The sequence below is a fragment of the Suillus plorans genome (assembly GCF_016647745.1).
Source record: "Suillus plorans strain S12 chromosome Unknown HD556scaffold_5, whole genome shotgun sequence".
NCBI lineage: Eukaryota > Fungi > Basidiomycota > Agaricomycetes > Boletales > Suillaceae > Suillus > Suillus plorans.
Window position 1 is genome coordinate 70,562 of NW_024537389.1, and position 470,744 is coordinate 541,305.

The 470,744-nt window shown below is 48.2% G+C and overlaps 166 protein-coding genes and 1 non-coding gene across 167 annotated transcripts; 81 read left to right on the forward strand and 86 right to left on the reverse strand.

Moving 5' to 3' along the window:
- Window positions 1-4,295: 4,295 nt before the first annotated feature.
- Window positions 4,296-6,435, reverse strand: HD556DRAFT_1523856 (uncharacterized protein). Its single transcript, XM_041309224.1, has 16 exons — window positions 6,159-6,435; window positions 5,944-6,102; window positions 5,876-5,885; window positions 5,801-5,820; window positions 5,712-5,744; window positions 5,563-5,659; window positions 5,485-5,507; window positions 5,410-5,434; window positions 5,328-5,360; window positions 5,198-5,274; window positions 5,088-5,145; window positions 4,953-5,036; window positions 4,787-4,897; window positions 4,692-4,732; window positions 4,609-4,634; window positions 4,296-4,554 (listed from the first exon to the last, which is right to left on the reverse strand). The coding sequence occupies exons 2-16, from the start codon at window positions 6,064-6,066 to the stop codon at window positions 4,374-4,376; spliced, it is 942 nt and encodes a 313-aa protein (XP_041165533.1). The 5' UTR covers window positions 6,067-6,102; window positions 6,159-6,435; the 3' UTR covers window positions 4,296-4,373.
- A 5-nt stretch (window positions 6,436-6,440) lies between these two features.
- Window positions 6,441-9,695, reverse strand: HD556DRAFT_1331223 (Na+ dependent nucleoside transporter C-terminus-domain-containing protein). Its single transcript, XM_041301758.1, has 14 exons — window positions 9,002-9,695; window positions 8,913-8,948; window positions 8,678-8,855; window positions 8,530-8,627; window positions 8,291-8,480; window positions 8,194-8,241; window positions 8,112-8,143; window positions 7,902-8,056; window positions 7,590-7,851; window positions 7,400-7,539; window positions 7,268-7,348; window positions 7,020-7,212; window positions 6,943-6,966; window positions 6,441-6,884 (listed from the first exon to the last, which is right to left on the reverse strand). The coding sequence occupies exons 1-14, from the start codon at window positions 9,268-9,270 to the stop codon at window positions 6,869-6,871; spliced, it is 1,722 nt and encodes a 573-aa protein (XP_041165534.1). The 5' UTR covers window positions 9,271-9,695; the 3' UTR covers window positions 6,441-6,868.
- On the reverse strand, window positions 9,696-11,530 carry HD556DRAFT_1331230 (WD40-repeat-containing domain protein). The gene is made up of 4 exons (XM_041301759.1): window positions 11,452-11,530; window positions 10,976-11,397; window positions 10,386-10,917; window positions 9,696-10,329 (listed from the first exon to the last, which is right to left on the reverse strand). The coding sequence occupies exons 1-4, from the start codon at window positions 11,486-11,488 to the stop codon at window positions 10,052-10,054; spliced, it is 1,269 nt and encodes a 422-aa protein (XP_041165535.1). The 5' UTR covers window positions 11,489-11,530; the 3' UTR covers window positions 9,696-10,051.
- Window positions 11,531-11,645: 115 nt separating this feature from the next.
- On the reverse strand, window positions 11,646-12,781 carry HD556DRAFT_1517223 (uncharacterized protein). Its single transcript, XM_041309089.1, has 4 exons — window positions 12,626-12,781; window positions 12,380-12,569; window positions 12,218-12,317; window positions 11,646-12,141 (listed from the first exon to the last, which is right to left on the reverse strand). Exons 1-4 carry the CDS (start codon window positions 12,674-12,676, stop codon window positions 12,021-12,023), a joined length of 462 nt encoding a protein of 153 aa, XP_041165536.1. The 5' UTR covers window positions 12,677-12,781; the 3' UTR covers window positions 11,646-12,020.
- Window positions 12,782-12,954: 173 nt separating this feature from the next.
- Window positions 12,955-13,862, forward strand: HD556DRAFT_1331237 (uncharacterized protein). Its single transcript, XM_041301760.1, has one exon. It carries the CDS (start codon window positions 13,097-13,099, stop codon window positions 13,814-13,816), a length of 720 nt encoding a protein of 239 aa, XP_041165537.1. The 5' UTR covers window positions 12,955-13,096; the 3' UTR covers window positions 13,817-13,862.
- Window positions 13,863-14,763, reverse strand: HD556DRAFT_1331240 (mitochondrial pyruvate carrier). The gene is made up of 5 exons (XM_041301761.1): window positions 14,445-14,763; window positions 14,274-14,384; window positions 14,146-14,219; window positions 14,041-14,093; window positions 13,863-13,988 (listed from the first exon to the last, which is right to left on the reverse strand). The coding sequence occupies exons 1-5, from the start codon at window positions 14,506-14,508 to the stop codon at window positions 13,955-13,957; spliced, it is 336 nt and encodes a 111-aa protein (XP_041165538.1). The 5' UTR covers window positions 14,509-14,763; the 3' UTR covers window positions 13,863-13,954.
- Window positions 14,689-16,494, reverse strand: HD556DRAFT_1331242 (palmitoyl-protein thioesterase). Its single transcript, XM_041301762.1, has 3 exons — window positions 15,742-16,494; window positions 15,402-15,692; window positions 14,689-15,346 (listed from the first exon to the last, which is right to left on the reverse strand). The coding sequence occupies exons 1-3, from the start codon at window positions 16,129-16,131 to the stop codon at window positions 14,885-14,887; spliced, it is 1,143 nt and encodes a 380-aa protein (XP_041165539.1). The 5' UTR covers window positions 16,132-16,494; the 3' UTR covers window positions 14,689-14,884.
- A 431-nt stretch (window positions 16,495-16,925) lies between these two features.
- On the reverse strand, window positions 16,926-18,341 carry HD556DRAFT_1437708 (mannose-6-phosphate isomerase; the record flags this gene model as incomplete). The annotated part of the gene is made up of 4 exons (XM_041305743.1): window positions 16,926-17,335; window positions 17,386-17,832; window positions 17,887-18,133; window positions 18,192-18,341. The coding sequence occupies 4 exons, from the start codon at window positions 18,339-18,341 to the stop codon at window positions 16,926-16,928; spliced, it is 1,254 nt and encodes a 417-aa protein (XP_041165540.1).
- An 880-nt stretch (window positions 18,342-19,221) lies between these two features.
- On the forward strand, window positions 19,222-20,666 carry HD556DRAFT_1227326 (carbohydrate-binding module family 12 protein; the record flags this gene model as incomplete). Its single annotated transcript, XM_041297155.1, has 8 exons — window positions 19,222-19,282; window positions 19,333-19,370; window positions 19,425-19,712; window positions 19,770-19,853; window positions 19,910-20,105; window positions 20,223-20,290; window positions 20,343-20,585; window positions 20,640-20,666. 8 exons carry the CDS (start codon window positions 19,222-19,224, stop codon window positions 20,664-20,666), a joined length of 1,005 nt encoding a protein of 334 aa, XP_041165541.1.
- Window positions 20,667-21,657: 991 nt separating this feature from the next.
- HD556DRAFT_1227764 (uncharacterized protein) lies at window positions 21,658-22,492 on the forward strand (the record flags this gene model as incomplete). Its single annotated transcript, XM_041297184.1, has 2 exons — window positions 21,658-22,252; window positions 22,323-22,492. 2 exons carry the CDS (start codon window positions 21,658-21,660, stop codon window positions 22,490-22,492), a joined length of 765 nt encoding a protein of 254 aa, XP_041165542.1.
- A 2,399-nt stretch (window positions 22,493-24,891) lies between these two features.
- On the forward strand, window positions 24,892-26,826 carry HD556DRAFT_1227807 (uncharacterized protein; the record flags this gene model as incomplete). The annotated part of the gene is made up of 5 exons (XM_041297187.1): window positions 24,892-25,182; window positions 25,234-26,117; window positions 26,174-26,360; window positions 26,406-26,497; window positions 26,556-26,826. 5 exons carry the CDS (start codon window positions 24,892-24,894, stop codon window positions 26,824-26,826), a joined length of 1,725 nt encoding a protein of 574 aa, XP_041165543.1.
- Window positions 26,827-27,637: 811 nt separating this feature from the next.
- Window positions 27,638-29,611, forward strand: HD556DRAFT_702095 (uncharacterized protein). The gene is made up of 6 exons (XM_041311347.1): window positions 27,638-28,048; window positions 28,101-28,159; window positions 28,211-28,287; window positions 28,347-28,956; window positions 29,007-29,137; window positions 29,194-29,611. Exons 1-6 carry the CDS (start codon window positions 28,024-28,026, stop codon window positions 29,336-29,338), a joined length of 1,047 nt encoding a protein of 348 aa, XP_041165544.1. The 5' UTR covers window positions 27,638-28,023; the 3' UTR covers window positions 29,339-29,611.
- A 4,075-nt stretch (window positions 29,612-33,686) lies between these two features.
- On the reverse strand, window positions 33,687-35,694 carry HD556DRAFT_1331368 (uncharacterized protein). Its single transcript, XM_041301763.1, has 6 exons — window positions 34,963-35,694; window positions 34,565-34,900; window positions 34,368-34,503; window positions 34,176-34,317; window positions 34,023-34,123; window positions 33,687-33,969 (listed from the first exon to the last, which is right to left on the reverse strand). The coding sequence occupies exons 1-6, from the start codon at window positions 35,555-35,557 to the stop codon at window positions 33,786-33,788; spliced, it is 1,494 nt and encodes a 497-aa protein (XP_041165545.1). The 5' UTR covers window positions 35,558-35,694; the 3' UTR covers window positions 33,687-33,785.
- HD556DRAFT_1331370 (uncharacterized protein) lies at window positions 35,629-37,864 on the reverse strand. Its single transcript, XM_041301764.1, has 7 exons — window positions 37,019-37,864; window positions 36,797-36,964; window positions 36,688-36,732; window positions 36,503-36,632; window positions 36,308-36,452; window positions 36,156-36,256; window positions 35,629-36,102 (listed from the first exon to the last, which is right to left on the reverse strand). The coding sequence occupies exons 1-7, from the start codon at window positions 37,674-37,676 to the stop codon at window positions 35,934-35,936; spliced, it is 1,416 nt and encodes a 471-aa protein (XP_041165546.1). The 5' UTR covers window positions 37,677-37,864; the 3' UTR covers window positions 35,629-35,933.
- A 2,159-nt stretch (window positions 37,865-40,023) lies between these two features.
- Window positions 40,024-41,385, reverse strand: HD556DRAFT_702321 (chromatin associated protein KTI12). The gene is made up of 5 exons (XM_041311348.1): window positions 41,326-41,385; window positions 40,968-41,276; window positions 40,758-40,918; window positions 40,621-40,700; window positions 40,024-40,570 (listed from the first exon to the last, which is right to left on the reverse strand). Exons 2-5 carry the CDS (start codon window positions 41,119-41,121, stop codon window positions 40,042-40,044), a joined length of 924 nt encoding a protein of 307 aa, XP_041165547.1. The 5' UTR covers window positions 41,122-41,276; window positions 41,326-41,385; the 3' UTR covers window positions 40,024-40,041.
- Window positions 41,386-41,424: 39 nt separating this feature from the next.
- Window positions 41,425-44,035, forward strand: HD556DRAFT_1331395 (uncharacterized protein). Its single transcript, XM_041301765.1, has 5 exons — window positions 41,425-42,233; window positions 42,287-42,860; window positions 42,923-42,964; window positions 43,013-43,132; window positions 43,187-44,035. Exons 1-5 carry the CDS (start codon window positions 41,461-41,463, stop codon window positions 43,844-43,846), a joined length of 2,169 nt encoding a protein of 722 aa, XP_041165548.1. The 5' UTR covers window positions 41,425-41,460; the 3' UTR covers window positions 43,847-44,035.
- Window positions 44,036-44,066: 31 nt separating this feature from the next.
- HD556DRAFT_702380 (U3 small nucleolar RNA-associated protein 6-domain-containing protein) lies at window positions 44,067-45,961 on the forward strand. Its single transcript, XM_041311349.1, has 7 exons — window positions 44,067-44,185; window positions 44,232-44,279; window positions 44,332-44,476; window positions 44,534-44,705; window positions 44,755-45,134; window positions 45,183-45,535; window positions 45,590-45,961. Exons 1-7 carry the CDS (start codon window positions 44,156-44,158, stop codon window positions 45,698-45,700), a joined length of 1,239 nt encoding a protein of 412 aa, XP_041165549.1. The 5' UTR covers window positions 44,067-44,155; the 3' UTR covers window positions 45,701-45,961.
- A 261-nt stretch (window positions 45,962-46,222) lies between these two features.
- HD556DRAFT_1227494 (glycoside hydrolase family 43 protein) lies at window positions 46,223-47,289 on the forward strand (the record flags this gene model as incomplete). Its single annotated transcript, XM_041297167.1, has 3 exons — window positions 46,223-46,538; window positions 46,594-46,963; window positions 47,022-47,289. 3 exons carry the CDS (start codon window positions 46,223-46,225, stop codon window positions 47,287-47,289), a joined length of 954 nt encoding a protein of 317 aa, XP_041165550.1.
- Window positions 47,290-47,762: 473 nt separating this feature from the next.
- Window positions 47,763-49,657, forward strand: HD556DRAFT_702700 (uncharacterized protein). Its single transcript, XM_041311351.1, has 7 exons — window positions 47,763-47,786; window positions 47,833-48,439; window positions 48,497-48,615; window positions 48,667-48,781; window positions 48,908-48,952; window positions 49,007-49,513; window positions 49,634-49,657. The coding sequence occupies exons 2-6, from the start codon at window positions 47,912-47,914 to the stop codon at window positions 49,322-49,324; spliced, it is 1,125 nt and encodes a 374-aa protein (XP_041165551.1). The 5' UTR covers window positions 47,763-47,786; window positions 47,833-47,911; the 3' UTR covers window positions 49,325-49,513; window positions 49,634-49,657.
- HD556DRAFT_702670 (CTD kinase subunit gamma CTK3-domain-containing protein) lies at window positions 49,065-50,881 on the forward strand. Its single transcript, XM_041311350.1, has 5 exons — window positions 49,065-49,513; window positions 49,634-49,733; window positions 49,831-49,934; window positions 49,987-50,107; window positions 50,161-50,881. Exons 1-5 carry the CDS (start codon window positions 49,455-49,457, stop codon window positions 50,644-50,646), a joined length of 870 nt encoding a protein of 289 aa, XP_041165552.1. The 5' UTR covers window positions 49,065-49,454; the 3' UTR covers window positions 50,647-50,881.
- Window positions 50,882-51,321: 440 nt separating this feature from the next.
- Window positions 51,322-52,066, reverse strand: HD556DRAFT_1523871 (uncharacterized protein). The gene is made up of 3 exons (XM_041309225.1): window positions 51,686-52,066; window positions 51,593-51,635; window positions 51,322-51,529 (listed from the first exon to the last, which is right to left on the reverse strand). Exons 1-3 carry the CDS (start codon window positions 51,844-51,846, stop codon window positions 51,458-51,460), a joined length of 276 nt encoding a protein of 91 aa, XP_041165553.1. The 5' UTR covers window positions 51,847-52,066; the 3' UTR covers window positions 51,322-51,457.
- Window positions 52,067-53,098: 1,032 nt separating this feature from the next.
- On the reverse strand, window positions 53,099-53,487 carry HD556DRAFT_1437719 (uncharacterized protein; the record flags this gene model as incomplete). Its single annotated transcript, XM_041305744.1, has 2 exons — window positions 53,099-53,276; window positions 53,327-53,487. The coding sequence occupies 2 exons, from the start codon at window positions 53,485-53,487 to the stop codon at window positions 53,099-53,101; spliced, it is 339 nt and encodes a 112-aa protein (XP_041165554.1).
- Window positions 53,488-55,707: 2,220 nt separating this feature from the next.
- On the forward strand, window positions 55,708-57,165 carry HD556DRAFT_1437720 (uncharacterized protein; the record flags this gene model as incomplete). The annotated part of the gene is made up of 3 exons (XM_041305745.1): window positions 55,708-55,728; window positions 55,804-56,175; window positions 56,257-57,165. 3 exons carry the CDS (start codon window positions 55,708-55,710, stop codon window positions 57,163-57,165), a joined length of 1,302 nt encoding a protein of 433 aa, XP_041165555.1.
- Window positions 57,166-57,485: 320 nt separating this feature from the next.
- On the reverse strand, window positions 57,486-59,205 carry HD556DRAFT_1437721 (P-loop containing nucleoside triphosphate hydrolase protein; the record flags this gene model as incomplete). The annotated part of the gene is made up of 8 exons (XM_041305746.1): window positions 57,486-57,496; window positions 57,556-57,848; window positions 57,900-58,009; window positions 58,057-58,188; window positions 58,238-58,356; window positions 58,433-58,843; window positions 58,903-58,970; window positions 59,036-59,205. The coding sequence occupies 8 exons, from the start codon at window positions 59,203-59,205 to the stop codon at window positions 57,486-57,488; spliced, it is 1,314 nt and encodes a 437-aa protein (XP_041165556.1).
- A 1,277-nt stretch (window positions 59,206-60,482) lies between these two features.
- On the forward strand, window positions 60,483-61,765 carry HD556DRAFT_703169 (cyclin-domain-containing protein). The gene is made up of 5 exons (XM_041311353.1): window positions 60,483-60,681; window positions 60,735-60,786; window positions 60,842-60,932; window positions 60,985-61,224; window positions 61,279-61,765. The coding sequence occupies exons 1-5, from the start codon at window positions 60,606-60,608 to the stop codon at window positions 61,567-61,569; spliced, it is 750 nt and encodes a 249-aa protein (XP_041165557.1). The 5' UTR covers window positions 60,483-60,605; the 3' UTR covers window positions 61,570-61,765.
- Window positions 61,766-62,164: 399 nt separating this feature from the next.
- On the reverse strand, window positions 62,165-65,461 carry HD556DRAFT_703207 (Pkinase-domain-containing protein). The gene is made up of 5 exons (XM_041311354.1): window positions 65,447-65,461; window positions 64,055-65,404; window positions 62,702-64,008; window positions 62,356-62,647; window positions 62,165-62,307 (listed from the first exon to the last, which is right to left on the reverse strand). The coding sequence occupies exons 2-4, from the start codon at window positions 65,194-65,196 to the stop codon at window positions 62,382-62,384; spliced, it is 2,715 nt and encodes a 904-aa protein (XP_041165558.1). The 5' UTR covers window positions 65,197-65,404; window positions 65,447-65,461; the 3' UTR covers window positions 62,165-62,307; window positions 62,356-62,381.
- A 9,368-nt stretch (window positions 65,462-74,829) lies between these two features.
- HD556DRAFT_1489027 (uncharacterized protein) lies at window positions 74,830-76,697 on the forward strand (the record flags this gene model as incomplete). The annotated part of the gene is made up of 5 exons (XM_041308772.1): window positions 74,830-74,997; window positions 75,061-75,458; window positions 75,522-75,619; window positions 75,641-76,067; window positions 76,111-76,697. 5 exons carry the CDS (start codon window positions 74,830-74,832, stop codon window positions 76,262-76,264), a joined length of 1,245 nt encoding a protein of 414 aa, XP_041165559.1. The 3' UTR covers window positions 76,265-76,697.
- Window positions 76,698-76,701: 4 nt separating this feature from the next.
- Window positions 76,702-77,985, forward strand: HD556DRAFT_704126 (vesicle transport protein). The gene is made up of 5 exons (XM_041311358.1): window positions 76,702-76,894; window positions 76,951-77,042; window positions 77,100-77,278; window positions 77,329-77,410; window positions 77,465-77,985. Exons 1-5 carry the CDS (start codon window positions 76,873-76,875, stop codon window positions 77,504-77,506), a joined length of 417 nt encoding a protein of 138 aa, XP_041165560.1. The 5' UTR covers window positions 76,702-76,872; the 3' UTR covers window positions 77,507-77,985.
- A 320-nt stretch (window positions 77,986-78,305) lies between these two features.
- On the forward strand, window positions 78,306-80,914 carry HD556DRAFT_1227734 (RNA ligase-domain-containing protein; the record flags this gene model as incomplete). Its single annotated transcript, XM_041297181.1, has 5 exons — window positions 78,306-78,602; window positions 78,659-78,919; window positions 78,974-79,664; window positions 79,717-79,864; window positions 79,915-80,914. The coding sequence occupies 5 exons, from the start codon at window positions 78,306-78,308 to the stop codon at window positions 80,912-80,914; spliced, it is 2,397 nt and encodes a 798-aa protein (XP_041165561.1).
- A 778-nt stretch (window positions 80,915-81,692) lies between these two features.
- Window positions 81,693-84,275, forward strand: HD556DRAFT_703580 (uncharacterized protein). The gene is made up of 3 exons (XM_041311355.1): window positions 81,693-82,018; window positions 82,075-82,188; window positions 82,249-84,275. The coding sequence occupies exons 1-3, from the start codon at window positions 81,872-81,874 to the stop codon at window positions 84,094-84,096; spliced, it is 2,109 nt and encodes a 702-aa protein (XP_041165562.1). The 5' UTR covers window positions 81,693-81,871; the 3' UTR covers window positions 84,097-84,275.
- Window positions 84,203-88,234, reverse strand: HD556DRAFT_703810 (uncharacterized protein). The gene is made up of 7 exons (XM_041311356.1): window positions 88,000-88,234; window positions 87,778-87,943; window positions 87,286-87,729; window positions 87,154-87,234; window positions 86,516-87,103; window positions 84,475-86,466; window positions 84,203-84,425 (listed from the first exon to the last, which is right to left on the reverse strand). Exons 1-7 carry the CDS (start codon window positions 88,140-88,142, stop codon window positions 84,309-84,311), a joined length of 3,531 nt encoding a protein of 1,176 aa, XP_041165563.1. The 5' UTR covers window positions 88,143-88,234; the 3' UTR covers window positions 84,203-84,308.
- A 549-nt stretch (window positions 88,235-88,783) lies between these two features.
- HD556DRAFT_1331510 (major facilitator superfamily domain-containing protein) lies at window positions 88,784-91,522 on the reverse strand. Its single transcript, XM_041301767.1, has 16 exons — window positions 91,232-91,522; window positions 91,105-91,170; window positions 91,026-91,042; window positions 90,882-90,965; window positions 90,789-90,827; window positions 90,722-90,742; window positions 90,630-90,666; window positions 90,511-90,582; window positions 90,265-90,454; window positions 90,167-90,217; window positions 89,984-90,118; window positions 89,807-89,929; window positions 89,587-89,749; window positions 89,467-89,535; window positions 89,294-89,412; window positions 88,784-89,244 (listed from the first exon to the last, which is right to left on the reverse strand). Exons 1-16 carry the CDS (start codon window positions 91,254-91,256, stop codon window positions 89,061-89,063), a joined length of 1,395 nt encoding a protein of 464 aa, XP_041165564.1. The 5' UTR covers window positions 91,257-91,522; the 3' UTR covers window positions 88,784-89,060.
- A 44-nt stretch (window positions 91,523-91,566) lies between these two features.
- On the forward strand, window positions 91,567-93,292 carry HD556DRAFT_703872 (uncharacterized protein). Its single transcript, XM_041311357.1, has 5 exons — window positions 91,567-91,765; window positions 91,822-91,929; window positions 91,994-92,589; window positions 92,639-92,989; window positions 93,246-93,292. The coding sequence occupies exons 1-4, from the start codon at window positions 91,733-91,735 to the stop codon at window positions 92,793-92,795; spliced, it is 894 nt and encodes a 297-aa protein (XP_041165565.1). The 5' UTR covers window positions 91,567-91,732; the 3' UTR covers window positions 92,796-92,989; window positions 93,246-93,292.
- On the reverse strand, window positions 92,787-94,338 carry HD556DRAFT_1331517 (guanine nucleotide binding protein beta subunit). Its single transcript, XM_041301768.1, has 5 exons — window positions 94,089-94,338; window positions 93,701-94,040; window positions 93,573-93,648; window positions 93,142-93,407; window positions 92,787-93,088 (listed from the first exon to the last, which is right to left on the reverse strand). Exons 1-5 carry the CDS (start codon window positions 94,195-94,197, stop codon window positions 92,935-92,937), a joined length of 945 nt encoding a protein of 314 aa, XP_041165566.1. The 5' UTR covers window positions 94,198-94,338; the 3' UTR covers window positions 92,787-92,934.
- A 330-nt stretch (window positions 94,339-94,668) lies between these two features.
- Window positions 94,669-96,687, forward strand: HD556DRAFT_1533351 (nucleoside hydrolase; the record flags this gene model as incomplete). The annotated part of the gene is made up of 7 exons (XM_041309544.1): window positions 94,669-95,060; window positions 95,115-95,255; window positions 95,313-95,337; window positions 95,390-95,557; window positions 95,605-95,894; window positions 95,954-96,353; window positions 96,411-96,687. The coding sequence occupies exons 1-7, from the start codon at window positions 95,030-95,032 to the stop codon at window positions 96,685-96,687; spliced, it is 1,332 nt and encodes a 443-aa protein (XP_041165567.1). The 5' UTR covers window positions 94,669-95,029.
- A 2,966-nt stretch (window positions 96,688-99,653) lies between these two features.
- HD556DRAFT_1489085 (Alpha/Beta hydrolase protein) lies at window positions 99,654-102,513 on the forward strand. The gene is made up of 15 exons (XM_041308773.1): window positions 99,654-100,304; window positions 100,354-100,409; window positions 100,474-100,520; window positions 100,567-100,624; window positions 100,686-100,705; window positions 100,760-100,904; window positions 100,955-101,116; window positions 101,146-101,359; window positions 101,410-101,604; window positions 101,657-101,722; window positions 101,772-101,791; window positions 101,851-101,866; window positions 101,920-102,047; window positions 102,109-102,136; window positions 102,195-102,513. Exons 1-15 carry the CDS (start codon window positions 100,059-100,061, stop codon window positions 102,267-102,269), a joined length of 1,476 nt encoding a protein of 491 aa, XP_041165568.1. The 5' UTR covers window positions 99,654-100,058; the 3' UTR covers window positions 102,270-102,513.
- Window positions 102,514-103,356: 843 nt separating this feature from the next.
- HD556DRAFT_1489101 (major facilitator superfamily domain-containing protein) lies at window positions 103,357-105,726 on the forward strand (the record flags this gene model as incomplete). The annotated part of the gene is made up of 13 exons (XM_041308774.1): window positions 103,357-103,477; window positions 103,542-103,617; window positions 103,667-103,737; window positions 103,806-104,014; window positions 104,075-104,114; window positions 104,169-104,386; window positions 104,440-104,476; window positions 104,532-104,560; window positions 104,618-104,690; window positions 104,740-104,963; window positions 105,023-105,105; window positions 105,164-105,280; window positions 105,348-105,726. The coding sequence occupies 13 exons, from the start codon at window positions 103,357-103,359 to the stop codon at window positions 105,427-105,429; spliced, it is 1,380 nt and encodes a 459-aa protein (XP_041165569.1). The 3' UTR covers window positions 105,430-105,726.
- A 1,628-nt stretch (window positions 105,727-107,354) lies between these two features.
- On the reverse strand, window positions 107,355-108,292 carry HD556DRAFT_1331596 (uncharacterized protein; the record flags this gene model as incomplete). Its single annotated transcript, XM_041301769.1, has 6 exons — window positions 107,954-108,292; window positions 107,848-107,901; window positions 107,774-107,797; window positions 107,671-107,721; window positions 107,450-107,612; window positions 107,355-107,391 (listed from the first exon to the last, which is right to left on the reverse strand). Coding segments are annotated over exons 1-5 (277 nt in total), but the record flags the coding sequence as incomplete, so codon positions are not given.
- Window positions 108,293-109,685: 1,393 nt separating this feature from the next.
- HD556DRAFT_1331598 (uncharacterized protein) lies at window positions 109,686-110,321 on the forward strand. The gene has a single exon (XM_041301770.1). The coding sequence runs from the start codon at window positions 109,881-109,883 to the stop codon at window positions 110,235-110,237; it is 357 nt and encodes a 118-aa protein (XP_041165571.1). The 5' UTR covers window positions 109,686-109,880; the 3' UTR covers window positions 110,238-110,321.
- A 3,076-nt stretch (window positions 110,322-113,397) lies between these two features.
- On the reverse strand, window positions 113,398-114,800 carry HD556DRAFT_1303970 (uncharacterized protein; the record flags this gene model as incomplete). Its single annotated transcript, XM_041299636.1, has 4 exons — window positions 113,398-113,448; window positions 113,514-114,233; window positions 114,285-114,407; window positions 114,465-114,800. The coding sequence occupies 4 exons, from the start codon at window positions 114,798-114,800 to the stop codon at window positions 113,398-113,400; spliced, it is 1,230 nt and encodes a 409-aa protein (XP_041165572.1).
- Window positions 114,801-120,168: 5,368 nt separating this feature from the next.
- Window positions 120,169-120,849, reverse strand: HD556DRAFT_1189020 (uncharacterized protein; the record flags this gene model as incomplete). Its single annotated transcript, XM_041296126.1, has 1 exon — window positions 120,169-120,849. A coding segment is annotated over one exon (681 nt), but the record flags the coding sequence as incomplete, so codon positions are not given.
- A 357-nt stretch (window positions 120,850-121,206) lies between these two features.
- Window positions 121,207-123,866, forward strand: HD556DRAFT_1331605 (Alpha/Beta hydrolase protein; the record flags this gene model as incomplete). Its single annotated transcript, XM_041301771.1, has 15 exons — window positions 121,207-121,561; window positions 121,616-121,891; window positions 121,941-121,996; window positions 122,067-122,113; window positions 122,160-122,217; window positions 122,279-122,298; window positions 122,353-122,497; window positions 122,548-122,685; window positions 122,737-122,950; window positions 123,001-123,195; window positions 123,251-123,316; window positions 123,369-123,386; window positions 123,517-123,644; window positions 123,706-123,733; window positions 123,792-123,866. The coding sequence occupies exons 1-15, from the start codon at window positions 121,547-121,549 to the stop codon at window positions 123,864-123,866; spliced, it is 1,479 nt and encodes a 492-aa protein (XP_041165574.1). The 5' UTR covers window positions 121,207-121,546.
- Window positions 123,867-124,070: 204 nt separating this feature from the next.
- Window positions 124,071-126,136, reverse strand: HD556DRAFT_1331612 (GWT1-domain-containing protein; the record flags this gene model as incomplete). The annotated part of the gene is made up of 12 exons (XM_041301772.1): window positions 124,071-124,101; window positions 124,227-124,311; window positions 124,424-124,543; window positions 124,570-124,647; window positions 124,720-124,815; window positions 124,896-124,960; window positions 124,994-125,032; window positions 125,207-125,300; window positions 125,356-125,541; window positions 125,594-125,640; window positions 125,691-126,006; window positions 126,038-126,136. 11 exons carry the CDS (start codon window positions 126,134-126,136, stop codon window positions 124,228-124,230), a joined length of 1,224 nt encoding a protein of 407 aa, XP_041165575.1. The 3' UTR covers window positions 124,071-124,101; window position 124,227.
- Window positions 126,137-126,292: 156 nt separating this feature from the next.
- Window positions 126,293-127,817, forward strand: HD556DRAFT_705328 (uncharacterized protein). Its single transcript, XM_041311359.1, has 4 exons — window positions 126,293-126,360; window positions 126,416-126,704; window positions 126,764-127,577; window positions 127,630-127,817. Exons 2-3 carry the CDS (start codon window positions 126,504-126,506, stop codon window positions 127,334-127,336), a joined length of 774 nt encoding a protein of 257 aa, XP_041165576.1. The 5' UTR covers window positions 126,293-126,360; window positions 126,416-126,503; the 3' UTR covers window positions 127,337-127,577; window positions 127,630-127,817.
- HD556DRAFT_1437748 (allantoicase) lies at window positions 127,511-129,034 on the forward strand (the record flags this gene model as incomplete). The annotated part of the gene is made up of 8 exons (XM_041305747.1): window positions 127,511-127,577; window positions 127,630-127,715; window positions 127,769-127,976; window positions 128,033-128,094; window positions 128,152-128,268; window positions 128,320-128,473; window positions 128,526-128,601; window positions 128,653-129,034. 8 exons carry the CDS (start codon window positions 127,511-127,513, stop codon window positions 129,032-129,034), a joined length of 1,152 nt encoding a protein of 383 aa, XP_041165577.1.
- A 714-nt stretch (window positions 129,035-129,748) lies between these two features.
- HD556DRAFT_1227927 (TBC-domain-containing protein) lies at window positions 129,749-130,990 on the reverse strand (the record flags this gene model as incomplete). Its single annotated transcript, XM_041297191.1, has 7 exons — window positions 129,749-129,887; window positions 129,938-130,085; window positions 130,138-130,228; window positions 130,275-130,456; window positions 130,507-130,595; window positions 130,645-130,775; window positions 130,829-130,990. 7 exons carry the CDS (start codon window positions 130,988-130,990, stop codon window positions 129,749-129,751), a joined length of 942 nt encoding a protein of 313 aa, XP_041165578.1.
- A 38-nt stretch (window positions 130,991-131,028) lies between these two features.
- HD556DRAFT_1437750 (armadillo-type protein) lies at window positions 131,029-134,457 on the forward strand (the record flags this gene model as incomplete). The annotated part of the gene is made up of 16 exons (XM_041305748.1): window positions 131,029-131,256; window positions 131,309-131,450; window positions 131,505-131,578; window positions 131,627-131,748; window positions 131,799-131,949; window positions 131,999-132,120; window positions 132,169-132,236; window positions 132,286-132,563; window positions 132,622-132,901; window positions 132,947-133,132; window positions 133,186-133,310; window positions 133,358-133,435; window positions 133,486-133,851; window positions 133,901-133,945; window positions 134,015-134,231; window positions 134,309-134,457. The coding sequence occupies 16 exons, from the start codon at window positions 131,029-131,031 to the stop codon at window positions 134,455-134,457; spliced, it is 2,631 nt and encodes an 876-aa protein (XP_041165579.1).
- A 456-nt stretch (window positions 134,458-134,913) lies between these two features.
- On the forward strand, window positions 134,914-137,001 carry HD556DRAFT_705890 (uncharacterized protein). Its single transcript, XM_041311360.1, has 2 exons — window positions 134,914-135,539; window positions 135,595-137,001. Exons 1-2 carry the CDS (start codon window positions 135,187-135,189, stop codon window positions 136,826-136,828), a joined length of 1,587 nt encoding a protein of 528 aa, XP_041165580.1. The 5' UTR covers window positions 134,914-135,186; the 3' UTR covers window positions 136,829-137,001.
- A 412-nt stretch (window positions 137,002-137,413) lies between these two features.
- HD556DRAFT_1303979 (glycoside hydrolase) lies at window positions 137,414-139,102 on the reverse strand (the record flags this gene model as incomplete). Its single annotated transcript, XM_041299637.1, has 6 exons — window positions 137,414-137,857; window positions 137,908-138,158; window positions 138,200-138,646; window positions 138,700-138,796; window positions 138,850-138,952; window positions 139,011-139,102. 6 exons carry the CDS (start codon window positions 139,100-139,102, stop codon window positions 137,414-137,416), a joined length of 1,434 nt encoding a protein of 477 aa, XP_041165581.1.
- A 601-nt stretch (window positions 139,103-139,703) lies between these two features.
- HD556DRAFT_1429494 (uncharacterized protein) lies at window positions 139,704-140,880 on the reverse strand (the record flags this gene model as incomplete). Its single annotated transcript, XM_041304815.1, has 3 exons — window positions 139,704-140,342; window positions 140,402-140,614; window positions 140,695-140,880. 3 exons carry the CDS (start codon window positions 140,878-140,880, stop codon window positions 139,704-139,706), a joined length of 1,038 nt encoding a protein of 345 aa, XP_041165582.1.
- Window positions 140,881-141,367: 487 nt separating this feature from the next.
- On the forward strand, window positions 141,368-142,356 carry HD556DRAFT_1331697 (nucleolar protein 12-domain-containing protein). Its single transcript, XM_041301773.1, has 4 exons — window positions 141,368-141,515; window positions 141,569-141,674; window positions 141,734-141,806; window positions 141,856-142,356. The coding sequence occupies exons 1-4, from the start codon at window positions 141,406-141,408 to the stop codon at window positions 142,248-142,250; spliced, it is 684 nt and encodes a 227-aa protein (XP_041165583.1). The 5' UTR covers window positions 141,368-141,405; the 3' UTR covers window positions 142,251-142,356.
- A 44-nt stretch (window positions 142,357-142,400) lies between these two features.
- HD556DRAFT_1331704 (uncharacterized protein) lies at window positions 142,401-143,620 on the forward strand. The gene is made up of 5 exons (XM_041301774.1): window positions 142,401-142,617; window positions 142,695-142,797; window positions 142,856-142,922; window positions 142,974-143,353; window positions 143,402-143,620. Exons 1-5 carry the CDS (start codon window positions 142,521-142,523, stop codon window positions 143,481-143,483), a joined length of 729 nt encoding a protein of 242 aa, XP_041165584.1. The 5' UTR covers window positions 142,401-142,520; the 3' UTR covers window positions 143,484-143,620.
- On the forward strand, window positions 143,621-148,976 carry HD556DRAFT_1331708 (uncharacterized protein). The gene is made up of 18 exons (XM_041301775.1): window positions 143,621-144,699; window positions 144,751-144,977; window positions 145,024-145,168; window positions 145,216-145,350; window positions 145,403-145,469; window positions 145,517-145,840; window positions 145,887-146,044; window positions 146,092-146,652; window positions 146,704-146,863; window positions 146,912-147,029; window positions 147,079-147,293; window positions 147,349-147,560; window positions 147,613-147,893; window positions 147,943-148,018; window positions 148,068-148,113; window positions 148,159-148,309; window positions 148,370-148,530; window positions 148,587-148,976. The coding sequence occupies exons 1-18, from the start codon at window positions 143,677-143,679 to the stop codon at window positions 148,874-148,876; spliced, it is 4,350 nt and encodes a 1,449-aa protein (XP_041165585.1). The 5' UTR covers window positions 143,621-143,676; the 3' UTR covers window positions 148,877-148,976.
- A 179-nt stretch (window positions 148,977-149,155) lies between these two features.
- Window positions 149,156-149,879, forward strand: HD556DRAFT_1227585 (uncharacterized protein; the record flags this gene model as incomplete). Its single annotated transcript, XM_041297170.1, has 4 exons — window positions 149,156-149,319; window positions 149,370-149,540; window positions 149,589-149,748; window positions 149,802-149,879. The coding sequence occupies 4 exons, from the start codon at window positions 149,156-149,158 to the stop codon at window positions 149,877-149,879; spliced, it is 573 nt and encodes a 190-aa protein (XP_041165586.1).
- A 1,365-nt stretch (window positions 149,880-151,244) lies between these two features.
- Window positions 151,245-152,284, forward strand: HD556DRAFT_1331715 (ribosomal protein L11). Its single transcript, XM_041301776.1, has 4 exons — window positions 151,245-151,295; window positions 151,351-151,446; window positions 151,501-151,648; window positions 151,699-152,284. Exons 1-4 carry the CDS (start codon window positions 151,281-151,283, stop codon window positions 151,935-151,937), a joined length of 498 nt encoding a protein of 165 aa, XP_041165587.1. The 5' UTR covers window positions 151,245-151,280; the 3' UTR covers window positions 151,938-152,284.
- A 1,210-nt stretch (window positions 152,285-153,494) lies between these two features.
- On the reverse strand, window positions 153,495-156,381 carry HD556DRAFT_1331718 (uncharacterized protein). Its single transcript, XM_041301777.1, has 8 exons — window positions 156,360-156,381; window positions 156,072-156,307; window positions 155,979-156,006; window positions 155,049-155,883; window positions 154,780-155,001; window positions 154,595-154,731; window positions 153,935-154,537; window positions 153,495-153,882 (listed from the first exon to the last, which is right to left on the reverse strand). The coding sequence occupies exons 2-8, from the start codon at window positions 156,125-156,127 to the stop codon at window positions 153,649-153,651; spliced, it is 2,115 nt and encodes a 704-aa protein (XP_041165588.1). The 5' UTR covers window positions 156,128-156,307; window positions 156,360-156,381; the 3' UTR covers window positions 153,495-153,648.
- A 115-nt stretch (window positions 156,382-156,496) lies between these two features.
- Window positions 156,497-159,236, reverse strand: HD556DRAFT_1517255 (uncharacterized protein; the record flags this gene model as incomplete). The annotated part of the gene is made up of 7 exons (XM_041309090.1): window positions 156,497-156,880; window positions 156,937-157,161; window positions 157,215-157,549; window positions 157,603-157,872; window positions 158,107-158,168; window positions 158,550-158,611; window positions 158,660-159,236. 7 exons carry the CDS (start codon window positions 159,234-159,236, stop codon window positions 156,684-156,686), a joined length of 1,728 nt encoding a protein of 575 aa, XP_041165589.1. The 3' UTR covers window positions 156,497-156,683.
- A 678-nt stretch (window positions 159,237-159,914) lies between these two features.
- Window positions 159,915-163,932, forward strand: HD556DRAFT_706650 (uncharacterized protein). Its single transcript, XM_041311362.1, has 19 exons — window positions 159,915-159,994; window positions 160,046-160,055; window positions 160,116-160,185; window positions 160,247-160,307; window positions 160,360-160,641; window positions 160,694-160,769; window positions 160,820-160,974; window positions 161,025-161,166; window positions 161,216-161,546; window positions 161,592-161,756; window positions 161,808-161,918; window positions 161,970-162,045; window positions 162,096-162,190; window positions 162,243-162,289; window positions 162,339-162,604; window positions 162,658-162,684; window positions 162,734-162,893; window positions 162,946-163,231; window positions 163,287-163,932. Exons 1-19 carry the CDS (start codon window positions 159,980-159,982, stop codon window positions 163,630-163,632), a joined length of 2,721 nt encoding a protein of 906 aa, XP_041165590.1. The 5' UTR covers window positions 159,915-159,979; the 3' UTR covers window positions 163,633-163,932.
- A 363-nt stretch (window positions 163,933-164,295) lies between these two features.
- HD556DRAFT_1429502 (uncharacterized protein) lies at window positions 164,296-165,612 on the forward strand (the record flags this gene model as incomplete). Its single annotated transcript, XM_041304816.1, has 3 exons — window positions 164,296-164,467; window positions 164,500-165,023; window positions 165,553-165,612. The coding sequence occupies 3 exons, from the start codon at window positions 164,296-164,298 to the stop codon at window positions 165,610-165,612; spliced, it is 756 nt and encodes a 251-aa protein (XP_041165591.1).
- Window positions 165,463-168,109, reverse strand: HD556DRAFT_1489209 (uncharacterized protein). The gene is made up of 8 exons (XM_041308775.1): window positions 167,522-168,109; window positions 167,231-167,470; window positions 166,904-167,175; window positions 166,746-166,855; window positions 166,568-166,695; window positions 166,331-166,518; window positions 166,070-166,284; window positions 165,463-166,019 (listed from the first exon to the last, which is right to left on the reverse strand). The coding sequence occupies exons 1-8, from the start codon at window positions 168,053-168,055 to the stop codon at window positions 165,877-165,879; spliced, it is 1,830 nt and encodes a 609-aa protein (XP_041165592.1). The 5' UTR covers window positions 168,056-168,109; the 3' UTR covers window positions 165,463-165,876.
- HD556DRAFT_706905 (uncharacterized protein) lies at window positions 167,937-168,955 on the reverse strand. Its single transcript, XM_041311363.1, has 4 exons — window positions 168,515-168,955; window positions 168,351-168,455; window positions 168,170-168,282; window positions 167,937-168,118 (listed from the first exon to the last, which is right to left on the reverse strand). Exons 1-3 carry the CDS (start codon window positions 168,881-168,883, stop codon window positions 168,211-168,213), a joined length of 546 nt encoding a protein of 181 aa, XP_041165593.1. The 5' UTR covers window positions 168,884-168,955; the 3' UTR covers window positions 167,937-168,118; window positions 168,170-168,210.
- A 53-nt stretch (window positions 168,956-169,008) lies between these two features.
- HD556DRAFT_707046 (uncharacterized protein) lies at window positions 169,009-170,994 on the forward strand. Its single transcript, XM_041311364.1, has 3 exons — window positions 169,009-169,198; window positions 169,254-170,869; window positions 170,927-170,994. The coding sequence occupies exons 1-2, from the start codon at window positions 169,115-169,117 to the stop codon at window positions 170,829-170,831; spliced, it is 1,662 nt and encodes a 553-aa protein (XP_041165594.1). The 5' UTR covers window positions 169,009-169,114; the 3' UTR covers window positions 170,832-170,869; window positions 170,927-170,994.
- A 459-nt stretch (window positions 170,995-171,453) lies between these two features.
- Window positions 171,454-175,801, reverse strand: HD556DRAFT_1489224 (ARM repeat-containing protein; the record flags this gene model as incomplete). The annotated part of the gene is made up of 19 exons (XM_041308776.1): window positions 171,454-171,506; window positions 171,557-171,698; window positions 171,756-172,058; window positions 172,121-172,221; window positions 172,277-172,370; window positions 172,420-172,485; window positions 172,540-172,697; window positions 172,746-173,187; window positions 173,238-173,318; window positions 173,370-173,555; window positions 173,609-173,680; window positions 173,732-173,842; window positions 173,892-174,093; window positions 174,151-174,546; window positions 174,602-174,729; window positions 174,792-175,076; window positions 175,126-175,386; window positions 175,440-175,645; window positions 175,708-175,801. 19 exons carry the CDS (start codon window positions 175,799-175,801, stop codon window positions 171,454-171,456), a joined length of 3,381 nt encoding a protein of 1,126 aa, XP_041165595.1.
- Window positions 175,802-176,743: 942 nt separating this feature from the next.
- Window positions 176,744-177,515, reverse strand: HD556DRAFT_1227571 (RNA recognition motif 2-domain-containing protein; the record flags this gene model as incomplete). The annotated part of the gene is made up of 4 exons (XM_041297169.1): window positions 176,744-177,113; window positions 177,165-177,215; window positions 177,265-177,349; window positions 177,404-177,515. The coding sequence occupies 4 exons, from the start codon at window positions 177,513-177,515 to the stop codon at window positions 176,744-176,746; spliced, it is 618 nt and encodes a 205-aa protein (XP_041165596.1).
- Window positions 177,516-178,343: 828 nt separating this feature from the next.
- HD556DRAFT_707562 (uncharacterized protein) lies at window positions 178,344-180,049 on the reverse strand. Its single transcript, XM_041311365.1, has 4 exons — window positions 179,776-180,049; window positions 179,403-179,712; window positions 179,020-179,355; window positions 178,344-178,963 (listed from the first exon to the last, which is right to left on the reverse strand). Exons 1-4 carry the CDS (start codon window positions 179,856-179,858, stop codon window positions 178,613-178,615), a joined length of 1,080 nt encoding a protein of 359 aa, XP_041165597.1. The 5' UTR covers window positions 179,859-180,049; the 3' UTR covers window positions 178,344-178,612.
- Window positions 180,050-182,489: 2,440 nt separating this feature from the next.
- HD556DRAFT_1227426 (uncharacterized protein) lies at window positions 182,490-182,984 on the forward strand (the record flags this gene model as incomplete). Its single annotated transcript, XM_041297162.1, has 3 exons — window positions 182,490-182,537; window positions 182,590-182,729; window positions 182,783-182,984. The coding sequence occupies 3 exons, from the start codon at window positions 182,490-182,492 to the stop codon at window positions 182,982-182,984; spliced, it is 390 nt and encodes a 129-aa protein (XP_041165598.1).
- Window positions 182,985-183,084: 100 nt separating this feature from the next.
- On the reverse strand, window positions 183,085-184,106 carry HD556DRAFT_1437768 (HAD-like domain-containing protein; the record flags this gene model as incomplete). Its single annotated transcript, XM_041305749.1, has 6 exons — window positions 183,085-183,250; window positions 183,298-183,472; window positions 183,522-183,584; window positions 183,652-183,747; window positions 183,798-183,911; window positions 183,965-184,106. 6 exons carry the CDS (start codon window positions 184,104-184,106, stop codon window positions 183,085-183,087), a joined length of 756 nt encoding a protein of 251 aa, XP_041165599.1.
- A 103-nt stretch (window positions 184,107-184,209) lies between these two features.
- Window positions 184,210-186,697, forward strand: HD556DRAFT_1331821 (uncharacterized protein). The gene is made up of 7 exons (XM_041301778.1): window positions 184,210-184,661; window positions 184,721-184,922; window positions 184,973-185,151; window positions 185,201-185,392; window positions 185,448-185,649; window positions 185,701-186,348; window positions 186,404-186,697. Exons 1-7 carry the CDS (start codon window positions 184,492-184,494, stop codon window positions 186,518-186,520), a joined length of 1,710 nt encoding a protein of 569 aa, XP_041165600.1. The 5' UTR covers window positions 184,210-184,491; the 3' UTR covers window positions 186,521-186,697.
- HD556DRAFT_1331824 (uncharacterized protein) lies at window positions 186,698-189,199 on the forward strand. The gene is made up of 13 exons (XM_041301779.1): window positions 186,698-187,113; window positions 187,166-187,331; window positions 187,382-187,496; window positions 187,552-187,573; window positions 187,633-187,796; window positions 187,849-187,897; window positions 187,953-187,964; window positions 188,025-188,135; window positions 188,188-188,237; window positions 188,294-188,353; window positions 188,403-188,479; window positions 188,535-188,660; window positions 188,721-189,199. The coding sequence occupies exons 1-13, from the start codon at window positions 186,808-186,810 to the stop codon at window positions 188,855-188,857; spliced, it is 1,395 nt and encodes a 464-aa protein (XP_041165601.1). The 5' UTR covers window positions 186,698-186,807; the 3' UTR covers window positions 188,858-189,199.
- A 603-nt stretch (window positions 189,200-189,802) lies between these two features.
- HD556DRAFT_1517263 (Pkinase-domain-containing protein) lies at window positions 189,803-191,301 on the reverse strand (the record flags this gene model as incomplete). Its single annotated transcript, XM_041309091.1, has 7 exons — window positions 191,185-191,301; window positions 191,086-191,135; window positions 190,902-191,035; window positions 190,666-190,845; window positions 190,491-190,609; window positions 190,255-190,441; window positions 189,803-190,201 (listed from the first exon to the last, which is right to left on the reverse strand). The coding sequence occupies exons 1-7, from the start codon at window positions 191,226-191,228 to the stop codon at window positions 189,803-189,805; spliced, it is 1,113 nt and encodes a 370-aa protein (XP_041165602.1). The 5' UTR covers window positions 191,229-191,301.
- Window positions 191,302-192,791: 1,490 nt separating this feature from the next.
- Window positions 192,792-193,942, forward strand: HD556DRAFT_1331837 (uncharacterized protein). The gene is made up of 3 exons (XM_041301780.1): window positions 192,792-193,058; window positions 193,113-193,238; window positions 193,289-193,942. The coding sequence occupies exons 1-3, from the start codon at window positions 192,972-192,974 to the stop codon at window positions 193,844-193,846; spliced, it is 771 nt and encodes a 256-aa protein (XP_041165603.1). The 5' UTR covers window positions 192,792-192,971; the 3' UTR covers window positions 193,847-193,942.
- A 253-nt stretch (window positions 193,943-194,195) lies between these two features.
- HD556DRAFT_1331843 (uncharacterized protein) lies at window positions 194,196-195,953 on the forward strand. The gene is made up of 5 exons (XM_041301781.1): window positions 194,196-194,414; window positions 194,471-194,505; window positions 194,567-195,025; window positions 195,084-195,452; window positions 195,524-195,953. Exons 2-5 carry the CDS (start codon window positions 194,479-194,481, stop codon window positions 195,731-195,733), a joined length of 1,065 nt encoding a protein of 354 aa, XP_041165604.1. The 5' UTR covers window positions 194,196-194,414; window positions 194,471-194,478; the 3' UTR covers window positions 195,734-195,953.
- A 956-nt stretch (window positions 195,954-196,909) lies between these two features.
- On the forward strand, window positions 196,910-198,736 carry HD556DRAFT_1303998 (ribosomal protein S5 domain 2-type protein; the record flags this gene model as incomplete). The annotated part of the gene is made up of 8 exons (XM_041299638.1): window positions 196,910-197,148; window positions 197,202-197,358; window positions 197,410-197,760; window positions 197,813-197,993; window positions 198,051-198,190; window positions 198,241-198,288; window positions 198,344-198,470; window positions 198,525-198,736. The coding sequence occupies 8 exons, from the start codon at window positions 196,910-196,912 to the stop codon at window positions 198,734-198,736; spliced, it is 1,455 nt and encodes a 484-aa protein (XP_041165605.1).
- A 105-nt stretch (window positions 198,737-198,841) lies between these two features.
- On the reverse strand, window positions 198,842-200,975 carry HD556DRAFT_1429511 (amino acid transporter; the record flags this gene model as incomplete). The annotated part of the gene is made up of 8 exons (XM_041304817.1): window positions 198,842-199,095; window positions 199,149-199,239; window positions 199,291-199,377; window positions 199,429-199,928; window positions 199,980-200,006; window positions 200,058-200,267; window positions 200,375-200,671; window positions 200,723-200,975. The coding sequence occupies 8 exons, from the start codon at window positions 200,973-200,975 to the stop codon at window positions 198,842-198,844; spliced, it is 1,719 nt and encodes a 572-aa protein (XP_041165606.1).
- A 318-nt stretch (window positions 200,976-201,293) lies between these two features.
- HD556DRAFT_707766 (polysaccharide lyase family 14 protein) lies at window positions 201,294-202,935 on the forward strand. Its single transcript, XM_041311366.1, has 6 exons — window positions 201,294-202,022; window positions 202,072-202,183; window positions 202,240-202,311; window positions 202,368-202,451; window positions 202,510-202,523; window positions 202,579-202,935. The coding sequence occupies exons 1-6, from the start codon at window positions 201,449-201,451 to the stop codon at window positions 202,770-202,772; spliced, it is 1,050 nt and encodes a 349-aa protein (XP_041165607.1). The 5' UTR covers window positions 201,294-201,448; the 3' UTR covers window positions 202,773-202,935.
- Window positions 202,936-204,303: 1,368 nt separating this feature from the next.
- On the reverse strand, window positions 204,304-206,032 carry HD556DRAFT_1429513 (uncharacterized protein; the record flags this gene model as incomplete). Its single annotated transcript, XM_041304818.1, has 8 exons — window positions 204,304-204,392; window positions 204,474-204,755; window positions 204,792-204,971; window positions 204,996-205,046; window positions 205,109-205,140; window positions 205,225-205,418; window positions 205,467-205,663; window positions 205,717-206,032. The coding sequence occupies 8 exons, from the start codon at window positions 206,030-206,032 to the stop codon at window positions 204,304-204,306; spliced, it is 1,341 nt and encodes a 446-aa protein (XP_041165608.1).
- A 2,124-nt stretch (window positions 206,033-208,156) lies between these two features.
- Window positions 208,157-208,638, reverse strand: HD556DRAFT_1196475 (uncharacterized protein; the record flags this gene model as incomplete). The annotated part of the gene is made up of 2 exons (XM_041296286.1): window positions 208,157-208,324; window positions 208,378-208,638. Coding segments are annotated over 2 exons (429 nt in total), but the record flags the coding sequence as incomplete, so codon positions are not given.
- Window positions 208,639-212,281: 3,643 nt separating this feature from the next.
- On the forward strand, window positions 212,282-213,399 carry HD556DRAFT_1437780 (uncharacterized protein; the record flags this gene model as incomplete). Its single annotated transcript, XM_041305750.1, has 4 exons — window positions 212,282-212,294; window positions 212,331-212,431; window positions 212,485-212,619; window positions 212,677-213,399. The coding sequence occupies 4 exons, from the start codon at window positions 212,282-212,284 to the stop codon at window positions 213,397-213,399; spliced, it is 972 nt and encodes a 323-aa protein (XP_041165610.1).
- A 2,808-nt stretch (window positions 213,400-216,207) lies between these two features.
- HD556DRAFT_1331879 (Lactonase, 7-bladed beta-propeller-domain-containing protein) lies at window positions 216,208-218,175 on the forward strand. Its single transcript, XM_041301782.1, has 3 exons — window positions 216,208-216,984; window positions 217,053-217,356; window positions 217,405-218,175. Exons 1-3 carry the CDS (start codon window positions 216,661-216,663, stop codon window positions 217,878-217,880), a joined length of 1,104 nt encoding a protein of 367 aa, XP_041165611.1. The 5' UTR covers window positions 216,208-216,660; the 3' UTR covers window positions 217,881-218,175.
- A 382-nt stretch (window positions 218,176-218,557) lies between these two features.
- Window positions 218,558-219,307, reverse strand: HD556DRAFT_1331883 (40S ribosomal protein S28). Its single transcript, XM_041301783.1, has 4 exons — window positions 219,221-219,307; window positions 219,126-219,167; window positions 218,916-219,064; window positions 218,558-218,864 (listed from the first exon to the last, which is right to left on the reverse strand). The coding sequence occupies exons 1-4, from the start codon at window positions 219,221-219,223 to the stop codon at window positions 218,852-218,854; spliced, it is 207 nt and encodes a 68-aa protein (XP_041165612.1). The 5' UTR covers window positions 219,224-219,307; the 3' UTR covers window positions 218,558-218,851.
- Window positions 219,308-219,374: 67 nt separating this feature from the next.
- Window positions 219,375-221,378, forward strand: HD556DRAFT_1262934 (iron hydrogenase; the record flags this gene model as incomplete). The annotated part of the gene is made up of 5 exons (XM_041299071.1): window positions 219,375-219,426; window positions 219,480-219,584; window positions 219,641-219,777; window positions 219,843-220,325; window positions 220,379-221,378. Exons 1-5 carry the CDS (start codon window positions 219,406-219,408, stop codon window positions 221,376-221,378), a joined length of 1,746 nt encoding a protein of 581 aa, XP_041165613.1. The 5' UTR covers window positions 219,375-219,405.
- Window positions 221,379-221,499: 121 nt separating this feature from the next.
- HD556DRAFT_708025 (uncharacterized protein) lies at window positions 221,500-222,453 on the reverse strand. Its single transcript, XM_041311367.1, has 5 exons — window positions 222,070-222,453; window positions 221,987-222,011; window positions 221,922-221,933; window positions 221,777-221,869; window positions 221,500-221,722 (listed from the first exon to the last, which is right to left on the reverse strand). The coding sequence occupies exons 1-5, from the start codon at window positions 222,084-222,086 to the stop codon at window positions 221,621-221,623; spliced, it is 249 nt and encodes an 82-aa protein (XP_041165614.1). The 5' UTR covers window positions 222,087-222,453; the 3' UTR covers window positions 221,500-221,620.
- A 97-nt stretch (window positions 222,454-222,550) lies between these two features.
- On the forward strand, window positions 222,551-224,095 carry HD556DRAFT_1331889 (t-SNARE). The gene is made up of 7 exons (XM_041301784.1): window positions 222,551-222,763; window positions 222,813-222,865; window positions 222,929-223,032; window positions 223,099-223,282; window positions 223,352-223,461; window positions 223,521-223,741; window positions 223,794-224,095. Exons 1-7 carry the CDS (start codon window positions 222,570-222,572, stop codon window positions 224,002-224,004), a joined length of 1,077 nt encoding a protein of 358 aa, XP_041165615.1. The 5' UTR covers window positions 222,551-222,569; the 3' UTR covers window positions 224,005-224,095.
- A 3,831-nt stretch (window positions 224,096-227,926) lies between these two features.
- Window positions 227,927-230,001, reverse strand: HD556DRAFT_1262942 (peptidase C1B, bleomycin hydrolase; the record flags this gene model as incomplete). Its single annotated transcript, XM_041299072.1, has 7 exons — window positions 229,348-230,001; window positions 229,132-229,293; window positions 228,728-229,081; window positions 228,577-228,679; window positions 228,484-228,527; window positions 228,328-228,432; window positions 227,927-228,268 (listed from the first exon to the last, which is right to left on the reverse strand). The coding sequence occupies exons 1-7, from the start codon at window positions 229,780-229,782 to the stop codon at window positions 227,927-227,929; spliced, it is 1,545 nt and encodes a 514-aa protein (XP_041165616.1). The 5' UTR covers window positions 229,783-230,001.
- A 2,566-nt stretch (window positions 230,002-232,567) lies between these two features.
- HD556DRAFT_1429519 (Sodium/hydrogen exchanger family-domain-containing protein) lies at window positions 232,568-235,089 on the forward strand (the record flags this gene model as incomplete). Its single annotated transcript, XM_041304819.1, has 12 exons — window positions 232,568-232,609; window positions 232,825-232,875; window positions 232,932-232,964; window positions 233,019-233,271; window positions 233,322-233,423; window positions 233,483-233,653; window positions 233,710-233,748; window positions 233,812-233,964; window positions 234,015-234,296; window positions 234,408-234,545; window positions 234,605-234,939; window positions 234,991-235,089. 12 exons carry the CDS (start codon window positions 232,568-232,570, stop codon window positions 235,087-235,089), a joined length of 1,698 nt encoding a protein of 565 aa, XP_041165617.1.
- A 436-nt stretch (window positions 235,090-235,525) lies between these two features.
- On the reverse strand, window positions 235,526-236,512 carry HD556DRAFT_1227368 (uncharacterized protein; the record flags this gene model as incomplete). The annotated part of the gene is made up of 3 exons (XM_041297160.1): window positions 235,526-235,552; window positions 235,605-236,219; window positions 236,285-236,512. The coding sequence occupies 3 exons, from the start codon at window positions 236,510-236,512 to the stop codon at window positions 235,526-235,528; spliced, it is 870 nt and encodes a 289-aa protein (XP_041165618.1).
- Window positions 236,513-236,847: 335 nt separating this feature from the next.
- HD556DRAFT_708459 (uncharacterized protein) lies at window positions 236,848-238,540 on the reverse strand. The gene is made up of 7 exons (XM_041311369.1): window positions 238,127-238,540; window positions 237,969-238,065; window positions 237,823-237,918; window positions 237,669-237,761; window positions 237,507-237,616; window positions 237,357-237,448; window positions 236,848-237,300 (listed from the first exon to the last, which is right to left on the reverse strand). The coding sequence occupies exons 1-7, from the start codon at window positions 238,458-238,460 to the stop codon at window positions 237,058-237,060; spliced, it is 1,065 nt and encodes a 354-aa protein (XP_041165619.1). The 5' UTR covers window positions 238,461-238,540; the 3' UTR covers window positions 236,848-237,057.
- Window positions 238,541-238,620: 80 nt separating this feature from the next.
- On the reverse strand, window positions 238,621-240,255 carry HD556DRAFT_1227491 (Ssl1-like-domain-containing protein; the record flags this gene model as incomplete). The annotated part of the gene is made up of 7 exons (XM_041297166.1): window positions 238,621-238,828; window positions 238,883-239,228; window positions 239,277-239,455; window positions 239,502-239,607; window positions 239,656-239,885; window positions 239,937-240,052; window positions 240,100-240,255. 7 exons carry the CDS (start codon window positions 240,253-240,255, stop codon window positions 238,621-238,623), a joined length of 1,341 nt encoding a protein of 446 aa, XP_041165620.1.
- Window positions 240,256-240,746: 491 nt separating this feature from the next.
- Window positions 240,747-242,869, reverse strand: HD556DRAFT_1489320 (cytochrome P450; the record flags this gene model as incomplete). Its single annotated transcript, XM_041308777.1, has 12 exons — window positions 240,747-240,837; window positions 240,892-241,158; window positions 241,205-241,229; window positions 241,279-241,335; window positions 241,386-241,575; window positions 241,627-241,640; window positions 241,697-241,817; window positions 241,865-241,980; window positions 242,033-242,184; window positions 242,241-242,429; window positions 242,484-242,613; window positions 242,665-242,869. The coding sequence occupies 12 exons, from the start codon at window positions 242,867-242,869 to the stop codon at window positions 240,747-240,749; spliced, it is 1,557 nt and encodes a 518-aa protein (XP_041165621.1).
- A 488-nt stretch (window positions 242,870-243,357) lies between these two features.
- On the reverse strand, window positions 243,358-245,529 carry HD556DRAFT_708789 (uncharacterized protein). The gene is made up of 2 exons (XM_041311371.1): window positions 244,860-245,529; window positions 243,358-244,811 (listed from the first exon to the last, which is right to left on the reverse strand). The coding sequence occupies exons 1-2, from the start codon at window positions 245,442-245,444 to the stop codon at window positions 243,471-243,473; spliced, it is 1,926 nt and encodes a 641-aa protein (XP_041165622.1). The 5' UTR covers window positions 245,445-245,529; the 3' UTR covers window positions 243,358-243,470.
- A 25-nt stretch (window positions 245,530-245,554) lies between these two features.
- HD556DRAFT_1331958 (uncharacterized protein) lies at window positions 245,555-247,824 on the forward strand. The gene is made up of 6 exons (XM_041301785.1): window positions 245,555-245,899; window positions 245,963-246,095; window positions 246,148-246,242; window positions 246,290-246,732; window positions 246,786-246,977; window positions 247,037-247,824. Exons 1-6 carry the CDS (start codon window positions 245,693-245,695, stop codon window positions 247,578-247,580), a joined length of 1,614 nt encoding a protein of 537 aa, XP_041165623.1. The 5' UTR covers window positions 245,555-245,692; the 3' UTR covers window positions 247,581-247,824.
- On the forward strand, window positions 247,787-249,756 carry HD556DRAFT_708729 (uncharacterized protein). Its single transcript, XM_041311370.1, has 8 exons — window positions 247,787-248,000; window positions 248,051-248,098; window positions 248,154-248,326; window positions 248,390-248,396; window positions 248,452-248,571; window positions 248,627-248,707; window positions 248,756-249,115; window positions 249,179-249,756. The coding sequence occupies exons 1-8, from the start codon at window positions 247,853-247,855 to the stop codon at window positions 249,505-249,507; spliced, it is 1,266 nt and encodes a 421-aa protein (XP_041165624.1). The 5' UTR covers window positions 247,787-247,852; the 3' UTR covers window positions 249,508-249,756.
- HD556DRAFT_1489364 (sister chromatid cohesion protein Dcc1) lies at window positions 249,601-251,422 on the reverse strand (the record flags this gene model as incomplete). Its single annotated transcript, XM_041308778.1, has 6 exons — window positions 250,847-251,422; window positions 250,539-250,791; window positions 250,380-250,485; window positions 250,063-250,322; window positions 249,918-250,010; window positions 249,601-249,867 (listed from the first exon to the last, which is right to left on the reverse strand). The coding sequence occupies exons 1-6, from the start codon at window positions 250,996-250,998 to the stop codon at window positions 249,601-249,603; spliced, it is 1,131 nt and encodes a 376-aa protein (XP_041165625.1). The 5' UTR covers window positions 250,999-251,422.
- Window positions 250,976-252,983, reverse strand: HD556DRAFT_1262962 (cation efflux family-domain-containing protein). Its single transcript, XM_041299073.1, has 5 exons — window positions 252,612-252,983; window positions 252,320-252,546; window positions 252,138-252,266; window positions 251,574-252,083; window positions 250,976-251,519 (listed from the first exon to the last, which is right to left on the reverse strand). Exons 1-5 carry the CDS (start codon window positions 252,839-252,841, stop codon window positions 251,116-251,118), a joined length of 1,500 nt encoding a protein of 499 aa, XP_041165626.1. The 5' UTR covers window positions 252,842-252,983; the 3' UTR covers window positions 250,976-251,115.
- A 713-nt stretch (window positions 252,984-253,696) lies between these two features.
- On the reverse strand, window positions 253,697-255,215 carry HD556DRAFT_1437794 (kinase-like domain-containing protein; the record flags this gene model as incomplete). The annotated part of the gene is made up of 3 exons (XM_041305751.1): window positions 253,697-254,335; window positions 254,391-254,539; window positions 254,594-255,215. 3 exons carry the CDS (start codon window positions 255,213-255,215, stop codon window positions 253,697-253,699), a joined length of 1,410 nt encoding a protein of 469 aa, XP_041165627.1.
- Window positions 255,216-256,360: 1,145 nt separating this feature from the next.
- HD556DRAFT_1437795 (uncharacterized protein) lies at window positions 256,361-257,293 on the forward strand (the record flags this gene model as incomplete). Its single annotated transcript, XM_041305752.1, has 2 exons — window positions 256,361-256,459; window positions 256,511-257,293. 2 exons carry the CDS (start codon window positions 256,361-256,363, stop codon window positions 257,291-257,293), a joined length of 882 nt encoding a protein of 293 aa, XP_041165628.1.
- Window positions 257,294-263,477: 6,184 nt separating this feature from the next.
- On the forward strand, window positions 263,478-264,004 carry HD556DRAFT_1304013 (uncharacterized protein; the record flags this gene model as incomplete). Its single annotated transcript, XM_041299639.1, has 2 exons — window positions 263,478-263,921; window positions 263,972-264,004. The coding sequence occupies 2 exons, from the start codon at window positions 263,478-263,480 to the stop codon at window positions 264,002-264,004; spliced, it is 477 nt and encodes a 158-aa protein (XP_041165629.1).
- Window positions 264,005-266,902: 2,898 nt separating this feature from the next.
- Window positions 266,903-268,442, reverse strand: HD556DRAFT_1489416 (uncharacterized protein; the record flags this gene model as incomplete). Its single annotated transcript, XM_041308779.1, has 3 exons — window positions 266,903-267,245; window positions 267,288-267,727; window positions 267,951-268,442. Coding segments are annotated over 3 exons (1,275 nt in total), but the record flags the coding sequence as incomplete, so codon positions are not given.
- A 193-nt stretch (window positions 268,443-268,635) lies between these two features.
- On the reverse strand, window positions 268,636-270,727 carry HD556DRAFT_1332024 (alcohol dehydrogenase IV). The gene is made up of 8 exons (XM_041301786.1): window positions 270,517-270,727; window positions 270,191-270,428; window positions 269,837-270,130; window positions 269,666-269,784; window positions 269,579-269,616; window positions 269,352-269,529; window positions 269,228-269,300; window positions 268,636-269,175 (listed from the first exon to the last, which is right to left on the reverse strand). Exons 2-8 carry the CDS (start codon window positions 270,356-270,358, stop codon window positions 268,993-268,995), a joined length of 1,053 nt encoding a protein of 350 aa, XP_041165631.1. The 5' UTR covers window positions 270,359-270,428; window positions 270,517-270,727; the 3' UTR covers window positions 268,636-268,992.
- A 270-nt stretch (window positions 270,728-270,997) lies between these two features.
- HD556DRAFT_1437800 (uncharacterized protein) lies at window positions 270,998-272,196 on the forward strand (the record flags this gene model as incomplete). Its single annotated transcript, XM_041305753.1, has 6 exons — window positions 270,998-271,197; window positions 271,301-271,393; window positions 271,456-271,468; window positions 271,532-271,744; window positions 271,832-271,885; window positions 271,948-272,196. The coding sequence occupies 6 exons, from the start codon at window positions 270,998-271,000 to the stop codon at window positions 272,194-272,196; spliced, it is 822 nt and encodes a 273-aa protein (XP_041165632.1).
- Window positions 272,197-272,970: 774 nt separating this feature from the next.
- HD556DRAFT_1284518 (uncharacterized protein) lies at window positions 272,971-278,675 on the forward strand. The gene is made up of 4 exons (XM_041299317.1): window positions 272,971-273,045; window positions 273,098-273,173; window positions 273,230-274,798; window positions 274,853-278,675. Exons 3-4 carry the CDS (start codon window positions 273,244-273,246, stop codon window positions 278,347-278,349), a joined length of 5,052 nt encoding a protein of 1,683 aa, XP_041165633.1. The 5' UTR covers window positions 272,971-273,045; window positions 273,098-273,173; window positions 273,230-273,243; the 3' UTR covers window positions 278,350-278,675.
- A 66-nt stretch (window positions 278,676-278,741) lies between these two features.
- Window positions 278,742-280,439, forward strand: HD556DRAFT_1517284 (kinase-like protein). The gene is made up of 8 exons (XM_041309092.1): window positions 278,742-278,949; window positions 278,998-279,074; window positions 279,126-279,395; window positions 279,454-279,537; window positions 279,592-279,756; window positions 279,809-279,957; window positions 280,007-280,155; window positions 280,204-280,439. Exons 1-8 carry the CDS (start codon window positions 278,892-278,894, stop codon window positions 280,281-280,283), a joined length of 1,032 nt encoding a protein of 343 aa, XP_041165634.1. The 5' UTR covers window positions 278,742-278,891; the 3' UTR covers window positions 280,284-280,439.
- Window positions 280,440-281,911, forward strand: HD556DRAFT_1332044 (uncharacterized protein). The gene is made up of 2 exons (XM_041301787.1): window positions 280,440-281,609; window positions 281,679-281,911. Exons 1-2 carry the CDS (start codon window positions 280,629-280,631, stop codon window positions 281,700-281,702), a joined length of 1,005 nt encoding a protein of 334 aa, XP_041165635.1. The 5' UTR covers window positions 280,440-280,628; the 3' UTR covers window positions 281,703-281,911.
- Window positions 281,912-284,683, reverse strand: HD556DRAFT_1332045 (Sodium/hydrogen exchanger). The gene is made up of 13 exons (XM_041301788.1): window positions 284,418-284,683; window positions 284,169-284,356; window positions 284,064-284,114; window positions 283,889-283,921; window positions 283,587-283,839; window positions 283,437-283,538; window positions 283,215-283,385; window positions 283,120-283,158; window positions 282,908-283,060; window positions 282,571-282,852; window positions 282,507-282,511; window positions 282,315-282,459; window positions 281,912-282,261 (listed from the first exon to the last, which is right to left on the reverse strand). Exons 2-13 carry the CDS (start codon window positions 284,187-284,189, stop codon window positions 282,152-282,154), a joined length of 1,365 nt encoding a protein of 454 aa, XP_041165636.1. The 5' UTR covers window positions 284,190-284,356; window positions 284,418-284,683; the 3' UTR covers window positions 281,912-282,151.
- On the reverse strand, window positions 284,227-285,005 carry HD556DRAFT_709455 (uncharacterized protein). Its single transcript, XM_041311373.1, has 3 exons — window positions 284,661-285,005; window positions 284,415-284,609; window positions 284,227-284,356 (listed from the first exon to the last, which is right to left on the reverse strand). The coding sequence occupies exons 1-2, from the start codon at window positions 284,885-284,887 to the stop codon at window positions 284,420-284,422; spliced, it is 417 nt and encodes a 138-aa protein (XP_041165637.1). The 5' UTR covers window positions 284,888-285,005; the 3' UTR covers window positions 284,227-284,356; window positions 284,415-284,419.
- On the reverse strand, window positions 285,006-286,027 carry HD556DRAFT_709363 (uncharacterized protein). The gene is made up of 2 exons (XM_041311372.1): window positions 285,605-286,027; window positions 285,006-285,553 (listed from the first exon to the last, which is right to left on the reverse strand). Exons 1-2 carry the CDS (start codon window positions 285,844-285,846, stop codon window positions 285,124-285,126), a joined length of 672 nt encoding a protein of 223 aa, XP_041165638.1. The 5' UTR covers window positions 285,847-286,027; the 3' UTR covers window positions 285,006-285,123.
- A 13-nt stretch (window positions 286,028-286,040) lies between these two features.
- On the forward strand, window positions 286,041-286,878 carry HD556DRAFT_1332061 (uncharacterized protein). Its single transcript, XM_041301789.1, has 2 exons — window positions 286,041-286,374; window positions 286,424-286,878. Exons 1-2 carry the CDS (start codon window positions 286,176-286,178, stop codon window positions 286,843-286,845), a joined length of 621 nt encoding a protein of 206 aa, XP_041165639.1. The 5' UTR covers window positions 286,041-286,175; the 3' UTR covers window positions 286,846-286,878.
- Window positions 286,879-287,064: 186 nt separating this feature from the next.
- Window positions 287,065-290,417, reverse strand: HD556DRAFT_709507 (MCM-domain-containing protein). The gene is made up of 10 exons (XM_041311374.1): window positions 290,373-290,417; window positions 290,078-290,316; window positions 289,705-290,020; window positions 289,474-289,645; window positions 288,994-289,421; window positions 288,808-288,942; window positions 287,876-288,757; window positions 287,516-287,824; window positions 287,312-287,467; window positions 287,065-287,259 (listed from the first exon to the last, which is right to left on the reverse strand). The coding sequence occupies exons 1-10, from the start codon at window positions 290,373-290,375 to the stop codon at window positions 287,149-287,151; spliced, it is 2,751 nt and encodes a 916-aa protein (XP_041165640.1). The 5' UTR covers window positions 290,376-290,417; the 3' UTR covers window positions 287,065-287,148.
- A 112-nt stretch (window positions 290,418-290,529) lies between these two features.
- Window positions 290,530-290,907, forward strand: HD556DRAFT_1227755 (uncharacterized protein; the record flags this gene model as incomplete). Its single annotated transcript, XM_041297183.1, has 2 exons — window positions 290,530-290,653; window positions 290,702-290,907. The coding sequence occupies 2 exons, from the start codon at window positions 290,530-290,532 to the stop codon at window positions 290,905-290,907; spliced, it is 330 nt and encodes a 109-aa protein (XP_041165641.1).
- A 484-nt stretch (window positions 290,908-291,391) lies between these two features.
- HD556DRAFT_1304020 (uncharacterized protein) lies at window positions 291,392-293,316 on the forward strand (the record flags this gene model as incomplete). The annotated part of the gene is made up of 8 exons (XM_041299640.1): window positions 291,392-291,450; window positions 291,536-291,623; window positions 291,928-292,016; window positions 292,187-292,282; window positions 292,482-292,584; window positions 292,647-292,921; window positions 292,965-293,086; window positions 293,186-293,316. 8 exons carry the CDS (start codon window positions 291,392-291,394, stop codon window positions 293,314-293,316), a joined length of 963 nt encoding a protein of 320 aa, XP_041165642.1.
- Window positions 293,317-293,920: 604 nt separating this feature from the next.
- Window positions 293,921-295,383, reverse strand: HD556DRAFT_1429536 (putative formate/nitrite transporter; the record flags this gene model as incomplete). The annotated part of the gene is made up of 12 exons (XM_041304820.1): window positions 293,921-294,089; window positions 294,146-294,171; window positions 294,224-294,273; window positions 294,324-294,351; window positions 294,402-294,461; window positions 294,515-294,596; window positions 294,649-294,703; window positions 294,758-294,811; window positions 294,868-294,934; window positions 294,984-295,026; window positions 295,087-295,223; window positions 295,273-295,383. 12 exons carry the CDS (start codon window positions 295,381-295,383, stop codon window positions 293,921-293,923), a joined length of 882 nt encoding a protein of 293 aa, XP_041165643.1.
- Window positions 295,384-297,524: 2,141 nt separating this feature from the next.
- On the reverse strand, window positions 297,525-299,678 carry HD556DRAFT_1284542 (uncharacterized protein; the record flags this gene model as incomplete). The annotated part of the gene is made up of 3 exons (XM_041299318.1): window positions 299,228-299,678; window positions 298,629-299,171; window positions 297,525-298,593 (listed from the first exon to the last, which is right to left on the reverse strand). Coding segments are annotated over exons 1-3 (1,950 nt in total), but the record flags the coding sequence as incomplete, so codon positions are not given.
- A 456-nt stretch (window positions 299,679-300,134) lies between these two features.
- Window positions 300,135-301,417, reverse strand: HD556DRAFT_1437808 (uncharacterized protein; the record flags this gene model as incomplete). Its single annotated transcript, XM_041305754.1, has 4 exons — window positions 300,135-300,870; window positions 300,930-301,024; window positions 301,083-301,171; window positions 301,213-301,417. The coding sequence occupies 4 exons, from the start codon at window positions 301,415-301,417 to the stop codon at window positions 300,135-300,137; spliced, it is 1,125 nt and encodes a 374-aa protein (XP_041165645.1).
- A 649-nt stretch (window positions 301,418-302,066) lies between these two features.
- On the forward strand, window positions 302,067-305,054 carry HD556DRAFT_1332104 (P-loop containing nucleoside triphosphate hydrolase protein). The gene is made up of 17 exons (XM_041301790.1): window positions 302,067-302,357; window positions 302,407-302,640; window positions 302,688-302,847; window positions 302,900-302,994; window positions 303,045-303,180; window positions 303,232-303,404; window positions 303,451-303,527; window positions 303,579-303,647; window positions 303,698-303,749; window positions 303,799-303,873; window positions 303,929-304,086; window positions 304,136-304,254; window positions 304,309-304,345; window positions 304,399-304,429; window positions 304,485-304,502; window positions 304,549-304,701; window positions 304,762-305,054. Exons 1-17 carry the CDS (start codon window positions 302,157-302,159, stop codon window positions 304,789-304,791), a joined length of 1,818 nt encoding a protein of 605 aa, XP_041165646.1. The 5' UTR covers window positions 302,067-302,156; the 3' UTR covers window positions 304,792-305,054.
- Window positions 305,055-305,179: 125 nt separating this feature from the next.
- On the reverse strand, window positions 305,180-306,881 carry HD556DRAFT_1304024 (uncharacterized protein; the record flags this gene model as incomplete). The annotated part of the gene is made up of 5 exons (XM_041299641.1): window positions 305,180-305,936; window positions 305,990-306,060; window positions 306,110-306,439; window positions 306,492-306,551; window positions 306,600-306,881. The coding sequence occupies 5 exons, from the start codon at window positions 306,879-306,881 to the stop codon at window positions 305,180-305,182; spliced, it is 1,500 nt and encodes a 499-aa protein (XP_041165647.1).
- A 692-nt stretch (window positions 306,882-307,573) lies between these two features.
- On the forward strand, window positions 307,574-309,566 carry HD556DRAFT_1332114 (glycoside hydrolase family 18 protein). The gene is made up of 6 exons (XM_041301791.1): window positions 307,574-307,913; window positions 307,963-307,974; window positions 308,043-308,096; window positions 308,143-308,578; window positions 308,636-308,732; window positions 308,790-309,566. Exons 1-6 carry the CDS (start codon window positions 307,612-307,614, stop codon window positions 309,359-309,361), a joined length of 1,473 nt encoding a protein of 490 aa, XP_041165648.1. The 5' UTR covers window positions 307,574-307,611; the 3' UTR covers window positions 309,362-309,566.
- On the forward strand, window positions 309,567-314,508 carry HD556DRAFT_1332122 (P-loop containing nucleoside triphosphate hydrolase protein). Its single transcript, XM_041301792.1, has 22 exons — window positions 309,567-309,835; window positions 309,888-309,951; window positions 310,006-310,423; window positions 310,476-310,835; window positions 310,889-311,263; window positions 311,320-311,620; window positions 311,677-311,849; window positions 311,914-311,925; window positions 311,976-312,061; window positions 312,119-312,167; window positions 312,225-312,441; window positions 312,500-312,515; window positions 312,568-312,628; window positions 312,682-312,769; window positions 312,825-312,887; window positions 312,953-313,053; window positions 313,105-313,375; window positions 313,430-313,479; window positions 313,530-313,619; window positions 313,676-313,715; window positions 313,766-314,405; window positions 314,474-314,508. The coding sequence occupies exons 1-21, from the start codon at window positions 309,751-309,753 to the stop codon at window positions 314,098-314,100; spliced, it is 3,255 nt and encodes a 1,084-aa protein (XP_041165649.1). The 5' UTR covers window positions 309,567-309,750; the 3' UTR covers window positions 314,101-314,405; window positions 314,474-314,508.
- An 853-nt stretch (window positions 314,509-315,361) lies between these two features.
- On the reverse strand, window positions 315,362-316,667 carry HD556DRAFT_1437813 (uncharacterized protein; the record flags this gene model as incomplete). Its single annotated transcript, XM_041305755.1, has 4 exons — window positions 315,362-315,638; window positions 315,688-316,315; window positions 316,368-316,454; window positions 316,505-316,667. 4 exons carry the CDS (start codon window positions 316,665-316,667, stop codon window positions 315,362-315,364), a joined length of 1,155 nt encoding a protein of 384 aa, XP_041165650.1.
- Window positions 316,668-317,588: 921 nt separating this feature from the next.
- Window positions 317,589-321,401, forward strand: HD556DRAFT_1332142 (kinase-like domain-containing protein). Its single transcript, XM_041301793.1, has 17 exons — window positions 317,589-317,944; window positions 318,003-318,085; window positions 318,143-318,736; window positions 318,793-318,857; window positions 318,925-319,080; window positions 319,184-319,276; window positions 319,336-319,398; window positions 319,474-319,526; window positions 319,603-319,634; window positions 319,690-319,868; window positions 319,938-319,951; window positions 320,011-320,030; window positions 320,091-320,178; window positions 320,239-320,263; window positions 320,332-320,577; window positions 320,629-320,748; window positions 320,799-321,401. The coding sequence occupies exons 1-17, from the start codon at window positions 317,622-317,624 to the stop codon at window positions 321,066-321,068; spliced, it is 2,424 nt and encodes an 807-aa protein (XP_041165651.1). The 5' UTR covers window positions 317,589-317,621; the 3' UTR covers window positions 321,069-321,401.
- Window positions 321,402-321,412: 11 nt separating this feature from the next.
- HD556DRAFT_710728 (uncharacterized protein) lies at window positions 321,413-323,053 on the reverse strand. The gene is made up of 5 exons (XM_041311375.1): window positions 322,649-323,053; window positions 322,468-322,589; window positions 321,974-322,414; window positions 321,886-321,916; window positions 321,413-321,834 (listed from the first exon to the last, which is right to left on the reverse strand). Exons 1-5 carry the CDS (start codon window positions 322,731-322,733, stop codon window positions 321,686-321,688), a joined length of 828 nt encoding a protein of 275 aa, XP_041165652.1. The 5' UTR covers window positions 322,734-323,053; the 3' UTR covers window positions 321,413-321,685.
- Window positions 323,054-323,601: 548 nt separating this feature from the next.
- Window positions 323,602-324,091, reverse strand: HD556DRAFT_1227786 (bola-like protein; the record flags this gene model as incomplete). Its single annotated transcript, XM_041297186.1, has 4 exons — window positions 323,602-323,727; window positions 323,776-323,816; window positions 323,870-323,975; window positions 324,032-324,091. 4 exons carry the CDS (start codon window positions 324,089-324,091, stop codon window positions 323,602-323,604), a joined length of 333 nt encoding a protein of 110 aa, XP_041165653.1.
- Window positions 324,092-325,061: 970 nt separating this feature from the next.
- HD556DRAFT_1332171 (uncharacterized protein) lies at window positions 325,062-327,136 on the forward strand. Its single transcript, XM_041301794.1, has 5 exons — window positions 325,062-325,260; window positions 325,313-325,875; window positions 325,925-326,079; window positions 326,130-326,778; window positions 326,833-327,136. Exons 1-4 carry the CDS (start codon window positions 325,112-325,114, stop codon window positions 326,718-326,720), a joined length of 1,458 nt encoding a protein of 485 aa, XP_041165654.1. The 5' UTR covers window positions 325,062-325,111; the 3' UTR covers window positions 326,721-326,778; window positions 326,833-327,136.
- A 1,648-nt stretch (window positions 327,137-328,784) lies between these two features.
- HD556DRAFT_1332182 (ATP-dependent DNA ligase) lies at window positions 328,785-332,067 on the reverse strand. The gene is made up of 10 exons (XM_041301795.1): window positions 330,755-332,067; window positions 330,507-330,703; window positions 330,234-330,452; window positions 329,984-330,172; window positions 329,844-329,928; window positions 329,605-329,793; window positions 329,527-329,549; window positions 329,397-329,469; window positions 329,288-329,345; window positions 328,785-329,225 (listed from the first exon to the last, which is right to left on the reverse strand). The coding sequence occupies exons 1-10, from the start codon at window positions 332,046-332,048 to the stop codon at window positions 328,961-328,963; spliced, it is 2,592 nt and encodes an 863-aa protein (XP_041165655.1). The 5' UTR covers window positions 332,049-332,067; the 3' UTR covers window positions 328,785-328,960.
- A 2,486-nt stretch (window positions 332,068-334,553) lies between these two features.
- Window positions 334,554-335,280, forward strand: HD556DRAFT_1429546 (uncharacterized protein; the record flags this gene model as incomplete). Its single annotated transcript, XM_041304821.1, has 2 exons — window positions 334,554-335,189; window positions 335,242-335,280. 2 exons carry the CDS (start codon window positions 334,554-334,556, stop codon window positions 335,278-335,280), a joined length of 675 nt encoding a protein of 224 aa, XP_041165656.1.
- Window positions 335,281-335,537: 257 nt separating this feature from the next.
- Window positions 335,538-336,161, reverse strand: HD556DRAFT_1227671 (N-acetyltransferase NAT13; the record flags this gene model as incomplete). Its single annotated transcript, XM_041297176.1, has 3 exons — window positions 335,538-335,804; window positions 335,852-335,940; window positions 335,990-336,161. The coding sequence occupies 3 exons, from the start codon at window positions 336,159-336,161 to the stop codon at window positions 335,538-335,540; spliced, it is 528 nt and encodes a 175-aa protein (XP_041165657.1).
- A 1,697-nt stretch (window positions 336,162-337,858) lies between these two features.
- HD556DRAFT_711317 (uncharacterized protein) lies at window positions 337,859-338,832 on the reverse strand. Its single transcript, XM_041311376.1, has 2 exons — window positions 338,371-338,832; window positions 337,859-338,314 (listed from the first exon to the last, which is right to left on the reverse strand). The coding sequence occupies exons 1-2, from the start codon at window positions 338,595-338,597 to the stop codon at window positions 337,972-337,974; spliced, it is 570 nt and encodes a 189-aa protein (XP_041165658.1). The 5' UTR covers window positions 338,598-338,832; the 3' UTR covers window positions 337,859-337,971.
- On the reverse strand, window positions 338,767-338,857 carry HD556DRAFT_t27. Its single transcript has one exon. It is a non-coding gene; the product is annotated as a tRNA-Leu (tRNA).
- A 124-nt stretch (window positions 338,858-338,981) lies between these two features.
- On the forward strand, window positions 338,982-340,583 carry HD556DRAFT_1227951 (kinase-like domain-containing protein; the record flags this gene model as incomplete). The annotated part of the gene is made up of 5 exons (XM_041297195.1): window positions 338,982-339,836; window positions 339,886-340,059; window positions 340,110-340,256; window positions 340,311-340,384; window positions 340,439-340,583. 5 exons carry the CDS (start codon window positions 338,982-338,984, stop codon window positions 340,581-340,583), a joined length of 1,395 nt encoding a protein of 464 aa, XP_041165659.1.
- Window positions 340,584-344,412: 3,829 nt separating this feature from the next.
- Window positions 344,413-345,141, reverse strand: HD556DRAFT_1332235 (uncharacterized protein). The gene is made up of 2 exons (XM_041301796.1): window positions 344,911-345,141; window positions 344,413-344,848 (listed from the first exon to the last, which is right to left on the reverse strand). Exons 1-2 carry the CDS (start codon window positions 345,069-345,071, stop codon window positions 344,719-344,721), a joined length of 291 nt encoding a protein of 96 aa, XP_041165660.1. The 5' UTR covers window positions 345,072-345,141; the 3' UTR covers window positions 344,413-344,718.
- Window positions 345,142-347,703: 2,562 nt separating this feature from the next.
- On the reverse strand, window positions 347,704-349,229 carry HD556DRAFT_1332245 (uncharacterized protein). Its single transcript, XM_041301797.1, has 7 exons — window positions 349,018-349,229; window positions 348,786-348,963; window positions 348,684-348,734; window positions 348,440-348,630; window positions 348,295-348,384; window positions 347,980-348,244; window positions 347,704-347,926 (listed from the first exon to the last, which is right to left on the reverse strand). Exons 1-7 carry the CDS (start codon window positions 349,086-349,088, stop codon window positions 347,858-347,860), a joined length of 915 nt encoding a protein of 304 aa, XP_041165661.1. The 5' UTR covers window positions 349,089-349,229; the 3' UTR covers window positions 347,704-347,857.
- Window positions 349,230-354,581: 5,352 nt separating this feature from the next.
- Window positions 354,582-355,245, forward strand: HD556DRAFT_1437825 (uncharacterized protein; the record flags this gene model as incomplete). Its single annotated transcript, XM_041305756.1, has 3 exons — window positions 354,582-354,916; window positions 355,009-355,021; window positions 355,078-355,245. 3 exons carry the CDS (start codon window positions 354,582-354,584, stop codon window positions 355,243-355,245), a joined length of 516 nt encoding a protein of 171 aa, XP_041165662.1.
- Window positions 355,246-355,547: 302 nt separating this feature from the next.
- On the reverse strand, window positions 355,548-357,671 carry HD556DRAFT_1304041 (uncharacterized protein; the record flags this gene model as incomplete). Its single annotated transcript, XM_041299642.1, has 3 exons — window positions 355,548-355,610; window positions 355,942-357,314; window positions 357,383-357,671. 3 exons carry the CDS (start codon window positions 357,669-357,671, stop codon window positions 355,548-355,550), a joined length of 1,725 nt encoding a protein of 574 aa, XP_041165663.1.
- A 3,461-nt stretch (window positions 357,672-361,132) lies between these two features.
- On the forward strand, window positions 361,133-362,997 carry HD556DRAFT_712730 (glycoside hydrolase family 23 protein). The gene is made up of 8 exons (XM_041311379.1): window positions 361,133-361,316; window positions 361,406-361,447; window positions 361,498-361,814; window positions 361,879-362,085; window positions 362,139-362,278; window positions 362,343-362,456; window positions 362,513-362,571; window positions 362,626-362,997. Exons 1-8 carry the CDS (start codon window positions 361,240-361,242, stop codon window positions 362,720-362,722), a joined length of 1,053 nt encoding a protein of 350 aa, XP_041165664.1. The 5' UTR covers window positions 361,133-361,239; the 3' UTR covers window positions 362,723-362,997.
- Window positions 362,998-363,006: 9 nt separating this feature from the next.
- On the forward strand, window positions 363,007-365,553 carry HD556DRAFT_1332315 (phosphoprotein phosphatase). The gene is made up of 15 exons (XM_041301798.1): window positions 363,007-363,234; window positions 363,300-363,434; window positions 363,488-363,533; window positions 363,585-363,732; window positions 363,780-363,840; window positions 363,888-364,133; window positions 364,191-364,328; window positions 364,379-364,494; window positions 364,548-364,572; window positions 364,625-364,816; window positions 364,865-364,869; window positions 364,920-364,970; window positions 365,024-365,117; window positions 365,172-365,260; window positions 365,312-365,553. Exons 1-15 carry the CDS (start codon window positions 363,012-363,014, stop codon window positions 365,423-365,425), a joined length of 1,683 nt encoding a protein of 560 aa, XP_041165665.1. The 5' UTR covers window positions 363,007-363,011; the 3' UTR covers window positions 365,426-365,553.
- HD556DRAFT_713061 (uncharacterized protein) lies at window positions 365,458-368,344 on the forward strand. The gene is made up of 9 exons (XM_041311381.1): window positions 365,458-365,656; window positions 365,717-366,013; window positions 366,066-366,139; window positions 366,187-366,254; window positions 366,307-366,350; window positions 366,400-366,712; window positions 366,762-367,276; window positions 367,324-367,509; window positions 367,560-368,344. Exons 1-9 carry the CDS (start codon window positions 365,594-365,596, stop codon window positions 368,235-368,237), a joined length of 2,238 nt encoding a protein of 745 aa, XP_041165666.1. The 5' UTR covers window positions 365,458-365,593; the 3' UTR covers window positions 368,238-368,344.
- On the reverse strand, window positions 368,219-372,912 carry HD556DRAFT_711885 (uncharacterized protein). Its single transcript, XM_041311378.1, has 13 exons — window positions 372,911-372,912; window positions 372,620-372,861; window positions 372,120-372,557; window positions 372,008-372,065; window positions 371,013-371,955; window positions 370,696-370,959; window positions 370,477-370,648; window positions 370,250-370,426; window positions 370,127-370,192; window positions 369,460-370,079; window positions 369,064-369,412; window positions 368,502-369,015; window positions 368,219-368,451 (listed from the first exon to the last, which is right to left on the reverse strand). Exons 2-13 carry the CDS (start codon window positions 372,644-372,646, stop codon window positions 368,375-368,377), a joined length of 3,705 nt encoding a protein of 1,234 aa, XP_041165667.1. The 5' UTR covers window positions 372,647-372,861; window positions 372,911-372,912; the 3' UTR covers window positions 368,219-368,374.
- On the reverse strand, window positions 372,725-375,696 carry HD556DRAFT_711848 (cytochrome P450). Its single transcript, XM_041311377.1, has 14 exons — window positions 375,517-375,696; window positions 375,368-375,462; window positions 375,218-375,306; window positions 375,120-375,163; window positions 374,927-375,064; window positions 374,725-374,860; window positions 374,357-374,658; window positions 374,243-374,309; window positions 373,913-374,188; window positions 373,550-373,861; window positions 373,464-373,496; window positions 373,386-373,414; window positions 372,911-373,329; window positions 372,725-372,861 (listed from the first exon to the last, which is right to left on the reverse strand). The coding sequence occupies exons 1-13, from the start codon at window positions 375,659-375,661 to the stop codon at window positions 373,130-373,132; spliced, it is 1,866 nt and encodes a 621-aa protein (XP_041165668.1). The 5' UTR covers window positions 375,662-375,696; the 3' UTR covers window positions 372,725-372,861; window positions 372,911-373,129.
- A 1,098-nt stretch (window positions 375,697-376,794) lies between these two features.
- HD556DRAFT_1437831 (uncharacterized protein) lies at window positions 376,795-378,141 on the forward strand (the record flags this gene model as incomplete). Its single annotated transcript, XM_041305757.1, has 5 exons — window positions 376,795-376,925; window positions 376,979-377,227; window positions 377,284-377,402; window positions 377,455-377,585; window positions 377,644-378,141. 5 exons carry the CDS (start codon window positions 376,795-376,797, stop codon window positions 378,139-378,141), a joined length of 1,128 nt encoding a protein of 375 aa, XP_041165669.1.
- A 749-nt stretch (window positions 378,142-378,890) lies between these two features.
- HD556DRAFT_1332404 (uncharacterized protein) lies at window positions 378,891-379,778 on the reverse strand (the record flags this gene model as incomplete). Its single annotated transcript, XM_041301799.1, has 1 exon — window positions 378,891-379,778. A coding segment is annotated over one exon (868 nt), but the record flags the coding sequence as incomplete, so codon positions are not given.
- Window positions 379,779-381,739: 1,961 nt separating this feature from the next.
- Window positions 381,740-384,207, forward strand: HD556DRAFT_1332411 (uncharacterized protein). Its single transcript, XM_041301800.1, has 10 exons — window positions 381,740-382,148; window positions 382,208-382,324; window positions 382,374-382,457; window positions 382,512-382,577; window positions 382,625-382,688; window positions 382,740-383,059; window positions 383,107-383,394; window positions 383,450-383,604; window positions 383,655-383,832; window positions 383,881-384,207. Exons 1-10 carry the CDS (start codon window positions 381,981-381,983, stop codon window positions 384,100-384,102), a joined length of 1,662 nt encoding a protein of 553 aa, XP_041165671.1. The 5' UTR covers window positions 381,740-381,980; the 3' UTR covers window positions 384,103-384,207.
- Window positions 384,208-385,239: 1,032 nt separating this feature from the next.
- On the forward strand, window positions 385,240-387,537 carry HD556DRAFT_713589 (uncharacterized protein). The gene is made up of 4 exons (XM_041311383.1): window positions 385,240-385,902; window positions 385,958-387,077; window positions 387,129-387,288; window positions 387,341-387,537. The coding sequence occupies exons 1-4, from the start codon at window positions 385,634-385,636 to the stop codon at window positions 387,454-387,456; spliced, it is 1,665 nt and encodes a 554-aa protein (XP_041165672.1). The 5' UTR covers window positions 385,240-385,633; the 3' UTR covers window positions 387,457-387,537.
- A 572-nt stretch (window positions 387,538-388,109) lies between these two features.
- Window positions 388,110-390,128, forward strand: HD556DRAFT_1489583 (uncharacterized protein; the record flags this gene model as incomplete). Its single annotated transcript, XM_041308780.1, has 7 exons — window positions 388,110-388,403; window positions 388,451-388,638; window positions 388,689-388,917; window positions 388,967-389,164; window positions 389,216-389,313; window positions 389,364-389,444; window positions 389,498-390,128. 7 exons carry the CDS (start codon window positions 388,110-388,112, stop codon window positions 389,937-389,939), a joined length of 1,530 nt encoding a protein of 509 aa, XP_041165673.1. The 3' UTR covers window positions 389,940-390,128.
- HD556DRAFT_713778 (snRNA-activating protein of 50kDa MW C terminal-domain-containing protein) lies at window positions 390,119-391,814 on the reverse strand. Its single transcript, XM_041311384.1, has 5 exons — window positions 391,616-391,814; window positions 391,334-391,564; window positions 390,815-391,276; window positions 390,590-390,763; window positions 390,119-390,538 (listed from the first exon to the last, which is right to left on the reverse strand). Exons 1-5 carry the CDS (start codon window positions 391,783-391,785, stop codon window positions 390,298-390,300), a joined length of 1,278 nt encoding a protein of 425 aa, XP_041165674.1. The 5' UTR covers window positions 391,786-391,814; the 3' UTR covers window positions 390,119-390,297.
- Window positions 391,815-392,623: 809 nt separating this feature from the next.
- On the forward strand, window positions 392,624-393,869 carry HD556DRAFT_713836 (uncharacterized protein). Its single transcript, XM_041311385.1, has 2 exons — window positions 392,624-392,733; window positions 392,796-393,869. The coding sequence occupies exon 2, from the start codon at window positions 392,830-392,832 to the stop codon at window positions 393,775-393,777; it is 948 nt and encodes a 315-aa protein (XP_041165675.1). The 5' UTR covers window positions 392,624-392,733; window positions 392,796-392,829; the 3' UTR covers window positions 393,778-393,869.
- A 323-nt stretch (window positions 393,870-394,192) lies between these two features.
- HD556DRAFT_1332433 (uncharacterized protein) lies at window positions 394,193-395,477 on the reverse strand. The gene is made up of 9 exons (XM_041301801.1): window positions 395,379-395,477; window positions 395,248-395,327; window positions 395,190-395,197; window positions 394,996-395,139; window positions 394,929-394,944; window positions 394,829-394,871; window positions 394,765-394,773; window positions 394,675-394,712; window positions 394,193-394,624 (listed from the first exon to the last, which is right to left on the reverse strand). The coding sequence occupies exons 1-9, from the start codon at window positions 395,469-395,471 to the stop codon at window positions 394,468-394,470; spliced, it is 588 nt and encodes a 195-aa protein (XP_041165676.1). The 5' UTR covers window positions 395,472-395,477; the 3' UTR covers window positions 394,193-394,467.
- A 1,004-nt stretch (window positions 395,478-396,481) lies between these two features.
- HD556DRAFT_1332446 (uncharacterized protein) lies at window positions 396,482-399,239 on the forward strand. The gene is made up of 3 exons (XM_041301802.1): window positions 396,482-397,247; window positions 397,299-397,383; window positions 397,429-399,239. The coding sequence occupies exons 1-3, from the start codon at window positions 396,572-396,574 to the stop codon at window positions 399,083-399,085; spliced, it is 2,418 nt and encodes an 805-aa protein (XP_041165677.1). The 5' UTR covers window positions 396,482-396,571; the 3' UTR covers window positions 399,086-399,239.
- A 53-nt stretch (window positions 399,240-399,292) lies between these two features.
- HD556DRAFT_1437838 (2-methylcitrate dehydratase) lies at window positions 399,293-401,120 on the reverse strand (the record flags this gene model as incomplete). The annotated part of the gene is made up of 7 exons (XM_041305758.1): window positions 399,293-399,374; window positions 399,429-399,767; window positions 399,824-400,068; window positions 400,118-400,346; window positions 400,396-400,612; window positions 400,735-400,845; window positions 400,898-401,120. 7 exons carry the CDS (start codon window positions 401,118-401,120, stop codon window positions 399,293-399,295), a joined length of 1,446 nt encoding a protein of 481 aa, XP_041165678.1.
- A 730-nt stretch (window positions 401,121-401,850) lies between these two features.
- Window positions 401,851-403,305, forward strand: HD556DRAFT_1332468 (uncharacterized protein). Its single transcript, XM_041301803.1, has 2 exons — window positions 401,851-401,873; window positions 402,089-403,305. Exons 1-2 carry the CDS (start codon window positions 401,857-401,859, stop codon window positions 403,053-403,055), a joined length of 984 nt encoding a protein of 327 aa, XP_041165679.1. The 5' UTR covers window positions 401,851-401,856; the 3' UTR covers window positions 403,056-403,305.
- Window positions 403,289-405,764, reverse strand: HD556DRAFT_713899 (uncharacterized protein). The gene is made up of 7 exons (XM_041311387.1): window positions 405,460-405,764; window positions 405,332-405,412; window positions 405,198-405,280; window positions 404,816-405,147; window positions 404,153-404,762; window positions 403,555-404,102; window positions 403,289-403,505 (listed from the first exon to the last, which is right to left on the reverse strand). Exons 1-7 carry the CDS (start codon window positions 405,490-405,492, stop codon window positions 403,468-403,470), a joined length of 1,725 nt encoding a protein of 574 aa, XP_041165680.1. The 5' UTR covers window positions 405,493-405,764; the 3' UTR covers window positions 403,289-403,467.
- A 604-nt stretch (window positions 405,765-406,368) lies between these two features.
- HD556DRAFT_714043 (ribonuclease H2, subunit B) lies at window positions 406,369-408,155 on the reverse strand. The gene is made up of 8 exons (XM_041311388.1): window positions 408,013-408,155; window positions 407,859-407,951; window positions 407,676-407,810; window positions 407,543-407,616; window positions 407,301-407,490; window positions 407,076-407,249; window positions 406,947-407,028; window positions 406,369-406,899 (listed from the first exon to the last, which is right to left on the reverse strand). The coding sequence occupies exons 1-8, from the start codon at window positions 408,041-408,043 to the stop codon at window positions 406,599-406,601; spliced, it is 1,080 nt and encodes a 359-aa protein (XP_041165681.1). The 5' UTR covers window positions 408,044-408,155; the 3' UTR covers window positions 406,369-406,598.
- Window position 408,156: 1 nt separating this feature from the next.
- HD556DRAFT_713848 (uncharacterized protein) lies at window positions 408,157-409,654 on the reverse strand. The gene is made up of 2 exons (XM_041311386.1): window positions 409,420-409,654; window positions 408,157-409,361 (listed from the first exon to the last, which is right to left on the reverse strand). The coding sequence occupies exons 1-2, from the start codon at window positions 409,498-409,500 to the stop codon at window positions 408,255-408,257; spliced, it is 1,188 nt and encodes a 395-aa protein (XP_041165682.1). The 5' UTR covers window positions 409,501-409,654; the 3' UTR covers window positions 408,157-408,254.
- Window positions 409,655-410,419: 765 nt separating this feature from the next.
- Window positions 410,420-412,219, reverse strand: HD556DRAFT_1437842 (uncharacterized protein; the record flags this gene model as incomplete). Its single annotated transcript, XM_041305759.1, has 4 exons — window positions 410,420-410,559; window positions 410,612-410,798; window positions 410,854-410,945; window positions 411,007-412,219. 4 exons carry the CDS (start codon window positions 412,217-412,219, stop codon window positions 410,420-410,422), a joined length of 1,632 nt encoding a protein of 543 aa, XP_041165683.1.
- A 1,157-nt stretch (window positions 412,220-413,376) lies between these two features.
- HD556DRAFT_1332502 (Pre-mRNA splicing Prp18-interacting factor-domain-containing protein) lies at window positions 413,377-415,533 on the forward strand. The gene is made up of 6 exons (XM_041301804.1): window positions 413,377-413,466; window positions 413,518-413,640; window positions 413,695-414,401; window positions 414,455-414,803; window positions 414,857-415,258; window positions 415,323-415,533. The coding sequence occupies exons 1-6, from the start codon at window positions 413,451-413,453 to the stop codon at window positions 415,400-415,402; spliced, it is 1,677 nt and encodes a 558-aa protein (XP_041165684.1). The 5' UTR covers window positions 413,377-413,450; the 3' UTR covers window positions 415,403-415,533.
- A 41-nt stretch (window positions 415,534-415,574) lies between these two features.
- HD556DRAFT_1227991 (uncharacterized protein) lies at window positions 415,575-416,595 on the forward strand (the record flags this gene model as incomplete). The annotated part of the gene is made up of 2 exons (XM_041297199.1): window positions 415,575-416,346; window positions 416,369-416,595. 2 exons carry the CDS (start codon window positions 415,575-415,577, stop codon window positions 416,593-416,595), a joined length of 999 nt encoding a protein of 332 aa, XP_041165685.1.
- Window positions 416,596-416,796: 201 nt separating this feature from the next.
- HD556DRAFT_714568 (WD40-repeat-containing domain protein) lies at window positions 416,797-420,382 on the reverse strand. The gene is made up of 4 exons (XM_041311389.1): window positions 420,266-420,382; window positions 419,080-420,208; window positions 418,879-419,023; window positions 416,797-418,824 (listed from the first exon to the last, which is right to left on the reverse strand). Exons 2-4 carry the CDS (start codon window positions 420,181-420,183, stop codon window positions 417,188-417,190), a joined length of 2,886 nt encoding a protein of 961 aa, XP_041165686.1. The 5' UTR covers window positions 420,184-420,208; window positions 420,266-420,382; the 3' UTR covers window positions 416,797-417,187.
- Window positions 420,383-420,850: 468 nt separating this feature from the next.
- On the reverse strand, window positions 420,851-426,489 carry HD556DRAFT_1332512 (SNF2 family N-terminal domain-containing protein). The gene is made up of 17 exons (XM_041301805.1): window positions 426,063-426,489; window positions 425,984-425,998; window positions 425,791-425,929; window positions 425,444-425,742; window positions 424,809-425,390; window positions 424,454-424,759; window positions 424,294-424,402; window positions 424,198-424,236; window positions 423,942-424,141; window positions 423,441-423,893; window positions 423,238-423,394; window positions 423,048-423,183; window positions 422,514-422,997; window positions 421,681-422,456; window positions 421,572-421,629; window positions 421,366-421,523; window positions 420,851-421,315 (listed from the first exon to the last, which is right to left on the reverse strand). The coding sequence occupies exons 1-17, from the start codon at window positions 426,276-426,278 to the stop codon at window positions 421,114-421,116; spliced, it is 4,329 nt and encodes a 1,442-aa protein (XP_041165687.1). The 5' UTR covers window positions 426,279-426,489; the 3' UTR covers window positions 420,851-421,113.
- Window positions 426,490-429,981: 3,492 nt separating this feature from the next.
- HD556DRAFT_1437846 (HAD-like domain-containing protein) lies at window positions 429,982-431,395 on the forward strand (the record flags this gene model as incomplete). Its single annotated transcript, XM_041305760.1, has 5 exons — window positions 429,982-430,569; window positions 430,622-430,726; window positions 430,784-430,933; window positions 430,988-431,086; window positions 431,138-431,395. The coding sequence occupies 5 exons, from the start codon at window positions 429,982-429,984 to the stop codon at window positions 431,393-431,395; spliced, it is 1,200 nt and encodes a 399-aa protein (XP_041165688.1).
- A 722-nt stretch (window positions 431,396-432,117) lies between these two features.
- HD556DRAFT_1227928 (uncharacterized protein) lies at window positions 432,118-434,384 on the forward strand (the record flags this gene model as incomplete). Its single annotated transcript, XM_041297192.1, has 5 exons — window positions 432,118-432,190; window positions 432,237-432,373; window positions 432,429-433,792; window positions 433,851-434,064; window positions 434,112-434,384. Coding segments are annotated over 5 exons (2,061 nt in total), but the record flags the coding sequence as incomplete, so codon positions are not given.
- A 149-nt stretch (window positions 434,385-434,533) lies between these two features.
- HD556DRAFT_714655 (cytochrome P450) lies at window positions 434,534-437,492 on the reverse strand. Its single transcript, XM_041311390.1, has 14 exons — window positions 437,262-437,492; window positions 436,956-437,191; window positions 436,811-436,905; window positions 436,664-436,755; window positions 436,573-436,616; window positions 436,224-436,524; window positions 435,874-436,169; window positions 435,756-435,822; window positions 435,429-435,704; window positions 435,194-435,384; window positions 435,087-435,141; window positions 435,002-435,034; window positions 434,918-434,946; window positions 434,534-434,860 (listed from the first exon to the last, which is right to left on the reverse strand). The coding sequence occupies exons 2-14, from the start codon at window positions 437,083-437,085 to the stop codon at window positions 434,676-434,678; spliced, it is 1,794 nt and encodes a 597-aa protein (XP_041165690.1). The 5' UTR covers window positions 437,086-437,191; window positions 437,262-437,492; the 3' UTR covers window positions 434,534-434,675.
- A 16-nt stretch (window positions 437,493-437,508) lies between these two features.
- On the forward strand, window positions 437,509-439,114 carry HD556DRAFT_1227352 (nucleophile aminohydrolase; the record flags this gene model as incomplete). Its single annotated transcript, XM_041297157.1, has 10 exons — window positions 437,509-437,600; window positions 437,660-437,766; window positions 437,835-437,933; window positions 437,986-438,067; window positions 438,118-438,348; window positions 438,401-438,440; window positions 438,494-438,701; window positions 438,757-438,847; window positions 438,901-438,970; window positions 439,022-439,114. The coding sequence occupies 10 exons, from the start codon at window positions 437,509-437,511 to the stop codon at window positions 439,112-439,114; spliced, it is 1,113 nt and encodes a 370-aa protein (XP_041165691.1).
- HD556DRAFT_715288 (uncharacterized protein) lies at window positions 439,019-440,116 on the reverse strand. The gene is made up of 2 exons (XM_041311392.1): window positions 439,188-440,116; window positions 439,019-439,125 (listed from the first exon to the last, which is right to left on the reverse strand). The coding sequence occupies exon 1, from the start codon at window positions 439,790-439,792 to the stop codon at window positions 439,268-439,270; it is 525 nt and encodes a 174-aa protein (XP_041165692.1). The 5' UTR covers window positions 439,793-440,116; the 3' UTR covers window positions 439,019-439,125; window positions 439,188-439,267.
- Window positions 440,117-442,220, reverse strand: HD556DRAFT_715287 (TFIIH subunit Tfb4/p34). The gene is made up of 8 exons (XM_041311391.1): window positions 441,456-442,220; window positions 441,258-441,406; window positions 441,166-441,207; window positions 440,960-441,117; window positions 440,779-440,904; window positions 440,587-440,722; window positions 440,498-440,530; window positions 440,117-440,443 (listed from the first exon to the last, which is right to left on the reverse strand). Coding segments are annotated over exons 1-8 (930 nt in total). The 5' UTR covers window positions 441,740-442,220; the 3' UTR covers window positions 440,117-440,441.
- On the reverse strand, window positions 441,753-445,773 carry HD556DRAFT_1332575 (L-aminoadipate-semialdehyde dehydrogenase; the record flags this gene model as incomplete). The annotated part of the gene is made up of 15 exons (XM_041301806.1): window positions 441,753-442,358; window positions 442,410-442,483; window positions 442,531-442,607; window positions 442,661-442,840; window positions 442,886-442,923; window positions 442,974-443,255; window positions 443,313-443,487; window positions 443,550-443,614; window positions 443,667-444,197; window positions 444,249-444,362; window positions 444,413-444,585; window positions 444,648-444,945; window positions 444,996-445,384; window positions 445,438-445,624; window positions 445,678-445,773. 15 exons carry the CDS (start codon window positions 445,771-445,773, stop codon window positions 441,897-441,899), a joined length of 3,141 nt encoding a protein of 1,046 aa, XP_041165694.1. The 3' UTR covers window positions 441,753-441,896.
- A 1,961-nt stretch (window positions 445,774-447,734) lies between these two features.
- HD556DRAFT_1332593 (uncharacterized protein) lies at window positions 447,735-448,262 on the reverse strand. The gene is made up of 2 exons (XM_041301807.1): window positions 447,991-448,262; window positions 447,735-447,944 (listed from the first exon to the last, which is right to left on the reverse strand). The coding sequence occupies exons 1-2, from the start codon at window positions 448,159-448,161 to the stop codon at window positions 447,840-447,842; spliced, it is 276 nt and encodes a 91-aa protein (XP_041165695.1). The 5' UTR covers window positions 448,162-448,262; the 3' UTR covers window positions 447,735-447,839.
- A 1,825-nt stretch (window positions 448,263-450,087) lies between these two features.
- On the forward strand, window positions 450,088-450,399 carry HD556DRAFT_1227920 (uncharacterized protein; the record flags this gene model as incomplete). The annotated part of the gene is made up of 1 exon (XM_041297189.1): window positions 450,088-450,399. A coding segment is annotated over one exon (312 nt), but the record flags the coding sequence as incomplete, so codon positions are not given.
- Window positions 450,400-462,407: 12,008 nt separating this feature from the next.
- Window positions 462,408-462,569, reverse strand: HD556DRAFT_1190235 (uncharacterized protein; the record flags this gene model as incomplete). The annotated part of the gene is made up of 1 exon (XM_041296152.1): window positions 462,408-462,569. A coding segment is annotated over one exon (162 nt), but the record flags the coding sequence as incomplete, so codon positions are not given.
- A 515-nt stretch (window positions 462,570-463,084) lies between these two features.
- HD556DRAFT_1206934 (uncharacterized protein) lies at window positions 463,085-463,384 on the reverse strand (the record flags this gene model as incomplete). Its single annotated transcript, XM_041296491.1, has 1 exon — window positions 463,085-463,384. A coding segment is annotated over one exon (300 nt), but the record flags the coding sequence as incomplete, so codon positions are not given.
- Window positions 463,385-470,744: the final 7,360 nt, after the last annotated feature.

The following is a 470,744-nucleotide window of genomic DNA, read 5'->3' on the forward strand; positions in this document are numbered from 1 at the left end:
TCAGCCCACTCAAAACCGGCCTGCTTCAAACCAGGTAAGCTCCTTCGCAGCCGCAACACCTTTCCTCGCTGACTCTCCGTGAGATAGCCGGGTGGCGCGCGCATGTAAATCTCCTCCTGGATACTGGCATACAGGTACGCACTTTTTATATCGACCTGGTGGATCTCCCAGTCGTTCTGAGCCGCCATTGTCAGCACGGTGCGTATGGTGCTCATGTTGGCTGTCGGCGCGAACGTGTCGAAGTAGTCGACGCCGAATTGCTGCCTCTGGCCGTTGGCAATGAGGCGTGCCCGCAGTTTGAGTTTTTCGCCGTCGGGTCCATGTTTCGTGGCCAAAACGAAATGGCAGGGGATGAGGTTAGAGCCACGAGGTAAGTCTACTACTTCCCACGTCCCCAACTTCTCAAGTTGACTAATCTCGTAATCAACAGCTTCTTGCCACTCTACTCCATCCGGTCCGTTTAACGCCTGCTGCAAGGTGGGCTCTGGTTGGGCAACTGCCAAGGCAAGTTGAAGGTGAGTCTCTTCGTCCACTAAATCTACCTCTGACGCTTCCAACAGGTTCTCCATCGCTATGGCTGCTGCATTGCTGCCTTCGTTCAGGCTCGCATAGTAGCCTGGAGGAGGTCTTGCCCTCGTCGTCCTTGGAGGAGTAGATGGCTGAGGTTGCTGCTCGGTAGATGGTTGAGGTTGCTGGGCGGTAGATGGTTGAGGTTGCTGCTGCAAGGTAGTGGTGATGGGCTGGACGCTATGAGGTAAGTTATTATTATTACTGTTGCCGCTGTTATGTTCGTTAACAGCGGTAGGCTCCCCCTCGTCCAGTGCATCCACCAGGATCTCTGCCGGTGCAAAGGTGAGGTTCCTCTCCACCGATACACGGCGCTTCCCCGGCCAGTTGTCATATCCCGCGTTCCGGACCCGGACCTATCACACTCATCATTTCCGGATTTCCGGATCCGGCCGACTTCTATGTATCGTCCGGATCCGACCCGCGTCTAACTTCCGCGCCTTATCCCTTTGGTATTTCCCTTATCAGTTAGTACACTTTATTTTCCGTTCCTCATTCATCTCCGTCTTCATTTTACTAAGTTCCGATAGACTAGTGATAGTCGTACCATATGTTTTCTTCATAGCTTTACATAGCTTCGCACTGCACTTACTATTCTCCGTTATGTCCTCAGTAGTATATAAACCCCTGTACAATCTCTGTAGTTTCCTCAGTTCGAATATCATATTAGACTCTGCTCATTCTCTCCTCCGTCCGACTTGAGTTTCTCTCTCGTCGACCTCCGCTCGTCTTAGGATCGACTCCTATAGACTTGACACCTCCGCCTCTACCTCTGGTAGTCCTCCGCTGTTTCCTTTCTAGTTCGGACTTCGTCCGGATTAGTCTTATCTCTTGTTTCCGAACGTCCGCCGGAATTCCCGCGCATCGGACATCGCCCGACGCCCTCCGGACATCGTCCGGTAACCTTCGGACATCGTTCAACAACCCTCGGAAGTTAGGGGCACGTACTCAGGTAAGGGGCGCAGCGCACGAGCTGAAGCCAAGCCCTTCGGATCCGACCTTTGAGCACGTTCTTAACACCAGTACACCCTATAACCCTTGCTTTCAGCGTCTACCCCTACGAATATCGCCTCCTCCGCCTTCGGCTCCAACTTCCCTGCATCCAGCACGTGGACGAAGACTTTCGCCCCAAACTCATGGGCGCGCGACAAGTCTGGCTTCGCCTTCCGCACCAGCTCGTATGGCGTCGTGCCAGGGGTGGACCTTGATGGTAAGCGGTTTTTCAACCAAGTCGCGTAGTTGACTGCCTCCGCCCACAGGTACTTCGGGAGATCTCTCCCTATCAGCATTGCCCTAGCGTGCTCGACGAGGGTCCTGTTCAGGCGTTCGGCTACGCCATTCTGCTGAGGTGAGTCGTGGACCGTCAACTGACGTTCAATGCCCTTCTGATGGAGGTATAGGTCAAACTCGGCGCTGAGATACTCTCCCCCTCTGTCCGAGCGGACCTTTCGCAGCCGAACTCCCGGCATCTGACGCGCCAACCAGGCTTCATAGCCCTTAAATGCGGTAAGTGCCTCGCTCTTCAGTTTGAGAAACTGAACTTTGGTCTGTCGGCTGTAGTCATCCGTGAACGTGACGTAGTATAGGCACCCGGCGATGCTCGCCGTTTGGGCAGGGCCCCATAGATCAGTGTGCACAAGTTCGCCGTAGGTAAGTGCGCGGCTTGTGCTCTCCTCTGGGAATGGCTTCCTCGTTGACTTAGCTTGGACGCAGGCTTCACAAAATTCGGCCTTCGACGCCTCATCCAGTTCTAGGCCGGTGACTAGGCCCTTTCTGATCGCATCGGCGGCTGCAGTCTGGGACACGTGTCCCAGTACTTTGTGGGCGCTGCTGACGGTGAGCTTGCCTTTTGCGACGTTGGCATGATGCTGACGTTGTTGTCCTCCTGCGACGCTATACAGGCCTTCAACCTGCGGGATCTCCGCAATGACCTTTCGGTCCGGCCCTTTGGATAAGAGCTTGCACATCCTGCCCTCGAACAGCATGGCTAGACCAGCTGCCGCGATACGGTTCGTGGAAATTAGCGTAAAGGCCATCTTCGGTGCGTACAGTGCGTTTTTTAATGTCACCCTTGTACGTTTCTCACCGAGCGGTAGCTCCAGGTGCACATCCCCTCGCCCAATGGCACTCAAACTGGAACCGTCGGCCGTCCGAACGTCTTGGGGAGGGATACTCACGAAGTTCGTGAACTTGGCCCTATCAGGGCAAAAATGGGAGGTCGCGCCCGAATCTACGATGGCGCCTCGCTTTTCGACAGGTACGTTTAGCTCGCCTGCCACGCTTGCCAAGTCTGACGTGACAAAGGCATACTGGTCGTCGTGGGGCTCTGGCTGTGTGGCTGAGTTGGCTGCCTGCTTCGGCGCCTTCTCACCTCTCCTCTTCTGTTGGTTGGGACCTTGTCCCTCCTTCCCACCACCCGGACGCCAACAGTCGGTCTTGTAGTGGCCTTTCCGGTCACAGTTAAAACAGGTGACGTCCGGATTGGCTTTGGCGGCGCCTGCTGACGCTCTACCTTTCCCTTTTGTTTCTCTCGCGGAGAGGGCGGAGCCAGAGGCTCCCTTTTTGGTGGGACGACGTTCGGTGAGTAGGCGATGCTCATACTCTTCGGTCACGATGCTGATTAGCTCGTAGGAGGTGATCGGAGTTTTGGTTATCCTAGCCGCTGCGCTGATGGAGGATAGGAGTGGTCGGTAGGATTCTGGGAGCGAGCCCAAGATGATGGCGTGGAAGTCGTTGTCGACGATACCTGCGCTCATTCCGGCCAAGGACTCGCGGAGCCTCATGAGCTCTGCGAAGTGGGCCTTAACGTCCCCTCCTTCATCACAGCGTGTCTCTTGCAACCGACGCCGTAAGTCAATTTGCACGAGTTCAGTCTTACCCTCGTGAATCTGACAAATCTCGTCCCAGATCTCGGAGGCGTCCCCAAGCTTCTGGACGCGCAGTAGTAGCCGATCGGTGATCGTGCTAAATATCTGCTGCTTCACGAGTGAGTTTTTCTGGTGATACTCGTCGATCTTGTTATCGAGCTCGTCTATTTCAGTCTGCGATGGCATTGACCCGTCAGGCTTTTTAACGGCCTTGGTTTTCGGATCGACGACGAAAGGAATAGGCTCGCAGACTCGACCATCGGTATATCGCATCAAACCTCGCGCTCCAATAGCCGTTAGTGTTCGTTCTTTGTAAGTAATCCAGTTCGAGCCGTCTTCTGCGAGCTTCGGGATATTGAACAGGCTGGAGTTGGTAGCGGGGAGCGTAGATTCCATGATGGTGGCAGGGCTCATAACCTAAAGGCGTTTATAACGAGCGCGAGAACAACGAGGAGTCTAGAACGAGAAAGATCTCAGTGTCTTGAACGAAACTCTATTACAAACGGTGCGTCTACCTAGAACGAGAAAGCTACAGCTAACGTTAGACGTGTTAACAACTCTAGGTGACTTTTAGAACGTACATCTCAGTGTCTTGAACGAAACTGAGATGCACCTGCGCTACTGGTACTGGTCTTATAGTAAGTGTGTCAGGAACTTGAATATATGAATGAGAGACTGAAAATAATCTAGGATGCGAGCCGATGTCACTCCACCGCTCGCCTATGTCCATTTTGGCTTGAGCTCGTACCTATCACCTCCCGGACATCCTTATCTCGGATCCTTCGGCTTCTCTCGTCTCGGACGTCTCGGCTTCGTAGTCCAACACTAATCTCCTCCCGAACTTCTCATTGGCCAATAAATCATAATATCACAATTGAGTTATATATTGGATAAGAGTATAAGCTCAGAGGCCGATGACACCTTATACTAGTACACCTACTAGGCTACATTCCCTCGAACTTCGCTGGTAGTACCCATCCCACTCATCGACATCGACGAAGGTCGTAAATAGTTTAGCTGAGTGTCTAATGTCATGGACGGTACGTAGACACGTTCATTGCTATCCCGAAGACGGAATAGAATCCGTGATGCCAGGACGCTGTGAACGACCAGCTGTAGCCTAGCGCAGTGGGTTCGAGATCAACTAGTAGTCAGAGTGCAGCCGGTGACGTACGAGTCAAACATATTGCTATAGGCGCTCTACAGAAAAGAACAGAAAGTTAGCGAGTCGTAGGATTTGATAGATCAGACACGTACTGGAAGTGCACCCTCAAAGATAACATTAGCGAGTGTGACGGCTTCCTTAAACGCATTAGTCAATGACATCTCGAGAGCCAACTATTTCCACACACCGAGGATGCACAACATGTAGAACATGCCACCGTGGTATAGGGTTACTACAATTCCGCTCTGAAAGTTTTTATAGTCGTGAACCCTCTTATATACATTGAGGATCAGCATCACTGCCAAGTCGTTATGGGTAAGAATGCCAATAGATAGCTTTGGACGATCACTGACCACTTTCAAATATCGCCAAGACTAAGTACACGATCGCAACGTTGCGTCTGCTCTCGAAGTAACAGGTTCCTAGGGGGGGCTCCTCTGATATTCACATTAGAATGACTTTCGTTCGTGAACACCAAATGAACTCACCTCCTGGAATCAACAATGTAGGAGTCAAGTCTATGGCAATGACTGCAATGATTGACAACTATGCAATAATAAAAATCTATGCTATCATTCCTGCTCTGTAAAACACGCACCACAATATAAACAACTAACCCGATCAGCAATTTTTTACTCCTTTGCCAGAATGCCCAGGTCCGAATAACTAGCAAGACTACCAAGGAAGTGAGACCCGCTGCGCTCTTAACATGCATGTAGAACGCGCACCTTCCGCAGCAATGATACTTATAACGCGAATGACTGAAATTCACATTGTTCAAGTTGCATGAACAGTGGCAGGTAGACTCACTATATCCTTCCACAATAGATGTACACTCCCCATGTAATCAGCTCAGCGTAGACCCTATTCGCCACACAAGCTTACCTGATCGCTGACACGTAGTGCGTCTAATATATGCCCATCAGCAAGACAAGATGAGGAGAATCGAAGTGGGTCACTCACCATATGCAGTCATTCCAACACCCGCGAAAGGCAAATATCGGGAGATGACGAATATGACACGAGTTACATCCCATGGTCTAAGCCAAGTCCATTGCACCTGTGGGGGGTGGTCAGAACAACAGTCGCGAACAAACAGATATTTCCTCGACCTCTTCAGAAAAAGTGAGGCAATAATCAAACACCTGCAACGTCGAAAGAAATTTGAGGTAGAAACACAAGAAATGTGTTTGATACTCACGAGGATTGCAAGACCACCCACTAGAAAAATAGTCAATGCCGTCGTTCAGCTTTCAGACGATCCGCGGACACTCACAATTGGCGTACTGAATCAGACGTAATGTTAACCTCAAGTTTATCAGAGGCAAGCCGTCCTTTACTCACCTTGACAGTCTGCAACTCCGTTAGGTCTGACACCGATAGTAGGGAAGACATAATACTCAGATGTGCCTTGTAGAAGCGCCTACTCGCAAGTCCTGAATGGAGCCCCAATAAACCTGCAAGCATTACTCATTGAAGTACCATATTCGATAGAGGCATGCACTAGTATATATAAATTTAGTAAATTGAAATGCCCCAGTTATTTTGAGCCCACGAACCGATGCTACACAGCCAAAGCTGCAGCGATAGTCACCAGAGATAGTAAGAGACGCCATGCACTATAATGCGATGTGTCGAGGACTGCAAACTGCAAAGTCTCACCGGTTTACTGATGATCCGGCGCCACCGTGGGCAAAGTTGAAAATGATATAGGGCCTGTGAGATGCAACTTGAATTCCGGTGGAAAGCAACGCAGCAGTTGCGAGAAATTGAATCAGAAGCCGTAATAAATGATGGTACCAGTCAATTGGACTACATTCCAAGGCAGGCTATGGCACCACCGTGAAAATGATACATAACCATGCCAGCGAGCACTTCTATTGCTTCTATCACCGATGGGTTCTGATTATCCATCAGCGCAGCAGCTGCGTGCTATGTACTTTCATGTCGATAGACCGGATGTTTCCTTGTTCCGAAGCACTGGATCGGCGCTTGGAGGATGTACAATCCTCACAATCATCAATGCTGGTATCGATTATCTTGTCGTTTAGAATTGATTGCTGAAGCAGTTATAGTGTGTCCTGCACCCAAGGAGGTGATCAGCACATTGACTGACCCTCGACGATTGTCGCCTGCATGAGTTGGCATCTAGCTGGTAAGTACGTATCATTCACAATGTTTCTTGCCCTTATGGTGAAGGGCCAGGTATTAACGACAACAAGATATAGTACCACGGCTCAGTCATTCTGGTCCCATGATACCCTTCGTATTATACCAGCATGCCGCTTTAAGAGAGATAGAGTTAGCTCTAGATGTCACGACCAAGACCATAAAAGTACTCACGCGATACCAGCAGTTTGGAGAGTTCTGCAGAAAAGCTCTCATCACTAAACGGAAAACAGGACAAATCAAGAACGCACGAGATAAATCCGCAAAACATGGCAGATGTCGCAAGTGTTGCAATGGTTTTGCCCCGCGATGGTGCCAAAGCGCCGAGCACACCAATCTGTATACCTAGCGATCCGAGATTTGCAAATCCACAAAGCGAATATGATGCAATCGTGAAGGCACGCTGCGACAGGGGGTTTGAACTCGCTTGGATGGTCGATAGTTCTGCAAAAATTAAGCATCAGCTACACCTGTCCGTGAATTGGGATCACAAGAGTACCTAAATATGCAGCAAATTCATTTTCAATTAACTTCGTCGCTAACAACTGTGAGACTCGGAGGATCTCATTGCTAGGGACACCTAGCGAGATATCAGCTTGGATAGCTCAAGATCGCAGAAATGTATCCAGACCCAAGAAAAAGGCGAGAGGATACCCGATGTATCCCAAAACTAGCTGTAAAGTAAGCTGGTGGATGCCGAATCCATGGCCGACCCATGTTAAGACGGCATTGATAGCGGCGACGAGCGACAAGATCGTCAACACGTTAGTGCTATAAAAATAAGCTGAGTGACTCGTTGATGGCTGTTTCAAAGAGCTCACAGGATTTGTCCCGCGACCTTTAGGCCAAACAGACCTCCCAAAGAAAATGCGTGAAGAGCGTTGACTGGCCGTTCCTTTCCCTCGTCCCCGCGGTCTACTATTATGTGGCCACGAGTAACAGGTTCGTCGAGTTCGGGAATCCGCATCTTGCTGATGGCAATAGAAGCAGGTATGCTCATGACAGATGAAGTGATAAGATTCTGGGGTGGAACACCCAGGGCAACGTAGGCGGTCAAAACAGATCCGGAGATAGTGGAGAAACCTTGAATTCATAAATATTAACGTTCCGTTGGCAGAATATGGCGAACAAACCAGAAGTCATGCAAAGATGAAGTTCCGATGGGGTCATGATATCAACATAAGGCTTGACCAAACACGCAGACTCTCCTTGGCCTACCCAAGGAGAAGCAGCCGCAACGACCGCCTCAGCGCCAGATACGTTCATGAGCTTGAAGAATAACCATGCACTTATGAAAACAATGAATCTCACTCTTCGATGAATGATGTGTTTCATGTACTCACAATCCTTTGACCATCCATTGCATGACACCGAGCTTTGGTACAAGTTAGCATTGAGGACTCCGAGTAGGGCCTAGTCACTGACATAGTACAACATTTGAATTGTGGCGATGAAAAAGATTACCGCGGCGAGCTATAATTTCATCAGGTTGCATTCGAGCTTGAGAACACAACCCTCATACCACATTCACAAAAAACCAACCCTTCGCAACGGTTGCTGCATCAAAGAAAAACGTAGCTCCGACATCGGCTTCCGACAAAAAGTCGTTTGCGAGATCCGCAATGTATTTGAAGAGGGAAAAACCAGCGCCGGTCTTGAGCACGAAAAGAGCAATAGTTTGTTGAAGGAAAAGGCCGACTATCACGGTAGGCCTTGCAATTCAAATCAGCAGATGCAGTGGGCCGAGAAGGAGGCACCAACCAGCAAATCGCCGATCTGTTTATGGAACACAAGTAGAAACCACACTGGAAAATAAACAACCCAAGTACTGAAATTGCTCGATGTCCATAATCGCTGTTCTACAACGAAGTCAGCTTATCAAACTCTCACTCAAGGCAACAGAACTCACGCCAGTGAGTGGTAATCCGAAAGCAGACCCAAACACGATGGCAAGAAGGCAAAGCCATCCAATTGTCAATCTCGCTGTCCGAGGAAGCTTGTACCAAGGCACCTGGACGTATGGCATCCATACAGCAGCAATAGGCTCCGTCACTACCGAATTGGGTATGAAGCGGAACGCGATAATGCTTAAGAGTACGGATAATAAGCAAAAGGGACATTATTGCGTAGATATCACTACTTACAGTAAAAAGGACCACGCGAAAACTGTCCGTACGACCCTTTGGAAAGAATAAAGGTTTGTTAATTGAAAGACTCGGAGAACACATCATACCACTGTCCACGTGTCGCTGTCAAAATGGTGGAAGATATCCACCACCCAAGGATGAGTGCGGCGAGGGCAATTAGGACGACAACACGCAGTCTCTTATCGAACGTGTTATTCGCTTGCGTCCCTTCGTCCTTTTCCTCTGTGCTCTCCAGATCGCCCCCAGGGTTTACAACGCGTGCGGTTTCCCGGTTTCCATCAGAGTTCGTGGAGACGGACGTCTTTCTGTGCAAGAACTTGTTCTCTACATCAAAATCGCCTGCTGGAGCTGCCATGTTGGGGGGCCGGAAGAACGCAGAGAGAGATGAGCGTTAATTATATGACCTCTTTAATATTGATTGGGGCCCCGAGCAACCTCCGTACATGTGGCTTCATCTTTATCGGAGGTCGTATGCGGCGACGCGGCGTCATGCGATAGCCTGACACTTATCCTGATCCCAAGTTCCTGGGCATGCGTGTACCGGTTTTTTTAAAAATTCCCGGCAAAATGAAAGACGAGTGCGGACACCAGAGGAAACTTATCGGAACCAATGCGGAGCTTTACATTCGCCGAGGAGGAGCAAGTCGTAACCGACCCGAATTAGTTGCCTTACTGGACTTTGGAAGGGTCATTATTCCATTCTCTCGTCGATTAGAGGTCAAGCAAAAGTGCCTGCGACATGAGAAAAGTTAAAACGAGTGATAAATAAATATAAATGACAAGTACTTAAGTTCTTATCTAGATGGATCTATTTATATTCGTCGGTTCAGCCCCGCCGCCACCGCGGGTAGTATACATTGTTTGAGCCAGTTTAAATACTACGAATATATATATTCAGACAACATTTTACACCTCAACTAATCTACACAGATTATTGCCGCCAAGTGCGACATCATGAGACATGAGGTATATAAAAACAAGTGGGCGGCGGACGTTTGTGAGATAGCGAAGATAGCGGGAAAGAAGATGAGCCAGGATCTGTCATGGCCATAGATAGAGTGGACAGCTCAAAAGCCCAAGCGCACTCCCATTTAAAGTACAACTGCTGTACATTCTGATCCTCCAGCGAATTAAATTCACACCTTGAGTGCCTTGATAAACTTCCCGCTCGCAATCGCTAGCCACTCTCCAGGCGCTGTCGAGTGACCCGTATTCATAGTCATCCCCTGTATCTGAGGAGACCATGCAAGGTTGGTCACTTCGCTGCTCGCAGAATACGCCATTATCGGATCGGTGACCACACGTTTCTTCACGTCTGGCCGCGGCGAATTTAAGCGAGAATTGGCAGTGCGGGGAGAGGTCGCCGTTTGTGTGTACGTAGCAAGGTCCCATAGTAGAACTTGGCAATCATCCCCTGCATGTAACGTTCAGGTCGAACACAGGAACGAGTTCATTGATCGCAGTGCTTACCTGCGGTAGCCAGTGTTGGTCTATCTGTTGTGCTCCATCCCATCGCGTTTACCTGCGCGCGGTGCCCTCTCAGTTCTATCACCGGCTGACCAGGACTCCGCATATCCAAAATTTGCACATCCTGTCCATCCATATGAAATGTGGACATGTAATTTGAGTCAGCGGGGTTGAATGCGATGCGTAGTAGAGGTGATGTAGGTAGACGCGATGATGCTGAGGCTGCGGGCGGACCGCTTTTGGGTGCCGGTGTTTCATACAGAATGGTAGAATGCTCTAGACTCCGTAGGTCAAACGCACGAAGACTACCATCTGCCCCAACCGATACAAATATATCTGTCGATCCCGGAAGCCATGCAACATCGTAAACTTCTCGATCGTGGGCAATGAGTTGTGTTATGGCAGTGGATGTATCGATGTTCCACACGGTACACGTCGTGTCTATTGATGACGTGACAACTAAGCTGGGGGCTTTCTCGTTCCAAGAGAAACTGGTTAATGGTGGACCAGTGGACTGGTTTTGGATTTTGGATTGCTGGTACACACAAAGGCGTCAGTGTTTTCAATCAGGGCGTGGGTTTACAATCACGTACCCCAGACAGTGCCGTCTTAAGTGTCAACCGATGCCCTCCGCCCGTGGGCTGCCTCCCAACATAAGCCGACGACGCTGGTGGTGCATCTCCAAAATACTCCCATACCCTCAGCGCATCTCCAGTCGTGGCAAGTAGCTCTGCAGCTGGTGCCTTGCCAGTCCATTGGAAACCGCTCGCACTCGCAGGTTGCCATTGCAGATTGGTTGCTGGGTATCCATGGTTCGCTTCTACCAACGTCACAAAGTCGGGGTAATCGGTATAATCATCCTCAACAAGGACGCGCTCGTCTTGAAGTCCTACGATAGCAATCCGATTCCGATAGTCTTCAGAGAAGGAGGCAATTCCGAGACGGAAAGCCGATCGTGGACGAGATTGATGTCCAGGTGCAGTTGACTTGCACCAATCAAGCGCATGCACAGGCCCTGATCAAGGTTACCAAGTATGTTCGAGAAGTGGTGACGATGTATTGAACTTACATGGGGCTTCATATTGAAGCAAAGTTGTTTGGGTCATAGCGCACCTGACAGTAGCTAAAGAAGTGTTTGATGTGGCGTGGACGTTACGGAGTAATTGTATAACTTCGATCAAACTTTCGATATACTTAGCAAGTGAAAATTCAAGGGGATTATCTTGAACCCTAGGTCTGAAGCTTAAGTTACTTTGGAAATATCGCTGATCAGACCAACTTCACACGTAATTGGTGTCAAAGCAACAGAGCATGGTAACTTGTGTTACAACGGAGCAAGATATGTACAGCGAGAGCATATTTAGCAAACGTAGCAGTGCATCATTATGATATTTGGCCTATGTTTTGATGTCGAGTGGTTGTCAGAAGTTCGGAGATTGACCGGGCGTTGATCACGAGAAGGGCGGTGAAGTCGGAGGCGGATAGAGGTGATGGTAACTTTTAGCGGCGAGAGGCGAATATGCGATCGATGTCGGAAATAGACGTGACCAGTCGAGCCAGGGGGAAAGAAAAACACGAAAGGATAATCAGCAAAATAAAAAAGATAAAAAAAAACGGCTGCCGAGCATGTCGACGACTTCAGTCAGAATCCACCATGGAAATCGCGCCGCATTGTTCACAAAAGCTCCACATTGTCCTTGAGCCATCGGGACCAGCGGAGCAGGCAACACGAAGCTTGGGTATTTGCGAGCAATGCGAGCTATAAAGCACGCATTATGGAGGGAGGGAGTGACAAGTCAGAATCGTAATCAAGGACGAGGTCTCCTTATACTTACCCATGGTGGGTGAAAGAACTTGCAGGTTGTAACAGCCCGACCGCCTTGTCAGAGTTGTCCGCTGGATAATCGACGACCTGGGCGAGACGAGGGTACAGAGCTGTATAAAAATACGTAGATGCCAGTGAGAGTTGGTATCATCTAAGCCTCAGGTGTACATACGAGAGTTATGGTCGATGGCGTCCGAATATAGAGATGAACCACTTGACGAGCTGGCAGTAGAATGAAGGCGAGTATGATAGTTTTCAGGGAAAAACGAGACGACATCATCATGTGAAGGAGATTCAGACATAAGAGCATCAGCGTCAGGTTCATAGTTCGGGAAGGGAACCATTTTCAGTTGCTTGGCGACCTGATATGAGCAAGTATTAGTGGAAAAGTAAAATAAGATAGACTAAATAAAATGACCTGGGGGCAGTCGTCAGTAGCATCAAAGTCGAATTTACGCTTCATGGCCATGATATGAAAGGGCGCTAGTGAGTGTATGTATAGGCAGATGAAGCTATACGGTAGAGTTCTTGGGAAAGGAGGAAAGCCGATATAAAGCTCGAACTTATACACGATCAGATTTGTTGATGTTTGGTGCATATTCGCGGAGCGAACACTTCACAGGAAATGTCGGAGTAGCGATAATCGGTGGTCGGCTCGATCGGCTGGTATCCTGCCGATCCGATCCGATTGGTCGATTCCTACTAATTTCTCTTTCTCCATTCTGTAATTTGCTGTGCACGTGACACCACACAGCCACACAACAGCATGTTAACGTACTTCGTCGCAAGCTTGACGTGTCACACAAGCCCTGACCAGGACTTTTACAACTTGAAACTCGAGATTCAAGCTGCTCAAGCATTGAGCAACCCATAGCACATAATAGCAACCATGGATCCGGCAGACATCCCACTGCCAGCTTTTCTAGACCCCCTCCTTAGCTTCCTCGCTGATCAGCTTCCCCCACCTCTGTATTCATTTCTGCTCTCATTTCTCTCGCACTCGCTTGCATTATTCACAGCGCTTCTTTCGCTGATCTCGTCCCTAATTTCCTCCAAACCATGGCAATGGGATGCACAAACTATCCTTCCTCCTCTTATCAGCTTCCTTGCCGCATATCTCGCACTAGTCAGTCTATATAGAACTACTAGTTGGATGGTTAGAACCAGTATCTGGTTCATCAAGTGGGGAACCATCTTCGGAGCGCTTACTGCTGGGCTGGGGTGGTATATGGGGCAGAATGCGGGTATTGGAAGCACAAGCATCATCTCTAGCTTAGCCGGATTCATCTCGGACGTGCTGAATGAACAAACCCAGACCACTCCTGGTACATCACAGTCACCCAAGACGCGTACGCAACGCAAGTCAAATGACCGTCCCAAATCGTGGGAGTCATTTGAGAAGCACAAGCAATGGCAGTATCAGGAGCGCGACGGGAACCAAGAGGGGAATGATGCTCAAAAGATCATGTCAAACATTGCTAAAGCTGCCAATCGCTTACTGGCGGAAGGTGGATGGTGGGACGCAGCTCGGGGGATTTTTGACGGGCCGACCTCCGATGATAAAGCCACTGGCAGTGACAGCGACAGAACGAAGAAGAGCAGGAGTTGATGATACGTTTTTCAAGCGTAGGCACACTTATTATATATCAGCGTATATGATTCGAATAAGAACGATTCGCGGAGCTTCGACCAAAGTGATATTGCAAGGGAAGCATGAATACATAGTGAAACTCTCAAAAGAAACCAATCAAGCCTTGACTGCCTCTCCGTTGTACCGGTGACTTGCTCGACCGTTAGCATAGAATTTAAACTTCTGCTTGGCCTAAAACTCACTTTGCGATCCGAGCCAACTGCCCTAAACCGGTAGCGCCAACAAAGAAGTTCACCTGTACAACGGCGCATGAGTTATCGTTGTCAAGAAAACTTGACGACCCTTACCGCTGCCAAACTGTAGTTTACCGGGGTAATGACCACCGAGTATCTCACCCAGATAAAACCTGTGCATGCGAGCGCTATCCGGGAACAACTTAATCAGGGAATAGTGAGTCAATGACACATCTACGCACCAACGTTTTGGGATATGCTGAGTTTATCTGCTGGCCGACTCAAGTCCTTTACACCAGCGGCAACGAGACACCACTTCATCAATGGTGCCCAGAAAAAGACTGTCTTCGGACCTGCCATGACCAAGACGTGCGTCAGTGCCAATCTCTGCCATCAACCAACATCCCACGCACCAGCTGGATGGTTCATGAATGCGGAGAGTTTCGACCCAGCGGCCGCAGATGCTGCACCAGACATTGCTAATGACTTAAAGGGGACGAGCAAGGAAATGAATGTCGAGGTGACTCAGGTGAGTAAGAAATCGAGAAGGCACTTAAACTTCACACAAGTGAGCGTGAACTTTCACCAGTTATTGTTGCCGCGGATTCGGAGTGTTATGGGTGCACAAATGGGAATAGCCGGGAAAATCATGCGATGTGACACTTATATAAAATATTGATATTTTTGAGTACTGCGACATGATGTGAACAACTACTAGTGGGACAAATCGTGACGCAGTGTCTGTTTCACATAGAACAAGACCCAATCAATAGTGGCGCGCCGAACAAGCGCTGGCAGTGTACAGACTGTGTAATGTCAGTGTGGCGCATGCGGCATCCTGTCAGGATGTACCTCAATCCGCGCCCAGAGATCCTCCCACCCACTCAGCCACCAAATCTTTCCAGCAATCACCGATGTGCATATGCTCTCCCTGACATGCCACAAAGTCAATACGTCCGCGTTCGTCAAGCTGTCGAAGGCCTATCCAGTCTTCTTTGTAAAGGTTTTGTAGATGCATCGGGATGATGTCTTTGGTGTTCACTCCACCGAACATCGGCGTCTGATGGGATCCAGATGCTTGGTCCATAGTGATGTCTTCAATAGGTTGCTCGGAGCCGAACCAAGCGCTCTCCTTTGGGACTACAGTTTTGTCTTGGAGGAAGAGAACAAGGACAAGCTTATTTAGCGAGGCAAGGTTATCTGCATATGATAGATTGCGAGAAGACGGGAGCAAGACTTCATTGTTGATGTCCGGTAGAAAGCTCCCTGACTCCATGTATTGCGAGAGCCGGTGCGGGTCTCTGAAATACTGAGCCTGATGATGAATGAATTAATGGTAGCATGATACATGAGGGAGTTTTCTGACAAACCTGAACAAGATTATCCTGTGCCCATTCACTATACACACCCCTATTTGCTGCTCGACGTGCGACCCGGCAAAGTAGATCCCACGTGTTGCAGGCTGGTAAACTTGATACACCCATGTGTTGTGACCCAAAGGTGATCAAGTTATGCACCGGCGGGCTGTTATTGCGCTCCACGTAGCCACGAAGGAATTGACCTCCTTGTGAGAATCCTATGGCATCGAAACCGCGGCTTAGTTCGGGTATCTCAGCGAGCTGCTGGGCAACTTGCACGATTTGTTGATTCACATTGCCATACTGACGAATATCAGTTAGAAACTCGTATAATGGCAGTATGGATACTCACAAAACCTGCACGCTGGTCTACATTTGGGTCTTCATCGATGTAGATGGAGTGGACGAATATGCCGGGGTACATTTCCTTGACTTCACTCTGAAAGCTGTCCATACCAGGAGATGCGTAGGTGTCACCCATTCCGTGCCATATTACTAGGGGTCGTATATTATTCACAGCCGCACTAGACACAAGGTTAACGAGACTTGCGAAGAGCACAATTGAGGAGAGCATGATGACCGTCGAAGCACTTGCTTTTAAGTTGTTATACTGGTACCATCCTATGCCAATATTGTGGGACAAGTTTATGTAAAGTGCTCGGCGGGTGAAAATATTGTTACACAAACAAACATTTGGTGCACGTGCGAATCTTGCGCCCACACTAGTGCGGCCGGACTGCATGTTTTGCCTAGACCAACGGGATGGCCTGGAATCAATCGGAGTCCACGTCGCTATGTCATTTCCAGGTCTGTGGAATACTTTTTCATCACTTCCATTTTCATCAACCTCACCGTGATCAAGTGTGAGATCTCAAGACTTGGATGGACGCTTGAACGTTCGAACAGCCATCGCGCAGTAGAATATCACATTACCAGAGTCTTGAAACTGGCAGCCTTGAAGGATCACATGGAATCAAGTCCTGTTGCGGACTTTGCAGCCAGTCATTTCCCTATCCCACACGAGACGCATACGGACATAGATCTTTGCATGACATGTGACAGAAAGTCAGGGATTTGGACGCCAGACTTTGGCCCTAGAGTGTCCATTTGCTGGATGTCCCCGGGTGGACACTACCGGAATGTGTACAGTAAATGGCATGGACCCGCCATATCGTGTCATCACACATTGTCTGGTCTTCGAGAGCGACGGGCTAGGCTCTACTCCGATTGAGATATCGTTCCTTGTTGGCCATTCCTCGCGGCCATGACTCGGATCTAGTGGACATCACGAGCACTTGTTTGCAACAAGATACGCCTGTGATTTTGCTCAGGACTCCCTACACCTCTCCCGTCGACTCTCGGAAGGTTTGGAACGATGATAAATGTTTTCGAGTGTCCGAGATTCGGATCACACAAACCAAGTGTATGACGAGAACGTGTTCAACATAGGGTCCATGACGCTCAAGTGTAAAAGATCAAGCTTCGGCTTCAAGGCTTCTGTCGTATCGTTGATAATATTATTGTGTTATCACCTAGCTAGGCTGTGACATACGCGCGAAATACAACCAATTCGGAGTCTCCGGCAGTGATCTTTATCTTAGTTTCAGCTCCCACGAAGATGACGCTTCCAGCTTGTAAGTCTAACTCGCCACCACTCCAGCTTACCCGGCCGGAACCTTCGGTAGCGATTGCGATTGAAGGACCTGGAATAGCTTCGTGAGTTTCGGTCTCGCCCTTTTGGGTCTTGACCTGGAGAACCGTAAAGTCTTGAATTGGGGGATCATATTTGCGGGTGCGTGGTGTGATGTCAACCGGCTCGACCATATGTTTCTGCCAATCTGATGGCGTATAGGTCAAAACCGAAACAAGATTGGGGATGTCTTTGGGTTTAGGGGTAAGACCAGCGCGAATGACATTGTCCGAATTGGCCATGCACTCCATGATATCTTCCACATCATTATTAAAGTGAGCTGAATACCAGCAGGGAAAGACATACCGCCTTCAACGTAAGCGTGGGGCTCTCCAGCTCCCAAGAAAATAGCCTGCCCAGGAGTCATTCGGACGAAATTTAGCATGAATGCGCAGAATACTCCGACATCTCCGGGATATTGCTCATTCAATGTCAGGACAAGATCCTTCACATCCTCTTCTAGAGGTTTCTGACCTCCGCGTTGGTAACGCGCAACGAGTGTCCGAAGTTGTGTTGCAATACTGGAAACGTCAGCGGTCATGAGTGCTGCAAAGAGCTTCTTAAGGACTGCCTTCTGCTCTGACTCAGGCAAGTTGGTACAGTTCAGAAATTCCGTCACGATAGACGAATCGATTAGTGAATTGAATTCGGGAACGGCTTTGACGTATTCAGCGATCCTCGTGATTGGCATGAAACCGCACAGCGCCTTGAAATCTGTCAACGCCAAGGCCATCTCCGGCTTGTGGTTCGGATCTTCGCACAACTTATGCGTGAGGACTTGAGGGCCACGTCAACAAGAACTCTCACCGGTGTAAACTGTCGGTTGTTCGGCATGAAGTTTCTCTGATGTCTTCTTGTCAGGATGAGTTTGTATGCTCAGGGCTTTGCCAATGGCCAAGACCTTGAACAGGAAGGGGAGGTTTCCATTTGTCGTATCGAACCGCCGAGACACCTGGTCCCCAATGAAGCCAGGGTTCTCAGTTAAGATCTGGGTAAGATTCTGCTTCCTGTCAACCACTCCTGACGGCGACTTTACATGCGTGCCCATCCAAAGCTGGTCATGCACGCTCATGTGTCAGATCTGCTGCAGACCGTGCTTCTAGATCACCTACTTCGGCGTAAGGAGCTGATTGATTCAAAGTAAATCCACATATTCCGGCCCCAGGAGCAAACTCCGCGACCTTGGAGTCCTTTCCCTTCTTCCCCCAATCGTAGTTCTGAATAGTGGGAATGATGCGGAAAACTGGCTCGATTGTACTCATCGTGAATACAGATTGATCGTTATCGATGGTGGTGGTACAAGTTGAAATAGATACCCTGCGCAGAGCCTGTGGAAGTTACGTATATAAGTAGACACATGCCATGTTGAACGTGCGCTCATCCTGCTGGAAATTCGCATTCGTGAGTCTTTAAAAAGGCTGTGCTCTTCCATTCGGCTCTAGAGACTTGATAAGACGGCGTTATTCGACTCCTCGATTACTTTCTTCAGACGACCGTGTTCACAGCAATGACAGGAAGAAGCAGCTCAGTAGAGTTGAGATCCCTTCATTCAAGTTCATTGGATCCGGGGTGAAAACAAGCTGCTGGTAACAATGTGCCATAAACGAACCACAGGTCAAATCTTCACTCTTGCCAATATCCTTGAATGCTACCAGGACCCTCCGATAATCAGTCCTCTTACTACTTCACAAGTCACTGGAGACTTGAAGTTTTCTGTGGTTCGGAAGGGCCCGCCCGCTCGATGCCATCATTTGCACGATCAGTCGCCATGTTCAGAAGGAGATACTCCACGACAAATGCAAGTGTCTTCCATACTATCTTGTATGCCTCGAAGCCAACTCATGCCACGATCATATCTCTTAGTCCTTGTCATCATTGCCTCGTGGACATCAGATAATGGACAGCTGATCAGGTCCGCCCGTCGATATTTGAAGATGATCAGGCCAGATCCTGAAAGGACCACCCCATAATTTGAGCTCAAATCCGGGAGCAGTCAAGACCTTCAAGCCCCTCTTTCTCCAACAGGTATCGCTTGGAGATGCGGCATCATCATCGGCGCAAAGTGAAAGGGATATAAGTCCGCTGATGGCGACACAAACAACCCCACTCCAACTGTCAACTTTGCGTAGACTCTAGCACAACATGATTGATTACTGGCAACCTGGAACTCAGTACAATGACGGTGCAAGGGTCCTTTATGAAGGTCCGTTTCCATTCACCTTTTACTCCGAGTAATCAATCCATCCCTTGCAGGTGTCCAGTACAAGATCATTCAGCCTCACCGGTCCCAGGTAATCCGCTGTCAGTGCTACTCATTGTCAGACTGACCAACGAGCTTCGCCCAGAGTGACTGGACTCCGCCCGTGACACCTGCCCTTTGGGGACGCCTGGAAGGTGGCGATTGCCAGCGCAGTCCTCATCATGAGAATTCTGGTCAATGGGCCGGGGACTGCAAGTCCGACCCGTGTGCTCCACCATGCAACCAACCTCCTCCTCAGCAGCAGCAGCAGCAGCAACAACAACAGCAACAACAGCAACCTTACCATTCCCCCCAAGGCGGCATCCAACCGACTCATCAGGAGAGTCAGCAGCACTGGTTTGACATTGATGACAAAAGGAAGCAAGAGCTGGAGGTATGTTTTCTTCCTCGTATAGACTGCTCACATCATCACATGTGTCTTGTACATTAGATCGGAGGAGGCGTCCTGGCCGGTGTCGGTGCCCTTGCCGCTGGCGTTTTTGCCTACAATCACCACAACAAGAGTGAAGAGGAGGTATACGTAGTATTCACCATCAATCGATACAGATCTGACACCCTGATTTTCTGCAGAAAAGGGCGCACGTTTGGTCGCAGGGCAACTGGCTCCGTGATGCGGAGCAACGTACCCAGGCCTTCCGAAGCGGAAATTACCCTGCTCCAGTAGCATGGGTCCTCACTAAGGGTAAGAACATCCCACCAAATGCCATCGAAGGTGGCTTTGAGCGTGGCGCGCCTTTGTACATCTGCCGTGCTTACTATGAGGCAAGTCCGACAGCCTTGTTTACTGGCCAGCCACTCATTTTGATTCTTATAGGGTGGTCTCAGTGCGTCTCGGATGATGATGATGATATTCATGATTTTGACTGAACGGTGTCTACTCCAGTGGTCGGAAAGGCATGCTCTGTCTTCAAAAAAGGAGCTGTGATCGGCTACAAGAAGGAAGAGATCCACGTAAGTGCAAACCAAACTGGGCTGTTATCATCTGTTGAACTCGTTGGAACAGCTTGATACATATGAGATCCTTGTTGGGAACTCTCAAGCCGTCCGTTGGGTTAACGTTTCTGGCCAATTCAACTTGGCAGCTCTCAATGGACTTCGACCCGTGGAAGGTGGCCGAGAGCCCGGAGGTGCTCCTCAATACATTGCCCAAGCTCCTTACCACGGAGCCGTGCACCCGGGGAAGGCGTCCGAGTCGTTCGGTGATGGTTGCTTCATTCCTTACGACTCCACAGAGAAGAAGGTCAAGGTGAGTACAGATGCCAACAGGGTTGATAAGATCTAATTTGATATGGTATTGCAGGAGTACGCGGTGCTTTGCTACAACTGACAGGACACGTCGCAAGAAGATATAAATTAGTAGTGTGGGCTGGTGTGTAAGACGTAACGATTAGTTCTGCCAATGTCAATAAGTACTTTTCGAGAACCGCTTTGAAGATTTCTCTTTAAAGACTCACTGGAGAATTGTGCATACTACTCACCTTTTCAGCAGTTACTCAGACTGCCGCTCTCTACATCACTGTAACAAGTATTGTGACCAGCTCAAGTCTTTCACCGAGATTGGTTGCACATTATTAGGTTATGGGACCTCTTCAATCAGTAGCTGCATTTGAACGAAGTGAATGAGCCCAAAAAGAAAGCTTCGTAAGGAAAAGACAGTACTGTAGAGAATGGCAAGGGCCTAAATATCGTCGAGTGCAGTGCATAACGGAAGTCTCTCCATTTTGCCTCTGGCAAACCTCCAGCGAAATTAAGTTGGCGGCGTCAACTACCAACTGATACCGTCACGGCGTCTAACCTAAAGCTAAGGCCGAGCGTTGTATCTTGTGAATATTGCCCGGGATGTTCACAGTTTCTGCGAGCGAAAATTTTGTAAAGACCACGGAAAATATAAATATGCGTCTTGTTCTCCAGGTTCTGACAGGCCAAGTTGCGTGATAGGGAAGACATCGTCCTGGTCAAGATGACCTTCTGCAATGAGCATGCGAACCGCCGGTACGCACTGCAAAGGTAGGATTTTGTGAAGGCACGTTCTCCCACACAATGCATGTCCTGCGAACCATTGTACAGATGGGCCCAAGGGACGAGATCAATATCCTGAAACTTGTGTGAGGACGTTGTCTGCAAAGCTAGCTGGTCCGAGAAACCTGTGATAAGGTAAGACCATCGCCTTGTGCTTTACGTCTATGTAGAGTAATTTGTTTTGTTTGTCAAGAGATTTATTTCCTAATTTATCACAAGCTTAAGCACAATTATAGCGCGTCGAACACGCTGGAAACACGCTTCACGCGCCAGTACTTTGGCCGACGAGGTCGCCGATCATGGATACACCTTCATCAAATTCACTGTCAAAGCCTCGTCTAAGGCTTAATCGCTATACGCCAAATCCTCGTGTTCAGGACGGTAGTGATATGGACTTTACCCCAGTCGCAGTCCCTTCTTCCGCGCGATCACAATTCAATGTCGTCGATGATGAAGACGACAATCAACCTACTCCTCGTATGCCACTCAGGAACATCGCTTCTTTTTCGAATAGCTATGGTCCAAATTCTGAATTTGGACCATCTACTTCGTCTGTGACACCCTCTGAAACTCCTGCAGCACGCCTCCGCGCCTTGCTAGCACGTTCATCTGATTCGCCCAATGGAAAATCCCCTCCTACAAGACCCGTTGCACAACTGTCAGAAGATGGCACTGGCTCTGTGTCCTCTCGTTTTACACCTGCCACTCCAAGTATCACTCGGGACAGCCTGAAGGATTTGTTCTCTCGTGCCAGACGTGAGCCTGGGGACACACCACAGAAATCGAGACCACGCAGAAATAGTTTTGACACCAGTGAGATGGACATTACTCCTGTTGTCGACCGTGAAAGGGAACAGCATAAGGGTAAAAGAAAAAGTCTCAGTGATGACGAGGGTGATAAACCAAGTACGTCGATTCCCTTTACTTCATCATCTTTGGCATCTCCTCACAATATGAATCAAAGAATCCAGTAAGGGATCCGAATCATCATTTCGGTCTCCTCATGCAGCAACGTTTGATACCCTTCGTGCACGTCTAATGTCTTCTCACTCGCGGCTCCTCGATCAAAATTTGCCTACAGCGGTGTATGACAGTCAGTTCATCTACATCATTGTGACGAGTGCACCTGATTGAAGTGTTTCAGTTACTTCTCAACCTTCCGAAACAGGTTCATTATTTGCAGACGAACCTCGTTTGGAAGGACATGCTAATGTTAATTCGACAACGACTTCGTTACGACCACTTGATTCCACTCCGTTATCACCTTCAAGAACTGCAAGTTCGTATCAAAGAACCTTCCAATTGCCCTCCCAGCTAGCGTCTCACTCTAGTAAGGTCAAACATTTGCAATGTTTATACCCCCCTGACCATTCAATCAGATCTCCTGGATCAAGATTCGGATATGCAGCATGTTATGGGAGATCTCGATACATCCGAAGATTGTAGGCACTCATTTTCAAAATGGCCAACCGCAACGTTTCTTATTGTTCCATTAGTACCAGCACCGATACCTGGGCCAAGTACCAGTCGCCCGTCAACCACTCTGTTGCGGCCCCGTTCCTCCATTTCATTGCGCGGAAGTTTGCGACATCAGGATCAGTCTCGGCGTGCCAGTCTCGAATTGCCAGGTAGGTGATGTCTTTTCGCTTTTACGTCACCCACCTACAGTATGCGCAGGGCCAAGGGCGAGCTCATCACTTTCTGATGCTGATTGTGAGATTACCACTTGCTATTATTTTTCCGAGGCGAGCTTATCATGGTATTCTAGTCAAAGAACAACATCACTCTCGTGATGAAGATCGGATGCACCAACGCGAACGCGAGTGGAACCGTCCAAAAGCACCATCACGTTCTGCCACCCCTGAGCTGCATCACCAACACTCATTGGAATTCCACCGACGCCACTCTCAAGAAATTCCTTGGACGTCACCTTCTCACGTTAAATCCCTTTCGAACGGAGCGACTTCACCCCTCAGCGGCAGGGTTCTGCATAGAAGGGGTAGCGTTGCGTCGCTTCGGAGTTTTGATGATGATTGGAGCTCAAGGTCAGGTTCCATGAGCTCACAGGCAGATCGTAAGCGATTATTTCTTTTCAATTCACACCACTTCAATGACCTTCAGATCGTGATCGGATGGCTGAGCTTGATGGGGACCGCTACCTCGAGCGTGAACGAGAATGGAATAAACGACACCCGCCACCTCGACCGTCTTCAAGTCTTAGCTCACATTCGAATCAGTCCCACACTTATCCCAGCCGACCTCCATCAGTCACAGCGTATGCGACACCAACGCTTGCATCCCTTCAACGACAGGGTTCCAGTTCTCGATTATCTGGTGCCAGCTCACCTGCCAGTTCACAGGCTAGTCATGACTCGTTACGAGATCCAGAAGAAGTGGAAGAAGAACGAAAGGTAACACACGAACGTGAGCGAAATTGGAACTCACCACAGCCCAAATGGAACACAACAAGACATCATAGTCATGACAGCAGTGGAAATGAAGTTACATCTGCAAGTGACCATCTTTCCCAAAGCAAGAGTGGGAGGAGTTTGCGTGCATCGTCTAGTTTACCTCGCCTCACTCCAGAGGCTCAAAGCAAGGGCTCACTGACGACTGTGAAGGTGCATTCTCACAAAGGCAAAATAGATTCGGTTCTCGATGAACCATTGTCCGTTCATCCGCCGCAGGGTGCAGATCCGTTGTCTCCTTCCAATGATGGCAAAACTTCACCCCGTACTACACCACTTAAGCCTGCGGCCGCTTCAAGATTTGGCTGGGGGTTTTCGCGGGGTCATCAGCTTCCTCCTTTAGATCTGGAGAGTTCGCCTAAACGAGGCGGACGCAGCAACAAGGAGCCTGATTCCTCACATCACCACACGCCAACCATCTCTTCGTCATCGCCGACTCCAGGCTCGCTTGCATCCAACCGAGCATCGGGCGTCAATCGGTCGAGCTTGATTCCAGTACCCTCGCCATCTAAGAAGAATGGTCTTTTCAACAGTGGCAGTTTTGCCTCTTCCACTCCTAAAGCCAACGATGAGGAGAAGTTCAAGAAGGGTCATCGCAAGCGGCTGACAGAGTTTACTGAGTCAGTGGGGAGTATTCACCCTCGTACTAGCATCCACGGTGCATTTGGGGATGAGGATATGGTTTTAGGTAAGACCCGTATTTCCCTTAGCTTGACAATATACCTTCTTATCTTAGGATATACAGCGAGCGACGAGGAATCCGTGTCGGAGTTTGCTCCGCAATTGACTGCTCCAGACACACGACCTTCGAAGTTTTTCCCAGAAGATCCTCCCAGCGAGCCAGAGACAGAGGTTCTGGTGTCTCCACCATCCTCGCCACCAAGGCAACGCTCACTCGTTCAAACACCTGGTGTTTCTTCCAATGATGAAGCACGTCTTCACAGAGCTCTTTCCTCAACTTCAACGACCTCGTTCCGACCTTCTACTCCAGACTCTCCATTAGATAACTCTCAGTCCCAAGAGCAGGCGATGCCATCATCCTTCACCCCCCCAGGAACGCCGCCAATGACCAGTTCCGCTCCTCGGGACGAATTTTCTCCTGAAGCCATTCCCACCTTCGCACTCACAACTCCACCGCGCCGTCTTGCGTCAAGCACTTCCATTCTTGACTTCCGCACTCCATCTCCGCCTCATGACCTTTCTAATCTTTCTGTTCTCCCTTCATCTTCTGAAGATGAAGCAGAGACATGCGAGGCGGATGTTACACCCGTCCGAGTGGATGAGGATGGCCCTGCCAATCCGAACTATACCGCGATGAAGACCCCGAAGCCTCCTGGAGCGTGGGCTGCTACACCCGTACCGCCCAAGCACCTGAGGGAAACATCACCACCTCCTACTTCATTCGAGTTGGCTCCGACTGTATCATTGTCATCGATGCCTCTATCTCGAGCCATTTCTGCTCCTGAACGGAGTTCGGAGATAAAGGTCCCAGCAGGCAATGGACTGCTCACGCCAATACCTTCTCTGTCGCGCGCTAAGTCTCTTCCTCTACGCACCCCGGCACCCCCTGGGGCATGGATGCTCACTCCAAATCAACCCATGACTCAGAATGGACAGAATGGTTCTGCCGATCAATCCCAGTTTGGTTCTATCGGAAGGAGGAAGAGCATTCTCAAAGTACGCTTTGACGTCACGGAATCAGAGGCTTCAACTGCTGAAGTTGAAAAATCGCCTTTACCTTCTGGACGCGTATCTGCGCCAGACTTTCTGCCTGATAGCCACGCACGACAGGCGGAGAGCGACCCTTCAAAAATGATCAACGGTTCTGCTCACGTTGATGTCGTACATGATCCAGTGCCAGCAAGGCCCGTCACTCCTGAACGTTCTACAACACCCATATCTCGTGCCAATACACCATCGCCACGTTCGCTGAGAAAATCCCCCACCGTCAAGGTTGTGGATGCATTCGGTCGGGAAAGGATTGATGACCCTCCAACATTGGCTGATGCACAGGATATTGCGAACGGGCATGTGGATGCGAAAGACGTAGTTCGTTCACTGTCGTCAGCTGAAACTCCCCGCGCTCCTCGTGTCCAACACAAGAGTAATATTCGTATTGTCGATGCGATGGGAAGAGAAATTGAGGAAGAAGTCGACCCTGTGATTGAACCCCTATTTGAAGAAGAGCTGTTAGTTCTGCATGATGATCCGCCCGTTGGTCGCACCAAAACACTGGCTCGGATGCGGCAAACGCTTCAGGAGTGGGCCGATGGGCTAAGTGATGGGGACAGGTAATATATCCAGTGTACGGTTCAAGACAAATGCTGACTGATAGGAACTGCAATAGGTCTGCTGATGATCTCGCTTTGAATACAAGCCACCTTGAGGAGCTAGAAAAAGTTTCGAGGGCAGCGCGGCATGCTCGGAATCAGTTAGCTCAAAACCTTCGTGTTGAATCTGTGAAAGAGCGTGACCTGGTGCACAAACATGCGAAGGACGCTGTGAGCCGAAGTGGGCTTTTGGTAAGACAAAGTGTATATGCATTCGTGTGGTCGCATCTGATTGGTTCCCTCGACTAGCCGGCCATCATTGGCGACAACAGTTCTTTCCATCGTGGCATGGCTTTGCTCGGAGTTGTGGCCCAAATAATCTTCGTCCTTGCGATGTGGCGGTAGATATCTTCATTTTGTATGAAGGTTTTTTCACTGACCTGTTGACTGTCTGCATAGATTGGCACATGTCCAAGCTCGCCGACTGTTTTATACCGTCTATTATGATCCTCTATACCCAGAGTTGAATCCCTTACCTGGACACTCCCGTCAATTCTCGCCGCCCTACCCCTCATTTATGTGGTCGCTTTCGAGCGCGTATGATATTGTAAGACACGAAGGATGGTCAGCTTTGAAAGCGGAGCTACAGGGCACTGTGCGCCGCATTGGTCAACATGCTTGGGAGAAGTGGGGAGAACGCCCTTACACCGGAACATGGCCACCTACGTGACCGTTATGATTATGATGCTACACGCTATCTATTTTTCATGATATTTTTGTTTTCTTTCTATGATATCGTCGAAAGGTTTGGTTGAATACTGTCTAGTATTAATATGATTCTTCGCAATTATGTAGACAAGTTGACATGTAGTTCCCGACTCTCGAGCACGTCATAACGTCAGTCATTGTCTATTGATGCGTCTATCATGATGTAGTACGATCCTTTTGCTTACGGTCAATTGTATACAGCGTTATCGGGAGTAAGAACCAGTGTTCTGCCGGTCACTGAACATTCGCCACAGCGCGCTCGATACACCTGGGATTCGTCCGGTGTTATATTTGCACATTTTGTCAAGTAGAGAGTTGCGCACCCTGCGCACTGCGCGTTTTATTTTCAAGATTTCCCGCTTATGCACACTGCATGTTTTCAGGCCCCCTGAAGCTCCCCCATAGGTTTGTCCGAATTTTAGCATTTTTGAGGCCGAAATTTGGCCAAATCTCTGTCCGGACTTAGCATTTTTGAGGCTTTTGGAGGGCCGATGTCTGTCCGAAGTTAGCATTTTTGGTACTTAGTGATTCAGGCGCACTTCGGGGCAGGTCATGTAGTGACTTGGAGATAGATACTATAGACTTTGCCAGCGCAGGCCAGTCTGAGCCCTGTTCTCGTAATGAAGCTTCCTGAAGATCTTGCGCGGCAAACACGCCGAATTCGAATTCGAAATATAGAACTCACATCTTGACATACCTTGTTTATGTACTCCCAGTATTGCACGGTGCACAACGCGGAAATGTCACACTTTGGCGGAGGTCACACTGTGTGACCACTGACCTCTATCCGACTTAGCATTTTTGACGGTCGAAAAGTTGCATTTTTTAGGGCTGATTTTGGGGTTCTGGACGGACAGACCTATAGGGAGCTTCAGGGGGCCTATGTTTTCAAACACATTGAGAACTTTGTCTGCACACTGCAATCTCACTTTGACTCCGGTTAAAAGCTAGCGCTGAACGCCGGCTTACGCCGCAGCTTTCTTATAAGGTGTGAATCTAACATCACTCTTCGAAATCATGCCTCCCGTCCGTCATTCCACACCCACAACCAGTCTGAAAAGTCGAGCTACCGCTGCTGCTGTGGAGCCAGCTTCAAACCTGGCAGTAACAAAGGAACCCCAGGCAATACCAGAATTGCTGGAACAAGAAGATATCGAAAATGCAGATTCAAACACAGGATTCTGGTACGTTCGTTGCAACTTACGGACCATGTAATTTGTTTACCAGTCTTTGCAGGTTTGCGCCAACTGATTATCAGCAGAATTCAGAACGGTGGTGATGGGCCCGAAGTCGAGGTACGAGAAGCTGCATGTTCCTTATCTTTCTCAGGCTGATTTCCGTGGTAGGTATTCTCGGACGTTTTGGAAGAAGATTATCAGTATATTTTAAATGTTATTGCTTCTGACGATAATATGGTTCGCAAGTGAGTGTTTTCGTCCTTTTTCCAAACGTGACCTGATTGATCACTGTACTTTACTTCAGACCGTCATACATCCCCCATCTCCACCAAATCGTAGCCACCCTATGCTCCCCAATCCATGAGGCGATCCTGGTGCCTTTGCGCACCGCGATGGGGATCATCATCGACTCTTTCGTCATTCCTGACGATTTCAAAGTCTCACTACCTATTCATATGGGGCTTATGGTAGACGCGCCCGCTACTGCAGAGCTCCCTTCTACTGATGACAGGTACTGCCTCGGAGTACCAGACATGGTATTGATGTTTCAGACACGCGACACTGATATCCGTCCATATTGGCCGTTCGAGGTGTCTGTCTCTCAGACCTCTGAAGCTGCGATTGCAAAGTTGCAGAACTTCGGTAACGGCAATGAGCACGTCTTGGCTGCCACCCATATTCACATTGCGGAGGCTTGTAAGCACACCCTACCCACGTATGAATGGGGCATTGAGAAGGAGCTCCATCGGAGGGGAGTCCAGATAGGGGACTTGACACGCTTGGAAGATGGTGGATTCGCGTCGCTCTCACACACATGGTTCCATCCTGCGATAGTCACTATAACTACATGGATACGCCCTCCTAAGAGACCGTTGAGCCTGAGGTCTCGTCATGCTAGATATTATGCGAGTGCTGTATGTATCCTTAGAGTCGTCTGATATTAATGCTGACTTCACATTCACAGGTACTTTACCCCGACGGAGACGAGAGGGGCCTGGAGAAAGTCCAACATATGTTCCAACGGACGCTGGAGAGAATCCGCGACGCAGTTGTTGAGCACTTACAGACTGAGCACGCGCATGAAGATACACTACTGTAAGCACTGCTAGTATTTACCGTTATCGTAAATTCACCAGTTCTATTATTTTCAGCGACGCACTTCAGACTGTGAAGGACTGGTCTCCACCAAGCGAGGTACTTAACTGGAAAAAATGCACCAGAGAACTGCGCGCAGCAGACGGGATTCGATCGGTACCGCTCGTGGCACCGCAACTTCCTCAAGCGTGCTGCGGATGAGAGTGAGGATGTGGGTAAAGCTGGAACGAGCAAGAAGAGAGGAAGTATCACATAATACATATCGTTCCTACTTGTGCGTCTCGTGCAAATCGACATGTTTTTCATCACTAGTTTTCAAACTGTATTACTGCATGTTTTCATCATTTTACGCTGTATCGGTGTTCGACTTGTACGATATGTTTCCTACAATACGTTTCCCATTATATCACACCTACCTCACTGTGATGTTCTCGAACTCAAAGTTATCAGCATTGGCAACTATTATACTGGCAAGCCTGAGTCTGCGGGTGTTCACGGGATGACTGAGCTTCGACATTTGAAAGGTTTGTCTTTGCAAGGGCAGAGGCTCTCAAGTTTGAAAACATGCAGCACGTGCGCATAAGCGGGAAATCTTGAAAATAAAACGCGCAGTGCGCAGGGTGCGCAACTCTCTACTTGACAAAACACGCAGCGCGCATGGTGCGCAACGCGCAAATAATAAATATAACACCTCCAGATCACGAAATTCGACACAGCCACTTTAACTGGCGCGTCTTCATTTTACTATCTCCCGGTGAGCACTTCTTCGCAATCACATCATTCCTCAGCAGGACAGCGCAACTATGGAATATCAAAACCAATCAACCCATCGGAACACCACTTCATCATGACGACGGCTTGACCAATCTGACCTTTTCTCCAGATGCGGCAAGTTCCCCTTCACTCGCTGCCAGGACGGTCACATATATACCTGGGATGTTTCTCAGGCTGCTATTGTCAGAGAAGCTGGCCTTTCAGATATTGTAATATTAGATACATTTCATTCCAAATGATGCTGACAACGGCTTCCTCAGGTCGACACTACACTGTGACCAGCTCCAAAGATGAAAGGTGCCCCTCGAATACCTCTAGGGTTCTTTGACGATGCACTGCGAGAGGCCAATGTATGTGATCTCCGTTTATTATTCAATCCTGTGACTCATGTCCTCAGTCGCGCATTCATCTATCCCAAGCCTATGGGCCATATGACCACCCCACTCTTGTACCACGCCGACACACCCTCAGTCGCTTTTCCTCCTTCTGGCGTCGCTCAAAGTCTCACGGGGAAACTGAGCACCATACTCGACCTCTATCCCATTCTCTCAACTGGACTCGAAACCGTATATCTGGTATGCTACGCGGATGAGATGGATCGGACAATGGGTTGCGAGAAATCGAGGTCCCTTGCACAGCGGGAAAGCCTGTGCGTTTTTTCTCTTTCACGATTCTCCTTTCTTGCTGACTCGTTTTCGCGCAGAGAAATTATCACGCTAGAAGGAAGCCAACTGCTAGCTCGTCTCGACCTCCAAAAATCCATACCACGCAAAAACCTAACGCATCGTCATCACAGCTACCTCCAACTACCACTACCTCGACGCTTTCTGCCGTCACTGGTACTGCTGGGGCATCGGGAATACCCTCGCGTCCTCATATCACCGATGCTGGATGGCGCGCTCGTTTCGTGGGGTGGATTTGCTGCATGCCTTTCCAGAACGCAGATGGTCACCATTAGCAAGCGACACTTTGACTTCCATGTTTCATTCGTATTTTGCTATCTCAACTATCGTTAATTCATCATTACCATTGACTCTTCTGCCGTCATCGCACAGTACGGGTGGAGGCTAGGAAGGTCTGACCAGGATAGCAGGTAACATTACGATTTGGGATGAGCACGAATTCCGGTCGAAATATTTCTTAACAGTAACATATCTACAGTTGAAGCCTGGACAAGTTGGTCGGTATTGTGGTCGGTCACATCTGAGAACCAAGGACTTGAAGCTTGAAGTTGTTGAAGAGCGATCAATCGCTTCCGATGAGTCTCGTCTAGCTTCAAGTTGTAAAGGTTGCTTACTGACTATACTCTATGAAATGCTGTATCGATTGTCCAGCACCGGCAGGTCCCTATTTTCTTGTTATACTTGTATCTATCATAATTCCCCGTCGAACTCATTGCCAGCCTTACGTAACCATCGATCGTAGCCTTTCATGTTTGTGACTGGATCGAAACTGCACATCATTCGATCACCAATGGAAAAGCAGAAACATAACTCACCAGTGTATTGCTATGTACAAATTTACCGGCCTCCTCTGTGGGGTTCATCGCCAGGATTATAGCAGATTTGAGCACCAGTCGGCTGATATTACAAGGCGCAAAGGGTGTGCTATCAGGTGAAATTTTGAAAACGCAAACTACTACTACTACTCACAATGAGAACGCAGGTACTCTCTTTATTGCAGCAGTCCACGGTCTTTGTGCAACTCTCGCCATCTGGCTGACACGCACCGACAGACATTATAGATGTTGTCAGCGCAACAATAACAGTGAGGAAAGAGAAGTGCATTGTTTGTGCGAGGTGGTGCGAGGTACTTTAATAATTTATTTGGGGTGAAGATGACTTGCTCTTATACTCGTGAAAAAATAATGTTTAGTGTTTTAGCCAGCATCATCATGGTTTGGGCGTCCGCCGTCCGGTCATTACGTGAGAAGCTGAGCTAGTCTCTTGCCCACTGCCAGCAGAAATATTACGGCGTCCATATCACAACTTGATTTGAATGTAGACCCATGGGAACGTTAACATAGCCCCAGTACGGCTATGCTCATGTCAATCGACAAATTTCACCCCACTCATTTACTTGTATGCTATATTGAGCCATTTATTGATAATGACCTTATATTAACTATATCATTCAATCTAGAAGTTCGCGCATGGGATTCGTACTGGCTCTATCCTCTCATACATGTTCGTTTACTGTCTCCCAGAAGACGAGTACTCGTACATCTCGCCGCCAGTAGATGGGATTATGCAGTGGTCAGGCAATGGCCAGTCTTGCCGATCCCATACTTCCCCTCTCCGGCTCTTCATCAGCTCGATCATCAGAGACCATGTCACAGTGACATGCTCCAAGCCAAACAAGCAACGGATCTGCCGACGCAGGCGGGGATGCCAAATTCCATACGGAAAATATGTAATGGTGGCTCGAGTTTGGGACTGTAGAGCAATTCACGCTATACAGTTATAAGAAGCAATAGAAGCAAGCCAGAGTGGTCTGAAATCGATAGCAACCTGTATTGAATTGCTCGCTTTGCTCTGATCAAGGCTGACATCATTATGTGGGGTGGTCTCGCACACCAGATGCAGACAAAAGGTACATCTGTCACTGATTGCGCCAGTGTCGATTGAAATTCTAACATCAATTTGTAAATTTCAAGTCCGCACTGCCGATTCTTTTTCATGTCTTGTACCTATGATGCATGTTATACAGGAGTCAGCGAACCCGGGCCCATGTGTGCTCCCGATGAGTGAGTCTATTATTAGCTCGCCCTGGGCTATGTTTATCTAAACCAAATGGGTCATTGATTTAATCAAGTCCTTAGAACCACGAGCACTAGGTGTATGTAGCTGGGCTGAAAAGATAAGAAAGCACGGCCATCCACAGCATTGCTTCGTTGTCATGTGACCTGCTCAAATCATGGAAACGGCTTACGTGTTCGTGATTCATGATAACAAAGATCTATTCACTTGTATGTTGTTACCCCCCATTGCAATCGATATGGACGGCTATCAGAACTTCGAGAATTGGCACGACGAGGTACGTGGACGCAGAATCACCTCACTTGAGTCTGACATTGACTCCATTGGGCAATGGCTACCAGCCCGCAGTGCAGAAATGGCTCCAAGAGCTGTGTCAAATGCACTCAATCCAGCCTCCTGACAATAACATTCCATTGGGCGCGCGTTTTCGCCCGGCATATGCAACCGCCAGACCGCAGCAGGAGAATGCAGCGATTGTAGCACTCGCCGGTGCAGTGCAAGAAATGAGCAAGCATCTTGTTATTCCCCCACCCCCACCTGTGGCTCTTGCCCTCCCCGCTGCGCCACCCTCTGATTTCGCACGCTCTCTTGAGGTCCTCAGTGCGGCCACCAACATATCAGATGAAGATAAGTTGGAGATGATGCTGTTGTTCTTAAAGAACAAAGACGAGGCCATCGTATATCTCCACATGAACAATCGGCTGAGGGCTCCCTGGGTGCAGAGGAGGCTGGGCGAAATGAGGATTCATGGTGCATGATTTGTGAGACCCCATTTGTATTTCCGTTTGTACGTCTTCCTGTTCCCATGTTTTTTCCCCTTTGGTAGTCAGAACTTCAAAGCTTCAATAATATCGGTGCGATATACAGTGTACTACTACGTACTTCCTCATCTCGAATAACCAGTTTGTTTTTCAAACTTTCGTTAAGCCGTAACTTTGCAGTAGTGAATTTTACAGTAGGTTGACAGTCGGTAAACCTTGACATACATGGCAAGTTACAAGTTACAAGATACAACACCGTGATGTACGATGAAGTGAAAGACAAGATAACAACACAAGGACAACATTAGGACAACACGACTTACAAGTACAACTGACGACATAACTGTTGCGACTTCACTTCGTACCACCTGCTCCCTGCCGTGTCAGATGCCTTAAAAAGCCACGAAGCATAGCATTTGCATAAGGCCTTTCTCCTCGGGAAACACTTTCACTGATCTGATCCAGACGACTTGATACTTCGGGTGTGCTGCGGAACTCTATCAGGAGCTCTAGTTCCATTTTTTGGATATCAGGGTACCTGTGGTCATCGAGGGTCAGCGATGATCATGCTGTAGAACCAGAAAGGCGTACTGAGCTGTAAACCATGAGAACGCCTCATCCAAGATATTTTTCGAAGATAAATTGGATTTGATTGCCTGGCACGCCAGAGCTTCCAAACGTGCATTTTTGAGCTTCGGGATTCTTGTTAATCGGTGTGCCACATAAGACGTGAGACACACAAACCTTAGAGGCAAGTCGGTACATCGACTTGGGAGAACAGCGTAAAGTTTGAGTTGTGTTGTTGCGCCGGCTGAGCGGATCTTTGGACTTCAGGGGGTGGAAAGAAATTTGGCCAGTGTAGCAATAGTATACGTAGGATGCCCAGCTGCACGAACAATTTGAGTCATTTTGAGCTAGTCAGAAAATGTAGCTTACGTTGTGAATGCCGTGTTCTGAACCAACACTATTCGCTGTGTCGGAGAAAAGGGTTGGGGCAATGGCTCAGCCCTCAGTGTGTCTGTCGAGCGGAAACCTGGAGGCCGCGTAGCCTCCCATTCCGCCCACCTGTCATCTAAGTAGTAGACTCAACATGAGAGATCACCTCAGGCGCAGGGAGAAGGAGACAGACTCACTGTCATCATCCGAACTTAAAGCACTGCTATCGGAAGTGGTATCACTGAATGTATCACTAAATTCATCCAACTCATGCTCGTAATGTCCAGAGCCAGCAAACCAGCTCTGGCTATAACGATAAGAAGGGGGCTGGCTAGGCACTCCTTGTGCTTTTCCCTTTGTTTTCGTTTTCACTTTCTCCTTCGTCACGGTCTCCGTCTTAGTTTTCTGTTTCACTTCTTCTTCCCCTGAGTCGATGTCGCTATCGAGGTAATAATCATATCGCCCAGTGGTGTTCATCATCAGCCCATTTTCGCTGTCGTACTGAACGAGTAAAGAATTTTTTTTGATAGATGCTGAAAGTTAGGTTCATTACTAAGTATTGTTTGTCGACCAGGTAAGATAAGAGATCACCCACAAGGGAGAACTGGCGCAACACCGGCGCCGTGGTCTAAAATTGCACTATTCGCATATACGAAACGAGTTTCTCCTGAAGACTTCCAAGTTGCACGCTTGGACATGGCATAGTACTTGGTGTCGGTGAATTCGCCGTTGTTCATGGACTGCCTAAGAGCAGATACAGTATTAATGAGGGGATCAGCGATAACTGGAGCAAAGTTTGCTTTCGTAGCGACCGTAAACCACATGTAAGGGTGTGCAGCAATAACGGACGGCGAGAACGAGCCAATTAGCGCGGGGGGACCATGGCCAAAGTCAGCAATCGAGACCGTTCTGCTGTCAAAAGAAGGAACCTCTGGAGTAGACCCATCTTTAAGGCAGACAGTCACCGTGGCAGCGTCTGTCGCCGACGGCGAACAATGGGTATGATCGAGGTAAACCTTCACTTTGGCAAAAGACCAGCCTTCTTGAGAGTACTGCAGCCCAAAACGCCACCCCAATCCAAACTTTTCGCTGTAAACTATGGTTGAACCCCCTTGTAGGCATTTGGCAAGGCGTTCTTCCTTAGTTTCCAACTGGAAGATTGATGTAACTGAATCAGATAACTTCTGCATGGTGGATGAAGACAGCGAGAAGATGCTTAGGCGCCTCTCTGACCAGTCTCTTATCTGCAAGGCAGTGCAGTGTGACGGACGCCGCCTCCATATTTACTCGGAGTTAACTGGCAATAAATGGATCCCGTAACTCTAGACTGCTAGTGCATCAGGGAAAGGGAATTCATTACAGAGTGCTACAGACCGTTCTGTGGCATTCTGTAGCACAACTTGAATACAACCCGCCGATGGCTTAACAGTGAGTAAGATTCAAATTTTGACACGAGCTCATAATACGCGTGAAGCAGGTCGCATCAACAACAGTCAATGCTACAAGTTGGTAATACAATGCAAAGTTCACGCGATGAATAGAGCCAAACAACGGACGCCATAGGGTTCAATTCTGGCCAGGCATCTGCATAATTAACGCAGTGAGAACCGGTCCAGCGTTGGGCATGTTACCCATGGCAACAGCTTCCATTTTAGCTGGGAGACCCTGCACAACTTCTGACGCATTCCTATGTTTCAGCAGGAGGGAAATTTCCATTATTCTGACGGCATCATGCCTTTGAGGAGTGGTAGTGAGCAACACGTAGATGTAGAATGAGAACGTCGATACCTGGAAGTAAATTTGGAGAATGCCTCATCCAGTATGTTGGCCGCGGACAACCTGGTTTCAATGGCCTTTAAAGCAAGTCGAGATAATCCTTCATTGTTAAGCTGTAATTTTGAGCTCAGATAGATACGTTGACACAAGTTTCATGGAGTTACCTTCCTAGCCAATTGATACATCGACTTCGGGGAGCAATGTGGTGGACCATCTTCTAAGCGACTTTGTTCGTCAGGTGTACTTTGAGACCGCAAGCTTGCAAAGTTGACAATGCCAGTGTAACAGTAATAAATAAAGGCGTGCCACCTGCAAAATCCATTCAGTGACGTTTGTAACACGAAAAAAATCATACCTACGTCTTCCAGGCAACGCCCTTTACGAGAATAACTCGAGATCCACGCTTTAAGTTCTCGCCGATCACAACTGGCGCCATCCCGACATCTCCAACAAGTGATGGCCGGTTGTCCAGCCGCTCTTGAAGTCCAGCTGTAAGATTGACAATGTTAACCTGACATACGTATGGAGTTTCGAGTTTCAGTACCTTCGATGCTAGACAAAGACGACATTGAACCAGTATCAGTCGTGTCTGTGAGGTAGCGATCGATGGGCTGTGAGTTCAAAGCTTCAACACTGGAATCAAACAAACAAACCTTCGTGTGATTTATTGTTGACTGGTGAAAGATTGTTGTTATTCATGACGATATCATCGTCATCCAGGTCACTGTCAGAATTGTGTTCATAACTCTCCAGGGAAATGAAAGGGAGAGTGTCGCCTTCAGACAGTTCAAAGAGGGAGAACGAATGAAGGTTTCCTCCGGCTGCCAACGGTACTCAGCAGCCATGCCATGGATAAGGATAGGAATATAACGTACAAAAGTCTGGTAAAGTTGTTTGCAGCACAGCGGTACTCGCATAAATCGGAATTGGTCTGGCGACTTTGCCGAGAGAGAAACGACGAGAATATGCTTGGAATACTATGTCAAACGAAGTTCCCGTCTTGAGCGATTGCTCGAGGACACGAAGGGCAGAGCAGGCCTGAGGTGACGCTCTAGGCGTTTCAGCACTGGTAGGTGCATCCGGTACGGGCCTGACGGATGCAGGTACAGCGAATGGCATGCATGTCAGTGTTTTGGTTAAGGTGACCTCCAGCGAGACAATAACATTCCCAAGCTTCTCAGCGGGACAAGTGATCAGCGGATAATTATCATTTGCGTCAAAACCACAAAATCCTAGGATCACAGCGATAGATGCGGTAAGGGACATATCACCATCAGGATGTGATGGAAAAGAGATCGTGACCTTGGCCAGTGTACCACACCATACATCCGGGCAACTATGGGAATTGAAGCATAGCTGAGTCTTCTTTCCCTTTTTACGGATGGTGAGGCACCAGCCAAAGCCCGTAACCTGAGGAGAGTGAAAAGGAGGCCTCTTTGGAACGGCAGAAATAGCGGCTACGGAGCCCAAACGAAACAACGTCGTAATGGAACCTGAAGCCGAGGTTTCTTGTAGCTTTTTGATGACGGACATTGGTAGGGCGCACTAGGACCTGAGACCACTTGTTATAAGTGTGGGCATCCAGAGACCCCTGGAGCTGCATCGTGACTCGGTATGTATTCAAAGTCCATTATGATCGTGGGTTGATCAAGGAAAAGGAAACTCGAGATGTTTGTTACTGGCACCCACAAAATATCAAGGAAGGATTCTCGGTAGTTTTGTGGATATAAATGGCAAGTCACCTTGCTTGCAAGGTCATATGCCAACCCGCGAATCGTCCACAATTACAAACAACGGCATTTTCCGCATTCTCATTTGCGATTGTGACCAGTCTCTGTCCTTCCAAAATACCGTTTCAACTGCGCTCGTTCCCTTCGTCTTTCCAATTACAAACGAAAGCAAGGTCATCGTCGGCGACGGCGCCTAGTTCCGAACCTAGACAAGCAAATATATACACAAATCCCCACGCCCAATTCACCATCGAGACGGAATGGAAAATCCCCCATGAATGCGAATCTCGTAGCGAGAAAATATTGTTAGCAGAGTAGAAATACACGGAGAACAAAACATATCAGTATCCGACGTCCGTATGCTGCAGCATCAATGAGTGTGGGGAAGACGCAACAAAGAAAGCACGAAACGAACCCACAATGGTTGTGGCCGAGTGCCTATTGCACCTGGTGTTGTAGTGTTAGTTGCAGGGGGCATTGTGGATGTCAATATGTCCATAGGCTGATTTTAAGATGAAGACCCCTGCTAAGCCATGCGATTGGCTGCTCGAGCTGAGCCGAGCCCGGGTCATGCCCAAGGCTTGGGCTCGAATGTTGCAAAGCCTAAGAAAGCAGCTTGTCATCTGTTTGATGTTCCCAGCAAAGGTTTTCTAGCACCCGCCACGTTACCTTCGCATTTTGCAGCCGCAAAAAATAGCCTTCGGCCAGCTTGGGTTCAGACTAGGCTTGAAATCTGGTGAGTGACTGCAAATTTTTTGCTTGTATAACAGCAGCTACGCAGGCTACGCAGGCTACGCAGGCTCCGCCTATCGCTGTCTCGACGTCTATGATGAGCTAGGGCCAAAGCTACGCACCGGGCTGGGGACTCTGATGTGATGAATAATGTAGTGCGCGCCAAGTGTAAGAGTACGACGGCTGACCAAGTACCCTTACTGAAGCACCTGACCCTGAGGCAGAGCTGGTAGCCTGGTTTCCGCGGTGACATACCACTATCAAGACATAAGAATCGTACAGTTCTGAAAAGAGAATACTATTAGTTTCTTCATCATGGGAGCATACGACATGCAGAGCCTTCATATAACTGTGTACATCCGAGGCGGTGCTTGAGGTACAACGTGTCAAACTTCGATGGTGTCCTGCATAGATGTTAACGAGCGAAGGGCACCGGGGCAGGGCATGACTCAACACAACCACTCAACATAGTTTAGCACTTTTGAAACGCCATTAGTAATACTCGCGAGTATCTACAGACATCGCAGTTCGTAAGCACAATTAGAATGTGACATGAGATACATACAGAGTAGGATCAGCCTGTACTGCACACATAACCTTGATAGAACCAAATACTAGCGTCAAAAATACAGAGTCTATCCCAAATATATCAGTAAATGTTGTATGAATTCACGTGTTCGTAGATCGAAGAGGCTGGGACACTGTGGATGACGATTTGCGGACTGGTGACGTGATACTTGTTCAGTTGTTAATGCTCTCGTTCAAGTTGAAGCACTCACGAGTCTGTGATAGAAACCCATCTAATTGTGTTCAACGAGAAGCGTGGATCTGATGTACAACACCAAGTACGGGAGGACTTATTTATGTATGAGTTCGAAAAGAGACAAGACGAGTGACCCAGCTCATAGAGAAGCAGAGCGGCGTACTCGAAGATGTTATTCTTCCCGTCAAAGAAAGGACAGGTGCCCGGATCCGCTGTCCACCCACCACGAGCATGATTGTCACGAAAATCGAAGATCACATCACACTAACCGGCATCGTGTTTTTGGAATTGAAGACCGGGGAAGTGTCCGGTATGAGATAAGAGACCACAAAACAAACTTGGTAGTGGTTCGGCATCATGCATCATGCATCAAGCCTTCTACAGTGAAAGGTGAACGAAAAACATGACTTCTGCGTATTCTCATACCACAATATTCTCCCCTGCGTAAAGCCTGGTCCTGCGCAGCATCAGGGAGAAGACTTCCTTACAAAAGTCATTCGAATGATCGAATGCTGCGATTCATCTATGAAAAGGTGAGACTCCATGAGAGATTGTGTTCACCTGCGTTAATCATTTGATTTTCGATGTACGTACCACATATCAGAAGCCCTGCATTATATTACTCCCGGGATTCTAAATTCAAGGCTCTTGTTTTGAATACTTAACGTGCAAGTTACCTCGCAACACCCAACCCCTCCTCCAAAAACTCTGCAAACGCACGTCCCACGGCGTCCTCTCCCCACTCCACCCTCCCTTTTTCCGTGCTTCCCAATGTCACAGCTTTCCGACGCGCAGCCACGAATTGGCGCTTGAGACGTTGTAGCTCTGACAACGTCAGTGCACGATGCGGGAGTGTTAAGCGAACGCGGAGCACAGAACTATCACTGGCACTGGTATTCGAACTAGGTTCGAGCGTATCGATGGTGAGGACGATAGGACCCCCGAGCGGGCCAGCAGCCTGACCAGCCATGAGCGCAGAAACCAGTGCATTTGTCGTATGCTCCAGAGTGCGGAGGGCGTCTGTGGGTGCTTTGGGTGTGATTTGGGTGCCGACGTTTGGAGGTTTGATTATGCCAGTTGTGACTGCATCTGATATGCGTTCGAGTGGAGGTGTTGGGTCGTCCCAGGGGATGGTGAAGAGTGGAGCGTCCCAGCGAACCATGGATGAGGGCTCTTCGAAGCGTTGGATGAGGGCGTCGAGGCTGTTTTGAAGTTAGCAATGGGTGGGGAGATAGAGAGGCAAAAGACGGACGTTTGAGGTTTATATCTCTTTCCATCTCCTCGTTCGTCGTTCCATTTCCGACATTGATCAGGCGTAGCAAGTACATAGACCTACTTCTCTCACCTGCATTAGTTGTGCGAGTGAAAATATCGCGGTCTATTACACACTGTAGCGACCCTTACGCCAGCCTCTCGGGCCTTGCAATACAGTTGGTATCTGAACCCCTTGATGTAGTTCATCCCATCTACGATGAGGATTGTGTCTTTGGCGATGTGCCTTGTGATAGCGGTGAAGAGAGTTGCGCGGGCGATCTTCTCTTGAAGGGAGTCTGATTTTCGGGTGTCAGTCTGAGGGGGAAAAGATAGGACAATATGTACCATCATATGACATGCGGCCAACGGCCAAGTCATCATCTGAGATGACTTTTACTTTGAGCTGAGGGCTTGAAGCTGATGAGAGAAAGTCATAGATTTGGGCTGTGCGGGTTGATTTTCCAGAGGAGGGGTAGCCTGAGATGGTGATGAGGGCCATTGAATGAGCCGAAGACTCAGATCCAGGATGTCAGAGATTTAGTCAGTCTGGAAAAACGAAAGTCTGGGACACGACGGCAGCCAACGGCACTAGCCGATCAGCTGCAGAGTTTTGCGAGCAAGAAAAAAACTCATAGTTGTTTAGGATTATAGAACCTGCCAGTACCATAGCCAAATCATCGTACTCAATAGTGCTTTCACGTACTATGGCATGAGCATCTCCGCTACTTCAAGTTACCATACGTGAAGCCAGGTTGGAAGCTTGTTACCAAGTTTCACGTTGATCGGTAACTTCCGCTCTCCTCTTCTAACCAGATGAAGTTCAAATTCAAGAAGCTGCATGTCCCATCCATCTTTGTTGACCGCCGTACACGATGTGCTCGCGCAGTCCGTGTTGCCTGTCCAAGCGACCGAGTCTGCTCATCCTCTCAGCACTGAATATACTACAGTAACTGCGCAACTTGGTGCAGTCATCAATACAGCTCACCGCCTAAATCATGCGCTGAACCAGCTTAATGACCTACCCCTTGGCGAAAACGCCACCAAACTCGTGGCCCTCATGAAGGAGCACACAGCTTTGACATCTTCAATCAATCAGTCAACTGCTGCCTCTGTTTCCCTCTCGTCTCTACTGCGAGGAGACACCAGAGCAATTTATCCGGACGCAAGTCCTCCACATCCTGCAAAGATCGCGGAATGGGGCCGTAATCTTGGCATGGAAGTTTTCGTAGATGGGTCGACGACTGTCCTCGCAGGAAAAGTACTTGTACTTGATATTGATATCAATGACCATGTCGCTGCTGTCAAGACGTCCTTCGCCAATAATGCAAACGGTAACGGGAACACATCGGCAGCACCAGAGCTAGATGCCTTTCTCGCGCAGGAAGTGACCCGCTGGATCAATGCAGCAAGACGCGCTGCTGGCATAGATTCAGCTGTCGGACATTCGAGAGAGGATCCTGCGATTGAAGCTGCACGCCGTAGCCGTGCAATACAAGAACACTTGCGATATCTTATGATGCTTGACGGGCTCGCGGCTGCCGAGAACGAGAAAGGACTTCGTTGGTTCATGGAGCCAACTGTAGTTTCGGATCACATCAGAAAGCAGGTTGCGTACGTTTGTTCTGTCGTCGTCCTTGTTTTATACTGATGCGTGATATTCACAGTTCACCACAGATGGAAGATCTCGATAAATTCTTGACACAACATGCCCTTCCATTGCCCTATCTCGTTGCTCCTTCGCTATCTTTCATAGTCTGGCTTTCACCCCGTGGATACCTTCAACTCCTTCGCAGCTCTCCGCCGTCCAAACAATCGTCAATGTGGAACATTGACATCCCTATAGCACATCTCAAGACATCGATGCTTGATACTCTAGAAGATGTCACCATCGCTACGCTAAAATTGGTCCCTTGCACTGAAGTAGCAAAGTCCAAGATGGACTCGAGCGATGTCCCTGGAGATCACATACTTCTGGCTGCCCCCTCGCAGATGTGGGTACTCGACTTCACCACTAAGCTACCACAGAATGGCGTGGTGATGTGCCAGAGTCGTATGCGTGTAATTCAAGGAATTGTTGAGTCCCGACCCATCGACATGATCTCAATGGGGAACATGTCTAGCATGGGCTCAATGTCAAGTCTAGGTAACATGAGCAATATGAACTTTGGAGAATTTGGTGTGGCGTCTTCACAGACAAATGGAAGCGGGGGAACTGGTAGAAGCTGGGTTGACTTATTGGTCAGTCACTTCTCTCTACAGTTATAGGCATATGCATGTGCTGATACCTGTACCTCGTCTAGGTCAATAAAAATTCATCAGCGGAATACTACACTGCAACTTATGTGTGTGGAACACGCCCAGGTACAAACACACACTGACCATTGATCTAGAAGTCACCGAATGACATCCATCCACCGCTACACCTTCGCCTTCTAGCACCCCCGGAACCAGGCTTTCTCCTCCAGAGAGTCCCGGTGAGGAGCGTTAAACAAGTCTCGCGAGTATTAGAGGCAAGTTTCATCTCGACCAAACTGTTAAGTTATGCTTAGAGCATATTCTTCCAGGTTGTTAGAGGACAATGCTGGCTCAACGAATCACTGAGCATACTTCAATGGTCGCCTGAAACTCCAGTGCTGAAATCATCCCATCGACCGTCAAATGCAGAACAAGGAATGCCACCAGAAGACGCAGTATCAACTACTCTACTCGCCTCGGTCCTCGCTGGAACAATTGCGCCGCAATCTATTCCAGTGAACGTCTATCTCCCCTCCAGTGCTTTGTCTGCATTGTCCCAACCAGTTGATCCATTTACATCACAACACAGCGGGCTTGGCATGGGTCCTCCTGCAAGCGCAGGCTCCAGCAGTGGTGCAAGCTTGTTCGGTCCGAGCGACTTGGAGATGGAGATGGATATTCCAGGGCTGAGCATGAGCATGGGTGGGAGTATGGACATGGATCTCGGCATGGATCTTTCAACCCCCACTGATCCCATGCAGCAACCACATGGTTCTGAAACATGCCCTCCCCCGATGATCGTGCTCACCTCTCCGAGGCCTGTGCCTAGGAACGGGCTGGTCGAAATACGGATCACGTCGGGCGAAGGACATGGGGAAAATGGTGTTTGGGTTGAAGCCTCTCCAGGTGTTGAGACAGGATACATGTCAGATGTTGTCAGGCGAGGAGGGGTGTGGAGCCTTCCTGGGCGAGTATGGAACAAAGGGTAATCAGCTGTTGGCTGGGATGCAAAGTTCAGCAAGAAAGATGTACTGTTGCCTATATTTTTAAATGAAGTTTGAGGAGCACTACATAGCAACATTGTGTGGGTGCATCGTAATCCCACTCATTCAGATCGACGATGGAAGGATATATATTAGGGGCTATTAAATAATATTGTTTTGATAAGTCACTTGCGGTAATAGCTAATTTATTTGAACGAAATTATCCTGATCATTTCGGGTACGACTCTATTCAATTTCTTACTATCGAATTTGCACTGATAGCTTCATCGAGAGACTGCTATCCACACATTAAGGATGGAGAGGGTACAATTTCAGCAGGAGCAGGTTCATTACCCCTTCAAAGGCTTGATTTTTGACTAATGGAACCTAGATGCTCGCAGAGCTCAAGGATCTCGTGCAAAAAAGTTTGTTCAACCAAGTGCGTGGGTCTCATACTATATCCCTCTAGTCCTATCTAACTCTGCTTCTAGTCTGAGGTTAAGCAGATTGTGAAAAAACGTACACAGTTCGAAACCGCACTTGTCCGCCGCATCCCAAAAAAGGGTGACTTCCTGCGATACGCGGCGTATGAGATGAATCTGGAGCAGCTGAGGCGGAAGCGCGTGGAGAGACTGAGTACGTGCTATATCTCAAAGTTTCCGACTCGCTGACTGTTCTATGGTTTCCTCTCAGAACTGGAAAAGACTGCACCGTCAATATCAGATTACGCTCTTGTTCGCAGACAATTCCAGATATTTGAACGTGCGCTTAAGAAATTCAAGTCGGACGTAGGATTGTGGATACAATATATCCAAGTCGCAAAACGTGAGGGGGCTCGTTCACTAGTAGGGCGCATAACAGCCAGGTGCATCCAGTTTAAAATTTGGTCAGTCTGTTTTTAACCGTGCATATAGGGCCCTCCAGCTCCATCCAAGAACCCCTGCATTATACATCATTGCCGCCTCTCACGAACTTAACCACATGTCCCCTTCCGCGGCACGCGCCCTCCTTCAGCGTGGTCTTCGACTCAATGCAGACAGCGTCGATATGTGGAGAGAGTACGTGCGAATGGAATTGGGTTTCGTCGAGGGGATGAAACGAAGGTGGACTGTGCTGGGAATTCATGAGGAAGGTCACCCTATTGTTGAGGCAGAGACAACTGCTGCGGAAGATATGGCGACATTGACCCCAGAAGAGATAGCAGCCGAGAAGGGAGGTGACGAAGGTGAGAGGGCACGGCAAGCCATTATGGATGGTGCTATTGTCAAGTCCGTGATTTTGAGCGCTGCAAAAGGTCTGTTTGTCATTCCTCTATAAGGATTCATATTGAGTTGGACCACAGCTCTGCCTAGTATAAATTTATTTACAGCTCTCGAGGTCCTAATTCGTTCGTATCCTAGCCAAGAGCGCCTTCGCACGGCCCTTCTCGATCATCTATACAGTGTTCTTAAAGACACACTACAAGGCGACCCTCATGTGGTGAAAATGCTGGCGACAAGAAAACTTCGAGAACTTACATCTCAAGAGAATTTTGTCATGGCCGAAAGTGAAGAATTCGTCGATGCCCTCCAAGCCGCAAATGAGTCCTTCTCCTTGGCTGTTGACGCCGGGAGCACAAACGCCTCTGGGATGGCTGATGTCTATGTTGAATTTGTAGAGGCGTGGTGCAAGTTGCCCACGCTGGATCCGAATCTAGTGAGTCTAATGTTGTGCAGCTCTCGTGGATTTCGGCTTATTCAACAAAACTAGCGTGCATATCTTGTAGCTTCCCTCCGGAAACTTGCCCGACAGCCGAACGCGCCGCCTTCGTTGCAGGCTGCACACGTCCAACTAGCATTGCCTTCCAAGAAAGATCTCTAGTTTGCATGTAGCTATACCGCAACATAAAATCACCATAATGCCCCGTGGTCCAAATGGGACCAGATTCGTGGAGAGTATGGGCCAGACGGGGAGATTATGGAAAGTGTAGGATCAACCCAACGAAAGTGATCACCTTTGGTATTCGTTTGACTAGCTCTCTCTGCCACCTTGCTCGTAGCGAGATGTGCGCTTGGTAATCCATGTTACATAGTACTGCGTACGCACATCCATCATATGTCATGAACATATAACAGCAGACATATCCTCGGCGATAACACCTTCATTCTGCTCCTGCGGCGGACAAGCACTGGATTTGCCTCGAGATCAGAAACTGACACAGGAAAGGTGATCAGAAGTCATCGCCGAAGGTATTTACTTCCCAACGACCTCACCCTGCTTGATGCAATCTCGTTTCAACGATGTTGGATGCACTGCCAGATGCCTATGAACCCGTTTTAAGTCGTCTTTATATCAAGGCAACACCAGACTTCCGTGGAATAGCTTTCCTCTGCCCCCTCAGTAATGCCAAGCTTCAGTAGGATCTTTTTTGCCCTAATATCTTTGGCCGCCCTCCCTCTGACTTGGGCTATAGTCAATGGTCCTGTCATTTCTGCCAACTTTCCTGATCCTGCTATCCTTGTTACTAGTGGGGGTACTTATGCATTTGCAACTAACTCCGGCAACATCAACATTCAGGTTGCAACGTCGACTGATGGTGGTGTAACTTGGGAATTGCAGTCTGGTGTTGATGCACTCCCGAATGTAGGGTCTTGGGCAACTGCAAACAGTACTTGGGCACCTGATGTCATTGACAGAGGGGATGGAACTTTTGTGATGTGTAGGTCTCGATCTTATACACCTCCAATAATATTGAACTAAGGCATGGCCTGCAGACTATGCCGCATGGTCGACCTCACACAGTACTCATTGTGTAGCAGCTGCTACTTCCGTCACCCCTGTCGGACCGTACACTCCCGAGTCGCACCCCATTGCCTGTCAAACTCCAGGCGGTGGTGCCATTGACCCCGCAGGGTTCCAGGATACCAACGGTACACGCTACATTGTGTACAAGGTGGATGGGAGCAGTCTTGGAGGAGGTGGACCTTGCGGGAATGCCAACGGAGAATATTCTACTCCCATCATGCTTCAGGAAATGGAGGCTGATGGTATCACGCCTACTGGGGAACCGGTCCAGATTTTGGATAGAGGGCAATCCGATGGACCCCTCATCGAAGCTCCAGCGCTTATCTTGCATAATGGAACGTAAGTCGATATACCTTGAACATGTACTTGGATCCGGGACTGACCACAAAAATCATAGTTACGTGCTTTTCTTCTCCTCGAATTGCTACAACACCGATCTTTATGACATCTCATACGCAACTGCACCATCTATTTCCGGCCCATACACCAAGGCTTCATCGCCGTTGCTTATGACTGGTGACGATGGTCTCACAGCACCTGGCGGTGCGACACCACGCCTGGATGGCGAGTTTATGGTGTTTCATGCAACCGTAAACACAAATCCGTTGACTCGTTATATGTATACGGCGACGGCGATGTGGAATGGGACTATTGTGAGCACATGATAAAACCACATCATGTTTCTAACGAAACGTGCGCATCATAACTTTTATACACAATTGACTATCCTTATGACTCGAACTGCTTCTTGAAATGACTGATTGTACCAGGCGCCTCAGATAGAAAAATCACTAACCTGGGCTGAGTAACTATCAATACATTACGTACTGGCATATGCATGGTTTCGCACCGGTGTTATATTAGCTTACTTGTGCTAATTATTTTTTGAGCATTGTCGTTTTGCCTTTTATATTCAAGACATTCTCGTGAGAAGGAGTAGTCGGTACGTCGAACACAGGACAACTTGGTTGTTCGTCATGTACAGCATCGTTCCCACGTAAGGTCATGTGTAGTAACACCCACCGCGCTATCATTAATGCTATGTCTAATATGATACGGGAATATGTTCATCCGTTCACTGATGCTACTGTTTGCGTAACTACTGCGGAGGGATAGCATACAAAATGTGGGCAACTGGGCCTCTTATTACTCGTCCATCCGTGTACGAGCAAACTGCACAGTTCATTCCTAACTAATCATCTATACAGATGACGAACACCAGAGTCATGGTAGTGGGTGCTGGCATCGCTGGTCCCATTCTTGCAATCTTCTTGAAGACTAGAGGCTATGACCCCATCATGTACGAAAGACTCCCGAGTCCAGGAGAGGGTGGACTCAGCTTCGTGTGAGTACGCATGCCTCTTCCTCGTGATTGCCGTACGGAATAACCTACGCAGGCTGCAACCCAACGGTCTCCGTGTGCTATCACTCATCCCCGGCCTCGTTGAACAGATCCCCGGCTATTCTCCAGATAGCATGGTTCACTGCTCCTCCTTGGACGGAAAGGAGGACATTCTCGCCGAGGCTGATATTTCGCCAGATGCAGCACGAGAACAATTTGGCTTCCCCTTCATCGGAGTCCGGCGTGCAGAGTTTCAACGGTTTTTGATCGACACGGCTGAGAAGCACGGTATCGAGATCAAATGGGGTCACCAGGCAATTGAATATGAGCAAAGCGAGGACGCAGTAGAAGTCACATTCGCGAATGGCGTCAAGGACACAGCAAGCTTTGTCGTGGGCTGCGATGGGCTGCATAGCAATACCCGAATTGCACTCTTTGGGAAAGAGAAGGCAAACTTCACTGGATTGGTGCAGGTGCGCTCGTTTTGGTGACGGTACTGAGGCGTAGGCTGATATGAATGTGATTTGCAGTTCGGTGGACTATCTCCAACACCACCTGCTTTCTCGGGAAAGTTTACGTTTGTGAATAATTACGGGAATGGTCGCCACATGGTTTCGTACCCTGTTGCGGAGGACAAGTATTCATGGGCGTAAGTGTTATCTCGATTACTGTCTATGGGTCTGATTATCCTGGGATTCAGGATCACTACTCGGCAAGCTGAGGCAAAGGAGGATTGGAAAACACAACACGTGGAACAACAGGACGAAATCCGAAGAGGACCCCTCTCTGATTGGGGGTTCGGTGCCGGAGATTTGGTAAGGACAGGCCAAAATATCATAAAGGTTGGTTCACTCTCGCGACAAACCTTGAGTTCTCTGAAATGGATGGCTTGCTGGCAGTATGGTCTCTACGACCGACCTGAGCTCAAGTCGTGGTTCAAGGGAAGAATCGTTCTTTTGGGTGATGCAGCTCACCCCACGAGTCCGGTATGTAATTTTATCATTGAGTTCCATGGCGCTCATCGATATCATCATACCTAGCATCTGGGACAAGGTGCCAATCAAGCGTTTGAAGACATTTACCATTTAATGCGGCTTTTGAAAAAATACAACCCTTCTACTGGCCAGCCTTCGACAGAGTTGTTGTCGCAAGTCTTCATAGATTATCAAGATCTTCGGCTACCGCGTACATCCGAGCTGGTGAGGGGGGCTAGACAGCAAGGGGAGGTTCGGGTTATTGAAGGGATTGAAGCATGTAGGGTGAGAAATGAAAAAATACGGATAGGGTCCCGTGATGAAGCGGCGAGGAAGGCAATGAGTGAATTGTTATCTGGACCGTTTAAGGACAGTGAAGTGTAGTAGCATTATCCTAGTACGAACGGGATTTGCCGCATAACGCGTGTCACAATATTAATTCGTGTCAGGAGCAGCGACAACAACACAAGCGTGTCCCGTGATTCCTGCATATTTCCACAACGTTAACGCAACCATGCATGACCCATTCGAAGTGAGAATGCAGTTCCTCGGGCTCATTCGCAAGCTGAACGCGTAAGTCATCGAATCCTGTCCGTCCGTCACTCGCTCATGTACATCTTACTACCACAACTTATATCTGCTCGACGTTCAATTCAATGCATTTGATGGATTTGCATCAATCGTGGCGAGCAGCTCACAACAATCGATACAGAAAGTCGTTGCATTTGCGTTGAAGTACTTTTCGAGATGCGGGGAGGATCTGTGGGAGTGCATTATTGAAGAGTGTCAGAAGGTAAGTGTCGTTTTTAATATTATTTCCTCGTCGATGCAGCATGTCTCTTTTGCCCATTGTCCCTCTGTTATGAGATAACACCTGACGCCAAGTGCAGGGTTCCATCAATCATCGCATAAATATTCTTTACTTTCTTGACTCCCTTTGCGAAACATCGCTACTAGCGAAGGCGCATCAACTCCCAGAACAGTCGTCTTCATCGTGAGTTTTATCACGCCTGGTAACTTGACCCTGAATGATGGAACTGTACTAGAAGTAAGCAAGTCAACAACGCGTTGTATGTCGACTACGTCTCTCGGGATCTGACGCAGATTGTGGAATGCGTTGTACCTGTGGGTAGGCAAGGGCTACCTAATCTACCGAGTACCAAACAGGTGCGCCCATACTAGTCTCTACATTGGTTCTTGCTTAATCTACAAACTTACAGATCTTAGAAAACTGGCGCACAAAACGAATAATAGAGCCACAAAAAGTTGACGAAGTCCTCTCTTTGCTCTCTTCTAGAGACTCAGCACCAGATACGACCTCGACATCTGTGGCACCTTCAGCGGCTAAATCAGAGCCCCATCTCTCTCGCGGCGAAATATTCAAGCGCATCGAAGAGGACCGAGAGCGACATAAACGCCTTCGAGAACGACGGTGGGTTCAGGCGCAGCCTCACTCTGGCTCTGCAGTCCCGTCTTATTCGATGTTCACGCTTGCGAGTTTCTTGCCGCTGAGCGACACAGAAAACGCGGAGCTCGCGCTGGATATAGAATTTGAAAATGAGTGGGAGGCAACAAGCGATTGGAATGAGGACGACGTGGAAGCGACCGCAGAGGAGAGGGAGCTTTGTCATCCGCATTTGAAACGGAAGGGATTTACGAATGACGAAGACGAAGGAGAGCAAGAGATGGACATAGATCTGTCGTGATATAGTACTGTGCTACGCAGTGCAGAGCGTGAGCGATGCTTCTAGATTCTGACACTAGATTCTGAAACATCACTCCCGTTGTGTCGTTATGGTCAGTTGTTGTCAGATGAGTTCACAGTGATTGATGTGCAGAATCACAGTGTCATGTATAGCTGGAACGATAAGTGTCAATGCGTTTCGAAGATGCTGGAAGAAGAAACGGCACGTCATCAGGGAAACACAGAGTGCTACAGAGCGCTCTGCGGCATTCTGAAGCACAATCTAACCCGCTGATGGTGGGCGCTACTCAAGTGTCAGTCCCCTGTCTTGATTTAGCCGAGTATCTTTCTTCCCTCTCTTCAACTAGTCGGGGCCTGTGCGGCGGCGGCCCAGGACCTAGGTTGTGAATTTATCTAGATCATGATAATGATCCAAACTTGAGGCAAGCTCCCAGGCCATTATCCATTAATCCACCGATCTATCAATGCTGTGATTGTGCTGACATTCGAATTTCGTGATCATCGATGGCGAGTCATGATACATCATGATAAGTACAAAGTATATCCATTGTGCGTGTCACTTTTAGTTTCTATTCTGTCACTATTCGTTCTTACAATTAGTGAATGGACAGATTCGCCCAAGTTTGAATTCGAGACACTGACAGGCCGGGAGGAGCACTCATTGTCTCGAGATGCTCGAGGTGATTGTCACAAACTGTTCAAGGCCAAACGCATAAGAGAATTCTTGTCACAGACGAAATCTACTGATATACCCAACTGTCTACAGATCAATGTTGCTCCTCTCGTCGGGCCCATTCCACATCACATCCTGCTTAGCATCCAAAGTCTTCCTTCCTTGACGATTGTGGACAGCTTGAATTCCCATCCCTGAACACGCCGCTTTCCTGATGACCATTCAATGTGTCAAACGAAACCGATGAGCCGCTCAGCATCCAGAAATTACGTACCGTATACTCGCAAGTCACCTCGTCGCCCTTCTTATTCAGGTAGCTACCGGACCATCAGTCACTTGCCTCGATGAAGATATGAGCGTGACTTACTTACAAACTACGTTCCCGTTGTTCATCTTCCAAGCGCTGGTGACTAGTTCGTAGGTCACACCGTCGACATCCAACGTTTCTTGGCATGTTGCGCATGCAGCGTTGGCGCCAACGAGGAAGGCGAGCAGAGCAAGAATGGTGAAGCGGGAAGTGAACATCATAGAGCTTGTTGCAGTGAGCAATGCAAAGCCATAGGGTATGTGCAGGTATTTTATAGGCAGATGTGGCCTTACGATTTGCGAGATTTTCGCTTCGCCTCCGAGGCTGTTACATGTTACTCACTTCGCGCTTCTACAGTTGAGTTGGTCGCCACAAGTCAAAACTTATTCTAAACAAGCTAAAGTGCACTTGGTGTAGCTCAATTGGACTAGTACTATTCGCAGGAACAAAAGACTCATAATTTTCGCTGGTCAGAAATATGATACTTACGATGAGCTTACGGCGTTCGTGGGTTTACGGATTTCGCCGGACGAAGGGGCTCATCAGAGGGCTTGACCGCTACCCTAATCCGACCTTCTTAAGAGTGATCAACTACTCCTTATGTATACCGAGTGGAGTCCGGTCACGTGATGGACCTTGACCACCCTGTTTGGAGTCACCTTCAGGGACTGGGTTATGTCTAGGCACCATCTAGACACACGACCAGGAATGGGTCTCTCTCCCACGCCGGGACGTTGAGCTCTTTGTACGTTATTCGATCATGTGCCGAATCACATGACTGTGGGACCCAGTGAAGATGCCCAGCTTCACTTTATACACATGATCGTGTAACCCGTCTCCTAAGATAAGGGTGTAAGGCCATAAAGCAAAATCTTCGGTTTTCTGGGTTCGAACCGAAGATGGAGCGTTCTTCGGATTCTGTACCACTTGAACTATGACATCATATATGCATAATGGCCGCCGGCTAAGTTGCTACAGTGTACTACTAGTACTACCTAGCAGTTCTAGACTCGCTAAAGCGTTCGGTAAAAAAATTCGGCTGATCGTTCTAGCACAGCTAACAACAATGGAGTCAGCCCAGTTTCTCGTACCCTACTCGGTTCTTTCGAGTCTCTGCAGGGCCTCCACACACAAATTGTTGGACCTCGTACGAGTGAACTCAGATATGTGTACGTGTGTCACTTTTAGTTTTTCTTTCTTTGTTACTGTTCGTTCTCCCAAAAAGTGTTCCCAAGAATGAATGAATAGAAGGACTCGCCCAAGTTTGAATTTGAGAGACTGAGGCGGCCCGACAGGTCGAGAGGAACACCCATTGTCTCGAGATGCTCAAAACAATTGATTGTCACAAACTGGTCAAGGCAAAACAGGCATGAAGAGAATTTTGTCGCAGACGAAATCTACTAATATACCCAACTTTCCGCAGACCAATATTCCTCCTCTCGTCGGGCCCATTCCACATCACACGAGTCCTGCTTAGCATCCATAATCATCCTTCCTTGACAATCCTGGACACTTTGAATCCCCGTCCTCTAACAAGCCGTTATCCTGATGACCATCCAACGTGTCAAACGAGAACGATGAGCCGCTCAGTGTCCAGAAATTACGTACCGCATACTCGCAGGTCACTTCGTCACCTTTCTTATCCGTATAACTGCCAGACCATCAATCACTTTTCTCGATGAAGATGTGAGTGTGGCTTACCTGCACTCTGTGAACCCGTTTTCGGACTTCACATAGTTGCTCACTAGTTCGTAGGTCGCTACACCGTCGACATCCAACGTTTCTGGACACGTTGCGCATCCCGCGTTGACGCCAGCGAGGAAGGTGAGTAGGGCAAAAATAGTGAGGCGGGAAGTGAACATCTTAGAACTTGTTGCAGTGAGCAATGCAAAATCACAGCGTGAGGTATTTTATAAGTAGATACTCGTGAGTCGTGATTTTCGCTTCTAGCCTTCTACTAAGATATTCCATTCCAAAGAAGAGTCAAAACTTGTTTTGAACACGCCACCTTTCAAAGATGCACTGCTACCGTGTAGCTCAGGATGGTTTGGTAAGTGCTCGTTCTTGATTTACATTTCACTTCGGCGGTGTACTATATATTCGGAGGAGACAGCTCATCAGCAAAACTCATGATTTTTGCTTGTCCGAAAGAGGTTTGATGCTCATGTGAGCTTACGGTGTTGGTGATCTTGGAGCAACGCGATTGATGGAACAGACTTCGTCGAAGTAGGAATTATAACATATATTACTTGAGCGGAAGCAAAATTATCTCGAGAAAAGACGTCATAAATTCCCAAGATGAGAGGCGAGCGACAGGAGAAACGAGAAATGAAGCTAATATATATCTTAGTCTCAGGAAAGAACACGAATTATGTACCTAGTAGAAATTAATATATCTACTGCTTGTTAACAAACAAGAACGACAAAAGGATAACGAGGGCTCAGATCTCAGTCTCGGGGAAGAACTGAGAACCCGTAGGCTCTATTCGAAGTATGCTTGTTAGCTTACTCCCCAGATCTGAGACGGATCGTTTGGACTCTGACATAAATTTGGTTATATTCTGACTCACTCGTGTCTTCATATGGCGTACCATCGGTTACGGTCTATTCGTGATCGATCTACATTTCGTGAGTCACAGAGTCAGACGGAGTAGTGGTATGTCTTTGGTGATCTTACATCTAGGACAACGAAGTTCAGGCTTGAAGCTTGAATTCCCTGTGACACAATTGATCCCCATACCGGTGGATACCCATTGTTTCGCGTACTCCAAATTGCAGCGACTGCCTTGCATCACATTCTCTGTCAGCATCGGATGTCAGACGGTGGTCATTCATGATATCTAATGGACGAATATTAGACGAGTTTCGCGACTCTGGACGTTTCTCGTTAGTATCGTAATGTGATCAATGACTCTGGTCATTGGTCAAGCGGTCACATCATGATATACTGTTGCTCAGAAGATCTGCTGCAAGACATAATACATCAGCAATGCGATAACCAAAGTTTACAAGCGGGTGAACAGAAAGAAGCAGATGGATATCATCGTGACCCACTGGAATTACGCGATAGTTCCCATTCTCCAATTTCGTTCCACAGTCGTCATGAACTACATTACAGCAGACAGCATCGTCAGCATGTATCCTGTATGGATTTGCGACAGAAAGCCTGAGAATTTCGTACATTCGCGCCTTCACAGGGAAAGGCACTGACGAAGTACACAAAGCGCGGATTCAAATTGTATGCGGAGCCTTTCCAGTTGGGAGAGCACTTGCTACACGAACCACGCGAGGTAAGCATAGACAGCGGACATCATGACAATAGGAATGGCGAGGACTCTAGCTTGCACAGACATGCCAGTCGTGGTATTGGGTCACGGATGCGCCGCGGGAAGCCGGAAGTAACCACTACATTTTGGTCGCAGCATGATGCGAAACGAAGAGAGCGATATATGGACATAACAGTAGAAACGAGAAAAGTATTAGCGATGCCATGACCAATCTGCCCAGTTGGGCAAATACCGAGGTCCGAGAAGCCACACAGTCACTTCCACCAACTTGCAGAGAAGAAGATATTTTCGTGGTAGGCCTGTTCTTAGGTGTGCGTCTGGGTGTAAGCTGTGAGTTCATGAAGCCATAAATCTACAAGAGCTGAATTTCGGAATTGATTGGAAGGTTTTGCCACCAACTTGAAGTTATGTAAAGGGCCCGGGCCAGGCCGTCCGCCGTCCGTATTATCTACAGACTTTCAATTTGATCACTCCTCCCGTACAGTTGTCTTTTCCGTTGATCATAAGCATCGCACAAGCGAATACTCCATGCATGCCTGCCTGCTCATTCCAGAGATCGTACAACTCATTTTCACCAACGTTCATGTCTACGGCACCGATGGTTCTATAGTAAATGTAAATTTTGTAGATCTCTACTCCAAACTATCTACGCGACGTTATGTGGCTGGGTGACATTCTCTAGCCGCTCTCTCTCGGGTCTGTCGTGCCTTCAAAGATATAGCTTTGGATGCGTTATGGGTCAAGCTGGATAGTCTGGAACCTCTTTTCGCTTGTCTTCCACGAGATTTATGGACCATGACTGATGATCGGAAGCTTGTATGTGCTGTAATATGCCGCGATTCTTACCCATCATGCTAACTTCTTTCATGGTGTCGCTGTTAGCTCATACAGAGACCTGTAACCGAAGCAGATTGGTCGGTCTTCGAGCAATATGCATCTCGGGTGCGGATTTTGGGAAACGCAGATTTTGATTTTTTCGGAGGCATAGACGCGGAGTTTGTCTACGCCATGATAGGTTTTTGTTCACAGTCGCTCCTGGTGCCCAACCTTCGAACACTCTGCTGCAAAGGATATCGATATCCTGATGTTTTCCATTCGTGTATGCGTTACCTCCTGGGTCCCAACCTCATTTATCTGTTTGTGGTTCCCCCAACAGAGGGTTTTTTGTCCAGCACCATGCCTTCAGTGTTATCAGATCTCGACAGGCATTCACCGCAATTAGAAGTCATCGAGTTCGTCGGACCACATTCAATGTGCCCTCGAGTCAGTGAGCTTGCTCTCTGTGGGCTCACGCACCTGCGGAAGGCAACTCTCATCTTTCAAAGCCGGGAAGATCTGTCCTAGTTATCTCGTATCGTTGGTCTTCAAGAGTTGCAGATCGTCCTCGTTGGAATTCTCCCTCCCCTCAGATCTCAGTTTCGTACCTCTTACCTGGAAAAATTAGTCATCCACTCATTCAATTTGACCACGAATGGAAGTTCAGTAGCAGGGTGGGTTGTTCCATACAGACAGCTGCAGCTCATTCCTACCTTTACTGAATCCGCGGTTGCCATCGAACGTGTCCTGCGCATGTTGGACCAACGTCTACTTTTTGATGTTCTGGAGCATATCCTACTAGACGTAGTATTCGGGCCTAATCATAATCATATCGACAATGCATTCACCCTGCAAACATTCACTCCCCTTATGCGCTTCTCCAGTCTGAAAGAGGTTGACCTTTCGACATTTTGTATGTCATTGCTTGATGATGATGATCTTGGTTCCATCGTCAAGTCCTGGCCACACCTCGAGTGCCTTTATCTCGGGACGAAATGTTTCTGGCAGACGCCACCCAAAATAACCTTTCGGGGTCTTGTGACCTTACTTGCTACCTGCCCCGATCTCAGAAACCTCGGTTTGGTATTCGACACTACGAAGGTAGATTCGCCTACGGCTGAGACATTAGGTCGTGGGGTCTCTAACACAAATATCACCCACTTTCATGTTGGGTGCTCTCCGATTGAACAACCACTGCAGGTTGCGGACTCGCTTTCGGTAGTTTTGCCGTGCTTGGGAGAATTTATTGTCGAGTCCCGGCTAGTTAAGCCTGGGGGTCAGAGCGGTCCTGACCGACAGGCACGAAATGCCAAGTGGGGAGAGGTATTGGAGCATACTTTAATCAAGCAAGAGAGTAACGCTACAGTGAAGACCAGGAATGTGACGAGCTGGCTCACGCGAAAAGTAGCTCGGCGCGAGCGATTGTTGAGATGTTAAACGTGGTTTTCAATAGTAGTTTCTACTGTGACCACTGTACACCATGGTCCATACCACCAATATCCATAGTGATGCCATATGGCTCCATGTAGTTTGCAAGGTACTTGTTTCAACGTAGAACCTGGGTCGACGTAGGGCGCGTAAGGTGTTGATAACTTGCATCAAACTTTGAACTGGATATGGTGGAGAACAAGAAGCACAATAATGCAATCGACAACCCGCTAATAATAACATTACATACATATGCTGGACAACCACAAGGTTTTTGGAAGAGGCTATGAGAAAACAACAGTATCAATAAGGGATGAGCGCAAATAAAATCACGACGTCACTGGAAAAAAAAGATAACATAAGTTCAAGATCAAAGAAACACGAACGCCAGGTACTTACTATAACTAGCGGGATCAATGTGATCAGGAAGCTCGGGCACGGCGACCTCAAACCGTAGCTGGATGGCAGACATGACTTGTTGGTCTGCCTCGCTGGATTGAAACGTGATAGCTAGACCCTTCGTTCCGAAACGACCTGCACGGCCGACACGGTGAAGATAACTGTCAGCGTCTGGTGGGCAGTCGTAGTTGATCACGATATTGACACGTTCAACATCAATGCCACGACCAAAGATATCGGTTGCAACAAGGATACGCTTTTCAAAGGCCTTGAAGGCAGTGTAACGATTTATACTAAAACAGGCATTTAGTACGGAACGCCCAAAGCCATTAGCAATTACTCACCGCTCCTCTTGAGCCAAGCCTGAATGGATGCTGATACTGGGGAAATTACATGAAACTAGGAGCTTGTCCAGCTCGACGGCCCTTGCAACAGATTTGACGAAGATGACGACCTGGAAATCGTTGATAAATACATCTTGTTAGAGAAGATGGATCGTACTTGGTTGAACTCCAGGACATCTAGTAGCTCATTTAACTTCCGGTTCTTCGCATTCTCATCAAGCTTCACGTAGTGTTGCTGTAATCCGTGCAGCGTCAACTTCGTCTCGTCATCAACGAAGATCTCTAAAGGCTGCCGTAAACGTCAGTCAAAAATCCAGAACAAAGAATGCATAACGTACATTTGCCATAAATTTCTTGCACGTAATCCTGATTTCTTTTGCTAGCGTAGCGCTGAACATCATCACCTGCTTGTGGTGAGGTGTTGCACGGAAGATTTCTTGGACGTCTCGACGCATGTCTACGAATCAAACAAAACACAGCGGGGAGACGTGGTTGGAATCCTAGCCGAATTCGAATTGCAGGATGAGACTAACCGAGCTGTTCGAGCATTTTATCGCACTCGTCCAAAGTGAAGTGCTTGACGTTCTTCGCATCCAAAACTTTTTCTCTCGTAAGGGCATTGAGTCGTCCGGGAGTGGCCACAACAATGTGGGGACACCGCGTCTTGTCACGGAGGATCTCCGCATCTTTTTGAACAGGGGTACCGCCATAGAACGTGCCAATCCGCACGTCAGGCATATATTTTGCAAAGCGCGTGTACTCGTTCTTTATCTGGAAAGCGAGCTCGCGGGTATGGCAAAGTACAATGACGGAAACTTCGCCATTGACTGGCTCAAGTTGTTGTAGAGTTGCAAGCACGAAGACCGCCGTCTTGCCATGCCCTGACTTTGCTTGGCAGAGGACGTCCATTCCCAAAACAGCCTGAGGTATACATTCTTGTTGGACTGTTGTAAAAAGAGTTTGGTGAGTTAAGAGCACCGTTCTGAACGTCACTAAAGTATACCTTCTGAGGGGTGTTCAAAACCTAAATCACTAATAGCCCTCAAAAGTTCAGGTTTCAACAAGAAGTCCCTGTGAGAAAAGGAGACAGTTCACAAGATGAGTATGGTTTATGACAACCTAGAGAAGAAACAAACCTGAAGCCTGTTGAATGTATTCCAGAGAAGTTTTTCTTGTCTTTGTCGCCCTCGCCGTCCACTGTTGACGCCGTTGCTCCATTGGTAGAAGTAGCTGGGACTGCGCCATTAGGGATAACGTCGTGCTCATCCTCATAATCAATAAGTTCCTCGTTGTCGTGAGAGCTCATTGTTGTGCAAAAAGAATGTAGTTTGTCAGTTCTAGAGGTCGTCGACAGAATTCAAGAGGCAAGCGTCCGGCGAATTCCGAACACTGACTCCTTTCGATCTCCGTGTTCCGGGGTCCTCGTTAAAGCAACTACTAGTCTTTGCGCAAAAACGGCTACAGAGTAGCTTGTTTCAAAATAGTACATACAACACTCCTCAGGCCTCAGTAGTCTCTCAAAACAGGCATGTGAGCGAGGGCCTTTCAAGGGATATTTCTAAATTGTGCAGTCAGTCGTAGAATGCTTCTCATTCTCATGTCTGCTAGTTTTGGCAGCATTGCAATAGGAAGCTCGGTGTATTTATGTGTCCATGTCGCCTTCGCTGGTTAGATTCAATGGCATTAATCAGCGCCGTCATTAGAGGTGGGCTTGAACGTGCTCGTCGTCTACTGTGCACGCTGGCTGACCCTTTTGGTTGCACAGAAGCAAGACGTACTGCGCAATACGAGACAATGAACTATATTGAGATTAGGGAGACGCTCATCTGTCGTCGATTAAGTATGTCAAATGATGATCGTGTAAACCCCAAGATACCGATAAAGATAGGCGGTGTTCTCTCCAAGATAACAGGCGTAGCGCTCCGGTCTTTCGTGATTGGTTGATTCCGAGTCTCCACCAGGTATCAACGTGTCGCTAGTATCGAGAGAAATAGCCTTGCTTCAAGAAACGTGATCGGAAACTTGTGAGGATCAAGCATGTCCTTCTGGAAAATTCGTGGGCAGCCAAAACCTTGGGACGCCAAGACCTTCGATTAGAAAGAGGCTTGATGACCCCACGAAACACTGCAGTGTAGCCATTGGTTTAGCATGGGAAGGGACCGAAAGCACTGTTGCCAATAATACTTTGAGCACAGACTCGCACACTGGATTGTCAGCAATTTCAGCCACGACCAACCTGCACTCGTACAGCTTCACCTGTTCCAGGTAGATACCCTACAGGAGGGAGTTGATCAGCGACATATACCTTAAACCCACCCTTTCCTACAATAATAATCGAGCGAGGAAGCAGGAATGTGGTCAAATGGGGAGCTCTCACCTAATGAAACAAGGCTTGCGAAGACGCACCTCTGCCTTTATACTGTCTCGTACCGTATTAAATGATACCCGGAATGTATTTATCCATGCCCTGACAGAATCGGACTCGTCGACGCCAGCAAGCAAGCAAGCATAGGGCATCCGATTATTCCAGGTCGCGTCAAAGGCGGCCTGACGTCCTGACGTCACGTGATCTGGGTATAAGCCCCATTTGTTTGGTGGATCTGATTTCATCTTCTCTCAGTGAAGCCGCACTTCTCTGCCTTAGAGCTTCTTAGACGCGACAATTCTTTGATTTTATTCCATTAGGAGCGGCAATGGGTGCACGGCATGCACTCATCGACTAGGGTCATTTTGCCCGCTGCATTTGAGGTCGCTGAAATAGATGATCTCGCTCTTCTCATAGGTAACTCGAATCCAGTACTGTGTGATTCATTCAGATCTAATTGACATCTGAAGCTAATATGCTTGAACGATTGATCGCTCATAATGACAAGATACCACTTCTACCGTATGTCCATCCCAAAACCATTCTTATCGTCCCCCTTCACTATTTTCATTCCCAGCGAGAGCCTTACCCGATTTCACTCGAGAACCGTACCAAACATCAGCGTCCTCGATTATCTCCGGCGTATAATCAAATGGACAAAAGTCGAGGTCCGTATCCATTATTCAATACTTAAAACCATCCGTCTCACCCGTATCTCAGAAATCATGCCTTCTCCTCACACTACACTATGTCGACCAAATCTGCGCCCGCATGCCCCTCTTCACCCTCTCCTCCCTCACCTGCCACCGCTTCATAATCGCATCCATCACAGTCTGCAGCAAAGGCCTCTGCGACTCCTTCTGCACAAACGCCCTATACGCCCGCGTAGGCGGCATCCCCGTCCCAGAACTAAACATCCTCGAACGCGAATTCCTTCACACAATAGACTGGCGCTTAATGGTTCGCACACATCGATCCTCCTCCTCCCCGTGTTTTCCTCTCACATTTTCGCAGTGCACCCGCGAAGTCCTTCAGGAATATTATATCAATCTCATTAGAACAGATAGCTCGGGCCGCTTTGGGCTTGAAGGTGCACCGGAGTCGGAGGTGGAGGATAGCGATATGGACAGCTTGTCCTCTCGCTCGGCGTCCCCTATGGACACACAAGTCCGCCATCGTCCGTCGTTTAGCCTCCTGGGCAACCGCGAGTCTTCAAGCGTTTTGGGAGATACTTCTACGCTCCCTACTATCGAACAGAACATGGCGTTTGCTGCGTTGCAGCATTCGCTGAAGAAGCCTCCATAGACCTAGGAGTTCGGTTTGGGGCTTCGGTTTGTTATACCGATGGCATCGTACGTACGTACGCACGCCGCCGTCGCACGGACGCACTCCCCGGCGATATTTTTCGTCACCGGCTCATCATCTCGCGCCATAGATTGGCATTTAGTCATCCCAGCGCCATGCGTCAACGTTCAACGTCAACTTTTATCCCCCCAACATATTTCCGTCTCTGCATACATACATACGCACGTGGCTCGCAAAAAAATCATTGTAATCACAACATCACTTACAAGGGATTACAAAGATGTCCGAAATTCAATGAATGACATGGGTTTACAAGTACCTACTGTAACGAGCGACAAGGCCAAAACCAGTGAATTTACGTTTTTTTTCTTATCTTGCAAAAAAAACGAATCTATAGTATTGTATGCGTATCAAGTAATGGTGTAATACAGTCCGAGAGCGAATTCGAATGAGCGTAGTTGGTTGGGTTTTTGTAACAAAGGTAATGAAAAATGCAATGATTTGGTTGGTTATGGTTTTTTTGAGACTTGCGCGAGTTTGAGGTTTGAATTGGGTTTGGTTGGAGATTATTATGCACAGATAAGAAGTAGCAGCACAATATATGCACAACGACCTTTGAGCCTGTACCCAAAACCAGCATGAGCGGATGGATTACAATGATGAAAAAGGCTGGTGTTCGCACCGTAAGTAGTTGGATACCATACAATACATCGACCGCCTCCACCACGACAACAGCACCTACAGGCCATAAGCCGTCTAACAAGAACAACAAAAACACACACACACACTTCCGACTTTCACAACGTACATCCTCAGAGCCTCAAAGCAGAGAGCATCTTTGCCAGCGCATGGATCTGACCCTTCTGCACCTTTTTCGGCGTCTCCTCCTCACCACCCCCCAAATCAGTCGTACTAGTAGCAGCATCCCTCAGCGGTACAGGCTTCTCGTTGATCGTATCCAGCTTCGGTTTCCTCGTCCGCGCTTTCCGCTGGGGAGGCTGTCCGAAGATATCGCCTACGGGATTAATATGGAGCTGTCGTGGAAGCTCGTCGAGTTCCCAAGGGACACCATTCATGACTATTACCGACTCGTGTCAGCAACGTGCCCACAAAAGTAAATGAGAGGACGTACTCTTGATATTCTTCGGAACCTGTGTTGTAGCCTGCCCCCCATTCCTCCAACTGCCACTGCCACTACTCACACTCGTAGCAGTCGTCGACACGCTCCTCACGCTCGAATTGCTGTACCGCGTGAATGTAGAGGTGCTCGTGCTTGCGCTGCTCATTGAGCTTCGCCAGTTGGTGCTGCGGACACTGCCTGGTGGTGAATGACCTCTTACGCTCCCGTTTGCATTGACGTTGGAGTTCCCATTGTTGACAGAAGGAGCGGGGGTGCTGAAGGCAGTGCTAAACGTAGACGAACCAGGTCTCCGCCCGCGCGCCCAGGTGCGTGCTTCATCCGCCGGACTCCGCTGTCTCGTAAGCGGGTTGTACACACCACCACCATTGACACTCGTACTCGAGTTGACATTGATAGCATTGTGTGTGTTGTACGGTGAGGGTTTGAGACTGCCGCTTGGATTTAGTGTAGGTTGGGAGAGCCCCATGATAAGAGTAGTGACGTTGCTCGCGGTGCCTGTCGCCGGTGTCTCTTCCGTGGGTGTAACAATAGTCTTGCCGCTCCCGAAACCCAACTTCCACTTGCTTGGCTTCTTCACGACCACAGGCCTCGGCGCTTCCGTCTCCACAGTGGCAAGCCTCGCAAGGCTCGAAGCATGACTCGCATTCCTATCCAAATCAACGATACCAAGCGACGAGCGGCTTGCACCCCGACTCGCAAGACTGATCTCCCGTGCCAAGCTCTGCGAAGCGACAGCAAGCGTCTGGAGTGTCTCGTCCGTTGTCGTTTTCTGCGCTGCTTTTCGCGACCCGCGCTTTCCCCGTTTCTTCGTCGATCGTGATCGTCCGTCGTCGTCTTCGTTGTGCTCGTCTTGGCGCTCACGAGAGAGGTCTTCGGGTTCTTCGACGAGGACACCACCGACACTCGGAGCTCTGCTCAATGACCTGCTGCATACGAGTGGGGTGCGCAGTGCTGCGCGGGATGAGGGGCGGCGAGAGGGCGGGCATGAGGAGAGGGGGTGGCCGAGTGTTGATGAGGCTGTGCTGAGGACACGCTTGTGGCCTCTGTGGGAGGACTCACGATCGCACAGGAGGGTAGGGAGATCCTTGATCCATGCACCGAATTGGCGGGCGGTGACGGGCATGTGGCTAGCGTCAAATGGGGGTAGGACGAATACGCGCTGGGTGAGGAACTCGGCGACGGGCCAGGTCATGCCGGTAAAGCGCTGCATGAAAAAGTGGGCGCCATGTGCGCGGAAAAGAGAAAAAGAGGAACAGGCACCGTCAGAGGTATCTGTCCATGGATTATAGTGGTACAACCTGATAGGAACATTAGAAATCATTCAAGAACGAAAAAGTAGCATACATATTGATCAAGACGATACCAAGACTCCAGACGTCGCTTCTCTCGGGGCTGTAGGTCGGAGCTATGTTATTACGGCACTCGAAGCTCATGTAGGGCGCGCTCCCACAGTCCATGTCGGCACTTTCCACCTCGTTTGTGCTCAGGCCAAAGTCCGTGAGTTTGACTAGGACTTTGCGCTCCATGTTGTCTGAAGAGGAAGAAGGTGCGTAGCCGTCTGTGACGATAAAGTTTTCTGGCTTGATATCGCGGTGAAAGACACGCTGGTCATGACATGCGGCGACTGCATCGCACATTTGGGCAAACATGCTTGCGATGAGTCTGAGGCGGGTGTGGCTTAGCAACGCAGAGGGGTGAAGAGAGGCGAGAAGAGAAGGGGTAGGAGGAGTCTTGCTCTCTGCGTTCTCGTCTGGGGCATAGTGATCGCGTGCTTGCTCGAGGAAATAAAAGAGATCTTCGCCAGGGACAAACTCCAAGACAAGGAGTAGAAAAGCGTCAGTCTCGAGTGTACGGTGGAGTGTGACAATGTTCGGATGTGGAGAGAGGGATTGATGTATTGTGACTTCTGTGAGCTGTGCTGTGAGAGCGTCGGAGTCGAGGTTTGCCTTTGAGAGGACTTTAAGAGCAAAATCTCTGCCATAAACGATAGGTGGAGGGGATGGATCGAGATCAAGGACGCCAACGTGGCCGTCGTCGCTGATGGGCATACGGGAGATGACTTCACGGACGAGATAGACGACTGCATAGCTGCCTGTTCCTAGTCTACGAACGACTTGGAATTCTTTTGCAGTGTTCATATCTATTGGAGCGAGGACGCAAGGACGAACTGGATCGCCCTGGAGAAGTAAGTCCTCGCCTACGAGGTCGCCTGGAGCTAAGACATCTTCTATGAGAGATGATACTGATGGAAGAATTGGGCTTGGTGGTAAGGGTGGCGATGGAATTGAAATTGGGGATGGAATAGAAATTGGTAAAACAGGTGGAGTCAGAACCGAAGAAGGTTGTTTGCGAATTTGTTCTTTAGCGAAACGCCTGTTGAAAAGACGAGAATGTGCATGTGGGTAGTCATTATGGGGAATATCTTTAGTACGATTCTGTTTATAGGGAAGAGGAAGAGGAATCGGTTGAGCGGAATACTGCAACATGAGCTCGTATAGTCGGGGGGGGGATAGTTGTAATGCGTTATTGGAACAACGAAGGACGTCAAAGAAGACGATGTTGACTGCTTGTGATCGCTGTCGTTGTCGTCGTCGCCGTTGTCGTCGTCGTCGTCGTCAGACTGCTCAGAGTCTTCAGAAACCTGCTGGACGGACTTCTGAGAGTATAATATTAGTTGTAATGCATTCAACGTATCTGTTGAGAAGTGAGAATTGGGGAATTTAAGTGTGATGAAACTTACGAAGGATGGAGGGAAGAGCTCAAGTCACTTTGCGACGCAGTTAGGTTTAATAGCCATGTGCTACACTATTTCCATAAATGGTTAACTCTCGAGTTTCGAATCTTTTAAAAACATTTTACAAAAGCTCGTGGTAGTAATACTAGTTGACTAAATCTTACTCGTTAACTCGAATCAGCTTTCAACGTCGTGTCCTACGACGTCGAGCTACATGTTATTTTACGTGCATTTACTAGTACCGTAGTTGATCCACATGCTCGCATACCATAATTAGCTTCAGACCATGCGTTCTTGTATCTAACGCCATTTAATCAAATTTCATTTCCTGCCTCGTTGCCTTTACTCCAACTCGCTTCCGTTATCCCCCGGCAATACATACACCCCCGCATGCTGCGCTCAGCAGGGCGCATCACCCAGTGCTAAGCCTGCACCAAGTACCACCATCCTTAGGGGCAATATATGTCTTATCAATATCGACGTGGCAAATGAAATACTCGTGTATGATGCATGATCACACCATACAACTACTTATTGTAATGCTAATATAGCAATGCCACGCCACCCTCGTGCATCATTTCATTCAACTACCCATTGTCTACGTGATCACTACTACGTGGTATCTGATATTCCTGTGCACAGTCGATCGATCACCCATTAACTTTTCACGGCAACGTTAACCGAACTCGCGACCCGCAGAGCGCAGTACTGTCACAGGGCATGTCCGCAGCAGCGCCTCAGCTGCAGAACACTCGGAGATCCAGCAAGATGCAACCAACCAACCTACCACCGCAGTCTCGGATGCCGCAACATACATCCTCTTACTTTACCTACTTCCATTCGATTGCCTCGTAATAATATCATCCGACTTATTGGTCTGTTAATTCAGATTCCATGTCCGAACAGCCCTCCACGCCCCGTGTTAGATCTCCTTTGCAAAACCCGCCCCAAAAGTCCATGGATACCAGTGACCAGTCTAATCACCTTTCAATATCCGTCATCTCGATATAAAGGAGCCTCGAACAGTCCAAACCCATTACAGTGTCCGGCTTAAAGACAGTCAACAACCCGCGGAGCTACCCTTGCAAACAATTTTGTCCCTCGCAAAACTGGGCATTCCTTGTGTACTATCGGTTTCGTGAAGGATATATCTTATCGTGCAGGGACATCAGCAGGAACTTATCCATAGTCCCTCTCAACATAATCGACGATCATAGCACAAACTCGCCCCTCATCAATTCGTATTCTATTCAAGGCCCAGCCCATACCGCGCGCCGTTCAGCAGGAATCTATGATGACGATCCGGAACACTGAAAGAAGACGATTGGAAGCTAAAAATTGAGCCTGGCATTCGAAGCTCAGTCGAACAGGGTCGCCCAAACGCATGATGATAAGTGACTGGATAAAATAACACATATGTCAAAGCAGATGACACGCACGGTATCGTAGGCCGATAAACTCAGTTTCATGTCATGGGTCTCACCACTAAACGAATGTTTGAGAAATTCCAGCTATCCTCTGCCGTCATTGATTTATTGTAGTGTGGGATGATCTCGTAACTGCATCATGGCACAATCAAATAAGCACGTACTATGTCAATTCCAGAAATACGTATTATATACTATACAGTAGAAGAAGTTCAAGCTTGTTCCAGTTATATAAATCGAATTCGAACATTTTTCTTGACCCGCCCGCTCACATGCTGAAATAACACGTCTTCTCTGAGATAATTTAGGTCAAGTCTGCCTTTATCAAACAAGGAGGGCAGAGCTGGAATACCACAAGTGCTTTAGATCGTCTGTTTGTATTTTTTTTTGCCGCGGATCGACCTCATCTACTACATCGCGGAGCTCAGAAAGCCTCGGGTACTAAGCCTTTCCCGTGCCAATGCAACAGCCCTGACCTTGAGAAGTTTTCGCAGAGTCCGAGTCCGACAACAGAGGACCAACAATCAGCCGTTGAGTCGCCAAATATTGGCTCATCTCCTGCCAAGGAAGCACCTCGACCCACTCTTAACGCAACTGAAGAAGCAAGGTGACTCATCCAAGCACTTAATGGAACGCTGAAGCTGCATGCAAGTACGTGAGCTTCATTTAGAAAAAAAGATTTATGCAACTGAACCTATGTAAGCTATGGTTGACTCGTTCCAGCGGGCCGGACTGCTCACGGATCTCCCGGAAAATCTGTACGTTCTTGATGTGCCGGTCGAGCCTGGATCTTTCAAAGCGTTTATGAGGAAAGTAAGTTTATTCAAGTTGCCTGTTTCTGCATATGCCGGAAACTCGTTCGGACCGACTCGTCGGTACTGCCGGAGCAATGCATGACGCAACACCGAACCTTCTCGAAGAGTCGGATTCCAACAGAAAGGCCCGCCCTCTGCTCCGACCGGTGGCAATAACATCATACACTAGATAGTAGTGCGTGCCAAACTACGGAAGCAAAGGACTCCAAGGAACACCGTAACCTTACTACTACGTGAGCTTCTTTCAGATGGAAGAACACCAGCTACGTACAACTTTGAACGGCCGCTGAGTCACGGCCCCGGATCTCCCAGAAAATTTTGGGAACCTTGTCATTTGCACCCTGACTCGTGGGTTCGAGGAAGCCGGGCGGATGCGGCCTTGTGTGATGCTGGCATGTCTGAGCCAAGACACATTGTTCGTTATTCGGAGAGGTGGTTGGCAGTGCAAGCTTTCCAAGATGCAATCAAGGTTATAGAGCATCGAGATAATCGTGGGACGAGATTGTCAGACAGCATGCATGCTCGAGGCCTGCGGCCGTTGCGAACTCATCGTACCACATCCATTATTCATCCAGATAGCCTCGGGATGTGAGGGACGTTGCAAAGTGTGTACCACCAGGGAAACACAAGGCAAGCCTGAGATTGACAAACCTGTCAAGTATTGACATACTGCGGGAAGTCATGGGTAGGACTGGCTACATACGTGACCTGCACAGTGCACTCACAAACTTCGTGGAAATTATTAGTCTTTCTATGACTTCTTCATTTCCTTTTCTAAACCACCTATAACTTCAGTCGATCTGGTTAATGCCTATGTTGTCGGATGCGTGTATGTCGGTGAGCAGTTGTTGTGACCGTAGTATCATATAGTTGAAACGCTAGCCTGCGTGTTCCTAACTGAAGCTTTGCTCCGTGTGCATTCAATTGAGACCCCGCAGGCACTTGCGACAACACATTGAGGCTGAGGCGGCCCAGCCTCATCAATGCATGTGTACTCAAATGGCGCTATGTAAGTAAATTGTACCCGTTTTCGATCATGCGGGTGGTTATATCCAATATTCTCTGACATGCTGCTGTCTCCCTGGAGATGGCAACACTTCAAATTTTCACGGTGTCCCAGGAAACATCGTGCATGCCTTCGTATGCCCTTGGGGTGTTTGATTTTTTTGGGAGATTCACAGAAACGAGTGCACACGACATGCCCTGAATGATGATGAATCGGGTCCTTGCGATCAGGCCCCGTGCCTCTGCGCTTTAGAGGAAGCGCCAAACGCAATCACAGGGATGGCTGTATACTATGCTTCCTTATCCCAATCTGGCGACGTGGCCGCAGTCAGGAAGTCATTTTTCGCCTTCATTTCGGATTGCTTGTAATCAATGGCGAGATAAGGGCGTCATATCGTCGAATTCGGTGTCTAGGTGATTGGTAGGTTAGCCCACAATACAACAATAAAGATCGACTGCCTACTAGAGGGTCCAAAGGTCAGCCAGCTTTCATTTCGTTGCGCTGATGAGCATAGCATAGATCATATTCACTAGGTACTCACTAGCACACTTCACTTCGCTCAACCCCATATAGCACTCTCGACGTCATGCAATCGCAGGGAAGGGTTTCATTTTCATAAGCCCGTGAGGTCAACTGGGGCCGTGTGCCAGCGCAGCAACCCTTTATGGTTACCCATACATTGTAGCCGTATGCGTGACTGAGAAAGTGCCAATCGTTGCCAAGAACTTACTAAGGACGGTATCGTGCTGCGCCTTGTGTCAATAATATCACGAATACGCGGGAACTCCTGTTTGCAATGCAATTGCGCCCATCGAACAACGGCGTCTTTCAACCTTCGTTCCTCACGGATAACACCCGTCAGTGATGAGGTTGACTGTGAGTAGTATCATGAAGGGGCTATAATTTACTGAACTGACGTTTGGTGAAAGGGCCAGGGGAAGCAAGTCTTCTTTCGATTCATTGGCAAGCTCTTCGCGTCGAATTGTCATCGTCATATAGCCACTTCCACTTCTATCCGCCTTGTTCGTGGAGCGACCTGAATGTCTACAGCGAATGTAGCTTGTGTAGCCCGTTAAGTACGCTAATGCGCTCATATTATAGGTTTAGATTGCCCTATGTAGATCGATATCCTCTGGTATATCATTCTTCGCGATCTCGCACCTGCGTTCCTTGTTAGTGGTGGCAAAAGGGATCAATAACTCGCGTCCGCCACTCTTACCTTCCCTCTTCATTTCCGTCTCAACCTCAGCTAGGGATTCTGTATTCAAACCACAATTTGAGCTCAGAACTGGTGCCTAAACCACACTTACTGGGAAAGAAGACATCGGTGATCAAAAAACCCATGCGATATCTGATAGTGATACACAAGCATATCTTCCACTGCGATAAGTCCTGAAGGCATTGATATCATCTGCCGCCACCATTAATCTTCATGGTGGTGACCTCATGTTTTCATGCTGGCCACCAGGAACCATATCAACGAAGCCCCTTCATTTCTGAGACTCAACAGACTCGATGCCGAAAAGTATTTTCTGAATTGCAAGACTTATTTCGAACGATATGGTCAAGCTCGGCTTTTGTACTAATCGTGTTGTGGAGTAGATTGATGATCGGGCAGCCTGGTGGTGTCCTAGCGTGTGAAGGGACATTTGATAAGTAAACCAACTACCCAGATCTGAGGATTCTGCATACCTTCTTGGTGCTCGTCCCTGAGCTTATCTCCTGGAGATCCCCAGGCTTCCAAGTTTAGATGGTGTCTCGGTAAAATACTAGGGGAACAGCAGTGGTTCGACGAATGAGTGTGACCATGCCGCTAGAAAGATGTGCATATGATCCAAGGAGTGACGAGAATACCACATTCATCACTGAGGAACTTCTATGGTGCCAACTTCTCGTCCAGCCTGACGCATGTGAGATTAAATTCGGATTGACCTTTTATTTCAAGTTGATATTGCCTGGCGCCTTCTATGACAGACTGTGACTGGCGGGAATGAACCAAATGGAGTTTGTCAGTATTGTACAGCCAAGATGCTAGGTGTTGCTTTAGCAAGTTTCAGGTAATGTTCGTCAGAAAAAGACCAGAGAAAGGACATCGATTCAATAGCACAGGGCCGCGGACTTCCAATTGTAGCCTGAGAAAACTCTGAAAGCGCTCAGGTCGATACCAGTTCCCCGACCTGGACCATGATATTAGTAGTGGTATTATCTTACTCAGGTTCGAACCTGGACAACTAGGGTGATTTCCCACTACAACCGATTACACGCACCAATTGATTCATCAATCAGGTACTCGTACAATTGCTGTTACGCAGCTCTGGCCTTCCTGGGCCCGATACGGCGGAAGTATATGGCCTAAGGCGATGTGGCATACAGCGCGGCAGTCCGAAAGAAAGTGACGATGAAATTTAATCCTCCGCAAAGATAGATGCTATCGAGGTGTCTGTCTTGAGGGCATGAGAATATTGTCGGTTGCTAACTTCGTTTATGGTGCACACTCATTACGTCTGACGCAGTCATCAAATAAGCGAAAAGGCATCAGACCCTCCACACAAATGGCGTTTACCATCCGACGGTCGATATAATGAATATCGCATATAAGCGCACATGCCGGGGACCTGGGATTCAGAGGAACTCGAGGCATCTATGCACACAGTGCGGTCTTACCGCGAGAGCCCCCTTGTCAGTTGCTATTTTGTAGTTTTTGTGGTTTCATTATCTCATTAATGATTGCTATATAGTGCACCAGATTACTCGCAGGTACCAAAGCGAGTCCTGATCATCCAGCACACCAGGACGATGACATCGCAAAAGTCCATACACTTACTGCAGACACCGTCTATCTCTTACAAATGTCCTGCTGGTTAATTTAGACAGACCTCGGCGACGATGACCGTTAACGTCGGCAGTGTTTGAAGCTAAGATGAATACGGATAGTAAGCCCGAGTCCTCCTCGCTGTATTGCTTTTGCATCACCCGTACTGGTTGATATTCTTAGGCAAAATGCTTTAAGCTTAGCTCCGATATACCTGATACGCGCTGCGGCGAAGAGATGCTACTACTATTTCCACGTGGGCAAAAAGCTTTCTTCTTTGGTACAAGATCCAGGCCCGCGTTCCAGCACGTTCTCGGTATCGAACCGAGCGTTGCTATCTCAGACGAAGTTGGCATATGCGAGAGGTTTAGTGGAACGATTGCAGCTGATTGCAGACAGCAACGCTAATGCGGCACGGTCCGTTGTGACTGCGGATTATCGGTCATCATTGATAGGTATCCAGAATCGTAGTTATGAGATTGAATATAGTAGACTTGTCTCATTGCGAGACGCATCGTCGTGGTACTCATTTTTGACCGTACCTATTTTGTCTGGTGTCGGGTTTAGAAGCAAAGGGAGTTGCCATTCATTTCGCATTGCAGAGTGCTATGTGAAATAAAAAATATCGAGCTTGTCAGTCAGGGGTTGGTCAAGTGCCTTCTCTGACCAACTTTTCCTTTTGCACAGAGCGACATACAAATGCGCAACGGAAATGGATGAGGCATCTGTATGTGGATGAGCTCGCAAAACCAGAAAGGTCAACATAATTGACGAACATCGCTAGTATCCCGGTTGTAAGCTTCAATCTCGCGGTTGTCGACACTTTTCGCCTTCTCTGTACAAAACGTTGCGAGGTAGCAGCTCACAACATACCATACAGGACCTGTCCAAAGTTAACACCTCGTTCTTCGTCTCTCATTGGGAGCATCCGTTACATCGCCCAAAACCGAATATAGGTTCGTTCCTGTTTGGATCCAAATCCAGTGACCACGTCTAAGCCAAAGTACCTCCCGGGTCAGAATTTATCTGGGTCAAATATCTCTCCTTATCTCCCTGCAAGGAGGCGTGTTTGCATTTAGAGCGAAAAGGAGAAACCACACACCAGTAAATGATGATCACCTATGTTCCTGCCAGAGTCAGTGAGATCCATCCCTGAATGCGGTCGAATTGCAAGTACAAACCCTTTGGTATCAAGTAGCCATCCTCACTTAAAGTAGTATGAGGGATCCCTGCATGACCAGAGTAATAAATCATCAACTCTTGATGTACGATAGACAGCTGATGACGAGACAATGTCCAACATAGGGTCTATGACCCCAAAGGACCACACTCTGAAGCCAAAAGAAAAACTCTTGATGTGATGATACATACCTGTGATAGTGGTATTACGGGGTTCCAGCTTAGCATGTCTCCAAGGATAGCTTCATCATAATGCAATGAAAGTCTGTCTTTGCCTTGTCGAACTTACTACAACAGTGTCAATTTCGGACTGGGCTTGGCCTGAACTTCTGGATGGAGCGGCTATAAGTGGAACAGGTAAAATATTGAGGCAGTGGAAGAAAGAGTTTGATAGCGCTCACCGATGTAGCCTGAGGCCGTCGCCGCAGCCGTATTGATTGCGAACTCCGTGGTTCAAGGTCATCTTTCTCGCCTATTTGCGCCAAGCAGTCAGGCACCATAGATTGTGGAGTAGTCCACGCTTCCTAAATCAAATCAGTTCCAATGTTTTTTTTTACCTGCAAAATAAATTGTGAGAGTAGTCACGATCTTCAATCTGGTAAATTCGAAAGGTACATCAAGCACCTTTTAAATCGACTTTCCTGAGTACAATGCATCAATGCATAACGCTTGCGCCACGAAACCAGGCGGCGATAAGCCCAACTGAAGAACCCCCCAGCCTACACTTGAGAGAATCAATGTCAACTCATGAAAAGGAAATGCTGAGAGAATGGCCGCTCTCTGAGGAGTTTACCCGTACGTAAGGGTTTTGACCGATTGCGCGACAGCAGAAACAATTATTCTCTGCCGACTGCATTTCGTATCCAAACGTGACCCCATAATATTTACTGCGATAAAGCTGCTCAGGCATCAGCATATGCCATACGTGATTACTAGCCCCCGAACGTGAATATGTGCCTCGAAACCTTGAGGGGTCCGGATTCTGCGCAAGTGGATATCACGCTGGCGAAGTGAGGAATCTGCTTCAATACACGATGGAAAACTTATCATTTATGAGATCCTGGTACTGATTCATAGCGCAACACAATCATGTTCCGCTCCACGACATAGCTGCGAAAAGACATGAGCTGCAGCTCAGATTAGAAAGGAGCATACAAATTCCAGTACCCATCAATAGAACACGGATCAGGTCACCTGAAAAATGTCGGGTCGATTCTCTGATCACCGGTATATGTAGACCCACCGTATATATTCTTCCAGACTGTATATGCCAACAAAGGACTGATATTTATATGGAGGGGTTGCCTGTCGCAGGGAGAGACTTTGGACCGCCTCGTAATGATGAGGGCCAAAATAAGAGCGACAGTGCCGCAAAGGCAAAGGCAGCGACTAGTGAATACGGATGGGTACGCCGGGATTCAATATCTGAAAAACTCAGATGCGATACTCCTTGAGGCATTCAAAAAAGCAATCCTGACGTCCGACCCGAAATCATTCTACGGGTCTTTCCCTCAGCTTTGCGATGCGCCTGGGGTATTTTTTATTTCACTGTTACGATTCACAGTTATGATCTGGGGGATAGAAGGATAAAGGATTGATGATTTCAATTGGATCTCTCCCTATGTGATAATTACGTGATATTAGATATCCTTGCCAGACGATGAGGATCGAAACGCACCTAACGGAGCTGGAGAACTTTCTCCGATCCCCGGTGTTCGTCCTGTGATGAAATATTCGGACAGTAGCTATTTACAGACTTGTGCCTTTCAGCCTTGGATCATATACTTGCTATTGTAAGTGGCAGGTAGGACAAGCGTCGAACAGCTTCACGTTATGAAGCAGACGTTGGCTTTCCTGATGTCCCTTTTCACAGAGAAAATGCATGCAGAAACGCAAACTCGGGGCCTAAAAAGTTGTGTCGGACACGAGATTCAGCAGCCCTGAGGTGGCATGAAGGGCGTGGTGATAGATGAACCCACACATGCTTCGCACAAGCCTCAAACTCCCAAGTACCATTCTGAAGGAACAAAACGTCCGTTGTCCCCCAGTGGGCATGGCATATGGTTGAACGTTGTTGTTTGTTGTCGGGACTGCAAATTACAGTGATCACGTAGCGGAGACCCAATAATTCTACTCGATTTCTTACATGCCTCCCAAAGCTCACCGCGCTGGCGCAACGGGCCTCCCTCGTACACACTCCCGTTCATCGTCGGGAGGCTCCTCCAAAGCAGCACTGAACCTTCACTTCACGCAGAAGGATCCTGCTCCAGTGAAGCAAGCCGAAAGAACGAAGAAAAACGGCTTAGTTCATGACGTGCGTCATATCAATACTAACCCCTCAAAAATCTGGCTGAACCGCGTGATCTCTCTCGTTTAGTCGCATTCAAGAAATACTTCGCCGTATCCTCCTCGAGTAAATAGCTCGACACATCTTGCTTCAAGGGAGCAGCTACCAGTTCAAACACAGCGGCATGTACCTCCCTCAAACCAGCGGCAGGCAACGACAACTGGCAAACCTAAAGCTGGATTTACTATCGCTAGCCAAAGTGCGGATGAAGACGATGAGTGGATCTCTAGCGAGAGTGGGGCAGCGACTCCGAGCAGTGTGAGCTCCGACAGTGGCAGGTCCCGGACACCGGTCGAGACGCACAAACATTCGCTCCCCGCGGCTCCGCCCATTGATGAACTCATACATCGACCGGAAACTCCAAGAGCACAACCACCTTCTATGTCACGGGTGCCTACCATCCGTCCCCCCGATGCACCAGCTCGAGCGTTATCAGCTGTAGCTGTGTCAGCTGCACGTGCATCACCGGCTCCAGCACTAGCCACATCTAGACATCTAGTGAAACAGTCCAATCTCTCTCAGCACCCTTCTCCTGAGCGCCGTATCATGGAGACTCGTTCAGAGAACACCTCGCCTATTCATCGCTCACGTCCGCACAAACGCCAGTCAGTCACACGCCCACCATCTACTCATTCGACAACAAGCAGAAATGATGCACCATTACGCCCACATCCACTCATCCGAGGTCAGTCATATGGCCATGCAGCTCCAGTGACACCACGGATGGTGCCTCTCGCTCCACTCACCATCACATCTGAAGCTGCTCCAGCGCACATATCCGGTACTCAGACCTATGATATGGAGGATAGAATATGCACTTCGCCATCTAGTATCAAGACTGCGCATGCTCTACCACCTAATCGCAGGACATCAATATCATCCGCACGTTCGGTGGTCACTCTTCCGAGTCAAGCACATATCCAACCACTCCAATTCAAGGTTGTACACGACCGCACTCGTACCCTGTCATCCATGTCATCAACTTCATCGAGCTCTGTACAAGCGTTGTCATCACTTGCACAACTTCCCACCACCCCGTCCGTCAACACCGCAATATACCTCACATTTTCCTGCAGCTAGTCTGTACACCAACCTTGAAACTGTGCACCCGCTACTCCCACCACCCTACCTTAGTGCACACGTGTCCATCCTTGCGCACCGAAGTCCGTTGAGGGAGTCGTATGATAGAGTTATTGCCGCCAAGGAGCAACAACGACGCGGAGAGAGAGTTTGAGGCGCCCATACTGGTGCTTTTGGATCTTAACTGACTGGTGGAATGTCCGTGATACGTCTCCTCGATCACCCTCATTTATTAAACTGAGCGATATTTCAGATCTATACATACCATTATTATCTATTTTTCTTTCGTCATTGCACCCGACTTGTGTACCGTTGTGGACAATACGATACCATTTACTGTCCCAGTGTACTCAAAGCTATCATTTGGCGTCTTTATTTCTTTAGAGTCATGGCCATGTTCATTGTCCAGATGATCTCTTGTCATCGCAATAGCATTGAACCTGAGTGCGCTTAGTATTGCAAGGCAATCTGAATCCTATGTAGAACACCTGGCCTAAGTAGTCGTCTTCCTCGAAGATAGCATTATAGTTTTAATGGTATGAGGACTATGCTACTAAGTAGTAGGCTACACACTCAAACAATGTGACGTGTCAGTCACACACTGCTTCCGCGCGTTCACAAACCCTGTCCAGTGTCATTAATTCATTGCCAGGGCACAACTCGCCACGCAGTCTAATTCTCATTCCACCGTTCTCTCCAGCGATAGCTACGCTTTCAAAAATACCAGAAGTTCTTGCATAAGACACCTTGAATTCTGGAGACATGTGGTTGTCTGATGCGCAAAGTCAGTTTACCCAAGCTCTGTCTGCTCTGGTTGTTGAACGAGAATCATGATCATAGAAATTGGCGTGGCCCTTACGACCTTCGGGACACTATTCATGTTCCTTGGTATCATGTTGTTCTTTGACGCTGCTTTGCTAGCGCTAGGAAATGTATGTAACCCCAGTTCCCGTCTTCCATTTTTTTGCTCACACCAAGCTCTTGCACAGATGCTCTTCTTATCCGGTCTTACCTTGATTATTGGCCCTCAGAAGACATTCTACTTCTTCGCGCGAAAGCAAAAGCTTCGAGGAACAGCATGCTTCATTGGCGGTATTCTGCTCGTGTTCATGAAGTATGCATTCATTGGAATGATTGTTGAGATATTTGGCTTCTTGAACCTGTTTGGGTACGTGGAACATTTCATAACGAAGAATTGGATCTAATAGCTAGGTTCAGTGACTTCTTCCCCGTGGTCGTGACATTCCTGCGTCAATTGCCATTCATTGGCAACCTATTGTCATTGCCATACATTCGACCTGTAAGTGTCATTTATCAACGTCGCTGAACGTTCGAGTTAAACTAACCGGAGCAGATCGTGGATCGTATAGCGGGTTCAAGGACGTCGGCTGTGTGACACAGCGAACAGGCTCGCCCAACATTAGATACCCATTCGGAATTACAGCGGCATTTACAAACGATTGTCTCAATACATGTCCATGAGATAATTCCTGAGCGGCATTCAATGTCTTATACTGGTCAAGGGGGTCACGGTTTTACTACTCTTCCTCCATCATGGTCGAACTTCTCATGCGACCGCAATCAATTCGTCACTGGATGTTCTCTTTTCACTGTTCGAGCGTGTTTCAGCGTCATCGGGGAGCGAGTCGGTCAGACGGAAATCAGCGACACGCATGGCGGACAGCTCATCACGGTTGCAGAATGTGAATCCGCCCTTCCTCGTCTGATTCAACAACAATACCGCTGGATAGAGGTTAGGACAATGTGAGCTTACTTACATGGCATGAATGGTCGCGGAAGCTATCGAGGGTGTCGGTGAGAACTAGTACTGATCTTCCGTGCCGAGACTGCTCTTACATGAATAGGATATGAAGTGTTTTGCCGGAGCCAGCAACTGCGAGACAGACCTTGAATTCAAGATATTATAGTGTGGCTCGAGCATAGATACTGATCCACTGTGGCTGGCCACCATATACGGTTCCAAGGCCGGTCACATTAGCACCAGTGAAAACCAGCGTGAAGTAATCAAACGGCGACGGCTTGGAATCTGACTAGATCTGACTAGGTGTGCCAAGTATAGCTAGTTATGTAAGTAACTTATAAGAAACAGATAAGCGCACAATCTTAATGACTCGGAGTCCTTGCAATTCCATTGTTATATCACCTGCATTTTGCAAGCACATACTATGACTCGCATGCGGGTGGAAGATTCTCAGCTCATCGATGATCTACACCGACTCTCAAAGAAGTCGCCCAAGCTAGTACGATCAACGGTGTATACCGCGCCGTCGGATCCTTCCATCTCTGTTCGAAGCTGGAAGATGAACGAATTCAAGTATTATGACGTTCCATCGCCATTTCCAACGCTAGCGAGAGGTCTATTCAGCCGTGAACTTCCATGTGGAGATGACCCTAATGGAGAGCAAAAGTACCAAATCGTAGCTCGAGGATATGATAAGTTTTTCAACATCGGTGAGGTCCCGTGGACCGATGTGAGTTGTCTCCATGTCAAACCGCCTGACATCGCCTCATTGGAATTCGTTTGCAGTGGTCAACACTCTCCTTACATACAGGACCCATATATACGCTATCACTCAAATCTAACGGATGCATCATATTTGTTGCTTCCATTTCTCCTTCGAAGCTGATCGTCACGTCCAAACATGCGCTGGGATCGATGCAAGGGGTGTCAGAAACACATTCCGAGGTTGGTCATCGGTGGCTCAAGAAGCACTTGAAAGAAAAGGGCAAAACCGAGGAACAGCTGGCATCGAGATTGTGGGATAAGCAATGGACAGCCATCGCCGAGGTATGTGATGCATACAAGTAAGCAAAAGTTCTAAAACTAACTATTACTTCACAGCTTTGCGACGACAGCTTCGAGGAGCATATACTTCCTTATTCTGCCGAGAAGTCGGGTCTACATCTCCACGGAATAAACGAGACTGCGAAGGAATTTCATACTATGCCTACAGAAACGGTCGACGCATTCGCAGAAGAATGGGGGTTTATAAAGACGCCTGTCATCACCCTGAACTCGATTTCAGAGGTGAAATCCTTCACCGACGATATTGCGAAAACTGGGAAATGGAACGGCGAAGCACTTGAGGGATTTGTAGTCCGTACGCACATCATCGATCCAAAGCAGGGGTCTACCACTCGCAACGCGCGTCCTCCTTACCCAACAGGATCCTCTTTCTTTTTCAAAGTAAAGTTTGATGAACCGTACATGATGTATCGCGACTGGCGGGAAGTAACCAAAATCCTGTTGTCAACACAAGGATCGCTCAACGACGCCAAATTGCCGAAGTCGAAGTTGAAGCGGAAGGATACCCACCTTTATGTCGAATGGGTAAAGAAGGAAATAAGGCATAATCCCAGTGCGTTTTCGGAATATTCGAAAGGCAAAGGCATCATCGCCACTCGCGAGAGATTCTTGAAATGGATGGATACCGACGAAGGGAAGAAGGGGTTGGCCGTACAGAGTGAGGCGCCACCGACCACCAAGGAGTTTGGGAAGACGATAATTCTGCCTGTTGCCATTCCCGGGTGTGGTGAGCACCCAATTTCTGTCTCGTGCCTTTCTTTACGGTTTCTGCTTCACAGGCAAGACCGCTGTTTCCGTTGCGCTTACTTCTCTATTCGATTTCGGACACACTCAGAGTGACGATATACAAGCGAAAAAATCCGCCCCCGCGTTCATCAGGAATGTTGTTAACCTCTTGGAGCACCATGATATTGTTATAGCCGACAAGTATGGATCATGCTGGATCATGTAATCGCCCTCGTACTAACCTGCTGCAGGAACAACCACCTCAAGCAACATCGTGACTCCCTACGCGAAGCCGTTGCCAAAATGGACCCCCCTGTTCGTTTCCTCGCGTTGAATTGGTCACTCGATCGGCCTCAAGCAACAATCCATCGGATATGTGGTGACAGAGTTTTTGCGCGTGGTGATAAGCACCAGAAACTTCGTGCTGACACCCTGACTAAGGTGCACGAAGACGTCATATGGCAGTTTATCCGTGCTTCAGAGGAACTCTCCGACGAAGAGGTAGACGTGAGGATAGATATGGACATCGAAGATACCCTTGAGCAAACCGTGGACCGTGCAGTCGCTGCGTGCGTCAGCATCCTTGGTCTTCGACAGCCAAGTGCAGATGAGATCGACGAGGCCGTGTGCAAGGCCCGTAACTACGTGCCTCAGACAAAAAAGCCTCAAGAAGAAAAGAAGAAAAAGAAAGATGAAGAACCCATGCCGCGCTACTTCGGACTCCTGCCAGAAGTTGATCTCATTGATGTCATCGGGAAACAAATGGAAAACGCATCGGACGTACCAGAAAATGGGAAAGCGTTCTGGAATGCCCTCGTTGCCGGACATCGTGTCACTGTGCGCCCCCATATCACTATAGTGCACAGCAAATCCCTCCCCGATGCTATTGAACTTTGGGAGCGGTGCTCACAACTCCATAAAATGGCACTTCCTCCCTCGTTCACCTTCACTCTCGGTCATTTGGTCTGGAACGAACGAATTATGGCCATTGCTGTGGATGACTTCGAGCTCGACGGTTCACCAGACAATCACTCTTCTGCAGGTCAGGAAGGGAGTGAGTTTGTGTCGAAATTGTCGGAGGAAATCCGAAATGCTTTGCACATAACGGTTGGAACAAGCGATCCTGAGGTACTCCCTGTTGAAGCGAGGGCTCTTGTGGAAGCATGGCGCTTTGAGAAAAGATCAGGAATCGGCTCAATCGAACTTGAAGGGCTGACAGCGCGAGGAAGAATCAAAGGAATGTTTTATTGAAGATGCTGTGGTCTTGTTTCTTTTAGTGATAGCCTCATGGCCATTTGTACAACGTATACCCCCTCATCAACCCGCCATTGATTAAATTGTATCAACACCAATTCAATAATACACACAACTGAGAGCTCAGCGCTAAGTTACAGTCCACGTTCAGTTTGCACGCCGTTTCTTCAGTGTGGACGCCGTCTTCGAACATCGTAGGAAAGGGGCGCGGTGGAACTGAGGCTGGGGACAAGGATTTGGTGGTGGCGAGCGGAAATATTGATCCTTAATCAAATTCTGATGGAGGCACAGGCGAGAGCAGCGATTCTGGTTCTGGTTCTAGTGACAGTTCCAACGTGGCCGTTGCTGTTGGTTTCAGTGTAACATCAGGTACCTTCGCCCTCCCACTCCCACTCCCACTCCCATACCAATCCCATACATCCTTTTCCTCTCTACCTTAACACCAGGTCTCTTACCTACTACTACCTGCTCCTTACTCACTGTCCTCGGAGGAACACTGTACCGGGAAATGAGCGGGTGAGCAGGTATGAGGCGATAATGTGTGGTTCAACTGGGGTGTACAACTAAAGCCGGAGGTACGTGGACTGACGAGCCAGTTTAGGTTGATGGCTCATACTTCTTGCTTGTGGGGGGCAAAGGAGTTGCGTCTTCCCTATCACTTGCTGGATGAAACACCCCGAAACGCGAATCCGCACGCACGTTAGAGGCACTTCCGGATGCAAAAGTTGGGACGTATGGCTGTAGAACCACATTTACCCTGATTGACCATCAAATTCGTCAAATTTACAAGTAAATTGGTGCTAATTAGTTGACTTGCAAATTTACGCTACATGGCCTCGGGGATGGCAGTGTTAATTTGGGCTCAGGACACTATTCCACGGCCATGTCTTATGGTCATCTTCGAATATTTTGAATGCTGGCTGGCTTGCAAACGACAGCAGTCAACACACAGAAATGTCGTTCACATTTGAATGGCCACGCTTTTCCGACCAGTTTCACACAGATGCTATCCAGATGCTCAATAACGCCCTCAACAAGGGTAACAAACCGCCAGTCATCGCTGACAAGATTGAAGTCGTAGAACTTGAAATGGGAACGCAGGTGGGTTCTGCACGGTTCAAACTTTGTCGCACCTCACTCCTCATACCACCCGACAGCCACCAGAACTCGAAATTCGGGATATCGGTGACTTGACAATGGACCACTTTCGCGGTATATTTCGTTTCACTTACGCAGGAGACGCACATATCGTACTCAAGACCAAAGTACAGGTGTTTAGTGCTGCTACTTGTATCCCATTCGCTCCGTCATATTAACAATTTCTTCGTCAGGCAAATCCCTTGAATCACAAGCAACCTGATATACATATCATGACAGGCTCTCGTGGCATGCTGGCTGCCAAAGACCCTCTTGTAGTTCCAATGCTCCTCCGCCTCTCCCACTTCAAACTCAACTCTTATGTCGTCCTAGTCGTCTCAAAGCAAAAAGGCATCACACTCGTATTCAAGACAGACCCCCTCCAGAACGTAGATATAAATAGCACATTCGACTCCATCGCTGTAATCCAGAAGTTCATCCAACGCGAGATCGAAGGCCAGCTTAGGCAGATGTTCAGGGAGGATCTACCGGGAATCATACATCGTCTCAGTCAACAGTGGGTAAAAGCGAAAGTAGAGGCGCCATATCTCGACAAGCGAGCACCTATATCGCGACCCCGAGCCTTCGACGTTGTTTCTGCACCTGACCTTGCATACATATCACCTGGCATTTCTGGTATCGGGTTACACATGCTCCGTCAACAATCCCTTGGCTCCCTCTCTTACGGTCGCGCACGCTCGATGTCGGGTGCTTCCGTATCAAGTTCAGCTCGTAGAAGTATTCGAATTTCCCCCACTCCCTCTCACACGAGTCCGCCAGTATCAGACCCATCTTCCTCAAATCCCGAGCAAGAAATCTTTGACCCAACATACGGCCTCCGTCCAGAAGGGCTCCCAACAAAGAGCGTCTTCTCATCCTTTAGCCGCCTCTTCACACGTAACATGGGTCTTGGAGATCTTGCTGAAGAGCCCGGAGAAGACGAAAGCTTGGAAGGCGAAGAAGAGCAGGGTTCATTCAATGTTGTCGACTGGGAAGATTCAGTACCGGAGTATTCACCACCCCCAACTACCGTCGAGGAGCCTGTCACGGAATACGAAACGCTGCCTGCGGTGGGTGGCGGTACTATTACCCGTCCGCGAGTATACCATTCCCAATCCATGATTCAGACTCCTTCAAAAACATCACATTTGCCAGATGCAACGTCTATCCGCTCAGACCCTCAGTCCCGTCCGTCGCATCCCACCCGCTTATCCTCTCATCAGCAGCATTCTAACTTCAACCTGTATTTTCCTGTTACTCCTGCGCTTTATGGCGTGCCGCGCCTCCACACACGGTCAGAGCCCGGATACGATATCCCCACACAATCCCACCTATCTCGCCCCATCACTCCCTCTAGCCTCGAAACCCAATTCTCCTCAAGCAGCGGCGTCATCGACACCCCACCCTCTTCCATTGCACCCCCATACACAGCCACAAACCCAGACACAAACACAAATACAGAAACCTCCCTCAAATCACCCCTTTCCTCGCGTCGCCTCTCCGTCTCTTCCTCCTCTAATATAAACCACTTCGACACCTGGAGTACCACGCACACGCACGCCATAGACCCGGATCCAGACCCCGTCATCCTCCGCTCCGCCCTCAACAACACCATCTCCCAACTAAGCACCCTATCCCAGTCGAACCACACATTATCACCTTATACACGCCCGCTCGCTCATTTCACGGTACGGAGTGTTCCTCCGAGGACGTTGAGTAAGGAGCAGGTGGGTGAGAGACCTGTTGTTAAGGCGAGGAGGAAGAGGATGTATAGGATTGGGAGTGGGAGGGCGAAGGTGCCTGATGTTGTATTGAAACCAACAGCAACGGCTACCAAGTCGTCATCGGAACTGGAACTGGAACCGGAACCGGAACTGGAACCGGAATCGCCGTTCTCACCTGTGCCCCCATCAGAATTCGACCAATCTGATATGGATCGATATTTCCGCTCGCTGCCACCACTATCACAACAATCCCTATCCCCAGCCTCAGATCTACCGCACCCCTCTTCCCATGACGTTCGAAGACGACGTCCACGCTAGATTTATTTATTGATTCTGCGACGTGACTTGATGATTTATTATGGCAGTGCATGGGCTTGTAGCATTGTAGTATACAGACATATCTTATCTTACACATTACATTCCAAGAACAAAGAACTAGGACAAGGACAATGTACCGCACGCACGCAATGTGATCCGACTCAAATCCAAAGCAACAAGGACAACGACGACGACAACAACATTTCCAAATTCTAAATGTACCCATTCTCTTGTCCCATGTTAAACGATGGGGAAAGATTCAGCATATCTCCCGAAGGCGCTACAGGTTGAACGAGTGGTGAAGATGACATTTCGACCTGGAGGAAATCCTGCATGCGGCAGTTAGATGTCTGAGTACTAAAAAAGAAAAACACTCACATCAACATGCATACTCGGCAACCTACTCGTATTCTGCCTTGCACTCGGTAACTGCCTCAACTCGCGAAAATCATTCCGTGTATACGTCTTTGTGAGACCCGTAACAGCTGGCGAGCGCAGTACTGCTGTTGGTGGGGAGATAGCCACGAGGCCTAGGACGTCTTGGCTGGGTGATTTGCGCTTTGGTGGTGGAGTGCTGGGTAGGGGTGGTGGTGGTTGAAGGAGCGAAATCAGGTCGCAAAGGGGCATCGTGAGGGTCGATGGGAGGAATGAGATTGTTGGTGGCGGGGATGGGAAGGGATGGAAGCCTTTGATGATGGGGAGCATAGGGAGCATGTTGGGTGGTAACGATGTTTCCAAGTGGGTGCATAGCTTGACCCATTGCTCGGAGGTGAGCCCGTGGAGATCGGATTGGGAGGGAGAATCGAGGAGTAGGAGCGTGTTGACGACGCTCTCGGAGTCGAGGGAGGAGAGGTTGTCGGTTGATTCTACTATTGCGCCGAGTGCGTGTCCTACTTCCCAGAGCAGCCGTTCGGGATCCCTGTCTTTCTCGTCGGTCGTCTCGAGGACAGCAGAGATCAAGCCGAAGGCGTTCATCCTGCGTACGCTCGGCTCTTGCACCTGCACACCGCGCAAGAGTACAGCAACGACAGAAAGCCTGAGCTCGATCCCTAGGGACTCTGGATTCTCAGCTAACCGCCCGGCAATCATTCCAAGATGTCTTGAATAGAGGCTGGCTTCGAGTAAGCCGGTCATAACGGTTCCCCACTCCGATTGGTATAATGAGGATATACACCAGTCGCCGTCTTCACCTTCTATGAGCCCTGCCACAAACTCGAGTCCTGCGCCCACTTCCCACTGCGTGACAACCCCTCTCTCGGCCATCACCTTCAGAAGACCAGCGAGTCTCTTCACCTCCCCTTGGATGAGGAAGTCACCCAGCCCCAACACACCCCGGTCGAGGTTGACAAGTCGCTGGACCAGCTGGACCTTGTGCGCGGGTTCGAGATGACGGAAGAAGAGTGTGAGGGGAGTTAGAATTTGAGGAATGACAATGGACATCCAGCCCACGGGTAGGTCTCCATCATCTGCTAGAACTCGAAGGACCAGGTAAAAAGCACTCAAAAGTCTTCTCGTAGGATCGACATTATCAAAATGGAGCCCCTGTTCAAAGAGCATGCGGAGAACTATAGATAGGCCACACTTGGATTGATCTTGCAAGTTCCTTGAAAACGCACAGAGTACGTTGGCGCAGGTATGTTTGGTAAGGAGTGCGGCGTCCCGTACTGCGCTGTTTGCGACAGATTCGTGGGATGCGACATCAGCACAGCTGTACATATCCAAAACGCCGCTCACGAGCATCCGGACTGCACGGCTTGTGGTAATGGAGAATGCATATAAGCTCGCAATGAGGAGGAGGCTCTCGTTCGTCACGAGTAAGAGTGGTTCAAGACCAATCGTAAGTGATGGAGAAGGCGTCAATGAGAACCCTTGCTTCACCCCCACGCTGATACGAGTAAACACATCGATGGCATAATTCAAAAGTCCATGCGTATGTTCACCCCACACAGCCTCCAACACCGTCCAGTCGCCACATTTGGTTCCGCTCTCGGTATTATCCTCTAGCGTGTGCATGATGACAGCCACAGCAACCCTAAGAGCCCGTATCCTGCCTTGATCCAAAATTGCGTCGTGACCTTCTTTTGCAAACGCAACGAGTTCTTCTACGGCTCCACCAACGCCTTTGGCTGCGATTTTGGCGGCGCGCTCTATGTCTGCTCGTTCGCGCTCGTTGATCCATGTTAAGCTCCATGGCTCCCAGCTCCTCACGCAGCGAACGAAATCAGGATTGAGGAAACTTTGCGGGTTGGCTGCAAGTGCGTAAAGAAGGGACTCAGCGTTGATCCCTGCAGTTATGGGTGGGTCATTATCAGTTGTCATGCATTCCAGGCGGAAGGTCATTTGGGGTAGAAGTAGTAGGGGGGAGATGATCTGATACACTCGTGAGAAGTTGGGCAAAGTAATGATAGGTATGACATACCGCACGATATCCAGGAATTTCCTGCCACAAGCGCAAAACACCCAGAGTGCGCTCGCGACAATGTAAATTTGGAAGACTGTCCGACCAGGCGTACACAGCTAGCACTGAAGCAACTCCAACATATGCCCTAACGAACGCCATGAACTCCGAATGGGATATATCCTCAGAAGGGTTCAAGCCGGACATCAAATCTGGCGGATACACGCCCTCGTATGCAGGTGCATCTTTGATCTTCGCAAGAAGGTCCTCATGAGTGGTGATACACGACAGCCATATGCCGAAACTCTTTTCCTCCTTTCCAATGTCCTTTAGAAACAGTGCTGCCCTGGTGTAATCTGCATCTGGAACCCCGGATAGCGCTTGATCAAAGACTGTCCACGATCCTACCCGATCACTTAACCGTCGACAAGCCTTCTTCATCTCGGGGGTCACTGTCGGCAGCGCAAGGACAGCTCGTAGGACATTAAGAAACCACGACGCCTTCAACAACCGCGATATATCTGGATTTGTTGTTGCATCCAGAAGTGTGAGTAAAGCCTCTTCATCCAAAGTTGATGGGTCAAATATCGTCTCAAGTTCGAGCGCTTGCTGCGAGAGTGTGAAAACAAGTATTTTTGTGTGCCTAAGAATTGACCTACCATCAAAGCCTGTGCAAACTCAGGAGTCTGCGAAGCAGAGCGAGAGAGAATGCCTGCAATGAGATATGATTGTGCATCGTCCTACGAAACAAGCTAATGGGTTTAGGTGGGGATTGACTTCGGAAGACGTACCCTGGGACCGACGGCCTCTGAGACTTTCCTTGCAAACCGATGCAATTGCTCTGATGAAATGTCATCCACCACAGGACGACTCAAAGATCGGAACGCAGTATCTAAATCGATATCCATTTCTTCCTCGTTCAGGTCGGAGTAAAGATGCGGAAATTCCGGGAGCTCCCAGTCATCATTAGGTTGCTTGAGGCAGAACATAAGGCGGATGACGAGGGAAAGGGAGGGCGCATTGGGAATTAGTGCCAGCAGATTCCTCGCAAGAGCGGTTGGGTCGTTACTCTTTGCAGCATCTAAGGCAGGCACGAGGGGAACAGAGGAATGGGTGGGTAGGGAGAGGGGAGAATAAGTAGTTGACTTGGGTGGGCTATCTGAAACGACATCGCCGTATATTGCCATTGATACTGTTTCAAAGTCTCCACGTACAATCATTAAACGAGTCGCGAACTGAGAGTTAAGTTGGAAAAGACAATATATAAGTGGCATTCGAAATACCTCAGAGCCCATGTTCACTGCATATTCCACTATACCACCTGCGTATGGGATGACGGTTGGCATGAGTGCATTAGGTGCCTTGAGCTTTTGCTTCGCGTCCACCGGTGAGCCCACGGGGTAGGCATTGAAATATACATCAAGAAAGAATGCTTCTGGTTCTGTGCGGCTGACTATATGGTTATCTCTATGTCACGCAGCATGATCAGGAATAGTTGCACTTACGCGATGATGTCTGGACACTGACCAAAGGGTTGCACGTCTGTGGGAAATATCTTGATCGAATGTACTCTGCTTGGTGACGAGAATCTGATAGCAGAGAGCTTGGACGGGCCTGCAGGACTGAGCGTACACCATTGCAGTAGCATTATTTAAACCGAAGTCAAACTCCAAGTCGTCACGTCGATTGCTTCAGGGATTTTGTTTGGATCAGAGGCTCTTGCCAAACAAATTACTGAGTCACATGATGCAAAGCACAGCCGTGGCGCCTCGATGTAAAACAAATGATAACATTGATATAGACCGAAAACAGAGTTAGCGACATTCTGAAGGCTCGAGTTGTACTAGCACCGTGACATCTCAGTTTACGAGTCTACTAGGTCGTAACCCGAAGACATTCAAAAGTGCACAAGAACAAACGCAGAGGCCTTTACCCGTCGGTCCTGCAGGAGGTGCCATATTTTCGGACTGTAAAGAAAGGAAGGGCATGCGTCTGTATGCCTGAAAATGCTCCAGCGCTTTATCAGAGGCCAGGAGATAATTTGAATGCAGCGAGCCTGATGATGTTCCACAAAGTCATAATGCGGGAACTGTGGGAAATACGTATCCGCCCGTATCGAGTCAAAGGCCATGAAGTTGGACCGGTGGAGGCAAGCCTCACACCGGGGCATTGATGAATCTAGAGGGGCAGGAGGGGCACAGGGGCCCCCAAGACTAGATAGTACTGTCTTACATAGAGCTACACTCTCAAAGACAAAAATTGGATTTTTTTAAAAAAAAAAAAAAAAAAGGCCATGAAGTTCATGCGGCCATACACTCTAAAGGTAGGGGTTTTCTGTCAATTTGAGCGACAATATTCGAGTAAATCGTAGATCATGTAGCGGTTCAAGGCATCGGCGATGAATATCATACAAACTCACGTCATTCAGGTATCCGTCATGGATACTCGCCGGATGGCAGTGGCATCGTTATATACATGGATATATAACTGCGGGGTAATGGATGCTTATACGGGTCGAGGAGGCCATGACATTCGTGCTTCCTCTATTGTGAATGTATTTGTATTTTCATGCGACCCCAACTTGTTCGTCACTGAACACCTTCTTTTCACTGCTCGAGCGTCCTTTCGCATCACCAGGGAGCGACTCGGTTGGAGAGAAGTCATCAGAGGTATGCTTCAAGTTGTCGGTAAGCTCATCGCGGTTGCGGAATGAGAATCCGTTCTTCCTCGATTGGTCGACAACAAGGCCGCTGTATATAGTTGAAAACAATGCAAACTTGTAAAAATGCTGGATCTTACACAGCGTAAATGGTCATGGCGATGTAACCTGACACTGGGACAAGATACGAGTGACGGGTATTTGTTGCGTCGGCGAGGGCACCTTGTGCAGGTGGGTACCAAGCCCCTCCCCCAACACCCTGATTTTAGTGAGAACCTTGAATCGAGCACAGCCGGAATACGAGAGGACTCACCATAACAATAAGACCAGAGCCCCGCTTGGTGTGCACTCCGAGGTTCTTAGTGCCTAGGGTAAAGATACACTGAAAGTACACGATAAATGAGGTGTAGCTCAAAAGGAGGAAGAGACGTACAGGATAGCAAATGGATTCAAAGAAGAACAGACAGAAGAGACATGCGACAGCGCTATACCCAGGAAGCTGAGAGACCAAGAGGCAGAATAACGAACAACAAAATCCGTAGAAGGCTAGCAATAAGGCAGGGTCGATAAAGTTGAGCATCACTACACCAAGAAATCTGTAAGCCATTAAATTCAGAATGTCGATGAAGGTAGGAAAACGTGTCATGTCTTACCGTCCTACGGTGAATGTGACCTGGCAGAACGAGAAGAGCTGGCTAGCCTTTGACTGGTCGATACCAACTCCTTGGTCAACGAGGAAGTTGACGGCGAAAGAGGCGATGGTTACTTGTGCACCGCTGTGGTATATTTAAGGCCCACTACACAAGCTGGAGAGAACCAGGAAAACGCACACGTAGGCGGTCTGGGCAACAAACCCAAAAATACAGCGATATTGCTTCCAGAAAGGTCCTTGGCCATCTGTGATGCCAACTTCATCTATCTCTTCAGCCAAAGCATCTTCTGTGATTTCAGGTAGGTTGCAGAAGCTGTTGAAGGTTAGGACGGGCGTTCCGTCATGCAAAATTTGGTCTCACAAAAATAGTATATTAAGTACTATGCCGAGGCCAGCGACTGCAAGATAGACCCTAATAAAAGTTTAGTACGGTGCTTGCACAAAAGCTATCAGACAGACCATTGCACAGTGCCAAGACTGGTCGCATTGGCACCAGTGAAAAACCAGCGTGAAGCGATCAAAGGTCCAGCAAAGGATGCAACGCCTTGGAACCCTTGACTGAAGTTCAAACGGGCGGCAGCATACTGAGGCGTGCCAAGCACGGATATGTAGGAGTTGGCCGCGACCTCGAGTGTTGAGAGGCCGCAACCTAGGTGGGATAAGATATTAGTACTATGGTGATATAGCTCTTGTGAGTTGAATTACCGATTACGAATGTACTCCCGACGAACCCTCCATATGTTTCGTATTTCGCGGATGGCCAGAAGAATACGGCACCTAAGAAATGGTAAGTCTGTGTATTGTACGAATGAGGATACCAATACCAATGGAGTACAAGCCAAGGCCGATATGAATGCCTTTCTATAAGTGGAAGCTGTTCGTTATCTGGTTTGTGGATCTCCAGATTAAGAGTCACCTTGTATCCTACTCGTCTCATCTGCTCTAATTAGTATTGCTCTGAAGTAAACACTGATGTGACTCACAAATATACCCGCGAATGGTGCCCACACGAAATAGGCACCCTAACTTGCGATTAGCGAGAACGATCGCGCTATCACCAAGGACCAGACACTTACAAAGTATGCTAATTGTAATAGCGTGCTCTGAAGCTTGGAGATCCCGAATACGGTCTGGAAGTGTGCGTTGAGTACATCAAGAAGCTGTTATCGAAGGTTTCGATCAGCTGGAGGAATAGATTTTCAAATGCAGGAAATTCATACACCATAGGCAAAACCCCCTGCAGTTCGCCGTGAACTTCGTTATTTCGGTACCAATACCACAAAGAGACCTATGACTCACAAGTAAAAAATAAGGACGTCACAAGAGCGAACGCAAAGGCCCATTCCCTTCGTCCGAGTTGAGTTCCTGCATTTCGTTCAATCAATCCTGTCCAGACATTGAAAGTGAACCTGTGTTCAGTGCTCACCGGTAGTTCCTGTAGGAGGTGCCATGCAGGAAAAGATGGACACGCGTCTACATGCCTGAGAACCATTCGACGCTTATATTGCGGACCATGATTGCATTGGAGGTCAGCAAAAAAGATTTGAATCGCCATGGGGCAATCTCGGATCAGGAGACGTAGTGGGGCTCCAGCAGTGACCACTGGTGGCTATCCACACCAATCGGATACAATTAGTGTGAGCGCTGCGCAAGTCCTATGACCTGCGACCCATATCGTCTCTGGCGATTCGTGGAAGTTTCTTCCATATACGGACAACTGTGCGATAATCGGAAGTTTTGATCAAAAAATGCCCTATAAGCCCGAGTCTATGATGCGTTTGAACTAATTATGGACTGAAGTACCGTTACTCTCGCAATTTCAAGTTAACGTTCAAGTTGTTGGTGATGAAGTTCCGGTGGTGACCTGGCAAAACAATCAGGCAATCCTTGACATTGCAACACCGACGTTCCTGTATATCCACAAAAGATGTCTTCGAGTACTTTCGGAGAATGGTTACTTGTGCGTTCAGTCACTACTAGTACTTCTTCAAAGGCCTTCATCATTCATGATCACAGATTCACTACGCGTCGATTAAGAGCCGATCGCCAAACGAAGGTCGTAGACGATGGAAGCTTCAGGTCGCACAGAAGTTCTGGGCTTCGAGCGAAAAAACGTTGTCATCTGTAAGCACTGAGCAAATCACGATCTTGTTTCGCATATGATACCCGGCATTCAAACATATCCCAGACCACTGCCGTCGGTACTGATGGCGATGCGGAATTCCACATGGATAGTGATCCTTTTGACGAAGCGTCGACTAACAGAGAAGAGCTGGGGATCTTGTTGCGAACTGATTTTTCCGATGAGGCTGCTTGGTTGGCTTTCTGCAGTCGATTGCAAGAAGGAGAGAAGGAGTTTGCAGATAGCCCTTTGGAAGAAGATGACATGACGATGGACGATCAACTTGAGCCCAACAAAGCAAGTCCGGGTGGTACCGCTGCAACTACTACGACAGCCAGCCATGAATCTGATGATGACTCGGAGAACTCACTCAGTGCAATCTTTCACATCATCAATCCGTCTTTATCCCAGGAACGTGCTCTGCTAACCAACATCTCAAATCTTGCGGCGCTTCGCCTCTTTAATGATGTGGATGTTCGACAAGCCCCCACTCCTCCACCAGATACCAAACGCATCAGGCCCCCAAACAGATTAGTTGACTCAGGTGGCTGGCAGGAGGTCTATGTGGGAAAGAACTTGTGGATATACGATGCGAAGTCCAACAGCGATCAATGCGTGCGAGTGGTTAGTCAGAGCAGCTCGGACATGTATGGGACAGCAACGTGAGGCCGATGAAATACACTTGGTCACTAGTGCTAATTATCATCACAGGGCCGACAGCTGGAGAGCTAGGGTATCTCACATCTGCGAATTGCAAGTAAACCTGTCTTCTGGCGCGATGAAGATCGATTTTGGAGGCCTAGATCGGTGGGATTACGCGGAACGTCAACGAAACATGCGGGAAGCTGAGACTCCAGGAGTTTTGTGAATGTTCATTAAGCCATAGATTCTACCAGGAATTGAGAAATGCAATGTTTTTTTTGAGATGCAAGCAGCCTGCTACAGTAAAAACGATGCGTAGGGTAAACCTCAATCTGTCCTCCACCACGCGACTTCCCCGGAAGATTTTAAGAAGTGACAGTCCAGACACGAACAAGGTTGTCAGTGAATCCACCAAACAACGTCTGCCCGTCTGCTGACCATGCGATCGACACACACTCGGGTTCCCGTGAGTTGGGGCCAACATCAGTGAAGCTGGGCTTGAGCTCGTCAACAATTGATCTAGGGATCACGCCGATAAGCTAGATTTCGTAACAAAAGTTGGAAGTACGTACTTGCTCTCAAGGTCAAAGATTTTAACGCAGCTGGCAGTGGCAGCGCATAGCCAGTAGCGGTTGGGCGAGAACACAAGAGCATTGACGATGTCACCAGCTTCAAGCGAGTAAAGGTGCTTGCCCTCGTTCAGGTCCCAAAGCATGGTAATGCCGTCCTTGCCACCTGATGCAGCAAGGGAACCATCAGGAGAGACAGAGATAGTGTTGATGTAGCCGGTGTGGCCGTAGTGGTTGGTCTTCAATTTGAACTTGGAGAGTTCCCAGACCTATCAAAGTAGTGTTAGCACTGAGTGTACCAGGGCATTGCTACGAGCGATTCATAGATCTTTGATGGAAAACGATCATCTCATGTGGTTACTCTCGAAGTAGCAAATAAAGATAACGTTGCTCGACTAGGAGGGCCAGTGATATGAATCTTGGGGAACGCTCACCTTCACAACCTTGTCCCACCCACAAGACACAATGACAGGGTTCATGACGTTGGGGCTGAAGCGCACGCATGACACCCTAGACCGTATTGTCAGGGTATGATATCTATTTGAGCATGACTCCCACGCACCACTCAGTGTGACCATCATCCTTGATATCATACTTGCACTCTCCAAGGGTGTTCCAAAGTTTGATTGTTCGGTCACGCGAACCAGAGACAATCTGTCTGTTGTCTGCGCTGAAGCTGACAGACAAGACATCGGAGGTGTGGCCAACGAATCTGCGGGTGGTCTGACCAGTGTTCAGATCCCAGAGACGCAGGGTGTGGTCCCAAGAGGAGGAAAGGGCGAATTGTCCATCGGAAGAGATGACGATGTCAGAGACGAAGTGGTTGTGGCCATGAAGAATTCTTTTGGGGTAGCCATACGTGTCTTCATCGCGAGTAAGCTGCCAAACGATGATGGTCTTGTCTGGGCCCTAAGGTCAACTAAAGAATTATGCAAAAATGTCATTCATACCTCGGGAAGCCGTCAGAATCATGTCTGGGTTCTCCGAGGAGGTAGCAATGGCGGTAACCCATCCTTTGTGGCCGGGGAGGGAGCCAAGAAAACGCAAGGATTCAGCCATTAGTCGTAAGTCGCTGGATATCGAGAGGGACACGGATGAGTATGGCCTCAGGTTAGGCGTGATGTGACAGCCACCGTGACTTCAGCTGCATAGTTCTCCGGCATATTCCGCCTTATGAAGTCTGACGTCCCACACTTTCTTCACAACCTGCATGCACTTGACACGGATCGGGATAACTTTGAGCATGGTGAGTCCGCGTGACTGCGCATCATTTATGATGTTATTCTTTCAATATTTGCTACTTCAGAGGCTAGTCCGATGAGACCAATTTTCCACCAAGATCTCTGATACTTATCTCATTGTGCTCCGCAGTACTTTGGCTGATTGTTCTTTTAATTAGGTCCGGGTTTCCATGGGAAATTTTCCACCCTACTTGTACAATACAGCTGGTGTAGCAATTCAGATGATCCTTATTCAAATATCCGTTACATATAAACCGACGCATAATCAGTGTTCGAACGTTCCACGGTCGCCTGTGTTGTATGCCTTATCTCCATGCAGTGTTCATCCATGTGGTTCGTATTCTTTTGGTCATGTTGAAGTCCGACATCGGCCGCCGCAACAGCAAATAGAGTAAAAGCACCTGTTCGGTTCCACTAGGCGAATAAACCCGCAAACATTCACTCTGCATGAATTCATAACTCCATCGGCAGAATCACTGTGGTTCAGCACGTCTCACCATAAGGCACCTATCTACCTTGTTCCACGCTTCGACACGTATTCATCCCATTCTCACCGAGTTTCACTGAGTCTCAACTACACTATATGATCTGAGTGATAAGGCCTTTTCCCTATTTGTGTTGATTCTGTCTGTTGACCATACGATAGTAACATGCAAGAGAAGACGAGGACGCCAATCATCAGTAAGTGGTCGGTCGAATACGCTGTGCTCACTCTTATCTGACCTTGGCTCGTAGTCGACACTGACCCTGGCGTGGATGACATTCTAGCTATGTTCGTTTTCGATTCCCTCCATAACATTGGTTCTAAAAGCATCGACAGCCTGCTTGCCATCACATCCCCCGAACTCGAAATCCTTGCGTACATCATTTCATTCGGTCCGTAAATGTGTTGGGATAGGCTGAAATGAGAAATTTATCAATATTTGATAACAGGGAATACCGATGTTCACGCGGCTTAGTTAAGGCGCTGCTCAATCCAAGTCTCAAAGTAACTGAACGTGACTCCGCAGCGACAACATCTACAAGCTTTACCAGGCAATAGGGCGTCACATTGCGCTATACCCTGAAGATGCCACAAGGTTTCCGAATTTTTCACCCACAGTCCCACCCCTCCTTGTAGTCGGACCAGATGGACCCTTGGAAGGTGGACGGCACTTTGCTCAATACTTCCACGGCCGGTAAGTTTCTCTTCAACTTTGGAGATAGGTTCTCATTGTTACTGTAGTGATGGTTTATCGAATATAAGCGAACGCCACCCTGACTTGAATGTCGACCTCGGAAGTTCCTCTTTTTGCCACAATTTTCAACCGGTGAAAGAATCAGGTGTCGAGGTGGCCTTGCGTTTACTGGAGTCACGTCCTGACAGAAGCATCACATATGTAGTCCTGGGTCCGATGACTAACCTGGCACAACTTGTGCACCAACACCGTCAAACAGTTGTGGATAAAATTGGTCGAGTCATTGCCATGGCGGGAGCCTTAGATGTTCCCGGAAACACTACTTCGGTCGCGGAATGTGAGTAGTTAAAGGCGTGTTCGTGTAGAAAATCCTACTAACCTTGTTTACATATGCAGTTAATGTTTTTGCTGATCCTTACGCAGCAAAAGAACTTTTAGTGCCGACAGATCTTACCAGTGGTCTCCCGCTCGACAGAGTGATACTCACTCCCTTGGATATCACTACTAACCACGAACTCCCTTTGCCGCATTATATACAAATAGTAGACCCTGCGTTCAAGTCTACAGCCCAACCGTCGAATGCAGATGGTAAATCACCCCTTGTTCACTTTACCAGCTCTGTTTTCGAACGCACGAGGGAAATCATGATCGAGTCTGGAAAGGATGCACTAGAGCTGCATGATATTGTCGCCATTTGGTGCGCAATCGAGAATCCACCTGAAATTATTCCAGCTGGCAGTCTTCCTGGAATGTCGCCTGGATGGGTTATAGCCGAGCGAACATTCGATATTGAACGGTGCGATCCTGCGTGTTCCCGATTATTTATTGTTTACCTGATCTATTCCATATAAAGGAGCGGAGAAATTACTCGTGGCATGTTCGTCACTGACCGAAGAGAGGAGAATACTACATATGCACCTGGTACCAATCGGGCAGAGGTCCAAGCTCTGCTTAACCTGCGACAGATTGGACACGGGCTCCTCGAGTCCACCGCGCTGCCTGCGAGAGTAGAGGTCGAAGACCCAGCACCTGAGCAGAGACAAGGGAAAGGCGTAGCATGCCTCGTGGAAACGCCGGGACCAAGCGTTCTTCTTCAACTGCTGACACGTAGGGTCTGGGGCATCCAATGATTGTCATTGCCACATGTAGATTGATCAATGGAGTTGTACCTGGCTGATAATCAGCGCGATTATGCGCATGCGTCAGACGCATCTATCACGTTTTATTGGAACTACTATCCAGTGTGAACGTATTAGTAAATGGAGACATCACTCAGATTGGCAATAGTGCTCACGGTGTTGCGATAGTTGAGACTCGGAGATCTTGAGTCCAACTTGAACAGATCTAGTAACTAAGTACTGAGTCAGACGTTGACTTCCTTGAGCTTCAAAGTTGAAACTTATCTTCTCATGATTCGACTCGGGACTTGCCGCGTTCAGCAGTGTTACATGGTACGCAAAACCAATACTGACCGCACGATGAACGGCAGTATACCGGTAAACAAGGTCCCTGCCGATGAAGTTCGGCCCTTTCCTCTGGTACCAGGCTCACCGTTGTTCCTATTAGGCTGCTACCAGCGAAAAAAAAAACAGAACAACTGGTGAGTGCTATTCAACTTTTCCTCTTATTTTCTATACTCATGAGCAGTCTGACAGTGTCAGAGCCGAAAATATACGGACGGCTTACCGTAACGAGCTATGACTTTTGAATCCCTTGCAACACAGACCATTCAGGATGCTATGTCTTCCAAATCCGAATCCGAATCCTCTACCACGCCGTCCACGGAGGAAGCTTCACCGCAACCCCAGAAACCAACTCCAAAGCACGAATTTGAAGTGCATAATGAAATCGTTATGTATCTCATCTTGCACGACAACGTACACATCGTGAGTTATTCAGATAGTGGCACGATGTACAAGTGGAACTGCAACACAGGACTTCTGGTCGGGGAACCATGGGGAGACAAGGGGGAAGACGAGAGGGAAGACGAGAGGGGAGAGATAGTTGCACTAGTGCTTTCACCAGACGGGAAGACTATTGTGTGCGGAAGGTGTGACGGAAGTGTTGAGCGATGGGATACCGACGGAAATATGATTGAAGGCGAGTGAGCGGATCATGATGGTGGGCGAGTAAAATCACTGTCGTGGTCTCCCAGTGGATACCATATTGCGAGCGGAACCGACAAAGGGATGGTCCTGATTCACAAAGCAGAAGGCGGCGAAATAGAGGTGGGCCCGATCGAGACAAAGCAGGATCAGGTGGGTTCTCTTGCATATTCACCTTCAGGCGACAGAATCGCATCAGGCGGATGGGAAACAATCTACATTTGGGACACGAAAACAGGCCAGCTCATTATCGGCCCCATCGGAATGGAGTGGCGTGTGGTGTCTTTGGTGTGGTCGTCAGATAGCACAAAACTTTACTCCGCCTCATATAGAGATGCACGGGCTTTTGATAGTAGATCAGGCACAGAACTTCATCGCTTCGAGCATGACCACGACTTGGATTCCATCGCACTCTCACCCAAATACAATGTACTGGCGTGTGTGGGCGACCAGGGTATCACACAACTATGGGATACAGAATCATATCAACCACTTGGCGAGCCATTCAGCCAGGATTATTACAATCGCCTTCACCATGTGTCATTCTCTCGAGATGGGAGATACATCACACATGGCGGGGACAACAACAAAATAACTTTGTGGATGGTCAAAGACATAGCTCCTGAGCTTCTGGTACGTGATTTTACAACCATACTTCAAGGTGACAAGGTATATAGAAGGACACTCGACCCTAGTCACCACTGTCGTCCTGCCTTAATGTCAGTACTCTCCCATTCAACTGTTTTCTTTCCATTGTTCACAGAACTGTCACAGGTCGACGCTACAAACCCTCTTATGCAATCGTGGGGCGATGATTACGGTGACTTTTTCCAGGTAAGCTTCATGTTTCATCATGCAAAGGGTACCAGTATTGATAATAAGTATACTCGTCATCTTCGCAGTCATATCATTCTTCGGTACCATCAGGCCCCTCCCGTCGCTCTCTGCGACCCCGTGCTTCCTCGGCTCGACGCCTCTGGAACGTCTTCATTCCCTCTCATCATCGTCCAACAGCAAATGAGCCCATTGCGCTGCAACAACGCCCAAAGCGCAGTCTCTTCGCACGGTACACTGGCCCGCAGCCCGTAACAGTCGCTGCCGCAAGAAAAAAAGGTAGTGTATTAGATGTCCCTCGTTCTGCCACGTACATAACCGAACCTCCAGAGGCGCTGGATAACACTTCCCCCTAAGAAGACCAATGCCCAGACTGGCCAGTCGTCCTCAACGGCAGCTCAGCCTATAGCAATACCACAGCCCCAGCCTCGGCCTCAGCCTCAGCCCCAGCTTCAGTCTCAGTCTCAGCCTCAGCCTCAGGTACAGGTGGCGACACAGCAATCTGCTCAAGTAGATGACTATGGTGGTTGGGGCAATTTCTGCCTCGCACTCTGGTGCATCCCACGCCGTCCTCATGTTGTTCCCACCGTTCAGCCTGTTACCTCATGAGGTTACTTTCCCAAGTGTGTTTCGTCGTTTCCCGCATACTTTACTTTGATACCGCATCATATATGGTCACGTATTCGGTCGCTTGTCTTCACACATCAATTTTCCTGCTGTCCCTCGCACGCCTGCAGTCTGGTTGACGGTTCATTAAAAAACGATAAGTGGATTATACATAATTCTACATTCCGTAGTAGTCAGAGGTACTCGTCTTGCAACGATCTCCTTTGAATCTTCTCTGCTGAGGTTACGGCCCACGGCAGCACTCTGTGTGGTGGTAGAACCTGGCAGAACCGGTATCCGAGACTCGCGAGATATAATAACATAGATGGGTTTGAAATATTCAATAAAACAAATCATCGACTCCAAGTCCAGAGAGTATCTTGCCTGACGACATTTGCCACTAGATTTGCAGCTCTCGAAGAGGACTAAAGAAGTTCAAACGTTCAGGGCATAATATTGCCAAAGTTGACTCGGAAGTGTTAGAGCGCGGGAGCTAAGAAGGACTAATTGTATTATGTAAACCCTAGTAGCTACATTATGAGAGTGTTTGCGCTCCGGGCTACACTGAACCGGCAGGACTGAGTACTGACCCTTGTAGTTCTACTCACGCAACGGGATCATAAGCAGCCCGGAGCACACACATGCGGCTGCATGCGGCGGCCGCTAAAATCGCGTGCGGCCAAGTCCCCACACCAGCGGGTTTCGCCAGCTGTGGAACCGAGCAGGCTGAAACAACAGCATTCTCATGCTGAAGCCCTAACGTACGACCCATCGCGGCATGTTGCTATATCTCGTTTTTATCGCCGCCATCATGTGGGCACTTGCCTCCATTGGCTTGTCGCTTGATAATACTTAGCCCATGAGAATGTCTGATAGTCTATAAGTACCTGACGTTAATTGGCCGTCACTGATGTGACTTTATTTAGATCTCTGAATCCCTGCTGGCGTGTACTGACATGTTTATGAGAACGCTCATTCGAGCTGGCCTTGCGCTGGTACTAGCAGCTAGCATATCCATAACTCTCGTTGTCTCTGTTGTCAAAGACAATCTTGCTACTACGGAAACAGGGCACGTCGAGATTCAATCCAAGGCTCACAATGCAACTGGCATTCGTTATGTCAAGAACTCAGGAATCTGTGAAACAACTCCGAATGTTACCCAAATCTCTGGTTACATTAACGTTGGAACAAACATGTCCATGGTATATCTCTGGTCCCTATGCTCCAGATGTAAACTGACTTAGGACACAGTGGTTCTGGTTCTTCGAGTCTAGAAACTCACCGGAAACAGCCCCATTCACTCTATGGTAGGTCACCCCGAAGCTGGGTCGCACACCTGAGTCGAGTCGCACCTCTGAACTGCTTTCGCAGGTTGAATGGCGGCCCTGGATGTTCTTCTATGATCGGACTATTTCAAGGTCGTTTGGTTTAATTGCCCTTTGGTTTGCTTCTAATTTTTCACAGAGAACGGGCCATGCTTGGTGAATGCCGACGGTAATTCCACCACTCTTAACCCCTACAGGTATGTCGAAATCATGGTCGATTTTATACACTAATCCAACATGGATTCCAAATTCCCACAGCTGGAACAATCTTAGCAACAGTATGTAGCACGTAATCCTCTGATTTCGTTGCCAGAGCCGACTTCCTCATCCAGTGATCTACATCGACCAGCCAATCGGAACAGGGTTTTCTTACGGTACTGATACGGTAAACAGCACGGAAGCCGCTGCGCCCTTTGTATGGACTGCATTTCAGGTTTTGTTTGAAAGCCAGCTATTTTCAAAGTATGCCAGTCGAGAGTCAGTCGCTTAACTCAGCTATCACGGACGATTACTCATGCCGAGCTCAGGTTCATCTTTACCACAGAGAGCTATGGTGGTCACTACGGACCCAGCTTTGTGACTTACTTCGATGAGCAAAACGCCTTAATCGCTAGCGGGGAGATTGATGCTGTTCCGATTGTTGTCAGCGCCCTGATGATTAACAAGCAAGTCGCTTTCTTGACTTACTAGTAATACCCCGTTGAGCGAGTATTCACAGTGGCTGGTATGATCCGCTCATTCAGAACATCGCATACCTAAACTTTGCGACTTATGCCCCTGGCTATGGACAGCTCCAGCCAGATGATGTACTCAAGAACATTTCGGATTCCCTATACGGTCCTGATGGTTGCGTAGCGCAGGAAAATGCTTGCTACGCTGCTGGAACTTCCACAAACTCAAACAAGATTTGCCGGGACGCCGATAATTACTGCGTGAGTAACATATCAATGCTATATGTATGGACGTCACCAAACTGTTTCAGATTGACAATGTCTTCACCCCTGCTGCGGGCGATTACGACAGCTATGATATCCGTCAAAATTCATCTGCTTTGTTCCCCCCTGAATACTATGTGGATTATCTACGCAAACAGGATGTTATGAAAAAGATCGGTGCTCAGGTCAAATACGAGGAATGCCCAGATGCACCCTATGAGAAGTTTGTAAAGACAGGCGACGTATGTGTTTTTTATTCTTTCCTCGAGTGCTAAATTTAGCTTCCTGTTAAAGGACGCTAGAACATGGCTACCACAGCTATCGGCTCTGGTCAACTCTAGGATGAAAATTTTGATTTGGGTGCGTGCTTAGTGACTGCCTCGTTATCTGCTAATTTACCAGGGAACAGGCTGGAGATGCTGATATGAAGTCCGTTTTTGTGTTGTGTTGACTTTTCATATGATCCTGACGCTTCTCATTGACTGTAGTTGCAACTGGCTTGGGGTAGGTCGTCACATATTTTTCTGCCAACTTCGCTGAATTATTTTCGCCAATAGGGCCACGCATCAGTTCTAGCGATGGATTGGTATGGCAATGAGACGCTCCACAATACCCCACTCACCAATATGACGATCGACGGCAAGCCTGTTGCGGCTGTGCAGAACGTCGACAACTTCTCTTTTGCGTAAGTCATTTTTCATCTCAGCTTGTTAACAAGAGACATACCTCATTATTTTACGTTTTAGACGGGTGTTTGGTGCTGGACACGAAGTGGTTAGTTAACTCTCCTGAGAATGAAGATATCTGCTGATCCTTGTTATGTCATTGTTAGGCTGCCTTCCAACCCCAAGCAGCTTTGGAGATTTTCTCGCAGGTTGTTCATAAGGAGCAACTTCACTCTGTCTGAACCGTGGATTTTGGAGCACACATTGTGAACTTGGTCGGACGTTCTTGACGTGTCTGACCAGTGGGCAAACGTTCCTCCTGAGATCGTTAATCAAGCGAGCCAAACTTCGAAATCTACATATCTATTTATTATCCAGTAAACTGTTTTATGCACATGTACATGACGTGGCGCATGCATATGTTGCATCACCTTGCGTGACAGAATTCATACTGCCAGGAGCACATACCTTACATACCATTGTACCTTGATCGCACTCCGAATGACCACACTAAGCTTTCAGCTCGAGACATAATGAAACGGACAAAACAATTAGATCTGCTGAAACGAGATGGCCTTGAGGACGAACTTTTGCGTGAGTGCAAATGCTAAAGATGTGGCGGCCACATCTGTGGTAAGTATTTGTACCTCGGCTGAGAGGCATGATGACAGTTGACTTACGATCGTGAAGACTTGATTCATAAACTGCTGCTTGAAGTATGATATACAACCACTCGCCACTCAGCGCACAGACTCAAGCGCACCTCAGTCTCTCAGAGAACACACAGAGAGATCTCAAGACCGCTGAGGCAGAATTGCTCAGGTATAGGGTTACCGACGCATGACGACCAGCTGAGTCTGAGCTGACCTAGATTCCCACGAAACTAAGACCATTCTCTCTCCTACTAATGGTGAATCATAACCAACTACTCCGATTTAAACCAGAAGACAACTGCAGCTGGTCGACCGGTCAAGAATGGGAGGTGGGATTGAAGGTAGAAGAGAAGTCTAAAGAGAGGCAGGGTGCGAAGGAGAGGGTGTTGGAGTTAAAGAGTCAGAGAAATTTTGTTTCCCCCTCCTCACTTGTCTCTCTCTCTTCTCGCATATCGAGGTCTTGTTGCTGATAATGGTTTACGGTAAGAATCTAGAATGTTGCAGCCAGAATGATGATGATGTACTCGCTCAAACACGTGTACTAATCAGTAACATGCAATAGGTAGGCCGGCGCCACATATATCGGCAATATCATATCGGTTATGGTCTTGGCTCGTGATATCTGGCCGGCAGGTAGGCAACTGATCCTTCTCAGGGAGTCAGCTCACGACTCACGATGGCTTCAGAGGAAAGCCCTATGCTGGTGCCCACCCCGCATGAAGCTATTTATCACCGATTCGCGCCAGACCGAAAGAGGTGGATCCTGTTTCACGTGTCCTTTGTGGGTTTGTTGGCTAGTGAGTACTGGGAGTTTAAGCGTACTGTTGACCCAGAGGCGTGATACTGATGAACATTGGTCAGTGTTCATCCAAGTGACATTCGTGCCTTCGATCCCTCGGATAGCTAAAGATCTCGACTTAACGGATGCTGTCGTCAGGTGTGTGTTGTATGCTCATCCGATGTGTAGTGATTGATCTATTTCCCAGCTTGGCTTTTAGCATATCGATCTTTGCTAATGCCATTGGAGCGTTGATCTGGGCTCCTTATTCGTCTTTCTGTGCGTGCATCCACGGCGTGTATTGTACTCGTGGTAGCTGTTGGGTTCTAACCCCAGTCCTAGCACAGACGGACGCCGAACAATATACCTGTGGGGAATGCCGTTTCTCTGCGTTGGGAGCTGTGGCATTGCCCTGTCGGCTTCATTGCAGAGTCTGTTATTCTGGCGATTCGTGCAGATGTTTGGATGCTCTGGGGCGTTATCGTTGGGGATTGGTGTAATTGGTGACCTCTATAAATTGGAGGAGAGGGGGACTGCTATCGGGGCATTCTTTAGTGTGAGGGATCACGATGTTTGAATGGGTTTTTTCAGTTTGGTACTGACATCGCTGTCTCAGATCACACTTATCGGGTACGCTGTTGCCCCGTTTGTTGGAGGTAAGTGCATTCTGGATGTTTTTGGCCGCTGACTCTAGCGACGCATTTGAACAGGTGCGGCGACACAGTATTGGTCCTGGCGCAATTTGCATTATTCCATTGGTGCATGGGGATTACTCGAGATGCTTTTCATATACCTTTCGTTGCCTGAGACGAGTCATCCCGGCACATTGGGCATCGATAAACTGCCGTCCAGGAGATCGATCCATATCGTGTGGATTAATCCTCTGAGCACTCTGTGGTTGCTTCGTAGTCCAAACCTATTTGCAGTTGTGAGTGCATTTACCATGCGCTAGTGCAAACTCTCAATTTGTGTGAGATGTAGATGCTCGCGTCAGCTCTAATGATCAACACTATGTATGGTGTGTCGTTACTTATTGCTGATTGTGCAGTGCATTCTCACTTAAAACAATGCAGTTCTCGTCGTACCGATGGCGTATACAATTGTAAGCTGACAATTACAATTGTCTTCCATCTCGCATCCTGTCCTGATCGCGGTGTAGGGCGTCCAGTATGGAATCACGAACGAAGCCATTATCGGGGCGTTTTTCCTCCCAAATGGACTGGGAAGTTTCAGTATGTGTAGAGCATTGTACTCGTGGTGCACCAACACAATATTTAACAGCCGGAACTCTGATTGCTGGCCGCCTATCGGACATTGTAATCAGAAGATGGCGGAAGAAGCGCAGAGGAGCGTGGTGTCCCGAAGATCGTTTGAGAGCAACATGGATCGGAGGGCTGATCATTGTCCCGTTGTCTATTGGGGCGTCAGGGCTGATCACAACGTATATTGGGGGCCCGATCGGCCTCGCGCTGAATATATTATGCCTCTATGCGAATGGAGTGGGAGTAAGTCCTGCCAGCTGGTCCCCTCACTTCGCACATAATGCAATTCACCGATTTTATAGGTCGATTCAGTAACGAATCCTATCAACTCTTATAACGTGGACGTGATGCATTCTCGAAGTGCTGAGGCCACAGCTGCTTGCATGTCAGTCTCTATGATATTGCGTGACTATCAAACCTGAACGCGTCCATGTACCTGTTAGAGCGAGCTGGTCGCTCATTCTGTCTGCTGCCTCTACTATTATCGTTCCATCGATCGAGCGTATAGGTGTTGCGTGGACGAATATCATCGCGGCTGTTTTGGCGATCATTGGACAAGGGTGAGGGACTTTTTGACCACAAGACCGGTGATACTGACATAGTAATGCTTCAACTTTTCTTTCGTAGGATGATCTTCTTGACAATTCGTTATGGCGATCACATGAGGGCGAGCATAGATGTTGGTTTCTCGACAATAGAGAATAACTGACAGATTGACCTTCGTTTATCTGGAGGGAGGCAATATGTATTATAATCAATATGGATCAAGCTCAAGTGGTTCATCATGCTCATCCTACAGCGAGAGGGTCAACTCTTGGTTTCTCCTAAGAAGATGAGAGTGATGGGAGACAGTTGTCCCTGCTGACCACTGATACTGAAAACGACTCCAAGGATGGGCTGCACGCATCCGGGAGAATTTTTGTTGCAGTATCGAATGAGAGGCGAGTACAGTTCTCTATTTTTATTTTCAGCTCGTGGTCGTTGCAATTACTACCACTAACTTTCAGGCATCAGCACCGGTCACTCACTCATGGTAAACTAAACATAGGATGCTCGTAGTCCACCTAAACTCTCTTGCGTGGCAGGCTATCATGAACCATACTTGGACGTGAGCCGATACCTCCCTTTGCGACGCCCAAAGTTGCTGTATCAAAAAATAAACATGGTTTCTGCACTTGGTAGGACCTCTCCGCCTATTCGGCCTATTCACCCCCCGGAATTGAGACGGTTCGAAACATTGGAGACGCTGACGCTCCTTAATACCGACTCGCGGTGTCGCCAAGGAGTGATCACTGCTGGATAATGAGCCTAGTTTTCACACCAGCCTCATGCAGTGCATATTCAAGGGAAATAACATACCGTATAAATTGGATCAAGACTCCACGCAGTCCTTTTCTCATAGTTTCTCTGTGTGTCCCAACATCGTCTATATAAACACGTCTGTCTCATTCAATCTCACTAGTAATATGTTGACCTTGCCTCGCTTCATGGTTGCTCTCGCTCTCGCTCTCGCATCCTCTATCTTCGGTGTTACTATTCCTGCAGTACCCTCTCGCCGCTCCGGGGAGCTTTGGGAGGGTTTGGAACATGAAGAAGTAGACCTAAGAGGTCTAGCACCCTCTCGCTGCTCTTGGGAGCTTTGGTTGGGAGCAGAACATGAAGAGGTAGACGCGTCTAGCACTCTTGCACTGATCTGAGGAAGGTTTTCCCTTACATTGATGTTTGAGGTCAGTTCCTGCGCAAGCCTCACGAATCTAGTCCTGAAGCACTTCTTACAGCTATAACATATCGTCCGTGGTTTGGTATTGGTTGATCATGAGCGAGGGGCTCCGTGCTGTTGTATATACAGCATGTGGGTAGCTTGGTCCGACAGACAGGCCTCTGTTAGCATTTCCGGCAACTCTCGTATAATTCTTTTGTCACTTTCATTCTACAATTGCGAGCACCCTGTATACCAGTACTGACATGGAACGAGAACGAACGCACTAGATGACGAGACTATTGAATATAACTGTATGTAAATTCGAACTGTCACAGGCACTTTTAGGCCTCATTGGCATAGATAGAATTCTCCATCATGGTTTTGAATGATCATGAGTTAAATATCGTTTGATTTTCAGGTATCTGCTGTGCGATTCAGAGTGTCGAGTGCTGAAGCGCTGAAACTTTGTGTGATGTCTTGGATCAATGGCAAAGATATCTGAATTAAAGTTTGAAAGAAATTCCCCCAAGCTGGAGTACTTGAAGCTGAGCGCTGAAGACGGGAGTTGCGGTCGAAATGGCAGTCACCAAGTATGTTCAGACTCAGTCAGAAGCTCCTGCCTTGTATAGGTAGAATTTTTGCTCACAAACAAAGCATCGTGCGATAGTGCTGCTTTCCATACAGTCATGCAATCGGTAATACACCTCACATTTCAACCTCATTGAGCACTATTCTACTTAACATTCCTTCAAGGTAACTTGTTCTGCATAAAGCTCTGATTCTGCATAGTAGTTGCCTTGTGTACAGTGTTTCGTGAGTCAACACGCGAAACGAGTCTTACTAGCATCATAGCCTGAGGTTCAGAGTCCCTGCGTACATCAAATGGTGAGTTTGACATGATGAGATTCGGTGTAAAACAAGGCTCACTGCTACTGGCTTCTTGCCTGGGTCCGGCTCTGGAGACTCTTCCTGCATACATTGTATGATGAGTTTGACATGATCAAATTTAGTGTGAAATAAAGCTCACACGCCCAATTACTACTGGCTTCTTGCCTGGGTCCGGTTCTGGAGACTCCTCCTGCATACATCGTATGGTGAGTTTAACATGATCAGCCTATTTGGTGTGAAATAAAGCTTACACGCCCAGTTACTACTGGCTTCTTTCCTGGGTCCGGTTCTGGGGACTCTTCCTGCATACATTGTATGGTGAGTTTGACATGATCAGATTTGGTGTGAAATAAAGCTTACACGCCCAGTTACTACTGGCTTCTTGCCTGGGTCCGGTTCTGGAGATTCTTCCTGCGTATATCTTATGGTGAGTTTTACATGTTTGGTGCGAAGCAAGGCTTACGCGCGCAAGTGCTAAATAATTGGTCTATGCACATTGTAAGCTCAAGGTGAGATCTGACGCGAAGCCAGGCTTACTCGGGTCGTCACGACAGTGCTACGCTTGTCAATGGGAGCAGCGTGGCGAGCAGCCTGCAGACATTGTATAACAATATGATAAGATTTGACGTGATGCGAGGCTTACTGGCACTCCAGCGTTGACAAGGGCCGTCAGGCCGAGGAGAACAACGAAAGCAGTAGAGAGGTGGATAAACATGATGGTGAGTTGATTTCACTTGTAGAGAGGTTGTTGGCAATCAATTGTTGGTACTGTCTGTTTTATACTCCACCGAAGTGGACATTCTGGACATATGATAGTACTGGTGATGAAACTGCTCAATGGTATTTGTCCAAAGAAGTCGAAGCATAATACGTGTCCCGAGTCGATTCGACAATTTAATAATGTTCAAATTGCTGTAGGGATGCAAGATTCGTGACAGAGCCGGACCCTGGACACATTGCGGACTTTCACTTTTGTTTCGATCAAGAAGCCTCGGCTTCCAATTCCAATTTAGTGGGGAGGAGGTTTTGTATTGTTCCTAGTATCTGTCCTACCATGACTCGCTGTCCAGGTAATATAAGTCATTAGCAACCGCCGTTCTACCAGTCATAGCAATGCACGACAGACGTTCAATGAGCGGTAGTATTACCTACTATGCTAGCGGGCGGGCGTTAGTTACTAAATGACGTCCCCGCTACGGCAGTAGTAAATATGGGATTTGTGGTGCTACGGTCGAAAAAACTCCAAGTCTTATTGCCAAATTATTTGGTGGAAAATGCACTCCTGTCCTACATTGCAATGCGCTGCGTCCTCAATTATAATGTATAACAAGGACACGCCTTCGGTCTTCTTTTCGACGACAAATTGTATTTACAGTAGCAGGTGAGGAAACACGATATTCACGCAGTCCTGCTCTTCTTTTGTCTCTGCAAACAAACACAGTGTTTCCCTTCGCGTCCTCACCCTGGACAACGCCGTATATAATTGGCCGTGAGCAAACGGATCTGTCCGCAGGTCAAGTGCTGTGCGCACCAGCGTGAGTCCTTGGCAACCATTGAATGTGGTTGCATACGCAGCGCGCAGCGGAAATTGCCTTCGGCTTACTGTCCACGACGCACGGTGTGAGAAGTTGATGCGTGGGATGTAGCGGCTTTCGTGTGTATAGAGAAGTCTGAGATGTTCCGTTGAACGGCGCAAATGCAATTTGGTTTCAGATCTAGGCGATTCGGAGGAGGTACTCCAGGGTGAGTCAACATCGCGGGATAATCAGGCGAGTTCTCTGGTCCGTTCAATTCAGTGTGCTCTGCTTCTTTTAAGCCGTCCGAACTAAAATAAGACTCTGCGGATTCTCGTCAGTCGTAGTTCCCGCAACCATCGCACTTTACTTCTTAGATAGATAGATGATCGGATCAGGCTCAAGTGGTGCGCATGGCGTTGACACCAATTGGAAAATCACTCTGTTCTTACAATATGTCTCGCGATAGCACCAACTGGTGGAGGCTCAATTGTATAAACAGTTTGGGAGTACATGTTATTTGATATATGTTGAAATGACCTCTTCATCGCAACGGTGCTGCGCACTGGCTAGTGCTGCCGTGGTCCGGTCCTGAACCATGGTTCGAACTGGACTTTTGGTCCGGTTCTCCTGTGGTTCGGTCCACGGTCCAGGTGTCAGCCAGAACCGGACCATAGTACGGTTCTCGGTTCTGCCATTGGGCGGACGGTTCGACTTTGGTTCGGACCGGCCCCGAACCGTTCCGAACCGCGAACCGAAAGAAGCTTGCCACATTGTTGAAGCACGCCTTGACACCTTCCTTTGATGATCCACTTTGGCCTCAGGGATTCTTAAGCTTCAAGATTTACTTGTTTCCATCAAATGCAGAGGCCCATTGACAAGGTAAGTCATGATATGCACTGTTCAAACTGATGAATCAGACCACACGTCTCGTTGTGCAACTCCTCCCGCAAGCCCATCGTCCCACTCCTGCGAAACCACCGCCTCCACCCCTAAAATCAACGCGCCGACAAAGACCAAGTTTGCTTGTGCTCGCTATCTTGCGCCCGTTTTCTCATGCTTACTCTCTCGTACCTGTCCTCTTGTGCCCATTCTCTCGTGCTAACTCTCTCCCACCTGTTCTCATGCCACGCCCCATCTTTCATGCCCTCCTACTTCTTGATGTCGCTTGGTATTGAGACCATCGACTGCGGCACAACAACAAGTGCCTGCCATGTTACCTGCGTCTTTGCACACTCCCAGACACCACCATTCACCACTTCCACGATGGCGCAAACGCTTGCGGGTGGCGCTTTGGACCGTATTTTCTTGCAACAGTTCTGGACCCTAACTTCAAACGTCGAAACCCGTTGGACTGAGATGAAGGTTACGAGCGGGAAAGCTCGTTTTGAAGCTGTGATAAGTCATATTTGACCAACTTCCTAACTTTGCACCCTGCCATTGAGCACATCATCTACTCCGGTCTCGCCTTGTACTCACTACACGTTCACACACACACAGAGCAGTTTATCAGCACCTACTGTCTCCCTCATTACTCGTATTCTGTGTTAATGCCTTGTGCTTGTTACACTCGAAATGATATCTTGCAAATTGACCGCTGCTTATCCTGACAGATCATTCATATTTAACGTGCACACGACTCGACTCAAAGATATTACCATAGGGTCTCTACCCACCTTCGTAGATGCAGGAGAAAACTCTCGAACTTCTACCTGCGCTCCCTACTGAATTTTTGGGTCCGGTTTGGGTTCGGACCCCAAAAAAACCGAACTGGACCATAGAGAACCGTTCTCTGTGGTCCGGTTCTGGGTTCGGACATTTCATAGAACCGAACCAATGGTCCGGTTCTTGGTTCTCCTCTATGACCCTCTGAACCGGACCGAACCGGACCACGGCAGCACTAGCACTGGCCAGTCCCCGAGTCCCTTTCCCCTTGAAATATGCTAATTGCAGGTAAGTAAACTTATTAAGTCACTCGATTTTTCAATACACATTCGGATTACTTTGGTCAGCTATGTAAGAGCCAGTTCAGATACTCCCTGCAGCCAACATTTGATTGTCAATGTTGACACCAAATTCATCGGCATCGTGAATCCGAGATATCGGAGCTTAAATCTTGCAGCTCCCGCTTATCGTAGTGACTAGTAGGCATGGATGAGCTTCAGCCAATGGATCCACAGCACCTAGCTACACTCCTAACGAATCCTCGACCAGAGGTCTGGGAGCGACTCTTGAAATTTTCAGCGTTAATATTTAGTATTCTTGTTACTGCAGCGCATAGCACAGTGCAGACCTTATATCCAAGAGATCCGGAGCCTTATCACACATCGGCACTGTCTGGACAGGACTGGGTCATCGAGCTCCTCACCGGTCACCCTGAACGCATCAGGTGCGAGCTCGGCATGCATGCCAGTGCCTTTTCTGAGCTTATCGACGAGCTTCGGAGCATGGGTCATTCGGACTCTAAGTATGTCTCGCTCGAGGAACAGCTGGCAATATTTCTGTATGCCTCCGTCACTGGTGTAGAGACTCATGCCTCTCATGGTGTGATATGGCACTTTTCACTAGGGAGTTCATTGCACGAACTTGCAGCACCATTCTGTGTGCTATCTGCAGCTATCCCTATATGAGGCGCAGCTTTCCCGCGCAACGCGCGCACCATTCCCGCGCTTTACGATGTATACGCGCGCGCGCTTTCCCGCGCTTGATCGCCCTATAGCGCCAGCCTTCCGGAAGCATCCACCCACTGTCCACCAAGCTCTCTAGTGCATGTATTTCCATTTCCCTTATTTACATATCATTCCACCTTTATTTATATCATGGACCCTTACTTACATACATATATCTTTACATACCTTACTCGGTAGCGATTCGGCTCCGCATGACAGCGCTTAGGCACCATATAAGCGCCAGCATTACCTACCAGGAGATAATTACTTGACCTCCCACTTACCCACTTACTACCTAGCTGAACATAGTAGAAATCTATTCTTTGACACCTCGCGCTCGTATCTCTTGTCTAGTATCTAATCACCACTTAAGCAAACTCACTCTTACTATCACTTGTTTCTGCTCACGTGCGCGTGCGCTTCCCACGCCTCACGCGCACCTGCGCACTTTCTCGTGCTTCGCATTGGCCGACCAGTAGCACCTTCAGCGCCTACTACCAGATCCTTGCTGCACTCGCTTCCCCTTTAGGGTCGAACGCACTTGTTGTCTCAGGTATAGCAGACTAGGCAATGCGCGACCTTACAACATTTACAGATACAGTCTGGAGCATCATTTGTTCCTCTCGGTATTGTTGTTTCTACACCGGCCTGTCAATCAGGCATCTTGCAGAGAGGTTCCAACGCTCAAATGAAACGATTTCACAGTGAGTGTTTTTTTTTTGGGGGGGAGGTAATATCTAATAGTACATAGTTATTTCCGCAAGATGCTTGTCATCTTCACAACCGACCCATTCTATTCAAAATACATATGTTTTCCGGACAATTCAATTCCCCCCAAAATCCGCAAGAATCCGAAATGGTGGCCGTTTTTCAAGGACGCTATTGGGGCACTTGATGGGAGCCACATCCACGTCACGCCCAAGGCTGTTGAACGTCCTGTTTATCGTAATCGGAAGGGGTTTGTCTCGCAAAACTGTCTCTTTGCGTGCGATTTCGATCTTAGCTTCACGTACATGCTCACAGGATGGGAAGGCTCAGCAACAGATGCACGTGTCTATGAGGATGCCTGCACTCATGACTTTAAGACTCCCCCAGGGAAATATTTCCTTGCAGATGCGGGGTATCCTCTGCGCCCTGGGCTACTCGTGCCTTACCGAAACGTGCATTATCACCTTGCTGAATGGGGTCGCGCAAACATAAGGTAAGCTCTCAATTATTTTGCAAACATTGTTCTAAGTTTTACAGGCCAGAAACCAAGGAAGAACTATTCAATTTGCGACACGCATCAGCACGGAATGTCATCGAGCGCATCTTCGGTGTCCTCAAACAACGCTTCCGCATACTTCTTCTTTCGCCTGGCTACGCTATGGAGGTCCAGGCCCAAATACCAGCCGCTCTTTGCGCAATCCACAACTACATTCGTGTGCATGACCCTAGCAAGGGTACTCCCCCTGTCGACGATGGAGATGGAGACAGAGTTTTGGAGGAGGACCCTGACCTTGACGTAGCTGCTGACGAGGAGGCTGTTGCTATCGAAGAAGACAACGAGGGTGACTTTCGTTGAGGCACCGAAATGCGTGATCGCATCGCTGAGGCGATGTGGGCTCAATATCAATGTGTCGTATTGGAATGTGGCTTAGAAGGACTTGATCCTGTAGATGATGAGGAGGATGAGCTTGAGGGTAGCGCTGATGATGATGAGGAGATGGGGCCTGTATGACAAGGCCATGTTCTGAACTTAGTTTACAAGTAAATAAAACATTGAATCAACAATTTTGATAGTACAAGTATACAACGGTGATACATGGTATTGAAAAATGCGGTAAACGATTTGGAAAAGTGCAGTAAACGATTGTTGAGTTCATTCATCAAGATCAAGATCAGCATCAGCATCATGCGCCTCTTCACCAACTCGCTGACCGATCATCTTCTCTACAAACGCACATCTCCTGACGCTATTCTTCATGGTAACGTAAAACTTAAGAAAATGATCATTGCCCTTCGCACCAAGGACACTGACCAGCAAAGCCTGCTGCTCCGGCGGGATATCAGCATCTTCACCCTCTAAGAGTCTGACGGCGCGGGTGACATTGTCATCATCAACTGCTCCTCTCATGAACGCTTCGAAGGAATCAGTCATCTGGTTGATGCTGCCTTGCATCCCCACCACAGCAGCAGCCGGTGTAATCTTTGCAGCCCTTGCAATGCTGCTGATCTTCGTGTGATGGCTGTTCTGAGACTGTGCTGGTGTCCGCGCCTTCTTGGATGGGGGGCCGGATACTACCAAGGTGGTAGAGGGAGGCTGCATGGAGATATGACTAGACCCAAACGACATGGTCTCCATGTCAGCTTCAGTATGTGGGCGTTTTCCAGCATTAGAGGTAGCAGCGCTAGAGGCAGCAGCAGCAGAGGTAGCAGCAGCAGAGGTAGCCGCAGTAGAGGTGGTGGTGGTGGTGGTGGTGGTGGTGGTGGTGGAGGTAGAGCCAGAGCCAGAGGTGATAGCGGTAGCGGTAGGATGAGGATCAGTGGTGGTGCTGCCTGATGGGCCAGCTACAGCACCAGCTGGGACAGCCGCATCGGATGTCCCTCCAGGCTCAGTGTCAGGATTGGTGATGGGAGTAGCAACACCACCTGGGCAAAAAGCATGCCGGCCCCTGGCGCCACCCAATGGAATAATGGCTTGCATTTTTACATAATGCTCCCATCCCTTGGTGCGGAATGGCCAAATCAAAGGATTTTTCTAGTAATATATGAGCTCGTGTATACATTAGAATTATGAGGGCGCAAATACCTGGATGTATGATTCCCACACAGCTGTTGCTGCTGGTCCTGCAATCCCACCTCCATTCTCATTGCCCCAATGGACTCCTGTCTGGTTGCAATACTTCTCGATAGCATGGTAAGTGCTTTTGAGCTAAGGATCGGTCATCAGCTTATGATCGGGTAAAAACGGATGTCATATGTGACATACCAATGTCCATTTGTTGCGCACTGACTTTGCTGTCTTTGGTGGACCCATCCGAGTGGCTGCCAGATCTTCATCACTGTTGATGTGGTCTGCAGCATCTGCAAGAACCTTAGTCTTGAAATTCCCTCCTCCTTCAGCATCTGAGCGGTGATCATATAAGTAATTGATAAGGGCGGTGATCTCGCCATCGTTCCACTGAGCATGTGGAACCCTAGCTTGATGGACTTCTGGTTGGGCCATAAGGAGTGTGGTGTATTGGGCACAGGTGGCTGTAATTGCGAGAGCACCAGCGAAAAGCCTCTGCCGCCGCTCTAGGGATAGATGAGTAGTATAATCCATCGATAATATGTACAAGTATGAGGGAGGCAAGGTTCAAGCTCCAATATCTCGGGTTCACATGCCGATGAATTGGTGTCAACATTTACAATCAAATGTTGGCTACAGGGAGTATCCGAACTGGCTCTAAGACGCGACCTCAGCTGAGGCTCGGCGACTTTCATTGACTTCCTTTTTTGCAGAAAGTCTGGGAATCCAAATTTCCGGCAGTCTCCGTCCGGCTGCATGCGGGTCTGTCCAGATCCGTCTGTGCACAACTTGTCAGTTCTTAACGTCGCATCACACAATGAGCTCATTTTTACGACTCATTACTGTCTCAAACACATTAATTTAGCAATCTCCCAGCCTCACCTTGCCTGATGGTTACAGCTTTGTGCAGTTGTAGATATGGTTTGGGCATTTACCTGTCCTCCTCGTGCACTGGGCTGGCCGACTTTCTTCTGCTACACTTTTGTGCTCACCTACTACCAATAACCGGCTTTCTCATCCTCCATCAAAGGTGCTACATTTCTGTGCTTGCCTGCCAATTGCAATGGACTCAACTGTGAACCTTGCAGATTTGTTAGAGCTAGTTCGGTAACCCAAGGTAAAGTAAATTTGCCAACTTCAAGGATGATGTAAGGTCGGCACAGTAGCTTCCGGTTTGGAGACCGACATCGGAGCTTGAACTTCCTTTGATCCCATGTCTAGCTATCATACACCCCAGCATACGACTCAAGATCTATGCAATTGTGTCATATCCCGTATTCCGGACCTACATCCAATAATGTTCCCACGCCTCATCCGGACCTTCGGACGCCCTATCCATGTCTCCAGTCCTCTACCCATCCAGATCCCTGCACCTCTGCACATCCACATCCGCGCATCCATGTCCAGATCCCTTTACCTCCGTACATCGGACCTCCATACCTCCGCAGCTAGCCTGCATCATTCATCCTTTGTCCTATTGCCCTAATATCATATCCCGTATATCCACGCTTCTTGTCCGGACATCCGGTCTGGTCCGATCCGATCCGATCCGATATACGATAAGCTTCCTAATTCATTTCCTGTGCATATAACGTTAACACAGCCTATTCCTCTATTCGGTATTCCTTGTCCTCGGTATCTCGGTTATACTTACTACTGGTATGCTTACTGATGCGTTAACCTATGCTTCATTTCCGACTCGCGCTTGATAACTTTGCTTATGCTTCATACATAGCCTCGGACGCTTGCTTACTGATCTTTCCGTTATTTCCTTAGTATATAAACTCTTGTATATGTCCTGTAGTTCCTCAGTCTGAATATCATATTAGTCCTCGCACTAGATCTCACTCTAAGTCCTCATATCAGTTCTAGTCTATCGACTTAGTCAATATCCATCTCAGGCCTAGGGAGAAATTCCCTAGGCCAGAGCTCCGCTTATCCGCTCATCCGATCCTCCGAAGTTTCCGGACGTTCGTCCGAAACTTTCCCGCGGTCCTCCGGACCTATTCTGCTTCGGACTTTGTCCTTGCAGCCTTTCCTCTGTTTGCTTCTAGTTAGGACTTGTCCTAAGTAGCCATTACACGTATCTGTATCAGGACGAAACCTCATTGTAATTTCCAGAAGTTCCTCCGGAACTTTCCCGCACTCGTCCGGAAAGTCCTTCCGAACTTTCCCGCGCTTCGGACATCCTTCGGACATCATTCTGAAATTAAGGGCACATACTCGGGTAAGGGGCGCAGCGCACGAGCTGAAGCCAAGCCCCTCGGAATCAGTCCTACCCTTTGTGCATGGTCTTAACAAATCGGAACAACATCTGGGCTAGTGTCATATCGATAGTGTTATCAGCTCAAGTCCACATCCTCTCCATGGCTCAGGAGTCATCTCATACTACTACAGAGAGGGCTGTTTGGACTGACACAGAGGTTGATCAGTTTCTCCTCTACCTATCCAACAATCGGGACAAGATCGGTGATGCTGGCAACTTCAAAGATGTGACATACAATGGCACTGCAGAGGCTATTGCTGAGTACCTGGAGCATGGTCCAGCGAAGAGTGGGGCAATGTGTAAGACAAAATGGGTGTCAGTAAGTCATATCAATATATCATTTATTTATAGACTTGATAAGAGATCGTGTAGTTAAAGCAGACTTTCAACGCTATTCAGAAGTATCGCCAGCAGTCTGGTGTCCACTGGGACAATATTAGAGGGGCAAATGTCGAGGGCGAGGCTTCAACCTCAGTATGGAATGAATATGTTTCCAAGAAGGTACGTCAAGTTCGCTAATGCTATTTCATGCGTCTCACTGTTTGATAATAGGGAAATTCAGTCATGCGCCCTTTTCGTGCATCGGGATGGAGACACTACGAGTAAATGGACGGCATAATACCACAAGGCAGTGGCGCCCAAGGGCGCACAGGGTACCAACCCAATATAGCTCTCCCCCCTCCCTTAAGCTCAAGCTCCAGTCCTAGCGTACCCGCAGGTGAACACAATACCATGATTGGTCCCATTATTGCCACATCTAGTGCTGGTGTTGCTGGTCCTAGCACCGCCCCTGCAGCAGCTGCCCTCACTTCTACACCTGCTTCTCCATCCTTCATGCCTCCTCCTGCTTCTCCGTCCTTCATGCCTCCTCCTGGCAAACGTTCTCACACTGACATGGAGCTGACCGCCTCATCTGCATCTACCTCAGTTTCTCAAATGCAAATGCCGCCTCCCTCCGAGTTGAGCTCTATCAAAAGAGCGAAGACAGTATCAGGCCGCGCATCAGGCCACGCATCAGGCCGTGGATCAGGAGGCCATGCACAGACTCAGGGCGGTTCCACAAAGAACGCTAACACGTTGGACACCAAGATATCGAAGGCCACCACAGCTGTAGCCGTGATGGGATTCCAGAGCTCTGTCAATCGCTTGACAGATGTAATTGCTGAGCACATGGTCTATCCCGAGGATCGGGTAATGGACCAGTGCTCGAGGCCATGCAGATGTTGCAGGTTGAGGATGCAGAGTTGCCGTTCGCAGAGCAGCTTATAATACAACAGGTTTTTTCCATGGACCCTGCAGCTACTGACATATACACACAGACCGCTGACAAGGAGATGTGCTGTGCTTTTATTCTTTCCACAGCCCAGTGGTTGGGACTTCAACTTCCTGCGCCTGGTAGTTAGTATACTCATGTAAAATGCGCTATTGACACAACATATGATGATAATGCAGTAGTTGAAGCATGGTAATGCAAACATCTTGTGCTTTGATGGCAGCGGATACATGAGAGTCATGCTACAGTGCTACATATCATTGTCAGAATCTTCAAAGGAGTCATCTAGCAGGCCCTGCTGCTGCAAAACGGTCTGATAATCTTCCCACATGCAGCGCGCAATACGATTGCGCACTTCCTTCATGCCTCCCGCTCCGTCAAACACCTCCTCGTCATCGGGGATCCCTTGGTGCTCCGGGTTGTTGTAATCAAAGTGTTCATCGTCGTCGTCCGGGAGCACGTTGTCGTCAGGGTTGTGAGTCAATATGAAATTGTGAATCGCGCATAGCGCGGCAGGTATACGTGCCTGGATGGTCATAGGATATTCAGGTGAGAGCAAAAGAATATGAAAACGGTGTTTTAACACGCCAAAGATCCGCTCAATCACATTTCGAGCAGATGAGTGTCGCAGATTGAAGAGCTCTTCTTTGGTTGTTGGTCTGCAAACATAGAATAGTTATTAAAAAACATAAAATAAATAAAACATACCTAAGATTAGCGCGTCCCCATTCAGCCAAATGATAACAGACACTGCGGTAGGGGACTAAGAGCTCATCACACAAAGGGAATCCCGCATCTGCTAAGAAATATTTGCCGGGAGGGACATACAAACTGCCTGAACGAGCCTCGTCATAGAGGCATGCGTTTGTGGTGGATCCCTCCCAGCCAGTGAGAGCGTATGAGAACTTGAGGTTGAAGGTGCAGGCGAATAGACAGTTTTGAGAAACAAAACCTTTGCGATTACGATACGAGGGGCGGTCAGATGATGAGGGGCGAGCATGGATGTGGCTGCCGTCAATCGCACCGATAGCGTCCTTGAAGTAAGGCCAGAATTTCGGGTTGTTATGGATGTTGCTGGAGACGTCATCGGTGTCATTGGGAGAATGTACGTAGGTTGTGTAGAATGGGGGGACGCAAAGATAAACAAGATCTTCCGGAAATACCTGGAATTATTTGTGAGCTCATCATAAATAACATTAAAAACAAACTTACTTTGAGATGGTGTTGTTTGACCATTGAAAATGCTCCCCGACATGACGGATTGTTAGCCCTGTAACACACGTATATAAAAAGATGGCAAGTTGCTCTTCGAGCGAAACGTGGCGTGAGCTAGCATAACCCAAAACACGAAGTTCGGCTATGAGCGCGTGAAAGACATCTGCATGCATGCCAAGTTCGCATCGCATATGATCCGGGTGACCAACGATGAGTTCCATGACCCATTCTTCACCTGAGAGGGCTGATGTGTGGTATGCCTCAGGTACAGAGTCCTGAAGCAATGAGTGCATAGCAGTCAGAAGGACACTGACAAGTAGTGCAATGTGACGTAGGATTCGCATATGATTTTGCCGACGGCCTGCAGCTGGCGGCTGAACAGCCTGGGCTTGAGCGAGTTGTTGGAGCAAGGGGTCAATGGTATCCATAATCTATCGATATCTATCCCTAAAGCAATGAGCGCGATGGATAACAAGTCCTACTGATATTGATATCATAAGGTTGAAACTCAGCTATCGGCACCTACTGTGCCGGCCTTACATCATCCTTGAAGTTGGCAAATTTACTTTACCTTGGGTTACCAAACTAGCTCTTACAGATTCTAAACCATTACATATTTGTACTCATGACTCACGAAGGTATCTCTGGAATGGTTCGGGCCAAATCTGTGCACTGCGGATGTTCGTGTAATGTATATATTAGTGTCATACTTTTTTGTTGCTCTTTTGCATACAAATTATAGTGATTTGTGAGCCGGACAGATCCAGCCGGACTCGGCCGGACGGACCCGGAAATTCGAATTCCTAGATGCCCTCCTTTTTTGTCAGACACACGTGAACGATGAACGATCTTTAATTGGCTGACTACGCTACTGATGTAACTCAGGTACTACATATAGAAGTGCCTCGTCAGCTCTTCGAAATAAATAGTCAATATGAATGTGACTGCAAATGCCGCAAATGTCTAGGCAAATCAAACACACGTTCAGCCTTGCCGACCGTTGGATTTGTAGTACGCTCCCATATTTGCCCTGCCAAACGAATGCTGGCCACATGCCATACGTGCGCTATTTTTGTCGCCAACACAGAGGTTATTTGATCTGGTGGTTCAATCGCAGGCACAGTTCCTAAGTAATAGCGAGTCTCGCGCAAAGGCCACACCGAAGCGTCGTCAACGAACAAGCGCCGTGCGGAGTGTAGATAAACATCCGTTGTTCGAATAGTGGTTTTTGCTTCACAAAGAAGCATGGAAGTTGTATCTACCACTTCCTGCGACGACTTGATGCGCGTTTCCGCGAAACGACGACACTTGGCAAATAGATGATGCGGCGTTTCCAGACACTCACACCCAAATTGGCACCACGGTGATACGTTTCCCATACGGGCAAATCGTACACTAGCAGAGTCCAATTGGCGTGATCTCGCATAGAGCTGTACCAGCGCGGAGTATGCGTATGGCGTCCGCACGTAAGGATGGTCTGGTGGCGCATGCAAGTCGTAAAGAGGCAGTGTGAGGGTACGACCAGGTACAAAGGTCGGATCAGCTGCAGTGTGACTGGAGAGTATGTGAGTAAGCAATAACGGCAAAGGACATTCAATAAACTTCAAAGAAGGGGAGTATAGAACAAAACTGTCCAGTTCAAATGTAGCATACGGCACGGGATAGGGTCGAATGACCTGAGAGTGAGAGTCATGGGCAATAGCATCTACTAATGTGTTTGCTCGTGCTGGCAAGGATGATGAGTCGGTGTGTGCTTTGACATGAATGAGAGCTGGAGGTTTGGGAGACGATGATATGATGGAGTGTAGCCACCGATATAACGACCGTGCAGGAAGGGCAGACCATGCGTGAGGTAGGAGGGGCGCGAGAAGACTGGAATTAATTACGCGGATGGCGTTAAGATGATCAGAGTGAATTGTACTATCCTCAATGTTTCCTGAACGCGCTAGTAAGGCGGACACAATCATGCCATAAAGCTCGCCATGAAGAATTGTGGCTCCATTAGCATACTTGTCCAATGAGCCGGTGAGTGATCCTACAGACGTTGTGACAGCAAAGGTCACGGACCGCACACTATCTGGAGTCCCTTGAGCAGGCATCATAGAGCCGTCACAAGCTGAAGATTTTGGCCAGCGCCATTATGTAATACTTTTGCAAACTGTATGTAATTGAAAGACTCAACTGAGGGAAAGGAAGAAAGAAGGCGTTTGTTGCCCTTCAAACTCGTTCTTACCACGTGCTCGTGCCACCTGCCTCGTACTTAGTCAACCCCCATGGTTCTGCCCAGCTTACAGGATTATAAGCAGCCCAGAGTAGTGGCACATGCGGCAGGTGCTAAGATCGTGTGCGTCCAAGTCCCCATTTCTAGCACACGTTTCGCCAGCTGTGGAACCGAGCAGTCAAAAACGATGGCATCATCATGCTGAAGCGCCAAAGTCCGACCCATCAGCACGTTCCCATATCTCGTGTTTATCGCCGCCATCATGTGGGCACTCAGTGCCTCCAATCATTTGATAATATCTCGCCATGAGAGTGTGTCTGGTAGTCTATAAGTACCTGGAGTTAATTGACCGTCGCTGATGTGACTTTACTTAGATCTCCCTACCGGCGTGCACTAGCATGTTTATGAGAACACTCGTTCGAGTTGGCGTTACACTATTACTAGCAGCTAGCCGCGGCGTATCCATAAGTCTTGTCGTCTCTGTTGTCGAGGACAATCATACTACTACGGAAGCAGAGCACGTCGAGATTCAATCCAAGGCTCACAATGCAACTGGCATTCGTTACGTCAAGAACTCAGGAATCTGTGAAACAACTCCAAATGTTACCCAAATCTCTGGTTACATTAACGTTGGAACAAACATGTCCATGGTATATCTTCGTTCCCTATGTTCCAGATGTAAGCTGACTTAAGATACAGTGGTTCTGGTTCTTCGAGTCTAGAAACTCACCGGAAACAGCCCCATTCACTCTATGGTAGGTCCGACCCGGAAGCTGGGTCGCGCAAGTACTTGAGTCGAGTTGTACCTCTGAACTGCTTTCGCAGGTTGAATGGTGGCCCTGGATGTTCTTCTATGATCGGACTATTTCAAGGTCGTTTGGTTTAATTGCCCTTTGGTTTGCTTCTAATTTTTCACAGAGAACGGGCCATGCTTGGTGAATGCCGACGGTAATTCCACCACTCTTAACCCCTACAGGTATGTCGAAATCATGGTCGATTTTATACACTAATCCAATATGGATTCCAAATTCCTACAGCTGGAACAATCTTAGCAACAGTATGTAGCACGTAATTCTCTGATTTCGTTGCCAGAGCCGACTTCCTCATCCAGTGATCTACATCGACCAGCCAATCGGAACAGGGTTTTCTTACGGTACTGATACGGTAAACAGCACGGAAGCCGCTGCGCCCTTTGTATGGACTGCATTTCAGGTTTTGTTTGAAAGCCAGCTATTTTCAAAGTATGCCAGTCGAGAGTCAGTCGCTTAACTCAGCTATCACGGACGATTACTTATGCTGAGCTCAGGTTCATCTTTACCACAGAGAGCTATGGTGGTCACTATGGACCCAGCTTTGTGACTTACTTCGATGAGCAAAACGCCTTAATCGCTAGCGGGGAGATTGATGCTGTTCCGATTGTTGTCAGCGCCCTGATGATTAACAAGCAAGTCGTTTTCTTGACTTACTGACACCCTGTTGAATGAGAATTTATCAGTGGCTGGTATGACCCACTCATTCAGGACATCGCATACCTAGACTTTGCGACTTATGCCCCTGGCTATGGACAGCTCCAACCAGATGACGTACTCAAGAACATTTCGGATTCCCTATACGGTCCTGATGGTTGCGTAGCGCAGGAGAATGCTTGCTACGCTGCTGGAACTTCCACAAACTCAAACAAGATTTGCCGGGGCGCCGATAATTACTGTGTGAGTAACATATCAATACTACATGTATGGACGTCACCAAACCCTTCCAGGACGACAATGTCTTCACCCCTGCTGCGGGCGATTACGACGGCTATGATATCCGTCAAAATTCATCTGGTTTATTTCCTCCTGAATACTATGTCCATTATCTACAAAAAGAGGATGTCATGAAGAAGATCGGTGCTCAGGTCAAATACGAGGAATGCTCAGACGCACCCTATGAGAAGTTTGTAAATACCGGCGACGTATGTGGTTGTCTGAATTCTTTGGTCGAGTGCTAAATCTAACCTCCTCTGAAAGGGCGCTAGAACATGGTTACCCAAGCTATCGGCTCTGGTCAACTCTAGGATGAAAATTTTGATTTGGGTGCGTGCTTAGTGACTGCTTCGTTGTCTGCTAATTTATCAGGGATGAACAGGCTGGAGATGCTGATATGGTGTCCGTTTTCGTGTTGTAATGATCTTTCATATGATCCTGACGCCTCTCATTGACTCTAGTTGCAACTGGCTTGGGGTAGGCCGTCCCATATTTTGCTGCCAACTTCGCTGAATTGTTCTCGCTAATAGGGCCACGCGTCAGTTCTAGCGATGGATTGGTATGGCAATGAGACGCTCCACAATACCCCATTCACCAATATGACGATCGACGGCAAGCCTGTTGCGGCTGTGCAGAACGTCGACAACTTCTCTTTTGCGTAAGTCATTTTTCATCTCAGCTTGTTGACGAGAGATATACCTCATCGTTTTACGTTTTAGACGAGTGTATGGTGCTGGACACGAAGTGGTCAGTCAACTCTCTTGAGGGTGATGATATCTGCTGATGTCTGTTATGTCATTGGTAGGCTGCCTTCCAACCCCAAGCAGCTTTGGAGATTTTCTCGCAAGTTGTTCGCAAGGAGCAACTTCACTCTGTCTAAGGAGTGAATTTGGGAGAACACATCGTAATCTGCTTGGACGTTTTTGACGTGTTTGAACAGTGGGCAAACGTTCCTTCTGACACCTTTGATCAAGCGGAGCCCAAATTTGAAATCTACATATCTCATGTAGCGAACTGTTTTATGTATATGGACATGACGTGGTGTATGCATCATCTTGCGTGACAGAATTCATATTTCCAGGAGCACATACCACTGTACCTTGATCGCACTCCGACTGACCACAGTAAGCTTGAAATCTAATGGGCTGAAGACTGAAACAAACGGAAAATACAAACGTCTTGACATAGCACCAACTGGTGGAGGCTCGACTGTGTAAACGCTTCGGGAGTGTATGTTATTCTCACATCTTCCATAACTGTTTCCTTCTACAAAGCCATGCAAATACGCACATGCCCATAGAGTATGCGCACAATGAACACATCGCCTTCATGTTACCCACGAATATAGTTCGGATATTGGGATTGATCAAACCGGTGGCCACATTTCACTCTATAGATGTCGGGACGTCAAATGCAGGTGACATTAGCAAGACGAACCAGCAAGAATAACATTAATCCATTTCTATTGATAGCCTCCAACAGCGCGGGCGCGCTGCTTTTCGGCCCCTTTTCCTCGATGAGGAGCCATTCGCCTGAAGGATCAGTTGGATCTCGTATCTTTAACGTTCTGGTGGGAAAAAAACGACCATGTCGAGTAATATGTAGCCAAGGATGAAAGAGGTGTTGTAAGCTGCAACCCAAAGGACATATGAGATATTTGCCTAGGAATCATCTCAGCGCATGAGACTTTTAACATGAAATCGTGTACGCAAAGCCAAACAAACAGGACAAACCATCCTTCTCGAAACTTCAAATCCAAGCCTTACGAAAGCCAGAAGCGTCCAACAAACAACTGAATACAACAGTAACTCAGTGATGATCTTTGCATTCTGGGTGCTGAAGGATCGAGTCTGCTAGGTTGGTGAGAAAATGGCCCGTCGAGTAATTGCTGCTGCTGCTTCCGGGAAACCGAAGGGGAGGGAGGAAGTATGGCAGTTCCTGAGGACAGACCGAGTATGTGGATCGAAACATAGCCTTGTAGAGAGGGTTAAAAGGTACACATCCTACACGAGTAGTGAGTTATATCCAATAAGGAGAGCAAGCCCTCTGTTCGCAAAAATAATGTTGCTCCGTGAAGCGTTGAGTAAAAAGTCCTTCATTCGTCCAGATGACAGTGCGAGTTGATGCGCTATTAAACAGGTATCCGGATCAAGTTTCTTACGACAACCGGACTATTACTTACGAACTCCAATCCAAAGACCCAGCAGAGCAACAGGATACGCAAGATCATGGGATGCAACAAGACCTCGATGATAGGCAAAAGCGCAAGCGCGAGGAAGAAGTTCCGGTGTACACCGTACTCTGTCACATGTTCCTGGTTGTAGCTGTTAAGCGGTGGGTGTGACACGAAACTTATGGAAAGACCCTACAGGATATTCAGTGTCTTTCACGAGCACGACACGAAGAATACCTAACACAATGATGGGTATCATCTTACGGGAGACGGACTTCAGTTTAGGAAGGATCGGAGCCTGGAGGTAGGATATGTCTTTAATGGTTGGAATCGCAGACACCACGCCTTGAGAGAACACAAAGGAGCCGACGCCGATATCCATCTATGAACCAAATTGTATGAAAGTCGAAGAACATGGTATGTTCTGGACGCACCAGAGAAACACCACATGTCTCACATTTTGCTAGAATACGGGGAAACACTGGAAAATCAACAGCGAGTATACACAGAATTGTCACCAACATCATGAACACGGGTAGTCAGCAGGTAAGGATCTGAGGGATTGAGGTGAGTGCGTCAGTGGAGTGTCTGCTCGACTTCTTCCATTTGGCAAAGCTAGTTCATCCCAATTTTCAGCCGGTGAATGCGTGCCTCTTCCAATAAGAGGGAGAAAGAGCAAAACAAACATTGGTACGAGTAGTAGAAGAGATGGTGCGCCAGGAGCTTCCGCGAATAAAATCATAGATGATAAAAGCGACATGGCAAGTATTATAAACTCTGCCAAGAAATATGCAGATCGAAATGCTTGAACAGGCGAACGCAGTGCTGAATGAAGGGCGATCGAGGACTGAAGGTGAAAGACATGTAGGGATACACACCAATGCAACGCCGCTTGTCATATTGACATGGAATACCGTCGAGCCAGTACTCATTCCAGAAACAACATTCCCCAAGTTCGAGGCCTTGTAGTCAATCATCGTGATGTGCCAAAATACCGTAGTCGGTTGCTAATTGTGCCAGTCTGCAACACCACAAGATTGGCATATTCCCGACTCCCACGATAGTAGCGTAGGAGAAGTTTGTGGCCGAACAGCTCACCATGCTGCAAGGCCCCAGCTGCCAGCTCAGTCCATAAAACGCGACTGAACCTCGGAGCCAACTTAATTTGAACGCTAGGCTGACTCGAAGGGGCGCAAAATTGGTAAGTAATGGTCTACTCAAGAACACCCAACGCAAACTCAGCGTGTATATGTCAGACTGGTTACGAGTCTAGTTCACACCACGACTGTCATCCTTGGGACATTCCTGCCCTTCAACGTATTCATCACATACCATACAGTAAACATGGTCAGAGGACGCAAGAGAGATTTGACCGCTGCCCCTACACGACAGCTTACACAGCAACGCGATTACCGCGCGCGCAAAGCCCGATATCTTACCGAACTCGAACAACGATGTCTAAAAGCCGAAGATGAGAATGTGCGATTACGACGAGAGCTAGAACTAGCTCGAGCTGCCATACCCTTTGGCTCGCCACAGGAAGTTGTATGTTACACTCCAGTTCTTCGACGAAACAGTGAACCCATTGTAGATTCTTCATCTAGGTACAAGTATCATCCGACCTACTGCGCGACCTACTAAACGCCTCTGCATCAATCGCACGCTTCCAACAGATCACTGCACCTCGTGTGCCGGTCCCTCTCGATGTCAATTCCTTCCATCATCGGCAACCATCAATATCCTCATATTCACAACCACCCGCAGGTCCTAGCAACCTTCGCCATTCCGAGTCATCTTCCCCTCGTCGAGCATCCCCACAGCCAATAAAAATTCTGCCCTCGCATGTTCTTGCTCTTCAAGAATTCCAAGCTCACTCGTCACCTCCAAATCGGATACTGTCTCCTATCGATGGACGACGGATGGATCAAACTCCTGCGTCCTCGTCAGCCAGTTCGCAAGCCAGAGCAACAAGCCCATCGCCAAGCCTTGGTTCTGAGGAGTGCTGCGGGGGGTATATTGATTGCACTCAACTAATGGAAGAAAATGAGGGAGAAGATGAAGAGGGAGATGAAGAGGGAGAAGGAGAAGGAGACGAAGATTTTGGAATTTATCATCTCACGCATACATCGCAACTTCGTTTCAGTCAAGGCGACTTTCGAAAAGATGCTGAACACTAAACCCTTGGAACAGCAGTCAGAAATTTGTATGGTGTAGCTGTTCTACGTCACTGCTGCATTGAATTTGTCCCTCCAAGTTACAATATTCAACAACCCTACATTTCTACATGCAGTGGCGGTTGTTTTCTAATTATAATCATATCTCATGGCCGGCTTTGCGGGCTTATCCTTATCATGACAATGTTGGCGTACGAGGTGGTTCCACTGGAGGATTTCTCCAAAGAGTTTGGGTCCACAACAGGTCAGTTGTCAAAAACGATATTTCCTTCTTCAACTGAGCTGGCTTTCGACAGAATTATCGAGTGTATCCATAGGAGGACAGGTTGTGAATGTTTCTGATGAATTCTTTGCTGAGGCATATCAACTGCTCCTAGTCGAGGTTAGAACTGGACTCCGTTACTCGACGCCTTGATTCGATACAGAAGTTTACAGCCGCCCTTAAACCTCGCTAAGCAGTATGGACCGAACGGGGAGCTTTATAGCGGATGGGAAACGCGGCGACACAACCCAACGTATGACTGGTGGGTACTTCTTTGCAACCAACGTATCTTGCAAGAAGACATTCTGCATAGGTGTACTATCAAACTGGGAACGACAGGGATAATCACTGGTTTTGACATTGATACAACTCACTTTAGTGGTGTGCCCGGGTTATCACTCGATATAGGACCAGAATTTGACAGTATTACTGCACAGGTAATGAAGCACCAGAGGCTTCTGTTGACGCTGCACACGAATTTCCAAACGAAGAAACAACGGTACGCGTGATGCTCGTGGCATCATCAGGACAGTGACAAAGCTGATTGACACCCCAGTGGGAAGGCATCCTTCCTAAAGTACCCCTAGGACCATCACGCCGACATCTTTACAAGATACCTGCGACAGGACAGGCTACATATGTCAGACTTAGAATTTATCCAGATGGAGGGATCGTAAGTGTGCGTGTGCTTATTTGCTTTATGTAAATGCTTCCCGCTTTGCAGGCCCGCTTTCGCGTTTATGGACATATCACGCCTGTATTTCCTGCAAATCCTGTAGAACCCTTTGACCTTGCTCATATCTTCACGGGCGGTAAGGTCGTCGCTACATCCAACGACCATTTTGGGTCAAGCTCGAATCTTCTTCTTCCGGGCCGAGGTCAGTTGACATCAGAATTTTGAACAAATTGCAGCTTTCTCATAGACCACAGGGAAAGATATGGGAGATGGATGGGAAACCAAAAGAAGCTATACGAAGGATCACCAGGACTGGGTCACTATCAAACTGTATGTTGTACTCGCTTGTAGACTGTTAAGCGTCATTAATCAGTTTTTCAGGGGTGCTCCAGGATACTTGTCAACGGCAGTCATCGATACCATTCATTTCAAAGGCAACTTTCCAGAGAGTTGTGATATTCGGGGCATAAACAGTCAAGACATCGCGCCAGATGCAAATAGTGATGACTGGAAGATGATTTTATCGCCCGTTAAATTGGGCCCCCACTGCATGCATTTCTTTCGGTTGAGCAGCCCATGCGAGCAGTACACACATGTCAAAGTATCAATTCACCCTGACGGTGGCATCAAGCGGATCAGGATCATAGGCACGATGGCGGCAAAGTATGGGGCAGACGTGGCAGAAATAACAACACGGGCAGACGGAAAACATCAGACCACTCCAATTATTGTCGAGGAGGGTTGGGAGGTTATTGAGGATTGAAGATGCAAACTAGCTACAAGTCGACTACGCAACGGAACCATAATGATAACCTTATAGCAACGGTCTTTACCTCCTTTTGAGGGCAGTGTCCTTGGGTTTTTCCTGCACCTTCAAGCTGAGGGTACCTGAAGAGCCTCTTGAGGATCATCGCGATTGGCAGAAGGCTACTATGCAATACTTACCGTAATCTGAGTAGTGCTTATCAAAAAGCTGAGGCTGTGCTTCCACCATTCCTTGCATCTCGTCAAGCTAGAGCCAAACTCAGGAGAATGTGTAGACTAAGAAATCGAGGCACATCAGCAATACAGAACCCATGAAAAACAGCCTTGGGGAAGACGTGATAGTGGTAGATACATGACTTAAAGGTATGATGATTTTGATCTACCTCCTTTCCCCTAGATAGACCATGATGAAATATACATCCGCGCTCATATAGCAGATAGTCGACAGAGAATTTGATACCGCTTTCGACAACCCGACGAGGGAGCAGCAGTGGTGATAAGCAATGTAGGACACAAGGAAATCCGGAATTGTTCAAACGTGGAGGCGATGAATAACGGGTTTGTGATATACAGGTGTTCAGAACTTTATACAAATAAGTAGCATGGCATACAGGAAACTTACATACAACACAGATGTCATAAAAATGTTATGCTACAAGATTAGTATGGATGGAGGAACCTGTGAACGCGGCGGTCTGCAGAAAGGTGTAGGCTACATCGGAGTGATTTCGTACGGGTGCCGAACAAGTTCGTCATATAGATCTACAGGGAGGTCGCGAACGAGGGTTACTGCAATGCCTATGACTGGAACTGCCTCGAGGGGTGGGAATGTTCGCAGTAAGCGCATGGGACTAGAATCAAGATAAGCATGGAGTGCGCAACTACAAAACTATTGATAAACCTTGATGATACCATTACTTCATCTCGCATGAGAAGCAGCTGGGCAATAACACATAGGACATTGAGATGTACGCCAAATGCAAGGAGGAAATCCCATAGTTGGAGCACTTGGTCAAGAGGTGGCGTGCATGCGCAGAGTGTCAGAACAGCTATAAAGCAATGATCATTAACGAATCGAATGCTTATGGATGAGGCACATACACGGAAACGCATAAATCTCAGCCGAAAGGTTCTTCATTCGCAAATACGCAAACAGTTCGGGGTCCACTATCTTCAAACATCTGTCAAGTAGCTATAGAAAATTTAGCAAAACGCCAAAGAAACCACAAAAACGTTACCTTGAGACCACGGTGTACTCCTTCTAGCGTGGGTTGAACATATAGTGGGCAGCACTCCTCGATGAACCTGGCGAAGCAGAAGAAAGCTTCCAGTTCTGAAGGCATGGTGTACAGAAACGGCGCAGCCAGTACGTTCATCCCCTGGACGTATGTAAAGCCGAGTTGCTGAGTTTCTTGCCTGTCTACAAGGGCCGGTTACTCTTTTGTCTCACGTTGAAGCAATAGTTCTCACCATGACTGCGCCACACAAAAGCATCCAACAGACGGACGAGCATATCTTCTCGTACTCGTTCCTTAAAACCTCGATCTGTAGCTAGAGTCCTACGAGAAGTATTGGCACAACAATTAGTATCAGGCGCCTGTGACGTACCTGAATGTATCATTCCTTATTTTCTCTCGAACCTCACAAGGGCCACGAGCAACGTATTCTAGAAATATGCACGCTGAAACGTCATCTACGCGCAGTAGAATTTTCCATATCCGAGGCCGGAGGGTAGGGTCCTATTAATGAGATCATTTCGCATAGCTCAAATTCGAGAATCTTGGAAACATACAATCTCTGAAGGTATGCCCTCGACCAGGATCATCCGCCGCAATTTCTTTGTTCCTTCATCTATATCACCAGAACGTTTTGATTTTGACGACCTGGACTGATTGAGGATCTTATTGAATGAATGTGCAGTCGCTGCTGATGATTGTGGCGAAGAGGAGGCCATGTTGATTTTTGTTTACCTCAGTTCACGTGCTCATCCCTATGTCGCGACTGTCACATAAGCGCCCACCGACACGCTTAACCTCCGCGCCCATCTTACTCTATTCTCAGATGGACGTGACATTCATCAACTCTGGTGCTCTAAGCCGCGCTCACTACTCTTTTGTGCGCAAAGTGGAGTCTGCGCAGTCCCCGCAAGCAGCAGACCAGATCCACCTGAGCGAAATTGATGGCATTAGACGTCACTTCGCTGTTGGAGGCATATCTCTCGTGCGTAAGCAGCGGCATCTTTGACATACATTTGAGTAGACGTGACGTACAGAAAGAATGCAGGGAGAAGCTGATCATACTTCTTTACTGTTCCATGAATTTGACACACGTTAATCCTGGCGAGCTCGCCTTTGCTTTGCCACAAGCTGTCAATCTGGCCGAGATGGGGCAGACATTGCGTGACAAGCAACTCGGTATGGTGATTATTATTCTTGAATCTCGAATCTACCTTGTTAATAAACAAATAGGCTTTATCTTTTGCACTGAAGTTATGCCACCGAATCATGAGTTGCAGCTCATGTTAGTCAATACCATTCGCAAGGTCAGTGCATTCGTGATTATTCAAACATCAGTCTGACTTCTTTCAAAGGATCTAGAAAGCTTGTCCACAGCACGTGTTTGCCTCGCTCTCAGCGTCTTAATTCAAATGCCAAATGACGAAGTGATACCCGCCGTACAATCGCAATTGCAGGCCTTGTTCATGCACAAATCGTCAGTTCAAGACATTTGTGATCGCTGGTGCATACTGACTCTGCAATAAGGATATCAGTTCGTCGTAGAGCTTATCTGGCATATCACTCGCTGCTGCACAATGACCCTTCGCGCTTGACACCACTAGAGGATGCAGTTGTTCTCCGCATTCAACGTACACTGCCTTCTATAGACTCTTGCGCTATGGCAGTAGCCATGAAAGTGCGTGTATCTTGATGGGGTGCAAATGGAAATGACATTGTACATTTAGCTCAATCAAGTTGATTCCATCAATGATGAAGTCAACGCTCTTCTGCCAATTGTGTGGCAAAGACCCGGTCGTCAGTCTCAATCTCTTACTTTATTGGTCCTTCGAGCCCTTCGGAAGGCTAAGTACGTGTAACTCGCCCAACTTCAATTTGACATCTAACGGATGAGCAGGTTATCGATGCCAAATGTTGGTATTGTTCTCGACATTATCAAGCGTACATCCAGCCCCCCCGTGCGAGGTGACTTGGGTAGTTGCGTTGCAAGACTTTGGCTGAATCTACCTAATAGTGCTACTGCGGGAGGCTTTTCTTGTCTTATCATCCGTATCAGCAGAGGTTATCCAAGAATGCCAAATGCAGCAGTCTCTGTCGCCAGTGGCTTGCATTCGACGCCTATTGACGTCAAAGGATCCTAACGATCAGTACCTGTTTGTTTCGTGTTTAGATTGCCTGAGCCCCACTCTTTGGGCAGGGACCCTTCCAGGAACAATAGCAGTCTTAGACGAGTGGGAGGTTCAAGAGGTGATGAAACTTCTTGATTCACATGACAGGCTTGTTCGAAAGATAGTGAGCGCCGACAACTTATGACCAGTGGGGCTGCGATACTGATATAGAACGCTCCCAGACCCTGAGGGTCCTACACGCGGTCGATTCTTCCCTTGTCAAGGCGTATAACACGCAGTTGCTACATAACTTGCCTGCAGGGTTGACTTTATCTGACAAGGGCGAATATGTTTCTCGTCTGCTTGATGTTGGCGTGCTTCAGTATGGGAATGATGGGGAACAGTATGCTAGATACCTTAAGGACCTCTTTGGCGTTGCAGAAGGTGACACTCAAGGTCGTACGGAGGACATGTCTGTCCTTGAAGTAGGCCTTGAGATTATCCTTACCCACATCCGGGAATGTATGTGCAATCATTTCGTTACTGATTTTACGCTGACTGCCTCAGTTGATATTACATCTCGTATATCGTGCGTTACCGCACTGGCAGTTCCTGTCACGGAGTCAGGTGCTCGGATTGGACCAACTCTCATGGTGGTTATTTCTGCTTTGGCTTGTGAATACTGCGGAAAGATAGCAACATCACCCCTATCACTACTCCAGGGAATGGCTAGCAGACTTGTCTCATATGGTGGTGCGTACAAGATATATCTTGAACCAGTGGAATGAAAACTCAGGAAGTAGCAGTCACAGTTCAAGATGCATGTCTGCTATCTATGATTCGGATGTCTGCAGAGTGTGACCAGATCCCGCACACTATCTTGAAGCTTGTTACCGAGATATCTCAGTTCTCCGGAAAACGTATTCGGAATGTGAGTCCCGTCGCCGTCTGGAAAGTTCGAAATGACATGCCCATCAGCGGTGTGGCCTGTTCTTGACATACTGTGGTCAAAGGGATGTGCTTACCAGTATCATCGCTCAAGCATCCTCATCTTCAGTAAGGCAGCGGTCATTCCCTTCCCTCTATTGAGAACCAACCCAGATTAGCTTCCAGACTTTTTGGTTGCTCTAACAACTTATGGATCAAATGCCGCCGCCTCACCGCCTGTACCGCCTGTTAATTTAAAGCCTTCATCAACAATTTTCGGACTTTCGCTGGGCTCGCCTCCACGAGCTAGCTTATCTCCCAGACAGTTACGTTACGAAGCATATGACACTCCCCAGGCTGTGCCTAGTCTAAGGCATCCATTAAGCCCGAGCAGAAGCACCTTCTCAAGTCCGGGAAGCACTGGCAGGACCCGAAGTTCCTCACGTGCTAGTGAACGTGGGATGCCATCCGAACTTGCAAGGACCATCACCCCAGGAGAGTTGACTATTGCTGCCGCGCAGGGTCCATTGCAAGAGCTGCCCGAGGTGAGAATTTCCTGAGTACATGCATAACCTTACGTCTGACTATAATCAGCTTGACCACGTTCGAAATTCGAACGCATCACCGAATGAAGACTTAGTACGTCTCCAGAGCAATTTGAACGTATTCGTCATAGCGGCTAACTTGAATGTGTGATCGTACCATCAGACATCTCGTGTTGATCTCATATCACTCGATACCGCCTGCAGCGAAGTGCCCGTTACATTTCCGACTCCTGAGCCAGGCTTCGAAGACGTCTGGGATGCCATGGAAAACTACAATCTCCGAGGCTGGTGCGAGTCGCCGATGGACAACGTAGTAAGACTTCTACAGAGTTTACAGCACTCCATGAGAGTCATCGCGGTTGATCAGCCACCATTTGAAGGTATGTCTACTACCCCCAAACCGGTCTGCAAGATAGAACCATGCTGATATCTATATTTGTTCCGGCCCGTCTGGCAGGGGAGCTAAAAGTCTTGGTTACTGTGGAGCCGAAACAAGGTGCCGCCCTTCGCCTCCGGGAAAGTGAAGAAGAAAGCTGCCTGTGGCGCCTCCGGTGCGATGATCCTGAGCTACGAACCACTATCAAGAGACTCTTGGAGGATATATAAGATGCCCTGCTGTTTGTCATGCAGGAGATTGCTATTGGCTCATCAGCTATCTTTGTTGAGATGTTACGGTGAGAAATAAATTTCTGAGGTCGTGAATACAAGGATCATCATCAAGTGATGAGCCATTTTAGGCGCGTCTGTTGAGCTCACCCGGAACAAAGCCGGAACAAGATTCGTGATGCTCGGAAAACTTGACATCGTGCGAGTCGGCAAATGGTCTATAGATATGCCGATATTTCGATAAGGTCGTCCGGTCAGCCTCTAGCCGTGGGAAAACTGTGGTTTGATTATAACTCGAAAAAATTGACTAGCAAGTCTTCCCTCCAGCCATAGACCAAGAATCACTTGGGATCGCTTTTCGTACCAATCTATGATTTTTTATTCACCCTCGAAGTACGTCTTCCACGTTCTGGCATATTGTTTGCTGACTGTCTAATGTCCATAACTCGCAGCACTCCACGCCTGACTCACACCATCATCCTCCTCGGACCTCTTGCAGTTTCCCTTGTTGACACAGACCGTCCTCCTTAAACTTAGAGCTAGTCGAAATTTTTGACTTGTCTCTCTCTTCCTCATTCCTATTAGCTGATGGGATAAGTTTATTGTAATCCTCGCAACAGACGCCTGCTCTGGAACCGCAACAATCTCTGCACATAGAACGAAGGTCAAACACGAGAGAACACTTCACGATACTTATTATTTAAACACCCTACCGTTATACTACGGACAATGATCTCATTCAAGCATCCAAACCTCTTCCGCCCCAATAGTCGTCCCACATCACCAAATTCCCCGTCCCGTCCCGAACCCGCCATGATCCTGGAGAGGACACCCCGACCTCTCACCAAGCTCTCTTTCAGTGGCTTCAAACGATCGTCATCTTCGACGTCTATCTACTCCCCCCCTCCAACTCTGCTTGTACAAGACGGGTCTTACCTACAGGCCCTCAGTCTCAAGCTCAGTGAGGCGGTTTCAAAGGCAATGATGCAGCCCACTGGTCCAGTGGCTGTTGGCGAGTTGGTTGGAGGCAGACGTCCAATTCCTGCTGGTCGTGGGCGAGTTCTCGGACTTCTAATTGCCTCGTGTGTATTTTCTTTTCATTCTTGGGACCATTTTTGATCAAACTGCTATAACCAGTGAGCTCAAGGCATGTCAAAACAATCCACATTTGCACAAGGCTATCCTTCGTTCACTTCACAGGCCATTGTCTGTTCTACTCAGTAACCTCTCGGCACTCCTTCTTCCACTCCTTTCCTCGCCAGCATTCCTTTCTACGCTTGTTCCCACTGTGCAGGCTCCCAATCCCAATGCAACTCAGCTTCATGCACTTGCAGCAGCTGGCTTTGCAGGAGAGCTTCTCGAAAGCTTCGATGAAATGAGTTTGGGCTTTGAAAATGATGCGAGAGGAGACGGGTTGAAGGCGATTCGTGAAGGCCTCGTTTCCCTCATTGGGCGTGTTGTGAACCCGCTCATTACGGGCATCCAGTCTGAACTGATACCTCTCCTGGAGTCTCTGGAGAATCCTGTTGCTGTTAGCGTGCCTAAGACAGGTGCCAAAGCTCTCCACCCATCAATCGTATCATTACAGGCACTCATGCCTGTGTACGCTCGTGCATTGACGCAGTACACGACAACCCTTCCCTCCCAGACGACCTTGGCGACTTTCTTGATCTCGATGATTTGGAGAGCGCTCGTTGCTTTCGCTAATCGACCCCGAGTGAAGCCTTCACCGCCAACGTCACCACTGAGTTCGCCACAGCTCACACCTTTAACCAAGAGGCAGCGTGCCATTTCTGGTAATACATCGGCAACTCCTCCCCCTACACGGTTTGCTCTTAAACTGCCTTCACGGCCATCGTCTCCTCCCGACATCTCGGTTACTCCGTCAGCAGCTGCTGACGCACGTGCGCTCTATGAGCTCATGGCTCTTCTTCCACGTCCGTCTGCAGAGTGTGATGCGACACGCGTAGCTCGCGAGGCTGTCGATGAGGCGCTTTCTGACTTGACGGCTCTGGCTACATTGCTTGAAAACATAGGCAATCCTCTGTTCAAGGTTGGCAAATCCCATGAAGCAATTCTAGAGGAGATCGAGAGGATCACTGCTGATCTGCCAACTCTCATCGCATTGCCTGTGCTCCTACGGAGTTACTCCAGAGTCACAATTGAGTCACCATCCATTCCGTCGATCTCCTCTATCATCAATGTCTCCGAAGATGAATATAGAAAGAGCTGCCTATCAGGTTTTGGGCGAGCAGAACAGTGTAGCAACATCATCGGTCATAGCGTGCTTGACTTCCTACGCGACCAAGGTGGCTTACAGAGCATTGTTGAGCAGTGGCTGGAGAACCGAGTAGATGTCGTTGAGCATTGACTGTATGGACCCAATGATCTGCATAGGTACTCCTATCTCGCATCTTGTGAGTTAGTATCTGTCCTTATGTATCGATCTATTACATCGTCCTCGGGTTATCATTATTTAGAATGGTTTAACTTATCTAGACTGTTTTTTTTCGTTCGTTCTCAGTTTCGTCAGGGCTGTCTCCTACTGAATTATAGCATTGTTGTAGCTCGTATTGTAGGACTTCCTACTCGAGACGCGCTGCGGGTATGATAATCTCTCTTGCTGTTAAACTCGTGAATCTTTCATTTTTGATTGCTTCGACGTGCAATTCGATTATCAGGATGCCACTTATAATTATATCGTTTACCATGTCGAATGCAATGCTCGTACCGAGTTGACATGGACACCAGTCGACCCGTCGTCGGTTGCCAGGATTGTCGCGGTGGCGAACTTCTAATCATAAACGTAGGGCTCACACATATTGGGACTGGATTGGTTGACGCACGGCTTGGCTTTAATATTGCTTCATCACATGAGCTAGCTAGCCTCATACTCGCAGTGTTAGGAACGATAAACGATAAAATACAAACCAAGCGAGGGCTTTTGTTTCTACAATTAAAATTCAACTATTGCTGCATTGTCCATCAAGATCTTGTTTAGTCCATCACGGCGGAGACAGTTCTCAAACTTGAAGCTCTTCGCAATTTCATCGAGCTCATCCTCGCTTTTTCCACGGAAGTGTTCTGCCCATTCCTTGACAAGATACTCGGTTACCAGTATACTGCGGGACAGGCGACCAACACGATGAGAGAGTTTCCAGACTGGAAACGGATATAGGTTCTGGTTCTCCTGCGGTATCTCTTTTGTGATATGATCGATAAGAGGTTGATATATGTGCTGGACTTGAGTGGTATCAGCACCCCAAGCGTCCACAGCAAGACGATGTTTCTTCGCCAGGAAGTCCTTCAGTAGGGCCATGTACGATGTTTCTTGCGAAACGTAGACCATGCCCTGGAATCCGATATCCTTGTATAACCAGATCGACCAGCTCAAACGATCCTGGTATTGTGTCAGTAAGGAGTAAGAAACGGTATTCAGTACAGATGTACCTGATTGTAGATTGCCAACTGGTCTTTGAGAACCTTGTACCGTCGTTCATTGATGGCGTCTGTAGCAAGGCCATCATATTGCTTCCTAGCATAGACTGGGCCCCATTCGCCGTTCCAGACACAAAGCCCGTGCTGGTCCATCCATTCCCTCTTCCTCTCGTAGCTTTTCTTCATTCTCTGCCGTTGTTCGTCGGAGCTGACATAGTCCTCTGGACTAGCAGGGAAACCGTACACACTGTAGTCTGCCGTCTCTGTAAGATGAAATCGTGGGAACAGTGATTCAAGAGTATACCATGGATCGAGTACGCGGTATTCTGCCACTTCTTGTGCATATCACCGAAATGTGAGAAGTCACTTGCAAATGTGTTTCCGTCGAAGAAAATGACATGCTCTGTGTCAATCGAGCGTATGGCGTCGTAAACTTGGTCGTAAAACTTTATTACAGCGGTATGCGTGGAATCAGTGGGTTCGTTAAGTGGGTTATAGCCGGCAATCCACTTGTTGTTAGCATAGTGCTTAGCAAGTTCTTTCCAGAGCCAGATTGTACGGTCTTGGAAGTCTTTGTGTAACCAGAAATTTGCGATGTGCGTGCCAGCATCACAATGCCAGTCGGTGTTTTGACCGCCTGCAGCAGCGTGCAGATCGAGGATGGTATAAATGCCATGTTGGGCACAGAGGTCAATCACACGGTCAAGGTGCTTGAAACCCTCTTCTTTCAGGACACGGGGATTCAAGTCATCTGATCGACACCGTAAGTCCGACAAATTACGAAAACTCAAGGCACGTATGTACCTTCGAAGTGCCTGTAGTTGAAGGGTAACCGAATGCAGTTGAGTCCAAGACTCTTGAAAAACTTGGCGTCTTCCTCTTGGAAAAAGTACTCCAGAAACTTGGTTTGCCCATCAGAAGCGGGAACAACGCTGCAGATAAAGATCAACCTACCTTGTCGAAAAAAAAATCTGATTTGATAGGTCCTACGACCTCAGCAAGAGCAGCGCGGATCTGGAATTCGCAGCCTGGGTACCCAGAAATGAAGTTCTCCATGCTATCAGAGGGAGAAATATCAAGATCCGTGAATGTGTTCAGAAAGCATAACAACCCACTTCATCCACCCTCCGAGACCTGCCCCCCTGAGGACGACCTCTTTGCCACCCCCATCGACGACCTTTGTTCCAGAAACTTTCAGATAAGACATAGCGAAGGAGATGTGCAGCGCTGCATGATCTTCATTAGTATAACCTTAAGTACTGCAGCAGTGGAGCAGTGGAGCCAAGGTTGAGTTAGCGGACCGCTAGAAAAGTCCACGAGATAGCAGTTCGACTATCCATGCTCCGAGGTTTATCCGTATTCCATTGATAGCGCGATCGAACCTCAGCGTAAGTTTGGCTAAGTGGACTCGTGACTGCAGAAGCGGTTCAGTGTCCTTGCCTTTCGCAGTCGACTGACGATCACTCATTTGTTTCTGATCTATATCTCAACAGAACAATCCTTCTGAGTGAGGTATCAAGAGAACAAGTGGACGAGGTTTAGATAGTATGTAACAATGTGATTGACCTATTTGCGCGAGTCCGCGAGTGACGGATACATTGGGGACAAGATGAGGGTATCGTGGTATTCTGTGAGAGACAGTGAAATTGCACAATGAATAATGAACATATCGATCAGGAAATAGATACCATTATAAGTCTGTCTTTATGGATGTAAACAACAGGGTCATGATGAGTCGTGAATCGAAAGTGCTCGGACAACTTGTGTTCCTGAAGACGAAGGATGTCGTCCAGACAACCTAAATATTCTCAGCGGCCCGAGAATTTAGGTCCATTAATCTTCTTCGGCACCCTAGCGCGCGGATCCTCTTGCACCCCTGGGATCTCACCATTCTTTGCCAGGTGGTGCCAATAGAGCACATCCCCCGCCTTCAGCCGACGAACAGGCGATTCAACAGGCATTCCACTTGACTCGAGCGCAGACTCCTGATTACCTGGTTGTGACGAAGACCGCATCGGCCGCGATGTCGATGTATGAGGGGATGGAGACCGAGGTAGAGGACGTGGGGAACGCCGAGGAGAAGCTGACGCTGTGAATAAGTATGGATCGGGTGAGGATGGGTGTGGTGTGGAGCCCAGGTCCCCGTGCTCTGAGATAGGTGTGGGAATTGATTCAGAAGATGAATGGGACAAGGTAGGGGAAGGCTGGGAAGGGAATGGATGTAAAATACGCCGATAGCCAGCGGGACCATCAACAGAAGATAGCGCAGAATAAGCGGACGTCAAAGGAGGAGGGGAAATAGGTGCTGTGAATTCTAATGGGATAACCCCTGGTTCGTCAGGGATATGATATCGTTCCGATGCGAGTATTTCACTAGAATGGAAGACGAAGCGATGGCCATTGGTCGCGCGATTAGTCGCCGTGATTGACGACGTACATCGAGAACACTGATAAAACATGTCAACACAATCAGAGCTTCACACAGTTCTCACACCAGGAATCTTACTGGAATCACGATCATATAGCCGACGGCTGTACCGCAAGTATGACAGCAGAGAGTCTGAGTCAGGCATTCGCACGTCCGAGGGGGAGATGCATTAGTTGATGGACGGCAGGGCGGTGGGCGAAGAGCGTCCGGATTTGACGTGTATGCGGAACAATTTATTGGAAGTGCATCGGTGGAAAAAAGAGAGACGTTGGGTCTGAGCAGCAAAACAGCCTGGAAAACAGATTTTGGGGTTATCAACTGTCTCTCACATGACAAAAGAATCAAAAAATTAAGGTCTAAAATTAACTCGCCTTCATACCGCGATTGGTGAGAAATGTGCCACAAGATTTACAGTCCAGTATCCACACTTTATGAGCGAGTTGAGCGGGCGGGAAAGATGGGGGTGGATAAGAGTTATGCTGGACCATTGACATTGATAAATGTGTTTGCCACGACGCAGCATGGCCCTGAGGGGGTACTGCAAAATAACTGAACATTGAGGGTGGTGGGAGTGTATTCTGAGCTTGTGCTGATATCTGCTGGCCGGCGAGCGGATAAACACGCTCAAAGTATGCAGGCTGGGAGTATGGGGGGATGAAGTTTGTGCTGCTGTTATCGTAAAGAGCGTGGAGGTCATTGGGTGATCTCTGTCCTCTTGGAGCGGGCGAGCGCATATAATAATTGATAGTATCACGATTTGTCGCGTGTCCTGAACCCTGACCGGGGTCAACTGGCTGTGAAGTGTCTGCGAAAGCGAGAGCAGGCATTAAGATCAGGCTCAGCGACAGAAAGGATGATGAGGAAAGTGAAAGGCCAGTGCTCTAGATGGGTGGGGGAGAAAGGAGCGAAAAAAATGTGCGCCTGAGAGCAGCTACATCTTATAATCCCATTTCCAGACGAAAGAAGAATACGATGCCAACAGCTTGTCAATAAATGCCAAGTACTGTATTCCTCCTCCTCCGGATTATGTAAACATATCCCGTTCATTTCCCGGACCGCCGGCAACTATCCTCTCATCTTCCATGAACTCCAATATCGCCATTTTAACACAGTCGCATAGAGCGGTTGCAGCGAAAAAACGCGATAAACGAAATCAGATCAAGGAAATTGTATTCGATGATGATGCTCGCAGGTACGAATGCTACAGATCCGCGAATGCAGGGTTTCACACATGGTCCTCGTTAGAGAGTTTCTCACTGGATTTCACAAGCGGAAGGTGGCAAAGAAAGAGGAGGCTATAAAGAAGGCGAAGCTCAGGGAAAAGCAGGAAAGACTAGACACGCGACGTGAGGTGTGTCTGTGTCCAGTTGGTTATTTTGCCATTTCCAGAAGTTTGATCGTTTTAACTAGCATCGACGCGCCTTAGCAGAGCGAGCTGCACAGAACGCAGCGGAGGTTGAGAAGGCATACGGTGCCACCATAGGTGATCAATCACCGTGTGCGTTGTGCTGTGGAGCATTAACATTTGACAGATGATTCAGATGACGAGGGACTCGGTTCCTCGGGGAATGCCAGGGACAGAGAGGTAAACGGAGAGTATGAAGGCGAAGAACAACTTGCTACTGTGACAGTGGTCGAAGATTTCGATCCCGCCGCCTTCTTACATGGCCCATCCATAACCAGCTCCGCACCCACTGATCGATCGGACGTCCCTCTTCCCTCGTCCGTGAAACCAAAAGGGAAAGAGAGAGCTCAGAATGATCCTTTGAAGCCAAAGCGCAAGGCAAAGAAAAATGAGAAGACGAAGAGTGTCAGATATCAGACGAAGGCGGCACGTTTGGCGGAACGCTCCAAGCAGCAGGCGCGACGCACAGAGAAGGCAGAACGGGCCGGAGGAAAATCTTTAAGGGAGGGAAAACGCAGATGATTTCAGGTTATTCTCTTCTCAATCGTGTAATTTTCCGTTCTACGTTTTTTGTTGTATATTTCTTCATTTTCGACATGCAATATTAATGTTGATGTGTCTGATATAAGTAGTATGTTCGGGGAGTTGCTAGTTTGAATGCCGAAACCTCCGGTATATTTCGGCTGTCCCGGCCGGACGTATCGCAAGTGACCCACACGTTGTTCAAACACTAACAAAACTCGTCATAAACTACACTTATTCGAGGGCTCTAGAAGAGCAGCTGGCTGCACTATGAATTCTCTCTACACGCACGGCGTCCGGCAAACAAACTCGCTCACTGCCGATCTCGAGCGGCTACGCAATGGAGATAATTCAGCATCCCTCCTAGGTCTGTTGAGTTCCCTGCTAACTTTCGAGAGGAAGGGCTTCGGTAATAGGCAAGAACTCACGGACCCACCTTGTTAGGACAGATATCCGCCTCACTCGCTGCGATGCACAGAACCATTGAGGATTATGATTCGATGGCCAAGAGGGAAATAATAAAGGCGAAGCAGGAGAAAGGGCAAATGTGTGTGACACGCATTCAAGGCTTTCATTGAATCAACATATCTCTATTGTTTTTGCAGGCGTGTGCAGAAGTTCCGCTCCGACTATGCAGAACTGAAGAGTCAGTTTGAATTAATTAAAACCGAGGCATGTCCAATTATCTTGCATTCAGAATGTAAGTCTCATATGCAAGTGCAGAAAGCTGCGGCACAGCGAAGCGAACTTCTAGGTGGTACTTCAAACATGATATCTCCTTCGTCTGACACAAGACGACGGTTTACACCAACTGCTACTGCCTTGAATGGCGGAGTGTCCCCGTCACAACACTCCGAGTCACCTTTCCGGACGCAAACACCAATATCGGGCTCAACACTTCGTGAAAGTCATGCATTACACGAGCACTCGTTTATCCAGAATACGGAGACAAGGTTGGATGAGTTCCTTGCGCAAGGACGGGAAGTGCTGGACAATCTGGTGGATCAACGGAATGTTCTTAAGGGGACGCAGAGACGACTCTTGGATGCAGCAAATACAATGGGTCTCAGTCGGGACGTTATAGGGTGGATCGAAAGAAGAAGGTAAGTAGAACATTCTTAACTCTAGATCGAGGTACTGAAGTTTTGTAGCACGCAGGATATGTATGTCTTCTTTGGCGGAGGAGTGTTCACGTTTTTCTGTTTCTGGTTGATATGGCATTACCTAGGCTAACTCAGCCTAAATAGTTTGTCTGCTGGACTTGTATACATCGCCTGCATACGTACTCTTCGTCTAGTTTTGTCCAGCAATATTCACGCTGTCGTGTCAGGAGTTGCGGCACTTGCCGGACTGACGCCGCTTCCCAGAATGCAAACCGAACGAGGTCAGAGCAAACTTGTCTCGAGAAGTTCTGGTACTTTTTGTGATGGTGGCCTTAGCCGGTCCCAGTGAGCCATACGACTATACGGAGGGCGCGTCAGCCATCGACATTAAGGCTGCTGTTGCCAATGCACGGCGCCATTCCTCATATAGCGGAGACAGTGGACAAGGCGCCATGTTTGACGGGCCAGGACAAGAAACTATACCTACTAGCATATCGAGGATGTCCTATGCAGAGCATGGATTGGCAGATAGACGACGAAGCAGGGAGTGGTCCAGGGGCCGGATGAAGAGTGAGGAGTCAGTTGGACGTACTAGTCGGAGAATGAGCACAGATGGTGAAGTCTCGCAGGCGACGGAGGAGACGAGGTCTGGTAGCGAAGAAGAAGCGGGAGGAGATGATGAAGACACAAACCACAGAGGGCGTAGACGCAGGAGATCTATATCACCCACTCTCAACCGGTCCTCTGTATTCGAAAACATTGCCAACTTGTTCAGCCGTACTGGTGCAGGGGAGAGCAGGGCTCCCGAGTTTTCACGACGTTCATCTGCATCTTCGACTCGGAAATCACGACGAAGGTCCTCAGACGCAGGGTCAGAATTCGCTCTTGCAGACGAAGTGAACGAGCGATGGGGATACTCGTCCGGAGAGGAAGATAATGAGACAGAGTCCGACGGCTCGCATCCCTTAAACCCTTTCCACAGCGAAATAGACTATGGCTCATACCCTCCATCTCCAAGTGCAGGTTCACATCTCCCTCTCTTTGCCGCTGATGCAATTTTCGGCGACGAGGTGCGCATAGACATAGACATACCTCGAGAGCCGTTAAATCCTCCACCCCCTGGACCACCAAGCAGACAAACCATATATGTACCAGAAGAGGACAACACCTTTCGGTTTGTGGGCTATGAAGTCATCATTTGGCGGCAGTGGCTCTGGCGAGTGTGTTGTGCTGCAACCTTGGGTCTCGTGGGTCTCTTGGGTCATTGGTTCCCTCGCGTATGGCTACGATGCGTTGTCGAAGAGAAGGCTTTCAGAGATATTAGGCATGGTTATGTTGTCGTCGAGGTGCGCAACGCCCTAAACTCGTAGTACCACCTTTAAGTCATCTGCCATCAGTCTGCACACAGAGACATCACACTGTTCCCTGTCAAGCGTCTAGCATATCCATATGCTCGCTCAACGGTCTTCCCTGTCTCTCCTGCAGAAGCGGATGGACGATCACAGCCGCTATCACGCGGTGATACTGCCGAGAGACAAGAGATTCTCGACGACCTTCATATCGTCGACTATAGATATTCACGTTTTGCACTTGACATTCAGACTGGATTATTCGGCATGATAAGGTGGGTTGATTACGTTGCACCTTCGTTTTTACTGAGCATCAAGCAGGGACTGGCGTGATCCAACGTGGACGGGTCTGCAGTCCATCCAGAACGGGCTTTCGCAGTTTGTTAGGCATCAACGGTTGATCTTATTTGGACCGAACATTGTCGACATCGAAGGCAAATCGACGATATCGCTCCTGGTTGATGAGGTAAGTCCAATGTTCATGAACCATGGTTTCACTCAACCTTTTGGTAGATCATCCACCCATTTTACGTGTTTCAAGTGGCCAGCATCATCCTTTGGTCATTGGACGATTACTATTACTATGCGTTTTGTATTGCACTAATTTCTGCGTTGAGTGTTGTGACAACCCTGATTGATACCAAGAAGGTGAGAAAATAGACCCCTGAGCATGTCACCAAAGATCCTCACTCTCTCTCAGACCATCAAGCGCATGCGGGAGATGTCCCGCTTCTCCTGTGACGTTATGGTTTATACAGACGGTGGCTGTATGCAGTGTTCTCGTCGTCCTTTACTTCAGCTCATGATCATGCAGGGGTTGAGCGTGACTCCACTGCGCTCGTGCCAGGAGATATAGTAAATCTATCTGAACTACGTGTATCTCTGTTCCCTGCAGACATACTTCTTCTTTCTGGCGACGCGATTGTGAACGAAAGCATGCTGACTGGCGAGAGTGTACCTGTTTCAAAGAATCCAGCCAAGGACGATGATATCGCTCGTTGGAGAGACCTCAAGGACGCCCAGGGTGAGCTTGCCAAGAGCTTTATTCATGCAGGGACCAGAGTGGTTCGCATCCGTGGTGCTCTGGCAAGTGATGGGACCACAGGACAACCTGCCCTTGGGTTGGTTGTCAGAACAGGTGGGTCTTCTGTATTCTGCAGAGATGATGCATTCATGAATAGCAGGGTTCAACACGACCAAGGGTGCACTAGTCAGGTCCATGTTGTTCCCAAAACCAATTGGATTCAAGTTTTACCGTGATTCAATTCGTTTCATTGGTGTTCTGGCATGTATTGCCACCCTTGGTTTTTGTGCCAGCGCTGTGCAGTTTATCCGACTTGGGGTACGTTTTGTGGTGTACTCATGCAAATCCTATTCACTTGGATGCAGATTAAATGGCCTGTCATCCTAGTTCGTGCTCTCGACTTGATAACGATTGTGGTTCCACCCGCTCTTCCGGCGACCCTCTCGATTGGCACAAATTTTGCCATCGGACGTCTCCGCAAACTTGGAATCTTCTGCATTTCGCCCACTCGTGTCAACGTTGGAGGAAAAGTCAACGTATGCTGCTTTGACAAGACAGGCACACTCACAGAAGATGGATTAGACATTCTCGGCGTGCGCTCCCTCGACCGCAATGTACACCGTTTTGGTGAGCTTATAGACAACGTCCACGATCTACCCTCCATCCACGACCGCACGAGCTTCCTTCACGCACTCGCGACGTGCCATTCCTTGAAGATAGTAGACGGTGAAATCATTGGCGATCCACTGGACGTCAAGATGTTCGAGTTTACTAAGTGGACTCTTGAAGAGGGACTGATCGCGGGGACCGGCATTATCAAAGGAAGAAGTGGCAGCGAGCGACCAGCTGCGCTTGTCCAGACTGTTGTACGACCGCCTGGGAGTGCCCAATTCCGCCTGGAAGATGCTCTCAAGACAGGGGCGAAGGTGCGCCCTGACATGAAGCAGTGCACAGCATTTCTGACTGTTACATCTCAGCATGCTCATTTCCTTGAACTTGGCGTGATCCGCACCTTTGAGTTCGTCTCAAGTCTACGGCGGATGAGTGTCGTGGTTAAACGGCTCAAGAGCACCGGTATGGAGATCTACGTTAAAGGGGCTCCAGAGGTGATGTTGGAAATCTGCGAGAAAGACTCTTGTTAGCTTCTAATCCTTCCCGAGATTCTGTTCACTGATTATTCTGCAGTTCCACAGGATTATGACGACCTGCTGTCCTACTATACAAGGCGTGGGTATCGTGTCATTGCAATGGCGGGCAAAAGTATTGAAAGTTTATCATGGCTGAAGGCTCAAAAGATGAAAAGGTTAGATGCAAATTTTCATTGGTTTCATGGTTACTCAAGGTCTCTATAGGGAGCAAGCGGAATCGAATCTTCGTTTCCTCGGACTGATCATCTTTGAGAATAAGTTGAAGCCGGGGACAACTCCTGCCATCCAAACCCTCCGGGCAGCTCATCTGGCATGCAGGATGATTACTGGAGACAACCCGCTGACTGCTGTCAGCGTCGCACGAGAGTGCAGTTTGGTAAGCCAAGCTGCACATGTCTTCGCTCCTGCATTCGTCCGCGGTGAGTAATCAATGATGTCAGTTTTGTACTCATTGCGAGACCTTTTCAACCTCAGGAAATGCTAATACACCCATGTCGAAACTGGAGTGGTCCTCCATGGATGATCCCTCTTGGAAACTGGACGACTACAGCCTCAAACCTTTACCTCCACCTCCACACCTTACCGTAGCAGAACATGAAGTCGAGTATCAGGATTGTGCATTGGTCGTGACAGGTGATGTATTCAGATGGATGATCAACCACGGTCCTCTTGAAACTGTGCAGCGGGTGAGGCCATTTGGCCGAGCATCACATTATGTAGGCTGATGTTTGCCCTCAGATGCTTGTCAAAACCCAGATCTTTGCTCGAATGTCGCCCGATGAAAAGAACGAGGTTGTCGAAAGGCTGCAGACCCTGGGTTATACCGTGCTAATGTGTGGAGACGGCGCGAATGATTGTGCAGCACTCAAGGCCGCAGACGTTGGTATTTCACTGTCTGAAGCGGAGGCGTCTGTTGCAGCCCCCTTCACCAGCAGGACACCCGATATCAGTTGTGTCATCGAGGTCATCAAGGAAGGAAGGGCCGCGTTGGTCACCAGCTTTTCGTGTTTCAAATACATGTAATAGGGTTGTCTCTCCGCTTCTGCGAACCTACTGACATCTTGCAAGGGCGTTGTACTCTATGATCCAGTTCACGACGGTTACTCTGCTATACTCTTTCGCATCCTCCCTAGGAGATTTCCAGGTACTTTCCCGACAAACCATTTTTACCCCCGCTGAACACGTTTCTTTAGTTCCTGTACATTGATCTCTTCATTATCATTCCCATTGCCGTTTCCAGTGAGTTCGGTGGATTTTATTTGAAGCAGTCCTAATTGAATTTAGTGGGACGGACTCTCCCGTATCCGCGAATATATCCCAAACGCCCTACCGCTAGCCTAGTATCAAAGAAGGTCCTCGCCAGTCTGTTTGGGCAGATAATAATCACTAGCGGTGTTCAAATCTGGACATTCTTCTGGGTCAGGCGTCAGGATTGGTAAGAAAGGTGTTTCATAGCACTGCCAAAGGCGACTGACCTGAGCTTGTCCGCAACAAGGTACCACACACCAGATGCAGATCCTTATGGCAATGGTGCTCATCTCAAGGCCACCAACTTTGAGAACTCGACATTGTTTTTGGTATCTTGTTTCCAGTATATTCTTGTTGCGGCCGTGTTTAGCATTGGCCCTCCTTATCGCAAGTCGATGTGGACAAACGGTCTGTACTTCGCCGTAACAATCACTGTGCAGTTCTAATTTGATGCTATTATGTAGGTTGGCTGATGGCATCAGTCACTGGTTTATCGCTCCTGAATTTGTTGGTGCTGTTACAACCTCCGAAGCCCCTTAGGTTGATTCTTGAGTTGATGCCCCTCCCGATCTCTGGCAGAGCATGGCTAGGGGTATTTGCGCTCACCAATATTTTTGTTTCACTTGCTTTCGAGCAATGGGCCACCCAATTCATCTCACAGGTGATTGGCGTTTTGATGAACCTGCATCTGGAGAAGAAAAGATATCGCGAGGGAAAAGCGTACAAGGCTGTGGAGGGTGGAATGCAACGTTGAGTGTAAATACCTGTGTGGATATAGATATCATGATATTGCCTGTTGTCAATGAGAACGGGCGCTGCAACTTATGATCCGGGACCGGAGAGTTTCCTATTTAGTCTGACTGATAGAAGGTGGCCATTGCAAGGACACCCTCCATTATCTTTGCCTTCAACGCCCTGGTGGCATCATCTCGTACTATTCATTTCACCTTCAACTCCATCTTCTTGCTGGATTCGCTGAGGAACTAAGAGCAGGCCTCTTCACTCGTTTAAATCATCAACTTCTTTAGCAATAATGTTCTCCAAGCTTGCATTCTGTTCCTACCTCGCGTTGTTTTCGCTAGGCTTTGCCAATGCACTTCCATCTGGTGAAAACGGCGCTATCGTTCGTCGCCAAGTAGCAACTTCCTCTGGCCTTGCAATACCCCCTGCAGTCACCACAACGATGTCCATCCAAACGTGAGCCAAAGCTAGTCTTCTTCCAGCGGTCGTGAGGCTAATCCTCACAGTGCAAATGGTCCTATGAATGAGGTCTGCGTCCTCACATTCACCCCCGTTGGCAATCAAATCCAGGAGGTCCAGAATTGCACCATGTCGACGGGCGCGAATGTCGTATCTAGCATGGTTTTCAATTCAGTCACTTCGGGCAGTGTTGCGTCTACTTCAACCGTGAGTCAACTGTCTCCTGCCAGCCGTCTCATCAAGATTTACGGAATTCGTTTCTAGAGCGCTTCTATGTCTGCAACCCCTACCGTTCAAGCTGCGTTCTCCATGCCTGGGAGGTCATTGCAGGTGTTACCGGTGGGACTTGGGGTGTTTGGGAGTATCACGGGTATCACCATCATTATCGTAGCCTTGGTTACTTTTGAGCGTGTTCGTTATCGCAGGGTAAGTCCCCCCATACACTATCTGCGACCGTTTACTGATCTGTTGTCACACAGGTCTTCAGGGAGCGTAGACTAGCCGAGCAGGGTGCTATGATGGGTTACACGGGTAACTCAAATGATATTAAGGTCTAGGGTAGTGCGATTCTGCAAATCCGTCACCTTGGTCTTTTTGTTTCACCATCAATCGGTGGTCATTATTCAGCTACGCTTATCAAGCTGTCAACGTTCTCGCTGTGCGTTGAAGATAGTAGCATCAGCACTGTAGTCCCTGGTGGCATCTCAGGCTGGTTCACATGCACTTACTTCATGCAGAAACTTGAAAGGGACTGTGCTGCAATGGGAAAATTACTACTATCATAACGGCGCCAGCGCCAGCCCCCGACTCGTTTATTCCCGGCATGTTTTATGTCCATCGAATTTGAGTTTGCAAGGCCCAGACTCGTCAAAGTAAGACCAAACAGGTTTACGGGGAACTGAGAAAACAAATGTGTGGCTCTTTTTGAGTCCAACAACTGGCATAGGATAGTCAGGTCACATTAGATCTGAAATCTCATCCAAGATTGATCGCCCAAGTAGATTGCCTTTCCCCTTTCTTCCTTTGCCTTCGTTGCTGCAAGGATATGCACCATCGCAATCCACGTCGCAGCTTCGGCAACGAAACGCCCTGGGCACCTAAATAGATTGTGAGAAGATCATTCCTGAATCACCCTCACCTTCCAAGACCCCATATCGGATTGGTCGTAATAGTGTCTGGCAAGAGAGCCTACATGACACATTAGTAGGGATGAAAACATAGCGAATCGGCCGATTAACCTTTTGGAATGAAATAGCCCTCAAAGACATCACTAATGATATGTACGCCATGGACGCACTCTGTCAATGTTCCCAAGGAGTGGCAGTTATCATAGTCCTGGCGGAAGGGGAAGCCCAGCTGACTTCCCTAACCAGGAGTCCGGGACCAGCGATACAATAGTAATAACAAGACGGTTACGGCGAGGATATAGAGTAATAACATCTTCACACCGTGTACTGAATATGGTGCTGGGGTGGGTAACGGCGTGATTCAGAAAGCCAACCGTCGCATTCAGGGCAGAGGAGCTTATTTGTACTCTCTTGATTGGCATGGGACGTCCGAGTCGTATCAAAGCTTTAAATTTGAAGGCTCCTGCCGAATAAGATACGATACAGTCACGATGCTAACCTTGGGTGTTTCACGCGTGCTGTGGGTCCGAAAACCAAGCGGAGACGCGGTCCCAGATGGCTGCAATTTAAACTGAAGCGAGGAAGTGCAGTGTGGTCTGGGGGTCTTTTCATTGTGAATGCCGTGCCTAGGTGTCCAGACTTGGTGTGCTCAGGGTTGTTCGAGGGAACCGAGTAAGATCAGAATGGAATGACAACAGGGTACCACTTCCGAGCAATAGAGGAACGTGGGAATGTAGATGACTAAGCAGAGGTACTGTACAGTTGCTTCGAGTCCTGAACTTTAATCTTTGGTTACCCCAAGGAACAGCTATCAGCTTCCTCACCTTCGTCATGGCCCCCAAGCTCGTCCGTCTGCTCTCCTATTTTGTGTTTGTCGTGCAGTTTCTGACCATCATATTAGGACCCCAACGAAATCAAGATCATCTACCTACGGGCAACAGGGGGTGAAGTTGGTGCATCTTCAGCACTTGCCCCGAAAATCGGTCCTCTCGGTCTGGTGTGTGTCTGGAGTTTGGTAGCAAATAATTCAGGAAGCTGAGGCATAAAACAGTCACCCAAAAAGGTTGGAGAAGATATCGCTAAAGCTACCTCTGCATGGAAGGGTCTACGTGTGACTGTCCAGCTTACCATCCAGAATCGGCAAGCAGCAGTCTCCGTTGTTCCTTCCGCTTCTTCCCTCGTCATCCGGGCACTAAAAGGTGCGCATTTTTGTTTCTATTCCATCCCTGTCTAATATTGCTTATTCTAGAGCCTCCCCGTGACCGGAAGAAGGAGAAGAACATTAAGCACTCGGGCAATGTCACTCTTGACGAGATCTTTGAAATTGCCCGAACGATGAGGTCCAAGTCGCTAGCAAAGGACTTGGCTGGCGGTGCGAAGGAGATTCTCGGCACGGCCCAGAGTATTGGCTGCACAGTAGATGGTCAGACCCCACACGATGTCATCGATGGTATCAACTCCGGGGATATCGAGGTGCCGGATGAGTAAAAGATCAAACACAGGAACTAGTGTTTTGAGTATTTTTATATCACTCGCCATGGTTTTTTTTTTTGACATTACTGCATACATTGATACATCCAAACACTCACATGTGCATTGCATCGGAGAAGAGGGTCGCCTGGCCCGGGTTCGACAGACGGCCATGACCAGAGCAAAAAAAAGACAAATTTCAGATGCTAAGTGAGTCAAAGTTACGAATAATCGAGTATGGCTGTGACAATCGTGAGCATCGCACGCCGCAAGCACACTCAAAAACACGGCTGCTCTCAGGTTGGTCGAACAGGATTCTGTAGAACAGTTAGAGCTATCATGATGTAGGCTGACTTTTAAACACGTGATTGACGCGTCGCGCTCGGGTTTTTATTCATCGTCACCTGTACTGAAATCAACCGTACCGTGAGATATATCGTATCACTACCCTCGGGCCTCAATCTGTCAATTTTCGCCAATTGTAAGCACCTATTAATCACATCCGACAACATCAACTCCCGTCGATTGTAACCGTCTTTCAATTGCATCCCACACTACCCTCGTAGCCTGCGATGGCGACGACTTGGACATATTCGCCGACGACGATTCAGATACAAAAGATATCAAGTCGTCTGGTGGCGAACAGACTTTCCACGAAGTAGGAACATCATACCTAAATTGACCATCGCCTGACATTTTAATTATTACTACAGGACAACTATTTCATGCCTACCAACGACCACCGGGTTGACGTACGACCCCAAGCACAACAACTATCGACATCATTAGTCCCCTTTCCCGCAGAATCTGGTACCACTTATCCTCGTCGATAAATTCCGAACAGCACTTACATATACTATTATCAACATCTCTCTTCCTGGCTCCGCCGGTCTCCGAGTCACGCACGCCTCGCTTCAGACGAACTTGGCCAACTCCATCCATAGTAGTCCGTCCCTTCCAAGATGACCCGACGAGAATAATACGACGCTATCACGACCATCTCATGGCACGTATCACGATACTAACCATCAAGCAAGATCCCTTCAAGACAGCACACGAACGACGCTCACCATAGCCCACAATTTTCAAAACACTCAGGACACCCATGACGCTACGATACCATCGAGACGTATCATGACACTCACGCCACCGCGATGCTATCAGGAAAGACCACTTCATGACACTCACCACTGATGTCATCAAAACGCTCCCCGTCATCGTCAGGAAACGCCGTCTTCCCCAGCGAGACGTGTCTTGACTCACTTCGGAGAACCGAATGACCTCGTCGGATAGACAGTTCGCTAAGCTTGTTTTATATCTATATTATTTGTTTCCCTGACTTGCGCATTTTTGTATCTAATGATCCGTCTCGATGATGAGTTCTTTGCTTGCTCACACATCCTTGGATTGAAAGTTATGATGATCCAGAGTCCATATTCAGGAGGTAGTACACGAAAACATCCTCGATGCTCGCTCGGCCTCGCTGAGTCGGGAAGGACAGCATATCTATAGCTACAGAGATTTTAATTCGTTGATCTACCTACCATTTGAAGTTTTTGAACGTTTGAACTTTCGTCGTGGCCATGTCAATAATATTGCTCTGCCATAGTAAGAAAACATATATGTATTATTATTTTGATGTATTTGTACGGGCGCGCATTGAGAGTACGAGCGGGAATTATCATGAAGTGATGATGTAGTGCAAATATAAGAGGTGAACAGCCTAAGTTCACATATTTTCCATTGATCGACTGGACAAATACTGCGCATCAACCGAGTGCAGTAGTTTAACAAACCGTTTCCAAGTCTTCTCTGTAGGAGCGGCCGTACTGTCAATCTCGTTCATGACATGCGGATCCTGATACCTGCGCCCATACTTGCCGTAATGGCCGACAAGAGTGAGAACAGTTCGACACTCCTCTCCCCATTCGAGACTGAGGTTCAAAACACGCCAAACATGTCGCTACGTAGCAGAATGAATTAAGACCGCACTAGATCACGGACTGGAGACTCACTCTCTCAACCCTGGAGTTCGGTGCGCCATCCCAGTGTGATGGCGTTTTCCTATCTTCGTGTTCCTTAACTCTGTTTTCGACGTAATTCAAGGACCACAGGACGTCAGAAACGCGCTTTGGGCCTCCATGAGAGATGATCGACATGCATCGAGGCCATTCCTTGTCGCCCTCTATGTCCGATCGAATGAAATTGGCAATCGCATCATCCCTCTCATCCACTGTCTCAGCATGGCGCCCAGGAATGGGGGGCGATATTTCTCGTATACCGTCTCCATCAGATGAGGAGCTTTCTTGGTCTCCATGCCTCGATTGTCTCGCTCGATGCGGCGTGCGACTAGGAGAAGGAGTCTTCTGGACCGAACTTCGTGGTGCTTTATTTTGAGGTAATGAATGGCTTTGGGAGGGTCGTTTTCTCTTTTTGGGGCAGTAATCACTTTGTGACAACAAATCGATGCGCGTATCACGTGTGACGCCTGAATACATTGGCTGTCTCGACATTTGCTGTCGAGGGGGTGACACGGCATTATCGGAGTCAGAGCTAGACATCTGTGGCAGTTCAAGGGGAAGCCGGGGAGGTGGAGGTAATCGACCTTTTGGGACAGGCTAAGAAATGAAATCAGCGCATCTATTTGGCAGATCAGTGCGTCAAACTGTACGTACAGCTTCGACGACGACTTCAAGTGTGCGCTCTTTGCTCACACCAAGATTGCACGATTCGGCTTCGAGGACGTTATCAGCATCCACACGCATGAAGAACTGGCGATATTTTCCACGAAGGGTGTACACCCTCGCAGGACCTGAGAAACAAAATTACAACCACGAATTACTAGTCAAGGGTAACATACCATCTATCCGTGACGGTCCAGCTTGCAAAGTTTCACAGACCTCTTTTGCATTTGCCCAGAAACCACCGTCTGGGTCTTCCCCTGGCCGAAGAACCACTTTGATCTCTGCAAGCTGGGGATCTGGGACTCCACTTCTGACATCCTCGATGAGGAGCGTTAACATCCGAAGAGGTCGCGCTGGTCCTCCAGAGGGTGGAGGTGCTACCGATCGTTCTTGTACAGCTGCGGAAACGTTAGATCGGGGAGCAAGGCGAAGGCTACCAGCTTACAAAAAGCCGGTCGCGCAGTTTCTTGAGGAGATACTGCACTTGTGGAGGATGAGCGTGAATCTAGGTTTGCTTCATAATCGCGACGGTAATGTGCTCCTGGGCGTGGGTAATGCATATTGGAAGGAGGCGGTTGAAGTTGGCGGCTAGAGGCTGATGACTGAGCTAAAGAACCAAGGCCCTGAGCGGTGCGTTGCCCAGTTGATTTCTTATTCTGTTTACTCTTGGCAGGAGTGACAGGTCCGCCAATTTGGCCCGGGGCGCGACTACGACTTGAACCTATGTTATTGTATGCCCCCGGTACCGCATGATACGGACTGCGTGGACCGGACACTATTGTGGAAGACGCGGCCGAGGAATGAGCTTCCCCAGGTGACGCGCCATCGGCAACTGAAGGGGTAGACATGGTGATACTAGCGCTAGGCGATGCAGCATTGCTGATACGATACATCGAGGAATACGGACCTCCGCCAGTATATAGTGTGGGCTGTGTTAAGGGTTCTGGTGTGTGTGCTGGTGTGGGCTCGGGTACCTGAGAGAGTCTAAACCGGCTCGTCTGAGCGGAGTACTCCGGTTTGGCTCTCCTTTTCTTTTTCTTAGGTAGCGCCTGTCCTGGGAGAAATTGTATTGCATTTGGATTTGAGGGGAGGACAGCTTGGTAGGTGTTGACAGTTGCAATGGGGAGCACAGACGGCTGCCATGAGAATCCAACTGCCTGGCGAATCAATGGCGCTGGGGTACCATCTCTGGAAGATGTATCCGCATTACTTTCGACTTGTGCAGGGACTACGAGGGTCCCATCGTCAGAATTTGGTGTGAAAGACCGTTTCTGTCGTTTCTGTAAGGTTGTATGGTATATGTGAGACAACTGCATGGCCATGACGAGTGGAAGAAAAGAAAAGACACGTGTGAGGAAGAGAATTATTTACTTACAGCAGCGGGGGAGGACTCTCTGCTGCTCCTAATAGCCTCGTGTGATTGGTAAGTGTGCAATTGATATTGGCCAGAAGAGACTCGAGCACTCACGATAATGACGCACTGCGTCTACCGTATCCTATTTGTGCATCGTTTTCGCTGCCCATTCGCTGTACGAGTACTTTTACTTGTGAAAGGAAATTGTTCCAGGTAGAGAGACTGCCAACTGGTGAGACGAGGTAACCACCTCGCCGTTTAGCTGCTGTGGGTTACTGTGGGTCCCAGATGACGATAAGTAAATTTAGTTGTGAAATGGTTCATACAAGTGCGATCTAGTGTATGCCCTTCTTAGCAGGAAGTGAGCGAAACTGTGGATCACGCCAAATAGAATGGACCTACAAAACGAAATCGCAGAACAGGTTGAAGCAACAAGAAAGGAAACTCGGTACCAGTCACTTGTCCCAAACATGGAATCACCCCTGATTCATTACTTAGATATGATACCTCACGCACCAACTTACGTGAAGACTGCTTATCCCCGTGTTATTAGCTCTGTCAATGTCCGAGGTAGACACGTTGTTTGTTGGTCAATGTATGTACTTTACATGATTCATATCATAAATTCCAGTGCACCAAAGCATACACGATATCAATATCGTTCGATTACGAAAACTGGTCAAGAAAATGGGGAATTTTTGTACAGAGCTGGCAGCTTCAAGGGAATTATGGACTTCCGTAGATCCTCCTTGCATTTAAACTAAAGATTGCGTCGATTGCGTCCTGGTCCACCGCAAGCTCTGCAAATGACTCGCGTACAAGCGCATACCAGTCTGCGGGGTTCAGGAGCGAGGGTGCAGCAAAGGAAGGCGAGGTTCCAAAAATAATACGTTCGTAGCCATACGCTTCCAGCACCGGACCAACTGCCGGATGTTCGTCACATTGTACCAATATATGAAATATATGCGCAAAAACTTACTGAACATCTTGATTTTTCGTTTCCATTCACGATGTTGATCCATTTCTGAAGTTGGATCTGCGGGACCTGGTATGGTTTGATTCCACATGGGAGGCGTAAACTTTACATAGAGATTCGGAAACAATGACAAGGATGCAGTGTGTGCCTGGTAATTGCGATAACTTGGATCAGCAAGGAGCTTGACGATCGGCAGGCTTAAGTCATGGGGTGGCGGTAATATATTGGCTGGAATTGGGTCAGTTCCAAACACTCACCCTAAGGGTAAAAATAATGCTCACAAAGAACTATGGAAACCTTCCTGTCTCCGGCAAGTTCGGCCGTGGCTTTCATGAGAAGGTCCTCGAACACTTCATACTTTGCGACATTCGACATGATGTCACTTTGAACGTCAATATCAACGAGACGGCTGTTTGAGAATGCCCATCTCAAAGTCTCGATGGCCTGAGATCTAGCTTCTGGAGCCTCGTGCGAAGCCGCGTATGAGGTGTATAAAGACTGGGGAATTCCAGATGACTCTGAGTGATCTGGATAATCCGATGGGATGGCGCTAAGCTCGAAGGGAGTTGCCACGGAAAGTATGCGAACATTTTGCGTGAGAGAAGATTGCAACAGTCTTTCGTAACCAAGATAAGGAAATGCAGAATTTCGTCAAAGTCAAAAGCTTACCCTTCTGGTATCGAAGGGTCGTTTAACAATAAAACGGCACCCGCGACCTCAGTGCCAGCCAGATCAAGACCAGCCCTTTCGAGTGCATCAGACCGCAGATGAGCGTCAATGACTTCGCCTGGAAAGAGCGCACTTGGAGTTGGAGGCAAAGGGAACATGTCAGAAGTCCCTGTGCTCGGTGGGCTGAACGCAGACAGAGGTAAACTCGGGAGGTTCTTCGGCCTGCGACGACCACTTGCCAGACCAGGCGATGGAAGGGGTTGCGCGAAGCTCATGATGAGGAAGAAAATTGAATGAAACTGGTCCTGTATATAAGTGCACTGGTGCAGGGGGCACTGTCTAGTGTCTGTAAGAGTTCAAGTTGATGTATCTGATTGCAACGATCAAAGCATGATTGATCTGAACCGTTGATTGATAATATATGCATAATAATGAGTATAATCACTGCAGATCGTAGTCTATTCCCACGCACAAATGCTTGTTCCAGACCACCGGCAAGCAAACAAACTACAAGTAAAAGCTATGTGATGCACTATTGTCATTAAATTCATCAAAACGCTTAGAATCTACTGAATGAATCACAGTAACCCTTGAGCGGATTCAAAGTATTCTAATAGCCAAGATTTCCTGCGCGGCGCTCGTGTCTGGACAAAATATGACCATCACTGGCAGTCACGCGTAAACGATAACTGAAGGTGCGTTATATCTTTGTCATAAAAAAGTCCAGCGTAAGATGTGATACGCAACGGGTATATTTTGTTAGATCTTCATCGGGTCATATCCAGTGTCATGGTACAGTGGGCGTTTCAGCCATACTGGACCGAGTTAGGCTGGTGATATTCGGAGGACTGCGGCTGCATGCATTCGTTTCATATTTGCGCCTTTTTTGTGCCTTACAGAAATACTTGCTTAATGGCAAAGTATTGATGTGACGGGTCAGAACTCACTGTATAACCATTTTCATCGACTTCTGCAGTAAAAAAATTGTCAAAAAGCGCAAGCTGACGTTCTTCGTGCAGACCTTATTCTAGGCCATTTTCGAATCCCTCTTTCCGACCCATTATGCGACCCTGCTTGAATCCCGACTCTCGGCCTTCGCGGATGCCATATTGTCTACCTTCTTCGAACCCATCCTCCCTGCCGTCGTCATAGCCCTCCGCATACCCAGCATCCCAACCCTCGTTATGCCCGGTTACGAACCACTTCTTCCGACCATATATCGGACTTTCTTCTATTACTTTCTCCTTTGCTTGCTGCCTGCTAAGTTCAGTTTGAAACTTTCTTGCAGTATCCCGCGCTCGTGATGCGCTTTCATCGGCTTCATTTCTTTGCCTCTCTAAGACGCGGATGTCAGCCTGAAGTTTTGTAACCTGTTTTTCGAGGCTTTCGATGCGCATTTGATGTCGCCGCATCTCTTCGCCGGCCCTCTCAGCATCGAGTTCTGCATAACGCTTGCCCGTTTCAGCGGCACTGACGCGCACAGCCAGCTCCCGCGCTCGGAGTTCTGCGAATTCTGCTTGAGATTCAGCCTGCTTTGCCCTGCGCATTTCCTGATCAAGCCTGTCCCCCGTCGACCGAAGGGTCGATCTAAGGTGCTGTGCTTGCTTTTCTTCTTCTGCCACCACTAGATTCATCAATGTAGACGCAGAGTAGAAGGGTTCATGGTGTTGTGAGCTAGATGACTGTCTATGACTCTTCCTCCCGTCAACGTTGTGGAGCGTGTTGATAACAGCAGGGTCTTTTAATAATTCTTTGAGGGGTGTAGAGGTCATTGTTGCTGCACGTATCTGTGCCATGACGTCAATTCTGTTATAGTCTGGTGTTTTTCCTTTGCTGAATAGCGGGGGAGAGGTGGGCAAGTTGACATCGCTGTCAAAGGTGAGATGCTCGTGAAAGCGAGACGGGGACATCGGTTTGTTGGCGCAATAAAAGATTGGTACAGCTTATAAGGATTATAGTTGTTTCTGGAATCTGTAGTGACGCTGCGTTCATCTGTGCGCAGTTGCTGTGCCCAGGCGGTATACGACCCCACCCGTGGTGTGCACGTGTTGATTGACATGCTAGTTTGGTGATTGTGCATAGCAACACAATCTAGCGTTCTAAGCGCTGTATTGCTTCCCTCGTATATGCGGGCAAAGTCCATGATGCAGGCGATTAACTGCGCGCGCGTAAGTGTACGGCTTTTTGACTGCATACCTCCTCGAGGCCATTGATACAGCATCGTGGTGTTTACGTCAATTCAGAAAAAGGAAATAAGTTCCCATAGATCTGACATCGATCTCCTTGTGAACTCCGAAGCACTTTAAATTTGTAATAACTTACAGTAATTCGTTTGCATCTACCTCTTGCTCAAGTATTTCTTGGATAAACTCGCAGAATGTCTCTCAAAGCTGTAAGTCCGAGTGTTTTATTCATTTTCCTGTTCTTGACTTGCTGCGTGTAGATTGTAAAATGTGTGTGCACAGACATGTTTCGTTCTGCGCATCCTGTTAATCCTAGGGCATGAAACCTAGCCGTCATCTCCGGCGACACCCTCGTTTTGCGTGGACGTACAGGACCACAAGGGCAGAGTCCTAAGGAGAGGTATGCAAATCAGAGAAGTCCAATGGGAAAGCGACACGGTCTGACCCGCTACATTCCGCAGAATCCTACATCTTGCTGATGTCGTGGCTCCAAGAATGGGAAACCTGACTCGAGAGGACGAGGTAAGATACTCTTGCTGCGTTTATCGTTAGCACTGATAGAAGTTGTTTCCAGCCATGGGCATTTGAGTCTCGTGATTTTCTTCGTGCATTGGCGGTAGGCAAAGAGATTTCATTTACTTCCACACATAGTTTTCCTTCCAATGAGGATGCCACGCGCGACCTTGGCACTGCTGAAATCGGGGGTGTGGATGTTGCATCTGAGATGCTAAAGAACGGTTGGGCCAAAGTCAAGGAATCGAAACGGGACCCCACAGAGGACGATATACAAAAACGTGACATCGAAGCTGAAGCGAAGGCGGCTGGAAAAGGTCTATGGAATTCTCATGGTCCCCAGGTGCGTATTCTTAGCTGCCTTACAATTACCCTCGCTTCTGTCATTTTCGCAGGCCCGCGTCGTACACCAAACAATGCCAACCGATTCGCAAGTGTTTGTTTCGGAGTGGAAGGGGAAGGCCATTGACGGTATGACGTCTTCTCACGACTGTATTACTTGGTTAAATTCATATTTTTAGCACTCGTGGAACAAGTGCGGGACGGCTCTACTCTCCGGGTCCGACTTTTCATGCCGGATGGCGAGCATCAAATAGCTAACATTGCGCTCGCTGGTGTTCGTTGTGCCAGGACATCCCCAAGGCAAGGAGAACCTTCAGAGCCTTGGGCAGAAGAAGTAAGTCAATTCACATGTCAAAATAACTTTGTTTGGATTATGGTCTGTAGGCGAAATTCTTCACGGAGTCTAGGCTGCTCCAGCGATCTGTACGGGTAATTATATTGTCATTGCCAACTTCGACAGCAACGCCATTCCAAGCCGGAGCTAATAGTGCACCACCTCCGCCGGTATCGATATTTATTGGTACTGGTACGTCGTTTTCTGTGTCTGAGAGTATATTTGGCAATATCTGCTGCAGTCCTCCATCCCGCTGGCAATGTGGCTGAACACCTTGTCGCCGCTGGGCTCGCTCGTGTTGTCGATTGGCACGCCGGCATGCTGGCCGCAGGGGGAGGTATGGAGCGCCTACGTGCGAGTGAGAAAGTTGCAAAAGAAAAGCGAGCATGTCTGTATGCCAATATGCCAACCGCGTCTGCATCGATTACCCAGTCAAGTGGTACTACTAATGGAAATGCTCGCATCTTTGATGGAACTGTCATTCGAGTATGGAGTGGCGATCAAATAACTGTCATTGATAAGGAGAGCGGGAAGGAGCGTCGGTTGCAGCTCAGCTCAACAAAAGGACCCAAGTAAGCAGTATGTCTTAATCATCGACGCCTTCTGATAGTTGTCAGACTCTCCGACCCTAAGCAGGCTTACTATGCACAAGAAGCTCGTGAATTCCTTCGGAAGAAACTTATTGGCAAGCACGTCAAAGTTACGGTTGACTTCATTCGTCCTCGTGACGGCGAATATGAGGAGCGCGAATGCGCAACAGTCCGTTATGGAAACCAAATCTCGTAAGCAAGATATATATTGGTGTTTTGTATTCACCCACATTTCCAATTCAGCAACGTGGCAGAGCAGTTAGTAGAAAAAGGCCTTGCCTCCGTTGTCCGCCATCGACGTGATGATGAGGACCGTTCCTCTGACTATGACAAATTGATGGCTGCAGAACAAGTGTAAGACAAGGACACCCTCACTTGTTAGATATTACTAACTCTTGAATTCAGCGCTGTTGCTGAGACCCGTGGTATCCACTCTGGTAAAGAACAGCCAGCTGTAAAGCCCCCCGTTAATATTTCAGAGGTATGTATATCTTAGTATCCGCTCCTCGGAGGTTCAGACTTGTCTTCTAGTCTGGCGCACGTGCCACCACTTTCGTTAATGGCTTCAAGAGGCAAGGGAAGATATCCGCTGTCATCGATTATGTTGCCTCTGGGTCTCGGTTTAAGTATGGTTTAGCACTATGTTCTGACGAATAGTTCTGAAATGTTTTTCCCAAGGCTCTTTCTCCCAAGAGATAACCAGTCGCTCACCTTGGTCCTGAATGGTAAGATCGACAAAAACCAGTTTCCAGACTATGCCTCATTATTTCTCAGGCATTCGAGCACCCCGAACAGCACGTAATCCTTCCGAGAGGAGTGAACCATTTGGTCAGGAGGCTGCAGACTTCGCAACCTACCGGTACATGCAACGCGATGTAGAATTTGAAGTGGACACCGTCGACAAATCTGGCGGTTTCATCGGAACGTTGTGGCTGAAGAGTGAAAACGTCGCAATTTCTCTAGTTAAGGAGGGCCTTGCGTCCGTACACTCCTTCTCTGCCGACGGTTTGTCCTGGTCCACACAGTTGTACGCAGCCGAAGTGAGCGCTGCTTGGATCCTTGAGTATTGAACTTTTTGATGACATCATTTTAGGCAGAAGCCAAGCAAGCACAAAAAAACGTAAGCCGCATTGATGCACTTCCTTTCGATGTTTAAATCATTTCCCAAGTTGTGGAAGAACTATGATGAGGAGGCAGAGAAGGCTGCTCAGGCTCCCCCTGCCGAAGATGATCCTGGACGTTTAAAGTCGGAATATCTGGATGTTATTATCAGTGATGTCCGGGCAGAAAATGGCTTCAGTTTCTCAGTACAAATATTAAACACTGAGGGTAAGCTTTCCACAGGATTGCTCGAATGGCTATTTCTCACGGTGTACGTCAGGGATCGCGACCTTAGAAAAGCTGATGCGCGATTTCTCTCTACATCATCGTGTTGCACATCCAGCACCATCAAATTTTACGCCGAAGGCAGGAGATTTAGTGTCTGCTAAGTTTTCGGACGGGTCGTGGTACCGTGCCAGGATTCGCCGTACATCCTCAGTCAAGAAGGAGGCTGAAGTAACATTTATCGATTATGGAAACCAAGACACTGTCTCGTTTTCAAATATCCGTCCTCTCGATCCCAAATTCTGCTCCCTGCCCGGTCAAGCGCAAGATGCTCGCTTAAGGTAATGGTACAATTTGCATTTTCGCTGCTTATAACACTTATGGTGTTGTGCATAGCTTTGTCAGGCTCGTGGCGTCCGAAAGCGAGTATCACGCAGATGCTGTTCAGCGCTTCCGTCAATTGTGCGAGGGTCGCAAACTTGTTGCTAACATCGACTACAAGGAGGGCGCTACGCTTCATCTGCGTCTCATTGATCCCAATGACCCCGTCGCTACACAAGATCCTTTAGCTTGCATTAACGCTGACCTACTCCGTGAGGGTCTGGCATCAATTGACCGCAAGGGATGCAAATATATTGGCGCATACCCACACATCATGAGTAAACTTCAAACTGCAGTTGCTGAAGCGAAGCGCGATCGTGCTGGGATGTTTGAGTTCGGTGATGTTGAGGAGGACGAGTAATCACTGTGGTGACCACGATTTATGTAATTTCGGGGAAGACTTAGTCAGCTAGTAATAATGCACGCATATCATCTCACTTTCATCATGTTCACGCTTGCAAGACGTGACTGCAGGAATGGAACCTACGAGCCAACTCGGTGCCAGTACTTCACTTCCTCAACTAAACAAAGGCCCACAACTTCTCTCAGGCTCGGGCAGTTTCCAGAGCTACTTATCTTCTGCTGGTTCATATCACCGTCACGCTAAAGGGGCAAGTGTCCATCTTGAGAACCAATCGTCAGTTCATACCGACAAGAACCAATCACCCTACCTTCAAAGCATAGTAGAAGCTTCTTCTCATCCAGGACCGTTGTCTGGTGTTGTGCGATTCATAACCAACTTCCCCGGATTCCTGCTCGAGGACCTACACCGCTTCCGCTATGGACACCTAGGAAGGCTGCGGATTTTGTTGTCCCTGTACTGCTGCGTGAGCGTTACCTTCCTCTCTTTCAAAATGCATAGTGCCTTGCGAGGTGCTGTTGCAGCTGGCCACCCACACATAGGTCATAGCCCAAGTACGTTGCTAAGGATATTGGAATACTCGTTTTCTAAGATGCAGACGTGCCAGACTCGGACACATTGTACCGTGTTTCCCCTCTCTCAAATGTATCGGTTCAGCAGCGAATGTCCATCGCGTTTCCCAATACGTCCCCTGGTCATCTGGAGACCTTCATCCTGGCTACTCATTCGTCAGTGGACAGTGGCCTCACCGCTTGCCTGTGGACTGAAGAGGACAGGCTGCACGACACCATTAGCACACTCACGGCCTGGTCGGGTGATTTGGACTCGGTCTTTTGTTATGGAGCGCCATCGTTTACGGTTTTACAGGTCCTATGTCTCTGGTCGTCGTGACGTCGGCTCCAACGGACCATCTAACCATACTGAAAAGGTTTCCAGAGCTTATGAGCCTCTCTGATACGCACGCCTCATTCGGTCTGTCGTTGCACGTACTCCAAGTTTCATCTTCTTTCGGAGGATCTGCCAATGCCTATTTAAACGTTGCTCGTCTCTTGGCGCCTACTGATCGAGTTGTCCTGTTCCCGGATGGTTTGCCTTTGCACCTCTCGAGTAATTTGTATAGCTCCATCATTCGGTCAACGTCTCCGCAGCCTCTTGTACTAGGCAACAATAGCCGTAGGACATATCCATTCGCCCCGATGTCCCCTGTTGTTCTTCATAAGGACTATCCTATATGGTGTACCGAGCGTTTCTCTCTTTTCCAATCTCGATCACTCGACTGGGAAGACTGTCTCTGGCAACTGTGGCTTGAAAGTGCTGGTGAGGTCAAGTCTACGGCGGTGGATAGCTGGCCAGTGGTGGAAACCGGCAAATACAACAACTCCGCCTTATCCGTACGTTGCACGACTTAGACACCTGGCTCCCTCGCTTGTGTCTTATGAATTACGATTACTTCAGGCAAAGTTAAGACGACGTTGGACTGTCAAATATCGTGCAGAAGCCTGTGCTCTTGCTATGAAACGAGCGCAGATATTAGAAGCAACCAGTTATGCAGACAAGAAGGCGTTCCAATGGCGCAAGAAATTTTGTCACGAGGTGAGGTCTTGATTTCCTCGAACCATGGTCTGGAATCGGTTGCTGAAAAGTTCAAGTCTCTGGGTACTTCCCCGGCAAACGCTGCTGCCTAATCAACGGACTTGAAGGCTATTTCAGGTTTATGTTTTAATTGACGATGCATTAGTATATGATACTTGGGAATGTTAGACAGACATCAAAGTTTATGTCATCCAATCACTGTAACACGCAAAAAGATACCTGTGCAAAGGTCATTCGGGGTGAGCTGCAAACCGAGCGGTGCATATTCGTCCGGAAGTGATCCTCAGTCTCGGTATCCGATCTGCCTCGTTGAACTCTTATTCAAAGTTGATCAAAGTATTACCAAAGTTCATTTCTACACTCGTGTGGCCAGTTGGTCTAGTATAAGTAACATTAATGCACACCCACTGTCCCACGACAAAAACGCGTCAATTACATAAAAGTTTTGGTTTTAATGTAGGCAAACAGTAACCAACGTGTTCGAGTAGAACCAAGGTGGCCAGGACACCTCCTCAGTTGAGATGAACCCTGCATCATTCGACACAACACAAAGCTGAAGGCATGGCCATAAACACCACTGCCCAACAAATCAACAGATACGCAGGTAGACATATATTGCAGGAAGATGACACAGCCTCTCACACTGATACACTAGATCATGTTGGCAGCAAGCCGTCGAGCCTCCACCTCTTCATCATCTTCCATTTCTTCATCTGGCCCCTCTTGGTATGTGGCCCATATAGCATCCATCTGTGGCGCATCCATCAACAACTCCAAAAGATCCTTTGCAAGCCCTGTGTCACTATTAGCTAGAAGTATGAACAATATGTAATTAACAGCATACCGGCAACTCTTTCCAAGTCCTGTTTGTCCTCCTCTTGCACCCACTCGGGCACATCAGCAAAACTGAGACGTCCCATGGTAACAACAAAAAGATGTACAAGACCGTTGTAGTGCCGTGGTGCGCGCTCTAGACGCTCTCGCAATCTAAGGGGAGTTTCGGCTTTAAACATCAAATGGTGCAAGAGAAAGGTCGTTTGGTTCATCCGTCGAATCACTCTGAATAGACAATATAAATGTGGCCAGTTTAAGGCAAATTCGTTACCTTGAAGTAGCCTGGGGGTCAGACTCCATTGCCTCGTCGCTTTGCCACACAGGTGCTGACAGCCCGTATAAATAAACAATGATCGAAGGTATCACGGATTGCGACTCGATGATAATCGTGTGAGCAGTTGGATGAGCCTCGGAGAGCATAGCAAAAAATGTCAGGATGTGTCGCTTGATCCCATCGGCCTGTCACGGTGTAAGTAGGGTCAGATAAGGATTATGCTACCGTATGTACCTCGTTGCTCGTTCTACTGGAATCGATCAAGAGGGAGCACATTCGCTCGACATGAGGGAGCCGAGTATAGTCTTGTGATTGCCCCTCGGTGTCAGGAAATGATAAAAGGGGTTGGAAAAGGACGGGTCCTAAACGTGATTTGAAAAAGGGAGGATTATGGTAGGAAGGTCATGCTCACGAGTTGAGAACTGAGAAAGCATGCGTGTACTTTGAAAAAGAAACCAAATCGGGCGAGAGGAATCCAAGAGTATCGATAGTACAGAAGGGCAACGAGGTACGAAGGCTAGCCTATAGCGTTCGTCAGCCATGATTGACTATGGAATGCGACATCTTCACATATTTTCCAAGTCACTAGGAGTATTCCAACACAAGGCTTCCAGTAGTGCGAGTGACTCCTTGGCAAGTAGACCTAGTTCCGATTTCTCGGTATCGTGAATTACTAGTTTACTGATGTGGTCCTGAATAACAGAACATATCACGGCGAGAATGCGAGGAACTCTATCTTCTGCAGGGTCCGTGGCTTTATACACCAAGAGATATGGATGAGGTGCTGGAAGGGTGTACGTTATTTGAGTCAGCTGGCTAAAAAGGGCAGCTAAAGACGTTATCTGCAGGAGACATCCATGATTCATGAATAGATCACAATACATATGAAACACATACATGATTAGAGGCGGCTAGTATATCTGCCATTTCTATTAGAGCGCCACAAATCGCTTGGGCTGCGAATTCCCAAGCTTGATGCTCCTGAGTGGGTACATTGGCGAGAACGTCCAGTATACGAGAACATGCGGAAGTATATGCATCCGATTTGGGTCCGATTGGTAGTGAAACTCCCAACAAGGCATGAAATGTAGTCATCCTGCAAGTCGGTTGCATGTGCATTAGGACAAGCCGATGCAACTATTCTGGTTGTTACATAAAGCCGGGGCACAATGGGTGGCACAAACTTACATCCAAAATCCACCTGTGAGGATCCACCTCTTCGGATTCCTCGTCCACAGTGACATGAATCTGTTGATCCTGAGCTCCGTCGGTCATCTCAACGTCATCCTGCGAATAGAAGTTTGTATCCACATTAGAGTCGGCCATGAAGACGTCCCCTTGCGCCGCCGCGCTAGAACCATCATCCCGAGCCGCCTGGAACAAATTCGTCTGCGTGCCTTCAAAATGAAACGACGCTGGCGGAGGACCACTGTCGAATTGCACTTGTGACGGACCCTTTTGGTTTGAGTCAGTTGCCTTGCCTTTGCCTTTGCTGAAATCTGTCACCCGCGACTTTGTAGGGGTTGTAGAGAGTTGGAATCCAGATGGTAGATTTCGGGTGTCAACCACTGGTTTCCTCGTACGCTCATTATTTACAATTTCGCCAAAGCGAGGTCGGGTAGGGCTCTCCTGTATGATTCTCGAAGGGCCTGCCACAGCTCCGCTTTCATCCCACCTTTGCATCTGCAAAGATAAAGGTACGGGCGTCGCAAGAGGTGCCATTGGGGCTTTCTTGGAGCGCGCAGACCATGGAGACTTTCGGGTAGATGTCTCTATTTCGTGTTGCTATCAAATACAGCCTTAGCTTGTAGGGGAGCAGATAAAACTCATCCATACCTTGAAAGTAAACAATGTCTTCAGGCGTTCTGCCTCCTCTTTCATTTCTTTTTGCATCTGCGTTTGTTTGGCCTCCGACTCCTCCTTGGCCGCCCTGAGCTTCGCTGTTTGCGCTGCATGGTCTTGAGCTATCTAATCAGGCTTTCAGTTGTCCTCAGGCGACTGATTGATAGTGAGTTACCTTCTCGATATTTTTCCTTAGTATGACAACTTCCCCTTCTTTGGCGAGTTTAGCAGAAAGCGTGTGTCGCAACTCTTCCTGCAGCCTCACTTTCTCTTTGTGAAGCTAGGCATGTATTATTGTTACCACATCCATTACTCATTTAGAAATGCAAGGCATCAAACCTCGTTCTTTTGCTTTCGCAAGCAAGCCAGATGCCTTTCCAATGCTATAAGAGATGGGTTCACAATAGATGTAGCTTGAGGGGCCGATATGATAGACTGTTGCGGCAGTTCAACTTTGTACGTGTCGTCATCGCACAGCGTGATGTCCGGTAAATTTTCGGTATCATCAGGAGAGCGACTGAAAGCACTGAAATCCTGCGGAGGACCTGTGTCCAGTTTTTGCCGCTTCGCTGGGGGTGGCAGGTCCTCTACGTCGGGCTCATCAACACGTCTGGACTCCTCAAACCTGGACTCCTCCTTGTCAAGGATGGCCAGCGTTTGATCATCCAAGACGAAGTCATCGGGGAAGTCTTCATCGGAGTCGAACATGAATAACGGACTCTGGACCTTGTCCTCGTCCTCATCGAGTGGACGCGTCGTACTAAAGGTGAGAAAGAGTTGCCATTTCAAGTGACACATCACCAAACAGACGCGTCGGACGCGTTTGGCGACGCGCTCTTGACTCTCACTGCAAATAACTGCACGGTGCACCACAGACCCCATTGATTATCATCTCCTAGTTACAGAGCTTGTTTGACTGCCACCTGTCGTAATACAGACATGTCTTGGAAAGCAAGCTTTCAGCAGGGTGTTTTTAATTTCAGGAGAAATAAACATTCTGAAGCCCTTGTGCTCTTCGATGAAGTATGTCTTTCAATCGCATCCTCTGCCCAGTTGGCCATACTAATCCAGAGTGAAGGCCATTTCACTCGGCTGTGATTCCTTCATTGTTTATGACTCTCGTGCGGCCCTGCATGAAAAGCTCGGGAACAATAAAGCTGCTCTCCTGGACGCGAAGAAAGTTGTGGATACTGCTCCAGATCGTTGGCAAGGCTATGCTCGCTCAGCACGTCTATTTCATGCGCTTAACAAGGACGAGGTGGCCATCAAAATGATTGACCTTGCTCTCGAGCGTATCAAATCAGACGATGCACAGCGCCATCAGGAACTCAATGCACTGAAGTCACAAGCAACCAATGCCTTGAAGGCTGCTGACGAAAGAAGGCGAGCGCGCATTGCAAAGACAGCATATTACATCGGCAAGCTACCTGTAGAAATCTTTGCAGAGATCCTTGGCCTCGTGGTTGCTACAGACCATGCACAGATTCTCAAGCTGTCACATGTCTGCAAACATTGGCGCGGCATAGCTATTAAGACTCCTTCACTTTGGCAGACACTGGTGGTTTCGAAGAACCGTCCCACTAGAAAGGTACGATTATGGATGGAACGAGCTCGGACACGCATATCGGATCTCTCTTTTCACCATAATATATCGGAGATGGACTGGCCATCCATCCTCTCAGAACTCTCGTCATTGTCTTGGTGTGTCCTTCGTTCTCTCGCAGCACCTGGAAGCTTGTTCTCCCGACTCTACGATCTGCTCCACCGATTATCCAAGACAGAAGTCATTTCGCGTCTCGAACATCTAGATGTCACAGGGTGTCCGGGTTTTGAGAGATTCTTGCCAGACTTTGAAGCCTCTCACCTAGATACCCTGAAAGTTGCCAACTTTACCCCTTCAATGGGCGGGCTATGGAGTCGGGTGCGTCAGCTCAGAACCATGACTGTCGAGGCAGGATGGATAGAGATACTCCCGGCCCTGACGGCCAATCAGTCACTGGAGAATCTTGTGCTCTCTGATTTGGTCCCAATCCCAATGCAGTCAGGTGGCGATGACTGCGTGGAACTTTCCGACCTCCAATGCTTAAAACTCTTCAACATTGCATCAGTCTCTATGATTACTCGCGTCATCGTCGCACCTAATTTGCAAGTCCTGCACTTGTTCAGCATTAGCCATTCGTCTGACGTGCTAGAATTTGCGCACGCCGATTCTCTTCGGGCTTTGAGGGAGCTCCGGATTGGAAGCTGCACTACTACCGCCAGGTCGCTGAATGTCATCATTGCTGGAGCGCCTTTATTGGAAACCCTCCAAATATCAGGCATACAGGGGGTCGTTAATGAAGTACTCGACTTCATTTGCGGTACACATCCGAACGATCAGCATCAAGACGTGTGCACCTTCTTGAGACATGTCGACCTCTCTAGCTGTGGTGATCTACTCACCAGAAATGCTTATTCCCTTGTCAAGACCCGCCTGCGCACTGATCAGCCCGCTGCTGAAGGTGGGGGTCAGCCTGGGTGCAGGGCCGAAATCGAGTCCTTGCGATTAGATGGTTGCCCTCTTATCGAAGCAGAGATGCTACCATGGTTCAGAGGAAAAGTGAAAGTGTTTAGCTGCGTGTATATGACGAAAAAAGAAGGCAAACAAAGGCGTTGATGAGCTGAGTCGAGCCTGCACCGGTGCCAAAATTTAAGGTGACTTCATTTACTTTGAAACAAGAAACTACTTTAGATACTAATGATAGTCTGCAGCTACCTTGAAACCCATTTCAAGGCTCGAGAAGAGATACAAGCAATCCTCTTGGGGTTGAAGCACGCAGTGGGCGCAATGAAGTATGTGTATCGTGTATTTACCGCGAAAGTATACACTGGGGATCAGGTTAGAGTTTATAATGCTTTTCAAGGATCAAGTACATAGACTGAACATTAAACATTTGACTGCATTGAAACATACGCGAAATCTAACTCCGTAATACTAACGAATGTCGGATAATAAATTATAGAAACTAAACAGAAAAACAAAAGGTGTGTAGCAAGAAACGCGGCTACTATGTGGTTTCAGCCAATGTAATGAGGCTTACAGATGGTAGCCACGGGCTGAGCGAACAGCCAAGGGAATCATCAGGTCAGCCCCACAATGCATGCGAGAATGACTGGGCCGAATGCCACTGAGGCGGTATGAAACTCGTTCACGAACTGTCGCTACGTAAGAGCGCCGCCGTCGATGCATCGATCTAGGCTATGGATGAGGTTTGATGCGACAAACGATGTAGTTAGTGCTATCCGATATAGCGGATCTTGATTGCACCAGCCCTGTTGCGCACTTCGAGAGCTAAACCACGCGTTAACGTTTGTGCAATATTTGTATCCCGTGGATCGAACCTTTCATTTCTTCTGCTTCCTCTCTCTGCTCGTAGTCCAGGACCAAACGTTTGAGATGTTGCTGCTCTACCTTGTCTTGAAGTTGTGCAGATCGCGTGTGTACGGCGAGCGCCGATTCGGCTGGTACAAGAAGATGGCGACCCTGACATTCCATCGTCGGTGAGGACAGAATAGTCAAGCTCAAGACAGAGATGCGCACCTGCTGCTTACTGCCACGTTTAGTAATGACAGTGAACTGCATCACGGCGTCACCGTCTGGCTTGTTGTCGCCGCCAGCATCGACATCACCTTCGTCAGCCCGTTTCTTGCGCAAATTAGGGGCGAGAACGGCAGAATCCCACCAAGCTGTCTTCTTGTCAACCTTTCTAGACTCGGCTGAAGAATCTGTGATAATCTTAGCAAGCTCTTTCTCGAATTCGGCTTCAGCTTCCTCAGATGGTCCGAGATGTTCTTGTGTGGATAGGACGATAACAGGGTCAGGTGACGCTGTTCGATCTTCATTCTAGGAGGCACGGTCAAATCTTGGTTATTGCACAGATAGGATTCAGCCAAGCTATCGCTTACCGAAGATTCCTGACCAGTCGTATCATCATCGTCTTCGTCTTGTTGTTGAGGCCGTTCGCCTTCTTCGTCGCTGTCTTCGCCACTATCCTCACCGGTTGATACTTATTTCGAAGTGTGAGTTGAGTGCCCACCACAAAAAGTGACAAACAAACGTACAACCAGCGTTCTGCAAAGCAGCATTGAACATATCATCGACAGCTACAGCGGCTTCTTCTATTGTATTATACATCGTCATCTTGGGCCGGATAGCCTGCAAGCAAATTGAGATCAGGTGTGCTGTTCGAAGCAGACTCACTCACCTCGATCGAATCAGAGAGCATAAAGTCAACGTCCATGGGCAGATCTTCCTTGCATAAGACATAGTACTGCAAAGCCATGGTGTAAGCATCGACGCAGACGAGATGTCTAGCAACTTTTACCTGGAAGAAAACAAGGAAATTATCAAGCTTCCGCTTCTGAGTCCCTCGGTCGAAGCACATGCCAACAGTGTCGAGCAGGACGCAAACGAGACGAACGCGGAAAAAATCGTTAGGCATATCCAGTGGGCAAGGCTGACGGGGCAATGGATGTCCTTCAGCTGTGAAAAGGAGTTAGTTGAGGCATGCAAGTTGTGTCATGCACTGACGATGTCCGAATGTGACCAGCGACCACAATGTATCAAACACTAGGATCGACCCCAACAACCGGTAGATATAGAGTTCACCCAGATATTTTATGGCAGCCACACGGCGTTGGTTCGTGCTATAGACGTTCTGTTCCAAGCCTCTTCGAATGTCTTCAAGAACCTGGTCCACAACCGATATCGCGAAAGCAGGGTGATAACGTTGGAGGTCGTATGTCAGCATGGCCAACAAATTGACGTTGCTATATTTGATTTTCCAAGGTTTGGTGAAAACTTTATGCAGAGCGCGTTGAACAATTGGATCATCCCAATCAAGCTTGCGAAGGAGCTTAAGGACCTTATCAATGGTCTTTTTAGCTAGAACGTCATATATAAGATGGCGGATAAAAAGTTCCAAAGGAGTGCGCTCCTTCTGTTGTCTCGGCGTTCGTTCAGGTGGGTTACACTACATCATTTGTGTGAGTAAGGTTGATCGGCCAAGTGCAACGCACTGACCTGATAATATGCGTTTTCAAGTAGAAGGATTTGTCTTTGATCAAAGTGTTGCATGCTCTGCTTACGCCTCATGAGCTCAAGCTGCAACAAGAACATTTAGCGACTGTCAGCCTGTATGCATTGTAAACTGACCATAGTACCAAATCTCTCCCTAGTCTCGTCACTGCGCAATAAAAAGCGACCGCACCCTTCAAGGAGAATCGAGATGTTTTCGACGTTCGTTCCAGAAAAATCGTCCAAGCATACTTTGAACATGTGGAGGACAAGATGAGAAGGCACGACGCGAAACTTCGTCAAGCTGGACAAATATAAGATATTCTTTCCATCTTAATTAGCATAGGGGGGATAATGCGAGCAGATCATTGGTTTACCTTCAAGCGAACCTCTGCAAGCTCTTTCACCACATTTTTCTTTCGTTGCAAATAGCGGAATTCTTCATCCAGCTTGAAAAGTAGCTGTGACGTAGGACCTTATCGAGCTGAGATAAAGCTCACCAGTGCCACAAGCTCGGCACCAATGTCCGGCATATATCTGTTCAAAGTTGCTACAAACCTTGCATAATGAGGAAGTAAGTCGGTCCGATTCTTTGGCACAGCACCCAAGAACTACGGAACTATCAGTCAATCCGTACTGGGAACAGGCCTGACTGCTGACCTTTATAAGTCTCTTCCTAGCCGCCTTGGAGTTCAAAAACGCGAAATCGATTGCAGCTTGGTCAATCATGCTACGATTTGTTGCATCGGGGAGGCGTGCAAGTAAAGCAGTAAGTAGCTGCGATGGTCCCTGAGGGGCGAGTTGAGGAGACAACGGGGGACTTGAGGCCTTAGTCGGGGACGTCGGTGTCGGTGTGATTGTACTAAACAGTATAAGTGACCCTGCAATCTTGAATTGACTAATAGATAGACAGACACACCCATCGGGTTCTTCCTCGCGCATCTCAACTTCGGTGGTACCGTCGTTTCTTCCATTTACTCGATCACCGTCCAGTTTCAGGCCCTCCAATTCCTCTTCTAGTTTCTTTGCTTCAGCATCTGCTTTCTCCTTCTCCACCTTTTCTCTCTCTTCTGCGATCTCCTGATCTTCTTTCTCGTCGCTCTCAATGCCCAAAACTGACTTTGGCACGAAGTCCTTTAGGTCCTGGATGTCCTCAAAGAAGCGACGCTCTTCCTCGTCCTCCCATTTACCCCCAGAATTCGCGAGAGGATCTTCATCATCGCCCGAGACGGCATTTCCTCCAATTTGGATGGAATCCGACTTCTGGGACGCGGTGGGCAATGACGGCATAGGCAGGTACAGCAGTTCCGAGAGTCTGAGAACAGATACATCAACTGTTGTAACCGCTGGAAGATTAGTTCCAAACCGACGTTTGGCAGCTTGCAAGTAGTTTCTCGTAGCCTTTTGTCATCTTCTCATACGCTTGTTGCCTATCCTCAAAGATCTCCCCAGACCGGATATATGCTTCATGATTCCTACGATCTTGATCTTGCAGGCGCTGCAAAAATAGAAGATTATTTTTTCTGGAGAAAACCTGCATATATTTATATAGATACATACCTTGTGCTCTATGGTGAGTTTCTTGGAAACGCTGTCAAAATAACCTTCGCACATGCGCTTGAATCGATCCCGAATTTCTTGTTCTACAAGTTCCTCGTCCTCATGCAAGAGCGTCGGAAATTCTCCTTGGGTGGCGTTCGTAGTTGTTGAAGACAAGGTTCCAGGTTCTGTTTCAGCGGATATCTGCTTGCTCTGAGGAGGCGTCAGGCCCAAATATGGTCTCGAGTATGACTTCAGAAATATGGAGAGAAGGGGTAGAGATGACAAGGTTGGATCGTTAGACAGCTTGACAGTTATCAGTTATGCCCTAAGCAGTAATTCATATAGAACCTACCAATTCCCTCAATACTTTCATTATCCATTCACCGCCACTTCGTCTCTGTCCATCAGTAATGATTCCGACTAATGCGAGCTCAGAACAGACACGGAGAAGGGGACGCTGTCGAGAAACTCGCGCAGAATCCTCCTTCTCCCGCTGTTCAGGAGGTAACGCAGAGAGAGCTGCACGAGACGGGGCAGCAAGTGCGGTAGACAATGATGAAATGAAAGGAGTAGTAAATGCTGCGGGAAAGCGTCTGTGGAGAGCTGAAATAACCTAAAATTGTTGAGCGGTCAATGTATGCGGCGCCCATGGAAGTTGCTTCTCACCTCAACAGCACTCCAAATATCCTTCTCCGTTTTGCATCTCATGATTCCTTCTAGTGCGGCCCCAGCTATCTCGTCGATGTACTTTTCCAGCGACAACGAGTCTATGTCCTTGAGGATTTGGTCACGATGATCAGCACCAAGAGACAGGCGCATGCGCTTGATCAAACCAGTGTGGCGCTTCAAGGTGGAGTCCAGCCTAGACAACTCTACTGTTGTTCATAAAATCATAATTAGATGCTTCCGGGTATGAACGATCTCCATGACTCACCTTGGATGTCCATGGCAGCGTTCAGCTCCCTAAGCTTTACACGTTTAGCATGGCGTGCCTTCTCTTCGTCGACTCTAAGGAGTGCTGAATCCATTACTTATCAATAATACACTGTAAGGGCGAACAGAGTACAGCACTGAAGTCTAAGCGGAAGCAGCAACGAACTCCTGATTGCCTTTTGAGGACTGAGTACTTTCTCATTGGCTGGTTATGCTTACCAGGCTACATGCAGGCTCACCGAGAGTGTCTTTCACCTACGTCTTAGGCAACAGCGGCCATCAATGTGCTAATAACCCTCTAGTACTGTAATAATGCCCAAAGAACGTTATGGAGGGGTCAGCTTCTTTTATTGTAGCCTCGAACGAATTGTACGGAGGCCTAATAATAAGGTCATGCTGCGGCGGTACTTCTAATAAAGGTCGCATTCTAGCGGCGGCCGCAGGCTGAAGCGCTGACGCTCAGGGACCAACGAACTTACATCGTGATGATGCTCAAAAAATCACTAGTGCCAAATTTTTGACTAGAAGCGTCCGCCCCTCGGACCAGTGGAGCACATGTCACCAACCTTCGTTACGCCGACACTAGGTCATGAAACGCGATCAGATTGAATTTCACCCTCATTCACCCCCACTTCCATGTAAACAGTTGGCAATCACGATACATGTCATTGGAGACTCTGAATCAACAGCTATGTGATGAAAGCAACGTGAAATACAATGCAACGAAAACAACAGTGACTGCCGGCATAAATAGTACATTATAGGAAAAGGCTATGAACGAGACCTGAGAGAGGGGGGGTGGAATAAATGACGCACAGGGGAAACAACAAATAGCGTTAAAGCATAAAATAACTCGGGGAATATCGGTATGACACGTAATGCGTGGATGGGATCGCATGATGGATGTGTCGGAACGACGTGAAAAGATAACGTACGACATGACTCTGACGCGCGCCCCGGTCTCCCAACAAGGGCTACCGGCCACCTCTAATGGGGGCGTGAAGGCCTTTGAAGGCAGATAACAGCCTGTCGCGGTCTCAGCCAGACCGCGTGGCATCCTCAGCCTCAGCTCCGACAAGGGAGGGAAAAGAAACACTGTCAGTGCCACGTCGACGTCGTCTGTCCTCACCAGAAACACGAGTTGGTGGGTGTCGCGAGACAGGATTACCAATGTTTCCGGTATTGAGATACCTATAGTGACCTGCGCCGGTGCTGACACCAGGAGGGTACAACGTGCCACGATTGTACGAGCTGCGCTCCTTCCTCCGGATATGTGTAGGCTTTGGGAACTCCTCCGAAAGTCCCTGATTCGGCCCGGGATCGGAGAAGAATATCTTTGGACGCCATTCCTCACGTTCATCCATGATGCAGGAGTTCTTAAATTTCTCCACGAGGGCTTCCTTTCCCCTATCATAGGGCTCGACTTAGTAGTGTCAAAGAAAGCGGAGCGAGACGTACTGATAGTTGGCATAGCTCATCTGAAGTACCTTCTCACTGGAGTATATGTTCCTAATGATAAGGTCAGCAAATGTCATTCGCCGCATGGTACACATCTTACCACTTCTCATTTAGACGCGCCTTCGCGAAACGTAACAAATCCTGCACCGATATGAAATTGACGAAGGCGTAACCAACGTTGCACCCTGCACTCACTGTATCAGTATCCGCTGAAACTGTTAAAACCGCAAACACCATACCGTTCTGGAAATCCATCCTCAGGTACAGAAAATCGATTCTCCGAGGACATACTTTGTTAATGTACGTGATAAGTTCCTTGTCTGTCATTTTGTTCGGAATATTTTTAACCATCACGGTGGTCCGCGTATCGACACCGTGCTCGATTTTTGTGATGTCCAATTGATTGCCCTCGGGCGGAGCGCGAGATGAGGAATGGGTCAGTGGTGGCGGGCGCGTGACAACAGCACCTGGCTGAAGCGGAGCAGAAGATGCAGTATATGGGAAGGGATATTCCGCTACCGGGTGCGATGGCTGCGGATAATAAGGCGAGGATGTGTACATGGTCCATGGTTCTAGAACACCGTGCGACTGGAAGGTCACCCAACCACCGCTCATGGCATCCCAATATACGGGTGGAGCCGACATGGGAGATTGGGGAGGAGCAGGATGCATCGCCATAGTGATAGGGTTTGGGACCGGTGGTGATGTTACCCAAGGTGGCTGGTTCATGTCGAATTGAGCACCATGATAATACTCCGTCGCATAATATGTCGCTAGATGTGGTGCCGTGCCCGTCGCTGCTACAGTTAAGCCGGCAGTATCACCGACTTCTTGCTCGTGATCATACATGCTATGCTTCCGGTGATCTGCATCAAATAACTTCTGATGAGAATGGCCGCGAGTAGAATCGAATAGGTGATTGGAACTGCGCCTGCCGTACTGTCCCTGAGGGGCGGAATTGTCAACGATGTTGATGTCAGTGGATTCACCGCGGCTGTGAGAGTGATGAACGGGGTGAATGTCGTGAGGTCCCGCAGTGGATCTCCTTCTGTCTTTTAACGCTTGACTACCAGCGATATTGTCACGGGAATCGAAAGCGGGTTGCTCACGCTCTGGATAATACCCACTTGCACCGACGTCATTCAAGACGGGAAACGGAATTGCAGTTGGGTTGGACGTGGCTTGTGACTGCGATAAATAAGTAGTCGCCGTGGGTGTCTTCGGCTCCGCGGTATGTTCGCTCCCGATTTCGCATTCTCTATTAAATGACGAAACTTCCTTCTGGGCTTCTGCGGAATGATCACGTAAGGATGCCTTGCTGAAAAGACGAAGTTTCATGCTATCCACAACACGTCCGTCCAGCTCTTCCCAAGCAGCATCCGCATCTCGGACGTCAAAATATTCCGCTTGGAAAATCTAGGTCATTTAACAGGTTAATGACTTGTCAATTACGGGAAGGGTGACGTCGGAAACTGAGTATCCGAAAGGGAAGCCCGTACGGTAGTAGGCCAAAAGTGCACGCTACGGGCTAATCGTAGCAAGTGGATAACGGAACACAGACAAGGATGGGCAAACGGTGAGAGACTTGCCTGAGTCGAGCTCTCGATATCTTCGTTAATGCAGTTGAAGGCCTTGACGTCCCCATATTTTTCCAATATACTCTTGATTTTGACCGGAATAGCAAAATGCCTCTGGGCTCGAGAAGCAGAAAAATCGGGAGTGGGTGAAGTATCATTGACAGATATGCAGAACGCGCCTTCTGTTTGTGTCATAAAAACGGGAGACAAGGTGCCCAAAAGCTTACCGCAAGCGTTATATTAGCAAACTACAGACATCAATGACAAGATGGCCTTACCTCTGCACAATGTCCAGTTTCTGCAAGACAGCACGTTAACGCCTCCTGCCAAGCAACACCAGTAGCTTGCGCACTCGAGATAGTTTTGCCATCATCTTGCATCCGTGTAGACGCCCTTGACTCGATGACGCGCTTGGCGCGTTCAGCATCGCGTACGTCATGGAATGCGACTATGAAATCTCGATTTTCCGGACTCCTGCGGAAAATGTTTTGGATCGGTTTTGGCGGAAAGCGGCGCGCGGAACGCGCCCTGGGGCTAGTGATGGTGGGAGATGAAAGACTCTTGAAATATTGAGCAATTACATCCTCGGATATATCACTGGGTGCATTTCCGATCTACATGAAACTTAGCATGGCTCTCAACCAATCTAAAAAGTCCTTACGATCAGAAACCTGCTGTGCTGATTGCTTTCGGGACCAGAATCAGCGAGGGTGAGACCCTTCAGATCTGCAATGGGAATGTTGAAATCTGTAGATTCATGATCGGTGCCATCGCTTTGAAGGGATGAAGATGGCGTGAGAGGTGGCGTGAGGTAATGACTTGTTGCTGTAGGCTTCCTGGAATAAGTCTTTGAACGACTGGTATCTTTGGTAGTAGGGGGCTGCGGGGGTATTGGAGAAGCCGAATTACGCAAGTTTGATGATTGCGGGGGAGCCACGTGGCGAGATGTAACCATCTCTCGCGGACTTGGTCTGTACCAAGGGGTGAGTGATATTGAAATAATGATGACCGGCTTAGGAAAGTTCTCGGCTCACCGTAAATTGGGAAGCGAAGGCGATGGCTGGAGTCGCGGGGGTCTAGTTGAGCACTCTCTTGTAGTGCGCTCGAAGAGAGACATGGTGGAGGTGGTGAGAAGGACTGGAAAGGTTGTTTTCGTGTGGAGATAGACGTTTATAAGAAATGTAAACGAGAAGCTGATTGAAAAGGAAGAATCGGAGAAAGGAGAACCTGAAAGGCGAAATTGATATAACGACTTGCTCAGATTGACGTACAGAGAATCATTATAAGACGTCGAAGGGAGAAGGCTCGTGGAGTCGCCGTGAAGGGCTCACGCGGGAGACAGTGATGGAGAAAAAAAGAAGGAAGCGCTTGACCAGACCTGGTCAAATCTTGTAGTCTCCACGGGGAATTGAAGCGCTGCAACGTTGCAAGCTTTGTATTTGAAGGAATAGCAAAAAAGAAATAACGAAAATCCGGAATGCAGGGTAAAGAGTTTCCAGGATGGCACAGCAAATGAGATGGGACAATCACCAAAAATTGCAAAACAGCCCTCTACGGGAGAAGGCGTCAATAAAGATCCTCCAACGACCGAAGATCACTTCTCTGTCAGGACAAGAAGAAGAAAAAAAAGATATCACAGACGATCCACTGCGGCGCATTTCCTTCTTAGATTTCAAAAAGCTTGATCATGATGAGCGCTTGTGCCATGTCGCTCCTCGAGCTCGATTTCGACAAAAATTTTGATTAGATCGCGTATTACATCTAAAAGTTTGGTGAACCGCGCGTGCTGAGTGAAAGAAAGTTTCAACTTCAAATCGTGAGACTTTTCATTAGGATCTCCGGTGGCCAAGCCACTTACGATATACCTCCGGAGACTTGGTTATTCCACTAGTAAACCCTCGAATCATAGATCAGGAAGGCGATCCTCTTCAAATCGGTACTTCCATCACCCCGAAAACCGAGTTTCAAGTTTGAGTCAGCAACCCCGCGGAAGACCACCGTATGCTTAGGCGACTATATCACGTTTCAAGCCGTGTTCTTGACGCCGCGTGGGGCAGCCTGCCTGCCTCACGACCCTGACTCCCACGAGATACTTTTTAAGCTTAATCAGGAGGCTTGTTGCTGAAGCGCTGGGGGACTGCACCATGAATTTGGAAACTCGCCGGCTACAGAGCTGCTCCAGAGCAACGTACAAGCACCACAAGTCATATCGGCCAGATGCGGACGTTCTTTTTCGACAGCGAGATCAAGATTTGAACGAATTTCCATCGGAGGCCAGCTTCGCGGCCGGTATCGTTGGTTAACGGTGTGATCCGAGACGTTGAAACCCTGTGCTCTACGTTCAATTTGGCCGTTCAGCCCTTTGTCCTCAAGGAAATATAGTGCTTGTTAGTGAGGCGGCACAAAATCGTACACGTACATCTGATCGTGGCCTCCTCAGTTCTTCGTGCTACCAAACGTTTAATGGCATTGTGTCTTGCGAGCCGAATCCTGATTTCGCTCTGAGCTTGTCTGAGCTCTTTCTGAGTTCAGAACATTTCACAAAACCAGACTGCTTAGCAACCGCGTTCATTAATCACTTGTCTTCCCATTTCTGTCAACTGTGAATGTGATTTTGTAAGGGCAACACACACTCCTCTAGTCGGACCAATACAAGGACGATCCACAGACGTTCCTTCGTTGAAGAGAATAACATGTGAGTTACTTCACCGTTGTTCATGGTCCGTGGACGATATCCTTTGTTATTTTACAGTGCTCTGACTGGTGTTGCCAAGGCCGCCCAAAGCTCCTGCAACTTCGTTTCATTGCACGCAACCCCTTCATCAACCAATGATTCCGCAGTCTATTGCACCCACTGCTACGTCGTGGGCGACGGGGTCCCTTAACTTACTCGCTCATCCCCGATTTTCCCAATCGGCATTGTCCTATCATTAATCTTCCATCTCTCGGGCGTAAATCAAATCAACGTATTCTAACGATATGCGGGATAGGTGGCGAACACCGATACGATTGCGTCAGTTCTACTGATTCGTGCGAGCTTCGCGATATCGAGTCATACTTGCACTTGTGCGTGTGTCGAGGTAAGCGGGGCATAGTACTTGTGCCTGAACGCATTGCATGAAACTCATACGTCAAACGATCTGCTCCTGACTTATGATACACCCTAGAATCTTACTAGTACGACCCGTGCGGTCGCATGTTCCGATAAGCCTTTGTCGCCAAATAGTAGCCGACGCTTCAAATCATCGATGCATCATTTTTGCATACCTGGGAGGGGTTTTTGATAAGGTTCGGTGACGGATCAGGATTCAGTTGCTGTTCCGACACGTACACGAAAGTTTCGAATCGTTGGATTGAGTACAACAAACTATCCATAATGGTATATATACCTTGTCAACTTCGCGAACAAGCTAGTACTAGCTCTGCTGCTGCTAGTGCATAGAGAATCCGAGAAGATGATCGGATCTTCGACTAGAAGTAGGACTTCTGGATGTTATTATGGTGCCGTCTCTCACGGATCTGAATCATCTACGTTGCGATCGTTCGAGAGTCTGATCAAATGACTCGGAAGTAAGACTTGTTCTCCTGTATGGTTTGCCCGGAAGACTCCAGGCTGACAACGTGGAAATATTTTACCACGGCAATTCTCTCTACGCCGCGTTTGACTTGGCAAAACGGTGAACAGTACAACCGCGCATCCTGAGATCGTACCTTTACCATTACCTAGGACTTGAACGACTACGTCAAGATGCCACTCTACCAAATGTTCTGCATCGCCAGTCATTTTAGGGAATACGTGAGTCGCATTCTACATTTCATGGAATTAGCATCTCATGACTATGAAATAGAAACACATAAAAGACCTGGTGACTATGTCTGCAATGCATGTGATGAACGAAGGCGGCGTAGTGCGAAATATCCAGTTCAACGGAACACAGACACTTCCTGAACGAATGCGGCGCCATAAACAGTATTACACCATCGGAGAGTAAGTCTCAAGTACTTTATGTTGAGCTCATGGTGACCTTGCCGTTTTACCAGTTATTGGACGATGCATTTTGACACTTCGCCTCGCACACTACGTACACTGGCTGGAATGATGCGCCGAGATCATCGTGTCATAAGGTGGACGATGTTGAAGTTGGGTGAGAAGGCAGAAAACGTGGTCACTTCACCTGAGCAGACGGTGGAACGCCATTTACCAGCATCACCGAGCAAAACCAACTCTCATTGGTCCTCGTGACGTATTTCTTTATATCTTATTCGCCTTCTGGTCTAGAACACTTTGTAGAGTCGATTTTGTGTTATTGAAGACTCCAACCCAGCCAACGGCGAGCAAGCTCTCAAGTGGTTTGCCGTTCTACCCACTTTACCACCCCCCACAGGTCGTTCACTACCTGTACACCTTGGAGATTTTCACCCTCCTCCTTGTGTTCACCATCACCTTCTGGACCGGCCCTGCGCAACAGCAGGGCATGCATTCCAGCAGCCCGAGCGCCATGATAATCACTAAAAGAAATCCGAAACAACGTGACTTTGTGAACATTAAGTCATACCTTTCAAGTTCATCTCCTACGTGAACACCGCCCTGCATTTCCATCGGGACTAACTCAGACCGCATGCTGAACGCAAGACGAAATATTTTGGCATTCGGTTTCTCTATTCCCACAGCCTCGCTGAGAAGGATCGAACCGAGATACGGAGCAATTTCAAGATCCCTCAACACAGATACTGCATGGCAAGTTAGCTAACGCGGAAATGAAACTTCCAGAAGACATACGCATACGCGTGTCCGTGTTGCTAATCAACGCTGTACGAATCTTCATTTGATGCAGTCGCCTCACTACGTAGCATGCAGAAGCATGGTCATGAGCACGAGTTGTCGAAGAGGGGCCCGATGATGTACATACGTACAGGGAGGGAGTCGTGGAAGAGTTTGTATCCCTGTCGAGAACTGAATCTTTCCATAAGACTGGGAACGATTTGCGGCAATGATGAGTCTACGGCTAGAAGGTGGTTATTAGACTTCCACAAGGACGTTGACTGGGCATAGAACCTTGTGGGTCGGCACCAGCTCCGATGGCTGTCCGCTTGATCACTTCAGACCACCATCCTTCAGCGCCAGAATCCCCCTGATACGTGGGGTTTTCTTTTTGTACCTGTGACAGCGCTGAGGGACCTGAGCCCAAGGACTTGTCTGGCAGAAGGTTATCGTTGACATACCAACTTTAAAAGACTGTTTGAGTAGCACTGGCTCAAGTACACCAAGATATGGTGCAAATGTCTGTGAATACTGGGTATAAATTGGTAACCTGGGCGTTACGAGCGTGTGCAATGCATCAAAGGTCACCAGCCTGATGGTCATCTTGCTATCGTAGTAGCATAAAGCAATTAATGAAATTTAGAGAAACAGAGTTGGCTTTTATATATGGGTGTACCAGTGTGGGATGTAGTGACCGATGCAGCACTGCCAGTTGCAGCTGTAGTACGACAGCTGGGAATGCTTACTATGGCTTAGGGCAACTTTTCGTTCTCTCCTCCTGGCCACTTACTTAAATCCTCAAAACTCTCAATCTCTGGCCTGACTAGAGTTTACATTCATCGAGTTGTTGTTGGCCAGAGCTGAGTGTTCGGGTTCTGATCAATCGCCACGAGTCGCTTTCAGGCTCCACCAGGGTCCACTGCTCATCCACGCAGCAGGCGTCAACATCGAGGCAGGACCCCGTTCCCTTTTTTCCCCAACGCTCATCATGTCGGAGGCGCTTGCCGTCGATGCTCAGTCTCTAAGAAGAACTCAGTCGACTGGCGATATCCACCCACCGCCCAGAGCCCGCCTTTCAACGTCACATCATCGCTCCGAACAGGACGGAAGGAATTTCAATGTTAGTTCATCACCAATTGCAGAAGGGACCACCGAAGAGTGAGTAGTACACTGCCCAGCATGAAAGTTCCTTTGATCGATGTTCATCTGCGCTGTAGTACTCCCCGTGACCCCTGGTTTACACCCGACGCATCTCCTGCAGGGCAACAACAAAGTAGAAGATCCTCCACTTCCACTTCTCAAGCACACCTTTCCTTAATCCCGAAAATCAAAGCATTCTTTGGGATTGGTCCTGATGCATCAAGAACACGTAAAGCTCTTGTATCAGTTGTGTGGGCTCTGGCGTATGGTTTCTTTCAAGTCTGTCGACTTTCTCCGACTCGAGGACTGCACTGAATTATGTTGTTTAGATTGGGGCTATCATCGCCGTACTGGGGCTGGCCTCTGTAGTTGCCAGCCCGACGGAGGCAAATGTCCATCAGATCAATGCTTGTGGGCGACCGCTCGTTGCCTGGAATTGCATTTGGATAGTGAAAGTCTGTTTGTCATCCACCCTGGCGTATTGGAATTTTATTAGAGTCCGAAATGTGTGAGTCGCATGGACCTTGTCTATTTGGTGCCTGATAGAACGGAAACAGGGAGCGTACGGGGAGACAAGGTGATGCTGAGTCTGGCGATCGTTCTCGAACATCCAATGATGGCGGATCTCGTCGTAATGAACCCCCAAATCGTCGTCGACAGAGAGATCCTCGTAGACGGGCCAGGAACGCAAGTTCCAGTGCTACAAATCAAGAAGAGCCGGCACCACCATATTCTTATCTTTACGCGCGGTATGCATCAGCTTCTTTTGCAAACATGTGAAAATGATAATAATCTTCGTGCCAGCTTGTCACTCCTTTCATCCATGCTTACTCTGACATGGTTCCTAACCGCACACATTTTGGAATACACATCTGTCGATACATGCCGACTTTCTTCGCCTCTTGTTTGGTGGCTTACTTTTGGGATTTTGTGCACAATGTATTTCCTGGTTCTCGAGGTCTTGGTTTTCGGTTTTCTTGTTTTCATGGTTTTGCCTTTCATTATGGTGAGCCCAGCTTCTCTTCGTCCTGCCCATGTACCGATACGCATTCTGCAGCTTTTCTACAGTATTATTCTACTATGCCTGGGTCGTCACCCACTCCAGAACCCTCACTATATCAAGCCCGAAATCGATAAGCTGCCCAAAGCCACCGTCGAACGTATTCCTCTAGTCATCTACATCCCTCCTCCACCAGAAGACGATGGAAAGGCACAACCGATTTCTTTGCCAAAACCTGTGCACAGCTATCCACCCAAAGCACCAGCTTCGCGAACGCCAAGGAGGCGATTTGTATTCTTTCATCGTAGACCCAAGAAGTCCGAACAAGGCGTTGATATCCTTGACGGCAAACAGAGCACGAAGTCGGAGGTCAAAGATCCAGAAACTTGGGAAGATAACTGGGAGCAATGCGAGTATCCCTTTGTCCGATTGGAGGGCAACCGAGCTGCCTGCGCCATCTGTTTGATGGACTTCGAGGAGCCAAAGAGACTTTCCAGTGCTACAGAATCAAGCACGATAGATAAGGATGAAGAACAAGCTCCAGTTACGTCCGCCGAAGACAACCTACCCCGCCAGCGTGAGGAGGAAGCTGAAATACCGGTGGAACGGATCACTGAAGAAGAAAGAAGTGGCCTTCCTCACCTTGAAGATGCGGGAGTCGGTCCGCAGCCTCTTCGACTGCTTGCTTGCGGTCACGTCTTCCATGTACGCCTATTCAGTCTGACCTCACTTCTTTGTAACTAACTTGTCGTCATGACAGAAAACATGCATCGACCCTTGGTTAACTGACGTATCAGGCCGATGTCCGGTGTGTCAGCGACCTGTCGAATTGGATGACATGGACCCGAAGAAGTCTAGGCGAAGACGTCGCTCATGATCACATACGTGTTCCGCTTTATAATGGTTTCGGTTTGTGGGTGATGAACTACTACAGTAGGAACCGATGTACAACATACATTGATATTGCATATTCATTGGACGATATTCTGCATTGCAGGCGCTTACAGCTTACATAATACAATCCCGACATTATGCCAAGAATTGCTTGCACATCAGCTGAATAACGCCACTGAGTGACAAATGTTAAACGTTAAGTACCGACGTCAGGAGATAAAAGGCTTCCTCGCGTTTTCCATTTAATCATGTAGAATTCCCTGCGACAATATGTCTGATTCCTACAGTCAAGAGAACTCATACCAAAGGCACGCGACCGAAAAATCAGAGGCTCATCGTCATGCACCAATGGCGCCAATCACAACCCCTGTCGTACCTGACGCCGAAGACAAACCATTTTCACATGGCCTTTTCGACAATGATCCAGCGACATCTTCTGCAAGAAAGGGCTGGTTAAAGATTAGCATCTTTGGTGTACTTGTTCTTTTCGTTATGATCTGGGGTGTTCTACCCATCTATTGGGCTGCTCTTGGTCGGTCGTACAATAATGTTCACAACCTATCCGGATATGTGGTGGTAAGGTGTCTTTACATCACGGCTTGGCGCTTCCTGATGTTTGTACCTGCAGGACTTTGATGGAGGCGAAATTGGGCAAGCAGTAACGCAGGCGTTCAAGAACATAACTGGTTCGCAACAAATGTCCTGGCTGATACTGGATGCAGCGCAATTTCCTGGTGGACCAGATGAGGTGGCCCAGGCTCTGCTTGATCATAGATGCTGGGCAGCTGTAACTGGTGCGTATTTCTAAGTCCAATTCGTCATTTCATTACTAAGCGAGAACTAGTCAATCCCCAGGCTTCAACTAACTTGAATGCCTCGATTAATGCAGCCAATGCATCGTATAACACAACCCAAGCCGTGACCGCATACCTTACCAGTGGTCGCAATGAGAACATATAGTCAGTTTTTCCCTCCCTTGCGCATGATCCACATCTCATTGCATCATGCTTACAGTCGAGGCACGATCACCCCACAAGCAAGTCATAGATTTTAGGCATCCCAACAAATTAACTGACAAGTGATATACTTCAACAGGTCATCTCAATATTGACCAACATATCACATATATTTTCACTCTCCAATTCTCAACTTTTAGCGTCGAGGTCAGATATTTCGACACTCCTCCAAACTGCGCCTCTACTGGTAATTCAACCATTAGCCTTCACCATTAATGATATAAGACCGTTCAATGTCCCTGTGTACGCACTTCGGTTCGTGATACTCGTCACCTCGAGTTGATTGGTTATATAGGGCGTCTGCGGTAGACTATGTTGGACTTATCTACCTCCTGATTTTGGCGGTACGTTCACGACTTTCAAAGTTGATATGGATATGTCTAATCCTCTCATGTCTAGTTCGTGTTGACGGTACGACATTCACGTGACGATGGTTTCGGACAATGTTCATTAATATGGCGTGATGATTAGAACCAACTTTTGGCGGCTCGCGTTGAATCAGGCTTTGAGAAACGTTTGAGGTTGCGACCTCTCATCGTTATTCGCCTGCTATGGCCGGTCACTCTCTACTTCTTTGTCTCCGTATGGTGTTTTACTCATTTCCTGATGATTGACTGAGGTGTGTCATCTATAGCTAATGTATTCTCTCTTAAGTTTGGCGTTCGGAGTGCCATTTGGCAGGAAGTGAGTGTCATATTTTTTGATGTAGAATTGCGATCTGACCTTTGTATCTTTCTAAGATTTGGGCACGCAGGCTTTGTCATCTACTGGATGATGTCGTGGTGTAGCATGACCGCCTTGTGAGTTTTCGGCAATGATGAAGCGATCCATATACTCACCAGTGATTAGGGGCCTCGCTCTCGAATCTATGATCACCCTCCTCACCATAAAATTCATTCCAATATTTCTTATCCTGTGGATCATATGTCTGTTTTTTCTCCCATCTCGATGCTCTTCGCTGACTCACGTCGGATGATACAGCTAATGTATCTGTAGCCTTTTATCCGATAGAAGTGCTGCCGGCCGTCTTTCGCTATGGCTTTGCGATGCCGTTCTACAATGTTTCAACCACAGTTCGGGCGATTATTTTTGACACTAAGAACCAGAGTATGTACCCTCAGCCTATCTATATTTAACGCCCCTGTTAAACGAGCACTTATCACACAGTCGGACTGAATTTCGGTGTCCAGTTCTCGTGGATTCTAATCTCTTGTATAACTCTTCCAATATTTCAATGGCTCGTCAGACGACGACAAATCAAGGCTTGGGAAGCATCCCAAAGAGCTGCACGAGAGAAGGCATAACGCGTGCTTCATATCCGCACTCTTTATTTTGGCGACTCAAACTCTGGCTAGGAGGCCGGGTGGACACCTGGAGCCCACAAGCCCTGTGCTGGGCTAGTACTCGGCACATATTCGCAAAGTATACTGCATTCAAAGTACCTTAGATGTAAAGCACTCTACATTTAAAGTACTCTACATCCTACTACAAAAGTTGCATATTAACACGGTACTTCTCACATGCAACCATCAACTTGTTGTCCTGAGCGTCGTCCTGTACTTCCACTGTGTTTATTTTTATCCATTACTACGTTCAAGTTTAGTTGATACAAGCGTTCCGATCACCTTCGGACATTTCCTATTGAGTAATAGATGCTTGTATACACACTACGGTCGCCGTTGTCTTTTCGCCCTCAGTTTCTGCTGGAAACAGCGCCCGAATATCTCGGCGACATCGCACTGGTTGTCCGTGCGCGAAAGAATCCGTGCGAAGGTCAAGCACGGCTCTCTGCAATGTGAGTCCTTGACATCCGTTGAACGTGGTCGCGTATGCAGGTCTGAGACATGTGTTCATCTGCCGTGGTGGTGATCACGCGAGCGTTGATGAAATAAATACCATCTTCAGGTGGTGCGCTTGTCCCACCGAAAATGAAAACAGAGACAGCAAGATCTGCAACAATTCAAGAAAAGAGCACGCAGACGCCATGATGGTAGGTGAATAGGAGCAAAGTTAGGAGAGAGATCAGTGCGGCTGGGATTCAAAAGGAGACCATAGGAGACAACAACTGGAAAGCGGGTGGCGCTCAGCTGGAGCACGCACGTGGGGTAGACACGAATTGCTTCCGCGGGATCAAACGCTCTGTGCTTATATATATTAGAACATATTTCCTTATTTCTTACATTGCAAGGCTAGTCGCTATATACATGACCAATGAAGGTGCACGGAGTCGTTGGTCGTCAACACAGTGATCACGAGTTTTTCGCATGTTGAGTGAAGTCTAATCTGCGAGCGAGTGGTCTCAAGTCGGTGCCATCGGGGGAGGTCAATTTTCGTTTGAGCTTGTTGGGTGCAGCGGCTTTGACGCCTGGCCCTGCACCGGCCATGTCAACGTTACCATCGAGTTCTTCGAGAGGGCGGGATGTTTGAGAAGCAGGTTTAGGCAGCTTGGAGGGGTGTGACGGATGTGGCAGGGCGAAAAAGTATGCGTGGTTGAGAGCGTCTCTTGCGCTTATGCGCTTTCGAGGCTCATACACGAGAAACCTGCTAAGAAGATTAAGCGTATCTCCAGAGGCGGCAGTGAAGAGGTCGCGAAGGGGCGTTCTTGGGAATTGTCCAACCGGCACATAATCGGGCAATTTGGTGTGGCCCTTGTGAGAACATGAGACACAAGCATGACATAGATGATCATGCGAATACACACCGGCCAGTCCTCCTCTGTAGGCGTTCCGAGTGCCCGGAAGATGGTTTTGAGTTGGTCCATGTCGCTCTCACCGGGAAGGTACGGGGTTCTCAACATGAGCTCTGCAAATATGCAGCCTACGGACCATATGTCGACCGCCGAGCTATAATACCGACAGCCAAACAGCAGCTCTGGTGGTCGGTACCATCTGCGCGCGTTGAGGAGCGAAAACAAACCAGCGACTTGAGAGTACGCACCGAGTGATGACTTGACACGTCATTTTATGTCCCGGGTCTGCAAAATCTCTTGCCAGACCGAAATCAGCTATTTTGAGTTGTCCATCCGATGCAATGAGTAAGTTGTTGGGCTTCAAATCCTGGAAGATGTAAGATACAATGAGTGGTGAAAGGTTGTGAGTGGCTTGTAGCATACTCGGTGAAGCATGAAATTTCTATGGCAAAATTCCAGCCCACGCAAGGTCATCGCCATCCATGCTTTGATATCGGCAGGAAGGAAGACGAGCGACCGGTCCTGAATTATCATCTCAAGGTCGCTATCCAGGAATTCCAGCACGAGGTTAAGGTTCGTTTTTGAAGAGAAGACATCCAAAAGCTGCAAGGAAGATGGTCAGTGCTCACAAAGAAAGCAAGGATGTATTGGCGACGGACCTCGATAACATTCTGGTGGTGAAGCTCTCGTAGATATTTGACCTCTCGAATAGCAGACATGTCGAGCCCATCTTTGAATTGTCCAACTTTTATCTTCTTGATGGCGACTTTGCGGCTTGTTGATGCCTCTCGGCCTGACAGGAGTCAGAGAAAGACTTGTTGCCTGGCACATGAGCTACTCCACCTTGGTACACGACAGCGTATGTGCCTTCGCCGACTTTCCGGTCTTTTACCCTGCAGCGTGATGAATCACGAATGAAACTTGCAGAAAGGAGTAAGTTACCATCGCTTTTGTCTCGCTGTGTTGGCTTTTTCAACAGCGTCCATGGCAAATGTGAAGGAAGTATGACTTCTACTAGTAAAATTGACTGGCGTTGGCTGAGCGCAGATCTATTGTACTAATAATAAGTATGTAGCACTAATGTAGCGCCATCTAAAGTGACATGACAAAGCCCGCTACCCGACTTGCCCATAGTTTTGTACCAGGTTTCCCCACTTTCCCGTTACTGTACAATCCTTGCTGACACAGCGGAGGCGAAAGCCTTGCTTGTGTTCGCTCACCCTTTATAAGGACAAAAGATGAATTTGCAAATTCGACTCATCAGAAAAATCATCATAACTATCCGTAGGCCTGTTAAACCCAATGTCGCCTTCTGGTAAAGATACTCGTCAATTACTTGAGAACAAGCTGATCGACGATCCTGCGAATACAGGGTGCACATACCCTTAGACGTATGGTCGATAATCCTATCTAACAATTCATCCTTGGTACCCACAAAGCACAGACCATGCCAGGACGCTATGGAAGTCCTGGATATATGCTTCACCTTTGAAAACAACGATTGCGATAACTTAGACACGGCTTTGTATGCACCCCAACTGCGGAAGATGTTGAGAATGGAAACAGCTCTCCTCCTGCCACGACGGTCTTCTTGATGACAAACAGAGTCTAGATCACTGCAAATACTCTGTGCAACAGTCCAAAGATTATCGCCTGATATTGCAGAGGTGTCCGCACTCATCAACATATCTAATATGCAGTTAGCTAGATCATATGAAGAACTAAAGCCTACTGCAACCTCACAACACGCAGTATAATCGCGGTGCTTGGAACGTGTGTCTGAAGCCAAGCACTCGCCATGGAGAAAATGTTGCAATAACCCGTATGGAATACGTCTTGTACGGTCTGGCCGTATACTGTACTTGTTTGCCTCCCTTTGGAGGCCCACCGGTACGGAACCGCAGCCGTCGACGGTCACCGTACAAACCGTCTATGACGGCAACGGTGTGCAGCCCTAATGGTAGCTATTGATGGCAATCCGGAAGGCGACAACTTGAACCAAGGCGGCAGAGATCATAATGAACTGAGATGAAGGAATTTGGTTGGATAAATATCAAAGGGCTAGAATGCTTGATATCTTCCACGAGGGTAAGCGTGAACTGAACTCGGAGAGCGACATACCACAGTAGACTTTCTCATAACGCATACCGTCGGGACCCCTCCGAGGCTATGCAAATATTGTTTTCTGCTTTGCCCCATGGGTCTGGGCACGCACGTACGCATGTTAAAGGTAAAAGAAGACAAGTTTTTGACACCTGTATTCACTTTAGCTGGTAGGCGGCTGTAACCATATTAAAACATGTACCGAGATGAACTAACACTGCCCCAAACATGACCCGATCCGTGGCCCAAATAAGGCCTCTGATAACGCATGAAGTAGCTTGCATTATGCATGCATATTACCTGCATCCCACAGCGGGACCCACCAAAAGTTGATGCATTATGAGGAAGGTACAACGATGCGCTATACCGATTAGTATTTGTGTGGATCGTCAGTCACGTGCTTGGAAAGTCATGAATTGGGCTGTGACGTTTGGTTGAATGACGTCATCTAACTTCCGAGACTTCCGCTCTGGACTCAGAGTCTGCTTGTCATCCGACATTCCGAACGTATCAGACGAAGTTCCGCTCACAGTTTTAAGGACGGCTACTCAGAGCTATGTTCATCTCAATTCTCCTTCTCAAATATCTCAACCCACACCAGTACTTTGATCGCTAATCGCTCTACCATGTTCGAGAACTTTACAAAAAAAATTGTCGACTCATTATTGGGCTCAGACGACGAGGCCGAGCATCAGTTTCTGGATAGACAAACGGTGGGTCGTCATATTTTCTCCGATCGCAGCCTTCTCATGCTCATCTGTGGCTAGGCTTACATCGAGTCTGATGGTGCCTACATTCGTCCTGACATAGATAGTCACTGGGCGTTTGCAATGGCAGACACAATTCAAGTTTTAGGTTGTGTCTGTATCTGGTGTAGGAGAAATAGCGAATCGGTGAGCATTTTTTCATCAAACATGCCTGAGACATATTGATGTTTGTGCAGGACGGAGACTCGCAGGTGGAAAGAGGACAACCGAGTCAATCTCCACACCCTCACATCCGCCCACGGAAGGTGTGCGATTCGCCAATGGCTACGACAAGTGAGGTTTTGGAGGTGCTGTATCCTCTATCATATCTTGACACCCCTACGGCCCTCGACCCTGAGGCTAGTCCTCCCGCTTACGAGCTGCGACCCACAGTACCTCCAAATACTCCGCAAGACCAACTGCCTCCTATTTCTTCCCGAGATGGCATGGATCTCGTCCCTTTTACCCCTCGTCCTCCGCAACTCACTCCTTCCACGGATCCTGTGTCATCTTACCACTTGTCCGATACTCCTCTTGACGTCGCTGTTCCAAGCTCACAATCTCCTCGTCAACCATCAGCAGGGATTGCGCGACAACCAATCACTGGAAATTTACTGGAGTCTCATGAAGAAGTTGATAATGTCGAGCTTCCGGCATACAGTCAGTTCGATTCTTCACGGCCCCAGTTCCCAGCTGCTTCTGACATCCTGGGACCATACCCGCATATCTCGATGCTTTCCCCGAATCTTGGGTGATCTAGGGGGGTTTGATATAATATACATTGTTCTGGAACTTGTATCAAAAATATATTCCATGTATCCCTAGATTTGCAATGCATTAGACTGGTCGACCTCCTATATTTCCGTGAACGTTTGAACCTCGTTTAAATCACGCGAAAAATGTCACAACAGGAGACAACTCACTAGCATTCCTGCCCAATACAATTATGTCGCATAATATGAATATCATTATTTCACCATAGTTTGGTTCAGTTCCACTTGAAATCGGTTGTATTCGGGTGAATTCTACCATAAATGATAATATTTTACACTATCCTGACCGTTTTGGCCGTGTCCAACCGCGCCGCCGGTTCGCGCGTGTGATAATTTCGCAGTGTCTGCATAAGTATAACTTGCGAATTCCGATAGGTTCACGGAATCGTGTCCTCCCGAATTCACTCTGTGATACCAACGCACAATGTTATGTCATATTGGCTCTGTCAGGCGAATGGCTACATTGCATAGACCTTCGTTAACAGGGAAAAGGTGTGCTAGTCACATCGGACATGATTCAATTCGTTAACGCGAAATTCCAGTCCTACAGGTATGCATCTGATACGTTTCTTCTCATGCATGCTTAACGCATGGTGTCTTCGTCAGCCATTGTTATGTTGAACATGGGGGGACCTTCGACGGTACGTGAAATATTATCTTGTCTCAATTTCTCTTATACTATGTCATACCACTCTCTCACAGGTACCAGAGACCTATGACTTCCTCAAAAACTTGTTCATGGATGGCGACCTTATCCCGTTACCTTTTCAACGCGTTATAGCTCCTCTCATTGCCAAGCGGCGGACCCCTCAAATCGAGAAGCAGTATGCTGACATTGGCGGTGGTTCTCCCATTCTCAAGTATACAGAGATGCAAGGAGCTGGTATGTGTGAACTACTGGACGAGCTGCACCCAGAAACTGCTCCGCACAAACCTTATGTCGCGTTTCGTTATGCGAACCCGCTGACACAGGAGACCGCTCAGAGGATCAAGGCAGACGGTGTAAAGAGAGCAATTGCGTTTACCCAGTATCCACAGTACAGCTGTAGTACGACTGGAAGCAGTTTGAACGAACTTTTCAGACGGGGGAGGGCAGGCGAAATGGGGGACATCGAGTGGAGCGTGATAGACCGCTGGGGTACTCATCCAGGATTCATCGAGGCACGTTCATATTGTCTTGTGCGTTTTTCAGGGTGCTGACAACGACCTTCGATATCAGGCTGTTGCACAAAACATTGAGGCTGCCCTAGCCAAATTTCAACCATCAACACGCTCAGATGTGGTTATTCTATTTTCGGCTCACTCATTACCCATGTCGGTAGTGAACCGAGGTGACCCATATGTCCTCGAGGTTTCCGCATCTGTCAACGCCGTTATGGACAGACTCGGCCACTCAAACCCATACCGTCTTGTCTGGCAGTCGCAAGTTGGGCCTTCCGCGTGGATGGGCATGCAGACAGGGGAGGCTATCAAGGGTCTTGCTCGCCTCGGCAAGAAGGAAGCAATTCTAGTCCCCATTGCATTCACGAGCGATCATATCGAGACGCTTTACGAACTGGATCTCGAGTATCTGAAAGAAGGAAAGGAGGTACGTTGGGCCATGAGTGAATGCTTTAACGACTCACCGACTCACCCATGTGTATACTTTTTTTTTCGCAGCTGGGGATGGAGCTACATCGCGCAGAGTCATTGAATGGATCTCCTGTGTTCATCCGTGCGTTGGCAGACATTACGGCAAAGCATCTGCGTGACTATTCTACGAGGAGGATTGGGCCCACGAGCGTTCAGATGGGGCTTCGGTGTCCGGGCTGTAAAAATATGACTTGTGGCCAGCAGAAACATTGGTTCGCTCGTGCTGGACGTTCCTAGCCGTTCATTCCCAGTCAAAACTCGCAACAGGATCAGCCACGCCCAGACAGCCCGCTTAGGAAACCTGGCTGAGTGTGGATGTTTGAACCACCTCCTGGATATCCCTGCATGACTTCGTAACTAGCTTACTGCCTGGATAGCCCTGTATACATGTGGAGGTAGCAAAATACAACACGAACACTTGCATTGGACAGAATGAGCAAACAATGCAAACAACAATTGCGACAAGAACAATAGCTGGTAGAATAAAAAACATAGGGGACGACCAGCATGAATTGGATAAACCAGTGTGCGGAGAGACTCGCGCTGGATGGCCTGACACGACACAACCACTTTCGTCGACAAGATAGGATGTGGAGCCAGCGCCGTCAAGACGCTTGACTGCGAGGATAACGACCACCCAGATATTCCTTTGTCTAGTCACTCTTGAACCAGTAGTACACCATCGTAGTCGTATCTAGAATTAGAGAAGAGCACAATCAGTTTCGGAGGTGATAATGTGAAGAAAAAACTACCTTGATAATATCTCAAGTTTGCGCTCAAGAGATACAACTTGCTGCTCGAGCTTGATAATCATCTGCTCTAGGGAACGATTCGCCTTCAGTGTAGACACCTCATTTTCGCTGGAGTCGTGCATATATGCGCTAGCTCGCTGGCTATATGCACGCACGAAGTTGGACTGGAAGTCAGGAGGATGATACAATAATGAAGATGAGTCGTCTGCGAACGAGTTTCCGCTGCGAGATGTAGTATCCTGTAGTACTAGTTAGGGGCACACTTGGATAATAGCTATCAACAGCAAATGAGGATAGGTGAGCTATGAGGAGGCTCAGAAGGTATCTGGGAAGACGCATCCGATGCGCTCCTGCCGCCAGAAGGCTTGCTCTGGGTTGGCATGGCGTGACTTTGGCTACTCGCTTCATCGCGAAATTTTGCGGTGGCTTCTGTAAATGCCCCGATAAGTTGCGGATTTTGACTGGGGTTAACGTTCATTGTTGGCTTACTATGGAGAGGAATGAAGGCTGTATCATGACTCATCTGCCAAATCACGAATCGCATGATTCTGGGGGCCAATCAACGCGTTCTGAAGAATCATCAGACCCGAGTACAGCTGCTGACTCAGCGACAAGCCCTTATACTTAACCGTATGATGTCTCTGGATGTACAAATGACACCATGTCTACTATCGTATCAGCGCCGGGAAAAGTACTAGCAGCAGGAGGATATCTTGTCCTCGACCAGCAATATCCAGGGGTAGTGATCTCTACATCTTCGCGATTTTACACTGTTATCCAGGCTTCGTTGGGTTCTGCGAATCAGATCGTAGTCCGATCTCCCCAGTTTCATCAGGCCGAGTGGAGATATACCGTGACCTATAATGCTGCAGGCATTCAGGTAAATCCACAGGAGGACAGGTGAATAACATTTCTATGACACCTTGATCACGCCTCACGTACATCTTGATCAGCATTGGGGGAAAGAATAAATTCGTTCACCTGGCACTCCAGCACACCCTGAATCTCGTATCGGAGATCCATTCTGTAGCCCAGGTGCAAGAGAGGCTCTTCAATGGTCTCGATATAGCTGCTGTGGGTGATAACGACTTCTACTCTCAGCGCGCACAGGTAAGCCTCCTTATCGTTACAGTCATGGTACAAATGTGACCGCTAGCACAGCTGGAGTCGTTAGGTCTACCTAGAACGACAGAATCCCTCTCGCGAATCACCCCTTTTTGTCACAACGGCGTGAAACTGACCGATGTGCATAAAACCGGCATGGGCTCTTCCGCAGCGCTTATCACGTCGCTCGTCTCTGCGCTGCTTCTCCATTTTTCAGCCATAACTGAGACAGATTTTGCCAACCTAGAAGGGGATGGCAGACGCCTCGCCCACAACGCTGCTCAATTTGTACACTGTCTTGCCCAAGGTAAAGTGGGCAGCGGATTTGACGTATCTTCCGCGGTGTTCGGCAGCCAGATCTACAGGCGATTTGGCCCTGCCGTTTTGGACCCCCTGATGAAAGGCGAAGTATGTCATGTTTGGAGCATTTCCGCTTCCGGCGTCCGCTGATTCTTCTTAGTTTGCGGCAGGCACATTGAAGAGCGTTCTGAACTCTAGTGCCTGGGACTACAGTTTCCGACCGATTCAACTTCCTCCGTTGACAAGACTGGTACTGGCAGACGTTGAAGCAGGAAGTGATACTCCTTCTTTGGTTGGTAAGGTGTTAAAATGGAGAGGGCACGAAGACAGCTGTGAAACAGGTACGCAGTAGAGCTATAAAAGTCTGTCGGATACCTCATTATTGTTGTCCTATGCAGCGAAGGATCTATGGACACAGATTGACGAATCAAACCAATCTCTGGCACGGCAGTTGGATGCCCTTTCGCAGTCGTATGTTCAGAACAAATACGTATACGAAGAGACCATCAGACAACTTGCTTCTCTGCCTGCACAAGAAGTGAGTAGGTTTCCTTTCTTGCAGTCCTTGTTCCTCATCGTGTATTACAGTGGGAGAGTATCTCCAAAGCGTTTTATGATTTGCATCAGACTACCCAGGTAAGGAAAGTTCCTCACCATCGTGCATCAAGTTGAATGTGCCCTTTGTTTCTAGCGAATACGTAACCTTATGCGGAGAATGGGCGATCTTGCTGGCGTTGAGATTGAGCCTGAGCAACAAACCCACCTACTTGACAAGTCGATCCAGCAGGCAGGCGTGGTCGGTGGTGGTGTTCCAGGCGGTTAGTTATGTTTCTTCAGGAGCTGGATTATATCCTAATCTGAAAACAACGCAGCCGGCGGATATGATGCCATATGGCTGCTAATCTGCAGCCCGCCAAGTCTTCCGGACGAGCAACAACCCTTGCGCCAAGTTGAATCCGTATGGAGCACCTTCGATGAATCCAACGTGACTCCTCTTCTTGCTCAAGAAAGCGTCGCCAAGGGTGCTCGTGTTGTGCAACTCGATGAGATACCAGGGCTTAGGGAAGCAATTCAACGGCAATGATCAATTTTAAATAGATGTTCTCAATCCAGTGTCCAATCTGTGCATTATTTACTACTCTAGATGTATAAATGTGCAAGCCCGTGGCTGTATTATTAAAAACGAAGGTCATGCCATACACATCTTTGGCTCGCCCAGAGGCATGTATGCTCTTTGGATCACTTGAAGGAGAGATACGGACATCACAGCCACTCCAAATGCAAGGCAGGCTGCAGCCGGAAGCTTCGCACGGGAGTACCACGGAACATGTGGGTCGGTCAGTTTTAGGTAGCATGCAGCAGGAAATATGTACGCAAGCGCTGTGGCTGAGACACCGCCGGTAATCTCCAGCGTGACGCCCAGATCGCAGGTGATCAATGAGACTGGTTCAAAACCCACGTTAGTTCTAGCTGTGGTGATTGACATAAGAACTCACGAAGCATCGATGAAAAGAGAATAGTGGAGGTGAAGAAGACGTGTCGCTGAATATTATAGCTTTCGTGCGAGAAGAAGTATTGTTCTATCACCTGAAACGGTTAAGTTAAATTTTGTCCTGAATTTGCATACCATCAATTTACTTCTCTGCACACAAACAGCTCCAAAGGTAACGTCGTAAACATATTCAGCCCAAAACAGAAACGGGCGACATTGATCAGCGCATCGTTCTGTTCCGTATATATCAGATGTCAAGCATTCAAATGTAGAGGAAAGCCTACCCCGGAGAAGTTATTCAATATATTCCCCTGAGTTCTATCTGTAAAAACCCAGAAGCCTGATATAGCCAAAGTACAGCACGCCACGAGTGAAATGATCGTTGATATACGGGTCACTTGAGCGAACCGATCTAGGGTGGGGGTCTTCAAGCTCCCGTAGATGAGTAAACTATTGTGATGGCACACAAAGGCAAAGCTCATAACGCCGATTGCTTGAAAGACCCCCGAGCCCACCACAGTGAGGCGTTTCGATGGATCGCCCTTGAGCTTGGGAGACACATGCGATCCTTCAATCAGGACCGCTGAAACGATGACGAGCATGCTGATTAATGCGAGCCCGGATGCACGCGAAAGCTTGTGGATGTCGCGGTAGAGCGACAATGGATAAGAAACACAGGTTGTGCACAGGGTGATGATAAATTGGCGGTTGGTGAGGAGCGAGAGAACAGGTATCGTGTGCAAAGTAGGGAATATTGAACGAATGACATGGGGTATCGTATCTCCTAGAGAAAATGTAAGGTAGGAATATAATACACCAGGAACCCTGCACTTGCCGATAATAATACCAAATGCACACATGCCTGAAGGAACAATCAATCGGAAATACAGGGACGTACATGTGGATTACTCACCACCAAAAGCAAATGAGAACTGAAAGAATGAAACGGCTGCACGACCACTGGGGCCAAAACAACTGTTCATGACTTCGATGTAAGAGGTTCTGCCGCTGAGTTTAGCGTTGATGACAACCAATCGGATAGTCCAATCGGTGACAGCACAAATGACGACCAGGAGAACAATGCCAAGAAAGAAGCCTGCTTGATTGACTGCGTACGGCAAACCTACCGCAGTATCAGCCAAATCTGTTGCTGAAATTGCAACCTGACAAACCAATAATTCCTGTTATCCATTGTCAGCACTTGGGACATCTAAGCAACCAAAAGTTTACCAGCTCCGAGGATTGAATTTGCCATATTGGCAACCGAGTTCAGTAGACCTCCACCCGACCACTGTTTTTTAGCAAGGTCATCGAGGTCTACGTTCCTAAGTTCTCCATTCTCCATACTATCTGTTTCATACATAGGAATAACTGTGTCTGGCGTTCTCCTTGCAGCCGAAGCATCCATGAGGCCAACCAGTAAAGGCATGGTGCGTTCTTGTCGCGGAGCCCCACGAGAGTGCCTTTGTTCGCGTTGGATATCAGCTAGTGAAGCATCATCAAAGTCGTCCGAGTCCAATTCATATTCTGTACAGGCACTGATAAGGTGCGTTGAATTATGAGCACAAGGATACGCACCCGCCTCCCGGCTCTGTATTGTGGACCGTAAAGGTGGACCAATGACCTGCACTTCTTCCTGAAATCTGACACCCGGTTCTGTCCTCCGCACTGCCGACCAGAGCTCTCCACTACTGCTTTCTGAGTCCTCGTCATCCACTGAAAAGACAACTTGGTTTGTATCCGCTGAAACATCCTCGTGTGAAGCATTCAGCAGAGGCTGCCTAGCCTCTCCGTCTGCTGCCTCTCTTGCTCTTGAGTTTGCGGAAAACATCTGGCGCTGTCTAGGACCATAGGCCAACTGAAGAAATTACCGTGAAAAGGGTTAGTAAGTTACAAGTTTGATGCAGAGGCGAATCTAGCGACAACGAATAATCCGGATGATCTTGACTTGAATCATTTAACTTGAATGCTGTATTTATTTGGCTAACTACCGATTATAATAGCCTTAACTACTTAGTACGGGTCACAAGCACAGCTTGGCAGTGCAGATAAGTATGCAGGTAGTATTGTACAAAAAAACTCAGCATTGTCGCTTGGTTCGCGAGCGGCGATGTTGAACTTCGACATGGAAGAATCGCACTGCCAAGGACACAGGCAGGATGTAAGCACAAAGAGGCGGTCACGTGATGCGGCCAACACGCGCGTGTGCACGGGCCTGGGCCTGCTCCCCCGGTGACAGCTGGCCTACTACCTACTACCTAGTAAGTTGCTAGCAACCGAGCCACCAGACACAGGTTCACCCCCATGCTCACTGTTCTGTCACTTACACTTTTTTTTCTCCGGTTATCAAACACTCATGTCTCAGCGGCCGGCCAAGTTCCTCTCTCATCAGTAGTTACGTCCTTCTCGTTGACCACGAGTACCGTGATGCCCTTTCCTTCCGCTACTCAAAGTGCATCCGATGCATCGTCGTTCATTACATCCCAGTGGTCGTTAAACAAAGGACACATTCAGAATGGCGGTAGCAATGTTGCCTTCGTGGACGATCCCTTCCCGAACTCACCGGCTCCTGGTGCGACCGTGTCAAATACTTCTGGGCCCGTCTTACAAGTGACATATGCTGCTGGTGCCTACGGAAGTGTAGATTCTGGTGCTCAATGGTACTCGCTTTGGAATACAACAGATGGATCTCAATTTCAGAGCATGTTGCTCTCCTACGAGCTTGCGTTTGATTCTAATTTTAACTGGGTCCAAGGGGGAAAACTTCCTGGTCTTAGAGGCGGTTCCGATGTCGACGATTGCTCTGGCGGAGTGCAAGCGAATGGCACTAATTGTTTCAGCGCCAGGCTCATGTGGCGAAAAAATGCGCAAGGAGAAGGTTTAAACGCAGTCATGCTCTCGTATCAGCACTGAAGTCTTGCATATAGTTTATGCATACATGTTGACTCCTAACAACATTTGTTCGGATAGCAATATAATTTGCAACTCTGATTACGGAGTAAGCATCGACCGAGGATCATTTGGCTTCGAGACTGGACAGTGTGTATTTTTCAAGGCTATTTATCCTGACATACTCGCTGACGACTGGATGGCAGCTGGAGCCGTATCACAATTCTTGTGCAACTGAACAATGATTCCCTCGTTGCGAATGGCAACATTATTTTATAGTAAGTAGTGTATCATTCAGGCAGCCCTGATGTAAAGTTCGTCGTCGTCGTCGTAGCTTCAATGATGTTCAAGTGCTATCACAACAAAACTTATACTTCAGGACAGTCAACAATATCACTATTGGGGGATTGTACTTCTCGTGAGTCGTGTTCTTCTGCGAATCGTAATGTACTGCTACTGACTTCATGACTATATAGGACATTCTTTGGAGGTCGGTTTTCAGTATACTTGTCAGATTCGCATTGAAGGGTAACTCTTTTTCACAGGGGGCGACTCCAGCTGGGCAACACCGCAAACTGTTCATACTTATTACCGCAATATACAGATGTGGGGCAGCTCCTCTCCATCTTTACTTTCTGGACAAACGGTCAATGCTGCACTATGCTCATGTTGCAAGCTTGGAAGCATGGGATGGACGTTGTCTGCATCTGTTCTTCTCACTCTTCTCATGTATCTATAGGCTTGGATGACACATGGACACTTGCTGCACGCATTACGCGCACTTGGAGCATTAGATGGCGTATAGGCTGTGCGATATTATATCCCACGGAAAGTACCTTGGTCCCTAGAGTACTAAAGGTCCGAGGTGCCAAAGAAGTCGTCGTGGTCGACGAAGGTAGCCTTGGAATCGATCGAGTGGCGCTTCGGCCTCTGAATCGGCAGTAGTCTAACATTATGGACAGGGTGGACGGCGAAGTACTGCAGTATTCGCTTGCGATTGAATTCTATAAAGAGAGAAATCACAGAGTGTTGCTGGTGGGAGGTAGATTGGGCTCGGCTAAATCATGCCTCGGACTGCATGGCGAGTGGCTGCAAAGCAAGGGGTGTGCACGCGATGTCGGCCATGTCAATTTGTCGCCAGCGACATGCACGATGCTTATTTTATGATGACACGGGGCTCTGGCCAGGTGTGCATGCATAGTGAAACTTGTAACTGTGACATCTAATGTATGAGGGTTTCACCTGGGTTGCCCAATAAGTAAGGCTTATTATACTGGGTGATCAAGCTCCTCACCCAGGCTTATTATAGTTAATTGTGTCAAATCTCAGCACCGGCATTAAACACTGCCCTAAATACTGCGCTACGTACATCGACACCAGCATTAAATAGTGTTCTAAATAATAGCCTGTATATACATCGACACCGGCATTAAATACTGCCCTAAATAAAACCCTTGGTAAGTGTTTTTGGCACCACCGGGTGATTCCGATATAACCGTTATTCCTATCTAGTAGATAATCTATTCCCACGCGTGCTCCTCCTCAACATTACCACCAACGTTGAGCTCTCCTTCCTGCACGTACTCCTCCTCAACATTGACATTGAACTCGCCAGTGTCGAGTTCTCACTCCTACGCGTCTACCTCCTCCTCAATATTGACATTAAGCTCACCAACGTTGAGCCCACCAACGTACGTCGAGCCCACTCTCTCCCGCTTGCTCTACATTATTGACCTTACCAACATCAAGCTCTTTCTCTCCTGCCTGCCCTACGTCTCGTGCATTGTCGACCTCGCCGGCATTGAGCCGAGGTTTATTTCTTGATTTCTCCCTTGGTGCGCTTGTGCACTGTCTGCCTGTCTATCCTCCCCTACACCCATCCCCACATGTCTCGCTTGCCCATCCGTTCTCTACCATACGGGCCTCGCTATCTCTTTTCAACATGGCCTCTCATGGCATTTCCAGGGGTACATCCAGTTGTAGGAGCTGCTAAGGACTTGGTGCGGATACTGTTTTATTTTCAACTTCGATACTAACTGTGCTTTGCTTGCTGGTGCAGACGAGCTCGTCGTTCTAGAGGTTGCGCGCGTCCTAACTTTATGATATGCTTTGTTTTTTTTACGGAAAAAATTGTCATGTATCCCTCTCTTGTACTGTAATGATAGCCTTGATTGATAATGTCAAATGATACGGTACTACTCAGGAGGAATCAATGTCAGAAATGTGTAAGGCTCTAAGTGTAAAGTTCATCAAGTATGAAATTCAGTAGTTCAAGAAGTGGGGGCAGGCCCACCCAAAAGCCGATTCAAGCTCGTGATAGCTTCTTCATAACTAAAATTAGGGAAGGAGTCAACAAAACCTGTATCACCAAACGACGAAGGCAGATATAGTCCGTCAGAGCTAGTTGGCGCTAAAGGGTGAAACGGAATGGAACCTGAACTATCAAACAAAGTGCCAGTGAGTTCAGGTTGTCCAGCCTGTGAGACAGGTGCATTGTTGCGAGGCTCAGTGTCGAGTGTGAGGTTGTTGGGAGAGGAGACGAGTGTACTATCGTTGTTGGGAGAGGAGACGGGGGTACTATCGTTGTTGGGAGAGGAGACGGGGGTACCATCATTCTCACCCTCACTGTCAACAGTAGCAGGACTCGTGTATGCCTTCTTGCGGGGCCTTGAGGTCGCATTCTGAATGGGGGAAAGAGCACGGCGCTGCTTCTTGCCCTTATCTGAGCGAGGCCGGCGGCAATGTTCAACAACCTCACCACTGCCCAGCTTGCTGTTTCGCTCTTGAACAAGCTCCTGGAACTCCTCATCGTCCAGCTGTCTCCAGGCAGTTTCTCTGGACTTCCATTGATCTTTGAGGTCCTCCAGAGTGGGGATTCCACTGGCCGCCTTGCTAAGGTTGTCGAAGGGAATCTCGTCGGGCCACCCTTCAACTATAACTTGATAGCGTGAAACAACATTACACCAATAATGGACCCACTGCATTGTTGCCTTTGGGTTCCCCGTAATTTGCTCTGTAAAATGCGAGCGAGCAATGAATAAGATTGTGAAAATTCAAGGGACCTAAGTGACTTACGAAGTTTATGGTTGATTAAGTGACGGATCTCGCTGCGAAGATCAGAACAGCGTTATTGATGATTTTTAGCAGCACCTGCAATGAATTAGTGACATATTAGAGGAGGAACAAAAAACTCACCACATAGACCACGAAGTGCGAAGCCTTCCATCTTGGTGACAAACTCTTGGTTATCTATATTCATCACAGACTCCATGAAATCATCGACACCCTCCGTTGCAAAGGCAATTCCACGAAGGGGAAGGTCAGTTGAACCGCGTGTCGTATAGAGTATTGTCTCGGCACCCGTCCGGCACCTTAAACTATTGAGCTGCATAAATTTGTTAGCTAACGTTGTCAAGAATAAAGAAACATGCACCTCGTTCTCGATGGCCTTGATGGTCTGAGTAACGTCATTGACCTTGGACTTTGTGGAGATACGAAGTCTATTGGTCTTCGTAGTCCTGTGTTCCTCGTACTCCTTTAGAAGGGAGTCTTTTTCATTGTTAGAGAGAGCATGGTACTCTGAACGATGCGTATTGATGAGCTCTGGCAGTAGTGCCTTGCCGGATGGTCCTTGAAAAATATTTGTCAATAAGAATATAATCAACTACTGAGAAAAAACGTACCGTTTTCCTTGTCAACACTCTGATTCTTTTTCCAGCAAAAGGCGTTCCAAGTATTTAGTTTCAAGCGCTTGTGCCGCAAAAGGCTTTGACCCATGTACAATTCACGTTGTACCCGACGGATGCTCTTGTGGTTAGAGGCCGAGATCGTCTTGACAGACTCATCAATGCCGGCCCAAACATTGTTGATAGCAGCCCTGAAACGTTGTGATTTTTCATGACGGGAAGCAGTAAGTAGAGCTCGCACTTCCTTGCTCAGTCTGACCCTCGGATGGCGACGTCCTAAGGGTTGGATGCGTGTTTTGCCGCCACTCGACATAAGGAGTGACTGAGAGCTTGTTGCCTAATATTCTGGATTAGCTTGGGAGTTTATATAGGTTTTAAAATACAAACATGTGACAGATTCAGCTGTATTTGAAACATTGCATATGCTATTGATCTACATCTGCCGAACAACATGACAGGGCCAAGCAATTACTAGACAAATAAAAGACCAAAGAAGTAAAGCGCGCACAGGCAAACTAAAATCAAAAGCGAGTGTAAAATTTTATTCAAGATTGATACTGTTAAGACCGTGCACAAAGGGTAGGACTGATTCCGAGGGGCTTGGCTTCAGCTCGTGCGCTGCGCCCCTTACCCGAGTATGTGCCCTTAATTTCAGAATGATGTCCGAAGAAAGTCCAAGGACGTCCGAAGCACGGGAAAGTTCGGAAGGACTTTCCGGACGAGTGCAAGTAACTTCCGGACAAGTGCGGGAAAGTTCCGGAGGAACTTCCGGAAATTACAATGAGGTTTCATCCTGATACGGATACATGTAATGGCTACTTAGGACAAGTCCTAAGTAGAAGCAAACAGAGGAAAGGCTGCAAGGACAAAGTCCGAAGCAGAATAGGTCCGGAGGACCGCGGGAAAGTTTCGGACGAACGTCCGTAAACTTCGGAGGATCGGATGAGCGGATAAGCAGAGCTCTGGCCTAGGGAATTTCTCCCTAGGCCCGAGATGGATATTGACTAAGTCGATAGACTAGAACTGATGTGAGGACTTAGAGTGAGATCTAGTGCAAGGACTAATATGATATTCAGACTGAGGAACTACAGGACATATACAAGAGTTTATATACTAAGGAAATAACGGAAAGATCAGTAAGCAAGCGTCCGAGGCTATGTATGAAGCATAAGCAAAGTTATCAAGCGCGAGTCGGAAATGAAGCATAGGTTAACGGATCAGTAAGCGTACCGGTAGTAAGTATAACCGAGATACCGAGGACAAGGAATACCGAATAGAGGAATAGGCTGTGTCAACGTTATATGCACAGGAAATGAATTAGGAAGCTTATCATATATCGGATTGGACCGGACCGACCGGATCGGACCGGATGTCCGGACAAGAAGCGTGGATATACGGGATATGATATTAGGGCAATAGGACAAAGGATGAATGATGCAGGCTAGCTGCGGAGGTATGGAGGTGTGATGTACGGAGGTAAAGGGATCTGGACATGGATGCGCGGATGTGGATGTGCAGAGGTGCAGGGATCCGGATGGGTAGAGGACTGGAGACATGGATAGGGCGTCCGAAGGTCCGGATGAGGCGTGGGAATATTGTCGGATGTAGGTCCGGAATACGGGATATGACAGATACCGGCTGATGAGTCATTCAGTAAGTGAACCACCAGACTGAACTTAAAGGGTCTCGCACCTTAGGATTCACGTCCAATGTCTGCAACCGTAGATCAGCGTTGAGTGCCTTCGCAAGGTTGGCAGCTTGCTCAAAAGTAAAGTCCCATTTTTGAGATCTGAGAATCACTTCCCAACGGCTACTGCGTACAGTTGACATCAGTTCGTGGAGCTTGGGAATCACATCATCACCCATTTTGAAGCGATCAAGCACCACATCAGTGTGTGGGCCGATGCTAATTATTGGTGGCCCATCAACAGGAAATTTACGAGGAAGGTCAGAGTACATGAACCCCGAGGTCCGTTGTTTCGGTCCATCATTGGTGCTAGTATCTTTGATGTTCTTTGGAACCGAAAAATAATCAGCATATCGACGCTGGCGGGCCTTTGGGCTTCCAGTGGGCACAGTAGAAGCACCCGAAGCAAGGGCTATTGCGTGTTGAACGACTGTCGACTGCTGGTGAGCGCTGGAACTATGCTTCGACTTGGTGATGGTGTGAGTCTCAAAGTCATGGCTGAAAGCCTTTGAAGGGCGGGCAGAACATTGAATGCGTGAGCCGGTGGGAACAAGTGGAGCTGGTAATACTTGAGGCCCCATTGGGTTCACTTGAGTGGCTGGATCTTTGTAGAGATCAAGTTAGGACAATAATGTGAAAAATTAGAAATGCAAACAGACAGTGATGAGGTGCTTGAACGCCTTCGATACAACAACGCTCTGTAAAGCGTTTAAGGTGAGGTACTGCGAACTCCTCACAAAAAGCCTGCACCAGGACAGACACATCCCCTCCAATTTGTTCGCGGACCTCATGAAGCTCTCGAGGTGTGACGTAGAGATCCACAGCGACGTGTTCAGCTGACAGAGTGCTTGTAGCATGAGATCCGGGACAGCGAATAAGAAGTGATATTCCACCGTCTAGACGATCTTGCATGCAGACCTGGGACACGTCCTTAACAAATAGTACAGACTAAAGTAAGAAAACAAACTCACTGCATCAAAGATATCTTGGAGTGTAGCCTCTACAAATTCCTCGTGTGTGATCATTTTTTCATCGGGGGATGTCAGCGCCTCGTTGAATGCAATGTACGAAGGGTGAAGTCCAGCGGGGGTCCTTGTATGATAATGTGCGCCGTCCAAATGCGAGTCGTGCCTCAGCAATGCACGGGCAGCAGCTTGCCTTTCTGAATTGCTGTGACCCGGTGCGAATGAACTACAGTGAAGAGCTGCGACACTCGCAAGTGTGAAACACTGCCCGGCGAAGTGACCCGAGTCTGAATTGGTGACATGTTGTCCTGGTAGCGCTGAGCTTTTGGTTCTTTTTGGAGTCGACATGTTTGATGAAGAGGGTGGAGGCGAAGAATGTGCGAGTTGTGAGGCATGCGTTTCTTGATTAAAATACCGGTGCCTGTATACCAGAACCAAGCATAGATAAGATGAAGAAAGAGAAACAACCATACTAGTATGCACCAGCGTGCATCTCAGTGGGGCCCAATTGCATGTATGCGGTGGTATGTGACAGGTCATTGTGAGATGAATGGCAGGCTAAATTGATGTAGGATGTATCAGTCTTGTATTGGTGTGGTGCTGCAACATAATAGTAATCCGATCAGATGATGTCGGATCAGCACTCAGCGTCATGTAAGCAAGTCTGCTTCAATTACTATCATTAACACTAATATAAATCTCAGGTTCAAGCAGGGTAGCTTTCAGACCACCGCTCTTGCTGTTCGGCATAACCAACCATTCATACGAGCCGTAGCGCGTCCGGAAAGCAGTTTTCCACTTGTCTCCTTCCGCCATCCAGACTAGATGGTATGTGGACCGGAGGTCGATTTTAGTGTAAACTTTAGCCCAGCTCGGAGAATCGAGAAGGTCGGAAATGAGGGGAAGCGGGTAGCGGTCTTTCTTTGTGATTTTATTGAGTCCTCGGAAATCTACACAGAGGCGTAGGGAGCCGTCCTTCTTTTTGACGAATAGGACAGGGGCTCCGTGCGGAGAGGATGAGGAACGAAGAAGTCCGGTCGCAATATTCTCATCAAGGAATTTGCGAAGAGCTACAAGCTCAACTGGAGAAAGGGAATAGATGGTGCCAAGGGGCGGAGCCGCTCCTTCTTCCAATTCGATCTTCAGATCATAGGGAAGATGGGGAGGGAGCTGTCTGGCTTTGCCCTTATCAAAGACATCCGCATACTCGTGATATTCCGAAGGGATTCCGGATAGGTTCGGAGGTTCGGAGGAAAGTGTAGCGGAGCGGAGATTGACACCGGTGGGTCGGACGAAAATACTGAACTGGACCGATCCCTCTAATTTGCAGGCCCGGCAAAAGGCAACTGCATTGATTAGGGAGATATTAGGAACGGTTTTATCAGCGGAGGGACTCGGCGAGGTTGAGGAAGGGATTTCCGCCGGAGCCGGCGGAAACGAGGTCGGAGGGGTTGGAGGCACTCCATGAGGAATCGGACAGAAATCGATGCTGCCCTTTACCCAGTCAATCAACGGATTGTGTCGGGTGAGCCAGCTATATCCTAGAACGCTGGAACAGGATGAGTCCAACGGAGTAACATAAAATGTTTCGGAGGTAACCATGCCGGTCGGAAACCGGATCGGTAAATCTACTGCCTCGGTAATAGTGGCATTAGAAGTACCATCAAACAGATGGAGCGGAAGCGGAGGAATTGCATAGGTCGGAATGTTATTTTCTCGGATTAGCTTGCTTTCTATAAAACAATGGGAAGAACCACAATCTACTAGAGCCGGGAACGGAGAAATATTGGGAAAAGTAGAAATAGAGACGGATGGTACTAAAGAGTTCGGATCGGAAAAGGAAATAGCATTGAGATGTAGCTCCATTGCACGGGTTGAGTCAACGCAACCCTCGTCCCGCGCGGAGTCAGGAAGGTTGCGGACTAATTTTTTGTCTCTTCCGAGACCTCCCGTTTGGCTTCCAGAGTCACCGTGCTAGCACGACCTTTGGCCGCACGGGAAGTGGACTTTAGGCAGTCCCAGGCAGTGTGACCGGGTCCGCCGCAGAAGAGGCAGAGCTTCTTCTCCATGCGCCTCTGGCGTTCCTCGGAGGTGAGTTTACCGTCTTTTCCGAGCTTGGACATCAAGTCCGGAAGTTTGGCGGAGGAGGAAGCCGAAGCATTTCCGGATTTTCCGCCGGAGTACTCTTTCCGGTCGGAAGTGGAAGCTGACTGCTTAGCAGGAGGCGCGGATGTGGAGGGTTTGCTTTCGCGGGAGACTTCTCCCTTGCGTTCCCAGTATCGAGCGTCGATAGTCTGGGCGAGAGTTTTGTATTGGGACAGAGTGGTGGGTTTTCCTTGACGACTGATTTTGTCCTTGATGCGGACCGGAAGTCCGTTGTAGAACTGACGGCGCAAAGCTCCATCGCCCCAACCTCGGACTTGGGAAGCTAGCCGCTGGAACTCTACAACGTACTTGTTGATGCGCTGTCCGTCGCGCATATAGAGCTGTTCCAGCTGCATTTCCGCATCTCCGACCGGGTCGTGAGGTCCGAAGTTAGTTTGGAGTTCTAACATGAACTCGGAGTAGTCATCCATCCAATCCGGACGATCCGCTAGATCATCCGAAAGGAGGTCCGGCTCAAACCATTCAAGGGCCATGCCCTTGAGGTATGATTGCGCGAAGTTGACCTTGGTTCGGCCGGTACGGAAAGATTTCGGCTTAGCTTGGAAGTTAAGCTCACATTGGACAAAGAACGCCCGGAGTTTCCGGGGCTCAGTACCATCGAAGGTATCCGGTTCTCGGACTTTGACTTTAGGGTCACCGGATCCGGAGGATTGGCAGTTGTTACGCGCCAGGTTATTGATGGCTTGGGATAGCCGGAGGAAGACCAAGTCTTGTGGACCAAGACCTTCGTTTTCATCGTCAGTCGGGTCTTCCGGAGGTTCATCATCCGGATCTCCGCCACCTCCTCCCGGCGGGTTACCGCCTAGGGCAAGTTCATCGTCGGAATCATTGTGCGGAAGATTTCCGGCGGGTGTGGGGGTGGGGGTAGACGGATGTGGGCGATTCATGAGTTGTGAGATACTGGAGGCAGCACCTTGCGCACTAGCGCGGCGCTGTGAGAAACTGAGGAAGGCATCGACTATGGGAGTAGAGTCGCATCGGGCAGTTACTACACCCGCTGCATTGAGAGCGGTCTGCGCCCGTGTAGGTGCCATGAAGTCAGATGTAAGTATACTCGGTAAGGTGAGAGTTCGAATATACTGTTAAGAACGTGCTCAAGGGTCGGATCCGAAGGGCTTGGCTTCAGCTCGTGCGCTGCGCCCCTTACCCGAGTACGTGCCCCTAACTTCCGAAGGCTGTCGAACAATGTCCGAAGGTTACCGGACGATGTCCGGAGGGCGTCGGGCGATGTCCGGAGTCCAATGTCCGATGCGCGGGAATTCCGGCGGACGTTCGGGAACAAGAGATAAGACCAATCCGGACGAAGTCCGAACTAGAAAGGAAACAGCGGAGGACTACCAAAGGTAGAGGCGGAGGTGACAAGTCTATAGGAGTCAATCCTAAGACGAGCGGAGGTCGACGAGAGAGAAACTCAAGTCGGACGGAGGAGGGAATGAGCAGAGTCTAAGATGATATTCGAACTGAGGAAACTACAGAGATTGTACAGGGGTTTATATACTACTGAGGACATAATGGAGAACAGTAAGTGCAGTGCGAAGCTATGTAAAGCTATCAAGAAAACATATGGGACGACTATCACTAGTCTATCGGAACTTAGTAAAATGAAGACGGAAATGAATAAGGAACGGAAAATAAAGTGTACTAACTGATAAGGGAAATACCAAAGGGATAAGGCACGGAAGTTAGACGCAGGTCGGATCCGGACGATACATAGAAGTCGGCCGGATCCGGAAATCCGGAAATGATGAGTGTGATAGGTCCGTGTCCGGAACGCGGGATATGACAGGTGGCAGGCAAGGGGAAAGACTTCGATGTCCTCAAGGCACCTATCATCTATCCTGATCTGAAGGTCAGTGCAAAGAAGGTATTTGGTAATTGGTTCATGATTGCGAAGGTGCAATGTTCACGATAAACTTACCAAAGCATTTACTCATCCTATTCTAACAGTTTATCAAGGTTGCAGTGGGCGGCAAGATGTCAATCTATTCAAAGTCAGGATGTGGCGGAGGTCCGAGCCCCTACTATAAGATGTGGCACCTGAAGGCTTGCACACCTGGCTTAATTGCATGTAGCGTAACTTCGGTATGTTTCCGATATTCCAGTATTGACCATTGGTAACTGAACAGCGTCCCCCAATAGATGATCTTTTTGCTGTCTCCCGATCAGCAATTCCCAGGTTCAGGTGTCGGTGCCACCTCATCAATCTCTTACTCCGCTGTCTTTCGAACTGTCAAGCGGTTTTTTGTTGCCCAATGGGTGCATCCGCGTGTTCAAGCCATTGTGAAAAACATGAATGACTATGTTTTTGAAAACATCGACAAGACTGCTTGTGATGCAGACAATGCTCAGGCTACGGGTATGGAGGATTGTACTGATTCGCTACAGCGGGTGATGGCCAGCTTGGATGATGACGACTCAGATCCAGATGACAACAATGCAGCACAGGCAGCACCACCAGCCAGCATTGGCCCATCTGGCATCTATGATAGTGCACTGGCGCTGCCCACTGCACCAGCCCTGCCCACTTCACCTCCTGCACCCAGCATTACCGTTACACCCAGTGTCACCACGTCTGCCACTCATATCCCCACATCCCAGTCCATACCTGCTGCCATTTGGAGCAACAATGGTAGTCATCCTGGACCGATATTGCCTGCACCTCAGACTGCACCTGCTACTGCACCTGCTCCCCGATCCCGCCCTGCTGCTATTCAAGTAGCAGTAGCATCTGTGGAAGGTGTGTCTGGTGAGGGTGAAGGTACGAAGGTCACAGTGCAGAAAAAGGGGAGGAGAAAAGGCAAGGCAGTTGTGGCTAGCACAGATGTGGCCCCTTGCCGCTCTTCCCGCAATGGTTTTGCGTAATACTGACTTGGATATCAGAATTCCGGGTGTCATGAATGGTTAGTGCAGTCATACTATGTACTTACAGCTAGTAGTCCTTTCGTCCATTGACAACATGCTTCTTTGCTTGAAAACTGTCTGCCACTAGTTACTGTTTCATTCGATGAGAGCTTGCCTCGCTCACCACTGACATTGTTGCAGACCAGTGTTGTGGTGGGCATGGAGTCCTGTGATATGAAAGGACTCGCTATGTGGACCCACCTTTCTCTGGCATTCAGTGTGTCGTTGTCTCATCTTCCACACAGTGTCTTCTTTGGATTAACCTGTCTTCTTTGTTTTCAGGCTTCTGGCTGGCTTCGTTCATCGTATCATCAACTGGTGCGCAACGTCCCACCATTCACACATCCCGATGCTGATATCGAGGAGGGCGCACACTCTTACCGGCCTGTCACTACCAACATCAACTTAATCAGCGCAAATACCAGAGGTAAACCATGCATCATCTCTCTAGACAAACTTTTTACATATTCATATTCCTCAAGACTCGGAACATTTTATCCATGCCAGACTCACCGCCATCTCTCTCATCCTACATCCCCCCAGGCGCTGATATGGACGACAATCATGCTGCTGTTCGGGATCTGAATCACTCTCACTTCATTATTCTCAGTTACCCTCCCTCCCGCGTTCACCCTCACCCAAGGATTTCATTCATATTGTCCCACCCGCACCTGCCTATGCTCACAATGCAGCTGTATAATAATTATAATGTTATAATAATAAATATTAATCAATTAAAATAAGTTGCCACATCATCGGAATCTGAATTTACATGTCAACCTCTGACCATATTAATCACAGCAAGTCTGAATCATCACGGCCTCAACATCTCCTTCTTTAAATTGTTTCATGTTGTCTCTGAATCACCCTTGCGCTCTCTCATACTCCCCTGATATGGCGAGACCCCTGGACCAGGAGGCCTTCAATGGTCCACCTAACATTCGAGGTCCAGCAATTCTAGCATGTGGAGTGACTACGTCGAGTCCTTCGCTCCTAGCGACTCTCCAGGCTTGCTATGTTCCGTCCCCCCCCCAGCAATCCGAATCACACTCACCATTCAGCCTTAGACTGCCTGACTGCTATCAATGTTTTACAACTAATTATTCGCCAGTTCTCTTGATGATTCAGACCATCGTTCCCCCGCCTTTCCACGCGCCGCCCGCCCCATGACGAATGAGAAAGTACAGGTGTGTTTTGCCTTTGTCCCAGAACCTATGGAAGCTGATGTTACTATCAGTCCAATCAGGATACCTACCTCCCTGCCTTCTTCAACGTCAGGTACAGGGCTTTTGCCTGAAGCGGCTCGAAGCCCGCCATCCAATTTCGAATATTTCCCCTCAATCAGCTCCAGCATTTCCTCGTCGACCAGCAGCCTAGAGCACAACTGCATGGAGCACACCCTTACGATCGCCGCCTTCATCGCATGGATCTTCATCCCCGCACGATGACACACCTATCTTGCACACATCTAGTGCCTCACTTTCTTTTGGATGCATGGATGTTCGGTCCGAGGAAGAGCTTCCGGGCCCGCTTGATTTAGATGAAATGGATGATGATATGAAGTTTGCGATTGAGTTGAGTCTTGCAGAAGTGTGTAGTCGAGGCGAGGTTTGAAAGTGCGAGTCGCCAAACCGTTATTGCTACTGCAGATTCAGAATAGAATATATGCCCGACAATGTGATTTATTAGCTGAAACAATCTCAAATTGGCCTTTACAACACAGTTTAAGATCCTCATTGTGATGCCGAACAATGGTTACAATACTCATTTTAAATCAAATTGTGACTAGTGCTGCCGCGGTTCGGTCCAGAACCATGGTTCGAACCGGACTTTTGGTCCGGTTCTCCGCGGTTCGGTCCACGGTTCTCACATCAGCCAGAACCGGACCGGAAAACGGTTCTCGGTTCTAGGTCTTCCCAAACGGTCCCGTTCTGGTTCGGCAAGGCCGAACCATTCCGAACCGTTATCGACTTCGACTTCGCTTTGACTTCGCTCAGCGCATGCTTCCAAACAAGCACCTTCAGTCTCTTTTCAATCTCCCGCCTTCGATGCAGTTCCCAATATCCTTCGGCTCAGGCGACACTGCAAATGGGCTGCTTTCAGCCAGTTTTTCACATTCAATGCTCTCTTCACCATGAATGACGTGACCTTGATCGTGAGTACTAATTCTATCCTCGTTCGAGCTCGAGCCATGCTGATCCAAGTTGTTTCCCACTGTTCGCAGTCTGTGAGTGTGTCGATCTTCGACCCATGCTCATGATCGCCATCCTTCACTGCCACTATCCTATTTCTGGTTGTGTCAACCCCTCGTTATCGCAATTGCTCTCCTGATACCTCTCGTGCATGGTAATTGGGGGGGCAACCATGTTATTAGATTAGTTACTCAACATGTAGACTACTTAGTACTATGTCAATGTTTTTTTGCATGCTCTTACAGTTTTTTGTTTTTTTGGTTCGGTTTGGGTTCGAACCCCAAAAAAACCGAACCGGACCATAGAGAACGGTTCTCTATGGTCCGGTTCTGGGTTCGGACATTTTGCAGAACTGAACCGATGGTCCGGTTCTTGGTTCTCGTCTAAGACCCTCTGAACCGGACCGAACCGGACCACGGCAGCACTAATTGTGACCACCATTGGAATCAGTGTCATAATGCCATCTTATGATTAAAATCGCAGTTTCAAACCCAATTGTGACCGGAATGGGAATGTGCGTCGTAATGCACTTATAATTGTCATCAAAATGCTGACTGTTTGATCAAAATCTGATCAGAATCAGGCCAGACCATTAAGGCATTTTAATCAATCAAAATGTCGTAACAAAAGTTCCGACACTAGACTCTGTACACTATGTCTGCCGTCATCTTTTCCTCATCTCCTGTTGCAAACAGCGCTCGAATGTCTCGTCGATATCGCACTCTTGACAGTGGTGATGCGAATGTGCGTACTACGGTCGAGCTCGGCTTGCTCCAGCGTGAGCAGGTGGAGCGAATTGCTTCCGCGGGGATCAAACATGTTCAATCAGTGCTCCCAAATGCCTATGCATCACACAAAACCAGGCCGCCGGTGACGACACTACCATCTCTGAGCGCGCGGACAATTAATGTCGGCCTCCGAACATCGTCCCGTTCGAGGGACAAAATACCGCATATCACGTTGGTAAAACACGAAATCCCACAGTTTATTAGTCCTCTTTACCAACGATCTACCTGTAAACGAGACAACCATGGCACCGCTCACGATCTTTGTCGCTTCATACACTGACTCCATTTACACGTTGTCCTTTGATCCAGTACCGTCGACAGGATCTCCGACTCTTAATCTTCTGGCTCGAACAATCGTCGGCCACCATCCGTCATGGATCACATCTCATCCGTCCGATAAATCCCTCATATATACAGGGCTCGAACAGGCAGATGGAGAGGTTGCCGCGATCAAGTATGGCAGGGGTGGAACCGTCGAAGAAGGAGAAGTGGTGGCCAGGGCCAAAAGTGGTGGTGCAGACCCTTGCAGCCTTCTTGTCGCAGAGGACGAGCTTATCATTGGAAATGTAAGTCACCAAAACGTCGGCTTTACCTATTCTAATGTTCCCTTTCTTGCATCCGCATCCGCATCTAGTATTCCTCGGGCACAATCGCGACCCTTCCGATATCAACATCCGCCCCTTACATACTCTCACCACACCCATGGACGCTTTCGATGCCGTTTGAGCATGTAGGTCGGAACAAAACTCGTCAATCTTCATCCCACCCCCATCAAATCATTTTCAATCCACTGAATCAAACGGAGAAAGAGCTCCTTATCCCGGATTTAGGTACAGACAAGGTCTGGAGACTCACCAAACGAAACGATGACAAGTGGTCCATTCGCGGTCACATTGACTTTGAAGCAGGGGGTGGCCCACGACATGTCGCAGCTCGAGGTGTGTCACTAACCTCCACTCTTGAAACCTTCTTGATTGTTATAACAGGAAATACCCTTTACACGCTACTGGAGCTCACCTCAAAGCTTGCTGTACATATTTTCCCGCCGCTTCCGGCGCCCCCCACTCCTCTTACATCTCTATTCACACTTTCTGCATTACCGATACCGGATAACATGTTGGCAGCGGAAATTCTGCTACCCGAACCCAACGCATCCTTCCCTGAAACATTCATCTACACATCGAACAGAAACGACCCTCATTCAGAGGGTGACACTATTGCAATATTCTCTCTCACCGCCGGAGAGGGCCAGCCAGAGCTTGTGAACGAAGTGCGTACGGGGCTAATTCATGTCCGGGGAATGGCGTTTGGAGGTGACGAAGATAAGTATCTGGTCGTAGGTGGTGTGGAAGGTGGCGGAGTGAAGGTATTTGAGAGGATTGATGGTGGTAAGGGACTCCAAGAAATCGCGAAGCTCGGTGAAGACGTTGTAGGCCGTCCCACTGGCTTCTTGTGGCACTGAGAAGTCAAAATATGAACCGGTGGACATACGTCTGCTCGCCAGCTGGGGTGTAACATTTATGGGCGTCTGTCACATCAGGTCGAGGGTACCAGTTGTAGTAGTATGCTTACTTGTAGTGTCCGATCGAAGTTCATCGAACCGGCTGTTACTATTAGGGCCCAGTCAAAACCCACAACACGCGTATGGTACACACAGATACAGAGGGATCCATGTACATGCACGCAATTTTGGCTGTTTTCATAGCGTAGTCTTATCTTGTATCTATATAATTCACAATGATCAGACTTGTCCCAATTGCAAGGCTTCGATCCCAAGTACGAAGTTACACCTCAGATTCACGAAATTCACTGTCAACAGATCCCACTGGTACCTTCATCATAACAACATGCCAGCAGACCGGCACACATACTCCTGCTCCTGCTACAGGAAATGCGGAGGCACACCAACGGAAGTCACTCGTGTTGTCTACAGGTCTCACACCAGGGCCCGTCTCGAGATGGATGGCCTCCCTTCAAAACTTACAAGGCACAGGCTCGTCAATGCAGATATGCTGGCGCAAATTGAACGAGAAACTAAAGATAAGACTACCTTTTTCTTTTTAGCATCGTCTTCACTCATGGAAGAACTAGCACGTGCATTTAGAACGTACCTTCTTCGCCCGTGGTTCAACATTGAAAGCATTAAGAAGGGCATGACCCACATGCAACGGAGCAAGGTGAAAGTCAGCAACGTCGAACCCTAGTAAAATATTCATATTCATATATTGTCGCCAGCGAGCTCGAGGTAGTGAGCCGGTGGCCGCTGGCGTGTAAACCACCACTGAGAAATTCCCGCGCGGTAGCCAAGATAGTAGGATGAACGATAAATGATTTTCATTGGCTGACTACACTCGGGCACCGCCATATAGTAAGTTGTCAAGCTCATTGAGCATGTGGAACATATAAGACTGGATCGTTGCAAAAGTGGGGGATCTAGCGCAAGCGGCTGTCATGAAAAGTATTCAGCCAAGTCCATGACACAAAAATTGAAACTTACCGAGCTTCACGCTCACTCTCAAGAAGTGCAAGGATATCTTCCTCCCGCACAGGACCCTTGACGTTACGGATAATTGTTCGCGTAGTGTCATCCATGAATTCGACACGGACTTGCGTGACTCCACCACGGGAGCCGGTGCGTCCAAGAACCTGATACCAGAAGTTGCAATCAGTACAAAATTTTTGCAAGGGGTCAGCATATCTAATGGACCTTGATGACTTTAGCAAGTTTGACAGGAGCTTTTGATGAATCCTGGAGAAAGTGAGTTGTAAGAATGGCTTGAGAACTTGACGGGGCTTGCTTACCATTTTTATTGGGGTTATCGACAGCGATGGGCGAACTTGCGGCGTATGTAGATGATAGATGTTTAGAGTTCAAGATATCAATCAAACTCCGACGGCATTCTCCGACCTTCCCCATGCTGCACTGGTAACGAGAGGATTACGTGATACATTGTCATGAGATCCTTCTCTACTCTCACTCATCTTGAATGGCATTCTCTGGAGCTCTTGTGCGTGTTCACCAGCGAATGGAACTACAAAACATCTGATTTATGCAGGGCAGACACTGACTGATCTTAATGACTTCCTAACCCCATCTCAAGCATGTATCAAGCCCGTTGAGCAGGTGAACGAGCCGCAGGAAATCATCGAGCCTGGTGCCGCTACAGTGCGTTATGCAGCGAGTTGCGTGTCAAGGACCTTCACACTAAGTATTGATTTCAGACCGAAATTGTGATTGACTCCCGTGGATCATACTACGAAGTCTCGGCAAACAGTGTATCCACTAATGCATCTTCCAAGGGCACAGAGCGGAAGCTCCAGCAGGCCCAGATCAGCTTGAACGATTGCCTTGCTTGCAGGTCTGTCATCGCATAGTTTCTTCCAGTCCCATCGAATGACTACTGACCGTATTCCCGATACCTAGCGGTTGTATAACATCGGCCGAATCCGTATTGATCACGCTACAATCCCACACGGAGGTCCTTAACTTCTTGGACTCCAATCCTCCGATTTCCACGCCAGGTCACAAGATTTCGGTGCTCTCAATTGCGCCACAGAGCCTCGCGTCACTCGCAGCGTCCCTTTCGTCGTCATCCGGTTCCCCTGTAAGCCTCCGTCAAATACTAAGGAGAGTACGAGCATTCTCTACACGAATACTTGGGTTCGAGCATGTTTACGACATCACGTTTGCTCGACATATTGCTTTGCTCGAGCACACGCAAGAATTTTTCGAGCGGAAGAAGGGAAACGGGAAACTTCCGATGCTAGCGAGTGCCTGTCCGGGATGGATATGTTATGCTGAGAAAGCACACTCCGAAATGCTACCTTTTATCGCTAGGACGAAGAGTCCCCAACAGGTGATGGGGACTCTGGTCAAGTCATGGTTCGGAAAACGTTGGGGAGTGCAGTAAGTCTCGTTAGTCGCTTCGATTCCATTGTGTTGATTGCCTTGGGTGATAGACCAGATCAGATTTACCATGTGTCAGTTATGCCGTGCTATGACAAGAAGCTAGAGGCTTCTCGGCAGGACTTCTACAATGACTTGTATTCGACTCGGGATGTAGACTGCGTAATCACGACTGGAGAGCTCGAACTTATGATGCGCGACAAAGGCTGGGATCTTTCACAGACAGTAGAGAACGAAGGTATCCCTGATGTCGACACTGAAATCCCAGAACTCGTGTCACACCCTGGGACTAGCTCCGGATCTTACTTGCACTCTCTCATCAATTCTATCACCGCAAGCCACACGTCCCCTGTGGACCTTACCATAAAATCCATCCGTACATCTGATTACGAAGAATTCACTCTTCGCGCCCGGGACACCGGCGAGGTGCTTTTTAAAGGCGCAAAATGCTATGGTTTCCGTAACCTACAGAATGTCGTACGTAAGGTAGGTCGTGAGGCTGGCGTGCAAGTTGGGAGGGGTGCCGCTGGAAGGTTGGTTGGGATGCGTGCAAAGAAGCGTGGTGGAGAGGACGAGAAGGGGTATGATTATGTCGAAGTGATGGCGTGTCCGGGCGGGTGCGTCAATGGTGGTGGACAGTTGAAACCCATTGCACAGGCGGCAGGGCAGAAAGAGGATGAAGAAGGCTTTACGAGGACCTGGGAGGAGAGCGGTGTCCAGATGCCAGTACCAGGGGAAGATAGTGCGATGCAAGGGGCCAAATGGGGAAACAGAGAATGGACGAAGGAAGTTGAAAGGGTATATTGGCATGACTTGCCTACACCGCCTCCATCACCGGGACGTCATGATCGGGATTTTGAAACCCCATTCGTTTGCGGAGACCGTCTTGCGGCTCAGGTCAAGACGGATCTTTGTTACCCCACAGACGGAAGCCTGGGCGGAAGTTGGGGTTCCATCATGGACGAAGAAGCAGAGACACGACGCCGTGAACTGTTTCGGACTCAGTATCGGGCTGTTGAAAGCGAGGTAGTCGGACTTGCTGTGAAATGGTGATACACGTGTGTGTCGTTTCACTCTGGGTGGTATTACAAGACAAGACAATGTGACAGTGACTAGATAAATAATGCGTAAGTAAAATATGCGACAAGTAAGCCTAGAACTACAAAATGACACAGCAAAGTGGTGTGCAAAGCAAGGCGTGAGTAGAGTGATAATTAATAGAATAAAACGGCATTATATATGCTTTCTCGATAGATTTAGCGAAGAAGCCACCGGGGCCGTCGAAACCATCAAGGTTAACGACGCTGGGAAGCTCCGTCCTTGAACCAGTACTGACATGAAACACAGTAATCGGCTGTTCTGTGGGTGATTGTTTCTCTTGCGTCGGGACCGAAGTACTTGGTGTACGAGTGAGCACTGGGGTATGAGGTTGAGTGCGGAGTGATACTTACACGTTCGCAATGGCAATCAGGACAATTCCTGGGATGATATACGGAGTGGATGCAATACTGGTTGTAGCAATCGATCTTCTTCAGTTTGCGCGTCTGAAAGAAGGTCAAAAATAGTTCTAATAGTAAAAAGACATTGATCACGCACCACCTTGTAATGCTAAAGAAGCATGATTTGAGAAATGTAAGTTCTCGATGGCGTGAGACACTTACCCCACATCCAAATTTTGTTCCTTCGCTAAAAAAAGGGTCTGAATCAGCAAATGTTCTTTCCAAGGCCTAGACTTGACACGTACGTTTCGAGATTGCACATTTTGAATGACGGGATGGTTGAAAGGGACACCGGTGAAATGTTTTCCTACGTGTGAGGTATTATTATTATTCTGGGGAATTAAAAATGGAGGACGGAACAGCATACCGATGTGGGGTAGGTAACTACGGGGGGCTAAAGACCAGTGGAGTAGAAGAATGGGGGATCAAAGGATATGAATGGGGAACTTTATAAGATTTTGAATATTGGGATCGAGTTGTAACCGATGACAGGGAGGAGCAATCACAAGACCATTTGGGCGATCGGGCACGATGTGGTAACGAGAATAAAGAAGCCGGCCTGCGGGAAGCAAGCGGAGGCGTGATTTGATGGTAAATGCAAGTGTAAGAGCTCCACGGAATTATTATTCCGGTTTCCGACCCAAAACACCCATCTCGGACCATCTCTTTAGCCGGACAGCTTTATTATTGTATATTTGTACATGAAATATTAGTACAAACAACCCCATACACAACTTACTCTGGGATGTCCACCGCAGGCTCGTCGTCATCGCCAGCGACGCGCTCGAGAACCCTGCTCTTTATCTCATTTCGTGATTCAAGAGCACCCTCAACACGTTTCTCTCGTTTACACTCATCCTATTCAGATGATCCATATGATGAAAATGAAACACTCATACATCCTGGCTCCGCACTTGACTCGCAGTTGCCTCCCAAATGGTACGTTTCATTTCGTATATCAGACTACCTTTACTCAATTTGAACAAAGGGTTGATCTTTCCGACCAAGTCGAAGAGATCTTGGGCGGAACACAAGTTAAAAGTGTGTTCCTGGTATAGTCTCTTTGCGGCTTCAATGACATCATCTCCGTCCTTTTTACCTTAGTCGTCGCTCTAGAGAAGCTTCATGCAAAACATGTTCTCCCCGGCTTCGCGGACCGGACGGCAGAGGAGCGAGAAATCGAAGCGGCGACCACCGAAATAACCAAAGTACATCCATCCTCCATGGACTTCCTCGTGTCTTACATTCGTCCCTTTCTTTCCCCTCGTGGATAGGATTTTCGACGATGCCACACTTTAATTCAACGTATCGGTACTGAACAGGACCACTCATTTCCCCCTTCAACTCAGAAAACTCAGTTTGAAGTCCTCGCGGCTAAAAATGTGCAACGAGGCTTAGCCGTGAGGGTCCAAGAACTCAGCTCAACCTTCCGCAAGAAACAGCGTGTCTATATGGAACGTAAGTCTTCTTCCCCATCATGTTTACGCGAACCGATCATTTCTATGACCGCATTTTCGCCTTCATCAGGTCTGCAAGGGCACGCGATTAAGAATCAAGATCTCCTGATTGCGTCTGGGACTATTTCCTCAAGAGGATCCGAGGGCTTGACTGCTGTTGATGAAGACGTAGAAGCTGCGGTGAGCAACGATCAACGAGCATGTCTCCTGTATAGCTAAATTGTTATTCCCCCCTGCAGCAAGCTCAGATTCTAGATAACACGCAGGATCATGATCTCCGTTCCCGCGACCGGGAGCTGACAGAAATTGCAAACTCAATAGCTTCTCTAGCCGAATTATTCAAGGATTTGTCCGTCCTTGTGATAGATCAAGGGACCCTTCTTGACAGTATTGAATACAACATCGAACAGACTTCGGTAGAAATGGCCGAAGCTGTGAAAGAGTTAAACCATGCAACACGGTGAACCATATATACCCGTAGTCATCGTAGCGCCCTAACACCTCTCTTACAGATACCAGAAGAATACGGGCCGTCGGAAACTTATTTTCCTTCTCCTATTGATCATTTTTGGGTTAATCGTTGTCCTGATCTTCAAACCTCGTCGGTCATCCTCTTTAGGTTCTCCACCTACTCCAGATTCAGTGATCTCCACGGATACTTTTGTTTCACGTTACTTTCATTCACGGACATCCCTCAGTCATTACGTACGGAATAATACTTGATTGAGGGTCTGGTTACCCTGCACGGCATGATTTGTGTGGACAATCTGCATCAGTCGTTCAATGAAAGCGGACGCATACAGTGCTGGGCGTCAAAGGTCAGCTTATATTAAAACTTGCCCCTTTCGTGCCAACCGTCACCCCTGACGTTTCATTTGGTTATCACGAGGTCTCGCCACTTTGAGCACTTGGCCCTCATCGATATGAGATCAGTAGCGCTTTTGGTGAGGCTGCGTGCCTTGTCTGGCGAGCTCATTGACACTATTACTCTCTGTAACACATTTCGATTCTTAATAGGTAATGCTGCCCCAAACATCCGGGAAGGTACAGTCTGCTCATGGTCAAACTACCCATTGCCAAGTCGAAGCCGTGGCCCTGACCTTTTTTACTCTATGCAGGATGGTACGTGTAAACTGCGTTGCCCCCAGGCATCGATAGCGATGTTTCATTACGTCGGGTCGCAGGTCCTTGCGCTCTTCTCTTGCGACCATCACGTATGTCCGATGACAGATCCAACCTAACTCCCAACCCTCAAACTCAACGGAGCAACCTGAACTCTGTCACCGCAAGCTGGATCGTGTTCGACAGAAGTAGAAGGTCTTCCCTACCTCGGGCGCCTAGTATGCAAAACCTTCTGTGCTCCGATTCGACATAGAGGGATTCTATATTGCCCTCTGCATCGTGAGTACCATACCACCGGCTTCTGATCTGTGCTGATGCCCTTCATGCTCCCGATATATACATAATAGGCAGAGCGTGATGGAACGCAAAGGAAATGATGTGCCGCCGATGGTTTTGACATCTGATACATTGAATGTCCGACATGGCGTACTCTCCTCCCTTGACCCAAAAGCGGTCGAGGTGTCAATAAGAGGGCCGCAAGAAGTGTCGATGTGACAAGATCGTGTAGCTTGGGGAGGGCTCTCAATCGTGTATTCCCTCGCCTTGCACCCTCTGAACAGGATATCGTACATTGGCTTTTATCAGTGTCGCAATTCTGTATTCTCCACGTTCGCAGCAACGATTGGAAGATTTGCAAGACATCAGCCTGCGCCGGCGATCCGAGGGTGATTTCTCAAGTTCCGGGACTTGGTTCCTTGGGATTCAATGTGCACATGGCGATGGGATCAAACTGTATCACGAGAGCAACGGGTAAAATGCTCTCTACTAGTTACTCTCGGAGGCTGAGAATCACTTGCACAAAGCACGAGTCACTCAGATTTACGACGATGACGTAGGTTCATCTTGCTCATCGGTTTCACCAAGATCCGTCCACTGATCGGTATAGTGGACATCGGACGAGTCTGTCCGCAATACTCGCTGGGCGTAGAGTCTTTTTGTTCACCGAGATCCGTCCATTATGCGTCTATCCTTAATACTCACATGACAACGAACATTCTCGTGTTTGTCTAGTCGACGATGATACAAATACCGAGCGACAGAGAGCAACACGAATTCTGTAAACCCGACATCAGATCCGCGGCAAGTCCGTCATGATCATGTGGGTCCACCCTCAACCCAGAAGAGGTACCAATAAACGACCGTGTTGCAGAGGATGTGGTTGGTCAATCAGCGGCGATCAAGATAGACCATATCTGACGGTGTCTGACAATCTGCTAACCAAAACTAGCTCATCTACTCGAGACAGCGTCATCGTCATCATTCCCTTCACCCCGGGCCCGATTTACATTCGACTGTTTCAAATCAAGGCTTGACGATTGGGTCGCTGCTCAATGTTCATTATTTTAAAAGTCCGTTTAGTCATTTCGTAAGGTATGGTTCACGTATTTCGTATTATCATATGCGACATACTGAGTACTTCCCAGTTGAATATTCGATACCCATGCATAGGCAGTCGTGTCATCTCATAGCGAGGGATACTAGTGGCTTCAAAGTGGTCGACGATATTTCATACAGCACTTCCAGCCTTCGAGATAAATCCCCCGGGATGGTACGACTTCTTCCCGGGCCAAGATCGGAGCTCTGTTTCATAACCCCAAAACACTTGCATGTGCTGGACAATTAAAGTATGTAAGTGATGCGATACTTGATAATGATAACCAAACTTCTTTCCTAACGGATATATGCACACATGATTATCAGAGGCGTTATAGGCGTTAGTCTTCTGTGTCAACGTGCCCTTGCCCGAACTCCACACACTGAGTCTACGGTCCGACGTATCCATATGTGATATGTCCTTTAGGCTTTTTACAAAACAAAGTTTCTATCGCGTCTTACGCCACGTGGCTGACAAAAACGGGATGCGCAAGATTGTGCTATCAAACGAATCATCATGTGCAGAGACATGTTCCTGCACAAAGACGTCAAATTTACGTTTTGCACAACGTTACTGCTGTAAGTCGGGAAGTCGCAAACAAATGACCTGTTCGTTTCAATTTGCTGTAGTGGTCTGCATGCACAGATCCAACACCGATATTGTCTTATATGAAAATCGTATCACAACTAATAAAAATCCCCTCCCCCTCCTGATGCGTTTTCGCGCCTTCTTTGCCCTGGCAACATTTATCACGGTCTGCTGATTTGATCATCGAATATTGATGCACGTCGAACCCCTGCCCGCTGGTGCCCCCACATGCGAGAGGTAGATAACATCGACTGATAATGTGTTGATCTAGTTCTTATATCCTGCAGAATATGCACTAGGAAATGCGAGCCTGAGGGACACCAGCATGAAGTTACAAGCACTCTGTCAGACTGTTCGACGAATTAACGCCTTGCGAGCGTAACTGTGTATACCTGTCGCGTACGTATATGAGAGCATGTAAACGAAGTGTGCTCTTCTCCTAACTTACGTAAATGTATTACCAACATGAAACGATGATGTTCACCGTCGTTTCGACACCTTCAAGTCATCGAATCGAATTTGTGCTGATCTTGGTGACAGTCCTTCGGGTTCTTCTATGTGCACATGATTGAGCCACGCGTCAAAGTACCGGGCAAGCGCCGTGTCCTTCCATATATTGCGCATGCACCCCGCGCATCGTGTTAAAACCCTTGTCACCCTTCAAATGCAATGGTCTTAAAGTATCCCTTCAGTGCTCGTGGTCTCCTTACTACCACTTCCCGTCCTTCCCGAGTCACGTCGTGCCACAGTCGTGGCCCCGGTCTTGGCACAACGGGAGCCGCACGGAACTTGTGACGGTGTCGTTCTGCAGCCACATCATGTATTTCAGTTTGTCATTCAGCACAATGTCAACTGAAACATATGGTCGACTGCAGTCAGGACAAATAACACGACTTGAGTTTTCTCCTCGGATTTTGGGGTGCCTCACTGATTGGACAGTCTGGGTGGCGGACGAGGGTGTGCTGGTTGTTAACCGCACCATCTGCGACCCCGAAAACATGGATAAAGGTGGTATGCTCCGTTGATTCTGTCTCTTTTCGTCTTTGGATTGTTTACTAGGCTGATGAGATCATCGGCCCATCGGACATGCAGCCTCCAAGAATAGGATCTCGCATCACAAGAAGATTGTTCATCGTTGCTCATGTATATCAAATGGTAGCCGTTATTATATTCGGACACGCCCAAGCCGTACTCGCACCCTGATGTTGACGTAGCAATCCTAGAAGAACCGCCAGTAGGCATGTTATCATTGTGACTCCGTTGCGGCGACGTAAGAAAGCTACTGTATCATCTGCGTCAGAAGGAACTTCAAGTGATCGGAAGCTCGTCGAGGGCGTGCAATTTTTGTCATGGGCCTAAGTCGTGTCAAGATATGCAAGGCAACAGGCCCTCATCGTAGTTCGGTCTCAGTTTTGGAGTACCACATCCAACAAGTCCTCACCCGCAAGGTTTTTGGGGTGGCATTCATCAATCTACAAACATATGAATACATAATACGTTTATAACATCAACATTACATGAGGTTGAGGTATTCATGCCAAAGCACCCTGGGTAAAACGATCAGCATCTTGCATCTGCGAAATAATAATGTCTTACCATGGGGTCCCAAGCAGGTAGCACCACACTCTCTCCCGACTCAAAGATCTTTACATGCTCCTTTGTCGCGAAAGACTTGTGCACCACGACCTGGAACACAAACTGGTCGAACCACTTGTCACTCATCACATTATGGCCCTGCACGCCACTGTCTTCACCCCAAGAGTTCTCCACCTTGAACCGGACGGGGCGACCAGTCTTCTCATCCACATGTACGCCGGAGATGACCATCGCATGTGTCATGGCAGACTCGTTGGTATCCAGTCGCTGGGCCTTGGTAAGTCCCAGTGTGATATTGAATGCTTGCTGTAATGGGAAAGAAAGAGTTGTAAAAAACTGTTATTCGTATGTTAGAATCGGCTTACTTCGTATTCGAAATAGTCAGTGTCCATGATACCGACGCCCTTGCTGGAGTCGGAGAATTGGCCTACATCACAACCGAAGAAGACTGGCTGACCGGCCTTGATAGACTGTGAACGGGGTCAGAATCAAACCAAGCAATCAAAGGATAAATTTCTTACTCGGATTATAGCCTGCTTGAGCTCATCGATCTCAGTGTTCACGTCTGCTAGCGGTTAAGCTCCTGTAATACAGACAGGACAAACACGACTTACACAGAACAGGTCGTCCGCCCCAGATGTTACCGAGCTTATTCACGGTGTATAGTTTGTTGTACTCATTCCGTGGGTCGTTAATGAGGGAGAAAGACTCCGCCGGCTTGAGATTTGTGAGTGCACATTCGTTAAGATCGTTAAATGCACTAACCGAGAACTTGGCTGTGAAAGCCTTGTAGAACTGCAGAGGAGTACCCTCCCATTTCGCATACTTGCCATCTTCAGTGTAGTACTCCCAGGTGAAGGCAGCGTCGGGCTTGGGAGGAACGCCTAGACTTGCACTCATAATGGTATAAACTTCTTGCATAAGTTCCTCCTTCTTCGCACGAAGAGTCGAGAGAGCCGATTCCGGCGAGATGCTGTGATCGCCCTTCAGCGATGAAGAGAGCGCGCGAAGAGTGAGAGCATGCTCTCGGAGCTTCAACTTCAGAAGGGTGTTGAGGGGACTCGAGGCGCTTGAATGGTACGACTCGGGGTAAATTGGCTGAGGGACGAGACCATATGTCTGGAAGAGGTTGAAAACATGCCATACTATTGTCTGTAAGAAAAGCGTACCTCGAGTAAGTTGAGAGCCATGTCCCATTGACCACCGTCGCTGATGGGGTCTCTCGCGAGGAAGTTGACCAGGCGGTCATCGACAGGCAGGTCTGCATTCTCGATAGAAAGCTCGAGGTAATAGTTGGACTTGTTCAACTTATCCCAGAAGAATAGGTATGACTATAGCACCATGTGAGTGAGAGCTGGCGAGAACCAATGATCATAAACGGTCACCTGGGAGAGCTGGAATTCCTTGAGCTTTAGCTTCCTCATGACTTCATATCGAATGACATTGGTCGTTGCGAAGAGCCAGCATCTACCACTGGACTTCTGGCTTGTAACAGGCGCGGTTTTGAACTCTACCTCGTGATTGAAAACATGAGGTATCGCAACCTGTGCCGGACGACTGACAAGGGTCGACCTTAAGTTGTTGTTGGCAAGGATTGTGCGGGTAAGTTGAATTTTGGGGTCCGCAGCGGCGGCGGACTCCCAGGCGTCAACATTAGGCAGTGAAATTGAACCGTCAGTTGCCAAGGGCGACGAACCCACTGTGTGTGACGCGGAGCTCTGTGAGCGAACAAAGCGTTTCTCGTCGAAGGATTCAGATGAAGATGTCGCGTCCGGGGTGCCCGAAACTTGAGCAGGAACCTTAGATACAGATGAACCCATCGTTGCAAGGATTTAGAAGACTTGACGCGCGTCACAGTGTGGGGTTGTAAACAAGTTGTAAACCGAGACCAAGACCTTTATAGCCTGAGGTCGCTTGGTATTATTATTGGGATTAACGCGATTGGGTATGATAAGCTTCGGAGCACGCTGTCTCTTCCCTGGCTGGCCTGTGATTGGTCCGGAGAAAATGGGCATTGCGTTGCATCACCTACGTGAACTGTTTCAGGAACCTATGTAAGCACTAGTAATAGAACTGTCTTATCTACCAATGATTTGGTTATGTCTCTCATAATAGATATTTAAATGCGCCTTTAAACTAGCGCAAGTCGAGCACGGATTCGCGTCGCAGTGTTTGCTCAGCGCTGGCTGAGCGCTGAACTATGAGAATCATGGCATGGTCATTGCACATGGTAAGTCTAGGTGTTACCATCACTTGGTGAAGTGACGTGGTAAGCTAGGAGATGAAGGTTTGGTAAGGTGTACATATGAAATTCAGTCGGACAGCTTTAGGTAATGGTTGAACGTTGCGCCCCGGAACGCGCAGGCCTGGGGCTGACCCCGCTAATCATGGTCGGCGACGTGCGGAGGTCTGTGGGCAGCGAGAAACCACGTTGGATTATGCTACAGAGTGCTCTTTAGTGAATTACGTTTCCCTGATTGGCAGGCGGGAAGCGAGACGAGGTACTTATGTAGAATGCAGTCACCTATGTCATTGAGTCGGGCAGGGGCGAGAAACGCGTTCCGTCATCGTGAAAACGATTAGGTACGCGCTGTTCTGCCCCCATGGGGCACGCTGTTTCCAAATCGGTTCCGGGCACTTTTGTTGTCGGCATTGATATTGACGTGAATCAGCACATGGAGAAACACCAAACATCTTTTTAAACTAATAATCGCGCCTCGGGGCAAGATGGATTCTACATATTAGCTAGCTACGATGTTTTCCGCATCGAAAATGACAAGTGTTTTTCCTCCTTACTACTATGGCCGACGGTAACGTCACAGCCACAATCTCCTTTTATATTTTTCGGAAGACAGAGTTACAGCTATCTTCATATCGATAGACCAGAATCACTTGACCGCTTTTAAATTTGTTCATGGTTGGATAAAAGCAGCTAGCATGTGTTGCTCCAATAAACAAAGGCATCTATCGATATGGGAACTCGGCCGATGTTCAGTCTGCACGACCACGATTGAGAACCACGGTGCGGCACAACCGGCACCTGCTAATTTTCAAACTCCATGCTTCGCCTGCCAAATCTCTCCGATATACTGTAACGCTTGCTGAGGCCTGGCTCAATTCACACTTCTTGGCCTTACTACGTACCTTCACCACCCCTCTAAAGCTTTCTCCAAAGGCTCTATCGTCTGTTTCTTTCTGCCATGATGGATTTAGAGTCCGTAATAGACTGCTCTCTATCATCACAAACTCGTTTTTGTATGTGTCCACGTCAGGTTCAGCGTACATTTGTCTTGGTAGTTTTGTAGTCTTGGTTCGTTATATATGCATCTACTCGTCACTGCCTTTGCTACTACGATGCTCAGTCCGACAGCTTATTATCTGCTGTAACCTATCGTGTTCCATAGTGATAACCGTGTCAGTGTGGAACAAAATAAGTTACAGCCGGTCAGCAGATATACCAAGATTGTTGCGATTCTCTACTATATATTGCTTAAATAACATTCTCATTTGTTCATCGGTTATCTGATGGTTACTCATGGTGTTTGAACATGCTGATTCTCGACCGCAGTTCTCCTAGTAAAAGAGAAGGTTTCATAGATCATTTCTATGCGTTCTCTCCATACATATCTTCCCCAGCTTTATATCAATGAAGTCGTCCTCGGAACTGGCTTTGGGATCATCATAGGTCCTCACGTCGCCGACGTATTCACAACCGCGCGCATGGGGACCTTTAGGAAATACTATATCATTGGAGGTAATGCGCATCGTTCTCGCCACCGACTTGTTCGCGACGGGAGTCAAATTACCATATGCATATATGAAAGAACATACAAAAATGGCTATGAAGATCTTGTAGAACTGCAGAAGAGTACCCTCCCACTTCGCATACTTACCATCCTCAGTGTAGTACTCCTAGGTGAAGGCAGCGTCGGGCTTAGGAGGAACGCCTAGGCTTGCACTCATAATGGTATGAATCTTGTACATAAGCTCTTCCTTCTTCGCGCGAAGTCGAGAGAGCCGATTCCGGTGAGACGCTGTGATCGGCCTTCAGTGATGAAGAGAGTGCGCAAAGAGCATGCTCTCGCTTCGACTTCAGAAGGGTCTCGAGGCATTTGAATGGTACGAGTCGGGGTAAATTGGCTGAGGAACGAGACCATATGTCTAGGAGACGTTGAAAACATGCCACACTATTGTCTGTAAGGAAAGCGTACCTCGAGTAAGTCGCGTTCAGGGTGCCTGAAACTTGGGCAGGTGGATACAAAAGACTCGGAAGACTTGACGCGCGTTGCAGTGTAAGCAGTGAGCCAGACCAAGTCCTTTGTAGGTCGCTTGGGAATATTAATGGCATTCGGAACACGGTGTCCCTTCCCTGGTCAGCCTGAGCCTGTGATTGGTCCGGAGACACTAACCAATGCGTTGGCCCCATCACCTCCGTGAACCGTTTCAGGAAGGGCCCGTGTCAGTACCGTATAAGAGAACTGTCTTATCTACCAATCGTCCCTCATACTAAATATTTAAACGCACTTTTTGAGTGTATAGGGTCTCTATCTCTTGCCAAGGCCTTGGTCAGACTCGACCGAGAGTTTACTCAGCACTAGCCGAATCATGGGATTCATGGCAGGGTCTTTCACGGCATTGCTGCACGTGGTGAGCTTAAGCGTATCGCCAATAAATAATTGGTGAGCTTGGATTGTCTCGGACAGCCTCCATCCACACTTTTTATCCTTACTGCGTTCACCATCTCTCAAAAGGTTCTTCCAAAGGCTCTATTACCCGTTTCTTTCCGCAATAATGGATTTGGAGTTACTGCAAGTCCGTAATGCTGTAGACTGCTCTCTATCATCACAAACTCGTTTTTGCAGGTGTCCGCGCCAGGATTGGCGTACATCTGTCTTGGTGGTTTTGTAGTCTTGGTTCGTTATATTTTCCTCTACTCGTAGTATTTTAATATGCTGATTCTCGATTGCAGTTCTCGATGGTATCCCTCCTGGTAAAAGAGAAGGTTCGATAGATCACATCTATGTGTCCTCTTAATAATGATTCATACCTTCCGCAGTTTTATATCAACGAAGTCGTCCTCGGAACTGCCTTTGGGATCATCATAGGCCCACACGTCGCCAACGTATTCACACCCCGCACATGGGGTCCCTTGCAAAATACCATAACATTGGAGGTAATGCGCATCGTCCTCGCCACCGGCTTGTTCGCGGTCGGTGTCGAATTACCAGGTGCATATATGAAAGAACATGCAAAGAGCTTGCTCATAATGGTTGTGCCCACCATGGCCTTTGGCTGGGTCGTTGTCGCCGGCATGTATATCCTCGCCAAGTTAAATTTCATTCGCTGATCATCATGACAGGCATCATACAAGCGCTGTTTCCGGAGCTCAATTATGTCTCATCTCTTTGCATTGCTGCTTGTTTGACCCCTACGGACCCAGTCACATGTGCTGCCATAACTCGTTAGTCCCATCAACCATGATATCACAATTAGTAATTGATGTCTAAATATGTTCTACAGGTGGTAAATTTGCTACTAAACATGTCCCTGTGAATATTCGTCAGATATTATCTGCGGAATCCGCAGCGAATGATGGTCTTGCGTACCCGTTCCTTGCGATATCCATTTACCTCACCGTAGAGACATCCGTTCGAACTGCTCTCGGCAAGTGGTTCTTGGTGGGATGGCTATGTTTGTGCTCTCTTTTATTCAACGCTTCATAGGGTATTCAACATGTCCTACAATAGACCAGGTCATACTTGGCACTGTTTTAGGTGCCGTTCTAGGTCAGTGAAGTTGCTTGATCATCTGTGTGCATTGATCTGATTGCATTTATATTTGTGGTCCAGGCCTTCTATTCTCGAAGCTCATGAAGATATCCCACAAGAGGGGCTTTATTGATCGTGAATCATATGTGGCACAGTATTTGGCTCTCGCCATCTTCACTATGGGAATCGCGAGCACCATTGGTGCTGATGATCTTCTTGCAGCATTCGCGGCAGGTCTGAGTCCAGATTACATATATGATCACTAGGGTCTGACATCCATTTAGGTTCTGCAATTTCTTGGGACGGTCACTTCAATGTACAGACAGAAGATGATGTATTCTCTTCTGTGATAGACTACGTCTTGAACTGTGGCTGTTTTATCTACATCGGTGCTTGGCTACCTTTTGACGCCTACAATTCTGCTGAATATGGCATCACCCCTTGGAAGCTCGTTCTCCTTATGATCACTATTTTGGTTCTGAGGCGAATTCCACCCTTATTGGCACTCTACAAGTTTGTCCCAGAGATTACTTCCTGGAAGGAAGCGTTGTTCTCTGGCCATTTTGGTGAGCAGTTCTCTTGGTCATGCTGTCGCTTTCATCTAAATCATGTATACAGGTCCAGTAAGTCAGTTGAATACCATTTCTCATCATCCATTAATTCGTCCTAGATGGGAGTCAGCGCGGTTTTCGTGTCTGCCTTAGCTCTTACGCGTTTGCCAACTCCGGAAGACCCGCCTGCAAATCAAGCCCAGTATCTCGCAGCAGTTATCCAGCCTATTGTTTCCTTTATCGTCCTCGGTTCTATCATCGTTCGTAAGTACTGTCATGGGAGCGTCTCGTATTTGTCGCTAACTTACAAGGTACATGTACAGATGGCTTATCTATTCCATTCTTCAACATGGGTCGTGGCGTACACTCTCATACGGTCTCGTTAACCATGACGTGGACCAGCCGTAATCGTGCTACGGTCCCGGATTGGGTCCTTTGGGCCCGCCGTGCTCCGGATGTTGTGGAGTCAGCTGTGGATGAAGACGTAGAGCGAGGTTCCACCAGGACTCCTAAAGACACCAATGAATCTGCTGTAAATATTCCGGACACCGGTCCCCCGGATGTCCTAACCTTCGAGGATGTTCATGGGGATGTCGTGTCAGTCATGACTAGACGTCATAGTCGTGTTATAGATGACTCTTCTCCAGAACTGGTGCATGTCAGTGTTTCATTTTCTATACATAGTCCACCTAACTAAAACTGGCTGCAGGTTGAGGCTATCGACAACCACACTGGACCAGGGAATTTGGGTAATGGCGCTTCGGATGATAATCAGATTAAGAATGTGCGCTTCCCGACTGCTCAATAACAACTACCGAGTGTCCGTGGACTGGCATGTATAAATCGTACTGACTTGTGCGGTAGTCGCGACTCGTCATGTTACATACAATATCACGCTTACCACGTTGAAACCCCTCTTTCCTCCTTTGCATTCCTCGCTTCCTCTACCCTTGTACACTCCACTTTCCTTAGTGGTAGGAATAATGGCATGCACGCGTTCCCAAAGATGTTACCCCTTGAGTTACATATGTCCGTGCAAAAAATAGTCAAGGATTAATAAACACAAGCGAATATGCAGCGGGTATGTATGCGGCAAATGGTCCAAACACTATGAAACCTCTAGACTATGGAATACATATGCAATGGCGCAGGTTAGCCCTGGATGCGAACTACTGATATGGTACGTGTATGCGGGGGGTGTCCACAGAAGTGTATGTAGGGAGGTTGAAATCGACTGGAGTAGATCATTCAAAAGGATTCGTACGTCCAGCCTGAAGCAAACCCGTCAGTACAGTCAAATTCCTGAGTTGAAATCTTTCCCACCTGGTTATCCCCTCCCCGGTCGGGTCCTTCGTTGCATCCACATAACCAGTCGTGCCACCATCTCACCTCCTGCTCAGGTTCTATGGGTTCCTGACGCAACATAGGTGGAGGTGTGGATTTCATGGGAGTCATGCGCGGTCTAGCCCCTTTAGGTGGTGGTGTTAAAGGCGGCGGTAAGCCTAGCTGCTGTGGGGGAGGAACAAGCGTTGGCGTCGGAGGAAGCGTGGCTGCCTGCAATGAGTGGGTATTCGAGTCCAAGTCAAAAGTTTCGGTCATCACACTAGACCGCTTCTTCGAATCGACGAGGGGGAACAGTGTCGGGGAGATGAACCCCGGTCCTGTTTCAGATGGATGTAAGAACGGATTCGCAGTTGCGGGAGGGCTCTCGATATCGTCGAGTGGCACTACGTCGATAGAGTCTCTAGATTGAAGAGCTCGGTGGTTCCCCAACCCTCTTGCAGATGATCTGGTTGACGGCCGCTTCGACAGGAGCACGCTTGCCCTGCGTGTTACTTCTCCGAGTAAAGATGGACCACCCCCGCCTCTATTGAGGTTCGCAGATTCTCGTGCGGCTCTCCGTCGTTCGCGTTCAGCCAACTCCCATTGACGTAGGTTCTATCAGGATAGAAGCAACGTTTTAATGATCCGAACACTTATGAGAGGGAACGAAAATAGCGCACCTCTTCTACGCGTCGCGTCTCGGCTGCATCGTCATTCATAGGAGGGTATGACTCTGAGCTAGGGTTTTCTATGATATCTTCGTCTAGTTGTTTGGCCTTTCCCTTCTCTGTGCTCGTACTTGAACGTGGTGGTGAAATGTCTTGCGAGTCTCGCTGGTTATTATCCTGTGACCTTGAATGAGTATGACTGAGATCATCTTCAAAGGTTGGAGGTGAATTAGAGGACATGTTGTCGAATGCAATTGAAGAGGACGGAGAAGAAGATACCGTGGATGGCATCCGCTTTGTTCGTGGTGGTCTGTAAGGTCCCCAAAGCCCAATTACACAATATTAAAATGACGTTTACTCAAAAACCGTAAAATTCTCACAAACAAAGAGTAGCCTGTGTACATAATTTAGCCGCCAAGAGCACATCATGCATCATCGATGCATCAATCGCAACGTTATCAAGTTTCAACGCTCGACCGCTTAACTTAGAAACAGAGCTACGGTTGCTCAGCGCCCAGCACTTAGGCCTCAGCGCTCAGCGCTCAGGCCTCAGGGTCCAGGGGCCCTGGCACTTACCCGTCACATAGATAAACCGCTTGAATATCTAACCACTCATTTTTATTCGTCCTGACAGCACGGCCAAGAATACTAATTAAGGTCCATTCTAAGTATACCTATATAAGAGGATATGATGTGAAGAGATCAGTCAGTCCGTGGTGAAAAATAGTCCCCGGTTGACACATAAGACTCAAAAAGCTCAAGGCGTTTGTACACAATACCCACACCTACCGATGACCCGATTGCATCATCATCTCATCGTATACACTCCCGTTATCATCTGACAGGCACTGCTGTCTCAACCCGCTCGACTTGTGGACCGAGTGCTGGACCATTGGTGTGAACGACTCTTCTGATCCAGCGCGACTGCAGACTGTACTCCGGTTGCTATTGCCGGTGCCGCCAGGGAGAGACAAGATGGAGGTGCGAGCAATTTCCTTCATTTGCATGATGCTCTGGCGGAAGGCATTCTGCATGATACACATTAGAAAGACGGCATCAGAAATGCGGGATGCGGAACACTTACCTGTTCACACCAGTACTGGAGACGCTTTTCACGTTCCTGGTCACGTTGACGGCGGTGAATCAGGAACAGGGCAAGCAGAGTGGCAAACATGCCTAACATCCCGACCCTCGGGTCAGATGTCGTTCAAATTTTCAAAATAATGGGGCTGACCTCCGAAGATACCAGCTCCGACCACGGCATATACCCAGGTCTTGAAGTATTTTGGCGAGTCGGAACCCAGACCACAAACGCCTTTACCCAAGCAGTTAAATGACGAACATCTAGGCGTCCAGTCAATATCACGATGCATCCTACATCGAACTCAAGACATACTCTTTGTCTGCATCACAGGTCTCCCCAAGCTCTTTCGCCTGAATGCAAACCAACGACTGCGAATCGCAATACGACCCAATTTGACAGTTGCCTCTGACAAAAGGAGATGAGCACCGCACTTGGAAGGCCTGGGGAACACTGTAATTCTACTCACCGTGACACGATATCAACAAACTCGTTATCTCCCGCATAGGCGATGTAGGCGGTGTTCTCGACTTCGCAAGACTGGCCAACTGTGACATTTGCCCACCTATATCAAACAGTCAACACACAGTCGTCCAATACCAGTTTCCGACTCACATGCAGACGTTGTTCAGACAGATGGAACCATTTACGTTACGGCCGTACTTTGAAGGATCAGCTAATTGCTGCCAATTTGGAGGCGGCTGGCATTGGTCTGCGGAGTTAACACGGAGTTAGCGAACATAACCACATCATGGAGCTCCGTCGTGGCATACCATCACGGTTGAGCTGGCATGCACTGCCAACAGGCAGCCAAGGCTGGCACGCATCGCTTTCGTCGGGACAAAACTGCCCAGCAGGACACAGTGGTGGCACCCAGTCGCCTGGTGTATACCCAAATGGATATTGGTCTTTTCTGCAGCCTTTCAGTTCACAAGTGCCCTGCGACGACGAGCAGTATGTTTGTACGTCGCAATCGCTATGAAATTGAAATGTGCCAAATTCGAGGCGGTTGTTCGTGATAGTGCAGTTCTCGCCCTTGGTTTGATTACCAGCGTAAACGAAGGTGTTCCAAGAAGAAAAAAAGAGTGTAAGAGATAGCAACAACATCACGGGGGAGGGTATCGAGAACAAAGAAGAAGAGACACAAGGGCCATCGAATTTGTGCTGGCATCACATTACGTCAACCAGAGTTGGCCGTACCGATTTAGTTCCGAACTGTAGCGAACTGTATATGTAGTAATAATAAAACCTCGTGCATCGTACTATACTATTTGCCACATCCTGGGCAGCAATGTATAACATCGTGAACAAATACATCGCACTCTGCACAGAAATCATTGTGACAATCGGGGCAGCGGTACCTACCCCAAGGACTCATACCCTCCGAAGTCGCTGCAGTTGACACTGAGGTCGAAAATATCCTTGCACACGCGTGGCAAGCTGCCTGTAGCATGGACTCGCCTTCCATTGATGTTCTGGGATCAACATCATCAATGATACAGACATAAATACACTAAGATATCACTTACACAGCTTCATACGGTTTCACCGGGAATAAATGATGATAGCTCCGTGCCAAGTGAGGTGAGCTCACGATCATGAGTCCACAGATATCGCAGTCGGTCGGGACATCGCACACTTTCGCCATACATCTCGGACACAAGAAGCCTTCGCTCTTCATATCCGAATGACAGGCACATAAGCTTGGTGGTGAGGAATCAGGAAGTCGAGTAGGAAATCCCATCATCATCAAGTCGGCAGCTGGGTTTGCTCCTGGCCCTCCTGCGCGAGCGACGGCTCGCTGTGCAGGAGGTGGAACGAGCTCAAACAAGATGTCTTTGAAGTGCCCCTCGTTCATGGCCACGCCAAATTGACCTGCCCTATGGATGAATCAACATATTTCATATAAAACATTCTACTTACCACCAGTCTTGTCACATAAATCTCTGGATATCTTCATTTCCGCAGCCAATGCAACGACCGATATGCGTATTTTATTCTTTACGCAGGCATCCAGGGTGTCGTGAATATTTCCAGGGTCGCATGTCGTCAGAGAGCCAAAGATGATAAGGATCTCTCGTGAAGAGTGGGTTGGCAAGTGACTGCATAGATCAAAAATAAGTTCCAAGCGCTAAGGAACTGATGTACCTCATGCTACTCCGTGCCATCTCGATGGCATTTTGAAGACTTGGTTCACCCGTGGGCTCAAGTCGAGTTCTCTCGCTGAGACATTTCAAGACATCTTGCGGATTTCCTGGTAGAATGAGTATGTTACTTGTTAAATCACCCTGCAAAAACTTACCAGACATCTCCCCGATCCTTTCGCCAATACCCGCACGCATACCAACGACGCCAATCTGTCCCAGAGGATTCTGGTCAAACCACTCTACCACAAATTCCCTTGCGTACTGAAGCATGAGATCAAAACGAGTTGGGCGCATGTCGCGGTCCATCATCGCCGCTGAAAGGTCGAGGAGGAGAACCAGATGTCGGATGATCGTACGGCGGATAGCAGCAGCAGGTGCAAGCAACCTGGTTCACTAGGTCAGTGAAGCTACAGTGGGAGACGTGAAATGGATGGACCTCCTCCGCCTCCCCCGCGCCATAAGATCCTCCACTGCGCCCTGCAGACTTCCAGCCTCATCTTCCTGCACAGTGTCCCATGAACGCGTATAGGATGCCTCCCAGGTGTACGCTTGCTGTAAAAATATGAATATAGCTCCTTGATGAATACTACCTTGCTGACCTCCTTCGCTTTTGCCTTGCCTTTGTCCTTTTTACGTTTGTCAGTGGCTTTGCCCTTTCCCTTTCCTTTCCCGCGGTGTTCAGCATCACCGAGCAAGGAAATGTCTGAATCAGAATCTACGTCCATGAAATTATCATCTCGATTCCTGGGTGCCATGGCTGAAGCTGGGGCTTTTCGTGAAGTGAGAAAATGAAGCCTTGCAGAAATGACTCGGTCGTCGGAAACATATGCATCTTTGCGGTGGCTCGGTGGCAATTACTCTCAAAATACTGTACAATTGTATATTGATTATTATTACTAGTACTAGCAATAGTTTGTTCACATTTATATCGTGGCTATTCTAGTGGGCGCACGGTGTGCATATCGGCTCGGCCTCGTTCATCGGTCACGGCAAGAAGCAGCCTGAGAGTTCAGTGCATGACCAACACTCAAAAGATAACAGAAACTGAATGGGACAGTCAGTAGAAAACTTCGACTAGCAACTCCAACACCCATCACAATGCATACAGTTCCGGAGGTGGTAAAGACAGAAGCATGATACCGAAGGGTTCATAATATAACTAGGTACAATGACAGAGCCTCCCACTTGAGTGGGTGTCGAGGACTCGCTACTACACCAATAATACATCATCATTCATCGATACAGACTAAACAGATACCTTGATCAAATACTGCAAGGCCGTGATATCCATATCCGCATTCCTCGGAGTGATACTGCAAGGGAATGGCAAAGGGCGCCTAACAAAATCGATAAGCTATCTCTCCAGATAAATCCTATTGAACCCCACGCACACAGTAAGCCCTGTATTCCAGCGTGGCTCGATCTCAATATCTTTACCAGTCTCGTCTTTGGCCCTGGAGAAATTGAAAACTGCAAGCAAAGAGACCATGCCAGACCATATAGAAGCTTCGGCGAGATGACGACCAGGGCATATCCGTCGCCCAAATCCCCACACGAAACTCACAGTATCGTCTGTCAGGGTGCCATCTGGGTTCAGGAAACGGTCAGGATTGAATTCGGACGCATTTGCGTATTTATCTTCGTTGTGGCACATTGCCCTGAGAAACATTGAGTTACAAACCACAAAATAATCGATCTTCGTACCAAACATTCGGGGTGACTGTAGCACCTGTACTGCGAATGAACGTGGACTCCAGGATGAGAAGAACCTCGCACACCTTTGGGTATGTAATAACCTTCGTAAATGTCGCTTTCGACAGCAGCATGCATGATCGCTGTAATAGATCAATAATCCAATTCCATTGTGCCGAGGTGAGCGACGCACCAAGAGGGAAAACTGGGTGCCACCGTAAGCACTCCCGTAAAATGGCGTCAATGTAGGGCAAGGATGGACGATCGTGAAATGTGGGCAGTCTCTTTGGGCCAACCACACTATCAACAAGTTTTTGCGCTTTCTGTTGTACATCTGGGTGGAGAATCATGACCAGCATGAAATTCATCAACACAGCAGCTGTCTAGTACTTGTCAGCGTTGGACTGAATCACTAGCTGTCGCTTTCGGCCTACCGTCTCAGTGCCAGCTGGCGAGACAATCTCGTTCAGCCTGACAAATTTACACTGAAACGTATTTCCTCACCTCCAAGAGCGGTTGCTGCGGATTCCTGTATTGCTTTCTTCTGCCAGGCAGAGTCGCCGTGGCCATCATCAAGCTCCGCCAAATGTTTAGCGACCATGCAAGGAGAAACAGATCCCATAGCCTGAAAAGAACTTGAGAAAAAATAATCTCACAAGATGTTGCATTTACCAGACCACGCACTGTGTGCGCAAATGGCCTTTCCAAGTTTTCCATAGCCAATTCCTTGGCTAAAGGTGAAATTCTCTTGAGACGCATCCCAGGCAGCCAAGAGGGGAGGTAGAGAACTGCAAATTAGAGGGTAAGAAATTGGTGCATATGATAAACGACCGAGCATACGGAAAGGATAAGCACTAAAAACGGCAGCTACCTCTGGTCTCAACTCTTTCAACATGAGATCCAGAGCCAAGGTTGCGCGCTCAATCATGTAGTCATGACGTCGTGCTGCATCATACGAATACACGGCGGACATGATGACTGAACCTGAATGGCTGGAGAACTGTTTGAATACCAAGGTACTCGGTAGATGGGCATGAAATCTACCCACGCTTCAAGATGTTCCGGATAGTTCAAAGGATCCTCGAGGAGGTTTAATAAAAGGTCATGGCTTTTGTCTACTTGCATGGGCTGAAAAGTGGGGACTGCGTCTTGTCGGAAGGACTGATGTAAAATTTTGCGCTGAAGGCGCCATCTACTACCATATCGCATAAAGGCGGTAGTATAGTCGACGCCAAATCTAAGAATTCATGGCTAATTAACAAGAATACTGGAGAATTCGACTAATTCATACAATTCATTGGTTGCGATCTCTGGTCGGTCGGAGTAGTTATGTGAGCGATGCTCAAGGAGGTCTCTTGCAACCCGCTCAGAGTTGATAATGATATTGTCCTGACCAAAAAGCCGAGTATATACCACGTCACCTGGGAAACATTGATTACTAATGGTGATCTGCGTTCTAGGGGACAACTTACCGTATTGATTGCCCCATGCCTTGTAGGTTAGCCAAGGGGCGGTCACATCGATTGCCAGTGCACTACCTAGGATTGGGAGTAAAGCTGGACCAGGTGGTAATTTACCACTGTGAGGCAGCTTCGGTTTGGCAAAGTAATTTCTGAGTACCAAGCTGATGGCAAAGGCAGCAGAAACCAGTCCAAGCGCACTGAGAGGGTCCAACATGGCGAGTGTTAATAACACAAAGTGAGCGCTGTGGTAGGTGGAGTTTTGGGGTCTTTTATATTCATAACTTGAAGGGGTGCAAGACAATTTACCTTAAACGAGCATTCAATTTGAAGTACGTGATGACCGATGAACCGGAACGCCTGATGTGTGACGGAGCAAGGACTCCATCTGAGGGTGACAACGCACCATAATAGCATTATGTTAGCAATCCAAAGTAGAGCTGATCGCGGTGAAGGTCCAAGTAGATCGAAATACTAGAAAACACTCAGGCTAGCGTCAATTGCATCCGAAGTGGAAAGACCTCAACCACCGCGTCATAATTATGTAACAAACTCACCGGGCAGAACTGTTTCTGCTGGTAGAATCCTCCCATGTGCAGGAGTTCATTCTACCCCTGCCCTGCCAAGTGGCAGGATGGCAGAACCTTGAGGTACCGGAGCATGCGTGAGATGAGTCCAGTGCAATCCTAATTGTATCTACCCAGGCACAACGGTATCGTGATACAGTTTGCGGGGTCCAAGGTGGATTATCTATTTCCAGATCGTCGTCCTGCTGGTTGCGCTCGACTCCAAACTATCAATATACTTATTCTACAAATCTAGACAACGTACTCACGGTCGACAGCCCCTAACTGAAGTACATCCTGCCAAACACCCTCCACCCACCTGACACACTCATCTACTTTTACAAACACTTCCTCTACAACCTTCCTCAAGTACTCATCTTCGAAACCTTGCACCCGACCAATCGTCAATTGAGGTGTCTCTCCATCATAAGCCGCATCAAATTCTTCTGGATTTAAGACTATCGCTATCCGAGCTCGCTTCTCAGTACGCTTGCCATGCTGTCCTGTCTGCATTCTGGGCACCGGTCCCGTATGCGCTCCAGCTTGTTTAGATTCCGACCGTTGATGCCTGAGTGCATCACCCAACGCTTTCAGTATCCGTTTCTGTAGTAGCATAAACACAGGGTCATCATGGTTGAGTGTGCGAGAAACAGCAGCGCGAAGCCTGGTCTCTTCCTCTCCAGAGAGCATGGCGCCATCCAGCTGCCGTGCACGAACAACTTCATCTGCAAGATTCACAAGCTTTGTGTCGCCTGAACCCGGTTCTTCTGTGATTTCGGCATTGAGAAGGATCCACAGCCGCTCCATGAAGCTCATCGCGTCATTCCCCTGTGCACCTTGAGGCACACGAATTAAGGTGCGTAGAGAAGCAGCGATCACGAGGGCTTGTAGGTAATTCTGAATTTCGAGTAGCGCGGGAGTAGAGAAGAAAAAAATCGGTGGAAGGGAGTTCTCATGGGCTTGTGGCTCTTTGGTTGGTAATTGACAGGATATAGGGGTCGATGATCCTAGCGCCAGTACAAGTCGCATGATCCATTTGAATTGCGGCTCAGCAGCGACGCCGTTAACCTGAAAAGACGGTTGGTAGTCCCCAAGCCATACTGGCCAGATACACTCTATCCGCCAGCGCTTCCAAATATCCAAGATGTCTTTGCGTTCTTTGGTCTTTGCCTGTTTAGATATCATAGACTGTAGCTGCTGCTCAGTCATGCTTCCCAACACGAACTGGGAGAGCTGTTCTCTCATAATGTCCGAGATCCTGAGTATCGACTTCACTGTGTCTACCACTAGCGTGGCCAATGAGATAGGGCGCGATGACCGGAGGGGAGGTTCATCCAGTGAACGAAGAAGGTCATCGAGTTCTTCGTCCTGAACTGGCGCGCAACGCTTGCGCAGAGAAGTTACAACCTCACGCAGATGCATGACAGCTGAATTTAATGGGGAAGACGTCGGAGGTAACGGTGAGGAAAGTGTGGTAATGACAGGACTCTGAGATGGGAGAAGAGGTGTCAGTGCAATGAGGAGGTCTTGGTACAGCGATTTAATGCGCGGTAGCTGACAAGAAGGCTCTGGATTTGAGAGTGATTCCACAGCCTAGAGAGCCCTCAGATGGTAGAATATCCGAAACATATGAAGCCGCACCTCATCCCAGAAAGCTTTATGCACGAGATCCTCAACTTTGTCGCGCAAAGTAGGTTTTTCAGCGTCGCCCTCTTTGGGTGAGCCAGACAGCATTGAAATGAGGGACTTTCCTGGAGGGACAACGCGCTTTGGATCTGTGGCAAGCAAGTGATGGAAGTATGTGCGATTGAGAATTTCTACCAGCTCTAGGGGAAGCAATATTGGATCAGATGTCGGAATGAGGGGGGACGGTGCGAATTCAGGATCTGGATAAATGATTGAAAAAGAATCCTGTGATGCTTTGCTCGCTGGATGAGAAGGTGCGGGTATATTGCCGGTGGCGGGTGTACGGTCTGATCCCTTGGACGGTCGAGTAGTCAATAAACTGCGCAGCGTATGCAACAGTTTTTCGTTATCTTCGGATATGTCCCATAGCCCTTGATCCTGTAGCCGTTGGAAATCTCGGATAAGACTGTCCCAAGTGACGCGCTGAGTAATTGCTTCGTTGTGGTGCAAGTCTGTTAACAATGAGATGGTGTCTCGAAGTAAAGCATTATCTGGAGCAATCTCTGCTTTGGCCTTAAGCTTGGATAGAATGGCCTCCATATTGGTCGATGACGAGCTCGACACCTTGCACGACCTAGAATGTGGTGGTCGATGCAAGGTCGATGACAAGTAATTACATCAGTACCCGAAAGGAGACCATTTTAGGATCACACGGCTTACATTTTTGTACGTCACTGGAGCGCTCAGTTGACTGTTAGCCAAATTCCAATAGCTATATACAAGGACTACAATTTTAACGAACTCTACGACCGCAGCAACGGTTTGCTTGCCTTAATTTCCAGCGCCTGATGTCACAGTCAGCAGCAGCTTCACTGACGACCTCAGTTCTCACTCTCACCAGTACTATCGCTCAGGCCACAGCAGAGCCATCCGCCACCGACCTGGTTTCTGCTCATCATGCCAGTCCAGTGGTAGCGTTCATAATTGGCCTGGCGATCATTCTGCTTGCGTCCATTCTGAATGCTGCTGGTCTAAATATCACAAAGTTGGATCATGTGAGTTTCTACGACGTGTCACAACTCAATCAATGATTATATTTTGATACGCCCAATTTACAGGTGCGGACGAGCACCATTCCAAAGTCAGCCCGCAGGCGAGACTGGCTACGACCGCTATGGCTTCTAGGCATCGTTTTATATATTCTATCCCAGCTCATAGGAAGCACGCTTGCCTTGGATTATATGAGGGCAGGCACGTTGTCTTATTTTCTCACATCATCCCTTCCTGATAATTAGCTCCTCAGAATATGTCGCCCCTCTCGGATCTACATCTCTCATATTTAATTTCCTATTCGCTAGATTTTTAATTGGGACCCCAGTCACACAAACAGACATTTATGTGAGCTCCTCCTCACTCCATTTGCACGCTTCGCTAACCAGACTCAGGGTACGCTGATCGTGGTACTCGGCGTAATCGGTATCGTTGCCTTTGGAGGTGTCAACAGTGGTCTGTCAACGGAAACAGATGTCAACCATCTCACAGCTCTATGGCAGCGTGGTGGTTGGCTTGGATTCTTTTTCTGCATGTCTGTGGCCCTCATTCTCGTTCTCATTTTCACAAATTCCCTGGATGATGTTCTCGCTGCACGGTCAGACTTGGACTCGGAACCTTTTGCGGGCATGAGCACACGGAGGTCGCCCGAATCAAGCACTACTTACCTTGGAAAAGTCAGGAACAACTGGAATGCATGGATGTTATGGGTCAAGGAAAAGTTAGAGACCTGGACTGCGCCTCAGGATGATACGCAAGTCGCATGGGTGCTTGGAATTGGTTGGGCGTGCTGTGGGGGTGGACTTGCTGGAGGGTGTCTGGTTTTCGCCAAAGCCACGTGGGTTCCCTTTGTCTCTTTCCCAGTTTTGCGTTTTTCTGACTCGGAATTAGCGTGAAGTTACTCACAGGAAGCCTCTCGCACGAGAACCCCGGAAACCAATTTGGCCATCTAGCACCCATATTCACAATCATTCTACTCGTAATCACGGCTGTACTTCAGATCATTTGTCTCAACCGTGGACTTAAGGTTTACGACTCCACTCTCGTTGTCCCAGTTTTCTACGGCGTCTATACTGCAACTGGGTATGTTCATTCCTCCTGTTTTCCTGTTTCAATTACACCTATTCTTATCTGTGACCCAGTTTTCTGGACTCATTGGTGTTCAACAACGCGGTTGACGCCTACAAGCCATGGGTACTCTTCCTGATCTTCGCCTCAATAATGATCCTTATCTCCGGTGTGGTCCTCCTAACACATAAAAAACCCGAACGATCGACTCGTGCGCCTGCTGCCACCGCGCTGTCTGGCTTGTCATCTCGCAAGGCTGCTCGGTCCTCTTCAAAAGTCAATCGTATAGTTGAAGACGATGACGATGACGAAGAGCAAGCTTTGAGAAAAACGGAAGAAGGGGAGGAGGATCGGGCAGTGCTATGGCAAGTGGGAGATATTAGCGAGGATGAGGATGACCAAGTTGGCAAAGGACATACGCCAAGAGGTGTGCACGTAGCTGGAAACACGACACGTGTCACTGGAGAAGGATCCATGCTGATGCGAGGTGAGGAAGTGAACTTCGAACAATCACACGAACACAGTCACTCGATTTCCTCAGACACGACACTGGCTCAGAATCCGCAGGATCCATTCCACGATGATGATGACGACGAGGAGTTTGGGCAGTGGAAATGATGGATACTGTTCATGGTACAACCTTATACATACCCCAACGTTGGACTGCACATATATGCAATGTGTTCATAATTGCTTCACCGTAGATACATTACTATTTAGCGGAACACTACATTCGCACGCGTCTAATACTTGCTTCGCGAACTTCGCAAGATTGGTTCCGTTGATCGGGTTTGGTTGGATCACAAATCCGTGCATATGTATTTGCTCAATGAATTATTAAGTAGTTAGTGTGTAGTTGGTCGACTTTGTCATCTTCTTTCTCAAACACCATGGTCGAGTTAAACTCAGCACAAGAAAAAGAACTCGACGAACTTGACGACGATTATCAGTCAGACGACGAGGACCCTAACGTATTTAAAGTCAGAGATGCATTAACACCGCCGTCCGCAATGAGCTACTCTGCGCAGGAGTTACACAGTGCGTCGGTTAACACACAACTCATGGTACATTCTCTTACATACCTTCAGGATATATACACGAAGGCTTTATTGATCTGAACCCCATTTATCAACGAGGCGAGTTACCAGAACCCTACGCACTTGACGTATATTGAACAATCACTACACGCAGACGTTGTTTGGTCAGAGACAAAGCAAATCGGTCTCATCGACTCCATCTTTCGAAACTTCTACATCCCCCCTGTGATATTTGCCGTGGCCAAAGATGATGATGGGGAGCCCGTTCGTATTTGCGTGGATGGGAAACAAAGGCTCACGTCAATACAAAAGTTTCTTGACGGCCTGGTGAGTGCTTCATTGTAGTCACGCGACGTTTACTGGTATCTTATGCTACGCGAGCGTTAACAGATACCTCGTGAGTGTGATATTTGACGATACTTGGTCTTCATGTTGAACATTCAACTACAAAGATCGAGACGTGCATACAAAGAAGAGCTATTGGTTCGTTCGTTCGGCGAAGCAGAAGAATACACGCCTAGAAATACCAGAAGAGTGGAAACGACGGTTTGCAGAAACCAGAATTACGTGTGGTTCGTGTTTTGACTGCATCGCCCCTCTGAGCTACTTACCTTTGTTTCCCTGTAGTCGAGTATCATCACTTGACTCCTGAAATCGAGCGCGAAATCTTCCAGCGGGTGCAGCTTGGTGTGCAATTGACTGCTGCAGGTGCTGTACTTCTTTAATGACACGATTTGTACTGACGAGCGTGTGCAGAGAAACTTCAAGCGATTTCGTCGCCATGGGCTGACTGGATCGCGGACCTCGAGCTGCGCCATGTGAACGTAGACCATAAGGGACTAGCCAGTGTCCTCGAGTGGGACACTACACGCGGAAGAGACTTCCAATGCATTGCACAGTTAATCTATTGCTGTGATGGCCTCCCAGACCACCTGCTTCCTACAGCTCAAAAACTAGAAAAATGGCTGAAGCGGGTGGATAAACCACCAACGAAGTTCATGGCACTGATCAACGATGTACTGTCGGAGTTTTGGCACATCGCGACAGATTCTGAACTTAACGCCGCTTTCACCGAAGTCGACAAGCGCGTTGCGCCTGTCGAATTTGTATTCGTCGGTATGTGTCATATCTTTAGAAGTGAATAATTTGTTTAGCATATGCTCCACTTATGTCCCACAGGCGTCATCCTTTTCCTTCTTCGGGACGACCATACAAGTGAAGAAAAAGCGAATGCCGTCCTACATATGCGTTTACGGATACGAGAACAATTCCGCGACGTTCGGAACAATGGTGTTGTAGGAAAAGCCTTGTGGAGTTTCGTTGATAGCATAACTGGTCAATCTGGGTTGAGAGTGTTGGATGCGAGCGCTCCAATGCTGGCGATTGCGTCCACTTCCACTTCCACGAAGCGGAAGAGGAAAGGTTCGGATGCCGATGATGACTATCATCCTTCGCCAATCAAGAGTCTAGGTTCGAAGGCAAAAACGCGCGCATCAGGCAAGAAGTGATTGTCTCGTGAACTATACGACAGGGATATTAACTGCAGAGGCATATAGTAGATGATTGTATACATGCCTCCTGTAGATAGGCTATTGTAAATTTCAGTTGTTGTAACTTACTCTCGCAGTGTACCATACCCCCTCAGTATCAGTCAGAGCTCTGGCATGTTTGAGCAGTAGTTTGTCTCTTTCCTTGGAGTTAACGGCAATGTCAAGTAGGAAATGTTCGATCTCCTCATGTTTCCATCGTTGGCGAGTCAGAAATAGCTCAACGAATCTTGCAGCTGGGTCAACCGGTAATGCAGAAGATGGAAAGTAGGTCAATGACGCTTCCTCTCCGATTGAGGACAGATTTCGAAGGTAGTCTCCCTACAAATCATGTCGTTGTGGTTCAGCCAAGAATTAGCATAGCAACGCACCGAAAGAAGGGATAGCTTCACAGAAGACTCGAAAGTGTCCCCTACTACGTTTTTCCATTTCTTGAGGAATTCGTTCTCAGAGATAGGGTTATGCTAAGTCTGGCGTCAGGTATCGGCAAGCAGAATCAGTAAAGAACAAACAAACTCTATGATGGCGGAAAATTCCTACTCCAAGCTCTCGAATCACCGCATCTACGTCCATTTTCCAGAGGCCTTCTTTTACATCCCCAAACCAGGACATAACCTGCTTCGATACTACGCGGGGTATTTCATGTTCATCGGCAAGCACAGACACCAGCTCCTCGATCGGAGCAGCTTGGTGTGAGAGGGACATTGATATCAAGTAGTTTAACAGCAGTTCGAGAATAGTGCTAAGATGCGCTGGGGCTATAGGCCGTAGCTGCCCTAAAATAATATTAATATGACGACTCGAACAACCATCACAGGGGGTCTTGCTCTTACCTTCAAGGACGAGGATGCGTCTCTCTTTCAGACCGAGGACGAACTCAGCTTCGCTGGCCTGTATTTCGCTACGAGCCTGCTCGTAGCTATATTTTGGCATGGTTGCCTTGTGAACATGGATGAGACGATATGCCTCATACACACTGCATGCTGGCCCACCTGCTTGTCTTCATCTCCTTCATCATATTCCATATCCCTCAGCAAGATGGAAAGCTTATGCAACTTCGGTACCACAGGCACCAGCTCCAGGATCTCATGCAATTGGTCTCGGATGTGCACGGTCCCATCTGGATCCGATCTGGAGGGTGTCACAACCAGCACGGAATTAGACAGCACGACAGAACGGACAGCATATGTCTTTTGTAATGTACATAGTACCGCGTCCTCAGTCGGGTGCCCTTTGATGAAGAGGCTGGGTGTTACAGTCTTAAATCAGATAGTAGCTGACGGTCGAGAAGAAAATCCACCTAGCAGTTTTCTCAGAAGCAGATTCAATTATTTGGCACAGCTCTGGAGGAAGCTCCAAAAGCCTAAAAGAACCTGTGTCCTGAGCAGTAGCTGTAGACAATCTAAGATCCAGTTCACTCATTGTGGTATGGGTATTAAACTTGGGTGTCATCGACGCGCTTGTCACACTCGCACGTGTTGCAACGGTCACGCACAGATCACAAAATAAAACTATTTAGTGTGGAAAACACAGAACATGTCGATGATACGTCCATTCACATAAATGCGATCAACTCTGATGAGCGCGCGTGTCAACAGGGTGAAATTTCACGCGGACTTCTGAGATCTCCTTCCGCGCCTCCTTCAACGTCTGCGAGATCTTTACTTCCAACCTTGATGTGGCCAAGACTGACATATTGCTCGGCACCTCAGCTATAAGGTCCACATACATCATGGAGCCTGCACGCTTAGCTCGGAGATGTCGGACGGCAAGCAATTCAGCAGTGTCATGGAAACCGTTGCCGATGACAGAGGATGGCGGTGATGATGAGGACGAGGAGGAGAGAAGAGGGTCCAATGCGTGTGCTAGCTTTTGTTGCGAGTTCGCCGAAATACCAGCATCTGTAAGCTCAGTGAACGCGCCTCCAAAAAGGTCTAAACCTTGCTTGAGGATGACAAAAGAAACGACGAGCCCTGGTGAAGGTAATGAGCAGTGTAGAAAAAAGGACCTGGTAAAAAATTACTCACCCCCTATAGGATCCAAGGGTAATGCAGGGAATAGCCACGATCCTATAATTGCGAAAAGGGCAACGAAACTCGAATATGCGTCACTGCGATGATGAACAGCATTTGCATAAAGCACTGGGCTATGTTCTTCGTCGGCAACCTTCTTGGTTACTCGATACAGCCACTCCTTTGCTACGACGCTGACTGCGGCGAACCAGGCTGCATTGGGGTCGAGGATGCCAGTATGACCATGCGAGTGGCCTATGGCAGGAACATTATAAGCAATAGACGTAACTTGTTGGAGGAGGTTATGAAGCGGGCCGGGTGGGATGGTGGAGACAGTTGTCGCCAGTGCTTCCACGAGGAGGTGATACGAATGGAAGCCGATGGCTAGTGCTCCTCCGATAAGCAACAGTGACACGGTAGTTGTCCCGAGAGTCTCGAATTTGGCGAATCCGTATGGATAACGTGCTGAAGGTGGCCTCCTTGATAGTTTCCAGCAAAATAGGACAACAACGTCACCGAGCAGATCTAGAAACAATCATGTTAGTGCAAAGAGCCAAGCTATTCGTTGGAATCACGGACCACTCATGGAGTGACCGGCATCTGCCAGCAACGAGGCAGAGTGCATATACCAGCCCGCGAATCCTTTAGCGCCAGTCAAAGCCACGTTGGCAAACAGCCCTATAAGTGTTATGCGGCTCCCTCTGTCACCTAATAATGGATAATTAGCTAGGCTTCGACTAAGCAGGGGGATCACAGCTTACCACTGGCAGCAGTTTGAAGCGCCTGTACTATCTGCTCTGCATCATGTCCGTGGTCATGTTCATCATGCGAGTGTGAGTGAAAGATCGAATGCGAATGTTTGTCATGGGCGTCGTTGTGACGATTTACGCCTTCCTGCGTCATTTCTTCAAGTTGTGAACCTCGCTGCGTCGAGTTTACTCGTCGGATTGCCATTCCAAGGCACGTTGTAGGCGGATACGTAAATGACCTGGCAACACGTCAGTACTCCTCAGGTCCGGGACTCTGGATGTGCCTTGTTTAGTCTCCACTCACCTGACACTATCTGAAAGCAAGAGAGTAGGGACCCTATAACGACGCTGTAGGTCCGAATGATATACTCTACTTTGCAAAGACCCCCTTGGAAATAAATACCGGGAGACAACAGGCAAAATGAATGGAAATGATGCCAAGGACCCCGTTATCCGAGTCGAGCCCACCGCGGTGTAAGGAGCGGTGTGAACAGCCCTGATCAAGCAGCGCTCAAGGTTCGCTGCAGCCTTCATGGCTGGGCTTGTCACAAATGAGACAATAGAGATATGGTCTAATGATACACATAAGGATGTGGACCAGGCATAGTCAGAAACACTACAGCCTTGACAGTGACGGTGTGACTTCCCCGCGATGTAGGTTTGATATATGTTCGACCGGATTGGCAGACGGAGTTTAGAACTAAAATTAACTATGCTAGTCGCATCTTGAGAAGGTACTCTGTATCGTCAAGTACCTTCTAGGTTCACCGTCACAACTCAATTGTTGTTATGATGATACAAAAAATAAAAGAAATAATAGTCTCTTTCTTGTCGCCGCATCTGCACCAAACCAAGATCGTCATATTGTCAACTCGTGGTTACTCAGACCAATACCGGGTCCTTGGAATTGTATTGATAGGTTGAGTTCTTTCCGATAATCTTTCACAGCACTAATCACACTTTAAAATATGTAGAAAACGGGTCTAACCTTTTCCCCCTCTGCTGACTACCCTAGACCAATCCATCGGTACCGTCATCGCATGCTGGACTCGAATAGTATCACCACGGACTCACAAGCATAAGAAAATGATCACGATCGCCACCTGCCCCAGGGAAATCTCCGCATCTGCTCCCGAGTACAAACATTGACAATAGGTACCATGATCTCGTCCCATATCGTCCGCAGCAGTGCTATCAGTGCTGTCCTTGGCTCCTTTCTTCTGCATCTGAATCGCGCAACAAAAGGTTATCATGAGCGAATGGCTAAGGAGAAGAAGAGGAGATAGTACATAAATCCGGTACTACATATGTGCGAGGCATGTATCAATAATCATCAAAAGAACGCTCTAAGATGCAATCGGCCAAGGGACACGGCAGATAAAAATATTTTCAGCGAGACTTCTTGACATTCCGGGTGGAACGACGCAGTGGAGGTTTCGAAGGTCCTGCCTCGGGAATTGGAGGATGATCTATGGAAGCGGACCCTGCTGAGGGGTTAGTAGTAGGTGCGGCTTCAACATAGGTGTCGATAAACGCGGTCAAAATCTCGAGAACCTTCTCGTGAGTGGTCTCTATTCTCTCTGTCTCGTCGGGCTTGTTCGCGAGGCAAACCAAAGTCTGCCATTGTTGGACGAGAGGCCTAAACGCTGCGAAGTAATCCGAGGTCATCTTCACCATAAAAGTTCCGCTCATGACGGCCCCCAATTTCGCGAAACAGCAGGTGCGCAGAAGCCCTCTGAGATCGGCCTTGCCCAAGGCCTCATAGGCGCTCGCCCATGGCAGCGAATCTCGAGTCCAGGATGGTGACAATTTGCCGCGCGGCCCCCCATACTTCGTAACAAACTCAAAAAATATATAAAACAATGACTCCAGGTCATCAGAGGGCGTGTGTTCAATCAGCCGTCGAACATCATTGGCCGGGGCGACGTCCTTGCCCGGATCAATGTCGCCCAGGTTGGTGTTGGTGTCCAACAAGGTCATTTTCATTATTCTCTCGAGAATACGGATGGAAATGTATGGTAAAGTGCCCTGTAACAATAAAATTGACAGCACGCACGGCAAATTTCGGAAAAAAAAAACTTACAGTACCAGGTGAATAAGTGCTGGTCGTATCCACTGGCAAAATTGCAGCATGGTCGAGGTCGATGAAGTAGCCAGTACCTTCATAGATAACAAAATTGTTGGGACTGAGGTCACCGTGTAGGACTCGTCTCTCAATCATTGCACGGTGAGCTAAAACAAATAATCATGGGCATGTTTATGTTCTGCGCATTCGATATGACTCACCGATTACAAATTGACGAAAAGCCGTGATCAGCTCCTTTCTAGAGTTGAATTGAGAGAGAGGCTCTCCGCAAGGGCTCAAGAGAAGACGCCGGTGCAATCTATTGCAGAACGCGGTGTCGTCTCGTTGATCCTGGTTATTTTCCTTGCGAATACGCGCTGTACAATCAGGCTGCCCCTCGTAATAGACATCCCAGTCGTCAATAAGTTCGACGACGTTAGGAATACCCTTGAACATCCTCAGGACGGTTGGTTCGTGCATTTTTTTCGACTCCTCCACCCAACAATCTTTCAGAGCGTACTCTACTCCTTCCTTGTTTCTAACCCGATAGCAGATCGTTCCTCTGCAGAAAAATCCATGACTCTTCCACAGCAGAGCCATGATTGAATAGACGTCGTGCTTGTTGTCTTGCACCCAGCCTATCGCCCCATCTGCAAGATTGTCATGGGTGCCATTACACGCAGCATGACACATGTGAATAGTGGGATCAAGGCCCAGGTGGAGGGGTTTGAAGGTGTCCAAGGTGCGCGGCAATCCACCAACAGGGGCGCCAGCAGAGGTGATTCTATCACAGAGAAGCCGGTCAATGTCAACGAGGGATGAAACTGTGGTGTTTTCCAGCATTTTGTCGTTGTGGCGATCAACCAGAACTCAAGTTGGCTTCTATAGAGCATTCAAAATGACGTCGTGTGACATCATGCAACAGTCCCGTCTCAACTCACTATCATGAACCAGGGTAGTATGAAGCCCGATGCTTACATTCTGTCCTTCCTTCCTTGCCAAGATATCCTTCGATGTACATCCGTGAGTTGCTGATACCCCTATAATGTACTGACAGTTGTCTTGCAGGTATGTAGAGACCTTCGCCAGACGTAGTAAAAGCTTTACTTCAAGACGCTTGTTTTCGACGGCGTGACATGTCCATGACAGCATGAGAGCAAATGTCACGGGAGAGCAACTTATGTAAGAGAAAAAAATTGGTATCCGGTGGGCAATGCTGACCCCTAGTACGGTAGTGGCAGATGAGGCGATGAGTAGTATGGGATGCCACCAGTGAGGCCCATGACGAGATAGGGGGTTGGCACAGAGTGGGTGACTGCGGTGGTGATACCGAACTAAATTGGGTGATTAAAGCACTATGGTTAATAAGATGAACGATCTGATGGGCACAAAGAGCGACGTACGAAAGAGTCTTTTGATGGTTTGACACTATCTACTGTGAACACGCCGCCAGCGATGGAGCGGGCCCAGTCTGCCATTGAGTTTCCGACTTCCTCTTTCACATTCTGCTTCGCGTGCTTGAGAGTCTGCCTTCCTGGTCTGCCTGAGACCGAGCTTGCTGCGAAGCATGTACTTGTGCAAGGTTTACGGCTGCTGGACGAGCAGTGAATTGGAAAGAGGTTTGGAACTATGATGAACGGCGAAGGGCGAGCGGGGCACGACGAAGAGCAGCTGTACGAGTAATTGTACCAAATTTGAGTGTGTTCATGGTTGCAGTCAAAAATCAAGCTTGGATGAACCACACCCATTCAAAATGACGTCGCATGACATCATGCAACAGTCAATTATAAGCCGCAAGCATCATACAAAGTTGGAGGGCAGAAATGAAATCACAACGCCCATTCTATCAGGCCGCCAAGGGAACACGCATGACTACAGTACTGGGCCCGCATCAGACACTATGTAGGCAACAAGATCCCACACCAATAACAAGATCCACACACTTAAGCCAATGAAATAGTACGGGAAAGGGGTCTCAACTCACCATCATGAACCAGGGTATGAAGCCCAAGTTTCTGTTCCTTGCTGATCTCCATGTTTACATTCTGTCCTTCCTTCCTTACCAAGATATCCTTCGATGTACATCCGTGAGTACTTTTATTTGCTGATACCCCTATGTACTGACAGTTGTCTTGCAGGTATGTAGAGACCTTTGCCAGACGTACCTGTCATCTTCTGAGCTCCAATATATTGTTGAACTCAGTGGTCAACAACTGCTTCCTGTTGATCTCCCTCTCGATAGCCACACTCCTACTATCTCAGAGTATCTACAACTCCTGAGGGACAAAGCTCATGCATGGTTCAAGTTGAACACTCAACCTGTTGAACACGTCGATGTCTCAAACAAGTACATTATGAAACTTACATTCATGTCAAATGGGCATTTCTGCCTCATGGATGACCCAACCCTGCAACATCATGACTATCTACGGGGTCCGACCATCTCCAAGATCTTTCCAATACTACAAGAGCCCTCACAGCGAGTGTTTGACTGTGTATGGCATTCAGATACACTGTCCTCAGTTCCAAATGCACAACTAAATGATATTCTCATGGACCTGACACAAAATCTGCTCGCTGCTGCATACCACATTCTTGATGGGCCGGATGTCCATATCGACATTTTACCTTTGGATGGAGGTGGTGCTCACCCCCAAGCTGCTGGAACTATGCTGTTTATGTTACCAGAGCTGCGTGGACCTGTCATATCCCGTATTCCGGACCTACATCCGACAATATTCCCACGCCTCATCCGGACCTTCGGACACCCTATTCATGTCTCCAGTCCTCTATCCATCCGGATCCCTGCACCCCTGCACATCCACATCCACATCCACATACATTTACCTCCATACCTCAATCCACGTGTCTCATCCGGATGTCCGGTCCGGTCCGGTCCGATCCGATCCGATATACGATAAGCTTCCTAATTCAATTCCTGTGCATATAACGTTAACACAGCCTATTCCTCTATTTGGTATTCCTTGTCCTCGGTATCTCGGTTATACTTACTACCGGTATGCTTACTGATCCGTTAACCTATGCTTCATTTCCGACTCGCGCTTGATAACTTTGCTTATGCTTCATACATAGCCTCGGACGCTTGCTTACTGATCTTTCTGTTATTTCCTTAGTATATAAACTCTTGTATATGTCCTGTAGTTCCTCAGTCTGAATATCATATTAGTCCTCGCACTAGATCTCACTCTAAGTCCTCACATCAGTTCTAGTCTATCGACTTAGTCAAAATCCATCTCGGGCCTAGGGAGAAATTCCCTAGGCCAGAGCTCCACTTATCCGCTCATCCGCTTATCCGCTTATCCGCTTATCCGCTTATCCGCTTATCTGCTCATCCGATCCTCCGAAGGTTCCGGACGTTCGTCCGAAACTTTCCCGCGGTCCTCCGGACCTATTCTGCTTCGGACTTTGTCCTTGCAGCCTTTCCTCTGTTTGCTTCTACTTAGGACTTGTCCTAAGTAGCCATTACACGTATCCGTATCAGGACGAAACCTCATCGTAATTTCCGGAAGTTCCTCCGGAACTTTCCCGCACTCGTCCGGAAGTTACTTGCACTCGTCCGGAAAGTCCTTCCGAACTTTCCTGCGCTTCGGACGTCCTTCGGACGTCCTTGGACTTTCTTCGGACATCACTCTGAAATTAAGGGCACATACTCAGGTAAGGGGCGCAGCGCACGAGCTGAAGCCAAGCCCCTCAGAATCAGTCCTACCCTTTGTGCACGGTCTTAACAGTATATTCAGATTCACACCTTACGGAGTATACTGAATCCTTAGATCATACCCGAAATCGGATCCGACTCCGTCCATTGGAAACTGTGTATTCCTCATCCGAACCCTCCATTTTCCTGTTTCCTATTTCCGATGAAAACTCCGGATTTTCCGGAACTCATATTTCCGATCCCTGCATATGTAAACACCCACCGGAACACTCAAGTTCCACCCTTCATGCTCTGCTGTCACTTCCACTTCAGTATCATGAAACTCCGCTCCTGAAACCAAACAGGATTGTCACCTCCATGGCAGAACAAATAGGTTTTCGGACTTGATGTCCTGTATTCCCTGATCCGATCCTATCATTTACGATATCCGATACATCCTTACACCTCCGATGTTTTCCGTTTCCGAACCGTTTCCTGAACTGGCAAAGTCAACTCCGGAATGCCTCAAACATTCAACTCCTTCGGATTCTCCTTGTACCAACTAGAATATACTTGCTCACCCACCATGATCCGTTGATCAATAGGGTATTGTGCAAACCTTCTTTCTGATTGGTACTACAGGAAATGCCTTAGACTTCTGACGTCGGATCCGCATTTTTGCGGAACCCTTATCTTCGGACTAGCCGTGTTCTTTCCACTGGTTGATTTCCAGTCCGCCTCCATGTTGGATGGCACCTCCTCCGGTCAAAGTCCGGACCCCCTATCTACCATTCGTATCCGCCACCCATTTAGCATTCACCTTGTATTGGTATCCATTACCCTCCTTGTAAAGGAACTCCGTCTTTCATGATGGTTTTCTGCCAAGTGTTCGGGTTTTGTTTCCTCTGACAATGGCCCGCTCGGGTTCCTGCCTCCGAAATTCGGACGGCACTCTTTCCTCCGCTCTAGCCCCTATTTTCCCTTACACCATCCGGAAATGCCTTGTTGATTCTCCTCCGACATTAGGAATGTCTTTCGAAAGGGCAGATAAGAATTTTGCTTCCATTACGTCCTATGCAAATTCCTGACCATTTCCTGGCTTCATTATCCACCTCCAGGCCTCTGATCCGAAATTCCGGAGCTCATCCGATTCATTCTCCGGAAGTAGGTCCTGGAAAACCATCCGTTTCTCTCCAGAAGCCTGTCAGTTCTTACATCCGACTTCCCGTCCGAAATCAACAACTTTCCGAACCCCTCCGCGTTTTACCCCTATTTTCCGGAAGTTTGTAACTCCGGATCTCTATTGGCTTTCTTGATGAAGGTCTCCGCCCCTCCGATCTATAACTCCGGTTTGCTCCTTGTCATCTCTGAACTTTTCCGGATCAGAATAAACATGCTTTGCAATTGTTCTTTACTGTTACTGGTACCACGTCCACTCCAGTTCCTGCCCATATTTCCTCCGGGTCCAGGAAATTAATAGCTCCGGATAGCTCTGGATAGCTTCGGATAGCTTCGGATAGCTTTGGACGTCCAGACTTTTTTAGTACCAAAAGTATTCCTTCATGTTATGGCTCCGGATAGCTTCGGATAGCTTCGGATAAGCTTCGGATAGCTTCGGATAAGCTCCGGATATCTTTGGATATCTTTGGACGTCTGGATTTTCAGTACCAAAGTATTTCTTCGCATTATAGCTCATCCGTCCATTCCGTTATCAAATCTCCATGTTTCCAAAAGATCTGTTCACTCCTCCGCTCCAGGACAAGTTACACCCGCTCCGGATCCGAAACACTCCTATGGGTATTCTATGCCATAGCCCGGACATGTTTTATACAATTGTCCATCCTCCGTCCTCACTTTTCCACTCTGCAATCCTTCCATCCATCCTCCTGTCCTTTTTCCTCAGTATACCAATATCCGACCTTTACCCCTATTTCCGGAACTCAATCGTCCGGATTTCCGATGGCTTTCTTGATGGAAGCTCCTGCTCCTACCTCCGATGCACCCTTTGTCTCTGGACCGCCTCCATTCGGAATGGATATACTTTGCAATAGCTTGTAGTTGCTTCGGACCCGCTTCCGCTCCTGTCTTAAAGTCCCTCACCGTTCAATATTGTCTTCTCTGGAATCTGTTTCGGATCCGGAAAAGCACTGGTGATACCTCCGAAATTTTTAGCACTACAGTCCTGCGTTGCGTTATATCTTCCGTTCCATTCCGTTCTTGTGACTCACGTCCAGTTTCTTCCGAAAATCCAAAGCTCCTGCTGGAACCCTGTGCCCATTTTTCCTCCATCAATGTTTGGAAAATTCTCCCAAAAGGGGGGATAGGGACTCCGCTTGAGTATTCACTTCACCCTCTTCAGCTTGTGTTCCATCCGGAATTTGCTTGCTCCGTCCCATAACGGAACAATTTTCACCATCTCGTGCAGTCATACATACATGTGCAGCTTTCCTATCCGACCCGTAACCTATCCGGACCATCCAGATGCATTCTCCAGTCGGATCTGCTTCGGATGACCATGGAAAACACGCACATTGCATTGCACATCATTGGAACATGTCCGGATTCATCCATCCTTCATTTATCAAGCCTGTCAAGAGTCATCCGACACTTCCACCTCACTTCCCTATGTTCCGATCCACCTCCTATGGGTTTCCGCGCCATAGCCTCTATCCTCCGAAGCTCCGAAAATCCGAACCACTCGCAAACACCTCTGTCCTATTATATACATCTCCTCCGATGATCCATTCTCTTCCTCTGCTTTTCCGACTCAATCTCCGTTCCGACTCCCATTGTATATTTCACCATAGACCCTGGCATTGCCAAACACTTACGTCCGGACCTCCTATCATGTTTTCCGACCACATCCGACCCTAATCCGAAAAACCCAAGTCCACCGAGTCACTTCCACTGATAAAACCAACTATATATCCCTAGTTAACGCAGTTGCCTGTTGCAGGACTTGCGAGCTAGAAGGATCCGGTCCATTTCAGCATACACCTCCACCTGACCAGTGTTGACCTTCGGACCATTGATTTCCTGTCCATTGCACCCTTCCGGAACTGCCTGGAAAGCATTTCCGAAGATCCATCCAAAAATCGCGTCTTTGCAGATATCGTCAATCCACGTTTCCGACTCTCTGTGTTTCCGATGCTTTGAGTTTCCGATATCCAGTATCCGTGTTTCTGATCATCCGTCCGTCCCATCATAAGGATTTCCATCCACCACACGCGTTTATCAAAAGCCTCGCACCGGATGCAGAACCCTGCTATTTGCGTTAACTTTCAGTACACCTAGAAACTCCGTCCACGACCTTTGATAGTGTGCAATCCGTGCTCCGGAACATTTCCGGTCATAGGGGCTAATTTCCGGATTTCCGATGATGCACTTATCCTTAGCTGTACCTCAGCACAAGCTCTGCTTCGTGGAGATAGATATGTCTCACAGGACTCCTCCGTCACATCAGAAAGAAGCCTGCATTTCTGCATTCACTCTCGCCCTCTTTTCCTGCACTCGCTGCATTTCCGTTATCCTGACATGAAATCCTCCGCTCCGTGAGCTTCCTCCGATTTTCCCACGCATGTTCCGGACTTCCGGTTACCTTCGGAATTATCCTCAATGTGTTCCAGACTTCCGCTCCGGAAATCCATTTGTCCTCGCGTCCCATCGCCATTCTTCATCACCGTCTATGACATCCAGTCTCCAGATGAAGTACTAGGCATAATAATGAACCATGCATGTGTCAGGAACATTTCCGAGACCTCCGGAAATTTTCACTCATAGGAACCAATCCTCCGGAATCCATCCATCATTATCCTTTGCCATATACCAGCAATCTCCATTCCGAACTTCCTAAGTCTTCAGCCTCGAGGGCTCGGCCTTAAAAGGGGGATACTGTCATATCCCGTATTCCGGACCTACATCCGACAATATTCCCACGCCTCATCCGGACCTTCGGACACCCTATTCATGTCTCCAGTCCTCTATCCATCCGGATCCCTGCACCCCTGCACATCCACATCCACATCCACATACATTTACCTCCATACCTCAATCCACGTGTCTCATCCAGATGTCCGGTCCGGTCCGGTCCGATCCGATCCGATATACGATAAGCTTCCTAATTCAATTCCTGTGCATATAACGTTAACACAGCCTATTCCTCTATTCGGTATTCCTTGTCCTCGGTATCTCGGTTATACTTACTACCGGTATGCTTACTGATCCGTTAACCTATGCTTCATTTCCGACTCGCGCTTGATAACTTTGCTTATGCTTCATACATAGCCTCGGGCGCTTGCTTACTGATCTTTCTGTTATTTCCTTAGTATATAAACTCTTGTATATGTCCTGTAGTTCCTCAGTCTGAATATCATATTAGTCCTCGCACTAGATCTCACTCTAAGTCCTCACATCAGTTCTAGTCTATCGACTTAGTCAAAATCCATCTCGGGCCTAGGGAGAAATTCCCTAGGCCAGAGCTCCACTTATCCGCTCATCCGCTTATCCGCTTATCCGCTTATCCGCTTATCCGCTTATCCGCTTATCCGCTTATCCGCTCATCCGATCCTCCGAAGGTTCCGGACGTTCGTCCGAAACTTTCCCGCGGTCCTCCGGACCTATTCTGCTTCGGACTTTGTCCTTGCAGCCTTTCCTCTGTTTGCTTCTACTTAGGACTTGTCCTAAGTAGCCATTACACGTATCCGTATCAGGACGAAACCTCATCGTAATTTCCGGAAGTTCCTCCGGAACTTTCCCGCACTCGTCCGGAAGTTACTTGCACTCGTCCGGAAAGTCCTTCCGAACTTTCCTGCGCTTCGGACGTCCTTCGGACGTCCTTGGACTTTCTTCGGACATCACTCTGAAATTAAGGGCACATACTCGGGTAAGGGGCGCAGCGCACGAGCTGAAGCCAAGCCCCTCAGAATCAGTCCTACCCTTTGTGCACGGTCTTAACAGGACCCCAGAACATTCTCCCAAAAGCTGAGGGTTGGAGGATTCAGAGTCTGGGGAGGCTTATGGCTCTCTTGCACTCCCTGAGACTCAATAATCCAGACAGGATCCTGTGGTGGTTGCAGATTTTGGACTGGCAGCACTCGACAATGTCAAATGTGAGCAAGCCTTGTCGATTGAAAGACTCAATGCCTGATGGATTATTTAGAGTGTCCTCAGCGACGCTACATCTGGAAGTCAAATCTCAATCGATTATTATTTCCTTGGAACTAGTAGATTGCTTACGATTGTCGGCATCAATTTGAAGGTCTATTCCATCGAGGATATGTCTCAGGCGCCGCAATTGCTCGCATGCTTCTTGTTGCCTGCACCTGTATGTGGTACACATTTCCTCTCCAACAACTCAAAGGACAATGGTGCACAAAGTAGGCCGCAGCCTGGGATGCAACAAAAAATGTGGAAATCAGATCCTACTCATCGAATCATATCCCAGGCTGAGCATGTCGCCTTCCCTCCATTTTGTCATTTCTACCAGGATTTTCTTCGAGCCTGACTTCATTAAAGGGGGGTCAATGGCAATACCTTGGAAACATTGGGGCCCGTTGAATACTCGTATTTTCCAGCACTGTCCAGATGTTGTTGATTCTGCTGCTGGGAGTCAAATCTTGAAGGTGGAACATGCAATTGACACAACAGATGGTAATGATTTCTTGGAGTACAGTTTGCGTGTGATGGACTTTAGCCCATTAGCTATCAAGTATGGGCAGGGCCTAGGACGGTTGGTGAGAGAGCCATCTACAATAGACTTGGATGGACAGTCGTTAACGACGTCCTTGCCTTATGTTGAGGTTGTGTCGAGCAAGATATCCAGCTCTACAGATGAGCTGCTCTTGTCATCGATTGATGAAGACAGAATTAACTCGTTCCATGTCGATAATTGCTTTGTAAGCTCCTCCCTGTCTCAAGGAAGTCTGATCTGATTTTATACCTACAGGTCAAGGTCATTAAGATTTGGGAAGGGGTTTGAAGTGTGCTCTATTCAGGGCAATACATAAGTTCTACATGTAGTGGAAGTAAATTGTTAATGTCGAGGATGCAATTGAACAGAAACACGTATAAAGAAAGAGGAATTTTAATGGCCCAGTGAGAATGAGAAGCGTATGTTGAGTGCTTGCGAGACACGTGAAGCATTTGGCAAGGATTGCGAAGCATCGTATATCCAGAGCCTGTTTAGCGCATGGCAGGGGGAGAGGACTGCCAGTTGCAGCCAGTGCACTGGTGCTTGGAGCCTGAAAGGTGACTCTCGTGATATTGAACGTCCCCGCTGGTAGCATGCTACTGCGTGAGGCACCAGCGGCATTCGAGACCCTGGCGGTAGAAGTATGGGCTTGCTGGCGACGAGGACATGGCAGCTGTGCCAAATGCCCTTTCCCACTGATGGCATCAGCGCTACGTTATATGGAAATATCATCCGAGTCAATGGTAGATGTATTCGGAAGGTTAGAAACCTAACATATTTCCCTCACGATATGGAGATGTTCAGCATGGGAGTCCTGTGTGGGTGGTTGGATATTATGGCTCTGGAGGGCAGAGGGTGAGAAAAAGATGGTTGATCACGTTCTTTGTCATGGGACGTGATGGTAGTAGCGGTGCAGTTGTTATGTCAAGGTGGGGAATGTCTGTTGAACTGGTCAGAGGTGCATTGAATCTGCTACGACATGAAGACTTACATTGTCAAAGAACCCATGGTGAGTCCAGCGAGTTGTGGTCGAGGCTTTGGGCCTGGAATCGTCTGCTGGAGGAGTGAAGTTGAGGTAATTGCAAGATGACTGTAAAAGCTTTACTGCAAGACACTTGTTTTCGACGGCGTGACATGTCCATGTCAGCGTGAGAACATGATAAGAGACACTCTCAAGCTCATCTCCGCTTTCAAGTTGCTCTAGATCTGAGGAAATATCCGTGTGCAAACTACATACAAGCTTCCAGGTCGACTTGATCAATTGTTATGCTGATACAAAAAAAATAAAAGAAATATTCTCTTCCTTGTTGCTGCATCTGCACCAAACCAAGATCGTCATATTGCCAACTCATGGTTACTCAGACCAATACCCCCTTATATCGGGTCCTTGGAATTGTATTGATAGGTTGAGTTCTTTCCGATGATCTTTCACACTAAGAGGCTGTTCGGCAACCAGATGTTGCCTAACATTTGGCAAATGTCATCTCGGCTTGGATTTCGCCGAAGTTCGGAGCTTGAATCATAGGCTGAATTCAGACTAACCCTAGCACGCTGACATGGGCTGTAGGGTATAATACACTGTCCTTACATTTGTACTCTATGCGTCCGTACACCAATGGATCCTCAATCGCGACTCCAGTGTTTCATGCCCCAACATCCAGAAGTTCAATGGCGCCTCATCCAACACTCAATCCTTCTAGTCAGCATCTTAATCAGCGCTACAGCCAATCTACTACAGCCGGTGTATGCCAAGGATCCAGAACCGTATCATACATCTGCTCTCTCGGGTGAAGGCTGGGTGATAGAGCTATTGACTGGCCACCCAGAACAGATTCGTTGTGAACTTGGCATGCACGCACATGTGTTTGCACAGCTTATATCTGAGCTTCGTACCCTTGGCTATACCAACTCCAAGTTTGTTTCGCTAGAGGAACAACTCGCGATTTTTCTATATACGTCTGTCACAGGACTATCTGTCAGGCACGTCGGCGAATGATTTCAACGCTCCAATGAAACAATTTCTCGGTAAGTACACACTATTAGTTATGATTTGCAGATGTCTCATTGTATATCCTATGTACTAGTTATTTTCACAAGATGCTCAAGATATTCTCGTCTTCACCCTTCTACACAAGCTATATTCACTTGCCAGATGACTCCATTCCTGATAAAATTCGCTCTGACCCTAAGTTCTGGCCGTTTTTCAAAGATACTATTGGGGCTATTGATGGTAGCCACATTCATGCTTTGCCTCGTGCATTCGAACGAGGTCCCTATCACAATCGGAAGGGTTTCATTTCGCAAAACTGCCTATTTGCTTGTGATTTCAAACTCAATTTTACTTACACACTCACCGGCTGGGAAGGATCAGCCACGGATGCACGTATCTACGAGGCTGCAGCAGGCCATGACCTTCGAATTCCTGCAGGGAAATATTTCCTTGCAGATGCAGGCTTCCCTCTGCGGCCTGAACTACTCGTTCCGTACCGCAACGTGCGCTACCACCTTGCAGAATGGGGCCGTGCAGGTATGAGGTACGTGTACTGGTGTTATTCTTTCTACAATTCAGCACATTATTTACAGGCCAACTATGAAAGAAGAGCTATTCAATCTGCGTCACTCGTCTGCTCGAAATGTCATTGAGCGGATTTTTGGTGTCCTCAAACAACGTTTTCGAATCCTCCATCTATCACCGCCATATGCTATGGACATACAAGCGCAGATTCCAGCAGCGTTGTGCTGCATTCACAACTTCATCCGTTTTCATGATCCCTTGGAAGGTGCGCTACCTGAAGCAGACTATTCGGACGCTCACAGCACACACACCGGCGCTAACTGGGAGTAGGCAGTAGAAGAAGCTTTGGCCGCAAACAACGATCTGCATGCACAGCGTGATCTCATTGCGCATGCGATGTGGGTTGAGTATCAGCGTATTTTAGAAGAACGATGTGTCCTTGGTAACAATGATGACGATATTTCAGATGACGAGGATGGACTGGACTAATTCTCACTAGTAGCAAGCACCATGTACTTGTATTTGATCCATTCCAATTGGTATATGATTCAATGATGCACGAAATACATGTAGAATGAGCAGTACATGAAATGGATACTACATGTTAGTACGAGACGAGAAATGTAACAAGCACGGCAAACAAGCGCGGCAACACAAATGGTATGATAGTACTACTGCAGAGAGTCCAAGAGCTCTAAGATAAATGCACGGCGTGTCTCATAGTCATCCTTGAGCCCAACATAGATAGCAAGCTTGTTATCCCCCCCTGCAAGGGAAAATATGCGCAGGAGACTGGCTCTCTGACCAACCGACAAAAAATCCCCATCTTTGCTGTGCATAATCTCTAGGCCATGAGAGATGATATTTGGTACAGTTGGTACAACAACCTGAGGGACTGGTGGTGGAGGCGGAGCGGCTATGGTCTTCTCGATAACATCTGTGAGGCGGTTGATGCTACCTTGCATGTTCATGACGGCAACTGCTGGCGTAATCTTCGCAGCAAACTTTGCAGCACTATTTATTTCTGGCTGCATGCCAACTTGGGCTGACACTCACGCCTTCTTGGGAGCTGGTAATGATACCAACGTTGATGAAAGAGGAACAGGATTGATGAACGTGGGAGGGGCAGTGCGTTGAGATGAAGAGTCGACAAAAGTGTCAGTGCGCATGCGTTTACTGGACTGTGAGCCGGCAGCCTGAGTAGTAGCGGAGGTTCCATGAAGTTGGGCACTAGGTGGCATCATCAAGTCAGGGCTCATGTCGGGCACATCACTGGGGGCAGCGGCTCCAGAAGTGTCTACATCCATCTCAAGAAGGTCAAGGCCTCCGTCAAAAACATCAAGCACGTCATCTGTGGTATTGACAGACAGAGGAGGTGTAGTAGCCGGGTGTAACGCATGCCTTCCACGAACGCCACTATTATTGCCTAAGATCATCTGCATGTTGTCATATGGAGCCCACCCTTTGTTGCGAAGGGGGCGCATCACAGCTCGTGACTTTTGGGCATCAGTCAAATGCAATAGAATCGATTATAATTACATACCTTGGGGTCAACATACGTATCCCAAACACTGGCGGCAGCTGTCCCCTCGATTCCAGCCCCCGCACATTATCCCAATGGAAACCAGACACGTTGCGATAGATCTCGATTTGATTGTAGATTTTTTTGAGCTAAAACATGCTCGTAAACTTATAATCATTTGAGAAATGATCACATACCGATGTCCACTTTGTCTTAACCATCTTGCCCGTCTTCGGAGGGCCTATTGTTTGAATTGCATGATTGTCGTTGATAGCAGTGGCTGCGCTGTTGAAGGTGGGCATCATGAAGTTCCCACCATCACCACCCGCTGCCCAATTCTGAATCAGGTGTTGGAGTAGAAGGTCCACTTCTGTGTCTTGCCAGTGTGCCTTTACATTGTCCAACATCGATGTTACTTCAGGTTGAGCCATGAGGACTGTAGTAAAGCTAGCACAAAGAGCAGTGAGTGCAATAACAGAGGTGCAGAGTCTCTGCTGACGAGAGCAGTCAATAAGATAAGAGTTCATGGTAGATGTACAGGTATGAGATGTAAGGTTTGAGCTCCGACAATTGAGACGCTTGAAGCCGAGAATCCTCACATGACATTTGCCAAATGTTAGGCAACATCTGGTTGCCGAACAGCCTCTTAGTAAACACAGTTCAAAATATGTAGAAAACGGGTCTAACCTTTTTTCCCCCTGCTGACTACTCTATCGGTACCGTCATCATATGCTGGACTCGAATAGTATTACCACCCCTTGGCGCCCGCCTTTCTTTGTAATCTTTGCCAGGTCTTCCCGTATCTTGTAAACTGGAATCACGGAAACGAGCCCATCGGCTGAGTAGTCCTACCACTATCGTTGATGCACTTCAATTACGCACCACTGACGCACTTTTGCATTTCCTTCGACGGATGGACATGATGCTGTCCGAACCACCAAAATAAACAGAAAAACCACCCAATTTAATTTCCTCAACTTGTTCGGGGCCGGCATCGCGAGAAATAGTTGAGTAAGGCTTGTGCATATATTTATATCGGTGTCATCCACCACTCGATAACGAGCAGGACTTGAATCAGTAAATGCTCTCCAAAATAATCTTGACCTTTGAAAGCAACTCTTCATCCTCTTGACCAACTGCACGGACCGCGATCTGTTCAATGTCGGCCGTTGGTACCCCATATTGGCTCAACGTCCTCTGCAGTCCGAGCTCTTGCACAAGGCTATGGAAACTGAGAATTCATTCTGAGTGTATGGCAAAAGATACTTGCCTAGCGATCATGTACGATAGTTTCTTGACATCTCCGTCAACAGTCCCAGTTGATGGCTCTCTGAGATATAGTAAGGCTTCAGCAAGGTACTCCTTGTCTTCTTGACTTGCTATTTCCGCTTGTAGGTTGACGACCGGTGCAAGTGTCAAGCACTAGAAATAGATCGTGATCAAGAAACTATGCGCGGGTTCCGGGTGTACTGACTGAGGTGATGCCATGCGGTATTCCATATGTTGCTCCGAGCTTATGACCAAGCGTGTGAGATAATCCTAACGAGCTTCACAAGAAATGATTGAATGTAAGCCACCACCCGCGTGAAACAACTTACCTATGCTTTTCAATCCTCCGCGGCCATAAACTCATCCATGACGCAACTTGCAGCCTCTGCCTGGCAACGAGATCTTCGCTATCTTTCTTTGATAATACAAGAAAACGGAAAAGATCAGCGATGGCAGCATGGCATAGCCTTTTCATTGGTAAGGGCACTCCAGGTCTGTATAGACTCTCTGTTTCCAGATATTTAGAAGCATAAATCATCATATATTATCCTCTTACCGACTGCATGGTCCAGCGCACGCACGCCAGTAGAAAGCCTTTGGAACGAAGTGAGCATACACCGGGGTCACTGAATTGATTATCTACCATAATTGTTCAGGTGTTGAAAGAGTCAACTCGGCGTCCAGTATGATCCCCGCTGGAGTAAGCTGTTGATGACTGATAGCTACCTTGTCACCCTGTTTATTGGTATAACCTGCGCTACACTAGAATATCTAAATGAGAAAGCGAGTTATTTATATCACTTCGAGATCTTACCGTGTACTCGGCCGCACTCAGGGTTGTTGGTATTGCGATTTGCCGCAAGAACTCCAGCTCTTTGCCAGATGTTTCTTGTGCTCTTTGCTGCTGCAGCCTGAAAATAATAGCCTTTGATGCATCGACGGGAGAACCTCCACCAACGGACACTATAATATCGGCGTTGACTTCACGAAACTTGGAGACGCCGTTCTCGATACCAGCCTCAGGAGTATGCTCCCCGATTTCCGAGAAAGTGGCACCAAATGCATTGTATTTCTTCAAGATGTTCTCGATTTTCTCCACGATACCAGTCTACGCTCCGAGTCAATTATATTGATTGATAAATTTGAAGTGATTCAAGCATCGACTCACCTTGTCGCGGAGAGACTTTCCTGTTACGATAAGTGCTCGTTTGGCTCCAAGAGTGTCCAAAAGTTTTGGGAGTGCGGTTTCAACGCACTTGGGCCCGTAGTAAACGCCCTCGAGTGTGTTAGTATATGCGTAAGACCCAGCTGGCACTGTCTCATTGGCAGTCGTCATGGTGGATAAGAGGTATTAATAATGTTTATTTCCTGTGAGTGAGTGAGTGGCCGCGGTGGAATTTGATATGCTTCATTGAGAGGACCGTATAAATAATCGCCATATCATAAGTTATAACTGTCATTGCGACAATTGTCATTATCGATATCAGTACTCACTGAGGCGGCAGCCCACATGTGAAACTCCAAGTCCACTGGCGAGTCGTGCACTGGCACAAGAACCTATTTGCACAAGGTTGGTTGTATTGACCTTTAGTTGTTGATCTGTCCGACATAACGTGCCGCTTGGCGAAAACCACTATCTGACAAGTTCCTGCCGGGTGAAACGGTACCGCCGCCCGCGGACATGGCCTGCGACTTGCTCGGCCCGGTAACAGTCTATTTTTATAGTAATTTTCCATCGAGTGGACTGACATCCTACTTAGATCCCAAATCTCACGACAGCGAACGACCATATGCATATGTGCATGCAACTTAAAGCTTAAGTACTGGTGGTAGCAATTATTTAAATAACGCAACCATGAGCTACCTGCACAAGTTTCGTCGACTACCCACATTGACCCCACTGTGTCCGACGGCCAGGAGACTTAATACTCTCTACAATAAAAATTGCGCCTCCAGGATCCAGCTATTCTCGTCCATGTCAGATAGAAGCAACGAACCTACCCAGAACTCTGGACAGCCGTTTAACTTTGCCGCCTCATTCCGCGAGACTGACCCACCAAACCCCAATTGGCAACTGAGGCAGGGCCTCCCAGACCATGTCGAACCTGGAAAGTCGTGGAAAGCAGAAGAAGAGAAAGGCTGGAAGACTTGGAACCTCTCAGACATATCGCCAAGGTACGCGACCTCGTGCAGTGTTGTACAAACAGTGGTAGCAGAAGTTCTTGCTTCTCAAACCTAACCTTATCGTTCGCATATCACTGACTTGAACTGCTGACAGGGAGATATATCCTTTATTGACTTCATGCATCGTGCCTCGCCCCATCGCGCTTGTGTCCAGCACGTCTTCCGATGGGATACCTAACCTTGCTCCGTTCAGGGGAGTTTTTTTCAGCACATTTTAGCCGACCAGTCTGACCTAACTTCATTGTACAGCTACTTTTCGATGGTGCGTCGGACATCTTTTCGAATGCCTTGAAGTTGACTTGTTTGTGCTGCTGGTACCTGAAAGGTCGCGCACAATCCGCCGTTATTGAGCATTTCCTTCTCTCATTCTCCGCGGACTGGGAAGTCAAAAGATACCAAAGAAAATATACTCGCGACAAAACAGTTTACCGTAAGCATCGTCAGCGAACCATTCATAGAAGCAGCAAATATCACAACTGTCGACGCCCCTGCTGATATCGACGAGTGGGACATCAGTGGTCTAACCAGATCTGCCAGCGTAAGCCCATTCCGTTTAGCAGCCGCAGCAGTTGTTGATTATGTGTCGTTCGCGTACGTATTGACCGCAATGCTTGCCCTTACATAGATAGACGTGAGGCCCCCATGGGTCAAAGAAAGTGCCATCAGTTTTGAATGCGAGGTAGGCATGCACTTTGTTGTTTTATTTGCCATGTTCGCTTATCAATGACATCGGCTTCACAGTTGTTCCATTCCTACGAGATTCGTCCGCCCAATTCGGACGAGGTCACGAACACATTGGTCTTGGGCCTCATAAAGCGGACACATATTAGAGAGTCCGTTTTGACTGCAAGCGGGACCGTTGATCCCGCTAAGCTTCGGGCCGTGTCACGCTTAGGCGGTGATATGTACGCCAGGATCGGTGAAGGTTTCGAACTTTCCAGGCCACCTTGGACAGTGATACGAGGTCAAGTCACGTCTGAAACAGAGTAGGAAGTCTGTTGCACTATAGCGGATACGAGCTCGCATTGATAGAAGGGTCCGCATGTTCATATCAGTTTGCATTTGGAAGGTTTCAGGTCGAGGGATGCGAACGTTTCGAAGATGCCGAGACAACGTTCCTTTGCGTAACCATCAACCACTGAGAAGAGTCACGGATATGGAATGCGTGTCAATGGACCTGATCTTTGTAGCGAACTTGGTCCGAATAAACGACAATGTATTTCTCACCGCATGGAACAAGCTGCACTTCCCCATGGTACCAGGTTGAAATGAAGCAAAGCTTACTCCAGGAGGCGCATGCCTTGAAAAAGATTAACCAAAAGTCAGAAACACAAGGCATAAACGTGGAGGAATGCACTGCTACATGCTTTAGAAGATGAAGCCACGATGCAGAGCACGATGCGCGTGCCTTATCGATGATAATTGTTTTGACAAAGAATGATCTTCCGGTGCAGATCAACGCCCCATCAACTGGAAATAGCACACGAATAGCCCACGAGCAGGTGACAATTTTGACAGGGACAACATGTGTTAGCGAAAATTACGAACGATGATGGTCCACCATTCGCCGCGTTAACCTCACTAACTGTTTGAAGAAGCGCAGTCAACAGTCGCCGTGACTCCTCGAGGCAGCTAATGCTCCTTTGTATAGATAGTTGAGACAGATGCACTCCAACACTTATGTGTCCGTATATTATTCCACAGCCTTGTCTCCGGAAGCTTTTATTAGTCACGTGTATACAAGTACTTCCGCCGCATTCGGTCTCTCGCAGTTTAGAGCCTTTCTCTTCGTTTGTTCTTCCTCAACATTCAGCGCTCAGCGCTCAGCTCAAGTATTAGGTGTGTCTTCAGTGCTTTTTTTCGTTAATAATATCCATGATAAGTTTTAAAGACTGTCGTTTGCAACAGATATTCTTGCTACTGAGGCGTACCCTAACCTTCCGGGTCGGATACGGCCAACAAACTACGTGAGTCGCTTCTAAAATCACATAAACATGTGTACCGATGGTTTGTTCTGCTCTAGGGTTCTTCCCGGGCATGGAGAATGATCCAGGGTCGGTTGCTGAACAACGCGCCAATGCGGTTGCAAAGCTCAAACGCGCTGCATCTTTACCACGACTGAAAAATGGAAGGCGGCCCCAGATGCACAATGAAGTTGTTAGCGAAGGCGAGAAAACCCTGCATGATGATGTCCAGGATCCATCGCAGGACACACCCCCCGAGTGCGTCTCCAATAGCGACTACAAGCCGATCGCACAGCCCGAAGAAAACCCAGGCTCGCCTGAGCCGTCAAATGTGAACCGCAAACGCCGCTCACGTTCTCGTTCACGTTCTAGGGGTTCCAAGGATCTCAGAAAATTCAAACCTCCTCAGTCTCCTTTGCCAACGTCTGTTACGCCTAGCAATGATTCTTCTCCTGACGATTCACCACCCTCGCGAGCTGAATACCTTCCACATTCAATTCTCGCACCAATACCCTCCCATCTTAATCCATTACCCAATTCTCCGTTCATTTTACCTGGTTTCTTAACGGCAGAGAGCCCTTTTCTACCTTCTGGTGCTTCTTCTCCTATCCCAAGATTTCCCACATTGGAGGCTCTGGTGTCACGTCAAGGGCTTCAACGATCGAATAGTGCAGGTGCAGCCCGCATGCTAACTTTACAGAGCACATTACAAAAGCTCACGGGTGGCACGGAATTAATGGAGTCAACATTTCCATCTCCAGCAATGTCGCCTCCGCCTTCTGGCACTAAACTCGGTCGGAACAATACTGTATCTGGTGGGGAAAGCAGCGAACGTAGCACTGCTCGAAGGCTTATGATGGCTCAACTGAACAAGAGGATGATAAAGGAGACGGATATAGAAGAGGAAGATCCTCGACCATTCAGCCCTTCAAAGCGACGCCAGAGACGACGTTCAAAACGTCAGTCCGCTAATCGTCCTGTGGTGTCGACCACAGATGAATCCGATCTTGTTTCGACCAACGATGCAACGCCAAACCGTTCCAACACCCCTCAAACTCAACCTGATGAATTAGCCCCCAACGTCCAGCGCACATCTTCCAGCACTCCCATACCCCCGATACCAATATATCCTCTTGCAACCCCAAGCATCAACCTCAACGAAACCATCAACTCCAGCCGTCAATCCACTCCTGTGCGAGCTGTGCCACCCACTCACTTTGATCACGCTGCCAAAAAAAGACGGGAGAGTGTTCTGATAGAGGATCCAGATGACGAAGACCGGATTCCTCCACAGTCGACGTATTATGGATTACCAGGTGCTCCGAGTCGGCCGCATCCTAGCCTTTCTCCTCGCCTTCCCCATTCATCAGACGTCTCTACTGACTCACCACTTCTTGATGTAACGAATGTACCGATATTCCTGGCCCCCCATCTTGAGAGGACTCCGTCTCGGCAAGCCAGATTCCCTTCTAGTCCCTTCGCGAGACCTCATAAGGAGATATCGTTGTCATCTGACCAGGAGGAGGAACGCGATCAGGAGGAGGAGGAATTTTTCCCAACAGAAGCTTTTCGACGGTCTCCATATCATGATGGTCTTAACCGAGAAATCAGTTGGGTGGCAGAGCCAGGTGAGTTCTAGCTGCGTTGGTTGATCAGGATACCTCTCAGTCGTTTTGCGGTAGTGCCGGAAACCCCCATGCCTGTGCACGAGGAGACAGAAGAGGAAGAGGATGACGAACTGCTGCAGGATGAACCGGCCCAGCAAATCACCGAAGATGAAGATGACCATCCGCCTCCGGATTCGCCAAGAGAAGGGTTTAATACTCAGATCGAGGAACCATCATCTCGCGCATCATCGGATTCAAAGGAACTTGTTGTGGAATTGGAGACGTCTCCCTTGCCTACTCCCGCACTCACTTCGCCGACACCCTCCTCATTTGCCAACCTACCTAACACCGCTTCCATGCTCCGTAACAGTGATGAATCGGATTCTCAACAGTACCCTCAGCGGCTTTCGGTGGCTATTCGCATGCACAGCGATAAATCTCCGGTTGTAACTGAGCCTGAGTCGACCGATCCCCAAACAGTCCGGGCAGAGACTCCCTCCAGGCGCGAAGGTAGCACATGGAGCAAGATCGTTCACTCCTTGACGAGGAGTGCTTCAAGTAGTGGGCGCCGGTCTCGGACGAACTCGATTGCGACAAGGGAGAGAAGACAGCACACCGACTCCAGCATTAGCCGGGAGAGTGGAGTGAGTCTTCCAAGTCCAAAAATTGATAAGAACGACAGCATCAGTTCGACCACATACCCACACGGCCAGCCATCCTCGGCGTCGACTTCGGTACATTCATTGGTCCAAACCGCTCCTCCCAGCAGCGGGGTATCTCCTGTTCCCATGACTCCCTCCACTGATCCTCTGGCGAAGTATACACACGAAAAACTCATGCCTTTCCCCGGGATCAAGAAGCTGCAAGAGCAATGGAACCGTCAACCTCACTTTTCGTCTACTCCTGATATCATTCTGTCGCATCATGTTGAGGCTGATATACCGCTGCCATCGAGTTCTTCCAGTAACACCCCTTCTAATTCTCCTGAGATAAATGGGGACAGGAAGTTAACACACCAGGCATCAGATACCCATCTGTTGCATATCTACAAGGCTCAAGCACCACCGCTTTCTGCCTCTGCATCCACATCCTCTCATGACCACTACCAGCATGGCAGTCCCCACTCACCATCCTCCATTATGCTGAAATCCCTTCCAACTAACCGAGATGGGGTCCGGAGATGGCTCAGTGCCAGGAAGTTGTTCCCCCAGCCTTCACAGTCGCCGGTGGGCAATTCGCCTCCGACGCCTAGTCCTGAACCGAAACCCGCAGTAGCGTCGAAGAAGCCATCACTCTCTGACCTATTCCGATTGCGGAAGGAGAATGATTTGTCCGCTGAGCTCCAAGATGAATGGGTAGATGTTGATCGTGACAAATCGCGCAGTTCTGTTGGCAATGGGCAGCTAAAGAAGGCGAATGGTGAATTCTCCCCGACCAGTCCAAACGACAGCTTTATCCGTGATGAGCTTCAGAAGACGCCGCGAGCGAGTAAAATCGCTAGGCCTAACGGCCAGCCATACTCTGCCACAGATATCTCCCTAATACCTCTCACTCCGGCAACCCCTTCTCCCCCTGAATTCCCATCTACCACACCTGAGCCTTGGTCTTCACTATCCGACTACCCCCATCTCACAACATCCGAGTCTTCTTCGTCCAACACTTCCTCGCATTATTCAAATTACCCTGCGAAAGGCGGCATACTGTTAGAGCGCTTGAATGACATGCTGGGCCGAGGTTCAAGAAGCCCGGTATGGCTATCTGCCATTGATGAGCCTCCGCGAAGATTTCTACGATGTTCTCCAGTCTTCCAGGTCGTGAATTCTAATATCTGCAAGGATCGCTTCCTCTTCCTGTTCAACGACATTCTCGTCATTGCCAAACCTCGTGCTGAGGATTCCGATACGTTCCTCGAGGTGACGAAGCCTAATCCTGCTGATCGGAAGTTCACCGTCAAGAATGTGGTATTGCTGCGACAACTCTGCTTCACCAGCGAGCGTGAGGAGCCGTGTTCGAGAGCCATCCCAAGAACTCCTGCAGTACAAGCCTTTGTCGAACAGTTCTCCATAGATCCGGATAATGCAGTCACATTGCTCTTCAGCAGCTTGGATCATCGTGACGACCCTGCTGCACTTGCGCAACTCCTGTTCAGAACACCACATATTGACAGGGTGCAGCTCGGTGATTTTTTGTCGCGGCGTACAAGCCGTGTTGTACTCAAGCATTATCTTGACGCCTTTGGGTTTATGGGAATGAGGGTGGACAAAGCCCTCCGGTTGTTCCTTCAGTCTATTCACATCCCGGAACGGGGCAGCCACGGTATCACTCCTCTAGACGTTCTTCTCGAGCCGTTCGCGAACCGGTGGTATGAGGCAAACGCAATCCACATTTCTTACGACAAAGATTTGGCCTACCGCTTCACGAGAGCCATCGTGCAGCTGAACGACGTCCTGCATGGTGCTATCTCTCATGAGCCGGGTCAGATGGGGCATCCTAAAAGGAATATTACTGCAAGAGACTTCCTTGAGGCTTTCCGACGTCATGACAATCGCTTGTCGGATGAGTTATTGGGAGATGTCTATGATTCCATCCGTCGTGAGCGCCTGTGCCAGGCGCGTAACTCAACGTCTGGCGGCCCACCAGAGATCACTGTCACCTTCAAACGCACACTTCCTCCGCGACTCACCTACCGGGTTCAGTCAGAGCCAGTCGTCATCCGTATCCCACAACCAGATCCGCAGTTCAGTATTGAGTTGTTTGGGCACGATTTGGTGTTTGACCCACCTGTATTGTCATTTGCGAAGTCGGCAGAAGCTTCCTTCCGGGTGACGGGGCGCGCTTTTGGACTGAAAACAATGTCCATGCTGCGGTCAGGTCCGAATGCCCTACTATATGCTGGCCTAGCCCAGAGTTACACTATAGCAGTGGAGCGCGCTTTCATGCGCAACACCTTTCAGGTGGCATTTTTGGATCACAATGGGGCCAAGCGCAAATATATGTTCAGTGTCACCGACCCTGTTGTTCGCCACGAGTGGGCAGTTTCGCTCAAACGGGAAATTGATGCTTCTGTCGTAGCCGCTGATCATCCCTACGGCATAAATTGGCCGTCCCCGCAGACGGCTCGGTTTTATAAAGCATCGTACAACATGTCTTTCAAGGTGTTGCAAGATACCCTACTCAAGCCATCTGCTTCCCTGGGCGACACCAGTCCCTTTCCTTCTAAAGTTGACCATGCACTAGCGCGCCTCACCTCATCCGGCCTTCATGCCCGCGACCAATCCAAAACATCTGTTCGACTCGGTGTGAACTGTACATCGGAGCCAGTGCGCTCAAAGTCTCGGAGCAAGGTGTACCATCGCCATGGACCTGGAAAGATGGAGTCGGAAGGCAACACCCTTGGCTTCCCTCACGAGAGCAGCGACGATTGCGGAGATGATCCTGACACGCAACTCAGGTCGGATGATCAATACTGGTCAGGAAAAGATTTAGCGATGTACTGCCAGCAAAATAGCTCTATCGCCCTTTTGCTGGCATACCTGCAAGTCAGCACGCCAGATGTTAACGGCTCACAATGACAGTCTTGTTTCAGTGAGACTTTTGCTTTGTCGTATATGCCGACCACTAAAACTTTGACCCAGTGTCTCGTGTTTGTTCCCGATCTCCCTTCTGAAATCTGTTCCTCATCTGTTCTCTCTATATCTCACGCATCCCGTTCATGTACATTCAATCGTTCCGCTTTTTTTCCATTCTACACATCACTATTGCTATATCGTCCACTATCATTACCGCATCTTCTCGTCTTTAAGTCACATTTGAATTCATGATACATTCTGGAAGGAAAGCACCACACTAAGCTCGAGTATTACATGCAAAAAATCAATTTGTTGATGTGTCACAGCCACGCTCGAGTCCATCTTCGTAAAGGAACAGCCAAAACAGCCTTTTCCGGCTTCAAAAGCTTCCGAGTCCGTGACCAGGGCTGTCCAGTGTCCAGTAACAGTTGTTCACCACTTTGAATCTTTTAAGTAGTTACTTGACTAGATGCCCCAGTAGGGCACGACGTATCCACTGCCTCGTGTCAAGTCCCAGTTCTTGTCTTTCCCTTGAGAGACAGGTCATGGCTCGTATCTATGCCGGTGCGAATGCACAACTGGGACGCTCGTGGTATGACTATGGTGAGTAAACTCTGTTTTCCCAGTTCTGCCACCGCATGAATTGGACAGACAATTTCCGAATCGAGTGGAGTTCTCCCGACCGCTATGAGATCGTCGATCGTGTAGGAGGCGGGAAGTATAGCGAGGTGAGAATTTTGTGGACATAATCCACGAATTTTCAGCTAACCAGTTCACAGGTGTTCGGAGGGTTGGATACCGCTAACTCCGAGACATGTATCATCAAAGTACTCAAGCCTGTAGCAGCAAAGAAGATCAACCGTGAAATTAAGATTTTACGCAACCTCACTGGAGGTCCAAATGTTGTTGCCCTTCTTGACGTCGTTCAAGATCCTTCATCAAGATACCACAGCTTAATCATGGAATATGTGGATAATGTAGAGTGGAAATCGCTATATCCAATCCTTGGCGAGGTAGATATCAAGTTCTATACTTTCCAGCTCCTTAAGGTATGTTCCATGACTTCATAAATCACCCCAGGAGCTTCTTTTAAGGCTAATCCACGAGGCCTTGGATTTTGTGCATTCGCGAGGAATCATGCATCGTGATGTGAAACCGGGAAATGTCATGATTGATCACCGACACCGGAAAGTACGTTCCACGTTTGCTCCGTCACGATGAGATCGCTGATTAGTTGAAATACAGCTACGCGTCATTGACTGGGGACTTGCTGAATTCTATCATCCTGGGACAGCATATCATATTCGGGTGGGTTCACGGTACTACAAAGCGCCCGAGCTGCTCGTGGGGTATAAGCTGTACGATTACAGCCTTGATCTGTGGAGCATAGGATGCATGCTTGCTTCGATGGTGCGTGACATTTTTGCGTTTCGCTCATATCCTTCTTCTAATTATTCGGTAGCTGTTTCGCAAAGAACATTTCTTCCGTGGTTCGGATAATAATGACCAACTCTTGAAAATCATGAGAGTTCTAGGATCTGACAGTTTCGATGCCTACTTGAAGACATATGATATACCATTTGAAACAGACATGGAAGCCCTTCTGCACTCGTCAGTGGCATGTGCTGGCACGCATTTCAATGCTGATATCTCGTTCCAGTTATCCAAGACAGCCTTGGGCACGTTTTGTTAATGCTGAAAACCAGCAGTTTGTGACGTCAGAGGCACTGGACCTTCTTGACAAATTACTTCGTTATGATCATCAGAAACGGCTAACAGCACGGGAGGCTCAAGCCCATCCATATTTCAGTAAGCACATTTATTTCCGCTATGCTTCTCTTCTCAAGCTATATACAGATCTGGTCAGACTCGAGGCAGCATCAATTAAAGGAGACTCAGCAGAGTACGTTAACGACTCTGGATTCTGCTCTATGTAAAGGAACTAGGGGGGTTATTTATGTAGGTGTACTCCTGGATCTCACGCTTGTAGAGAAGTTGTGTATCGGACGATGTTGTCACTATTAGGGTCAAGACACTTATGCTGGAGAATGTGATCAGAATTCAAGCACGCGGTGACTGCATCAAAACAGGAAAGTCCAATGAAGTGGCAACGTGTTCAGCCCAAACGAAAACGAGGTAAACACACGCTCTCGGATATGTTCAATTACTCCAGGCTTTCTACACGCCCTCACTCGCGTCTATCGTCAGGTCAAGGTGGTAAACTGATATAACGCACCACATTCATCATCTTTACGTCCTTCCAATCTAACCTGCGTCAGATAATGGACTCAGACTACATACATCACATCCGCCCCAGGGCAATTAGCAGTCCTCACCATCCTAATTCGCTTCCCCAACACAGGTGTGCCAAAATAGCTGAGCTACCGGTCTCTCCATCACCAGCAACCCGAGTACGCTTTCCGCCGCATGAAGATCGGAGTTGTCCACATGATTATACCAGCGCTCGTCCTGTCCAATGGAGACGCATAAATCCTCACGCACTGGCATGCGTCAAGGAGCAGGAGCACTACGTGCATGGCAGACATGAAAACCCAACAGAGCAATGGGTGAACGATCAGATCCACTTGGCAAGCCGGCCAATCCATGAGCGCCGCTGGATGAAGCCCACGGAGACAGAGGAATTTCGACATAGAATGCGAGATGAATTCCTATACGAATATGAGGTGGAAGCGCATGGGTGGATGTCATATGAAGAAGATATGAGACGAAGAATGCGGGAGCGCGAAGAGGAGAAGAACCGCCTGATACAAAACGAAGTTAGACGAATCCAAGCCCGCGTTCGCCAGCGGAGAGACAGCGAAAGACATGTTATTGCTGAAGAGCGAAGACGGGAAGCTGAGAAGGCGAAGGAAAGAGTGATGAGGGAGCAGGCGAGGCTGGAACGAGCAACAATGGACGCTTGGAATGTGTACGAGTTGCGATGGGTAGCGCTATCCGCTGCATATGACGGAATCGTTCTAAAATTCCGTGATATCCCGTGGCCACTACTTATTCCTCCGCTGACTCCAAGTGAAATCACTGCGGAGGGAATCGCGGCATTTATTTTGTCGACGGCCCATTCCCAAGAGCAGTCCCCGAAAGAGAGGATACGCGCTGCTCTCCTCCGCTGGCACCCAGATCGATTCTGTAGAGTGCTGGGGAGAGTGCGAGAATCGGAGAGGAATGCTGTCGAGGAAGGCGTAGGGATTGTGGTTCGATGCCTGAACGATCTTCTAACGAAGGATAACAAGGCCTCCCATATGGTAAGCACCGTTCCTCATCAAAAGTTCAAAACCTAGCACTACCGTCTGCTCACGGCCAGTCCACTGCAGGCTAGACGAGGATCGAGGTTATGAGTGAACCTATTGCACGACGCTGGCCGCGGAGTCGCAACTTGGGGTCAGCTCCCATACCTTGACACATTCCAACTACACTGTGTACAACAGCAAAGGACGTTCAAGTTCCTGTTAATAAAGTGTTTCTTCATAATAGACTCCAACATTAATTTGGATTTTTTTTTCTGAGGCAAGGTCTGAAGCCAGGAGATGGCATTGCATAATCAAGGAAAATTTAGTTACTCCAGTATTGGGAAATTTTATTTTTCCATCCTTGACTCTATGTAGACAGTGCAATATTCTAACACAAGGGCCTTGTGCTCCTGCTGCACTTCAAGGGAGAGCGTTACTGCGGAAGGCGGAGCGATGATACAATAGCTAAATAGCGCGAAGCTGGTTATATATGGTGAAGATACGTTGAGACTCCGAGTCGCTGTATATGTATAGACACAGGGGAGTAGTCTGACCACCTAACATACCGGGTCCACAACATAACTATCGTCGGTCGACGTCTTACTTAACGAAGTCGTGCGAGAGCGCGACACGACCACTCCATTGAAGAACGGAATAGACAAGCCATCTACGTACATTTGAAATCAGCAACAATACATTACTACCTGCCACGATACTTACGAATGATGATAGAACCAAGGACGACAAAGGACACTATAGGCTGGATAGTTGTAGCGAGGTACTGTGCTTGATTTGCAGGCGGGTTCTCTGGGGTGGGCAAACGCGTGAGCGCTAGGGTAGACACGAAGACTGCGCTGACTCCCATCTGCGACGCATTGATAAGTGATAAAAAATGGTATTGAACAGACTTACTGGACCTGTATACAAGATTCAGATACTTGAGGTGAAAGCGATATCATAGATAAGAGCTGCTCACCGAAGTGACCAGAGAATAGAGCTTCCCGCCAGCATGCAATCTCGGGAACAAATTTGTATATCGCCAATAAAGATGGAATTCGCCTGAAGATCATGATGGCGATCACAAGAAGAACAAGCTTCCACAGGCTGATGTCATATTCGGGAGAGTCATAGGCGTTAAAGGGTAGCCAAGCGCCAATGTAAATGAAACAACAACAGTTCAGCACATAATCTATGACAGAAGAGAAATCGTCATGTTCTATCTGTTCATGGAAGTGCCCATCCCAGGATATTGCACAGCCTGATGGGAATGTCAGACCCTACTAATAGGTGAAGCATACAGACTAGATGCAAACCTGCTGCAAATGCTGCAAGAAGATCATCCGCGCCAATGGTGCTCGCAATTCCCATAGTAAAGATGGAGAAAGCCAGGTACTGGGCGATGTACGATTTACGATCTATAAAGTCGTGATCAAGGGATTTCTTCATGAGTTTGGAGAATAAAAATCCTGAATCACAAATGCAATGCAATCAGACCAATGCATTCGGGTGAAGCGACATTCCCGACCTAGAACGGCTCCTAGAACGGTGCCAAGGATGACCTGGTCTGTGGTAAAGAAAGTTGAGAACTTTACGAGACGCCCAACACACAATAGCACAAACATAACCATCCCACCAAAAACCACTTGCCGATAGCAGTTCGAACGGACGTCTCTATGGTGAGGTATATGGATATTGCAAGAAAAGGGTAGGCAAGGCCGTCGTTGGCTGCGGCCTCAGCCAACAAAATGTGGCGAATATCCTCGCGAACATGTTGGTGGGCAAATTTACCGTCTATAGAGTATATGTAAGTATCAGGGGTAGTTCATGATTGGCCGGACTGACGTGTGATGGCAGCACATGTCACCGGGTCCGTAGGGGTCAAACAAGCGGCGATACAAAGGGCTGAGATGTAGTCGAGTTTCGGGAACAACACGTACATCACCGCTGACAACGGTGATCAGTAGGTACACGATTGCATCCGCGATGACTTACCAGCCACTACGACCCAGCCAAACGCCATGGTAGGCACAACCATTACCAACAAGCTCTTGGCATGCCTTTTCATATATGCAGGTGGTAATTCGACTCCAGCTGCAAATAAGCCGATTACAAGGACGATACGCATGACCTCTAGTGTTATGGTATTACTCGAGGGACCCCACGAATGGGGTGCGAAGATGTTGGTACCGAAAGGACCTATGATAATCCCGAAGGCGGTTCCTAAAACGACTTCATTGACATAAAGCTGGTGGAAACATGGGTCAATTGTCAAGGGATTGATAGCAATTACACACCTTCTCTTTGATTAGGAGGGACACTAGTGAGAACTGTGGTCAATAGTCAGCATACTACGGTATATCACAATTCTCATGGAGCCAGGTAGACAGCACCCGAAAACGACCGCTCGTAGTCAGCAAGAGCAACGACGCGCGTACTGCATGCATGCATGCGAAAGGAGCTGGAACGAACCAAGACTGTAAAGCCACCAAGACAAATGTACGAGATCCTCGCCGGCGACACCTGAAAGAAAAATGAGTTGTTGATGACAAAAGAACAGTCGCTGACCGCACGGACCTGGAGTAAATCTAAAGCCATGTTCAAGTGTTGTCGCAAAATCTTTCGCCTGATTCCAGTAGTATTTATCCAAGCAGACACCAGATTGCTGCAGTGCAACGGGGCCGGGAATTAACCATGGAGAGATATGGCAGCTGTTCCACCTTGGCAGACAGCCTGATAAATACAGTGACGGTAATGAATTATCCCTGAAATGCTCATCACGTCAATTACATTTATGTAAAGTTGATGAAAGGATCCACTCACGACCTTTAACTGCATGGCACCTGCCAGCAGCGGTGGGAACTAATGATGTACAGGAGTCCATGTATGGTTTCTCGATCGTGAACCCTTGTGCGAGTGAGCAACTTGAAGGTATTTCTCTTCTCAAAGTAGGTCAAGCTTTCTGTGACGCTGAGCCACCTCTGTGAACCGTAGGGGCCAACGGACGTTGTGATAGGGCTGATACGATGAAGCAGCACGAATAGGGCGCCGCGCGGTGGAGTCACTTACCAGGTTTGTGTGTTGTGCTGATTATAGTTGGAAATTGGAATGTAGGAGTCGCGATTGCGGTAAGTAGTTGATGAATAATCAGGAGTTCCGGATCCGGACCAATCAGCACTAGGGTGGCGCCATGGGCTGGCAGAGGGAGAGTTCGCTACAGCTGCATACATACAACATGTAAGGTGAACTGTGAGTGTGGTGCTACTTCCTCCCTGCCAAGTAAGCTTACATATCATTATCGACAAGGTTGTCGTAATTAATGTGCCAACAAAGTTTCTTGTACAGAAGTGCGCTCGCACCGCAGAAAGGTTTAGATAGAATGTTCGAGGCCAGGCAGGCTGTGTTGTATGCTACGTTCGTGCGCGTTATCGTATACTAGTAGTGGCCCTGGGTAACGTTAAACGACACTCGCGCGCCAAACCCCTGACTCCCATCTTTCCTATGGGGTCCCACATGTATCTCCATTCAGCACTTACAATATATACTTTTCAACGTACACATCGTTCGCATCCCACGAACCAGAAATGGTGGCACAAGAAGAAAGTGTCATTCGGGCATTTGAAGTAAAGGGGGATGCGAGGACTCGGAGAATGTCCACATGTTGGTTTCTCTGCTTAGCGTCGCAACGGAACGCCAAGAACAAGGTGCCCTCATGTTGAGTATGCCACAGTGCTCTGATGCTTCGAACAATCAGAGACAGTATTGAGCTGCAGTAGTGAAAAGACGTTATCACATGGGTGTTCATGCGGTCCGTGTCGAGAGCAAGTCGAGAGAGTGATCGAGCTAGGACAGCTGGCCTGGACAACGAGCATGTGGCGTTCACAAAAGAGAACGAGTGGGGATGGGATTTCAAGAGACATTTTCCGTAGTGGAAACGACCATCTGCAGGCAATAAGTTGGATCTAGATCAATCAGTGTCGAATACAAGAGCATGATGGATAAAAGATATTCACAAAAGCTCACATACATGAGGCCTTGAAGTCTCAATTAGACTATATGAGATATGCGAACGGGTTATACACGGAAGCAAGCACAGCATTAATATTCTTGCGCATCTTGTTAGTGATAAAAGTTCGACAAAGCCCTCCCTACTGATGTCAAGGATATACTCTGATTTGAGATGGATCGAGTACCATCTGTCCACTCTGGAGTCGGAAGAATGCAACTTATCCTCAAAGTGTCGGGCTGTGGACATATATATCGCGCACGCTTCATAATCAAGGGATGCCGCAGCTGGCTCTGTATTCGGGAGCGGACTGCGGATAGTACACAGCGCACGAGTTGGGGCGTTCCAGTTCGCTGCGTTACACCGTGTTCTACGAGGCTGAGCCTTGAGCAAGGGGTCGGGGACTTGACAGTCTGAGTGTAAACAGTTTTGTCCCTTTCACGAAAAATAATTTGTGGTGAATTATATTTGGCTCGGAACTAGTAAACGTAAACAGGTAAAGCGGGCGTCATCATGAGAAGTGACAAATCCAAATTTTTGGACTTTACTCTCGGATTTTGATTTTTGTCTGCCTCACTATGCTCCGGACTATAACACGACTGCCGCTGCGCAGATGCGTTCATACGAATGCCAGATCCTCGAGCACCCGTATATTTAAAAGTTATTCGAGCAGGCCTGGACTCGCACTGGGAGCTACCGTCACGTTTGCTGCATACATGGCTTGGTCGTTGAGCTCGGATAGTCAGCGGATATCACTTGATGCTCAACCTGTGTCCGGTATGCGTTCATTGAGATCAACAGCAGTGCTATTCTAACACATTCACAGCTCCCAAAAAGCTTCCGTCCTCCACAAATCCCTCACTTCCCGCTACAGACTCCCCTCCGCCTCCAATACAGACAGAAGAGACATACTCTGAAACGTCAGTACCAATACTAGAGGAGGACGCGGATAAAACACCACCGGCCGCGCCAGTAGAAGCACAGAGTGAAGAGCAGTCGTCTGGGGGAGCTTATAACCCGGTGACAGGCGAAATCAATTGGGACTGCCCGTGCCTCGGTGGAATGGCCCATGGTCCATGTGGTCCAGAATTCAGAGAGGCCTTTTCATGTTTTGTTTACTCTGAACAGGAACCAAAAGGTATCGATTGTGTGGAAAAATTCAAGGCCATGCAAACCTGTTTCCGGGAACACCCCGACGTATATGGGGAGGGTAAGCTTGTTTTCCGATTAGGAAGTCTGTTGTACTGATTCCGTGGCAGAAATTATGGACGATGATGATGAAGAGGAATCCCAGGGTCAAGCTACGCCCTCGGGTACTAAGCTTACTGAGGCGGAGTACGCAACTCTGGATAACGTAGCTCAGGAACCCGCGCAGCCCCAACATCCCCCGTCACCTGTTTCCACATCATCCGCCTAGAGCATCGTTATCTTAGAGTATCTTGGTTAATTATCCCTCATATATTCACCACTCAATATGGCAGCCTATATGACCATACATAGCGCATGGAATTCAATACAAGAAACTATGCTAAAGGTATATGGAATCTCGTGTCAGTTTGAGAACCGCTTCTCTATGACCTGGTCTTTCAACTTATAGCCGTTGGCAGCGAAAAGCTTTGAGCGCAGGAAGGTCGATGTATCATAGATGTCATGCTCCTTCGCCTAGAGAACCAGTGAGTTCATGGCAGTTCCTACAAAGGTACGAACCACTCACCCGTTCATCAAGCTCAGACATCTTGACCGTGATGAGCTCAGGTTGCTCGTGTTTCTGTAGTTGATGGAAACGGGCCTTTTCCTTCACAATCTGGCCAAGAAGGAAAGCTAAGAGTTCTTCATAGTCACGAGCTTGCGTCAAGTATTTTCGGAAGCCCTGTCCAAACCATCAGTGCCTTTCCTGATAAAGTGATAACGTACTCACCCTTTCAAGGGTCTTTTTGATTGACATCTTTTGAGTGCTGACGAAGCTCCCTACTGCAACGGAGATCGCCATGTCAATGTCATCAGCGCGAACGTATTCCCGTAGGGACATTTTTGCACTGGCTTCAGCCATCCGAATCATGCTCTCCAGGTGTCGGACGGTGATGGGGTATGAACCTGTTGCCAGTGACTCGCGACGAAGATCAGAAAACAAGCGCGCTAATTTATCCTGGTCCATGTCATAGAGCTTCGGGCGTATCTTCTCTCGGGCGTACATGATGTATTTACGGAGGATATCTTGGGGTATAATCTGTCTAGACTGTTAAGGAGGGCCACAGCTTCAGGGACTGAATAGACTTACATCAGCATCAAGGGTGGTGCCAACATCCATCTCATCTCTGTCAGCTTCGAATCTAGGGTGACTGCGGAGGTGACTTCCAACAACGAATCGGGCTAGTAGCTCGTCTTGCACAGGATCCACGTTGTCTTTGACAACACACAGCACGTCAAACCGAGACAGGATGGGTTCTGTCAGCTCGACGTTTTGCTGGAAGGGAATTGTCGGGTTATATCTTCCGCGAATCGGGTTAGCAGCGGCAATTATGGCACATCGAGCTTGCAATGTCGTGACGATCCCAGCTTTCGAGATTGAGATGGTTTGTTGTTCCATTGCTTCATGAATAGACGTCCGATCTGCATCATTCATCTTGTCAAACTCATCAATGAGACACGTTCCTTTGTCGGCAAGGACAAGAGCGCCTCCCTCCAGCGTCCATTCCCGAGTTACGGGATCCTTGCGGACGCTGGCAGTCAGACCAACAGCCGATGCACCCTGACCAGTCGCGAAAACAGACCGGTGAGCTGTCTTCTCTGCGTACTTCAGGAATTGTGACTTCGCCGTTCCAGGGTCGCCCAAGAGCAGTACGTTGATGTCACCGCGAAGGCGGTGTTTACGGTTGATGTCTTTCGTAACACCACCGAACAAGGAGAGGGCGAGGGCCGTTTTGATGTCTTCATGCCCGTAAATCGAAGGTGCAATAGACTTGACGATACGCTTCCGAATACGTTCGTCTCGTGCGAGGGCGCGCATCTCCTTCTCGTCTTCTTCAGTAAGACGGAACGCTGCAAACAGATCTTCCTTTTTGTTGATGTGGTTGGCCTCGATGATTGTGGAGAAGACTGGGAACCCGTTCTTCGAGTTAAGAGAGGCGTCAAAGTTGTTCCTGTATATCCCAGTCACTTCCTACGCTAACGTGCTTAGTGCCGGTTATCGAAAGCGCCCACGTTACTTACAATCTCCTCTCCAGGCTTTGCCAAGTCAATGAGGTCCCATAGGAGGATAACTTCACGATGCCTTGGTAGACGCCCCGGAGGGACTGACCCAGGGGACTCCTGCAGCGTCATCTTCTGGTAATTGCGGTACACCGTCTGTCATGAAGCATTTAGCAGGTATCGTCATAAGTTCGAAATACGACTGACCTGCTCGGAGTTAACAGGAAATGGGCCTTTGCTCTCGCAGTTGGCGCAAAAGCTAACTCTGACCTCCTTTGTTGCATCCTGGTAGAATGGACCGAGAACAGCACCACATTTTCGGCAGTCAAATTTAACGTATTTAAGCTGCGGGAATACACCACTTCGTCGAGTTACAACACCAGTGACTCGGACTAAATTGTTTAGGTTAGAGCGTCGGAGATCACGGAGTGAGGAGCTCAACGGAAGATCTGCGATGCGAACATGAACTTCCGAGTGGATCCGTTCGTACGATGGGTAATACACGAGAATCGCATTCAGCGCGACCTCGTCGAAGATTGTAAGCATGGCGGCCGGGGAGTTTGTCAGAAAGTAAGCCAGGATAGGCTTAGACATTGCTAGATGAAGATAAGATACTTCCAGTGACTCGGCATTTGCTGCAATAGACCATCAGTAACTCTGCAAAAGGTATAGACTAATAATACGGACTTTCTCCAAGATTACGAATGCGTTGACCGTAGACCGATGCGCCGTTTTCGTCGACGTAGGTCATCAAAAACTGCCGGAAATGTTTGACAATTGATCGGCGAACACGGTCATTCGCAATCCATTCGACGATAGATTTAGCCTTGATGTCACTCAGTTGCTCAAGGGGTATTTCCTAAAAAAAAAAAACATGGATGAGTACACGTCCGACTGACCGCCAAGATTTTCACCAACATCGTCTATACCATCCACATCATCTACATCACGACGCTCGTCATATTGTCGCCTTGTGCGACGCTTCATTCTCGCAACGCCGAGATCATCGCCAAGAGCATCTTCATCGTCCATGTCATCATCCTCCAGGAACTGAGGTGCACGGCCTCTATTAGCTGCTCGGGTGCCTTGCTTTCCTGTGCGTTCAAGGCGATCGCGGCGATTCATCTTGGCTTCAGCCGCTCGTCGAGCTGCTGCTGAAATTTCGTCAAAGTTTCCTTCATCATCGATATCTTGGTCGGAGTAGCGATCCAGTAGTTCGTTTGGTGCATAATCTCTATTTTCAGCAGGGTAAAAGTGAGATATCTAGAAAAATATGGACTTTGACACGCACTCTTCGAGGGTGTCCGCAAACAAATCTTCGCCTTCACCGTCGTTTTCATCATCCTCATCTATATCACGTACTCCGTCACGATCATCCAAGCTATCATCTGTATCGGAGAAGGGTGCTGGAGGCGAAGACGGTGGGAGAGACGATTGTGAATCACTCCGTCTTGGAGTAGGACGTGGAGCTGGGGATGAACTGGGAATGGGAGGCGACCTTGGACGCTTCGCACCTCTAGGGGTCTGTGACTATGATGTAGAAATTTAATAAACATCAGTCCGATTTCTGTGTCTTCCGTGCTCACCATGGTGAATAGCGATAATGCGGGGAGATGGCAAGAACAAAAACACGCGTCGCGACGCGTTCAATTGTCGGAATTTTAAATTTAAAGCGTGTTCGGTTCCCACGCAAGGATGTGATCCATCCGTGCCGACCAAATCATTCCTGGAATCCTTTGTGATATGCCTAGCGTCGACCTCGAAACCGCGATCAAGCAAGAGGAAGAGTACCTGCGCAAGGTTCATCCTACCGTGGATGATATTCCAGGGTGCATGACCCTGTTTGATGAATTTTTGCAATGCCATGGTATGCTCTAAAAACGCTTCAGAGTGCTGGTACTCATGAAACTTTCAGTTCTGGGGACTCAAATAAAATCTTTATACAGATACGGTCAAATGTCAGAGTGTGGAGTTAAAAAAGAGGACTTCAAATTTTGTATGAGCTTGAAATTCATGCACCCAGAACAGAAACGGGACGCTTGGATCCGCCGCCGTGCCGAGTGGTGGGCTCACAGACGACTCGGGAAGAGTAGCGAAAATGTGTGGGATATGAGGAAGTAATGTCCACCCTTTGAGGTATTTCTTCGCTTACTGAATTTACTTCAAGGAGTCCTCTACCAGACTGGCCCCCAGCCCTTTCGGACAATGTTCCAGAGAATGTTGAAACTATCTCGTGAATGATCAGAATGACTTACCCTGCAGACTCTTATAGGGGAATTCGATAGCCCTGTTATGTTTCTCATCCACGTGTGCATGGCGGCGCTTGGTCTGTCTCAGGCGGGACGCAACCTTTGGCCTTCAAACACAGTGGCCCTCTTCGCGAGGAAACAAGTTCCACTCTATTGAGCTCACATTACACTTATTTCGTTCTCCCTTCTGATACACTCAACTTATTTGCATAACTGTGTGTTCACAGCTGAAGTTCTCCTGAACACTGAAACCAACTCTCTGGATGTCAGCAAGACTAGAATATCGCACGTTCTTTGAACTATCCCAGATAAAGAGCTGCTACTTTCTGTTCGCTTTGATTTTCAGATACATCAATATGGTTGTGCGCATCTACTTTGGCAGCACAATCATATGCACTTTGTGGGAACGTTCCAGGTAGGATTTGTCGCATTTTTTAAGAAGTCGTGAGGACGGTCGGGAGAACTAAGTTGAAGTGCCTTTGTATGAACCCACCATCCAGCAAGTCCGGCCGGATCCTCTGCAAGCGAATGCAATCGAGCCTACAGAGCTATAATATTCACGTCTCCGCGGCTGCACTACCATTTTTGGTGAGTGTCCCTAACATAATTTACTGTCACATTTTCATCGCACCCGTGTTTCGAATACACGGCGGCCTGTCTCTCGTCATCTCGTATCCGAATCCAAGTCAGTGCAGGAGGACTATTGCTTACTCCAATGTTGTTATTCACTTGCCCCTTTGTCCACTCGGATCTCTCACATGCAATTGATTGTCTTTTGTTGCTCGTACACGATCTATTATAGCTCGCGCGTCCTCCCATCGCTTTCAGTCGGACTTGGCAATGACGATGTTTTCATTTGTATGATTGTACCCTTCCATGTCAGTATATATAGCTCAATTTCACAGCAGGATCGGCCAAGTGTGTCTACATCAACGGATCAAGTTGGGAAACGGGCTTCTTGACCGCCCCACGGGCAACGCTGTGAGATCATTTTTTCCGATACAAATATTCGCTAACATGTTAGTACGGAAGGGACGACCGTCTTCCTTCGTCTATGATCCGCTATGGAAGGCTTGGCCAACATCTACTTGGCCCAATGAAGTCCATTTTTTCAGTAGGTGCCGGTGTGACCCTTGACAAATTGTGTCTAGCCCGTGGATGTCGGATCTAGATGCTGCTCTAATACTGATGAGTCAAAAGTTAGTCATGCATATGGCCATCTTTTTGCTGCCGCCAACATTTACTAAGTATGTATGGATGTACGCAGCAGTCCTTCAAAGGGCTCATTAGCACGATATCATTGATCATCAGGATGCCCATATGGTCGTTGTGGTACTCGCTGCCTTCTAAATGCTAAGATCATCTTCGTCCTTGGCTTGGGACATGCAATGCTGGGGTTAGTACGCCACGTTATTTAGATCTCACCATCGTGAGTTTCTTCTGTAGGCCTTGGCAGATTCAAATGCGATCACGGGTTGATGTGGCAGTACCGGTGCTATTTTTTTGCGGCCAGACCATCGCGCACTTGCGCCGACCAAAGAAGCTGAAGGTGTCTGGGTCGAGGGAGTGCCTTCTAAGATGAGTGAAATATATTGACTTCTATCTCGGAAGCTGCACCAGAACGAATTCCAGGTTGTTGGTATGGTCGGTCAGGGCCTCCTCCAAAGCCGAACCAGTCTCCCCAACCTGGACAAGAGGTATTCGACTTCTTTCATGCGGGAGCTCCACCCACATTTCCGCACACTCGTCAGACTTCTCCGCCAGTATTACGCGCGAAGTCTCGTAGAACTTGAGATTTCAGTTCCACAAGGGTTCTCTCTGGAATACCACCTGTCTTCTGCACATCCTTTCCCCAAACGCTTCCCATTTCCAGATGGACTTTCTGGGTATAATAAGTTGGCGCTGATTCTTTGTCGTTACTTTTTTAAGCACAAAGGCTTGCTCAGAGCGGTGCCTCCAAGCAATTCTTGGATGGGATAACTCGCACGACTGGTCGGGTCCATCCAGTCTTATGTTCAATAAGGACTTTCCCCGCAATCTAAGAACAAGAGGTATGCTCTTGTTCCAAAATCGGCCTTTCTCGGCCCCTATGGGACTGGATTGCGCGATTCTGAGCCACTACATTTTTCCTGCATCTCTGCATCCTTCAGTGCACGCTCATTTCCGGGGTTTTCGCGCGCATTTATCACCGTCGGTATTGCCCATCGGTTCTTTGATCGAATACGAATATAAGGAAGAAGATGTTTTGGAGATGGACAAGGGAGAAGCGACGTTTTTTTGAATCACAGGATATGAGTGATTTCATGATATGAAGCACGCTGTAGATAACGTTGATTTCTATTTATAAAGTCAATTCAGTTGAAGACATCTTCGATGACCGAAGCTAACGTTGATCAACAGAAGGTGACGAATATTCTTGATTAATATTGTTATTACATAGTTACTGGCTGTGACGTTATAAGACTTATGATCTTCGGATCCCTCAGGATTTTGCAAGTCAAGTTGTATTACTGACAACGTTGTCTATCTTCAGTGCTCCGATTGGTACAGTCAGCATGATAATTCCTGTAGAGTACACACAACATAAAAAAAAATAGATGTACCGCAAGCTTAATACTTGCGATACTCGTCCAATACACTATGTTACGATCCCTTCCGTTTTCTCCCCCTACAACTGTATACAATATGATGTCCATGACACGTAAATCTCCTCTCCCATCGTATACCGCTCGTGGAGGATCGCCTGAGAATGAACCGAGCGCGTTTCATTCCAGTAGTGTACATCGTATCTCCAGGATTCTCCGTTGATCATGTTGCCTGACATGTGTGTTCATAGATAGTCGTCCAATGAATAAAATGTGATGAGTGTCCCAGTATTGGGCCGCCTATGCGGACTTTTCTGAGTCACTAGGCCCCGAGTATTTGCGCTCTATCTGGGCCTCCTCTGCATCACGCATGCCACCGGCATGCCAGTCGTCAAGATAGAAATACACAGCTGGTAGGCCCACGAAGAGACCTCCAATAATGTTACCAATCAAAGACGCAATTAGCGACCTGAGAAAGTAATCAGTAAACATTGAGATGCACTGAACAAAAGACTTGGTGCATACTTGCGAATGTACAGGTCGGTCGTAAGCTAGAAAGCAATTAGAAATGTACGAAGTGAGGTTAGCATGTGAAAGACGTACCTCAGAGTGAAGCATAATGCTCAACGGGAGTGAAAACATATTTGCGATAACTGGTAAAAAGTATTGGTGAAAGTTTGAAACCGAATGTTCTGCAACTTACCATGGTCGAAGCCGCAAGACACGAAGACCTAGAGAACATAAATCAGTCAGGATCACCACCTTTGTCGATTTTACGAACCCAGACGGGGAACCAGATAGCTATGATTTTCGACAAAGTTTCTTTGGCCCCCATTCCTTGCTAAACACCGCCCGTGTGAGTAATGAGTCGGAGCAACACGACAAAATACGTACCCAAACGGCTATGCAAACAAGCCAGTTACAACCAATGCCGCGAAGGAGAATCTGATACCAGGCAGGTGTGATGGCTTTCGTACTAGCACAGGGTTGAGACAGTGGGATTTCCAGATTAGGATGAGGTGACTCACATAGCGAATGACTTTACGTATGAGGCATAGGGATCATTCACCATTAGCCCATCGTCTGTATGAACATGTTAAGCTATACGATAATCCAAGCCAATGAACGCGAACTGACATTTCGAAAGGATTGCTGCAAAGAACAGACTGCCAACGAGATTTCCGAAAAAGACTGACACAATAGTATACTTAGTATCTGAATAAGATCCGGCTTCGGCCGGTACTTACCAACAATCCAGTTGAGGGGAACGCCCCACCAGGGAATCGCTCTCTTCAATGCAGCCATGGGGAAGATCTATAAGTTGCGTGTCAATGTGGTTCTACACCAGCGCTAAACTGCCTACCATAAGATTACTGGTGAGTAGGTCAAAACCCTGGAGCACAATCCTGCGGAGGGTTATAACAATTAAGCCATGATACGATGGTACCGAAGCCGTCGGTACCTACATAACGAGTCCGACAGGGAATACGAGACCGCCAAGGACCTTGACAATTCCTGGATTCGAAGCTGTCAGACCTGGAGAGCCACCACTAATAATAAGATCAAGGAGGCCGCCGAAGGACAACATAACACCCGCAAGGACCTAATAGCAAAATTAAGATTTAGAACACATGCATGCACTTGTTACTTACCGCCTTGAAGAAGGTCTTGTCCAACCGGGTGTTGTGCTTGGCTACAGCTTGCTCGACCAGAGCAACAGCCACTTCGGCTGGGGTGAGAGTGAGAGCGCTTGAAATGGACATTGGAGCAGTGGTAGTGTGCGATCCGCTGAGGTCCAAGGGGGATGCAAGATTCGAAATGGTGGCATAGCCTAGCATTTATATGTTTACAAGGTCCTACACCGGTTCACGGTTCCTGACAAGCGAGATACCAAAATAACTGGATTTCTCGTGTGCAGTTACTACTAGTGGGCCCTGGGATCCCGATCCCTGCCAAATGGATCTGCACATTTGGATTAAGGGCCGAAATTCAAAGTTGGGCACACACGGATATCCCTTGGCCCAACCCCATCTTCCCGCCGCCATGACAGCCCCCGACTACTATAAACGGTGACAAACTATTACCTAAACATCAACTCCTTTTAAGCTTTCAGTCCCCAGGATATTTATGTCATGTGATCATTCAAATATGATTAAATAAAATAACGACATGTAGATTAATACTCTATGCTGGCTGGTGTTAGTCTAAAGTCCGATGAATGTCTAGGGTTACTATGTTTAGCATATGCCCTGTGTCGTTTAGCATTTGAAATTTAAAATGTACGCGGGAAGATGGTATTTTAGCGAAGGGTCATGGGTGTGAGCGGTGCCGGTGAGGGGCGGTTGGTGTGTGCGCCCAACGTCCTTATTGAGTGATCAAGGGCTTACCAGGGCAGCAGCACGGCATCACGGCAGAAATGGCAGCAGAGACTTGTTCGCCGTGATAGCTAGCCTTATTAGCCCTACCGCATTGCATTACTGACAGCGCGACTTTTCCCTGGACGGGCCCAAATAGGCCTGTCTGTCAACCGTCGTTAATGACTAAGCCTTCTTTCCGACCTATTTCGGTTTCTCGTAGCATCACAATCAACGTTCCACCATTCAATAATAATTCAATTGCACCACTATGCAAAATGTAATGGACTGATGACGGACTAATAGAGCCTAGTGGAACTTGAGTGGTGCTATCATTAACTGGCATTGTACTTATATTGAATCATACAGCCCAAAGTTCAAATCACACGACCAGTGATATCTATACTGCAGAAAGGCCCATCAGAAGAAGTAACTTCAGGTCGGCTCTGTGATTACCGACGAATTGGCGACGCATTCTAATCGGATGTGGTAGGCTAGGGCAGGCTGTACGAGAACGTGAAGAATTTTGTTTATAGCAACAAACCGATTCTCTGCCTTGGAGATATATATTGTGGGCCTCAGGGTCTGGTTATCTTCATGGCATATTCTGTTCGGCGGACAATCAATCACTAGTCAACTTGGCAATGCACACTAGTACTGGGCCGAGCCAGGCCGCCTCCGTGCCCGATTCCGAAGAGGCTCATTCAATAATGTTGATAATGTTGATCTGTCTAACGGAGTCGTCTATTATGCTCAGGCAGTGCATGTTTCTCCACTTGCTGACCGTCATCAGGGAAACGTAATTCATTACACATGATTACAGAGTGCTACAGTAATGTTGATCTGTCTAACCCGGGAGTCGTCAATTATGTTCAGGCAGTGCATCTTTCTCCACTTGCTGCAATGCAATGCATAAGCTCCGTTATGTTCTTGCAGTTGATTGGCAGATCAGTTGTCTGCGCAATCTGCCTTGATCACGATATCGATAACTGTGTGGTTACGAGCGGTTACAATTCATTTACAAATCCCAAATCGGTACCCGGGCTCTCACATGACGATGGGAGACTTGGCATTGATGGGACCAAGTTTGTCCGCGTGTGTGTGTAAATACCAATAATTTTAGAGGCTGTCTATACCTTGGTCCGGCGCAATCAGTTTCAGAATCACTTTCTGGGAAAGAAATCCGACGTTTCGTTGCTACATTTCTGACGACGCTAACCGAGTCAAACAAGTCCACGTCCCACAATCGAAGACGCCCATCGGAGCCCGCCTGGACACCGGCTCATGTGATGACGAGTGGCCGAACCAAATATCCCATTGCATCTAGAAAAACCTTGCACACGGGTCGCAGTTGTCATTCTTGTCCAGAATGTTTGGCAAGATTTCGTCCACTGATGAAATTCTAGCTGTGTGTGTGTGATGGTCGCCCATGGACACAAACCAATACAATCAAGGTGATCAATTCAAAAGTTCATATGAGGGTATCTATTAAATGCGCACGATGCACGCTTCCATGCATCCATACTTTGACGTACTAGCCATCAGTGTGGTCTCACTTCTCTCCAGATCGGTGTGATAGCTTGGGCGACTGTATTAGCGGCAACCTCGAGGCAGCTGCGTTCTACATCATCCCGAATAGCTGACCACAGCTTACGGGCACGCCATCTATCCGGGTGGAAACGCCGATGGCTTCTTTCTACGAAATCTTTGTAATCTTGAGGTCGCATGGAGGTCTTGACAGTTGCAAAAAATCTCTCCACTGCAGACCAGTCGACATCCTCGACTGTTAGACGGGAAGGATGATGGAGCACAGGCCACGGGATGTCAAGAAAAGTGATCGGCTGATCAGGCGTGAACTTCGCAGCGTCAAATTCTTCACTGAGAACCCTGTATCGTTCCAGGGCTCGATGACTCGTCCACGTACCAGACTCCCAGCGTTGACGCTGTTTAAACCGGCGCTGTTCTTGCCGTCGCCTTTCTTCTTCTGCATCACGTCGTTCAGCTTCCGCTCGGAGCTGGCGTGCCTGACGTTCGGCCTCCTCACGTTGCTGCCATTGTCTTTCTGCCTCAGCTCTTCTCCGCTGTTCGGCTTTGGCCTGGCGCTCCTGTTCTTCAGCACGCTCAAGCGCCTCACGCTTCCTTCGCTGTTCTTCCCAAAGAGGTCTATCCCGGTCAAGTTCTCGCATTTTGCGAATGGACTCTGCAAGCTCGGCTTGGCGCATTGCCTCTTCGTCCGACTCTTCACTCTTACGAGACTCGGACTGCTCTTGCGAAGCAGCGGGCTGAGGATATGTCGATTGCGCATTATGATCACTCACTGAAGAAGAAAAATATGAACCGTTGAAAGAGCAGAGTGGGACCAGTAACATACGCAGTTCGTCGATATCGATCGGGTAATAATCAGCAAACACTTGTTTGAATCCCTTTTGATGGCGTTCGTCCATTGCCCTAACTTTTGCTTGTTTTCGTGTTTCCCGTTTCACCTTCGACTGATTGAAAGCCTGCTTGGCCTTACTTGGTGATATGGTCCGCTGACGCTTTCGCGCATGGCCATTGGTAGGGGTATGTTTTTGTGGCAGTTCGTCGTCCGTGTCAGCGGTAAATCCGTTTTCTATCGCCCTCGTCAGACCGCTATAAAGAGTAGAGATTGCAACAAACTTTTTCGCTTGGCATTCTCTTCAGCTTGCGGCACAGCAGGCCCAGTATTGCTCTGAGATGCAAATTGTTCCGCGTCCATGGACATCGGTTGTCCGTCAGCCTGAGACTCTTGGCTATATTTTGCTTGTGCTCCCTTAATCTTCTGCCATCGATTGTCTCGCTCCTTTTTTAATTCTTCTCTTCCAGATCGTACGGCATTCGACAGGGGCTTAGTTCTTGGACGAAGAATGCCATCAACAATCATTTGTTCCACTTCTTCTTCGTCCCCGTCAGATTCGCTGTCGTTGCTGTGATCATCACTGTCTACACGAGCGCGCCGCGAACGCGCTCTTTTTCTCGGAAGCAGGTTATCCGCTTCAGGGGTAGGCGTGCGTGCGCGTGCGCGTTTTGGGCCTGGCAGTGAAGGAGCTCTAGAGCGCTGAGCCTTAGGGTCAACCCTCACAACAGACGTAAATTTAAAGCCAAAGTGAACAGTGCACCGATATTCCGGGTCCAGCTTGTAAATCTCCCATTGCTCTTGGTAGCAAAACACGTGTTCTCTGAAAGTACAGCATTCCAAACAACTGCAAGGACATATATCGACGATATCGCTCACCCGCATATTTCGATTACTCGTGGCCAAAAGCCCTCATCGCGCACATCTGCATCCAAGCGTGCTTTTGGCACAAACCTCCAAAAGCTCGTACCTTTGGGTGTTGTTTCGATGACAATACGTTTGGGAGGGGGAAGATCCTCGCCGATAGATAGTTTATGCAGGTCTGGGATATCTTCGCCAGCAAGAGCGGTACGTGGATCGAAGGACGCGAAGGAGAGCGTGGAATCTGGAGCACGCAATAGACGGGAGGGTTGGGTCGGGTCAAGAAGACCAGGTTCAGTGCCACGAATGGTCCGTGGCGCATATAACGGTCCCGTAGTAGCCGGCTGGGAGCCCATTAGACGAAGCTAGACTGCTTGAAAAAGGCTACAGAAAGAGGTTGGAATGATGAAAGAAAACTATGTACCTTGCTAGTACCATTCGATAAATTTAAGGGTAGGTTAAGTCATAGCGTTCAGCGTCACGTGAGAGTACAATAGTTTATAGGTGGCCAGATATAGTATTCATTCATTCACTGCAGTGACCAGTCAAGACTCTTTTTGTCCAATGCGATCCTTCGTATGATACATTGTTTTCAAATAGAGAGTATGTGACGGTTGCGTGCCGCGGCAGACATGGAAATTGGACTGCGGCATGTCGGTAACGAGGTAACCAATCCATAGTCATGAGATTCGTGTAATGATGCACATAATGTATTTTACAAACTGAAGGTCACAATGCTAAGTGTGGAGGAAGATATATATAAAAGATAAAAGTGGTATGAGATAAATGAACCATAATGATAATGCCAAATTCCAAATGCAATGGTAATGCTGATGTCGATGATGATAATGTGTAGGTAATGGCAACAAGATGAAATGTAATAGTCAAGATTTCAATAGACGTTATATTCGTTCGTAAACATGGGCTAGGACATGGAATATGTTGCACTGTCCGGGTACTCACAGCGACCTTCAAAGTACCCAGAGCCATATGTCTGTAAAAACTCCTCTAGTTCAGCTGATGCAGAGTTCAGATCGTTCCCGGAGACAGGCTGGTATTGAAAGTCCACGTCGAAGGCGGGAATGGACTGCTGAGAGTTGACATCGGGATCCAGCTTCGGGTCGAACTGCGGCATGCGGGAGGCGGAGAGATCGACAGGGACAGTTGATGGTTGGAGGTAGTTGAAGGTGGGGGTGGGGAGCTGAGAGGGCTGTTCGTAAACGGAGGTGAAGCTCTCGGCAGGAAAATTGGGGAAGAGTCGCTCCCAGGAGAGTTCGGTGAACTCGCCCGAAAACTGGGGGATGCCGGAGTCGCTGGACTCAGCGGGTGAGAGCGCATCGCAGGGAATGAGGCCTCCGAGACCATTTAGATCCAGCGATGCAGGAATATCTTCCTCAGGCTTCATAAACTGAGTAGATGGGTAAGGTGCGGCGGCGGATCGTCGAGCAGCTTTGCCCCCGAGGTTGCGACGCGCCTTGGGCTCGTAGCCGTGTAGGTGCTTGCGGTGACGCGTCAAGCTTGCTGGATCGGTAGTGGCAAACGCGCACCCAGGGTGGGGGCACGTCTTCGAGCGTTCACGGGTGTGGGTCCTGATGTGCGTCTGCAGGTTGGACTTTTGGAGGGTCTTGTAATTGCAGTCAGGGAATGGACATGCGTGCATACTGATCAAGATAGCAAATGGGTCAGGAACCATCTGGTACAATAGGGTACGAGTACGTACAAAGCCTCCTTGTGTTCATCGTGCATACGCATGTGTCTGGGAAGATCTGCCTTGCGGCTTATGGTCATGTGGCAGACATGGCAGTCAACAGATGTCTGTAGAGAAAGTGTCATCAGTACAAGACGCATGATGCGAGGTAGGCTGAAAACGTACCATGTTACGTCCTGCAGCAGGCATCTCGTGATAGTGTTTGGGAGGAGAGAAGCGGTTGTTGTAAATGATCTGCGGGGTGAAATTAAACCCTTGAGGTGAATGAATAGCGATTGCGTTGTGGCAAATTTACACATCCTGCGCATTTCTTTTAAAGCACCAGGGGTGCTATGGACATCGAGTACGATTGCTTTTCTGCGGCGCGCGTTTCTGCCTTTAAAGGCAAAAAGCGCGAAGCAATCGTGTGCGATGGTCTGAGCATAAGGGACGAGCCACTCGGTTAGCAGGGAAGGCAAAAGAGCTGGCAGAGGGTCCGATTGCGTCTCAACACTTTTCATGTTTTGCCTTGTAAGGTAATTTCTGGTTACCTGCGACGAGTGGCTCAGTGAGTCAGTGCTCAGTGCTCAGTGCTCCTAGTCAGGCCTCATGCACATGAATGAAGGAAAGTAGGGGCTTACAGGTGCTTCCTAAAAGATTACCACCTCGAGGCGCGCCTAAAGGTATTGAGTTTCATCCCGGTGAGTACTAGTCTCTGGGATAGTGTTCGCAGTCACCAACGAAGTTGGGGAAGAATTAAACAAGGACCCTTGAAGTCACAAGTGTTTAGGATCACGTGAGAGCGTATAAACAATTCATTTAATTTACATAAATCATTCAGAAGCAACACGGAGTCACTGCGGCTTGCGTCGTGAAACAAGCTTCCAGCTTCCTAGTAAGGGACGTCAACAACTAGTGTAGGGGGCAGAACCACTTTTCTGTGTTATCGTATCTAAATTATATCTCCGTAAGTCTCGGATACCCTGGGGTTCTGCCAGCCTTGCACCCGAGTTCTGCCGTGGGCACCACCAGTTCTGCCAACAACACTATCAATTGCAGCCTTTAAATGGTCGTTTCTGCTCTTCCGGATGATCTTTTGAGCGGTTTTATGTTCCCATTGGCAGGCTACCCCCTGTGTGACGGCATCGAGGGTGACGTGACTCACTTGGCTGGTCATTCTGACTCAACATGCACCCCATAAAGAGCTGCTAGAACTAGTATTGCTCACAATACTTATCTGCTCGCCAACTCATACTAATAATGTCTCTAAAGAGCTTTCAATCCGAAATTCAGGAGATCTATGCACGGGAACTTGCCCGCCAACGTGGCCAAGCCAGTGGAACTCCTGCTCCTCGTAATATACATTCCAAGAAAACACAGATACTCGAGGAATCTAATATTGTGGGTGAGCCACCTCCATCCAGGGATGCCGGCATCGAGGGTGAGGTTGAAGCAGTCCTGGTACTCCACCTTCCATTATCATGTTGTACATTCGCTCAAATCTTCTCAGGCATTACTATCTATCCATGACTATGACCGAGCACGCACCTCCGTAGCACAACTTATCACTGGACGCAAAGGCGAATACATATTCCGCATTGGCTGTCAACCATCCCATGCATCGCTCTTTGCCGGAGAGAGCGTGGACGACGCAACAGGATGGTCGGGGGTCCCACGAACAGACGTCGAAGTCGCTTCATTGCAATCATCAGTTAAAAGGGTTGTGGAAGAGCTGGGGGGAAAGGTGTGTTATCTATTTATGTATAGGAAGCATGAACTTATCTCCAATAGGTATCCGTTCTTTTTGAGACTACTGACGGCCACCATCCACGTGCAACTCTACTACTACGATTACCTCCGCCCAGCATTGAATTAGTTCCCGAGGTTCGCTGTGCTGTTGTCGGGAATGTTGATTCGGGAAAGTCTACAACACTAGGAGTTCTAACACGTGGTATGATACACACATGCATGCATGTCTGTCTCAATCATCTGTTTCTTCTCAGGTCCTCTGGATGACGGGAGAGGCCGAGCTCGTGTAGCTTTATTTCGGCATAAACACGAGATTGAAACCGGACGAACATCCAGTGTGGGGATGGAAGTAAGTTCATGTCCCCACCAGCCTACAGTGTCCTACATCTTTTTACCCAGATCCTTGGTTTTTCGACAGCTGGAACCCCGGTACTCCCATATATACTGCCGTCTGCTGACGCAAACGTGATTCGACGCGATAAACTGGGCTGGGACGAAATTTCAGCACAGTCAGCCAAGATAGTTTCATTCAGCGGTAAGTCCGTTCGACGTGACTCTGTTTCGTATATACAACTCCATTTTGTAGACCTTGCAGGCCACGAGCGATATTTGAAAACTACTCTGTACGGGTTGACGTCCGGGGCGCCATCATGTGTGATTCTTATGGTCGGTGCCAACGCTGGGCTTATTGGTATGTCGAAGGAGCATCTGGCAATAGCTCTGGCTTTAAGCGTGCCCGTCGTTGTCTGCATTACCAAGGTAAAAAGTAACCCATAACCATCTGGCTAAGCTAATTTCCACATAGATTGATATGACCCCACCTAATATTCTTAATGAGACTACGAAACAAGTGGTAAAGATCTTGAAGAGTCCTGGATGCAGGTGAATCATATCCCTTACTCTGCTTTGAATCCACATAAGATTACTTTGAAGGAAAACGCCAGTTTTTGTGAACTCGATGGAAGTCGCGGTTGAATCGTCGCAGACATTTGCGCAATACAAGTATGCCTATTCGGCTTCGATCGTGAATTTCTGATGCTTATAGAACATAGACTATGTCCTATTTTCCGTGTCTCCAATGTCACTGGAGAAGGCCTTGACTATGTCAGTGTTATGCACTTTCACATTTGCTATGGCTCTGACTTGGCTGAAGTTTCGCACGTTCTTGAATCTCCTTCCATCCAGCGAAGCGGACACCGAGACGTTTGCAGTCGATCAGCCACTTGAAGTAGGACCGGCCCTTGGCATACATTCAAGCGTGCAACTGATATCTTTCGCTACAGTATTCAGTTACTGATGTCTGGTCTGTCCCATACGTGGGGACAGTCGTCAATGGCATTCTCAACAGTGGAAGTGTCAAGACAGGTGACTCCGTTCTCTTTGGGCCAGACTCCAATGGACATTTCCAGTCGACCGTTGTGAGGAGCATGCAACGAAAACGGTATTTTCGGTTCCTGTTAGCATTTTCTGTGGGTACTGAACTTTCATAGAGCTGATGTCGCGACAGCCGAGGCTGGCCAATGCGTCGCTCTCGCTCTTAAGCGAGTGAAACGTGCGGCCGTCAGAAAGGGTATGGTCATAGTGCACAAGGCCGATACTCCCCCGAAAGGTCAACATTTCATGTATTGCCATCATGTTTGCGATAACTCATCAGGACTCACAGCAACACGCCAGTTCGAAGGGCAGGTCCTTATATTATAGTGAGCTCAAGTATACCTCTCGCACGATGTAACGATTTGAGCAGAATTTGCAGTCACAATACTACCATGCAACGAAACTACCAGGTATGCTCAATGACTCGCTGTTCTCGCGGCGTATGCTGATGCAGTGTGCGCATAGGCCATGCTTCATTGTGGAGTGAGTAGGATCTTTTGATGCCTATTGTAGTTCTCATCAATCCTAGGCTGTCCGCCAAACTGTTCGTATCATATCGATGGACAACCCTGAGGGGGTCCTGCGGACCGGTGATCGAGCCACCGTTCAGTTTGAGTTCATTACACAGCCAGAGTTTGTCAAGGTCGGGATGAAGCTATTGTTCCGTGAGGGTAAGACCAAGGTATGTTGACGACTGCACCGTGCTTACCTCTGCATCATCTCTGACTGTCAACACTTCCAGGGACTTGGTGTTATTACTCGTCTGCTATGACAGAATTATGGTGCGGTGACCGGCTGGTCTTCCTAGGTTTCCTCACTCGAGAGGTCGTCCACGTCCTTCTCACTCACTAGCCACCCTTGTCGCACTCCGTTACAGTTAGTTGCACTCAATTTTTCTTCATTGTTGGGCTTGTTTGGTTGTTGTTTGGTTGTAATGATTCTTCGAGTGTGGTATGAAGAACTGTATTCATGTATATAAGTGATAGTTTATTGGTAATTTGAAGCAATAGATCTACAGCGTCTCATCTCTGTCAGTCACAGAAAACTATTCTTCACCTTGATCTACCTTCTAAGTAGATGAGATTATAAAAACTATTTTGCAAATATTGTAGATCTTTAAAGACACAACACAGTAAGTGTTCGACTATGTATTGAAGGTATCAATTCTGAGAGCTTGCGGAGACCCGAGAATACAGTGTTCGTCGACTTCGAGTAGCTGACATGCGAAGGTTCTTCCGCGCACCCGGCGAGTCTGAACCCAAGCGTGTTTTCATCCCGTCCTCCATGTCAGAAAACTCATCTTTGTCACTACCAGGCGGAGTAGGTTGCAATTCGTCGTCACCGTCACTTTCAGACGACACCTCCTTCCGGCGCTCGCTTACTTTCAGCCTTTTTGCAAAGGGTTTCTTGACTCCCGAGCTCGCTTTCTTCTTCCTTTTCTGCGATTTCGGCGCTTTTGGGTGCGTCTGGTAATGCAAGAACTGCTCGAACCATTCCGTACGGTATCCAACACATTTCATGACGGTGAAGTTAATCACAAGCCTACCATCATTGAGTGCCTCCCGAAGACCGTCTTCCGTAAAATCGACAAGGCGAATTTCACCCCCCTTTTCTACAAGTTCGGCATTCGTTCTTTCGACCCAGCTCCTTCCCCATAGGGTCGATAGGGCTCCAGACACCCAACGTTGAATGACCAGAGGTTGGAGTAGGTCAAGTTGGTTGGGCGAAATTTCACCCCACCGGGAGGTCTCATACGAACCAAGGTATATCCATTGATTTGGCTTGTCAGATGCGATGAGGTCGATTGGCCCTTCAATGAGCGAGCCGTCATTGAAACGCTTTACCCCACAAAACACGACACCATGACCGCCTGGAACGAGTGGGAGGTGTGGGTTGTAGGAACGCGTCATGGCCAAGCTGTGAAGCTTCAACTTTAGTAGCAGTACATTGGGTAGAGTCGAGATACGCACTATGGGAATTTATCCGTTTTTGTACGACCTTTCCAGTTGTTCGACGTGGTTTGGTGACCTCCGCCAAGAGCCTGAAATAAAGTTAGCCTGATTTGATAGATAGGGAAACCCCGAGCTCACGTCGCTGATCACAGAGCGCCGAAATCCGACGCAGAACCGCTCTTCGACCACAATTGGAGGTCCGAGACCAAGGTGCTCAAGATTCCAGACATCAAATTTGCCATCTTCACCCTTAACGAATGTAACCTGTTCGATCTGATCGGGTTCATTTTCCGACTTGATAACGACTTTGATTGTTGTATCGACTCGGACGGGCTCTGGTTTTACGGTCGGACTCGATCTAGAGGTGATTGGATTTGAAGGCTGCGAGGGCGCTGTGGGTGCGAAGTTGTCGGACATGTCTTGGTCAACGTCATAATGCCCTGTAGCTTCGACGACAGTCCCATTTGGCTGCCCGCAAAAGTTAGCATCAACACCGAAACGAAAAAAAATGGCCGCTTACTAGTACAGCATTCGACTTCAAGTTCTTGAGCTTAATCATGTTGAAATTGAGATTTTTAACCTTTTAAAAATATTATGTTAGTGGCTTTTCGTGAGCGTATGCACGAACTGTTTGGTCATCTAGTTGACGCAGGGTGTTCTTCAACTCATCTTGAAGCCCTGCGATCTCAGCGGTCCGAAGGTCTTGTTCGTTCTTAAGCTGCTTATTTTCCTTGCGGAGTTTAGTTAACTCCTTGCCCTGTTCCTCGACGAGGTTGGTCTTGGATGTCAGGCTTGCCTTGAGGACGATTACCTCCGGATTGAGGTGCGATGTTTTGTCTGAGTCTTGTTTCACTGGGCTAGCATGAAAATCAGAATCAGAGTCAGTGAGTTCTATGATCTCGTTATGCATTCTGACAGTTGCTAATGCAACTTGCACTAAGGTTTCCGAGGTGGCAGCGACGGAGAGGCGGCACCAGGAGCAGGCTAAGACAGAAGAGATGAAAACAAAAACACAAATTTAGTCTAACCGGGTACTGAGCACTGCAGGGTTCAGGACCGTCTCGCTAGTATATTAGGTTGTGAAAATGGTAGAAAATATTAATTTTCAATGGCAAGGGATTACGAGACATCCTACGTCTTCGGAAGATGATATTAATTGCTTGGTAGCCTCAGGGCCACATTTGTAAATGTATATGAACGCAGTTAGACTATCCTGAGTACCGAGTACCAGTCCTTAGTATGAAGACTCGAGACTCATCGATGTACTCATCTTTCGTTGTTGTCACGTTTAAGCATCTCATCTTGAAGGCATAACTTGGCAGCCATTTCGGCGGGGCATCGGCGTGGGGCTTGAACCTAGAGTCTCAACGGTAGCACTATGGAGCCCAATTGCTTATTCATCCAGGCCTAGATACACGTCCACGAATGTGTCCAGTCTGTCGACCTTCGAGTGAGTTCTTGGACAATCAATTTTCTTGTCTTCAATCTGTAGTCTGATCTTGGACTCGTGAGATATGGAAAATGGAGATGGCGAGCAGTAGAGTAGATGCCATCATGCTTGCAGTCCTTAAGTGCCACTAATAGTTGAGTTTGGTCAGCATGCCAAACTTTGTGGAGCTATGTACTTATGAGTCTCGTGCATGTCTTCGACAACATCGTACCAAGCAGTTCCTTCTGACGAAGGTAGTTTGCCCGCCAAGCCCGCTTCTCGTTTTACATCTCGCAAGACACTTTTTCTCTCTGGATTAGTGTTCTTCATCATCACGTTTGTATCGTATAAAGCGTTCTTCTCGTGGTCTATTCAACATCCGTCTCTTCAACAAGACTCTTCTGCAACCACTGGCAGTACCAAAGTATTAGAACCTCAAACATATTCATCCATACCGCCAGCACCGAGCGATACTCCAGAAATGCAAGGTCAAGGAAAGTACAGCGTTGGATAGTACGTGTTGGCCTCCTTTATAACGACCTCCTTCTGACTGTTTTATCAGCTTCGTAAATTGGTACGTGTTTTCATCGGTCATTTACGGAAAATATTGACCGTTCCGCCAACTATTATTCCTACTTGTAGGGGGATCTACGGTCGCAAGTTCCCGCCGTCAAACATCCCTGTTCAAGATTTGACGTAAGGCGCTGTCTTCTTGACATTTTCAAGCTCACTATCCATCTAGCCACATTCTCTATGCATTCGCTGATCTGAGACCTGACACGGGCGAAGTTGTTCTCTCTGATGCATGGGCGGACAAAGATATTCACTACCCTGGCGATTCTTGGAATGATGTCGGGAACAACCTCTACGGAAATTTCAAGGCCATCTATAAATTGAAACAGCAAAATAGACACTTGAAGGTCCTTCTCTCAATCGGAGGTTGGACATATTCCCCTAAGTTCCATCCTATCGTCGTCAACCCTGCCCTTCGTGCCAACTTCGTGCGGTCCGCAGTTCGTCTACTCGAGGATTACGGTCTTGATGGTCTCGATGTGGACTATGAATATCCATCCAATGATTACCAAGCTCGTGGCTACACCGACCTCCTAAGGGAACTCAGAGTAGGCCTAGATCGGCACGCTCAAATGAAGGGAATCTATCACAGATTCTTGTTGACAGTATGCAACTTTACCTATCCCGCCGAACTTCCAATCTGAGGTATTGTTTTTTGCTAGATCGCCGCTCCTTGCGGACCCGATAACTATCAAAAGTTACACGTACGTGAAATGGACCACTACCTTGATTTTTGGAATATGATGGCGTACGACTTCTGTATGTGCTGCAATGTTTGGTTGCATTACAAATTGACTCACGTGGAAAATATCACAGCTGGTTCATGGGATTCTGTTGCAAATCACCAAGCCAACATCTACGGTGGACCTATCAGTGCATCACAGGCGATTGAGTGGTACAGCGCGAACGGCGTCCCTCGCTCCAAGATGGTCCTCGGGATTCCGCTGTACGGTAGAAGCTTCATGAACACGTCCGGTCCCGGGGCACCGTTTTCCGGCATTGGACCAGGCAGTTGGGAGCAAGGTGTCTATGACTACCGTGCTCTTCCGCTCCCAGGCACATACGTGTTCCAAGACGACAAGGCCCTGGCGAGCTGGTCTCACGACTATCAGAAGCAAGAGATGGTGAGCTTTGACAACGAGCACGTCGGCCATTGGAAGGGCGATTGGATCCGCCGTGAAGGTCTTCGAGGAAGCATGTTCTGGGAGTTAAGCGGAGACAAAGGAAGCGCGCGAGAGGGAATGGAAGGCGGGTTTGGAAAGGACCCAGTGCCCGGGAGGAGCTTAGTTGCAACCGTCAAGAACGCCATGGGACCATTGGACCTGAGTCCCAACTGGCTGAGCTATGAGGGCAGTCAATTCGACAACCTGCGCAGCGGTACCATTTAGATTCATCGATTGCATCACACGATACAAGAGGACTCGGACGTCTTTTCCAGGACAATTACTGTAACATCACTTTTCCTTCGAGCATATTTCATCGACTTCGTATGATAGCAGTTTTGTAATGTTACGCTGTGTGACTTCTGTGACGGCCGTGATGAGCACTGCCAAAAAATTTAGTGGTGTGGGCGCCGGCACTGCTGCAGGGCTTTCTTTCAACTGTATTTCTCATTTCACGACCCATAGATTTTGGACAATAATCGGAGGCATCCTACACCGAGATTCGACTTCAATCTCACCTGTATCATCAGTGCTCAAGTTCAAATAGACCGGTCGACTACGATTTCCTTCTAATCGCACAATTTATCCTAGGACCTATATCCTGAGTTTTTCAAATGTCTCCCGCTGTAATGACTTCTTCTTTGGAGTCGGAATTCGCTTCGATCATCGAGGCTTTGCGCACTGCACCCTCTGGCCCAGGTTTACATCCCATGACTTTCTTGTGAGATAGAACTCATCATAATCTATGTAGACGCCAAGGCAGCAGCTGACAAGCTCGCTCTTGCTGTTTCTAAAGCAGGTATAGAGAGCTTGGTGTGCGTCCATTTTATCTGCGACATTGTAAAATGATTGCATCTAAAGTTTAACAGCGACCAAAATGTAATCACTATCCTTGAAAATTTCGCACTCAACAAGAAGTCTGGATGGGAACGAGAATCTAGTGCTATTGCATTCCAGTCATTCCCCGCTATTCTCGGTCCCGCCTGTGCACCCCTACTTCTCCCAAGCCTTCACGTTCTCTTCGATTTGTTGTCTGACAAGGGAGAGGTTGTTCGGATTGCTGCAACAGCTGCGACGAAGGCTATCCTCCAGCTTCTTCCCCCAGAAGCTACACGAACTGTTTTCGGCATTTTAGAAGATATCCTAGAGAAAGGAAAATGGCAAACAAAAGTCGCAGCCCTAGATGCTCTCAAGAGTTTCGTGGCTCGCGCTAAGGACGCAGTAGCTGATGAACTTGGACATATCCTACCCAAGGTCGAAGTAGCAATGCACGATACAAAAAAAGAGGTGCGTTATGAATGCCTTGCGCTACTTTACTCCGCCGACCGAATTACTGCAGGTTGCTTCTGCTGCCGTCAAGTGCGCCACTTCTTTGTGCACGACGCTTGCGAACCCCGATCTCGCTCCTCACATCTCCGCTCTGGTTAAGTGTATGTCTAATCCTGATGCAGTACCTGGTTGCATAAAGGCGCTATCATCAACAACTTTCGTCGCGGAAGTCACGGCACCAGCGTTGGCCGTTCTTGTACCGTTGCTCCTTCGTGCTCTTAATGATCGCAGCATGGAAGTGCAGCGGCGTACGGTTGTCGTCATCGATAACTTAGTCAAACTGGTCAGGAACCCCGTAGTTGCCGCAAGATACCTTAGCCCTCTCGTAATGGGCGTGCAGAAGATTGCTGAGGGTGCCGCGTTTCCGGAGGTTGGTTATACTCTTTTGTGTGCTTTGCGAATCTCATTCGGCCATTTACTAAGGTTCGTGCCTTCGGCGAGACGGCACTTAGTACATTACTCAAGGCAGGTGCATCTACCTCGGGGACGCCGCCGACGCGGGATGTCAGCAAGGAGGTAGCTGAAGCTGTTGCCGTCTTGTTGTCGTTGCTTCCGTCAGACCTTGTTATCCCTTCTGCGACTAGCCCAAATGCTCCGCTATCTGCAAGGCACCATCTTTTGGACCAATCTTTGCAATTTCAGGGGTCCATGGTTGCTGACCTTATCTATAATCGCCGTTTCCAAGATCCGGAAGTATGGAAACGTTGTGTCGGTGTGTATATGGCATTCTGGCTGGGGCCAGAGGGATCTGCTAGCTTTGCGGAGTCGGTACGGGCCCATTTCCGTGCGATTGATCAAGTGTGTGCTCTTTCTCTATTTTGCAAGGGAACTTTTCATCATTAGGCACCATCTAGGCACTACACAAATCTGTGCACGACAATGAGAGTGGCGAGGGCGAGCTTCTGTGTGACTCGTTGTTTTCTCTTGCTTATGGTGCACTTTTACTGCTCTCGCACACAACACTCCGTCTGTTCCGCGGGCGCCGTTACGGCATCCTCGGAACGAATGGATCAGGGAAGTCAACTCTTATGCGCCAGCTTCGGGACGGCAAAGTGGAAAATTTTCCGCCTCAAGATCAATTACGTTGTGTTATGGTAGAGCATTCCTTGCAGGGCGAGGACACGTCTATGTCTGTGCTAGACTTTGTGGCGTCAGGTTAGTACATTTATTCGTTATTAGTATGCTCGGTGACAGTAATTAATTTACCGCAGACAAGGCTCTGGCACAAATTCCGCGTTCTAAAATACGGAATCAATTGCTTGAGGTAGGATTTGACGATGCCCGCCAGTCAGACGTAGTCGGGGGGCTGTCCGGTGGTTGGAAGATGAAACTAGAGTTGGCTCGTGCAATGCTTTACAATGCCGACCTTCTTCTTTTGGATGAGGTGCGACGTGGTTTGATGCTACTGTTCTAGGGTTAGCTCACTTGCAAGTACTTTTGCAATGCAGCCTACCAATCATGTTTGTATTCGGATTATCCCCATTTCCATTGGTTGACGTTTTCCTGATAGTTGGACCGGGCTTCCGTCAAATGGCTTGAAAGTTATCTCATCGCTCACAAAAATGTTACTTGCCTAATCATCAGTCACGATTCTGGGTAAGTGCCTCTAACCCGATCCTAGCATTCAATCGCTAAATCTCTCCACGTGGCTAGGTTTTTAGATAATGTGACTACTGATATCATACATTACGAGTCCAAGAAGGTGAGGCCCTCGTCGGTCGATGGTAAACGCCGATTGATTTACTCCCCTCTATTGTAGCTCGTCTATTATCCGGGAAATCTTTCATCGTTTGTGGAAAAACACCCGGAGGCTAAATCCTACTATACCCTGGCGGCAACATCCGTCAAATTCTCATTTCCTCCGCCTGGCTCCTTGATGGGTGTTCGTAGTAACACTCGTGCCATATTGAAGATGTCAAATTGCACGTTCACGTACCCCGGTCGGTCACAACCTTCGCTAATAAACGTGTCTTGCGGTGAGTAATAATTCATGCTTCTATTTGTGATAAAGCCTTATTTACTCCACCTCGCAAGCATTATCACTCTCCAGGTGGGTTTGTGTGCTCCACATGTCTGATTGAGCGTGTTTCATTGTCATCCAGCCGAGTAGGTGTAATCGGCCCTAATGGCGCAGGGAAATCGACTATGATCAAACTTCTGACGGCAAGAGTGATGATCTGATCGATGGCGTCCCCTTAATGACCTTTTTACTTCAGGGCGAGACCGTTCCTCAAGAGGGAACTGTATACAAACATCCGGCCCTTCGTGTTGGTTACGTCTCACAGCACGCCACCCACCATATAGGTCCACTCTTATCTCCAACTTCAGCGTCAGATATACCAAACTAACATTGTTTTAGAACACCACTTAGAAAAGACACCAATTGGCTATATCCAGTGGCGTTTCCAGGATGGTCACGATCGTACGTATTTAAACTTAAAGTGACCCTGCCAGTGTCTCATTAATATAATTTGCCAACCATATCAGGTGAATTACTGGAAAAGGCCACTCGTGTTCTGACAGACGAAGAGAAGGAAGTCCTCGATCAAGATTGGGTTGGCAGGAATGGCACCAAGCGCAAATTGGAGGTTAGTATTACTTTACATTGTCGATCTGATCCACATCCTAAAATTATCCAGCTTATTATGGGTCGTCAAAAATTGAAAAAGACATTCCAATATGAAGTCAAATGGCGTGGTCTTGACCACAAGTTCAACACCTGGGTGCCTCGTGATGAGTTGATGGCCAAAGGTTTCGTAAAGTTGGTGCAGCAATTTGACGATCTGGAATCCTCGAGAGAAGGTGCAGGGACTCGTGACACATCTGCTCAAATTGTACGCAAACACCTCGAGGACATCGGTCTCGATGGGGACATCGCGCAGTATAATGAAATTTCGGGATTGTCGGGAGGTTTGTAATCAATTGTTGCGTTTGTTTTATCCTACTAATCTCCGGCGTTGCCAGGGCAAAAAATCAAGTTGGTCATTGCGGCCTGCCTCTGGAATAATCCCCAGGTTCATTAGACGCCTGGTTGTCATGATGATGTGCTGAAGTTACTTTGTAGGTTTGCGTTCTTGACGAGCCAAGTAATTTCCTAGATCGTGAAGCGCTGGGTGGCCTTGCGGTGGCTATCAGGGAATGGGGTGGTGCTGTGGTGAGCACCATGAAATAAGTACGAAATTCTAATCCAGCTGACATGGGGTGCCTTAGGTCATCATCTCACATAATCACGAGTTTGTATCGGCTTTGTGTCAGTCTTCGATGTTGTATTTCACATATCTTTCTAACGCAGCTTTCCAGGTCCTGAAATCTGGCAGATTGAAGCAGGACGGATGACACATCAAGGAAAGGCCGCTGTTGTCGAGGATGCCTTTACCGACTTGAAGTCTCCGAAGGGCAGCGGTGCTAATACCCCAGCTCGTTCGCGAGTGCAGAGCCCGGCTGTATCGGCTCATGTGACTCCTGCGGGGAGTGGGGCTGAAGACGCTGGCATTTCAAAGGTCATGAAAAAGAAGAAGAAACCGACACGCAACCAAGTGAAGGCTCAGGAAGAACGTCGGAGGTTGAGGAAGCTCGCGTGGCTTACTCACGGTGGACAACGGCCTGAGGATACCGACAGTGATGTTGACCCTTGAGACCGAGAGACCATGTGAATTTTGTGCTATTCATCAGGGGCCATTTCATTCTGATCCGCGGATGCTTTTCGACAAGATCTCTTATAGATTACCTTCCTCTCATGCTGTGAAGTAATAGATTTTCCGTTTTACCGCGAATTCGTTGAGCAGATTTTTGAGAAGTTTCACTGCCACGTAGTGTAGGCGATAAAAAGCCGAGTCTGTTACCTCTTGCAACGGGGTAGTTTCAGATGGCCGTGCCCACGCAGGTTGATTTCAACGTGTCGATTGCTGGCGGTGTGTAACATTTGAATGATCGTTGTAAGGTGAATCCGATGATCGGGACATGTGTTCGAGGAGGGACCAACTAATAATATTACATTAACGGATTCAGACATTGAGTGACAATCATTATGCGGCAGTTTCCGGAGGTGTGTTCCCGAAATTCATAATTGCAACCTTTGAGCTTCATGCTTATCTCGAATACTATCGACCTGGCCTGAAATAGTGCCACGCCTCAAGCTTCAGCCGCGGACCGTCAGAAGTTTTTTTTTTCTTTCATCAGAAGGACCTACTACCCCCTGCCCGAGTAACGCTTGATCGACAAAAAAAACAGATCCCTTCTCGCGCGGTTCTTGAATTGTTGCTATATGAATACGCCAAGGAGATACCCTGACCGGGGATCTGGAAACAAGTCCTGGGATCGACGCGGCGTGACGAAGGAGCTTTGCTGGACGGCAGGTTGCCGCTGATGCGGCGGTGAACTCGCGCTGCAAACCGGCCACATGACATCTTATCGATGGCCCATTCGTGCCGATGTTGTTGTGGCAAGCGTTTGTTGTATCTCACGTACTTATTATCAGTAGAATCATAAACCGAAGAGCATACTTAAAAAGATTAGTGGCGTAATTCACGGCCTTCTAACCGCGCGCGGGGCGGACATCCGTGACAAAATCGAGCAAGAACAACAACGTTGGGTTTTCAGACGTGTACGTGTGATCAGACCAGAGATGATAAGAACGTGATAAGTACATAAAAACTACGGCGACAGTGCATCAAGGAGGCAGGTACATGTGGACGGATTGGAAAAGGGCATCAGATTGCGTGGAGTGATATGGATATATAGATATGAATGGGTATTAAGGGGCTGGCGAGTAAGTTAATACGGTGTTAATGAATGATCGAGGTCCCAATGCAAAAGCATGACGACGCTTCTGTTGTGATGAGGAGAGAATGAATCTAGCTGAAATGAAGGCATGGTGTTTAGACAACGATCAAATATTCAGTAGCGACCAGGCTGCTGCCATTTGCGGGGATCTTCTTCGCGCCGATGGGGGATAGGTGACCGACTGTCCTGCACCACTGACCGGGCGTCCTGACTCGATCGTGGAATGTATGATGTATGTGAAACAGACGTGGGACTAATACTGCTGCCACCAAATGAAGTATGCGACACTTCATCTGTTTGAGATGACATGCTAAATGGTTGATGCGGAGTCGACACTGATGTCGACGACTGCCGGGTAGTCTGTCTCATTGACTGTCGTTTATTTTGAAACCTATGGAAAGGCATGAACATTGATCCTTTGATTTGTGCAACACACCAACCAGATCTGAACGCTGCGGGCTGACATGTCTAATTTCTTTGCGAGCTCTGCGCGTTCTTCAGTAGAAGGAAACGCAGTGCGAGCGTATGTCTCATTCAGGACTTTGAGCTGGGCTGCGTCAGCTCTCTTACGCTTTTTCTTGATGGCAGGTTGCTCGTTATCCATCATTTGAGCAGGTTCTTGTGTTAGTGCAGAATTGGTGATTGGCCCTCGGGCATAGGGAGAAGGACCATGAGCCTCGACTTGCGTAGGCATACCGCGCTCGGATGGGTACATGCCCATTGACATCTGCGGCGAGTGGTGCATCGATGGGAGTTGACTCGAATGATGACGTGGATCGGGGACGGGGGGATATGAGTATGAGTTTTGATTTGGATAAGGAGCATACTCGGTAGGATAGGTTGCGGTCGGCGAGCGAATATCACCATAGTTGGAGACAAGAGGTGCGACTGCCCCGTAATTACCCTGATATCTATCGGGCATATTTAATGGAGGCAGCTTGCGAGAGCCGTGGGAATCGACCGGGATCGTCGGCGAACTACGCGGTGGATAACTTGGGTATTGAGTTTGAGGGTATCGGTCATAGTGTTGTTCATAATAACTGGAATGCTGTGGGGGAACTGTTACCGCTTGAAGTAAAATTGATGAGTGTGTGATCGGGATGAGTGATGTCAGACATACTAGAAGGCCACTGACCATAGCTCGAAGAACTATGATCACTTTTTCCAGGGGATGAACGTTGCTGAGAATATGGAGGATAGTTGGGAACTATACTTGAGTTGAGCATATTTGCATTTACACTAGATAGAAAAACAGACCTGAAGAGGGTGAGGTTGGAAACGCTGAAGAAAGAGGAGGGAGCACAGTTCGCCCACCCTGTCCCGTCTGAAAAAAACCACTATTTTGAGAATCCCCTCCAGGAGGGCTTTTGCGGGCCTTGGAAAGGTTTGAGAACAAACGATCGTCCCTCGGGTTTGTCATAGTAAGTTAAGCAGATAGGCAAAAGAGGAAGTGAAGGAAAATTATGGTTCAATGAAAAGAAGGAAATCGATGTGGATATAAGTATGAAGGAACACGCGCTAAGCATGCCAATTGCCCGACGAACGAGCAAGAAAAGGCCTGCGGCACGGGAAGGCTGTGACTTGGATAAACCGATCAGGGCCGTTGAATGAACGAGGTAAACATGAACACCGGCAAAGGTAACTGAACACGAGGCGTAGTTGTGCAAACTGGGCAAGGGGGGGTGGTAGGATGAAGCGTGTTTTTTAAGTACAAGATGCGGAATGAGGTACTTGAAGTAGTAGGTCGGGAGTGAGTTAACTTTGGGCGTTAATAAATGAATTTAAGTTATACTAGTATCCCGAAGAGGGAGAGTATAAGATCTATGATCATCCGAACCTATAGGTGCGTTGTTATTGTTTTTTTGAGCTCGTAAGGGGACAATCTTCGCGGTCTTTCATTATTTTCCGCTTCGAATAAACCAAACGAGGAGACGGACCGTAATACAGCTCAAGGGAAGCACTGACGCGTTGGAAAAGCTGTGTTCTTCTCTGTGCAACGCGGAAATTGCATTGTTGACATCAGATCGGGTTCGAGCCTCGTGGCCATTTCTAGTGCGGACACCTAGTAAGTGTTTTTCCACTTTTCCCACAAACGGCTAGCTCCGTAACGTACTTACGGAGCAGAATAATCTCAATGCCGCCGCCGTACTTACTACCAGGTACTGTACGTTATATATACTGAGGGGTACAATATATTATATGAATCACCTTTAATCAAAGTTTTACAAAGTACAAGTATTCAAAGTATTTACACAATATTGCAAATATATGGGCGATCATAAATTTAGTCCAATGATTACCGGAATTAGTTAGTGACTACTGCAAGCTCAGTCCTAGTGCCAGAGCATCATCATCACCATCACCATCGTTCATCATGAATTCTTTTAAATACTATGATAACTCTTATCCCCTTTCGTCCCCCCGGGTATGGCCAGCAACAGAACAATCTCCATCTACAATCCTACCACCAGGTACTTTTCTACACAAAGGCTTCTATGATCTACTCGCAATGATCCCCACCCCCTCTCTCTGGGGTACTACTACTGGTGGTGGATCTAACCAAGCTTCACCCACACACGGGGAGCTGGCACGTCATGAGGACATCAATCAAAATTCCCGTCACATGCCTGGATCTTCTCCCCTAAAGAAGGGTAGAAGAGTCAGTAAAGCTTTGGTCTCCAGGCCCACGGGTTTCGTGTAGGTTATATTTTAGTATTCAGCGTTAACTACATCCCAACAAGGGCATTCGTACTAGGCATCTTGTCCACGCTTCGGACGCCGGTCAGGCAGAAGCCCTATTGACTCGCTGGGGTCCAGATGGTTTGGGAAAGCTTGGAGGTCAGCCATCAGCGCATTATCCACTTATGCTATCAATATCCTCAGCTCGTAGTTTAGACCCACGTTGGGCGGATCCAATAAAGTCTCGAGTAAGGCAATCAAACCAGGCCAGAGCGGTTAACGAGGTTATCAATGCACTTAAACCGTCTCAAGATAGTACAGGCCAGCCACCTCTCCTTAGAGTCATGAACGGTATCAGCACTGCTACTTCGTCTACAATAACAACCGCTGCCCGTGAAAATGTCCACTTTTCACCCGCAGATGCCTTGCCAGGGCGCCCAACAAATTCCATCGTAAAATGGAGCGGAGGTCTCAGGGTCCATCCAGAAGTTGGCGAGTACGACGACGATCTGGGCCTTACCCTTCCTGGCCCTTCACCAAGACCAATTACTCCATCATTAGCTACCTTGGAGAAGGCGGTGTCTGCTCGGATCTACTTTGAGAACCTTTACTTTCCCCTTCTTCGGCAGCCACCTTCTCGAGAACAACGAAGAATCGCCATGGAAAACGATATGGTTATCATGCGCTTGAGTGAAGATCAGAAAGAAGCTTTACGTTCTCAGTGGCGCCAAAACGAAACAGAATATCTTCGAGAACGCCGAAAGAAAGTCGATGCCACAGCGTTCATCAAACTAAAAACCATAGGTCACGGTTGGTGCCCCTTATGTACCTGAAAGAGCATTCTCACAGAAAATACTATCGATCAGGTGCGTTTGGGGTCGTGTCTCTGGTTAAGGAGCGAGCCACGGGACAGTTGTTTGCCATGAAACAGGTTCTTATTTTCCATTTTAATCTACCCATATGGCATTGTCTCCATTATTAATTATTCATTTCACTAGCTAAGGAAGACTGATATGCTTCGCAAAGGGCAAGAAGGTCACGTCCGTGCAGAACGTGATATCTTGAAATCTGCCTCGCTCGTCGCTTCGCCAGGTGGCGCGGAGTGGATTGTGAGGCTGCACTACAGTTTTCAGGACCGCGATAATCTGTACTTGGTCAGTAGCTCTAACCCCGATTACCGCCATCTTCCTAAAATTCAGACGAGCACATGAGTCACTGATTTCATTTCGATTTCATATCTAAAACACATAATAATAGGTATTGGAATTTATGGGCGGTGGAGATCTCCTGAATCTTTTGATCGAGAGAGACGTTTTCGAAGAAGACTTTGCTCGTTTCTATGTCGCTGAGGTTGGCATCTTCCTTTTCTCGTACTACACTTTGTTTAACGACAGGCACATTTACCCCAGATGGTTTTAGCCATTGAAACTTGTCATAAACATGGCTTCATTCATCGCGACATTAAACCTGACGTGAGTCTCGAAAAAAATACTGAGATTAAGGCCCGCTCTAGATTGATAACACGGCTATCCATGTGTTTCTAACAGAACTTCCTGTTTGATCCGCAAGGACATATTCGTCTGAGTGATTTTGGGCTTGCGTGAGTCATTAGCGGAACTGGTCCACTTTCCCGTCCCCGTTTTCTATGCGCTAAATATGTAGATGTGACTCCACAGGACTGATCTGCACTGGGCCCATGATACGTCCTGTCAGTGCGGAACAGTCTAAGTATACGGAATATGAAACTGATTCGGCGACCGCAGATTATGAACAGCAGCGGCGTCAGTTGTTGCACAAACATGGGATAGACCTTGAGGACGGCAACGGCATCGGGGATGGAACCAGAACCAAACGAATGGACCGCAAGGATGTCGAATTACTGATGGGCGACGGCAACGGCCAAAGTGGCATATTCACTTGGCGAGAGAAAAATCGTAGGAAGGTATGATCCACCACTAAATTAAAATGTATATTTCCACCTTGTGCCTCACCCTGTCTGTTCGTGCCGTAGCTAGCATACTCTGTGTAAGCAATGATATCGCAGCCTGTAGCGTGATTCTGAACACCCTTCTTCGGATCCACAGTTGCGGGACGAATTCTTACAGTATGTGGTCACCTTTGTTCATATTATTACCCCATGTTGCCATGCTTACGCTTTCAATAGTGTCGCCAGAAGTTATCAGAGGCCATGGCTATTCGTTTTCCTGTGACTGGTGGAGCTTAGGCGTTATCATGTTTGAATGCCTGTATGGGTAAGCTTCGGGGTTTTGTATATCCGGTATACCTCGTGTTGAAGAATGGACATCATCCAGATATCCCCCATTCGTTAGCAACTCCGTAAGCACACATATTTTGGCACCCACTTTTCGCACCCCAGTTCATCTGTGGCTGACTGCGGGGGGCAGAGGCATGTCACCCGTCAGAAGATTCTGAACTGGAAGCAATCCCTCAAGTTCCCATCTCGCCCTCGTGTCTCGGGTGAGGGCGTGAATCTGATGCAGCAGCTCCTTTGCGAGCCCGAGGATCGCCTTGGAAGTCAGGCTCCAACGTCTGTATCGCGCCCAGATTCCCTCGCCGTTCACGCACGACGCAGCGGCTTCATCCTGCCAGGGTCAACAGTCGGCAGTGTTGATGGTGTAGATGCAATCAAGGTCCGCGTCACTGGAGCTTGCGTTCGCAGCTACTGACGTCTAAACTTGAAGGCGCATCGCTGGTTCCGAGGAATAGACTGGGAAAATATACACCGCTATCCTGCACCATATCGCCCGGATCTGCAGAGTCCAGAAGATACACAACACTTTGACTCCGACATTCCGCCGGTGGTGAGTGCTTCGAGGTTTTTCGTCATGCCGGGTGTTCAGGTTGTGCCTAGCCACTGGCTCCCGCGAACGGAGCGCCAGCAGATGTGACGAAAGACCCCCTACTTAGGGACAGGGTCCACGGGGAAGAGATTCTAAACGTCCGCAAGGCCCTCGCATTTGCGGGGTTCACGCACAAGAGCCCTCGAGCGATCAGTTACGCTCGTGCTGATCGTGCATTTGATGGACTAGCGGACATTCCAGACAAAGAACGGGGCGAACGAGGTCGTCCAAGGTTTCGCAGCGGACACGAGGCTGGCACAGGCCGGGCTATATCGCTTTAGTGTGATGCATGTTCTGTGACCCTGGCTGTGTGTGGCTGAAATGGTGCCGCGACTGTGCCATGCGGCATAGTCGAGGATATGACGACACTTAGTCTACGGACATGACGCACAGACATGCTTTCACTCCATAACGTGATTACTTACTGTACTTGATTACTAGGATCTACGGACATGACTATGACATGCACTGACTTCACGATGCTACTCCACTATACTTGATGACTATGCTATACCCTTGTTTCCTTGCTGTACGCCGTCGCTGCCACCGGATCTACCGCTCCCGTTAACGGGTGGAGTGAGTCAATCATGTCCTGCCACGAGTCGAACTTGAACAAATTGATTTTCAACACCGAAAACCACTATTAATTAAAAAGGAATGGATACACCCGAGTACACTAGCGACGATGACTGTATAGAATAGATATATGAGTAATGAGTATGATGCTCATCAGCAAGTGCATGCGATTAAATAAATGCTCGTAAATTGCCATAAATATGTGCCGCCCATCATGAACAACTGATGCAATGTCCGTGAAAAATGCAACGAAGATCATGAGACCCGAATAGGAGTGATTGCATGTGCCTAGTATACATCCGTGAGGACAACACATGTCGCTCTAACGCCCGGAACGTGAATGTGCGTCGTTTGACTCGTCGCTGTCCTCATGATAGCGTCCTGAGGCATCGGCATGCACGCGAGCATGCCGACGCATGTTGCTGAGCACGCTGAAACTACGACCACAGCCCTCAAAGGTGCACGTAAAGGCTAGATGGGTAATCAGTATGACGATGAGGAACGTTGCGAATGAACACTCACGCTTTTCGCCAGTATGACTATTCAGGTGGATCTTCGGGTTGGCAGTCTTCATTAGCTTAGGAACGACGCAGGATATTGAAATACACACCTTTAAACTACTGGGACGATTGAAGCCTTTACCACAGTAGTCGCACTCGTATTTGAGTGATGAAGGCCCGGCATTAGCATGAGGACTGGAATCGTCTATACTAGATGTAGTCTCTTGAGAGTCTCTACGGTAATGCTGACCCCGTACATCGGGGTAGCGTGGAATATAAGATGCTGATCCTGGGGGCTCCATCATGGATTGCCCGGCATACTGATGCCTTGAATAATCCAGATATGAGCTGGGCCCTGGGTGACTCGTGTAATCATAGGCTGGCCGTCCCTGGCCACTATTAGTGGATGACCGAGAAAATTGATTCGGTGGATGCTGAGAATGATACATTGAATGCGGTGGATGCTCATGAGATGGATGGAGGTGCGTTGGGTGCGTTTCGTGTCGTGAACTACGGGAAGAAATAGGGTGGTAGGGTGTCGAAGGGTTTCTCTGGGAAAGTGATCACTATCAAGGTTTGATCTAGTCATTAGACGACGGCTAACCTGCAAGCCTGGTCCAGATAGGACATCTGACTGACCCATATGTGGTGCGCAGTATGGGTCGTGATTTGAACCCACCCAGGAAGGAGGAGGTATTACGGAAGGTCTTGGAGTACGAGATAATTCTGAAGGTTAAAGGTAAATAGAATGCACGGATATGGGCAGCTAGAGAAGCTCTACTAACCTGGGAAAAGTTCGCGAACAGAAGGGAGGGTTGGCCGAGCTGCTTCTCGATGAGCATCACTCTCCGGGAATGAGCGGCCAGACATTTTTATGGTATGAGATACAAGGGGAAAAGTATACAAGAGGACGAGTTGAATTGTAGTGGATGTCGGGGAATCTTATATGGTCGGATCGCCTCTAGTAGACCGCGGTAACGGCAGGATACCGTTGCACGCCGATCGTGATGCGGCGGGTTCGGAAGGCTGGAAAGTAACTTGCATGAAGAAACGTGACCGGGTCTATTCCATTATACTGCAGGACAGCACCTCGAGGACAAACCTGACATTCAAAGACATGGTTACCACTCGGTTACCATATTTAAGGTAGGCAACCGTGGTGATTGTCGCTTTAGACCTGCTGCGCACTCATTCACAACACATTTGTGGGAGTCTCATGATGGACTCAAAAGAGCCGTTTGGACGGTGCCAGGGTTGGAGATAGAGCACCGCAATGTCACACACTAAGGGGCGCGAATGCCGCGCATCATCCACGGGGGATGTGCTGTTAGTATATCTTGAATATATATATACCGTTACTTGCCGCATCTCAGATCAACTACAGCGGATCATTCTATTGGGCCCACCCGCGTTCCTCTAAACACACCCCTGCTTAGAGATCTATTGCTTCTTGCTGAATGTCAGTGATTGAATCCTCGGCGGTAACATTTCGGTAACGTTGGATCTCAAAATGGCTACAAATCGTCAACTTCAATTTCAACAGCGGGAGGCAGTGCACTGCAACCAATCTGGGCCATGCATCCCCAAGCATGCTTCGCATCTCACTGTGAAGCTCGCACGTTATTTATGAGCAGCCGTCGCTCATGTCGACGGTTCGGGTCAGAGAGCTCACCATAATTCGCCTCGCTTCTCCGTATACACGATCAGTCGAATAATGTTGTATTTATTCTCTCCCCTGTCAGTTTTCAGCTTGGCATCTCTGCGCCTCCTCCGATGTCTTAGTGTTTAGCGAAAGTGCATGCAACCCTTGAGAAAATTCTTCAGAAAGGGCAGAGTATATCAGGCGATGGCGTTGCACCGTGTTCTGTGAAGGAATAAAGCAGATATACCCGAGATTCGATAGCACACGCACCTTCCCTTTGAAAGCATCTGAGATTACCTGCACGGCAAAATCTACGCCCGGGTCGTCAATGAACAGCGTCTTTGGGGTAGTAGAATATGCTTACGTGTTTCTCCATTCCCGCCACCTTGAGAGCGCATTGCGGCGTGATGTCTATGCAACTGCGATTCGTTGGTAATGATTAGTTTAGACGGTTGGAGCAAGGTCACGAGCTATGAATGATTGCTCAGGAGACGGATCGACCTGCGCTGCTAGCTTGCTGCCTTACTTTTTGTCGCATGGCGATTTCCACTGGACCTGGAGATCCCAATATTGTGTCTGACGCCATGGCACGAGAAAGATTCAAACTCTGCCGCAGAGCAATGCGAAGGCTGCGTGTTGCCCAGAGCATAAACCTGCTGGCTACCATGCTGAGATTGCAATCAGAGCTGCGCTGATGCTAACGGGCACTTACCACCAGACTCGGAGCAAGCCTTCACAAAAAGGCGGAACGATAAAAATGCGCAGCGTGTTCAAATTGGCAATTGTTGGTCAGTCGTTGTTAGTCAGCAAGCTAGTCTGTGAGTGTGTGAAATGTTACTTCGCCACTGTTGACTTATCCTTGATGAGGCTTACTCTTGGTCTTCACGAAATCGCGTCGGCCATAGCTTGCCATTGTTCTCTTGCATAATGATCACGGACTGCACTACACGAACTAAAAAATCTGTCAGCCACTGTCAGCTTATCAAATTAGTCTAACTGTTCAACGACGATTTCACAGCCATTGAACGACTGGGCCATCAGAGAACCGATGATTCGAAGTGACGACCAGATTCCCCATTAGCTTTCTCAGGCAAGAAATACCTTACGGATACTAGGCACATACTACGCATGAGTTGACAGTGGTGACCGGTCCCGAAAGGTCTAAAGATTGAGCCGGACTCAAGCAGTGATAACGGTGATGATCAAAAAACAGGTGAAATGATTCAGTGAGTCATCGAGTCTAACATAACTAACAGTGCATGTAACGAATATCCTAGAACACAATTGGACATGCATGAATCGCCGCATTCCTTTTGACTACATTATTTGACAGGGTGCCCTTGCGACAGAAATGATATCTAGTATTCATTTTTTTCACATAGCGTTCGTTTCGAAGGCTATGACTTGTGCCTTATTGTCACATAGCACTGACGTATTCCATAGCCCACCATGGACGTATTCTTGTGTTGTCAGTTGTCCGTTCCGTTGGCACGGTCTCATCGGTGTAAACTGGAAAGTCACGTTACCGTTGTGTATACTAGTAGTGCCATACACGTTAAACGTATTCACTTCACTACGAACAAGTACTTTGTTGATTCACCTCGCCATGGCGTCAAACTCGCATCAAGACCCTCAAGAATGCGAGATGACCCGTAATCAGCGCGGTCTAGTAGAAACGTGTTTTGAGGAGGGTCAATACGAGTCTGGCATCGCAGTGCTCGAACAGCTAAGGTCTAAAAACTTTAAGCCGCCGGTGTAAGGTCATCTGGGTTATCTTTTCTCGAGGAGCATTGAAAGTAGTTCCTAGGTCTCTCGTACGTCAGCTCTTCTACATCGCGTTGTATCCCCCGCCACCATCCCTTGATCATGTGGAAGAGCGCGATCTCAATCCTGCTTCGCCATCAAAGGGCTCCCCTACAAAAACAAAGCACCAGGCACCAAAAATGACCTTTGCTCCTTCAGTCAATGCATCAGAAGCCGCGCAACGCTTGCTATTATCTTTCGTTAGAACAAATACACCTACATCTCTTTTCCAGGCTTTGCCACAACCGGGCAAGAGCGACGAATTACCATTCGAAGGTGATGATCACGACTCTGTTGTAGCAAAGGAGTCCCTGTGCATTAAGGACGCGAAGCACTGCTGGGCAATACTCAAGGAGGGTTTCGTACCGCGAATAAAAATCTCTCAGCCGTCCCTACTAGCAGGGAAGAAGAAACGCGGAAAACTCATCGCTAATACTGAAGAATATGTAGAGGAAAAATACAGCAATTCTGTTCTCGCTCTTGTTGCAGAGCATGCCTGGTTAGTCTTGCAGTGGCTGGTCGAGCTTTTTCAGCGGGACGAATCTTTGGCATCTGGGGATGGTTCAGGTGGGGGGTTATTCCTTACTTGTAACCTTTTGACTAAGATGATGTACAGTGAAGCATTCACCATTATTGTTGTTGCAGATTCCCTCGCCAAGAAGTGGTACTGGTCTTCGGTGGGAAGCTGATGCACCCCTGGATATCGTGTTCTATTGTATTTCGCAAGGTCAACCACAGCGACGACAGCTGGGTCTTGAACTGATGGCTTTGGTGAATTATGCTTTGCTTATTACAAGCTATTCACCTGACGTTCTCCGCAGCTCGTCGGGATTTGTCTAACAGCAGAATTTGATTTCAACATGTTTCTTGAACAAGTCACGTCACGATTATACTCAGCCTCCCCAGAGATCGTCCAGACTTTCATGTCTGGCTTTCATCTGTCACGTTCAGCGCAACTGTTCAAACTAGCGCTCTGCCGCAAATTCCTTTCCGATGAATCGGGTGGGAGAAACCCACCCAGCCGTCGCCCCAAGCCACAAGCGCGAGCTGTGAGAGCAGCGCGAGGCACTGCCGCTGCGAGAGAACAGAATCTGTCATCCACCAGTGCAAATGACTCGTCAGCCTCCTTTTCCGCGAGTAAAATTTCTATGCCTCCTAGCGGTGATATCGTCCACCTTCTTACGGGGCCTAACGGACGTACTTCTCCTGCAATTATAACTGTGAAAAAGGAGCTTCTTATTTCGTATGCCTACCTGCAGCAGATCGCGGAACAACGGGATGTGGAATGGCAGCAATTAGCAACAGATGGGCGTCTCGAAGACCAAGTCAATTCGGTGTTTGGTGGAGAGAGCTATGCTCAGCAAGACAGAGATGCTCTAATTAGTCTTGTGAGAGTCTGGGCCATGAATTAATGCGAGTAAGGCATAAGCCAATGTCTTGTGGGACCATCCTCCACGGAGCGTGTTATCTGTTGAGTTCTTTTTGCTGTATGATGGAACATTACTCACCCAAGCCGGTGACTAGATTATTCATACCCCTCATGAGGATGGTCAATGCTATGTATGCGTCCAGATTCTAGCCAGATGGACGAAGTCAACATATCCTGCGGTCGGCGGCCTCAGACTGATGAGATGGGTGCAATACTCCCTTAATTTCTGCTCTAATTTTGACAAGCTTAAATAAAGTGCATAATGTCCTCTGTCACCATGTACCTGCACTTGTGGTGATCTGCAACCGACTTTTCTGCTTGGGTGTTTGTAGATCAAGGGCAGTTCGAATAATAGACCCTTACGCATATCGATGTGAAATATAACGTGTCCATGCGAGATATTTCGACGCGTTAGGACAACATTAGGAAGCGTAAGGATATTATCGTATGCGAAGCATTTGTGCTGAGTATTGTGTGAATGAAATGATAACCCGAAAGGGTGTGGTGTGGCTATGTAACGAATAGACGTGAAGTATCACGCGAAAGCACGCGACGTCGAAGTTCCGGTCCGAGGGTTGAGTCACAGCATGAGCTTAAGAGATAGTATGAGAAGTCTGGCGTCCAGCCCAGTGAATAATTCTAGGCCAACACGTTATGAGGTGGCAATGGAGATAGGGGATAATAGTAATGTAGCGGAGGGACCGTTCGCGTGCGGCAGGGTTGGAACAGCTAGTACGTAAGACGTCGCGAGTAGACATGGGGTGCATCCAGATTTGCGGGATGTCGAAAAGTGGGTGCCAAATCCGGAAATGGTGGTTGGTTAGATCCAATGCGAATGCATCGTCCCTGCAAAGGGTCGCAATCGACAGCTGTGGCACACACGGAAGTCAGCCTTGCAAGGAATTTCAGCGATCTGTTGTAAAAAAGTTTGTAAATACCCGAGGAGAATATGACATCAACGCGGAGATAGTGGAATATCGCTTCCAGATGAGGTTAGCGAAGATTTGGGGTCAGAAAATAAAAGTTCTTTGGGCGTAAGGTTTTGGCAATGCAGTGGATGTATACTACTAGCAGGGATGATTAGACGGAGCGGGCGTGTCAGATTTTTGACAAAGCTCCAAGTCACACCTATGATGGATAATATACAGATGTATTGTGAGTAACAATATCTGCTAGCGATTGCACTGACTACGGACACGCCACGGTGCTGGCCGATCCACGGGTCGACGATACCTCGCATTGACGTAGTAGGTGGAGTCAAACGTAAAGGCGTGGACTCGGAGGAAGAGAATTTACCAGCCCACGTGACAACACAGAACATGGTAGTTAGACATGAGCATGCTAGCCACGAGCGGCTAGAATGCATTTTATTTTTATTAGCATAATTCACCTTTGCTGTTCTTCTGGAGAGAAGCTTTGATTCGGAGGAAAGCGTTGACTTCCATGTCGTTTCCAGAACTCGCCTACTCCAAGTGGGAGCGCAACCCCGTTAGTAGATACTGTCATCCTGCAGGAGATAAAGGATGTGACGTAGATTTGGCAGCTTACTGATGGGCGTCCGAACCTCGTACGGCCTCAGTGCTACCGCAAAAGCATATACCATATACAAGGACGTGAACGATGACCTGTCAATGGCTATCACCCTCGTAACGTTAGTGAACTTTGAGGTCTGTGGCCTTACGAGACACGGAACGCCGCTTGACAAAGTTCAACATTGGAGAACCAATGGAAAACCACTGAGAAGACCTGTTAGCCTAGAAGCACTTGTGCGACATGTAGTCTCCGGTCGACTGGTCAAATCTCAGACTCGTTGGCGTGTTGGGGAAATACACATCACACAAACCAAATGCAATCATATTTCACCGAAAATATGCCGAAACTCTGGGAAGTTCGGTAATAAATTAATTTATTCAAACACTGTAACCTGGTATTGTCTAACGTAGCATGTTGACGAGCGAACCACCTTTCGACTGAATTGCGTGTTGGAATTGGTATGTTCAGAATAAATATTTAGAAGCATATGCTGGCATGGTGCCAAGGTTACTTTCTTATGGATTTATTTTTTATTGTTCCAATGTTGGATAGTATTAGTACTGTACGATGTTTGGGGTTTGCCCCGTATATACTCTCTCGCTGATGAGTGTGGTGCGAAGTCTTGCAAGCGGGATTACCCAAAAGCCTGACCAAAAAGTGAATGTTAACCTAAACCTTCAAGGTTCGGAGTCAACCATCCGACTCGTCTGCTCCTCCGGCGACTCCCTCTGAATCTGGCTCTATATCGACCAAATCGCCATCATCAGCGTCCCCCGCAGTGGCCTTGGATTGCCCCTGTTGGTCTTTCCATATCTGAGCCAGAAAATCTGTAGTGCTGGCTTGCTCTGGCAATTTATCATCTCGGGTCTTGATAAATCGCGGGAACCTCAGACTGAGGCCTCTCGAGGAGGAAACTAAGCCCAATGCTGCTAGAGATACAGGGCTCAAAGTGATACTGAAAAAATAGGGTGTGAGTAGATATTCGTCTGTAACACTGACGGCTTGTAGCAGACTCACTCTGCCCCTCGTATCTCCCACACCTTATGGGGCCTGAAGTAAACGTCGGGCCTGAAGCCTGGAAAAACAATCAGCTAAGAACCCTAGTGCTCAAAAATAATGTTGGCACCTCCTGTATCAGTTTCCCAGAGGGGTTGCCTGGAGCAATTATCGGACCCCTCTGAGTAATACGCAACCATCTCCTGATACGAAAGTTCCGATAAGCAAGTTAGCCTGCGAAGACGTACTGCATGACAAACTTTGTAAAACGAGTCAGAAAATCCTGCGGAAGATGATATCTCAACATATCATTATGAATTACAATGTATATCACCTACCGGAGATACACTTGCAAACGGCAACAAGGCAATCATTCCTGGGATCTCGAACAGCAAGCAAAACTGGACTCCACCACCCTGCTTTCCTTCCGTTCCCATGCCACGCTCCAATAGGAACCATATCGAGGGTATCGCCGAGACCCACGACGTAGTCCTTTTTCAGCTTCAACCAAGCAGATGTTCGTTTATCTGTCCAGATTCACTAAGAGCACAGCATAAAGGAACGGCTCAATACACACCGGGTTCGTAAGTCGCGGACAAAGGTTTCCGTTTTCCGTTTCCTTTTCGCATTCCATCTTCTTGTATAGTATCACTACTTAACAGCTAGGTAAGCATTAGTGATGCCGATCAGCCGATCAGAGTCCAGACGCTGTCTCACCTTGATCATGAGACCTTCAGAGCGGCTCTCTATAGCTTTCTGCCAGAACTCCTCGATAGCGTCTTTGCCAGCATCGCTCTCACAGCTTTCAACGTGGTCAAGACGTGCTCCCTTGTCACTTGGTAAGAAAGGTGGAAAGTGAGACCTCAGCAACGAGCGTCTCTCTCGAAAGGGCTGTGCAAGTAAGACCTGTCGAGGGACATAAATAACCATTGACTGACATCGTCGCCACACAATCAGACACACGCACCTCACCATCTATATACATCAGATCGAAGGCATACACGCAAACAGAAACTTTGATATCGCTCATTTCCACGCCCTTCCTTGCCCTGTTCGAGAGCTCTTGGAAGGACTTCAGGCCGCCGTCAGATGGATCTATGGCAACAATCTCAGAGTCGATAATAAAAGATTGCAGCTGCGGCTGCTGTTGGAAAATGCATTTAACAAGGTGAACGATGTCAGGATACTAGTTTTTGCCGATAAGATGGTAGCCCCGCGCCTACGAGATTGCACAGCTTACCTTAGTAGTCATATCTTCTAGATGACGGGAGAAGATATGAACAGACGGATTGCCGCTATTCACTCCTCGTACTCCATGAATCTGAGCGCGTTGGCCATCATACTTGAATTCTGCCGCAAAGGGGAGATCTCCCAAACGCTCGTATATCTCATACAATGACCGAGTGGGAGAGCCCAGAGTCGGATGCAAGGGGATTCCTATCAATGATTTATTAGGTCGTTCATAGAGTGGGGGAGCGAAACGCCCACCGACAGTCAAAGGGACATGTAGGTCAAGACTATCCAATCCACCCTTGAATAGACCAGCTATGATATGCTCATAATTCGGATGTTGAACGAACACTTTTTTAACCAACGCTTCAGCCTGGATGAATTTCTCATGAAGTTTCTCACGTTGAACCGAGGAAATTGATTGTGAGGTGGCATGGTACAGCGAATGATCGCGATCGGGACCTCCCAAACTAGTTTGCGATGTCAAAACCAACGCTCTTGCCAGTGCAGTCAGGATGGAGGTCCTTACTGCTCCGACGCGTAGATTCAGCGATAAGGTACGGACAAGGTAGCGTGATTCTTCTCCTTTAGCCGCCACAAGGAGTTTCTCGACGATGGCTTGCTTCTGTTTGGCTGCGCCTTGTCCCTTAGAGTTGGCAATTTTCAATAAGTAATCGTGCACAGCCACGATCATTAGTGGAGGGTGAGGCACCAAGGTGCGAACATTTGACTTTGCTTCAAATGCAACATCACCGGGGTCGCCGAATGAATTGTAGAGCCGTCTTAGCGCAGAGGAGGTCAGGCCGGAGATATGTTGAATTGCCTTGGATATAACCGAGGAGCCAATGCCTAGCTCGACCGGAGAGTATGGAGGAGACAGGCAATTAGAAAGGAGGTACAGCGATGGTAGTAGGGATGGCCGATGCCAATTGAGTAAAGTCCTTAGCGTGTTGGTAAGCGTGTTGAGAATGATTGTCCTAGATCGTGTTCCCGATAGCGTGGCGAGAGCATGAACGAGGAATGAATATGGTGCTGGCTCATTGGCTGGCCAGGGACTTTCCTGGACATCATAAACAAAAGGGTCAACTCCTAGTGGCTGATAATTTGGCAAGGGTGTGATGTCATTTTTCATGGGAAGGCGCTTTGGAGGCCTATTAGATCTACTAGGTAGGATAACCCCTGACGAACCACCAACATCGCCGACTTGAGGAGCTGCGGTAGCCTGAACCTGAACCTGAGAAAGACCATTTTCAGATCCACAATCTCTGAACGTAGGTTCAGAATCTGAAGTTAGGTCAATGATATCTGGCGTAGCAATCTTCTTTATGTTCAGTTGTTTCCGTACTTGTTCTGGGACACTGTTCCTTCCCTTCTCTACCCCAGAATTAGGCGGAAGGATAGGCCTTTGAGAAGAACCGAAAAAAGTCTTCAATGATGACTGATCTGAAGCGAATTTTGCTCGCTTCAAGGGCTGGGACGTTGATGGTGAAGGTTGGGCGCGTTTAGACATTGCGGCTGTAGGCTGTAGCTGTGCAAGTTTCAAGTTGAACATGCATGACGTTCGATTGACATCCGACAAGTAATTTAATTTCCGACGTCGAATTTGTTCAAATATGATTATACAGTTATGTACCCTCCTGTCATTTTCAGTCCTCCCTGCATTTCGTGATGGGCGGCGGGCCCTTTTGCATTGCCCACCCATGTCATTAAACCACACGGCGATCATCATCGGTCTTTCTTTCGTGAACAGTCACATAAGGACAGTTACTCCATCTTTCAAGTTTTTATCAGACCACCAAGTATCTCCTTAGGAGGTACGTACTACTACGTACAGGGTCAAAGTGTCGAGCACCCTGTTATGACGGCGTCCACTAGCTCATTGATGGCCGATTACTGTCACAAAGTGCGAGCAGTCGGTTCGGTCTCTTTGACCCTGAGATGGACCCCAAGGACGTTGGCGGCTACGTAAGCCGAATACTCTGCTCTTTTTTTCTTATTTTTCCTCGTCGTCGACCACGATGATAGCCACGGTGTAAACGCGCACGTGCACTCAAACCATATCCCTGCCATTGTCAACTACGACCTCCCGTCGCTCGTGGCTCCAACATCTAAGTGTCACCCCAGCAACATTCTGCAGTATGGTGTGACGCTGCCATCGACGCAACTAGGGCAGCCTCCTGCCACCTACCGCCACACACCAACACATCCAACCAGGACCTTTCTTGTCCTTGTTATAACCCGGTGTTGCCACCACGACCTGCCACAGTCTCCACGCTGCAAGGGCAACGTCATGCAACCTCTCACTATGCTGGCACGCCAACGCAGATCCTTCCTTGCCTTTCATGGACCTGGTATTGCACATTCGACCACGATCTTTCTCGTGCGACCGCTAACCTGGTTCTGCTACCAGCCTCCCGCTGCTCACTTCGCCTCCCACGTCTTATCATTCTCGGCGCTTCACGCGGCCGCCCGTGACATCTCGTTCTTTCCCTGGTTGGCATTCTGGTGCTGCGCTCTTCATCTCATTTATACAACCCATACCTATACAATGTTATCACATGTTGCGTGTCGTATGGTTAGACAATATAATGATATTGTTAACTCTCAAGCATTGACTGAGTGCTTGCTCAGTTTGTAAGCACCACACGACATTCTTCATCAAGGAATGAGCTTGGATTTATAAGCAGATATATGTATAGCAATTACAAAAAGCAATAGATGGGATAAAAGATACATATGGAAGAAGAATGATGCACGGCGGTATGATATATCACAGGTGATAACGCATGGGTAGGCGATAGGAGGAACTTCTCCGGCCAAGGTGGGAGGGAGGGTTATGGATATCTGCCAAGCTCGTTAGGATGGACATGGTAGATGTCGGTGGAGTTGCTGCTGCTGGACGGATGATGGGGTAAAAGAAAGAATTACTCAATGTCGGGGTATAGGCATATATAGTTGCAGATAACCACCAAGTATACCTTGAAGCGAATGTGTCGGGGGTGTCGTGGGGTCTTGAACCCTGCGAATGGTATTCGGATGTATTCAGAGGGTAGCTGAGTGAACCGAGCTAGCTCGCAGTCATGACAGGCTACAAATGATGGGCCCACATAGTTGGCCCTGCACAGTCCGACCTTTTCGCGCCACCATGTCACCATCCCTGCGTTAAATTCGGAGGGTCTTTGTCGTTGGGAGATGAAACCATTAGCAAATTATTACACCTTGCTCGTGTCTACGGGTGCCTGGACATTATCTCTCTGGACAGACAAACCCAGGCTGCAGGTGAGAATACGCCCTTGTGCATATATGGTGCTATGAGACTTAGGGTCCGTGAACGCGCGCGGAGCTGAAAATCCAGGCTTCTGGGTCTATCTTGAATTCATAGCATTGGGGCGTCGAGAGTACAGAGCATTAGCCCATCACAAGAGTGGACCTCGCACAGCACGGTCCGATCGGTAGGAGCTGGGAATATCGTCGAGATTAGAACAAGGCTATGTAATGACATCTGATGAATAATGTTCAAATCAGCGAATCCGAAAGCGCGATTGATTGACCAGACCAGCCTGAACGGAAGCAGACCCGGGTCTCCCATGAGTCGCCGGTTTCGAAGAGCAAATAAGGTTGAAAGGTCATTCAGGAGGTCCTTGAATTACTGCTATTAGTACATCCCTGGCAGTCATCGTGGGCGACCCCACAGCTCCATGGATCAGACAGCGTACCTGATTAAACCTGCAGATTCCAGGATTTCCTCGCAAATAAAGCTTGGAAAAGCCGGATGAAATCTAAGTTTGGTTAGACAGGCGTCATTCAGGCATCTCTAGAGCCTGAGAGCCGTTTCAGGACAGTAACCCAGGCACGTAAGGAGCGTCAATCTTGACTGAACAGACGTAGCAAGATCTGTGAGGACCACAATTACGCCGTTAGGTCTCTGTCACCAACGGAGACGCGGCAATGTTACCGTACACTCACAAATATGGGCGGCTCTGAAAATGCATATCAACCCTGTCCTTGTCATAACATTTACCCCAGATTGAATCCTACCCAGCCAAGCACGAACATCATGAGCGACCGCCACAACTACACATTCCATCCCAATCAGCCACCACGTCCCCCCAATCAGCCACCGCGGGGCAGCCAATGGCTACCCAATGCTCAACAGCAGCCCCCTCATCAATCATCTTCCTATCAACCAGTTCAGCGTGGCTTCCCAGCGGCACAAAGCAACTATATGTCCACGCACCCTGCCCCATCTTCACCATATGCAATGCCTACCATGCCACCATCAAGCACACACTACACAACAAACAATCATGCCGCTGCACCATCACAACCCTACCCCCCAAATGCTGCTGTCAGTCCATACAGTCAACAGCAACAGATGTATCCACCACAAGATTACCCTATGCGCCAGCCGGCGCATTCACCGGGTCAGATATATCAGCCAGCGGGACCTTCGCGCAGTCATACAATACCGAACGTCACACATCCGTACGTCATCGATGGGCCGATAGCGCCTGCAGTGCAGTACCCAGCATCCCCTACACGTCCATTCTCCTGCGACATGTGCGCACTGTCGTTTAACCGGCAGCATGATTTGAAACGGCACAGAGACACACACTCGGGAGAGAAACCATTTTTGTGCAACGGAGGTTGTGGAAAGACATTCACGAGGAAAGATGCACTAAAAAGGCACCAGGTACCATTGAATTTGACCCCCTGGAAGATCATGATCTCATTCATTTGATCAGCTTGTGAAGCATTGTGGATATGACGAAGATGCAAATTGAAATGGCGTTGTTTGTTAGTAACTTGCTTTGTGCTGTGTTGCGAATTGCAAAGCTAACTTGATAATATAGAATCATCAATCGCTCGATTGCAATTTACTCCACATACTAATATCATATTCAACATTGAGGCAAGTTTGTACCGGAAGGGATGTTTGGCATAGTGAAACTGCAATGTAACACGTTAACATATTTATGTGTCCATTAAATGAAAGTTACCATTCACAGCGTGGTCAGATGTCGCAGCAGTGGTTGCAATTTCACAATTCAGGCTTCTCCTGGTCCTGTTTGTCTTCAGAATCAATGATCCTCTCTAATATCCACGCGTCGCGTGGCATAATCTTCTTGTAGTAATCCTCTTTGATGCCTGCTTCTTTGAAACCATGTCTCTCGTAGAACCTCTTGGCGTCAGTGTTTGAGACTTGTACGTGAAGATATATACGTCTGATTTTGGGTTTGGAATGAGAAGCAGCAGCCTTGATGACGCGTTTCAGGGCCTGAGAACCAAGCTGTTTGGAGCGATATGGCTGGAAGGGTTTGCACATTTGCCACGACTGACAGCGGGATAACTTACTGCCAGAACGCCCATAGTCATGAGATACAGATCTTTGTTGTTCTCTAATCTGCAGCAGATATTGCCCACAGGGACATCGTTATAATAGACTTAAAGAAGTTAGGCTAGTTTGTAAACCTTTGCAAGAATAACACGGACTGAGCTGACAGAAGTCTTCGACCTCGGGAGCTATGATATCCTGGTAGAACTTGTCGCTGTACTTGATGGGAAACAAGACTGAATTGAGTTTCTTGACTGTCCCAAGGTTTCTATGAGTCAGGCTCGCAAAAGTGACACGTGAAGACGAAGACGAAGCGGGTGGATTTGACATGAAGATGGCAGATTATTTTGGTTGGGCAAGTTGGGCCGCAAGTGGTTGGGACTCATTCGTGGGAACATTGCTCATCTGGGATTCATCCAGTATCTCAAACAAGGTTATACTTAACTCAAATTTGCTCTGTGCCCTTGTGGTCCCATAACACGTTTCCGGACTGAGAGTCACGCAAGCATTCTTGGTGTATATACAAATTGCCGATGCAGCTATCATGAACCAATTGTCGTCTCACTTGCTTGATTGACACCGGACATTTACGAACACGCCAGGGCTCACCAGGCCAGGGTCTCATCATGATCATGTCAAAATAAGCACGGCAGACTTCTGCATACCCGCATATGTTTGTGCCCAGAGACCTTCAGTCAAGTATTCCGTACGTACACATTATTAACTAAATATTTTGAACTGACTTGACAACCCATACGCCCATTGTATCTCAACCCACTCATGTTTTTGCAATGCCTTGGCAAGTGCAACGTTGCCATGGGATTGGATCAGCTGCGTATTCTTGCCAGATTAGAGAAGCGCAGTCAAAACAGTGCACGGTCAGATACTTCTACGTTTGGCTATGACCCGTACAAATTATAGCTCCATGAGTCCATGACCCTCGGGATTACTGAAACTCCATAACGCTGTATCTTGTCTCCCTGTCATTATGTCGATTTCAAGCTCCCTTTCTGTTCTGTCATTCTGTCTGTCGAGTCAATTGATCGTAGCGATCCATCTCTCCGGTCTCGCTCTCATCCCTTACGTCCACTGAGCCCAGACATAACTTATATTATAAAACAGGCAGATTGCCGCCGGCTTATCAGCTGTAGCATGTACGCCGCTCATTATAGGATGACATGCTCCGAACATCAGGGCTAGAACGTTGCGTCCATCCGCCCCCCGCATCGCTTTATTATCCATCTCGCAACGAGTTTTTCCTTGCTGACCGCAGGAATTTTCATGACGGAGTCCCTTTTTTTTCAAGTCAGCGACTTCCGCACATTGTGCTTTGTGGCGCCTGGCCACTAGCCCCCATTTCTGAGAAGATCCGGCATTTGTCTTCGTTGGCGTTAACACACTGCCTCATCTGGGCCCTGATGACAGGTGACTTTACTTATCTGAACGCTAGAGATAACTGGAAGCACTAGTCCGTCACTGATAACACAGTTGTTCGGACGATTTTCTTCTAGTCCAATTGTGCGGTTCTTTGCATGGACGGGACATGTCCTTCTGTTGCCAACTGAATTTGGTACCCCCCTTACTGCCAATGAGTGCAGATCAGAGAGCCTTTTAGGTATGATTTTTCAAACGGGTACTGTTCTGATAGCAAAAATTGTTCACGCAGCCTATCGCAATTTGCAGAGTTCTAGAATGACATTTCTATCGCACGCAACGTCGGAATTTGTCAGTCTTCATAACACAGCAGACACCAGGAATGGTATGGTGTGATCATGAGCGCGCAATACAATTTATAGCTAGATGCGTGGATCGCCGATCGAATGTGGACTGGGAATGGTCACCCGGCGACTCGGTATCACGCTTGCCTTCTTTCGTTCATGTTTCGATCTGGTATACACTGGCGACTACTTCCTAACAGTTCTGCGCTATAGAAGCAAAAGTCCCCGGAGGCCATGAGATGATCAACATCCTTGAAATTGCACGGTGCGTAGTCCGATGGCGTAGTCCGACGATGGTGTGTATGAGATACAGTAGTGGTACAGATGCAACTTGAAGATTTATGCGTGGACAGAAGGTAAATATCTTTTAAATAAGAAACCTCATGCTAAGGGGGACTTGATCAATGTGACAGTGACATGGATCAGCGAAGATCTATGGGGGAGTCGGGTACGTTTGCACGACGTTTTCGAGGAAGACGATGTAGTTGATCAATATAAACGTCGTCGTAGCTGCGAAAGACGCATATACCGCGGTCATGATCCGTCAGAGTGGCCCATACGCAATGCCACATCTGGTCTTCAACGAAGCGAAATGCGACTCCGGTATGATTCTGGTCCCACCGTTGTTCCCTCTCTCTCGACTCGAATGCCTTGTCTGTCAAGGTTATGAGAGCACAATCTTTGATTGTCCACTGTACATGCGCTTGCCCTGTTGTGAGAAGCTGCTCTAGAGACGAGTCCATTTCAAGTTCCTTGGGAAGACCTCTGCCAGGTACATTGTTGAGGATTTTTTTGACACGAGCGGAGGTGAATACACACACCTATGAACAGGGTCATAACCATCAACAAGAATTTGAAATGTAGTGTTGTCCGAGAAATCCAGGGTTAAAGTAGGATGTTTTGGAGAACGGCTTAGTTTCCTTAGTACCTTGCCAACTAGAAGGCTCGGATCAACTCCAAGGCTTTGTAGCCGTAGAGGTACTGGACGACAGGAAGATTTGGAGGGAGATGGCAGGGGGGTGCATAAGGCTGTGCCTTGGTTAGCCATTGTTACTACTGATGGCAAGACGTTTTTTTTTTTAAAAAAGGTTGCGAGATCTTATACCGTCGTCGCTGTGGACGATGACAATGGCATCCACATGTGATGTGTCCACATGCGATTGATCGATAAAAGTTACCCACAACAAGCGTAAGCGAGGATAAAAATGATAAAAAGATGACACTGACGAGATTCGAACTCGCGAGGTTTCCCATCACGGATTGGCACTTGACCTAAACGTGACGCCGTAACCACTTGGCTACAGTGCCATGTTTAACTTGTTTCCTGTACAAGATATGGAGGATTAAACGGTTGTAGATGGGCATTTTGTTAAGCCTCCTCTTGTCTGAGTCACTACGCTTTGTTAGCGCGTCGTATTGTCGTCACTCAGCAATGCATCAGACGCATTCTCGTCCTATCGGACCACGTACCCTTCCTCGGCCACAATCGCCACTACCACCGCTCATCCTAACAGAGACTCGTCCATTGGCAATTCGCAAAATATCTCATGATCAGCCAGCTTTACACCCTTCATCTGCTTCATCATCTCCCCCATTGGGCTCTTCTCCAGGTCCATCGCGTCCTCAGATTCCTGGAGCTCTCAGTTCAGGCCCGAGGCCTAACCAAAGACCTAAGCTTCATCTACCACTCGCACTGGATGGTGGTACCAGCAGTGCAGGTTATTATGAAGGTCCTGCACACATTCCACCTGGATTGGATGGTGAGAACCCAGGCGGCGTAACAGTTCGGCCTTACTTGACTTTGCAAACACCACGTCCTCCCGAGCCTATCGACAGTAGCGATAACAGCATTGCTCAGCTAATTGCTGTACTTGATAGGACCACCATCGAGTCCTACACCTATACACCTACGGAAGAGACATCAACCAATTATAGTTCTAATAAATGGTCGGACGGTGTTTTAGAAGTCCTCTCACGACTTGGCGAAGGTCAGGGTGGAGCTGTCCATAAAGTCAGAGATCGGCGTAACAACTTCATCTTGGCCCGCAAGACAATTACTACTCGTGAGGCGCCTTTAAGACAGCTCGAACGCGAGTTGTCAATCTCTGCGACGTCCAAACACCACAACATAATTTGTTTTTATGGCGCCTATATGTCACCATCGTCTAGTGAAGTCAAAGTCATGATGGAATATTGCGCTGGCCGCAGCTTGGAAGCCGTTGGAAAGCGAATCAAAGAAAAGAATGCGCGTATCAGCGAAAAAGTCGCTGGACGTATAGCCGAAGGGGTAATTATTGAAGCTTCTTTTATTTTAGCCATATTCATTCATTCACCAGGTTTTGCAAGGCCTGAGTTATCTTCATTCACTCAAAACCATCCATCGGGACATCAAACCATCCAATATCCTGCTAACTGGGGAAGGTGTCGTTCGTCTTTGTGATTTCGGTGTCTCCGGAGAGCTTGTCCGCTCTATGGCCGGAACCTTCACTGGCACTAGTTTCTACATGGCTGTACGTCCGTTCCTCGATCATACATCCATCACCACTGATGGTCACTATAGCCGGAGCGCATCAGCGGAAAGGAATATAGCATCCGAGCTGACGTGTGGTCCACTGGAATCACTCTTTTGGAACTTGTACAGAATCGATACCCATTTCCCGAAGACCTTACTTCCATTGAACTGATTGTCTATATTACCCAGGGACAGGTAGGTACTTTGAGCCTGTTGTTAAATCTTGCTCACATGAGAATTATTCTCTAGCCACCTCAACTGACCGATGAGGAAGGTGACAACATTGTATGGAGCGATGAGATGAAAGACTTTATTCGACAGACGTAAGCTCTTGTTCAGTCTCCTGTTGCGTATCGTCGTGTCAACGTTCGCCGCAGTTTGATTATTGACCATCAAAGTCGCCCTACACCGGGAGGAATGTTGTCTCATCCTTGGATCACCACCATCATGAAGCGAGAGGTGCCTATGGCTCGCTGGATCAGTCAAGTTTGGGACTGGCCTAAACCATCTAGAGAAACGTAAGATTGTTTGACCTAGGTACCGATGAGTACTGATCCTGATATACAAGCAATTCGAGACCGCCTTCAAGCCGCGGTGCTGTCGACAGAACACCATAGATTCCTTATTTTCACTCAAAATGTTTCGTTGTCATCCTGATATATCTTGTTTCTTCATCGCATCCCCTTTGTCACTGTGCCTATTTTGTACACACCACTTGCACTGCTCTCTGTACATCTTTCCATCATACGGCTACTATACCATCGCACAGCACAGAAAGGAACGGACGCCGATTACATGCTTGACTGATGTTGTATATCTGTGTTATTAATTCATGTGCACATTAGCTTGCTTTTTGTAGTTTGACGTGCTGCATATTAGCTGGACCATGACTGGTACTAGTAGTACTCCTGGTTCCCGACTCCCACGTTAATTAGTGGGGGAAGGCTCGTCGAATCTTCAAAGTTCCCAAACCTCGTCTCCTTCGTAAGCACGCCCTTCACTTTGGACACACATGCAAATCGTTGTTTCCGAAAGTAATTCCATCTGTCAGCCGAGTGCGCTGACTGCAAACACTTGGGCTGCATGCTTTAGTGCATGAGTCCTTCAAGTTCACATTCCTTTGTTCGCAGACCATCAAATGACTAGGTTCCAGGTGGGCACATCACGGTGCAATGTCCCTTCACCTAAAATCGGCACCGAACCTAACAGATCGGCATTAGCGAGGGACGGTGCCAGCGAGACGGGTCTTTTCATTAGCAAGATTATGCTATTGAAGCCACGATTCAGATCAGGCTTATATTGAATGATTCCGGTCCTGATAACCTGTTCCGCCTCATCATCAATCCCAAGAGCTTTTCCTAATCTGTGGACAATCTAATCCATCTTTCGTATCTCTTTCGGGATCGGTCCTGCGAGCGCCATTGTTTCTGCTGGTTTGTTTCAAAGTTTGGACTCATTTGGAACCGTGCCGTTCGGTTTGATGTCTGCTTAAAGGTGCTCATTGACGCGCTCGTCATCTTGATATGTCAGTTTGTTAAGACAGCCAGACAAATGTGACAAGTAACCAGCTCATTGTCTATTCCACCTTTCGTTCGAAGAGGGGCGGAATCCTCAGGTATGTGTATCATTTGCAAGTGAACTGTGAGATCCTTAAGTTAATGTGCGCGGCCATTGCGTCTTACCAGAATCAACCAGCGCTTTGTCCACTGCATTCGACAGGAAGTGCATGCTTTCGTTGATGCATTTATCCTACAGTACAGTCGGTAAAAGAGGCGAAAGGAGGGGAAGCCATGTACCATGACCCTGGGGGATAACCAAGCGGCCATCAGGTCTACGACAGCCTTTTAATCAAAATCCGGTCATTACCTCGTTGACGCGTTTCACGACGATCTGCAGACAATTCTACCAGAAGTGGACGGGAGAAAGACGATGATCAGATGGTCAGCAGGGCACATTGGAATCACAGGCAAAGAGAATAGCGCGAGGAGAGTCTTCAGCGACACACATGACCTACCAAGATCACTCCTAACGAAGGGGCGCACCCTCGCAATACTTCCTACCAGAAAATCTGCACTCCAACAACTCTCCAACAACGTTATCAAGAACGAAGCGCGAGAACTGACGCGTAAATTTCCCTGTTATCCAAAGTTCTGAAGCGTAGAACCCTCTACTCCATCAAAACACTTCGCTAGTATCATCAACGAACTGACCCGTCGACACAACTCCGAATCACACAAGTTCCAATTCAGAACCGGTCTTTTGAACAAGCACCTTCACGCACACGTGCACGCACTCTCAAAGATCTACTCAGCGACCAAAAGTGCACCAAGAAACTGCTCACCTCCATAGCTCAAAGCAAGCGTTTCGAAACCATCTTTGGCAACGTAACCTCACCCGCAGACCGCAGAGAAAAGAACTGATAATTCACGGGACACAAGATCCGATCCCTCAAAGCGAACATCACGCTCGTCTTGAAGGTGAAGAAGGAGGCGAGCTGGAATGCAGACCCAAATATACCAGTCAGATTATAGTCGCGTTTTCCTCGATCAAAAATCTATACAGGCCATCCCTGACGCACTATAAAGTAATGAGGTTGTGTGGAGGTGGAGTGTTGGTCAAGATCTCTTCCTGCGATATAATGGGCCGAGGTACTTGCTCTTTCTCCCCATCTTGTGGTATCTATAATACCTCTCCAGGAATCGTACAGGGCTCACGGAAGGGGCGTTCCGTCTGCTTGTCGAGCACTGCCACGTAGGCCCCTTTTCATACTATTTGCAGCCATCTGCTGAATCATCCCCAACTTCAGGGATTGCATGACTTCCTGCTTCTATGTACACTAAACTCGAGTTCCATTTCGAGCGCAGACCCGAATCACGCTCACATCGACAATGTGAGTGAATCCGCTTTCACGTAGATGACACATAAACATTTGAAAACAGTTTCTCGACGAAGAGAAATATCAATGACATATTGTGCTTGCAAAGCCTCCATCAGCTCTCGGATATCACTTTCCCAATATTAAGCCATCCCGATGGTCTACATGGAAAAGTGACCTATTGCAGGGCCTATGATGTCCGTCTCCTGCGAAACTCTATATGTGGTTTCCCGACGGAACGTCGCAGAAAAACAGTTTATATCAAACGTCCGCAGTCATCTCGTCGCTGGTAGAGACTGTTGTGCTGCCAGTGAAGTATGCGATTCTCTTTGACAAGCGACGAGTATATCATCAACGGATTCCCCACAGACTTGGAGGCAGTCGGGAGCATATTGCAATGGTCGCTAGACCACAGCAGTCACGGTATGCATGTTTTGGAATTTTAATGTGGGGGACGCTATTGTGCACTCGTGTAAGTAGTGAGAAAATGTGCACACTTTATTACAAGGAAATAGTTGTTTTTCGGGCGGAAGCCTGACAGGGGCAACCCGGCCCCGACCTGTGCAAAAGTGAGCCAAGGTGAGCTGCGATTCCCACATCAGTAGGAGTGACTACGAAGCAGCAAAGTGAACATCGAATTCCATCGCAGTGGCCGCAAAGCGACGCATCGAGGCGAGGCTAGATGAGGGAGCAGTTTGCAACTGAAGTCGTAGCAAATCGTCCGAGCATGAGTGCGGGCATTTCTTTCAATACAGGCATCTGCGTCAATGCAGGCATCCATGTCGGTGCGGACATCTGCATCAGTGCGGGCATCCGCGTCCACGAAAGTGCGGGAATTCACGTGCACACGACAAGCAGGTGTTGGCAAGGACGGTACTCTCGCTCGCCACTGGTAGAAGGCGTTATGGCCTCCACTCATCAGGTTCTCTGGTGAGAAACCCAACGAGAGTTCACGACAGTGACTTCCTATACAAGCACGAGTAGAGCTAAGAGAGCAGTGCTCTCTATTCGTGGCCGGCTTCCCCGCCGGACCTGTTTTCATTGCATGCAGATGCACACAAGGATCTGAGCCATCAGAGCTCACCGGAGTTGGTGGCACGAAAGAAAATCCTAAAGGTGGCAGGCCGCAGACATGGCGCCAGATCTTGCTGGGGTGTACCCTGGATGCTGTGTGGTAGGAGGAGAAGAGAAGCCACGTGCTGCACGGCCGCTGCACGCAAACCTCATTCTAACCCTGCACTCCGAGTACCCCACTCCGAGTTAGAATTCCAAGCAATGGTGAAGAAGACTAATACAATATATCGACCCAGGGATGCTGAGAATAAGTCTGGAGTCTACTGATGGGCGGTGGTAAGAAGTCTCCGATTGACAGACTGCACAGAAGGAATAATTCCTTCTGTACTAGGATCTGTTTTCATATACGGGGCCGATACTTACTATGGCTCAACATTCTGATCCGTCATTTTCTTTGCCCGCGTGGAGCACCACGATGGTTGAGAGTTCCGCAGGCCAACTTTGTCTCATTCAAAGAAGTTGATACATCAACAATGCAAGCAACGTTGTACCAATTCGACGGAGCGCTAGATATGCAAGTCTTTGCAATGTACCTGAAGAGTTGGTGACCACAAGGTGACCATCAAAGAAGCCATTCCCAAGTCACTCTGACAACTTCTCAGTGCTCTATTCCACATGTTATCTTAGTAATTAGGATGCAAAATTGCCGTCTTACCGTGCCCTGACTGACCGAGACCGTGCCTTCTTAGAAAAGCCCGAGCTTTGCATTCATGTTGGACTTGTCGAATAAGTGGGTTCAGAACACCATACCGAAGCATACTCACCTACGGTCGGAACCTCAAAGTCCAAGCCCTTGTCTATGACCTCTTGCAGGAGTTCAGGGCTCAGCACGAAATCCCTAAGGAACGAGGAGACCAATCAGAGGGGCATGGTTTACGACAATATTGAGACAGAATGAACCTGAAGCCGGAAATTTTATTCTCAGTGTTGTTGTCGCCCTCGCCGTCTGCTGCCGACGCCGCTGCCTCGTTGACAGTAACAGCTAGAGCTGTGCCATTAGGGATGACATCGTGCTTATCCTGATGAAGTTCAATAAGTTCCTCGTTATCGTGGGAACTCATGGTCGTGTAGAAAGAGAGTAGGCTGAGGGTACCGGTCAAGTTGTCGGAGACTAGTTAAACTGGTCCGACTGACTCATCCTAATTTGGACACTTAGATTTTGAAACATCACCTGTGAGGCCCTTTTGTGGACCACATCGCCATAAGTACTAAGTGGTTGGTTTGAGAACCATGGCACAAGCGCTCAAGTTTTATTGTATCCTTCACAGCCAGCCATACAGGTTTATAGACTCCTTCGACATCAGTACGCCGAACCCTTCGGAAAACCTTATTACCAAAGATGCACCTCTCAGCTCGTGCGACGCAGCCTCATGCTCAGTTTGACTGTACTGCACCTGCTGGACCCATACAAAGCCTCGAATGACCATCAGACGACAACGCACGCTTCCAGATACACCAACCAGTCACACGACAACGAGGAGGAGGAGGAGAGCAACAATAATCTTCCACCATAATAATGTGCCACTCCGTGTGGGCGGGTCAGAAGAACATAACATTCTGTAGTAGTGGCGAGGTACGCAGTAACACCAGCCACTTGGCTATGTTGGAATTTTCTGATATTAGTAGCCGAAGTCGATGCATCTGATGAGCTAGCTGCGAAAGGTATCATATTGATATCGATATGTCCATCTTGCTCGCCCGATTTGCTTTTCACGACAAGTGCACCCCAAAACGCGTTGTTGAAGTACTTATAGTCAGGAACGTGGCGTTACAGTGTAAAGCGGGTAAATTTCCAGAATTGGGCACGTTGCCCGACGCGCGCTCGCATGCATTTTCGGACTGGCGCAGATTGCGCCTTTTTTTCACCCCGATCAGGCATGGGCAACTAAATTCTGTAGAACATTCGCCACCCATTGCTTTATCGTGAAACTTTCTTGTGGGCCCGGATCAGATATAATAGCGGCTTTGATTTCCATTTTCAACTCCCTCGAGTTCAGGGAGCACCCTGATCATTTTGCAATTTACCACATAGATTTTCAGGGTCGTTATGCTTCGAATACGGTCGAATACGGTTGCAGGTACAGCGGGCAACTTGTAAAGCACCCTAGCCACGATGTGATAGAAAACACGCTACTTGAAACACTGTTAAAGACGTCAATATGACACACGATTTGCTCACTTAATATGACCATAAACCCTGAAGAATGAATATCAAGTTCACGAACCTCAGGGCTGTACTCACCACCCATCAGGTGTTCTGACGCGACTCACAAGCCAGCGTGCATAATTTCGTCATCATATTACAGCCATCTGACCAGCAATGTGGCTCGCAGGGAGACAGCTGGACAGTGCGAATAAACGTACCAACGTTCAGGTATTCCCCTGTAGCAAGAATTTTGTGGCTTGATGTGACTAAACCCCGTCACAAGCTCAAGCACGTTCAGTTTTCAGGGCTATCATGATACGTCAGTTCGCTCCAAGCAAACCTTGATCTAATCGCTTCCAGAGCGATACCAGAATTCATTATAGCATCCTTTTGATAATTCATGCACTCACCTGAAGGACATTTATTCATCTGAAAGTAAATTGCAGCATGCCCTTCACTTACGCGAGCTTTATGCTAGCTCGATAAATCGATGGTACCCACAGTGGGTCCTGCAATCAATTGTTATCAAAGGTCGACCATACATTTACCATACCTGAATATTTGTCTATCCTTATGACAGAGACCGTCGATTGTTTCCAGTGGCTCATCCACATTCCCGCGATAGGTCATAGCAGAACTGCACCAGCGCCAATCGGTCGGAAACTCTTCTAAAACGCCGCGATGCAGGTTCGGAATTAGTTACACGAGGACGTTCCCATGTATTTGAAAAGTACTGGATACGCACTATTGCCTCTGGGCCCGCTGTAGAATACGAGAGAGAATACGAGTTCCCCCCAACGTTCTGGTAAATGAGGTAATTCATCCCGCGCAAAGATTTAGTGCTCTCATCAACTTGTGGGATCCACGTACTAGGTAGGGCGCGAGAAATGAACGAGAGATTAGCTGTGCAAAAGGTAAATTACAATGGCCCTCAAACGTGGGCGACGACCGAGAACATAGTACTCGGGCTATAAACACGCGAGACATCCCCAATCGATACATGTTCGGAGGATGTAAGGATCCGTGATTTATCGAGTTCGCGCCTGGAATCTCCACGACGCTGTGCAGATTATTGGAGTGGCATATTACCACTCAATCTGAGGAAGCATGCAAGATGGTCATTTCTCTACTGCTGGCTATGCAGGCTGCGGAAGGGTTGAATCCTGGCCTGCCGCGGGGCTTACCTGTAACATAATAATACACTGCTAAAAACTGCAGCAGCAGGTGTTGCGTTCAGTTCCGACCATTGAACCTGACAGAATCAGTCCTTTGACAAAGGCGCGTCGAGGGTTCTTAGCGAAATGTGTATATATACTCAGCTTTGGCCCTCGGAAAGCGTTTGATTCCGAGATAATGACATAAGACGATCGAACGATTTAGTGATTTTAACGGTGCATCACTCAGGTCTATCAACGACACAGCTTGGAGCAAGTTCTGGCCACTGCACCGGGGTTATGCAGGTTTCTATCAGCTTCGAATTCATGGAAATGAGCGCGCTAATTTAGGCAAGTCCTCGACTCCTCGCCGCATCACACTAAGAACACCGAACAGCGCATCAGTCAAGATCAGATCCTGGAGGCCGATCCAGACCAAGCAAAATTTGGAAGCGACAACTGAATTCTTAGAGGGGATGGCCAAAATGATGCTCAAATATTAATGTCATGACGGATCTTTAAGAAAAATCAAAGAGAAACATGAATCTTATGGGTATCTAGGGTGATGATCATTAGATGAATGTGCCACTAAATGCCTCTCCTGGGGGTGTGGGAACTGAACGAGATAACATTCAGTACAAGAATGGCAACAACCCAAGGAATACGTACAAAAGGATCCATGGGGTTTACACTCGGCATCATTTGAGGCTGGCTCCAGTGCTGAGGGGGTGGTTGGTGGTTCATAGATCGCATATTAACATGGTGCTGAGATTGAGGAGGGGGAACGTGTCGTGAGGGAGCTGGTGAATGTAAATGAGTAGCTGGAGTAGCGTAAGCAGAGTCGTATCGGTGAGGAGGGTATGGCTGCATCTCGGATATCATTGATAAAACATTGGAATTCTGATTTGGATGCACAGGGTAACCTTGTGGAGCTCTGCATATTTGTTAGAACAGAGCGAAATTAAAAAGAACTTCAAGACTCACATTTGACGTCGCGCAGCATCGGGCTCTGGCCCGAGCCTAAGATGAGGGTCTTCCTCGTATTTCACTTGAGGTACTGGAGCAAAAAGATCACTGAAACACGGGTTTTTGGTCAGTAAATAATACGTATAATGGAAGATGCACATGCCTGTGTCGACGGGACATTGGAGGTTGGTTGTAATCGCTAGATACACGAGCTTTTGCAGGCGTGCTGTCCCGAGTAGGAGGTGTTGAAGTCTCCGACAGTCCTGATGAATCTGCAGTGGATGGGCGGCCGTCGACACTATCTTTCCGAGATGTTGATTTCTTGCGGGTGGGAACGCCTTCTGGCCATGTGCACTGGACAAGTGTTTAGCTAATTTTTTTTTGAAAGACTATATGACGATGCGCACGTCTCGCTGCCCATGAGTGCATCGCATGCAGTTAGGTTTTGCCTCGTCACACTGAATTGGAGGATGAATAACGTGTTTGAGATGAAGTATGGAGTGGCATACCTTTATTTTTTTGACTCGACATGTCATACAACCAGTCTTGCTTCTTGTATACTTGGGACGCTTCCTTTGTTGTGGCTCTTGACGTTGCTGGGGCGCTATGAGATGAGCATGCCCAGGATTGTGAGCGGAAGGTGGATAATAGGATGCTGGGGGAAGGTAAGCGTTAGGGGCGGAAGAGCTGTAGAAAAGATGTTCAATGAGAATGATAGCCAACATAAGGACATTGACTGACTATGCCATGCTTTCTGCCATACGATGAATAGGAAGTATGGGAGGTAGATTTTCGTGAGGAAGATCCTTCATCGTTTTATACTAAATCTTGTTAGAAGTAAGAAGCAGAGAAGGTTAGAAGGGTGGAAAATGGACGGGGACACCATTGTCACGGACCCGGGAAATCGGTCTAAATCACTAAAATTCTGATCTAAGGGTCGTGGATGCGTCGTAAGTGCATTTTAAGACTTGCCATAACAAATTTCGTATAGGGAAGGTGGGGATTTTTTTAATCAATTTCCACACATCATTGGCGCATCATGTTTCTTTGCGTGTTGGGAAAAATCAGAAAAAAAAACGAGGAGCAGCACGAGCGATCTCCTAGATGAAAGGGTTGTTTCATTGAAAAGAATATTAATGTCTTTCAGGCGAAAGAAAAGAATTCAATTCAGGTCCTAAACCTTAGAGGTACCGGTCATTTTTACACCAAAAATTGACGATCCAATTTCCTTAATTGTATTTTCACTTCTGATGCGCTACTCTAATTTAGGTAATTCGTCGGCCATCAACATTCCGGACTGTCCTGACATGTGGTCGATCCTTTCAAGTGACACATCGCGTGGTGATGGGGTCTATGCCATTCGTATTCACTCACTCTTTACTCACTTAATTTCTCTGAACTCACACTCTAGTCTCCGTACAACTTCCCCCCTCACTATACCGTAATGAGGAATTCCTACATGTGAATGACAACACGTCCAACGACCTATAACTGTATGTAAGATTCCACACCTTATACTGTAAACGTCTGCCAGGTCCCCGTAAGTCGACGTTTTTGACCCTTCACGTACATGTGTTGTCTATTCTAGCATTTCCCGTCTAGTTTCTAATCTCCACCGCTCCCGCGGCTTTGAACCATGTCTCCGATGATCACTGCAGAACACCGAGCGCTCCCTCTCCCATTTGTTTTCTTGTACACTGTTAAGCAGACCAGGTGCCAAACTGCGCACTGTGACACTTATCTTGACACTTTCCTACGGCCCGTAAAGGGCAGCCTGTGGCTCTATTACTCAATAAAACCAAACGCTCAGAAAACGTGACGGCGTATCCGATCGCTACTTATAACACGTTTCAACAACACATGGCATGATTGACCGTCATCCATAGAACGGTAGTTAATACATGTGCTTCAGGATGTCATATATCACCTGGATGCATACGATACTCGATCAATGAACCAAACGCCGCTCAATTCCGGGCTCACTGAAAACCAATGGAAAACCATGTATGATTGCATGATCTTCTAGCCTGATAATAATAATAATAAAGGCGCTGGAGCCTACTACTATCCAATTAAAAACTTGGCATCAGCATCAAAACGAGGCTGAATACCGATTTAGTCTCAAAATAAGGTACCGAGAAACTGAAGTCGAAGGTGCTGTTACTGCGCCTCCAAGTCTCCGCACCAGTCATGACGTGGAATGACAGTTGCCAAAGAACAGCACTGAGTGGTCAGGTCGCTAAAGATTCTCAGGCAAGGTACAGTCTTGCACTCTCCCTTCTCATAGATATACAGATCACGTACAATTAACAGCCATTTCTATGCTCCTATTGCCCACACTGTCACTTAGAGTCCGCTCAAAAAGACTCGGCGTTCCGCAGAGGTTCTGTCTCCCAGGCTCTCAACTTTGATCGATTGGAATATCGAGTATTATTAGCCACTTGATCAACAATAAAGACTCACGTCGAACATCAAGTTTGAGATCCCGGCGGTGACAACAGGCGTGGGGGAACGAGCTAACGAAAGAAGGTCGCGCCCATCGAAGCGGTTTGATGGCCTTTGGGTATACACACATGATAATCATTCGAACGTTTTCGTGATAGAGATGCAATTGGCTTGCGTCCACGAGAACCCACAACAATACCTGTGCTACAGCAGTCTCTTTGATGGGTCCTGGACGAGCTGGGAATATGATCCACTATTTACATAAGCGTTGGACGTCGACGCTCGGAGTGTGGAAGAGTTCTGAAAGGATCAAATGTACACAGTTTCTGTCACACGATATGAGATGACAGTAGTGACTGCGGATCATTCTTTACCTGAGGGCTTTCCGCACGCTCTCCGTAGCAATGATGCGTGCAACCGTTACCATTGGCGCTGAGTCTGGGAGAGCTGGCAACGTCTTTCACACCAGCACTGATATCTACCTGCAACTCCGCGGTCACGTCAGCGTCGTTGAGTGTGAAAGATGGGTCCTGGCGATCTGACAGGAACAGTCCCCTTCTTGATTTGCCAAGACGTTGCATGCCGACGGCGAGGAAGTTTGAGCAATTTGTCGTTACTGAATTCTACGGTTGATTAGCTGACGACGTTGAATGTAGAGTACTAATTGTAAAATTTTGACAGGGGGTATAGAGGTCGCGGATAAGGTGGGACATTTTGAAGTGTCAAGTTCATTACTTGGCACACTGCTCCAAAAGCGGATTGCACCATCAGGACGGCGGTGACCGGATGACTACCTGATACAACAGCAACATTTTGTTGAATGTGGTCACTTCTAACGAAATATCTTCTTCGCGTTCGCGGAAAGCTTCAGAGTGAATATGAGTGAACCTTGCCTCACATCCGCTTCTACTGTATAACATCATCATTTGAGTTTGCATGAAAAAGAAGATTCGTACCTTGAAGTCTAAGTACCGTCATAGTATTACATACCTTTAACTCAACTATGTAGAAGCGCTGAAGGAAAGGAGATGCTGTGACATGGCAATTCCATGTTCGCCACAATGGTTTGTTGCAAAGTGGGTCCTGGCGGAGTTCAAAACTTTACTGGAGCCTTAATTTGTCTTTCACGGTGTTTGATCTATCACAAGCACTGAGCACTACTTTGCAACTCGCAGAGCTTCAGTCTCCAGAACTCAATTTTCAAACTTTGTTACTTATAAGCGAACAAGATGTCGTGTGATGGGCCTTTAATAGCGTTTGATATCTCTTTATCTTATCTCGTACACTCACGCATCATCAGATTTTCAAATATCCAGTTCAAAAACTCTCAGGTAGATCCTCGTTATCTACCGTCATACACTTGGCACTCACTACCATCTCACCAGAACGTGATAAATGCATCAGGAATCTACAGCATGTCTGCCAATTGGTTTTGACGTCTGGTGGGAGTACACATCCGCTTCAAACTTACACCGTCGCTTCCTAGTATTTGATTTCCCTCAGAACTGTTAGTATCACTTGCAAGTTCTTGTCATACCGCTCAAACCCGGGCTGACTCCTCGTGCATGAATAAGTCATTGGCGTCCCTGCCAGTCTTGACATCAGGTTGCAGAACTAGAAGTTCAACCCTTGGTCCTTTACGTCGACCCATAACGAAGTTATTTTATCTCAGCGATTCTTGAGGCTACTGCCGCGAGACTTGTCATACGGCACATACCGATTTTGGAAACTTATGACCAGACTTATCAGAAGCCTACACTCATGTTTTGCAGGGCCACGAACGTCAACGGCATATGTGTTGTCCTACGTCGAATACTTCTCTGAATGGAAATGGGACCCTCCGAAAAAACGGCATTCATGTCAGTCGCCGCACGGTCTCAATTCACCAAGAAAGATCTCTATCGGCAGCGCAGTATTCCCAGAGAACAGCATGGGGTCCTGGTTCGATGCTCTCACTCGAGCCTTTGACTCGCTTCCCTCACCCACCAATTGCTTCGACCGCTAACCGCACTTGTTTCAGTCAGGAACTTCCCTCATTTCCTGTAGAAGAACAGCCCTTTTGTTTAGCGATATCCCTCTGCTTTGCAGCAGATTCGTTCGACCAAGAGGGTATTCCTTCTCAAGTTTAAAGATATCGAGGATACTTAACCGAGGACTTCAACGTGTGCTTCGCACTATCTGGTGGGAGAACAAATAATATGAATATGTGTATGTGCTTCACCATGCCACTGCTTTCTGACTATTAGAACAAACTAGCCGTTTGCCCGAGTCATTCAAACGAACTTACATACGAGATCGTGACGTCTGATTTAGCGGCTGGCTAGCGCCCATACAGGCGCCTAGTATGTGTTTCTGTTACGTCGCGGTCATCCCAAGAAGCTGGCCAAATGAAAGAAATTGTCATATAGGGTTTTTTCAGTTCCCTGCATCCATGTCACAATTCGTCTAAGGAAAGAAGCTGTCGGGAGTACTCATCGCACGGGCGGCTTTTGTCGCTAAGCTTCAAGCTCACACTCACTCCACACGACTCACACCCTCCCCCTCATTTGTATTACCACATAGAGAAGACACGATCGACGGTGCTCAACTCAAATGCTATCGCCTTCCGTAAGGTGAGGTTGCTATGGACTACGCTGCATACATATGGCAAGAGACAGTCTACTGGCGATGAGTCTAGCGAAATTTGACTTTGCACGGACGTGCCTTCCGAATTCACTCTTGGTCACCCATTGGGACTGCTATATCATTATGATAGGCGAAGGTATTCCGGAAAATGTGATTATTTGTGTCGCTCTCTAATGTAGTCACAGGGTGCCTTGTTAAACCCAATATTTGCCTCCATCTTTACTGTAAAAACTGAACAGGACTGTCGAGTTCTCAGTGAAAATGGCTATTTTCGAGTTCTCTCTAATTATGAAACAACACGATCTTGACAGTGAGACTCTGAAGTTAGCATCAAACTCAAAAGCATCTACTGGGCAATGGTACGTCGTTTTCACAGGAGAGTGCGTGAGATTCGAATCATTGACAATCTTGTAGGGGAAGGTTGGAACCACTTATCGGAGGATGGTCCTCCGTTCCTAGAAGACTGATTATCCCCGCAATATTGGAGATGTGTTGGATACATGGTATAATTTTAGGAATTCCGAGTCTTCTCGGTTAGATTTCTTCAACATCCTGAGGAGCTGAAATCCTCCACAATAAGCTGTGGGAGGTAACCAGATAACTTGGCAGGGAAGGGGGGTACTCCGCGGGCGCGACATGGCACGACATGGCACAGCAGAGTTGCACCAGTATGTTACCTTGTGGCGCACTGCAATGAATCTGATAAGACTTGAATAGATATTGAGGTCACATGCGATAAAACACTGCATGCAGCCAATGGCTTTGACAGTTCGTGGCACTAAACTTCTTCTGTTAAGCGATTATCTTTTGACTGGCCTCCACGATGAGTGCGGGGAAATTTTCAACTTTCTCGCGATAACAATTATTTGAAGGTACAGAATGATGCAATGAAACCTGACTAGAACGCTCTTGGGAGCAATCCCCGTCTTTCACCCGACAATCCTGATATTTTTAAGACACAACGAACAGACCATTGTACCTAATATCCCCGAACAATCCAACGTTCGTCAGAACTGCCCACACTAGATGCAAGCGCCCCATTCCCTATGCAGGCATCGGCATCTTGATTAATGCGGCGAGCCCGGCCGAACATGTACCCCCGCCTCCGCCTCGTGGGAATCCTGCGCCCCACCACCAACTCGGTTCGAGTCCAAGCGAGTGCACCCCCCATCGACCGTTTCCTGTGATCATTCATGGGTATTTCAATCGAATATTCTCTCAGTATTAACCATTGAATGATCTTTCCATATATTTTTTCAGCTTCAGAAGAACAAATCGTTCTAGACGACGCGCACGTCCCTGGCGAGGACGCGAAAGATGCATTCGATGAAAAAGTAGCCGAATCGATCAAAGAGTCGATCAAGAAGTCACGGCGCTCTTGGAAAATTCACCATGAGTCTTCAATGTGGGCCAGAGCAGCGGGTCTGAGCGACGATGAACTCACGAGCTTCTCTCGAGATGATCTCGTACAAATCCGAAACGGACAGGCGAGCTACGGACACGTTATCTTTGGGAAGTTGAGGCTTCCTGCTGTTAATGATAAGCTCGGCGAGGGATATGTTCACGTCAGGTGCGGGTTCTTCCATTCGAATTTCTACTGCGAGGTCTTGGGGTTTTTTTTACGGTGTTGTAAATATTGACTTATGAGTTGCTGTGGTCCAGGATCCACCACGAGGTGAGCATTTCATTCCGTCCGCGTTGATTCATTACACCTCTCATGTTAATCGTCAGGGAGTTTCCGGATGGAAACTACACGCTATCCATCACCTCACAGCATCCTTTGACGAGGATGGCCATCCTCATTCTTGGCGTGCCATCCATCCTGATAGCTATCCCTTGGAGTTCTTTGAGTACCACTCCGAGCTTCACGAGGCCCCACAACGTTCCTCTCATCGGTGAATTTCGGAGTTATCAGGGAAAGAAAGAAGAGTGTGATGGTTATTTTGTACGATATGTCGTTGTGACGTCCGCGGAGCGTGTTTTGTACTAATATCTCCCTGCAATAGTTACGTGTGATTGATTTGATTGCTCGTCGCCCTCAGAGGGCATTCACCCGCGAGTAAGTTGTCCCTGCTGTCTTATCGCCGAATGGGTAAAGTAGCTACTATAGACGGTCTCCGTCACATTAATATCTGCCTGGTACATGAAGCAAGATGACGAGACATGTCCAACCTAAGGTTAATGACTCTAGAAGATGGAGTCTAATGAAAAAATTGGACTGGTCCCGCAGCGTCTACTCGCGCCTGTTGATGCTCAAAGCAAGTCTATAGGGTATGGTTATATACTAGTACACAAGAAGACAGGAGGACCCAAAGTGTTCATGGTGAAACAGATGCCGCTGCACTCCCAAAACAACAAGACATAAGCACATACTCGGACAGGCAACAAATAAACTATATGTACAGAAGGAATATGAACAAGACAGAAAAATAGAGACGCATAGGCATAATTGATCAAACTGGTTAGCACAGCAAACACGTGGGTGTCCATGGGCGATAGTAGTCAAAAAGCATATACCGATGGCCAGGATTCGGTGTGCGATACTGAAAGACCCGCTGCAAAATATAGCTGATCCTCATCGTGACTCCGACACACATCGTTCGGCATCGAGTACATGAACGGAATCGGTACCGGCTGCAACATCTTGTCGTTCTGCGCGCTCGAAAAAGCGGCGAACTGACAGGATGGCGGCGGCGGCGTTGACATGTCCATGAAACTTGACATCTGAATAGTGCGATCCCCAAGCGATGACTCTGTGGGCGTAGGCGAGTAGCTGAGACCAGGCGTCGGTGGACTGATCTCGGAGTCGTTCGGACTGTTATCCATTCCCAGACTCGATTCGGTTGGCATCCACCGCGAAGTCTCAACGGCAGACGAAATCGTCGCCGAACATGAGTCCTCGCGATAGGTGTGTGCGGGTAGCGTGGCGTGCCGCCTGAGACCCACACCAGGCCTTGCCACCAGAGGTGAGCCTACTGACATCGGTGATACAACGGGGCTAGTCTCCATAACCGACTGCGTTCTCGGACTGCTCCTAAGCAAAATGTTGCTTTCACTTTTGCACTTTGTGAGCGCGCGTCCAGTAGCAACTGGCGCTGCAGGCAGCTTGCCAACCCAGAGGCGCCACTCAAGCGCCTCACCCAGAGCACGTTCGCAACGGCCAATCTCCCGTGGCGGAAGGCCCGAAAGTTTAGCCCATGCACGATTCGAGTAACAACGATCTTGCATGAATTTCGATGCAAGAATGAGTGACGCGAGGAAAGTGCGGCGAGGACACAGGAGCGGCGAGGGAAGTGGAGGAAGCGGCGTTAAACAGCCACTACTCTGCTTAGGCTTGTGGGAAGACACCTTCTCTGCGTCGAATACCGGCTCTGCAAATACAGAATCGGCCTCAAGTGTAACAGGGTTGATGCGAATAGTATCTAGCAAACCATTGCCTGCCGATGTTTCCGAAGAAGAAGGAAGACCACCAAGGCCAGCGCCAAATGCGCTGACCTCGCATTGGACGATCCGTTCAACCGATTCCTTTTCGCAAGTGGACCCAGGGTAACCCTTCTCCTGCGAGACCAGCTCTGGGACCTTGGCGCGGATAGCTTCCAAGTAACAAAGGGCTGTCTGTAGAACGGTACCTGACGTGCGAGAACGGCGAAGAACCTCGTGAACAAACCCTTTCATGGGCGCAACGTCGCAACGCGGTGCCTGATCTCTCGAATCGGGCGTCAGGGGTGTATCGGGGGATTGCAGGGAGTACGGATTTGGGATACATGGGGCGGGCGTGGGAGAAGACTGTGTCGTTGGAGATATGGGAGAGGGGAGCTGAGTATTACGCCCGTGGAGTGGAATACTGGGGACGGATACAAGAACGGAGTCGGTAGAAGCGGTAGCCACAGTCGGACGAGAGGATGTCAAAAAGACAAAAGGTATATCCTGAGGGTTCCATATTTCGCATATTGATCCTACAGCTTGATCTAATGGCGGATACAGATGCCGAATTTGAGATTAGAGGCCAAAAATGGCTAGTGAGGTTCGAACTTACCGACTAAACCAGTGACATATTTCGATTTCTGGGAGTCGCGGAGCTGATATTCTCGGGGGTGAAATTGAGGATTTCGCTGTCGTTCTTGTTCATAGACTGATGCTGATAGAGGTGAAGGTGTAATGGATGATACAGATGAGGCGGGAGTGACGAGATATGAAGGAGATTGGCGGGAGGAAACTGATGAAAGGGTGGCATAGTAGGGTTGCCAGCGAACCCGAGTGTGCGAATGTGATGTTGTTGTTGGTGGCCCCCGATGGGCCAGAGAGTGAGCAGCGGCACGAGCCATAGAGATGAGCAGATTGAGAAAAATAAGGCGTGGAGAGACGAGAGAGTAAATATTAAGACGAGATAGACGAGCTTGAGCGGATTATCTAGAAAGACTTGACTGCAGCATTAATGGAGTTTACTTTGGTTACTTTGGAGCTGAACGTAAATTTGGAGACTGGCTTGTAGACGGGTGCGGAGATTGAGTTGAAGAAACGGGGAATTACTGGGGAGCACATCGTGACTCCTTTGAGGAGGACTATCTAAAGTCTGAGACTTTAGACTATCCTAATAGTTATATAGCCTTGTCGAAAAGGCTATAATAACAGAGAAATATGGTGAGTGGGGAGGATCTGGAAGCAAGGATAGTAGATAAAGCCTAGCTAAAGGACTTGTAGGGCAGGCGGTACCTTCAGGTTCAGGCGGGGCGTTATATAAACTGAAGGAGTCACTGGGTACTCGAGGACCCTGATCACCTATAATCCGGGGTCCGACTTGACTCATACTAACTATACCCACAGTGACCCACATATCAAATTGACTTGCTGTTCTCCCAACGCAATACTAGCATCGAAGATCATCATCAAGAGCTTTTGCGCACCTAGCTGTATGCACATTACTGACTTCCCTGTACTACCTGTACTATTCCCACGGTCCCGCCTTCGGGAATCGGGATTGCATCCCGCGCACCGGTGGCAGTGTTCCTTTCTGCTACTGCGCACAGGCGGTACATAGCTCCTTGGGCGTAAGTGAAATTCATGCGCTGCCTTGTAAGATTTTATTGTTCTTCCTCTGTCTGCTACCCCACTTGTTTTGTTATGCCACGTCACTCAACTGATGTATCACAGGGTTATCCTTAATAAGGGTGAAACACCTATTCGTCTCCTCTATCGGATCTCCAGTAGAGCGTCCCCTATGCATCTTTTTGTCCATTCTTAATTCTAATTTCTGACTTAGTGACTCTCCTTGACTCTGAGACCACGCAATTATGACGCCTGCCAGCCTGATGGCCTGTGACATCCGATCGGGGATATCCTCCGAGGAGCCCGTCCGAGTCACTTCCCATCCTTCCGTGAATGTCCATTTGCCGTCCGCAAGTCTAGCAGATCTCGACGTGATCCTTCATCCGTCCGCCATGTGTTTTTTGACTCCAGTAGTGCGTTTAAATTGGTACATACATGACCTAGTAGTAGTAGCAGTGTGGTTTGCACGTGGAGGGGGCGTGCCAATAATCATAAACCTTGATTATTTTCCGACCATATCGTAGTCGACCTCTTGTCCGGAACCCGCGACCATCGCAGTGCTGTGCTGGGGCTTCAAGTACTATGTGGTCTCAGTTGACTTGGATAGCTGTATGTATACGTGATCATTACGACCCTCTACAACTAGACAATTCCTATCGTTGCGCAATTGATCAAACAGGTACCACATATCCTATTAATGTGTAAAACGTGACCTCAGAGGCAACTCGTTGACGCCTCACGACATCATCATATTCACACCCTCACCAACGGAGAGCGCAGCTTCCCATCTTCACGGAAAAAAACATCCATAATGGCCGGCGGCGTGAACGTCGGACTAACGGCTTACGTCGATATTCACAATTTCAAACGTGTGGCAGGTCCTTTGTGGCTCCATAGAATTACACCACTGGACAGAGATCGGAACCGAATCTTTTTTGCCTCCTTGAACTGGATGATCCGGAATTCGGAGCTTGCACGGAAGGCTCGTTGTTTACCCAACGAATTCGAACCTGAAATTTTTGATGTCCCAGGGCCTGGTTCTTCTTGACGTTGACCTACTATGCCTGTCGAATTGTAATACGTATGCAGGATACTCGTACGACAAAGGTCAGACGACACCATATCAAACGTTGGCGCTCGGCAACTGCCATTGTTCAGCAAAGGTGTTTGCCTTGGTTGGTGTCTGCTCCGTGCACTTTTGGTGCTGACCATTTAAATACCCCTCAGCTATGGTGTTGCGTTTGAATTTTCGTAAAGCCTCTGCGCCCGAGGTTAAAAGTTGCCTGGAATGGTAGCTGTTCCAAACAACCTGTCAGGAACTTTCCGAGGTCCCAAGCAGCACGTGAAGCCGGAGCGGAGCGCATGGAGCATTTGCACCACCTGTGTCAAAAGCGGGTAAAAGTGTGGTGCGCTCGAGGATTGTGACTCACACTTCAAACATCCGAACAGAAAATAACCCAACTCGGGAGCCGTTCGGGCTCAGGGGGCTGCGGAATAACTTGAACTGGCCTGGTCATTACCTGTGCCAAACCTATACAGGTACCCGGTACCGCGTGAGCCCGCATGAAAGACAGTCCACCAGGGACTCTCAGCCTGAGAGTTATAATCGAGGTACACGGACATGGATGTACCGTAGGATCCGTTCAAAGTTGTAATCTCTCAGGCACATTAGGAGAAGAAGATCGCAGAAGAATGCAAAAACGGCGACAGAAAGCAGCATGCAGATAGGAAATAGGGTGTATGCGCCCGATGCCAACCCAGGCCCCAGGACCGTCGAGTCAGACTGGCTCGGATCCGACGACAAATAGAGTGGCAGTGAACGTAGAAGGCTTACCATATATAGACACCCGAACAAACAACAGTTCTGCGACGGGTTGGCAAGAAGGAACAGGCCTAGGTGAGAACGTGGCGCAAGAAAACGCTCAACTTGATACGTTACTATGCCGAAACCCGTATCTAAGAAGCATTCAGATAAGTAACTTGAGAGAGCGATTCGCCGTGATGACTACATGATAGGTATCGTGACGACTAGCAAAATCCCTCTCGTCAGTTGTCGTGACCGTTTGGTAAGCATCGAATAACCGCTACACGCGACCACTGCCCTTACCTGACGGTCCGAAGGCCTGACCTACTGAATATCACAAAGTAACAAAGTCATAGGTGTCTACATACTCGCCAATGAAGCGGCACCATGTTCCGGCTCGGCAGCTTCGACTTGTCTTGCATGGGCCCTCCATTGCATAATTTAACATAATGGATGGTCTAATTTGCATCTAGGCAAAGCGCATTGTCATCATATCCGAGTCAATGTTTCTAATTCATTGTCTTAGAGCCACTTTCAAGTATCCCAAGATAGTGTGGGCTTGAGACCTGTGGTACCGGTCTCAGACTTGGAGCTTGAAATGTGAGTTCTTGTTGGAACCAGGAGGATTCATGCCAGGCTGACACGCATACAGCGGCTGTAGCGGGGTGGATGCAGACATCGTAGAGCCCTCAATTTTCACTCCGGACGACGATGACGATGACGGCCACCCCCGCTCACATGTGGACCTACGCTTGAAGCACGCTAACATTTTGCTTGAATGCTACGTGACCCAATGGTCCCAACAACGCAGTCGCTATTTTGCCCTAAAGTTGGTCCAACTGTTCTTTATCTTCACTCATCTGCTCTACCCCCTCTCTCTGCTTATAGTCCGACCAGTCCGCTAGTTTGTCATAATCTTCTGGCTGCAATGAAGCTTACCGTGTCGTTTCTTGCTGTGTTCACTACTTTTGCCATTCAAGTCGTCGTCCAAGCCGGCCACAGCTTTGAAAAGCTTCCTGCGCAGCGGGCTGCGCCGGGGAGATATGCCACTATTTCCGCTCGAAACAAGGGTGGCGATAGCGCACCCAAACTGCTGCGGAGGAATTGTAAAGGGAGACCGGTCAGTCGTGTTTCAAATTCGAATGATGGCCGCGAAGAAGCTTATCGTGGTTTCTATGCTCTTGTGTAACTGTGCACTGGTGACTGTAGGTTAGCTCGGGAAGTCCTGCACCATCACCTTCTGCATCGTTTGCAGGTTCACCCTTAGCTTCGGCTTCTGAATTAACTATAGTATTGACCAGCACATCGACCCTGACTGTGCCTGCAGCATCGTCACTACCCTCAGCATCAACATTCGGCCAGTCAACTCCAGCATCAACTACGGCTCTGCCTGCAGCATCATCACCAGCTTCAGCTTCGAGCACAGCATCAACTACATCAACCAAGGCTCTGCCTTCCGTGTCGTCACTAACATCAGCACCAACACCTCCTGCAACTTCATCAGCTCGTCGGCCCTCGACATCAGACAATGGACCCAGCAACAACTCTAGAGGTGGACCAATTGATGGACTCGTCAACGTCATCTCCTCCAAAGGCTGTGGATCTAGCGGTGCAACCGGTACGACTTTCTCGTATTGTAAGCGAAGGGAGTATACTTGCTGATGGACATGCATCTTTACCAGAGAAAGTCACTCCATTGAGTGGTCCCAATGGCCATATCAATTTCCTAACCTGTGGCATCAACGGGACCGGATGGAACCCACCCTTGATTAACATTAAGGGTATCGTCACTGTTGACCTGTCAGCGGTCGCGTACCAAAATGATTCAGCATTCACGAACTGCCAGGACTTTGTCGCGACATTTGAGCAATATGGTAGCCAGTATGGAAGTCGGTGCCATTTTCCAAGTTTTGCTACATTTCCATCTGACGTTGCGTGACAGTCCCTGCTATTCTCCTTGCGTCTTTTGCCATGCAGGAGAGTTCATGTATACCGAGCACCGTTGGTGGAGCTGGTGAGCAAGGTTTGATGCAGCTCACCAGCGACAAATGTGTTGGTGCTCCCAATGGTGATTGCATGGACGTTGTAAGCCATGCCGTTATCGTGTCAGACATGTCATCTTGATCACATCCATATTTCTCCCCAGGATTTCAATATCGGTGCTGGCGCCATGTTCTTTTCGCAACTGCTTGACGAAAATGATGGCGACCTTCTCTCCTCCATTGGTCATTACAACGGCTGGTTCCAGGGAATGACTTATGTATTTATTTTGTTGCCATACCTTTAGAAATACCGGTGCTGACTGTATACGTATAGGCGAATGCAACTGCTGCTGCCCGTGGTGGTGACTGCAGGGAACAAAATAATCTCGACTAGTAAGCCTTTATTAATCTCCGTGTTGTGTGATTTAATCTCATATATCGAAATAGTTTGCACCAGTTCTTGAACGGTTGGTGCCAGAACATCAACGCCTATGAGCACAACCCTCCTCTTGGCGAGTATTTCAACTTGAATGTCTGTAACTAAGCAACGTTCCATGGGGACTATTTTTGCTTTCGCTGGGACATTATCATGGACACCATTTATTAACATCAAGCAAGAGTTTAAATCTTATACCACTTATTACCGCATACACCCATACCCGTTTTATGGTGGCGTTGTCACCGCTTCCCCGTGATCTCACTTATTTTTTCTGGTTAATGCGAAGCTTTTTATTCGCGAATCTCTAGTCAAAGCTCAAGATTCCGATAAATAGTTAATGTAAAGCCACCGATGCGAATTTCCTTTCTCAGAAAATTTCAGGTCGGGGTGATTAATGAACTGGCCAGTACTTGCAGATCGCGACGTACGCTTCTTAGCTAGTGAGCGCTTTCATAACATGGGTGATTCATCGTCAACATCGTCTTCTGCGCCTGCATCGACTGTGCCATCTTCTCTTCCCTCCCCAGAAATTCAAACTTTGAGTCTAGGAGATGTAACCGACGAGGATCGGGCGAAGGCCGCTAAGATCAAGATAGAGGCAAATCAAGCGTTCGCAAGTGCGTGTTGAAACATTGGCATTGCATTCGTGATGATGTTCAAGTTGTCGCGATCTGCTCAACAGGTCATAATTTCGTGGAGGCCGTTAGACTCTACACCCAAGCCATAGAACTGAACCCGTTAGATGCGACGTATTGGTGCAATCGCGCTACAGCTCGGACAAAACTAGAGGAATACGGGTTCGCGCTTTTGGATGCTTGTAAGTCGCTGTATATGTCAGTCTAGGTGTTTTAGCATCTCACGCGACTATAGCAAAAGCCATCGAAGTCGATCCTAAGTATGCCAAAGCCTTTTATCGGTATGTGATAGGTTGCGGGTGCAAATAACCGAAGTTAAGCGCTCGTATCAGCCGCGCGACGTGCTATCTACAGATTGTGAAACCTCAACTGGCGGTGGCGGACTTCAAGAGAGTCGTCGCGCTAGAGCCTAGAAACACAGTCGTCCAGTCACAGCTCACAGCTACTCAAAAGCTCGTGCGCAGAATAGAATTTGAGAAGGTGTGTTTAACGCTTTATGTTAATCTTGCGGCTGATCTTCCGGGTAGGCGATTGAGGTAGAAGGGGAGAAAGATCCAGTAGAAAGATGTCACGAAATCATTGCGGAAGGTCAGCTGTTCGATTCTCCATGAATTCTGCGATTTCATTATTTTCAGGCGGCTGTGAGCTCGACAAAGCTTATGCTGGTCCACAATTGAGTACTGGGGACGACGGGAAATATGTGATGACGGAGGAGTTTATCAAAGGAATGATCGAGTGGTTCAAGGCAGGCAAAAATCTTCCAAGGCGATACGCGTGGGAGGTTATTCTTGGAGCATACACGCATTTTGTGAAAGAGGAAAGTCTGGTCGACTTGGAGCTACAAGAAGGCGTGACATGCGACGTCATTGGAGATGTTCACGGTCAGTCTAAGCGCTGTAGCGCTTGATATAGAGTTGTGCTTACTGTGTCGATTCTAGGCCAATTCTACGATTTACTGAACCTATACTCGTTGACGGGTACTCCCACCGAGAATCATTGTCTTCTTATGAATGGCGATCTTGTTGATCGGGGATCGTGGTCCGTTGAGGTTATTCTTACCGCTTTTGCGTACAAATGTGAGTATGTGAACTATACGAAGGGCCTTGATACTGAAATTATGTGCAAGGGTTATACCCCACACGCATGTTCATCAATAGAGGTAATCACGAAGCAAAAGACATGAACCGAACGTATGGTTTTGAAGGCGAAGCAAAGCATAAACACGGAGAGCAAACATATAAAGTCCATTCCCTCCATTCTCCTTCTGTTTAAAGCACTCACAGCTTCTTCAACAGTTGTTCGCTCATGTTTTCACCACTTGTGAGTATTTATGGATCTGCTAAGTTCAGCCGATTGATCGCTGGCTCTTCAGTACCATTAGCAACACTTGTGAGCGCCACCAAAGCACCCACCAAAACAAGCACTACGACGATTCTATCACCAAAAGGGCTCAAGAGACACTTTGTCGTGCATGGCGGGCTATTCAGTAAAGACGGTGTTACCCTAGATGAAGTTCGCAAAATTCCTCGAATTGGACGGCAGCCAGGTCAAGACGGTTTAATGTGTGCGTACCCTCCCACTCTTCCAACTGTCATAACTGACACGCTCTCAGCTGATGTGTGCATTTATGCTGTACTCATGCTTACAGGCACTTATTTCCATTTCAGCTTCTCTGGACTGACCCTCAAACGCTTCCTGGTCGCGGCCCGAGCAAACGTGTATGTGTCGGTTAGCTGCCCAATCGCTGTGAGGCTCACAACTTCCCTTCCAGGGTGTCGGCATTGCTTTCGGTCCTGACATCACGAAGAAGTGGTGTTCATTGAATGGCATTACTTGTATCATTCGCAGCCACGAAGTTCGCCAGGGTAAGTGTTCTTCGTCGCATTACTAAGGAACCTGACTCCAATTTGGGTTTGCAGATGGGTACGCCGTTGAACATGATGGCCTCTGCACGACCGTCTTTTCGGCCCCAAATTATGTGGATCAAGTGGGTAATAAGGGAGCGTTTGTATGTCCATACACTGTTCATCCAAGGCTTCAAATACTCACATCTTGCTAGATACGAATAGATGCAGAAGGAGACCAAAAGTACTTCCAATTCGAAGCGACGCCTCATCCGCCAATGAAGCCGATGGCATATGCGCAAGGAGGTCTGGCAAGCTTGATGATGTAGATTTTCGTGGCGAATCTTACAGGGATTTATGGACATGGACTAGAGTCACGATGTAATGGGTGCGGGCGCGTGGGAATCTTGCTACTTGTAGTTACCAGTCGCCTTTTTGGAGCTTCAAACTAGTGCTTAACATACTCTTTCACTTGACTTTGAGATTTCTGAAGTGCAATGGACAAGACGAAATCAAGACTGGCTGCGTTCTTCGATGACGACGAAGAGTCTTCGTTCCCAGTGCGACGAATAGACATTATTTATGTCCTTGAAACACTTACCAATCGCTTCGTACATTAGCAAAAGACTCTCGATGACACGAAGTTGTCGCAGTACGCGCAAGGCACTGTTCGCAAGTCTCGCCGAGAAAAGGAGAAGGAAGCTGCGGACGCCAAAAAACGAGAGGAGGAAGAGAGTGCTGCCAAGGCATATGCTGATTTCATTGATGCGTTTGAAGGGGAAAGTGCGGACAAGCGGAAGACTGGTTCAGGATTTGTTCGCGCATCCGATGGCACGAAAGTGTCTTACCAACCACCAGTCAAGGGTGTCGCGGAATTCTCGTCGCGCAGCAGGCCAGTTCGATCTAATGAAGATGAAGTATGTGAAACGCTTCATGCGAGCAACTACTTGTGCTTATATTCTTGACCAGTCTACCGCACCAGGTGGTGCACCGAAGCCGAAAGGCAAACGAGCCATGGATTCATTTCTCGAAGAGATCAAGAGGTACTCAAGTTCTTACTGTCATGTGCGTTACTTCATCATCCCTTCAGAGAACAGGCAATGCGAGAGGCCAGGTATTCCCGTTCCTCCCATGGGCGTTCAGTGACTGCATTAGCAGGTGGGATTTCATTTGCTTTTATTGCCCCAAACTCAAATGTATTGCATTGCAGCATATGAAGGGCAGAGTGGCAGCAAGGACCGCGGTGATCCTGAGGTGAGCGCGAACACCTTTTCGCTTGTTCGTCTTCCGATTTCTTTTGCAGACTTCCAACCTTTTTGTGGCCAATTTACCCTCCAATGTCACCGAGCAATCTCTTGGCACCTTTTTTGCGCGTCACGGTCCTGTTGGCTCCGTAAAAATTATGTGGCCACGAGGAGATATTGTTGCTGGTCCGGGTGGTGACATGACTGCTTCGCGCCGCAATAGAAATTCCGGATTGAGTGGGTTCGTATCCTTTATGAAGCGTAAGGATGCAGAAGCTGCTTTGAGGGAAGTTGACGGCCTTGATTGGGGGGGTTCGATTCTTCGTGTGGGATGGAGCAAAGCTGTGCCTATGGCTGCGAAAGCTCTCTATGGTAGAGGTCATAGCAATTGCCTTGAGCTTTTTTTTCACGTACCTTACAGTACCGAGCAGGACATCCAGGTCGAGATCAAGATCGCGAGGACACGAACGTAGGGGCAGGAGTCAGTCACATTCGCCAAGGCGTCACTCCCGATCTCGCTCTACGGGACGCTATCGGTCCTCTAGACGTTCCCGCAGTCGTTCTTTAAACGATAGTCGCTCACCTCGGCGGCGACGGCACTCATACAGTCGTTCACGCTATGACAGCCGCAGTCCATGCAGACGGTCACCCAGCCCTTCGAGGAGGCACGAGTCTGAAGATGAGGCATCTGCCGTCACCGACACGTTCATTCGTGCTGTGGCCGCCGAGGTCAAAGGCCATGGATCTGAGTACGAGGAAAATCTTCGTGAATGGGAAAGGAACAATCCCAGGTACTCTTTCATGACGCGGCGCAAGGTATGTCAAGATATCTCCTTAGTGAGGACGTTGACAGACTGGGACAAGCACCGACGGCACGCATTCTACAAAGGTCTAGTCGAGCGAGACGATTTTACTGGTGCAGAATTTGACGACGAGGTGTGCGCGTTGCTTTCTCTTAGTGAACCATGCTAAACACGTGCCAGGGGTATAACTCAGCCTACTCTACTGATTCTGCGGAAGAGTCAGAGCAAGAACGAACACGCAAGACTGTTCTAGGCAAGCTAGCTCGCAAACGATTCGAAGCAATGCTGCGTGGTGTCTCTGGCAAGAGAGGCGAACTCGCTCGTTGTATGACATTCAGCTTGGAGCACGCGGAAGCTGCCCGTGAGGTATAGTCACAATTTCCATCCGAAGAAGTGCTCTGTTCTAACTATGTTAGGTATCGGATATCATCATCTCTTCACTCTTGGTGGATGGTACACCTGTGCCACGCAAGATTGCTCGGTTGCATCTTATCTGTGACATTTTACACAACTCGGCAGCCCCAGTACCAAGTGCATGGAAGTTTCGGCAGGAATTCCAGTCTCGCTTGGGTATAGTGTTCGATCATTTCGCCACCATTTATCATTCTTTTCCTGGTCGGATCACCGCGGAAACATTCAAGAAGCAGATCACAGCCGTAGTAGACATTTGGGAAGACTGGATAGTCTTTGCTCCAGACTTCACTGCAGAACTGCGTGCTAGGCTGGATGGCACCACGCAGGCTGATTTGAACAAGCCGAAGGCAGAAGACGATGCTAGCGTTGCTGCAGCCGAGGCGCAATCTTCATATGTTTCCAAGTTCAAAGCGAAATCTTTCCAGCCTGCGCAGGAAATAACCGAGACAACCCCTGATGTCGTGGACGATGCTAATGATCTCGATGGTGAACCGATCGAAGACATGGATGTGGATGGAGAGCCGTTGGATGTGGATGGTACACCCCTTGATGACGACGTTGACGGCGTTCCTCTTGATCACGGCGAGGACCCTGATGTCGACGGCGAGCCAATGGAAGACATTGATGGATCGCCCATTGATGCAGATGATGTTGATGACGTTGATGGTGTCCCTCTTTGAGAGGTTTAATATTCCAATATCCGTCCCATTGTATTGCAGAGAATATCATAACAAGATAGTGTGTGGTTTGTCAATGGTTTAAACACAACAGCATGATGTACACCTAAAACCCAACATCAATGGACATGATTGACATCTCAGTGGCGTGGAGGACGGCCAGAAGATGTTTGCTTCAAGATAGCTTCTTTGGCAGCTTCGACAGCAGATTCAGACCCTACAGTACGATGTCAAACCAGTGATCTTGCATGGATAAAACCGACTTACCAATAATGATTATAGTACTGTTTTCCCTGCCAACTGTAATGTCAGCTCCAGTCTCGTTTCGAAGGCGAGCGACGTTAGACCCCTTTGAGCCCACGATTCTCGGGAATGCAGAGCGATCAGGGAGAGTCAAAAAGCCCACACATGTCATGGCTGCAGCCTGCGCAATAGCTTCCTGGATAAGGCTCTGGGCCCGCTCCAGACCAGCAGCATCGTTGCCCTTCAAAGTCCACTCCGAGTCACCTTCCTCAGCATCCAAGTAGTTTTCGGCAACCTGCCAGTGGATTTCGATAGATGGCGCATCCTCAGAATCATCAATGCGGGCAGTCGTAGAGCCATTTTCAGGGGGAGCAGTAGGGACTGCTGGCTTCTGAGGTTTGCCAGATTGCTCGACGGAAACCCCGAAGTTGCGCAAAGTACGGAAGAAGTGGCCCTGCTGTGAAATGGCGTGATGATACTTCAGTGGTACTGAGACAATCGCTGTCATGACCTCGGGGGCGGCAGGCTTCACGTTGGTCTGCGAGGAACATAAGAAGCAAAAAATTATAAAAGAGGTGTTGTATACCTTGAGCTCTTCAACCGCCGCCTCGCAGGCTTTGCGGGCACCAGAAACCTTGACGATATTGGCCGGATCAACATCTGCCATCTCACTTGCATTTTCGGGGTCACCAAATTGATTGTATGAGCGCGACCCAGGGAACTGTACTTGAACTCCGGTGCGGTTCTGAAGATCATTCAAATGTTGGCCACCTCTGCCGATCAAGTTACGGTGCTGCGACGCAGGGACCTCCACAGCCAAAACAACACGGTCACGCAACGTGGCCACGATTTTCTCGAGTTCCTCTTTGACCTTGTTAACCAACTTGGGCTCTCCACGGAGGCGAACCTCATCAGAGGCTTCATCTTGGCGAGGGCTGAGAAGCTGTTAGCAAACACCAAGATACAAGTGGAACAAACATACAAACGGACAAGGCCAGCTTGGAGTTTAGTGTCAGACGGACCACCACACCTGCTGATGAGATCTTTCAAACCCTGCCCACCAGCACCTATGATGTTACGGTGGAACTTGCGCTCAATGACCAAGGATGCCGTGGTTTCCTCGCCCACTTGATCGGCTATAGCCAGGATGGCGGTCTTCGCGGCATTAATTGCGTCCTTTGTACCACGAACTGTAATTTGAGTGAGAGAACCGATCCCGTCGTTGGTTTTATCGACATCAATTTGAGCTCCGGTGACATCCTTGATCTCAAGGATGCTGGCACCACCTTTGCCAAGGATACGAGAGACTGAACGAGTGGGAACATCGAATGTGAGAACCTTGTTGTTTTCCTTCTCAAACTCCAGAGCGTCAAGTAACTCAGACTTTGCGCTAGCAACGCCCCTCTTGCCACCCTTAATGAGGACCTCATCAGGTTTAAGTTGCTCCCTGGTCTTGCCCTCCCCGTTCTCGCCGGATGAACGAGGGAATGTGATCTTGACACCATAGTTTTCCTCCAGCCGGATAGCATACCTGCCACTCTGACCAATGAGCTGGGCGTGATACTGGTTGGGTATTTTCAAGACTTCAAAAGTCTCATCAGCCTGGGGGAGTGTCAGAAACGGGAATGTCGAATGATGCCACGACTTACGAGCCTCTCAACTTGCGATAAAATCCGTTTTTTGGCTTCTTCTGCATTCTCCTTGCGACCTGTGATCTGTTTGCAAATACAGTGAGAAATAGGGAGAGGAAAGACGGCACGTGGAGCGACTACCTTGACCCTGGATTTCTGATGAGTGGCCTTCTTCTTCTTGCCTGCCTCTTTTTCCTTCTCGTCTTCGTCCGAGAAATCAACCTTAACACCAAGAGAGTCGCGAAGTTTGTTGACACCTGAACCCTGTGCGCCGACGACGCGGCCAACATACTCCCGATCAATGTCGAATTCAATGGACTGTGTGGAATGAATCAGCCAGAGCAATAACTACAACATCTAATACCCACATAGCTGCTGACAATGGCATCATTCTTGGCATCCTCGACGACCTTGGAGATCTCGGTGACGGCACGATCGACGTCGATGCTGGCACCTCGGACAAGGATGACATCCTCATCAGATGCGTCGCCAACCTCTGCGCCAACCTTGATAGAGAGCGTTGTGTCTTCACCAATAATGCTGAAACACATTTGTAAACACAGTCGTCCCATGTAAGGCGAACTCACGCATTCAAAGTGGTGCCTCCTTGACCGATGACGGCTTCGTGCCAGCGCTTCTCGACCGAGATTGTCTGGCTTTTCACATCGGCAAATTCCTTGGCCATCTTGAGGAGTTCTTCCACAACATAATCCAAATGCTTGCCTTTCTCCACGGGCGAGGGCGACGCCGAGAGAGAAAGGGGATCGTAAACCAACAGGACCTCGGATTGCTCGCCGGACTCCGGAGGGAAGAAGACTTGGACATTGTGTGCCTCGTGGAATTGCTTCAATCTAGTCATATTGAATCAGCTTCGTACTTCAGCTATATCGCAAATTAAACTCACTTCTTGGCATTTTTACCCTGGATAACGCGGTGGATGAGCCAATCAATCGAAACTTCCCTCGTCGCACCGAAGACTTTCCCAATGAACTGAGAGATCTGTTTAATCACCGCGTCCACCGCGGATTTCTCGCCAGCGATGTCGATATTGAGAACTGATGCTTGGGCAATTGTGGCAGGAGACGGTGTAAAGATCGAGACATCAGGATGATCGTTAGCCAAGGTTGCCTCGTAGTCGATCCGTGCCATATACGTGAGAAGTTGCCTTGAAACCGCCACGGGACCAGGTAGAGGGAACTCGTGGATGAATTGCGAATTTGCCTTGGTCATGACGGCACCCAAACCAGCGGGAAGATCAACTGCCGAACCCCACACCGTGACCTCGTCGCTAGGATCCTCCGGAGAAGCGACTTCAACCAAACATTTGCTCTGCGCCAAAATGTCATCGACCGCTTTACCAGTAAGAAGACGATGCTGGCGCTTGGGCAAAGAAATCTTGAGGTTGGTTATGCTTGTCTTGAACACTTCGATGGTAGCTTTGATGGTCTCGGCAACACGAACGACGCCCTCGCGATCTCCACTGACAGTGATCTCCCGCTCAGGTTTATTCAAAGCGAGATCGACATAATAACCTTGAGATTGCTCCATAAAGTGGTTGCGACAAGTAAGGATGAAAGGTAGAATGTGAGCCGGAATGTCTCGAACTTTTTGAGTACGTTGTGAAGGTCGAGAAGCGATAATCTCGTTGAGCATTCCCTGAGCTTCCAAGGCATGCGGTCGCGGGCCGATGATAGTGACGGGTACCATAACCTCCTCCTCTTCCTCGTCGCCTGGGAGGGGGGCAGTAGTTCCGTTTGTTTCGCTTGCATTTCCGTTGGGAGTACCGTCCTTGGGAGGAATGTCGACCTTGACACCTGTAGCGTCGCGAACCTTCTTGAGAGTCGCGCCTATAATTATGAACAGTAAATACATGAAATGCCAGCGAGTGCAAAGCCTTACCCTTGGGTCCGATTATAGCTGCAATAGTAGACGCGGGGGCATTCAAAATCAAAGTAACCTGATAAAGCGATTAGGATGCAGGAAGAGGTAGCTCAAGATTTTTGTGATGTACCACAGGGCTCAAAGCAGCTAACAAGTGACGCTTAGCCTTGTCGAGGTCCTTTTGAGTCTCACCCTTCATGTGAAAGGTAGTCTGCCGACTCTGATTTGTCGATGCCTCTATTCTAACCCTGTACTTTGCCATGACCTGCCTCATGGCTTCACCAACCGAAGTTTGTTTACCATCCTTGGCGGGAAGCTCGGGTTGAGTGACCGTGAAATAATCTGTGATGACTGGTGTGGATTTGACAGTAGCCTTGATGCGAGGGCCAGCATCAGAACCCCAGGCAGACTTTCCAGGTGCAGCAGCAGCAGGCGCGGAGGTGGCGAGAGTCGGGAAATCCGCTTGCGAGTCTGCATCAGTAGGGACCTGAGCGACACGTTTGGGCTTGGATGTCGCCTCTCCAAGAGAGGGGAACGGGTCAGGAGCTCCTTCGAGTTCGTGTCTCTTCTAAAATTCCAAATAATATCCATCAGGCCAATACGTTGGTATACATGGATAAACTGACTGACCTGGAGTTCAGCTGCGGTGAGTTGCATGTTTCGAGGCTTACGGGTGTCCAAAGCACAGAACCTATGACGAGAAATACCTGCGTTGAACTAAACTCGACGCGTGAACAAAAATCCAAAAAATGAAGAGGGTAGGAAACAAGTAGGGAAATGTGTTGGTAAACCGGAAAACGACGGACAACGTGTCGAAGCCCGAATGGGTTTCGCCTAATAGGAGGTTATATACGTGCGAAACATCACATCACCTACTAATTTTGTAAGTAAAACGACTTGCGGAATTAATTGTGACCTCACTGCAGGGCTCGTACGATGAAGAGGTTCATAACCATGTCTCTCTCGATCCCCTTTGTGTACACATTGATATCAATTTTAACGGTATATACCGTAGTAGCGGTAGAGTCAAACCAACTAGTAACCAGTAAGTATACACAATGTTTGAGAATAAATATTATACAGAGCGTCAGAGCATATACCAAACCGCAGAGCATCCACACCACGAAGATAAATACAATCCTACCATTTAAAGTCTTCCTCTTGCACCAGTCGAAAATTAAGAGGAACCGCGGGAGTCACCCCATCTCCAGCTGGTGGCTTAACGACAGATGTATGAAATGCCTTCAACTTCCACTCAATTTCTTTGATATGTCCGTTGGCATCCGGATCAGTTGGCAGCACAAAATGCAGACGAAGCACGACCGCGGCAATGATTTGCTCTGATCAGTCAAGATTGGTTAGACTCGACAGTCATACGCAACGTGCAAGAGCTTACTCATTTCCATTTCGGCGAACTTGAACCCGCTGTAAATATGACGTTAGTGCGCAAATGGATGTCGTGGATTTGACTTACATGCAGGAACGACTGCCGCCGAGGAAAGTCATCCTGCATATGGTCAGCGAACGCGCTATGCTATGACCTAACGGTTAAGGACTGACATGTTGGAATAAACACCAGGATACTTGATGCCATCTTTAACCCCAAGGATAGGTGCGGATAATTTCGATAACGGTACGCCGGCACTATTGGAGGGTATATCCGTGCCTAGCCCATCCTTTCTCCCCGGGGAAGAAAGCCATCGCTCAGGCTTCCACTCATTCGCATCATCACCCCACAAAGTTCGATTGCGGTTTGCAGCCAAAATAGAGATGATAACGAACACATTCTTATGTAGCGCAATGGAAGATATTTCTGCTCCGGATGACGAGCGAACAGGGAATTGCAGAGGAAGAGTAGTTGCCTTGACCACTCTGTCGATATACAAACTCAGCTAATAGTTCTGGTGGTAATGAACGACATACTTTCGGCCCATGTGCGGTAGAGAAGGATAAAGCCGCAATGTCTCTCTGACAACTGCGTCGAGGAATGGGAGATTTATTAGCGCATCGTATGACAAGCGAAGAAGTGGATTGTCGTGTTCGGAAAACGAAGAACCTTCCTGTGCGTGAGACGCAGACTTGATGGCATCACGAATTTCACTTCTCAATCGAGCTTGTGCGAGTGGGTTCTTGGCAAGTAGGTAAATGCAACGAGACAGAGCGGAGGTAGTCGTATCTAGGCCAGCAAATACCATGACGCTACAATTAGATGAGTTAGAGCATTTTCATGTTTATGATGAGCGGGTGGCTTACTTCATTTGTCCCAATAGCTCGGCATCGGTGAGTTGCTCTGAACTGGAAGATACAGAGTTTGCGTTGACTGTGTATGCCTTAGTAACATATGGACCAGAACATTTTGGAACTAACGCATGATGTCCATCATATCTTTCCTCCTACCCGATTTGAGATCATCAACTTCAGGCTGCACATTAGCGGGGGATAAAGTAAGTGCTGCCTCTAGTGCTGCCTTTTTCCCTGCAAAAGCTTTCTTGCTACCACTGTCCATGAGTTCAATGATTCGTCGCATCTCTCGCACATCCTTCATCTTGTCAGTGGGAATCCAGGGCGCCGTGACCAAATTCACAAGCTTCCCTATCCAGTATGATGAGAGGTTGCGCATAACCATAGGCACAATCGGCCGGAAATACAAGAGCTTTGTTATCATGGGGCTGCAACACCAAGTCAAAAATCACTACCGCTGTAGTAAGAAGATTGCTGTATTTTATACCACATACCTTATCTTCCGGAGTGCTTCAGTATATTCGTCGTTCCCCGTATCTAGAGTATTGCTTGGATAACCAAGAATCGCCTGACAAACGCCATCAAGTGCACCGCGAGATAGCAAAGGGAGCACATCGATCTCTTTGTATGCTGTTTCAAAAGAGTTAAATAAAACCGCCCATGTCGATGTGTAGTTTTGCATGTGAACGAACTTACACCCATCGTCCGGAAGTTTAGATGCGACGATAGAGGTCAGCTTGTGCGCAATGGGTTGCAATGTAGGTAGTAATTCTCGCATGTTCAAGGTCGAGAAGACAGGGTTGAGTAGCTTGCGCTGTTTTCGATGCTGCTCCCCTATACATGTTATTAGATACCTCTTATGGATCCCTGCCGTAATGTGATCTCGCACCGATAGTGGCTATTAGACCATCTCCGAATATTGCCTTGTTGTTCCTTTACAACGCGAAGTCAATATATTCGGCCGTGAAAGAGTAATAGAATACTGACATGATAAATACATCAGGTTCTTCGAAACTATGCTGATCTTTTATGATAACATGATACAATGCCAGTGGATCAGATAGATACACTACTTCCTGCGGAGAGTAGCATTCACAAGGATGTTGCAGAGTAACGGCGATTCACATCTGAACTTACTCCGTATAGACTTGATAGTTTGAGCGCACCGCCATACTGTTCAGCCAATTTCACGGAATAGTCAAGGCCACATTCGAACAATTTCCGGACGTTCCCTGGCATTCCCAAGTCAGCCACATGATAAGACGAGTGTAACCACAGACAAGAACCTGTCAGCCAGTGGGCCTCCTTGGGGCCATCGAGGTCGACGTTGTATTTTCTTGATGAGCCCCAAAATGTCTTCCAGAGAGTAAGTACCGAGAGGATTCCAATTCCACCGCATGTCACAGTGACTTGCCAGTGGGACAGCGACATCTTAATGGGAGTGTGGGTATACAATTCAAAGCTGTACAAACATCGACCGCGAGGTATTTATGCACACGCGTCTGCAGGACCTTCTTCTTAATGAAGTTGAACGTTCCAGGAGCTGTCCCAAGCATATGACAGCGCTCATCCTACTGATATTAAACGTAATCTTTTAGATCCGTTTTCATGTGACAGACAATGATACCGATGAACGAGGAATTGAATTGAGACTTGACTTGAGCTTTGAGCTTGAACATTTCGCATGGAATGGAGCACAGCATCAAGAGCTCAGAGTGACAAATTAAGAGTAGTACTACTTGTCACGCTCTGCTATCTTCATCCTTAGCTTGCTAGATAACTAGTACTTACTAGCCTAAGTATACGGCATAGTCCAAACCATTAGGTCCTGACGGAGTTCGAAACCTCCGATGACCGAGGCGGCAATTTTGTACTGCTTCGTGCACCGTTGACGACGACATTCTCGAACCCCCCCATACATCTACTAACTGCCGGATTGGCTGTATATCTTAGCTTCCAGTATTAGTTGCTTTCAGTGCAATAAATGGTCTGAATCAGAATGGCCATTTGCTTATGATTTCCGCAGAATGATGCACTAAATCCTTGTACTATTTATGTCCTATGAATTCTGCCCCTTCAGTGCGCTGCCATCAATGTGATGTGACGACCACATGAGCCCTGCAGATAGACCCACTACTTTCCGGTGCCCACCAAATGTTGCCTCCACATGCTGTGGTGACTTCAGACAGAACACTTTCACCGACTTCATCTGTCAACTCTTCCATACATATCGTCGTATGCTTTGCTATCATTGCCTTCGCTGATAGCGCTAACTTCTTTCAAGGCACTGATCTCCATAACCCATTTGCGCGTGCAACACTAGGGACGTTCAAAGCTGTTTTTACGAGCCGTTTTCGACGCCGTTTCCAAATTTGATTTCGACTGTCTGTGGAAAACGAACTGATTTCGACAACCTGCTGTTTTCGTTCGGCATCAACGGCACGGACTCTGAAATCCGGTGTTATCCGACTGCCGAACAACTTGTGCGCTGGCTGCGCTGGGTGCCGATGACGACGACAAGGGTGTTACTGGAGACGCGCCTCGCTGCTGCGCAGAACTCCGCAATGGCAAAGGCGAGCAAATGCCGCCCTCCGAATTCCCGTGCTAAGTCCACAGGCACTGACGCGAAGGAGAACTTAGATCCTCACGCTGTTGTGACTGCAACAGCAGACAAAAGAAGGACTGTTCTTGTAGCGTGAGTTGTCCAGTATTATTATGCACTGTACTACTGACTATTTTATGAGCCAGTTGGTCTAAACCCGAGAATCACCACCTTACAGACTCGTTACTCACTCTCATTGAGGAGAGTAACACCTATCGAAAGGCATTTGGATTCGCGTTGCTCCCCGGTAGTGGCAAGGTTGCTTCAACTGGAAACCGGCCTGCAAATCTCTACCGGCAATTGGCTACAGCCCTTTTTCTCGATCACGAGGACTCACCATGGAAGGATGTAGGCCTCAATGACCTTGCAGAAGCTGTCAAGAACCGTGTGGCGAAGTACATATTTTTCTTCAATTCAATTTTGTATCGAAAGCTTACAGTTATGTATACAGTGGACTGCGCAAGGCATTCATCAAGCACCGTGATTCAATGTCACAGACTGGTCAGGGTTTGATTGATGCTGATCGCGAGGATGAGATAACTTTTGGCAGCGAGATTTTTAATGCATGGGGTATGATTTAGCAAGTGTCCGTGATGAGTGCTAATACCTCTTTCTGACACAGACCAAGTGAAGAAAAAATTTCCGTGGTACAAACGGATGAATGCCTTGTATCGCGAGAGTCCTGCTGTAGACCGCTCTGCTTTGGCTAACAGTGCATCTCAACTCGATCTAAGTGTTCTCAATTGTTCGCAGGTGGGTAGTATTATGTCATGCCTTCGAGTACACTTCAGATACTATTGCAATGTTGTAGACTATGGATGATGACGAGATACCAATTGAGTGGCCTCGCTCGCCAACTCCCGAGCATACGAACGATGATGACAAATCAAGTATTGTCTTCACTCCTCCCTCTACACCTGCCTCGCGTGCTAAGCCAGAGCCACCTTCTGTCCGTCGTGCGAGTGGCCAGAAACGAAAGTCGATGCACAGCCATATCGAGGACCTTACCACCTCCCTTGGTGAATCGAGGGTGAAAGTTGCTCGAGTGCGAGAGCGAGAACATACTCTGCGAGCCCAGGCAAAGGAAGACCGAAAAAAGGCTGAGTTTGATTCTCGCCTCCAGTTTAAGGCTGCCGAAGCTGAACGACAGCGTGCACATGAGCTCGCTATGCTTGAACGGCAAATTGAACTCGAACATTTGCGAGCTCAACCTAACTTTGCCAGTTCCTCGTCTGCAGGCCTTCATCAGAGTGACCCCCCCCACTCTGGACCATCGATTCCGTGGGCCATTGATCCATCTCTTTGTTAGCTTGTTTTTTGCCTACTATTGTGTGTTCTTCGCAATTATCATCCTCTCCTTTCGAGTTCCACTCTTTTCTACCACTACTGATTAATATCCAGCCATTCAAGTAAATTCTCTTTCAGAGTCTCCCGTCGAATCTTTGCCTCCAACAGCAGAACTTCGCTACTTTCATCCCATACCCTTTCAATATCAGCTGCTCTTTCCCTTTGCTTTTGTCGCCACTCTCGTTCTAGTTCTCGTTGCTCCCTGACGTACTTGACTCCGCTTCTGAAAAATTGATCATTTGTGATGTTGCCCTTATCTTCGTGTTGGATTGCAAAACTGTGCAAGTGAATGCAGGTAGTGATCCAAAGTCCAGCATACTGAATCCCCTTTTGACCATCAATGTGAACTCGCAAGCCTTTCAAGGATGCCCACCGACCCTTCAGAAATCCAACACAATGCTCCGAACGCACACGAACCTTCGAAACATGATAGTTGAACATGGTGTTCTGTGGTGTGTCTTTCTCAGGCCTAATAATGAATAAAATGAAGTTTGAAATACAAATTGTGTTGCTCACTTTTTATATGGTGACTGACACCATGTTTGCAGAGGATAAGCTGAATCAGCCCAAACCCATTCGCCTTCATTGAGGAGCATATGATGTTCCTGAGGCAAGTGTGTCTGCTCCCAGGCTGTTGCATCATGCTGACTACCAGGGAGACCAACTCCGTAATCAATGATTAACAGGTCAGGTGTAGATATAAGCTATTGGTACAATATTAGATAAAATTCTCAAAAAAAAGGAGACCATACTTGGACATTCATCGAGTAATTAGACTTGCGGTCAAAGAAAACATTACCAAAGAATCCAGGCCGTTGTGAAAGAGGAATAAGTGTGCCATCTACCATTAGCCACCCATCACGCCAAGCTGGACATGAATTTTCCTCCACCCACTCCTTGGCGGTTTCCTTTGTTCCTGCATCAGGCCACTGAAGAGCTGAAGTCCGAAACTGTTCGGAACAGCAAGCCTTCATGACTCGGCTAGTAACCAGAATTGCAGTGCCAAATCCAACTCCAAACTGAAGTGCTACCTTCCAAGTGCTTGCAGCATTTCCATGGTGTCCAAATCGGTAGAGTGCAATTGCAAGTTGGCGATCAACGGACATCTGGGGATTACTGGAATTATTGTTGAAGACACTGTCCTGGGCAAGAATAGCGACTAGGTTGTCAAAGCAAGCAGGATATATGCGCAAATATGAGCGGAAAATCTCGGGGTGGTTAACTTTATAGGCAGATAAGAGGAGGTCGAGAAGTGCACTTGATTTAGGTATGGGTACACGCTGGTGGAGGTTTCGAGTTGCATAAAGGTTTCCGATGTCCATGATATACTGAGCAAGTGCTGTGGACTCCTCCGAATCTGAGTCGGAGTCCATCACAGAGAGATCTGATGATGATGTGCTTGATGATGAGGAATTATGACTGTCCAAGTCACTAGATATATCCATGCCAGAGCCCTCGGAGGATGAGCTGGAATCTGATTGGTCATCATACCTATCCTCATCCTCCTGCAGTTGACTTGCAATCTCGGCAATTATATCAGTGAAGAACCTGTTATGGATCTCGTCTGCAGCTTGCTGCCGCTCAGTTTGACGAGGCATGGTACAAGGTTAAGCAAATTCAAACTCAGCCATGCATGAAAACGGTTTTCATTGTATTTCTGACAGGGTGATCAAAGTTAAAACCTGTTTTCGGGTGATTCCGACGTTGAAATCAAATTTGGAAACGGCGTCGAAAACGGCTCGTAAAAACAGCTTTGAACGTCCCTACTAAGCGCTGACTCGACATCGGAACATGCCGGAAAGCTGCGCCCAGAACATCGTCACGGTCCCTTTTACTATCCACATTCTCTTTGGCATAACCCTGCTTTTCCCAGATCCTCACAGTCCTGCCCTCATATTCCATTCTGTGAGGATGCTGTGAGCGAACATTACAGTATGCGCTTCTTACTGGTACCTTCCGCCTAACCATGCCGTCGCCGTCGGTCGATTTCTGTTGTGGAACAGCAAGACTAGGCGCGCTGTTCAGCTTAACGAGAAGAATGTTCACGTAGTCGAGATTATTCCTCCATGGGTGACACTATTTGTTCCGTTATCGTCGATCTCATTGTCGGTTAAAGACTCGTCGAGTCGGAGTTGCACGATTGTGAGTTCCCTTCCAGTTTTCCGTATCTACTCTCCCTTGACCTGCGCGTTAGTCGAAGGCACAACGCAACGTCTATCCAATTTCTGGCTTTCGCTCGAAGAATACACGAAGGTGACGATGGAGGACCTTGTTCGGGCTGACCCATACATTCCAGCGGGGATGGTCATCGAACAGCACAAACAGTTTGAGGAAGGGAAGTTGGAGGCTGTAACGGAGATGCATGAGCATTTCTGGTCAATGACTCAGAAATAAAGCACACGTATTCGAACCGTCTGGAACGTAGTTTTCCTCTGCAATCAAGCTCGGAGTGTATAGTGATTGCCGTCCAACTTCTTCCCTCAAGAAGAATTCTCTTGAATTTGGGAGTGCTGCGCTGCTGGAATACGATGCAAAAATCTGAGTCCCAATTGGAAAAGCTACGTTGCATATAGTGGAAGTAGTCAGGGTCCTGTAAAGTCACTACAAATCCTCTGGATGCGTGATGAACAGTATTGCCTACTCGATGTAGTGTTCGTCATTTGACGCATCTCAAGTAGAGATATATGTGTGTATAGATGCCAAGGTACTCGGTCCAAACGGTTCAGCGAAAACTAGTTCGTCTTCTGGAGCAGCTTGCTCATGTCTGTAACTGGTACAGGGACACCAGCGGATACGGGGTGGATTGTCTTCTGCTCGTCGTCACCAACCATTCTCATTGTAAACCCGTTCGGCAATCGCACTGAGCCCACGTTTCTCTGTCCAGGACGCTGGAATGGATTGAATGCGATGGGGTATTCTCTGGGCCGCGTAAGATTGTAAATCTCCAAACCATTCATGCCTGCTGAGTGTAAGCTAGGGAGGGCATGGGCAATGACCTGGGAATTGCATCTCTTTGAAGTTCGGCGTATTGTTCTGCGTATTCGGTGACAACAAAAAACGTATTATCAGTGTGACAGCACAAGATGACGAACTGCCACGCTGGGGAACTAGTAAGCCCAGCATTCAGACCGACGATAGCGTCTGGTTTGCTTCCTAGGAGCAAAGGGAGCCGCGAGTCTCAATTTTCATGATCTCCATGAAGAAAAATGGTCACAGTGCTGGTTCCGCAAGGTGCAGGGCTGGTGTAGGTGTAGAGGATTGTTATAAGTGTTGTGGCGGTGACTCCAATCGAAGTCCGTCGTGCTGAGCGCTAATGTCCGTAGGCTCGGTAGGAAGTGAAAGCGCACAGAGGGGTTGCAGGACATTCACAGGCACAAGTGTTGAAAAAATGGCAGATGATGATGTGCGCAAAGAACGTGAGCTCGACGAATGGGACAATGGAAACATGTAAAGCAGGACAATAAAGACGATAATACATAGAAAGAGCTTCGTACTTCTCTCCGACACAGTTCGCAAAGTCGGACGTCCAACCTTTAAAGTTTACATACTAAATAACGTCAGTCGAATGGTAAACCGGTAACAGGTCACATGCACAGCATCACTCTGTATGTCTTTCCTGTTCACGTGACTTGTAGGGATATCCGACGTGGAACCTGCGATTACTTATTAGATATATGAAGGCATCACTTTCAGAGTCCCAGTTAACGACGAAGGCAATTTACAAACTCCAAAGCGTACACACATTCTTTACTAGCCTCCCAGGAATCTTTCCCGCCACTATACAGACTCCCAACTCTTCACATGCTCTGTCTCTGGCGTAGAGCATATCTGGCTCTCGCATTCTCCGCGTTGGCCGCTCTAGGCGTCAGCCCAAGTTCATTTCTTGGAGACAGCCTTATACGACACAATCCAGTTCAGAATGTTCTTGAATACGAGTCTGTTCGTGGAGAACCACTGTGTCAGCATTCGGTATGTAGTAGTACTTATGTTTACGACTGGACATATCATTCATCCACGTGTCTCTGTAGACAACTGGTCCGATAGAAACTACCTTATGTGATTATGAGACGATAGAGAGTGTGAATGGGGAACTATATAGTGTGCTCAGCGAGTTAGTGCAGATGCCATTCTTCAAGTATTTCCAGGTACGTTCTAGACTCGGACAGCTTCGAGCACCACTCAATCGTTTATCAGGCGGACCTCTATCGCGAATGCCCTTTCTGGCAAGAGAATGGGTTCTGTATGAATAGGGAATGTGGTATCACTACCGTAGATGAGGTATACCCAATTTGTCATCTCATTTGGGTTCACTCAGCTGAAGTCCTATTATAGAGTGAGATACCAGAGCGGTGGAGAGCGGCTGCTCTGAGCAAGATAGAATTGCCACCTTTGGAAGAGGTAGGTCTTGTGCATTCTGTGAGACGACGTTTTCATAATTTGTACAGCGTGTCCTTCTACCTGGATGCTATTATCGCGATTCTGATTTTTGTTTCCTTGATGATATGACAGGTGCGTATTTCATCATATTCTGATTTTTGTGTGATAATGATTCTTTTGTAGAGGGTGAATACGTCGACCTGACGCTAGTCCCCGAGCGTTATACGGGTTACTCAGGTCCTTCTGCGCATCGGGTCTGGAAATCGATATACGAGGAAAATTGCTTCGGCCTTTCAGAGCTGAACCTGTTGACTACTCGTTCTCCCGCACAAGTCACACTTCCTGATACCCTTACCGATGTCTTAAGAGAGCCTATTAACGGAGAAAACGCAGATGGCGAATGTCTTGAGAAGAGAGTGTATTACAAGATTATATCTGGGTTGCATGCATCCATCTCAACTCATATCTGTCTGGAATCCCTTAATCAAACAACCGGAGAGATGGTATGCAGTCCAGCTGAATTTCACCTCCAGCTCATCATATGTGACAGGGCCCTAACCTCGAATGCTTCGTCACCCGCATTGCCTCTCACCCTGAGAGACTTCAATATATTTACTTCAACGCTGTGCTCCTCCTACGCGCTGTATCACGCATTGGTCCGTACCTACGTGACTATGACTATTGTTCAATGTCTATGCCCACGCCTCACGACCACGTGCTCCCGGAAGACATTCAGGAGGAAGCCAAAACACTTGGGACTCTTAGCAAAGTCATCGATATTGCAGAGCATGTCGGTAAGTTTGACGAACGGGTATTGTTTAGAGGCGAAAACGCGAACGTGAGCAATATCTTAAGATAATATTCATGCACTGAAATCTTATCCATCTTTCTAGATCTTGAAAGAAGAGTTCAAAATGCATTTCCGAAATGTTTCGAGGATCATGGACTGCGTTGGATGTGACAAGTGCCGTTTATGGGGCAAAGTCCAAACTACCGGAATCGCAACCGCGCTCAAAATTCTCTTTGAGATGGACGAGACTGCTCTTGAGTAGGTAGTTGACGCATAACCCTTGCATAAGCTAACCTCCTTCAAATCAGTCCGCACAAAAATCATCATCATCTACAGCGGTCGGAAGTTGTTGCCCTTATCAATACTCTACATCGCTTCAGCGAGAGCTTGCAGGCCGCGGAAATCTTCCGAGATATGTGGAAGAAGACTGCCGAATCCGATGCCAACCACCTCATCGAAGAGGCTGAAAGGGCTGTTGTTGGCAATGTATGTTCTTCGTTATGTTCTTATTGCGGCACTCACAGGCCGCCTCAGCCACGGAAGTCACCTACGCACGCATCAACGTCTAGAAAATCGCATACTCCTCATTCACCCTCTCCTTCACCCTCATACACAATATCCCTGGAAACAATGCAGCGCTACCTCCAACGATTAATACGGAGGTGCAAAAAACACACCCTATCTTGCTTTAGCATATTCTTGCAGGTATGGCAGCAGTTACATAATGCCATGTTTCCGTTGCGGACAGAGCTATGAGCTATCCGGACTTATTTGTTTAATCTGATTTACGAGATGTAATATCATTGTGATAAGCAATATCACGTATTGCTCCGCTTTCATTTGGTTGGAGATAACACTTCCTATTATCTTCATGGTTCCCACCAGGCTAACTCCCCTTTGATATCGATACTTTGCGGCCAACACTCGTGGTAACTGCATCCACTGGCGTGGAATCGTGCTCGATGTCCGGAAGTATTTCAATATCGACAGATGAGCCATCAATCGTGCCAATAAGACCTCACGAATCGAATGCAGGTGCGGATGCTTATATCAGTGAGTGATTCTGTGGCATGCAGCACCCCATCTCAGATTACTAGCTAATGGAGGGGCTTCATCGACACTTGTGGATCGATAGCCAATATGTTATCAGTATTGATCATTGCAGAGACAAGATGCCTACTCTTGCAGGCGAACCAAGGGAATTGGGGGACATGTCAGGATGGAGTTACCGTGCGATGCCAAGGACTCGCATCTGCGCCCTGAACGTACAGTGTAATAACCCTGGTGAGATGAAGAGGATCGCAGCGGTTTCACGCGCCAATACGAGGTTCACCAGTGACCCTGCGCGGGGAACAGACACCTGGAGAAGACTCAATCGAGCTCGCTGATACTTCGCCTGTGCGCTGAGCGTTCAGTCGAGATCGCTAGTCTGGTCAAGGAGTGGAAATGATCTCGGCGAACAACTGAATGCTGAACTTTGAAATGTTTCACTGAGTTATATAACATCAAACGTTGAACGACCGTATATGGGCGATGGTGACACATGATGATATTATCACCCTTAACTTGCAGCCCTTAGCGTGCACTGAAACAAGTGAAAATAGATTTGCCTTCTGATCCTTAGTGCTACGAGTACTACACTAGTAGTCCCTCCAGTCTCCGAAATACCCTCCGAGGGTTTACGCGTGCGTGTCCGTAACGTTATACTGATAATCCGAGCAGAACGTTGGTAAAGAACGAGTACTGAATTACTAAAACCATAATTACAGGCTGCTAGAACAACTTCGACTCCAAAACACATGTCCTTTCGCCGTGATGGCGAAGATAAAACGTACAAGCTAAGATCCTGCTATTCCCATTTCAAGATAACGCGTAAATGTGCATGCTGTCATTCGGGATCAATGAGGTTTAACTACAATAAATTTGATGTCTGCCAGCCTTACTCGTCCCTGACCCTCTTTTTCTTTAACGGCCATATTCTAACCGTTGTGCTCATATAATCGTGACCTAACCCCATTTTTGCCTATATAAACCCCAAGCATCTACTGACTTTTTCCCCAGCTTCTTTGCTCTAGCCATCCGCATAGTTGTCTTCATCGTAGCTTCTGGTGTCAGACACCTTCATACTCAAGAGTTTTCCGAGCTCTTTGCATGTACTCGAACCAACTCGGTAGTCCCCACAACCCCCACCGAGGCTCCAAGCACTCCTGCGCAGGCTTTTTAGCTGCTCATTGACTTCGCCTTCATCGTTTTTGACCCAATTTCACTCGTATATATACTCACCGCAATGTCTACTCAACTTCCCGCCACAAACTCTTCGGGTTACAATACCCCCGATTCTGAATTGGAGTCGATCGTCCCAATTCATCCGACCGCCGTTCGTCGCCCTAACTACATCACTGTTCAGTCCGAAAATACCATCTACACCGACGACCATATCACCGCAAAGTACCTCAACCGTGGTGCTGATGTCGTAGTCTCAGATGGCCAGTTCACTGTTTTGCCTACTGTCAAGCCTTATGAGTTCCAAACCACCCGCAAGGTTGGTAAGACTGGGTATGTCATTTATTGATTTCCAAATATGTTGCCATCTGACGTGGACGCGCAACAGACTTATGATGATCGGTTTGGGTGGTAACAATGGCTCCACTCTCTGCGCGACCATCATCGCGAACAGGCACCAGATCGCTTGGCACACTAAGGAGGGAATTCAGCAGCCTAACTACATTGGCTCTGTCCTCCGTGCATCCACCGTTCGCATTGGCACTGAGCCGAGCACCGGTAAGGAAGTCCACGTCCCCGTCTCCGACGTGCTTCCCATGGTACACCCCAACGACCTTGTTCTTGGTGGCTGGGACATTTCCGGCCTGCCCATGGACAAGGCGATGGAACGTGCCAAGGTGCTCGATTATGATCTTCAGCGCCAGGTCAAGCCGCATATGGCTCTGCTCGGTCGTCCCCTTCCTTCCATCTACTATCCCGACTTCATTGCTGCCAATCAGGAAGCGCGTGCGGACAATGTAGTCCCTGGCACCGACAAGCAGGCTCATCTTGAGCACGTTCGTGCCGACATTCGCCGCTTCAAAGCCGAGAACCAGCTTGACCGTGTAGTCATATTCTGGACTGCGAATACGGAACGCTACAGTGAGATCATCCCTGGCGTCAATGACACGGCCGACAATGTGCTTGCTGCGATTAAGACTTCCCACTCGGAGGTGTCTCCCTCTACGCTCTTCGCTGTTGCTGCCATTCTCGAAGGCGAGCCATTTGTTAACGGCGCTCCTCAGAACACGTTTGTGCCTGGTGTCATTGCCTTGGCTGAGCGTGAGAAGTCTTTCATTGGCGGTGATGACCTGAAGTCTGGTCAGACGAAGCTGAAATCCGTGCTTGCGGAGTTCCTCGTGAACGCTGGTATCAAACCGCTCTCTATCGCGTCATACAACCATCTTGGCAACAATGACGGGCATAATTTGAGCGCGGAACCCCAGTTCAAGAGCAAGGAAATCAGCAAGAGCAGTGTTGTGGATGATATGGTGGATGCCAATCGTTTACTCTACAAACCTCCTGTTGTGGGTGCAACGGGCAAAGCGGCCAAAGGCGAGCACCCTGATCACATTGTTGTGATCAAGTACGTGCCTGCAGTCGGTGACTCGAAGAGAGCAATCGACGAGTACTACTCTGAAATCTTCTGTGGCGGGAGACAAACCATTAACATCTTCAACGAGTGTGAGGTATGAAATGCGTTTTTTTGATATGTCACCAGATGCTCATTGCTGTTGCAGGACTCTTTACTTGCGACGCCTTTGATTCTCGACTTGACTATCCTCACTGAGCTGCTTACTCGCGTGAAGTACCGCGGGGAGGGTCAGGATGATTTTGCGCCCCTTCACTCTGTCTTGTCGTTGCTCTCATATATGTGCAAGGCGCCTCTCGTTAAACCTGGTGGGCATAGGTTCCGCTTATAGTCCATCATCATGCTAATGCACGGTCCCAGGCACCGATGTTGTGAACAGCCTCGGCAGACAGCGCAACGCGCTCGAGAGCTTCTTGAAGGCCTGTATTGGGCTCGAGGGTAACAGTGATCTGCTCTTGGAGACTCGTATCTGGTAAACGTCTACCGTCTTTTCCTCACTACCATTGAGTAGACCTGGTTTCAACAACCGAATTATGTTTTGTCTCGACTTCTCGGTCTTCAACTGACCTCCAGCGTTTTACATTTTTCTCTATTACTACGAGCGAGTAGATCGTACCGTTGCGTTCCAAATGTGATCTTAGCTTTTCATTTTATATGCCGGTGTGGGACTCGTGACGTGGCTGGTATATATATATATATATCGATGCACATCAATGTTGTGCAAGAAGTAATACAAAAGCAACAGCAAGGCGCTGTAGTGTGATTTGCAAGGCTTCGAAAACGTGCTAAAGTGGAATTCAGTTACCTTGATCAACAGAAAAACTGCATTTTGTTAGGTGACTCAAGCCGGGTCGTCTAAGATGGCGTCGTCATATCTACTAAGGCTACGTCTTTGGGTTTGACATATACTCCCAGCTCAGCGAGCATGACATATCCATTAGCCCATCAAAAATCCAGTGATGTCGGCGTCGCGATTCGCGCGATATTAGTCGAGATGGGCGGTGTTATTACGTAATAAGAAAGTCCTAGTGCCGTCAACTCCCACGCCCGAGTGAGTTACTACCTTTCGCATCGTTGTTCTTTTCGTCGCTTTCACCTTCGTCAACGGGCCATATGTGAATTCGAAGGGATGATAATACATGAAGAAGACGACCTCCTAAATTCAAAGGATCCTCCCGTCACAACTTCCGCCCTTCGTTATCCAGAGCGCGCGGCAGGCCGTCGTCCATTCAGTCCTCTACCTGACTATGAAACCTCTCAGGCCTTGGCCTTCAATCATCTCAACAACGACTCCTTGGTCACCTTTTACAAATGTCCTCCAAAGCGGCGCTTTGTCGACTCCAGGTCCTGGAGAGCTGGCATAGCCGCTTTGGGCATGTATATTATCCTTTCAATCGTCATTGGCATACCTCTCATCGTTAAGGTCAGTATATCTATTGTATGCGCTACCTGTCTTCTCAAACTACTCAGACCTCCCAGGAAAACAGTAAAACATTCTCCTACACCTCTAACTATGTTGTTCCTTGGCTAGAGAAGATCACTACAACACACTACGTCACAAATATCAACAACCTCTCAACCTCCCTTGCAAATGGAAGTTGCAACGGATGGGCAACTATCGGAAAACTCGACGATACGCAACATTCTACGGTTGGACAGTGCGTTTACGCTCAATCACTGGGGGAACAAACATGACTCTCTTTCCTAGGCTTCTAAATACCGTATCACCTGACGGCCGATTCAGCATCACATCGAATGCATCGTACCCGAGTAGCATGAATATTGTCCTGGGTGATCTGTTTGTCGGCATAAACCCCAATACCTCCGTGACCGATACAACCATATCGGTCCAGATGCAAGCATCCAACGATGACCTCTTCGACCAGACACAGGTTTGCTTTGCATTGTCAAACAACGCCACCGGCCTCGCTATCTATGTATGTGGCGTTATTCTGCTGCAATGAATCTCATACTGACATGAAGCAGATACCAGATAACATGTCCTTCAACGATCAACTACTCTTTAACATCACACTGCTGTACCCACAAACATCTATAACTGCCCAAGTCGACTCTTTTGCTACCTACCTACCTTTCTTCACCCAAACGTTTGCCGATTTTGGCGGCTATGTCAATTTCGAGAAGGTTTCTATAGAAGGCCCTGTTTCCAGAATTTTTGTCGGTGTAAGTGGTCATGTTTATACCTCATTCATTTATTTTTCATTTGCTTTGAAGTCTATCGAAGCCGGCCAAATACTAGTTGAAACATCTTTAGAGCCAATTTTTGGTCAGTTCGCAGCTTCACGTTCCCTTACTGTGAGCACGATACAGGCGTATGTATTCTCCTCATCTTTGAACGCATGCAACTGATATATTTCTATAGACCTATCAATGTTAACGCCTCCCTCTTCAATGATCCAGATTCGAATTTCCCAACATATCTTGAAGTCAACACTGGCAATAGGTTCGTGGCTCGTAAATTCCCAGTTTGTTTTCTCAACCAAACATCATTTTTAGCAACCTGACGGCCAACGTCACGCTGAACGCACCCAACAGAAGTCCTCCCCAGCGTCCGAACTTCATTGCAAATATGCGTACTTTTTATGGCCAAGCTACAGCGAGCTTCGTACACGATCCGACATCACCGCCAACGGCTATAAAGTTGCGCCTGGAGAATGACCTTGGTCCAGTCGATGCCACGTTTGATCAGTACTTTGAGGGCCTTTTTCAGGCCAGCGCGAAATTAGGCACTGTATCAGTGATTCAGGGTACTGCCTCTTCTTTGGATCCATTCGATGCGACTTTGGCCCGCAGCTTCTTACTGAATTATGTTTCTGACACACGGACATATGGTTGGATAGGCTGGGGACTAGATTCAGGGGGCTTTGTGGAGGAACAAATTGGTGAAGTGGTCGTGGAGACCTCGATCGCAAATTGCACTTTGTTTTTTGATGGTTGAGGTCCGCACCGCTTTTCATTCTCTTTTAAGGCTCACTTGGGTTTTGTGGTTCGCATACGCACAGACTATTCATCGATGTACAGACTACCACACATTCATCGCTCGTTGGAGATGCTGTGATCTTTTTGCACTTCAGTGTACTATCATTTTACTTATCATACCTAGCAACGTACATAATAGAAGCAGCAAAAGCCGGACATGTGCATGAATCATGATCCAATCCGAATCATCGTTGATGGCCGTTTGTTCAGGAACATTGACTTTTGGGGTTTATCGGGTTCAGCCCATCAATTTTCAGGGTCACTTTGTATATACCAGTAGGACTTACATCATGCTCGGGTTTCGACTCTCGGCCCTTTCATTGATTTATGAAAGGTATTACTAGGGGTACAACCATCACGCCTTCATTATTTTTGGGAGGACCCATCGTGCGCCAACAAGGCGCACACAAAAGGCACGGACTTTCACCGAGACGCATGTCACCCACGATTGAATGTACGGCTGGGACTTTCCCGCAGGCACGACAGAGATCTTGAACCGTTGGGGCGAGGTGGAGCATCAATGGATAGTCTGACGGCGGATCTGAAGCATGGGCGAGTCTGTATATGAAATTTAGGGATTTTATGGGGTTAAAACGGAACGGTGCATGCCTGATCTGATCGATGACGAAAAAGTGTTCGCAATTGCCTTGATGCAGTATCCAGTAAGGTTGGTGAATTCTCAACGTGAGCGCGTTGAAGGTAGTTTCACTGACAGAGGTCGAGGCTTTTTTGATTTTTGGCCGTTTGTCTTCAGGCGATTTTTGAATGTGATCTATTAATTTTCTGTAGAAGGGGAGTTAGGAATCTGTTGATAACAGTGCTGTTCTGACATACTCCGCATAATCGGCAGTTTCTCTGCCATCTCCGTAGATAAGGTCCTCGATGCAGAACAAACACCCGGCATGCTCTCCTGTTTGATTGGTGACATTATAGCCAGATACATCTCCTTCGGCGTCTAGCTTTTCCACTGGCATATTACTGGAGGCACATGGAAGGACGCGTAGTAGATCACCCAATGTTTGCGTTGACAGTACAGCGTGTTGTGTGGAGCGCGTTAAAAAGCTTGGAAGATGAGAGATACGGTTGTAAACTGTTAGCGAGATGACAGCGTTTGGACATGAAATTGCATCGGGGCTGGTGCTCCTGAGAGAGTCTGGTGTCGAGCTACGCGTCGCGCCGACGTCCCCATGATCAAGGGTACGGAGGACGCCTGTCCCCATCTTCTTGGGTGCGTCGAGCGCGTTATAGTCAGAATTTTTAGCAGCACGCATACAAAGCGCTGACTCCATGGTCAATCTACGCAGAGGTAAGAAAATAGTGATATGCAGTAGAATATAAGTAGAATATACATACCGCCAACACCTGAGGTTGACAGCGTCAAGCTTCTCTTGGAGCTGTAGTGCTTCTGGGGAAGATTCGCTACCTTCTGGAGCAACATGACGTTTGCGCTTTCTTCCTTTTGGTACTGGTGCATCTGCTTGGCCGCGCACAGACGCTACTGTGGACTCGTGCTGGCGCAGTACGTGCGCTGACAATACAGGGTTATCCCATACTTGTTCAAGAGATGACTTGAGGTCTGAAATGCTACTCTGATATGCAATGAGCGCTAATATGGTGTAGTGGGGAGAGAGGCACCTTTCATTGATCTCTGCTTCGACAACATTTCTGTGCTCGGGAGTTAGTTGCTCCCATGAGGCATTGGTAAAGGATCCTGATAGCACTGCAGAATTTGCGTGCTGTAAAAAATCTGCGACATTGATAAGCTGCGATGGTGGGCCAAAGGAAGAGTCGAAACCGCGACTCATATCAAGTAGGGACAGAGATTAAAGTTGACTTGATGTGGCAGTCTTTAGTTAATGAAAACATTTAACTTCAGATCAACACGTGACTGAGACGCGTCGCGTCTGTCAGTCGTCAACCTCCTCCTTCTACCTATCTCCGAGTCACCACTCTGGTCCCAGACTTTGCAGTAAATCATCCGCAAACTTGATAACTCGAGGGTGGCTGGAAGCCGACACCGGCGGGCGCGTCAATTGCTGTCCACTGTCAGCTCAATGCCCAATGCTCATGACGCTCTGTGACGTATGTGGGGTCCCGTGAGTACTAATGAGGCCGACACTCCAAAACGTATAAATACCTGCCCGCCCGAGCTTTCTCTTCTTCATCAGCCTTGACCTCCCCCGAGTGCCAACGATCTTTCATCGCATCTGACCGTCATCTACGTGTCGCGGCTGATTATATTTCGTTGTCTTTGTCACTGATCGATGCTCGTTTGTTGTTTCTTGCTCTCTTGCTATCCCGCTGTCTCGCTACCTCGCTGGCTTGCTATCCCGTCTAGTTCTCTCGTCGTCTTTATCTCGCTATTATTCTCTCTCGCCGTTCTCGTTCACCCAATGTCGCGCGCCACTGGTAGAGCAAATATCTTCGCCGCCAACAGAATCTCGTTTTTACTATCTCTCTTTCTAGATTATAGAAAAGCTCGATGTTGGCCACATTGATTAAAAAATATCCTTTCACTCTCTCGAACCTCGCCCTCGCTGGCGTTGCCTCTATCCTGAAATAGGGACCTCCGCACCCGCCGCACCTCTATTACACCCGTCTCTCCCCTCCTGACCTCCTCTGAAGCTATTCGATACTCTTATACCCGCTCGTCTGGCTAAGTTGCACACAGTGGACCCATTCCACGTCGGACACTTCAAGCATCATGAATGACGTGGGGCAATTCTGCATTCAAGCTTGATAGCGTGGCATAAGTAAGTCTCGTTTCTTCAACTTCTTTGAGCGTCAGTTCAACTCTCACTCATCATTTCTTTAGTCTGACCACAGTTGCTCTTTCTACTGGATGACGGATGCGCTACCATCTCCCCGTTCTTTTTCTACTTACGCCGAAAGACTGTCATCTGACAGTCGTCGTTCTTTCTACCGATCGCGTATGTGCCTCCCGTTTCACTTTTTCTTTTCCTTCACATCTATCGTCCGACCAAAGTCACTCATTCATATACCCCTTTCACCTTTCTCTTTCTTATTATCGTCTGACCCAAGTCACTCCTTCGTATATCTATTTCACCCTTCTCTTTCTTATTATCGACCGGCCCAAGTCACTCCTTCACATACCCTTCTCACCTTTCTCTTTCTTATTATTGTCCAACCCAAGTCACTCCTTCGTATACCCCTTTCACCTTTTTCTTCATTTTCCGATGCCTATCTCTTCTTCCAAACCTCGAGCCCGCAAGTTCACTCTTTCACTCTGTCCGGACCCTAGAAGGGCCTGCCTATTCACGCACCACCGTGTACTTCGCCCATTCGTGCACCGCGGTTTACGCGCAACTTCAACAGCCTATCATTATTTCTGTCCCGGATTTCGCTCATTCGTACACATGCAGCTCCAGCCTATTATTATCTCTACCTCGAACTTCGTTCATTCGCGCAACACAGTCTACATGCAGGCAGCTCCAGCCTATTCCATTATATCTGCCCCGAACTTCGCCCATTCGTGCACCATGGTTTACACGCAGCTCCAGCCTATTCCATTATTTCCTGGCTTCGGTTATTCGCCCACTACGGTTTACATGCAGCCCCAGCCTATTTCATTATCTCTGCCCCGGACTTCGCTCAATCGCGCACCACGGTTTACACGCAGTTCAGCCTATTACTGTACGTTACGACTTCTTTTCCACACCGACGCTTCACCTCGAACAGACCTCCATCCGCAACATCGTTCACTCGAGGCTCATGATATCCATGCCCGGTCCGTTCACAACTCATCTTATGCCTTTATACATTATGCCATTTCATGACTCACGACACTTTATGACGTATGACACTTATGACTTCCGATACTTTCTTATTCATCGTCCGACCCATGTCACTCCTTCATATACCCTTTTCTCCCTTCTCTTTATGCCACTTTTCCCTTAGTTCCCTTGTTGCCTTATGCCTTATGCCACCTTTTCCTTTATGTCCTATGCCACTTATGCCTTATGCCATCTTTTCCTCTATGCCCTATGCCACCTTTTCCTCTATTATTCATGCCTTTATGTCACCATATGAAAACAAAACACGATTTTCGACCTTCGCGCTATGACATCAGGGCAGCTCAGCGGCCCGGGCAGTAAGCACTTCGGTCTTAGTATGCGATGGTGAGACGGGAGACAATTCCTGCTACATACATCCGCCAACCACCGAAATTTCAACATAACTGACAAAGGACAGTGAATCTCAACGACATATATTGTGAGAGAAACAACCCGTTTGTGTCAAGTCTACGAAAGATGAGCGATCAAATGTTATGACGTTATGGATGAAAGCGTCCATAATTTAATTGGTCAATAATCAGCCAGAAGTAACATAGATTTTAGGTACGCATAGCCGCCAGCACGGGATGGAGCATCGTCCACCACCCTGTCATACTGCGCTGCCTTCGAAAAAAGGTTTGGAAATAGCTTTCACTCCCAGCTTGGCATCCAGACACAAGATTCAATACTAGCCTACCAATAGTGAGAGGAGATAGCGGACTGTACGTCTACCCTGGTGGTAAGGACATCGAGGCAGTACTCGTCGTCCCGGACGTTGGTGGAGAAAATACCAGTGTGAATGGTCTTGTGCAGGTTAAGCATCAGCCGAGAAATGAGAGTAACGGATATACTGGAAGTAATATTTAAAATCGATCTGTATTTGTTGCATTGAGTACTCACCAGCTGGTGAAATTGCACAGACTGCCTCTGATAGCAACCTTGCTAATTGTCACGAAATAGTCAACAGAAGATGCGAGTTTGCATGCTCACTGAACCAGACTGATTCAAACTGTAAGCGCTGTGCAGCTCTATCGATATCAGTTTGTTGACTCACATAGTATGTCAGGATGTTTGGTATATGAATCAGTGCCATAGCTCTGAAGGCAGTATCCGGATCAAATTCGGTTGAATCATGAGTTCACTAGCAACCTTACCCAAAATACATCGTACCTGTGTTCCATTAATTCAGTGTTCACAATACAGATGCAACGAATAATTCACCATCCTGAAATATGACATCCATGATATTTCTCGTGGTTGTCAGAGATAATCGTGGTAAACCCCTAGTTTTGCAGATTCTGTACACTGTGAGGACGAAGATAAGTAAATCGAAAACAAAGAAGGCCACCCATGCCAGCCCAATTCCTGTATTTGAATAAAGTCGTTGCATGAAATGGGACCTAGAATTCACTGACGGGCGGCTCTGCAACAACTTTTAAGCAGGCGCGCAGAATGGTGAAGAGGATGACATACGTCTCTGCTGTATATACTTCATAACAGCCAATTCCTGGCAAGATTGCTGCATCACCTGAAACTTGTGCAAAAGTGACGGCCTAGAAACAATTAGTATGTTCCAGAGTCCAAAGTCTTATGCAAGCACGTACACAAACCACTCCCGCAAGAGCAATGATAATGATGGTCATCCAGGTAAGCAGATATTGGCTACAACCGTAGAGAGCATAAGTGCGCATAGCCATTATAACTGAACTTTTTTTAACATGTGAACTTCTCGCAATAAACTTTTACTCACCGCAAATGATGATTCCTTGGAAGAAGATGTCCAGTTGTCTGGATATCGTATATTTCGAACAACTGAGTCTTTTTTGAGCAAAATAACAGATATTCAAGGAACCAGAGAGAAACTAACGCCTGCAGAAAGAAGCTGTGAGCCCACAAGTTGAGTACATGCATAACAAAATATAGAACCTCATCTGAAACAAGAAAGAGTTCCACAACCATGCTGCAGATAATGCCGAGAAGGGCGAGATAGCGATTGAGCAGAAATAACGTTGCAGCTAGTCCTTTTGGGCGACGCCAGATGAAAGCGAATTCTTCTGGTAGAGTCAACACATGGTCGTATATCAGGATACCTACAATATCATGTCACGGTCCTAAAGATAAGAGGCGCTGAAACTTACTGTTCCCCGCCAGGACGGCGTAAGTGCACAACGATCTGGAGGTACTTATTCAATTACTGGCATCAGGATATATGGTAAATCTATGCGTGTATCACTCACATCTGTTGTGCGTCCAAGTCAGTAGCAAACATTATGTTGAGGCAAATTGGCAATATTCAACAGAAGGCGTTAAGAATTTGCGGCGACCCGTTAAATGTATCAGCCGGGATGATTTTGATGGTCCTTCCCACAATCTCAGGCCTCGAGTACTAGCCTGAGTTAGCTGTAACTTACTAGTGTCATGTATGCAGCTGGCCTGCAAGTAAAACGCATACGGTCAACTTCGCAGAAATAGGCGAGTAGACGATTCCAAAACATTCTGGACGTACTCATATAATGTTGCGCATGGTATACTACTTACTATGTGCTCCGAGTCCAATTCGGTTGGTGTAAGTATCACTGATTTGTGTGTGAATGGTTATTCGATGAGCCGCCATCGCCACGGTTACGATGATCCGCTAATCCGAATTCAAAATGAATTTACGTAAAATAACGATTATTACGCAAAGAATATATAAATTCGAACTTACCTTAGTTATCCCAGGTCGCGCACCTTTGCTTGCTACCTGAACAACCTCGGTCGCCCCTAGGCAGACGCAACGTCTTCGCGATCCTGAATCATGGGATATCTGAAGGAGTATGTTGATCGAGGAGTGCAAACTTCATGTTCCTCACAATCAGCAACAACACCAGACTTGGCAGCGGTTGGTGCTCCTCAAGCTCCCTTCGATGACTGTGACTCTGGGCCGCTTTTACACGAGATCACAATCGGGTTGCCATTAGTCGACCCAGAATTATCTCCTTCACATTTTTCTGTTCGTGATAACAACGCATATAGTCGGTCCAATCTCCAGCACGATAGCCCCGTTAGCCCCATGTGCGCACCCTTGATATCTCGTCGCGTTCCTAGGCGCAAATTATTCTTAGTCGAACGTCACCCAGAAGGAAAAACCGTCGAAAGACGCGTGATTTCTATGCCGGACGACATGTCGGCGCAGCGTATCAAGTTGGACTCTCAAGATAGCATGCGGGTGGTTTCCATGCCCGAGTATCTCGCGGCTGCTGTTGACCTGTCTCTGGATTCGATTGAGTCTCCTTCCGCGGGCGCATCCTTCGGGTCGTCGTACATTGAGAAACGCCATCGAGTCAGAGTTTGTCCCCCGCCTTCAGATGTCCCGCACACGCCTTCTCCACCGTCATCTCCCGAGTCGATACTCATCATCGACAGTCATGCTCAGCTTCCTGATGGATTCCTTCGACAAAGATATTCCAAAAAGACGGCCTCACCCGGACATGGTTTGTGTTGACTAATAATTGCGACGCTGAGGTTCATTTTTCTCCATGTAGGCTGGACAACATGGGCAAGTTCTCCTCCCCGCCCTATCCCAGCACTTCATGGTCCGCTTTCTCTTCCATATGCCCGCTGTCCATCGTAAGTGAAATATGTAATGAACGCAAAGTGGCTTACCATTTCTAGGGGAGCTGAAGGAACGATCATCGAAGAGCCAGGCAACGTTTCTCGAATGATATGGGGCTTAGGCCAAGACGAATCTTGTCAATATCGTGGTGATAGTGAGCATACGGATGACGACATACGTCATAAGTCCGCCCCTCACTCCCAGGTTACACCTCAAACGCAAAAGAGACACATACTCCAGAAACCTTATCAGATACGAGCGGCTGCGAATAACAAGAAACCGTTCAAAGGGGTCGCTAGCGGAGGAACTTCCACTGTTCATCATCGCCCTGACCATGAACGTCGCATTCATGGACACTCACAGACACCCCATCTACGTGAGTCAAAAGCTGAACCAGCCATTAGCGGTCTTCCTTTCTCGGGTTCTTGGCGACCCGAAACTGGTATACCGACTGTTCACGAATCGGGGGCCCACGAAATAGGCTTTGGCTCACCGTTCAACGATCAAAAACTTCTCTTGGATTTGCAGCTCGCATTTGCCCAGCAGTCGCTTCAGAACACTGCACTCAATCAAGCTTATCCTGAAGGTCTCAAGCCCGTTTTTCCGGTTTCGAATCATTCTCATGCCACTCCGGTTTACCCGAAAATCTTCGTGGAACCGCGTCTTAATGAGGTGGTCAATGCATCACAGCGTCAGTCCGCCATGGAGATTGCCCAGCAGTATCGTCAACGTCAGGAGTTCCGTCTCAAGCAACAGGCTGCTCTACCTACTCCGCCAAGTTCTTCCTCTCCCCAGTGGTCATCAAACTTCTCGCCTTATCAGTATCCTTCCGTATCTCCGGAGATGGACATTCAAAACACATTAGGTCTACCTCATCACACCCAGCAAGTACAATACCCCTTCTTGGACACATCCCAGCCAGCCAGGCTCTTGTACGATCGCCAGGATAACAATGTCGAGACTCATTTCTTCGATGTAGATGGAAATGGCGGCTATGCTTCTGTGCTTTCGCGTCATGACAGGGACGTCCCTTCTGCAGTCCATCGGCATCCTTCGGATATTTCTGGTGGTCTTGCCAACTATTTGCGCGATATGCAGACATTGTCTTCTCAGCAGCCTCGTTATGCTGGTACCGCCGAACTTCCGCTGGCGGCAGCTGCTCGCCACCCCGTCAGTACTGGTCGTACTGTCGTCTCCGTTGCTCCTCCCTCGCCTGAGTCGCCGGGGTCACGGTCTCGAAGTATTTCCTATCAGCAACCCAGGTCTGTTCCCCTTGCGCGGTTAATACAACGCCGACTGTCTTCTGTACCGGAAGAGGAACTCAACGGTCTTGCGGACACTTCGTCTATATCTGCTTATCGATTCACCGATTATCACCAGCACAGTCTCTCCTCCCGTGATTATTCTGATGATAATACAACACCTCGCAGGTACCACCAAGAACAGCACCTTGGCGTTCCTGCTGTCAGTCATGCGAGCGTTCCTAGCCCGGACTCTGTTGACGAATATGAAGCCCAGCCGTACTCGTTCCTTCATGGAGCATCGCCCGCAAAAGTCCGTCTTCCTTCTGCGCAGGAACAGGAAGAGTACCTTGATCAAAGCCGCGTACAATCGCGGTCCAAAGGAGGGGGAGTGATGGACACATCACAGCAGCTCAAGAAAAAGCCGCGCGGGAGGAAAACAAGGAGCGACGCGTGTCCGATTTCCGCTCGATGACGTCTCTACTACTGGACTGCAGCTTTGGATTTGTTCTTTTCATCACGTTTGTCTCCTTCAAGCATCGTTTTCCATGTATTTTTTTCGCGGATTCCTCAGGGACGGTCATAGATATTCATCTTGCGATGGACGAACTTGGGCAGATCGCACATGTATTAATTTCACAGCCAATTGTTATTGAATCGCACTACAAGTACATGTACCATTTCACGGCTTAACGAATAGATCAGTGAACTTATCGACTGGCAACCTGGACAGCGACTGCGCGTTAGTTACAGTTGCCAGGATCCTTGTAGGTCGGATCAGTACTCGGTACTAAATTGCATAAAGTACGCTGACTCACTTCTGTTGGTGGGCCTCATTGAAATGTGCGGAGATGTGCCTCTTGAACTTCTCCATGAGAAGAGGGATACCTTCCTCGCGGCGACGCTTGTGTCCAACAGGGTACTCGACCTCAACCTCATCAAGAACTGTGCCGTCGTTCAATTCGACGAGGAGTGCATTTCCAATAGAGCGCTTTGACGGTTCATGATAGTTCACTGAGAATGTATTGTCCTCCACGCAGTGAATTTTGGCGCGTAGCGCATCGATACGGGGATCGGCAGCAGATGAGTCAGTGTACGAGTTCGAGGTTAGTTCACCAAAGATAAGCGGGTATGCAACCATATAGCTGATTGCATGGCTTTGGAGTGACCCGTGAGTGAATCTGCACCGTCATGAATGGGTTGGGATACTTACTCTCGATCAGCGAAGTTGTCCAAGGGACCTTGCTTGTCAATGATGCGAATGGCAGCCTCCTGTGTACGGATGCGCACGCTCTTAATGTCGTCTGAGGATTTGCCGAGTGCTTTGAGCTGCTTGTGGATGGTATGTGCGGCCTCGACTGCGGTCTGGGCATGGAATTCGGCGGGATACGAGATCTTGAAGAGGACGTTTTCCATGATGTATGAGCCGAAGGGCATTTGGAACTCGAATGGCTTTCCCTGGAGGTCTAGTTCAGTGGGGTGGAACTGTACTTTTGGGGTATCTTACTTTGAAAAGGACGTCATAGAAACCCCAAGTCTTGGCGGTGAGGACTGAGGGGAGACCAAGCTCGCCCTTCTTGACGAGAAGAGCGAGGTTGACAGCACGGGAACAGGCATCACCTGCTGCCCACGACTTGCGAGGGCCAGTGTTTGGTGCATGACGGTAAGTACGAAGGGATTGACCATCGACCCATGCTTGCGAAACGGCGTCGATCGTTTGAGAGTGTGAAAGACCGCTGCGTGTACCATCTTAGTTGTTGCATTCAATTCCAAAGGTACACTTACAGGAGTTTGGAGACAACAGCGGTACTGGCAACTTTGACGAGCACGACGTGGTCGAGACCAACGCGGTTGAAAGAGTTAAGCAGGGCAAGGCCACCTTGAATCTCGTGTGCTTTGATCATGCCCTCGAGAATGTCGCGAACGGTCAGGGGTTGTCCCTGGCGAGCGAGGTGGTCCGCAACCGCAAGAATAGCACCCAAGTTGTCTGACGGATGACCCCCTAGAATGTGGAGTGAGCCCATATGTAAGATTTATCACGCATTCGCATTGCTCAACATGAGAGTCGTGTACCGATCTATGCGTCTGGCTTGATAGCGAACGGTTCATTATTATCTTACTCACATTCAGCAGCGAGGAAGCAGTCATTGAAGTCCAACCAGCGGATGATGGTGCCAATATTGAATGCGCCACGAATAGGATCCAGCTGGTAATTCGTTCCGGGAACCTTGGTGCCTGTATCCAACAGTTCAGCAATTCATCACTCATTCATATACGGAGGTCGTACCATTAGGCACGACGGTGCCTTCTACAACGGGTCCAAGGAGCTTGGTACACTCCGGGAAATTCAAACCCTCTAGTCCGCATCCGATAGTGTCTATGAGACAGAGTCGTGCAGTTTCGAACGCAAGGTCTGAAGTGACCTGGTAGTTGTGAACATAGTCTGCAATGTCCTTCAGGACCTTGTCCGGTTCTGGTCGAATGGTAGATTCTCCGTGGTGAACAGACATTGGGCGTGCAGCAGCTCGAAGGATCAGGTTACTTGAGACCCCAAGTGATGATCGATAAGAGATGGAAGCACTAATCGACCGGTTGAAAGACCGTGGCACACGCCGAAATAACAACATCACTGAGCAAGAAAGAAAGGACGGTTCAAGTTGCAAGTCGGTTCAACGAATTCAAGTGCTCGCTTCCCGTGGGCAATAGATTCGGCTATACCGTGTAAACTGAAACACATGTTCCATCATATGATCCCTGGGAGGCACTTTCATTGTCCCTTCCGAGTCAACTCTACATAAAACGAATGCACTGACTTCTTTCCTGAGGAACTCGTACAGCGTGATCAAAGCACTACTATGCACGCTGCCGCATATTTCGCAAACGGATTGTAAGGTGAAGTGCACATTTTATTCAGTCTTCCTTGATCTTATAATATTTGTCCCTTTAGCAGCCCGCGTACTCTCATGCATTATGGGCGACGCGAGGGCAAGGGAACTATTGCTTCATGCCCTATCTGACTTTTGTAAGTTTGTCAAGCCCATCTTTATTAGACGGAACGACAAGCATATTTCCTCTATATCAATTACGGTGGTCTGCAGGCTAGGACAGACCAGCACATTGACATTGACACAACTTCAGTTCATGATCTCTGCCTGGCACGAAGGAACTACTAGATATAGTCGCTCAACAAATCGAGCGGTATTTCACAAAGGACAAATTTTCGGAGAACCCCCTGGTCCCCACCGGATGATTGACCCTTCCTGGTAAGTATATTCTGCCAGCAATAATGCCACATATGAAAACCCCACCCGTACGTTGCACGACAACATTGGTATGAAAATAATTGCGTTCGCGAACCGTGCACACGGATCATGATGCATGATGGTGTTGCCCCAATGCGTCGTGCTTATATTGCAGGGCCGCTTGGATATGCTGAATCCTGATTTAAGCTTCTCCGTTGCGTTTTCCCTTTCGACAGTTTATCCAAAAATTTCTTCATGCCATTCTCTACCGCGGCATCGTCCACTGTCGCTCTCGAGCACCAACACATCCAATTATTTCCCACTTCCCCCACCAACTCTCAAACTTTTTCAGATGTGCGTGACTCGGAGGAGGCTGCCCAGAGCATCGCACTCCGCATGATCACCAATGCGTGCACAGTGGACGGTGTCCGCATCGGTATCCACTATTCGAAGGAAGACGACAGTGACTGTTTTCGACTTGTCGCTTCCCATATATCCACCTGCCTACCTTTGTCCCCATATCTCTTTATCATAGCAACCACCAGTGTGTCGCCAACAATTGCTGGTAGTGATGCCTGTATTTCAGACGCACTCGTCATCTGCGGGTCAGATGAGGATGACATGCAGCGGGCTGTGCTTCTCGCGTCTTCCAAATTTCCGGGACGAGTAGATGCAGTCAACAAAAAGGGCACTCTCATTGCTCAGGCTGCATCTATACGGCAAATTGGCTCCTCGACATACCACGAAGCTGCCTTGTGGGACATATTGTTCAACTCCGTGCACACCCACAATCCTCATTCTCCTCCCCCTGGATCTCGCAGCATCGACCAAATTCTCTCCGACGCCCGGGCGAAGCTCGAGCGAATGACGCCCCAACAAGCTTACGACGCACTTCACGATCCCACATACCCGGTGCCCGTTTTTCTCGTGGATATCCGCCCTGCTGCAGAACGCGATCGTGAAGGCGAGATACACGGATCTCTCATCGTCGAACGAAACGTTCTGGAGTGGCGTTTTGACCCACGCTGCGAAGCGCGATTAACAATTGCAGATCGCTATGATTCGAAGATTATATTGTTTTGTCGTGAAGGATACACCAGCTCATTGGCTGCGGCGTCCCTGCATGAGCTTGGGTTGTTGAATACGACCGATATAGTGGGCGGTTATGATGCGTGGATCGTGGCTGGTCTTCCATGTCAATAGGGCAATTGATGAGGAAAGCTATCAAGTCAGTCGGCCATCGTTTGAGTCTAGTGATGTAATTGATGGGACATGCCTAGATTCAATCAACAGAGGAATTTTATGAATTGTAACCAACAGAGATGACACCGCAGATGTGGCAGCCAATACTTTCGGGTATGGGGTGGCACGGGGATCTGTGCATGACCAATATCATTGCTTGGCGAACTTGAAATAGCAAGCTTGAGAATGTTTTTATTGTAACTTTTATTGTGTATGTTTTATTGTATTTGATTGAGACGAATAAGACTCATGTATGTTCCAATACAATGCTAGACATAATTTACAAGTTGGCTTTTGTAGCACCAATCTATACCCGAAAATAATGATCTTGTAATGCGATGCTATACTCTAGTCGTCATGGTATTGTGAGCACTCATATCAGTGAAGTTGTCTCAAGTAAGAGAACGATACCTAAGAACATGGTAAGCACCATCAAGATCGAAATTCTAGTTGGACTCACTGTGCACGATGGAAGGTATACTCTGTGTGGTCACGTCCACAACCAGATCTGCTTTCTTGGGCGCCTCATACTCAGTGTCAACACCAACGAAACCCCTTATCTCCCCGCGACGCGCTTGAGCATAAATGCCCTTGCGGTCAGTGCTCTCGCAATGTTCGAGAGGTGTCGCGACATGAATCAGGAAAAGGTTCCCTCCTGCACCGCCATTTTGGAGAACAGTATCCTTCACTAACGCTCGTGACCGTTCTTCAGGGGCTATAGGTGAAGCAATGACAGCGGCCCCCGCGCGGGCCAGTTCGCCTGCTACAAAGGATATGCGTTGCAGGTTTTCGTGACGCTCATCCGGTGTGAAGCCCAACTTGACGTTATCATCTCGTACGGTCTCGCCAAGGAGAAGGGATACGCTGCGACCGCCCTGTTCGTTGAGTGCGACTTGGAGGGCCTTTGCAATGACGTTCTTTCCAGAGTTGTAGAAGCCAGTGAGGCAGAGAACAAAGCCCTGCTTGTTCCTCGGTGGGTAACTTTCTCGCAACCTCGTCACCACAGCCCTGATGCGCTTGTTAAATTAACGCGTAGTATACCAAGAACGGAAACGTACTCGTAACTGAACCAGTCAGGGATATGCGCCCCTGACTTTAGTCGCCTCCGCAGCTCCGTGCCAGAGATATCCAGAGTCTGCGCTCCAGCAGGTATTTCGTCCACCGGCTGATACTCATCGGTGGAGGGGAGGTATGTCATCTGTTGGAATGGAACCATCTCTATTTCAATTTCATCTTTGTACTTCTCAACAAGCTCCTGTGCGTCATATGGGCCGTAGAAATCTTTGCCCTGTGAGTTCTTGCCTGGTCCAGCATGGTCGCGACCGACAATGAAATGCGTTGCACCAAAGTTCTTTCGGATAATCGCATGCCATACTGCCTCACGAGGACCTGCCATGCGCATTGCGAGAGGGAGGAGCGCAAGGTGACCCATTCCATTCGGATACTTGGCCATGATGGCTTCATATACGCGGACACGAGTATAGTGATCGACATCTCCTGGCTTTGTAAGACCGACGACAGGGTGGATTAGGACGTTCGCCTGATGTTGGCGAGCAGCACGGACGGTGAGCTCACGGTGAGCACGGTGCATCGGGTTTCTGGTCTGGAAAGCGACAACTCTGCGCCATGCAAGTTTTTTAAAGTGGGCGCGGAGTTCAGTAGGGGTGTCTGCCAATCTTTTTTTTAGCAAGGTAAGTGACCCCAACACTGATATGACTTACATCGCAGAGCAACATAATCAAAGTGTGAGGGCGCCTGTATGGCTTGTACCTTCCCTCCTACATAGAAAGGTTTGACGCGGTTGCGGAGGTACGCGACGGAAGGGTGTGCTGGATCATCGGCACCAAAAACAAGAATAGACTCCTTGACGCGGTCATAGGTGTAAACGTCATCGACGGTGATAATTGCAAGTGCCTCGTCATCACGAGGATCCCGGAGAGTAATACGAGCGCCAGGCACTATGCTGAGATGCTCGATATCGGCAGAAGACACGTCAAGAGTGACAGGCATTGCAAAGAGTGTGCCGTCAGATAGTCGTAATGTATCGACGACGCTGATAGGATATTTCAGCGTGACTTTCTGTGGCTTGGATATCTCTGCTACCTTGTATAATCAGCTTCGTTCATGAAGCCTTCTAATGGACTAAAGCCGCCATTTATAATTAGTTCGAGATCACAGAGTTGACGCTATTCAAGATTCACATTCAGCTTCAAGATAGTATGACTTGGGAGACGAACCTCTGTGAGCACGATGTCCTTGAGCTTCGCAGCCTCATCCTTGAGCTGCCCTGATATGGGCTCATCTCGTGAAACAAGGTCCTGTATTATGTTAGATGGCGTACGGCGCGCAGATACAAAAAACGTACCTTCAAAATTCCGCCATGAGGGGTGCTGGCCATTTCTAATATTGTAACTGGGTATCAAGCTATGCAAACCAATAATGAGAGTTTAAGAGTTTACATATGAGCGAAAACCTCGGTGATTAGTTATGCAACCTGCTATCTGCGATGAGACGATATCACGCAATCGTGAGCTAGTGGCATGATGACGAATATAGGAAGAATAGATACTAGCTTCGGAAGATGTAACGGCTTGCGGTTTCACTGCCAGCTGAAGCCTTTCGCTGGTCATATGAACAGTTTGCAATAAATATTGTAACAGGCTCTAAACTGAATTGGTTACGATACGGTAAACGACTCGGATATACCTGTTACATAAGCCATGCCCTACTGCTCGTCGACATCATCACCGCTAACTATCTAATAGGTTTCTGCATTCTTCTGGGTGGTTCAAGCTTGACTAGTATCTCAAAGATAGAACGGATAAATAGAAATCCGTGCACAGTGGGAGTCAAGCACTGGGCTACTCCGCGGGATACTCTGGCAGGCCTGCAAGGACTCGATCGCCGTTCCCATGCATCTCATGCTCGTCACCCGTCCACATCGACCTGATCAGCACCCATGGTTTAGGCAAGCCTTACTGCAGTTTTGGAAAGGAATGACACTTATGCGTATCTTGACACGTATGCTAGGTTCGCAATGCAATATTTGTTCTACATACAGTTCTGAAACCACCAACGGGAGTCTGGAGTGTTCTATATTAGGGTCGGAGCATTCCCCCCCTCTGATGATAGTTTGTTTCCTCCCTCAAATGGCAGTACCGAGTGTTTAGTCCCTCACCAATGCCAACATAGTGTACTTGCTCATGGCATGTTAACAATGATTTTTAATATATCATAGATTGTAAATGAAGACCTTGCTCGGGACAAACAAGGAAAGTAACACTCGTGGCAGCTTGATGGGTAATCACATATTTCCAAGAGCGTTCCCGAATAGTAACCGTCAGTGACTCAGTGTGAAAATGTAATTGCGGAGTCTGCATGGGAGGCCATGAGATCGGAGGAAGAAAATAAATAACATCTTATCTTCCTAAGCTAACAGGTCGAACCGCGGCCAAAGCATCATGGCGTGCGGCCAAGCGTGAGGCGCATGACTCAAAGTTGCAATTATCCAGCTTTCTTCGTGAAAAATGTGGACAACTTCGACATCCCTGCTACATTGGCCTTCTTCAGCTTCTCTACACCGTGTGACGACTTGGCATCTTTTTTCTTCTTCTTATCTCCTTCGTCAGCTGCGTTAGCGTCAGCACTCGCAGTAGCCTTGGTGTCTTTTTTCCTCTTCTGATTTTTATCGCCAGCTGCGACGGATTTTGCAGGCTTTGCTCTCTTCCTGGTGTCGGGAGCTACAGCGAGCAAAGCGAGTTCTTCATCTCTGACCGTTTTCACATGAGCGTCCAGTTTGGAGAGACTAATGACCTATCAGTATCTGCTAGTCACAGTAAACGAGACACATACTCGTAAGACGCAATCAAGTCCTGCAATATATCCCGGGGGAGGTATTGCGATAGCAACTCACAGGCTAACTTGATCCGTCCCACTGGAGAGAATATGTCAGCTAGAGACAAACGGTGGAAAATAACGCACATTCAAGTAGTTCCTCTTTTCCATCATCCATCAGACCATCCTTCGCAAGGCTCCGTACCAGAGTGCGAGACATCTCAGCAACCCTGGGGTCGGATAAGCGCCCTACTTTACCCTTGAGATTTTCCAGCACAACGTCATGAGAATATCTGTACACGGTAATCTCATCCGTTATGACTTGAACACAGACATGTTAATGAGTGGTCGTGCGACGTTCTAAACATTTACCCTTCACATCGCAGACACGCTTTATAGAGGACTGGACAAAATCCAGAGACAGAAAGGAAATAATGTCGTCTGCGGAGACATTTAATGACGGATCCTTCTGAGCAACTTTCTCGGAAGCATCAGCAATCGTCGTAGAGACTTCCTCTATGATATCCTGCATGGGCCGAAAGTTGCCTTTTGAACCGTCGCGCTGTAAAACAAACATCGTCCTGGGGACTAGCACAACGCGTATAACAACATACCGCTTGTGGAACACGCAAAAGATACATGAGCAAAAACATGGGGTCCATGGGTGTCATCACTATGAGCTTTCCATCTGAATACCTGTGCGTCAGAAATGCATACGATTGGGACACCATGATCTGCACAACGCACCAGCGACGACTTCCTCTCCTATGAACCAGGTCCGCGCATTTGTCGGGGATATAGCTTGCACCTCTAATATGGAGCTCTTCTTTGTGGTATCATCTTGTGCATGTCGATCATGGATAAAGAACAGTGAAGCGACACCTTGTCGTTGTAAGCGTTGAGAACGACATTAGTCATATATCGACTAACCTGTACGCGGGTGTGGAAGTCTTAGAAATCGAGTCGCATGGCCGGGAGGGCGATTTTCTTGATTTAGCCGCGCAGTAAGTGTGTCAATAATGTCTGTACGGAATGGCAAGACACGTCGATACGAATGCTGGTGTGGACAAGACGAAAAGCTTACCAAGTGGCAGTATCGCAAGGTGAGTCGACATCGTGAATGAGTCTTCGACGGACTAGTATTGTATCAATGAGGCCCAGTGGGTATATGTATAAAGTTGCAGTGGTATTTAGTAGTGAAGACTCAGATACGTTGGAAGTTCGCGTTGTTTGCGTGTTGTTTTGCATGATTGCCATTTAGGGATACCCCCTTATTGGCGGTAGTAGTGGCAAGAAACACATCTGCATTACAATGCTACAAGGAACTTATACGCTATCACAAGTCGCCGCGCTGCCCGCGCTCACAGAAACAACGCCCGTAACGTCCAAGGTATTAGATGGGCAACCAGAAGTCCCCGTTCCAGTAATAGAGGGATTGGCCGCTGTTCCAGGGGTAGACACCGTTGGGCTGGTAGGAGCGGGCGTCCCATCCGGAGCAGTCTGTGGCGTCGTACCACCGTTGATAGTATCATCTGGGACGGTCTGGGGCGTCGTACCACCGTTGAAAGTATCATCTGGGACGGTCTGGGGCGTCGTACCACCGTTGACAGTACCATTGGGGGCAGTCTGGGGCGTCGTGCCACCGTTGGCGGTACCATCTGGGGTAGTCTGGGATGTTGCGCCTGAGGGTATGGATGGCGCTGCTATTCCGCTCGCCTGTGCATTATTAAGGCTGTCCGAGGCGTTGATGTCCGCGACAGGGCTGGTGCCGTCGACAATTAGAATCGGGGATGCCGCAGTGGAGGGAGTGGTAGGTGGAGGTGGGGCGGACTGTGGTGTCGCAGGTGCACTCCCGTTATCAGATGCATTGCTATCCGCAGGGCCGGTAGTTGCAGCTGCGTTTCCAGAGGGACTGCTTCCCGCAGGGTTGGCAAAAGTTCTGTTGGAGGCGTTGCTGTTGGCGGGACCATCGGTTGAAGTTCCAGATGTCGTGGACCCAGTTGCACCTCTAGTTTCACCTCCAGGTGTCTCTGAAGGTGTATCCCCTGGAGATGCAGGACGAGCGACAGAGTTGGCGGGTGAAACGGCAGGTGTAAAAGTTGCAGGGGTCGTCGAAGACCCAGCAGCGGAAGAGCCTGTGTTCTGATCACCTGACGTTGAAGAATTCTGCGGAGCGCCTCCTGGATTGGTTGTACCAGCCATGCTATCACTCCCTGCTGGACCGCCGAAAGCTCCAGAAGAGCAGCCGTCTTCCTTACGAGCAACAAGTATACCAGAGTATGAACGACCAAACTCGTGACACCAGACTAGAAGGTCGGTGAAAGTGCGCTCGGATAGTCCGGCGGGAGGGCTGAGTTCTCGTCTGCCAAGGAGCACGAGGGCGTGCCGAGGGTCTGGATAAGTGACGTCTGCGATGACACAGGAGGAAGGTGACTGGTAGGGCGGAAAGTCGAATCAACAGTGCATGAATAACGGAGGTTTAGGTACTTACATATTGGTGATGAGTGGTAACTTCAAGAGGCACTGCGAGCACGGCAGGGAGCACGAGAGCGAGCATTGAAAGGGAGCGCATTATGAACGAATGTGGGGTAGCAGATGCAAGCAACGAGTGTAAGAGAAGAAGTCGAAGTCGAAGAACAAAAATGGATTGGGTCGGAGAACGTTAAGAACGCTTTTTTATGTATCGAGCTCAGTGGCTGACACTGCTCGATCATCGTTGGCTGACGGATCTATTTCGGCGCTTTGAAATTCACTCGTTGGTGTAAACAAACCAAAATACGTTACATTCCGCTCAATCATGACATGCATGAGCGAGAAGAGTCCTCACTCAGATTTTCCCCTGTAAATATCTTTTTAGGTTCTCTGTGTCAACAATCTACTTATGAGTCTGGACCTCCGTCATGTATATGAATAAAGTAAATTCTGCGCATCATGGTGGTACGGCTATATCGACGTTCACCTTGGTAGTAGTAAGAGCTCTTGTGCAGCCTTTAGGAATAGTATCGAGTAGCTTTGCGCTGACAACAATCCAAATTTTTCGCTGTCCCCCTTGGCACGCACGCTTGTGGCAGATACCCTACAGCTTCAAATTTGTGTTGTTCCAGAACCCTGCAGCTTTATCACTGCGGCACTGCCACTCACCCTAGCGTCATGTCTCTTCTTTACACCACCCAGAAGACTCTTGCGCATCAAAGGACCACCTCTCTGAGTTCTCGTCACAGGCGAAATTGCCGCTTCCATTTGTGAATACGACAGAGATCTCCTAGAGTTCCTGCCATCGCTCGAAACAATCAACGTTTCTATCATCTATGAGGAACGTGTACGATGTGACAGTAGTGTCCGGAACCAATTGTAAAAACAGCTGGAAACTGTGCAATATGACACGACAACATTCTGAGCTACCTGCGACCTACAGACAGTATGAATATCGTAAGTGTCTTTTCGACGATGCGGCCGGCCATGCGCAGCATTAACGCACAGCCCAGACTAGTTTAAATTTTCCCATGTAGATCTGTCGACAGAGATAAATGAATAACTTCAAAAATGGAGGAGATAGGTGCGGCGGACCAGATATTAGAACCAGCGTAATCACAGTCCATCTTGACCTCCTGCAGCTCATGATCGCTCGTCCCTGTGTTTAAAACCATTAATACATCATCTACATGACCATACATGTACCCTACCAGCATGACAAACAGGTCCGTCCGCCTTGTGACCCCACCACATTACGTGACTCAAAGGCGAGTCTACGAGGTTGGCGAGCGTCTGGAGGTGGCCGTATGCAGCCGGCTGGGGGCCGCGGGGTCGGCGCAGTGCGATTAGGGTAAAAAAACAAGCAAATATGAACAGTGCTATACATAAGTTCCAGATCTGAACGAGTGCGTGAGAATGTTGTAGTAGTTTCACAGGAGCAGTATATGCGAACCTGGGCTTCAAACATGTAGACCTGTAATTGACCATGCAGTGTCCAATCCATAGCGTCGGTGTTTACGGTGATCGAAAGCCCAAACATCCAGTCTATTATAATTGATGATGGTATTCAGTAACACCGAACAAAAAATATACACAGGTGACTCACGCAGGAAAGGCTTCACGGCGAAAAGTATCAGACAAATTGGATAAGCAAAAATCGACTTCAGCGGGTTCATCGTCGGTCTAAGTCCTTTCTTCTCGGTAGCGCATCTCCACTGGCTTTCATCTCGAATGACGTTCGCGATGAGCTCTGAGCAATGCAGCGCCATTGTCAACGGTCCCTGGATAACTGCGATGTTGATAAAGAGCAGAATCCACACTAAAAGATCGGCACCCGGCATGTCATACCAGATGGAAACGTCTTGTGGCTGCAAGAACGACCATGATATTTGTGGGGAATGGTACGAGATCCTGACAAAGGAGACGAGTACGGCCCATCCAGCGCATGCTACAACGACCCCCCAAAGAGAAATGACAACTTTTCGGATGCTGGTGTGAGCACGCCATGCAGAGGGTTGTGTCTTTGACGGCTTCACAGGACATGCGTCAATGCCCTGGTCAGACACACAACACATGCATCGGGAATTAAACCGGGTCAATTTCTTGTCGTGGACCAGTGCAACGGTCACATCGAAAGGTGAGGAGCTCCATGTCAAGACTTCGACTCCCCATATCCCCCTAAATGCAATCACTACCTGGAGAAGGAGTGCGACACCCAGAACAAGGAGAGGCAACCCTGTGATGGCAGCAGATTCCGTATTTGAGAAGTTGACAAATACGATAAGTGAGGATGAGGAGTAGGATAAAATGAGAAGTAGGGCCATGGTACCATTGAGCAGGGCACCATTAGGGTTTCTTCTACCACGAGCTGCGGTCATAATGCGCAGATTGGTGTTGAAATGAAGCCGACCCTCTGAGGCCAGTGCAGAACGCAGCGAGATGCTGTGGACAAAGCCAGTGGACTCTGTGCATAATGTAACAAGTGCATTTAGTATCAGTGACAATAACTCGACCTGCAGGGATTTCTGTAGTTCGGTGCCACCGAGTCTCATCAACGGAATCACCCCAGAAACTCCGCTAATTGTTAGAATGACAACTCCTGCAATAATGCAACAGACGCTGATGATAGTTGAGAGCACCAGTCCAGCAGTGGCATATGTGCGACTTATCAAACTGCGGTCATAGAGATCAGTTCCCGTGACAGCAATAAGCTCTGTGTCAGAGTTATCTGGGAGTGGTTCATAGGGAAGAAGACGTAATGGATACCAATTTTTCACCATGGGTTTGGAAGAAGCTGGCATGAAAGGAATGGAGAACATTGCGGTCAAACCGGACGCAGATTAAGTATGCACTCTTTGGCCAAGATAGCAACCACAGCCTCAAGGTGTCAAGGCGATCTGCCTTGAGGTCTATTCCCGTAAGGTAAGTGTGTACTGGAACGCTACATCACCTGCGTGGTAGTAAATCAGCAATGCGGCAGTGCTATGTAGGAGAGTGAATGTTGAGGCCTGATGTGCTAACCTTGACCTTTGTATTCCATATATGTGCTAGAGAGAAATAGGCCACTAGGACGGCTGCTGGCCACGCCATAAGAAATCAATTCTGCCTGCAGGTCTGCGATGGATATTGGAATGCGGCAGTCATGTAGTATTGCACAAAACAGTGAACTAGAAAAATATCAACGCCAAAGACAATAAACTTACTGGATCACAAAGTAAAAGCCATTAAATGAACTGGGAAGACAGCATTGCGCAAAGCTGGAAACTAGTTTCCGGTACCCTTGTTGGAAATTCCCCAGGGGCATCAAGATTTAAAATATGACAGCTGTCATATTATATTATCAGTGGCGTTCTTGAAGGTGTTTTCCTGAAAACTCGGTAAGCTCCATAAAACGTCGGCTAACTTACAGTTACTATAGGTCTAATGGAATCAGATGTATAAGAGTGCATTGCCGGTATTGCCATATCCTCCTTTCACGCCGAGCTTCGCCGGCAGGAACCTTGTTCCACAAGACTTTGTTGTGTCCTTACCGACACATTTTCGGAAGAAGGCATGCAAGGCATGTCGTGAATTAATCGTAGCATCAGCAGCAGTATATTACATTCGAGTGTCGAGCTGGAGTCACGATCAAGAAAAGTTGCGCCAACTTTGCTATCCTACGTGACATGACTGTGATCAATCGTTGCATATAGCTTCAATTTAAAAATTGTATGTACCATTAGTTGCGGAAGATGCACGCGGTCGAGAGAATATCGGTGAAAAGTTACTGACGAGTCATCCCAACGAATATCTGCGGGTCGAGGATCGGCGATTGGTGGAACTTGACGGGGTAACAGAGAAGTGGTCGGGAACACATGAACATTCAAGCTATCAAGTTTGAGGCAGTAAGAAGTTAGAACAATGCATGAACTCGCACTTTATCGGGTTTCGGTGTAGGATGGTGGCCATGAATAGCGTGAGACACTACTTCCATAATGAATTTGTAAGATATCGACGTACAGGGCACTTTCATTGAGGTATTCCTCACGAACCATTAAAGGTCGCAACAAAATGGCTTCATCTTCAGGTATGTAAAACTATCTGAGAAATAAGTTTATCTCAAATTGTCTTGTTTCAGCTGTCGGAAAGCTTTCCCGTGAGGAGTTTCGACGCCAAAAGGACCTCGATGCTGCCAGAAAAGCCGGAACTGCTCCTGCAGCTCTAGACGAGGAGGGACGGCCTATCAACCCTCACATTCCTCGTGAGTTTATATCATATAGACTTATTTATCGATTAATCTTATTCTCCATCACAGAATACATCTCGCAAGCTCCGTGGTATCTTGACACCGGCGCACCGTCACTAAGCCATCAACGTCGGCCATTCGACGATCGCTCTGCAGACAAACTCGACAACTGGTATGACCGTGGTGCAAAGGCAGGACCTGCTGCAAAGAAGTACCGAAAAGGCGCATGCGAAAATTGCGGCGCATTGACCCACAAGAAGCAGGACTGTCTCGAGCGTCCTCGAAAGAAGGGGGCAAAGTTCACGAACAAGAATATTCAGGCGGACGAGATCATACATGACGTAGCGACGGGATTTGATGCGAAGAGGGATAGGTGGAACGGGTATGATCCTGCAGAGCACAAGAAAATCTATGAGGAGTACGAAGCTGTCGAGGCAGCACGTCAGAAACTGAGGGAGGAAGAGATTGACAACCAAACAACAACGGATTTGGCTGCGGTACGGAAGCTGGCGAAAGCTGGAAAGAAGGAGGGAAAGGAAGCCGATCTTGACTTTGGTTCGAGCGATGAGGAAGACGCCGACGACGACAAATATGCCGATGCTGCCGATGCTGTAGGACAAAAACTCGACACAAAAACTCGCATTACAGTTCGGAATCTGCGCATCAGAGAAGATACCGCTAAATATCTCATAAACTTGGACCCAGAGAGTGCATACTACGATCCAAAGACTCGCTCAATGCGTGACGCTCCCATGAAGAATGTGCCTGCAGAGGAGGTATGCGTTCACGCTTCCTTCCTCGACTCAGCCCTAATTGTTCTCTATGACAGGCGAAATTTGCTGGGGACAATTTCTTTCGGTTCTCTGGCGAGGCTCCTGAAGTTCAAGAACTGCAGCTTTTCGCGTGGCAAGCGGCAGCTCGAGGGAATGATGTTCATCTCAACGCCAATCCCACTCAAGGTCAACTTCTTCATCACGAATTCAAGGAGAAGAAAGAGATGATGAAGGACGTCAACAAAGTCAGCATCCTGGCAAAGTATGGTGGCGAGGAGTACCTCGAACATGTGCCAAGGGAGCTCATAAATGGGCAAACGGAAAACTATGTCGAATATTCGCGGACTGGCCACGTTATTAAAGGGAAAGAACGTGCTAAAACGCGGTCAAAGTATCCAGAAGATGGTGAGCTTCTACTTTCTGATAGTTGTGAGATGTGGTATTAACACGAGTTTTAGTTTACGTTAATAATCATACGTATGTATGGGGCTCGTGGTACGACCTTTCAAGCAGTACCTGGGGCTATGCATGCTGTCATTCGACCATCCACATCTCATATTGCGCTGGTGAAGCGGGCAAGGAAGCTACACAGGCTTCGACAGCCCAAGCCTTGCTTGCATCATCACAGGCTCAATCAGAGCCCTCTGCCCAGGACAACGAGGTGAGAGCCCGAATAGACCAAAATTACTCGAAGAAGCGAGTAGGCGAAGGGGACGTCTCTCTCGATAAGGATCGGTTAGCGGAGGCCATCAGTGAGGAGAAGAAGCGGAAAGTCAGGGGAGACAAGGATGATGATCGATCTAGCAAGAAGATAAAAGGCTTGCAGAGCGGTAGCCGCGATGTTACTGAGGAGGAGCTCGGTATGTGTTTAATTTTCCATACTTTGCGATTGGACGCCTTCTGATGTGGCCTATCATCTTGCAGAGGCTTATCGAATGACGCGCCGGAACGCTGAAGATCCCATGGCAAACTACGTGGACAGCGAAGATGTATATACGCGATAATGTATTTTACCTTGCTTTCTCCTTGCTTTCTTCTATTCTTTATAGCATATTCTTTGGAGTTTTGTATTTGTCGAACGACGTTTGGGTCTATGTATTTCACACGAAGTCGAACAATAAGCGAATACTAAAGCTGTCGGGACGCCGTCATTTATATGACTGTTAAGTCTTTCCCATGACATTCTCAACAGCGCCTGCTCTATTATTTGGTCTGGGCGTACGCATTGCTCTCAACAAGTTCTCGAGCACTGCTGATGCCAGTGCTGACGAGGCTGTCATCAGCGATGTCATCCTTCTCGGCGTCGTCCAAGGCGTCGCACTATATTATACTTTAATGGAATATTCTGATCTCGCGTTCGTCGTTGCATTCGGCATCGCTGTCAAACTCGTCATCGAGTTTATGATGCTCCAGGACGTCTCCAGGTGCGCGACCACCTTGCTCGGTGTCGCCCTTGGTGTCCTAGTCACCGACATCCTATCGCAACTCATCGAGGACGGATACTTTTATGACTTTCACGGAGACTCTATTCACGACAAAGAGAGCACATATACCTCAAAACGAAAGCGTCTCGTCAAATTCCAGTCTAGCACCGAGTACCAAGTGATACCCCCCAGTCGACCACCGCGCTCCCGCAAAACCGAACCAAGTCAGCGATGGCGCGCGCCACCTTCGCTGACATCCACTTCTAGCATCGATCCCAACCACACCATGAGCCCGCCTGAACGGGAGTTGGCGATGCTACGCGCAAAGGCGTCGTTAGCGGATAGTGAGCGGAGGCGGTTCAAGGAGGAAAAGAAGTGGGCTGAGTCGCAGGGGAACTTTGCGCGGGTATCTCAGATGAGTTGGCAGGTGAAACGGTACACTGCTCTCACGCAGAGTTTCACTCGGGAAGCGGATGCGAAATTCCTTGAAGGTGAGACACATCCATCCACCTTTTCGATTGCATGTTCAATGGAATGGCTTTCTAGTGACTGCGATGAAACAACAGCTGCAGCTGCAGCCTGACGCTGTTGCCGCGATTGCTCCACAACCCTCAAACAGACATCAGGTCGATCGGCATACAAATCACTCTCGACAAACAGCCCAGGAGGTTGTGATTGATAGGCAATCCACGGTTACAGTAGATGTTCCAAGGAGGCATCGGAGGCAAAGTTCTGGGACCTTGAAGTCCGCAATGCGTCTTCAAGTACGATAATGACATGACGAGTACGAGTACGAGTAAGTAAGATACTCCTTCTTAGATGCTAGACCTGACGTTGTAAGGAGATCACATTACGATCCTGCAACCGTCACCGCCTATTTTGCTTCATTTACTTGGGGGCTTTTCTAGGACTTCTTTGTATCATTAGATCTGTTCTTTTTTTGGCACAGTGCAGAGCCGTCTCAGAAAATCAAATGTCCTCTTGGTCAGAGATTTAGTTGCAATTTGGTTGCAATTTCAATTTGTCTGGTCTAAGTAACATGTATGCATACATAAAGTTCCGTGTTAGCGTGTGGTAGATGTATATATTACAGTGTATACGTGTAGGTGTGTAAGTCGTACAGGGTCCGTCGGGCCGGCAACACGAGTGATGTTGGCCCCATTTTCTACTGGAAGCACCTTGAGGAAATTATTCATCCTCCCCCATTCAGCCTCAAATCGTGCCAATAGCGGCGGCACCAAAAACCAGGCATCATCCTAGTCGGCGGAGCAAGGACAGATCAACTTAGAGGATCAACAACATATCTACAAAGCACCCCGTTCATTAACTTTAAATACTACCGCGGACCACCTTCCATTCTTCCAACTACAGCATCTCTAGCATCCTGACATCCATCATATTCTCAATCGAAGCCATGTCCTTGACGCATGCCATGATACGGTGATCCGACGCAATCCTCTTGTACTCCCAACCACGCTGCTGCGCAACCAACAGTGCAGCAAAAGGTTGTCCGAGGCGAACGATTAACCTCAACGCTCGCGAATGAGCGTCCATCTCATTTGGTTCGTTTTCTCCGAGAGACTCGTCGGGTGAATCTAACTGCGATGGGAGTGGGGACTCCAGCACCCTCTGCGCATCGTCCGAGAAATCAGGCAGCCCGAAATCATGGCGGTCCCACGGACGGATGATGAAGAATTTCTGTGGGGTGGGCTGTGCCGGCGAGAATTGAGTCAATGTGTTTTCTGAGGTGATCAACAGGTCTTGAAGCCCATCTGCCTCGATGTCATAAGTGAAATATATCCCCCCGTGTTGATCGTGTCTCTGTCTGACTTTTGTGACAGGAAATGCGATGCAAGGCAGTTGCAATCTGTAGTTTGTGAAACGAGGGACACTGAGGTTGTCGAGCAGGGTATACAGTTTCGAAGCTAACTCCACAGCCACAGTATTTCGCAGCATGGAGACAGATGTCCGCATCTCGTCCCCTGGTAGAGATGGCAATGTGAATGCTAAAGCTTTGTACGAGGTAACATCAGCTGGGAGACAGCTATTGAAATCGGATGCTTTTCCGACCCAGTCCAGGACGGTAATGTCGCCCGACCGACCGACAATCTCCTGCAAGAGTCGATCGAGCGCGTTTTGTTTCGTCTCACCGTATATAACAGGTAAGTGGACACCGAAAATACCAAACAACGAGTATACGATGTCTTCCTGTAACGTGGTGACACGCGTTGACACCCATTTCAGCTTCTCGCGGGCATCTCTCATCCCCGGACGGAAGGCGACGAGGGTTCGTGTGTTTATGCCTGTTGAATTCTCTAACTCCTGCATAATAGTGGCAGACTTCTTGTGGTTACCAGAGTGGTCATTGAGATAGAGGGTCCAATCTGCACGGTAGAAGAGAATAACTCGAGGAGCAAGGAATTCTTGAACCGTCCATCCTCGTGTATTCCAATCACTGTTTGCCAGTGCGCCCCACTCCGCCGAAGGTGGGACATCTGACAGGTAGACGATCGTAAGAGCTGATTGGTGATACCAAACGAACATGGAGTTGACTGATCTTTGAAGTTCAACATTGTTGTTCTGGTTGATGCAGCACGTATCACTCCAAGCCCAACGATAGCCCAGATCGCGAGCCTTGTTGCAGAACTTCTGCAGCTTCTCTATGCCGCCAACTCCGTTCAACTCGTATACGACCCTGCCTTGGATGTTGTGCAGCAACGGCTCCCTGCGGTCCCATCTATGTGATAACATGACCCAACTGAAGAACTTCGCGACCGCCTTGTTGATGAGCTCCATGTTGAGGGGCGCACGCATCATTGACGCATACAAAAGCTTCTTGTACTCCGTACTTTTCATGAAGATTCTTATTTGTGCCTCTCGATCGCATAAATATCCGGTGGATGTCTCGAGTAGACGAAGTGGGGCACTTTCCAAACGAGTGTGAACGGCTCTTCGAATAGCATCATCTACTTTGGATTGCTTGACATACTTCCGATGCAGCTCTGCAAAACGAGTAAATAATCTTCAATTTAGCGGGTGAGTTCTTCAGGGCTTACGTCGTATCTGTGGGTCGGGTGTATCACTCAGCTTGGAGAGCATGCTGTCCAAGGCCTCGATTGCTTCGTCATAGCGTTGTCCCGTGTGGAGCGCTTTATGCTTCATCTCGTACCCAAGATGTGATGAGGGGTTGTTTTCAATGACCTGTGGATCAGCAGTGTCAGCACAGTTGCTAGGACAATGATGGGTGTCATCTGCACCTTTTCTGCGTCAGAAAGGGTTCCTCGATAAAGATTTCGTCCGAGCGCCCAGTGCGCCCAGTAGGAGTCGTACGAAGAATCTAGCTGCATCGCTGTGGAAAGTACGTTCTCGACCAGCCAGACCCGAACCTTCCCATCCTTGCCTCCGTTCACGAGCAGTTCTGCATTGGGAGAAATTGCAACGCAGGTAGCCACGACGGTGTGGTTGAGGGCATCTCCTATCTGCTGGTGTGTTTTTGTGCACCACAGCCGCACGGTTTTGTCGTTCGAGGCAGTGGCAATGAAGGAGCCATCAGAGGATATGGCGAGTGAGTTATAGCGCTTGCGACCGGAAGCTTGGCCGATCTGGTGTCCATTCGACGAGTTCCAGAACTGAAGTTTATTATGTGATATGGAGACAAGTTGCTGGCCATCAGGTGACCACACGATGCCTCGAACTGGCGAGGATACTGCTAGTGGCTCAGCGTAAAACCGGAAAAGTCGCCTGAGGTTATCGGTGCGCCGAACATCAATGTAGCCGTTCGATGATGCACACGCCAGTTTGAGTCCATCTGGACTGAATGCTACTCCTAACACCGCAGGATCTGAAAGGTTGCGACGTCTTGGCCTCCGTCTACAGCTTGCCAAGACATCACAAGTCTTTGTATCCCATATATGGACCTCATCATCGCCCGGTCCGCCAGCTGCGAGTCTCTTGCCATCAGGCGAGAAGCACACCGACTTCACCGGCATTGACCACAGTTCATAGAGCATCTGCATTCTCTTGACGTCCCAGATGACGATACCGTAAGATCCAGCACTGACGATTAGCCTGTCATCTGGGGAAACGGCGAGTGATCGCACACTGCCACCTATGATGCGTCCCTCTGGCTCGAATAGTCCTCCAATCGATGCTCCTGTTTCTACATCCCAAATTTGCAGGGTGCTGACTGATGAACAAGTGACGACCCGTCGATTGTCATTGAAGACCGCGACTGCCTTCACTTTACTTGTGTGCCCTTCTATCGTACGCATTAGCGCCGGTTGTGTTGTCTGTGCACTGGCAGGCCGCGTAGGCCATACTTTGAGATACGCTTTTTTGGCTATGTCAAGCAACCCCAACATGTTGCATTAGCCTACGAGGAGCGTGCTTCGGGGACATTGGTGTTAGTTGAACTTCCGTAATCTAATCTATGCAGGCGCTCACCAGTCACCAGGGTTGCTGACTACTTGGCGCGTGAGGGACGTTCAAACGCGGATTTGAAAGTCTCCAATTTGGGGGTTTCAAACACTCTGCCCTAACGCCATGACTAACGACAGTATTTAAGTCAAATCGGAACGGTCGAAAACGGACAAGCTAAGGGACGGAGAGCGTAGCTGTGAACTTTGACAGGAATGAGATTGAACAGATGTTGTGGGGCAACAGAACCGTTGCATTAGCTGTGTATTACCACGCTGTCGTGCCAGCTATGGCACGGATCTCTTCCACACATCAGCCCCCTTTTTCATGCAGGCTCCTTCATCCTGCACGTAAGTGATACACGTCCAGCGAGTGTAGGGACGGTCGTGTAACAGTATCAGCATGGGAAGCAAATGTCTCGAATGATAATGGCAAATGGTAACAGCGCTAGCCACCATGTCGAAAATAAACCCAGTCTTCGCAGGGGTTATGATACATTGTTCCAAGAGCCCGAAACTTTTAGAAAGTTGGCGCAGTTCTGGAGGCTCGGACGGATGGATATCGAGGAAAGTTGACAAGATTTGGCAAAAGAGGGAGGGTGCACGTGAGACGTTTTATGAAATCAATTCTTGTATTTTTGTCAAGTGCAGCCCTTCATTAATTTGCTGTAATGGGGAACCGCAGAAATCAAAATTTCATCGCGGTCCAGAATGTAATTGATAATTTGATACATGCATCATAAAGGATAAAGGAATCGTGGAATATTGCAACCTGACTTAAAAAAAGTTAATTGTGATAGCCAGAGAGCGTGAAAGCAAAAACGGGGGTAAGATCCAAAGCACAAGAGTGAGTATGAGTAAAATATTAATGAAGTACTATCGATGGGCTTTGCCATTGGCCTTCGTCGTGGTAGATGGTGTGCCATTGCTCTTACCACCTGTGATGGGCCGAGGCTTCTTAGCAGACGTCGAGGCTTCCGCAGACGCTCGTGGTGCAGCTTCCTTCATCACCATCTTGGCATGAATGTCCTCCAATTTCGACGCCTTGACTTTCTTGGGCCAGAAAAGTGTCACGAAACTGCGGTCAAAGATGAACATCGATACAGCTAGTCTAGGTTTCGTACTCACGCCCAGAGATGTCGACGCCATCGTTCTCGGTCCTCTCCAGCGGCTTGTTTATTCTGAAGAACAATCTCGATGCGTCGTCCAATAGCGGCTAACGAATCCTTGAGAATGGCAACTTTGTCGTCGCGAGGCATGTCCTCGCCAGACAACTTCAGTTGTTTCTACACAAAGAGTTAACGGTGGTTCGAACATCACAAGGAACTACTTACCAGCTGCTTCTTGACTGGTCTCAACTCTTCTTTCGTCGCAGCCTCATCCATCGATGGGCTAAAATTGCGTCAGGATCCACAATTACTTATAGTCTAGCACGAGACTTACCATTCGTCTGACGATTCGGAGTCGGTGAATGTGGGAGTAGGCCGTCTCTTGCGTCGCTTCGCTCCACCATCATCGATGGATGCCACAGCCTCGCTCTCCGCGCGCCGTTTCCGGCCGATCGGAGGTGATGATGACGACGACGCCACAGCTGTTGGGGGAGGAGTGGCCGAACCCTTCAAATGACCCTTATTCCGTAAAGAGCTCTCGTACGAACGTAGCTTCTCATCATGCTCGCGAAGTAGCCCAAGGAGGAAGTCACCTCGCCGGACGAGGTGAATAGCATTGGGAATTGGCCGAGTTGTCGCGTCTTCCCCCTTCTTGCCTTCCTCCAAAAAGAATTTGCCTTGGAGACCTAGCCGCACATCCTTCGCCATGGCCTCCCAGTTGCCGAACCCATATATGAAGGCGCCAACAAGAAGCATCGCATCCTCTTGCGGTCCCCACCGCCCAGACCAGTTGAGAGTCGGCCTGATGTTCTCAATCGGAATGGACCAATTGTAGAGCTCCTCCGTACTCAATTCGCCCAAAATATTGTTCAGAATGCGAAGGTCGCGATACCGTGATAGCACGGTCTCCGCATTGATGTTTCCGACATTGCGGAAAGTAACCAGGACGGCCTTGCTCTTCTGGGCATTAGTCAGGGTCTCCCCTGCCGCCATACGTTCCCGCTTTTCTTGGTTATTCTGCTCGACAGCTTGCGTGCAAACTTCGATGATCTCGTCGGAGACGTCCATGATCATGGCCTTGTGCTTGTCGCCAAGTTTAGATTCATTGACCTACAGAGGAAACGAGGCTTGTGAGCTCTGATTTGTGAGAAACAAAAATATACTCACAATAACATCGTAACGCTGACGAATGTCGCCCCAACGCTGCAAACTTCGAATAAGAACGCGGACATCTCGCTCTTTAAGCTCCATGGCCTTTTGACTAGCAGTCTTTCTCTGGGGTCCTGGGATTTTGAGTTTCTTCGGAGCAGGCGCTGGTGCAGGATGATCGACGTCCATGCCCTCATAGGACACAGGTGCATGGGTGCGCTTGCGATCCCTGAGTTCCGCCGCAACCACTTCGTCAGCCTTCCGCTCATCCTCCTCTTTCTCAAACTTGTGCCGCTCCTCAATGGGTATAATGTCCTCCCAACTCATGTCATTCTTTACGTCGCTCACGGCAGCGAATTGAGCGAGGAAGCTTTCACCACCAAGCGAGGCACCGCCATCGCCGCCAGCGGCCATTGTCTCATGGTCCTCGGCGCGGTTGAGAATATCATCAAGGTCCATCTCGTCAAGCTTCTGGTTCTGTTGCGAGTCGTCCTTGTCGAACCTGGAAATAGGGTTAGCGGAGCGCCTGACCAGGGGAACACCGTTACTCACATTTTCTGAGCACCGTATTTCAAAACTGCGGTGAGCTCGTCTTTGCTAAGATTGTCAGGCTTCGTGGAATCCTTGACCTTCTCGCCTTTTGGGTTAGAGCTCAGATGTGCCTGCGAAGTGTCCATTTGATTGATGACTAGCATGATATAGGTGAGATCAAAGTGGGTTAGATCAAGACATTACTACTCACTGGCATACTCCAACACCATCTTTTTCTTGGCCCTTTCGAGAACGTCCTCCTCCATTGTGTCCTTACTGACGAAACGGTAGACGCTGACATGGGACTTTTGCCCTATACGATGAGCACGTGCCATGGCTTGCAAGTCGTTTTGAGGATTCCAGTCGCTCTGCAAAGACGTCAATCATACGTATGTCACACAATGACCCACATACATCAAAAATAATGACAGTATCGGCGGTCTCCAAATTAATACCAAGACCGCCTGCACGGGTTGACAACAGGAAGGCGAAGTCAGGCGATCCGGGTGAATTAAAATGCGCAATTGATTTCTTCCTCGCATCTGACGCGACCATGCCATCCAGACGTTGATGTGGGTACCCACGAAGACTCATGTAATCACTCAAGATGTCTAACATCCGGACCATTTGACTGAAGATGAGCACACGATGACCATCTTGCCGAAGGCGTGCGAGGAGCTTGTCAAGGAGAACCATCTTTCCGCTGTTCATGACAAGGCCTTTGAGAGTGTCATCGTTAACATCAGTGCGCACTTCGGCACCGTCGAAGAGATAAGGGTGATTCGCAGCTTTCTTGAGCTCCATGGCAATGTTCAGAAGACTGATGTTGTTGTTCCCATTTGCACTCTTCACCAACCCCTGGAAGTTCTGGACGAGGATTAGCGAGAGTTAATAGCCAGTCAAATATAAGCCTACCTTTGTCAGGATGTTCTTGTAGAAATGCGTCTGCAAGGCAGACATTTCTACTCGAAGGATGCGCTCACTCTTTGTAGGCAAGGAAGTAAGGACATCACGTTTCAGTCGGCGGAGCATGAGTGACTCGAGTTGTTGATGCAGCTCCTTGATCTTGGCTTCGTGGTCCGCGTCGTTAAGGTCGAATTCGTTGGTCAAAGCGACTATAAACATCTCCTCAGCCACAGCGACAATGATAAAAATACGGCACAGAACGTACACTTCTCAGGCATCAGGAAGTGCATCAATGAAAGTAACTCTGCACGCGATGCGGCGTCAGCAAAAATCGCCAAAACTCAGTCGTATTAACACGCACCCTTGACATTGTTTTGCAGTGGCGTGCCAGTGATCAATAGCTTCGACGCAGCGGGGAAGGACCTCAGAGCCTCATACAACTGGCTTTCTGAGTTCTTGAGCCGATGAGCCTGAAACGGCCATCAGTGACTATTCTAAGACATTCTGCACTTCTATCTCACCTCGTCGACAGCAAGCGCCTGCCACTTGATGTCCGCAAGCTCCTTTGCGTCCCTTAGAGTAAGCTCGTACGTCGTCAGCAGGACATTCATCTTCAGTCGTTTGTTGGAGGGACCGAATTCGTACGTCCGAATGACCTCACGTGCAGGAGCGGTTCCTATGTAGGTGATGACATTCAGATCAGGTGCCCACGCCGCAAACTGCGATTGCCAGGCAGTGATAGTGGAAAGCGGGACGATTACAAGAAATGGTCCGTATTGGTGCATTTCATGAAAGAGGTAGGACAGGAAAGAAACTGTCTGTACGGTCTGCGCACAATGTTTTAGCATTCTGAAAGGCAAAAAAAATCCAATGTACCTTTCCGAGACCCATTTCATCGGCAAGGATGCCGTTCTCGCCTTTACTCCACAAATACGCCAGCCAGTTCAGTCCAGTGAGCTGGAAGTCCTTCAACTCACCACCCGTCGAGGTGATGTAGTCAGGATCCTTCTCAATCTTCTGGAATGATGGCCGCTGGTTACGCGCGTAATTAATGCTCTTGTAAGGGAACTTTGCCTCAACCTCTCGTTGTCGATACGCCTCAATTTGGGCCTTGGCGATAGGGCGCACTTCCTCCTGCGTTTCCCATGTACAATGCTCATAATTGAGCCCAGTCCATTTGCAAAAGTACTCTGTCATGCCCTCTGCACCGTCGCGGTGCGAGACAATGCGTTCGACGACCTTATAGGTCTCGAGCTCCTCCTTTTCGCGTTCTTTTTCAAGAAGCAATGCCTCAGCATCTTCCTGAGAGATGCCTGGTGCACTGAGGCGAGACTGGTACATCTTGTAAGCTTTGATATAGTTGTCAACACGCTTGAGGCCCTTGAAGCGTTTGAGAAATTCGTAGGTCTCATCAGTGTTATGCAAATGCGAGAAATTTTTCCACTTGATATGAAAACGCTTTGAGACATGTCAACAACAATCTGCTTGCCCAAGATAATTCTGGGACTTACAACATTATCAAACCAGATATCCTCAGGATCGTCTTCGCGGCCCTCATCTCTGCAATGACTCAAGACAGACTCGATCTCATCTTCCTCTTTGAACTGCGCGGTAGGATCGACATAGTACCCTTGATCGACATCCTCTTCTGATAGCTCAGCGAGAGCTTGGACATCATCAGTATAATTGGGAATCTTGCCGCCTCGACTGGAGACGCGGATTTCGTCTCCAGAAACACGAGGCCGTTTCTTCTTCTTCGATCTAGACCCATAATCTGAATCTGAATCTGAGTCGTTGTTCCGGGAGATGGCTGTACAAAAGCTAAGCGCGAGCTCCACCGTGGAAACAGGGTGCACACCTTTAGGTCTTGGTGCCGACGATGACGGCTGTGATTTCTTTTTTCTCTTCTTCGGAGCTTTCTTTTTACCGTACTCGTCATCTGCATAGGAGCCATCGTCCTCGTCCTCCTCGTCCTCCTCGACGTTATCTTCGTACCCCTTGGGTACAATGCTCAACGTTCTCGGAAGGAAAAGAGATGATAAATAACATACCGACTCTTCGACATCCTTTAAAAATGTAGATGACCTTGAATAAAATTGGAATTACTAACATATGATATGTGAGACTTACGGAGCCTTTTGGGGTGTAGGAGGATGGCCCAGCAATAGCGAGAGAGGTAGCGTCATCGATGTCCTCTGCATCGCCATCAGCATCTGGGTCTGGGTCTGGGTCTTGGACATTATCGACAGGAGTGTGATGATTGTTGACTTGTTCATTCTCAGAGTCAACCTGCATAGAGTCATCACTGTCATAATTGAGGTTAAGAGCGTCGGGGTTGAGCGCCATGGTGTCGACGCTGTGATGGACAGTGGAGGGGGAGGATGTGGTTGGGGGTAGAGAGGGGAGGGAAGAGGTCGTCAAGGATCTTGTTGACGAAAATGTTCACACGTGTGGCCATCGCTACGGACAACGCCGGGCAAGGCCCCATCGTCACCGCTCATGGCATTGGTGAAATCCGAGTTGGGGCATAACATTTTGGAGTAATTGTGTCAAAAACTTAATTTTTGGATATAATTGTGTATAAAAGTTTATTGTTCTATATATATATTATGAGAAGTTTATGGTTAAATTAATGCGCCATTGTCATCAAAATTTATCGTGTTGAGCCTGGCGGTCTTCGGCCATCGAATACAGCATCATGCCACCCAATTCACGGCTCCCACAAACCGCATCAAGCACACCAATATTAACAGCATCCTTGTTATCTGCCGCAGCCAGCCTAACCTATATCGGCTGTTGCTCAACTATCTGGACTGGACTGTGCCATATCATCATCTCGAGCGTTGGATATTGTGTAGTTTCTCAGCTTGATTCACCTGATCATGAACCCTACCTTGTTCACATCGCCAGAAATACCCATGGCCAAGCCATCATTACCTCTAAATCTCCGCCAAATCCACGCTCCTCGGCCTGCAGTGCTCGCCGCCGAGTCCAATGTCCCCGAAAGTCTAAAGCCAGCAATCGAACATGGTAATCATATCTTGTTACACCCACGTCACGTCATGATCGCTACAGGGCCTGTTGACCGCAGTCATTTTGTAATAAATAAATTGTATAACACGTTGCTCCCCACACCATGCCTTTCTCAGGCACCTGTGCGTTCGTCGAAGCATATAATTCCAGTGCCAAGTCATCCAATGAACAATCATCTCGCCTTTTGCGCATGCCCCTTCATCGCCGCGTTGCGGAACCTATACCTCATCTTGGGTTACACTCACCACATCACCAGCGCTCATCACATAATATATACATGCGGCTGCTCGCTGTACGGTGACCAAACCATTGGTCTCTTCCCTCGAAGGATCATCAAGAACGAGACCCTGGCAGCTTTCCTACTAGATCCGGCAACGTCGTATCGAATGTTCCACCAGGGCCGAATTTCGATGGGACTGCCCACTGATCTGCAACGCCTTTTTTGGTCTTTCACGGCCGTCCGCCAGCGTTGCTGAACTATTTGTAATTCAATTCTTGGTCACGTGTGTTGTCGCCAATTTAGCTTGCTCGCTGACCCCAACGATGAACACATCAATTTTCGATTTTTTTCTCGCCCCTTTAACTAGAGGACCCTCTAACACCCATGTTACGAAGAATGTTTACGCGCCACGCTAATTTTGCGACGATACCCCTTCAGGTCGTCTAGATCGTCCCAAAGCTGGGCTTATCGCTCTAACGACGTGGCATGTTCAGCACTGCGTTCTTGTCCCAAGTAGCCCGTGATCACCTCCTTTGAGAGCTCCTATCACATCCCCTTCGCGCGAATATGGTGGCACTGTGTGTTGAACTCTATGACCCTGGATAATTGATCATGAATATAGACCAAAGACACGCATGTCCTAGGCGAGATCCGAAATCTTCATGCTCCACAAAACAGATCCAATAACGTTGATTTCAAATCGGCGCCCCTCGCACGAGATCATAATCAAGCGCTTGTAGTACGAGAACACGAACCGCAAGATAAAGTAAGTGCATGTGGCCATTGGCTAAATTCACAGATAACATGTGAGAGTCAGCAGGCTCGCTGAAAGTTACTGCGATACTTGTAGCGAGTCCGCCGATTTTCAGGAATGTGACATGGTGACATCGACATGTCGTGCTTGCTTCCCACTATCTGCACCTGACGGACAGACGTAATCTGGCTCACTCGCTTTCTGCCTCTTCTATAATTTCTCAGTCTAACCCTAGATTTACAGATCACACGATAGAATCAGGCTCACAGCGGATTGGTGTTCAGCAAAGTAGAGAATCTGTGACAAGCAACAACGCTGTTAACTGCTTCATCGGCTCCGTGGGAGACACCCCATTGGTGAGGAGATCCATCCGCGAAGGCAGTGAAATACCCCTCTAACAGCGATTATACATGCTTAGATCTATCTTAAGACGCTTTCAGAGCTGACAGCTGGATTCTAAAGCCCCGCAGGCAGCGTCAAAGACGGTTGCCGTCAGTATAATTCAGGATGCGGAGAAGAAGGGTTGGTGAGTGGGCATAATGTACTTAATGACGCATTTAGTGTTGAGATTTACCCAGAATAAAACTCGGTGGAACCGTTGTCAAAGGTACCGCAGGCAACACTAGTATCGGCCTGTCTATGTTTGTAGAGCCAGGGGCTACATGCTTAACACTCAGGTAAATGCAATCATTTGGTTACTGTTTTTTTGCTGATGCTTTGTTCTCAGAGCCAAGCGAAGATTGACCTTCTCCAGATGCTCAATGCTGAAGTCTACCAGTTTCCGCAGTTCCCCACGAGACTCTGAACTACAATCACCAGGCGGAGGAGTATGCCGAAAAGCTCAAGAATGTCATGGACAGACCAATTCGATAACACCGCGAATGCACACGTCTCCTATATATCTACTGGGTCCGAAATATGGGAACAGAGGAAGGGTGAGATCGACTGCTTCGTTTGCGCGGTACTGGCGGCACTCTGGCCGGAGTTGGCAAGTATCTGAAGGAAAGGAGCAACGGCAGGACGCAAATATAGCTCACCGATCCGCCTGGAAGTGTCTTATACGAACATGTCAAATCTGGTGGAAATCTCGTTGAGTGTTCTGAAAGTTCCATCACAGAAGGTTAGACTTATCCTGTGTATTATTGTGATCGTGATGGCTGAACGTTCTATCGTGTCCTCGTCACATTCATACAGTGATCAGTTAGGGTCGTGTCACAAGTAATTTTGGCACTTTTGTAATGACCTCGCGGGGGCACTTCACATACGGACGAGAAGGTGATATCCATGTTGTGTCAAATTTTTAATACTGAAGGCTTGTATGTAGGCGTTTCCTCGGTGCTGAATGTCGTTGCAGCTGTGGAACTTGTACAAAAGTTGGGGAAGGGTAAGGACAACAGTTAACCGTATTTCAATGCCCAAGCCGAGACTCAGTTTTGTCTACCAGGCTCTCAAGTTGTAATAATATCGTACAATAGGCCAGTGCTAGGGAACTGCATGGGTGGACCCTGGGGTATGAGTTGTGACACCTGCACCCACACCCCAGGGAATACTCATATCCACCAAGCAGGTGTGGGTGAGGCCCCCCAAGGGCTGATGCGCCCAAAGCATGCCAGCGCTGTAATAGGATATTTTGGTGATGTACATTGCAACACTGTTATAACATAGGTTGACCAAAGGTAAATGCTCGCAGGTGATTGTGGTGATGGCGAGTGCTTTCACTAGTTGGAAGTCGATTATGCGTGCTTGGAAAAATCCGGAGTTTTCCCTGATGGTAATCATATCAAATGTGTCACCGACAAAGTTTTCGGAATTGGGGATTGCGGCATGATTCAGGAAATCGGGGAGTCAGTGGTATGACTAGGCGGAGTTTAGAAACATTAGTCAGTTAGCGGAGTGTTACTAATCAAACTTCATGCATTGTCATGATTGCCAGGGAAGTGCCAGACTGATTGAACAACTAACTGATAAGGTTGCTGATTCTACCAAGTGCTCCAGTGAATGAGACTGAGTCTGCAGGAAGTTCTCAGAAGAAGGAATCCTTCATGACGAAACTAGTCCGCGAGCTCATGCCATGCAATGCCCCTAGCGATCACGCGCATGCGACTGACGTCGATAGTCATGATTCCGTGCAATACAAGATTATTGACTCGGCAGCCAACAATAGCTCAGCGCCACCGGCCGGCTCCAGTGAAAAGCAGGATGAAGTTAAGAAGGAACGCGAAAAGCCAACTTTCCCAGTAATTATTGGCTCGGAAGCGTCCCCTCTCTCAACGCAAACCCGGGCCACCCTCCCAGAGGTCGACGTTGACGTTTCCCTCATGCCAACCAAGATCTTCTTCCCCAGGTTTGAAACAGAGGGGATGACCAGCGGAGCAGTCCAACCTCCAGGATCGACAGGGACAGATACCTCCTCGCCTTTACAAATTTCTCGTGATGACGCATCATACACATCATCGAGGGGTACCAAATCACATGCTGAAGATATCTCACATACAGCGACAGATTCTGAAAACAGTATCACAGACCTTAAAGAGGGCCACGGAGAAAAGGAAGTGCCTGAAATCGAAGAAGTAGAACCGATGGAGGATGCTCTTATCCTGGATGGAGGTACTGGCATCCCGATAGGGCCCGTGAGCCTTACAATATTTTCATAGACTGCGGCTGATATTTGTTATTCGCTAGGATGGTGTACCACACCCACTTTTACCCCCGATATCATCCCAACACAAGGGGCGCAAATGTCTCGTCCTTGACCTCGACGAGACCCTTGTTCATAGCAGTTTTGGGGTGGGTATTCCACCTTACATTCTATGCTATTTTTGACACATTCCTTTGAACCTTCAGTCTCTTCAACACGCGGATTATATTGTACCAGTGGAGATTGAGTGTCTTTGGCACGATGTGAACGTCACCAAGCGTCCGGGTGTGGATGACTTCCTGAAGAAGATGGGCGAAATCTATGAGGTGGTGGTATTCACCGCCAGCGTGAGCAAGGTCTGAGGGTGTTGTTCTATGTACATTAACGTTGTTATTCATTTTCATTTGCAGTTTGCGGACCCGGTCCTAGATAAGCTAGACATTCATCAAGCAGTGTCGCATCGACTATTCAGAGAGAGTTGCTATAGTCATAATGGAGACTATGTCAAGGTAATGGACACATGCTTCCTGCATGTTTCGCTGTTCGCTTACTCTATCTAGGATCTCTCCCAGCTGGGTCGCCCGCTTGCAAGTATCGTCATTCTGGACAATTCTCCGGCATCATATACTTTCCACCCCAATAATGCGATCCCTGTTTCTTCCTGGTTTAATGATCCACATGACACGGAGCTCACTGATCTCTGTCCTTTCCTTGTGGATCTTGGTGGCGTAAGAGATGTTCGTGGGGTCTTGGATGCTGATCTCAGTATGAGTGATGGAGTATTGGATCTAAGGAACCAGAAATCAAGAGGGCTGTGAGCTGCGACGGCTTTGATCTCGCAATTTTTAATGAGATATTATTTGGAACATCATATTGACATCTGGTTTGGGGCTGCGATTTTTCCAGTGTAGGGTGCATTCGTACGACGCCGATCGTTACCAGTAATTCTTGCCATCAAGAGCAGCTAACCATATTGCGATATATCTTCTACTTGCATAACTAGTATTAACATTGTAACATTTTCCTTCCTGGATCTTTATTTCTGTTTTCATTTCACACGTACGGCGATGCCTCTCTTATCTTGTTCGCACAAAATCACGATATATGACGAACTATCATAATTGTAGTGTTAACGCTACTTACTCACGATTGTATCTGCTTGCTTTCCTCAGTCCCAGGCTGCGCGAGACGCGTCTGTTTTCAATCACGTGAGCATCATAACCCACCGCGACGCGTTTATTGATCTATGTTTGATTGAACTGAACCTACATACTAACCAGCGGTCGTCGTGACATACCACGCTTTACAGGGACCGAACGTATCATAAAGTCGACGAGATATGTCATTCCCCAAGGGTTCACGTTTTGCAACAGAGAAAAGTACGTGTCTGGGTCCTTGTAATGACACGCAGTTCATCATTCCGACTCTTGCAGTTTCCAATGCTCCAGGACCAGATACCTACAGCCTGCCAGAAGGTACGTGAAATAATGAACGCATTTGCATTATTTTTCTGACATTAATGTTACGATAAGACCCGCTAGACGCGAACAAACGAGGTTCATTTCTGAACAAAACCGATCGTTTCTCGAAGGAAAAGGTATTCAGTGTTCCAGGTGAGCTTGACGGTTCTGTGGCAGTACAGCACCAATATATTTACAGGACCAAATTCATACAATTCTGTGCCAAGAGCTGTGCAGAACGCATTAGCCGCTAAACATGCAAGCGAGGATCGATACACGATACTATTGAAGAAACTAGAAGACTTGGAAAAAGTACACGCTGATGGTAAGAAGGCGGTAAGATAATATTTTGATCGTTTTCCAAACTCTGGACTCAAGCTGTGTTATACAGCATCAAACCGAAATCGAACGCTATAAATTCGAAGTTGCTCGTCTTTCGAAGACCAGCTTGGAGCAGGGCGAGAGATTGGACAAGCTCAAGAAACATAACGAAATACTCGAATCGCGAATCCAAGAGTACAAGAAGAACAATGCTGCTGATCAAACCGAGCTGAAGGAGCTACGTGTCAAACTTCGCACGTCCGAACATGAGCGCACACAGCTTGTCAGCAAGCAGGGGGAGAGCAGCGAGACGAAGAAAGCACTGCAGAGTCTCGAGGCAAGGAGGAAAGACGAAATTCAGGAACGTGAGAGGAAGATTGCAGAATTAGAAAAGACTGTATCTGCAGAGAGGAAGAAGAGAGATATTTTGGAAAGCTGTGTCAATGAGGCGAAAGGAAAGGCGGATGAAGAAGCACGGAAATCACGCGACATGATGATAACAATCCAAGCAAAGCTTGACACGGCTAATAAGGACTGCCAACATGCTCGCCAAACACTTACATCTCTGCGAGGGAGAACCGAGAACCAAGAGAACGATTTTGCAGCTCGACTGGACCAATGCCGTTCCGTCCTTTCTCGTGTCGCGGAGGAGTATGGTCGCTTGGCCACAACAAGCGTCGCTGCATCAAGTCATACCACACTTGTGAAGGACCATACCGCACTTCAATTACGTGCATTCCGGTTGGAACGAAAACTAGCAAACTCAGAAGGTCAAGTTGTTGAGCTCGCCAATCTTGTCCGCCACACTCAGGAAGAAAATACGCTCTTGTGTCAAGAACTGTGCGACACTCGGGAAGAAGCGGCTTTCCACTTGCAAACCTTGCAGGAGAATCAAGCTGTCCTCGGTTGCTGCTCTCACTGCACTGCGCTTCGTGAACTCCTTTGTCTGGAGGGAGACATCGACCAGGGCGAAACAGACATATCTAAAGAAACCATAGCGGTCCAGGAAAGTGCTCTGGCGTGCACTAGGACTATATCCGATTTCTATCGCTCTCATATTGACGAGCTACTTTCAGAGTGTTCTTGCCTTCAGGGCATTCTCGAGAAGCAGCATGAAATTGACCGTGCACTCATCGACCAACTTGGTCGTAACTCAGTCGAAGTGGATATTGTACGGGCTGAGCTCACCAAAGCACAGGTTGAAATCACCACCGGACAGCGCGCTCTGACTGACGCCCAAAATTCTTTGACGGAAGGCCGTGCAGAACAACATATGTTGCAGCGTCGAGTAGAAGAATTCGAGAATAGTATGCGAGACATGGCGACGAGCCACACACAAGCTTTACAGAGGGAGCGCGACACTTCTCAGAAGTTGTCCGTTGCACTCCATGTCAGCAAGACGGCTGAGGACGCTCTCAAGGCTGATATCGAGCAGTATGTATCCGCCGCCTGTACTTAGACCACAGAAAACTGACCTGAGAAACCTACACAGGTTGCAGGCAGAGCTGGCAGATTTGTCACGTTTCCAGGAAGCATACTATAACTTGGTGGATGAGACTGAAGCACTAGTGGCGAGAAACAACCTTGCAGAGGAGGAGGCCGAAAATCTCAGCAAGTTTAATGCTGAAATTCTTGGCCATAAAAATCCTGTTCAGAGGATTTTATACGTCGACAGGATTCGTCGGGAGCTCTCCGAGGTCAAGCAGGTATGCATCTTCATCGTCTCATCTTTCGCTTGACTTACAGCTACTAGAAACTACTCGTGTGTATCCGCGACCGGGACGCCATATCTGCAGCGAACGAAGACTTGTTGCATGAAATCATGATGTACAAGTCCGTCGCGGTTCCAGGAGATAGCAAGCCTCGGACGAATTTAACCCGTGTGACACGACCTCCCCTCATAAGCCAGAGCATGAATATCGTGGCAGCGACTTCCATCCCGCCTTGTGTTGCATCAGATGCACTAATTAAAGCAACCGTTCTAGAACACATACCAGGAGATATGACTTTGGATGAACTGATATAAGGTACCATGTAATTTATCTACGATGTGTATGTAAGTGTGAGTGATAAATACTCGTCTCAAACCCATCAAATATTCATCCGAGTCTATGCAAAGCTCCTGCAGTAGATCTATTCACAACAGCCAGCGTATCATAGAGTATGTATGTAGTACAGCAAGACATGTACTAGTATCGAAATCGAATATAATAATCATATAGACACAAGAGCCTTACATCTCCTCCTTCGCCACCGTAAACTGCCATGCACTGAGCCACGACGTCCAGATCACTCATGGAACCAACTATTCAAATGATCATTCTCGGACAAGCCGCATGCTCAAAGGCAGGTGAGGAGTTTCACCATCTCCTGCAGGTGCCTTCACTACCGGTATGTGGAAACCAGTCATTTTCCAGTGTATCTCCTTCACATTTCCGTTGTCGTCGGGTTCCGACGGCAGGGCAAAGTGAATGGCTGGCAGAAGAGTGGCCAACACGTCCTCTGAAATGCAAGCTCTTCAGTGCAAAGTCCTAATTACCAACATGTCAGATATCTCACTTATTTCCATTTCGGCAAATTTGAAGCCTCTGGGGGTTACGTATAGTGAGGACATATTCAGGTTCAGGAAAATTGGCATCTTACATGCAGGAACGATTGCCTGCAAGGAAGGTCATCCTGAAGGTCGTTTAGCGAGACGCACGTGACAAAACAACTTCTTGCGACACACATAGATGAATAAATACCCGGATATTTCACTCCGTCCTTGTCCCCAGGTGAGACCCCTAAAAGAATCTTGGTGAATAACTACGTCTCATGACTTGCGCAAAATGTAACCTTGAGAAGATTTGAGCCATCTATCAGGTTTCCATTCTGACGCATCTTCACCCCAGACAGCTTGATTATGATTCGCAGCAAGGATGGATATGACGAGTCTCTGGTTCTTAGCCACATGGATTACATCGATCTCTTCACCAGATGCAGACCGAACTGGGAAGTGTAATGGGACTGATGCCGATCTTGTAGTTCTTCAGAAGTGTCAGCAGGTACCGTCTCTCGACACTAAACTAACCTTCGAGTGAGAACAGGCAACGATGGATAGAGCCTTAATGTTTCTCGAACAACTGCATTTAGTAAAGGAAGATTCATCAATACATCATATGACAGCCTGGCGGATGCGCTTTCATCTTTGGCGTGCGAATGATCGGGGTCGGGAACTTGATATGCAGCCATAGCACCACAAATTTCTATCCTCAGTTGTTCCTGGATATGAGGGTGCTTTGCAAGCATGTACAGTGCACGAGCCACTGCTGCCGTCGTCGTCTCGAGACCAGCAAAAATCATGACGCTATCCGATTGAGAGGTCAGGTTTAGCCACGGGGAAGCAACTAGAACTGACTTCATCTGTCCCAAGAGCTCGGAATCACTTAGTCTATCTGCCTCGGAAGATGAGGCGTTTGCCCTGACTGTACGTGTCCCACGTGAGAATGAATACTGCATTGCCAATAATTACTCACCCATGATAGACATCATATCTTTCCCCGCTGTTCCTCCCAACGTGTCGTGGGCCTGTGATAGGGGAGGGGAGGGTAGCTGCAGCTGCAGCGCAGCCTTTTTCTCTTGAAAGATGGCCCTACTGGCTGAGTCCATGATTTCGACTATTTGGCGTAGCTCTCTAAGATTCCTCATAATTTGCGTCGGCAGCCAACTTATCGTCAGCCAGTCTAACATCTTTTTTCGCCAGTAAAGAGAGCAATTGCGCATAACTATCGGAATGATAGGACGAACTATCAGGGTTTTAGCGATGAATGGACTGTGAGACAGAGCATGTCAAGGGATGATTCCACTGGCAGGTTAGCCTACGCACCCTAACATTCGTAGAGCATTTGTATACTCGTCCTCATTTCCTGTCTCTAGTGCAGCTGAATGGTAGCCCAGCACGCCCTCGCAAATACAATCCAGAGAACTGCGGGAGAGCCAGGGTAACACATCGATTTCTACGGACTCCCTGCATCGTGCATGATCATCCTCACTGCGGGAAGAAAGATTTGACACGAGAATAGATTTTAGCTGATGGGAGATGGTTTGAATAACGGGCAGGAGCTCCCGCATATTGGCAGTGGAGAACACTGGATTGAGCATTTTGCGCTGCCTTCGGTGCTGTTCCCCTGTACTAGCAATGAAAAAAAACCATGATGATTACCAACAAGATTTACCTAGTGTCGAAATAAGACCGTCGCCGAAGATAAGCTTATTGCAACTCGAGGAGGGTCAGTGAAGGACGTTCGAGCAATACTTGACTCTTACGACAAAAAGCTGTCATTTTCTTCAAAGGTATGCTGCTCCTTGACAAGGATATGATGGAGCGCGCGTGGGTCTGATACATATAGCCATTCCTCCTGAGGTCTTCACATCAATAATCATGTCTTATGGAGGGTAATGCATAACGCGTACTCCAAATAACACAGGGATCCTAACAGCTCCACCAAACTCTGCAGCAACATCTAAGCAGCGTTGGAAACCGTCCACAAACATCCACTCCATGTTGCCTACAGCGATGAATGTGAGCATTTTGAACTGACCGCTAGAGAAAACTGACCTTTCCACCAATGTTGCTTATCTGGGCCTGCAACATCTAGGGCGTTTGCCTTTCTGGAGGCATGTCTCCGAACAAGCTTCCATGCTGCAAAGGTAAGCACACTGTATCCAATAAGTTGAGCGAGAGTCATCCTGTAATATGGTCAGTATGTAATTGTACTACTACCACACGGCCACACTGGTTGCCGCGATGATGGAAGTTCGGAACACGATTGTCGAGTGCTTAAGAGACCGAGCCTACTCGGGGCAATAGTCGGTTCATTACTATTAGTTCATTATTAACTGATTCGTTATCTGGTTTACGTACTACACGTCAAGCCTGCTTCCCAAGCGAACCGTGACATTTCGAGGATGGACTCCTGTCCTACCGTATGTACTTATACTCCAGTTAAGCTTGATATTATTGCACTGGCTTTTCAGCCTTGCATGTTCTGTTGCCTGAGGGTCCCGGCATTCAGAGTAGCAACATCACGTGACGGCAACGTGCCGGTGTGTGCCGGCCTTGGCCCTTCTGAATCTTATCGATCATTGATCGGGTAATGATGCAGGCGCCGATGAAGGAACGTTGTATATACGTCGCAGTGCACGGAGGGGCAGGATATCATGGAGTTGCGTCAGAACAAAGTGTCAAGAGTGCTTTGAAACGGTAATGACAGAAAACTCCGCGATATTATCTCAAACTCATCCGAGTCGTAATGACGCTAGTGCTTGTGCTCAAGCTTTGCGGGGATCACCACTAGATGACTCCTCTGCCCTTTCGGTTGTAGAGCGAGCCATAGCCGTTCTCGAGGATGATGAATACCTCAACGCAGGTACGAGTTCTTGTGGCACTCATCACAATAACGTTCACTGTGTCCGATCTTTCGCAACCTTTCATCAGGTTATGGTTCCAATCTGACAATTGACGGCACTGTAGAATGTGATGCGGCTGTCATGGACGGCTTGTCGGGAGATTTTGGCAGCGTTGGTGCTGTTCCGGGTTTGGCGACCTCCGTGATGACTTATCTTGCTGGCTGACCTTAGAAAGGCAGGACTAAAAAATCCAATAGAACTGGCATCGGCATTGTTGAGGCACTCCAGAGAACCTGACCCTCTTGGGCGCATCCGCCCCATGTGAGTAAAGGTGCCCCTTTCATGGAATGCGAGTGCTGAGTCCTGACGAGGACTCTTGTCGCATCCGGAGCATACTCGTTTGCATTATCGCAAGGTATCCAAACCGTTGCTCCAAGTGAATTGATATCGCCGCGAGCGACGCACGAGTGGCAGAAGTGGAAATCGCGACTGGATCACCCCGTTGATGGCGACCCAGGGAGCTTGTCTCAGGATACCATGCAGGACACGGTTGGCGCGGTAGCCTGGGATGATGAAGGCAATCTCGCTGCTGGTGTTTCAAGGTATGTTCTCAGACACGCTTCTAATGATTGAAGAGTCACAAATGGTATTTAGTGGTGGGCTGCTTCTAAAATATTCTGGTCGTATCGGCGAAGTAAGTCTACAGGTAATCTGACATGATGTGGTGTTCGGGACTGAACTGGACAGGCAGCTACCTTCGGAGCCGGGTGCTGGGCGCAGCAGTCGCGCAGTGAACGTTCTGGGATGGCATGCAGTATTTCTGGAGCAGGGGAACACATAATGCGATGCGGACTGGCCCGTGTGCTTGGCGAAGCCTTACAGTCCCAGCAATCAGATGATGGCGAGCTTGACACACACCACGTATTGCTTCGAATATTAAATCAGCAATTTACTGGTAAGCTTGCGTACTGCAGCAATTTGTGTTGCTCAACAAATCGTGGTCGTCATAGAACCATTGCATCAACGAGGGGAGCAGATGCCAAATGCAGGAATTTTGCTGTTAACAAAAGAACAAGGCGAAGATGATGAAGTAGTGCGCAAGTCATCCGCATAGCATCTTATTTGTTCGCCAGACATATTTATTGCACAGCAAGGTTATGGTGCGCGTTCACTACAGAAAGCATGGCGGTCGCGTACGCAAACACCACCACACGCTCACCTAAGGTAATCACAAAGCTGCTGGCGTATAGAAATGCTGATTATGACCATGTGCAGGCATCCATTTTGCGTCGTCCAGCATCGACTGACTCTGCCGTAAATGCAGACAAGTCGTCAGTGTTCATAACTGCACTGCCCATTCACCGGTAGCATCGTCCAGTCTGCATACGGAGGGTAACACTGTGTCAACGAATGCAATATATGATCTCAGTACATAACTCACGCGGTGCACTGTTTTTAGAACTAAATGTTTAAGTACCTCTATCCCCAGATAACGGACTGGGGGCGCACATTGAGTAGCTCTTAGATCTTCAGAATTTGTGCTATGGGCCCGAGCTTCTGGTGACGGGAGCGTAAGGTGGTCCACGCCCTGTGCGCACCGGTAATGCTATCGAGGACACGCTTGTCGTCTAGGGAGATGCGGTTGCGCAGCGCTGCAACTATGCCTGTGTTGTTCAAGTCCCAGTTCCTGGCGGCCAGAGGCTCGCGTGTCACATCAGGGCGAGCAATTGTACCTGTAGTGTAGCCCTCAAGGAGGTTTATGTGGAAAACCTCCAGCATGAGTTCGGACCACGAGGTCCAGTTGTTCTTCGCTCTGTCCAGGAGCTCAATCTTGTCGAGATCGGCTTTTGAGATACGACACGCTGTAATGGAGACAGCTGATGATGTAGGATAGTACGCATACAGGTTAGGTGCAGGGAGAGCTGGAACCGACGGAGTGGCTTGTGGCACGAAGGGAGGCACTGCAGAAGGTGTTGCAACATTAAGCAGGGGCTGCGGGTTTGTGGTTCCATCAAGATCGGTCCTCGCACGAGTATGGGGGGCCATTATGATGAGGGAAGAGGTTAAGTGAGTTGGGGTAAGGTAGTACAAGCCGCGAGGTATATATATGCGCGACTTGAGGATCCCTCGAAGAAGCGCTCCCAATAAGGGAAGGATAATGGTCTGAGCGCGGGGTATCGATATATCAGTACGCGCGCCCGCCGATGAAAACACGCGTTCGACACTTGTCAGAACGGCGCGTAGAGGAGGCCTATAAACAGTGTCTGGTAGTCTGACGCGTCTAGAGGTTCTGACTCCTTATGCATAGTCAGGGCTCATAACCTTTTAGAACTAAACGTTAAGTCAGACTTAGGTACAAGTTAGTGCACGGCGGGCGAGAGACAAAGTAAGAGACACACCCTCTATCCCCAAATAACAGACTGGGGAAAGAGGGTGGACACGAGGGTCCGGTCATATATAGTAGTAGTAACATTCCAAATGTTCAATCTCCGGCTTCGCGTCAACATCCAAGCTCCAACACTGTCATCTGCCCATTGTCATCGGAGACTGGACATCCCATTCGGTGGAGTGGAAGTTGGACGAGGCGATGCCGCGTTGTTCAAGTTGGCCAGCGGAAGTCCTATGCGTGAGTTTGCAGGAGTGAGAATGGGGCGAGCAGCATTGAGTCGTTTGAGTGTATTGATAGGGAACTTCGTTCTGTGTCCGTCAGGGTCAGAGTGGGCAGCCCGGGAACGAGGGTAGCTAACCTGCATGTAGAGCAAACCGGGAGTGGTTGACAAAAAACTGCAAGATCACAGGCTCCTTAGAATTCAGTGACAAAGCATAGAGATGATGCGTACTAGATAAACAGACTGAGCAGACAAAACCAATGTCCACAATGTTCTTGTGACAAAAGCACGCAGCGCGGAAATCAATCTTGTCTTGCTTTGGTACAGCTAGAATCTTGCGGATGGATGTTGGTGACAGGAAAGACATCTACGACAATGATAGCTGATGAGCGACAGAATTGACAGACGATGAGATAACATTACAATCAAATATTGCAGGAGTGCATCTCGGCGTTCCAGGTAGATGTAGGACCCGTTCGTTAGGTGAGCTGCTTGCTGCAAAAATACGGTATCGGGTCCATAGACTTTGCACACGTCAATTGTCACTTTCTGTTCCGTATCGCAGTCAGTCAAACAACATGTTGCTAAAGGGCGTGAGACATGCCAGTTTTTGTGCGGAGAAGATAGCGTTCATGATTGGGATGTACGAAGAAGACAAGTCAGGGGAGACTGAAAGGATTAAGATGCGAGGGTCGTGGACGATCGACGGGTCCTCTGCGACACCGGCTGTCGTTGATGAGGGATGGGTGATGCGGTTGATGTCTGGATATGGGTTAGGTCGTTGGCAGCGACACATTCTCTTTCACGCACAACACAGGGCCTTCGTCACAGCGCCTACCAATGCACATGAAGCTGTGATGCAAATAAGACGACACACGACAGATCAAATGTCCATCACTCACGTTCTTCGTCGAGCTCTCCGATAGCATCAAACTCATTCATGATCCTCTGTACAACTGTCGAGTCCACAAGCTTGAATGGCAGATACGAGTTAGCATCCAATGAGGGCACGTCATCCGAGAGCAGCTCCGTGGATGAATAGAGCAATACACTGTGCGTCAGCAGTTCATTAAGTGCTCGCTCCTGAGGATAGATCTCACCTCTTCCCAGGAAACGCGCCAAAGACTACAAGTGAGTTCTCATGCTTGGATGCGATATGCGCATTCAGAAATGCGAGGAGCTGCGAGAGGAACGTCTCAATGGAGAGTGGATACTGGTTTGAAGTTTGCGCAGAGAGGTGCCATTGCGTTGGAGATAGGTCTACTATCACGGATAAGTGAGATGCTTTCTCCATGGCTGAAATGATGCATGTCAAGTATTTTGTCCAGTTTGGTGCATGACTGGTACTACTACGGTACAGCCACAATAAGTATGCAGTTATCATGTTGCTTAAACCCTAAGTACGTATTTAAGCGTCCAATATCTGAATCTCTATCTGATGATCAACTGACGACTCCTGGTATATCAGTAATGCAAGGGTGAGATGTTTATAAGGAGGTTCATTATCAGCATTCACGAGCTTGAACCAACTGCTCCGAGTGTCAAGCCAAAAAACCTGTCTCTCTCCAAGCAGCTACCCACTTCCTCACCAGTCCATCATCAGCGATAGGTGCACTCGTGAGACTCTTACTTGCTTTCTCACTTTGCACTGTCAGCAATGGGTACCGCGTAGCCAGTTCCTCTTGTCCGTATTTGTTCTCAAAAAATGTCAACAGCTTCCGGCTCGGGTTATTCACTTCATCAATAGGGCTAGCGCGCAAAGCCTTGATCCACTCGTGCCTCGGGAGGGCTTTAAATTTCAGGCCGGTGTGTTGGAGAGACGAGAGGACGGACGTCCACGGCACAAGCTTTGGGTGAATCACGTTCCAAACAGGGCACTCTCCCAAGGGCAAACGTTGATGGGGAACATTGACCAGGTCGATGATAGCCTTTGCTGCGTAGTCCACTGGGAGCCACGAAACTGACTCGTCGAGATTGGGAAGAATTCCGATTGTATCTGTGCACTGCCACGGAATATAACAATCACATATATCATCGATAACGGTTTTTCATACCTTGATGATGAGTGAAATAGCCTCCGTCTCGTTCCACACGCCATTCTGAGAGTCTCCCACCATTTGGCCAATTCCTGCACGCGCTTCAGTGACTATTTCTCCTATGGTGAACATGTCTCACGTAGCACGCCCGCCCGAATAGGTGTCTGCTGAGAGGCAACTTGACAGAGCTTCTCAGTGATCCACTTCGATTGCGCACTGACTGAAGTCAGAAATCTGAGCGTCAACTGCGCGAGGCACGAGGTGCTCACTAGCCCAACCCCTGAGCGACAGAGGGATCGTCCGTAATGGCTTCTGGGATTGAGTCTGGTCCGTGCCAAGCTGCGACGGCACTAATCGAAGATGCGAAGTAAAAGTCTGCTGGTCGGGGATGAGGCGATGCAAGTGCCAGATTAATCAAATTGACAGCTCCACGTATGTGGGGTTCGAAGCTATTGCTCTGTTAGTCAATATTCATCGAATCGAGGTGGACTTGCCTAGAAATGCCAAGGTTGAAGTTGACCGCCCAAGCGTTCTGCACACAAGATTGACGAGAATAAACCAAGCAGTGTCTTTGATGCTTACATGAATGATCAGCGTTGCCCGTGTTGCGATCTCGTTGTACATGTCTGTCTGAAGTCCAAGCTTGTCGGTAGACAGGTCGGAAGCGAGAGCTTTGACACGCGTTTGAACCTGCTCATAACGAGATAATAGCTTCCTTGTCTTCATGGAAGCTGTTATGCGACTGGACGCATCTGCATCGTCCTCTGCTCTGCACAGACAGTAAACAATGGCCACAGAAGGGTCCGAAAGCAGTTCATCCAGAATATATGCTCCCAGAGACCCAGTCGCGCCAGTCAACACAACCTACATCAATATCGCAATCAGGCGTAGAATTTGTGGGAAGTGCAACAGGGAACTTACAACGCGAGGGGTAACTGAGTTGCTTGCGGTTCCATTTGTTCCGTTGGCATGAGCCTTTTGCGTATAAGCGAAAGAGCTGTACTTCTTAACAAGTTCCAGCACGATCTCGAGCGAGCTTCGTTGTGCTAGAGCACCTTCATTGCCATAGGACATTGCAATCAGGAGTCGAGCGATCCTGTATGTTTACTTTAGCCAAGGCTATATACAGCGTCATGCACATGCAAGGGATAAACGTACTGCGTGATGGAAGGATGTTCGAAAACAGTGTTGGGGGCCAGCTTCTTGCCATCTAGGTAGATCTCCTGCGCCGTTATTCAGCTTACAAGCAGCAATCAGCAGAACGTTTGAGCTGACTCTCTGAATGGTGTTTCGTATTCTGCTAGACTGCAACGAGTCTAACCCGAAATCGAAGAGGTCAGTATCATCTTCTAGGCTGTCGATAGGTCGATCGACCGTCTTGCCGATTACATCTCTAATGGCCGTCCTAGCATCTGCCTCATCGGTCAGTCGTCTCTTCCCATCCTCGTCGATGTCACCCTCTAGTCGTTTATAGACCTCATTGATGATGCCTTCGAACTCCTTGTACACCCGTGGTCTGATGATACTGCCCTTATCAGCACGAGGAATCACTGTGCCATGAGGGAGAAATACAAGTGCTTCCGACGCAAGCTGCGAATGCGAGGGAGCCTCAGCATTGGCAAGGGCGACGATAGGCGCGAAAAGCTTAGCGAGCTCTGAAGCAGAGCAGTCTTTTGCAATTTCGGTTGGAAGAATCAGAGCTCCAATTTGAATGCGGCCGGCACCGAAGATGATGGCATCCGCAATATAGGGAGATGAACGAAGTGTGAGTTCCATCGGGACAGGATTCGTCTTCTCGCCGTTAACCTGGGCATGTTGGTAAATAAAAATTATCTTGATCTGGTTTAATATCCATACCATGACCAGGGTGTCGTCGATTCGCCCCATGAACTTGTATGCGTCGGGGATGGTGGGATGCTTGATAAATAGATCTTTCGTTGCGTACGACCCATCGGGTCGGTTGCTCATAACCTTCGCTGGCAATTAAGACAATATAATCCAATGGTAGTATATATACTTGCCTTGTGGGGCCAGCCATCTAAAACGAGCAGCTCATAGATATCCGCGCCCAGAGGTTCGAATCGCAGGTAGTCGTTCACATTCGTATTTACATATGGTCCCTTAGCGCGCGTCCAATTCCAGCCTTTATCAGTCTCGAAGTCCCGGAAAGACGTCATGAGATGACCCGTTTCAGCTGCATTGAAAAGAGATATGCTGAATGTCAAGTTTCTCTCAACCTGTCAACATATCACTCACTAGAACCATAATGGCCTACCAAGCGGACACCCTCGTCGACAAGGAAGTCGCCGAGCTCGTCAGGACATGGACTACCGCTGAACGAGACAAGTTTAAGGCTCTTGAGGACCTGTAGACCTTCAGTGGTCCCAGCGAGGAGTTTCAATGCTAGAGGAACGCCGAATAGTGCCTCCACGTCTGGAGCTTGCTTGAGAAGCTTGATAACATTGGTAGACGTCAATGGCATTGATCCAGTTGGGAAGAGGTACAGCGGTTTTGCAGCACAGATTGCACGATAAAGATTGCGGTGGCCGTGCGCCTGTTCAAGGCGAAATAAGTGAATTCTGGTAAGAAATACGCACAACATACATGATACAATGGCAAGGTCGTTAAACTTGGAAGACCAAAATTCATGAGGGAGTTGCCGACGGCCGCTTTGTTGGTTGCAGTAATCGGCTTTGGGAAACCAGTGGACCCGCTCGAGTGGATAACCGTGACTGGAAGAAGATATTCATCCTCCCACTTTAATGCAGGGTCCCATCGCGTCTTCTCTGGGTGCAAAGAACGAGCGGCTGAGCTGAAGACGTCAGATGAAGGCTGGTTGATGATCGTCACAGAACTGGGGTTATCGAGATGTGTAAGAGCTGCTGCCGCGGAAGGTAATAGCGCGTCTTGCACTATCACGTGGGTTGCATTTGTCACAGTCAACAGGTGAGCAATTGCGGAAGGAGAGTTATTCGGCGATAAGAAAAGCACGCCTGTAGAAAGATTGGCAAAGTCAGAGCAAGACTTCCATATGTTGTGCACTAACAGTAGCCCATTCGATAAAGCGCCATCTCGGTGACTACATAACTGATGTTGCTAATGCCCAGAAGTCCAACGGTCATCCTACTGGTGACATCCCCTTTGGAACGTCCATTCAACAGTCCATTGTCCCGTAGGTGGTGGGCAAACAAGGACGCTGAAGCATCAAGGTCGGCCAGAGTATACTTGACATACTTCACGGCTGCTGTGAGTTTTACACAAAATTTTAACAGTACGTCGTACTTACATTGAAGTTCTTGTCTGGTATGCTTAGGATCTCAAGGTTTGGGTGATCGCGAGTGCGTTCAGCTATAAGGTGATTGAACGAATATATCGTGGACATTTTTGTGGCAACTTGAACTTCAGACCTGTTTTAAAGAGTCCACTCGAGTTTGTAGCACCCTGTTATGACTCCGAGCTAGCTCGGTTGCCGCGATTACCTCGAACCAAAAGTCCGAACATCTCACATGTAGGGATGCTCAATCCCAGTGAAAACCTACGGGTGGCGTATCTCGGCACATCTAGGAACAAAGTTGAACGTTGAAATTTGACGCAAATCTTGTGTGATCGTGAAAATGGCTAAAGAATCTAGAGTTGGTGTAGTTTAGCTTTTCGTTTACCATGTATAGCCCTTTGCTTTGCACAATTAAACAAGCTCAGGGTGAATCACACGGAAAATACATCACATAGTTCTATGTACAACTGTCTTACAAATATAAGCTATAGCGCCAGCTAAAGTGGCAACACCCTCTACCTGTCTCGGCATTCTCCCCATTTCATCCAAATTACGTGTGCAATATTACATCGTGCTATCCTGTCACACTCCTCATTATTTACAACTCATTGTCCTCCTCTCACAACTCATCACTGATATGAGCACAAGCGACGCGAGAATCGGCCGCATAAAGTGTACATTTACCCCTCGATACATGGTCAATAATCCTATCCAACAACTGATCCTTCGTACCCACAAAACACAAACCATGCCAAGACGATATAGCTTCCAAAGAAGGCTTGGACATATGCTCTGTCTTGGAAAACAACGACTGGAATGATTGAGACACACGCTCATATGCGCCGCGGCTACTAAAGATATTCAGAATGCTAATAGCTTTTTGCCTAGTAGGATGTGCCACTTCTTGAATGTGAGTGGACTCTACATCATATTACAAATGCTCTGCGCAATAAACCAAAGGTCACCGCCTGATATAGCAGAAGCATCCACTGACGTCAACTCGTCCAGTATGAACACGGCTAAATTTGAAGGCGTGGCAAACCCTGCGGCGACCTCACGACATGCAGTGTAATCACGATGCTTGGAGTGTGTGTCCGAAATGACGCATTCCCCATGGAGTAGATGTTGCAACAACTATTTTTGCAACTCGAGCAAGGGATATATGGTCTAAACTGTGCAGAACACATGCCTGCTCACGCAACACAACTTCGGACGACAAAGGACACCATCGGACCCCTGAACGACACGATGCAAAAAAAATATCATGCACAATGGGCTCTGAACGTCTACGAGACAACAAACCTGCCCCTGCGAGGGACAAAGACTGAGATAAATCAATGGGGCCACTGACAGCGGATTCTGGCAAATGGCTTGCATCACCACAAAATATACACGAAGTTGCTAGAAATGCTAAACATCAGAAAGATACCAGAAGATTGAGCGGTGAAATGCTATCACCTTGAAATTTCGATGTACCGTGAGAATGAGGATTATGCATGGGATGCTCATCTTCCCAACCAACAGTGCGCCACGCAGTAATCCAATTCATCCCAATCAAAGCATCACATTGAAGACTGCGCAAAACCTCGAACTCAATGTCAGTCGTGGGGGCATGGCCATCGTAGGAAGCTGTGAGAATCTCAGAAAACCGAGAATCATTAATCAGGTGCTGAATAGCCAAGATCATGAGCAACAGAAGGAGCTACAAGACAACGCGACTCGAATCAGTAGAAAAGATATCGGAAACAGGCAAGCGGCCGATGAACGAAGTCATGATGGTAGGAACGCAAGAGGGGTGTTAAGGTGATCGTGCAGGAGGGACCTAAAGGTGGTGTGGACCAATCAATCAACACAGCCTCGTTACCATCCAAGGCGACAGTTGCCATCTAGGGCAAAAAAGAGAGGGGCGACGAAATCATGAAATCTACCGCCAAAACTTGGAAATAGCGAGCTATAAGACCCACTCCCTAAAGGTAGCGGGAGTTTTCCACATCAGTACTGTTGGCCTTGATTGCATTGGCAGCTCTTTCTTTTGTTCTCACCATCACTCATATCAGTAAACTTCACAGAGTCAATAATGTCTGCCCATGGATTGTGAGGGACGTCCAAAACTTTGAGAAGTGTGAGGCAGATACAATGCTGCAGGAACTCCTTGCAAGATGCACAGGTCCCTCTCAAAGCCTTTCTGTCAGCAAGAAATCGAAGCTACTCGAAACTGCTCTCAATGCTGTCCTGCCTATCTGCAATGTGGGGGCTGTAGCGCAGGAGATAAAGGGACACTTGACTAATTTGTAAGTATTTTGAGCAGTGCAAAAGAAGACTGACATTATTGTCAAGTTGCAATATCGAGGGCGAAACATCGACATACACTTCTTTCATCAAAGCCGCCAACTGTGCGCTCCATAAACCAAGCAAGATGAAGGTACAAGGAATATCTGCATTCAAGGTCGACAACAATACCAACATTCTACTCCATGTCAATGATCCAAAGCCCATATACCAGGACCACCAGGACAAACAGTCTGAACGCAAGCCTGACATTGTTGTTGTCTCTCATCAAACTGACCTGGGTACAAAAGCACAGGAAACGCGAGAATCCCAGGTTCACAATCGCGATCTCATGGGGTACCACTTATGCGGTCAATTCATGGCTGTTCTCAACAACTACTACAACTTATTGTCGTTCAAACGTGATGGTCCCAGGGGCCTTGGGCGCACAAGAATGGTACCATTCATGGCGGTAGACCTTCTCACATCAGATGGCCACCTGGGTCTGTCTTCGGTATGAGGAGAGCAAACTTCTCAGTACAAACATATCTCCATGTTGCTATCATCATTACCACACTTGTATCAGTATTCCCACAGTCCATACCATGTCTGTATGCAATACATTTTCTCCAAGATTCTGATAGATTGAGCAATATGTACAACAAATTGGCCCATCTACTGTAATCTTGTAACACAAGATAGCCCTAGATCGATGTAACAACTTGCTGTTTCTGATCTACAAAATGGCTAAACTATCTAGGACTATCTAGGACACTAGATGTGGTGAGATACGCCACCCATAGGTTTTCACTGGGGCTCAATTCTTAAATGTCATTGTCCTTTGCAAGCCAAACACTTAGTAAGCGTCGCCAAACCTGTCCTAGATGGGACTTGTACCTAACCCTTGTTAGAAAGTAGCGCGCTAAGATCAAGCAAGTACTGGGGATGGGCAGTGCTCGGTCAATTTTAAACTCCGCCCGTGATTTGCTTTGCACTGCGTAGAGTCGAAACAAGTGTCCAATAAAAAGATCGACTGACACTACACTACCACAACAATCTGACCGAAAGTTTGTATGGAGAAATATGCGTGGATTAATGAGACTTGGGTATTCTATGGGAAAAATGTGTAAATGGTGCTGTCCTTGGGAGGATCACTCACTACAATGGCATGAAATGCACTGTTTTTTCAAGTTTTTTTTCATAGAATACAAGGATTGAGTAAAAAGAATACATTTCACCTAATTTTTGGGTGACATGGGGGGTTGCACTGCTGGCAACCAGTCGATCTTTGAGCATAGTAATGAGTGTACTGACTCAGTGCAAAATGACGCGACACGACACATTTAAACATGTCAAGAAAAGGATTAACTGTCCAATGCAGCACCGATACGTCAAAAGGGACCACTATAACCCGGTAAAACAGTGTTCCCCAACACAAAAGGCTCATCTTACACACTTAAACTCTAGAACAACTGTCGAAAAGGAGAATAGTCCTCCTGCCAAGACCTGTACTAGTGCAAGGGACAGCAGTCCAAGTCCTGCAATCATGGCACACCTGTGAATTCAGCTCAACACACAACATCAGAAGACCAAGACATACGAGAGGCATTACCACAGTGAGCGCAAGTGGGCCTCGTGAAAGGAAAATGCTGCTGCATGTCTTCAGGAGCAGCTGCACTCTCTGCAAGCTTCGAGCTCTGATATTGCAGCAGGAGCTCAGGCGGCTGAGGCACAGCTTGTGGACACTCTACAAAGTGTCAATTGCCTCAAGAGTCGTAATGATACACTCACAAAACAGAACCGTGCACTGACTATGCGTGCAGCACGTGCATCTGCAGCGAAGCATCACGCCATCGAGAAGACACGCATTCACAGCACACAGCACAGAGGCCACTACAAACTTGTTTGCACTAAAGGAGAAAGGCATCTTCACAGACACTTCCCGTGCCATGGTGCGCAATATGGTTGCCACCCTAGATGTACCTATACGGAGTGTTAATGCCACCATTAATGCTGTGGCGGAGGCACTTGGTGTTGAGATCACTGGTTCTGTTAGTGGACATAGCATCCGTCGAATAGTGGCCGAGGAAGGAGTGGCTGCTGAGGCTCAACTTGTTGACGAGATGAACATCGCAAAAGGCACTCGACAGCAAGCCTTTCGAGTGCCCTGAAGCATTTTATGCTATTCAACGTCTTGCACTGGATCACAAAATGTATCCTCACTTCCCTCAACTCCTGGTTACCTTTTTCCAGGGGGCTCTTGACATGTGGATTCAATTTTCTGCTGAGTTTGCAGCTGGTGGAGCAATCGATAAGTCATCCCCTTCCCAACGACAGACGGCACACATAAAAACCACCAATGATGACAATGAGGGTGCCCTTGGCACTATCCGCACATCCCTCTGCTGTGCCCCACACATGTCATTATCACATTTCAATTCTCATTTCATATACAAGAAGAATTAGATGAGCACGTACATTGAAAATGTTCTGGATGTTAGTTCATGCCAGAAACTCCGCAAAAAGGCTCGTGAAAGGGATGAGAGTGGCGAGGAGCGTAAACGGTGGTTTGCACAGGTCAAGTATGATAAAGAGGTGGTGCGGCAGCACCAGGAGCAAGATATCAAGAAATGAGCACACTGTGATGCTGCAGGAGCAAAACTTGATGCAGTCGTCCCACATCTCACACTTGAAGATATCACAAAGCTTCGCACCCCAGAGATAGACCTACAAATTCGTTGGCATTATCAATTCGACCCTGCAGTACCGGCAGCCAAACACATACCAACCACGAAACAGAAGAAGGTGGAAGTGCTGCTGGAGGCCGTCGGACAGTATTTGAGTGGTGAGGCAACCCCCGGTGGACATCCAATGTCTTCGCAGCTGCAAGCGCTAGACAATCATGCTGTTACATCCCACTCGCTGGAACTAGGGGATGGGGAGGACGAAGCTGAGGATGAATGATGGTTAATTTTCTTGCCAAGTTGTTTGATGTTACCTTATACAGCTGATATTATAATTTCTTCATACGTGTAGTTGTAATTGGCATGCGCTAGTCATACTCTTGATACATTCTTGATATTTGCCATTGTCATATCCCGCGTTCCGGACCTGGACCTATCACACACATCATTTCCGGATGTCCGGATCCGGCCGACGTCTATCTATGTCCGGATCCGACCCGCGTCTAACTTCCGTGCCTTATCCCTTTGTATGTTCCTACTCCAGTTAGACCATATCATTTTCCGTACCTCATTTCATTTCCGCCTTTATTTTCATCTGTTCTAATCTCCGGGTTCATTTACTATTTTCCGATAGACTAGCGTTTGACTTTTCTATACGCTCCGTCCACAGCTTTGTACAGCTTCGGACTGCGCATCTCTGTTCTCTGATAAGTCCTCAGTAGTATATAAACCCTGTAGAATCTATGTACATCCTCAGTTCAAATATCATCTTAGACTCTGCTCATTCTCTCCTCCGCCCGACTTGAGTTTCTCTCTCGTCGACCTCCGCTCGTCTTAGGATTGACTCCTATAGACTTATCACCTCCGCCTCTACCTTTGGTAGTCCTCCGCTGTTTCCTTTCTAGTTCGGACTTCGTCCGGATTAGTCTTATCTCTTGTTCCCGAACGTCCGCCGGAATTCCCGCGTATCGGACATCGGACTCCGGACATCGCCCGACGCCCTCCGGACATCGTCCGGTAACCTTCGGACATTGTTCAACAGCCTTCGGAAGTTAGGGGCATGTACTCGGGTAAGGGGTGCAGCGCACGAGCTGAAGCCAAGCCCTTCGGATCCGACCCTTGAGCACGTTCTTAACAGTATATTCGAACTCACACCTTACCGAGTATACTTACATCTGACTTCATGGCACCTACACGGGCGCAGACCGCTCTTAATGCAGCGGGTGTTGTAACCGCCCGACGCGACTCTACTCCCATAGTCGATGCCTTCCTCAGTTTCTCACAGCGCCGCGCTAGTGCGCAAGGTGCTGCCTCCAGTATCTCACAACTCATGAATCGCCCACATCCGTCTACCCCCACCCCCACACCCGCCGGAAATCTTCCGCACAATGATTCCGACGATGAACTTGCCCTAGGCGGTAACCCGCCAGGAGGAGGTGGCGGAGATCCGGATGATGAACCTCCGGAAGACCCGACTGACGATGAAAACGAAGGTCTAGGTCCACAAGACTTGGTCTTCCTCCGGCTATCCCAAGCCATCAATAACCTGGCGCGTAACAACCGCCAATCCTCCGGATCCGGTGATCCTAAAGTCAAAGTCCGAGAACCGGATACCTTCGATGGCACTGAGCCCCGGAAACTCCGGGCGTTCTTTGTCCAATGTGAGCTTAACTTCCAAGCTAAGCCGAAATCTTTCCGTACCGGCCGAACTAAGGTCAACTTCGCGCAATCATACCTCAAGGGCATGGCCCTTGAATGGTTTGAGCCGGACCTCCTTTCGGATGATCTAGCGGATCGTCCGGATTGGATGGATGACTACTCCGAGTTCATGTTAGAACTCCAAACTAACTTCGGACCTCACGACCCGGTCGGAGATGCGGAAATGCAGCTGGAACAGCTCTATATGCGCGACGGACAGCGCATCAACAAGTACGTTGTAGAGTTCCAGCGGCTAGCTTCCCAAGTCCGAGGTTGGGGCGACGGAGCTCTGCGCCGTCAGTTCTACAACGGACTTCCGGCTCGCATCAAGGACGAAATCAGTCGTCAAGGAAAACCCACCACTCTGTCCCAATACAAAACTCTCGCCCAGACTATCAACGCTCGATACTGGGAACGCAAGGGAGAAGTCTCCCGCGAAACCAAACCCTCCGCATCCGCGCCTCCTGCTAAGCAGTCAGCTTCCACTTCCGACTGGAAAGAGTACTCCGGCGGAAAATCCGGAAATGCTTCGGCTTCCTCCTCCGCCAAACTTCCGGACTTGACGTCCAAGCTCGGAAAAGACGGCAAACTCACCTCCGAGGAACGCCAGAGGCGCATGGAGAAGAAGCTCTGCCTCTTCTGCGGCGGACCCGGTCACACTGCCCGGGACTGCCTAAAGTCCACTTCCCGTGCGGCCAAAGGTCGTGCTAGCACGGTGACTCCGGAAGCCAAACCGGAGGTCTCGGAAGAGACAAAAAATTAGTCCGCAACCCTCCTGACTCCGCGCGGGACGAGGGTTGCATTGACTCAACCCGTGCAATGGAGCTACGCCTCAATGCTATTTCCTTTTCCGATCCGAACTCTCTAGTACCATCCGTCTCTATTTCTACTTTTCCCGATATTTCTCCGTTCCCGGCTCTAGTAGATTGTGGTTCCTCCCATTGTTTTATAGAAAGCAAGCTAATCCGAGAAAATAACATTCCGACCTATGCAATTCCTCCGCTTCCGCTCCATCTGTTTGATGGTACTTCTAATGCCACTATTACTGAGGCAGTAGATTTACCAATCCGGTTTCCAACCGGCGTGGTTACCTCCGAAACATTTTATGTTACTCCGCTGGACTCATCCTGTTCCATCGTTCTAGGATATAGCTGGCTCACCCGACACAATCCGTTGATTGACTGGGTAAAGGGCAGCATCGATTTCCGTCTGATTCCTCATGGAGTGCCTCCGACCCCTCCGACCTCTTTTCCGCCGGCTCCAGCGGAAATCCCTTCCTCAACCTCGCCGAGTCCCTCCACTGATAATGCCGGTCCTAATATTTCCCTAATCAATGCAGTTGCCTTTTGCCGGGCCTGTAAATTAGAGGGATCGGTCCAGTTCAGTATTTTTGTTCGTCCGTCCGGTGTCAATCTCCGCTCCGCTACACTCTCCTCCGAACCTCCGAACCTATCCGGAATTCCTTCGGAATATCACGAGTATGCGGATGTCTTTGATAAGGGCAAAGCCGGACAGCTCCCTCCCCATCGTCCATATGATCTAAAGATCGAATTGGAAGAAGGAGCGGCTCCGCCCCTTGGCACCATCTATTCCCTTTCTCCGGTTGAGCTTGTAGCTCTTCGCAAATTCCTTGATGAGAATATTGCGACCAGACTTCTTCGTTCCTCATCCTCTCCGCACGGAGCCCCTGTCCTATTCGTCAAAAAGAAGGACGGCTCCCTACGCCTCTGTGTAGATTTCCGAGGACTCAATAAAATCACAAAGAAAGACCGCTACCCGCTTCCCCTCATTTCCGACCTTCTCGATTCTCCGAGCCGCTGTAGAAACAACAATACTGAGTGGGGCTATACGAAGATGGCTCCAAACTGATATATTTTTGTTGTGGTCTTTGCACTGCCTAGTTTGCTATACTTGCCTGACAAGTGCGTTCGACCCAGGGGTCTGCGATCTGGGAATAGTCTTGGGGGTAAGTGAGTAATGTGGGGTCAATAGTCCGAGCGCGGGAAACAATGTCCAAAGGTATAATTACGATGTCCGATGCAAAAGCGTCGGGTCCGATGTTTTCGGGGTTTCGGGTTATCGGGTTCGGGTTCGGGGTGTCGGAAACTAATAGTAACACTATAGCGAGCGTCGGAAGAGCGAGCGGTGTGCGCAATAATAACAATGACTGATACGGATAATGAAAGAGCGATGATATTCGCAATATCAACTAAGAACTACAAAATATCGGGTTTGACCACTAAGCGTCGGGGAACTGCTCCCCTCTACTTGGATAATGAATAATGCTCGAGGTCAGTCCAATATATATGTAAGTACGTAGAAATGCGGAACCCGTAGGCGAAAGTAGCGGCGGAGTATTTCGGATCCAAAGTACATGTAAATAAACATGAGGCGCTGCGGACTATGGGAAAACATGTAATAGCGCTGGCTACAACGTGAGTAATGTGCGAATTAATGAACTACACACCTAGTGGGGCTAGCAAGACGGAACGGGACACGGATAGGACAAGTGCGCGGGAAAACATCGGGTCCGATGCGGCCTAAACGTCGGGTTGGCGGGTTAGCGTCGGATAACATCGGGAAGTGATTAGCATGTGACAGGTATTTGGCGTGTACTGTGAAATAGCTCAATACGAGCCCAGCGCCAGCTCGTGTCCTACACCGCGCTAAAGTTTACACTAAAATCGACCTCCGGTCCGCATACCATCTAGTCCGGATGGCGGAAGGAGACGAGTGGAAAACTGCTTTCCGAACGCGCTATGGCTCGTATGAATGGTTGGTTATGCCGGAGGGTCTCACCAATGCTCCGGCGGCTTTCCAGCGCTTTGTCAACACCATCTTCGCCGATATGCTTGACATATGTGTTATTGTGTATCTCGACGACATCCTCATTTATTCCGCAGACCTTGCATCTCACAAACAACACGTCCTTGAAGTTCTCCGACGCCTCCGGAAGCATCGGCTATATGCTAAACCGGAGAAGTGTGAATTCCATTCCGACTCCGTAGAATACCTCGGTTACCTCCTATCTCCGGCCGGACTTACAATGTCCTCCGACAAAGTCCAGACTATCTGCGACTGGCCGGAACCTCGGAAAGTCAAGGATATTCAATCGTTCCTCGGATTCGCCAATTTCTATCGTCGCTTCATTTTTAACTACTCGGATATTGTAGTTCCGCTTACGCGGCTCACTCGCAAGGATGCTCCCTGGAATTTCTCCAAGGATTGCCGGAAATCTTTCGAAACTCTCAAAAAAGCCTTCACTACGGCTCCGGTGCTTACGCACTGGATGCCGGATGTTCCTATCGTTGTTGAGATGGATGCTTCTGATTATGCTATCGCCAGAATACTTTCTATTGTATGTCCGGACCAGGAGCTCCGACCGGTTGCCTTTTATTCCCGAACCCTTTCGGCTCCGGAACTCAACTATGACACCCACGATAAGGAACTCCTAGCTATTTACGAAGCTTTCCGGTCCTGGCGACACTACCTTGAAGGCTCCGCCGAGCCGATAGATGTCGTCACGGATCACAAGAACCTTGAGTACTTCGCTACCACAAAACTCCTCACCCGCCGCCAGGCCCGCTGGTCGGAATATCTTCATCAGTTTAACCTCGTTATCCGGTTCCGACCCGGAAAACTCGGAGCAAAGCCCGACTGCCTAACTAGACGTTGGGACGTCTACCCCAAAGAGGGGGATAAGGACTACGCTCAAGTGAATCCACACAACCTCCGGCCGATATTTACCACAGAACAGCTCGCTTCGTCCCTCCGGGCATCACACCTAGCAATTCCGGTGCTCCGGGCGGCTGTACTGATGGATGTCGAGCAACTTCATAAGGACATTCTGTCTGCCCTCCCTAATGACCCTATCGCTTCCTGTCACCTTCCGGGTCCGTCGGACCCGAGATGGACAGTGGACGAGAGTGGTTTCCTCCGTTGCGACAACCGTATATACGTTCCAGAATCCAATGACCTCCGTCTCCGAGTGCTCCGGAATACGCATGACCACCCGCTATCCGGACATTTCGGTCAGAACCGGACCCTGGAAGTTATCCGTCGGGAATATACCTGGCCCGGAATCCGCGCATATGTGAAGGACTATGTTAAGTCCTGCACGACCTGCGCCCGAGCTAAAGTTCCGCGACACAAACCATACGGATTATTGAAGCAACTCCCCATTCCTGAAAAGCCGTGGAATTCTATATCCATGGACTTCATCGAACAACTCCCTGATTCCTCCGGCTTCACAGCCATCCTGGTAGTCATAGATCGACTATCCAAGCAATCCATATTCATTCCGACCTACGACACCATCACCTCTCCGGACCTCGCCCGGTTATTCCTCCTCCATGTGTTTTCCAAGCACGGAGTTCCGTCCCATGTCACTTCCGATCGCGGTACGAAATTCGTTTCCCACTTCTTCCGGTCGCTCGGAAAAGCACTCGACATGATCCTCCATTTCACCTCCGGATATCATCCGGAAGGCGACGGACAAACCGAGCGAGCCAACCAAACCCTAGAACAATACCTCCGGATCTACTGCAACTATCAGCAGGACAATTGGTCGGAATTGTTACCCTTGGCCGAGTTTGTGTACAACAATGCTCCAAGTGCTACCACCGGAGTTTCACCATTCTTCGCCAATAAGGGTTATCACCCGAACATTTCCATACATCCGGAGCGTGATCTCTCATCCGCCCGTGCCCGGGACTATGCCATAGATCTAGACGAGCTTCACCAATTCCTCCGAGAAGAAATGTCCCTTGCCCAAGCAAGATATCAAGGACCCGCGGACGCTAGACGGAAACCCGCTCTGGACTTCAAAGTCGGAGATCAGGTCTTCGTCAAAGCAAAATATTTCCGCTCAACCCGACCATCGAAAAAGCTCTCGGAAAAGAATCTCGGACCATTCGACATCATCGCTCGTCCCGGCACCCACTCCTTCACCATCCATCTTCCGGACGCTATGCGATCCGTGCACCCCGTATTCCATGTCTCTCAGTTAGAACCCGCAACTCCGAACACTATTCCTAATCGCATCCAACCTCCTCCGCCCCCGGTATTAGTCGACGGAGAACCGGAATACGAAATCTCCGAAATCCTGGACTCCAAGATCGACCGCCGGAGACGTCACTGCCAACTACTATACTTAGTACGTTGGGCCGGATATGAAGGGACAGACGAAGAAACTTCCTGGATACTCGCAACCGAACTCAGAAATGCGCCGGAACTTCTATCGGATTTCCACTCGGCATATCCGGATAAGCCGGGACCAACTTCTAACAAAGAGTAAGGAAAAACATGCATATATGTACATTATTTAGGCGTCCGACATCTGGACTTCGGATCCGACGACCTAAGAGTCCATCTCCATGTCTCCGCCGGATCCGCCGGCCTCTTTTTCCGCCTCCTCTCCATTTTCCTCCTCCGGAGCATCTTCTACATGCATCCGGAAACCGCCCCTCAGACTCTCCATGAAGAGAGTCTGAAACTCCCTCTGCTCCTCCATGAACCGGAGCATGGTCTCACTCACCCGGTCCATTGCAGCTCTACTTCCCTCCGCCGCTGCAATACCCCTCTCCATCAGCCCATTCGTCCGGGCCAGTTCCGCCACTATATTGTTGGCGGCCACGACCCAGGCCTGGTCGTCGTACTCCGTCCAGTCTTGCCCCTCCCCAATAACCATCCGGGGACTGGAGATAATCTCCACGTCGTCGTCAAGGTCCTCCGGACTCCTCTGGCGCCGCTTGCCTTTGCCCTTGGGGCTCGGAGATCCCTCCGGACGCGCGCGTTTCTTGCCTTTGCCTTTGCCGGCCGGCGCCTTGACAGGCGGATTTCCGCCGACACATTTTTCCTTAGACGCGCGGCATTGGTCACATGTCCGGATCTTCCGGAATCATTAGCAATCATCCGGATCCGGAAAAAACACACACTCACTCTAGGCGTCTTGGACGCTACTGCCCAGGTGCAAGCCTTGCGCCTGGTGACGCACATCTCGCATGCGACCTCCGGATCCGTCGGACCGGAGGACTAAAAGACTCTATGAATCTCCGGAAAACATAAAAAACCTCATCCGACTCACCTCCGACGCATTATCCGCTCTAGCCTTCATCAGACGCTCCCGCTCGCGTTCAGCCAACACTCTCCAAGTTTCCTCAATGTCCTTCCGTTTCTGTTCCTCCGCGTGTTTCCGTTCCTCTTCCGCCTCCTTGCGCATGCGCTCTTCTTCCTCCGCCTCTCTCCGAGCGTCCGCCTCGAGCCGCGCGATTTCAGCGACCATTTCCGCCTGTCTCTCTTCAAGGAGTTGTCGGGCGGACTTCTTGTTGCCGGAAGTGGAGTTAGACATGTTAAAAGCAGTAATAGGAGTTAGGGGGAAAGTTTTAAACGTCTCCTGGGCGTTCCGGCCTACTTATATGCTTCAGTGCTATTTTTACGAGCTCCGCCCATCATCTTGCATTCATAAAACTCCGGACCGGACTTCCAAATCAGAAGCCTCGTGGGCTCGGCCCTAAGGGGGGGATACTGTCATATCCCGCGTTCTGGACCTGGACCTATCACACACATCATTTCCGGATGTCCGGATCCGGCCGACGTCTATCTATGTCCGGATCCGACCCGCGTCTAACTTCCGTGCCTTATCCCTTTGTATGTTCCTACTCCAGTTAGACCATATCATTTTCCGTACCTCATTTCATTTCCGCCTTTATTTTTATCTGTTCTAATCTCCGGGTTCATTTACTATTTTCCGATAGACTAGCATTTGACTTTTCTATACGCTCCGTCCACAGCTTTGTACAGCTTCGGACTGCGCATCTCTGTTCTCTGATAAGTCCTCAGTAGTATATAAACCCTGTAGAATCTATGTACATCCTCAGTTCGAATATCATCTTAGACTCTGCTCATTCTCTCCTCCGCCCGACTTGAGTTTCTCTCTCGTCGACCTCCGCTCGTCTTAGGATTGACTCCTATAGACTTATCACCTCCGCCTCTACCTTTGGTAGTCCTCCGCTGTTTCCTTTCTAGTTCGGACTTCGTCCGGATTAGTCTTATCTCTTGTTCCCGAACGTCCGCCGGAATTCCCGCGTATCGGACATCGGACTCCGGACATCGCCCGACGCCCTCCGGACATCGTCCGGTAACCTTCGGACATTGTTCAACAGCCTTCGGAAGTTAGGGGCATGTACTCGGGTAAGGGGTGCAGCGCACGAGCTGAAGCCAAGCCCTTCGGATCCGACCCTTGAGCACGTTCTTAACAGCCATCATGTTTGGTAGCATTGTGCTTACATAATGTCACACTTTGTTTATGGGCGTTGCCCATCCCCATAAGTATGAGTAAAGTTGCTGTGGTCCGGTGTAGAGACTTGCGCCTCTCAATGCCGGACATACGGCCCTATGAACCACATATTCCTTACATATTCCAGCTCTTATCCGAAGGATCAGTCATACGCGCTCCCATGTGTGCGCCCTACGTACGCGCCTCATTCGCGCACCTTATATGCACTTGCGCTGTAGAAACAACAATACCGAGAGGAACTAATGATGCTCCAGACTGTATCTGTAAATGTTGTAAGGTCGCGCGTTGCCTAGTCTGCTATACTTGAGACGACAAGTGCGTTCGACCCTAAAGGGGAAGCGAGTGCAGCAAGGATCTAGTAGTGCGCGCCGAAGGCGCTACCGGTCGGCTGATGCGAAGCGCGGGAAAGCGCGCAGGTGCGCACGAGGCGCGGGAAAGCGAAGGTACGCGCGCGCGTGAGCAGAAATAAGTGAGAGTAAGAGTGAGTTTGCTTAAGTGGTGATATGATGCAAGACAAGAGATGTGAGTGCGAGGTGCCAAGGAATAGATTGCAACTATACTCTGCTAGGTAGTAAGTGGGTAAGTGGGAGGTAAAGTCCAAAGTTCGAAAGTTCCTAATAGTATGTAATGCTGGCGCTTATATATGGTGCCTAAGCGCTGTCACGCGGAGCCGAAGCGCTACCAAGTAAGGTATGTAAAGCTATATGTAAGTAAGGGTCCAAAATAAAGGTGGAATGATGTAGGACACGAGCTGGCGCTGGGCTCGTATCGAGCTATTTTACAGTACACGTCAAATACCCGTCACATGCTAATCACTTCCCGATGTTATCCGACGCTAACCCGCCAACCCGACGTTTAGGCTGCATCGGACCCGATGTTTTCCCGTGCACTTGTCCTATCCGTGTCCCGTTCCGTCTTGCTAGCCCCACTAGGTGTGTAGTTCATTAATTCGCACATTACTCACGTTGTAGCCAGCGCTATTACATGTTTTCCCATAGTCCGCAGCGCCTCATGTTTATTTACATGTACTTTGGATCCGAAATACTCCGCCGCTACTTTCGCCTACGGGTTCCGCATTTCTACGTACTTACATATATATTGGACTGACCTCGAGCATTATTCATTATCCAAGTAGAGGGGAGCAGTTCCCCGACGCTTAGTGGTCAAACCCGATATTTTGTAGTTCTTAGTTGATATTGCGAATATCATCGCTCTTTCATTATCCGTATCAGTCATTGTTATTATTGCGCACACCGCTCGCTCTTCCGACGCTCGCTATAGTGTTACTATTAGTTTCCGACACCCCGAACCCGAACCCGATAACCCGAAACCCCGAAAACATCGGACCCGACGCTTTTGCATCGGACATCGTAATTATACCTTCGGACATTATTTCCCGCGCTCGGACTATTGATCTCACATCACTCACTTACCCCCAAGACTATTCCCAGACCGCAGACCCCTGGGTCGAACGCACTTGTCAGGCAAGTATAGCAGACTAGGCAGTGCAAAGACCACAACACAAATATATCAGTTTGGAGCCATCTTTGTTTGTTCCTCTCTGTATAGTTGTTTCTACAATGATACACAGATAAGAGAAATGGAAACATACGCACTAGAGACGCTCAAGCGCAGGAAAGCGCGCGCGTATATACATCGTAAAGCGCGGGAAGTTGTGCGCGCTTGCTGCGCCTTGCATGGGAAAGCTGCGCCTCGTAAGGGAATAGCTGTGGATAGCACACAGAGTGATGCTACAAGTTCGTGCTATGTACTCCCTAGTGAATACTGCCATATCATGCAATGAGAGGCATGAGTCTCTACAGTGCGCCTCCCCTTAGGTCTTCTTGCGCCTACCTGTCCATCCGTCCGTCCTAAGTCCTCACTGATTTACTGGTGCATTATTCTTATCTCTTTCACTGAATTGACGTGCACTCAGTTCGATCCCCGCGCTTACATACAGAAAGTCTATCTTAGACTTTAGATTATATTTAGAGTTGATATGGTTACTCGGTTCGGTACCGCGCTCGGAAGTGCCGCATAGCGCTATCTCCCTTCTTAAATAGAGGGAAGTTCTTTTTACTTCAGTTACTACTTTTCCCCCCATTTATCCCAGTATACTGCAAGTTGTATAGTGCACCTTAGTACTTGAAATCAGATTATACTTCTCCATCTGCTACAGCTCGTGCCTCTACTATACTTGAAACCACATCCCTTATCACTCATAAGTGCGCTTCTGCATACGCGCGCGCCCCTCGCATCTCTCGCGCCCTCGCATCGCTCACGTGTGCCTCACATGCGCCTTTGTGCGCGTTATCTTCTCGCACCTACCAGCGCCCATCTAGTTGACAGAGTTTTCCTCCACCTTATTCGCGAGGAACTTCTCTCAGTAGCTGTCCTTTGGGTCGAGTTGTATTCTCGTATCCAGGTCTTGCTGTAGAGCCCCCTTCTTTTAGTGTTTTCACCCACAGTCAAGATTCCTCACCTTCACCGGTTCAAGTCCGGTTCACACACATCTCATCTGAACCTGAACTTGAACCACTAACTAAATATGCATTTCTGCTGGACCCTAACCTGGACTATTGGTTCGATGACGGACTGGTTCTATGTGATTCTGTTCAGGTTCGGACCGGTTCTGAACCAAAAATCAATGCCACAATAAAATTTTCATTACTACTTGGAGATTGCTATTCTGAATTGTGTTTCTGCACCTCCTGCGCTGCATCGTCCATCAAGCACTTCTTCTGTGCTGTCCACTGAGCAGCCAACTCCGCTTTTTGGTGCCTCCACTCCTTCTTGTAAGTGCCCTTGACAGTTTGGATGTCACCGAAGTTTTTTGGGAGGAGGGGAGCACACCACTTCATGTCTGTGAGCCCAGCATCCAAAAAGGCACGTTCACAAGGGACAGAAGACCCTTGGATAGGCAAAAAGTCGAGTGCAATAGGACTCAGCACTGGATAGCAAACAGCATTAACCTGAGAAATTTACTGTGAGCACAAGAAAGGAGTCACAAATCAACAGTAGTACCTGCCACCATGCGAGGATGAGCTCAGCTTGATGCTCAGGTGATAGACTCTCATCAATGCAAAGTAAATTTTTGGACAGATAAGTTTTGAGCTCTGCCCGCTGATCTTGAATAGTCTCTTTCTCTTGTACATGATGGTGTTCTGTGGCTCTTGCAATCAGACTGTTGGATGATGTGTGTGAAATGGGTGTGGGTGTGAATGAGGTCGAATTAGAAGTAGATTCATAGTAGGACTTTTGGTATTTGTTGAACTATATTCTTGTCAAGTCAATATCAATGATCCATGTGAAGGAAGGGCTGAACTGACCACTTTCTCCATGGTAGCAAGTGCTTGCTCTTGCCCGTCCACTGTCCATGCAACCACGAAGAATTCATCCTTGAGGCAAGGATTTAAATCTTTGTGATTGTCAGTACTATAACAGTTTGATGATCTGTCATTAGGTACTTACACATCAAAACCACGTGCGCAGGAGAATTGTCAGTTTTGTTATAGTATTTTTTGAGGCTCTCAATCCCTGCCTCAATAGCTGGCCATAGAGTAATCATTCTGGGGTCAGCTGAAAACTCATGCCATTGGGCAAGGAGGTATTCATATGATGGGAGGATCTGCCAAATTGTGGGATAATACTCGGCCGAGAACATTTCTTGAACCTTTGCAGCTTCTGCCAATACCTCGTGAATGAGAGTAAGTAGCTTCCATTCCTCCTTGGAAAGCTTATACTTTTCATACTTTGGCTGACCTTTGTTGACTTTTGGAACATCTTCGGAATCATCAGCCATGTTCAGGAAGGTTTTGACAGCCTAACGAATAACACAACTCAGTACTAGGATACTGAAAACAGACATGCCTTCTTACCTTCTTAAGTACCAGTAAGCAAGTGATAACACCATGCCAAGAGCCCCAACGTGTCTTGCGATAAGGCAAAAGCTCAAGGGTGTCATTACCTATGGCATCTATACAACATTTCTTGAAGTATTTCTTGGCTTGCGGTGACCGGCGGACCTGCTTACATATGTCAGTGCCAATTGTAGAAGACAAGCATGATAGACGGACCTTTGCAATGAATCCGCAAACTTTCAGAAGAAGCCTAGTGACAAGCTTAGCTTGCTGGGAATATGAAGCCTGAGGGAGCTCAGCAATAACAGTCTCCATTTCTCGTGCAAGTTCTTCGACTTCCTCCCCTGTATCCTCGTCATCAAACTCAGCAGATACTATGTGAGATGACAAATCTGCGGGCTGTCCTTTGACAGTCTTCTTGAGTGCAGGCGAAAGTTTGGCCAGGAACCTGCGTTCAGCAAGGGCAATGGCATGCGAAAAACAACTGTAGAAGGCATATTAGCAAAATTTGTACATGAAAACAACAATTCAAAGCTGACTGAGAGTGTTGCTCCGCTGCGACGAAATTGATCTTATCAGCCTCGAGTTTGCTACTGACTATCCGCATACTTTTGTCATTGACGGTTACATTGTCGGAGGTGATATTGTGTATCTGAAGAGAGAGTCAGCCATGGTGCAGACATCAAGCATAAACTATAGATTACCTTGTTGCGAATGTTAAAATTTTTCATCACACTATACAGTTCTTCTCCCAAATTTTCACTGCTGTAGAAACAACAATACTGAGAGGAACAAATGAAGCTCCTGACTGTATCTATAAATGTTGTGAGGTCGCGCGTTGCCTAGTCTGCTATACTTGAGACAACAAGTGCGTTCGACCCTAAAGGGGAAGCGAGTGCAGCAAGGATCTAGAAGTAGGCGCTGCTGGTTGGCTGATGCGAAGTGTGGAAAAGCGCAGGTGCGCGCAAGGCGCAGGAAGTGAAGGCGCGTACAAGGCGCGGGAAAGCGAAGGTGCACGCACACGCGTGAGCGGAAATGAGAGAGTAAGATTGAGTTTGCTTAAGTGGTGATATGATGCAAGACCAGAGATGTGAGTGTGAGGTGCCAAGGAATAGATTGCAACTATATTCTGCTAGGTAGTAAGTGGGTAAGTGGGAGGTAAAGTGGAAAGTGAGTTCGGTGAGTAATATTATGTACTGCTGGCGCTTATATACGGCGCCTAAGCGCTGTCATGCGGAGCCGAAGCACTACCGAGTGAGGTATGTAAAGATATATGTAAGTAAGGGTCCATGATAAGAATAAAGGTGGTATGATATGCAAATAAGGGCAAATGGAAATACACGCACTAGAGAACTTGGTGGACAGTGGATGGATGCTTCCAGATGGCTGGCGCTATAGGGCGCTCAAGCGCGGGAAAGCGCGCGCGCATATACATCATGAAGCGCGGGAGTGTGCGCGCATGTTGTGCGGGAAAGCTGCGCCTCATATAGGGATAGCTGCAGATAGCATGCAGAGTGATGCTACAAGTTCGTGCCATGTACTCCCTAGTGAAAACTGCCATATCACACAATGTGAGGCACGAGTCTCTACACCGCTATGACTTCCTTCCACCTCAGAGAATGCCATCAGTTTAGAGCAGAGTTTCTATTCTTGCAAGATGCAGTGTGCTGTGATTGCCAGGTATGATGTCATGATTTTTGAAGTCCACCCATCAAATGTGAGGGAGACATGACCCGGTGTAGCACTCGAGCTCACGCTAGGCTCGTATTCAGCTGATTCACAATTTATGTCCAATGCCTGTCGCACGATAATCACTTCCTACTCAATCCGACACTTTGACAGCGGACCCGACACTTTGACTAGCAGACCCAACGTTTCGGCCGCATTGGACCCAATATTTTCCTGCACACTTGTCCTATCTGTGTCCCGTCTTGTCTTGCTAGCCACACTAGGTGCGTAGTTTATTATCTCGCATATTACTCACATCGTAGCCAGCGCTATTACATGTTTTCCCATAGTCCACAGCGCCTCATGTTTATTTACATGTACTTCGGATCCAAAATATTCTGCCACTATGTTCGCCTACGGGTTCTGCATTTCTACATACTTACATATATATTGGACTGACCTCGAGCATTATCCATCATCCAAGTAGTGGGGAGCCATTCCCCGATGCTTTGTGGTCAAACCCAATATTTTGTAGTTCTTAGTTGCTATTGCGAATATTACTGCTCTTTCTATCTGAAAACACCTGTCATTATCAATATTCTGCATACTGCTCGCTTTCCCAACACTCACTATCGCCATTCTCCATAATCTGCTGAATCTGCACCCGAAACCCGCTAGTCCGCTAACCCGAAAACATCGGACCCAACACTTTGGTGTCGGACTCGTGATTATACCTTCGGACTTTGTTTCCTGTGCTTGGACTTTTGATCACTTGACATTCCACTACTTACAGACTAATACCAGATAGCTAACCCCTCGGGTCGAATGCACTTGTCTACAAGTATAGCAGACTAGGCTGTGCAAGACCACAACATTTTATATTGCTGATTACTTACTTCGTGTAGTGTCCGGCAATTGTTGTCTCGTTACACCGGGGCATCCTACCAATAATAGTATGAGATAACTCCATTTTTTGGATTGTAGTGTGGTACATACTTGCACTGGAAGCATGAAAGACTTTTTCAGCAAGAAAAATGTTGAAAATTTTGTAAAAAAGGTTTAAATAGACCACTAATTTTGATGTATTTAATGTTACAACTGGGATCGGTTGTGCTATCAAAGTCCGGATGGACAGTCGGCAATGGGCCTGATAGACGAGGGTCTTCTCTCGAATGAGAGGATCAAGGATCTAGGCTAAGACGAGTGTCGCTGACTCTCTTAGAATCGTAGTTCTTAGACAACAAGGTTGGAGACCTTGTTGAAGGAATGTTCCAGGTAAAACCCAGTAGATTAAAGTAAGGAATACAATCGTGCATAGTACAGTCTATATAGGTAATGTTCAAGCGGAGCTTGTGAATGTGTTATCATGATAAGAAAGATAGGGCAGACGGCCCGCTTGGAAAGAGATAAGAGATAGGGCGGACAGCCCGCTTGGATAAGAGAAAGGTACGGACAGCCCATTTAGTACGTAATGAGAAAAGAAATGCTAGAAGTGAATGTTATCGTAACATTACCCCGTTATTATGGTCAAAGTCACCGACTTCGACATTAATCGTCCTGGTTGATGTACTCATCCATATGAGCGTAGTAGACGACATCTGCGTCAGCGTTCTGGAATTCTAATTCCTCGTCTTGATGGCGTGCGTTGTACTCAGCATTCGCTCTGTCTAACTCCACTAGGAATTCTTCATCCTTTCTCGCTTCCCATACTGCTAAAGCCTCGTAAAAGCCGTCGTTGGAGTAAACCAACGGGAATTGCTCCTTCTTTGGAGCATAGGGGCAGTAGATAGAGAAGTGACCAGGCGCATGAGCCTGGCATATACGGCAGTAGTATTCGGGGCAGTTTTTGTGGCGATGCCCGAGTTTCTTGCAGACGCGACATACGAAATTATCTGGGGAGAACTGCAGTTGTTTTACTGTAATGACGTCGGGGGATTCGGTGAGGTCGATGACCTCGCGCTTCTTTCCTTTAGAAGCTCTGGTCTTCATCACTCCATGTACGATAGTTCCCTTACGGGTCTTTCGTTTGTAGATGGTGGCGGGCTCGGGGATGGGTAATACTTTTTCAGCTTGTGCTGGCTGTGCAGCTGGCTGAGCTTCTTCTCTAGGTAAATCTGTAGCAGGTACGCTGCTGGGGGGAGCGCTAGCAAAAGCGCTTGGCAGGCGACCGACCTCGGTCGTGTTCCATTCGGCAACAGTTCATATAACTGTTTTGCAGACAGTGCTAAAAGAAGCAGGAAGAAGCTGAATCTCAAGACTGCGAATGCGTCTCTGGATGTGTTGACATGCAAGTCTGAGGGCATCGTTTTCGACTTCCTTGAGTCTGAGTTTGAGGGCGGTGGTGGTGCGTATGACATGGATCTGGGATAATATGGGGGCTGCTACGACTGTGGGTTCTTTGGCGAGTTGTCTTTCAAGTTCTTCTGCGTGGGCAAGTGATAATAGAGTGGTCTCAACGATGGCGTCGTCGTCAAGGTTGATGATGTTTTGCTTATAGGATGTGTCTCTGAGAGAGACGTGGGAGATGTTTGATTCAGTAGGCGATGGTGTCTGGGGAGGAGTCATGATACTGAAGAAATGTTTGTTCGTTTGAGGGAATGATTCGTTTAGTCCAACTTGTGTCTCCCTTTATACGCTGCAAGGATATCTTTTGAACTCCGCAAATTCTCTTCGGGTATCCATTCATTGCTCCCGGAAGAATAACCGGTCCAAGATACGAGATAGCGTCTTCGTTTTCCCACTCCCTTGTGGCTAAGAATAGCTTCGACTTCATATTCTTCTTCGCCATTGACTATATCGGGTGGCGGTTCGGTATAGTTCGGTCCGTGTATCTCTGTTTCGCGATAGGATGATAGTTCAGAAGTGTGGAACGTGGGGTGAACTTTCCATTGTTTGGGGAGTTTCAGGGTGAACATGATGGGGGACAAGACTGCTGTAATCGTGAATGGCCCGTGCCTTTTGGGCGCAAGTTTTCTGGATGGTAGGGAAGTGAGGAGATTGGTGGCGTTCAACCATACCTTATCTCCTATCTTCCACGGTTGGTACTTCTTTGTGCGAGATCTTTCTGCCATTCGTTGCATGGCTATATTATGACAAGTGATTGCTTCTTCACGAGTCTTTTGGAGGTTCCTGAGTCTTTCTTCTGCTGCGGGGACGTCTGATACGGCTAGGACGTGGGGAATCCCCCTTGGTTCGTATCCCATCATTAGGAAGAAAGGGGACGTGTTTCTTGTGTCGTGTTTCCTATGATTGTGGACGAATTCGGCAAGGGGAAGGTGTTGCGACCATTCTAAAGGGTTACTTCTGCAATAGATTCGTAGGTAGGTTTCGAGTTCCTGGTTAAGGTGTTCAGTCTGTCTGTCGGTCTGAGGATGGTACGCAGTGGATGCTGCGATTTGATATCCAAGGAGTCTGGTTAGTTCTTTGGAGAATTTTGAGATAAACTGGGGTCCTCGGTCAGAGATGACTTTATCATGGAGGCCGAATCTCTTGAAAACATTTTTAAGGAATAGTTTTGCCACTCCTTCGGAGGTGATGTTCTTGTTGCAAGGTGAAATAATTGCCCCCTTCGTAAGCCCGTGGTCGACCACGACCATGACTGAGTCGAAGCCACCGGATTCTGGGAGGTCGGTGATGAGGTCCACGGAGACCTGAGAGAAAGGTCGAGTGGCGGAGGAGGGGATTGGGCACAAGGGGGGGTTCGTAGGATGGGTGTCTACCTTCATCTGTTGGCACAATGCGCAACCGTCGACGTATTTCCGGATGTAAGTGCCCATAGCTGGCCACCAATAATCCCTTTTAATTAACTCCTCCATCTTAAACCGCCCAGGATGTCCGGCGGTGGGATGATCATAATGCTTAAACAAGACATCTGATCGTTGAGAGGGGGGAACATAGGCTCTATTTTTATAAAACAGAATCCCTTCCTGGAGTGTCCAGTCAGACAATGCTGATTTCATGGGTGGGAGACAGATTCCATCCAATGCGTCCGTGGCGATTTGGACGATGGTGTCTTCGGCTGAGTCTATGGCGATGGCCTTAGAGAGGTTCTCGTCAATCAATCGCACAAACATAGAATCTGGTAGGAGGATTTTATCCTCGTTATCGGTCTTTCCTAAAGAATGATCCGGTCGTCTTGAGAGAGCATCGGGGGCGGCGAGTTTAGTTCCAGTGACATGATGGAGTTCCAGGTTGAAGTTTGATAAGGCTAGCTGCCAGCATGCTTGTCGTCGAGACAGCTTCTGTGCAGTTCGGAAGTAGAGGAGGTTCATGTGGTCGGTGAACACAATCACAGGATGGGGGTTTCCTTCTAAATAATGGCGCCATTCAGAGAGCGCTCTAATGACTGCCAATAATTCTCTGTCGAAGATTTCGTAATTTCGTTCTGCCGAATTGAATGACTGGGATAGGTATCCGCATGGGTGATACATCCCATTCTCGTCCGTTTGAAGGAGGACCGCGCCTGTTGCAGCAAGCGAGGCGTCGGTTGTGATGGCGAATTGTCTATTTGGGTCGGGGTTTCTTAACACTGGTTGGGATAGGAAGGCTCTTTTCAAACGATCAAAGGAGTTTTGGCATTTGATGGTCCATTGGAAAGGATGATCCTTTTTTGTCAGATCAATCAAAGGTCGTGCAATGTCGGAATAATGGGAGATGAATGACCGGTAGAAGTTGCAGAATCCAAGGAAAGATTGTGTGTCTTTCAGGTTTTCTGGTTTTGGCCAGTGTTTTATTCCATCGACTTTGGCTGGTTCCATCCCTACTTCTCCTGGACGGATAATCATTCCTAGATATTCAACTTCCTCTGCATCAAAGGTGCATTTTTCAGGTTTGACAAATAATCTCTCCCTCCTTAGCGTATCGAGTACTCGCTTCATCCGTTTGCGATGTTCATCCAGGTCCTTGGAGAAGATTAAGAGGTCATCCATGTAAATGACTAACCATCCTTCATTTATTTCCTGTTGATAGAGTTTTCCCATGAAGGCTTGAAAAGTTGCGGGAGAATTAGTTAGTCCGAAGAACATAACCGTGGGTTCAAATAATCCCTCTTCCGTGGTAAACGCAGCCTTCCACCGATCCTGAGGGTGGATGCGGATATTATTATATCCCGATCTGATGTCGATTTTAGTGAAATACTTGGCATCATAGAGTCGCTCGATTAAGGATTTCGGAAGGGGAAGAGGGTACTGATTTTGAATTGTCCAATCGTTAAGATAACAATAATCTTGGCAAGGTCGCAATTCTCCACTTTTCTTTCCTATGAAGAAAAATCCACTGGCTTGGGGCAATTTGGAGGGGATAATAAACCCTTTCTTGGTGTTTTCTTCAATAAAGGTTTTGACCGCTTCGCGTTCTTTTCTGGATAACGGATAGATTTTGGATGTTTTCGGTATGAACCCAGGTTTTAGATCGATACAATGATCTATTCCTGGTCTTTCAGGGGGTACTTTATTAAGTCCGTCTTTGGCGAAGACGTCGGCGTACTGATGAAGGAAGGTAGGGACCAGTTCTTCGAAGGTTTTGCTTTGCTTTGCTATTTCTCCAGCAATGGCGAATTCTTGGGCTTTGTTACTGGTTTTTCCGAAATTTTGTTCTCTCTTTGAC

What these genes read in the sequence shown, in the direction of transcription:
- HD556DRAFT_1332235 (XM_041301796.1), bottom strand. Translation starts at nt 345,071, where the DNA reads ATGAGTTCCCACGATAACGAGGAACTTATTGAACTTCATCAGGATAAG. An exon ending in AATAAAATTTCCGGCTTCAG is followed by an intron (nt 344,849 to 344,910) that starts GTTCATTCTGTC and finishes CTCGTTCCTTAG; the next exon opens with GGATTTCGTGCTGAGCCCTG.
- HD556DRAFT_1332502 (XM_041301804.1), top strand. An exon ending in GTCAAAGTATCCAGAAGATG is followed by an intron (nt 414,804 to 414,856) that starts GTGAGCTTCTAC and finishes CACGAGTTTTAG; the next exon opens with TTTACGTTAATAATCATACG. An exon ending in TGTTACTGAGGAGGAGCTCG is followed by an intron (nt 415,259 to 415,322) that starts GTATGTGTTTAA and finishes ATCATCTTGCAG; the next exon opens with AGGCTTATCGAATGACGCGC.
- HD556DRAFT_711885 (XM_041311378.1), bottom strand. Translation starts at nt 372,646, where the DNA reads ATGCAACTCACCGCAGCTGAACTCCAG. An exon ending in CAGGGTAAAAATGCCAAGAA is followed by an intron (nt 370,960 to 371,012) that starts GTGAGTTTAATT and finishes CAATATGACTAG; the next exon opens with ATTGAAGCAATTCCACGAGG. An exon ending in CGGCGGTTGAAGAGCTCAAG is followed by an intron (nt 369,016 to 369,063) that starts GTATACAACACC and finishes TGTTCCTCGCAG; the next exon opens with ACCAACGTGAAGCCTGCCGC.
- HD556DRAFT_1489209 (XM_041308775.1), bottom strand. Translation starts at nt 168,055, where the DNA reads ATGGCACCTCTTGCGACGCCCGTACCTTTATCTTTGCAGATGCAAAGG. An exon ending in CCTAGTGACTTGGAAAATAT is followed by an intron (nt 166,856 to 166,903) that starts GTGAAGATGTCG and finishes CGAACGCTATAG; the next exon opens with GCTAGCCTTCGTACCTCGTT. An exon ending in GCTTTCTCAGTTCTCAACTC is followed by an intron (nt 166,696 to 166,745) that starts GTGAGCATGACC and finishes AATCACGTTTAG; the next exon opens with GACCCGTCCTTTTCCAACCC.
- HD556DRAFT_708025 (XM_041311367.1), bottom strand. An exon ending in CTGATTGCCATTGCGAACGT is followed by an intron (nt 221,723 to 221,776) that starts GTAAGTATCACT and finishes TCGTACACCAAG; the next exon opens with TACTTCGGTCCCGACGCAAG.
- HD556DRAFT_702670 (XM_041311350.1), top strand. Translation starts at nt 49,455, where the DNA reads ATGCATGACCCATTCGAAGTGAGAATGCAGTTCCTCGGGCTCATTCGC. An exon ending in TTATTGAAGAGTGTCAGAAG is followed by an intron (nt 49,734 to 49,830) that starts GTAAGTGTCGTT and finishes CGCCAAGTGCAG; the next exon opens with GGTTCCATCAATCATCGCAT. An exon ending in CCAGAACAGTCGTCTTCATC is followed by an intron (nt 49,935 to 49,986) that starts GTGAGTTTTATC and finishes GAACTGTACTAG; the next exon opens with AAGTAAGCAAGTCAACAACG.
- HD556DRAFT_709507 (XM_041311374.1), bottom strand. An exon ending in CATTCGTAATCTTGGAGAAA is followed by an intron (nt 289,422 to 289,473) that starts GTCCGTATTATT and finishes GGTCTATTGCAG; the next exon opens with CAAATGCCGAGTCACTGGAA. An exon ending in TCAAAAAGACCCTTGAAAGG is followed by an intron (nt 287,468 to 287,515) that starts GTGAGTACGTTA and finishes TGGTTTGGACAG; the next exon opens with GGCTTCCGAAAATACTTGAC.
- HD556DRAFT_1331395 (XM_041301765.1), top strand. Translation starts at nt 41,461, where the DNA reads ATGTCCCATCCATCTTTGTTGACCGCCGTACACGATGTGCTCGCGCAG. An exon ending in CACATCAGAAAGCAGGTTGC is followed by an intron (nt 42,234 to 42,286) that starts GTACGTTTGTTC and finishes TGATATTCACAG; the next exon opens with TTCACCACAGATGGAAGATC. An exon ending in GAAGCTGGGTTGACTTATTG is followed by an intron (nt 42,861 to 42,922) that starts GTCAGTCACTTC and finishes TACCTCGTCTAG; the next exon opens with GTCAATAAAAATTCATCAGC.
- HD556DRAFT_1332446 (XM_041301802.1), top strand. Translation starts at nt 396,572, where the DNA reads ATGGGATATCTGAAGGAGTATGTTGATCGAGGAGTGCAAACTTCATGT. An exon ending in GACGGCCTCACCCGGACATG is followed by an intron (nt 397,248 to 397,298) that starts GTTTGTGTTGAC and finishes TTCTCCATGTAG; the next exon opens with GCTGGACAACATGGGCAAGT. An exon ending in CCATATGCCCGCTGTCCATC is followed by an intron (nt 397,384 to 397,428) that starts GTAAGTGAAATA and finishes TACCATTTCTAG; the next exon opens with GGGAGCTGAAGGAACGATCA.
- HD556DRAFT_1331510 (XM_041301767.1), bottom strand. Translation starts at nt 91,256, where the DNA reads ATGGCACCTCCTACAGGAACTACCG. An exon ending in GTTGCCCAGACCGCCTACGT is followed by an intron (nt 89,930 to 89,983) that starts GTGCGTTTTCCT and finishes AATATACCACAG; the next exon opens with CGGTGCACAAGTAACCATCG. An exon ending in TTGAATCCATTTGCTATCCT is followed by an intron (nt 89,536 to 89,586) that starts GTACGTCTCTTC and finishes GTGTACTTTCAG; the next exon opens with TGTATCTTTACCCTAGGCAC.
- HD556DRAFT_702700 (XM_041311351.1), top strand. Translation starts at nt 47,912, where the DNA reads ATGACCCCATCATGTACGAAAGACTCCCGAGTCCAGGAGAGGGTGGAC. An exon ending in GAGGACAAGTATTCATGGGC is followed by an intron (nt 48,616 to 48,666) that starts GTAAGTGTTATC and finishes CCTGGGATTCAG; the next exon opens with GATCACTACTCGGCAAGCTG. An exon ending in GGTTCGGTGCCGGAGATTTG is followed by an intron (nt 48,782 to 48,907) that starts GTAAGGACAGGC and finishes TCGTGGTTCAAG; the next exon opens with GGAAGAATCGTTCTTTTGGG.
- HD556DRAFT_1262962 (XM_041299073.1), bottom strand. Translation starts at nt 252,841, where the DNA reads ATGAAGGCTGCAGCGAACCTTGAGCGCTGCTTGATCAGGGCTGTTCAC. An exon ending in TGCCGGTCACTCCATGAGTG is followed by an intron (nt 252,084 to 252,137) that starts GTCCGTGATTCC and finishes GATTGTTTCTAG; the next exon opens with ATCTGCTCGGTGACGTTGTT. An exon ending in ACCCTTGGATCCTATAGGGG is followed by an intron (nt 251,520 to 251,573) that starts GTGAGTAATTTT and finishes TACCTTCACCAG; the next exon opens with GGCTCGTCGTTTCTTTTGTC.
- HD556DRAFT_1331223 (XM_041301758.1), bottom strand. Translation starts at nt 9,270, where the DNA reads ATGGCAGCTCCAGCAGGCGATTTTGATGTAGAGAACAAGTTCTTGCAC. An exon ending in TCGGATTACCACTCACTGGC is followed by an intron (nt 8,628 to 8,677) that starts GTGAGTTCTGTT and finishes ACTTCGTTGTAG; the next exon opens with AACAGCGATTATGGACATCG. An exon ending in CAATTCAAATGTTGTACTAT is followed by an intron (nt 8,144 to 8,193) that starts GTCAGTGACTAG and finishes CTTGTACCAAAG; the next exon opens with CTCGGTGTCATGCAATGGAT.
- HD556DRAFT_715288 (XM_041311392.1), bottom strand. Translation starts at nt 439,792, where the DNA reads ATGGCCCCCCATACTCGTGCGAGGACCGATCTTGATGGAACCACAAAC.
- HD556DRAFT_706905 (XM_041311363.1), bottom strand. Translation starts at nt 168,883, where the DNA reads ATGTTCGACTCCGATGAAGACTTCCCCGATGACTTCGTCTTGGATGAT. An exon ending in TGCGAAAGCAAAAGAACGAG is followed by an intron (nt 168,456 to 168,514) that starts GTTTGATGCCTT and finishes ATACATGCCTAG; the next exon opens with CTTCACAAAGAGAAAGTGAG. An exon ending in TAAGGAAAAATATCGAGAAG is followed by an intron (nt 168,283 to 168,350) that starts GTAACTCACTAT and finishes AAGACCATGCAG; the next exon opens with CGCAAACAGCGAAGCTCAGG.
- HD556DRAFT_1331242 (XM_041301762.1), bottom strand. Translation starts at nt 16,131, where the DNA reads ATGCAGTCCGGCCGCACTAGTGTGGGCGCAAGATTCGCACGTGCACCA. An exon ending in TAGACCAGCGTGCAGGTTTT is followed by an intron (nt 15,693 to 15,741) that starts GTGAGTATCCAT and finishes GATATTCGTCAG; the next exon opens with TATGGCAATGTGAATCAACA. An exon ending in CACAGGATAATCTTGTTCAG is followed by an intron (nt 15,347 to 15,401) that starts GTTTGTCAGAAA and finishes ATTCATCATCAG; the next exon opens with GCTCAGTATTTCAGAGACCC.
- HD556DRAFT_707562 (XM_041311365.1), bottom strand. Translation starts at nt 179,858, where the DNA reads ATGTCTCTCTTCGAGCGCACTACAAGAGAGTGCTCAACTAGACCCCCG. An exon ending in CCTTCGCTTCCCAATTTACG is followed by an intron (nt 179,713 to 179,775) that starts GTGAGCCGAGAA and finishes CCCTTGGTACAG; the next exon opens with ACCAAGTCCGCGAGAGATGG. An exon ending in AGCACAGCAGGTTTCTGATC is followed by an intron (nt 179,356 to 179,402) that starts GTAAGGACTTTT and finishes AGTTTCATGTAG; the next exon opens with ATCGGAAATGCACCCAGTGA.
- HD556DRAFT_1331718 (XM_041301777.1), bottom strand. Translation starts at nt 156,127, where the DNA reads ATGGGCAGCGAAAACGATGCACAAATAGGATACGGTAGACGCAGTGCG. An exon ending in GAGAGTCCTCCCCCGCTGCT is followed by an intron (nt 155,884 to 155,978) that starts GTAAGTAAATAA and finishes ACAACCTTACAG; the next exon opens with AAACGACAGAAACGGTCTTT. An exon ending in TGGACCGTCACGGATAGATG is followed by an intron (nt 154,732 to 154,779) that starts GTATGTTACCCT and finishes TTTGTTTCTCAG; the next exon opens with GTCCTGCGAGGGTGTACACC.
- HD556DRAFT_1331843 (XM_041301781.1), top strand. Translation starts at nt 194,479, where the DNA reads ATGTTGAACATGGGGGGACCTTCGACG. An exon ending in ACATGGGGGGACCTTCGACG is followed by an intron (nt 194,506 to 194,566) that starts GTACGTGAAATA and finishes ACTCTCTCACAG; the next exon opens with GTACCAGAGACCTATGACTT. An exon ending in CTCATCCAGGATTCATCGAG is followed by an intron (nt 195,026 to 195,083) that starts GCACGTTCATAT and finishes CTTCGATATCAG; the next exon opens with GCTGTTGCACAAAACATTGA.
- HD556DRAFT_1332024 (XM_041301786.1), bottom strand. Translation starts at nt 270,358, where the DNA reads ATGACGACTGCCAATGAGACAGTGCCAGCTGGGTCTTACGCATATACT. An exon ending in GAAAGTCTCTCCGCGACAAG is followed by an intron (nt 270,131 to 270,190) that starts GTGAGTCGATGC and finishes CTCGGAGCGTAG; the next exon opens with ACTGGTATCGTGGAGAAAAT. An exon ending in TGCGCTGGACCATGCAGTCG is followed by an intron (nt 269,530 to 269,578) that starts GTAAGAGGATAA and finishes ATCTGGAAACAG; the next exon opens with AGAGTCTATACAGACCTGGA.
- HD556DRAFT_1331230 (XM_041301759.1), bottom strand. Translation starts at nt 11,488, where the DNA reads ATGACCCAAACAACTTTGCTTCAATATGAAGCCCCAT. An exon ending in TTAAGACGGCACTGTCTGGG is followed by an intron (nt 10,918 to 10,975) that starts GTACGTGATTGT and finishes TGTGTGTACCAG; the next exon opens with CAATCCAAAATCCAAAACCA. An exon ending in ACCAACACTGGCTACCGCAG is followed by an intron (nt 10,330 to 10,385) that starts GTAAGCACTGCG and finishes CGTTACATGCAG; the next exon opens with GGGATGATTGCCAAGTTCTA.
- HD556DRAFT_1331889 (XM_041301784.1), top strand. Translation starts at nt 222,570, where the DNA reads ATGTCCACCGCAGGCTCGTCGTCATCGCCAGCGACGCGCTCGAGAACC. An exon ending in GGGCGGAACACAAGTTAAAA is followed by an intron (nt 222,866 to 222,928) that starts GTGTGTTCCTGG and finishes TTTTTACCTTAG; the next exon opens with TCGTCGCTCTAGAGAAGCTT. An exon ending in CGACCACCGAAATAACCAAA is followed by an intron (nt 223,033 to 223,098) that starts GTACATCCATCC and finishes CCTCGTGGATAG; the next exon opens with GATTTTCGACGATGCCACAC.
- HD556DRAFT_1332061 (XM_041301789.1), top strand. Translation starts at nt 286,176, where the DNA reads ATGCTCCGGACTATAACACGACTGCCGCTGCGCAGATGCGTTCATACG. An exon ending in TGATGCTCAACCTGTGTCCG is followed by an intron (nt 286,375 to 286,423) that starts GTATGCGTTCAT and finishes ACACATTCACAG; the next exon opens with CTCCCAAAAAGCTTCCGTCC.
- HD556DRAFT_702321 (XM_041311348.1), bottom strand. Translation starts at nt 41,121, where the DNA reads ATGGCCCTCATCACCATCTCAGGCTACCCCTCCTCTGGAAAATCAACC. An exon ending in TGGCCGCATGTCATATGATG is followed by an intron (nt 40,919 to 40,967) that starts GTACATATTGTC and finishes CCCGAAAATCAG; the next exon opens with ACTCCCTTCAAGAGAAGATC. An exon ending in AAGAGATATAAACCTCAAAC is followed by an intron (nt 40,571 to 40,620) that starts GTCCGTCTTTTG and finishes ACTTCAAAACAG; the next exon opens with CCTCGACGCCCTCATCCAAC.
- HD556DRAFT_703580 (XM_041311355.1), top strand. Translation starts at nt 81,872, where the DNA reads ATGTCGTTCACATTTGAATGGCCACGCTTTTCCGACCAGTTTCACACA. An exon ending in AACTTGAAATGGGAACGCAG is followed by an intron (nt 82,019 to 82,074) that starts GTGGGTTCTGCA and finishes ACCACCCGACAG; the next exon opens with CCACCAGAACTCGAAATTCG. An exon ending in TACTCAAGACCAAAGTACAG is followed by an intron (nt 82,189 to 82,248) that starts GTGTTTAGTGCT and finishes TTTCTTCGTCAG; the next exon opens with GCAAATCCCTTGAATCACAA.
- HD556DRAFT_1332315 (XM_041301798.1), top strand. Translation starts at nt 363,012, where the DNA reads ATGAACTGGCCAGTACTTGCAGATCGCGACGTACGCTTCTTAGCTAGT. An exon ending in CGTCATTGGAGATGTTCACG is followed by an intron (nt 364,134 to 364,190) that starts GTCAGTCTAAGC and finishes TGTCGATTCTAG; the next exon opens with GCCAATTCTACGATTTACTG. An exon ending in TACCGCTTTTGCGTACAAAT is followed by an intron (nt 364,329 to 364,378) that starts GTGAGTATGTGA and finishes ATTATGTGCAAG; the next exon opens with GGTTATACCCCACACGCATG.
- HD556DRAFT_713848 (XM_041311386.1), bottom strand. Translation starts at nt 409,500, where the DNA reads ATGCGCTCCCTTTCAATGCTCGCTCTCGTGCTCCCTGCCGTGCTCGCA. An exon ending in TTACCACTCATCACCAATAT is followed by an intron (nt 409,362 to 409,419) that starts GTAAGTACCTAA and finishes CCGCCCTACCAG; the next exon opens with TCACCTTCCTCCTGTGTCAT.
- HD556DRAFT_1331879 (XM_041301782.1), top strand. Translation starts at nt 216,661, where the DNA reads ATGGCACCGCTCACGATCTTTGTCGCTTCATACACTGACTCCATTTAC. An exon ending in ACGAGCTTATCATTGGAAAT is followed by an intron (nt 216,985 to 217,052) that starts GTAAGTCACCAA and finishes ATCCGCATCTAG; the next exon opens with TATTCCTCGGGCACAATCGC. An exon ending in ACGACATGTCGCAGCTCGAG is followed by an intron (nt 217,357 to 217,404) that starts GTGTGTCACTAA and finishes TTGTTATAACAG; the next exon opens with GAAATACCCTTTACACGCTA.
- HD556DRAFT_1331240 (XM_041301761.1), bottom strand. Translation starts at nt 14,508, where the DNA reads ATGTCTGGTGCAGCATCTGCGGCCGCTGGGTCGAAACTCTCCGCATTC. An exon ending in ATTCATGAACCATCCAGCTG is followed by an intron (nt 14,385 to 14,444) that starts GTGCGTGGGATG and finishes TGGTCATGGCAG; the next exon opens with GTCCGAAGACAGTCTTTTTC. An exon ending in TAAACTACAGTTTGGCAGCG is followed by an intron (nt 14,094 to 14,145) that starts GTAAGGGTCGTC and finishes GCCGTTGTACAG; the next exon opens with GTGAACTTCTTTGTTGGCGC.
- HD556DRAFT_1332171 (XM_041301794.1), top strand. Translation starts at nt 325,112, where the DNA reads ATGGCGTCAAACTCGCATCAAGACCCTCAAGAATGCGAGATGACCCGT. An exon ending in AAAAACTTTAAGCCGCCGGT is followed by an intron (nt 325,261 to 325,312) that starts GTAAGGTCATCT and finishes AGTAGTTCCTAG; the next exon opens with GTCTCTCGTACGTCAGCTCT. An exon ending in GTCTTGAACTGATGGCTTTG is followed by an intron (nt 326,080 to 326,129) that starts GTGAATTATGCT and finishes CGTTCTCCGCAG; the next exon opens with CTCGTCGGGATTTGTCTAAC.
- HD556DRAFT_1332411 (XM_041301800.1), top strand. Translation starts at nt 381,981, where the DNA reads ATGCTCTGTCTCTGGCGTAGAGCATATCTGGCTCTCGCATTCTCCGCG. An exon ending in AATTGCCACCTTTGGAAGAG is followed by an intron (nt 382,578 to 382,624) that starts GTAGGTCTTGTG and finishes TAATTTGTACAG; the next exon opens with CGTGTCCTTCTACCTGGATG. An exon ending in TTAGAGGCGAAAACGCGAAC is followed by an intron (nt 383,395 to 383,449) that starts GTGAGCAATATC and finishes CCATCTTTCTAG; the next exon opens with ATCTTGAAAGAAGAGTTCAA.
- HD556DRAFT_1331708 (XM_041301775.1), top strand. Translation starts at nt 143,677, where the DNA reads ATGGTGGCCTTAGCCGGTCCCAGTGAGCCATACGACTATACGGAGGGC. An exon ending in TTTTCGTGTTTCAAATACAT is followed by an intron (nt 147,894 to 147,942) that starts GTAATAGGGTTG and finishes ACATCTTGCAAG; the next exon opens with GGCGTTGTACTCTATGATCC. An exon ending in CATTCCCATTGCCGTTTCCA is followed by an intron (nt 148,114 to 148,158) that starts GTGAGTTCGGTG and finishes AATTGAATTTAG; the next exon opens with TGGGACGGACTCTCCCGTAT.
- HD556DRAFT_1331715 (XM_041301776.1), top strand. An exon ending in AAATCGGTCCTCTCGGTCTG is followed by an intron (nt 151,447 to 151,500) that starts GTGTGTGTCTGG and finishes GGCATAAAACAG; the next exon opens with TCACCCAAAAAGGTTGGAGA. An exon ending in CGTCATCCGGGCACTAAAAG is followed by an intron (nt 151,649 to 151,698) that starts GTGCGCATTTTT and finishes TGCTTATTCTAG; the next exon opens with AGCCTCCCCGTGACCGGAAG.
- HD556DRAFT_1332114 (XM_041301791.1), top strand. Translation starts at nt 307,612, where the DNA reads ATGTCTTCGACAACATCGTACCAAGCAGTTCCTTCTGACGAAGGTAGT. An exon ending in ATCCCTGTTCAAGATTTGAC is followed by an intron (nt 308,097 to 308,142) that starts GTAAGGCGCTGT and finishes CTATCCATCTAG; the next exon opens with CCACATTCTCTATGCATTCG. An exon ending in ATCACAGATTCTTGTTGACA is followed by an intron (nt 308,579 to 308,635) that starts GTATGCAACTTT and finishes GTTTTTTGCTAG; the next exon opens with ATCGCCGCTCCTTGCGGACC.
- HD556DRAFT_705328 (XM_041311359.1), top strand. Translation starts at nt 126,504, where the DNA reads ATGGTCAGAGGACGCAAGAGAGATTTGACCGCTGCCCCTACACGACAG. An exon ending in TTGGCTCGCCACAGGAAGTT is followed by an intron (nt 126,705 to 126,763) that starts GTATGTTACACT and finishes TTCTTCATCTAG; the next exon opens with GTACAAGTATCATCCGACCT.
- HD556DRAFT_707766 (XM_041311366.1), top strand. Translation starts at nt 201,449, where the DNA reads ATGCTCACTGTTCTGTCACTTACACTTTTTTTTCTCCGGTTATCAAAC. An exon ending in AAAAAATGCGCAAGGAGAAG is followed by an intron (nt 202,023 to 202,071) that starts GTTTAAACGCAG and finishes TCTTGCATATAG; the next exon opens with TTTATGCATACATGTTGACT. An exon ending in AATGGCAACATTATTTTATA is followed by an intron (nt 202,312 to 202,367) that starts GTAAGTAGTGTA and finishes TCGTCGTCGTAG; the next exon opens with CTTCAATGATGTTCAAGTGC.
- HD556DRAFT_1331824 (XM_041301779.1), top strand. Translation starts at nt 186,808, where the DNA reads ATGTCTGATTCCTACAGTCAAGAGAACTCATACCAAAGGCACGCGACC. An exon ending in AGACCGTTCAATGTCCCTGT is followed by an intron (nt 187,797 to 187,848) that starts GTACGCACTTCG and finishes TTGGTTATATAG; the next exon opens with GGCGTCTGCGGTAGACTATG. An exon ending in TCTTATCCTGTGGATCATAT is followed by an intron (nt 188,480 to 188,534) that starts GTCTGTTTTTTC and finishes CGGATGATACAG; the next exon opens with CTAATGTATCTGTAGCCTTT.
- HD556DRAFT_1332512 (XM_041301805.1), bottom strand. Translation starts at nt 426,278, where the DNA reads ATGGCGCTCAACCCCGACGCTCTTAACCTCAATTATGACAGTGATGAC. An exon ending in ACTGCAAAACAATGTCAAGG is followed by an intron (nt 424,237 to 424,293) that starts GTGCGTGTTAAT and finishes CATCGCGTGCAG; the next exon opens with AGTTACTTTCATTGATGCAC. An exon ending in AAATACGGTGCTCAGAAAAT is followed by an intron (nt 422,998 to 423,047) that starts GTGAGTAACGGT and finishes CCCTATTTCCAG; the next exon opens with GTTCGACAAGGACGACTCGC.
- HD556DRAFT_711317 (XM_041311376.1), bottom strand. Translation starts at nt 338,597, where the DNA reads ATGGCTAACCAAGGCACAGCCTTATGCACCCCCCTGCCATCTCCCTCC. An exon ending in GGTTATGACCCTGTTCATAG is followed by an intron (nt 338,315 to 338,370) that starts GTGTGTGTATTC and finishes TGTACCTGGCAG; the next exon opens with AGGTCTTCCCAAGGAACTTG.
- HD556DRAFT_703207 (XM_041311354.1), bottom strand. Translation starts at nt 65,196, where the DNA reads ATGTTGCAGTATTCCGCTCAACCGATTCCTCTTCCTCTTCCCTATAAA. An exon ending in GGTATCGTCTTGATCAATAT is followed by an intron (nt 64,009 to 64,054) that starts GTATGCTACTTT and finishes TGTTCCTATCAG; the next exon opens with GTTGTACCACTATAATCCAT. An exon ending in GGTTCCGAAGAATATCAAGA is followed by an intron (nt 62,648 to 62,701) that starts GTACGTCCTCTC and finishes AGTCGGTAATAG; the next exon opens with TCATGAATGGTGTCCCTTGG.
- HD556DRAFT_713778 (XM_041311384.1), bottom strand. Translation starts at nt 391,785, where the DNA reads ATGAGTCGCGGTTTCGACTCTTCCTTTGGCCCACCATCGCAGCTTATC. An exon ending in GTCAACCTCAGGTGTTGGCG is followed by an intron (nt 391,277 to 391,333) that starts GTATGTATATTC and finishes ACCTCTGCGTAG; the next exon opens with ATTGACCATGGAGTCAGCGC. An exon ending in TTCGTCATCGATCAGATCAG is followed by an intron (nt 390,539 to 390,589) that starts GCATGCACCGTT and finishes TTTCATATACAG; the next exon opens with ACTCGCCCATGCTTCAGATC.
- HD556DRAFT_1331821 (XM_041301778.1), top strand. Translation starts at nt 184,492, where the DNA reads ATGTCGGAGGCGCTTGCCGTCGATGCTCAGTCTCTAAGAAGAACTCAG. An exon ending in TGGCGTATGGTTTCTTTCAA is followed by an intron (nt 184,923 to 184,972) that starts GTCTGTCGACTT and finishes TATGTTGTTTAG; the next exon opens with ATTGGGGCTATCATCGCCGT. An exon ending in TATTCTTATCTTTACGCGCG is followed by an intron (nt 185,393 to 185,447) that starts GTATGCATCAGC and finishes TCTTCGTGCCAG; the next exon opens with CTTGTCACTCCTTTCATCCA.
- HD556DRAFT_707046 (XM_041311364.1), top strand. Translation starts at nt 169,115, where the DNA reads ATGTCTTGGAAAGCAAGCTTTCAGCAGGGTGTTTTTAATTTCAGGAGA. An exon ending in CCCTTGTGCTCTTCGATGAA is followed by an intron (nt 169,199 to 169,253) that starts GTATGTCTTTCA and finishes TCCAGAGTGAAG; the next exon opens with GCCATTTCACTCGGCTGTGA.
- HD556DRAFT_715287 (XM_041311391.1), bottom strand. Translation starts at nt 441,739, where the DNA reads ATGATAACTGCATACTTATTGTGGCTGTACCGTAGTAGTACCAGTCAT. An exon ending in GGCGCGTTTCCTGGGAAGAG is followed by an intron (nt 441,407 to 441,455) that starts GTGAGATCTATC and finishes GCTGACGCACAG; the next exon opens with TGTATTGCTCTATTCATCCA. An exon ending in TCTTCTCCGCACAAAAACTG is followed by an intron (nt 440,905 to 440,959) that starts GCATGTCTCACG and finishes GATACGGAACAG; the next exon opens with AAAGTGACAATTGACGTGTG.
- HD556DRAFT_702095 (XM_041311347.1), top strand. Translation starts at nt 28,024, where the DNA reads ATGCAGATTCAAACACAGGATTCTG. An exon ending in GATTCAAACACAGGATTCTG is followed by an intron (nt 28,049 to 28,100) that starts GTACGTTCGTTG and finishes CAGTCTTTGCAG; the next exon opens with GTTTGCGCCAACTGATTATC. An exon ending in GTGATGGGCCCGAAGTCGAG is followed by an intron (nt 28,160 to 28,210) that starts GTACGAGAAGCT and finishes TTTCCGTGGTAG; the next exon opens with GTATTCTCGGACGTTTTGGA.
- HD556DRAFT_1331368 (XM_041301763.1), bottom strand. Translation starts at nt 35,557, where the DNA reads ATGCAGAAGTTATCTGATTCAGTTACATCAATCTTCCAGTTGGAAACT. An exon ending in TGTTGCGCCAGTTCTCCCTT is followed by an intron (nt 34,901 to 34,962) that starts GTGGGTGATCTC and finishes CCTAACTTTCAG; the next exon opens with CATCTATCAAAAAAAATTCT. An exon ending in CAGAACACGGCATTCACAAC is followed by an intron (nt 34,318 to 34,367) that starts GTAAGCTACATT and finishes TTGTTCGTGCAG; the next exon opens with CTGGGCATCCTACGTATACT.
- HD556DRAFT_1331883 (XM_041301783.1), bottom strand. An exon ending in AACTTGCTAAAGTCATCAAG is followed by an intron (nt 219,065 to 219,125) that starts GTCCATTAGATA and finishes TTCTGGTATCAG; the next exon opens with GTTCTTGGACGCACCGGCTC.
- HD556DRAFT_709363 (XM_041311372.1), bottom strand. Translation starts at nt 285,846, where the DNA reads ATGTCCACAGCCCGACACTTTGAGGATAAGTTGCATTCTTCCGACTCC. An exon ending in CCTCATGTATGTGAGCTTTT is followed by an intron (nt 285,554 to 285,604) that starts GTGAATATCTTT and finishes TGATTGATCTAG; the next exon opens with ATCCAACTTATTGCCTGCAG.
- HD556DRAFT_1523871 (XM_041309225.1), bottom strand. Translation starts at nt 51,846, where the DNA reads ATGATGTTCACTTCCCGCTTCACCATTCTTGCTCTGCTCGCCTTCCTC. An exon ending in AACGGGAACGTAGTTTGTAA is followed by an intron (nt 51,636 to 51,685) that starts GTAAGTCACGCT and finishes ATGGTCCGGTAG; the next exon opens with CTACCTGAATAAGAAGGGCG. An exon ending in AGGTGACTTGCGAGTATACG is followed by an intron (nt 51,530 to 51,592) that starts GTACGTAATTTC and finishes AATGGTCATCAG; the next exon opens with GAAAGCGGCGTGTTCAGGGA.
- HD556DRAFT_713899 (XM_041311387.1), bottom strand. Translation starts at nt 405,492, where the DNA reads ATGGCCAGCACCCCTCATGGCGGAATTTTGAAG. An exon ending in CTCATGGCGGAATTTTGAAG is followed by an intron (nt 405,413 to 405,459) that starts GTACGTTTTTTG and finishes AACATAATACAG; the next exon opens with GACCTTGTTTCACGAGATGA. An exon ending in TGATTATGTTGCTCTGCGAT is followed by an intron (nt 404,763 to 404,815) that starts GTAAGTCATATC and finishes AAAGATTGGCAG; the next exon opens with ACACCCCTACTGAACTCCGC.
- HD556DRAFT_1331697 (XM_041301773.1), top strand. Translation starts at nt 141,406, where the DNA reads ATGAACTCCAATATCGCCATTTTAACACAGTCGCATAGAGCGGTTGCA. An exon ending in TTCGATGATGATGCTCGCAG is followed by an intron (nt 141,516 to 141,568) that starts GTACGAATGCTA and finishes GGTCCTCGTTAG; the next exon opens with AGAGTTTCTCACTGGATTTC. An exon ending in GGCATACGGTGCCACCATAG is followed by an intron (nt 141,807 to 141,855) that starts GTGATCAATCAC and finishes AACATTTGACAG; the next exon opens with ATGATTCAGATGACGAGGGA.
- HD556DRAFT_708729 (XM_041311370.1), top strand. Translation starts at nt 247,853, where the DNA reads ATGGTCGAGTTAAACTCAGCACAAGAAAAAGAACTCGACGAACTTGAC. An exon ending in GAACCCCATTTATCAACGAG is followed by an intron (nt 248,099 to 248,153) that starts GCGAGTTACCAG and finishes CACTACACGCAG; the next exon opens with ACGTTGTTTGGTCAGAGACA. An exon ending in TGTGCAATTGACTGCTGCAG is followed by an intron (nt 248,708 to 248,755) that starts GTGCTGTACTTC and finishes GAGCGTGTGCAG; the next exon opens with AGAAACTTCAAGCGATTTCG.
- HD556DRAFT_1489085 (XM_041308773.1), top strand. Translation starts at nt 100,059, where the DNA reads ATGTTTATGAGAACGCTCATTCGAGCTGGCCTTGCGCTGGTACTAGCA. An exon ending in TTGGAACAAACATGTCCATG is followed by an intron (nt 100,305 to 100,353) that starts GTATATCTCTGG and finishes CTTAGGACACAG; the next exon opens with TGGTTCTGGTTCTTCGAGTC. An exon ending in GGATGAAAATTTTGATTTGG is followed by an intron (nt 101,723 to 101,771) that starts GTGCGTGCTTAG and finishes ACCAGGGAACAG; the next exon opens with GCTGGAGATGCTGATATGAA.
- HD556DRAFT_1331704 (XM_041301774.1), top strand. Translation starts at nt 142,521, where the DNA reads ATGAATTCTCTCTACACGCACGGCGTCCGGCAAACAAACTCGCTCACT. An exon ending in TAATTCAGCATCCCTCCTAG is followed by an intron (nt 142,618 to 142,694) that starts GTCTGTTGAGTT and finishes CCACCTTGTTAG; the next exon opens with GACAGATATCCGCCTCACTC. An exon ending in TTGAATTAATTAAAACCGAG is followed by an intron (nt 142,923 to 142,973) that starts GCATGTCCAATT and finishes ATGCAAGTGCAG; the next exon opens with AAAGCTGCGGCACAGCGAAG.
- HD556DRAFT_709455 (XM_041311373.1), bottom strand. Translation starts at nt 284,887, where the DNA reads ATGATATGTAAGCTTACTTGGCAGGGAGGAAGTAGCACCACACTCACA. An exon ending in CAGCACAACACACAAACCTG is followed by an intron (nt 284,610 to 284,660) that starts GTAAGTGACTCC and finishes TCATCGTATCAG; the next exon opens with CCCTATCACAACGTCCGTTG.
- HD556DRAFT_703872 (XM_041311357.1), top strand. Translation starts at nt 91,733, where the DNA reads ATGTCTTCGAGTACTTTCGGAGAATGGTTACTT. An exon ending in CTTTCGGAGAATGGTTACTT is followed by an intron (nt 91,766 to 91,821) that starts GTGCGTTCAGTC and finishes TCATGATCACAG; the next exon opens with ATTCACTACGCGTCGATTAA. An exon ending in GACATGTATGGGACAGCAAC is followed by an intron (nt 92,590 to 92,638) that starts GTGAGGCCGATG and finishes TTATCATCACAG; the next exon opens with GGCCGACAGCTGGAGAGCTA.
- HD556DRAFT_1332433 (XM_041301801.1), bottom strand. Translation starts at nt 395,471, where the DNA reads ATGGCTATGCGCACTTATGCTCTCTACGGTTGTAGCCAATATCTGCTT. An exon ending in CTCTTGCGGGAGTGGTTTGT is followed by an intron (nt 395,328 to 395,378) that starts GTACGTGCTTGC and finishes AATTGTTTCTAG; the next exon opens with GCCGTCACTTTTGCACAAGT. An exon ending in CTGTGCAATTTCACCAGCTG is followed by an intron (nt 394,625 to 394,674) that starts GTGAGTACTCAA and finishes TATTACTTCCAG; the next exon opens with TATATCCGTTACTCTCATTT.
- HD556DRAFT_1332245 (XM_041301797.1), bottom strand. Translation starts at nt 349,088, where the DNA reads ATGAAGGATCTTCCTCACGAAAATCTACCTCCCATACTTCCTATTCAT. An exon ending in GCACTCATGGGCAGCGAGAC is followed by an intron (nt 348,631 to 348,683) that starts GTGCGCATCGTC and finishes ACACTTGTCCAG; the next exon opens with TGCACATGGCCAGAAGGCGT. An exon ending in GATGCTGCGCGACGTCAAAT is followed by an intron (nt 348,245 to 348,294) that starts GTGAGTCTTGAA and finishes ACAAATATGCAG; the next exon opens with AGCTCCACAAGGTTACCCTG.
- HD556DRAFT_1331237 (XM_041301760.1), top strand. Translation starts at nt 13,097, where the DNA reads ATGGATCCGGCAGACATCCCACTGCCAGCTTTTCTAGACCCCCTCCTT.
- HD556DRAFT_714043 (XM_041311388.1), bottom strand. Translation starts at nt 408,043, where the DNA reads ATGTCGACTCACCTTGCGATACTGCCACTTG. An exon ending in ACTTCCACACCCGCGTACAG is followed by an intron (nt 407,811 to 407,858) that starts GTTAGTCGATAT and finishes TACAACGACAAG; the next exon opens with GTGTCGCTTCACTGTTCTTT. An exon ending in GCGTGTCTGCGATGTGAAGG is followed by an intron (nt 407,250 to 407,300) that starts GTAAATGTTTAG and finishes TCTGTGTTCAAG; the next exon opens with TCATAACGGATGAGATTACC.
- HD556DRAFT_1331517 (XM_041301768.1), bottom strand. Translation starts at nt 94,197, where the DNA reads ATGGCTGAATCCTTGCGTTTTCTTGGCTCCCTCCCCGGCCACAAAGGA. An exon ending in GATTCTGACGGCTTCCCGAG is followed by an intron (nt 94,041 to 94,088) that starts GTATGAATGACA and finishes CTTAGGGCCCAG; the next exon opens with ACAAGACCATCATCGTTTGG. An exon ending in ATCTTTGACCTTGAGAGCAA is followed by an intron (nt 93,089 to 93,141) that starts GTACGTACTTCC and finishes CGTGATCCCTAG; the next exon opens with ATCAATTGTTGACGAGCTCA.
- HD556DRAFT_713589 (XM_041311383.1), top strand. Translation starts at nt 385,634, where the DNA reads ATGTCTACTCAACTTCCCGCCACAAACTCTTCGGGTTACAATACCCCC. An exon ending in CGCAAGGTTGGTAAGACTGG is followed by an intron (nt 385,903 to 385,957) that starts GTATGTCATTTA and finishes GACGCGCAACAG; the next exon opens with ACTTATGATGATCGGTTTGG. An exon ending in GGCGCCTCTCGTTAAACCTG is followed by an intron (nt 387,289 to 387,340) that starts GTGGGCATAGGT and finishes GCACGGTCCCAG; the next exon opens with GCACCGATGTTGTGAACAGC.
- HD556DRAFT_712730 (XM_041311379.1), top strand. Translation starts at nt 361,240, where the DNA reads ATGCCACTATTTCCGCTCGAAACAAGGGTGGCGATAGCGCACCCAAAC. An exon ending in CCAATGGTGATTGCATGGAC is followed by an intron (nt 362,279 to 362,342) that starts GTTGTAAGCCAT and finishes ATTTCTCCCCAG; the next exon opens with GATTTCAATATCGGTGCTGG. An exon ending in GAACAAAATAATCTCGACTA is followed by an intron (nt 362,572 to 362,625) that starts GTAAGCCTTTAT and finishes ATATCGAAATAG; the next exon opens with TTTGCACCAGTTCTTGAACG.
- HD556DRAFT_1331958 (XM_041301785.1), top strand. Translation starts at nt 245,693, where the DNA reads ATGTCACAGTCAGCAGCAGCTTCACTGACGACCTCAGTTCTCACTCTC. An exon ending in CTGGTTTTCGCCAAAGCCAC is followed by an intron (nt 246,733 to 246,785) that starts GTGGGTTCCCTT and finishes ACTCGGAATTAG; the next exon opens with CGTGAAGTTACTCACAGGAA. An exon ending in GGCGTCTATACTGCAACTGG is followed by an intron (nt 246,978 to 247,036) that starts GTATGTTCATTC and finishes TCTGTGACCCAG; the next exon opens with TTTTCTGGACTCATTGGTGT.
- HD556DRAFT_1331837 (XM_041301780.1), top strand. Translation starts at nt 192,972, where the DNA reads ATGTTCGAGAACTTTACAAAAAAAATTGTCGACTCATTATTGGGCTCA. An exon ending in AGTTTCTGGATAGACAAACG is followed by an intron (nt 193,059 to 193,112) that starts GTGGGTCGTCAT and finishes ATCTGTGGCTAG; the next exon opens with GCTTACATCGAGTCTGATGG. An exon ending in GTAGGAGAAATAGCGAATCG is followed by an intron (nt 193,239 to 193,288) that starts GTGAGCATTTTT and finishes ATGTTTGTGCAG; the next exon opens with GACGGAGACTCGCAGGTGGA.
- HD556DRAFT_1332182 (XM_041301795.1), bottom strand. Translation starts at nt 332,048, where the DNA reads ATGTTCAACTTGAAACTTGCACAGCTACAGCCTACAGCCGCAATGTCT. An exon ending in TAGAAGATATGACTACTAAG is followed by an intron (nt 330,453 to 330,506) that starts GTAAGCTGTGCA and finishes GGCAAAAACTAG; the next exon opens with TATCCTGACATCGTTCACCT. An exon ending in TGATGTATATAGATGGTGAG is followed by an intron (nt 330,173 to 330,233) that starts GTGCGTGTGTCT and finishes GTCCCTCGACAG; the next exon opens with GTCTTACTTGCACAGCCCTT.
- HD556DRAFT_1332122 (XM_041301792.1), top strand. Translation starts at nt 309,751, where the DNA reads ATGTCTCCCGCTGTAATGACTTCTTCTTTGGAGTCGGAATTCGCTTCG. An exon ending in AGGGTGCCGCGTTTCCGGAG is followed by an intron (nt 310,836 to 310,888) that starts GTTGGTTATACT and finishes CCATTTACTAAG; the next exon opens with GTTCGTGCCTTCGGCGAGAC. An exon ending in TACATTACGAGTCCAAGAAG is followed by an intron (nt 312,168 to 312,224) that starts GTGAGGCCCTCG and finishes CCTCTATTGTAG; the next exon opens with CTCGTCTATTATCCGGGAAA.
- HD556DRAFT_1284518 (XM_041299317.1), top strand. Translation starts at nt 273,244, where the DNA reads ATGGAGAATGATCCAGGGTCGGTTGCTGAACAACGCGCCAATGCGGTT. An exon ending in CAGTTGGGTGGCAGAGCCAG is followed by an intron (nt 274,799 to 274,852) that starts GTGAGTTCTAGC and finishes GTTTTGCGGTAG; the next exon opens with TGCCGGAAACCCCCATGCCT.
- HD556DRAFT_714568 (XM_041311389.1), bottom strand. Translation starts at nt 420,183, where the DNA reads ATGTTGGGGTTGCTTGACATAGCCAAAAAAGCGTATCTCAAAGTATGG. An exon ending in CCCTTTCTGACGCAGAAAAG is followed by an intron (nt 419,024 to 419,079) that starts GTGCAGATGACA and finishes GCTGATCCACAG; the next exon opens with GTCATTGAAAACAACCCCTC. An exon ending in ACCCGACCCACAGATACGAC is followed by an intron (nt 418,825 to 418,878) that starts GTAAGCCCTGAA and finishes CTCGTTTTGCAG; the next exon opens with AGCTGCATCGGAAGTATGTC.
- HD556DRAFT_710728 (XM_041311375.1), bottom strand. Translation starts at nt 322,733, where the DNA reads ATGTCTGGCCGCTCATTCCCGGAGAGTGATGCTCATCGAGAAGCAGCT. An exon ending in TGTTCGCGAACTTTTCCCAG is followed by an intron (nt 322,590 to 322,648) that starts GTTAGTAGAGCT and finishes TTTAACCTTCAG; the next exon opens with AATTATCTCGTACTCCAAGA. An exon ending in TATCTGGACCAGGCTTGCAG is followed by an intron (nt 322,415 to 322,467) that starts GTTAGCCGTCGT and finishes TCACTTTCCCAG; the next exon opens with AGAAACCCTTCGACACCCTA.
- HD556DRAFT_1331370 (XM_041301764.1), bottom strand. Translation starts at nt 37,676, where the DNA reads ATGTCCGTCATCAAAAAGCTACAAGAAACCTCGGCTTCAGGTTCCATT. An exon ending in AACAACTTTACCAGACTTTT is followed by an intron (nt 36,965 to 37,018) that starts GTACGTTATATT and finishes TACCGTTGGCAG; the next exon opens with CCGGAGGAAACCTTCATTCG. An exon ending in GTCTTTGTCTAGCATCGAAG is followed by an intron (nt 36,633 to 36,687) that starts GTACTGAAACTC and finishes TCAATCTTACAG; the next exon opens with CTGGACTTCAAGAGCGGCTG.
- HD556DRAFT_708459 (XM_041311369.1), bottom strand. Translation starts at nt 238,460, where the DNA reads ATGTTGTTGCTATCTCTTACACTCTTTTTTTCTTCTTGGAACACCTTC. An exon ending in TGTCTGAACAACGTCTGCAT is followed by an intron (nt 237,919 to 237,968) that starts GTGAGTCGGAAA and finishes TGTTTGATATAG; the next exon opens with GTGGGCAAATGTCACAGTTG. An exon ending in CGGAGCTGGTATCTTCGGAG is followed by an intron (nt 237,449 to 237,506) that starts GTCAGCCCCATT and finishes TCGGGATGTTAG; the next exon opens with GCATGTTTGCCACTCTGCTT.
- HD556DRAFT_705890 (XM_041311360.1), top strand. Translation starts at nt 135,187, where the DNA reads ATGATCTCATTCAAGCATCCAAACCTCTTCCGCCCCAATAGTCGTCCC. An exon ending in CTCGGACTTCTAATTGCCTC is followed by an intron (nt 135,540 to 135,594) that starts GTGTGTATTTTC and finishes TGCTATAACCAG; the next exon opens with TGAGCTCAAGGCATGTCAAA.
- HD556DRAFT_706650 (XM_041311362.1), top strand. An exon ending in GGGCAGAGTCCTAAGGAGAG is followed by an intron (nt 160,186 to 160,246) that starts GTATGCAAATCA and finishes TACATTCCGCAG; the next exon opens with AATCCTACATCTTGCTGATG. An exon ending in GCGCAAGATGCTCGCTTAAG is followed by an intron (nt 163,232 to 163,286) that starts GTAATGGTACAA and finishes TGTTGTGCATAG; the next exon opens with CTTTGTCAGGCTCGTGGCGT.
- HD556DRAFT_713836 (XM_041311385.1), top strand. Translation starts at nt 392,830, where the DNA reads ATGCGCTACCATCTCCCCGTTCTTTTTCTACTTACGCCGAAAGACTGT.
- HD556DRAFT_704126 (XM_041311358.1), top strand. Translation starts at nt 76,873, where the DNA reads ATGTGGTTGTCTGATGCGCAAA. An exon ending in GGCTTCTTGAACCTGTTTGG is followed by an intron (nt 77,279 to 77,328) that starts GTACGTGGAACA and finishes AGCTAGGTTCAG; the next exon opens with TGACTTCTTCCCCGTGGTCG. An exon ending in CATTGCCATACATTCGACCT is followed by an intron (nt 77,411 to 77,464) that starts GTAAGTGTCATT and finishes TAACCGGAGCAG; the next exon opens with ATCGTGGATCGTATAGCGGG.
- HD556DRAFT_1523856 (XM_041309224.1), bottom strand. Translation starts at nt 6,066, where the DNA reads ATGCTTGCAGGTTTATTGGGGCTCCATTCAGGACTTGCGAGTAGGCGC. An exon ending in AAGTATCATTGCTGCGGAAG is followed by an intron (nt 5,275 to 5,327) that starts GTGCGCGTTCTA and finishes CTTCCTTGGTAG; the next exon opens with TCTTGCTAGTTATTCGGACC. An exon ending in TATAGCAATATGTTTGACTC is followed by an intron (nt 4,555 to 4,608) that starts GTACGTCACCGG and finishes CCACTGCGCTAG; the next exon opens with GCTACAGCTGGTCGTTCACA.
- HD556DRAFT_702380 (XM_041311349.1), top strand. Translation starts at nt 44,156, where the DNA reads ATGGAGAGGGTACAATTTCAGCAGGAGCAG. An exon ending in GAAGCGCGTGGAGAGACTGA is followed by an intron (nt 44,477 to 44,533) that starts GTACGTGCTATA and finishes GTTTCCTCTCAG; the next exon opens with AACTGGAAAAGACTGCACCG. An exon ending in GATTTTGAGCGCTGCAAAAG is followed by an intron (nt 45,135 to 45,182) that starts GTCTGTTTGTCA and finishes GTTGGACCACAG; the next exon opens with CTCTGCCTAGTATAAATTTA.
- HD556DRAFT_714655 (XM_041311390.1), bottom strand. Translation starts at nt 437,085, where the DNA reads ATGACTCTCGCTCAACTTATTGGATACAGTGTGCTTACCTTTGCAGCA. An exon ending in TAAGCAACATTGGTGGAAAG is followed by an intron (nt 436,906 to 436,955) that starts GTCAGTTTTCTC and finishes TCATCGCTGTAG; the next exon opens with GCAACATGGAGTGGATGTTT. An exon ending in GGATCCCTGTGTTATTTGGA is followed by an intron (nt 436,756 to 436,810) that starts GTACGCGTTATG and finishes TGAAGACCTCAG; the next exon opens with GAGGAATGGCTATATGTATC.
- HD556DRAFT_1332045 (XM_041301788.1), bottom strand. Translation starts at nt 284,189, where the DNA reads ATGGCTTTAGATTTACTCCAG. An exon ending in CCCTCCTAATCAAAGAGAAG is followed by an intron (nt 283,840 to 283,888) that starts GTGTGTAATTGC and finishes TGTTTCCACCAG; the next exon opens with CTTTATGTCAATGAAGTCGT. An exon ending in CGTTCTAGGAGCCGTTCTAG is followed by an intron (nt 283,061 to 283,119) that starts GTCGGGAATGTC and finishes TTTGTGATTCAG; the next exon opens with GATTTTTATTCTCCAAACTC.
- HD556DRAFT_1332104 (XM_041301790.1), top strand. Translation starts at nt 302,157, where the DNA reads ATGTCTCTAAAGAGCTTTCAATCCGAAATTCAGGAGATCTATGCACGG. An exon ending in CAGTCGATCAGCCACTTGAA is followed by an intron (nt 303,874 to 303,928) that starts GTAGGACCGGCC and finishes CTTTCGCTACAG; the next exon opens with TATTCAGTTACTGATGTCTG. An exon ending in GGCCGATACTCCCCCGAAAG is followed by an intron (nt 304,255 to 304,308) that starts GTCAACATTTCA and finishes CAGGACTCACAG; the next exon opens with CAACACGCCAGTTCGAAGGG.
- HD556DRAFT_1517223 (XM_041309089.1), bottom strand. Translation starts at nt 12,676, where the DNA reads ATGGCCATGAAGCGTAAATTCGACTTTGATGCTACTGACGACTGCCCC. An exon ending in CTACTGACGACTGCCCCCAG is followed by an intron (nt 12,570 to 12,625) that starts GTCATTTTATTT and finishes TGCTCATATCAG; the next exon opens with GTCGCCAAGCAACTGAAAAT. An exon ending in AGTTCTTTCACCCACCATGG is followed by an intron (nt 12,142 to 12,217) that starts GTAAGTATAAGG and finishes CGTGCTTTATAG; the next exon opens with CTCGCATTGCTCGCAAATAC.
- HD556DRAFT_1332044 (XM_041301787.1), top strand. Translation starts at nt 280,629, where the DNA reads ATGGACTCAGACTACATACATCACATCCGCCCCAGGGCAATTAGCAGT. An exon ending in ATAACAAGGCCTCCCATATG is followed by an intron (nt 281,610 to 281,678) that starts GTAAGCACCGTT and finishes AGTCCACTGCAG; the next exon opens with GCTAGACGAGGATCGAGGTT.
- HD556DRAFT_1331598 (XM_041301770.1), top strand. Translation starts at nt 109,881, where the DNA reads ATGCTTACTCTCTCGTACCTGTCCTCTTGTGCCCATTCTCTCGTGCTA.
- HD556DRAFT_1517284 (XM_041309092.1), top strand. Translation starts at nt 278,892, where the DNA reads ATGGCTCGTATCTATGCCGGTGCGAATGCACAACTGGGACGCTCGTGG. An exon ending in TTGATCACCGACACCGGAAA is followed by an intron (nt 279,538 to 279,591) that starts GTACGTTCCACG and finishes GTTGAAATACAG; the next exon opens with CTACGCGTCATTGACTGGGG. An exon ending in GATGCATGCTTGCTTCGATG is followed by an intron (nt 279,757 to 279,808) that starts GTGCGTGACATT and finishes ATTATTCGGTAG; the next exon opens with CTGTTTCGCAAAGAACATTT.
- HD556DRAFT_703810 (XM_041311356.1), bottom strand. Translation starts at nt 88,142, where the DNA reads ATGCTACTGCAATGGTGTACGCTCAGTCCTGCAGGCCCGTCCAAGCTC. An exon ending in CAGTGAACATGGGCTCTGAG is followed by an intron (nt 87,730 to 87,777) that starts GTATTTCGAATG and finishes CTTAACTCTCAG; the next exon opens with TTCGCGACTCGTTTAATGAT. An exon ending in AGTTTGCACAGGCTTTGATG is followed by an intron (nt 87,104 to 87,153) that starts GTAGGTCAATTC and finishes ACACTCTCGCAG; the next exon opens with CAAGCGCTCGAACTTGAGAC.
- HD556DRAFT_703169 (XM_041311353.1), top strand. Translation starts at nt 60,606, where the DNA reads ATGCACTCATCGACTAGGGTCATTTTGCCCGCTGCATTTGAGGTCGCT. An exon ending in TGATCTCGCTCTTCTCATAG is followed by an intron (nt 60,682 to 60,734) that starts GTAACTCGAATC and finishes TGACATCTGAAG; the next exon opens with CTAATATGCTTGAACGATTG. An exon ending in GACAAGATACCACTTCTACC is followed by an intron (nt 60,787 to 60,841) that starts GTATGTCCATCC and finishes TTTCATTCCCAG; the next exon opens with CGAGAGCCTTACCCGATTTC.
- HD556DRAFT_1332142 (XM_041301793.1), top strand. Translation starts at nt 317,622, where the DNA reads ATGAATTCTTTTAAATACTATGATAACTCTTATCCCCTTTCGTCCCCC. An exon ending in TGGTTTGGGAAAGCTTGGAG is followed by an intron (nt 318,086 to 318,142) that starts GTCAGCCATCAG and finishes CTCGTAGTTTAG; the next exon opens with ACCCACGTTGGGCGGATCCA. An exon ending in CTGAGTGATTTTGGGCTTGC is followed by an intron (nt 319,527 to 319,602) that starts GTGAGTCATTAG and finishes GTGACTCCACAG; the next exon opens with GACTGATCTGCACTGGGCCC.
- HD556DRAFT_708789 (XM_041311371.1), bottom strand. Translation starts at nt 245,444, where the DNA reads ATGGAGGCCATTCTATCCAAGCTTAAGGCCAAAGCAGAGATTGCTCCA. An exon ending in ATAAAGCTTTCTGGGATGAG is followed by an intron (nt 244,812 to 244,859) that starts GTGCGGCTTCAT and finishes AGGGCTCTCTAG; the next exon opens with GCTGTGGAATCACTCTCAAA.
- HD556DRAFT_711848 (XM_041311377.1), bottom strand. Translation starts at nt 375,661, where the DNA reads ATGTCGCTGTCCCACTGGCAAGTCACTGTGACATGCGGTGGAATTGGA. An exon ending in GGAGGCCCACTGGCTGACAG is followed by an intron (nt 375,463 to 375,516) that starts GTTCTTGTCTGT and finishes TGGGAATGCCAG; the next exon opens with GGAACGTCCGGAAATTGTTC. An exon ending in CCTGGTGTTTATTCCAACAT is followed by an intron (nt 373,497 to 373,549) that starts GTCAGTCCTTAA and finishes GACCATATGCAG; the next exon opens with GATGACTTTCCTCGGCGGCA.
- HD556DRAFT_713061 (XM_041311381.1), top strand. Translation starts at nt 365,594, where the DNA reads ATGGACAAGACGAAATCAAGACTGGCTGCGTTCTTCGATGACGACGAA. An exon ending in TTCAGTGACTGCATTAGCAG is followed by an intron (nt 366,255 to 366,306) that starts GTGGGATTTCAT and finishes ATTGCATTGCAG; the next exon opens with CATATGAAGGGCAGAGTGGC. An exon ending in GTGCAGAATTTGACGACGAG is followed by an intron (nt 367,277 to 367,323) that starts GTGTGCGCGTTG and finishes AACACGTGCCAG; the next exon opens with GGGTATAACTCAGCCTACTC.
- HD556DRAFT_1332593 (XM_041301807.1), bottom strand. Translation starts at nt 448,161, where the DNA reads ATGGGCTTTGGATCATTGACATGGAGTAGAATGTTGGTATTGTTGTCG. An exon ending in TATTGCAACTTGACAATAAT is followed by an intron (nt 447,945 to 447,990) that starts GTCAGTCTTCTT and finishes AAATTAGTCAAG; the next exon opens with TGTCCCTTTATCTCCTGCGC.